The 576,716-nt window shown below is 37.6% G+C and overlaps 2 protein-coding genes and 2 non-coding genes across 10 annotated transcripts; 2 read left to right on the top strand and 2 right to left on the bottom strand.

Annotated features, from left to right (window-relative positions):
* Positions 1-112,910: 112,910 nt before the first annotated feature.
* PHF14 (PHD finger protein 14) lies at positions 112,911-351,880 on the bottom strand. Of its 5 annotated transcripts, XM_069586621.1 has the most exons (20): positions 351,332-351,880; positions 350,722-350,832; positions 341,242-342,026; positions 335,766-335,910; positions 321,390-321,549; positions 315,121-315,232; positions 311,914-312,051; positions 294,479-294,625; positions 293,418-293,688; positions 293,012-293,118; positions 291,811-291,906; positions 289,894-289,997; positions 287,826-287,957; positions 281,602-281,770; positions 257,769-257,819; positions 257,529-257,650; positions 210,428-210,545; positions 172,610-172,643; positions 156,988-157,039; positions 156,269-156,470 (listed from the first exon to the last, which is right to left on the bottom strand). In XM_069586621.1, coding segments are annotated over exons 1-19 (2,823 nt in total). In that variant the 5' UTR covers positions 351,333-351,880; the 3' UTR covers positions 156,269-156,470; positions 156,988-157,019. The 5 variants fall into 5 exon arrangements, with proteins under 5 accessions (XP_069442720.1, XP_069442722.1, XP_069442723.1 ...); XM_069586622.1 differs by lacking the exon at positions 156,988-157,039; XM_069586623.1 differs by lacking the exon at positions 172,610-172,643.
* Positions 351,881-370,225: 18,345 nt separating this feature from the next.
* NDUFA4 (NDUFA4 mitochondrial complex associated) lies at positions 370,226-378,260 on the top strand. Of its 3 annotated transcripts, none has more exons than XM_069586618.1 (5): positions 370,226-370,699; positions 370,803-371,087; positions 372,450-372,538; positions 373,161-373,221; positions 378,043-378,260. In XM_069586618.1, exons 2-5 carry the CDS (start codon positions 371,046-371,048, stop codon positions 378,097-378,099), a joined length of 249 nt encoding a protein of 82 aa, XP_069442719.1. In that variant the 5' UTR covers positions 370,226-370,699; positions 370,803-371,045; the 3' UTR covers positions 378,100-378,260. The 3 variants fall into 3 exon arrangements, with proteins under 3 accessions (XP_069442719.1, XP_069442717.1, XP_069442718.1); XM_069586616.1 differs by lacking the exon at positions 370,226-370,699 and adding an exon at positions 375,334-375,434 and having other exon boundaries at positions 370,833-371,087; XM_069586617.1 differs by lacking the exons at positions 370,226-370,699; positions 370,803-371,087 and adding exons at positions 371,258-371,281; positions 375,334-375,434.
* A 35,722-nt stretch (positions 378,261-413,982) lies between these two features.
* On the bottom strand, positions 413,983-414,072 carry LOC138439887 (small nucleolar RNA SNORD35). The gene has a single exon (XR_011256831.1). It is a non-coding gene; the product is annotated as a small nucleolar RNA SNORD35 (small nucleolar RNA).
* A 20,114-nt stretch (positions 414,073-434,186) lies between these two features.
* LOC138439884 (small nucleolar RNA SNORA62/SNORA6 family) lies at positions 434,187-434,336 on the top strand. Its single transcript, XR_011256828.1, has one exon. It is a non-coding gene; the product is annotated as a small nucleolar RNA SNORA62/SNORA6 family (small nucleolar RNA).
* Positions 434,337-576,716: the final 142,380 nt, after the last annotated feature.

The following is a 576,716-nucleotide window of genomic DNA, read 5'->3' as shown; positions in this document are numbered from 1 at the left end:
GCCAAAGAATTGATGCTTTTGAACTGTGGTGTTGGAGAAGACTCTTGAGAGTCCCTTGGACTGCAAGGAGATCCAACCAGTCCATTCTGAAGGAGATCAGTCCTGGGTGTTCACTGGAAGGAATGATGCTAAAGCTGAAACTCTAGTACTTTGGCCACCTCATGCGAAGAGTTGACTCATTGGAAAAGACTCTGATGCTGGGAGGAATTGGGGGCAGGAGGAGAAGGGGATGACAGGGAATGAGATGGCTGGATGGCATCACTGACTCGATGGATGTGAGTCTGAGTGAACTCCGGGAGTTGGTGATGGACAGGGAGGCCTGGCGTGCTGTGATTCATGGGGTCGCAAAGAGTCAGACACAACTGAGTGACTGAACTGAACTGGAAAGAAATATACTGTATTAAACATTTTTACTTGAATAAATGGCCCATAATATATTTTTATAAACTTTTAAATTGAAGCATACCATATACACAGAACACAAATGTGAAATGAAATTACTACCCAGGTTAAGATCTAGAATGCAACTGTCAGGATTAAAATGAGAAATAGACAAATCCACAATCATAATTACTTCTGTCAATTTTTATATATTTTGAAGCTGTTTTATTAGGTGCATACGTGTTTAGAATTGTTTTTGGCTTCTGGCTTAACTTATCCTTTCATTATGAAATATTTTCATGCCTTTCAATACTTCTTACAGTTTTCATTGCCTGATATTATTATAAAGTGAAAGTGAAAGTGAAGTCGCTCAGTCGGGTCCGACTCTTTGCAACCCGGTGGACTGTAGCCCACCAGGCTCCTCCGTCCATGGGATTCTCCAGGCAAGAATACTGGAGTGGGTTGCCATTTCCTTCTCCAGATATTATTATAGCCATGTTGAATTTTTGCTATTGTTTATTTGGTATATCTTCTTTCATCCTTTTATTTTCAATCTATATATTTAAATGGATCTCTGTAGAAAGCATATAATTGAATTTCATTTTTATAATCTATTTGTGTTTTAAATAGTGCTTACTCCATTATACATAATAACCAATGCAGTTGCATTTAACAGTATCTCAATAACTTTCTCTTTGTTCCATCTGGTCTTTTTTTCTTTTTTATCTTTTCCTCCCTTCTTTAGAATTCAATACATTTTCAATAAATTCAATAAAGCTTCCTTTTATTTCTTCTTTAGCTTGTTTATTTTACATTTTTATTATTTTTAGAAGTTAGAGATTATAATATTCTCTTTGCCATCATATAATCCTCTTAATATTAGTACTTTTATCATTTTTAAATAATGCAATAACTTTGTAACAATTTAACTTGATTTACATGCCACTTGACGTTTATGACATTACAGTCATATATTTTACACTCATATATTATCAATATAAAAATATTAGTATAAACCACACCTATATCCTTTGATATTTACTCATATATTTATACTTTCCACAGCTTTTTATTTCTTTCTCTAGTTTTATGCATCCATCTGGAATTGTTAATACTTTCCTTTGGTCTCAAGAATTTCTGTTACCATATCTTACAGTCTACTACTTGTGACAAATACTCTCAGATTTTATCTAATTTCTTTATTTCATCTGTATTTTTGAATCATTTTAGATTTATATACATCTATTTCTGCTTTATTGACTATGCCAAAACCTTTGACTGTGTGGAACATAATAAACTGTGGAAAATTCTGAAAGAGACTGGAATACCAGACCACCCGACCTGCCTCTTGAGAAACCTGTATGCAGGTCAGGAAGCAACAGTTAGAACTGGACATGGAACAACAGACTGGTTCCAAATAGGAAAAGGAGTACGTCAAGGCTGCATATTGTCACCCTGCTTATTTAACTTCTATGCAGAGTACATCATGAGAAACGCTGGGCTGGAGGAAGCACAAGCTGGAATCAAGATTGCCAGGAGAAATATCAATAACCTCAGATATGCAGATGATACCACCCTTATGGCAGAAAGCAAAGAAGAACTAAGAGTCTCTTGATGACAGTGAAAGAGCAAAGTGAAAAAGTTGGCTGAAAGCTCAACATTCAGAAAACTAAGATCATGGCATCTGGTCCCATTACTTCATGGGAAATAGATGGGAAACAGTGGAAACAGTGTCAGACTTCATTTTTCTGGGCTCCAAAATCACTGCAGATGGTGATTGCAGCTATGAAATTAAAAGACGCTTACTCCTTGGATGGAAAGTTATGACCAACCTAGACAGCATATTGAAAAGCAGAAACATTTTGTCAACAAAGGTCCGTCTAGTCAAGGCTATGGTTTTTCCAGTGGTCATGTATGGATGTGAGAGTTGGACTATAAAGAAAGCTGAGTGCAGAAGAACTGATGCTTTTGAACTGTGGTCTTGGAGAAGACTCTTGAGAGTCCCTTGGACTGCAAGGAGATCCAACCAGTCCATCCTAAAGGAGATCAGTCTGGGGTGTTCATTGGAAGGACTGATGTTGAAGTGGAAACTCCAGTACTTTGGCCACCTGATGCGAAGACCTGACTCATTTGAAGAGACCCTGATGCTGGGAGGGACTGAGGGCAGGAGAAGGGGATGAAAGAGCATGAGATGGCTAGATGGCATCACTGACTCAAAGGACATGGGTTTGGGTGGACTCCAGGAGTTGGTAATGGACAGGGAGGCCTGGCATGCTGCGATTCATGGGGTCGCAAAGAGTCGGACATGACTGAGCAACTGAACTGAACTGAGATTTATATAAAAGCTGAAAAGATGGTTCTGAGAGTTTCTCTATAGCTTTCACTCAGAACTCCCTAATGTCAGCATTTGAAATACTTCAAAACTAAAACATTAACACTCATTACCTAAACTTTATTCATATTCCACCATATTTTCCACTAATGTCCTTTTTCTCTCCCAAAGTACATAATAAGATAATAGATAGCATCTAGTAACTTTATTTTTTGTAGAATATTTTACTGTGTATAAAACTCTCTATTGGTCACTGCTTTCCTCCCATCTCTTTTAAAAATGGCATTCTACCACTGATCAGCACACCTCTAATAGTCATGTGCCACCGGGTCACACATTCTGCTGTGCTGCTGGCTTACCCTACCCACCAGCACGGCCATAGCAGTCAAACACCAGTGGCCTTACAGCCAGCTGCAGTGGAGCTCTGTTCTACCCACCAATGCACCTGCAGCAGTTGGCCCCAACACAACAGAAAGGCCACATAGGGAAACCCTGAAGTATGCGACTGTAATGGCCGGAGGTCAGTGTGCTGCTGGGTCCCAGAAAACATCTCCTATATAAGGTCATGTCTCCAAGAGCAGGAGATATAACGAACCTAACTAATACAAAGAAATAGGCAGGACTAGGTAAAATGAGGAGATGGATAGTTATGTTCCAAGAGAGAAAACAAAACAAACCCTCAGAAAAAGAACTAAACAAAAGAGAGATAAGCAATCTACCTAATAAAGAGTTTGAGGTAATGATCATAAAAATGCTCCCATATGTCTGCCAGCTTGCTTTTCAGCAGAAACTTCGCAGGTCAGAGAGGACTGACACAGTATGCTCAAAATGCTGAAAGGAAAAAAACTACAACCAAGAATGATCTAGAAACAAAATTATCATTTCAAATTGAAGGAGAAATAAAGAGTTTTACAGACAAGCAAAAGCTAAAGGTGTTCATTACCCCTAAACAGGCCTTACAAGAAATGTTAGAGGTCTGCATTTACTGATTATTTTTGCTCTTTCTTCTTGGTTGTATTATCCTATCTTTTCATAGTCTCATGATTTTTATTGTATATTTTACATTGTATAAAAAATAATTGTAGCACCTGAGAATGTTATTTTCACCAAATAAATGTTATTGTTTTTTTCTCTCAAGTAGATAAATAAAAAAGTTGATTATTTGAATCTAATCAGAGATTTAACTGGGTCAGATCTAGGTTGCAATTTCAGTCAAATGAAGTTTCCATTCATTTAAAATGTTCCTTAGTCATGGGCATTCTAGACTTTTGCTTTAGGCTCTGGAAGGTCTTTGTCTCTTTAATCCTGAAAAACTATAGGAGATTCTATTCTGTCTTTTATGGATACTGAGCTGAACTCCATAGTTTCCTACTCCACACTATTTCAAATATATATCAAACACATGCCAAGTATTTTGATGTGGAGACTGGCCATGACAAGCCTTCTCTCTCAAGCAGTACCTATCTCTGTTGTTTAGTTGCCAAGTTGTATCAGACTTTTTGTGACCCCTTGGACTGTAGCCCATCAGGCTCCTCTGTCCATGGGATTTCCCAGGCAAGGACACTGGAGTGCCATGCCATTCCCTTCTCCAGGGGACCCTTTACCTCTGAGCCAGCAAGGAAGCAATAAAATTGCTAGAAATTTCACCTTTTACAGGTGGTGACTCCATCTCTAAGCAATGTCTCATGGGAAAAAGAAACTATGCTTTTGAGTCCCCTCTGAATTCAATCAATCATACTATCTTGTACAATTTTTAAAAGAAGTAACCAAACAAAAAACAACCAAACTTGGGAAAAAATGGTAGTTACCAGAAGCTGGAGCAGTTGGGGGAAGGGATAAGAATAAGAGTATGTACTTGCAAACAAGGTCCTATTGTGTAGCATAGGGAACTATATTCAACAGCCTGTGATAAACTTTCATGGAAAAGAATATGGAAAGAATACACACACACACATAACTGGGTCACTTTGCTGTATAGCAGAAATTAAACACATTGTAAATCAATTATATTTCACTAAATTACAAGAATATATAGTTGAAACTAGTAGATAAAGTCATGGATAGCTAATACATAGTACATGATTATAGGCAACAAAAGCTGTATTATAAACATTAAGCTTGCTGAAAGACTAGATCTTAATTATTCCTACCTCTAGGAGATATGATAATTATGTGGCATGACAGTGCTGCAATGGCAATCTTACTATGATATAAATGCATCAGTTCAATACATTGTACACCTTAAACTTACATAGTAAATTTATACTGTGTCAGTTATACCTCAACTTTTTAAAAAGCTCCAGTTTATGTTATATGTCATAAAAGCTTTTTTAAAAGCTCTAGTTTCTCCCTCAGCAGAAATCTTCTGTTTAGATTAAGACCAATCTTGTTCCTGGACCAGGTAAGAAATGCCCCTAGAGAAGAAAATGGCTGGCAATTATGAACCTATGTAGGAAAGGCTCTTCCCTGTCTGGAATTTTATTTCATCTATTCTCCTTACTAATAAAGCAGTGCAATTTCTTTAAAAAAAAATCCTGTATTTTATTTTTTAAAATTTGCTATTTTAGTGGGACTATTGCCTTTCCATGGTCTATTACATCATACTTGTAAGCAAAATTTCAATCCCATTACACCTAAACAAACAAATGTATGTTTAATTATTTGAGATACATGCTAAGAAACAGAATTGTAAATGGTCTTAAAAACAAGCCTTTTCCTCTACTGTTGTCTGAAAACAGTAAGGATACTGTAGACAATACAGAATCACTGGCCTTACCCCCTCACCAGTGTCTAAAGTGGCCAGGGTATAACCAGTCTCCAAAATATGCCAGTCAAACAGCAGTTGACTCATTCATTACAACACTAGTCATATACACTTAGGATGATTATATATCCCAATTTTCCCTGGACAGTTTTATGTTGTAACTACAATCAGTGCCTCTTTTACTCACAAACACATCCCAGGTAAAATGATAAATTATATGTCCCATCTTGGTTTATGTATGGATATGAGGCCTGAAGAAAGATAACCTTTTAATTTTCACCGTACCTCCTGCACCTCAACCTTATGTATGTCATTAGACTTACTGTCAATATACTGGTATGTTGGTTCTGAATCATGACCCTGTTACAGCATCATTTGCCAAAAACCAATATGAATGGATTCATAATTTTTTTCTATTATGTTCATATACTGCTGCTTGGAAGAAAAGCCATAATAAAATTTCAGTATTAATACAACTTTATGTTCCCATAGGTAAAATGAAGTTTACTCCTATTAAAATATTTTTATATTTTAATACAGACTATTTAATGTTTTAAAACACTTAGATATGTACTCCCCCTGCCCCACCGCCTCCTCTTTTAACCATAATATAGTAGATACTTAAAAAACAAAGCCAGAAAATAACTTTGGAATTTTCATCATTTTTATAGGAATCATATAAAGCAGGTTGCATTTAATTCTCCATGGAGTAAAGTTTGGAAATGAGGCTGAATTATTCACAGATGACAAATTTTAGACCCTAAAACATGCTTGGTACACTGGAGAAAATTAAATCACTTGAGCCATCAAGTTTTTCTTAAAGCATCTCGATATGCTTTTGACTGATACCATCTGTTATCTCCTGAAAAAATTATTTTCCTTTGGAAGGTATTCATCAAATTATAGGTGACATATTTGTTTGAGAATATAGTAGACCATCTGGTTCTACAAAAACGTGTCTTTAAAAAATATTGCCATCCTATCTCAGCTGCACCATCCATATTTTTCAGAAGCTTGTTGTTGTTGTTACATTCCCAAAACAGAAACACATGATATTTTTGGCTCCTGGTTAAAGAAGCAAAGAAAAACATTTACAAAAAGATTTTTCTAAGCACTGTGATATTCTACAGCTCTTCACTAAAAGAATAAGTAGGTGACCAGAGAATAGAGTGTTGAGAAGAAAGGAAGAAGGCATGGTGAGCTCAGTGAATACTCCATATCCTGAACAGAAAGCCACTAAAACAAAGAGCTGCGCAACCTTCTCCCCGCATATATGAGCTCTGTAGAATACCGAGGTGTATTACCTTAGCTGCAATCAAGAAAATGAATAGTGAGTTTACAGACATAGTCTCATTCCTATGACTACCCTGCAATCGCAACTCAGTGATAGAAAAAATTATTTTCTTTTCCTAAGGAGGCCTTTCTACTTATTAAAATAAGAGATGAGAAACCTAAGAAAATAACTTCATTTCTCATTCCCTATTTGGGCTCAGTAAACTTTGTGCTTGTGCTTAGTCACTCAGTTGTGTCTGACTCTTTGCAACCCCATGAACTAGCCCACCAGGCTTCTCTGTCCATGGGAGTCTCCAGGCAAGAATACTGGAGTGGGTTGCCATGCCCTCCTCCAGGGGATCTTCCCAACCCAGGGATTGAAACCAGGTCTCCCACATTACAGGCAGATTCATTACCATCTGAGCCACCAGGGAAACCCCTCAGTAAACTTGGAAAAACCAAATTTTCTCCAACTATAAAACGGGTCACTTCCTTACCAGAACAACGCTTATCAATATCAAGCCCCCCCCCTTTTTTAACACTGTGAACTACAGCAATTGTTCTCAGACATTCAACCATACGTTTCACCGGCTCTTTCAAGTGGTGGTAAAACACTGTGAAAGAAAGTAGCAAGATGTTCCTATTAAGGGTATTCATGTATTTCACCACATTTAAGTGGTATCATACTCATTTCTTCATTTAAAAACATTTACTGAGCCCTTATTATGTGGCCAGCATTACCAAACACTGGAGGATCTAATATTGAACAGAAACAGTTATAGCCCCTGGTCCTGGGAGTTTAAAATAGAGTAAATTAAAGAAGCATTATTTAAAGGATCAACAGGGGACTTCCCTGCTGGTCCAGTGGTCAAGATTCTACACTGCTAATACAGGGGTTCAATCCCTGGTCAGGGAACTAAGATGCCACATGACAGAAAAAAAAAAAATCAACCAGAAAAAAAAAAATCAACACGTGTAAAATTAGAAGTGTAAAAAGGGTTATGGAGACAGAGACATGAAGTACATTGTGTTGTGAGTGTGTGTGTGTGTGTGGTTAGTCACTCAGTCATGTCTGACTCTTTGAGACCCCATGGACTGTAGACCACCAGGCTCTTCTGTCCAGGGAATTCTCCTCCATGGAATTCTCCAGGCAAGAATACTGGAGTAGGTAGCCATTGCCTTCTCCAGGAGATCATCCCAACATAGGGATCAAGCTAGGAGCTTGAAAGGTCACAGTGTCTGTGAGGAAGTAATACATGATATGAGATACCGAGTGTGAGGAGGAGTTAATTCAGTAAGGAGGGGAGGAAAGAGCCTTGCCAAAAAGAAGACGTAAAAAAAGCAACAACAAAATTGTCTTACCTTTGACTTGAACTAAAGACCCTCTTAATGAAGTGAAAGAGAAGAGTGGGAAAAGCTGGCTTAAAACTCATCATTCAAAAAATGAAGATCATGGTATCTGGTCCCATCACTTCATGGCAAATAGTTGGGGAAACAATGGAAACAGTGACAAACTTTATTTTCTTGGGCTTCAAAATCACTGCAGAAGGTGACTGCAGCCATGAAACTAAAAGATGCTTACTCCTCGAAAGAAAAGCTATGACAAACCTAGATAGCATATTAAAATAGCAGAGACATTAGTTTGCTGACAAAGGTCTGTCTGGTCAAAGCTATGGTTTTTCCAGTAGTCATGTATGGTTGTGAGAGTTGGACCATAAAAAAAGCTGAATGCCAAAGAATTGATGCTTTTAAATTGTAGTAATGGAGAAGACTTTGAGACTGCATGGAGTCTTCCCTTAGACTGCATGGAGATCAAACCAGTCAATCCTAAAGGAAATCAGTCCTGAATATTCATTCAAAGGACTGATGCTGAGGCTGAAGCTTGAATACTTTGACCACCTGATGCAAAGAACTGACTCATTAGAAAGGCCCTGATGCTGGGAAAGATTGAAGGCAAGAAGAGAAGGGGAAGACAGAGGATGAGATGGTTGGACGGCATTGACTTGATGAACATGAGTTTGAGCAAGCACTGCGAGTTGGTGATGGACAGGGAAGCCTGGTGTCTACTGAGTTGCAAAGAGTTGGACACGACTGAATGCCAACTGAACTGGACTTGATCATTGTAATATAATTCACACTTTATATCTGGGAAGGAATTAACATTTCTGATAAAATGCTTAAGCAATATTCTGATGGATATTAACTGGTTTTAGGAGTCTGGGAACTATTAACCCTGCTGTCAGTTGACCTGTAACTAGATACTCATTTTCCTTTCTGTCTGGTCCATCCGTGATTATGAATATTGAAGCCGACTTATTTTTTTCTATACATATCACTACCAAGAGAAATCTCTAAATTATCTACTGGAGATCTTTTCAATTGTAATAAAATTGTAACAATATGCCCATACAAGCTCATAATTATTGTCAGAAAAGTATTTATTACAGTTTTGGAGGACCCATCAAGATGAGCTTCTCTCACAAAGACCCACCAGAGTGAAGGGGATCAAAGAACACCACAGCATGCTGGTGAGATTGTGTTGTGTTGCCCTAACCTTCCTGTGCCTGGATTTTGACTGGAAGTTTTTGTTAATATGTCAAAACTTGAGCTCACTCTCGTGTTCACATGTCAAAGTTCAATGGCCATTGTATCTGTCTTCTATTATTATTACAAGTTACCATACATTAGCATCTTGAAACAACAGAAGCCTCTTATCTCATGATTCTTTGGATCAGAAGTCTAGAAACAGGGCAGCTCAGTTGGTTCCTCTGCCTTAGAGTCTCAGACTGAAATCATGGTGTCGGCTGGACTATGTTCCTTTCTAGGTGCTCTGGGAATACATCTTCTGAACTCGTTCAAGTTGAAGAACAAATTCAGTTCATGCGGTTATAGTACTGAGGTATCCGTTTCTTTGCTGGCTATCAACTGTTCACCTTTCTTGGCTCTCTTCCCTTGTCTTCCATCTTTAAACCAGCAACAGTACATCAGGTCCTTCTTACACTTCAAATCTTTCTGACTTCCCTTTCAACCCCATCTCTATTTCCAGCTGGAGGAAGTCTCTACTTTTACAGGTCCAAATGTAGTGGCTCAGACAGTAAAGAATCTACCTGCAATGTGGGAGACCCAGGTTCGATCCCTGGGTCAAAAAGATCCTTGGGAGAAGGGAACAGCTACCCACTCCAGTATTCTTGCTTAGAGAATTCCATGGACAGAGGAGCCTGGCAGGTTACAGTCAATAGGGTTATAAAGAGTCAAACACAACTGAGTGACTAACATTTTCACATGATTCTTAACACCCAGATAATCTGGGATAATCTCTCTTTTAATGTTTATAATCTTAATTGCACCTGCAAAGTCCCTTTTGCCATGTAACATAGGTTCCATGGGATTCATAGTTTCCAGGGATAAGGGCATTGGCATATTTTGGGGGGGAGGTCTATTATTTAGCCATTTTAGAGGATGACTGCCTATCAGCCATCTTAAAAGATGACTATTTTTGACACATTCTGCCATCCGAGGTGATAACTTTTTAAGTTAGTTTAGGTTTGCAGTTTGGGTCCCATCACTGACCTCCTTCACAGTAGGACTGTGTGATTTGACATGTAAGGGATATCAATTTCCCTCAGGAAGGGGAACTAGATATGATATCCCAAGGTTTTGGTAAATGCATTTGCCAGTTCTCTGGTAAATGTTGAGAACTTCTAGAGATGTTTGAGGAATTCATGGGTATATATTGTCTTCTTCCTGCAGGGCTTATTTTTGGACACATTTGTGTCTGCTTTCTGACTAGAATATTGTATTTGACTCAGGATTCTCTATATGTTTGTCTATGTATTTTAGAAGCTGCTTGTAGGCCCTTGCGCTTACAGTCAGTAGAAATTCTTTGGGAATCTTTTAGATACACAGCTTCCCATTTGCTGTGAGCAGCTGTTCTCTAACTTTTGGTTTTAGGATTCCTTTATACTCTTAAAAAGAATTGAGGATGCCAAATAGCTTTTTAATGGGAGTTCTATCCATGGATTTTTAATATATTGCAAATTAAAAGCCAAGGAAAAATGAACATATTTCTTATTTCTTAATTCTGTTATAAATGTAACAATTTCATATAGCATAAATACCATATTTCTATGAAGAGCTAAAAATTACTCAGGACAAAAACATATTTAGTTATAAGACAAGTGTTGTGCTACTGTTTTGCAAAACTCTTTAATATCTGGCTTAAAAGAAGATAAGCTGTGTTCTCACATCCACTTCTATATTCGGCCTGTTGTAATATGTTGTTTTGATTTGAGTAATGAAGCAACCTGGATTTTCACAGGTAAATATTTGGAAAAGGGAGAAATAGTTAACAGCCTTTCGAATAATTGTGAACTCTTTGATACTACAAGTCTATAAATGGTAGTTTTTGAAAAGGTTAGTTGGCATGTGGAATTTGATACCATATGAACAAACTTTTTGTATCTCATTACATTAAAATCCATGGTTTTAATGTGCCTGAATGGATCTTTTTGGCACATATATAATTTTGCAACATCATGTATTTGTCATTTGGAAAATACAGATTCCCTGAGTTATGAGGATCTTCCAAATACTGACAAAATTTTCATTATAAAATAGCCAAAATATCACTTTAGTTGGTATCATCACCAATATCAAAAGACTGTTATGAAGCTGTGAAGCTTCTCGTGGCAGAAATAAGTTTTCCAAAATGAAAATTTTGTACTTGACAGTTCAAATTTTATGACTGACAACAAATACTATGAAATCTTTTTCTTGATATGACACTAACCTCATTCGTTTTCAGAAATGGTCTGCCAACTACCAAGACTGAATAACCCAGTTTTTCCTTCACATAAAAGCAGTATTAAATGAAAAAAAAAAATGCTGCTAGTTGCATTTATGTCACAGTGGGGCTATCGGATTCAAATCAAATAGACCTTCCAGCCAAGGGGATCCCAAAGAACTTTTGGCCTGTTTTTGAGTTATTGAGAAAAGTTCTAAAATACTTTAAAACATGGAATTATTAAATTACAGATAATTTGAATTTATGATGGTATATTTATTGCTGAGTAACAATTCCAATATTTAAAGCATTAAAAGAAAAGATTTATCATTCTTCATAACACTATGATTTAAACAAATGATTCTGCTGGTTTTGCCTGAGCTCATTCATACAGCCAGTTCAGCTGGAAAGTCAATCATGTGAGAAGATCCAAGATGGTCTCACTCACATGTCAGACAGTTAATGACTGTGATCTCTGGGAACCCCGGGTTTTCTCTAGGTGTCTTTTCATCCTCCGGTAGGCTAGATTGGCCTCCAAACATGGTGATCTCAGGGCAAAAGTTCAAAAAGGTGAAAGTAGAACTTGCCACACTCCATTAGCCTAAGAATGTCACAAAGTTTGATGGAAGGGCCTGCAAAGACTCTATGGCCATATTTAATATCATAAGTGGCCACTGAAGGTCTCTTTTAATGTAATTAAAACAAGTCACCTTAGAGAAATGTTCAAATCAAATAGCCACAAAATTTCTTATTGTTAGTGTCTGCCTTACATGATGGGGATTAACGTATTCCCAAAAAGACAACACAAATCTCAAGTGTGAGTTCTTTAAAATATTGCTCAATTGCTTTTTAAGGACATGTTCAAAGAAGGATGGGGACCTGGCAAAAGGTCATAAAAGTTCCCACTGACCAAATAAAAGACAATTTCAGTATCAAAATAAGAAACAACAATAATAGATTATTTCACTTTAAATAAAAGAAGACCCCATGAATCCATACTGATACAAATTAACAGAAAAGACTGCTTTCCTTATAGTGGAATGCTGAGTAATAAATGTAGAAGGAATACTGGAATTAGAAAAATCACCATTTGACAATCACTGATTAATAATTGCTTCAGGCAAAAGTCATTCAAGACACTAAAGCTGGTAGGCATAAGGTTGAGCAGAATGTAATAGGGAAACACAAATCTAACTCGACATTGGATCTGGGTTTGGTTTTTTTTTTAACTTTGGCCTCTGTATGCTGTTGCTTTTTGCTATAAGTTAAGAATTTTTGGCTATAACCTGAAATATACAGGACAGTTCATTCTCAAGACCCTGATCTTTAGAGGTATAACACTTTTCCATTCATATAGAGATAAAAAAGTTGCAGAACAGAGAATAACATTTGTTTTGCTGGAGGTTTATAGGAACATCGTGACTGGACCCAGTTAAACAACTGCAAGAACAAAGGAGTCTGGCACCAAAAAGTGTTCAGCAACCAACCAGACACCCCGACCTTTTCATAAAAAAGAAGCCTGAATTCTTACTTGGATAAGATGACTCTTTGAGCTCCTAGTCTACCATCTTCTTGGTCTGCTGGCTTTCTAAATAAAGTTGCTATTCCTTGACTCTAACAACTCATCTCTCCCTATACTAGCCTATCCTGTACTACTGAGTACTATTACTGAGCAGTACAAGCCTGGACTCGGTAACAAGAAGAGGAATAATTTACAAGATCTCAAAGTAATTTCCTACAGAAGACATTTTAATTAAAGAGAGAAGTCTGGCGAATATGACCTTAACCAAATGATCAAAGTTAGCTTCACCAGTAATAAAAAAAAAATAAATGTGACAGGCTCCTGATAATGTACACTGAGAAGAACACAACTTTTGTAACATTCTTACAAAATTGCATTGCCCAAATTTAATCAAAATGAAATCTCAGACAATCATGAATCGAGGAAGATTCCATCTCAATAAGTGAACTACACTCTTCAAAAATGTTGGGTATGAAAGAAAAAGAATGATTTAGGAGTTAGTCCAGATTGAAGGAAGGTAAAATGATAGGAAAGCTATGCAATGTGTCTTTCTAGATTGGATTTTATACTCTAAAGTGTTCTTTAATGTCCATTAGCAGGGCAATTAGTGAAATCTGAATCAGGTCTTGGGATTAGATAATAGTATTGTACTGGTGTTACTTTCCTGATTTTGTAATTGTGCCATGGTTATAAAAATAATATACTCATTAACAGGATATATACACTGAAGTGTTTATGGTGTTATGAAGTGTTACGGGGTTTCCCAGGTGACTCAGTGGTAAAGAATCTGCCTGCCAATACAGGGGAAGTGTTTTTCATCCCTGGGTCGGGAAGATACCCGGCAGTAGGAAATGGCAACCCACTCCAGTATTCTTGCCTGGAAAGTTGCATGGACAGAGGGGCCTGGAGGGCTACAGTCCATGGCGTCACAAAGAGTCAGACAAGACTGAACAACTGAGCCTGCGTGCAAAGTGTTACAAACCTGCAGCTTATTTACAAATGATTCAAAAATTAAAAAAATTTTTTACATATTTACCTAATACAAGAGAAAACATAAGGTAAGTGTGTTTAAAGTGTTAACGTTTGAAGTATCAATATGAAAGGTAATTTACACGGTTTTTCATAGTTTTTTTTTTTTACTTTTTCTGAAATAATTTATTAAATTTAATAAACTTTTAAATTTACAATAAAAAATTAAATAAAACTATAACTGAGCAGAACCTCATGGGGCCTTCCTAAGGCAGATCCTACCATTTTCCACTGGCCTGTCTCTTGTCTGCAGGAAAATTTTGGACTCCTAGGCCTTCCCTAAACTACAAAGAATTCATTTAATTCTTCCAAAGAGAAGTGAGAAAATGCAGTAACAAAAGAAAATAGTCAAGCAAGACAAAATAATAATAGTTTATCCACTAAAAAAGGCAAGAACCTTTAGTTCCTTCTCAAGGGCTGTAGAGAACATTCTGAGCCATATCCTTTCAGCTTTTTTTTGCAGAGACTGAAACCTCCACCAGATGGAAGAAGCTAACTGAATGCCATCCACAAGCATGTAGACCCCAGACCAATTGGAAGCAGAAGGTTGATGATGTTGACTCCTGATTATCTCACCATCAATCAGAAGGATTTCCACCAGTTGATCACGTACCCTACAACCCTGTTCCTCACTCTATCTTTAAACCCTTTCCCTGGAAACCATCAGGGAGTTCAGGCCTTTTCCTTTGTACATTAGCTATCAGCACTCCTTGGCTGGTGCCCTGAGGTATATACCACATTTTCCTTCACCACAACCTGGTGTCAGTAGATTGGTTTTACTGCACTGGTGAGCAGACTAATTTGGTTTGACAACAAAATCAATTTAGAAATTACTCTTCAAAGATAGAGAATTTAAATGATCTTCTCTTGAGCCCAAATATAAAATTGTATGCAAAACTTAAAAGAACCAGTAGCAAACAACTAAGTCTGCATATATTATTTTTACAAAACTCTGGTATTACATATCCTAACATAAAGATAGGAACATTTTGGCTGCTACTTTTTAAAACTAAATTCTGAAATTCAAAGCTGAGTGAAAAGTGAAAGTTCAGTCATCAAAGAGTCACTTTAGATGAGATTCAAGGTGCATCATAACATTGCCAACAAAAAGTCTTAGAAAACAGTTTAAAAAATCTGCAAAAATAAGTGTTGGTTTGAGAAATGCAGCAGTTAGGAAAACTCATGTAGACACAGATCTCAGAGCTGTTCAAATTAGTCCAAATCTATTTCAGATTTTGGGTTTCTAGAATCTATAAATAACTACTATAATTTAATATGAAAAAGGAAGCAATCCAAATAAATCTCACGGGCAATTGGCAGGGATAAACCTTCACAAAGGAAGACAATGAATATGTGAAAAGGCCTCAACATATTAGGAAAAGACAAATTAAAACCACAATGAAATTCCATTAGAGTTACACCAAAAGGTTAGAAATCTAAATTCGTTTTAAATTGACAGCTCCAAATATTGGCGAGGATACAGAGCAACTGAACTCACATATATTGTTGATTAGATTGTAAAATGATTGTTGGGTTGCACCCGCCAGGCTTGCAAGCCCTGTACCTGCCCAGCTTTAAGACCAAAGGAAGAGCCTGGAGTTGGCAGCGACAGAAGCATCAACGGTCTAACCCAGGGGTCCCCAACCTTTTTGGCAGCAGAGACCAGTTTTACAGAAAACAGTTTTTCCACCGGCTCAGGGGTTGGGGAATGGTTTTGGGATGATTCAAACACTTTATTGTGCACTTTATTTCAAATATTATTCTACATCTTCACCTCAGATCATCAGGCATTAGATCCCAGAGGTCGGGGACCCCTTGTTCAATGGATAGGGGATCTTACTTACATTTCTGAGGCAAGGTCCTGGAGCAACACTGCGTACTGTGCAACTGGTGGGCAGAACATGGCGGCAGTCCATGCTCCCAGGGGAGGAGAGGTTACTATTTATGGAGTAATTAGTGGTAGGGGGCTCATTGGTTACCAGGAACTAGCAAGAGGGCACATCTCTCATGGTCCCTTTGATTAGCTAACAGTTGGAGATGAGCTGATTTAAAGGTTAGAACAATCGCTAATGGGCTTCCACAATTGCTCAGCAGTAAAGAATCTGCCTGCAATGCAGGAGACACAGGAAAAGCAGGTTCGATCCCTGGGTCAGGAAGATCCCCTATGGGAGGAAATGGCAACCCACCCCAGTATTCTTTCCTGGAGAATCCCATAGACAGAGAAGCCTGGTGGGCCACAGCTTGCCAGAGGGCTACAGGTTGCAAAGTGTCGCACATGACTGAACACAAGCGCAGGTGGACGATCACTAGCTGGGATGGGGACAAGTTTGTAGTTGGGTGAGCTATGTGAGTGTAGGTGTAGGTGAAGCAGGCACTGGTTGAGCGATGTACAGAGAAGGTAAGAGAGCAGTCAGTTAGGTGGTCCAATCATACAGTTCTAAAAATAACTGCGTCCCAATTACAGAAAGACACAAAATTCTCCAAAACAGGGAATGAATATATTTCATTTAATTGTTAGAGTCCCTGGTGACTAAGATTAAAGAAAAAACAAAACAAAAGGTAAACAGATAGGCATCAGGCCAATCTTAAGAAAACTTTCTGTATTGAGATTTTACCATTACTCAAAAAATTTTAAACATTGGTATAAAAATGTTTTAATTATTGATAAATGCTTATAAATAAATATCTTATAAAAAGGTTACAATATTAAGTACTCCTAATCATGGTAATACTTGGATGGATTAAATATTTTCACAGTGTGGGATAAAATGCAAACAATATTTTTGTTCACGCCTGATCCTCATTTCTTTCCTGACAGGGAGTCAATTTATTGGAAATAACTTATATCTGTCTTATAGATGAATAAATAATCAGTAACTGCACTCACTGAAGTTCATGGTTCACGTATTGCTGAAACCCGGTTTGGAGAATTTTGAGCATTACTTTACTAGCATGTGAGATGAGTGCAATTGTGCAGTAGATTGAGCATTCTTTGGCATTGCCTTTCTTTAGGATTGGAATGAAAACACCTTTTCCAGTCCTGTGGCCACTGCTGCATTTTCCAAATTTGCTGACATATTGAGTGCAGCACTTTCACAGCATCATCTTTCAGGATTTGAAATAGCTCAACTGGAATTCTATCACCTCCACTAGCTTTGTTCATAGTGATGCTTTCTAAGGCCCACTTGACTTCACATTCCAGGATGTCTGGCTCTAGGTGAGTGAGCACACCATTGTGATTATCTGGGTCGTGAAGATCTTTTTTGTACAGTTTTTCTGTGTATTCTTGCCACCTCTTTTTAATATCTTCTGCTTCTGTTAGGTCCATACCATTTCTGTCCTTTATCGAGCCCATCTTTGCATGAAATATTCCCTTGGTATCTCTAATTTTCTTGAAGAGATCTCTAGTCTTTCCCATTCTGATGTTTTCCTCTATTTCCTTGCATTGATCGCTGAGGAAGACTTTCTTATCTCTCCTTGTTATTCTTTGGAACTCTTTATGGCAGAAAGTGAAGGAGAACTAAAAAGTCTCTTGATGAAAGTGAAAGAGGAGAGTGAAAAAGTTGGCTTAAAGCTCAACATTCAGAAAACTTAGATCATGGCATCTAGTCCCATCACTTCATGGCAAACAGATGGGGAAACAGTGGAAACAGTGTCAGATTTTATTTTGGGGGGCTCCAAAATCACTGCAGATGGTGACTGCAGCCATGAAATTAAAAGACACTTACTCCTTGGAAGGAAAGTTATGACCAAACTAGACAGCATATTCAAAAGCAGAGACATTACTTTGCCAACAAAGGTCCATCTAGTCAAGGCTATGGTTTTTCTAGTGGTCATGTATGGATGTGAGAGTTGGACTATAAAGAAAGCTGAGCACTGAAGAATTGATGCTTTTGAACTATGGTGTTGGAGAAGACTCTTGAGAGTCCCTTGGACTGCAAGGAGATCCAATCAGTCCATTCTGAAGGATATCAGCCCTGGTTGTTCATTGGAAGGACTGATGCTGAGGCTGAAACTCCAGTACTTAGGCCACCTCATGCGAAGAGTTGACTCATTGGAAAAGACCCTGATGCTGGGAGGGATTGGGGGCAGGAGGAAAAGGGGATGACAGAGGATGAGATGGCTGGATGACATCACCGACTCGATGGACATGAGTTTGGGTAAACTCCAGGAGTTGGTTATGGACAGGGAGGCCTGGCGTGCTGTGATTCATGGGGTCTCAAAGAGTCGGACATGACTGAACGACTGAACTGAACTGAACTGAACTGCACTGAGCTTTCAAGATCGCAGAGATGTAGATATGTATCTCAAACTATACTCAAAATTATGAACATCTGACCACTGTTCTTGTAAACTTCAAGCAATGCTATATATTACCTAAATCCACACAGTTACCTTGTTCGTATTATCTGAAAAAAATTTGGGGTATAAGTGCTCAATACCAAGTAAATTTAGCATTCTTTAATGTCAACTTAAATTGTAAGTCTAAGGCCCTTAATTAAATTTATGACTTCAGACTTAATTAACTTTAAGACCTAAGGCTTAGAAAAACTTAAGTAATTAAAATAAATAGAAATCTCTCCTTGTGACAGAGAATATGTTACTTTGCAAGTAGAGACACAAGCAGTAGTATCAAGCAAAAACACTGGGTGACTGCACAGTAATTTTTATGTATGTGCTGTTATTCATTCACATATTTGTTCTTCTTAATACTCATTTTAAGAGGGTAAAATTAGCAGAGTGAAATATTGTCTTAAAATGTGCTTGAGCGCTTCCTTCCCTAGTGGCTCAGTGGTGAAGAATCTGCCTGCCAATGCAGGGGACACAGGTTCTATCCCTGGTCCCAGAAGATCTCACATGCTGAAAGACTACTAAGCCTCTGTGCCCAACTACTAAGCCAGCTCTCTAGAGCCCAGATGCCTAGACCCCATACTCCACAACAAGAGAAGCTACTGCAATGAGAAACCTGTGCAGTGCAGCTACAGAGTACAGCTGGAGAAGGCCCTCACACAGCAAAGAAGACCAAGAACAGCCACAGATAAACAAATCTTTAAAAAATGTGCATTTAAAAACTAATGGTTTATTTAAGCAGTATCATCTCATTATGTAGTACATATATATTTTAAATAAAAACATTTGGAGGTAATAAGATTAAATTTTAAAAGAAGTTATGTATAATAGAGAAAGCAAGCTCTGGTAGCTCACAAATAAAATTGGTCTTTGTAGGCTGTACAAAAATATTTTTGTTTTCTACATGTTCTACCCAGATGTCAGGATTTTTTCCTTTGGGAAGAGTTTATTGAGAATTGAGCTGTTCTGGCATATTTCACAAATATAAACAATCATAAGCAAATCCACCAGAAAAATAAGAGATTTCTCACTTGTGTAAAGTTAACATTCCTTTGGTAGTTGTAATGTATTAACTACATTAATATATATTAATTACTAATACATTAATGTATATTAACTACTCTGGTTAATAATTTAGGCAAATAAGTGGATATTTCTTTTTCTTAGAAACTTATGATTTTACTCAACCATAATTCCATTGATGATCTATCCAGGATAAGTCCACAAACACCATAATAAACTGACCAGGTGTTTTTCATACTCCATCATCTGTTACTCCCCTGAAGCACAGACCCTCTCTCTTTGGAACAAGGGTTGGCCCCTGGAAAGGAAGTACACTATCAATAGTGAGTTAGGATAGATAGGCTCCACATTTTCTTAGTTAAGTGAAAAAGAGAAGCTCAGCCAAACCTAAATTATTAATATGAATATAATGTAGTAATTGCATTACCTTTGAAGATGGATAGAAGTATACTCATGTTCATGAACTTGGCCTGATATGGTCATTTCCAACAAATTGACCCCTAAGAAAATTTTATTTATGGGTTTCAAATACCTGGGTCAACAACTCTGGTTCTGGCCCAAATGAAGAATTTTGGATTTTCTCTCTTGCCTGAAAAAAGAACCAACCAAACAAAATATGTGATAATTTTCAAGATACTGAACATCAAACAATGGAAGACAGCGATCCTTGAGAGATGAACAATGAATAAAGTAAGCCCTATGATTGTCCCAACCAAGTACTTTGGTAAAGTTTCAGACCAGAGTATGGAGGAAAGGACCAATAAACTGAACAAGTTCAATGACTTAGAATTCCTTGAAAGGCATAAACTACCAAAACTCACTCAAGAATAACTAAATAACCAGGATAGCCCTATATGTACTGAATATTGTATAGTATATTAAATAAAGAAATTGAATTTTTAGGTAGAAACCTTCTGACAAAGGAAATTCCAAGCCCTGGAAGCTTCAATGGTGAATTCTACCAAATATCTAGAGAGAAATGGTATCACTTTTTCAGAAACACTTTCAAAAAATTGAAAAGGAGGGCAGACTTCGCAATCCATTATAAAAGAAAAGGCATTGTTGTATTACTAAAACCAGACAAAGATACTACAAGAAGACCAATTATCAGTATCCCTCATTAATATACATGCCAAAATTTGAAATAAAATTTTTGCAAACCAAATATAACAATATATAAAATGTATAATACACCATGAATGGGGCTTCCCTATTGGCTCAGACAGTAAAGAATCTGCCTGTAATGTGGGAGACCAGAATTTGATCCCTGGGTCAGGATGACCCCTGGAGAAGGTGCATGTCTACCCACTCCAGTATTCTTGTTTGGAGAATTCCATGGACAGAGGAGCCTGGCAGGCTATAGTCCATGGGGTCACAAGTAGTTGGACACAACTGATCAACTAGCACTTTGAACTTTTTAATATGTTAGTTTTATTCCACGAATGTAAGATCAGCTTATAATTTGAAAATCAATAAGTATAATTCACCACATTAAACAACTAGAAAAGGGGAAAAAAGCATATGATATGTCAATAGATACAGGAAAGGATTTAACAAAATCCAACACCCTTTCCTAATAAAAAATTTCTCAATGAACTGAAAATAGGAAAGAACTTCCTCAACCTGATAAAGGGCATTTATGAAAAATGTATAAGTAACATTAGACTTTATGATGAATGTTTTCACCTTAATTTCAGGAACAAGACAAGGATGTCTGCTTCCACTATTTCAGTTCAATACTGTACCAGGAGTTTTAGCCAGATGAATAGAGCTAGAACAAAAAATAAAAGAAATTCATACAGGAAAGGAAGAAGTGAAACTGTCATTATTCACATATGATATCATTGTCTATGTAGAAGATCCAATGGAATCCACACACACAAAAAAAGCTTTGAGTTTATGAATTCTTAATATAAGAACTGTAAATGTAATTAGTGGACTCTCAAAAGAATTTAAGTGTAGAGATTCTAATATTTGGAATTCAGGAGTGTTTTAAAATGAGTTGAGCTTGGGGAAAAAAGTCACAATTATTTTAGATAAAAGATGTTGTTACAAAATTCACTAACATTCAGAAAACTAAGATCATGGCATCTAGTCCCATCACTTCATGGCAAATAGATGGGGAAACAGTGGAAACAGTGTCAGATTTTATTTTGGGGGGCTCCAAAATCACTGCAGATGGTGATTGCAGCCATGAAATTAAAAGATGCTTACTCCTTGGAAGGAAAGTTATGACCAACTTAGACAGCATATTGAAAAGCAGAGATATTACTTTGCCAACAAAAGTCTGTCTAGTCAAGGCTATGGTTTTTCCAGTGGTCATGTATGGATGTCAGAGTTGGGCTGTGAAGAAAGCTGAGCGCCGAAGAATTGATGCTTTTGAACTGTGGTGTTGGAGAAGACTCTTGAGAGTCCCTTGGACTGCAAGGAGATCCAACCAGTCCATCCTAAAGGAGATCAGCCCTGGGTATTCTTTGGAAGGACTGATGCTGAAGATGAAACTCCAGTACTTTGGCCACCTCATGTGAAGAGTTGACTCATTGGAAAAGACTTTGATGCTGGGAGGGATTGGGGGCAGGAGAAGAAGGGGACGTCAGAGGATGAGATGGCTGGATGGCATCACCAACTCGATGGACATGAGTCTGAGTGAAATCCGGGATTTGGTGATGGGCAGGGAGGCCTGGCGTGCTGCGATTCATGGGGTCACAAAGAGTCGGACACGACTGAGCAACTAAACTGAACTGAATTCTAACCACATAATATCTGTAAATCAAACCGCTGATAGTACTTATAATGATTTTGTAAAAAATAGTGCATATATGAATTGTCCTTGCTATAAAGCTACTTGTTAAATAGGTCGAATATTATATAAGCACAGTGTCTTTACCTGATACCCTGTACACCACTCATGGCAATGTAATTGTTTGCATGGTTTCAACATAATTCGAAAAAATAAATTTATGATCATAACTGTACCAGAAATGTCACACTTGAAGGCAAAATGGATTTCATTAAGTGGATAAGCCCACTCTAAAAGAATTAGAACTGCACTTCATGCATGGGATTTGGTTTGGTACCCATTCTATGACTAATAGGATTCCAGCCTTACAAGAATATATATCATCACTCCTGGCAAGTCACATACAATCATGAATTTGAGTTCTTAGAGCTGAAAAATGATTTTTGTTGTTGTTCAGTTGCTAAGTTGTGTCTGCCTCTTTGTGATCCCATGGGCTGCAGCACGCCAGGCTCCTCTGTCCTCCACTATCAAGTAGAGTTTGTTCTGATTCATGTCCATTGAGTTGGTGATACTATCCAACCATCTCATCTTCTGTTGCCCCTTTCTCCTTTTGCCTTCAATCTTTCCCAGAATCAGGGTCTTTTCCAATGAGTTGGCCCTTCACATCAGGTGGCCAAAGTATTGGAGCTTCAGCATCAGTCCTACATTTTTAGGGATGGTGGTTAATCCTAGAAAAAAACAGCCACTTTTTCTTTGATTCCTTGCCTCAGAGTAGACAAGGTGACAACAGCGGATACAAGTAAGGAGGTTTGGAAGGAAAGGGGAAAGAAAGATGGAAAACTTAGAGAAAAAAAAGGAAGGGAAGGGAACTGGAAAGTAGAGAATTGAGGAGAGGAAGGAGAGAAAAAGTTGAGCAAAGAAGGAGATGAATAAGGAGGAGAGGGAAGAGAAGAAAGGACATGGATGGGAGGAGAGAAAAGGAAATTCTGGAACAATAATGGAGCCTGGATTTTTTGTTTAAATCCCTGAATAGAAATTAATTCTCTGTCTTTAAAATGGAGTAGTTCTAGTTTTGTTAAGCTAACAGCAAAGGCATTAATCAACACTTTTAATTGAACTTAGGTAAATAAAATCGTCCATGTTGAAAAGAACACAGATAATATAAAAGCTTTAGTCCATAGACTATATAAAACAGCTAATATTGATCTTGAGTTGCCACAAGATTTTGATTGGAAATTTTCCTATTTCACTGGGAAAGGAATATCAGTATATGATGAAACACCATTTCAAGCATGATTCCATATATAGTGCATAGATTGAACCTATGTCTAATTTTTGCCATTTATTAAAAAATGTAAAAGAGACTGACTGGGCTAAAAACATCCACTGAGTGATTTTAGCACAAATATTCAATGAAAATCTTTTTTTTTTTTTGGTCTGAGAGAGATCTTTGAAGATTTTCTGAATCAAAAGGAGGACTTTAAAAAACTGTCCAAATCTGCTCAGAGACAGAATCTTTTTCTGGTAATATAATGTACAACCTCATCTCAAGAAAAGATTGGTAGTCCTGACGAACAGCTGAAGCAGTTTCTGATTAATGTAAAATGGATTAAAACCTGTTTGAAGAAACTAGCAACCCACCCAACCCAGATGACTGTCATTAGACCTGAAACTAAATTTACCTTTTAATCTCACTTCTCTTTTCCCCATAAATGTCTCTACCAAGAAAGAAATCCTTGAAATTGCCTGCTATTTTACAAGTCTGTAAAATCCTTGACGTGTGTACATAGCTCAATGTTATTTAATGGCACTTTGTGTAAAAGGAATAGTAAATTGTAACTTACTAATGGACTTTTAAAAATGACAATGTTAAAGACAAATTATATTGCTCTTGCTTAAGAAAAAACACACCAAAATCATCACTACATTAGACACTGTTTTGAGGGGGAAATACCAAGTTATTCAGCCTCTTTTCTCCACTTTATTTTCCTACTACACTATTTCTTCCTAATCTAATCTTATATCTCTAAATACATAAGTTTTCCTCGCCTATCCGTCTCCCCTTCAAATCACCCTGGTTCCACCGGGGCTGGACCCTGGCATCAGACAACTAATACCATGTGAAAAAATTAAAGAATGTAAATTAAACAATAGAATGTTTAACTTCAAAGTATAAAAAATAAGCCAGGTGCTAGTTAAGAGTATGGACAAGAGACAATGGTACAAAAGAAGAAATCTTACCTCCACACCCAAGAGGGTCAGGTATGGTTTTCCCAACATGTGTGCCATGCCTTTATTCTCTGTTTCTTGCAAGCCCTGGAGGAGAGCAGCAGAGAGGTCTTTATAGACATTTTGGGGAGCCAGATGAGGAAGTGAGGGTCAAAACAACAGGAAAAGATGATAAATCTGACTTTTCCTACTAATCTACATACCCAAAGTGTAGCTGTTTGTAACCTCAGTAACAGGGCAAAAAAAATTACCTCTTGGTTGCCAACCCTAGATCATATATCATGTAACCCTTTCATTATAATAGTTGTTCTTAGAGTGGTTCCACTAAATCAAAAAAGACCTTGCCTATTGAAAGGGGAGGGAGAAATATCCAATGAAGTTTAAGTAAGCAGCTGGTTTGGACTTTTAGGTGATACTGAAGAGATATAACTTAATTCTAAGAGCATGGAGAAGCCACCAACTGTTTTGAGCATAAGTGGCAAGATCTATTGTATTCTTTAAATATCAGTTTGTAAAGAAGGAATTATGGAGAGGCTAGTCAGGATACTTTTGCTGCACTCTAGGTAAGAAATATTAGGGCTTAGAATATAGTGAAGAATAGAAGTAGACAGATTTGAGATATATTACAGAGGAACTAAGAATACTTTTTTGTGGTTTGTGAATGGGGGATGAGAGAAAGGGGGAAATGAAAGCGATTCCCTGACTTTCTATTTGAGTCACTGAGGAAATAACTGATCTGAGGACAGACTAAGAGATTAACAGGTTTGGGAGTGAAGTCAGGAGTTCAGATTTCAATGTGTAGAGTTTAAAAACCTTAGCAGACCTCCAAATAAAGGTGTCAATTAAACATTTGTCTATATGACATTCTCAGAGAAAATGTCAGGGTTAGATAAATACATTTGATAATCATCAGCATGTAAGATGTATTATAAAAATGGATTTAGATGAACTTCACTGTGGAGAGAGTGAAATAAGCAGAAGAAGATATATCAAAAGCAAGCTCTAAAGCAAGAATGAGTGTTCCATTGAATTTAGGGAAATGGAGGTCACTGGTGACTGACAAGAATAGTTTCATTGAAGTTATAAAGCAAGATTAAGAGTAAGTGGGAAGAATTCCCTGGTGGCACAGTGGTTAAGAGTTTGCCTGATAATGCAGGGGACATCGGTTCAATCCCTGGACCAGGAAGATTCCACGTGCTGCAGAGCAATAAAGCCCAAGTACCACAACTCCTGAGCACACACACCTAGAGCACGCGTTTTGCAACAAGAAAAGCATCACGATGAGAAACCTGAGCCCCGTAAAGAAGAATAGCCCTTGCTCACTACAACTAGAGAAAGCCTGCGGACAGAAATGAAGACCCAGCGTGGTCAAAAATAAAATTAAATAAGTAAAGATTATTTTAAAAAGAGCAAGTGGGAAGTGTGAAGTTTGAGCAAACTCTGGGAGATGGTGAAGGACAGGGAAGCCTGAAGTGCTGCAGTCCATGGGGCGGCAAAGAGTTGGACATGACTTAGTGGATAAACAACAACAGGAAGTATGAAAATGAAGACAAGCTGTGGAAACAGAATGGTAGCCAGAATGGGATGATGGATCAAGACGCTCCGCTTTTGTTACTGCTTTTTTAATAGGAAGAAGGCCCTAGGGTGTGTGTGCATACTCAGAGAAATGGCCTAGTCAATAATGAGAAATCAATGATAGAGGACAATATTGGAGAGCCTACGTATGAACTGATGGTGGTGGTTGTCCAGTCACTCAATCGTGTCCGACTACTTGTGATCCCATAGACTGCAGCACACCAGGCTTCCCCGTCCTTCACCAACTCTGGGAATTTGCTCAAACTCATGTCCATTGAGTCTATGATGCCATCCAACCATCTCGTCCTCTGTCATCCCCTTCTGCTCCTGCCTTCAATCTTTCCCAGCATCAGAGTCTTTTCCAATGAGTCAGCTTTTTACATCAGGTGGCCAAAGTATTGGAGCTTCAGCTACAGCATCAGTCCTTCCAGTGAATATTCAGGACTAATTTCCTTTAAGATTGACTGATTTCTTCTCCTTGCAATCCAAGGGACTCTCAAAAGACTTCTTCAGCACCTCCATTCAAAGTCATCAGTTCTTTGGTGCTCAGCCTATTTTTATTGTCCAGCTCTCACATTTGTACATGACTACTGGGAAAACATAGCTTTGATGACATGGACTTTTGTAGGCAAAGTAATGTCTCTGCTTTCTAATACACTGTCTAGGTTTGTCATTGCTTTTCTTCCAAGCAGCAGACATCTTTTAATTTCATGGCTGCAGTCACCATCTGCAGTGATTTTGGAGCCTAAGAAAATAAAGTCCCTCACTGTTTCCATTGTTTCCCCATCTATTTGCCATGAAGTGATAGGACGAGATGCCATGATCTTAGTTTTCTGAATGTTGAGTTTTAAGCCAGGTTTTCCCACTCTCTTCTTTCATCTTTCACTATTTAGTTCCTCTTTGCTTTCTGCCATAAGGGTGATATACTGGCATATCTGAGGTTATTGACATTTCTCCCAGCAATCTTGATTCCAGCTTGTGCTTCAACCAGCCCAGCATTTTGCATGATATACTCTGCATAGAAATTACATAAGCAGGGTGACAATATACAACCTTGATGTACTCCTTTCCCAATTTTGAACCAGTCCATTGTTCTATATCTGGTTCTTATTGTTGCTTCTTGACCTGCATACAGGTTTCTCAGGAGGCAGGTAATGTGATCTGGTATCCTCACCTCTTTAAGAATCTTACAGTTTGTGTGGTCTACACAGTCAAAGGCTTTAGTGTAGTTATTGAAAAAGAAGTAAATGTTTTTTTGAATTCCCTAGCTTTTACTATGACCCAACAGATGTTGGCAATTGGGTCTCTGATTCCTCTGCATTTTCTAAATCCAGCTTGAACATTTCTCAGCTCACATACTGTTGAAGCCTAACTTAAAAGATGTCGAGCATTACTTTGCTAGCATGTGAAATGAGTGCAATTGTGCAGCAGTTTGAACATTCTTAGGCATTGCCCTCCTTTTGGGGTTGGAATGAAAACTGACTTTTTCCATTCCTGTGGCCACTGCTGAGTTTACCAAATTTGCTGGCAGATTGAGTGTAAGCACTTTCACAGCATATCTTTTAGAATTTGAAATAGCTCAGCTGGAATTCCATCACCTCCACTAGCTTTGTTTGTAGTGATGCTTCCTAAGATCCATTTGACATCACACTTCAGGATGTCTGGCTCTAGGTGAGTGAACATATCATTGTGGTTATCCTGGTCATTAAGATCTTTTTTGTATAGTTCTGTTTATTTTTGCCACCTCTTGTATTTCTGCTTTTGTTAGGTATTACCATTTCTGTCCTTTATTGTACCTATCTTTCCATGAAATGTTCCCTCAGTATCTCTATTTCCTTGAAGAGATCTCTAGTCTTTTCAGTTCTATTGTTTTCTCTATTTCTTTGCATTGTTTACTTAAAAATGCTTTCTTATCTTTCCTTGCTACTCTTTGGAGCTCTGCATTCAGATGGATGTATCTTTCCTTTTCTCCTTTGGCTTTTGCTTCTCTTTTTTTCTCAGCTATTTGTAAGGCCTCCTCAGACAACCACTTTGCTTTTTGTATTTCTTTTTCTTGGTAATGCTTCTGATCACTTCCTCCTGTACAGTGTTACAAACCTCTGTCCATAGTTCTTCAGGCATTCTTTCAGATTTAATCCCTTGAATCTATTTGTCACTTCCACTGTACAAACAGATTCAAGGGATTAGATCTGAGAGAGTGCCTCAAGGTGGGAGAAGTTCTGTGCTTAGGTAGGACAAGTGTCTGCAGAAAAAGGACATATATGAAAACCCTGTGTGAGGAAAGAGTGAGATCCATATTTTGAAATTAATTAGGGACCACAGGATGCCAGCACTTCCCTCAAAAATAGCTCACAGAGTCAGTGAATTGAAGCAGCAATGGGAAATGGCCATAGGGCAATGTGAAGAAGACTAATTAGAGAACTACAGTCAGCGCAGCTGGCCCAGTTGATCCCAATGCAGCTTGTACCAAGGAGCACATGTCTGCAGCGTTTCCAGTGGCATGCTGGTAAACTGGCTCTCCAGAAAAAGAAGAAAGGAAGGAAAGGAGGAAGGGGAAGAGGGAGGAATAAAAGAAGGAAGAGGGGAGAGAGGGAGGAAAGGAGGGAGGGAGGTAGAAAAAATGAAAATGGCAGATTAGAAAGCACCAGGAACCTATCTCCTCACCAAGAAAACAACTGTACTGGCAGAATCTGTCTGATATAACTATTTTAGAATGCTAGAGTCTATTGAAACCTTGGATGTTCCAGGGGAAGACTTGGACAGTAAACTGCAGTTAATTTTGGTCAGTTTCAGCTCTTAGTACAGTAGCAGCTGCCCATCTCCCAACACCAACTCCATGGCAGGCAGCTGTGCACGTGATCCTGGAGCAATGTGCACAGAGCCTAGAGGAGACAGGGTGGACAAAAATGACCCTGACCTCCAAATATCAGAGGCTGTGTTCTGATTGCTGATTGCTGCTTCTGATCATAAAGTGCAGACATAGAGGTGGGTGGCCACCATTGTTGTGCCTCCTTCTATTATTGAAAAGCCCCACCCTCCAGGACTGAAGTGGGACCTTTTTTCTTTTCCCTCTTTTGGAAGCCAGAAGTTAAAGATTAGGACATCCTAAAGCAACTGCTTATATAGGGAAAATTAGAAAGTGACCATACATGCCCAGGAAAAGGTGCAGACTCAAAATATCTGAAAGGATTAAGGGTTTCCCTGGTGGCTCGGATGGTAAAGAATCTTGGCGTGATGCAGGAGACCTGGGTTTAATCCTTCAGGGAAAGATCTCCTGGAGAAGGGAATGGCTACCCCCTCCAGTATTCTTGCCTGGAGAATTCCATGGACAGAGAGGCTGGCAGACTACAGTCAATGGGGCCACAAACAATCAGATACAACTGAGCAACTAACACTAAGTGTACACTTCAGGCTGTTTCCTTTCTAATTGTCTCATTTCTCTGATGGAAAGAAACCATTTCTTTTTGTCTTCTTAGAGTCATTCTGTTCAAAAAATATGAAAAATCTTTTAAAAAGTAAGTCTATACTCAATATTCGGTGCAATACAAAAGATGAAGTAGATCTTAAGCTACCAATAAAATTGACTGCAACTGTTAAGAGGTTGAATTGTACAGCATGGAGCAAAAGATGACTATGAAATGAGAGCAAAAATCATTTTTTTAAGTGTGTAAAATGCCACATTATATACCCTATTCTTAAACTATTCATGCTGAATAAATATAATGTAGAAACCAAATTTCACAAACAGCAAATAGTAACAAAAGAATTGAAACTATTTTTTTTTGTTATCGTATGAATCTATAACAGATTCAAAAAGTATTGAGCAAGCTGAATAGAGTTCTGAGAATGCTATGCACATTTGCAGAACAATCAAAACACTTCCCAAAGAGAGGGGGGAAAAAGCAGATTCTATTGAAAAACATTTTCATGACACAGAACCACTGAATTAAGTGACTTTCAAAGAAAGGTGCGAACCCTACAGTAATTTCAAGTCACATTCAATATGAAGCAAAGATTTACATGAAAGAAGTACTTTTAGATGTATGAGCATTCAGAAGTAAGAAATGTACTCAGTGAAGTAGAGAACCCGCAATGCTTTGCAATAGCCTGCCCATTGTTCAAGAATGATGACTTCAAAAGGGATTGCGGAAAGAAAGGAAAAATTGGAATAAATACAGATCAAGTAATGAAAGAGCCCAATAAAAGTGAGCTTCTATACCCATATACCTGAGTCCAGATGCTACTTCTGTATGGATAATCCAGACATGATTAAGTCATAGCATATCAAAACCTCAATCTTGACTGCTATCAGATTTTCTTTCTCCAAATCCTGTTTGATGATAGCCCAGCTATCCAGTTACACAACATGCCTCAGAGTCATCTTTGAATCCTCACTTGCTCCCATTTCCACTCATCTTTTACTAATTCTATTGCTTTTATTGCTAGTGTCTAGACACTCCTTTCATTCTGTTTGTTAATGGCTGAATCAGAGCCCCATTAATCTCTTGCCTAGGTCACTGTAACAGTATCTTAATTGATCTCCGATGTCCCCAGTGTTTTGCCTTTCAATCTTTCTCCACATTGCTGCCAAAATAATCATCCTAAAATGCAAATCTGATAATATCACTTCCTTGATAAATGTCCTCCAGAATTTCCTTGGTACCAACTGGGATAAAATCCAGACTCTCAGCATGAGATTAAAAGCCCTGATAAGGACTTGTGTTAGTGCTCAGTCGTGTCTGACTCTTTGCGACCCTATAGACTGTAGCCTGCCAGGCTCCTCCATCCATGGAATCCTCCAGGCAAGAATACTGGAGTGGATAGCCATTCCTTTCTCCAGGGGATCTTTCCAACCCTGCGACTGAACCCAGGTCTCCTGCATTGCAGGAGGATTTTCATCATCTGAGTCACTGGGGAAGACTTCTTCCCTACCCATTATTTCCCTCATATCCCCTGCTAATCCTTCCAAACCCAACTCAAGAATTATCCCCTGTGAATATTCATTCATGGCCTCTTTATCTGAATCAGGCTTCCTAGTCACAGCTCCTTGCAGTTCCCTTTGTCTTCAAATTTATCTCAGTTTCTCATAATTGACTGACCATGTTTCTTTATTCATACTATTCTGTGAGGACATTAAGAAAAAGTACCATTGTTCTTCACTTTTGTATCTCCAGCAAATTATGTTCATGAATACATAATAAGCAGTTCAAGTATTTGAGAAAGAGAAAATAGGGAAAGAAAAAAGAAGGGGTTACTAGATAATGCTAGGAACCTTTTAGCTCTAAAATTCTGTCTTCATGATTCCTTTAATTTGGGCCAGACTCTCATGTCATACACTTATAATCTACAGGCAGTAAGAGGATAGCTATCAAAACCAATAAACTATTCTTCTGTTGTCCAGTTCCAAGAGAAAACGTTCCCTTAAACTCACCACATAAAGGCACAAAGCTTCAAGCCGAGAGAAATATGTAGTAGTAGGATAAATTCTTAGAAGTATCCCAGGTGGTATATTAGAGAGCCAATTTTTACCTCCAAAGCAACAGTGCTTAGAATATACAAACAGATCATGCAGGTCAATATAAAAAATGCAAACAACCCAATCAAAATATAGGCAGAAGATCTAATAGACATTTTACCAGAGAAGACATATAAATAGTCAAAAAAACATTATTAAGTTCTGGAGCAACAAACAAATCAAAACCACAACAACGCATCATCTTACACCAATCAGAATGTCCATCATCAAAAATCCACAAACAATAAATGTTGGAGAGGGTGTGGAGAAAAGGGAATGCTCCTACACTGTTGGTGGGAATGTAATTGGTACAGCCTCTATGAAGAAAGTATGGAGGTTCATTAAAAGATGAAAACTAGGACTACTATATGATCCAGCAATTCCACTCCTGGTGAAACCCATAATTTGAAAAGATACACACATTCCTATTTACAATAGCCAGGACATGGAAGCAACTGATGTCCATCTACAGAGGAGCAGATAAAGAAAATGTGGCATATATATATTTATGAGAAGGAAATGGCAATCAACTCCAGTATTCTTGCCTGGAAAATTCCATGGACAGAGGAGGCTACAGGCTACAGTCCATGGGGTCACAAAGAGACAGCCATGTGCCTGAGCATATGTATGTGTGTGTATATATATATAAACACAATAGAAAATTACTCAGCCATTAAAAAAGAATGAAATTAGCAACAACATGGATGGACCTAGAGATTATCATACTAAGTGAAATGTCAGACAAAGATGAATGTCATATGATATCACTTTTTGTGGAATCTAAAAATAATGATGCAAATAAACTTATTTACAAAACAGATTCATAGATGTTGAAAACAAACTTATTGTTGCCAAAGGGAAAAAGTGTGGAGAGGGAGGGATAAATTAGGAGTTTGGGATTAACAAATGCACACTACTATATATAAAATCAACAAGGATCTACCCTACAGCACAGGGAACTCTACTCAATATTCTGTAATAACCTATACAGGAAAAAACCTGAAAAGGGGCCCTCCCTGGCAGTCCAGTGGTTAAGGCTTAGCACTTCCACTTCAGGGAGTGTGGGTTTGATCCCTGGTTGGTGAACTAAGACCTCACACGCCCTGTGGTACAGCCAAAAATTAAAAAAAAAAGAATCTGAAAAAGGATGGATAAATATATATGCATAATTGAATTACTTTGCCTTTACTGTATACCTGAGCTAATGCAACATAATACACACACTCCAATATAAAATAATAATAAAGTTTAAAAAAACAGAAAAACAAACCAAAAACATTGTTCAGAATTGCACAGGTCATCTTCCCATTCTGCAGAGACATCAAAGTCAAATGTCAGGGAGGTGAAGCCTTTTCACACACTAGAGGGCAGTCTTGGAGCAGCAGTAAGTGTTTTCATGCTTATGAAATTTTTTGCCTGGGATTTTCTTCCCTTATCAGGTTAAAATGTATCTGTCTTTATTCCTAGACTCTAGGAGTCAGACTTGGTTGTGCCCTTCTCTGTGGCATACTCATAACTCTTCTACAGCATTCATCACACTGTTGTTATTGTTTCTAGATAACTGGTGAGAAAAAATTTTCCATAGGGCTCTTGCCTTTTTGCCCATTTGAGCAAAGATATTGACAGCTTTTGCTTCCAACTATCTTTTCAAGGATGTTTGTATGGCAAACTGTCTTTCAAGACAGAGATAATGTCTTCCTTCTAGCGGGAAAAAGGCAGGTTTTTTTTTCCCTAACATGTGTTGATACCAAAGAAGATGACTTATACCAAGTTGAGGTTAGGCAAGTTCACTAGCAGCCTCCTTTTCAACACTGGGAGCTTCCTAAGCTTAGGGTTCCTCAGCTTTGATATCAACTTCCTATATACATACCTACCTGGGCACTTTACATTGCCGCCATGGAATCTGGTGGGGGTCGGGAAGGATTCCATGAGAGTATGAGGTTTGTGCCACCTGCTGTGCACGAGTTGTTGCTGTTGTTGTTCAATCACTGAGTCATGCCTGACTCTTTGCTACCCCATGGACTGCAGCATGCCAGGAATCCCTGTCCTTCACTAACTCCTGGATCTGCTCAAACTCATGTCCACTGACCCAGTGATGCCATCCAACCATCTTTCTCTGTGGCCCCCTTCTCCCCTTGCCCTCAATCTTTCCCAGCCTCAGGGTCTTTTCCAATGTGTTGACTCTTCACATCAGGTGACCCAAGTATTGGAGCTTCAGCATCAGTCCTTCCAATTAATATTCAGGGTTGACTTCCTTTAGACTGGACTGGTTGGATCTCCTTGCTGTACAAGAGACTCTCAAGAGTGTTCTCCAACACCACAGTTAAAAGCATCAATTCTTCACCACTCTGCCTTCTTTATGGTCCAACTCTCACATCTGTACATGACTACTGGGAAAACCATAGCTTTGACTAGATTGACCTTGTCCTTTTCTCTGAGCCAGGAATCTCATGTATTTTGCCAGTCAACTCTTTGCGACCCTGAAGACTGTAGACCACCAGGTTCCTCTGTCCAAGGAATTTTTCAGGCAAGAATACTGTAGTGTGTTGCCAATTCCTCCTCCAGGGAATCTTCCCAACCTAGGGATTGAACCCACATCCCCTGTATCTCCTGCACTGGCAAGCTGATTTTTACCACTGAGCCATGTAAGAAGCCCTGGTAAGCATTTAAATAGAGTGAAATCTCAGACCTTTTTTGAGTTTCTGATAAAGTGCAAAGTGTATGTGTATGTGTGTGTTTAACCTAAAGCCCTCCCTCAATACCTACATTTGATGACACAAATTTATGTAGAGGAATAGGAATCTCATGGAAGATAAAAACTTGGACTATGATTCCTCTTTTTTCCACTCAGCAATCCAACATCAACATTAAAGTTCAAAATTTAAAGTATATTTTATATATAAAAACATAAAATCATGTGTTTTTTCAATAAAGGAAAATGAGGGCTTCTGACTGAAAATGTAACATAAGGAAGAAGAGGTTGGGACCTCCATTATAGATGGAAATGTTACTTCTAGATTCTGTTTTTGGTTAACTTTGGAACCCATGCTTATTCAGTCATTCTTGCACTGTGGGTATGTCTGGTAAAATGACTCTGTATGTGCAGCCAAAAAATTGAAGCAGCATAACTAATAAAAATTGGAACCCAAGTAGTTTAGTTGTGAGCAGCTTCCTTCAGAGAGGGATACCAAGGAAAGTAATGTCTTCTTCCTCAATGCAAGAAGATTTCAAGGCTGAACAACACCTGCAAAGAGATGAGAGATTCAATGGTAATAGCAATGGGATCAGCAAATGAGGCATCAGAACCAGGAGGAATGGAGAATTTCAGTGAACCATAGTTCTGTGAATCTCCTAGGGCCCTTAAGCCTGCTCTCATTGGCTTAAGGAGATGGGGCTCCAGTGACCCTGGAGCCACCTGATGACAGGCTGGATGTACCTGACAGATAAAGTTTCCAGATGTCAGTCTCAGTGGGGTCCAGACAAAAGGTCTGAATTTCTATTTATTCTGAGATAACTGATTCATGGTCATGAGTAAGCATCCCTGGGGAGTCTTAGAAAAATTAGGGAAGGGGAACCTTGCTAGTAAACTGGGAGAGGTTTTAAAGCCATTGAAATGTGGGTCGTAAATACAAATGCAATTTCATTTTATCCACAAGCTTGTGAAGCACAGGGGACATTTGGTAACAAAAATATCAAAGTACAAAAGATAAATTTCACAGGAAAAGTTTACAGCTTGTCCTCTGCAGGACAGACTATCTGTGCTGCTCTTTCATCACAGTTAGTTAAATGAGAGCTCTGGCAGCGCAATGACTCAGAGACAGCAAAATAAAGTCGTAACATCAATATCCTCAAATGTTTGGGGATATATTTGAGAACATAAATATTAAATGTTGAAAAAGGGATTCAACCTGCCCTTCACGTCCAGCCAGCTGGCTTTTCTCCATCACGCCATGTCCTCTAAGATTATCCAAGTGAGAAAAACAAAACTTTCAAGGAGCAATGGTCTATAGCGCTTTGTAAAGAGGTCATGAATTAGTGGTTTTGTCGTTGCTGCTGTTGTATTTCATTTTTATAAATAAAAATTTAATTGTTCTGACTCCACCATCATAACAGATATCTCATTTGAGGGCAGCTGTTTCAGTGTAAGGGACTGTGAGCACTTCCAACCAAATAAAATTTCCCAGTATTTATCCAATGTTACCATTGATAGGTAAATTTCAACAAATCATTTCTTTGAAAGAAGACTTTGCTGACATTCAAGGTCTGTTGGTTAATAATGCATTAAGTTTGTTGATTACTCTTTCCAATATGGCTGCTAAGGAGAGCCATTGGGAATAATAAAAAATGAGAGGAGTAAATTAAGAACATGGCATATAAACTTCATGGTTACCCAAGATTTTCATAAAAGATAAAGAAAAAAGGAGAAAACAAGTAAAGCAGGAGGTGAGACAGCTCCGGAAGCAAACGTCACAGATTTTACCCATGACTTGACAATAAGAGCCATGGAAAAATCTAAATTCCTTTCTGAAACTTGGAACTTTATACCTTTTCTCTGAAGTGCACCTCCCAAAGTATGTTAAGTGACTACCACTTAGGGAAAGTTCTGAACCCTATTTGGTTGCATACTATTTAATAGAAGCCCAATGTCATCTCACCTAAATACACTAGAATGAAAATCCCACCAGGAAGAAAAAGGATGATAGAGAGAGGGAAATATTCCCCTAGCATGTATGATTAGCACCTCTGATGATTTTTCTTGAGCTTGAAGAGCTGTTATTAGAAAATTGTAACTCTGGGTAGTTAAGTGTGGCAGATGGCATATAGGAGTGAGCGGTGTGCAATTTACAGTAAACAAATTCTTTATCTTTGACGGGTCATGGGGAGAGCTAAAACGGTCTCCAATTCAATCAGGGAATACACTAAAAAACACTGACATGCAGATTCACTAATTATAGTGAAATGTGTTAAAAAGCTACAATTATCCCAATGGATGGAATCTTTTCCCATGAAGACGAGAGAACACCACCCAGAGTCAGGGGCTGACAGCAGGATCCCATTTGTAAATGGGCCCCCAGGTTGGCTGACACCTGTTCAGAGAAGATATTCAAGTCTTCAGGACTTTCCACTTGGTCTTCTCTCAAGACAGGTACACTTTCTGATAGTATATATGAGTGTGATTTCATCAGCTGTTCTTATATTAAACATAAAAGCAAAATCTGTAGCTGATGTTTCTTTCTGTCTTAAAGGGAGAGGATCATAAGTTAGTGGGAGTGTTTCTTATAATACCCCTTAGTTACATTAAAATGTTTCAAATATCCCAGAGCTTGATTTCTACCTCCACAGAAAGAAGAAAACATAACACAAATATGAATGTGTTTCTTAATAAAAGTTATTTGATCATATATTGAACTGTGGCCATGAAAATTTATCAGACTGAGAGATAAAGGCACAGAATGTGCAATCATATAATTTTTAGGAACCACCTGTATGATGTAGACTGTCGCCTACACTGGAGTACTCCATGGGATTTACTGGTGGCTTGGAGCATATGAACCTTATACAGGTGCGATGGGGTGCTCTCAAATGATGCCATGTGGGTTGTTGCTGTTCAGTTGCTAAGTTGTGTCTGACCCTTTGTGACATAGGACTTCAATCCAAAGGAGTGAGACCATTGCATTGGAGGACCTGACTTGGATAATCCCTTAAATTCAGTGGTAAACGGGTGTTTGCACTCAGTCATGTCTGACTCTTTGTGACCCCATGGACTGTAGCCTGTCAGGCTCCTCTGTCAGGCAAGAATCGTGGAGTGGATTGTCATTTCCTTCTCCAGGGGATCTTTCTAACCTAAGGATTAAACCCAAATCTACCACATTGAAGGCAGATTCTTTACCCACTGAGCCATCGGTGGGGGAAGCCCCTCAATGGTAGTACTAGAATGTAAAATAGAACAGCTATGACTTGAGGAAAGATTTTATCAAACACCCTCCAGATATCTGGAGACCTAGGAAATTTTGCTGGGTTTGTAGTATTTTTGTGTGTGTGTGCATCCGTGTTATTATTTGTAACATAACCATTACCTAAGGAAGTTCGGGCTAGAATTTCAAGTGTGCCAGTTGTACTGTAAATGACCTAAGCATCCTTGGTGTGCCAGGCAATTCTGAAGGAAAAAACTACAGACACTGTCCTGGAATTGTGGCACCCTCATTTTTTTGATGAGAGATTGATTCCTCATTCTAACTGGGGAAAAAAATGTGACAACGTGTGATCTTTAAAAACTTATCTAATAGGTGTGACTGGTGGCTGTTTGACCACTTATTGTTTATCATGTCACTGGCCCAGATTTCTTCCTGAAGGGGATACATGACTTTTTGTTGGAAGTGTATTATAGGCTAATGTTTCTGGACTCAGGACAGATATATAAAGAGACAGTGACTAAGTGAGCCTCAGGGTCTTTTTTTTGTTTGTTTTTAATCCTATTATATAGGAAGCAGTAATTTCTTGGGGCTCCAAAATCACTGCAGATGGTGACTGCAGACATGCAATTAAAAGATGCTTACTCCTTGGAAGAAAAGTTAGGACCAACCTAGATAGTATATTCAAAAGCAGAGACATTACTTTGCTGACTAAGGTCCGTCTAGTCAAGGCTATGGTTTTCCCAGTGGTCATGTATGGATGTGAGAGTTGGACTGTGAAGAAGGCTGAGCGCCGAAGAATTGATGCGTTTGAACTGTGGTGTTGGAGAAGACTCTTGAGAGTCCCTTGGACTGCAAGGAGACCCAACCAGTCCATTCTGAAGGAGATCAACCCTGGGATTTCTTTGGAAGGACTGATGCTAAAGCTGAAGCTACAGTACTTTGGCCACCTCATGCGAAGAGTTGACTCATTGGAAAAGACTCTGATGCTGGAAGGGATTGGGGGCAGGAGGAGAAGGGGACAACTGAGGATGAGATGGCTGGATGGCATCACGGACTCGATGGATGTGAATCTGAGTGAACTCCGGGAGATGGTGATGGACAGGGAGGCTTGGCATGCTGCGATTCACGGGGTTACAAAGAGTTGGACACGACTGAGCGACTGAACTGAACTGAAAGGAAAAAAATTACACTTTAATTCATTGGATCTATAACTCACAAGGATAAGAGAATATGATTTGGGACTTTGCTTTGGAATTTAACTTGAGAATTCGGAATTTAATTTCTTTGTGTTTTCAGTCTTTGAGCTTTAATTTTCCCCTGGCAATATGATGATAGCATTGAGCAGATATTCAAGTATGAGGGCCTCCTATATTGGAGGCATAGTGTTTTCGGAATATATGTTGTTGTTTAATCTCACTGCATGCCCTCTACTAGGCCGTGTGTCTAGAAATAATGTGGGAGGAGAAATAGAATGAAGTGACCTCTAAGCACTGGGTAGAGCAAGGATCTGGGATTAATTGAAATAATGTACTGTTCTCATTCATTTTTAGAGCCTTCTAAACCAAAGTCTACACTGCTCACCAGTGGTCCAGGTTGCACAGCAGAGCCCTGTTGGAATTCAGAGAATGGCTTCATGAAGCTCAGAGTATAGCTCTGTAGGAAGTGATCTCCTCTGGGACCCATAGACACATTCTGGGAAACCACAGGCTCATTGCCAAGCCAACTGGTTTAGAGGAACAAACAGTTGGAGATGTTATGGAAAATATTCATCCCTCACTCTTTGTGATGCTTCTCTACAGAGAGAAATTTTAAGTTAAGGTTTCCAAGCCTTTGCACTACCACTTCCTCACTTCTCATGGCCACTGTTCACCTACTATTTTTGTGGGAAGAAATTAGTAAATCAGGTTTCCAAATTAGGTGGAATCTTCTATTACACCTCTGAAATATCAAGAATTTAGTTTCCTTTTCCCTAGCCACCCAAAGCAATGAATGGGAGGCAGTGATACTGGGTAGGTCTCCATCTGTAAAGCGTTAGCAACCTAATTTGTTTTTATTTAAGCCACATTTTTCACACTAGCAATAAAAGTAATGACATTTTCATCTTCATCTGCCTGTAACTATATCTCCAACAGTTCTACATTCAAGCAGAGAATAAGGGTTTTATTAGCCAATTCAGCGGAGAAGGCAATGGCACCCCACTCCAGTACTCTTGCCTGGAAAATCACATGGACAGAGGAGCCTGGTAGGCTGCAGTCCATGGGGTCGCTGAGTCGGATACGGCTGAGCGACTTCACTTTCACTTTTCACTTTCATGCACTGGAGAAGGAAATGGCAACCCACTCCAGTGTTCTTGCCTGGAGAATCCCAGGGACGGGGGAGCCTGGTGGGCTGCCGTCTATGGGGTCACACAGAGTCAGACACGACTGAAGCGACTTAGCAGCAGCAGCAGCAGCAGCAGCAATTCAGATTCTTATACATTCTAGTTGTCTTAAGTATTTAAATTACCTTCAATATCAAAATAAGAACATTCACTTCTATGTATCTACTCCAGTTTCTAAAGCTATGTGAGAACTCACCTTCCAGAAAAAAATGAAGATTAAGTAAACATACTTCCATAGCTTTTAAAAATCCTCTCACATTATAGTTTTGACATGAAATAGTCATAAATTTCATGAATATTACATTTATATTGGAAATAAAAGATGTCATATATATAATATTTTAATATTAATTAAAAAATCGAATCTTCTTCATGAGCCCTTATCTTATCCTACTCAGTAACTAGAAAACCAAAGCTTCTTAGGTGGACATTGTCTTTCTTTGGACTATAGCAATCGCCCTACTCCCACCCAATTCTATTCATGAGGAATCTCCTACTCCAAGACTCTTGATAAGAGGAAGTTACCACTGGTCACTCTGGGAACCGAATTTTTTCTCCCAGCTTTCACATGACCTAGCTTCTACCAATAATATACACACATTAGATCTTGGGATACACAGAAGCAGGGAGTGTGCAAAATCAATTCTTTCAATATTGCCAGTAAGATCAACAGTTGCATCCATCTCCCAAAGCTGGTAGCAACAGAAAGAGTTCCAGCATTATCTCTATTGTCCAGCAATGATCATGGAGGCACTTTCAATGGAGATACTCATTCTCAGCAGTGTTGTCTTGATGGATGCATTCTGCAGAATGATTTGGACTTTGACTAGGTAGCCTCCAAGTCTAGTTTTCAAGCAGTCACAGCAACTGTTAACCAACTAATAACTTAGGAAGAAGAGTTGGCAAGAAAACACAGAAGAACTATACAAAAAGATCTTCATGACCCAGATAATCACGATGATGTGATGACTCACCTAGAGCCAGACATCCTGGAATGTGAAGTCAAATGGGATTTAGGAAGCATCACTATGAACAAAGCTAGTGGAAGTGATGGATTTCCACTTGAGCTATTTCAAATCCTAAAAGATGATGCTGTGAAAGTGCTGCACTCAATATGCAGCAAATTTGGAAAACTCAGCAGTGGCCACAGGAATGGAAAAGGTCAGTTTTCATTCCAATCCCAAAGAAAGGCAATGCCAAGGAATATTCAAACTGCTGCACAATTGCACTCATCTCACACACTAACAAAGTAATGCTCAAAATTCTTCAAGTCAGACTTCAACAGTACATGAACTGTGAACTTCCAGATGTTCAAACTGGATTTAGAAAAGGCAGAAGAACCAGAGATCAAACTGCCAACATCCATTGGATCATCAAAAAAGCAAGAGTTCCAGAAAAACATCTACTTTTGTTTTATTGACTACACCAAAGCCTTTGACTGTATGGATCACAACAAACTATGGAAAATCCTTCAAGAAATGGGAATACCAGACCACCTGACCTGCCTTCTGAGAAATCTGGTCAAGAAGCAACAGTTAGAAAGGGACATGGAACAAAAGACTGATTCCGAGTCAGAAAAGGAGTCTGTCAAGGCTGTATATTGTCATCTGGCTTATTTAACTTATATCCAGAGTACATCATGAGAAACACTGGGCTGGATGAAGAACAAGCTGGAATCAAGACTGCCGGGAGAAATATCAATAACCTCAGATGTGCAGATGACTGTACCTTTATGGCAGAAAGCTAAGAAAAGCTAAAGAGCTCTTGATGAAAGTGAAAGAAGAGATGGAAAAAGGTGGCTTAAAACTCAGCATTCAGAAAACTAAGATCATGGCATCCAGCCCTATCACTTCATGGCAAATAGGTGGGACACAGTGGAAACAGTGGCTGACTTTAATTTTTGGGCTCCAAAATCACTGCAGATGGTGACTGCAGCCATGAAATTAAAAGACGCTTACTCCTTGGAAGGAAAGTTAAGACCAACCTAGACAGCATACTAAAAAGCAGAGACCCTTTGCCAACAAGGGTCCATCTAGTCAAAACTGTGGTTTTTCCAGTAATCATGTATGGGTGTGAGAGTTGGACTATAAAGAAAGCTGAATGGCAAAGAATTGATGTTTTTGAACTGTGGTGTTGGAGAAGACTCTTGAGAGTCCCTTGGAATGCAAGAAGATCCAACCAGTCCATCCTAACGGAAATCAGTCCTGAATATTCATTGGAAGGACTGATGCAGAAGCTGAAACTCCAATACTTTGGCCACCTGATGCAAAGAACTGACTCACTGGAAAAGACCCTGATGCTGGGAGAGATTGAAGGTGGGAGGAGAAGGGGATGACAGAGAATGAGATGGTTGGATGGTATCACCAACTCAATGGACATGAGTTTGAGTAAACTCCGGGAGCTGGTGATGGACAGGGAAGCCTGGTGTGCTGCAGTCCATGGGGTCACAAAGAGTCAGACACATCTGAATGACTGAACTGAACTGAGCCTTAGTAAATCTGATTCTCTGCTTAAATTAACCAGAAATGGTTCTGTCACTTGAAAGTAAAAGTCCTGATGGATACCCTGTTCAGGTAACACTATCAGTTTCTACCAGTATGAACAGTTTCCTATCTGTTTAAAACAATCTCTTTCAAAGTAAGTCCTCAGTTGTACAGACTGATGTCCTCTTTCCTTTTTCTTCCACAAAAAGTACCTAGGTCTGCATTGTCCAGTAAAGCAGCCATTAGTCACAGGGGCTATTAAGCACCTGAGGTAACGTTATTCTGAGTTGAGATGTTCTGTAAGTGTGAAAAACAACTGAATTTCAAAGGCTTATTACAAAAAAAGATGTAGAATATCTCCTTAACAATGTTTCATATTAATTACATATTGAAATTATATTCTGAAAATATTAGGTTAAATAAAATATATTGAAATTAATTTCCTTTGTTTCTTTCTACTTTTAAAAATACAGCTACTAGAAAAATTTTAGTTACATATGTGGCTCACATTATATTTTTATTGGATAGGCATATGGGAGAGCAAATGCTTATACATTTATATATTATATTGTTATTCTGTTAACTGTAATCTAATGCCTAGTCCTTAAAAACAATAAAAGTCATTTCTTCCACAATATTATTTGAAATCTAAATTATTTTTATTAAGGAAGGGCAAGGGGCTAATGTAATAAAAGTGCCCAGGTGCCTGACACAGTGCTATGTAATTTGTTTTTATTATTTTAATGAACCTTCATTATCAGTGTGTGGAGATATTATTATAAACGGAGATATATACTAAGAAGTTAGATAGTTTTCCCATGGATATTTGTCTATTACATGGCAGAGCTAGTGCTGAAACAGATCAGTTTGTCTTCCAAGAACTATTTGCATTATCCCAAGGGTTACACTCTTTCCGTCCCACTTTCACCTCATTAACTATTCACAAGAAAGCTTCCAAAATAAATCTACAGCCTATGGATCAACAGAAACTCTTTGCTTTAATCTATACATTTAAACCCCCTCAATTTTTCTATTTTAGAAAACTATAGTATTAATATTTCCACTAAGCTATATTATGACTGTGTTTCAAATTGTCAAATTCAGTAACTAATGCAAAATTAAACTTACTGAAAGACATTCTTACCCAATAAAATTTATGAACCAAAAGCACTTCTCTATTTCTTCTGTCTTCTAGGTCTAGGTTCTTAGGTCTAGCTGAACTTAGAACTATTTTAAACATAAACTATTTTTAAATTTTCTATTTTAATCAACTGTCTATCTGATCCACTTGGAGCCCTTGAACCAATATGAACGACTCCATACATAGGTACAGGTGGTCAAATTACTTTCTGTGTGCAAGAGGTTGTCTAGGAGATATATTTTTAAGTTCTGAAATATTAAAAACTGGGGAATATTTTGATAATTTATAGAGACATCAGTAAATACTATTTTTTAATTATGAGGTACCAGGATATTAGGACTTCCCCAGCGACTCAGTGGTAAAGAATCTGCCTGCAATGCAGGAGCCATAGGAGACACGGGTTCGATTCCTGGGTTGGAAAGACCCTCTGGAGGAGGGCATGGCAACCCACTCCATTATTCTTGCCTGGAGAACTGCATGGACAGAGAAGCTTGGCGGGCTACAGTCCATAGGGTCACACAGAGTCGAACATGACTGAAGTGACTTAGCACACATCAGGATATTAGGAGCATTTGAAACCATACCTAAAAGTCCAGGAAAAAATTAATGCCACTATTTATAGGTTCAAAATAAATGCCAAAATAAGGTCATGTATTGCTCTTCATCTTGTTCATGTGGCCAGTTGTCTTGTTGGTCACCCTGTTCACACTATTTGCTGAATACAGGGTAGGCAAGGCATGACATAAGAGGCTGGAAGAAGACGCAGACACATTTATTCTCTGCTGGCTGGCACAGAAGCCATAACTCTGCCTTTCTCCTGGCTGACTTAGCAGCCATAGCAGCAGCCATAACATAACCATAAGGTAGCCATAACATAACCTCATATAACATAACCATGATGTCACTCCAGTGTAAGCCCAATGCAGCAGCAACCAGGGGTTTCATGGTTAAGTCCATACAGGTGTACCATACCACGCTGGGCTTTTCCAGGTGAAGCTTATATATCAAAAGTAGCCCATGTCCAAGCGATTATCTTGTGACACACATGTGCAGCAGTATAAGTGATCTCAGCTGTTACATAATCATTATTTACAAAACGTTCAGCAAGAGCAAGAAGCTGTGGGGCAATTTAGCCTGACCACACCATCTTGGCTAATTTGCTCTTTCCTTACAGTTCACTAATTCAGACTTTAGACTAATTTTCACCAAAACTTGGTATTTTTTTAACCTTTGAACTTTGTAGATTAAGTCTGTCCCACATACGTGTTCAACCAAAACAGTACTATCCTTGCTATTTATTCTGTGGTGAGCATAGAAGCAATATGTGCCTATAGAATCAAGGGCCTTGTTGAAAATTAACAAAAATCCTCAACCTCTGTGTGTCATAATTCAGTCTAAGTGATACACCTCTGTATTGGTAGGGGACTAGGATCTGAGAAAGGTAGAAGGGGTGTCACAGCATGTCTTTTGGAATAATAAAATTCAGTGTACTGTATTCTCCTAAGTAGCTTCATTTGAACACTAAAGATTTTTGATGATATTTAAAGGGCCATAAAATATGCTCAAAGGAGAGACTAATGAAATATATGTATGGCCCTGTGCTAAAGAAGAGCACAGAGTAACAGTGAAGTTGAAAATAACATTCTTTGACTTCAAATTCAGGAATGATTGTTATAAATGGAAATGATCTGAGGAAGTTATGAGGTCTTTGGAAGGACAGACAAAGAGAACCTGAGTACCAAAATAGATAAAAAATAAAGTTAGCTGGAATAGAATGTAAAAGAAATGAAAGGGAAGTCAGAAAGAACTATTTTGCTTTAGTTTGTAAATATCTTGAATGGCAGGCTAGAGATTTTGGATATTATCTCATATGTTACAGGGTTACGATGAAAACATGGTTTGATTAAATTCTGAACTAATAAGATCAAAATGTGGAAAATGGGGTGTGAGACACATGATAAACAAAGCATTGACAAAACTGCGGCTGTATTACATAATAATAGTGGGAGACTTTAATACCCCACTCACACCTATGGATAGATCAACTAAACAGAAAATTAGCAAGGAAACACAAACTTTAAATGATACAATGGACCAGTTAGACCTCATTGATATCTATAGGACATTTCACCCCAAAACAATGAATTTCACCTTTTTCTCAAGTGCACACAGAACCTTCTCCAGGATAGATCACATCCTGGGCCATAAATCTAGCCTTAGTAAATTCAAAAAAGTTGAAATCATCTCAAGCATCTTTTCTGATCACAATGCAGTAAGATTAGATGTCAACTACAGGGAAAAAAACTATTAAAAATACAAACATATTGAGGCTAAACAACATGCTTCTGAATAACCAACAAATCACAGAAAAAATCAAATAAGAAATCAAAATATGCATAGAAAATGAATGAAAAGGAAAACACAACAACCCAAAACCTATGGGATTCAGTAAAAGCAGTGCTAAGGGAAAGGTTCACAGCAATATAAGCTTACCTCAAGAAACAAGAGAAAAATCAAATAAATAACCTAACTCTACACCTAAAGCAACTAGAAAAGGAAGAAATGAAGAATCCCAGGGTTACTAGAAGGAAAGAAATCATAAAAATTAGGGAAGAAATAAATTGAAAAAGAAACAAAGGAGACCATAGCAAAAATCAACAAAGCTAAAAGCTGGTTCTTTGAGAAGATAAATAAAATAGACAAACCATTAGCCAGACTCATCAAGAAAAAAGGGAGAATAATCAAATCAACAAAATTAGAAATGAAAATGGAGAAATCACAGCAGACAATACAGAAATACAAAGGATCATAAGAGACTATTATCAGCAACTATATGCCAATAAAATGGAAAACTTGGAAAAAATGGACAAATTCTTAGAAAAGTATAACTTCCTAAAACTGAACCAGGAGGAAATAGAAAAACTTATAGACCCTTGACAAGAAATCAAAACTGTAATCAGAAATCTTCCAACAAACAAAAAACAGACAAAAAAAAAAAAAGCCAGACAAAAACCAGATAGCTTCACAGATGAATTCTACCAAAAATTAAGAGAAGAGCGAACACCTATCCTACTCAAACTCTTCCAGAAAATTGCAGAGGAAGGTAAACTTCCAAATTCATTCTATGAGGCCACCATCACCCTAGTACCAAACCCAGACAAAGATGCCACACACACATGCACACAAAAAACCACAGGCCAATATCACTGACGAACATAGATGCAAAAATCCTTAACAAAATTCTAGCAAACAGAATCCAACAACATATTAAAAAGATCATATATCATAACCAAGTAGGCTTTATCCTAGGGATGCAAGGATTCTTCAATATTCGCAAATCAATTAATGTGATACACCACATTAACAAATTGAAAGATAAAACCCACATGATTATCTCAACAGATGCAGAGAAAGCCTTTGACAGAATTCAACATCCATTTATAATTTAAAAAAATCTTCAGAAAGCAGGCATAGAAGGAAAGTACCTCAACATAATAAAAGCCATATATGATAAACTCACAGCAAACATTATCCTCAATGGTGAAAAATTGAAAGCATTTCCCCTAAAGTCAGGAACAAGACAAGGGTGCCCACTCTCACCACTACTATTCAACATAGTTTTGGAAGTTTTAGCCACAGCAATCACAGAAGAAAAAGAAATAAAAGGAATTCAGATTGGAAAAGAAGTAAAACTCTCACTGTTGGCAGATGACCTGATCCTCTACATAGAAAACCCTAAAGACTCCACCAGAAAATTACTAGAGCTAATCAATGAATATAGTAAAGTTGCAAGATATAAAATTAATACATAGAAATCCCTTGCATTCTTATACACTAACAATAAGAAAACAGAGAAATTAAGGAAGTAATTCCATTCACCATTGCAACAAAAAGAATAAAATACTTAGGAATAAATCTACCTAAAGAAACAAAAGGCCTATATATAGAAAACTATAAAACACTGATGAAAGAAATCAAAGATGATGCTAATCGATGGAGAAATAGACTATGTTCATGGGTCAGAAGAATCTATATAGTGAAAATGAGTATACTACCCAAAGCAATCTATAGATTCAATGCAATCCCTATCAAGCTACCAACGGTATTTCTCAGAAACCTAGAACAAATAATTTCACAATTTGTATGGAAATACAAAAAGCCTCGAATAGCCAAAGCGATCTTGAGAAAGAAGAATGGACCTGGAGGAATCAACTTGCCTGACTTCAGGCTCTACTAGAGAGTTACAGTCATCAAAACAGTATGGTACTGGCACAAAGACAGACATATAGATCAATGGAACAAAATGGAAAGCCCAAAGATAAATCCATGCACCTATGGTCATCTTATCTTTGACAAAGGAGGCAAGAATATACAATGGAGAAAAGACAGTCTCTTTAACAAGCGGTGCTGGGAAAACTGGTCAACCACTTGTAAAAGAATGAAACTAGAACATTTTCTAACACCATACACAAAAATAAACTCAAAATGGATTAAAGATCTAAATTTAAGACCAGAAACTATAAAACTCCTAGAGGAAAATATAGGCAAAACACTCTCTGACATAAGTCACAGCAGGATCCTCTATGACCCACCTCCCAGAATACTGGAAATAAAAGCAAAAATAAACAAGTGGGACCTAATTAAACTTAAAAGCTTCTGCACAACAAAGGAAACTATAAGCAAGGTGAAAAGACAGCCTTCAGAATGGGATAAAATAATAGCAAATGAAGCAACTGACAAAGAATTAATCTCAAAAATATACAAGCAGTTCCTGCAGCTCAATTCCAGAAAAATAAATGACCCAATCAAAAAGTGGGCCAAATAACTAAACAGACATTTCTCCAAAGAAGACATACAGATGGCTAACAAACACATGAAAAGATGCCCAACATCACTCATTATCAGAGAAATGCAAATCAAAACCACAATGAGGTACCATCTCACGCCTGTCAGAATGGCTGCTATCAAAAAGTCTACAAACAATAAATGCTGGAGAGAGTGTGGAGAAAAGGGAACCCTCTTACACTGTTGGTGGGAATGCAAATTAGTACAGCCACTATGGAAAACAGTGTGGAGATTCCTTAAAAAACTGGAAATAGAACTGCCATACGACAAAGCAATCCCACCGCTGGGCATACACACTGAGGGAACCAGAATAGAAAGAAACACGTGTACCCCAATGTTCATCACAGCACTGTTTACAATAGGCAGGACATGGAAGCAACCTAGACGTCCATCAGCAGATGAATGGATAAGAAAGCTATGGTACATATACACAATGGATTATTACTCAGCTATTAAAAAGAATGCATCTGAATCAGTTCTAATGAGATGAATGAAACTGGAGTCTATTATACAGAGCGAAGTAAGTCAGAAAGAAAAACACTAATACAGTGTATTAACACATATATATGGAATTTAGAAAGACAGTAACAATGACCCTATATGCGAGACAGCAAAAGAGACATAGATCTAAAGAACAGACTTTTGGACTCTGTGGGAGAAGATGAGGGAGGGATGATTTGAGAGAATAGCACTGAAACATGCATATTATTGAGAGAGTCAATTCCTAGGCAAATTGATAAGAAGTCCAGGGTCCCCAAGAAGAAGAAAGGGGTCTGGACCTCTCGAAGTGGAGATAGGGGTCTGGAATTCTCAAGGAGGAGGAAAGGACAAACTTTTTTGTCTACATTCCCTAGTCTTAGTCAATTACACAACTCAGTTTAAACTCTGTACTAGGGATTATACAACAACAATGTATCCTGCTTGCGGACAGTTTTTCCTTCCTGAAAACCTTCTGATTAATCCTGATATCTTAGAATGTGTATTATGGGAGTGGGTCTGGTAGGCTCTTTCTATTGTTAAATTCTAATCTTATCCTAAAATGTAAATTGTGGGAGTGGGTCTGGTAAAATTTTCACAAACTTGAGACATTCTTTTGATTCATTGTAATAACTAATTAAAAGGTATATAACTCCATTGCTAACACTAGCAAGGGGGTATTCTTTCTGCCCCCTTCTGATGTCTATGTCAGAGCTTTCTCTCTCTCTTTTATACTTTAATAAGACTTTATTACATCAAAGCTCTGAGCGATCAAGCCTTGTCTCTGGCCCTAGATTGAATTCCTCTCCTCCAGAGGACAAGAATCCCGGCATCTTTTACGGTTCAGCAACAACTTTTCGTTATCATATGTGAAACAGATCACCAGTCCAGGTTCGATGCATGAGACAGGGTGCTCAGGGCTGGTACACTGGGATGATCCTGAGCGATGGGATGGGGAGGGAGGTGGGAAGGAGGTTCAGGATGGGGAACACATGTACACCCATGGCTGACTCATGTCAATGTATGGCAAAAATCACCACAATATTGTAAAGTAATTAGCCTCCAATTGAAAATAAGTTAAATTAAAAAAAAAAAAAAACCTGTTGCTGTAGGTGGGAACAAGGATGAAGGGTTAATTCAAATTGAAACTAAGGTATCAAGGCTGGGAGCTTAGGATAGGGCCTTAAATATGAATAAAAAATACAAGTGATATGGATATTGCAAAAGTTGACTAAGTTGGAAGGATACATTGGTTAATTTCATTGATTCTGAGTTGATAATACACATTATTAACAAGACACATAAGACTCTCAAGACTGTGTAAAGGCTGGTGGGGTGTGAAACTTTTGATTTGCTAACTTTGCCAAATTGAGTGTACTACAGCAATATGAAGAGTCAAAATCACTCAAAAGTGGTTTATTATTTATAGAATTATTTTCCTACTCCCTTGAATTACTGCCTGACTTTAGTTGAAATAACATAACACAAAGTGATTATTCAAGTGTCACAAGTAACGGAAATGGGCAAATGAACATATGCATGTACAGGCAAAGAGACTGTTAAAGGCATTTATCATTGGAAGATATACAGTACCTAAATTAGTAGCTGTTTTACTATTTTTTCATTCATTGGAATGCATCCTTTGATTTGACATTCCTATTTCACATTACTTCTATATTGTGCACCCAAACATAAAAATTGAGAGAATTAATGATGTTGTGACTGCTGCTGAATTTGTTGATTTCTTTAATACATTTTATACATTGAACCACGATTAATTTTGAATTTTCTCTGAATTATTTCAAGCACATGATTCTACAAGAGAGACTTGTTTGGGGGAGGATAGCTTTGGGAGGCCTGGTTTTTATTTGACCACATATGCAAAAGAAATTGGAGTCTATTTATCTTGCTACTGTTTGTAATCTATAGTTTGTTATCTCAAAGTCATTGTTCTAAATCAAACAAGTTCAGAAAGAATAGAGATTTGAGAACTTTAAGAGCATTATAGTGACATGCTTGATGACTTTATAGTATATTTCAATAGTAAAGAAAATTACTTAGGAAGAAATTTTTTTTTCTTCCTAATCTACCTTTACACTACAACTATAATAGAGACACTATAAACTTTATTCTATCTTGGTTCACTTGGAAAAATAAAAGTATATTTTAAAAAAAAGGTTCTAAGACAAATGTACTACTATTACTGCAGCCACAGCTATTAGTATTATTTATAATTGCTGCTCCCTTCAAGAAGGAGCCCTTTGCCAAAGGAATCATAAAAGCTACCGATTTTCACTTCTGTAGAGAAGGATTTGTGGATATTAACGTCTCCTTTTGTCACATCTTTTTTATTTTATCCAGCAAAGTAGAGAGAACCGCTAAACTAGGCAGAACAAATAGAAGTTCTTTGACTTGTATGACAGAAAATTCCCCCAGGTGGAAGCTTCAAACAGCTATAATAAATCTTGATTTAGAGAAGTGTATTTCATAATAGAAGATATTCATTTCCCTAAACCACTCTATTGCACATGCCTATGAGAGACAAGCAAGAAACATGCAATTTTTATTGACTGATGAAAATAGGACTGATAGTTACTTAGAATTTGAGAAAAAAAAAGTGTGCTAATTTTTGAAATTAAAATAAGATATGAATTATTGGATGGTATTAGTACCTACATTATAGGGTGTTTTAGAGATCAAATTCTACAAAAGAGAATTTGTATCAGGTTCTCATCACCATCAGTGTCTCACTGTAGGTATTCCATCAAACTGCCACCAGTGTTACTTCCATTACTACTCACGTAGCTCAAGCAACATAGTATACTAACTAAAAGTGTTTATATTGACATTTAAATGACTTTCATTATATTAGAAGTCATTATTTAATCAGGGGGCAGTAGGACAGAACTGAGCCCACATGCACACATCCAATTAGAAATCATTTTTTCCTACTCATTTTCACACATGAAGGTGATTTACCATACATTAGAACTAGTGGTACAGTTATCATAAACCTGGGGCTTCCCTGGTAGCCCACTGGTAAAGAATCCACCTGCCAGTGCAGGAGACAGGTTCGATTCCTGGATTAGGAAGATCACCTGGAGAAGGAAAATGGCTACCCACTCCAGTATTCTTGCCTGGGAAATCCCATGGAGAGAGGAGCCTGGTGAGATACCAGGGGGCCCACAAAAGAGTCAGACATGACTTAGCAACTAAAAATCAACAACATCATAAACCTATTTGATAATTTCTAACAGATAAAACCCAACTTTAGTTAGCTGTGTCTTCATTCTAAACTTTCCATTCTAGTTTATTTAAACAAACTATATTTAATCCCAAGAAGAGTTCTCAGTTTATTTCATGAAGATATGCCATCATCAAGTTAGGCAATAATGTAGGTGGGGATTTGGAGAAGCTCTTCATGTAGCCATAGAGGGGCTGGACTGGAGAGAATGCAGTGTGAACAGAAAGAATAGAAGCTTGCCGGAGTTATCCAGGAATAAAATGAGGAAGAATGTGTTCATATTTGCAAATAATGTGAAATGAAATGAAAAAGAGAATAATACCCAACTTAGGTAGAAATGAATTTTTGGCTGTCCTAGTCATTCAAAACAAAGTTGTAAATCTGTACCTTTTGAAAAAAAAATCCATAAGCATATGCAATGTAAAACAATCCTCAACCATTACTCAGGGTCTATCTATTTTTCCTTCGTATACAAATTATGCAATTTACCCCAGGTTGTAAAAAAAAAAAAGTGTTTTAAGATGAAGGAGAATAAAAAATATATCAAAGCAGAAAAGCTAGTAGAAAAGCAACAATTTAATATCCTGAATGTGGGGAAAATATGACCCAAAGCATGGCAATACCTCTAGGGACTATCTTAATCTCACATCATCATTAAGATGCGTTTGGTTATATTTATAACTCAACAAGAGGGAAAACGTGTTTTCTCCAGAATTCTTAAGAGCTACAGATGGTCAATAGCAAAGCGAGGCTGAATCCCAAGAGCAAAGCAGGATAGGGGTAGGGAGAGAAAACAGCCATGTTTCCTAGTGGACTGCCAGGAATAGGGAGGCAGCATCAGGAGGACTTGGGAGGAGACAGAGGGAACCAGAGGGCCTAGGAGTTGAAATAATGCCACGGACACCGCCTGAACAGTCATCCCTTCCTAGCTATAACCAGGATCAAGGTTCAGAACAATGTCCATCTATATTTCTGAAAGGCAGAGGAGTTTTCAATGACATCAATATTCTGACTAATGAGAAAAACCTGTTTTGAATATGCATTAATGTTTAAAACTTCTGTCACTGTAGAGAGAATAGCTTAACAGTTCTAAGAACCAACTTTGGAGCCAGGTGGATCTATGTTTAAGTCCCTATTTCATCTGGGTTGTATTTTTGACAACATAGTTAATTAACCTCTCAGAGTCTTTCTTCATACTAGCAATAGCAATACCCATTTCATTTAGCTTGTTAGAAAGATGAAATAACATATCTAAAGTTATATTAGTTATTGATTGCTGTGCAATGAATTACCTGAAAACTTAGTGGCTAAAATCAACAAACATTTATCGTGTCACAGTGACTAAATCCAGCCTACCCTTGAAAGAAGAGATTATACAAGGCAAGAATTCTAGAAGATAGGATCACTGGACCTTATCGTGGAAGCTGTCTGTCACACTTGTGTTTAGCAAAGTGCTAGCACATAATGGGGAAGGAAATGGCAACTCACTCCAGTATTCTTGTCTGGAGAATCCCAGGGACAGAGGAGTCTAGTGGGCTGCTGTCTACGGGGTCGCACAGAGTCAGACACAACTGAAGTGACTTAGCAGCAGCAGCACATAATATACGCTTAATATATGCTGCTGCTGCTGCTGCTTCAGTTGTGTCCGACTCTGTGCGACCCCATAGACGGCAGCCCACCAGGCTCCCCCATCCCCGGGATTCCCTAGGCAAGAATACTGGAGTGGGTTGCCATTTCCTTCTCCAATGCATGAAGTGAAAATTGAAAGTGAAGTCACTCAGTCATGTCCAACTCTTCATTACCCCATGGACTGCAGCTCACCAGACTCCTCCATCCATGAGATTTTCCAGGCAAGAGTACTGGAGTGGGATGCCATTGACTTCTCCTTAATATATGCTAGTGCCTATGATTAGTATCTTTTGGAAAACTCACAAAATAGTTCTTTACTTATGGTTAGTGGATAAATGAGGTACTATTTGTGCTCAATCTTCAAAAATATCCTACAGAACAAATAAAATGGGATATGCCCAAATATGAAACTCAAGTCACCAAGTCCTTAATCTAGTAAGTTATATCTGAACACACTATATTAAAAATATATATATCAGGCAAATGGGGAGATAGTTAGAAGCAAAAGACCATGAGGAAGGTTAGCCTCATCTATCCACTCTGAAGACTTGTGAAAGTGATGACTTGCTTTCACCATGACCACCAGAGTCTTCTATTCTGCAACTGAGGACACTGGAATTAAGTAGTCTTGCTATACCTCACTACAGTAAGTCAAAGGGTGATGTGGGGAAAAGAAAAATAAGTACTCATCACCTCAGAAATTAGCAGGATAGCTAGACAATGATTGTTCTAAGTGGAATCAGTTTTCCTTCAAGTATGTGAATACAAGTAGCAGGAAAAGAAAGAGGAATTAAAAGAATTTGATGGGCTAAATTCTTCACTGAAAGAGCTGTCTCTCTAGCTTTTGCCAAGAAAATACGAAAGATGTCAAAACAGGTCACGACCACTGCTATAAACAGGAGCAGCCCTCAGACGAGTACAATCTTGGATACTGTGGTGAGCCTAAAACTGACAAGCTCAAATCCATTACACTTGAATGAATGAATCTTCACCCCTAACCCACCCACCAGCAAACTGTCCTAAGACAGCTGCTAATTTAAAGGCAGAATTAATTATAAGTGACTTTGTGACAAATGCCCTGCATTTGGACTCCAGCTGAAAAAGCCGCTCTCTGTTCTGGGCATGATGCTGCTGTTCTACTCTACAGATTTCGCTACAACCATGCAGTGCTACTTGGTGGGTGGCTTGCTTGCAACCTGTCTGGCAAACCACTGTGACTTAGCCTAGTTTTCTGACTTCCCCAGCTTGCTGTCCCTCTTGTTGGCCTTATCCCGTGTTTCCTGTGGCTAAAACACAGTTTTATTTGTCACAGTCTGTCAAGACACACAGGAGAAAGGGAGATCCATTCCAGAGAAATTTTCCTGCCCTTCCTTTCATTAGTAAGCCAGACAAGGTACTTTGGATAGAAAGTACTGACCCTACAAAGAGAGTACTTGCACTCTGGAACTAGTCTCTGCCTCAGTAATTCACAGCTACCATGTCAGTCACTACTCCCAGTTCCCTACAAACCATCTGATTCCTTATGCTGGAGGAGAAACCTAGAATGCTTTAAGTATTTATTTTTAAAGTAATACTTTTTCATTTTAAAAAAGTTGAAAACAAATTACGTTTGTTGTTGTTGTTGTTGTTGTTGTTGTTGTTGGCAAAGTAATGTCTCTGCTTTTTATTTATTTTTATTTTTTTAAATTTTAAAATCTTTAATTCTTACATGCATTCCCAAACATGAAACCCCCTCCCACCTCCCTCCCCATAACATCTCTCTGGGTCATCCCCATGCACCAGCCCCAAGCATGCTGTATCCTGCGTCAGACATAGACTGGCAATTCGATCCTTACATGATAGTATACATGTTAGAATGCCATTCTCCCAAATCATCCCACCCTCTCCCTCTCCCTCTGAGTCCAAAAGTCCATTATACACAGCTGTGTCTTTTTTCCTGTCTTGCATACAGGGTTGTCATTGCCATCTTTCTAAATTCCATATATATGTGTTAGTATACTGTATTGGTGTTTTTCTTTCTGGCTTACTTCACTCTGTATAATCGGCTCCAGTTTCATCCATCTCATCAGAACTGATTCAAATGTATTCTTTTTAATGGCTGAGTAATACTCCATTGTGTATATGTACCACAGCTTTCTTATCCATTCATCTGCTGATGGACATCTAGGTTGTTTCCATGTCCTGGCTATTATAAACAGTGCTGCGATGAACATTGGGGTACATGTGTCTCTTTCCATTCTGGTTTCCTCGGTGTGTATGCCCAGCAGTGGGATTGCTGGGTCATAAGGTAGTTCTATTTGCAATTTTTTAAGGAATCTCCACACTGTTCTCCATAGTGGCTGTACTAGTTTGCATTCCCACCAACAGTGTAGGAGGGTTCCCTTTTCTCCACACCCTCTCCAGCATTTATTGCTTGCAGATTTTTGGATCGCAGCCATCCTGACTGGTGTGAAGTGGTACCTCATTGTGGTTTTGATTTGCATTTCTCTAATAATGAGTGATGTTGAGCATCTTTCCATGTGTTTGTTAGCCATCCGTATGTCTTCTTTGGAGAAATGTCTATTTAGTTCTTTGGCCCATTTTTTGATTGGGTCGTTTATTTTTCTGGAATTGAGCTGCAGAAGTTGCTTGTATATTTTTGAGATTAGTTGTTTGTCAGTTGCTTCATTTGCTATTGTTTTCCCCCATTCAGAAGGCTGTCTTTTCACCTTGCTTATATTTTCCTTTGTTGTGCAGAAGCTTTTAATTCTAATTAGATCCCATTTGTTTATTTTTGCTTTTATTTCCAGAATTCTGGGAGGTAGATCATAGAGGATCCTGCTGTGATTTATGTCGGAGAGTGTTTTGCCTATGTTCTCCTCTAGGAGTTTTATAGTTTCTGGTCTTACATTTAGATCTTTAATCCATTTTGAGTTTATTTTTGTGTATGGTGTTAGAAAGTAATCTAGTTTCATTCTTTTACAAGTGGTTAACCAGTTTTCCCCAGCACCACTTGTTAAAGAGATTGTCTTTACTCCATTGTATATTCTTGCCTTCTTTGTCAAAGATAAGGTGTCCATATGTGTGTGGATTTATCTCTGAGCTTTCTATTTTGTTCCATTGATCTATATGTCTGTCTTTGTGCCAGTACCATACTGTTTTGATGACTGTGGCTTTGTAGTAGAGCCTGAAGTCAGGCAAGTTGATTCCTCCAGTTCCATTCTTCTTTCTCAAGATTTCTTTGGCAATTAGAGATTTTTTGTATTTCCATACAAATCTTGAAATTATTTGTTCTAGTTCTGTGAAAAATATCACTGGTAGCTTGATAGGGATTGCATTGAATTTGTAAATTGCTTTGGGTAGTATACTCATTTTCACTATATTGATTCTTCTGATCCATGAACATGGTCTATTTCTCCATTAGTGTCCTCTTTGATTTCTTTCATCAGTGTTTTATAGTTTTCTATATATAGGTCTTTAGTTTCTTTACGTAGATATATTCCTAAGTATTTTATTCTTTTCGTTGCAATGGTGAATGGAATTGTTTCCTTAATTTCTTTTTCTACTTTCTCATTATTAGTGTATAGGAATGCAAGGGATTTCTGTGTGTTGACTTTATATCCTGCAACTTTACTATATTCATTGATTAGCTCTAGTAATTTTCTGGTGGAGTCTTTAGGGTTTTCTATGTAGAGGATCATGTCATCTGCAAACAGTGAAAGTTTTGCTTCTTCTTTTCCAATTTGGATTCCTTTTATTTCTTTTCCTGCTCTGATTGCTGTGGCCAAAACTTCCAGAACTATGTTGAATAGTAGCGGTGAAACTGGGCACCCTTGTCTTGTTCCTGACTTTAGGGGAAATGCTTTCAATTTTTCACCATTGAGGATAATGTTTGCTGTGGGTTTGTCATAGATAGCTTTTATTATGTTGAGGTATGTTCCTTCTATTCCTGCTTTCTGGAGAGTTTTTATCATAAATGGATGTTGAATTTTGTCAAAGGCCTTCTCTGCATCTATTGAGATAATCATATGGTTTTTATTTTTCAATTTGTTAATGTGGTGAATTACATTGATTGATTTGTGGATATTGAAGAATCCTTGCATCCCTGGGATAAAGCCCACTTGGTCATGGTGTATGATCTTTTTAATGTGTTGTTGGATTCTGACTGCTAGAATTTTGTTGAGGATTTTTGCATCTATGTTCATCAGTGATATTGGCCTGTAGTTTTCTTTTTTTGTGACATCTTTGTCAGGTTTTGGTATTAGGGTGACGGTGGCCTCATAGAATGAGTTTGGAAGTTTACCTTCCTCTGCAATTTTCTGGAAGAGTTTGAGTAGGACAGGTGTTAGCTCTTCTCGAAATTTTTGGTAGAATTCAGCTGTGAAGCTGTCTGGATCTGGGCTTTTGTTTGCTGGAAGATTTCTGATTACAGTTTCAATTACCGTGCTTGTGATGGGTCTGTTAAGATTTTCTATTTCTTCCTGGTTCAGTTTTGGAAAACTGTACTTTTCTACGAATTTGTCCATTTCTTCCACGTTGTCCATTTTATTGGCATACAACTGCTGATAGTAGTCTCTTATGATCCTTTGTATTTCTGTGTTGTCTGTTGTTATCTCTCCATTTTCATTTCTAATTTTATTGATTTGATTTTTCTCTCTCTGCTTCTTGATGAGTCTGGCTAATGGTTTGTCAATTTTATTTATCCTTTCAAAGAACCAGCTTTTGGCTTTGTTGATTTTTGCTATGGTCTCTTTTGTTTCTTTTGTATTTATTTCTGCCCTAATTTTTAAGATTTCTTTCCTTCTACTAACTCTGGGGTTCTCCAATTCTTCCTTTTCTATTGCTTTAGTTGTAGAGTTAGGTTATTTATTTGACTTTTTTCTTGTTTCTTGAGGTATGCCTGTATTGCTATGAACTTTCCTCTTAGCACTGCTTTTATAGTGTCCCACAGGTTTTGGCTGGTTGTGTTTTCATTTTCATTAGTTTCTATGCATATTTTGATTTCTTTTTTGATTTCTTCTGTGATTTGTTGGTTATTCAGAAGTGTGTTGTTCAACCTCCATATGTTGGAATTTTTAATAGTTTTTCTCCTGTAATTGAGATCTAATCTTAATGCATTATGGTCAGAAAAGATGCTTGGAATGATTTTGATTTTTTTGAATTTATCAAGTTTAGATTTATGGCCCAGGATGTGATCTATCCTGGAGAAGGTTCCATGAGCACTTGAAAAAAAGGTGAAATTCATTGTTTTGGGGTGAAATGTCCTATAGATATCAATTAGGTCTAACTGATCTAATGTATCATTTAATGTTTGCGTTTCTTTGTTAATTTTCTGTTTAGTTGATCTGTCCATAGGTGTGAGTGGGGTATTAAAGTCTCCCACTATTATTGTGTTATTGTTGATTTCCCCTTTCATACTTGTTAGCGTTTGTCTTACATATTGCGGTGCTCCTATATTGGGTGCATATATATTTATAATTGTTATATCTTCTTCTTGGATTGATCCTTTGATCATTATGTAGTGGCCTTCTTTGTCTCTTTTCACAGCCTTTGTTTTAAAGTCTATTTTATCAGATATGAGTATTGCCACTCCTGCTTTCTTTTGGTCTCTATTTGCATGGTATATCTTTTTCCAGCCCTTCACTTTCAGTCTGTATGTGTCCCTTGTTTTGAGGTGGGTCTCTTGTAAGCAGCATATAGAGGGGTCTTGTTTTTGTATCCATTTGGCCAGTCTTTGTCTTTTGGTTGGTGCGTTCAACCCATTTACGTTTAAGGTAATTATTGATAAGTATGATCCCGTTACCATTTACTTTATTGTTTTGGGTTCGGGTTTATACACCCTTTTTGTGTTTCCTGTCTAGAGAATATCCTTTAGAATTTGTTGGAGAGCTGGTTTGGTGGTGCTGAATTCTCTCAGCTTTTGCTTGTCTGTAAAGCTTTTGATTTCTCCTTCGTATTTGAATGAGATCCTTGCTGGGTACAGTAATCTGGGCTGTAGGTTATTGTCTTTCATCACTTTAAGTATGTCTTGCCATTCCCTCCTGGGCTGAAGAGTTTCTATTGAAAGATCAGCTGTTATCCTTATGGGAATCCCCTTGTGTGTTATTTGTTGTTTTTCCCTTGCTGCTTTTAATATTTGTTCTTTGTGTTTGATCTTTGTTAATTTGATTAATATGTGTCTTGGGGTGTTTTGCCTTGGGTTTATCCTATTTGGAACTCTCTGTGTTTCTTGGACTTGGGTGATTATTTCCTTCCCCATTTTAGGGAAGTTTTCAACTATTATCTCCTCAAGGATTTTCTCATGATCTTTCTTTCTGTCTTCTTCTTCTGGGACTCCTATAATTCGAATGTTGGAGCGTTTCATATTGTCCTGGAGGTCTCTGAGATTGTCCTCATTTCTTTTAATTCTTTTTTCTTGTTTCATCTCTGATTCACTTATTTCTACCATTCTATCTTCTATTTCACTAATCCTATCTTCTGCCTCCGTTATTCTACTATTTGTTGCCTCCAGAGTGTTTCTGATCTCATTTATTGCGTTATTCATTATATTTTTACTCTTTTTTATTTCTTCTAGGTCCTTGTTAAACCTTTCTTGCATCTTCTCAATCCTTGTCTCTAGGCTATTTATCTGTGATTCCATTTTGATTTCAAGATTTTGGATCATTTTCACTATCAATATTCGGAATTCCTTCTCAGGTAGATTCCCTACTTCTTCCTCCTTTGTTTGGTTTGGTGGGCAACTCTCCTGTTCCTTTACCTGCTGAGTATTCCTCTGTCTCTTCATCTTGGTTATATTGCTGTGTTTGGGATTTATATCCCAATTATATTATCCCAATTATATTCTGGTAATTTGTGGAGTTCTCTTTATTATGGAGCTTCCTCACTTTGGGTGGGGTTCTATCAGTGGCTTGTCAAGGTTTCCTGGTTAGGGAGGCTTGTGTTGGAGTTTTGGTGGGTGGAGCTGGGTTTCTTCTCTCTGGAGTGCAGTGGAGTGACCCGTAATGGGTTATGAGACATCAAAGGTTTTGGAATAATTTTGAGCTGCCTGTATATTGAAGCTCAGGGGAGTGTTCCTGTGTTGCTGGAGAATTTGAGTGGTATGTCTTGTTTTGGAACTTGTTGGCCCTTGGGTGGAGCTTGGTTTCGGTGTAGGTATGAACGCATTTGATGAGCTCCTATTGCTTAATGTTCCCTGAATTCAAGAGTTCTCTAATGTTTTCAGGCTTTGGATTTAAGCCTCCTGCTTCTGGTTTTCAGTTTTATTCTTACAGTAGCCTCTAGACTTCTCCATCTATACAGCACTGATGATAAAACATCTAGGTTAAAGATGAAAAGTTTCTCCACATTGAGGGACACTCAGAGAGGTTCCCTGGGTTATAAGGAGAAGAGAAGATGGAGGGGGTAGTTAGAGGTAACTGGAATGAGATGCGGTGAGATCAAAAGAGGAGAGAGCAAGCTAGCCAGTAGTCACTTCCTTATGTGTGCTCTATAGTCTGGACCGCTCAGAGGTATTTATGGAGTTATACGGGGAAGAGGAGAGGGAGGAAGTAGACAGAGGTGGCCAGGAGGATAAGAGAGAGGAATGAGAAGGAGAGAGACAAATCCTGCCAGTAACCAGTTCCTTAGGTGTTCTCCACCGTCTAGAACACACAGAGATTCACAGAGTTGGATAGAGAAGAGATGGGGGAAAAAAGAGACAGAGGCCACCTGGTGGAGAAAAAGGAGAGTCCAAAGGAGAAGAGAGTGGTCAAGCCAGTAATCTCGCTCTCAGGTAAACTTGGGTAGTGAAGTTTGGGTTTTTAAATGTACAAAATTGACAACAAAAACCTAAGAGCAAAGATTAAAAATCTAGAGTAGAGGTTGGATTTTCAAAAATACAATATTAAAGAAAAGAAGCAGAAGGAAAAAGGAAGAAAAAAAAAAACAAGAATTATTTAAAAAAAAAAAACAATCCACCAACAACCATCCAAAGACTATATATATATGGTGTTTGCCTTAAAAAAAAAGGTATATTTTTTAAAAAATAGTAATAGTAGGTTATAGAAATAAAAATTAGAGGAGAAATAGAAGACTTAACAATTTTAAAAAAGTTAGAAAAAAAATTTTTTAAATTAAAAAAAAAAAGGGAATGATTTTAAAAATAGTAAAAATATATCTGGCCCTTCTCTGATGTTGTGGGCTATGTGGGATCACTTCCAAGGTGGTTCCCTCTGTTTAACTTCTTCTGTTTCCTGGTTTTTAGGCTCACTAGTTCAGTCGCGCTGTGGGGAGGGGGGATGCTGCAAACAAATAGCGCTGTCGTGTGCACACAATGTCTCAGCCCCGCTTGACCTGTCCCTTCTTGCGGCGTACAAACCGCTCCGGCTCTACGATGCTCAGCCGGGAACCGTCTGGGGCCGGCCCTAGGCTGCGTGCACTTCCCCGGTCCAAGCCGCTCAGGTTCGGCGCTCAGGCAGCCCTCAGATGCACAGATTGGGCTGGGACTGTGCTTTGTGCCCTTCCCAGGTCTGAGTAGCTCAGGAGTTTGGCGAGCACGATCGCCGCGACTTGTAGCCTTTTCTGCCGCTGCTGCTCAGCTTTCTGGGTGGACCGCTGGCGCCCCCCGTGAGGCAGATGGTGATTGTCCAGCACCCCTAGAAGTCTTAGCAAAGAAGCCTGCTTGCAGTTAGGTAAGTAAAGTCTCTCCGGGTCTGCAATTGCCCCTTTCCTGTCCTTACAGCTCTGGCTGCCTGTCCCCGCGGGGGATGGTCTGCAGCCGGCTTATTCCAATCCGTCCTTTGTTCTGTGCTCGGTCCTGGCGGTGTCTTATGTTCGAGCTTTTCGCGTGGTAGCTATCCCACAGTCTGGTTTGCTAGCCCAAGTTAGATCGTTCTGGTTGCGCGTGGGGCGTTCCTGCCCGATTCTTGCAAAGCACTGCAGCCCGCGCCTCCCGCGCGTCCCTGCCCTGCCCCCACTTCCCAATGGCGGATGCAGGCGTCTGTGCTGCTTTTCCGCTGGGGGAGTTACTGGTGGGCTTGTAATCTGTTGGTTTTAATTATTAATTTATTTTTCCCTTCCTGTTACGTTGCCCTCTGTGTTTCCAAGGCTCGCCACAGACTCGGCAGGGAGAGTGTTTCCTGGTGTTTGAAAACCTCTCTTCTTAAAATTCCCTTCCCGGGACGGGCTTCCCTTCCCAGGATGGAGCTCCCTCCCCACCTCCTTTGTCTCCTTTTTCATCTTTTATATTTTTTCCTACCTGTTTTTGAAGACAATGGTCTGCTTTTCTGGTTGCCTGATGTCCTCTGCCAGCCTACAGAAGTTGTTTTGTGGAGTTTGCTCAGCGTTGAAATGTTCTTTTGAGTAATTTGTGAGGGAGAAAGTGGTCTTCCCGTCCTATTCCTCCGCCATCTTTACAGTTCCTCCACATTACATTTTGAAGAAAAAAAAATAACAGGAATAAACTTTCTAGTCTTTTAGATGAATTATTTTAAAGGTTCTCCATGTCCTATATTTGGGAAGTCTTTGATATATATCAGACATAGAGAAAAAATGTTTTCCTTATTTTTATACCTTGTCTGCTGGGGTAAATGTTGGCCAATGATATTTATTTATATTTTTCATTTTGATTAGCATATTCTGAAGTTCAAACCAGCTATTTTGAACCCTGAATTCCAATATGCCATACAAGATAAGATAATTTTATTTTTTTCTTTATAGAAATTAAGTTTCACCCATTGACAAATTTGGAAATTATTAGGGTGATTGAGAAAACCTGCCTCCTTTTTTGCCTACTTAAATCAGAATTTTTAGATATGCTTGACACTATAAATGTTACTCTTATACCATATGTTTTGTCCACCAAACTTCCTGAACCTTATCAATTCTCTTTCATAGATTTTGTGTTTCAGATTGCCAGAGTAACTGTGTAATCATTACATTCAATAATCATGATTTACAATATATAACACAAAGATAGTTATTTCTAACTATCTCTTAAAGTACACACCATGGGCTAGATCTTTCCTGGCAGACCCACTGACATTTTCTGGTGCTTCTTAGATAATGAAAACTCTATGGTCAAGTCTCCCAATACAGTTGCAGGAGAGTCATTATTTATGCTTACAGAATGGTCAAAATTCAATCTTGCCTTAAAGTTAGAATAATACTTCCTTTGAAATTTTTGCATCATAATTTTGTACTTCACTGTAAAATATGACATTTTCTCAGTGCTTTGACCAAAACTTCAATGACAACATCCTTGTCATACATATTCCTTTCTCTTCTTTTTCTTAGAACTTTTAGCAGTTATATTAAAATCCCCCCAATATTATCTATTAGTATATTTTATAGCACCTGCTCTTTACGTCAAATGCAAAATAAATCAAATCTCATGTGTCTACAGACACGTTTTTATTTTGTTTGATTTTCAGGAAAAAAAAACAAAAACAAAAACAACCCACCCTATTTTTGTTTTACCTTCTACTTACCATGAAGGGTCATAGACTTTTCCCAATGGAGATAACCAAAGACCTAAATTCCATCTGCAGGGCCCCCATGGAGACCCAGAGAAGACCATGTTGTCTTAGTAAAGCCCTACTGTGTTAATATTAAGACTGTTAGAGCTACCCCAATCCACCAGTTTTGCTTCTCTATCCCTTCAGTATTCTTGTTATCCTACTGTCTACATTACCTCACCCTGATAAGACACCCTGATTTTCCATCACTCTGCTCCTCAGCTCCTATCCTCTGCTATGAATGTATTCTCCCTGCCAGTTTCCCACCACGGTTCTATTCATCCTAGTTCAGCTCATCAGTACACCTGGCACCAAAATCCATGAGCTTTATATAAATGAAAGTTAATCCAAATCTACATTCTAAGGTGTGAAAACTCCTTTGCTCCCCATTTTTTTGCTCATATTCTAACAGAAATTAAATAATGCATAGAAATCATACACCTTACTGGCCATTCTGGTATAAATTTACCTCTCTCTGACTCTTTCAATTCAGAGCAAACAAGACAATAAAAGCTATCAGCCATTTCTGAACTTTTCATCTCAATTGGATCACTAGTGACACTTTCCACATTGATACTCAGAGGACAATTATAGGTCATGCATGTCATAACCATGCTTTGGGGCATAGCTCTCCTACATGTTATTCACACCCATGGAATCTATTCCCTGTCTTCATGAAACCCAGCCTTAAATCATTCATCTCCTTAACTTACGATATGTTGTTTTTTTCTTTAACTTGTGCTCCAAAGTAGAGATATAGGAATTTTCTAGGCAATCAGGAAGATCTGATTTGTCCTCTATCCCAGCAGACCAATATCATTTTTATTCTGCTAAAATGCAACTCTTTTTATGTAATCCCTTGCCTAAGTACCTTTAATGACTTACCTTTATCTACAAGAGCAGAATGACAGTTTGGAGTTGAGCTCCTGAACCATAGAGACCAGAAAATACTGAAGATAAGACTACCGGATTTGGCAAATAAAAATAGAGGACTTTATCTGGCAACTTTAATTGAAGGCTAACCAGCTGCAACAGTGAGAACACGCTACACCCATATCATACAAATACCATGGCTATTACTCTTTACAATTCTAAACAAGGAGTACAGAATGGGCACTGACCAATCAGAATGGCAGCAGGTAATTACCAAGTGATAAGGCTGAATCAATGCATCTTTATAACACATCTGCCTCACATGCATACTATGATCCTCAAAAGAAGTACCAGTCCTTTTCTTTATCCTTCCAAATATTTCCCATGTTTTAAAGATTTCTAAATGTTAACTTTCTCTCTAAAGTCTTTCTGAACTTAAACAGTTTGAATTTGATATCAAAGATCAAATTCATAGCTTCCTTCTCTGAATTTCTCTAGCAAGCACTGCTTATGTAACTCATTTAGAGATATGCTCCTGGTCCCTCTATAGACCTTTTGCATTTATGCCTATCTTATAAGAAGAGACACTGACTGGTCTTTGCTTCTGGACTATCCTTTCAAAGATGATTATACAGCAAACAGCTTTGGAAAATAGGGTGTCTCTCTCTGAAGCAAACAGCAGGCATGCTTACAGCCTCTTATAAAAAAGAAAACTCAGGTTGCCTAAACATATGTTTCTTTCCTACATCAAAACACAATGAGTGTGCAAACATTCACCTGGCCCATTTGTACCACTTCTTTGGGACTTAGAGGCAAGGGGGAACTGATTCAAATATGCCCATGTAACTTTGATACCCATGCAACTTTCTGTTCTGTAAGTAATGAAATCTTGTTCTCTGACCTAAGGGTTTTGTGTCTTCTGCCAGTATCCAGGAAACTAACTGTGCCAGGGTAACTTGTAAGCTTTTAAGTATGGAAAAATCTCAAACCCTTCACAGCTGTTGACACTACTTTGTTATTTAAATGTTTCACACAGGTAAATCTAATATCTCCAACCAGCTCATGCTTAGTAGATTCCATCTTTCTTTCAGTACCTAGCTCTTCACGAAGCGACAGCTCCACACAAGATCTCATTGAATGATACTTCCACGAATTTTGAGAGACAAAAATTTCAAGGGGAGATGTTATAGAAGATGTTTAGCAAAGATTATAAACAAGGAAGGATATCTTATTGAGAAATTGGACATTGGCTTAAAGTTAAGGATAAAGTTAAACTCAGAATGCTAGGGCCTTCCCAGGTGACTCAGCAGTAAAGTATCTGCCTGCAATGCAGGAGACACAAAAGAATGTGGGCTCAGTCCTTGGGTCAGGAAGATCCTCTGAAGGAGGAAATGGCAACCCACTCCAGTATTCTTGCCTGGAAAATTCCATGGACAGAGGGAGCCTGAGGGGTTGCAAAGAGTCGGACGCCTGGGCAACTGAGCAGAATGCTAGGGAAAGATTCAGGCAAAGAGAAAAACCGATTTCTAAATCTGTGTTGCATATTAACTACTGCCTAATTTGCAAAGAGCCTACATCATAGTCACCCTTGCCATCTCCTACAAATTACTGACTTTTCTTCTATGCCTACTTGATGGCATTAAGGATGCCACTGCCACAGTGATCGTTCAGATGGACTGAGGGAGTTAGGAAAGCACCAACAGTGAGCTCCTTTAAGCCTTGAACTGAGGCAGGGAGGATGGGGGTTAGCAGTCATCTGGCTGTGGACCTCCAAATAGCTATAGACGATTCTGGCTTTAGCAATAAGCCTGTGTAATGACCCTGCTCAGGAGCTACAGTGCAACATTGCTGTCAAGTCGACAGTCATGCACCAGAGCATGGTGCTACATGAAAACAGAAATATTCATTTGAAAATCTGCACATTTTACAATAGCCTGACATTAGACTGGCCTCAAGCTACCTGTATTTATCTAGAAAGAGAAATTTGTAGTGTTGCTCATCTTAGAAACTCAGGTAAAATTGTTTATATTATAACCAAATTGACCTCTCCAGCATTCCATAGGTGATATGTGGTAAAATATATAATCTCTGTCATTAAAGAAGGCCAATGAAATAATATTTGATTTTGAAGCAGTCATTTAGAAAATCAAAACCTTTCTTGACCTGAAGTATTAAATTCCAAACAGACGATAATTATGAACTAAATGTCAAAATTTTTCTAGCCTCTTTTCACTGACTTAAAATTTTCACAGGACAATTTTGGACGCCCTCATGCTGAGTCTCATCACCCATCAGAAGACTTGAATTGAAAACATCTGAAAGATTGAGCTGGCTTATAAATTCATTTTAATCATGTTCAAATATTCATCTCAAGGCTCTGAGCCTGATAAGTGGGCTTTTTAAATAAGCATATTATAAACCAGCAGGAGTCATCTTCCTAGTTACATTTTCATGCAAGAATTAGACATTAGGAGATTCTTAGGTCAGTGTAATCAATGGCAATTTAAACTTTTTCTTAAGAATTACCAGCTTCTAGAAATGGGCTATTAGGACTTCTAAATGGGGTAGAAAATGGCAGGAACAAAAAGCATTGTATTATGATGTTTTTCTGATATTCTCAAGCCTCATCCTAATGCCTAAAACTAAAGCATAAATATCCATAAATAAAAGGTAGTTAAGTAACAGGTTTATAAAACACATATTCTACAAGTTTCTACAAGCTTTTTTTTCCCTGCAAGTTTTTTTTTTTTTTTTCCTACAGCTTTTCTTTTTTTTTTTTTTTTCCTTTCCCTTCAACAGGATATCAACTTGGATATCAACAAAGTTTATCTTGCCCACTTCCTCCCTAGCCTAAGTCAGATGTTCAACCCCAAGCTTCTTGCTGGCTGTCAAGGCTCCACAAGTTACTCTTGGTGCCACGGTCCAGGTCTCTCTGCTCTCTGCTCCTCAGCCTCAAGCTTCTAGAGTGCATGTGTGCGCTCTGTTGTGTCTGACTCTTGCAACCCCAAGGATTGTAGCCCACCAGGCTCCTCTGTCCATGGGATTTCCCAGGCAAGAATACTGGAGCAGGCTGCCATTTCCTTCTCCAGAGGATCTTCCTGACCCAGGGATCAAACCTGCATCTCTCAAGTCTCCTGCATTGGCAAGCAGATTCTTTACCACTAGCACCACATGTAGCCACACCCAATGACTTACAGCGCCATGGGAAAGGGAAATGTCAACCATTCACACCTTATTCTTGAGTCAAAAAAAGTGCACCTCATCCCAGGCTTCCTGAGAATGATTTCCTTAACACCAGAAGGTTATTCTAAAAGTCACCTAATACAGTCCCTGGTATATATGTTCAATCAATGGTTTTTTTTAATTGAACTGAACTAATTGTGACAATATTTGGCAGAGTGGGGGAGAGAAGGCATTCTGGTTCTCACACATTATTATACTATACCCAGACATAGGGCCTGATCACAACTGACTGATCAATCTTGAATAAAGACAGAGATATCATATATGGCTGAGTACAAATATCAGCTGAAAAAAATGACAATAATTCATTGTGCAAGCGAATTTGAGCCACTTGATATTCATTATCAATCCCTCAACTCAGATACAAAGCATAATGATAAGCATAAAACCAGACAACTTCAAGCACTTACTACACACTATATATTATGGCCACCATGTTATATAGGCTGCATCTGCACTGGGTTGTACAACATGTATCAGTTAGGGCATTTCAATTATTACTGTGGAATAAATGGCCCTGAAATACCAGTGATTTAGAACAGCAAAGATCTGCTTTTGTGTCACAATGTGGCCAGCTGAGACTTACAGAGCACTATGTTAAGACTTGCTTCCATGATCCCCAAAAGAGTGCAAGGTTTACAGCAACTTAGGGTTTGTAAAGGTGTCTTCTTGGAAAACACACACATCACTTAGATTCACATTTTATTGGCCAAGCAGATATTGACTTCAAATATGTCCAGAAGAAGAACCTAGGGTATTATTAACAACCTTAATGATACCAACTTAATATCTGAGCCTCAAGAGACTTTGGAGTTTATCTTATAATATTCTGTCATTTCACAGATGTGGGATGGAGACCCAGAGAGATGAAAGTCACATAGTCATTCAATGGCATAGCCAGAAGACAGATCCTGGAATCCTAAGACTTCTTGTTACACACACACACACACACACACACACACACACACACACACACAAACACACACACAATTTTCTATTTCTTTAATTTTATTTTTTAATTTATTTTTTAATTGAAGATAATTGCTTTACAGAATTTTGCTCAGTTCAGTCAGTCATGTCCAACTCTGTGACCCCATGGACTGCAGCATGCCAGGCCTCCCTGTCTATCACCAACTCCCAGAGCTTACTCAAACTCATGTCTATAGAGTCAGTGATGCCATCCAACCATCTCATCCTTTGTCATCCCCTTCTCTTCAAGCCTGCAATCTTTCCCAGCATCAGCCTTTTACAGTGAGTTATTTCTTCACATCAGGTGGCCAAAGTATTGGAGTTTTAGCTTCTGCATCAGTCCTTCCAATGAATATTCACAACTGATTTCCTTTAGGATGGACTGGTTGGATCTTCTTGCAGTCCACGGGACTCTTAAGAGGCTTCTCTAACATCACAGTTCAAAAGCATCAATTCTTCGGCACTCAGCTTTCTGGATAGTCCAACTCTTCCATCCATACATGACTACTGGAAAAACCATAGTTTTGACTAGACGGACCTTTGTCAGCCAAGTAATGTCTCTGCTTTTTAATATGTTATCTAGGTTGATCATAGCTCTTCTTCCAAGGAGCAAGTATTTTTTAATTTTATGGCTGCAATCACCATCTGCAGTGATTTTGGAGCCCAAGAAAAGAAAGCCTCTCACTGTTTCCATTATTTCCCTTTATTTGCCATGAAGTGATGGGATAGGATGCCATGATCATAGTTTCCTGAATGTTGAGTTTTAAGCCAACTTTTTCACTCTCCTCTTTCACTTTCAAGAGGCTCTTTAGTCCTTCTTCATTTTCTGCCATAAGAGTGGTGTCATCTGCATATCTGAGGTTATTGATATTTCTCCCAGCAATCTTGATTCCAGCTTATGCTTCATCCAGCGTGGCATTTCCTATGATGTACTCTGCATATAAGTTAAATAAGCAGGGTAACAGTATATAGCCTTGATATACTCCTTTCCAGATTTGGAACCAGTCTGTTGTTCCATGTCCATATCTAACTGTTGATCTTCACCTGCATATAGATTTCTCAGGAGGTAGGTCAAGTGGTCTGGTATTCCCATCTCTTTCAGTATTTTCTACTGAAAGTTTGTTATGATCCACACAGTCAAAGACTTTGGCATAGTCAATAAAGCAGAAGTAGACGTTTTTCTGGAACTCTCTTGTTTTTTCAATGATCCAATGAATGTTAGCAATTTGATCTCTGGTTCTTCTGCCTTTTCTAAATGCAGCTTGAACATCTGAAAGTTCATTATTCACGTACTATTTAAGCCTGGCTGGGAGAATTTGAGCATCAGGAAGCTTCCATAAGCCTCTCGCCCTTTTCCATCAGAGGGCAGACAGACAGAAGAAAAACCACCGTCACAGAAAACTAACCAAACTGATCACATAGACCACAGTCTTGTCTGACTCAGTGAAACTATGAGCCATGCCATGTAGGGCCACCCAAGATGGACGGGTCATGGTGGAAAGTTCTGACAAAACATGGTCTACTGGATAAGGGACTGGCAAACCACTTCAGTATCCTTGCCCTTGGGAACCCCATGAACAGCATGAACAGGCAAAAAGATAGGACACTGAAAGATGAACTGCCCAGGTCAGTAGGTGCCCAATATACTACTGGAGATCAGTGGAGAAACAACTCCAGAAAGAATGAAGGGATGGAGCCAAAGCAAAAACAATACCAAGTTGTGGATGTGACTGGTGATAGAAGTAAAGTCTGATGATGTAAAAAGTAATATTACATAGGAACTGGAATATTAGGTCCATGAGTCAAGGTTAATTGAAAGTGGTCAAATAGGAGTTGGCAAGAGTGAACATTGACATTTTAGGAATCAGTGAACTAAAATGGACTGGAATGGTTGAATTTAACTCAGATGACCATTATATCTACTACTGTGGGCAAGAATCCCTTAGAAGAAATGGAATAGCCATCATAGTCAACAAAAGAGTCTGAAATGCAATACTTGGATGCAGTCTCAAAAATGACAGAATAATCTCTGTTTCCAAGGCAAACCATTCAATATCACAGTAATCCAAATCTGTGCCCCAAGCAGTAATGCTGAAGAAGATGAAGTTGAATGGTGCTATGAAGACCTACAAGACCTTCTAGAACTAACACCCAAAAAAGATGTCCTTTTCATTAGAGGGGACTGGAATGCAAAAGTAGGAAGTCAAGAAACACCTGGAGTAACAGGCAAATTGGGCCCTGGAGTACAAAACAAAGCAGGTCAAAGGCTAATAGAGTTTTGCCAAGAGAATGCACTGGTCATAGCAAACACCCTCCTCCAAGAACACAAGAGAAAAAACTCTACACATGTACATCACCAGATGGTCAATACTGAAATCAAATTGATTATATATTCTTTGCAGCCAAAGTTAGAGATGCTCTATATAGTCAGCAAAAACAAGACCAGGAGCTGCCTGTGGCTCAGATCATGAACTCCTTATTGCAAAATTTAGACTTATATTGAAGAAAGTAGGGAAAACCACTAGACCATTCAGGTATGACCTAAATCAAATCTCTTACAATTATACAGTGGAAGTGAGAAATAGATTCAAGGGATTAGATCTGATAGACAGAGAGCCTGAAGAACTATGGATGGAGGTTCATGACACTGTACAGGAGGAAGTGACAAGACCATCCCCAAGAAAAAGAAATGCAAAAAGGCAAAATGGTTGTCTGAGGAGGCCTTACAAATAGCTGAGAAAAGAAGAGACACTAAAGGCAAAGGAGAAAAGGAAAGATGTACCCATTTGAATGCAGAGTTCCAAATATAGCAAGGAGAGATAAGAAAGCCTTCCTCAGTGATCAATGCAAAGAAATAGAGGAAGACAATAGAATGGGAAAGACTAGAGATCTCTTCAAGAAAATTAGAGATACCAAAGGAACATTTCATGCAGATATGGACGGAAATGGTATAGACCTAAGAGAACCAAAAGATATTAAGAGGATGTGGCAGGAACACACAGAAGAACTATACAAAAAAAGATCTTCATGACCAAATAACCATGATGGTGTGATTACTCACCTAGAGCCAGATATCCTGGAATGCGAAGTCAAGTGGGCCTTAGGAAGCAGCACTATGAACAAAGCTAGTTGAGGCAATGAAATTCCAGTTGAGCTATTTCAAATTCTGAAAGATGATGCTGCGAAAGCGCTGCACTCAATATGCCAGCAAATTTGGAAAACTCAGCAGTGGTTACAGGATTGGAAAAGTAAGTTTTCATTCCAGTCTCAAAGAAAGGTAATGCCAAAGAATGCTCAAACTACCACGCAATTGTACTCATCCCATGTTAGCAAAGTAATGCTCAAAATTGTCCAAGCCAGGTTTCAACAGCATTTTCTTGGTTTCTGTCAACATGAATCAGACATATGTATACGTATGTTCCCTCCCTCTTGAACCTCCCTGCTTAGTTCTTTAATTTTGTATCTGTATGAGATGATGGATGTTTACCAAACTTATTGTGGTTATCATTTCATGATATATCATTTCATACATCATTTCATATATATAAGTCAAATCATTATGCTGTATCCCTTAAACTTGTATAGTGTCAATTATATATCACTAAAACCAGAGGAATAAAAAGAGAGTGAGAGAGAAAGAAGTAAAAAGAAAAAAAAAAAGCTTAGACTCAGATATAGGATTTTCACACTAAAGCAATCAAACTATTGTAGGAAATTTGTCTTTGCAAAGAAACAGATAAGGCAGCACTTGGTAAAAGGGTTGTTTTGCTATTTCATTCAGTTCAAAGAAAGTTGTATTGTACTGTATGCTTTAGTTTAGTTCTTTCTTCCCGGATATTTACTCATGATAGCATCTAGAATGGTCTTTAAAGAAAGTTCTTAAAATGACAACAAAGAACTAATTGAAAGTAACTGGACTGCCTGATAGCTAATACAATAAGATAAAACTATAATGATAGCAACATATATTACACACTGTCTATGTACCAGGCACCATTCTGACATTTAATATGTACTAGCTCCTATAATCCCCAGAACAGCCTCTTGGGGTATGCACTAATACTTTCCTCATTTGACTGGGGTACCTGAGAAACCAAGAGGTTAAATAACTTGCCCAAGGCCACACAGATATTAAACAGCAGATCTGAGATTTGAACTTGGACATTCTGGCTACGTAGTCTGCACTCAGTCTCTGCCATCCTAAACCACTGCGCTACACGTGAGGACTTCATTTATCTGTTGATCTAGCATGAAACAATACCCACAACAAGCTATAGTTAGTATACAGTGTCTGTCTAATTTTAATTTCTAGCTCTTTCAGTAGTGTATGGCAGAAGGAGATGTCCCTGGTCTATCTAGCTTATTCCATTCTGTCTGCTGTACTCTGTAAATTCCTTGAGGGAAAAGATCAAGCCAACACTCAGCATCATGCCAGCAACATAATTAATGCATAATAAATATTTGTGGGACAGATCAGTGAATTAATGTTCTCTATTGCTTCTAATTTATCATTGTCACCCATAATATCTAAACTAGAAAATCTTTTCATTAGAAGGTTAAAAACTTTTAATACACATTTCCAAAACTGTTAAATTGTTGGTCTGAAAATTCAAATTTGTTAACTGTTAATTTCTACCAATGTGCTTTGAAAACATTTGGCTGTGCATTTTTTCCAAAAAATAGCTTTTTGGTGTCTACTGCACTACATACTCTTCAGACCTCCCCCATTCTGTTTAGCCACTTGGTACCATGTACTGAAGGCTCATACATACCCTTCAGCATCCTGAGAAGAAGCTCTCCCTGAGTTCACTGGAAGAAATCAGTTGTCTGCTTGTCCTATTACATATGAATTCCCCACTGCTCCCTAGTGTCTTCGCCACTTTCCAGAATCCAGTCTCAGAGATTATAGAAACAGGTCAGAAAAATCAGATACCAAACATAAGATTCACAAAGCTCAGTGTTTTGTGTAGACATGTACACTGAAAATTTATTTTTCGCCTTTGATATATTGATCACCAAGTGCAAAAAAAAAAAGAAATAGACAGAAGTTAGACAAAAGGAGGGAACAATACAGGGAAAAAAAGAAACATCACAATTGACTCAGTTCAGTCACTCAGTCATGTCCAACTCTTTGTGACCCCATGAAACACAACACCCCAGGCTTCCCTGTCCATCACCAACTCCCGGAGCTTACTCAAATTCATGTCCATAGAGTCGGTAATGCCATCCAATCATCTCATCCTCTGTGTCCCCTTTTCTTCCTGCCTTCAATTTTTTCCAACATAATGGTCTTTTCAAATGAGTCACTTCTTCACATCAGGTGGCCAAAGTATTGGTTTTAGTTTCAACATCAGTCCTTCCAATGAACACCCAAGATTGATCTCCTTTAGGATGGATTGGTTGGATCTCCTTGCAGTGCAAGGGACTCTCAAGAGTCTTCTCAGCCACCACAGTTCAAAAGCATCAATTCTTCGGCACTCAGCTTTCTTTATAGTCCAACTCTCACATCCATACGTGACTACTGGAAAAACCATAGCTTTGACTAGAAAGACCTTTGTCAGCAAAGTAATGTCTCTACTTTTTAATATGCTGTCTGAGTTGGTCATAGTTTTTCTTCCAAGGAGCAAGTGTCTTTTAGTTTCATGGCAGCAGTCACCACCTGCAGTGATTTTGGAGCCCAAGATTGACTATTATATCCTAAACTAGTGGTGCATTTCAGGAGAGAGACCTTCCCTAACTCCTTTCTGGTTATTATAGTAAGGACCTAGTTTCCTATTTGAACTTGGCTTTATGTAACGAATAGGAAGTTCTTAAGGAATTTGAAAAAGAGCCATTATCTTAGAGCAGGTGTCCCCAACCTCCAGGATTGAACACCTGATGATCTGAGGTGGGAGTTATAATAATAGAAATAAAGTGTACAATAAATGTAAAGTACTGAAAACATCCTGAAACAATCCCCATTTCCCCAGGTTCATGGAAAGATTGTCTTCCACGAAACTGGTCCCTGGTGCCAAAAGTTTAGAGACTGCTGTCCTAGAGTGTAATTCCTCAAATTGTGCTCCATTGACTTGTTTTTTCTAAAAATGCTATGCATGCTCCCTGCTAAAAGGGTTCTTTAATCAAATAGACTAGGGAAAAAGGGGACAATTAAATGGGTTTCTTTGTATAGACTATTTAGATACTTTTCAATGCATGTAGTCAGATGCTCATTCATGTCCAACTCTTTGCAGCCTCATGGACTGTAGCCCACTAGGCTCCTCTGTCCATGGGATTCTCCTGGCAAGAATACTGGAGTGGGTTGCCATTTCCTTCTCTATTTCAATGCATGCTGCTGCTGCTGCTGCTAAGTCTCTTCAGTCATGTCCGACTCTGTTATGACCCCATAGGTGGCAGCCCACCAGGCTACCCCATCCCTGGGATTCTCCAGGCAAGAACACTGGAGTGGGTTGCCATTTCCTTCTCCAATGCATGAAGTGAAAAGTGAAAGTGAAGTTGCTCAGTCATGTCTGACTCTTCGCAACCCCATAGACTGCAGCCTACCAGGCTCTATGTCCATGGGACTTTCCAGGCAAGAGTACTGGAGTGGGGTACCATCAATTTCTCCGATTTCAATGCATACAACTCTATAAATAGAAATTTCCAGGGGACCTTCAGTTCATTATATTTTCCTAATCTTTCATACCAGCATGTTAAAATAAAGCTATGCTTTCAAATGTCCATTTTTCTATGGAAAGTGTATCTTTGTAGAACTACACTTAACAAGTAATTTCTTTCTTTCAGCTCCAAAGCTGAGGACTTACAGCTTCCAAAGCCCTGTTTTTGAGAATCTATGTATTAAATGAATATACTATTTTAGTATAGTCCTTCTGACTAACACACCGCATTCACACACACACACACACACACACACACACACACACGCAATCAGTAAACTTCTTTTCAACAGAGCGACTAAACAACAACAACAAATCTAGTGTGGAGAATTAATCATTCAGCATTTTTCAGTTCCTTACTTGGCAGGATCGTTCCATGAGTTGTTTGCTCACCTACCACCTAATTAATACGCCAAGAATGAATACCAGGACCATTTATCAGCTCTGTAGGATCCAGCAATGTACTTAAAACTCATGATCTCTTTCATTATCCTTTTTTATCTTTGAGGATTCAAGCCAGAAGAATTAAGTACAACTTATATCATTATCGCTATTTGTTGTTGTTGCTAAGTCATGTCCAGCTCTTTGTGACTTCATGGGCTGCAGCAGGCAAGGCTTCCCTGTCCTTCACTATCTCCTGGAGTTTGCTCAGATTCATAACCCACTGAGTTGATGATGCTATCTATCCATCTCATCCTCTGCCACCTTCTTCTCCTTTAGCCTTCAATCCTTCCCAGCATCAGGATCCTTTCCAATGAGTTGTCTCTTTGCATCAGGTGGCCAAAGTATTGGAGCTTCAGCTTTAGCATCAGTCCTTTCATTGAATATTCAGGTTTGATTTCCTTTAGGACTGACTGGTTTGATCTCCTTGCAAGGGACCCTTAAGGTCTCTACTGAGCTAGTTATAAATAGAAGCTGCTTCTTATTCTGAATACAGTTACTTGCCTGAAGAGACTCATTTTGCTTCCTCTCTGTTATGGATTCTCCTCTTGGAGTTTGACTTGTTTTCACTCAACTTCCCAATCTGCTTCAGATAATTTTATCATCACAACATCTGCTAGTTTCATTAAAGTAAAGTGGCACACTGCTTGCCTGGACCAATTAGAGAGCTCTTGGCTTGCTCTAGAAGCTTTGAGTCATAGAATACAAGCAGATGTAAAATGCACATTACCTCTAAAGCACACCCACACACACACAAATGTCAAAGAATCGTACCTCTTTCTTAGTGATAATGGGCTCAACCAATAACTGTTTGTTTTTCACTTTGAAGAAATCTTGATATTCCTCAGGTACTTCAAAGATGTGACAGTATGCTATATTAGGAAGAGTTTAATCCTCCCCTCTGGCACCTGAAAAGACATCTTACCAACACTTTCAGGGTTTCTTCTACTTCCCTTTCTCCTCATCTTATAGAGTATGATAAATGCGGTGAATCAACAAAATATTCAATGGGGGCAATGATATACACCCATTTCTTTTAGACAAAACTGTAGCAAAAAACTGGAAAATTGATCAAACCCTGAGAAAAACAGTAAAGGTATAGTGTTTAACTTCCAGATAAGAATAAACTGCTCCTGTTTTGTTTTTATTTTTGTTTTTAACTAACTGGACAAAGAGGGTAATATTTATCAGTTTAATAGCTACACAGCAGATTCAATGGGCTGTAAAAATTCTATCATCTAAGGAGACCTCATCAAGAAAAGCAACTATACTTTGATTCACTGACTGATTCAGTTCAGTTCAATTCAGCTCAGTTCAATTCAGTTCAGTCGCTCAGTCATGTCCGATGCTTTGCGACCCCATGAACCACAGCACACCAGGCCTCCCTGTCCATCACTAACTCCCGGAGTTTAACCAAACTCATGTCCATTGAGTCGGTAATGCTATCCAACCATCTCATCCTCTGTTGTCCCCTTCTCCTCCCGCCCTCAATCTTTCCCAGCATCAGGGTCTTTTCCAATGAGTCAGCTATTCACACCAGGTGGTCAAAGTACTGGAGTTTCAGCTTCAACATCAGTCCTTCCAATGAACACCCAGGACTAACCTGCTTTAGGACAGACTGGTTGGATCTCCTTGCAGTCCAAGGGACTCTCAAGAGTTTTCTCCAACATCACAGTTCAAAAGCATCAATTCTTTGGCACTCAGCTTTCTTTATAGTCCAACTCTCGCATCCATACATGACTACTGGAAAAACCTTGTCTAGACAGACCTTTGTTGACAAAGTAATGTCTCTGCTTTTGAATATGCTGTCTAGGTTGGTCATAAATTTCCTTCCAAGGGGTAAGCGTCTTTTAATTTCATGGCTGCAATCACCCCAAAAAATAAAGTCAGCCACTGTTTCCACAATTTCCCTACCTATTTGCCATGAAGTGATGGGACCACATGCCATGATCTTTGTTTCCTGAATGTTGAGCTTTAAGCCAACTTTTTCACTCTCCTCTTTCAAGAGGCTCTTTAGTTCTTCACTTTCTGCCATAAGAGTGGTGTCATCTGCACATCTGCGGTGATTGATATTTCTCCCGGCAATCTTGATTCCAGCTTGTGCTTCACCCAGCCCAGCATTTCTCCTGATGTACTCTGCATATAAGTTAAACAAGCAGGGTGACAATATACAGCCTTGACGTACTCCTTTTCCTATTTAGAACCAGTCTGTTGGTCCATGTCCAGTTCAAACTGTTGCTTCCTGACCTGTATACAGGTTTCTCAAGAGGCAGGTCAGGTGGTCTGGTATGCCCATCTCTTTCAGAATTTTCCACAGTTTATTGTGATCCACACAGTCAAAGGCTTTGGCATAGTCAATAAAGCAAAAATAGATGTTTTTCTGGAACTCTCTTGCTTTTTCCATGATCCAGCAGATGTTGGCCATCTGATCTCTGGTTCCTCTGCCTTTTCCAAATCCAGCTTGAACATCTGGAAGTTCACGTATGGCTGAAGCCTGGCTTGGAGAATTTTGAGCATTACTTTACTAACGTGAGAGATGAGTGCAATTGTGCGGTAGTTTGAGCATTCTTTGGCATTGCCTTTCTTTGGGATTGGAATGAAAACTTACCTTTTCCAGCCCCATGGTCACTGTTGAGTTTTCCAAATTTGCTGGCATATTGAGTGCAGCACTTTCACATCATCATCTTTTAGGATTTGAAATAGCTCAACTGGAGCTCCATCACCTCCACTAGCTTTGTTCATAGTGATGCTTCTTAAGGCCCACTTGACTTTGCATTCCAGGATGTCTGGCTCTAGGTGAGTGATCACACCATCATGATTATCTGGGTCGTGAAGATCTTTTTTGTACAGTTCTTCTGTGTATTCTTGCCACTTCTTAATATTTTCTGCTTCTGTTTCTGTCCTTTATTGAGCCCATCTTTGCATGAAATGTTCCCTTGGTGTCTCTAATTTTCTTGAAGAGATCTCTAGTCTTTCCCATTCTATTGTTTTCCAATTAAGTTTATAATAATCCGCTATCATCCTCTAAGAGACACCTGTTTTCTGCATTAATCTAACTAGGGATGTGATAAGAATCATCAGTCTTTATCTTTCGACACTTTAGAAGCAGCACTCACATCTATGGTTTCTCCAGAGATACAGAATTGACTTTGATTTACTCTTTTGGAAGAGAATGAGAATTCTAGATGCTTCCACATTGCCATTTCTACCACAGTGGAATTCATACCCATTGGATCTCAACCCACAAGAAAACTTTGATGCAGGAAAGCATCTTTATATTCCTCTTTTCTTTCCCTTGTACTTCCAACTTTATACATTTAATGCTTGTTTTCTAACACTCTTTTGTAAGCAAAGCCTGAGAAGATGTTACGGTCATTTTTCCTTTAAAAATTATTCACATTCAAATGAAAAAGAAAAATCATAAGCTACAAACAGAACCAATTGGATTTCTAATTGTAAACCCATCACCTGCTAAATCATGTGTGACTTTGCTCACATTAGTTAACCTCAGTTTTATAATCTATAAAAGGGTGTAAGTCTAAAGACTTATGAAGCAAATCACTGAACACAAGCATTTATAACAACCACAGGTGTGTAAAACAATGCTGACCTCTTTGCCAAAAATAGTCCAATTCTCCACCCTTCTATTCTTCCTTTGAATTTCCTTGGGAAACATACTCTGTTCCCTTTGTCTGTTTAGGTCAAATTGTCTCTTTTGTATACTCCTTTAACACCCTCTTTCCCCTTTCTAGTGTCTGTCTCAATTTCTATCTCATATTTGTTTTTGTATTTATTTAATTATTGTTTTTTTTACCAACACTTTATATACCCCCTTGAGGGTTTTGTTTTGCTCATATTTATAAAAGTCTCAGTCTCAGCATTTAAAAATTAGTTGAATGAATGAATGAGTATCAGGAGGCAACAACTAATGAACACTTAATATGGGTAATTCTCTGTGCCATGTGCTTTATGTCTGCCACACATAAAATACTCAAATATCTCTCACATTTTTTCATTACAAATTTCAGAAAGATTTAGAAAAGCTAATACTGAGATTTTTCTATTTCCCTCAGTAGTCTGGGTATCTTCTTCTCCCACAATATCTTGATTATACATTCAAACATCTCATGTCCATGATATAATTTGCCTGCACTTTCAAGACCTCCACAACAACACGGATGATTTGGGAACTCTAGTCTGCCTGAAATACATCTGAAAGCTTGTTTTAAGTACTTCCCTCATGCATAGAGATTCTAACTCTGTAAATCAGGAGTGAAAACTGAATATATGTGATTTTATAAAACAATACTGATAACTAATGCACATACATTTCAGAAATTTTGAGAACTGGAGTTAGAGAATGAAACAGATGTAGAGCTGGAATGTTCAGTGGTAGACCACAGAGAACTTTAATGTTAGGGAAAAGAAATTCTCACTCTTGGAAACTGAACTCCAGTGTTCTGAAATAATAAGAGTTCTGGGTGGCCAGAGATTATTAGTTAGTACTGTGATATGTGATATAGGCTACCCTGGTGGCTAAGACAGTAATGAATATGCCTGCAATGCAGGAGACCCAGGTTCAATCCCTGGGTTGGGAAGATACCCTCAAGAAGGGAAGGGCCACCCACCCCAGTATCCTTTCCTGGAGAATCCCATGGACAGAGGAGCCTGGCAGGCTATAGTTCATGGGGTCACAAGGAGTCTCACAGGAGTGAGTGACTAACTACTGTGATATGCAAAGAAACCATCAACACTAACAAGGTAAAGCATATATACTGGAAAACTGACCTCATAGGCTGAGAAATCTTGATATGGTTGAAAAAGAAGTAGAATTATTTACATAAACTGTTTTACATTTATGCCTAATTGCCTTGCAGTCTAACAATAATTATATATATCCCCTAAATGTGTGTCAGAGGGCTCTTGTGTATTTGGAACAGTGATCTCTGTAGACCTGTGTTTTTAGGTTACTTTTCTGAACCACAGACATTTGATCACAACCTTGAAACAAATAGTAAAAGTCTGATTAAAACGTACAGCTTTATTTTGAGTGATTTCTTTGAACTGTCTTATATCCTGGAAAGAGAAAACTTGGTATTTACTTTCTAGAGGGACAGTTGGCATCTCTGAAAATGACAATGGGGATTTTTGAAGTTGACACAAAATGACCTGTGCTTTTCTAACCACTCCATGGGCTATCTCTAAGCAGTAGACAAAGGAGTCTTCTATTAAAACTTCCCCCTGAAACACACACTTCAAATGCTAACATAGGAAAGTAACATGTATAGGAATGGACACTTTCACTCTATGAGTTAAATGATATGCTTTGTCTTTGTCACAGAAATTCTCAGATTATTTCTCCCTAAAATGTTTGCTAAGGTCCCTAAAGAAAACAAATAGGATTTTCCACTTGCACATTCAACTCATGCATCTCCTTAATATAATTCTCTTGATTCTCCAAATATTAACATTTTAGGCAGGTACAATGAAATTCAACAAACTAAGCTAAAATAAATATATTACCAAATCAAAGAAAACTCAAACCTAATCCTTTAAATTTCAAGTTTCAGGCAAACCTTCTTCTTTAAAGTAATACATTAATCTGTGTAATTGTTTAGCTAAGACTAAGATAAGATTGACCATAGTTTGAGTGTCAACTCTGCCATTTACTAGCTCTGCAATCAGAGGTGGGCTTCCCAGGTGGCCCTAGTGGTAAAGAACCCATCTGCCAACACAGGAGATGCAAGAGACATGGGTTCAGTCCCTGGGTCGGGAGATCCCCTGGAGGCGGGCTCAGCAACCCATTCCACTTGTCTGGAGAACCCCATGGACAGGGGAGCCTGGAGGGCTATGGTCTATAGGGTCATAGAGAGTTAGACAAGACTGAAGAGACTAAGCATGTAATCAAAGGCAAAGTTTTTTAACTTCTCCAAGACCCAGCCCATTCAGCAATAAAATGGGGACATCTCTCACATAGGTTTCATGTAAGAATTAAAGGAAAGCATGTTTTAAGAATACATTAAGATGGGCCCAACACAAGGTAAATATCACGAGTTTTATTTTTTTGCTTTGAAAGAATGCAAGCGCCCCAATGCTCATTGAAGCGTTGTTTACAATAGCCAAGACATGGAATCAACCTAAATACCCGTTGACAGAAGAATGGATAAAGATGTGGTACATATATACAATGGAATATTACTCATCCATAAAAACTAATGAAATAATGCCATTTGTAGCAACATGGATGGAGATTATTATACTAAGTGAAGTAAGTCAGAGAAAGACAAATATCACATGATATCACTTATATGCAATACCTAAAAAAAAAAAAAATGACGCAAATGAACTTATTTACAAACAGAAACAGATACACAGACTCAGAGAACTTACAGCTACCAAGAGGGAAGGGTGTGAAGGAGGGATAGATTGGGAGTTTGGGACAGGTGTATACACACTGCTATTTCTATAAATAGATAACCAGGACTTCCCTGGTGGCCTAGTGGATAAGAATCCGCCTGCCGTTGCAGGGAACATAGCAAAGATTCTTTCTCTGGTCCAGGAAAGATTCTACATGCTGAGGAGCAACTAAGCCCATGAGCCACAACTACTAAGTCTGTGCTCTAGAGCTGGCAAGCCTAAAAGAATGAAATAATGCCATCAGCAGCAGTATGGATGGACCTAGAGATGATGCTACTAACTGAAGTAAGTCAGAGACAAATATCATATGATATCATTTACATGCGTAATCTTTAAAAATGACACAAGAGAACTTTTTGCAAAACAGAAACAGATTCAGACTTTGAAAACAAGCTTATGGTTACCAAAAGGGGAAGGTTGGGGGTGAGACAGTAGGAGTTTGGAATTAATAATATACACATTGTATATAAAATAGATAATCGATAAGGACTTCCTACTGTATAGTAAAGGGAACTCTACTCATTATTCTGTAATAAGCCATACATAAAAGAATCTTAAAAAAGAATGGACAAATGAGTATGGATAACTAAACCACTTTGCTGTACATCTGAAACCAATATAACATTGTAGATCAACTATAATATAAAGAAAAATTAAATTTAAAAAATCAACCTAAAAAAACTCCACTATGCTATACACTTGAAACTAATAATATTGTGGTCAACTATACTTTCAATAAAAACAAAAACAAAGAATTATTACCTCTTATTATTACTACTCATCATTGATAAAGCACACTGAGAACAATCATGATAGTGATTATCATGGGGATATGAGAAAAAAGACCTGCAAGTCTTTCACAAACCTCAAATCTCTAAGTACTTGAGATTGTCGCTATGGTTGTTTATAAACTCTGACTCCATTTTCAATGATGCCTCTTGGACTCAGATGGTTTCCATCCTCAGTCAAATTGTTAAAAATAAAAAATACTTATTAATTTGGGATTAACCTAACTATTAAGCAAAATGACAAAGGTTTCTTTGGTTTCCAGCTTTCAAGTTTCATGCTTGACTTGTTTTTTTGGAGGAGGGAAACTTGTGATGCACGAATGGTAGCAGCATTTTTATCAGATGGTCCAATAATCAGTTTTCTTAAAGTGAAAAGTGAATTTCATCAACACAGCTGTCATTTAGCATTCTCATCCATGAAAAGAAAAATTAAAAAAAGATGGAAACTTGCTATTTTTCTGTTTCAAAAATAAAACAAGGCCAATGAAACTGTCATCTGGTCAACTTTACTCAGAAAAGAACTGGCTGTCTTCCCAAAGGCGAACTGAATTGTGGAAAATGTTTCTACTGGTTTTCACAGGAAAAGCAGAATAACTGGGGACAAAGCAGGCAAGAAGTTGACAATTAGGAAAGGAACTAAAATGTAAATAAGAAATAACGTATGATTTGATTTTACTGTTTAGTATCCAGCTAAAGTTTGGTTAACAATAAAAGTATTTAGTTCAGGGCACTTCAGTTGAGATGAGGTATACCTAACGTCCATGGATGTTAACTTTGGACTTACAGGTACAGGTAAGTGAACAAGGAAGTGTTCTGTCAGTCAGAGTTGCAATATTAGAACTTGCTCACTGGTGTGGCTTTGTTTCACATAATTCAAAATTTACATTATTTTGCATCTAAGTGGGAATAATGATTTGACTCACATCCTAGGACAAAAGAGAAAGGATAAGTGACAGTGCTCAGTACAAATAAAATCCTATCATATTACATTGAAACCTTTTAACTTGGTAAGACAACACTACAAATAATGGTGCTGTTATAAGAAGCTTTATCCTCAAATATAATACTTCAAAGACTGAGAAAGACATTATGTGATTGATTAAATAAACAATGTAATCATTCATGGGAATAAGAAAAGATTAAGAGTTATTTGCTGCTGCTTCTTTTATAGTATCTCTTCACTAGCTTTTATTAGAGGAAAATACTTCTGAATGAAATTCTTAATGAAAAATGCTTATATTTATATTGTTCCGAGCAATTTTTTTATGCTCAGTTAGATTCAAATTACAGAAACATCCTATTAGCATAGGTGTTCTAAAACAAAAACAAAATGGTGGGCAGGAATTCTAAGAGCAGCCAAAGTTAAAAACTGTAATAAACTGTAATTAGAAAATAAAGGATAAGTTTACATGAATAATCAGGAGGGCAATTTTTCCTGAAACTTAAGATAGCCCTCCCCCAAAGTATCATTTTGGTTGCAAGGGAGAGCCAATCTGACTCCATGTTGGATCTGTTTCTTTGACTTGCTTTTCTTTACTTTTGCTATTATAATCATACAATAGGAGCTTTCCTGGTGTCTCAGTCAGTAAAAAATCTGCCTGCAATGCAGGAGACCTAGGATCTACTGGGGAAGAAAATGGCAACCCTGTAGTATTCTTGCCTGGGAAATTCCGTGGACAGAGGAGACTGGAATGCTACTGTCCATGGGGTTGCAAAGAGTTGGACACAAGTGGGCAACTAAACCACTACCACCACCTCTAATCATACATAGTGGTTAGTGGTTCTCTGCCTCAGAGAACCCTGCCCCTCTGCCTGTCTGTTAAACTAAAGTGCCTTTAGTCAGCCCACAGAGAGATCATCTGACCCTGTCCACCTGTGTATGGCTGCCAGACAAAGAGATGAACACATTCCTTCCCCATGCGGGCCTTTCCCAGAGATGTTTTCACAAGACTGATGGCCCCTTTTACTTTACTTCCTCATTGCCTCTCCCTCTCTATTCTGCCTTTTAACTTCAGTTCCTCACCGCTTCTCTCTTTCCTTCTATGAAAGGAATTGGCATCCAGACCCTGATAAGATGGCTATTTTGAGACATTAGGCTGACTTCTTCTCGGTCAGTTGGCTTTCCGAATAAAACCACATTCCTTGCTGCAACAACTCGAGTCTCAGATTTATTGGCCTGTCATGCAGTGAGCAGAGAGAGCTTGGACTTGGTAACATTTTTGGATTATCAGTAAGGGATACTATACAAACTAAAGCCTAATTTCTGAAAATTTTGTGGGAACTTTTATAGATTTAATCATAAAGCATAAAGAGGCACACGAGTGAGAAAATTAACGCTGAAATTGAGGAAATAATTATCTTAGGACAAAAGGTTATGCAGTTTCATTAAAAGGTGAATAGAGTTAATATATAAGTGATGGGTAGCAAACATGCCACTTTAGCATAAAGATAATATTAGCATGAATGTAGTTGAGAAGAAACAGACACATGGAAAGCTCTCTGCTTCCCTCATTTGCCTAAAAATAGGACATAAATTTGTAAAAGTGTTCTGACCCCTCTATTAGAAAGAAGTTAATCACCATTGACAGTTCTAGACCATGATTTCCTCAGAGATGCATCAGAGCAATCTTCAAATCAAACTTTACTAACTTGACTTTATTCACCATTAGTTCCCCGATACATTTACCCCCACAGTTGCCACCCTAGAAGTCCTTTTCTTTTGACTTGTCACTTCTCCAAAAACATGTCGTTCTTTGCTAAGATGCTACATAAGACTGGTTTCTAACCACCTCAATGAATTACTCGACACTGAGTACAACCATGTATATGTGTGATGATCATGTTCAGTTCAGTGCAGTTGCTCAGTCGTGTCCAACTCTTTGCGACCCCATGGACTGCAGCATGGCAGGCCTCCCTGTCCATCACCAAATCCTGGAGTCCACCCAAACTCATGTCCATTGCGTTGGTGATGCCATCCAACCATCTCATCCTCTGTCAGCCCCTTCTCCTCCTGCCCTCAATCTTTCCCAGCATCAGGGTCTTTTCCAATGAGTCAGCTCTTCACATCAGGTGGCCAAAGTATTGGAGTTTCAGCTTCAACATCAGTCCTTCCAATGAACACTCAGGATGCACATGTTAATAAACTTCTATTTGCTTTTTCTTTTGTTAATGTGTCTTTGTTAGTCTAGTTTACAAGGCCCCAGCTAGAGAACCTGAAATGGGTAGAGTAAAAAGAAAAATTTTCCTCCCCTACAAAAAATTACTTCAATAAACATCCTAAGTCATGAGAAGATTCAAATTCTAGAAATAAAAGCAAATATGATCACTCCACTCATTAATGACAATGAGGTTGGTGAACAGCATAAGATGAAGATGCCACACATACTTTGCAGAAATAATGTGAATTATAAAGCTCAATAAATATTTCAGTGCTGAGAAAATTAATATAGAACCATAAGCATAAACCTATATAAAGTCTTCTGTGGACTAATGAAAATATTTACCTGAAAGGAAATTATATTCCATTTTTAACTTATGTCTTTCACAAGGTCTTTGTCATTTGATAACACACTAAAACAACCCTCTAACCTTAGGTTTTGGGGTTTTTTGTTGGTTTTTTTCTTGAGGTACCTTTTGACATATAATATTATATTAGCTTTAGGTATACAATGTAATGATTCAGTGTCTGTGTATGTTGCAAAATGATAGCCACAATAAATCTAGTTATTCATCCATAATGAAATAAAAACTCACATTTTAAGGAAATATAAGAAGAACTTAAACACAAGAATTTTCTCCACCCATCTGGGCTGCCTCCCTTTTCTCTCGTGTGCACTGTGCATCTGCGTTACATGTTAACCAGACCTCCCCAATAGCAGAAATATCTGCTCCACTGTAAAGACCAATTTTTCTCCTTCTGGCCCCAGCCATGTAACTCCTTAGAAGACAACATGCCTTCCTCAATCCTATAAGAGGACTAAGGAATCCTGCACCACTTGCCTTATACAGCTATCTTATGCAGAGATCTTCAGTGATTTTATATATAATGCCAATATATCATTTTCCTTAAAGATAGTGATCAGTGCAGAACAGACTGGTCAGATGACCTGAAGTGATACTGGAAGTTCGTAACTTAGTATTTACTTATGACCATATTAGGGTTTCCCAGGTGGCTCAGTGGGTAAAGAATCCTCCTGCAATGCAGGAGATATGGGTTCAGTCCCCAGGTTGGGAAGATCCCGTGGAGTGGGAAATGGTAACCTCTCCATTGGAATGGAATATCACTCCGATACTCTTGCCTGGAAAATTTCATGACAGAGGAGCCTGGTGGGCTACAGTCCAAGCGGTTGCAAAAAGTTGGACATGACTGAGTGACTGAGCACACAAATTGTTAATTGCTGTCACCCTGCTGTGAATTACATGCCCAGGACTCATTTATCTTATAACTAGAAGTCTGTAACTTTTGGCCACCTCCCACCCACTTCTGGAAACCACTAATCTGTTCTCTAACTATGAGTTCATTTTTTCATTTTTGCTTTGTTTTTATATTCCACATAAAAGTGTTATTATATGGTATTTGTCTCACTTCGACTTATTTCACTTAGCATGATTCCCTCAAGGTCCATCCATGCTGTCACAAATGGTAAGATTCACTTCTATTCTTACGGTTGAATAATAATATTTCATTATATATAATATTTTATTATATATACTACAATCATATTATATATTGTGTTTGTTATATAATATATAAATACTATAATTTCATTTTATATATATATATATATATACACACACATATATATATGTAACAACTTCTTCAGCCATTTAAAGTTAAGTTTGTTTCCATGTCTTGGCTATGGTAAATAGAGCTGCAATGAACATGAGAGTACCTGTTTTAACTTCCCTAGCTTGTTTTAATCTCCTTCGGATATATACACAGAAGTGGGAATACCAAATTATATGTCAGTCTTACTTATTTTTAACTTCTCTATACTGTTTTGCACAACGGCTGCATCACCACCAACAATGCATAAGGGTTCCCTTTTTGCCACATCCTCACTAATACTGTTCTTTCTTATCTTTTTGATAGATTGCTATTCTAACAGGTGTGAAGTGATATCTCATTATTTTGATTTTAATTTCCCTGATGACTACTGATGTTAAGCATCTTTCATGCATCTGTTAGATATCCACATGTCTTCTTTGGAAAAATGTCCATTCAGTAAGCTCTTTGTTTATTCAAAACCTCTGCCTATTTTTAAATTGAATTTTTTTTTTTCGTTTTTTGCTACTGAGTTGTAGAAGTTCTTTATCAGCTACATTATTTATGATAGTGCTCCCATTCAGTAAATGACCTTTCATTTTGTTGATGACTTCTTTTACCTTGCAGAAGCTCTTTAATTTGATGTACTCTTGTTTTTATTTTGTTTTGTTTTTTAAACGTTTGTTGCCTTTGCTTTTGGTGACAAATGCAAAAAAATAATTATTGTCAAGACTGATATCAAGAGTTTACTGCCTGTTATGTTCTAGGAGTTCTATGGTTTTAGGTCTTATATTCAGGTAATTAATCCGTTTTGAGTTGATTTTCGCATGTGGTGTAAGGTACAGGTCCAGTTTTCCCAAAACCATTTATTGAAGGGTTTTGTTTATTTATTGTTTATTGTCTTTATTTATGTTTTTGGTATCTTTGTTGTAAATGAACTAACCATAAATGTGTGGGTTTATTTCTGGATTCTCTATCCTAGTCCCTTAATCTATGTGTCTGTTTTTATGCCAACACCAAACTGTTTCAGTTACTACAGCTTCATAATAGCATTTGAAATCATGGAGCTTGGTGCCTACAGCTTTTGCTTCTTTCCAAAGACTGTAATATTTGGAGTATTTTATAGTCCCACATAAATTTTAGGGCTGTTTGTTCTTTTTTTGTGAAAATTCTCTTTGGAATTTGACAGTGTTAGGTAGTTAGAACAGGGAAAAAGGAGTCCAAAATGGCAGTGACTAAGAGACAAAGAAAGGAAAAAGCTCGTGAAAATGGAAAAAAAGGAAATTTGCAGACAAGTGAGACCTTCAGGTGAAACAAACACTTCCCCTTCTTAGCTAGCCCAATTTGCATAGGGTAGGCTTGGAGGGAGGAGACAAATGTATAAAAGGAGGAAGCCTAGAAGGATTGAGCCCTCTCCTTTGGGATTGGCCCGCCCTCACACCTTGAGGGTATACTATCCTTTGCTTTTCCTAATAAAACTGAGCTGTAACCAAGCTATAACACTGGTCTGCCATTTCAACATTCAAATCTTTGCTGTGGTGAGACAGAACCAAGAAAATTACATACTCCCTCGACAATAGGATTTCCTAAATCCAGATGTCTGTTTCCTTCCCCAAGGTAGGGAAGTTTGCAGTCATTACTTCTTCCAATGAATTTTCTGACCCTTTTATTGCTCTGTTCTACTTTGAGAATCCCTATAATTCAAATGTTAGCTTGATGTTGTCTCATAAATCTCCTAAGCTATCCTCACTTTTCAAAATCCTTTTTTGCTGCTCTAATTCAGTGAGGTCCACTGCTCTGTCTTTGAGTTGACTGATCCTTTCTCTGTTTCATTTAGCCTTCTGTTGAAACTCTCTAGTGAATTTTTCAGTATAGTTATATTCTTTATTTCTTTGACTTCTATTTGATACTTTTTAAAATTTCTATCTCTTTGTTGAAATTCTCACTCAGTTTATTCATTCTACTCCCAAATTTGGTGAACACTGCTATCATCATTATTTTGAACTCTTTATTAGGTAAATTACGTATCTGTTTCATTAAGATTTTTTTTCTGAGGTTTTATCATCTTCTTTAGTTTGGAATATATTCCTCTGTATCTTCAATTTTCTGGACTCTTTGTGTTGGTTTCTATACATTAGATAAAACAGACTCTCCCAATCTCAAAGGAGCAGTTCATACAGGAGATAAGCCTTATCTTTCAACATTTTCTGGCTCTTGGTTGTTTCTCAAACCTTTGTTATCCATGCAAACTTTTATTTTTAATGGCCCCTAGTGATTGAGACTGAACTGAACTGAACTGAGTAATTGAGAGTGTGCCAAGACCTGTTAGTGTCCCAAAGGAAAGGATCTTGACCACTTAGATTCAGACTGTCTGGAATTCAGACCCTCAAGCAGTAGTTTCTAAAGTATGCAAAGATATACAGTCCTGTAGGGTTGCTAGCATAAGCTCTGTGGACCACCAGTGATAGGTGATCTGGCGGTGTCCCCTGCCTGAGTGGCAGTCACAAAAATCTGGGCTCCAGGCAAGCTTGCACTCATGTCCAGGAGATATCAGTGAGATGTAGCGAGGCAGAGTGAAGCTCAAAAACAGTGTGCACCACAACTACTTTCCCTGAGGGCACATCCACAGGCCCCTAGCGGTGCCCACGCTGAGCCCTCCCCTTCAGGCTGAAGCTTCAGGACCTCTTTCACAGAAAGACTGACTGGCTTTTAGCTGGGTCTGTTCTCTGTGCAGTGTCCTGGGAATGGCAGCCAGCTAAGAACTGAGTCTCCGATTATTACAGTCTTGCAGGACCCAGACATGTGAGCTCCCTGGCTGCCAGAGCCAGAGTATCAAGGGGCATTCCTTAGGCACAAAGATAGGGCACCCAAACTACAAACCAAGGCACTGGACACATGTAGAAGCTCCCCCTACCCATTCAGGAATTACTGGCATTCTGGAGTGTTGTAGAGAAAGAGGGTGCAGCTATCAGCCATCCTCTAAGGTCTCTGGAATACTTTCCAGTTGGCACCTAAATGTGTGTTTAATAAGCCTGCCCTTAAAGCTGCAGTTGTAATGATAAGCTACTAGGCTTCTTTCACAGAAACACTGAGCTCCTGGGTCTATTGCCTCTTGCTGTGCCCTGAAGATGGTAACATTTTAAGAACTCTTTCTGCATTGTTTATCACCCTGTGGTACCCAGAAGTGTAAGCCCCCATACAGACAACTGCTCTTGTCTGTGTGATTAGGACTGAGCACAGTATATTTTATAAGTTCTCACTTAAAACACAATTGTGTTAAGCCATGACACCTAGCAATGTTTATTCTCTTACTATGAATGTTTATTAAATATGTACTATATGCCAGGAACTGTTTTAGATGCTGTAGATACAGCAGGAAACAAATTTCATGAACCAATGGACTGTACATTCTAAAGGGAAGAGAGTCAATAAATATACTTCAAAGAAAATACAAATTTCAAAGAAAAGTAAGATAAGGTAATGGAAAGAGTGTTGGCGTGTTGTTTCCACTGGGGAACCAGAGAATTCCTCTCTGAGGAACAGACATTTGAATAAAGGGGAATAAAACTGAAGGAGAAAATCCAGTTAGAAGGCTGCAGCCATGGACCTGGTAGAAATATCCAAGACTGCTGCTGTTTCATTGGCAGATGCAACGTTGTAAGATGCAGAGAATAGCTGAGTTCAACAGAGATTTACAGTGTAGAAAAAAAATATTAAAAGTATCATTCTACTGGTAGCATTTACCTCAGTTTTCTCTTTTAACACCTCCTGCAAATTTCAGAAGGGACAAAAGTAGGGATACTTTTTCATGCAAATCACACAATTTAAAGCTAAAGAACCATCATCAACATAACAGAAACACCAAATCCTTAGGGCTCTAAAGACTGCTGCAAGAGAAAACTGTCTATTTCCCACTATCATCAACAAAAGGATAAATTCAGTAACATCATGATTAAAACACTTAATAAGAAAGAACTGTATAAAAGCCAGAGATAATTACAGCCATGTAAACCACTGCCACTGATGGTTATATTAATTGTTCTAGGCAGAGAATAGAGCTTTTGGTTACCTTACAATATGCGATACAAACTCTATAAAACAAAAGATAGTATAATTTGCCTTATGGTGCCAACAACAGCAAATAACAGCAGGGGTCTCAGAGTTTACTTGCACTAAATACATATTTTACTTAGAATGTTTCTTTACATTTATCCAGCTTGCATATAATCTCCTTGAAATGTTAAAATCCTGTACATCAAAAATAACCATACAATTTTCTTTACCTTCTGCCTAATGTAGTTAATAATATCCCATGGATGCCCAATACAAACGGCTTGGAAATCTTCAAGGAATAATAAAACTGTAATGAAAATACTTAATAAATTTAGTTCATTATTTTGCCAGGATAAATGGATACTTGAAACCCAATTAGTGCCCAAAGAGTAATCAGGAATTAGTTATTTTTTGTTTAATTCTCTAATTCTGGACTCCCTATATAAACTTGAGATACAGAAGAGGCAGGTAGCAACAAGACTAAGCTTTGAAAAATTACAATACAAATACTTCAAAGAAAGTATGTGTCTTCTGGAACACTGCACAGTGCTTTTATATAAATGATTGGGCTTTTATATAAATTTATTTAAGTTGTTGATCTCATTTCAAACGCATTTTTAAAACTCTCCATTTGTACTCTCCTCCCCTTATGAGTACTCTTTTTGATATCTTATTTTATATCTAATCATTTTGTGTGTCCCTTTCCTGTTTATTGTGGATATAGATAATTTTACTACTTTTGTCTTTTAATTGCCCCACTAGCTTTCTGGGCAGATAATTTCTTACCTTTGCTATATGTTTGTGTTTTCTGGTGAGCTCCTTCATTTTGTAATTTTCTTGCTTCTAGTTGTGGCCTTTTCTTTTTTCACCTACAGAAAAATTCCTTTAGCGTTTGTTGTAAAGTTGGTTTGGTGGTGCTGAACTCTTTTGTTATCATTGTATAGTCACTAAGTCATGCCCGACTCTTTTGTGACCCCATGGACTTTGAAGCCCGCCAGGCTCCTCTGTCTCTGAGATTTCCCAGGCAAGAATCCTAGAGTGGGTTGCCATTTCCTTCTCCAGGAGATCTTCCCAACCGAGGGATTGAACCCCATCTCCTGCATTGGCAGGCAGATTCTTTACTGCTGAGACACCAGCGAAGTTCTGCTGACATCTTTTAGCATTTGCTTATCTGTAAAGCTTTTTATTTCTTCATCAAAACTAGAGAGCTTTGCTAAGTAGACTATTCTTGGTTGTGGGTTTTTCTTTTTCATCACTCTGAATACACTGTGCCTCCCATCTGGTCTGCAGAATTTCTGCTGAAAATTCAGCTGATAACCTTATGGGAGTTCCCTTGTATGTTATTTGTTGTTTTTCCTTTGTTGCCTTTAATCTCTATAATTTGTGTTGTTTTATTTACAACTCATCATGCTTACAATCTTTACTCTGAAGTCTTTGTTGGCTAGATTGCCTATCTCCACTTAGTCCTTCTAGGATTTAAACTTGTTCCTTTGTCTGGAACACTAGGAAGTCACTAGGCTTCCCTGGTGACTCAGATAGTAAAGAATCTACCTACAATGTGGGAGACCAGGATTCAGTACCTGGGTCAGGAAGATCCCCTGGAGAAGGGAATGGCAACCCACTCCAGTATTGTTGCCTGGAGTATCCCACTGACAGAGGAGCCTGGAGGGCTACAGTCCATGGGGTCTCAAAGAGTCGGACATGACTAAGCAACTAACACTTTCCCTTTCTTTTGTCTGGAATACATTCCTCTGCAGCCTTATTTTTGTCTAAGTTACTATAGGTATATTTAAAAATATATTTATTTATGTGGCTGCACCAGGTCTTAGTTGCAATATGTAGGATCTATTTCCCTGTCTAGGGATTAAACCTGGGTCCCCAGCATTGGGAGCATGGAGTCTTAGCCACTGGACCAGCAGGGAAGTCCACTATGGGTATTTTTATGTATTCAGCAGGTTAGTTAAGGGCTTTCCAGGTGGCACTAGTGATAAAGAACCCACCTGTCAATGCAGGAGACATGAGAGATGTGAGTTTGATCCTTGAGTTGGGAAGATCCCCTGGAGGAGGAAAGGGCACCTCATTCCAGTATTCTTCCCTGGGAAATCCCATGGACAGAGGAACCTGGTGGGCTACAGTCCACAGGGTCACAATGAGTCAGACACAACTGAAGCGACTTGGCAGGCATGCACACACAGGTTAGTTACCTTTCTCAACCCTGGACAAGCGGCCACTGTAAGAGGAGTCCTGTGTGTCCTGGCAGTGCACTCCACTCTCATCACCCAAGCTGTATGCTCTAGGGATTCCATAAGAGGGCTGCATGGGTCCTTCTGTTGTTGCAGACTGACTATGTGGGTAACCTGGTGGGCTTGGTTGGCCCCAGCCCAGTTGGTTGTCAGGCTCTGCCTTATGCGGATGTTTCTGACTGCTGGTTAAGGGGTTCTGGTCACGAGGCAGCTGGCTTCAGAAACCTAGGGTCTCCCCGGCTGGTGCTGGCTCACTGGTGGGTGAGGTCAGGATCCAGAAGACTCTGGGACTATTGCCCCCACCCCAACCCACCCCTCACTGTTGGGTGAAGCCAGGTCCTGGAGTTAGTGCCAGACTCCTGGCAGGAAGAGCTGGGTCCTAGAGTCTCACTGCAGGTACAGGAATCCCAGAGCTGGTGTCAGGTTGCTGGAGGTGGGGGCTGGGGGACGTTGGGGCGGGGGTTCTATTCCTGACACAGCTGGGTATATGGTCCAGGGTGTCCTGAAGCTTGTGCTGGCCTGCTAGTAAGAAGCGCCAGGGCCCAGCTGGTGCCACTGTAGGGTCTGACCTGCTGGAGGCTGTAGGAGCAGGCTTTTCTCAAGTCTGGCGTCTGCCCACTGGTGGAAAGAGCTGGGTCTTAGCCCACTAGTAGTCTGGGCTGTATGGAGCAGCATCTGCAAATGTTGGTGGGCTCAAGAAGACTGGAGGCAGCCTGTCTGCTGATGAGGGGACTGTGCCTCGACACAGCTAGTTGTTTGGCCTGAAGAGTCCAAGCACCTGGTCCCTACAGGCTGTTGGGTGTGGCCAGGTCTTGGCGCTAATGAGAGAGGGAGGGTCCACCTGGCTCCCCTACCACCACTTCCGGTTTCTGCACGTGTAGAAGGAGCTCCCAAATATGGCTGCAGCTGGTGCCTCTGTCTCCTGGGAGGTCTGCCTCTTCGGGAGATGCTTCAAGACCAGCAGTTAGGTCTGGCCCAGGCTCATCAAATCATTGCTTCCGCCATGGGTCTCACTGTGTGTGTATTGAAGTCTGTGCCTTTAAGAGTGAAGTCCGTTTCCCGCAGTTGTTTGGGACTCCCAAAATTAAGTGGCACAGCCTTCAAAGCCAAGTGCTTTGCAGGCTCATCTTCCCGTTACTGGACGTCTGGGCTGGGGAACTTGATGTGGGGCTCAGAACTCCCAGTCCTGTGGGAGAGACCTCTGCACAGTAATTATATTCCAGTTCGTGGGTCACCACCTGAGGGTATAGGACTTGGTTATATCACTAGTTTGGGCTTCCCAGGTGGCACAGTGGATGACTCTGCCTGCCTAGGCAGGAGACACAGGTTGGATCCCTGGGTCAGGACGTTTCCCTGAAGGAGGAAATGGCAACCCGCTCTGGTATTCTTGCCTGGAGAATCCCACGGACAGAGGAGCCTGGCAGGCTGCAGTCCGTGGGATCACGAGTCCAACACAAGTTAGCGACAGCACGCACAAGCTAGTTTGCTCCTCCTGGCCATCTCTTTGTGGTTCCTCCTTTTTCTCCTTAGGGGTAGTAGCTCTGTCCTGGTAAGTTTTGGTTTCTTTCGTAGTTGGTGGTTGTGCAGATAGTTGTGCTTTGGGTATGCACAGTGTTTAGCCGGCAAGTTGTGGGCAAACAAAAAGAAATTTAATGTTACCATTTGAAAACAGGAGCAACATGATAAAGAGGAATTTGGACTAAATAAAAGAGATGATCCTAAAATGCTTAAGAAAATTTGCAACAGCACTTTAAGACTGAAGCAGCCTTGCAGCATTTGTCTTTTCTAAGGACTGTTTGTTGCCAGCCTACTGAAATAAAAAACCAGGCCCTGGTGTTATTAAAAGCTGAATGAGTGGAAGAAAAATAGAAAATCTCATTAAACCATGCCAACAGCTTCAACTCATTATGAATATCCCCATAGAGCAGCCAATAATCCATTATGTTTTAAATAATATGCCTAAATATACCTCATTACATATAATTGCGGCTTGACACTCTATAAATGTTCACAGAGCGAATTTTTTTAGTTCAGACTTCTTCGTTTTAGTAATATCTCATAAAATCTGACTATTAAATAAAATCAGTACCTTAAGAAACTGTACATTACAATATAAAATACCTGAAATGTTCCTTTTGTTCATTTTTTTTTTAATCTATAGACTGCCCTCCTGTAGCCACTGTCAGTGTTGATAAACTAAGCTTTGCTTAGTTGTTCTGACTCACCTGGATTTACCTTGCTATTCCTCACAGATTTGTTTTCTTTGTCACTTTCTTCTCTCAAGCACCCCCAACACATTTACATGCCAATTTTTTAATCTGGAGTTTTGCTTGTTAGACCTGTTATATCACATAAACTTAGACTCTTTGGCCTCTTCTAATAATCTCCCATCATTCACTGCCCAAAATATTTTTTTCCACTTTTTTCTTCTTAATTTCTCAGAAGACACCGCACATTTAGATGTTAGCTCCATGTATAAAGAAATACAAATTTTAGAAAGATACATTTAGTATAAAATTTTAGAAAAATTTTAGGATGGGATGGGCAGTCCCATAAGGAGGTAAACTTGCCATGAGAAATTTGGGAAGAATGATATGTTGTGATTCTGCTCTGTGGTAAAAGCAAAATGAATTAAATCAATAGAATTAAACAAATGGGGTTCAAAAGGCATAAGGCGTTCATAGATAAATTAATAAAAGAGGTATGTATATGTTATATATACATACACACTATTGTGCCTTTAAAAAAAAAGTTCTTCAATGTGCAACAACATAGAATAACCTTAAGGATATTATGCCAAGTGAAATAAACCAGTCACAGAAAGACAAATGCTTCATGGCTCCACCTATATGAGGGGTCCATTCCTTTTCTTATCTGTGGAAAGGTAGATAATGATGATTCTCTAAACGCCCTGTAGAAAGATTATGTTTGCTTGCTGTTCTATTTTTTGAGTTTTTATGTGTGCCTGCAGGCTGAACCATTTTGTGGCTTCCTTTTCATTCCAATAGAACATGTGAATTTTTATTTATTTATTTTATATTCCCAGAAAAGTGAAAGACTGACTGCTTCCTCCTTGTCTTGATTAGAAAAGCACAAAAAGTCAAGGTAGGATACAGAATTCAGTGAGAAGGAAATCTCCAAGCTGTTTTCACCCAAGCCAAGACATTCTGTCAGATATGGTCCAAGCCTGACAGTTTCCTTCTTCTTTCTATCAATCGTATTATTAAAAAGTAAGAGATAAGCAAAAAAAAAAAAAAAAGTCACTAAAACCTGAGATTGAAAGGGCAAAACATGAGTGGAAGACTATTCAAGCAAGATTTCCTTTCTCACTGAAGAGCATCTTCTTAGTAGAATTTACTAGTAGAATTGTCACTTTAAAGTTAATTGGATAGAGAAAGAGAAATGTTAACTGTGATGGAAGGGTACAGTGCAACATGTCAGTGAATTCTCTTGATCAAGAGATGTGAGCTTCCTCAATTAAAAACATGATTTCCTGCCCTCCTTTTCTGTCTTTCTTGTAAAGAATAACTTATTTGTTAGATTATGTTAACAGAAGGAAAGTGAAATGAACTAAAGATTAGTAAGTAAACTTAAGTATCATCAAAGAGTCTGTATGGAGATGAGAGATCATGCGAAAACAGTTCAGTATTAGAAATAGGAGGTCTTAGGAGAGGCAGAGAGAATGCAGATTTAAAAGAATTAAATTGGCTATTTAACCTCATGCAATCATTCTAAAGGTCAACTATACCCATGGACTATAGCCCTCCAGACTTCTCTGTCCATGAAATTCTCCAGGCAAGAATACTGGAGTGGGTTGCCATTACCTTCTCCAGGGGATCGTCCCAATCCAAGGATCAAACCCAGGTCTTCTGCATTGCAGGGAAATTCTTTACCATCTGAGCCACTAGGGAAGCCCTTTCACATCAGTTATTCTAAAGATCAACTATACTTTTGAAAATGTAGTTTTCAGTTCAGTAAGCATATTTTTAGCGCCTATCCTGCTCAGTCTATATATGATAGTGAAGAAATGTAGCACCTTATAACTGCAATCAAAGAGCTTTACACCAGCATTTTCCATGTCTGTAATCAGTGTTGTTCAAAAGTTATATGATAAATACTACCTATGGGTGTTGGAGAGGGCAAATGAGGCATTAATGCTATCAGCTTTAATTAGTATAATATTTCTAGAGAACAGATTGTTAATACAAATCAAAAGCTTAAAATTTTGTGCATTTGATGCTCAACATCACTAATTACGAGGGAAATTCAAAATGCACAATTAACACCATGATGAGATACCACCTCACACCCATTAGGATGACAATGGTCTTAATTTGCTACGGCTGCCATAATGGAACTCCACAGATTCAGTGCTTAAACAACAGAAATTTATTTTCTCATAATTTTGGAGGCTGGTAACCCAAGTCAAAAGTTTTGCAGATTTGGTTTCTTCTTAGATTTCACTTGCAGATGGCCGCTTTTTCACTGTGTCCTCAGTTGATCTTCCCTCTATGTATGCATGGAGAGAGAGAGATCGCTGACACTTCTACCTCTTCTTAAGGACACCAGTCCTACTGGGTGAGGGACCCATCCTTATAATCTTCACTACATCCTTAAAGCCCTAGTCTTCAACTATAGTCACATTGGAGGTTAGGACTTCAATACGTGAATGTGTTTGGAGGGTGAGGGGGGGATATAACAACTGCATTGTTTACAAAAGGCAAAAAGTAGAAATAATCCAAATATCCATGACTAGGAAATGAACTAAATACATGGTTGTACATTCATATAATGGACTGCTATGCAGTTATTAAATGAGATGATTTACATGTATATTTATTAACAAGAAAATATGCCATGATATTGTGAGATGCAAAAAGACATGTTAAAAGAAACATGTATAGTATGGTTTCATTTTATAAGTATAAAAAAATGCATAAACAAATACACTATTTTTGTTTTTCTGTCTTTATCTCTTTCTTTCTCTCTTTTCCCTCATCTCATTTCTCTCTCCAGCTCTCACATATATATAATCATCTGGAAAGATATACATCATATAGTACAGGAGTAATTGTATTTGATAATGAGTTACAATTGATTTTTTTCCACTACAAAATAATTTTAATGCCTGAATATTTGAATGTATGCATATTTTATTCATGTATTTCCAAATATAAAGTTATTTTTGTTGAAAAAATTATTAGAATTGAAATTTCCACTTACAAAGAAATGAGACTCTTCAAGACTTAAGAGGTAACCTGAAATAAATAAGCTAAGGAATCTATCGGTTTTTTCAAGTATGCCCCTAGGTTAGGACTGAAACCCACATGCTATGAATTTTACTTAAGTTCTGCCACTGAGTTTTCAACACACACATATCTATTTCCTGCATGTTTTCATCTGGGCAGTATTCTTCAGAAAGTCTTATCCTTAATATTGAGAAGATGATTACCCCTGTGCCTGCTAATAGGTAAAAATGACACAACCCTGGCCCTGTAACATCTGATGTTCAGTGGGCTTTCTTCAGCTACTTGAAAGAGAGGCATGCTGCAGAACAGCTCTTTACCATTTCATTCCCTTTTTCGAGTCCAAGCCCTCCTAGAGTAGATTGTCCCCGATGGTGTAAACCCACTTACCATTTGATTCACCTACTGGCAACCACCCAAACAAGCAAGTCTCACTCCGAAGAGGACTTCAATATTTTTATTCTATGATATTTATTAGGTGTTTTCTGCCTTAACTTTCACATTCTAGAAGAAATGATTTAAGGGTTGATTATTTCGTTGAGTAAAAGTCATTAGTTTCTTTTCAGATATGCACAAGTAGATCAGAAACTTAATCTGGATGAAGGCCAAATTGTTTTGTATAATAAAGAAATCAGATGTACTCCCAGGCAGCTAGGGTGATAGGAAAAGGGTCTTAGTCAAAAAGACTGGTAGCATGGCAGCAGCAGACCCTACAGACAAAAATGGCAGAAAGAAATCATTAATCTCCATGAGACCTGGGGATTTTGTTTAAAGAGCAATGTCATGTATTCAGATTGTGCTGGGTTGCTGGGCTTCCCCTTATGTTACTCACATCATCAGTAAACATCTGTCAGACACAGGGATTTTACATTAAGGATGCTCTGAGGTGTGAGGAAAGGGGTACCCAGTGCATGAAGCTTTCAGGAGATGACAGCAAGGAAAGCAATTGCGAGGAGACAGCAGAGAAGCAAGCTGTGGTATGGGCCAACTCAGGAGTACACAGAGCTCAAGTCCTGCTTTTCCAAAGCCTACCAGAGAAAGATTTGAGGAGGAAGGAGGTGGGCTCAATCCAGCCCTTATATAAACAGGGGTATCCAAGCGACAGCAATGTGGGTACTAACACTGTTTATGGAAAACTACATTGTACCACGTAGTTTTCATCATCTCTTCAAGATAAGCTTCAAGTTCCCTGGGGCTTCCCAGGTGGCACTAGTGGTAAGGAACCCACCTGCCAAAGCAGGAGATGTCAGAGATGCAGGTAAGATCCCTGGGTCAGAAAGATCCCCTGGAGGAGGCATGGAGTTTTCAGATTTCTCCAGTTTTCTTGCCTGGAGAATCCCCATGGACAGAGGAGCCTGGAGGTGTACAGTCCACGGGGTCACAAAGAGTCAGACAGGACTGAGTACACACACCTAGAGATAAGAAAGACTAAGTAATTAGCCCAAGGTCATATGGGAATCACTGACAGAACCAGGACGGGAGCCCAGGTGGGACTGCCTCTCATCTCTGCATCTGTCCACCAGGCTCTCCCAGCTGACAGTTCAAGGATTCCTTTATGCTTGCCTAGCAAGTGTGCCATTTGGATCCTTCCAATGGCGAAACCACCACTTCCAGAGCAGAAAGTCAGACAAGGTCAAGTGCATTCAGGGTGGTATGGCCATAGGCTAGAGAAGAAAGGCAGCATTCTACTTTGCCAGAGTAACGGGAAATGACCCATGTGCTTCACAAGCATCTAGTGACAGCTCAGTAAACTCCATGAGCGTAGGGCCATATCCTTTTTTTTAGCCACGATTTCCTGTCACAAACCCTGTGTGCTAGATGGTCTGTTGAATAAAAGATTAGTGCATAAAGGAAAAGTTTGATCTGACAATTTTTAAATGAGTGTCTCTGCCTAATCTTTTCTCAGTCAGCTCTAGAAGGGGGAATTTCTCACTGAATACAACTGATAAAGTTCACTTCCCTTGACTTGAAAAATTAATACAAGTAATTCATGTCCTTAAAGAAAAATTAGAAGTTATAGATAAGCAAAGTGTAAAAAGTGAAACTACCTATAATCCTAGTGCCTAGAGTTCCATTGTATTGATGCTCTGACATGGAGCACCCTTTGCAGTGAATAATGCTCTTCTCTTACTCTTTGCACCTTGCCTTCCATCCATTCTTTTGGTCTCTTCTAGAACTCCCAAGTGACTGATTTCAGAACTGTTTGACCTCTCCTACATATTTGAATAATTACTTTTATACTCATGATGCCTTTATTTAGTAGCTACCTATTATGTCATCTCTATGCTTCTCAAACTTTCATTCATATACAAATCACCTGGGGACCTCAGTAAAAAGGAAGATCCTGATTCAGCATTTTGGGTGGCACCTGAGATTCCGCATAGCCATCAAGTTCCCAGGAGACATCAGCAATGCTGATCGGCAGCCTGTACTTTCTGTAGCAAGGTCTTAAGCAACATGCCTGGCATCACAGGTACTGAAATGTATACTAAAAGCACATGGACTCCACTGTCAGCCAGTGTGGGACTCCTGTCCCCTCCACTCACTAGCCATATGACTTTGGGAAAACTGACTTAGTCTCTTTGAGAATCTGCTTTCCCCCTACAAAATAAAGATACTTGTCCCCATGTTTCAGATTTCCTGCAGTGCTTAAAGTGTGATTTTTTTTTTAGCCTGCCCACACCATAGAGGGGCATGAAATAGGAAAGGGACAACCTTGGGCTTCTGCTGTCAGCGGTAGGCTTTAATGATGTCACACAGAAAGTGTCCTGGTAGCCACGTCTCTGCCCAGTGGGGAGGACATCATGCTCAGCTTGACCTCAGCCATGAAGTTGTTCTTTGAGTTGAAGGGATTAGAACAAAACACCACACCTGTTTCATGCTGCAGGATCAGCCACAAGAGAGAAAGTAAATCATTCTATGATTAATGGTGGATATTCAAAGAACAGACTTCTATTAAAAATATAAAGGCAGTACTTAGAGTGGAAACTGAAAATTTATGAGAGTGAGGATAAGAGACTAATGTTTGGGGGTGAAATCTTCTTGCCCTAAAGCTTGTTGACAGTAATGGGTTGCTCTGAGCAGAGTGAATGAAAAAGGGAGGAATGGCAGAGTAAATAAGGAAGGAAATCAACATTGATTAAGTGTTTCATGCTAGGCATGTTGCAAATATTATCATGTAATGTGGGGTCCACCAAGGCTGAATTCAGCCCCCATCCGCACCAAGATATACTGGCCTGTGAAAAGAACGGGGAGAAAACAAAGAGGATAAGTAGCTTCAAGCAGCACAGGAGAGGAAGAATTGGCCCAGACCAATGCTAAAATATTTTTTTAATATTATAAATTTAGTTATAGATATGTGTTTCATTATAATCTTGGTGTTTATACATGCAATCAAATGTTTGGTTATAGTTTTGTTGTTAGGAGGCCAATTTAATCAGTAGGCTAATTTAAAGATTCAGTCTTAATAGTGACATCTTGGGGTTTCCCTGGTGGCTTAGATGGTAAAGAATCTGCCTGCAATCCCTGGGTTGGGAAGATCCCCTGGAGAAGAGAATGGCTACCCACTCCTGTATTCTTGCCTAGAGAATTCCATGGACGGAGGAACTGGCAGGCTATAGTCCACGGGGTCAAAAAGAGTCAGACACGACTGGGTGACTAACATTTATACACTTACTTATGTACAGGGACATTTTTAGAAACAGAAAAATGTTAAATAGTCTTCATCGGATTAAATACAAAAAGAAAAGAGCAAAAGATCACTAGACTCTTGAAAAAATGGGGGACAAGCTTTCCAAGAACAAATTTTAGTCCCATTAATTCCCATAAATTTTATCAGAAAATTGCTTAGCATTTTATTAGCCTTGCTACTATCTTCCCAGAAGGAAGTCATGAATTCAGTTCAGTTCAGTTCAGTTCAGTTCATTTCAGTCGCTCAGTTGTGTCCGACTCTTTGCAACCCCATGAATCGCAGCACGCCAGGCCTCCCTGTCCATCACCAACTCCCGGAGTTCACTCAGACTCACGTCCATCAAGTCGGTGATGCCATCCAGCCATCTCATCCTCTGTCATCCCCTTCTCCTCCTGCCCCCAATCCCTCCCAGCATCAGAGTCTTTTCCAATGAGTCAACTCTTCGCATGAGGCGGCCAAAGTACTGGAGTTTCAGCTTTAGCATCATGAATTACCTAGCCTTAAAAATTTCTGTCCCAAATGAGGTTTGGGGAAACTTTTTCCTTGGCTAATATGAGTTTCCTTAGTAGAGGAAAAACTAGAAATTTAAAAGTGAAATCCACTCAATGTAAGATATAGTTTGCTATCAAACAGTTAAAAGGACTTTTCCCCAAGAATTGTAAGTCATTTTCGCCTGGTAAGAAGGCTTGCAAGAGAAAGAACCCTTGACTATCTCAGCCAAGGTCCAACTTTTCAGAGTAGATTGTGATATTGTGATTTATAAGAAATACATATTTGGTCTTCATCCACAAATAGTCTCAGATTTGAGTTCTCAGACATCCTGCTGGTGTTGTAGAATTGCTTAGTATTATACGGGAAGCCCTCCACACACACACGTACTGGAATTGGGTCCAGGAACTCAATCGAAGCTGAAAGGGGCACATTGTAACGTGTCTTCGGTAGGGCAGTCTCTGTCTAGGTGGGCTGCAAGGTACACCAGAACACATGTAGTGTCTAGCACTTAAAGTGAGCTCAAGTCTACATTTTTTTCTTTCCTTCCTTTAACCTACTGTCTTCCATTCTCTTTCCTTCCTGCACTGCAGAGCTAAACTGACTTATGACAGTATTTCAGGGCTCAAGAGGTTCTCTCCAGCCCTCACTATCTTCGTTTAGAGATAAGATTAAAATGCAAGCAGCTAGGATCAAGAGCACACAGTACTGATGAGTTTCTTTACCAAATAAATATTTCAAATCTCTTTTCTTGAGAAGGACTCAGAAATTTAAAAAAAAAAAGTACCTGAAAGTAGGGGTAGTACGCTTCATTGGAAAAAGAAATAGCAACATAAAGTAAGGGTGATTGCAAGGCTTCAGATCAACTTTTGCCAGTTTCACCACTGGGATTTCGGGCCAGTCCTGGTTAGGGTCATCTCTGCTGCTGCTGTTGCTAAGTTGCTTCAGTCGTTTCTGACTCTGTGCGACCCCAAAGACGGCAGCCCACCAGGCTCTGCAGCCCCTGGGATTCTCCAGGCAAGAACACTGGAGTGGGTTGCCATTGCCTTCTCCAAGGGTCATCTCTACTCAGGTCAAAAGCAGCAGTGGGTGGAGAGAAAAACTTCTTGTCCTAACCCCTAACAAAAGCAGGGGATCAGCAGGGTATGAGGAAGTGGGAGAAAATGATCAAACCTGAATTTTCTAAAACATTGAAAGTTATGGATAAGGTTAAAGCAAAAAGGTTTATAGCCAGACAGGATCATCTCTACACTTACTGAACTTCTCTAAACTCCAATTTCCTGCAGAACGAAGCTAATTATAGCTTCATAAGGTTGATAAATGATGAAGTGCTCAGCTTGGTGCGTAGGATATAGAATTATATCAATTAGCTATTGATATGTAACAATTATACCCCAGATTCAGTGGCATGACAGCAGTGAGTTTTCATTCTTATAAGTCTGAAGTTGACTGAGGTGACACCTTGAAGCTGCAGGTGTGCGGGGAAGCTGATCCATCTCTGATCCACGCATCTCCTCCTGTTTCCAGCAGGCTCCCTACAACATGCTCTTCTTATGGCAGCGACAGAAGCACGGCCACACAAGCACATTACAAGCATTTGCTTGTGTAATCTCCACCAACATCATGCTGGCCAATGCAAAACCCATGGCCAAGCCTCACATCAATCAGGCGGAGGGAGGGAGGGAGGGAGGAGTTTTTGCTGAACAATCAGAGACTATTACTCTTAACTCTCTTTTTTATATTAATTCATATCCTTCCCATATAGAAAACACCTTAATCCACATCCCAAGACCCTCAAAAGTCTCATTTAGTCACAGCATCATGTTCAAAGTCCAGGACCTTGTGATCTACATCAGGTCTAAACAGCTCTTCTTTGTTCAGAGACCTCATAATAAAAAGACAGGTTATCTGTCCAGCACACATCCAACGTACAGAGATAGAATGGCAATGGGATAAAAATAATACTAAGAACTTGCACTTAAAAAATGAGTACTTTTTGCAGACTGATTCCTGCCTGAGGAAATATGGGAGATGCAAGACCTTTCTATGTCTTATGTGATTTCATCTTTTAGTTTGGCTGGCAATGCTTTTTCCAATATGGCTCTTTTAAAAATGTTGTAAGTTCCAAACATTTTTGCACCAAAATATGTGACACCCGTGATTCTTTCTGAGACATGCCTCTCTCTGGAGACTCAATTACAGGTACTTCAGAGGTTCCTGGCTTCTACAGATCCAAGACCTTAATCTTTGTGGGAACTCTTTTGTCCATGTGAAAGGAGCTAGCAAGTTCGTTAATCATTTTAAAAGTCTCACAAAGGGACTTAACAACCACTGTTTCTACCCTGAAGCAATGTCTCACTGGCAGGCCCCTGAATTTGTGTTCTTCCTTGATGTTATGTCATAATGGCCATATGGCCTGTTGAAGAATAGTTTTATTTTCCATTTCCACCCCCACTGATGTTTATCTTTTAAATGTATTTAAAAAACAGGACCTGATTTCTCTATATGAGTAAGGGATGATCATCCATACCAACATACTTACAATGAGTATATTAGAAGTGCATGGAGTCCTCCAAATGGGGACCTTGCCCCTGTAAATATCATCTTAGACTGTGGTTAAATCTAAGACAATATAGGGAATTTACAAAGCAAGAATCAGAGCTACTCAACAAGAAGGACAAAATTAATGATTGCACTTTAGGCGAAAGATCTGTTCCTGGGGCTCATCTTCCTAATGCAATAAGAGAAACCTAATAGAGTTTTTCAGAAAATATTCATGGATGAATTCACTGCAATACAGTGAGCATTACTGATGAATGAGAGCAACCATCAGTGATCCGGGACCTTGGTGCGAAGAGAGCGATTAGCACCTACTCAATTAAAAACTTTGAAGGAAATGAATGTTCATAATGGATACCACGCAATTATGTGAAACTTTTCACAGTATCACTGGGGACCTGAAAATTTCAGTTATCATTAGTAAACCTTCCTGGATTGACATATGAATTGAAAAATATAAAGTTAAATAGAATTAGCCTAAAGTCATCCCATTTGTCCTATTTTTGCCATTCATGGCATATAGAAGTGACTTCTGATTTTCTCTCAAGAAGGATGGAAAATCTAGTGACAGAAACCCCACATACCAGCCCCGTAAACTACAGGCCGTTCCTGAAGACATGTCGATTCCTTCTCTATTCCCTGTGGCCTCCTTTAGCCCTTCATTGTCTCTGACCTGGATATGATAGTGGAGCTCTTCCATCAGCCTTAGTTTTTATTCCCTTGTCTTTTAAAGCCTTTCTCCAATGCCATCTCCTCCATAAAGTGTTTCCCAATTACATTGTTAAGAATGATTACCTTTTATAGCACCCTGTTTATCCCTCATTTGGGGATAATCACCATGTAATGCATTTTACTAGAGTATGATCTATTGAAGTCAGTAGCCCATATTGGACAATAAGCTTCTTGAGGTAGTATATTGGCTTTATCCCACTTTATCCTTTGCACACAGTGTTTATTGTTCTAAATTTTCTTTAATGCAAGACTCCTAACAATTGAATCATTTACAAATGATTCTCACTTTGCCAATATACTCAGACCCCAGTAGATTCCAGTTAGAGCCTGTTAGCCTTAACTCAGTTTCTTTTTCTAAGCCATAGTTCTGTAGTTAATCCCATGATCTCCAGGCCTTCAGAATAATTTTCCTATATGATTTCAAGGCAATTATTCCAGTTGAAATACTGCTAGCAGTAGTAGTCAGAAGGACTCTCTAAAGTATGCAATAGATCTTTTGAAAATAAGGAACAATGAATATACTCACATATGTACATGTGGGTAGAAGATTTTTTAGTTACTGAGGCTAGCTGCAGATGACTAACTAATGAACCAGACTAGCAAAAACATAAAAACTTATTTATAAAACCAAAAAATAAATGAAAGAAGAGCAATTCCTAAGTATTTATTTGATTGCTATATGGCATCTTGAGCATTTATTTTATGAAGTCAAAGATGAATGAGACTGGCTTTAAAAAAATCACTGAACCTAAGACTTAATTGAGATACATATGCTTTGTGATGTGCTTCTCTGGTAGCTCAGATGGTAAAGAATCTGCCTGCAATGTGGGAGACCCGAGTTAAGTCCCTGGGTCAGGTTAGTCCTGGAGGAGGGAATGGCAACCCAGTCCAGTATTCTTGCCTGGAGAATTCCATAGATGAAGAAGCCTGGTGGGCTACAATCAATAGGGTCACAAAGAGTCAGGCAGGACTTTGTGAATGTCAAGTGAGATGAAAAAAGTTTTCTGAGAAAATTTGTATGCAAAAACTGAAGTTGAAGATTCCAGTCAGTTATCCTATAAGCTATGTTTGGCCACCCCAAAATGTAAGTAATAATTAACAGATGAACACTGGGTTTCTCAAGATTTTATTTGTGACATTCTACCTGGGGAAGTGAGAAAATTTGGGATCAGCCTAATTATGGAGAGTTAATTCACCATAAAAGGCAAGAAAAACCATACTGGATATATTATTTCTGGATTTTGAATTTGTTTTTGTTTAAAATTTATGGTGAGTCTGAGATGCTTCTGAAATGAGTACAACCTAGCCATGAAAAATGATTGAGCACAGGGTGCCTAAGTCTTATTGAACTTTATCCTCATAAGTAAATCAGTTGAGTTCCCACTTTACTGAGTAGTTCTTTTTTTTTTTTTTTTTTTACTGAGTAGTTCTTAAGAGTGCATAATCATTGAGAGATAAACTCACACATCTGATACTCAGGAGCTGGGATAGGGAGGTTTTTATATCACACCTGGAGGTTGCCGTAGATGACATGCTATATATGTGTACCTAGAAGCCCAGCTTGGCTGTTCTGTGCCCCCTCCTTTGCCTCATGAACAGGGGTCTTGTAAGAGGACCTGTCATCACCTAGGGTCAGTCCAGGAGGTACCATTTAGCCTGCCTTCTTCACCAGTCTGGTGGAACCCAGTGACAGGTGCCCAGATGAGAGCTTGTGGGTATGGGCAGTTGCTGCCACAATTTCCACTTGGCCCCTTGCTACTTACCAAACAAGTCTCTATTCCGTTTTCATTATTTTAAGTGCCTGGAAATGAGTGCTTAATTCTATTGCTATTTCTGAGTAAGTTATGAGAGAACCATAAAAACACTCTCTGGTAGGCTCAAAGCAGATATTTCTAACAATTATCTTAATGAAGGTGGAATAGGTGCATTGTTAGTTGGTATAAGCACATATTTAAATCAGTTTTTCCTGTTGGTTATTTATGTCAAGTCTCATTGTTTTCAAATTAATTATCTTCTGACATCTTCCTTTAAATCACTGCTCCGTATTCGTTTTACTATACATCTTTCTCAGAGAAACCTACTAGGTATCTGAATAATTACAGCTCTTGTGGCAATAAATCCTAAATTGTGTGATGCATCATTGTCTGATGCATTAACAACTGGTTTTCTGTATTCTGTTTATTCCTCAAGACTAGGGACTATGGTTTTCCCTTTCTTTGATCATTCTGGAGTATTTTCTTACTTAGTAGGGTTCTATAGGGGCTTCCCTGGTGCCTCAGATGGTAAATAATCTGCCTGCAATGCAGGACACATGGGTTCAGTTCCTAAGCTGGGAAGATCCCCTGAAGAAGGGAATGGGAATCTACTCCAGTATTCTTGCCTAGAGTATTCCATGGACAGAGGAGACTGGTATGGTAACATGAGAAAAGAACTAAATCAAGTGAGATCTCTCACCAAACATATGAAGATCCAGGGAAGTGCAGGTGCAAAGACAATGTGGCAGGAATAGGTTTCCTTGTGCAAGGGCAAATTAGCAGACCCATGCATACAGGGCAAAGTAAGGGAAGGGCAAGGGGTAAAAGAGGAGGCTATAGGTAAAGGCTAGAGGGAGCATCTTGGAGGGCCATGTAAGGGCTGATGGGTGAGCTGACTACACTGGGATTGTTCCTATATGTCATCAAGAAGGAGAGCCTTGAAAATGTAAACATCATGATCCACGGTCAGACAGAGCAGACTGCAGCAGTTGGGGACTAAATGCAGCTTCATGCCTACTCTTTGAGGCTTCCCAAAGATGAGCTCCAGAGTATCTATAATGACTCCCAAGGAGAGCACCTTGCAGTGTTTTATCTATTTTCTGCCCCAGAGGATCACAGATGGAGCAAACCCCAGACAATATGAGTGTTAACCTCCGAAATGAGGAATAGGGAAAGTAAAAGGAGGCTATGCCCATGCTCCCATTTGACCACAGCCTGCCAGTGGGTAAGCATCTGCTTTTGGAGCCTAAGTCTGTGTTCTAAAATGTTTTAATATAGGGATCACCTGGGAAGCTTGTTAAAAATATAGATTTCCATATTCCCCAACATTCACAAATACAAAATAAATAATTAATGAGGGGCTACTGTACAAATCTAGTGAAGGAAGGGACAAATTTCCATTGCCATCATTTGCTGGTACAAATAAAGAGACCTCTAAGGAACCATGACTACATATTAAAAGTTGCAAAAGCTGTTTTCATAGTGATGATGAAATTTATTTCCTATACTTCTCTTGTCATTATTTTCCTAAATAAATTAAGGGCTCTTATAACAACAAATATCTTTTAGAATTGGCCTCATCAAGAGTTTTCAGTTATTCTTCTCAGTTATTCATGCATTTTTTTTTTCTATTTCCCCCAAGTCTCGTAGGATTGACTTGGCTCAGAGATAAAGCAGTGCTTGGAAGACTTCTCTAATGGGACACAGTGCTGAGCGTAAATGAAGAGGGCAATGACAGAGGTTACCCTGAGATGCAAGGCTCTGTTTTGTTGCAGTTGCCTTCCTTTTGTCATCTGCATCTGTTAGAGTGGCGAACCTCAGTGACAGACAAGAAGTAAATGTGAGATGCATCAGATCTGTTTTTGAGCAACTGATCTTGCATAACCAGACTGTAGCAAGCTGTCAGCTCTGTACGTCCCTCATCGCTAGACCTTTGCACTTCTCTATGCTGCAATCCTCTGACCTTTTATTCTCTATATAAAAGAATAAAATGCTGGCTTTCTATTTGGCTCGGTGTTTTCTGTGAAACCCCACAGTTTGTAAGAGAAGGACTCGGTATTTCAAATACACTTCTTTTCCTAACTTGTTGAAGTAGGGTTGGTTGGCCAAATGCAAAGTATTATAGTTGTTTAGGTTTAAAGTATAGTTAGAAATACAGGTAACACCACTGCAAGCACCATAATGCATGCATAATGGCAAAAGGGTAAAGTAAGAAATGAAAAATCTTTACTACAAAAATAATGGCTATATTTTTTTCCCATGGGAATGCTCCAGCAATTTCAAAATCTAAAATACACCAAATAGTTAACCCATGATCAAAAAGGCTTCACAATGTTCATCCGATGAGAAATAAGTTCTTTGGGCATTTTTCTGCAGCTTTCCATATTTGGTCTGGTTTGTTTGTAATAGTCTTTGAATTCATCCCACTCTGATAGAATTTCATAAGGTGTTTAGACAATGGTTTGACTTCAAAATCAGTCAGTCATTCTAGAAAAATAAAGAAATTATCAACCCTAATTTCAAGTAATGATCTGTCCATAAACTGAGTATTTTAAATATCCTGAGTATTTTAAATATTTTATCAATTCCTTTTTTCTTTACCCTTGTTGTTATATTGCATAGACTTCTTATGTTAGAATAAATCTAATGTAGATATCTTTATAAGATATTTGATAGAATACACAAAAATAAAATAAAATAAGGCTTTAGTAGATAAGATTATCTGACTATTTTTCTGCCCCTTGCTTGAGGACATAACTCCTCAAACAAGCATGTAATGGAGAGGATCAGGTCTCTGCTTTCACTTATTGTCCCTAAATCTCATCTGTTGGCAAAAGCCATATTTTATGCATATCAGATTTGAAAATATAGGTGGAAATCACCTAATCTGTTCATTTTTCTTGGCAATGAAGATGGAAGATAAAATATATTCACAGGAAAAATACTATAGACCAGAAGAAGATACTCTGCCTTGTTTGGTAGCACAAGAGACATTACATGAGAATCTGGATGTTTCCAGGGCACATGCAAACCTTCATACGATCCAGCAGATGGCGCCAGGCAAAGTTCAAAGTCTTCTGGTAAGCACAGAAAAATTCACATTCTGCTGCTGCTGCTGCTGCTAAGTCGCTTCAGTCGTGTCCGACTCTGTGCGACCCCATAGACGGCAGCCCACCAGGCTCCCCTGTCCCTGGGATTCTCCAGGCAAGAACACTGGAGTGGGTTGCCATTCCCTTCTCCAATGCATGAAAGTAAAAACTGAAAGTGAAGTCGCTCAGTCGTGTCCGACTCTTAGCGACCCCGTGGACTGCAGCCCACCAGGCTCCCCCATCCATGGGGTTTTCCAGGCAAGAGTACTGGAGTGGGGTGCCATTGCCTTTCTCTCACATTCTAGAGGGCCCCTAACATCAAATTAGAGAACAGAAAAATGTTTCATAACTTCGGGGCTCTTTATTTTTAATTTCATAATTTGAACACAATCCTAGATTTACCTATGGAATTCCTTTTGCTCTCTTTTTATACTATTGCTAAAGTAAATCTGGCTGGTGTTTGTTAAAACAGTCAAAAAGAATGCACACTTATTTATTCTGTTCAGTTTAATCTGCTGGATCTATTTGTCTTTCAATAACATAATTAGCATACACAGATCTATTGTTTTTCCATTTGACTTATTCATGTGATGTAATTGAAAGTAAATGGAATTGACAAGTGTGGAAGACCTTAGGATAGAAAGGAAAAATCTACTGGCCCTTGAGGACATCAAGAGCTTTCCCTTTACTCATTGATAGCTGCCATGTTTTGCTTCAAAATTTCCTAATATGTTTTTGTGAACAATCCAAACCTAATTTTTTCTTGTACTGTATACAGAAGGAATTTTTTTCTCAATGAACAGATTTGGAAAACTGATTTTTATTGCAATATTAGTTGGAGAAGCAGAGAACCTCTGAGGAATGAATATAGGATGTGTTTCATAAATGGGCAGTCAAAAAATTCCATCATGATTTCTTTTCCCCTCCAGACCATTTTCCCCACAATTACTTTATGATTTTACAACATTGTTTAGCTTGTCCTGAGAAAAGCTTAGGATGATGTCTGTGTGGTAGATTCCTTCAGCTGAATTAAGAAGCTAAAAGTGGGTATGTATTTTTCAGTTTAGAAGTATGTGTGTGTATTTCCTGGTAACTATGCTTTAAACCTACTCGCTTCATTTGCAGTTGAGTGAGTGAGTGCAGATCGCTCAGTCATGTCTGACTTTTTGCAACCCTATGGACTATACAGTCCCTGGAATTCTCCAGGCCAGGATGCTGGAGTGGGTAGCCTTTCCCTCCTCCAGGGGATCTTCCCAACCCAGGGATTGAACCCAGGCCTCCCTTATTGCAGGCGAATTCTTTACCAGCTGAGCCACTAGGGAAACCCTCATTGCAGTTAACATGCTGTATTATAGTTTCTGTGTCAGCTAGACTGTAAACTCTGTGAGAATATATGCACGTTCATCTTCACACCCCCTAGTATCTGAAACATAGAAAGTGCATTAAATGGTCATTTTATCAAAGTTCAGTTTAGTGAGTCATGTATAGGCTTTGTGCACAGATTTTCTTTGCCAGTAATACCAAACAGCAGATGACACCTCAGGAGTGGTGGCCTCTCAGCTCAGATTCCTGCAGAGAACTGGAGATCCTCTCCCTCTGAGACACACTGGCTCCCCTCACCTGCAAGAGTTACACAGGAAAAACATTAAGGACTCCAGTCCCAACTTCTTGAGAGTTTAATGTTGAAGTAGCCTTAAGTTTGTTCAAAACAGCATCATCAGTAGTCTGGTACAGAAACAGCCAGTCACAAAGGGTAGTGGAAAGCAGACAGAGCCTTCCTCTGGGCTGATGGCTGTCCATGAGGATTTTTTCCTACCATACTAGGTGTTTTCTCATAATTCCATACCACCGCTTTTACTCAATTTTTTGCCCTTTTCCTTGACATATTTTGAAGTTGCTAAAAATTATCTGAAATTGAAAAGAAGGAGGAGAAACCCCATTGAGGAGAGATATGTAAAATAAGATCACGCAACAGGGATGTACCTGGATTTGTCATTTGGGGTTCCCACCTATCTTGAGGCAGTTTGTGTTAAAAAATCCTTAAATTATATTTCCATTTGATTTTTTACTCTCAAGTGTGTTTAAAATTTGCATAAGTAAAAGATGCTGGTAATATAGTAATTTTTCTGTAACAGTTCTAAGTTCTACCTTTGCAAACACCTGTAAGTCACATTTTCCAGAATGATTGTTCAGAGTTTTCATTCCTTTTCAAATATGTTTTAGGCATATACAATCATATACACATACTTTTCAAATGGAATCATACCACACAAACTATTCTACAGCTGTTCATGAAATCATACGCCACAAACTATTCTACAATTATTTTCCAACACACAATAATCATTTTGTTACTGCTAAGCCACTTCAGTAGTGTCCGACTCTGTGCAACCCCATAGACGGCAGCCCGCCAGGCTCCCCCGTCCCTGGGATTCTCCAGGCAAGAACACTGCAGTGGGTTGCCATTTCCTTCTCCAATGCAAGAAAGTGAAAAGTGAAAGTGAAGTTGCTCAGTTGTGTCCAACTCTTGGCGACCCCATGGACTGCAGCGTACCAGGCTCCTCCGTCCGTGGGATTTTCCAGGCAAGAGTACTGGAGTGTGGTGCCATTGCCTTCTCCACAATAATCATTTTAGTGCTGAGTAATTTTCATCATGAGGTTGCACTGTGATTCATTTACTCGAATCTCTTACTGACCAACATTTAGGTTGTTTCCATTTTCTTTAACTTCTAAAGGGTGCTTCTCTGTTCATCTTTCAATCTTTTTTTTTTTTTTTTGCACACTTGCATATCTGTGGGGAAGTTTTTCTAGTAGTAAAATTGCAGAATAAAAGGGAATTAATGTTTTCAACAGCCCCCTGGACAGTGCACCAAGTGACTTTGTTATCAAAAGTCACACCCCTCCACCTCATCAAGCTACTGCTCTCTTTTTTTTAAATAATTGAGATATAATTGACATATATTCACTTTAGGTATACAACATAATGATTTGATATTTGTACATATAGCAAAATGTTCACTACAGTAAGTCTAGTTAACATCTGTCACCACACAGAATTACAAAATTTTGCATTAAACGTATAGTACAGTATTTTTTACTATCATCAGCATGCTTACATGTGCTACATGTAACACCATGTGTTATATGTCCAGGACTTATTTATCTTACAACTGGAAGCTTGTATCTTTTGACCACCTTCATTCATTTCATCCACACTCCACACCCCTTCTGGAAACCACCTAGGAGTTTAGGAGGTTTTTTTTGAATGTTTTTTCATTTTCTGATCCCACATATCAGTGAGATCATACAATATTATCTTTCTCTGTTTGACTTATGTCACTTAGCATAATGCCCTCAAGTCCATCCATGTTGTCACAATTGACTCTCTGCCTCTTTTAATCCTCAAAAAAGAGACCCAGGTTTATTTTATTATTCACCTACAATTATTTAAAAGGTTATAAATATTGGTAGACTATGTGTAAAAATACAGGAACAACAGAAAAGACAGGTGATAAAGATTAGGTATTATATATGATGTAGATAACGTTATTTTTATTCCAGTATTGTTGTAACAACAGAAGTCAAACATACTGTAACAAAACTTGGAAGGATGGGGGACATAATCAATGTATGTATAAATTCCAATTTGCTCTGTCTCTGAGCCTCCTGCTTGCTGAGATAAAGGAGGCAGTTTTTTGGCTTCCATCAGAAAAAACCAAAAACCTATTACCCACAATTCCTTACACCTTCTCTGCTCAATGATGCACCACTGACAATACAATAAATCTGCTTGTTCATGAGAGCACCACACTGCCCAGTTAGGAAGACAGTGCTCTGCGGCCCCTAGCATCATACATCACCTGGAGGTGCTGCTGGCTGTGTTCTAGAGAGTGACGCGCCTCTGAATTTTCTCCTTTTTGTCACTGACTCCTTCAGACATCACTGTCTCATCAACTGTAGCTGATTCCTGGCCATATTTCCCCTCTTTCTGCCTCCTTTCATTACTTGTACTCAGATAAATCTCTTCACTTTGACAGAGAGGGTTGAATATATGGCCTCTTTCCCTTGCAGGGATCAATACTTGCACGAGATAAGCCAGCCAACAAAGAGTGGATGGTGCAATAGGACTGGCTCTTATCATGATTGTGTCTCACACATAAGGTGCTTCTAACCTTCGCATGTAGTCAGTAATAATAATATACATTTTAGGGGAACATAACCACAAGATGGGCACCATCACATCAGCGCCATAAACACAGACCAGAGAGGCTTTCAGATGCAGCTAAAGGGCCAGAACCATGGCATCCAACCAGGCATACTCCTGGTCTCCCATTATTTATTTGTAACCCCGATCTTCCAGGCTCCTCCCCCTGTGGAAGCAAATGGCGCTCCCAATATCTATGTTCACATTAATTTCAATGGCTCTGACTCCATCCACTTACTCAGTCTGATCTAATTATTATGGGGACTCCCCAGAGGATCACCGTAAAGTGCTCACATACTAGGTCAGTTCCAGCCAGAGTTATGTCCAGAATCTGCTCCAGCCTCCTCCTCTATAACTACTACCTGCGAAGGCACTTGGAGGTGCCGTCCTAGCAGCCATATTTACCATAGCACCTTGAATGTCTGTCAAGGGGACAATCTCCCAATCTTCCCAAACCTCTGGGAGCTAGTGTGGGCCTGTGCTCCTGAGGAAGTATAAGGATGCTCTTCTCTCCAGCACCATAATGTCCTCTAGCCCCTGGGTACCAAAGGAACTCTGCCCACGCCCCCCTTGCCTTACAATACCTCATGGAACAGCTCTGGCAAACTTGGCCTTTTGTCCTTCTTTATGGGACCTGACATAAGGCTTTAGAACTGGGCCACCAGAGGCAATGAATCTAACTTGAGCCCCCTCCTCTCCTGTGTTCCACTTCACTGAAGTCTATCTCCTCTCACGCCTATTAACTCTTGCAAGCAGATGCCTGAAGGATGACAATCCTAATCAGTCCTTCTAAGTTGCTTCTATTCCACATATTTAATGTCTAATGCAATTTCATGACCTCAAAAGAAGTTCCACACAAAGCTGCATTTTGAAAATCAAGTAAAAAGTATGCATTAGTCTTCACTCTTTTTGCGTGAGTGTCAGTCATGTCCGAGGCTTTGTGACCCCATGGACTGTAGCCAGTCAGGAGTTTTCCAGGCAAGAATACTGGAGTGGGTTACTGTTTCCTACCTCAAGAGTCTTCACTAAGTTGTAATGACCCCCTGGAGTTGCCTTCTTTAGAAAAAGCTATTTGTTGTTGTTATTGTTTTTTAATATTTATTTAGTTGCGCCAGGTCTTAGCTGCTGCATGCAGTTGTGGCATGAAATCTAATTCCCTAACCAGGGATTAAACCAGGTCTCCTATATTGACAGCATGGTATCTTAGCCACTGGATCACCAGGGAAGTCCCAGGTTATTTGTACATCTTAGTTGGGTTTTGTACATCTTAGTTTTGTATACTCTAAAATTCACACTTCTGAACACCTTTGAGCATCTGTGTTCCTGCCAGGAATGTTCCATGTAAAATCAGTTGTGAAGACAATATCTAATCTAACATACAAGGTCTCCATAAAGTGTCACTTCTTCTTTTTCCAACTCTGGCTTTAACCCTTGACACCCACTAAACAGTCATACTGAATGACTCAGTTTCCTAAACAAATTTTCCATTTCATTCCTATAACGTTTGCTGCCAATATAAACCTTGCTTCCAATATAACTTAACATAAAATATGTTCTTCCCCTTCTAGTTACATTTCGAACCCAAGTCGAGCATCACTGCATACATGAAGACTTTTCTCTTTCATTCTATCTTTTCCCTTACTACCTTGAAAGAATTAATTACTTCCTCTCTGTGACCCAACACCATATTGCATATAACATTCCACCATAGCACACAAAATAGTTTTCAAAACTTGATAAAGTCAAGTCAGAGTTATTTTATCAACATCTACTCAATATCTGATGTTCAGTAGTTGTTGGTTTGGGGAATTAATTTCTTAGAAATAAAAGGTATTGGTACATCTTTGCATATGTAGATAAGAGTCAGCAAACCATTCTTTTCCCCAAAATGCTTAACTATATCTAGACTTAGATAGCTTTTTGTTTTTAGAAGATTCTCCTAAAGAATAACAAACTGAATAATACTACATGGGGAAAAATGAGGGGAAAAGTATGGAAAAATTCATATTATGAGCTCTATCTCCTGGTGCCCACATCACATCCCCTGGGCCCACCTCTGACTGCGCTGCAGCTGGAGTGGACAGAAGCTAGGTGAGCCTCTTTGTTTGCTTGCCCTGGGCCTTCTCTCATGCTATACAAGCTCTAAGCCTATGCAAGCACAGCTGGAAGCAGAGTAGAGTTAATGTCCTACACGAAGCCATGGAATCTTGTCCTAGACAATTAGCCCACTCTAACACATTAGTGCATGGAAAGATGTACCAGACTAGATTGAAAAAGACCTAGAAGATATAACAGTTAAAGATAATATGTCTGGGAGGGGGGTTCATGTTTGGGAACGCATGTAAGAATTAAAGATTTTAAAATTTAAAAAATAAAAAAAAAATTAAAAAAAAAATAAATAAAAAATAAAATTAAAAAATAAAAAACTATTAAAAAAAAGATAATATGTCTAGATAGGATTGTAGTTTGGGCAAACCATATATAAAAGATCTTTTTAAGACAATTATAAAAATGTGAATATGGCCTTGTACTTCATGAGATGAAGATATACTGAAGTGGAAAAATAGATATTATTAACTCAGATCGTGTGTGTGTATATTCCAAAAGCCAAAAAAAAAAAAAAAAAGGATCTGGGAAGATATACACTAAGGTATTGACTGTTAAATCTCTAGATATTTGCAATATGATCCTATTATTCCCTTAGTTTTATTTATCTGTGTTTTCTAATATTTTACCACACACACATAAACTGCTCTGGTATTTTAAAGGAAGCATTTTTAAAAAGCAAATACAGTGTCCAACTTTCAACCTGTTATTGTTATTCCAGGGCAATTTCTATACAGTTCAGAGATAAATGAGTCTGAGAAACAAGGGAAAATGTAAATGGACTAAAGAGGGTCCCATAATGCATTGTGGCAGGATATGGATATCCAGGCCATGACCCAGCTCCTGGGCAGACAGGATCCCATATATATCAGAGTCTGAGTCTTTGTGAGTTATAATCGCTTCTCTCTGTAAACTTATTCACATGCACGCATTAACATACTCAGAGAACACAGACACATTCCTTAGCCCAGATGGAGGAAGATGCTTGTTTAACCAGCACTTCATAATTTATGATTTCAGGAATTAGGAGCCAGCCTCCCTGCTTACTAACTGCACCTGATGTGACTTGGCAGGAAACTTCCACCTCAACACACACATTCTCTGTAAACTGATGATCCTCCTATACACTTAATCTTTTCCCAACCAATCCCCCCAAAAGAAAACAAATATTTGTAGATTAAAGGAGAGCTGCCTTTTCATCCTTTACACCTGCTGGCATGCAAGCCATAAAGCACAGGGTGTTTAATTAATGGAAAGATATCATTAGAGAGACAGCTGGACCTGCATTCAGATGAGTTTGGATTCAAGGTGCCAACAGATAAAGATCTGAAAATGGAGAAGCTGGACTGCAGTTGGGTTCATTTATAAAAGAGACTATTAAAGGTCAACTGTGTTTTCTTGTGCTAGAGATAAAGAGATGCTATTAAAAACAATTGGAAAGTAATTCATAAGAGAGCACTGAGTCACTTACGCTAAATTAATTTGTCTTTCTGATAGCATGGCATTCATGATGGGAAAGTAAATTTACCTAAAAGCAAGATCTTTCACAAACAACCATTGGTCATGTCTTTTATGCAAAGTCACTGAAATATGCTTCAGAAGCCAGAACCACTGGTTCTGTCTGATCACTGCAGCCCCTTAGTTCACTGCAGCCTGTTCCCAGTCTGAGAATTCACTGCTTTCCCCTAGGGACAGTACTGTAGTGGCATTTCTATGGACATGCTAAGATGCCTGAGGCTGCTAACATCTTCCCACTACCCTTGATGAACTAATATCCAAGGATCAGGACTACCCATTGTGCACATGTTCCCACTTTCCTGTCATTCGGCAATATATTAGAACAAACGAGCTTGCTGTATTTTACCTGCAACCTCCCCCTCTTCCTGTGCTCACTCCAATATACCACGCATTCAAATATATGCAGACTGGAATGAAAATTGTTCATTTAACTGGAGGATATATCTACAATTATGACTGGTAGTTTATTTAGCTTCATATAGCGACATGATATGTTTTCTTTGTGCATCTCCCCCTCAGGGTGAATCCTGTCATTCAACTGCTGCAAACTTCCCTTCTCCCCAACACATCTGACACCAGTCAGAAGTGTGACAAACAGCAATTTCTTCCAGTGCTCAGTGAACCCACTGAGCTCCCCTTCATCTTCCCCTGGGCAAGATGGAGGTTGTGTCTATTTGCTGCTGGACTTGGGGGTGGCAGGGACTAACACACTCCATAAGACTGTGACCTCATACTGGTAACCTGGATCTAATTCTCTTCTACCCTTCTTCTTGCCAGAGGAAAACTGCTTGTTGCTCTTCTTCATTTCTTGGGCTTGGGAGTTAATTGGAGTGTTTAGTTTCTGAAATCACAAGAACAATGAGCAATTTTCTGCAAAGGTCTATTTGTGAACATGCATTTCCAGACAAATTCCTGCTCAGCACCAATTCCATGTCAGTTGGGAGTGTTGACCAAGGAGAGACACAGAGGTTAAGAGGCAGTCAATATCACACATTTACCACTGTGGATCATTTGCAGGTTTTAATAACAGATTTGCAATTCAGATTCTGTACTACAAAGGATTTCCAGAACAGATATCACAAGGTTTCTTCTGAGTCCATCACCTTTGAAAAACTAGGGAGGCAGACATCTTCATTATTAACTAAATTAGAATGAAGGCACCTTGCTCACGTTCACATCTCACCATATACCTGACCTTAATAGGATGTGCTTTAGGCTCTAGTCATTGGAGACAGCCCCAGAAATGAAGGGTTCCCCCTAGTCATGGAGGCTACTGAGAAACAGCACACCATGGAAGGAGCCAAGAGTAACAGCAGCCACAGTAGCTACCACTTGTGGAGTAGCTGCTGTAAGTCACATACTCTACCACTTGTTTTATTGTGCATGCTAAGTTGCTTCAGTCGTACCCAACTCTTTGCAACCCTGTGGACCATATCCCACCAGGCTCCTCTGTCCATGGGATTCTCCAGGCAAGAATACTGGCGTGGCTTGCCATGCCCTCCTCCAGGGGATCTTCCCAATCTAGGGATCAAACCCGTATCTCTTATGTCTCCTGCATTGGCAGGCGGGTTCTTTACCACTGGTGTCACTTGGGAAGCCCTAATGTCCTTTAATTCCTAAAGCCAGACTGGGAGATGGGAATTACTGTTTGCATTCTTAACTTAAGCTGAGCTAAACTAGTAATCCCTAAATATTTAGGTAGATAGAAGAGATAGCGTACACTCATGCACTTGTTCTCTGTCAGCTATCTGAAACCATCTCTTGTGATTCAGAGTTTGCCAATGAAACTATGAGTCTATAAATAACTACAACATACCAGGTGCATTTTTCCTGTGCTATCTGTCCCACCCACCTCCTATCTTCATGCAAAATCAGCATCAGTGTCCTCTGGAGGATGCTCCTTCCACTACATCAACTGTCTCATTGAATGAGCTGCTCACTCTCTTCTTAAAGCCCCTCAGCCCCTCTGTCCACAGTAACTGGCTCAGGTAGGCACATGCCCAAGTCAGTCCAACCCCTTGGATGGACTCCTTCCCACTCCCTGGCTATGACTGTTACAATGAGCATGGGAAACAGTAACAGTAATTCAAGATATATTTATGGTTTTTATGAGCCAGACATCTTATTTTTTACATATTCTTACAAGGATTCTATGATGTAGGTACTGTTATTATCTCCATTTTTCAGAGGTGGAGAGTGAAATCCAGATGGTTAGGCATCTTGCCCAGGGTCCAATATCTAGAAAGTTGCAAAGCTGAGACTCATTTTGTATCAGTTAGCTATTGCCACGAAAATGCTGGGTAAACAATTTCATGTCTTAAAACAACAGTCATGTGTTCTCCCTGAGCTGGGGTCACACAAATATTAGCTGGTAGAGGCTGGGCTCAGATAGATGTGTCAAATGTGACCTTGGCTGAGCTGGTTCATGCAGTTGGGTCCATAGGGTCAGCAGATGCAGGCTGGGTGACTGAGCTCCATGTGTCTCCAGGGATCTGAGGGCTGGCCTGGGCATGTCCTTAGGGAATAACCAGAGAGCAAGAGCAGAGAGAGAAACAAAAGAGACTTCCTGAGGCCCAGACTAGGAATCAGCACACTGCTGTTTTCACCTCATCCAGACACAGTCAAGAAGTGGGATGTGTGGTCTGTCTCTTGTGAGAGCTCCACAGTCAAAAGCAAAGCGGAAAGATTCAGGGAGAAGTGAAGCACTGGGACCAATGACACAAGCTACCACAAAGTCCCACTCACTCCTTTAGAAATGTTCCATCTCAAAATTTCAGTTTCTTGTTGGTCAGTGGCATCATGAGCTGTGGATCTTTAAGGTGGTCCAGCACCCACATCCCCCAGTGAGAGGAAGAAACTGGTCACAGTGGTATGTGGGGAGAGATGCACAGACCGAAGATGGAGAGAAGTCTCCAGGGATGCACACTGCCTCGGGGACCACTTGTCTTCAAGCTTCAGCTGTGTTCCCACCCATCCTGTCATTTGGTTGTTCAAGCCTGTTTCTCAAGTCATTACCCCAAATCCCTTTAATTTAGATTTACTTTCTGTCAAATGTTACCCAAAATGTTCTGAGCAGTAAAACACCTTGTGAGTAAAACAAAAGCACAACTGCAGTAATTCAGGCGAACATTCCTCACAATCAATGTATATTTTATGCATCTACTATTTGCAATGGGTTGTGTTAAAAACTGGGCATCAGAAAGAATGGGTCAGGTGGAATGCCCATCATCCAAGAACTCATCATATAGAAGGAGACACAACAGAAACACAGCTTGTGACACTGCCAAATGACTGTTTTCAAGGGAAATGCAGGAGACATCACTTTGCCCACAAAGGGAGTCAAAGCTATTTTTTTTTCCTAGTAGTCATGTACAGATGTGAAAGTTGGACTATAAGGAAGGCTGAGCACTGAAGAATGATGCTTTTGAACTGTGGTGTTGGAGAAGACTCTTGAGAGTCCCTTGGACAGCAAGGAGATCAAACCAGTCAATCCTAAAGGAAATCAACCCTGAATATTCACTGGGAGGACTGATGCTGAAGCTGAAACTCCAATATTTTGGCCACCTGATGTGAAGAGCCAACTGACTGGAAAAGACAGTGATGCTGGGAAAGATTGTGGAAAAAGAAGGGGGCAGCAGAGGATGAGATGGTTAGACTGCATCACTGACTCAATGGACAAGAGTTTGAGCAAACTCTGGGAGATAGTGAAGGACAGGGGAGCCTGGCCTGCTGCAGTCCATGTGGTCACAAAGAGTTGGGCACGACTTAGAGATTGACCAACAACAAAGGGAAATGCAGGAAAGGATGGGATTAAAGTCTGATTTGGGCAAAAATAGGACTGTCTCACAGAGGACCTGATGTGTGCTGTCAGTTCCTAGAAGATTGAGGATTATTTCTACAGCCAGAGGAAAGAAAGGTGGGTGGCACTGAGGGGACTGCTGTGGGGGAGGGTAGCAAGGGCAAGGAGCAACATCATAGAACTATTTAAAACTACATGATATCAGATGGAAGATCAGAATCATTTGGTAATTGACAAGATCTTTTAAAGTGAAAAGTTAGAAAAATTTGCCAGTGTGCCTCTAAGAAACTGTGCTAGGCATGAGGCCATGTCTAGCTGGCAGAGTGGCTCTGCCCTACTTAGCAGGCATTATATCCCTAAAGGGCCAGGAATATAGAAAATGTCCCTTGAGATTGTTCTGCTTCTTTACATCCTGACGTTGCACTTGCAAAGAAACCTTTATAACATCATTTGGTTTTCCACATAGACAGTCCTCTAGGGAAGGGAAGAGGCTAACCAGCCCACGGTAATATTCCAATCCACTTGGCAGTTACATTTCTTAGAATAAATTTTTAAATTGAAAACCTAGTTTATAGAGCAAATTCTTGGCAGTCTGGTGTGTAGTCAAGACTATTTTACAGAAACCCAACATAAGTTAAACAAAAGGGGTTGCCTGGAAAATCACCCATTTGGCTTACAAAGAAAGAGCTTCAGGCACCAGGGCTGCTTCAGGGCCTTAGGATGGAACTTGGAACTCCATATTCTCCTCTCATCATTGTTTGGGGATTTTCTACATCCAGGTAGACACCAACAGCTCTCAGATCATATTTTATAGTCCACAAGCAATAAAGAAGAAAGAAATGACTTTGCTAGTTCCAGCAGAAAATATTCTAAAATATTCCTCCTATTGTTCAGATTTGAATTAGCTGCTCATTTATGAGGGATACCAAAGGGATGGAATGAAATGATTGATCCAGTGTGGGATCATGTGCTCAGAGATGGGTGAGAGTACTGTCCCAAAGTTTGGGCAGGGTGTTTCCTGGACAGACAAAGTCAGGGTCATCAAATTTATTTATCATGAGTTAATCATGCTTTACGTTCAATGGTCCTCAGACTAACCGATCAAATTGAAGGACTAGACCTGGACGCACTCCCACTTCCAAGAATAGAGCAACCAAACAACATTTACCCTGGCCCTGCATCTTTTTAAAGTCATGATTAGAGGTGATGCAGACTGAATAAGCTTTTGGACATATCATGGATTGAGTTTGCATAGGTTAACCCTGTGTCTGCTGCTGCTGCTGCTGCTGCTGCTGCTGCTGCGTCGCTTCAGTCATGTCCAACTCTGTGCGACCCCATAGACGGCAGCCCACCAGGGTTCCCCATCCCTGGGATTCTCTAGGCAAGAACACTGGAGTGGGTTGCCATTTCCTTCTCCAATGCATGAAAGTGAAAAGTGAAAGTGAAGTCGCTCAATCATGTCCGACTCTAGTGACCCCATGGACTGCAGCCTACCAGGCTCCTCCATCCATGGGATTTTCCAGGCAAAAGTACTGGAGTGGGGTGCCATTGCCTTCTCCGAACCCTGTGTCTAGGATATTAAATTTTTACCACGATGGAAAAAACTTACTGAGTGCCAAATGATAACAGAAAATGAGTGTCTTTATCTGCTTTGGGGATGTATTCATGTGCCCTGAAATATAAACACAGAAGAACCAGCAGTGTCCCAGATGCTCAGGGAAAAGGTTGAAAGAGAGTAAAAGTGTGCCCAAGAGTACCCGTAGCCATTCTCCAGATCTTAGAGCAGTTGTTCTTTCTTAATCCCCACCCCTACCCAAGAAGCTTGCCGTTGCATTCAAAACATTGCATTTGGATCTCACAGTTGCAAAGGTCAACAATTTTTCATGATTCTTTTCGTCTTCTTTAAACAGGGACTACTTAGGCAGGTCAAACGCAGTCCATGTTAAAAGCATGGCCAGTCATACAGTTTTGAAAGCAAGGCATAAAATGTAAAGAAGAAAAGCGATGGATCCCAGAAGACTAAATCTCTGTCACTCGTTCTTGCATGGACTCTTGAGCAATGTACATCCTCTTCGAAGTTGTTTCTTAATCTGTGAAAGCAGCTTGTTGGTCAAGTTAATCTCTAAGGATCTTTCCACGTGGAAAGATCTTTGATTTCACTAGAATTCCAATTTCCTAACCTTTTCCAAGACTGGTGCCTTAATGTGTTCTCAGAGTCCTTTGTTGCTCTGAGGATGATGGGATCACTAATATGGGAACAATGTCTACATACCAAACCATATACTGTAGAAGGGTGTTTGGAGCTCAGCATTGCAACCCCATGGACTGTAGCCTACCAGGCTCCTCTGTCGATGGGATTTTCCAGGCAATAGTACTGGAGTGGACTGCCATTTCCTCCTCCTTCAAATAGCACAGATCTCTTCAAACCACACCTCCTGTATGTTGCCTAGAGTGAGGGACATTGACAACAAAGAATCAGGAGGACTCAGCTCCTGCCTTTCAGGTGTAGAACACTTAACAATGGCTCTTTGACCTTGAATCTTGGAGGAATAGGAAGGTGAGTTTGCTGAGCCTGGTTTTAGACATCCAAGAGAAAGTGCAGGAGGCAGAAAGAGAAGTGAGAATGGGGGTCAAGAGCTACAGAATTTTTAATTGGAAAAAAATATTGGTATCCTTTTTGTCCTTTCAGCAATGAGGGGTAGAAGCTAAAAGCTTGGCTTTGACTTGTAGATTAATGATGGCCTCAAAAATGTTTCATAAGCAACAGGAGAAGGAGGCCCTTGGAGTACAAATACAGCTCTACTGCTCTGTTGATGCAGATAACACGTGGCAGACTCTGAATGAGGCCGCCATGCCTTTCTCCTGCCACCTGGTGTGCTGAGGGCAGTTTCACCCTCACTTTATCTGGCTCTCCCTGTGTGCATTATGTTGTTGGCTTAGTGAATAAATTAAAAAAAAAAAAATGGTCCAGGTGACAGACCCCTTAAAGAAAGTGTGGCAGTCTGTGGGCCTGTGGTCTGCAGTCAACTAGGACAGGGCTTCTATCCTAGACTGACACTGATTTATTCCAGTCATATCACCTACCTTCAAGAGAATGGATTGACAAGTGTCCATCAGTAGATGACTGGTTACTCTATAGTAGCTGACCCAATGGACTACTGTGCAACCATAGAAAGAGAGAGGAGGCTATTAGGTAGTTCAGTGAAAAGATCATCAGGCTATTTCATTCTATGAAACAAGCAGGATGCAAGACAGTTTAAACACTATGTTACCTTTGGGCTAGGGAGGGAAGAAAAGAATATATTCATATATGTTATTTGTATGTACTTTGAAAAAACTTTATCAGAGTATAGTTGATTTACAGTGTTATGTGGTTTCAGATATACAGCAAAGTGGTTCAGTTATTTATCCTTTTTCAGATTTTTTTTCTCATATAGGTTAGAATATTGAGTAGAATTCCCTGTACTATATAGTAGGTCTTTGTCGGTTATCTATCTTACACATAGTATGTGTGTATGCAATCCTAAAATCCTGATTTATTCCCCCTTCGCTGACATTTCCCTTTGATAACCATAAATTTGATTTTGAAGTCTGTGAGTCTGTTTCTGTTTTGTTAATAAGTTGATTTGTATCATTTTGAGATTAAATTCCATATATGAGCAATTTCAGATGATATTTGTTTTTTTCTCTCTGTAGCTTACTTCACTTACTCTGATAACTTTTGGGTCCATCCATGTTGAAGCAAATGGCATTATTTCATTCTTTTTATGGCTGAGTAATATTCTACTGTATATTTGTACTGATCTTCTTTATCCATTCCTCTATCAATGAACATTTAAGTTGCTTCCATGATTTGGCTATTGTAAATAGTGCTAGAGTGAACACTGAGGTGCATGTATTTTTTTGAATCGAGTTTTCTCTGGATATATGCCCAAGAGTGGTACTGGTAGACTACATGGTAGGTCTATTTTTAATTTTTTAAGGAACCTCCATACTTTCCCATAGTGGTTGCACTAATTTACATTCCCATCAACAGTGTAGGATGGTTCCCTTTTCTCCACATCTTCTTTAGCATTTATTGCTTGTTAACTTTTTAAATGATGGCCATTCTGACTTGTGTGTTCAGTTCAGCTCAGTTGCTCAGTCATGTCCGACTCCTTGTGATCCCATGAACTGCAGCACATGAGGCCTCACTGTTTATCACCAACTCCCAGAGCCTAGCCAAACTCATGTCCATTGAGGTGGTGATGCCATCCAACCATCTCATCCTCTGTCATCCCCTTCTCCTCCTGCCTTCAATCTTCCCCAATATCAGCATTTTTTCAAATGAGTCAGCTCTTCACATGAGGTGGCCAAAGTATTGGAGTTTCAGCTTCAACATCAGTGCTTCCAACGAACATCCAGGACTGATCTCCTTTAGGATGGACTGATTGGGTCTCCTTGCAGTCCAAGGGACCCTCAAGAGTCTTCTCCAACACCATAGTTCAAAAGCATCAATTCTTTGGTGCTCAGCTTTCTTTATAGCCCAACTTTCACATCCATACATGACTACTGGAAAAACCATAGCCTTGACTAGACAGACCTTTGTTGACAAAGTAATGTCTCTGCTTTTTAATATGCTGTCTAGATTGGTCATAACTTTCCTTCTAAGGAGTAAGTGTTTTTTAATTTCATGGCTGAAATCACCATCTGCAGTGATTTTGGAGTCCCTAAAAAAAAGTCAACTACTGTTTCCACTGTTTCCCCATCTGACTTGCATGAGGTGATATATATTGTGTTTATTTACATTCCTCTGATAATTAGTGATGCTGAGCATTTTTTCATGTGCTTTTTGGCCGTCTGTATGTCTTCTTTGGAGAAATGTCTGTATGTTTTGTATATATGTATAAAGGAACACTGAAAGTATATACAAGAAACTATCAATTTACTAGAGGGCAGAAGTGAGGGGGTCATGAAACAGCCTGTATAGAAATGAAGACAGAGTGATACTGACATTGTGCACCTTTTATGTTTTGATTGTTAAACAATGTGAATATATTGCTTGTTTTAAAAATTTTAAATTTAAAAGAACTTTGGGATATGATTTTGTTAAGGTGGGCTTCCCAGGTGGCTCAGTGGTGAAGAGCCTGCCTGCCAATGCAGGAGATGCAGATTCAATCCCTGGGTCAGGAAGATTTCCTGGAGAAGGAAATAGCAACCCACTGCAGTATTCTCACCTGGGAAATCCCAAGGACAGAGGGGTGTGGTAGGCTATATAGTCCATGGGATCACAAAAGAGTCCACATGACTTAGTTATCGCTGAGTGGACTTAGCAACTAAACAACAATAGAAATTTGTTAAGATAAAACTAGCTTTGTTGTTGTTTAGTCTCTAAGGTGTGTCTGACTCTTTTGCAGCTCCATGGACTGTAGCCCACCAGGATCCTCATCAATGGAATTTCTCAGGCAAGAATACTGGAGTGGACTGCCATTTCCAACTGCTATTGCAAATAAATCATAAAACTCAAAGGCCGACTGTAGTGTTTATTTTTCGCTCACACGAAGTCCAAAAGCTCAAGGTCATTCAGGGACCCGAGTTTCTTTCAAAATAGGTCTCCTTTTCTCCTGTGTATCTCAGATTCCTCTGCATCCAGCTGGTGGAATTAGGGTGCTGGAGAGGAACCATGGGCCTGGAAGTGAGGCAATCATTGCTACCCTCATTGCTTTGTCAGAATTCAGCCAGACAGCCACCCACAACTGCAAAGGAAGCTGGGAAAACAGCCTAGCTGTGGGCCCTGGAGGAGGAGAAGATGAATTGGAGGAACAAAACCCGTATTTTACCAGTGGAAAAACTTGGCAAAAGAAAAATTTTGATAAATCCTATTTATTTTCTGAGTATTTCAAGTTAGCTTTTACTAGAACATTGTTTTGAAATTGTGTCATTACATAACTGTTCCTACAAGACAGATTTGTTGATGTTGATGAGATCTGTGTGTTCACTAATCTGATCCATTTATCACGTCTTCGGTTTAAAGGAACCATTGAAAGTTCTGCTATTAGAGCAAATATTGAGGGTCCATTGAATGTGGCTCAGACGGTAAAGCGTCTGTCTGTAATGCAGGAGACCCGGGTTCAATCCCTGGGTTGGGAAGATCCCCGGGAGAAGGAAATGGCAGCCCACTCCAGTATTCTTGCCTGGAAAATCCCATGGATCTCGGAGACTGGTAGGCTACGGTCCATGAGGTCGCAAAGAGTTGGGCACAACTGAGCGACTTCACTATTGAACAGTAGGATTCTGTTCAAGATCCCTTATTTCGTTCACTTCAAGTAAGATTCAAGGGCACTGTTCTATTTATGAATCCCAGGAAATAAGATAAACAGCATTACCTGCCTCAAAATGCCCCCAAATTCAGTGATGCTAGTACGAATGGGGTGTCCAGGATGGAGGTCATATTCACTTACCAGTGTCAGGAAATTCAGAATAAGCAACTAAGATTACTAGTTGTCTCTAACGCAAAACTGTGCATTATTTCCAGGGTTTGTCTGATTCATTGTTTTTGAGCTATTTCACAACTGACAACAAAGCAAACCATTTGTGTCTATGGATATGCAAATAAATTCTGTCTGGTGGAGGGACCTATTCTTCTGCACAGAAAAGCTATGTATGGGTTCATCTGAAAATTCATTTCAGTATTCTCAATCTATAAATGTATATGTTCCTCAGATCCTCTTTTCAATTGAGTGTAATGTTACAATTTTATTCTCTTTTGAGATGAATCCTTTCACACTAGAAATTGTTGAAAAATGAGGATTTGTGCTTCTGGTTCTTGTCAAGCTTTGTTTTCCTTTTGGTTTATTTATTTGTTTTGCTGTCTCTTTATGTCATGCCTATCATTGTTACCAGAAAAGCTGTTATGTAGTATAGCATAAAAATCAAGTGGTGAAAAAATTTTACTATCTTCCTCTTGCACCCCCACCCCAACTGTTAGGATGTTATGCCAACATAATATCATCAGAAAGCCTGTTCTGCTGACATTTCAAGCTCCCACAGAAAACACTGTGAATCTTCTGAGAAGGCCTTATTTGCAAGATTTGTTCAACAAAGAGGCTGGATAAGCATCTTGGATTAAGCTTTCAAAGCAGCAGGCCCTTGGTTTCTTTTCCTGATTAACCTGGGGACTCTTTAAAACTCTCTTTCTTATCATAATATGTTTTTTGAAACCATCAGTTTTCATAATGAGAAACACTTTGGTAAACACACTTCTTTATGCCTTTCCTTTCAATTAGTAAAACCTTTATTTCCCACAAAATTTCCATGTTTGAACTTTATCTGCAAAGAATATTTAGTGTGAAGTATTAAAGAATTAGACAGCTAATAGAAAATACATTTTTCCTACTGATAACATATCAAAATCTGTTAGTCTGTTCATTAATTTCTGGCTGCTTAGCCTCCAGGAAGAACAGAGCCAAATTTGTGACTCAATTTAATAACTCAGTAGAACCTACCTGCCTGCCTTCTACCTTCTTTCACTCTTAATCTTGGTTCCAAATTTATATTTTACCTGTTCCTGATTTTACTTATTTATGCTTATTTTCTTCTATTTTACCGCATGCATTTTATAAACCATGTCTACTTGTTTAGGGAATAGGCCAGACATAGGGTAAGAAATTTATACACATAAATTATACATGTCTCTGTGTACAATCCTGTACGAGAAATTCTTGTGCAGTTCGGTTCAGTTCAGTCACTCAGTCATGTCTGACTTTTTGTGACACCATGGACTGCAGCACCACAGGCCTCCCTGTCCATCACCAACCCATGGAGCTTACTCAAATTCTTGTCCATTAAGTCAGTGATGCCATCTAACTACCTCATCCTCTGTCATCCCCTTCTCCTCCTGCCTTCAATCTTTCCCAACATCAGGGTCTTTTCAAATGAGTTAGTTCTTTGCATCAGGTGGCCAAAGTATTGGAGTCTCAGCTTCTGCATCAGTCCTTCCAATGAATACTCAGGATTGATCTCTTTCTGGATGGACTGGTTGGATCTCCTTGAGGTCCAAGGGACTCTCAAGAGTCTTCTCCAACAACACAGTTCAAAAGCATCAATTCTTCAGGGCTCCCCTTTCTTTATAGTCCAACTCTCATATCCATACATGACTACTGGAAAAATTATAGCTTTGACTAGACAGACCTTTATTGGCAAAGTAATGTCTCTGCTTTTTAATATGCTTTCTAGGCTGGTTATAACTTTTCTCCCAAGGAGTAAGCATCTTTTAATTCCATGGGTGCAGTCACCATCTGCAGTGATTTTGGAATCCAAAAAACTGAAGTCTGTCACTGTTTCTATTATTTCCCCATCTATTTGCCATGAAATGATGGGACCAGGTGCCATGATCTTGGTTTTCCGAATGTTGAGTTTTAAGCCAGATTTTTCAGTCTCCTCTTTCACTTTCATCAAGAGGCTCTTTAGTTCTTCTTTGCTTTCTGCCATAAGTATGGTGTCATCTGCATATCTGAGGTTGTTGATATTTCTCCCACAATCTTGATTCCAGTTGTGCTTCATCCAGCCCGGCATTTCACATGATGTACTCTGCATATAAGTTAAATGAGCAGAGTGACAATATACAGCTTTGATGTACTCCTTTCCAGATTTGAAACCAGTCTGTTGTTCCATGTCCAGTTCTAACTGTTGCTTCTTGACATGCACACAGATTTCTCAAGAGGCGGGTTAGGTGGTCTGGTATTCCCATCTCTTTCAGAATTTTCCAGTTTTTTGTGATCCACACAGTCAAAGTCTTTGGCATAGTCAATAAAGCAGAAGTAGATGTTTTTCTGGGGCTCTCTTGCCTTTTCAATGACCCAACAGATGTTGACAATTTGATCTCTGGTTCCTCTGCCTTTTCCAAAACCAGCTTGAACATCTGGAAGTTTACTGCTCATATACTGTTGAAGCCTGGCTTGGAGAATTTTGAGTATTACTTTGCCAGCATGTGAGATGAGTGCAACTTTGAGGACATACTCCACTTCCAAGGGCAAGGGAGAAGCCCGAAAATGGCATTAGAATCAAACCCCATATTCGCCAGAGATGCTCAGAGAGCTCAAACAAACCTTGTGTGCACCAGGACCCAGAGACCCCATAGAGTCTGAGCCAGCCTGTGTTTGAGTGTCTCCTGCAGAGGTATAGGTCAGCAGCAGACTGTTGCAGGGACAGGGGCTCTGAGTATAGCAGACCTGGGTATGGCTTAAACCTTCTTTGAGGAAGTCGATTTTAATCCCACCATAGAGCCACTAGAACTTTCACAGGATTGGGGATATAGACTCTTGGAGGGCACAAACAAAATCTTGTGTGCACCAGGACCCAGAAGAAAGGAGAAGTGACCCCACAAGAGACTGACCTAGACTTGCCCATGAGTGTCCAGGAGTCTCTAGAGGTGTGGGTTGGCAGTGGCCTGCTACAGGGTTGGGGGCACTGAGTGTAGCAGTGCATGCATGGAACTCTTTGAAGGAGGTTGCCATTATCCACATTACCTCCACTATAGTTTGGCCTTGGCCAAATAACAGGGAGAGAACACAGCCCCACCTATCAATATAAAATTGGATTAAAAATTTACTGAGCACAGATAGCATATTCAAAAGCAGAGACATTACTTTGCTGACTAAGGTCTATCTAGTCAAGGTTATGGTTTTTCCAGTGGTCAGGTATGGATGTGAGAGTTGGACTGTGAAGAAGGCTGAGCACTGAAGAATTAATGCTTTTGAACCGTGCTGTTGGAGAAGACTCTTGAGAGTCCCTTGGACTGCAAGGTGATCCAACCAGTCCATTCTGAAGGAGATCAGCCCTGGGATTTCTTTGGAAGGAATGATGCTGAAGCTGAAACTCCAGTACTTTGGCCGCCTCATGCAAAGAGTTGACTCATTGGAAAAGACTCTGATGCTGGGAGGGATTGGGGGCAGGAGGAGAAGGGGACAACAGGATGGATGGCTGGATGGCATCACGGACTCGATGGACGTGAGTCTGAGTGAACTCCGGGAGTTGGTGATGGACAGGGAGGCCTGGCATGCTGTGATTCATGGGGTCGCAGAGTCGGACACGACTGAGCAACTGAACTGAACTGAACTGAGCACAGCCCCGCCCATCAGAACAAGACCCAGTTTCCCCCTCAGTCAGTCTGTCCCATCAGGAAGCTTCCCTAAGCCTCTTATCCTTCTCCATCAGAGGGCAAACAGACTGAAAACCACAATCACAGAAAACTAACCAATCTGATCACATGCTCCACAGCCTTGTCTAACTCAATGAAACTATGAGCCATGTCGTGTAGGGCCACCCAAGGTGGACGGGTCATGCTGGAGAGATCTGACAAAACGTGGTCCACTGGAGAAGGGACACAACTGAAGCGACTTAGCAGCAGCAGCAGCAGCAGCAGAGAAGGGAATGGCAAACTACTTCAGTATTCTTGCCTCGAGAACCCCATGGACAGTATGAAAAGAAATTTTGGGGAAGTTACAATTTGCCTTGTCATTGTTCTTTCCTAGTGTGTTTCATTCAAAGACGATGAAGCACTTAGCACTTTCTTAACCTGTTCTGAAATGTAATCAGTTGCTCAGTGGTGGTTGACTCTTTGAGACCCCAATGACTGCAGCTTTCCAGGCTCCTCTGTCTATGGAATTTTCCAGGCAAGGATACTGGAGTGGGTTCTCATTGCCTACTCCAGGAGATCTTCCTGACCCAGGGATGGCACTCACTTCTCTTGCAACTCCTACATTGGCGGTGGATTATTTACCATTGTGCCACCTGGGAAGCCAACTGTTTACGTGCTCTATAACTACAGAAATGGAAACTACAGTATCTGTTAAGTGATGTGAATCATTGTTAGATCAAATGCATATTAATTTGACCTTGTTTGACTTTGTGCATCTATTCCTAAAGTACATTTAATATGAAAACATACTTTAGAAATGGATACACAAAGTCAAACAAGGTCAAATTCAGTTCAGTTCAGTTCAGTTGCTCAGTTGTCATGTCCGACTCTTTGCGACCCCATAAATTGCAGCACGTCAGGCCTCCCTGTCCATCACCAATTCTCGGAGTTCACTCAAATTCATGTCCATCGAGTCGGTGATGCCAACCAACCATCTCATCTTCTGTTTTCCCCTTCTCCTGCTGCCCTCAATCCCTCCCAGCATCAGGGTCTTTTCCAATGAGTCAACTCTTTGCATGAGGTGGCCAAAGTATTGGAGTTTCAGCTTTAGCATCAGTCCTTCCAAAGAACACCCAGGACTGATCTCCTTTAGAATGGACTGGTTGGATCCCCTTGCAGTCCAAGAGACTCTCAAGAGTCTTCTCCAACACACCATAGTTCAAAAGCATCAATTCTTCGGCGCTCAGCTTTCTTCACAGTCCAACTCTCATATCCATACATGATCATTGGAAAAACCATAGCCTTGACTAGACAGACCTTTGTTGGCAAAGTAATGTCTCTGCTTTTCAATATGCTATCTAGGTTGGTCATAACTTTCCTTCCAAGGAGTAAGCGTCTTTTAACTTCATGGCTGCAATCACCATATGCAGTGATTTTGGAGCCCCCCCCCCCAAAAAAAGTCTGACACTGTTTCCCCATCTATTTCCCATGAAGTGATGGGACCAGATGCCATGATCTTCATTTTCTGAATGTTGAACTTTAAGCCAACTTTTTCACTCTCCATTTTCACTTTCACCAAGAGGCTTTTTAGTTCCTCTTCACTTTCTGCCGTAAAGGTGGTGTCATCTGCATATCTGAGGTTATTCATATTTCTCCCAGCAATCTTGATTCCAGCTTGTGCTTCTTCCAGCCCAGTGTTTCTCATGATGTATACTCTGCATTTAAGTTAAATAAACAGGGCGACAATATACAGCCTTGATGTACTCCTTTTCCTATTTGGAACCAGTCAGTTGTTTCATGTCCAGTTCTAACTGTTGCTTCCTGACCTGCATATAGGTTTCTCAAGAAGCAGGTCAGGTGGTCTGGTATTCCCATCTCTTTCAGAATTTTCCACAGTTTATTGTGATCCACATAGTCAAAAGCTTTGGCATAGTCAATAAAAGAGAAATAGATGTTTTTCTGGAACTCTCTTGCTTTTTTGATGATCCAGTGGATGTTGGCAATTTGATCTCTGGTTCCTCTGCCTTTTCTAAAACCAAGATCAGGGGCGGTGGCCAAGAGGAGCTACCACAGACCCAAGGTCAAGGCTAAATTAGTATGCCTCAATTCTGACAACAATTCACATTATTTAAGTGATAGTGTATTTACAGTTCCTATAAATATTTGTCAGTCACATCATTATTTATTAGATAAGTACTATCTGATCATCAGCATCTCATCATTTTCTCTACAGTCATTTCAGAAGATAAAAAGTGGCCTGCCATCATGCTTAAGAGTTCATAATGTACCTTGAACAGCTTGTCTATATCTCTGGGATTTGAGCTTGTCTAAATCATCCTGAAACTAAGATCATGGCATCTGGTCCCATCACTTCATGGGAAAGAGTGGAAACAGTGGAAACTGTCAGACTTTATATTTTGGGGCTCCAAAGTCATTGCAGATGGTGTTTGCAGCTATGAAATTAAAAGACATTTACTCCTTGGAAGGAAAGTTATGACCAACCTAGATAGCATATTGAAAAGCAGAGACATTACCAAAAAAGGTCCGTCTAGTCAAGGCTATGGTTTTTCCAGTGGTCATGTATGGATGTGAGAATTGGACTGTGAAGAAAGCTGAGTGCTGAAGAATTGATGCTTTTGAACTGTGCTGTTGGAGAAGACTGGACTGCAAGGGGATCCAACCAGTCCATTCTAAAGGAGATCAGTCCTGGGTGTTCTTTGGAAGGAATGATGCTAAAGCTGAAACTCCAATACTTTGGCCACCTCATGCGAAGAGTTGACTCATTGGAAAAGACCCTGATGCTGGGAGGGATTGGGGGCAGGAGGAGAAGGGGACGACTAAGGATGAGATGGCTGGATGGCATCACCGACTCGATGGACATGAGTTTGAGTGAACTCTGGGTGTTAGTGATGGACAGGGAGGCCTGGTGTGCTGCAATTCATGGGGTCGCAAAGAGTCGGACACGACTGAGTGACTGAACTGAACTGAACTGAACTGAAATCATCTTGAGATCCAAATCTTTCCCAGTTTCCATAACAGTGGTGAAATCTCCTTAAAGGAACTAAAGAATTGCCTTCAAGGTGGAAACAAAAGTGTCAGTTAGCTAACTTCTCTCTGTAGTGAGGAAGATCCACTTGATGGCATGGTAGTAAAAGCGCACTGAAGTTTGGGCCCCAAATCTGGTTTCAACTTATTTTACAACTCATTAAAGTATGCTCTCCTGCATTTGTACAATGTTGGTAATAATTCCCCTTACCTTCAAGTGGTTGTGAGGACTTAAGGTGAACACGTTTGGCATTGAATAGGGTTTCCTCATTACCCACTCCCTCTCTACCTTGTGCTAAGAATTGACAGTGCAAATCAATCCCAGGGCTTTTTAAGTCTCTTTCTTTTCTGATAACTGGCTGCCATGCTCAGAGAGGCTCAGCTGCAGCTTCTCCTTTGTTGATTTTATTTGTCTCGGGGCTGTCCTAGTCTTAGCCTTGGGCATTTTTCATTTTGCTTTAATAACCTGGGAGGAGACTTTCATTTATGAATGTATCTGCCCTTTCGTGTCACATGAAATTTTCCAAAGATGTTCACATCAATGTCTCCCACCCCATTAGCTCTTCTGTGGTGTGATACCCAATCTTACCTGGAGGAGGGCTGTGGTTTTTCCATAGTCATGTATGGATGTGAGAGTTGGACTATAAAGAAAGCTGAGCACCGAAGAATTGATGCTTTTGAACTGTGGTGTTGGAGAAGACTCTTGACAGTCCCTTGGACTGCAAGGAGAGTCAACCAGTCTATCCTAAAGGAAATTAGTCCTGAATATTCATTGGAAGGACTGATGCTGAAACTGAAACTCCAATACTTTGGCTACCTGATGCAAAGAACTGACTCATTTGAAAAGACCCTGATGCTGGGAAAGATTGAAGGTGGGAGGAGAGGGGATGACAGAGGATGAGATGGTTGGATGGCATCACCAACTCAATTGACATGAGTTTGAGTAAGCTCTGGGAGTTAGTGATGCACAGGGAGGCCTGGCATGCTGCAGTCCATGGGATCACAAAGAGTTGGACACGACTGAGGGACTGAACTGAACTGAACTGATATGAGAATAGTATCCAACTAAACACACTTTTGAAAGCACTGATATATTCATATTAACTATCTATTGCTATGTAACAAATTACCTCAAATTTAGCTTAGAATAACACACATTTATTATCTGACAGTTTTTGTGGGTCAGGAGTCGGGGTACAATTAATTTGCTTTGTACCTGTGACTAAGGTGTTATCCAGGAATAGTCTCATCTCAATGTTTGACTGTGAAAGGGTTCATTTCAAACAAGTTGTTGACTGAATTCATTTGCTTATTACTCCCAAGCCTGAACCTCCTGTCCAGCTCACCAAAGGTTAAATATAATTCATGGATCAGGACTCACAAACCAGAAGGAAAAAACATTAAACAGGTGTTGAATGAGTACAGAGCAAGAAGGCTTTGTAGGTACTGTGTTCTGTTTTGTTTTTAAGGGAAACTCACAGCTTCTTTCACATTTTATAATATAAAGTGTGGACACTAAGAGCTGAGATCTCCTTTGACATTTGCCTGTTCAGTGAACTGCAGAAAATGCAAATCTTTACAAGCCAGAGAATGGTATCTTCCCTGTGTGTGCTTAGAATATTTAAAAATCAATCTGACTTTATTGTTCTTAAAGTTTTTGAAATGATGTTCCACTTGATTTTACCCTTTTAAAAAAGAGGGGAGAGTGGCAATGTTGCAAAGGTCTTTATAGCACCCGCCAGGCTCCTCTGTCCATGGAATTCTCTAGGCAAGGATTCTTAAGAGGGTTGCCATTTCCTACTCCAGGTAATCTTCCCATCCCAGGGATAGAACCCAATTCTCCCACATTGGAGGCAGATTCTTTACCATCTGAGCCACCAGGAAAGCCCTTTTAAGAAATGAATTGGTTCCAATTCTGTAAGAGTGCTTTAAATCAACAATTATTTCCCTAGTTTTGTATTACCTTTAGTATTCCAAACTATGTTGTTTTCAAACTATGTCATCTTCTATCATCACAATACCTTTATACAAGTATCCTTGAAAATGTGATTTTTGGAAAAAGTAATATTATTCCTAAGCCACAATAGCTCTAAAATGAAATTAAATTCTATATGGATTTTTGCTTCCTCTTTTATATTTCATTTCCATTCCCTTGATATTTAGACCTCCTTTCCAATAAAATTTTCTTCTCCTATGAACAGCTTCATTTATACTTTTAATCCATTAATGATTTGGTTCAGAAGTCTTCACTTTAATTTTTCTCTGGCCATGTTAAGTAGTTTCAGGCCTTGATCTGAGTGTTTGTCATTGAGCTGTAGATTCTGGCCTGGGATCTTGCACCTCAGCTACCTTCTCATTCAAAACTTCTGTAGACAGTCATATTCTTCCTGATTTGCATCTTCATCACTAAGTGTAGCATCTCTGAGCCACTGGAATACTATGACTAGCATTCATTTTCTTTTCTTACTAGATTATAACACCTTTTAAGCTTATTTGGAAGTAAAATGGACCTAGAAGGATATTTGATGATAGGAAAAATAAAATTTGATTATTGTAATGGAGGAACAGCTAAATGCCTTAGTCATAGCTAGAGAAAGGCAATCAGAGACATTAAAAATAATTTTGGAAGCAAATAACCCAGTAGAAAGATGGGCAAAATATTTGAACAGACACTTCTGCAGAACTTACATACAGATGGCAAATAAGCACATAAAAAATGTTCAACATAATCAGTCATTAGAGAATTGCTGATTAAAATTCTGAATATTCATTGGAAGGTCTGTTTTTGAAGCTGAAGCACAAATACTTTGGCCACCTGATCTGAAGAGCCAACCCACTGGAAAAGTCCCTGATGATGACAAAGATTGAAGACAAAAGGAGAAGGGGTGGCAGAGGATGAGATAGTTAGGTAGTATCACTGCTCAGTGGACATGAATTTGAGCAAATTCGGGGAGATAGTGGAGGACAGAGAGGGCCTGGCAGGCTGCAGTTCATGGGGTCACAGAGTCAGACATGACTAAGCAATTGAACAACAACAAAAATTAAGCCACAATGAGATCCCCACTTGTATGGCTAATGCCAAAACAAGACAAAGCCAAAAATAACAAATACTGATGAGAATGTGATGTGGAACAACTGTGGCTATCATATATTGCTGATGGGAATGTGAAAATGTTAAAGTTACTTTGACAAATACTCTGATAGCATCTTATAAAGTTTAGTATATACTTACCACATGACCCAGCAATCCCACTCTTATGCATTTACCCAAGAAAAATGAAAATTATGCCCTCACAAAAATCTGTACCCAGATCTTTATAGTAACTTTAACCATAATTGTCAAAACCAAAGAAAGTGAAGTTGCTCAGTCGTGTCTGACTCTTTGCAACCCCATGGACTGTAGTCTACCAGGCTCCTCTGTCCATGGGATTTTCCAGGCAAGAATACTGGAGTGGCTTGCCATTTCCTTCTCCAGGAGATCTTCCTGACCCAGGGATTGAACCTGGGTCTCCTGCCTTGTAGACAGATGCTTTACCATCTGAGCCACTCAAATATCTCCTAACTGGTGAGTAGATAAGCAAACTGGGGTCCACCTATACAAAGAACACTACTTAGCAGTAAAAAGGAATGAAAACTCCTGATATGGGAAATCACATGAATGAACTATGTTAAGTGAAAGAAGCTCCAGTGTATGATATTGTGAAAAAGGCAAAACTGTAGAAACAGAAAGCAGAAGAGTGGCTGCCAGAGGGAGGTTGTGTTTAGGGAGAAGACATTGACAGTTGACTACAAATGGGCACATAGAGATTTGGGGGTATGTCAGAACTGTTTGTTCTCTGTCTTAACTGTGGTGGTGGTTACAAGGCTGTATGGTTTATCAAAACACGCAGGACTGTACATTAAAAGTGTGAATTTTATAACTCTTAAAAATGAAGGAAAAACCTAAGAGGTCTCTGGCTTGAGTGACAATTAGAGTGACATTGCTGAAATTAACAAGAAAGCTTGGCTGGGCAGCAGACAAGCCTGAAAGGAAATAAGGGCAGGTTCTGCCTTGGCAATTAGAGTTGGAGGCAGGCAGCAGAAATACAGAGTTAATATGGACAAGATGGGTTTTTTTTTGTTTGTTTTGCTAACTGGTATTCTATTATATTCTGCTGAGCTGGGAAGATCAGCTGGAGAAGGAATAGGCTACCCACTCCAGTATTCTTAGGCTTTCCTTGTCGCTCAGCTGGTAAAGAATCTGCCTGCAATGTGGGAGACCTGGGTTCAATCCACAGGTTGAGAAGATCTGCTGGAGAAGGGAAAGGCTATCCACTCCACTATTCTGACCTACAGAATTCCATGGATTGTACAGTCCATGGGGTCACAAAGAGTCGGACACAACTGAGCAACTTTCAACTGAGCAAAATTAACAGTGTTATATGAATATGCCATAGTTTATCCATTTGCCCGTTGAGGGACATTTGAGTTTTTTCCACATTTGGGCTTTTATGAATGAAGTCTCTATACACATTTATGTGGCTACTGAAAGATCTCAGCAGAAAAATTAGGAATCTGTGTTCCTCAAAGGCAAATCTGATCATGTTATTCTCCTGATCAAAATTCTGCACCGATCTCTTACTGCCTACAGCAGTGATTCTGTATGGTGACTGCACAGTAGAGTCACCTGGAGCACTTTTCCAGCTGCTGGTTGCTGGGCCTGAGAGGTTCTGATTTAATTGATCATTGGATGGGGCTCAAGTGTCAGTTTTCTTAAAAGCTCCTCATATGATTTTATTATTTTTTAAGTTTAACTTTCTTTAAACCAAACAGTATTACTGAGAAATAATGTACCTAAAATACAGTTCATCCATTTAAACTGTATAAAACAATGGGTTTTGGTATATTCCATTATTAACTTTCTAAGTTGAGGCAAAAAAAAGATGTATATATCATAAAATTTACCATTAAATGTATAAGTCAGTGACATCAGTTAACATTCATAGCCATTAGTTACATTGTACAGTCATCACCATTAGTTTTTCCTCACCATTTGATAGTAATAAATGTCCAGTTCTATAAAGCTAAATCTAAGTGCTTTAGCAGAGACCCACAAAACAAGTATATTTTTTTTAAATTTCGCTAAAATTATGGCTTGATGTACATGAAGCAAAGTATGGTTTCATCCAGTCTGCCATTACCATGTTACCCTATTGTCTCACATTATTAAAAAAGCAAAATGTGTATCTGTCATACAGAAATATGTAGACATTAAATACCTCAATCAGAAATGAATTGTTTAAAGGAGAGAAGTATATGCTAAAAAGTATTGCAGTCTGGGATCTGCTTTAAGACAATTTGATGAGAGAGAGGAAAAAGTATATACATAAAGCAGACACGGAAAAATCTTAATAATTATTGAATCTCAGTTATGAATATAGGGGGATTCATCATACTCTGCTCTCCACTCTTGTGTATATCTGAAGTTGTTGATGATAATAAATGATATAGGGATCATAAACTTACAGATAAAATACCTTCTAACATTTGTCCGTCTAGTCAAAGCTATGGTTTTTCCAATGGTCATGTATGGATGTGAGAGTTGGACTGTGAAGAAAGCTGGGCGCCGAAGAATAAATGCTTTTGAACTGTAGTGTTGGAGAAGACTCTTGAGAGTCCATTAGACTGCAAGGAGATCCAACCAGTCCATTCTGAAGATCAGCCCTGGGATTTCTTTGGAAGGAATGATGCTAAAACTGAAACTCCAGTACTTTGGCCACCTCATGCGAAGAGTTGACTCATTGGAAAAGACTTTGATGCTGGGAGGGATTGGGGGCAGGAGGAGAAGGGGACAACAGAAGATGAGATGGCTGGATGGCATCACCAACTCGCTGGACGTGAGTCTGAGTAAACTCCAGGAGATGGTGATGGACAGGGAGGCTGTAGTTCATGGGGTCGCAAAGAGTCAGACACGACTGAGCGACTGAACTGAACTGAACATTTGTACAAATTTAAGGATACAACTTAAATAATTAGGTTCTTTAGTCATTGAATTTTACTGGGTAATGTCAAATAATAATGATATTTTGGAATTAACATGTTAGATTCTTTCTTGAGAGCTCTTTCATTAGTGATATTTCATCATGGAACATCGAATGATAGATTTCTACAGTGGCATTACCTTTTTCTGATATTGTTTAATAAGTACATTTCTCATTGCCCTTAAATCTGAACATCCTGAAAGAGTTCATTTATCTTGAAAAGCAACAATAATCTTGCATCATCTTTAAAATTACTCAATGTTAAAAATGATAATGTTGAAACTGAACACATCAGGACAATCCACATTTCCTGATCTTTATATGTTAACAAGAAAGGGTATTGCATTCAGACTTACACATGTAACATCTGATTCAATCAACTATGTATTGTTTTCTGGAAACCATATCTATTGATTGTGGCTTGAAACATGGATATGAAAATAGCAATATTTTTTACTCCTTTGACAGTTAATAAAAGTAGAGTGTATCTTATATTCTAGAGTGAGATGTTTAGCATGCCATAGGTATAAATAAAAGACATAAACTAAGAGAAAAAAGTGAACCTTTTAACATTAACGTGATGTTGGCCATTATCATGAGCTTAATGATATCAAATGCACATAAGAACACATAGGTATCATGCTGGGAAACCAATGATCTAGCTCTCATCTTGACTGCAGGCAAAGAATATCTCATTAAAGCCATAAATTTCACGAGTTTGTTCCTAAATTTAAAACCCTTAAGGAAATGGTTTTCATGGTTCAATAGTTTTAAAGGGTTGTACTTAGTTGGCTTTGTAACGAGGAAATTAATCTTTTTTTTTTAAACAAATCAGAATTATGCCTTAGTTGCATGTGTTTTCATGCTGTTGCTGTTAGCTCTTAACTTCCTCCCTAGACAACAAAACCCCAGACTCCACATTGAATTCACCATGGGGAGACATTTATTACCTGCTATGGTTGCTCAGGATAGTCTGGGAAAGATGAAATTTGCTCATTCATGGCTACATAGAAATTGTTTTCTTGAGGTAATGTGAAATGGAGAGGGTTTTAATCAACCCTCACTATTCAGAGTAAATATTATTCAGGCTCCACTCAGGAGATGTAAGTTTCTCTAGTTCCATACGGTGCTAGTACCCAACCAACAGAAATATCTGCAGGTCTCAGGGATCCAAGGCACCGGAATATGTCAAAGCAAATAATTGAACTTATTTCTTTTTTCTCAGTGAATTTTGGAATAAATCTTCCATAGCCATTGGAGAGATGCATTTATAGGAAACATTCTCCTTTGTTTCCTGCATGTTCAACTTAAAGAACAACAATTTTTTGCATCTGGGAGAAACAAGACATTATAATGGTATAAGAGAGCATTTCAAATGCCTCCCAATGTTTAAGTTTAGAGGAGAGTCTTAGTGATTGTTTTACAGAAAGAATATATACACATGCAAAAAGAATATAATTATTGACTTCTAAAAATTATCAGGGAAGCAAAAACTACCTAGACTGACCTCATTTCATCTGGATGATTAGAAAGTTACAAACGGGAAATACTATACCTTGGAAAGACCATGTCCTATTTGATGTGTGCGGAAAAAAAATTCAAAGCGGTTCATAGACACTTGAAACTCCAAGTAGCTCAGACATTTTCTAAATTAATTTGTTTAATTGAGGGATAATTGCTAGTTTGCAGACATTTAAAGTTGGAGCAACTAGGAATACATCTTGCTTCTTCCTCACACAAGCTTTCTTTTTTTAAAATTAATTATTTTAATTGGAGGCTAATTATTTTACAATATTGTAGTGGTTTTTGCCATTCACTGACATGAATCAGCCGTGAGTGTGCCCCCACATGTGCCTCCATCCTGAACCCCCCTCCCACCTCCCTCCCCATCCCATCCCTCAGGGTCTTCCCAGTGCACCGGCCCTGAGAGCACTGTCTCATGCATCAAAGCAACTGACAAGGAATTAATCTCAAAAACATACAAGCAGCTCATGCAGCTCAATACCAGAAAAATAAATGACCCAATCAAAAAATGGGCCAGAGAACCAAACAGACATTTCTCACCCAAGCTTTCTAATCTCAGGGGAAATGGATAGAATTTATTGAGAAGATAAAGTAAAGATTTAAAAATTTTAAATTATGTTTAAATGTATTTTCTACTGCAGAGGTCATTCAAAAAATCATTAATTAAAACTGAGCTTGAAATCTATTAAAAAGCTTTAACTACATTAAATGTTTTCAAATAAGGCATCACAGTTTTTTGAATGCTGAATTTAAAAAAAATTGTTATTTAATTTATTTTTAAGCTTTCATTAACGTCCTTTGTAGACAGTGATTACTTTTAACTTTCAAAGTGTTATAAACATTATTGCAGAATACATCCAATTTCCCTGAAAGAAAATTCAAGTATTAGATCCAAATTTAACCATGCTACACAGCTTAGTGTGACAGTTTCTGAAAAGAATAACCATTATGAAGTACAATTTCTACTTAAAAGAAAAAAAATTGCCTCCAGTTTTTGGTTATTGCAAACTTATGAATAAAGTTACTTAAAATATTCATATATAATCTTTCTGTAGGCATATCTTTTCATTTCTCTTGTGTAGAAATCTATAGTGGAGTACCTGGTTCATGTATTAAGGGTATGCTTAATTTCATGTGAAATGTCCAAACTCTTTTCCAAAGGGGTGTACCATTTTACATTTGGACCAGTAATCAGGTGGACAAGCTGACACTTCCCATAGCTGACAGTCTGCCTCTTTCTATCATTGCTTTTTTTAATAGGCTCTTGATAAAATAGACATTCAACAGAGAGGAAGGCTGTGTATAGAAAATAACATTAGTGTTTACTTCTGAAGGCTGATTTGGTTACCACTGCTGAATGCCTAACTTTTCTGATAGTAGCAACCCTTCTTTAATCTTTTATGGAATATCTCCATTAGACTTCTAAAGCATTCTTGGTGCATAAAAATTACCATTAAATTAGCAGCTTATAACAATGCAATTATTATTTCAGAGTTTCTATGGGCCGTGAAGCTGGACGTAGCTTTGTTGAATTCTTTGTGAGTTCTGGTTGCTTTATAACCTCACCAACAATTCATTGCCAAGAGTTCAAATTATCACTTACACTTGGCCAGTAGAAATACAATGGAATTTATCCACACATATTTCAAGTTGCCTAGGAACCACATTAAAAAAGTGAAAATAGTTGAAGTTTTTTTAGTAATATATTTTATTTAACAAATCTATCCAAATATTACCATTTCATCAGGTAATCAAGTTAAGAAATTTTATATTTTTTCTCATGCTAAGTCAACAAAATTGTATTTTTATGTATTTTGTTCTTTAGCACATCTCAATTTAGACTAATTGTATTTCAAGGGCTTAGTAGCCACATGTGGCTAGTGGCTGCTGTATTGGACAACACAGTTAGATGCTTCCGTGAGTATAGTCACTCTCTGTAGTTTTAACTTGTATTTTTACCAATAACTAAATGATGTTGAACATGTTTTTGTATACTTATTGACCATATGTAGATCTTTTGTATAGTTTTTGTTCAAATGCCTAGCAACACGTGGTATATTCACATAGCAGTGATTCATAAATTGTGGTATATTGATACAGTGAAGAAGTACTCACTGATAAAAAAGGAATAAATTAGAGTCATGAAATAACCTGGATGAATCTCAAAATATTATATTAAGTGGAGAAAGCTAGATACAAAAAAATACATGTGAAATGATTCTATTTGCATGAAACTTTAGAACAGGCAAACTAACCAAGAAAAAGAAGCAAGTCCATGGCTATAGTAGGAGTGTGTGAAAGACTATAAAACTGCAAAAGAGAACTTTCTGTAGTGATGGAAATAGTCTATATCTTGACTGGAGTGATGATTATGTAGAAATGTACATTTATCAAAACTTACTGAATGGCAAATTTAAAATAGGTGCATGCATATATAAATTATACTTCAACTTAAATGATTTAAAGTAAAAGCAATATATGATAGTACCTGCTATGTAATTTGCAGGCCCAGTGCAAAGTAAAACTGTAGGACCCCATATTCAAAAAGTATTAAGAATTTTAAGATGGTGACAGCAAAGGGATTTTATCTGTTATAAATCCCCAGTGATAGTGAACAGGCTATAGTATGTTCTAATAAAGTTTTGTTGGATGAATTTATGACCAACCTAGATAGCATATTTAAAAGCAGAGACATTACTTTGCCAACAAAGGTCTGTCTAGTCAAGGCTATGGTTTTTCCAGTGGTCATGTATGGATGTGAGAGTTGGACTGTGAAGAAAGCTGAGCACTGAAGAATTGATGCTTTTGAACTGTGGTGTTGGAGAAGACTCTTGAGAGTCCCTTGGACTGCAAGGAGGTCTAATCAGTCCATTCTAAAGGAGATCAGTCCTGGGTGTTCTTTGGAAGGACCGATGCTGAAGCTGAAACTCCAGTACTTTGGCCACCTCATGCGAAGAGTTGACTCATTGGAAAAGACTCTGATGCTGGGAGGGATTGGGGGCAGGAGGAGAAGGGGATGACAGAGGATGAGATGGGTGGATGGCATCACCGAGTCGATGGACATGAGTTTGAGTGAACTCCGGGAGTTGGGGATGGACAGGGAGGTCTGGCGTGCTGCGATTCATGGGGTCGCAGAGTCGGACACGACTGAGCGACTGAACTGAACTGAACTGAACTGGATGAATTTAAGAGCTTGGGCATATTGTTTAGTTGCTAAGTTGTGTCCAGCACTTTGAGACCCCATGGACGGCAGCCCGTGAAGCTCCTCTGCCGCTGGGATTTCCCAGGCAAGAATACTGGAGTAGGTCACTATTTCCTTCTCCAGGGGATCTTTCTGACCCAGGGATTGAACCTGCATCTCCCGCATTGACAGGCGGATTCTTTACCACTGAGCCACCAGGGAAGCCAGGCACATTGATGCCCAGCAACTTCCTTTCAAGGACAGCCTAACATCTCTTCCTACTTCTGCTATGTGCTCCACAGACCTAAGGAGAGAGTGGAATTCTAAATACAGCTTTTTAAAATTATTATTAAATGTTTATGATAGAGACAAATACTGATTAAAAGTTGTCTTATTTTAAAGTTCTTTGAAAATGTGAAGAAATATAGCTCAATAACTAACGTGAAGAAAATTTTGTCCTTCAGGTGTTCCATATTAGTTATAGGCTGACTTAGCATGGCAGTGTTACACCCAAAATGGGTCAGGAAACAAGTTAAGTAATGGGCATGTAGAGATAAAACAGGTATAATACATATAATTGTTTTCTATAGAAATTCTTTGATCATATTCCAATTGTTAACATTTCTAAGGATCCTAAATATATACAATCTATATTGCCATAGACATAACATTGGGACTTCACTCTAGTGTTCCCTAATATAACTAGAATTGTTATAACAGAGGTGTTTGGACTTATTTAAATACTGTGTTATGGACTGAATGTGCTCTTCCCACCCATCCCCCTCCAAGCGAATACTCACATGTTGAAGCTCTGGCCCTCACTATGGCTATAATGGCTGTATTTGGAGTAAGGAAATATTTAAGGTTAATGAGGTCATAAAGTTGGGAGTCCTGACCTGATAGGATTAGTATCCTGTTAAGAAGAGATTAGAGAGCTCATCTGCTCCCTTTCTGTGTGTACTCACCTAGGAAAAGGCCATGTGAGGATGAAGCAAGGACACCATTTATAAGCAAGGAAGAGTCTTCAGAGGAACCCTAAACCTGAAGAAGCCTGATCTGGGACTTCCAGCCTCCAGAACTGTGAAAAAAATACATTTCTTGTTTTGAAGCCAATAAACCTGAGGTATGGTTGGCTAAACCAACCTGCCTCCTGTGCAATGTAATGAACCTCCATCCATAGTTCTTCAGGCACTCTATCAGAGCTAATACCTTGAATCTACTGTCACTTCCACAGTATAACCGTAAGGGATTTGATTTAGGTCACATCTGAAAAAGCAAGAGAGTTCCAGAAAAACATCTATTTCTGCTTTATTGACTATGTCAAAGCCTTTGACTGTGTGGATCACAAGAAACTGGAAAATTCTGAAAGAGATGGGAATACCAGACCACCTGACCTGCCTTTTGAGAAACCTTTTGAGAAACAGTTAGAACTGGACATGCAACAACAGACTGGTTCCAAATAGGAAAAGGAGTACGTCAAGGCTGTATATTGTCACCCTGCTTATTTAACGTATATACAGATTACATCATGAGAAACGCTGGGCTGGAAGCACAAGCTGGAATCAAGATTGCCGGGAGAAATATCAATAATCTCAGATATGTAGATGACACCACCCTTATGGCAGAAAGTGAAGAGGAACTAAAAAGCCTCTTGATGAAAGTGAAAGAGGAGAGTGAAAAAGTTGGCTTAAAGCTCAACATTCAGAAAACGAAGATCATGGCATCTGGTTCCATCACTTCATGGGAAATAGATGGCGAAACAGTGTTCCACTTTATTTTTGTGGGCTCCAAAATCACTGCAGATGGTGACTGCAGCCATGAAATTAAAAGACGCTTACCCCTTGGAAGAAAAGTTATGACCAACCTAGATAGCATATTCAAAAGGAGAGACATTACTTTGCCGACTAAGGTCCGTCTAGTCAAAGTTATGGTTTTTCCAGTGGTCATGTATGGATGTGAGAGTTGGACTGTGAAGAAAGCTGAGCGCTGAAGAATTGATGCTTTTGAACTGTGGTGTTGGAGAAGACTCTTGGGAGTCCCTTGGACTGCAAGGAGATCCAACCAGTCCATTCTGAAGATCAACCCTGGGATTTCTTTGGAAGGAATGATGCTAAAGCTGAAACTCCAGTGCTTTGGCCACCTCATGGGAAGAGTTGACTCAGTGGAAAAGACTCTGATGCTGGGAGGGATTGGGGGCAAGAGGAGAAGGGGACGACAGAGGATGAGCTGGCTGGATGGCATCACCGACTCGATGGATGTGAGTCTGAGTGAACTCCGGGAGTTAGTGATGGACAGGGAGGCCTGGCGTGCTGTGATTCATGGGGTCACAAAGAGTCAGATATGACTGAGCGACTGAACCGACTGACCTGACTGAATGGTCTAGTGGTTTTCCATACTTTCTTCAACTGAAGTCTGAATTCAGCAATAAGGAGTTCATGATCTGACTCACAGTCAGCTCCCGCTCTTGTTTTTGCTGACTGTATAGAGCTTCTCCATTTTTGGCTGCAATGAATATAATAATCTGATTTCGGTATTGACTATCTGGTGATGTACATGTGTTGAGTCTTCTCTTGAGTTGTTGGAAGAGAGTGTTTGCTATGACCAGTGTGTTCTCTTGGCAAAACTCTGTTAGCCTTTGACCTGCTTCATTCTGTACTCCAAGGCCAAATTTTCCCATTACTGCAGGTATTTCTTGACTTCCTACTTTTGCATTCCAGTCCCCTCTAATGAAAAGGACATCTTTTTTGGGTGTTAGTTCTAGAAGGACTTGTAGGTCTTCATAAAACTGTTCAACTTCATCTTCTTCTGCATTACTGGTTGGGGCACAGACTTGGATTGCTGTGATATTGAATGGTTTGCCTTGGAAATGAACAGAGATTATTCTGTCATTTTTGAGATTGCATTCAAGTACTGCATTTCAGACTCTTTTGTTGAGTATGATGGCTACTCCATTTCTTCTAAGGGATTCTTGCCCACGGTAGTAGATATAATGGCCATCGGAGTTAAATTCACCCATTCCAGTACATTTTAGTTTGCTGGTCCCTAAAATGTCGATGTTCAATCTTGCCATCTCCTGTTTGACCATTTCCAATTTGCCTTGATTCATGGACCTAACATTCCAGGTTATTTTGCAATATTGCTCTTTACATCATCAGATTTTACTTACATCACCAGTCACATCCACAACTGGGTGTCGTTTTTGCTTTGGCTCCATCTCTTTATTCTTTCTGGAGTTGTGTCTCCACTGATCTCCACTAGCATACGGGGCACCTACTGACCTGGGCAGTTCATCTTTCAGTGTCCTATCCTTTTGCCTTTTCATACTGAAGTGGTTTGCCATTCCCTTCTCCAGTGGACCATGTTTTGTCAGAACTCCCCACCATGACCCGTCCACCTTGGGTGGCCCTACACAACATGGCTCATAGTTTCATTGAGTTAGATAAGGCTGTGGTGCCTGTGATCACATTGGTTAGTTTTCTGTGATTCTGGTTTTCAGTCTGTTTGCCCTCTGATGAAGGATAAGAGGCTTAGGGAAGCTTCCTGATGGGACAGACTGACTGAGGGGGAAACTGGGTCTTGTTCTGATGGGTGGGGCCATGCTTAGTAAATCTTTAATCCAATTTTCTGTTGATGGGCAGGGCTGTGTTCCCTCCGTGTTCTTTGGCTAAACTGTGGTGGAGGTAATGAAGATAATGGCAACCTCCTTCAAAGGGATCCATGCATGCACTGCTACACTCAGTGCCCCCAACCCTGTAGCAGGCCACTGCAACCCTCACCTCTAGAGACTCCTGGACAGCAACCAACACCTCTAGAGACTCCTGGACACTCACGGGCAAGTCTGGGTCAGTCTCTTGGGGTCATTGCTCCTTTCTCCTGGGTCCTGGTGCACACAAGGTTCTGTTTGTGCCCTTCCAGAGTCTGTTTCCCCAGTCCTGTGTAAGTTCTGGCAGCTCTATGGTGGATTAATGGTGAAACCTCCTGTAAGAGGGCTTATGCCATACCCAAGTCTACTACACTCAGAGCTGCTGCCCCTGCAGCAGTCCACTGCTGACCTGTACCTCCTCAGGAAAAACCCAAACACAGTTCTGTCTCAGTCTCTGGGGGGTCTCTGGGTCCTGGTGCAGTGTATGTTTGAGCCCTCTGAATATCTCTGGTGGGTATGGGGTTTGATTCTAAATATGATTTTTCCCCTCCTACCATTTTGCTTGGGCTTTTCTCTTGCTGGGGCAGTAATCAAGACCATCCTCAAGAAAAAGAAATGCAAAACGGCAAAATGGTTGTCTGAGGAGGCCTTACAAACAGCTATGAAAAGAAGAGAAGCAGAAGGCAAAGGAGGAAAGCAAAGATATACTCATTTGAATGCAGAGTTCCAAAGAATAGCAAGGAAAGAAAAGAAAGCCTTCCTCAGTGATCAATGCAAAGAAATAGAGGAAAACAATAGAGTGGGAAAGACTAGAGTTCTTTTCAAGAAAATTAGAGATACTAAAGGAATTTTTCATGCTAAGATGGGCACAATAAAGGACAGAAATGGTATCAACCTAGCAGAAGCTATTAAGAAGAGGTGGTAAGAATATGTAGAAGAACTCTACAAAAAAGATCTTGATGACCCAGATAATCATAATGGTGTGGTCACTTACCATGAGCCAGACATCCTGGAATGTGAAGTGAAGGGGCCTCAGGAAACATCACTACAAACAAAGTTCGTGGAGGTAATGAAATTCCAGTTATTTAAAATCCTGAAAAATGATGCTGTGAAAGTGTTGCACTCAATATGCCAGCAAATTTGGAAAACTCACCAGTGACTACAGGACTGGAAAATATCAGTTTTCATTCCAATCCCAAAGAACGGCAATGCCAAAGAATGCTCAAACTACTGCACAATTGCACTCATCTCACATGCCAGTAAAGTAATGCTGAAAATTCTCCAAGCCAGGCTTTAGCAATACGTGAACCGTGAACTTCCAGATGTTCAAGCTGGATTTAGAAAAGGCAGGAGGAACTAGAGATCAAATTGCCAACATCTGCTGGATCATTGAAAAAGCAAGAGTTCTAGAAAAACATCTATTTCTGCTTTATTGACTATGCCAAACCTTTGACTGTGTGGATCACAACAAACTGTGGAAAATTCTTCAAGAGATGGGAATACCAGACCACTTGACCCGCCTCCTAAAAAATCTGTAAGCAGGTCAAGAAGCAACAGTTAGAACTGGACATGGAAAAGCAGGCTTGTTCCAAATCGGGAAAGGATGTATATCAAGGCTGTATATTGTCACCCTGATTATTTAACTTATATGCAGAGTACATCATGAGAAATGCTGGGCTGGAGGAAGCATAAGCTGGAATCAAGATTGCCAGGAGAAATATCAATAACCTCAGATATGCAGATAACACCACCCTTATGGCAGAAAATGAAGAACTAAAGAGCCTCTTGATAAAAGTGAAAGAGGAGAGTGAAAAAGTTGGCTTAAAACTCAACATTCAGAAAACTAAAGATCATGGCATCAGTTCTCATCACTTCATGGCAAATAGATGGGTGGAAACAGTGAGCGATTTTATTTTAGGGGGACTCCAAAATCACTGCAGATTGTGACTGCAGCCATGAAATTAAAAGACGCTTGCTCCTTAGAAGAAAAGCTATGATCAACCTGGACAGCATATTAAAAAGCAGAGACTTTACTTGCCAACAAAGATCCATCTTGTCAAAGCTATGGTTTTTCCAGTAGTCACATATGGATGTGAGAGTTTTATTATAAAGAAAGCTGAGCTCCGAAGAGTTGATGCTTTTGAACTGTGGTGTTGGAGAAGACTCTTGAGAGTCCCATGGACTGCAAGGAGATCCAACCAGTCCGTCCTAAAGGAGTCCAGTCTTGAATATTCATTGGAAGGACTGATGCTGAAGATGAAACTCCAATACTTTGGCCTCCTGATGTGAAGAACTGACTCTTTTGAAAAGACCCTGATGTTGGCAAAGATTGAGGGCAGGTGGAGAAAGGGATGACAGAGGAGATGGTTGGATGGCATCACTGACTCTGGATATGAGTTTGAGTAAGCTCTGGGAGTTGGTGATGGACAGGGAAGCCTGGTATGCAGCAGTTAGTCCATGGGGTAGCAAACAGTCAGACACAACTCAGCGACTGAACTGAATTAAACTGAGCCTGAGGTATGTTATGGCAACCTGAGCTAGTACAAGTTATATGCTCTATGAAACAATACATAATATGTAAAATTTGATTTAAATACAATGACCAGGTTAATCAGTCATATAATGTGGACAATCTTTTAGCATTATAACAAGATTTATGTGTATATATTTATGGCATAAATGTATAAACCCTAAAAATTTTGATAAAATTCATATGGCAAAATTTCCCTAAATAAATTTATAGTGATTTACTTTATTACACATTGTCCATAAGCCAAGGGGTATACAAATATTTCAGAATATTTCTATAATGGAAAATTGGAGTTTTAAATGGTTAAAGGTTTCACTTAAATATATTTAATGTGCCTGTTGAATAGCTGAGTGTCCCTGAGATTCTCACACTCAACAACTTATTTTAGAAATGTAAGTATTACGAGATGAGATGACAGTACACTATTAACTAGTTTACTGAAAAAATATGGCCAAAAATTACTGAAAAATTGGTGAGAAGCAGTAAGATGCTCTCACAGTTGTTGTTCTACCATAATTCAGTGTAGAAAATATAAAGCAGGTTTTTCATGTTTTAGGGGAAGTGGGCTTGTAGTGAATTATTTCACTTATTTCACTGAAGTCAAAGTTTGCAAACTGAATTAAGCATGGTTAAGAAGAAAAATAATTAAACAGGACATAGCAGGTGGTAAAGAAGATGCTAAAAAGAAAGACTGCATGTTTTGGGGGAATGATAGTGAACTGAAAGAGATATGATGTTAATAGGTATTTCACAATGATTAAATGTGGTATTCTGGGGTGAGACTCCTTGGGTTTGAAGTTTTCCTCTGCCAACTACAAGTAATATAACCTTGGTTAATTTATTCCCCCTAAGCCTCAAACTTATCATTGGTAAAGCGAAAAAGTAATAACTATCTTTTAATAGTGTTTATTAGTGGTATAAAAAAATACTGTTTAGCATACTATCTATAGCACAATCAATGTAATAAATGATCATGATGATAGGAATCATGTACTATTGCTTCTTTTCAAAAATGACACCACTAATGTAATTCCAATCTAAGTGAATATGGGTTATTTTGACATAGACTAATATGTAATCCAAAAACAGAGAAAAAAAAGGAGGAGTCAAATTATCTTTACATTTGCTTATTCCAAAGGCCCTCTTCAGACTCTGACATGCCTTCTCAGGCTTTTCTTTGGCTCAAAGTCTGCTTCAGAATTCACCACCCAGGGAGTCCAGTCTGAGATAGAGCTGTTTTCCTGATATCCATTGTTTGAGGTTATATACATCAGTGAATTTTCTATCTTGCCTACTTGCAGTTTTCCGCACTTTGGTCTGCTATAGGGTAAGTACAGGGTAAGTACAATACACATCGCTCCAGGGTAAGTACAATACACAGACTCCATTCTCACAGGGAAGAAGTGTGTCCTGGCATGTTCTTATAAGCTTTCCAAAGTTTTGCCTCTCATTTTAAGAAACTCTGCTTCAAACAATCAGACAAAGTCATCTGCTAAAAACATTTGGGTCTGCAAATAGCAAGTAGATTTGTTCCTCCTGCTGAGGTTGGCAGATGATAGCTTAGGAATTAGAATCAGGAAAAGTAAAATGTCTGGTTACTGAGAACTCTGATAAAGATAGGAATGAAAGGAATTTTAGAAAACTCCTAAGCCAAAGAAACACAAGTAGGGAACAAATGTCCAGAAAAAATGTGTAGGGCCTAGAACATACTAAGTCCTTGCTGCTGCTACTAAGTCGCTTCAGTCGTGTCCTACTCTGTGCGACCCCATAGACAGCAGCCCACCAGGCTCCTCCGTCCCTGGGATTCTCCAGGCAAGAACACTCGAGTGGGTTGCCATTTCCTTCTCCAATGCATGAAAGTGAAAAGTGAAAGTGAAGTCGCTCAGTCATGTCAGACTCTTAGTGACCCCATGGACTGCAGCCTACCAGGCTCTTCCGTCCATGGGACCCTCCAGGCAAGAGTATTGGAGTGGGTTGCCATTGCCTTCTCCAGATCCTTAGTAAATATATCAATTAAAAATCATGGTGCTACTTCTGTCACAGAGAATGTTAAATAACCATTTCTTTTCAGCCTTTACCTGCAATCCCAGAATATTATGTGATGTATAAGTTGATGAAATCAGAAAACAATATTTCATCCCGTGGCACTTGCTGGCTTTCAGAGTTTTTACATGCAAACATTTCCTGTTCATTTTTGAACTATGTTGGATTTCTTTCTATTAATAATTGGAATTCTATTAAGGTTCCTGAAGAAGACAACGCAGACTTGCAAGCGAAAAAAAAAAAAAAAAAAAGACTTTCAGAGTTTGTTTTTTTTTGGTCATTCACATGATAACAATTGGGTTACAGATAAGAGGAAATTCTGTCTCTATTCTCAAATTTCAGTAGAGAACTAAAAAAAATATTTTAAAGGTCTTTTATACAAATGTTTAAATTGCTCTAAAAAAGCATACAAATTCCAAATGCAAGCTCCCATTTCATTTTCAATGACTTTATTGTGAACATTTTGCAAATTAGATTTTACAGTTTAACACTTTACAATTAGAAATTTCATCTGCTACTACATAAGTTGCAAACTTCTCAAAACACTACAGAAAATTCTTTATTTCTTTGAATTTTTCTGTTCCACGCTGAGCTCCTGAGATATATGTTTTCTTTCAGCTTCATTTTCATCTTCCTGTGAAATAAATTTGAGAAAACATCAAAATACAAACCTTAGAGCATTTAATCACTTATACTTCATACACTTTAACTTCATTTCTCTGAAGAATTAACTATCATGATTTCAGTAATACTAGGGAAGAGGCTATAAACAAAATGGCACAATTATATAACATTTAAATATTTACAGTGGGTGCTGTTTTATACTACATGTTGACTCAACTTTTCTATATATTTTTAAAAGCAACGTATTTTATCAATGACCTAAAAATTACTTTTGGAAACACTTGCCACTAAAAAGCATCCTTTTTCGGGGTCAATCAGATATTTTTACTTCACTATTTGATTAAATAAAAAGTAAATGTAACTTCTGAGACACTTTATGCACATTGGCATTTTTGTCTCATCCAGCAGACTTTCTTGACAAGTCTGCCAATTTCCCAATTACCTGGACCACCATATGTTATCTGAAAATCAGTCAGCTCTAAAATAGGAAACTCTAAAATGGGCACGTCAGGCAACAGAATGCTTACATCTTCTACAGTTTCAACTCTGAGTAGTGGCTTCATAATTCATAGCAGGCTCCTGTGGAACATGGTGAATAAATAAAGTGACATCATAATGTCTGCTTCCATAGGAATGAAATACATCTTGTGTTCAATAGTAGATGGTGACCTCCAAAGTATAAATGAATGAGAATCTGGAAAAATACGTCACCTTACATTTTATAATCCAACTCATCATCTATGTTCTTTAACACCCAAGTACAAAGCAGTCTTGCTTTCCTATTATTCCTGAAAGGCCTTTCATTTTTATTAACTGAAGTAAAAAGCATTGTCTAACTCTTTACGAGTTAAAGTATGAATATCTTAATTTCTTAAGCATCTCTGGGAAACAGTAATTACAGCAGTATCACCAAACACATAACCCTGTATCTCTTTATCTTCTTATAAAACCAAATTCAATTAAATAATTACTGAGCTTTGGTTAGTAAACTGACTTTATTAAGTAAATGCAAATCAAGATGTGTGTATATATATCTATGTTTTCCATGAAAAACCACATCCTTGCCCATAAATATTAAGGTGGAGAAAGGTTCCTTTATAGACACTGTCTCTAAACTTCAACAGCAACTGTGATTTAACTTTTCTACGGCTATCAATATTATCAGTCAGCCTGAATAATTATAGATAAGAGGATGGCGTTCTGAATATCAATTTTGGCAATGTAATTTTAATATATTTTTCTACGTATAACAACCACTGAGTGTTGTTTTTTTTTCAAATTTTCTCTACTGAATAGAGATATAATGTTGAATCGACTATTAAAATCTGTTAATGAACAGATAGTTTTGGGGTTTCCCTGGTGGCTGGCTTCCCAGTAGTAAAGAATCTGCCTGAAATGCAGGAGCCGCAGGAACTGCGAATTTGATCCCTGGGTTGGGAAGATCCTCTGAAGGAGGGCATGGTAACCTCACTCCAGTATTCTTGCCTGGAGAATCCCATCAACTGAAGAGCCTGGCAAGCTACAGTCCATAGGGTCACAAAGTCCAAAAACGATTGAAGCAACTTAGCACACGCATGCAGTTTCCACTTTAACTCAACACTTTAACTCAAACAGAGATTACATTTTAATCATAACCTAATAAAAACCAAATCCTATTCCATATTTTCCACTGTCTTCTGGTGAAACACTGACAGAAAGTGTTACATCAGCAGGTAAAGGTGGCAAGATTTTATTAGGTAGGACTGAATGTGTCTATATGTTGCTCAAGGCAAGGTTTTATCTTTTTTATCTTATATTCCTACCATCTAACAGGGCATATTTAGTATCTAGGTGGAGTTCAATAAACGTTTCCTGAACTATTTTAAATACTGGGATAAAGAATGAATAAGAGGTGTGTGCTTTGGAAAAGCAAAATATCCTTCCTTATCCAGTGGTTACACTTCTGAGTTTACTAAAACAGTACTGAAAACAGGAATAAGCAAAAATGTTTGAAGCAACATTAGACAAAATTGCCTTTACCAAATTCATAGTCTTTAAGTTTTGAAAAAAAAAAAAAAATGGAGCTTTTATCATGTGAACGGTCTAGTAAGTCCCCACAGCAATATGACTTACTAGTTTAACAACTAGTTTTAACAACTAGTTTTTCCCTGAGAACTCAGAATTATCTATAATATTTATTCCCATAAATGGCAACCCACTCCAGTACTCTTGCCTGGAAAATCCCATGGATGGAGGAGCATGGTAGGCTATAGTCTATGGGGTCGCAAAGAGTCCGACACGACTGAGCAACGTCACTTTCACTATATAATGTCACTCTTTTTGTTGAATTTTTCTTAGTAATAAAGTACAGCTAATAAATGCATGTCTATTCTAATAGTACCTTCTGTTCAGGACAGGTACAAAAGTTTCTTATGATGAGAGGATGTCTTAAAATATCTTGTCTTTCTATGCCTTTAAACTATTTATGTAAGTTAGAAAGATACAATTTCTTCTTCCTCTGCATAAAAATAGCTGTAATCTGGATATAGAAAAGGATTATGGAAGTATAGAGAAGGCATTTAGTCCCACTGATAAGAGTCCCACACAACATAATTGCTATTGTATAGTATCACCAAAATAATAAAACAGCAATAGATTTTAATCAACATAAAGAAAACATCGGAATTAGATATAATAAAACTCCAGAAACGATTTTAGAAGTTGTCCTGTTGTTTTTTTTTCCAGAAGTGCTAACTTGTATTTCTAACGTTACATTGTCAATTTTTATAAGAACTTTATAAACAGTTCAAAATTAATAAAATCATTAAAATAGTTCAGGCAGCGAATCAAATATCATTCACTAATGACTGCATAATGAATGAAACTACAAAGAAAGGAAGCTCTTTTACCGAAGTATTTCTTCGCTACTGGATTAATAAAGGCTGGCAAAAATTTCTTCTGATAGATGGCAGGTTTTGTCACTCTTTTCTAAGACAAGACATCTGTTTGTTTCCCAGTGAAAGAAGACCCTTGCTACAAGGATCATTTTCTTAGTGACAGCCCTGACAAGTTTGACATTTGTTTCATGAAGTATTCTGAAGCAGCCAACAAGAAAATGTACCCTTTGGGGCTACTGGGAAGTAGACAGGTTTACCTCTTAATGTTTAAGCCTGTTAATTTATACTCCAGAAAGCATATGATTATAGCAACCTTGCAGATCTGCTGTTACATGCGGAATTTCAGGAATACACACACGTAACAGTAACACTCGTAATGCCAAATCATTACACGTGATTCCTTGGCCTCCCTGCTCCTTGTACACTGACAGCATTGCTGGAGTGAGGAGAATGATAATTTCTAGGCACACGTGGACCATGTAATTATGGACTCCAGGTGGCAACATGAGACTAAAAGAGTCATTCAAACAGAAAGTAAGTAAAAACAGTGCCATTTTCCATCTAAACTAGATCCCATAAAACCCAAAAGAGTCTTTAAATACCACTCAGCTTGCAGCATCAGTTTGGAAGAGGTGGCTTTCTATTTCCCTTTATTTACAAATTTGACTTTGCTCTCAAAATAGTTGAAAGAATTAATGTCAATAAAACCTATCCATCCCACTTTTCCTTTCTCTTGAGGTAACCAATTCCAAACAAACAGCAATTATTTTAGCAGCTGGACTTCTTAATGCTCAGGTAGTATCTAGACTATTATAGATAAATTATAGTCTATGAACAAAGATGACTCTGTATTTACCCTACAGACTGTCAAGTTTTAAATGATTTCTTTTAAAGGTTGCATTATACAAAGGGACAAACTTTCTCCATTATTTCATTTTTAAAGATGACTTTATGAGTACCTTTAGAGTAGAGAAATCTGTCAAACACTACCTTAACCAAATGATTAGGCTTAACATTACCAGTAAGGCATATTAACATCAACCCTTTGGTAAGATGCTTTACAAAGGGCATGTTAATTCTGATTTGTGGTATCCTTCCCAGCAATGCATGAACCTAATCTAATAAGAAAACATCAGATAAATGCTCTATAACAGAATTGAACAGTAGAAGATAACACTATAGGAAGCTGGATGAAGGGCAAATGGGAGTTATCTGTGCTATTTCTGCTACTTTTGAAAGTAAAAGTGAAGTCTTTCAGCCGTGTCTGACTCTTTGTGACCTCATGGACTGTAGCCTACCAGGCTCCTCTGTCCATGGGATTCTCCAGGCAAAATTACTGGAGTGGGTTGGCCATTTTCTTCTCCAGGGGATCTTCCCAACCCAGGGATCGAACCCAGGTCTCCCGCATTGTGGGCAGATGCTTTACCCTCTGAGCCACCAGGGAAACCCCTAAGTTTTGGTAAGTCTAAAATTATTTTAAAATTAAAAAAAAGATTTAAAAAACAAAATAGAAATGAATACTTGATGAAAGTTTTCTAAATTCAAAGTAAGGGTGATTTATGCACAAAGATTTTATGTAAAAGAAAATTCAAGGTTACTTTAGCCTCTACATTGAAAATATACAGCTAAAATAAATTGTTTTTGCTTTCCATTTTTGTACTTAAAATTCCTTTCTTAAGTACCTCAACTGTTTATTATGATGATGCTATTAATTTTTTATTTTCTTGTTTGTGCTTCCAGGCATTTTTCTTACATTTGTACTCTGAGTACAGATCACTTTCACAGTCAGAAAATATAAGCTTTATCTCCAGAAATAAGGAAGCATAATGGGAGACTGTTTTCAAAGAGAATGATGTCAGCTGTTTTAATTTTATAGCAGCAGACAAAAAGACATATGGTGGGAACAGTAAAATAAAGTGAGAAAGTACAACTAAGCACTAAAATATTTCTATTTCCTTATGATATTTTCTTTAGATTTTAAATATTCCTTTAATCAGAAGAGTTCCTATAATCAGATTCAAATTAATAGTTGAAATTATCTGTATGCTTTAACTATGATCCTTTCAAAACTGCAGTATATATGCAGCTTCCAGTAAAAAATATGAAAACCCACTTAACCTGTTAATATAGAAAAGCAATATATAATATACTCTAATCTGTGGTCAAAAATTACTCTTTTACTCATTTAAAACATACCAGATGTAACTCTCAACAGCATTTAAGACTGTGCTTTTAATACTGAAAATAAGCTAGTGCTGCACAATAGGAAAAATTTATCTTAATAACTGAAAAAATGTTGATGATAATGAAAATGTTTTAGGCAAAAACGAGCATGCTGCATGCTTCAGACTAAAATTAATTAGTTTTTAACGTTTTACAATTCCACCATAATTCTTTAAATGGTGCATTTACTTCATGGCAATAAACACTTGGATCATTAAGTAAAGTGCAAAATGTGTGTGATGTGCTACATTTAATAACCTTTGGCCTTTTTTTCTGTACTTCTGGCATTCAGTTTTCCAATGCACTGAATAAGCAATTGAAGACCACAATTAAATTTCCTGACATTGCATATTTGAGATTCTTATTTCATTTAATACAAAAGGCAATTAGTCTACCATTTTACAACTGAATCCCAACTTTAGTGGGCCGTGATAAAGATACTGAAATGAACTTACAAGAAATGCTTAATTAAATTTACAGTAAAAAGCAAAAGAGGTTTTTTTCTTATGACAGAAGTTGCATATTTAATTAGAAAGTCTAGGGCTACACTGTGAAATTACAGTAACCTGGGAAGTTCTTAGTGAACCTAGCTCAAACATAAATGCTGCTAAATAAGATGGAGCTATTTTATAAATTTTTACCTTTTTTCTCTACTTAGTGATTCAACAAAAGGTAGTTAAATATTGTCTAATATTGTAATATTATCTAATATTACAAAATCATGGGCTTTATGTTAGTAGCAAGTATAATACATACATAAAAGGACAATGAGTGCTCAGTCACGTCCGACTCTGCAACCCCATGGATTGTAGCTCTCCAAGCTCTGTCCATGGAGTTTTCCAGGTAAGAATACTGGAGAGGTTTGCCATTTGCTACTCCAGGGGACCTTCCTGACCCAGGGATCAAACCTGTGTCTCCTGCACTGGCAGGTGAATTCTTTAACCCTGTGCCACCTGGGAAGCCCCAAAGGGATGGTAATAAATTCCTAATTTCATGTATGAGTATATATGAATTCCATATCTCATTTATTTCATTTATTAGCAATCATATCTCTCCATTTGTGATTCTGGAGATCTAGTTGAGTAAGTTTGCCCTTCTAAATCTTTAGTTGAGTAGGTTTGCACTTCTAAATGTTTAGTTTCTCTTGTTACCTTTAACTTCCTTGTGTTGTTTTTTGATGGCATGGAAATGGGATAGTTAAAAATAAGGCTTTAGATTTCCCATTTATGATTTGAGATCCAGAGAATTTCTGTGACCTGGGAAGAAAGGCCCTAAGGATTGGTCAACCATCTGGGGAGGGCATATTAAAAGGGAATGGAAAACAGTAAGTGCAAGATAAGAGTCTGGCAAAATTGAATTAAAAAAAGGAAAATGAATGATGGATGGTTAAGTGTTAGTTAGGGCAGACACTTAATGAGCATAAACTTAATTCTATAAGCTTGTATCTTCCCATAAACATGAAAATAAAAGCACAACTTTGAAGTTTTAGGTATTTAGCAGGTTGCAAACCTGCTGGGCCTAGAAAATTTAATCATATTCTTTTCTTCTCTGACAGATGAGTTCTTATATAAGGCATATATTTGATAACCCCTGCAGAACTTATGATCTTAAGATAAATTTTCCTTCTTTGGTAGGCTTCTCATATCTAGGAAATAAGCTTAGAAGTATACACTAGAAATCAAATTCTATAATGGGGCAATATATTTTCAAACGAGAACAAATCCAGTGTATATGAATTAAAAGTTTATGTTATATTAAGATATAACATTTTAAGAGGCTCTTCAGAAAGTATTTTTTGCATAAATCATCTATTATTCACTAAATGTAACATTACAAAAATCCTAAATGTGCTAATATTTAAAGATAATACATACGAATTTTTACTTTTCCCACAGGTATTCAACGAGAAGAGACATTTCTAAATTTATGTTGTTTGATTTTTTTCTGTCCTAAACATACACATACAAGATTAAATTTCATCAAGCCAAAATGAGGCAAAACAAATGTCTAAAAATGTTTGAGGTAAACAAGCTCACCAGTAAAATCATAGTTCCACAGCTAAGAAATTTCTAGGTTGTATAAAAATCAGTGACTGACTCATTAAAATTTTCAGTCATACATGCACTGTTTTATGATTGGAAATTATTCAGCAATAAATGAGTTCCTTATACAAGCTGGAAAATACTTGTATGTAGCATATTTATATTTATTAATATAAGCAATAACCATTGATATTAGAATTGGCCATTGTGGAAGAAGTGACCTCTTCAGTAATATGTGACTGCATTTTGTTTATCCTTTACAATATGATGAGTTTAATGCAACATAGATTTAAAAGGTATTTTACATATAAAATATTAAAAGGATTTTTGGTGTTATATCTTTAACATATATAATATTAAAGATCAAGATGGCAGAGTAGAGGGATGTGGAACTCACCTGCTGTGTGTGTGTGTGTGTGTGTGTGTGTGTGTGTGTGTGAGAGAGAGAGAGAGAGAGAGAGAGGGAGGGAGGGAGGGAGGGAGGGAGGGAGAGAGAGAGAGAGAGTCACTCAGTCATGTCTGACTCTTTGTGATCCCATGGACTGCAGCCCACCAGGATTGTGTCCATTGGGATTCTCCTGGCAAGAATAATGAAGTGGTTTGCCATGTCCTTCTCCAGGGGATCTTTCCAACCCATGGATCGAACCCAGGTCTCCTGCACTGCAGGTGGATTATTTACTGTCTGAGCCACCAGGGAAACCCTGACCTGCTCTAACAAATACATAAAAATATATTCTTTTAGTTTTTGCTTATCTGAGAAATTCTTGTTTTAAAATTTACTTATTATTGTTGTATTAGATGCTCAGTCATGTCTGACTCTTTGTGACTCCATGGACTGAGGGTCCTCTGTCCGTGGAATTCTCCAAGCAAGAATACTGGAGTGGGTTACTATGCCCTTTTCCAGGGGATCTTCTTGACCCAAGGATTGAACCTGGGTTCCCTCACAGCTCAGTCGGTAAAGAATTTGCCTGCAAGGCAGGAGACCTGGCTTCGATTACTGGGTTGGGAAGATCCCCTGAAGAAGAAAATGGCAATCCACCCCAGTATTTTTGCCTGGAAAATCCCAGACAGAGGAGCCTAGCAGGCTACAGTGTATAGAGTCATAAGAGTTGGACATGACTTAGAAACTAAACCACTAACCACCACCACCTCTCCTATTGCAGGCAGATTCTTTACCATTTGAGCTACCCTAGAGGTTTGTTAGCTCTGTGAATACTAAACCAATCCTAAAAGAAATATCTAAAGGTCTTCACTAAATGGAAAAGAAGCAAGTATCTATGTGAAAGGCAAATAAATAAAAGGATTGAAGATTACTTAAATAAGCCAGCACAAATGTTAACAATAAAAAACAATGAAAAAAATTCTGTGAAAGCAATTATAACTACAATGAACAGCAAAAGGATAAAAATTGAGATGTAAAATAGGACATCATAAAATGTAGGGAGGGAAGTAAGAAAAATGTAGCTCTTTTAGAATATATTTGAGTTTATATGACTACCAGTTGAAAGCAAGTAGGTAAGCTATGGGTTAATATACTTGAAAACCAGGATAATCACAAATCAAAAACATGCAGTAACTTCACAAAAATCAAAAAGAAAGGAACTATAGTGTAACAGAAAAGAAGAACATCAAACCACAAGAGAAAAACAAAAAGAAGACAGGGATAAAGAAGGAATACAAAGGAATCAACTGGAAAACAGGGTTTAAAATGGCAATAAATAATTATCAATAAATACGTTAAAGGTAAATGGACTAAATTCTCCAATAAAGACACAGAGTGAAAGACTAGATAATACAACAAAAACCTTCAATATGCTGCCTACAAGAGATTCTTTAGGGAAGAAAATGTATACATTGAAAGCGAGGGGATAGAAAAAGGTGTTTCATGCAAATGGAAATGACAAAGCAAAAGTAGCAATATTCATATCAGGCAAAACAGACTTTATAACAAAGGCCATAAAGAAAGACAAAGGAGACTACATAATGATAGAAAGATCAATTCAAGAAGAGGTGCATATGCACCCATTATAGAAGTGTTTAAATACATAAATAATAACAGACATAAAGGGACAAACTAATGGGAATTCAATAAGGCAACGGAGATCCTAAATGACACAATAGAACAGACTTTATTGAGATCTATAGGATAGTACATCTAAAAAGACCAGAATATATATTCTTTTCAAGTGCATATGGAACATTCTCTAGGACAAATACATCCTCTACATACTAGGACACAAAACAAACCTCCATAAATTAAGAGGACAGAAATTATTTCAAATATCTTTTCTAACTACGACATGAAACTAGAAATCAATCACAGAAAGAGAAACAAAGGGAAAAAAACAATTACATGGAGACTAAACAAAATGTTACTGAAAAATCAGTGAGTCAATGATGAAATCAAAGAGGAAATAAAACATACATTGAGATAGATGACAATAAAACACAACCATACAGAAGCTATGGGGCACAGCAAAAGTTCTAAGCAATCCTGAGAAAAAAGAACAAAGCTGGAGGTATAACATTTCCAGACTTCAGACAATACTACAGTGCTACAGTAATTAAAACAGCATGGTATTGGCACAAAAACAGACATAGATCAATGGAACAGAAAAGAGAACACAGAAATAAGCCCGTATGCCTTTGATCATGGAGAAGGCAATGGCAACCCACTCTAGTACTCTTGCCTGGAAAATCCCATGGACGGAGGAGCCTGGTAGGCTGTAGTCCATGAGGTCACTAGAAGTTGGACACGACTGAGCAACTTCACTTCACTTTTCACTTTCATGCACTGGAGAAGGAAATGGCAACCCACTCCAGTGTTATTGCCTGGAGAATCCCAGGGATGGGGGAGCCTGGTGGGCTGCTGTCTATGGGGTCGCACAGAGTTGGACACAACTGAAGCAACTTAGCAGTAGCAGCCTCTAGTCAATTAGTCTTCTTCAACAAAGGTGACATATATAATGGAGAAAGACATTTTCTTCAGCAAGTGGTATTTGGAAAGCTGGACAGCCACATGTTAATCAATAAAGTTAGAACAGTCTTTCACACCATGCACAAAATTAAACTCAAAGTGACTTCAAGACTTATTAAGACATGACACCATAAAACTTCCAGAAGAGAACACAGGCAAAATATTCTCTGACATTGTACCAATGTTTTCTTAAGTCAATCTTCCAGGGCAAAAAGCAATAAAAGCAAAGATAAATAAATATAATCAAACTTATAATCAAGCTTATAATCAAACTTATAAGCTTTTGCACAGCAAGAAAAGAAAAGAGTTAGTTGCTCAGTTGTTTCCAGCTCTTTGTGACCCCATAGACTACCACCCATCAGGCTCCTCTCTGCCCATGGAATTCTCCAGAAGGGAATGGGTAGCCATTCCCTTCTCCAGGGGATCTTCCTGGCCCACGGATTGAACTGAGGTGTCCTTCATTGCAGGCAGATTCTTTACTGTCGGAGCCACAGGGAAACCATAAACAAAATGAAAAAAACAACCTATGGACTGGGAGAAAATATCTCCAAATGATGCGACTCACAAGGGCTTGATTTCCAAAATATATAAACAACTCATACAACTCAGGGCCTCCTGGTGGCTCAGTGGTAAAGAATCGGCCTGCCAGGGCAGTAGATTCAGGTTTGATCCCTGGGTCAGTAAGACCCTTGGAGAAGGAAATGACAACCCATTCCAGTATTCTTGCTTGAGACACTCCATGGACAGAGAAGTCTGGTGGTTTACAATCCACAGGGTTGCAACAAGTCAGATACAACTTAGCAACTAAACAACAACAATATACAACTCAGTAACAAACAAACAACCCAATCAAAAAATGGGCAGAAGACCTAAATAAACATTTCTCCAAAGACATAGAGATGACCAACAAGTACATGAAAAGATTTTCAACACTGCCAATTATTAGAGAAATGCAAAATCAAAACTATATTGAGGCATCATCTGACACAGTTCAGAATGGCCATCCTGAAAAAGTTTACAAATACTAAATGCTGAAGAGGGTTTGGTGAAAAGCGAGCCCTCCTACACTGCTGGTGGGAATGTAAATTGGCACAGCCACTATGGAAAATAGTATGTGTTCTTTAAAAACCTAAAAATAGAGTTACCCTATGGTCCAGCAATCTCACTCCTGCTCATATATCCAGAAAAGACAAAAACTCAAATTTGAAAAGATACATGCACCCTAATGCTCATAGGAGCACTATTTACAGTAGCCATGGAAACAATCTTAGTGTCCATCAAGAGATGAATGGATAAAGAAGTGGTACATATATACAATGGAATATTACTCATCCACAAAAAGAATGAAATAATGTCATTTGCAGCAACATGGGTGAACCTGGAAAATATCATACTAAGCAACATAAGGCAGAAAGAGAAAGATGAATACCATATGATAAAACCTGTGGAATCTGAAAAAAAACTATACAAATGAACTTATTTACAAAACAGAAAAAGACTCACAGACATAGAAAACAAACTTACGCTTACCAAAAGGGAAAGGGGTAGGGGGAAGATAAGTTAGGAGTATGGCATTAACAGATACACACTACCATTTGTAAAATAGATAAACAACAAGGATTTACTCTACAGCACAGGGAACTATATTCAATATCTTTTAATAGCCTATAATAGAAAGGCATAAAAAATTTATTGTGTATAAATGTGTATAATCAAATCACTCTGTTATACATGTGAACCTAATCAATACTGTAAATCAATATTCAATTAAAAAATTTTTTTTGCTTAGTCAAGCCCTATAGTTAATATTTACCTAGACTATGTATCAAAGCACTGTCAAAGAAGTAGAATTTATGTAAATGTAATATCACAATCTTAAAGTGCTACTTCAGAGAAGAGGTAGAAGACAGTCAAAAAGTGAAAGGTAACACAAACTCCCCTCATGAAAATGATGTTATTTATATTACTTGATGTTTAGGCTTGATAACTGTCCTAGTATATAAGAAGTTATCAAAAGAAGCTGGGTGCTTCATACTCACCGTACATGTTTTTGCAACGCTTTTAAAATCAAATTTGTCTCAACACAAAAAGTAAGAACAGATAAGCAAACAGACAAATGATCTTTGTTGTAAAATCACCTATGTTGTAAATACTATAAAGTTTCTCACCAAAATAATATACAGAGGTTATCAGAGTTATGAGTTAACAGTTTCAGCATTTCTGTGATATGGACAGCTCATTACAGACTCCATACTGTAAACCAGTAAACTGTATCTACTGCTTGCTAGTAAAATCATAAAATCATTCAGAGATACTGAGTTATGTTTCACACATGAAATTCACTGTAGTGTTTTGAGGATTCATGAAGTTTAATAAGAACCATGAGAATCAAATTCAACTCTTAACGGTAAAATAGTCTTCTCATTTTACAAGACTCTTCATCCCTTGACTCATATTAAACACTTTTATCTTTTAAAGATAATATTAAGTGTTGAAGTAAGTTCTATTCCTAGAAATCCTTCCTTTCTTCCTCCTGCAAAAATTTATTGAACAATGACTGTGTGTCAGACACTGGGAAAAGTACTGGAAATAACAAAATTCAATGAAATGTCTTCCTGCCTAGAGGAGCCTGTGTTCCAATGTGGTAGAAGAGTGAAACTGAAAGTTGCCCAGTTGTGTCTGCCTCTTTACAACCATATAGTTCATGGAATTCTCCAGCCCAGAATACTGGAGTGGGTAGCCTTTCCCTTCTCCAGGGGATCTTCCCAACCCAGGGACTGAACCCAAGTCTCCTGCATTGCAGGCGGATTCTTTGCCAACTGAGCTATCAGGGAAGCCCAATGTGGTAGATCGGCAGTCATATAATTACAGTGCAATGGAGAAAGTATATTTTAAAGTCTATCAGGCATAAAATGTAAAGAGAAAAACCTGAACTATGACAATATCTAGGAGAGTTTTTTTTTTTTTTTAAAGAATGAGTTACATTCTAGAGTTGGGGTATGGCATCGGAATAATATGTCCTCCTTCATTCTCAATGATTGCGATTCTGCATCTTTGAAACAAACACTTCTCAACGTAACTTACACTGCTGCTGCTGCTACTTACACTGACTACTCTTTTATTAAGATCAAGTCAACATCAAAGGACTACTTCTTTGAGAAATAAACTTATGCTTACAAGTGAATTTTTAAAACTTTACTCCCAAGTGAACAGATTAAGTTGCTGCAAATGTCTCTATTCCAAGTTGAATGCTATTTTCCCTAGAGTGAATCCATTAATCTTTTCAGTTTTATTGGAAATTAATAGCTCATTAGAGATCCAAGTAACACATTTCCTATGGCACATTAATTTTTCATGAGTGAAAAAAAGTTTGACTTTGCTTCAAAAAATGAAAATAACATTTTAGGAAATTCCACACAGAAATTTTCTCTAGTAGTGGTACTTCATATCAGACAGAGTCCAATATAACAGCCACATTTTCTACATTCTGACTTCAAAATAACTGTATAAACACTATTTTGCTCTTAAAAGAAAAGTTAAATGTTTTAAACTCTTTGCTTTAAACTGTTACCATAATGAAAACCAAGTACTGATACCATTGTAAATGATTGCCAAAAGTAGGCCTTGTGGTAAGTACAAAATCAGTTAAAAAGCTTACCTGAAAATGTATTTACTTAACTGATGTTTTCTATGACCAATTAGTTATTCTATAAGTATAAAGTATTTTGCTATATTTCACGATCAACACTATAAAACATTAGAAAAAATATTTGATAAAATGACATTTGAAAAACCTATTTGAAAAGATCATTCAGAGAGCTACAAAAGCCATTCATACATTTCCCCCTGGTTTTTAACTGTGTGTCAGTTACTGTGATAGGTGCTAATAAGAAAAAAAACCAAAAACTGATATATAAGGTAGATTCTGAGCTTTATGAATCTTTTAATCTCTGTCCAAAACAATGATTACTAACTATAATTTCAATTAAGACATGTTCAATGAAAGTACAATGCTATGAGCGTTTCACTAGAACAGCCTGAAAGTTTCGGAGAAGCTCGTCCTCATCCTAAAAATGACAAATACATTCAGACCTGGAGGATAAGATGGAGAGGTAAACCTAAAGTCCACACACAGATAACATCAGAAGACAAAGAAACATCTTTGATTAATTAACCCTACAACCATCTAATAGTCTTAATTCTGAATATATCAACACAAGGTATGAAATATTAAAAAGTTACATTTTCTATTACTTGCAGTTAAAGCATCCTTACCAATACAACACTGGAATCTTTGTTAATTTTCTTCTTAGTTCTCTGAATTTTCCCCATATCTTTTATTTCTTTTAACTTCCTTTTATCAATGTTTTTAGAACTCTGTTACTCTTATCTGGAGATGGCTCTAAAGAGCCTCAAATGCCATCTATTTTATGTTGACTCTCCAATTTATACCTTCAGCCTGGCATATATTCCGTGTTTTAAGGTCATATGTCCACCGCTACTTGATGTCTTCACTGAACTTTTAAATGAGCACTTCAAACAGACCAGGTACAAAGCCAAACTTGCTTGCCTTTCCCCAGGCACTACCAACCTTCCTCAAAAGCCTTATACCTCTCCTGGTCTATAATTTACACAGTTGCTCAAATACAAACTCTAGGAGTCATTCTTCGATTCTTTTCTTTCTCTCATACTCCAGAGCCAACTCCTGTTGTCTCTATTACCGCAGATAATACCATTTCAGTATTTCCATTCCATATTTCCTGCCAGGATTACTCTAATACCTTCCTAATCAATGGCTTCCATTTTACTGTTGTACGACTGATTCTCCATATGATAGGGAGCAATTTTTGTAAGGCATGGAGGATATCACGTCCCACCTTTGCTTGAAACCCTCCGGGAGTGCTGTATTTAGAGTCCAAACTCCTACCATGGCCTATAAAATCCTATAAAACCTGGCCCCTCCCACCTTTCTGGCTTCATCTCAACAGTTCTCCAACTTGCTTATGTTAGCTCCAAACATGCTGGTCTTCCTTTTGATCCCTGAACAAATGGCACTAGCTGTTCTCTCTGTCTTTAACTTTATATGCCTAGGTTGTTTTGTTTTTGTTATACAGTCTTAGTGAGTTCTCTGATGTCATGCATATGGAACCAACCTTTCCTCCACCAACCAGAGGAAAGAACAGGAAAGAACAGTTCTTCATAACTCTTATCACAATGAAATAACCATTTACTTGCTTATTTTATACATTATCTGTCTTCCCTCACTACAGTGTAATCTCCATGATAGCAGATTTTCTCTGTCTTGCTAACCCCAGAATCCTCAGAAGCTAGTGTCATTTCTACCATATCACAGTCTCAATATCTCTTTACTGTATGAATAACTACCCTACTATATAACTGCATAGGAAACAAATAGTAGTTTTGACTTTTTCAGTATTTATTAAATACAGAGTTTTCACATACACTGTATCTAATACTCACAAGTGCCAGGCAACATAAGTATTATCATTCCCACTTCCCATCCAGAAAATTGAGAATTAAAGACATTAAAGAACTACCCTGGGTAACACACCTAAAAGTGTAAGAGGACCTGGATTTAAACTCAGCTCTGTCTGACTCCAAAGAATTCTCCTTCCAGTATTACAGACAAGTAGAATTGCTTATGATCAGTAAATTTAAACCTCACTTATATTTCCAAAATACCAATAATTATTTTTTTGTCCAACAGATACTGATCGCATTAATTGCTCAGTTGTACAAAAAGATCTTAAATCTGTCTTGCGGAAATGATTGAAAAGCAATCTTTAAATCCAAAACAGTTTAGCCATTGTGCACCTTGAAGATTATTTATAGAAATCCTGATAAACATACCACTTGCCTTTTCATTTTTTCAAGCTTTCTGACAATATTAGGATTTGTTGTGTTATATTTCCTAAATCTCATGAGGATACAGAAATGGTTGAGAACAAAAAGGGGCACTGGGGAAACGCTGCAAGAACAGTTTCTCAGAAACATAAAATTCTGCCATTACCTTGGGATGGCTGCTCTTTTGTCTTCAAATAAGCCTGTGTAAAGAAGATTTATTATCAAGGTCCATAGCTTTCTCAGTTCTTTGACAGATACCAACACAAAGGTTTACTTTCTCAGAAAGAAAAAATAGTCTCTATTTTTAAGAAAAAGGATCACAAGCCTTTACAGAGATAGGTCCATGAAGGACACTTGGAAGCTTGTGGAAATGTTGAGAGTTCAAATTGAAGAGTCTCAAAAGAAAATCCTGGCATAATATTAAATTGAATATAAAGCTGACAAAATATAACATTTACGGAAAATTAAATTATAAATTTAAATATAAAGTAACTTTTTAACATAAAAATGATCTCATAGCCACATTATGTGGCAACCATATTGTTCAATTAAATTAATTAAACATTTGGAAAGTGCTAATTTTCATAATACAGGTGTTCAACAGTTACCCAGGAAACAAATCTCTAATTCTCCATTGAAATATGAAAGTATTTTTAAAAGATGATTTTGCTTTTCTTAACTTTTAAAGATACTATCATGCATTTTATCATAGACAGAAAATACATAAACAGAGTGTGACCTTTTAAACCCAATTTTATTTTAAAATTAAAAAACAAGCTGTATACTCTGAATTTCACCACAGTTTGAAATGTCTTATTGATATATGATATATCTAATTTCAAAAGAATGATAAAGCAGAATATAATTGAGCAACAGCAGGCATTGGAAACTGTGATACCATTTTGCCTCCTCTGAATGTAGCCTCACATGAATCATTGTTAGAACTCAGTACACAAGTAGTATACCCCCTAATTAATTTGATTATGTACTTTATACATCACAAGCAGCTCAACAAATATGAAATAATATGTTGTTTTCTGGAAAGTTATATGGAAAGCTGGTTACATTTTCTACATTCAGAAAAAAAAGTGGGCTTCTAATATACAAAAGAAATCTACATCATTATTTAAACTAAGATTTGCTTAAAAAAAATTAACGATGTGTAGGCGCTAGTGGCAAAGAACCTGTCTGCCAATGCAGGAGATATAACAGACGCTGGTTCAATCCCTGGGTCAGGAAGATCCCGTGGAGGAGGGCATGGTGGGCTACAGTCCATAGGGTCATAAATGAGTCTGACATGACCAAAGTGACTTAGCATGCACACACAATAAAAGAATAAGGAGAAAGAAGGAACAAGGAAAACTAATGAAGAATGTCCTCCTCTCTTTCTTTCCCCTATTCTTTTAATCAAAAATTATTAAGTGAATGCCTACTACATACTGTGCATATGTTCTGGGGAGAGAAGAACAAACAGCTGATCTTTTCCAGAAAACTTATGCACTTGAATTGTAAAACAGTTCAACTTATGCCTCCTACCTTCTCTATTCCTTGTCAACAGACACCTCTATGTTTCTTCAGAAAGTCAAATTATTTTGTTTATAAAATATTGCAAACATAGCAATAATCATAGCTATAACTTTTAGCACTTATTGAAACCCCCTGGATATTTCTTCCCAAATATACTCCTCTTCCTTTCTTTTTACCAGACATGGCCAATATGTTGAACTGGACATCACTCATTGGTATGCTTTCATACCATATTTTAACATTTTATATGCATGGCATCGTATTAAACTTCTACAACTTCCAGGTTATTTTCAACACTATATTTTGCTTATTTATTTGTTATACTGTCTTAAAATAACATACATGTTTTCAGCTCAAAAACTAGCATTACAAACTAGAAACAATCCAACTAAGTTAAGGTGGTGACAGATATACGACTATTATTTAATCTTGTTTGGAGATACTGGTCAATACAATTAGAAGAGAATGCCATGAAGTATAAAATTGTAAGACGAGATAAAACTACCTCTATTTGTTTATACCTGGAAATGTCAAGAGAATCAACTGAAACACATAAAGAGAGAATTCAATGAGCACCTCTGGGAACAGAATAAAACAATTTAAATAGACAACTATTATGTTCTGTATCCATATTCCTCTAATTACCTCTCTAAATTTTAAGACTGATTAAAGAAAGAATACTGTTTGCTATGTGTATTTTTAAGAAGAGAGAATCAATATATTAAAATAAGCAATTTACATTAAATACAAAAGTCAGATGCTAAGTTAAATAGATTTCTTTGGTTTTCCAGACCACTCTTCTCTATAAAGAGCCATAAAATTTTAGAGACAGAAGGGAAGGTATTTTACTTAGAGGATGGATCGTTTGATCCATTCTATTTACTCTACTGATAGAGAAGCCATTCAGAGCACATAACTGACCTCCCCAGGATCCCACAGCTACTAAATAGTAGAGCTGGAATCAGAATTCAAGTCTCCTAAGCTGCTGTCTGGAACTGTTTGTCATGATGAGCCAGTATTGACCATAATGAATCAGTATGATTTTAAATTAAATGCTGGTAAAAATATAGTATGCCTAAAAGCAAGACAAAAAATGTTGGTGAGGTTGTGTGTACCTAGGTATTCTAAGAATCAAAGTGATCTAACATTGTAAAATAATTGTGTGTTCTTATCCAAAGCATCTACATGAGCACAGTAGACAATGTATATGCCTCTGGCCTCAGACAAAACTAACCCAGTCCTCCTTTGACACCTACTATTGGTGTGACCTTGGGAAAACCACATGACCTCTCAGTCTCAGTTTCCTTATACGTAAAAAAAAAAAAAAAAACAAAACACAAAAACTAAAAACCTGAAAGAACACACTTTGGGGATCAGAAATATGATTATGCATGCAAATTATACTAATAAAATGTTTACATTTACTAATAAAATGTGTTAACATAGTAGGTGCTCAAAACAAAGCCAGAAATTATTATTAAAGAAGTTAAAATACATTCCCAAAAACCAGGCTCAAAAATTGAGAAAGTTGGTTGGAGAAAGTGCTTTTTCTTTTTACCAGAATAAAAATGAACAGTTTTGCTTCCTTTTCTAACTAGAATTTTAGTTTTTCAATGCTGATGGTAACTGTAATGTTAAGAATTACTTAAACTTGTAATGTAGAAGTGTTTTCTACTTGTTTATTAACCTGCAAATATGTAACTGTCTATCTACTATCTGCCAGGTTCCTTTCTAGAAGGTGGAGAAACAAGCGGTAAATAACAGGATGTCTTTGTCGTCACAGGTCTTATATTTCAACAGGAAACAGAATAAACTGTTAGCAGATAATTTCACATTTTGATGTAAAAAACAAAGGAAAAAACAAAGGAAAAGAACACAATGTGTGTGAGCACAGGTTTCCTTAGATAATGCAGTCAGGGAAAGTTACTATAGAGGTAGAGGTAACATTCAGGCTGAGATGCCAGTCAGGTACTAGCCTGTGGAAAGAGAATGTACAGGCACGGGGAACAAGAGCGACGGCCTAACAGGACAAATGAGCTCAGCATGTATGACACCAGTATATGTGGCAGGAGATGCAATGTTAGCCTGATTCCATTTACAGTGAGAAGCCACTGAAGGATTTAATACTAAGTAATTTGATTTTGAGCTTTAAGGTTATTTTGCTTGCTGTGTAGAGAAAGAAGGATAGGGGTTATAGGTAAGAATGAAAATAGAAAAGAAGTCAGAAGACAACTGCAACAGTACAAATCAGAAATGATGGTGGCTTGGAGCACTGTAGTAGTGGTGGGAATGGGAAGATGTATGACATGGTTCTGAGTCAGGACAGGCTATGAGGGAGAAATCGAGGAATAAACAAAAGAGAGTAATTAGAAATGACTCCTGTTTGTGGCACACAAAAATGGTAGTAGTGAGTTGGGAAAGAGTAAGAGACAAGTATGCTATCATGGGAGTGAAGAATGATCTGGGAAAAAAAATTCTATTTCAGCAACATTAAACTTGAGACAATCTATAGCTGTCCAATGGGAAAGTCAGGAAAATATCAGGATACATGAATTTAGATCTTGAGGGAAGAGTTCAGGGCTAGTATTAGAAATCTAGAAGTCTACAACTTATAGATGAGACTATATGCACTCATCAAGGGAATGGCATACAGAGAAGAAGAGGGTCCTATGGACTAAGCCATGGAAATAAAACTGGGCACAGGTGGAGTACTCAGCTAAGAAGATTGAGAAGGAGTTGCCATTTATGTAGCATGAAAATGAGGGGGCTCTGCAGGTCATCAGTTCAGTTGCTCAGTCGTGTCCAACTGTTGCGACCCCATGGACTGCAGTATGCCAGGCTTCCTGTCCATCACCAACTCCCTGAGCTTGCTCAAACTCATGTCCATCGAGTTGGTGATACCATCCAGCCATCTCATCCTCTGCCATCCCCTTCTCCTCCTGCCTTCAATCTTTTCCAGCATCAGGGTCTTTTCCAATGAGTCAGTTCTTCACATCAGGTAGCCAAAGTATAGGAGTTTCAGCTTCAGCATCAGTCCTTATAATGAATATTCAGGACTGATTTCCTTTAGGATAGACTGGTTGAATCTCCTTGCTGTCCAAGGGACTCTCAAGAGTCTTCTCCAACACCATAGTTCAAAAGCATCAGTTTTTCAGTGCTCAGCTTTCTTATCTATATATATAGTCCAACTCTCACAAAAAACCGTAGGCTTGACTAGATGGATCTCTGTTGGCAAAGTAATGTCTCTGCTTTTTAAAGTGCTGTCTAGGTTAGTCATAACTTTTCTTCCAAGGAGCAAGCATCTTTAATTTCATGGGTGCAGTCACCATCTGCAGTGATTTTGGAGCCCCCCAAAATAAAGTCTGTCTCTTTTTTCCATTGTTTCCCCATCTATTTGCCATGAAATGATGAGACCAGATGCCATGATCTTAGTTTTCTGAATGTTGAGTTTGAAGCCAACTTTTACACTCTCCTCTTTCACTTTCATCAAGAAGCTCTTTAGTTCTTCTTCACTTTCTGCCATAAGGGTGGTGTCATCTGCATATCTGAGGTTATTGATATTTCTCCTGGAAATCTTGATTGAGAAGTGTTAAAACGTGTCAAAGGAAACGAAGAGATGCTTTTTGAAGGAGTTAAGATATTTTCTATCTCATATTCCTCTGGTATTAGTTTCAAAGTCTTATATCACACAAAAATTATTTGCTTTCAAAATACAATACTATTATAGGAATTCTCATATTTTAAAAAAACGTTTTATTTTGTGTTGGAGAGTAGCTGATTAACAATATTGTGATAGTTTCAGGTGGACAACAAAGAAACTAAGCCATACATATATATGTATCTACTCTCCCGCAAACTTCCCTCCCATCCAGGCTGCCACATAACACTGAGCAGAGTTCCCAGTGCTAAATAGTAGAACCTTGTTGGTTATCCATTTTAAATATTGCAGTGTATACAAGTTGATCCCAAACTTCCTAACTATCCCTTCTTCCCATCTTTTCCTCTGGCAACCATAAATTTGTTCTCAAAGTGTGAATTTATTTTTGTTTTGTAAATAAGTTCATTTGTAACAGTTCTTCTTGGAGGAATTCTCACATTTTGACTGTAAAGCCCTAGAAACAAAGTCATAAACATACTGTCTTAAGCCTAGATTTTCCAGTGAAATATGCTAAAATACTACTAGAAAGCAGAAGACCCAGGTTTGATCCCTGGATCAGGAAGATCGCCTGGAGAAGGGGATGGCTACCCACTCCAGTATCCCTGCCTGGAGAATTCCATGGACAGAGGAGTCTGGTGAGTTATAGTACACGTGGTTGCAAAGAGTCAGACACGACTGAAGTGACTAACACACTGAGTTCTTTCAAAACTTCTCCCAAACTGTTTATTTCATTTTTCTATATTCTCTTTTAAACTGTAAGTATCAAGAGGACAGGGGTTATATCCTTTCAAGGATGCTCCTAGCAACTGTTATTGGGCCCTACACTGATAAAGGACAGAAATGGTATGGACCTAACGGAAGCAGAAGATATTAACAAGAGGTGGCAAGAATGCACAGAACTGTACAAAAAAGCTCTTCACAACCCAAATAATCATGATGGTGTGATCACTCACCTAGAGCCAGACATCCTGGAATGTGAAGTTAAGTGGGCCTTAGAAAGCATCACTACAAACAAAGCTAGTGGAGGTGATGGAATTCCAGTTGAATTCCATCTTTCAAATCCTGAAAGATGATGCTGTGAAAGTGCTTCACTCAATATGCCAGCAAACTTGGAAAACTCAGCAGTGGCCACAGGACTGGAAAAGGTCAGTTTTCATTCCAATCCCAAAGAAAGGCCAATGCCAAAGAATGCTCAAACTACCGCACAATTGCACTCATCTCACATGCTAGTAAAGTAATGCTCAAAATTCGCCAAGCCAGGCTTCAGCAATACATGAACCATGAACTTCCTGATGTTCAAGTTGGTTTTAGAAAAGGCAGAGGAACCAGAGATCAAACGGCCAACATCTGCTGGATCATGGAAAAAGCAAGAGAGTTCCAGAAAAACATCTATTTTTGCTTTATTGACTATGCCAAAGCCTTTGACTTTGTGGATCACAATAAACTGTGGAAAATTCTGAAAGAGATGGGAATACCAGACCACCTGACCGGCCTCTTGAGAAACCTATATGCAGGTCAGGAAGCAACAGTTAGAACTGGACATGGAACAACAGATTGGTTCCAAATAGGAAAAGGAGTACGTCAAGGCTGTATATTGTCACCCTGCTTATTTAACTTATATGCAGAGTACATCATGAGAAACGCTGGGCTGGAAGAAGCAGAAGATGGAATCAAGATTGTTGGGAGAAATATCAATAACCTCAGATATGCAGATCATACCACCCTTATGGCAGAAAGTGAAGAGCAACTAAAAAGCCTCTTGATGAAAGTGAAAGAGGAGAGTGAAAAAGTTGGCTTAAAGCTCAACATTCAGAAAACAAAGATCATGGCATCTGGTCCCATCACTTCATGGGAAATAGATGGGGAAACAGTGGAAACAGTGTCAGACTTCTTTTGGGGGGGCTCCAAAATCACTGCAGATGGTGATTGCAGCCATGAAATTAAAAGACGCTTACTCCTTGGAAGGAAAGTTATGACCAACCTAGATAGCATACTGAAAAGCAGAGACATTACTTTGCCAACAATGGTCTGTCTAGTCAAGGCTATGGTTTTTTCCAGTGGTCATGTATGGATGTGAGAGTTGCACTGTGAAGAAAGCTGAGCGCTGAAGAATTGATGCTTTTGAACTGTGGTGTTGGAGAAGACTCTTGAGAGTCCCTTGGACTGCAAGGAGATCCAACCAGTCCTTTCTAAAGGAGATCTGTCCTGGGTATTCTTTGGAAGGAATGATGTTAAAGCTGAAACTCCAGTACTTTGGCCACCTCATGTGAAGAGTTGACTCACTGGAAAAGACTTTGATGCTGGGAGGGATTGGGGGCAGGAGGAGAAGGGGACGACCAAGGATAAGATGGCTGGATGGCGTTACCGACTCGATGACGTGAGTTTGAGTGAACTCCAGGAGTTGGTGATGGACAGGGAGGCCTCGTGTGCTGCAATTCTTGGGGGTGCAGAGTCGGACACGACTGAGCGACTGGACTGAACTGAACTGAACTGACACTTTACACCAGGGTCAGTAAATATTTGTAAAATGAAGGCAAGAAGAACTCTAGAAAGAAATACACCAATATGGCAACAACCGTAATCCCTGGGAAATATAGTATGACTTTTGTTTTCTTTATCCCTTTCTCTGAATTTTTCAAATTATCTATAATGAACATATATTACTTGCATAATGGGAACAAAATAATTAATATACTTAAAACGCAGCTCCAAAAGTAATCGGTCACTTAATTCCTTACACAACAGGTATGTAACAATATGAAAAATGTAGTAGTTAAAATAAATTGATGCTACATAGTTACAGAACACATTTATGCTAAATGAAATTTATATATTTAATTTATAAATTACTGTAGCACATTATCTTCAAAACATTATCTAAGGACGTATTTTAGTATATAGGCCATAGTTCAATAAAACATTTTTTCATTAGGAAAAGGCAATATCAAGTCAAAGTCAAGAAATTGCTGAACTCACAAAGGATGTCAAATATTTCTAACATAATACCCTTTAATTTCTAATTTTTAGAATGCAGATCAAGAGTTATATAGCTTGTTACTCTCCTAGAAAAATATTTAATTACAAAATTATGTAAATAGTACTAAATACAGGGCTACATCGTGTGCATGAGCTGAAAAGAAAATTGTGGATTTTTCAAATTGATAACTTTTTGGACATTAGTCAACTAGCCATTAAGTTATTAATACTGTGTTATCACTGTATATTCATGTAGGATAATAATTTGTCTTTGAGAACTCCAAATAGAAAAATATGAACTATTAACATAATAGCTATTTTTTTCACTTTTATTTATTCACTTTTTTGTTGTTGCTGTTTTCGAATTTTAGGAGTTTTTTGATGATCTTGTATAGTGAGCATGTGACTGAAACGAAATCTTACTATTATTTTTTCCCCTATCATAACAGGATCTTCTTTAAGGTTTGTGATGATAGGTTGAGCTTCTGATACAATTTTTAATAAAATATTGCTTCCTTACTTTAATATAGAAGACACATTTTCAGGAAGGAAAATGCTGATGTTATCTTGGTTATAAGCTTGCTGCTGAAATGATTGAGATGGTTTTCTCTCCCATACGATATCAGTTTAAGGCCTCTCTTTTCAAGAATGAATTATAGCTGATACTTCAAACCTATTTTATCTGTATCTCTTAGTTGAGAAAAACGAGAAAACATAAATATTTATTCTATATAAATGGAACAGACACAAGACGTAGATAAAAATGATTCATTATGGTGCAGTGAATAATTGCTATTTGTATCACTATTTGAACAGAAAGGGGCATTAAGTATTTCTACCAGCTTTAAATCTGAGGATACCTAAAGTTACTGAGAAAATAAAAAATCTACAGTTTTGTGTGTTTGGGATATTGTGTTTGTGGTTCATGATTTTGTATTATTAAGAAATTTAACACTGTTATCTGTAGCATACTTTGGAGAAAATTCAATAAAACCTTGCTTTACTTGAGCATCTGTGTATGCAAGACATTCCCCACCCACATCAAAATAAAAAAAGTTTAAAAAACCCTAATGTAAAAATAAACAGTGAAGCTATTAAGTAAAAATTATTACTTTTAAAAATTCATTTACTTTGCCATTTCTGATATCTCGATATTCAAAAGATAACCACCAAAAATGGTACAGACAAGTAATTCTCATAGTCTGATAATTTGGAAAATATGTTGAGTATTGTTTTTCTTTCATGAAGCAGTAGTTTTAATTTTGAGGAGACAACATTGACGGGAGAAGGAAGTATCACATAGAAACAGCAATGTCATTGATAAAGTGATATAAGGATGAAAACTTATGTTTATGTTTGGGTGTTACGCTGTGTTTGAGTCTTTGCGAACTCGGATTAACCCATCAGGCTCCTCTGTCCACGGGATTCTCCAGGCAAGAATACTGAAGTGGGTTGCTATTCCTCCTCCAGGGGATCGTGGCAACCCAGCAATTGAGACCAAGTCTCTTGCATCTCCTGCACTGGCAGGCGGGTTCTTTACCACTAGTGCCACCTGGGAGTGCTAGAAATAATTTCAAACTAACCTTTAAAAAAAATGTAACAAAAAATAACTACAATCAGAGATTCACATACTACACTGATACAAAATGAAGCTGGTAATTTTGAAGAATAACATTGGTACCTAGATTAAATTTACTGGGAGAATCATGTATCAGATTATGCTCTTGATAAAATTCAGGCTATTATATGACACAATGCATGGGAAATTTTTACATAACTTACTTTGTTTTAAAATGGTAAGAAAATATTTTTACTTCATGTACATATTCCAAACAATAAGCCCAATTAGATAATCATGGAAATTATATAATACTTGGGAATTACATAAGCACCGTAGGACATTTACCATGAATGTATGTAAACAAACAATGGACACTGGCACTATAAATGAGAAAACCGAAGGATTTGAGGACAGAAAGTCAAAGTTCTTATTGATACTTATCATGTCTTCCACAATTCATTCACAAACCTCTTGGAACTCCAGATTTCTTAACTAGTGATAGCCTTAAGGGAAAAGAGATCTAAAAGAATTTACCAGTTGACCTATAACTTTAAAGTCACTTCTAGATTTAAGTTCTAAGATTCCATTATTTTAAATGAATGAGAAGCAAACTATTACGAATAACACTCAAGGGAAAACTGGTGTTTTCCTCATGTAACCTTGGGAAATCAATTCTCTCCCTAGGTAAATAATTTATAATTCTAACAAACTAAATTTTAAAGGCAGTTATTACTTGTTTAGGTAAGTATGAACACATTTCAGTATTTACTGACCTCTTTTATTAGCAATAATTCTATATCATACGAAATTCAACACTAAGAGCCTGAGTTAAAAATTGAGACACTAAAAAATACAGTATTCATAAAAACCTGTTGAAAAACTGTGAAATACTATTTCCATATATGATTCCATGTAAATCTAGAAACCATAGGCTGCAAACCTATAACCAAATTAATACGATTCTATTTTCTCAGTCTTTTTTGACAGCTATCATATAAGACCTACTCAAAGTTGTTTGATATCTCTTATCCTCTGGGTTATGAAAAATCAAACATGTATGCAACAGGATAATTTTGTTTTCCTCACAAAATTGTAAAAAAATGAGATTAACAATGGTATTAATAGCTATAATAATAATCATGAAGGTATGTGTTACCATTTATATGTAATGGGCCAGTAATTATGTTAGGCAGGCTTCACTGGTGGCTCAGTGGTAAAAAATCCACCTGCCAATGCAGGAGATGTGGGTTTGATCCCTGGGTCAGTAAGATCCTCTCGAGAGAAAAGGGAAACCCAGTCCAGTATTCTTGCCTGGGAAATTCCACAAACAGAGGAGTCTGGCAGGCTACAGTCCAGGGGGCTGCAAAGAGTCAGACACAACTTGGCAACTAAACAACAACAACAATTATGCTAGGCATTCTGCACACCTATATTAATACTATTCTCTGATCTTCAGAACTTTCCTACACAGTATTACTTTTACTGAAGAGGAAATACAAACTCAGAAGGCTTAAGGAATTTGCCCCAGAGTACCAAAGCTACTAAATGGAGAAGTAGATATTCAAATCCAGGTCTGACGATAAACTGATGCTTCAGAGGCATATTTTACTCAATTCCAATTTTACAGACATTGACATATAAAAAAAGAGGTTGACTCCCAGATAATAAATGTAAGAGAAAAGAGTTATTGGCTTCTTGACATTTATATGACAAGACTGACTGTATACCAGAGATGTTTCCCAGGAATTAGACATTTCTCAGGGTCAGTAAGTAGTTGGAACAACTTCAGATAATGACAAAATTAGTAACCAATTGCTATTCTACTAGCACAAAGTCCTTCATTTTATCATACAGTAGAGAAATATCAATCCTATTTTATGAACCTCTTTCAAATCCTTATCATTTAAACCTCTAGTTTCTTTAAAAACTTCTACATAGAATACTCTTGTAGTTTCTCCATTGCACGGTAAAGAAAAAAAGGAAATGTATTAATATATATAGCTCATCATTGCTGAACAATGAAAGATCACAACACAAAAGCTTGAAGTATATCTACACAAAATTATGAATGTAAGCCAATGTTACTTCCTCTTAGGTTAAATATATTTTCTTCTGTATCTGTATTTATATACATAGACACCTAGCGAAAATATAGGCTGATAGAGAAGTCAGGATCTACTCTAGAGCAAGCATGCAATAGTCTAGACGACATGTGACTTTACTGAGTTATTTTAAAGGTGAAATTTAATAGAAAAAAAAACAATAGGGTATATCACACACAGTAAGGATAATAAAATGTTTCATTTTCGTGTAGAGTGTGTACGCACTCGCACAGGGTGCACGAGTGACAGTCTTGTAAAGGGCTATGCAGGCAGCGTGTGTAGGGCTATGTGCAGAGCTGTGTATGGGAACATCTGTAGGAATGTATGTGGGGATATGAGAAGGTGATGCACGTTTAGAATCAAGTATCCCTTATGATCATACAGTGTAAGTGAGAAATAGATTTAAGGGACTAGATCTGATAGACAGAGTGTCTGATGAACTATGGATGGAGGTTCATGATATTGTACAGGAAACAGGGATCAAGACTATTCCCAAGAAGAAGAAATGCAAAAAGGCAAAATGGCTGTCTTGAGGAGGCCTTACAAATAGCTGTGAAAAGAAGAGAAGCAAAGGAGATATACCCATTTGAATGCAGACTTCCAAAGAATAGCAAGAAGAGATAAGAAAGCCTTCCTCAGCTATCAGTGCAAAGAAACAGAGCAAAACAAAAGAATGGGAAAGACTAGAGATCTCTTCAAGAAAATCAGAGATACCAAGGGAACATTTCATGCAAAGATGGGCTCAATAAAGGACAGAAATGGTATGGACCTGACAGAAGTAGAAGATATTAAGAAGAAGTGGCAAGAATACACAGAAGAACTGTATAAAAAAGATCTTCATGACCCAGATAATCACAATCGTGTGATCCCACATCTAGAGCCAGACATCCTGGAATGTAAAGTCAAGTGGGCCTGAGGAAGCATCGCTATGAACAAAGCTAGCGGAGGTGACAGAATCCCAGGTGAGCTATTTCAAATCCTGAAAGATGATGCTGGGAAAGTGCTGCACTCAATATGCCAGCAAATTTGAAAAACTCAGCAGTGGCCACAGGACTGGAAAAGGCCAGTTTTCATACCAATCCCAAAGAAAGGTAATGCCAAAGAATGCTCAAACTACAGCACAATTGCGCTCATCTCATATACTAGTAGGAGAACACAATGGCACCCCACTCCAGTACCCTTGCCTGGAAAATCCCATGGGCAGAGGAGACTGGTAGGCTGCAGTCCATGGGGTCGCTAGGAGTTGGACATGACTGAGCAACTTCACTTTCACTTTTCACTTTTTTCATGCATTGGAGAAGGAAATGGCAACCCACTCCAGTGTTCTTGCCTAGAGAATCCCAGAGACAGGGGAGCCTGGTGGGCTGCCGTCTATGGGGTTGCACGGAGTCAGACACAACTGACACGACTTAGCAGCAGCAGCAGCATACACTAGTAAAACAATGCACAAAAGTCTCCAAGCCAGGCTTCAGCAATACGTGAACCGTGAACTTCCAGATGTCCAAGCTGGTTCTAGAAAAGGCAGAGGAACCAGAGATCAAATTGCCAACATCTGCTAGATCATCGAAAAAGCAAGAGAGTTCCAGAAAAACATCTATTCTGCTTTATTGACTATGCCAAAGCCTTTGACTGTGTGGATCACAAGAAACTGTGGAAAATTCTGAAAGGGATGGGAATACCAGACCACCTGACCTGCCTCTTGAGATACCTCTATGCAGGTCAGGAAGCAACAGTTAGAACTGGACATGGAACAAGAGACTGGTTTCAAATAGGAAAAGGAGCACATCAAGGCTGTATATTGTCACCCTGCTTATTTAACTTCTATGCAGAGTACTTCATGAGAAACGCTGGACTGGAAGAAACACAAGCTGGAATCAAGATTGCCGGGAGAAATATCAATAACCTCAGATATGCAGATGACACCACCCTTATGGCAGAAAGTGAAGAGGAACTAAAAAGCTTCTTGATGAAAGTGAAAGAGGAGAGTGAAAAAGTTGGCTTAAAATTCAACATCAGAAAACTAAAGATTGTGGCATCTGGTCCTATCACTTCATGAGAAATAGATGGGGAAACAATGAAACAGTGTCAGACTTTATTTTGGGGGGCTCCAAAATCACTGCAGATGGTGACTGCAGCCATGAAATTAAAAGACGCTTACTCCTTGGAAGGAAAAGTTATGACCAACCTAGACAGCATATTGAAAAGCAGAGACATTACTTTGCCAACAAAGGTCCGTCTAGTCAAGGCTATGGTTTTCCCAGTGGTCATGTATGGATGTGAGAGTTGGACTGTGAAGAAAGCTGAGTGCCAAAGAATTGGTGCTTTTGAACTGTGGTGTTGGAGAAGACTCTTGAGAGTCCCTTGGACTGCAAGGAGATCCAACCAGTCCATTCTGAAGGAGATCAGCCCTGGGATTTCTTTGGAAGGACTGATACAGGGGCTGAAACTCTAGTACTTTGGCCACCTCATGCGAAGAGCTGACTCCTTGGAAAAGACTTTGATGCTGGGAGGGATTGGGGGCAGGAGGAGAAGGGGACAACAGAGGATGAGATGGCTGGATGGCATCACCAACTCGATGGACATGAGTTTGGGTAAACTCCGGGAGTTGGTGATGGACAGGGAGGCCTGGCGTGCTGCGATTCATGGGGTCACAAAGAGTCGGACACGACTGAGCGACTGTACTGAACTGAAAAGATTTAAACATTAAAAAGGAAAATGTAATTCATTTTTCACTTGTGAATGCCAACATGAAATTTCTGAAAACATGGCTTCATTCGTAGTACAGAATACTTTCAAAAGAATCATAGTTGTAGTATCTGTGGGTGGAAAGTGAATAAATATGCTAGAATAAAGGACAAAATCAGCCCATAAAGGCAAAGGCCTAATCCGGAATTTTCAGCTCAAATAAAAATGAAGAGCATTAACTCCTTTCAGTTTGCCCTTTGGAAAAGATGATCTGTAATTAAAATGCTGACAGACAGAACTATTTAGCCACAGCACTGCCACGTGGCATACAGTAGATCTGACACTGGAAGCTACAACAGCTGCTACCTGTACTCACTCTCACACTGACCTGAACATGGGATGAACATTGAAGGACTTTAAGAAATGCAGACAGAACTGATTCTACAAAAAAGGACAAGAAGCTAGGTTTGAAATAAGATGATGGGAAATTTAAACTGTTGTCAAAAATGTTACGTAAAGCAAAAGATTACCGATGATTTTTTCCCACCATCCTCCCTTGCCCCCTGCTACCTGTGTTTTTGAATACCGCTTGACTTTAACAAGACAGCTCTGAATGTATTGTAAGTTAATTCTTTATCAGTTTTCATATATCATCCTTTACCTTGGTCGGCCAGCTGAAAATTATGCAAGCTATAAATTAGCTTTAAACAAGCTCTGAATCAGGCTAGAACTGGTTTTCAAATTAAAGAGCCTTCAGTATATTACAATGTGCTGTCATTTTATTACTTCAATCAATTCTGTGTGGCCTGAGGTGGAAGGAAATGAATGCTGCTTTCATTTGCAATGGGTTTATCTCTTAGAGCAGGCTCTGGAAACATAACTGCAGCAATGAATTGAAAGCTAAAGTTACATTTAACATTACCAATGCAGGAAATTGTTGCTCCTTAACAATGCTGTAGATTCAAAGAGGGGGGGGAAAAGATGTGTCTATACTGTGAAAAATATACAAAATTTAACATCTGATTAAAATTAAATTTTATAGAATACTAAAGGAATACAGTTAAAGCTTGCATTCTATTAAAATAACTTTAAATGGGTCACAGATTAAGAAAAAGAAAAAACCTACAATGGATGTGCTATTCTCAGCATTTCAGAAGTACTGGACATAAATGTATACATTTCATCTTTATCTTAGTGAAAAACCATTTCATTTCTTTTTCCTGTGCAACTAAATAGACAAGTGAATTACGTATTAGATTAGGCTCACTGTCATTGTTACCTGATTCAAAACCACCAACAAAAGAGCTTAAAAAAAAACAACAACAACAGAAAGCCTCAATAAGTAGGTATTATTTTTTGCTGTCTCCATTTTAAAGTGAGGAAATCAGGTACAGAGACATTAAGTCACTCACCCAAGTTTACAGTTACCTGGACAATTTGATTTCAAGTCTTTTTTTTTTTTTTAATTTAAATCTATTTTAATTGAAGGCTAATTACTTTACAATATTGTATTGGTTTTACCATACATCAACATGAATCTGCCACGGGTGTACATGTGCTCCCAATCCTGAACCCCTCTCCCACCTCCCTCCCCATACCATCCCTCTGGGTCATCCAGTGCACCAGCCCCAAGCACCCTGTATCCTGCATCAAACCTAGACTGGCAATTCGTTTCTTATATGATATTATACATGTTTCAATGCCATTCTCCCAAATCATCCCACCCTCTCCCTCTCCCACAGAGTCCAAAAGACTGTTCTATACATCTGCGTCTCTTTTGCTGTCTCGCATACAGGGTTATCGTTACTATCTTTCTAAATTCCATATATATGCGTTAGTATACTGTATTGGCGTTTTTCTTTCTGGCTTACTTCACTCTGTTTTCAAGTCTATTCTTAAGGGAGACTTTGACTAGGAGTACAGGGACATCCAGTACATGTAAGAGACTAATTTTTCAGAAACTGTTTGTTTCAGAGGAAATAATGAGGAATTACCAGCATGGGAAGGAATAAACTCAAGTTCAAAGGCTTACAAGAGTATGTCAAGTGAAGACAGAGGTAGATTCCTGTGATAATACACAAACCAGCATGCTCAAGTGCAAGTACTCACATAACACAAGAATGTGTTCAGTCACTGACACAGTTTACTCTGAGGACTATGTGTTGCTTTTGCTAATCAATCACTGTGGACCCTTCCATAGTTTGAGTTTACTCATGATTCTGCAAAATGAGTTTAGACATCTATATTTTAGCACCAAACTTGTTTTTAATCACTAAGCAGATTTAATGACAATATAAAATTATTTAAGTGCTCAGTGGTAGATCAACAAATGGAGAAAAAGTACTAACTGGCACTAACCTGGTCATAGCTCTGCCATTAACTAGCCCCGAGCTTCACATGAGATTACTTTTCTGAGTCTCACTTCCCTTAACTGTAAAATAAAGCACTTTAACCAGATCAATATTTTTCGAATTATTTAATAATATAAGTGGTAGTAAAATCAATTTAGTGGAAACTGATCAGCATTTTAGTGAAAAACGAAAAGAACAAAAATTATCAGCATGCTTTTTGTAAAATCTTTAGGTTATATGTAACAAACTATATACAATAAATAACTGACAAAAAAGCTTGTGAATCATTGGTCTAAATGATATCTCCTCTTCTGATCCTTAATATCCCTTAAAGGACACCAAACACAACTTCAGTGGTTACAAATTCATGATAAGATATTTATAACCTTTTATGTTATGGATCCATCTGAACTCCCAACCACTTGCTTTGTATTAAAAACATGTCAGCTAAAAAGACTACATTTTCTCCATTAAACTGCTTTTACTCCTTTACCAAAGATTGGTTGATTATATATGAGGTGGTGGTGGTTTAGTCACTTAGTTGTGTTCAACTCTTGCAATGCCATGGACTGTAGCTTGCCAGGCTCCTCTGTCCATGGTATTTCCCAGGCACAAATACTGGAATGGGTTGCTATTTCCTTCTTCATGGAATGAAATCCTGCCACTTGCAAAAATATGGACATATCTTGAAGGTATTATGCTAAGTGAAACAAATCATATTGAGAAAAACAAATACTCGTATAATTTCATTCATATACGTAATCTGAAAAAAATGAACAAACAAAATAAACTCAGAGACACTGAGATTTGTATCAAATCTGATAAAGGACAAGAATCTAGAATATACAAAGAACTCTAAAACTCAGCAATAAAAACAAAACCAAATTAAGATTCAGGCAAAAGATCTGAAGAGACAGCTCACCAAAAAAGATATATAGATAGAAAATAAGCATATGAAAGATGTTCAACATCTATGTCACAAGGGAACTGCAAATCAAAATAATAATGAGATATCACCACATATGTATTAGAATTGCTAAAAGCTGAAACACTGACAATACTAAATGCTAACAAACATGTGGATCAGTAAGAATTCTTATTTATTATTGGTGGGAATGCAGGATGGTACAGTTACTTTGTAAGACAGTTTGGCAAAACCTCTTCCAAAACTAAATATACTTTTACCACATGATCCAATAACCATGCTCCTTGGTTCTTCCCAAATGAGTTTATGTCCACACAGAAATCCATACATGTATGTCTATAGCAGCTTTACTCATAAATTGCAACACTTGGAAGCAACCAAGACTGCTGTATATACAACAAACTAATTGTACTCACACACTTTCTCACCTTCAATAGGTGAGTGCATAAATCAACTGTGGTAATCCAAACATATTATGTGATTCTGACTATATCACATTCTGGAAAAGGCAAAACTATGGAAATAGTAAAAAGATGTGTGGTTGCCCGAGATTTGGAAAAGGGAGGGAGGAGTAAATAGGCGGAGCATAATGGATTTTTTGGATAATAAAACTATTCTGCATGATACTGTGATGATGGATATAATTCATTATACGTACGTCAAAATGTACAGAATGTATAAAATCAAGAGTGAACACTAATGTAAACTATGGACTTGGGGTAGTACTGATGTGTCAACATAGGTTCATTGATGGTAACAAATGTACCACTAGATGCAGGATGTCACAAGTGGGGGAGGATGGTTGTACATCTGTGGAAACAAGGAGTATACAGAAACTCTTTGTACTCCACTCAATTTTGCTGTGAACCTAAAATGTAAAGGATAAAAAAAGAAGAAATAAAGAAGCTATCAAACCATGAAAAAACATGGAGAAAACTTAAATATATATTACTAAGTGAAAGAAGCCAATGTGAAAAGCTATGTGCTATGTAATTCCAACTATATGACATTCTGGAAAAGGCAAAAGTATGGTGACAGTATAAAGATCTGTGGTTACCAGGATTTTAGGGGGAGGGCAGGAAGGGCAGATAGGTGGAACACAGGGGATTCGCAGGGAAGTGAAACTATCCTCTATGATACTGTAATGATAGATATCCCCTATCCTACATTTTCCAAAACCCACAGGATATACAACATAAAGAGTGAATCCTAATGTAAACTATGGACTTTAGTTAGTAATGATGTATCAACACTGGCTCATTAATTGTAACAAATGTACCACCCTAATACCAAATGTTAATAACAGGGGGAACTATTACTACAGTTTTACATATTATAGGTATAGGGGCAGGAATGAGGGGCATATAGGGAACTCTGTACTTTTCACTCGATTTTTCTGTAACCCAAAAACAGCTCCAAAAAAGTCTATTTTTTTAAAAAAAGGCAAAAAGAAAAAAAATTAAACATATTAGCATTTATTAGTAGTACAATTACTGCTTCTCAAATTATTATGCAGTTTCCCTGTGCAAACTGTATATATACTCTTTCTTTCCCTGGATTCTCCCTATGCTGCTTCAAATACCAAAAACGCCTCTGAAGTATGTTAGCACAGGGTAGCACCTGGCCTTTTAACATTAGGTTTAACTTGAGGAATTTGTGTACCATAAGATGGAGTTCAAGGTGTCAATTTCCAGATAAGATTTTAAAGGTCATTCCATATTTGCTCTATTTCCTTCTACAGTGCCGTGAAGCACATATGTTGAAATAAACTGCCATCACCTTGGGTCCTCAAGTGACTACGATATACAGAGTTGCTCTATCAAACTGTATTGACATGTTACTTCCATGAGAAATCAACTTGTGTTAGGTCAATAAAAATTTTGTATTTTTTTGGTGTGTGCTACATAACCTTGTCTATCCTGATTTACATTCCTACCTTGGTTTGGTTTAGTCCTGCCAGGCTCCTTTGTCCATGGGATTCTCCAGGCAAGAATACTGGAGTGGGTTGCCATTTCCTTCTAGGGGATCTTCCCAACCCAGGAATCAAACCCAGGTCTCCTGCACTGCAGGCAGAGTCTTTACCGACTGAGCTACAACGGAAGCCCACATCCAACCTAATTTTTGTAATTCCATTCAGATGACACATTATTCATAATCTTTTTTCCTGTAAATCTTAAAAAATTTGTTTTTGAAAGCAATGCTTCTAGTCTTCTAATTCCCAGTAGTTTATCTGTAACTTCTAAAGATATTTAACACTTTAAATCTTATAATTATATTTATACATGTGTTATCTATCCTACTAGAACATAACTTTTTAAGGGCCACATTTATGTCTGATTATTTTAGTATGTCTCAAGTACCTAGGAGAGCATGTGGCATACCTTCTGAATATTATACAGATTTTTATTCAATAAAATGAGGTTCCTATTGCAGACTTATTGGTAGGTCCATCAAGACAAAGAACATGTCTATATAAATAAAAGAGTTACTGTTTCTTATCAAATGTTACACTTCTTATCAAATATTTATACAAAATATTGAAATGGACATTTTCTTTCAGATTGTCTTTAAAATCTCAGAGAACTCTGGTGTTCTTCATTCTGGAGGAGACAGTTTCTTTTTAACTAAAAACTGTTATCTCTATTTCAAGGCAATTTACCATAATCAATAGGCACTTTAAAATGTTAACAGAAATGTTGACTGACCTAGACAGAAACAATTCTAAGAAAGGACAGTATTTTAAACTTGCTAAAGAGACATTCTCTTACATCTCTTATTCTAGGTCTTTTCTGCAATATTTGGGTCATCATCGGAAGCAATTTACGTTTCAGACATCCATTTATTGCTCAAAAAATAGCCTTGGGCATCTAAGGCAAAACCTAGAATCTGTACCACTTTTGTTGCCACTGAGTAAAATTAAAGTTTAAAAAATAATTTCAATAACAACAAATAGGAAACAAGCTAGGAGTGAAGCACTACCAGGAGTGCTTTTAAATCTATCTTTGAAAAAATCATGTGTAACATTCAGGTTCCTGTCTTGAAAAAAACGTGAAAAAAAATATTCTCTAAGAGTTTGCAATGTAGCTGGTAAGGAGAGCCAAGACATAAAAGATGAATAACAATACAAAGAAACATCTACCAAACGTCAAATGAACAGTCTAGCAAAATGCAAAAGAATTTTAGTTTAGTCCTAAAGACTACTTGGAAAATTAGGATTTAGCTGAATATTTCACTAAACAAACAAACAAACATGACACTCTGATGATCTCTGTAAAAGGGAGAGGGAAGGGAGTGGGGAGAGAGACAGTGAGATGGGAAAAGATATATCTAGAATATTAGCATGAGGCCAGATTATAGACAGCCTTGAAAGTCCAGGATAAAACTGCTGTATGTCAGTTTTCACTGTCCACTATAGAGTAGTGGACAGTGAAGGGCTTCTTGGAGCTTTGTAACCTGGAAGGATAGGTGAAAAGTGATCTTTCAAAAAACTGATTGGAAAAACCTTGTAGGCAGACTTCATGAGAACAGAAACTTAGATTTTGAAGAGAAAGATTTTTGGAATAAAGAACAAAAGTAAGTGACATTTGTTTTTTTCTTCTGAAAAAAAAAGAAATAAGAGATTGAGGTATTTTGAAAGTAACAAAAGTTGAAGTAGAAAAAGTAACAAAAGACTTTCTAAGGTTGGGATGTGATAAGATAATGTTATGACCCCCTTTTTTTCCCTCAGTGAAGTAAGAGACAGAGTTATCTAGAAAAAAACGAGGGTGCTGTAAATAAAACTGAGACTTGACAAATGTGGCAAATAGCGGAAATAACTGCTAAAAGAAATCCGATAAGGAACTCCCAAAAAACAGCAATGAGGCTTGGTTTTACTTAGGAACCATAAAATTTGTAGTGAATCTAAGTCTATAAATTCCTCCAGTTATTTTTAGGCAGAAGAGAGAAGAAAAATAAAAAAAAAAAACCACACACACACACATTTAAGATGAAACAATACAGTGAATGCAGAGAAAGTTAATGAATTATAACAGAGGACTCTAATGTTTTTTAAAAGTATCCATTAAAATGCCAAATCATAGCTTAAAAAAGGAGAGGTAGATAAAATCAAAAAGAAGATGATGTTCTGGGGGTCTTGAGAAGAAGAAACTGGCAGAAAGTGAAGAAGTGGACAAATTAAGAAAAAAGAATGATGGTTTTGAGTCCTGATGATTTGAGAATGATCTGACCTTCTCACACAAAAGGACTAAATAAAGGGTAGGTGACATTTTATCTCTAGGTCTCTCATTAAAAAGTCTAAAATTTCATTTTTTAAAACTATTCACTGATAATATACTTTCGAAAGTATTGTCTTCAAAGACTCACACATACAAAGATTCATCAAAGGAGAAGCTTGAAGAATGAGGAAAAGTGAGATTGGAGAGTAAGGATTTCTTTAAAAGGTGTACTCTATAGGAAGTCCCTATATGAGACAGTCTTTCTGAAAAGTATGCAGAGCGTTTGTTCCTTAGGGGTTCCAAGGACACTGAGATTGGTGGGAGATGCTTTTGAAGTGTCTTCAAAGAACCTGTCCCCTCAGAGTTTTGAGGGACACTCAGATGAGGTGGTGATGCATCTTCCTAGTTGCAAAGGCAGAGCAGCAAAGATGCACTGCTGCAGGGATAATGCCTGCTCTTAGCTTACAGGACAAATGAGAGACCCACGAAAGAGAGCAAGACTCTGTTGTTTAGAAAGGGATCTAGCCAGAGAGGAATGGCCTAGGGGGAGTGAGCCTACGCCAATCAGGGAGGAGCCAAAAGACTAAAGACTTAAAGACTTCAGAAAATGAGTTCTATGTAACCCACTGAAGAACACCTCTCTCACTTCAAGGAAACAGCAGTAGGGAAGTCCTAAACAGTGAGGATCCACTAAAACGTCACTAAAGGAAGGAGGTACAGGAGTCAAAATTCAGGATGTGCCCTTCTCAAACTGTAGACTTCCCAGTTTGAAGCAGGCCTGGAGCTGGTGAGAGGAGAAACTCTGAACTGGCTGAGGGTCTGAAACCTTCACATTAAATTGGACTAGGTTTCCTATATTAAAAAAGAGAACTTTTATTAATACCTCAGAAGACTGGAAAAGCCACAAGTCACCCAAAAAAAGAAAATTTATCAGAGCTTGTTTAAAGGTACTGGAATGAAAAAAAATAAGTTGCTTTCTATGAGCATCTTATTGAATTCAGGGACAAAATTTATTTCAGTTCAGTTCAGTTGCTCAGTCGTGTCCGACTCTTTGCAATCCCATGAATCACAGCACACCAGGCCTCCCTGTCCATCACCAACTCCCAGAGTTCACTCAAACTCACATCCATCGAGTTGGTGATGCCATCTAGCCATCTCATCCTCTGTCGTCCCCTCCTCCTCCTGCCCCCAATCCCCCCCAGCATCAGAGTCTTTTCCAATGAGTCAACTCTTTGCATGAGGTGGCCTTACAGCATCATTCCTTTCAAAGAACACCCAGGGCTGATCTCCTTTAGAATGGACTGGCTGGATCTCCTTGCAATCCAAGGGACTCCCAAGAGTCTTCTCCAACACCACAGTGCAAAAGCATCAATGCTTCGGCGCTCAGCTTTCTTCACAGTCAAACTCTCAAATCCATACATGACCACTGGAAAAACCATAGCCGTGACTAGATGGACCTTTGTTGGCAAAGTAATATCTCTGCTTTTGAATATGCTATATAGGTTGGTCGTAACTTTTCTTCCAAGGAGTAAGCATCTTTTAATTTCATGGCTGCAGTCACCATCTGCAGTGATTTTGGAGTCCCCCAAAATAAAGTCTTGACACTGTTTCCACTGTTTCCCCATCTATTTCCCATGAAGTGATGGGACTGGATGCCATGATCTTCGTTTTCTGAATGTTGAGCTTTAAACCAACTTTTACACTCTCCTCTTTCACTTTCATCAAGAGGCTTTTTAGTTCCTCTTCACTTTCTGCCATAAGCGTGGTGTCATCTGCATATCTGAGGTTATTGATATTTCTTCCGGCAATCTTGATTCCAGCTTGTGCTTCTTCCCAGTGCTTCTCATGACATACTCTGCATAGAAGTTAAATAAGCAGGGTGACAATATACAGCCATGATGTACTCCTTTTCCTATTTGGAACCAGTCTGTTGTTCCATGTCCAGTTCTAACTATTGCTTGGATTGGACTAAAAAGGAAAATCAGCCTTTTAAAAATAGTAGTCTGGATAGTCCTTCACACATTTAAGATAGAGAACAGATGTGACCATTTCTATTGTCTCCTTTTATATTGTTTACTTAATGTTGTTTAAAGGTGTCTATTTCAGACTGCAGGATTTCCATGCCACAATCCCTCAAATTGCCACGGTGCGTTATTAAAAAAAAAAGCAACTAACTCTATTTGGCCTTACTAGGGAGGTTCCCACTGAGTTTTCCAGATTTGCTGGCATATTGAGTGCAGCACTTTCACAGCAAAATCTTTAGGTTTTGAAAGAGCTAAACTGGAATTCTACCACTTCCAGTAGTTTTGTTCATAGTGATGCTTTCTAAGGCCCACTTGCTTTCACATTCCAGGGTGTCTGGCTCTGGGTGAGTGATCACACCATCGTGGTTATCTGGGTCATGAAGATCTTTTCTGTATAGTTCTTCTGCGTATTCTTGTGAGCTCTTCTTAATATCTTCTGCTTCTGTTAGGTCCATACCATTTCTGTTCTTTATTGTGCCCATCTTTGCATGAAAAGATCCCTTGGTATCTCTATTTTTCTCGAAGAGATCTCTAGTCTTTCCCATTTTATTGTTTTCCTCTATTTCTTTGCAGTGATCACTGAGCAAGTCTTTCTTAGCTCTCCTTGCTATTCTTTGGAACTCTGCATTCAAATTGGTGTATCTTTCCGTTTCTCTCTTCTTCTCTCAGCTATTTTTAAGGCCTCCTAAGACAGCCATTTTGTCTTTTTGCATTTCTTTTTCTTGAGGATGGTCTTGATCACTGCCTCTTATACAATGTCACGAACCTCTGCCCACAGTTCTTCAGGCACTCTATCAGATCTAATCCCATGAATCTATTTGTCACTTGAACTGTATAATCATAAGGGATTTGATTTAGGTCATACCTGAATGGTCTAGCGGTTTTCCCTACTTTCTTCAATTTCAGTTTGAATTTGGCAATAAGGAGTTCATTATCTAAGCCACAGTCAGCTCCCGGTCTTGTTTTTGCTGACTGTATAGAGCTTCACCACCTTTGGCTCCAAAGAATATAATCAATCTGATTTTGGTGTTGACCATCTGGTGATGTCCATGTGTAGAGTCTTCTCTTGTGTTGTTGGAAGAGGGTGTTTGTTAAGACCAGTGCGTTCTCTTGGCAAAATTCTGTTAGCCTTTGCCCTGCTTCATTGTGTACTCCAAGGCCAAATTTGCCTGTTACTCCAGTTATCTCTTGACTTCCTATTTTTGCATTCCAGTCCCCTATAATGAAAAGGACATCTTTTTAGGGTGTTTGTTCTAGAAGGTCTTCTAGGACTTCATAGAATCATTCAACGTTAGCTTCTTCAGCATTACTGGTTGGAGCATTAACTTAGATTACTGTGATATTGAAAGGTTTGCCTTGGAAATGAACAGAGGAAAACTCAGCAGTGGCCACAGGACTGGAAAAAGATCAGTTTTCATTCCAAGCCCAAAGAAAGGCAATGCCAAAGAATGTTCAAATTACCGCACAATAGCACTCATATCACATACTAACAAGGTAATGCTCAAAATTCATCAACTCAGGCCTCAACAGTATGTGAACAGTGAACTTCCAGATGTTCAAGTTGGATTTAGGAAAGGCAGAGGAACCAGAGATCAAATTGCCAAAATGCGCTAGATCATCAAAAAGCAAGAGAGTTCCAGAAAAACATCTACTTCTGCTTTATTGACTACACCAAAGCCTTTGACTGTGTGGATCACAACAAACTGGAAAATTCTGAAAGAGATGGGAATACCAGGCCACCTGACTTGTCTCCTGAGAAACCTGTATGCAGGTCAAGAAGCGACAGTTAGAACTGGACATGGAACAATAGACTGGCTGCAAATTGGGAAAGGAGTAGGTCAAGACTGCATATTGTCACCCTGCTTATTTAATTATATGCAGAGTACATCATGAGAAATGCTGGGCTGGATGAACCACAAGCTGGAATCAAGATTGTTGGGAGAAAAATCAATAATCTCAGATATGCAGATAACACCACCCTTATGGCAGAAAGCGAAGAACTAAAGAGCCTCTTGATGAAAGTGAAAGAGGAGAGTGAAAAAGTTGGCTTAAAGCTCAACATTCAGAAAACGAAGATCATGGCATTCGGTCCCATCACTTCATGGGAAATAGATGGGGAAACAATGGAAACAGTGAGAAACTTTATTTTGGGGGGCTCCAAAATCACTACAGATGGTGACTGCAGCCATGAAATTAAGAGACGCCTGCTCGTTAGGAGAAAAGCTATGATCAACCTGGACAGCATATTAAAAAGCAAGAGATGTTACTTTGCTGACAGAGCTCCATCTAGTCGAAGCTATTGTTTTTCCAGTAGTCATGTACAGATGTGAGAGTTGGACTATAAAGAAAGCTGAGCACTGAAGAATTGATGCTTTTGAGCTGTGGTATTGGAGAAGACTGTAGAGAGTCCCTCGGATTACAAGGAGATCAAACTAGTCAATTCTAAAGGAAGTCCTGAATATTCACTGGAAGGTTGCTGAAGCTGAAGCGCCAATACTTTGGCCACCTGATGTGAAGAACGGGCTCATTGGAAAAGACCCTGATGCTGGGAAAGATTGAAGGCAGGAGGAGAAGGGGACGACAGACGATGAGATGGTGGGATGGCATCACTGATTCTATGGACATGAGCTTGAGCAAGCTCCGGGAGTTGGTGATGGACAGGGAAGCCTGGCGTGCTGCAGTCCTTAGGGTTTGCAATAGCTGGACACAACTGAGCAACTAAACTGACTGAGGGAGGTTTCTATCTTAGGGAAGCTTTTTACTGATGAAGGAACATAATACAGTTGATAAATATATAGAATGTCATGTTTCCAAATGCTGCTCTCACTAAGTCTGGGAAAAACAAGAGGTGAAAGACTATGAAAAAAGAGAAAACTGGCGGATTTGGGAACGGCAGTCATGAATAAACAAAGTTTATCTCATAGCAAAAATTACATAATGAGTAGCAGAACTCAAAAGAAGCAGTCAAAGAGAAAAGGAAAATAAGATTATATTTTATATAATATTTATGGTGTAAACAGGGTAAAGCTTCCACATCGTCACTAAATGTCACAGGGAAAGGGTTGGAAGATGTCTAAATTATATATCACTTTGTCTTCTTTAAAAGAGAAAAGAAAACTTTCTAAAAATATCCACTTCACTCATAATCCTAAAATGGCATGAAGTGGAGATAAATTGACTAATGGTAAGTAAACTAATGACTGGATCCTGGAATAAAGTTTGAATTGAGTTATTTAAGTAACAATTTTTTTCTTGACACTGTTGCATTAAAATAAGAAAATAATGCTGAAACATCTCACGTTCATGATTTGCTTTAGACTACATTATATTCTATATATTACTATATATCCTCTTATAATCTATGTATCTTATTGGCTTCCCTGGTGGGTCATATGGTAAAGTATCTGCCTGCAACGCAGGAAACTCAGGTTCGATCCCTGGGTTGGGAAAACTCTCTGGAGAAGGAAATGGCAACCCATTCCAGTATTCTTGCCTGGAGAATTCCATGGACAGAGGAGCCTGGCAGGCTACACAGTCCGTAGGGTCACAAAGAGTCAGACACCGCTGAGCGACTAATGTACACACACACACATCCTGTATATCTATGCTTCGGAAACCAGATCACAAATATCTGCTAATCTATATTTTAAAAACAGAATTTTAGAATACTATTTTTGTCTTTAGAAGTTGAAAAAATAGTCGAGTCCCTCATGAACACAAAAGTGAACTGAAAGAAATGCTCTGATGCATTTTGAACTTTTCAAAGTGATTCTTAAAATTTTTTAACCTCTATAGGCATACCTTAAAGAGTTTTCAAACCAGCGAAGCAGATAATCATTTGTAGCCATTATCGAAGGTACATTTAACAAAAAACCAACTTAACTTCAGTGACAATATAACACTGCAACATAAACCTTTAAGAAACCTTCAGAGAAAACATTAAAATAGATTGCATCTTAGCTGACCAGAGTGTAAATTTAGCATATGAATATGGTCCAAAGGAAAAAAGAGAACAATTTATTAAAGCTAGCTAAAATAACCTATAGAAGTCTGAAATCACAAAAGAATGTAGATGGCTGAGCTAGATCACAGGTCAAGACACAGTGCAATAAAAAGCCTCATAGATGGATCTTTATCTGTCAAGAAGAAATGAAACATTTTTAAACATTTTATAGATGAGGTAACAATTTCATACTCTTTGGTTAAAGAACAACAAAAGAATTAACAAAAGAACTAACCCACATGAGTTTAAACTGCATAATAAACAGTTTTGATCCACCGACAAACAAGATATTTGTTTCTGAATAAGATCTTTTACTGTAAAATTACGCTAACATTGAAAAAATATACAAAATCTTCCAGCTTATACATCAAGTGGCTGACATGGTGCAAATCCAAATATTCTTAAACTATCTTTGCAAAAAGATCGTATGTGGTTGGTTTTAGTTTCTCTTTACAGTACAGACTTTCAGACTTTTACAGCTCATGACAAACATCAGGCAGTAATATTTGACTCAGCTAAAACACAACGCTTAGTGCCTAATAATTTTTTTTTTTCACTTTTAGATCCCTTCCTTCACTTCCCTCCAATTATAATAGGTTAGATTCTGCCAGGACCAGATAAATCATCTATGTTGTCAAGCGGATGCTCCCTAAACATAGACACTTACTTCACTGAATTTTATAAAGAAATGGCCTTGAAGAATTATAGTCCATCTTTTAATACCTTATAAGGGAAACATCCTTAATTGATTTATTTTATAATTACCTTTAGTCTCCTATTCATTAAAAAGATCAGAACAGATCCCATTTAACAAACACTTTTCCTTTTCCTATTACTAGCAGTGTTTATTTGTAAACGAAAAATTAACTGAGTTTCTATATGATGAAAATCTAAAGTGGCTTCAGGACAAAATCTAATTTGAGAACCTCTTGCAACAAGGAATAGAGAATCAAATTTCTAAAACAAGGCTTTGAATCAGGCAGCTCAATTCCAGAATGAGGAAAGAAGAAAGGGAATATTAGCAAACCAGAGATACTACAGTACTGAACCTGACTCAGTCTACCTTGAACCTGCTTGTCAGGTTGAAAGTCCCATTAGAGACGAATAAAGACTGAGAATGAATGATATTCTGTAGGTACAATAAGTGAGTACTTCAGAGACAAAACTGTGTGTAAGGAATTTAAAAGAAATTAGGGTCAAAGAAGGTTCTTTGACCTGAGGTTCTTAAACATTAGTAAGTATAATGATCACCTGTGGTGCTTATAATAATGCTGATTATTGGGCGTCATTCTAGGAATATTGGTTTAGCAGATCTGCATGGGCCTTCCACACTGCCTATTTAATAGTACTTTGAAAGTGAAAGTCACTCAGTCGTGTCTGACTCTTTGTGACTCCATGCAGTCCACAGAACTCTTCAGGCCAGAAGACTGGAGTGGGTAGCCTGTTCCCTTCTTCAGGGGATCTTCCCAACCCAGGGATCCAACCCAGATTTCCCACATTGCAGGTGGATTCTTCATCAGCTGAGTCACAGCAGAAGCCCAAGAATACTGGAGTGGGTAGCCTATCTCTCTCTTCTCCAGCAGATTTTCCTGACCCAGGAATCAAACCAGGGTCTCCTGCATTGCAGGCAGATTCTTTACCAACTGAGCTATCAGGGAAGCCCTAATAGTGCTTTAGATGACCCTAATGCCAGTGTTTGTAGGCTATATTTTGAAGAGAAATCACTGAAATCTGGGCTAGGTAGATTGACAAGTGATGAAAACCTCAAAATATCAAAATCACAAGTTCAAGAATTTTTTTTAAGAAGAGCATATCTGATATTCCCAGAAGAGATATTCTACTTTTAAAGTTACATGAAGATAAACAAATGTAGAAATTTATATACTATTAAGGATGTATATTATTAATGGTTTCTTCCACTGAGAATCAGGGGAGCAGGTGGCAGAGAGAGAAAGGTATGAGGTGTTAAGACAGGGTTCTTAGGAATTTACACGTATAAATCACTGCCCTTTAACTTAAACATATAAAGCATGTATTAAATTCTACCTTTTTGAGAGACAGGCATTAGTAGCATCTGAGAAAGAGTACAAATTTACTTATTTACTTCATGGAAAGCTTTCTTTTGGCACAAATGTTTGTGAGACATATTGAAGGCACATAATCATTTTACGGAATTCTAAATATATTTACACAGTTGCCCTAAAAGTTAATAACCTTAATTTCCAGGTACCACAAGGAATGTAAAAATGCTGGCCCAGAACTCCCCACATTTCCATCCTTAAAGGTATTCCAACATTTATATGAAAAAAGGGTATGTTTGCTGATATATGCCTGTTCCTGATGCTTCAGATGGTAAAGCATTTCCCTGCAATTTGAGAGATCCAGGTTTGATCCCTGGGTCAGGAAGATCCAGTGGAGAAGGAAATGGCAACCCACTCCCGTATTCTTGACTGGATAATCCCATGGACAGAGGAGCCTGATGAGCCACAGTCCATAGGATTGCAAAGAGTCAGACATGACTGAGGGACTAACATTTTCACTTTCTTTATTTCTCTAAAAGCGATTTGATGAGTCTTTTACACCTTGATAAAGTAAATTCATAAGTTATCTTACAACTATCTTCAGTAGTTTGCTACTTTTAAATTTTATTTACTTTTTACTTTCATCTCAGTTTCAAGTTTATAGGTTTCATGACCTTGACATGGAAATAATATTCCTCCAGTCTATGGGAAATTTCTTTGATACTTCTTCACCTATTAACAAAACATGTCTTTGGTTACTAAAAGGGAACTCTTGCCTGTATCAGTTATGACTTAGATATAACCTTACTTTATTTAGTGTAGAACTCTGAGAAAAGAAATATTTTTTACTTGGAATGTGTAAAGATAAAATATAAAACACAGCAAACTGCTCTTCAGATTACTTAAAAAAAAAAACATTTTACATTTGAAAACTCAGAACATTACTGCTGATTTTGAACCTTTCTCTCCACAGCTCAAATGACTGCTTACTTTTAAGAATGAGAAGATGTGTTATTTACTGACCACATACACCTTGATAAAGTAAATTTTAAATAATGCCATTAAACTTTTCACAAATGAGCATCCTGAAACTCACATTAAGTGAAGCAACATGCTGAAGGTCACAAACATTGTAAATAGTTATTAATAATCCAACCAATCCATTCTGAAGGAGATCAGCCCTGGGATTTCTTTGGAAGGAATGATGCTAAAGCTGAAACTCCAGGACTTTGGCCACCTCGTGCGAAGAGTTGACTCATTGGAAAAGACTCTGATGCTGGGAGGGATTGGGGGCAGGAGGAGAAGGGGATGACAGAGGATGAGATGGCTGGATGGCATCACTGACTCAATGGACGTGAGTCTGAGTGAACTCCGGGAGTTAGTGATGGACAGGGAGGCCTGGCGTGCTGCGATTCATGGAGTCGCAAAGAGTCGGACACGACTGAGCGACTGAACTGAACTGAACTTTTTATTGATCATTATTGCCGGCTCAAAAAGCAGTTTACCTGATTGTCCTAGACACGCTTATGAACCCTTTCTTCAGGTAATATTTTTACCACGTAACAATTTTCAGCAAAACAAAGATTGTTAATGCCCTGGTGGCTCAGATGGTAAAGAATCTGCCTGTAATGCAGGAGACCCGGGTTTGATCCCTGGATCTGGAAGATCCCCTGGAGAAGGCATTGGCTACCCATTCCAGTATTCTTGCCTGGAAAATTCCATGGAGAGAGGAATCTGGCAGGCTAAGGCTCAGGGGGTAGTAAATAGTCGGAGATGACTGACTGAACACCTTTCACTTTCACTTTTACCAACTATAGTTAGAATTGTTAATGGTTATTACTTTTTATCGAAATCACAAAACACTGCTATTAGTCTCAAAGTACTTGATAAAAATATTATCTAGAGCACTCTAAATTAAGACTTAAAAGACATTTATACAATTATGCCTGCCAACCAGCAACTGCCTGAATTTAGCCTAGGTTAGGGTACAAGATCTACTGAAGTGTGTGGAAATCTAGCAAAGAGGAAATCTGAAGTTAAAATATTTAACTCTAGCTATCATGAAGGATAACCACACCAGTTTTAATTCTCAGACTTTTAGTAAGTCTACAAACTACCAGATTTGTTCTATGGGATTCTAATTTAGGATACTACGTAAACAACTTTTCTCTAGACTTTACGTAAGCGTATCAATAAAAAGGAAAATCAAAACTCAGGAAAGTTTGATAAAACATATTGTTATAACCACTAACATCATACAAGTTCTAGAGAAGAAGAATTCAGAAGATGAATACTGAATTAAGATGGTTAAGTGGTATAAGTTTTACCCAAAAATGACTTCTCTGTCAACCATGCTAAATTTAGAAACTTAAAAATCTAACCTAATGCCAAATAAAATCCCAGAGGTCAAATGAATAGTAAAAATATTAAAAAGTCCTCTTTTATGGGTCAGTTATACAATTCAAATTTAGAAGAACTTTAAAGGATAACTCATTTTAATTTTATATTTTTCATAAATCTTCATAATACATAAAGCTCAGACATTCAATTTCCAATATCACCAGGTTCAATTAAATGTGCTTGTTTAATGTATTGTGGCAAGATACTCCTTGGAGAGATTGTTCTGTGCAGTTCTTAAAAGAATCAAAATTCACAATGACTATTTTATTTGCTAATAAATATTCAATATGTCATTTTGACACAAGAATTTCAGTTATATAATTCTACCTGCTCAATGCAAAAAAAAAAAAAAAGGAAAATGAAAATGAAACAAAAATTATAAAAAAGCATACTTCCCTACTCAGGGATTTCTAACACAAATGATTATCAATAAGTACTGCACTTGCCTGAGCTAGTGTGTCATGAATTTGTAGTTCCAGAAAATCTTCCATATGGATTTAGATGAGATTTTCATGCATATGAATTCAACTCATTACCACTAAAAAGAGTACCAGAAAGATGAAAGAAGAGTGAAGCAAATGGAAGTCGCAAGCTAAGACAGCTCATTTTGTAGTGTTCAGGTAATGATCTGTCATGTATACCCTTTGGCTTTTCAGAAAACACAGCATGAACAGGGATGAAAAGCTAGAATCATAACTGGCACAGTCACTGTAAAATATATGACGTATTTAAATCCTCAGTGGCACTTGTGAATATATATCACTTCTATAAATATTCTTTCAAAAGGATTTTATTCATGTCCATTTAACCAAATCAAAATATCCTCATTTGGGGTGTTTTAGCACAGAGCAGTTGTTGAGATCTATATCAAGTATACCCTAAAAAAGAGAGACTAGTTAATTGTGCCCTATATTAACGTGGAATAAGAGGGAGAGGGCTCAAATAAATACAATTAGAAATGAAAAAGAAGTTACAATGGATACCCGTAAGCAACTATATGCTAATAAAATGGACAACCTAGCAGAAATGGACAAATTCTCATAAAGGTACAATCTCCTAAGACTAAACCAGGAAGAAACAGAAAACAAAAATATGAACAGGCCCATCATAAATACTGATATTGAAATTGCCATTAAAAAACTGCCAACAGACAAGTCATAGACCCGATGGCTTCATGGATGAATTCTATCAAACGTTTCAATAAGAATTAACCTATCCTTCTGAAACTCTTTCAGAAAATTGCAGAGGAAGGAACACTCCCAAACTCATTCTAGGAGGCCATCATTACCCTGATACCAAAACTGGACAGAGATATCACACACACAAAAAAATTACAGACCAATATCACTGATGAACATAGATGCAAAACTCCTCAACAAAATACTAGCAAACCAAATGCAACAATACATTAAAAGGATCATACACCGTATACCATGATCAAGTAGGATTTATCCCGAGGATGCAAGGATTTTTCAATATCTGCAAATCAATCCATGTGAATACCACATCAACAAATTTAAGAATAAAAGCAATAACAGTAGAGAAAAGGAACAAAGAAAAACTGGCGATATATTTAAGGAAACACCTATACAAGATTCTGTGACTAGCAAATGTATAAGCTAGTCCTTGTACAAGCAAGTGACTGACTGTCTATTTGGGACAGGATGAAGAAAACCTGAAGATGAATCCAGGTATTTGGCTAGGGAGAATGGATGAAAGTAAGGATGGAAGAAAAAATGAAAGATGGGTGAGGTAGAGGAGTAAGAACAAAATGCATTGACTTTCCAGGCATACAGCATTCAATGGCAACAGTATTTTCACAACATAGCAAAGCACAACGGGAAAAACCTAATGCTGGTGATCGGTAGGAATGAACTAGCCCCACTGAATACAAACACGTCACATTGTCTTGGATAGCTACTGCCTTAGTTGAGTATCTTTGAAGCACAGTCTGTAGAAGAAAATGTTTTGTGCATGTGTTTGTATGTATGTGTATAGATTTGTCTCTCTACGTGTGTTACATGTAACATTTATATCTGAGCTCATGTAGCTGGTCATTTTTCATGAAACCTAGTGATTACCTATGGGCTTCCCTGGTGGCAGACAGTAAGGAATCTGCCTGCAATGAGGGAAACCGGGGTGTGATCCCTGGGTCGGGAAGATCCCTTGGAGAAGGAAATCGCACCCTACTCAGTATTCTTGCCTGGAGAATCCCATGGACAGAGGAGCCTGGCAGGTTATAGTCCATGCGGTCGCAAAGAGTCGGACACGACTGAAGCCACTTAGCAGCAACAGTAACCTAGATATGAAGGATTGATAAGGCAGAGACAGTCTTGTACTTTGTGGGTTTGGATAGAATAAAAATAATTTTATATACAAATATTGAATCATTATGTTGTTTATCTGAAACTAACATAATGTAAGTCAATTATATCTCAGTTAAAAAGTCATTCTGTTAGGTAAATTGTTATTAAATCAATATCATTAATTATATATTATTATTAATTTAATATACTTAGGTATATTTTATCTTTCATGAGCTAGAACTTTATATCATGGGTTGAGATATGTTGAATCTTGTTAGACTTTTGTGTTTACAAAATTTCATTTCTGTGAAAGTGAAATTAAAAGCAATACGCAGGATTAGTGACAGAAGATTTTTGCTCTCACAAAGCTTATGGAAAAAGAAAACCCATCACTTCAAAGACAAAGTCATATATAAATACATTACGCTGCTCAGAGTATGAATGGCAGTATTTTAGAGCTTCTACTAGTACGCAAAATTTAGAGATAATGTTTTAACAGTTAAATAATGTTTAAAGCACAATGCATTTTCAAGCACATTTTCAACTACACACCCATACCTTATACAATAATTTATTACACTGGAGTCAAATGTTTATAATAAAGTTAAGACTTCTTGGATTAATAATCCTGACTATCATATATACATATTTATGGCTATTAACAATTTTATATTCACTTGCCTCCACCTAAATTTATTGCAACTGATTCCTTTCTCCTGGCAATAACTATTTCTACCTTAGCTTTTAATATCATTATAATATATGAACATGGCAAATATACCTAGTATTACCGAAAAAATATCATTCCACCAAAGCCAACAGAGGATAATAAAGGACAAACAAAACGTATTAACTTTTATTCTGGATTTCTTTTAGGCTCCCAAATGATACTAATTTCTTGACAGATGTTAATATACTGCTTTCTTAATTTAAGCGTTTCTGCAGCAATTTACTGAATTGTAAACCTGACATTATCAATGTTTTCTTCTTGGAACCCAATAATAGTCAACACCTTACAAGAGAAAATGTAAACAGAAATTTACTACCTGCTGGTCAGGAATGAAAGTTTTCAAAGTGAGCAAAACAGAGTTGATTTAACACAAGTATCCAAAGGAAAGAATTAAGCTTCCCTGGAGGTACTAGTGGTAAAGAACCTTCCTGCCAGTGCAGGAGACCTGAGAGATGCTGGTTCCATCCCTGGGTTGGGTAGATCCCCTGGAGAAGGGTATGGCAACCCATTCCAGTATTCTTGGTAGGAGAATTCCATGGACAGAGGCTAAAGTCCATGAGATTCCAATAGAGTTAGACACGACTGAGCAACAAACGTTAATACAACTTTCAGCTTAACTATTATATGGCTTAATTTTTCACAGGAAAAAAGTATATAATATTCATCTTGATATGATAAAAATATAAATCCATTTCACTGCTGTAATTCTCATAGTAAACTGCTGTGACATTCAGCAGTGAGATACCATATTTAGATGAAAGTTTGAAAATGCTGGCTGTTTACATCTGGTATTCATTCAATCACAGGTCAGAGTACAGCAAGTACAATGCAACTTTTCTAACAATGTATCTTACTAATAGATTTCCATTCAGAGTTCAAAGACCTTATTCTCTCAAACAGAGCGAAAAACAAAATATGGGAACAACTCAATGGCTACTGGCATGCGCCTACTGCATTTACAAAATATTCGTTTTATATATTCCTAACATATGCGAAATACATCCCCTTGCATTTCCAATGTTCATTAATAAAGTTACTACATAACTTAACAAAGGCACTCTGGATTTAATACAATGCTATATAATTAGGGTAGCATAAAACATTTTTAAAAGAATGTATAGAAAAAGATTTATTCATAAAATGCCATAAATGTTTTTTCAAAAATTGCTTTCCTAATTGCTTTTTGAGGGTAGAAGAAAATCCCAAACAAAAAACACACTTAGAAAAATTACATCACAAAGAGTCCCAGTCCCATAAGATGATTATTTAAAATCTACATTACACTATTATTTTTTCATTTAAATATAATTTCTAGAAGGCATTTTTAAATTATGTAATAAAATATTTTGATATTAAATATGCTCCATCTTAAACATGGGTCTTAATAGTTGGAAAATTATTCTTGATATCATACAGTTTAAAATCTTGAGTAAAAAAGCTTGATTAAGTAAATAAAATGCATAATATTCTATTTTAATAATCATTATATACAATATATAAAATTTTAATAAATTTCATTGTTTGAGAAAACAATAAAGAGTTTTTTTCCCTATAGTCAAATGCTTTTCTGTAATTTTTAATACAAAACTTTTACAGATGGTATCTGTGGTAAGCTTGAGCAAATCATTTTAACTGACAAAATAAGCATTTTTGATTCCATAATCAGACAGTAATTCAGGGTCAATTTTAATTCACCCTAAGAAAAACAAATGCACTGAAGTGGCATTTAGGAAAGATGGCTTGAAGTTCATATTACAATAGACAGTCAGCTTTGCTGTCTATTTAAAAGAAGAATAATTTGTTTAACCTAATTGTATTGTCTTAGTTCAAATCTATTCAATGTATCTGTCAAGTGAGTCAAAGCATCAGGAGTCCAGCTATTCACTCACACATTTTAAATAAAACACATAGTTATCTTAAAACGCTGATCACCACAATGAAAGGTTTGAGCTACCAGAGAAGTCTAAGGTTATAATACTGATATTCAAAAGATATAATTTCAATAGTTTATTTTCAGAGATAAACTATGAAACAAATTTATTAGGTATTTCATCCTTTCTACTTATCTAAAATAATTATCATAGAAAATTTTAGTATATAAAAACTAGTTTTCTCAAAGAACACACATTATAAAAATTCATAATATATTGATTATATATTAAGATGGGTCATCTATAAAATCAAATTGGGTTTTATTGGTTATTCCCTAGGGGTGGTAAATAGCAGACGATGACAAGTTTTGGTTACTAGATAACTATTTAACATGCTACACAGCACAGCTAAAATATTTCATAGAGAAAATTTATATACTTCAGTAGAGTTCTTTACTCTTTAAGGGCAATAAAATCACCAAAGCAGTATTTTCTTAAAGTGCATCAGATTAAAATGTTGGTCCTTCATATACCAATTATTTTTAAACTGAGGAAGCTGATGGTGAGATGTAGAAAAGCTATCAAAATAAACAGAAACAAGACTTTTTCTTATAGGTTTTCCCCCCTTACCTTAGAAGATGAAGAATCACACTCCTGACATATCCATCCATAGCCTGTTTGTTTAGGAGATTTTTTCAAAGGAGGATCCAAACAACCAAAATGGTAGCACAGTCTGCATTCATCACACCTGCAGGGTAAACAGATTTATGGTGTATCTAAATAATATTAAAAAACACCTTTTTCAGAAAACAAAAAACCAGTAAACTACTATATATTTCAACTGTAACACTGTTAATTCTATCCTTAGCTGACAAGATTACTGAATTAATGTTTATGAAAAAGACAATCTAAACCTGAAATAAATGTTTTAGGAAAAATAAAATACCAAAACAAAATTAACAAACAAAACAAATATCATTTAGAACACACTGAAGATAGAAATGTTAAGACCATAGGAATAAATTTATGTGTATAGCCATGTTTTCAAAACTAATATTAACATTTTCAATTTTGAACTTTAATAATAATCACTTGCCTATTAGTTTTAAAATATTTAATAAGATACATATAATTAAGACTGAATTGAATCTAATACATTATGATTGTTTTAAAAAAACTTAAAATCTAATGAATTCTACTAGGCCACACTAAGCTTAATTCTATACGATTTGTGTATCTCATCACTCTCCAAGTTAAGGTAGATTCTAGAAACAATTTCTAATGTTTGCAACATGCTAACATAATCTATAGCAAATAAAAACCATACTCAGAATTTTATGTTATTTTCTAAAATACAAATTTTCTCAAAAATTTACCTGCCACTTTCAGTGCATTTGGGTTGCAAAAGTACCTCCTAAGTACATTTTAAAGCTTATTAACAAATGTTTTGATAGTGTCTTTGCCACCTATGAGGTACAAAATCTAAGAAAACTACCATACCTATTCTTCGTTTCAGACAATCTCATCCTGCTGACAATGAAGAAAGATCTGTATTATTTCAGTGTTTTTCAAAATGAATTTTGCATCAGTTGGAATAACAAGATGAAAATTTAACAACAAATAACAAAGCTGTATATATTTTATAGAAAGGATTATATTCCTCATTTTGTGTTCCTTTTTTTAAGTTAAAAAAATAATACTTTCTCCAAACCAATCTGTCACATTCTCAATGTATAAGTTACCCTTACTGATTTAAAACATAAAAAGTTGAGGAATTTATAACTAGGAAAGCAAAGAGGATATTTCATAGACAACATATTTAAGTAATATGCTACTTAAATAAAGTACAAAATAACTATTCAATAACTTTTGTTAGAAAAAAAGGGGAAGGAGTTACTATGATAAACAACATGCAAAGGAAAGCAATTTATTTTCACAATAAAGGGAACTGTAAATTTACATTTATAGTAAAAATTTCATATCATTCTACAAAACCTAATCTCCCATTTCAGGAATCAAGAGTTTCAAAAAATTTAGCAAATTAGCTAAGCTATTCAGGTATAAAGAAGTCTAAAACAAAATACTATGTCCTAAGTTTATGTATGCATTCCTCTACAACTTTCTTCTTATAAACCTAACAAACTTCAGTACTTTCCCAAAAACCTTTGCTTAGACTCAAGAGATGGACTTGAATAAAAATGTTTATTATAATAATTTTAGCTATACAAAAAATCAAATCAAATGGAATAATAAATGGTACTGTATTTGTTGTGCCAGAATTACATAACTATCCAAAATATATTTAACAGTAGTTAAAATGTTTAAGTGCCTATTTTTCTATTATTAAGAAAATGTAATAGATAATAAATAGCTAACATCAAACATTACATCAAACTAAATGGCAAGCCTGTACAATTTTATGTTCTTCTCAATTGAACTTATTTACCTTTCAGTAGTTAAGGTTCCAGTTACATCAAACACATACAGGACCCTTCAGAGTATAAGCATTTCTGAGTTATGAGAAGCTAGAGATTTCTAGATGGCTAAGAGTGTACTCCTTCAAGCACGGAAACTATTTATTTCAGTCATCTTCAATGCGAAATTTAAGAATCACATTCTTTGCTTCATCAAGAAAAATCTGTTAGATATGGTTTACTCTCTCTTTGTCATCCCTGGGTCACAAACACGAGTAACAGATACTGCTACATGTCTAACAGTTGTGCCAGACTTTTGTGTCTGGAAATGAGTATCATCAGTCTGCCATACTGTCTGAATTGTTGTATTCCACTATTTTAGGTCCTCACTTGCTTGAAAAATATCAGTCACTACTTTTCTGATATTGGCAGTGTTACTTGTTTAAGTAGCATCTCCCCAACAATAATTCATTGTGGATTCAGAAAACAGATCACTCAAATCTGTGTAAATTGATAGTTAAAAGAGCATGGAAATGAGAGCTGCTAAGTACATGGGCTCAATTTTGGTTAACTATAGTCTTTTTTGCTTAATTTAGGTTTTTTAAAGCAAGTTTAGATTGCCGATAATCTAGGCTTTTGATAGTGAAGAGTTATAGTATTAATGTTTTCCTAGTTCATATTAAATTACAACCTAACTACTGTATCTTTACAAGTCCATGCCATAGTAAACTTGCAAATTATGATTTCTAGTGTACAACTAGAATCAAATACTATATGAATACAGAGGTAAATCATAATTTATTACCTTTTACCTTCATGTACACCTTCATGGTGTACGAATATAAAGATGTGTATATACACAGATATTTCAATCTAATAATTGTTTCCTGAGTGGCTCAGATGGTAAAGCGTCCACCTGCAATGTGGGAGACACGGGCTTGATCCCTGGGTCAGGAAGATCCCTGGGAGAAGGAAATGGCAACGCACCCCAGAACTCCTGCCTGGAAAATTCCATGGACTGAGGAGCCTGGTAGGCTACAGTCTATGGGGTCGCAAAGAGTCAGACACGACTGAGCGACTTCACTTTCAGTTTCTTTCTTTCAATCTAATAAATTAAGAACAAGTTTGTGACACTGAAGTAGTTCAGATTTGCAGCTGATTTCAATTAATTGTAAACTCAAGCTATCTTTCAGCTCAATAAAAAATGCAAAAGGAAAGGATTTTATATGGTAGATTTGTTATAAGATGATATTGAGTAGATGCTATTTGGAAATGACCCAATCCTTACTGACTCCTTCATTAATTATACTTTTTAGAATGGCTTAGTCTACATACAGAACAAATGTATTAGTGTTGGGTTCAAGAGGAAAGGAGGAACTTACTTGTTAGAATCAGGGGGTGATATGGGAATTCTCTGAAGTTATAGCTCACTCACTAGTAAGTAAAAACTGCAATTCAAAGACTAAGTATTAATAGCAAAAAGAAGCAGTTAATACACTTAGGAACTCCCAAAATTCAGGAGAGGCAAACAGAAATAACCCAATCTTGAAATCATAACTATTAATTAATAAGTATAAGTGCTTTCTAAAATGACTAAAATTATTTCCATGCAGAAAAAAATATATTTGTTCTATACTAAACTATTTAATTGAAAATATCTATAGCTTCATGTGCTGGTAACAAAAATATCCTGAGTGATACAAGGGAACTCCAGTAGAATTTGTAAGAATTACTTCACCATAAACAAATGTAAGAGATACCATTAAGAATCCTAGAAATCAAAGAACAATTTAGATGGTAAAAATGGTGAATTACTTATTTCACGCGCACACATACCACTTTGTTAACTTTGGCAAATTTTGTCAGCCAACAAATTATGGCTTAGGTTACAAATTTAGATCATTTTAAAAACTCAAAAATCAGCGACTTGTAAAGATCTGCGATCATTCCGCTACCAAAAAACTGAAATAGAGTTGAAATAATTACTGATCCAATTACTATGACTGCTACATCTAATTCTGACATATACTTGGAAATACATAACTGTAACACATAATATGGAACATATTTATCAAAATAATAAATACTATGAAAAAAGCAGTCATTGACCCACAAAAGCATACTGATATAACACAATATACTTTATTAAATAACACAAATGTGTCTATGTTAAAAAAACAGACTAGTATACCAATGGCACATATATTAAATGCGAAGACAATGTCTTAAAATAGCAAAAGATAATATAAAACTAACGTATAAAGAAACACAATGTTTTTTTTTAATAAAATGCAAACTGGATGCCTAAAGAATATCCTTGAAACATCTAATAAACTTGTACACATTAACATATTATAGGACATTCTAAAATTACAATTTTAAATGAGATAAAATAAATCCCATTTATAATAAAAGGAAACCTGATTGATTAATTAGATTCTTACTAAATACAACTTCCTACCCATCAGATTCATAATGGATACAGATTTAAACAATAAAGCAGCTATATGTATATAGTCTTTTACACATTCATCTAACAAAATACAGTGACCAAATAAACATAGTTCTATACGTATTTAAAATACTTACTTAGCATACGGTTAAGTATAGCACCCTAGACAAAGAAGAGGAAGAAAATGATTTATGTTCATATGTCCTGTGATCCATAGAAGCAATCAATCATGTGTTTGTCTGATTACTGAGAATATGCATATAAGTAAAAAGAAACATTTCTATCTACACCTAAGAGACAGGCTAGTGTTGCAAAGGGTTTCTTAAACTCCCTTAATTTCCAATTGATAATTTTATTGGGAAAGTACACTAAGTAACTACTTTTTAACCAAAATAAGTTAAGTGTACCTCATGTATATATATATATATATATATATATATAATTTATAGCTAGATGATCAGCTAAATTTCAGGAAGAACAGAAATCCACAACATGGGACTTGAAAAGTGATGTACATGTATTATAACTAGGATGATCCATAATCATAGCTATTTTTTACGTCAATGAACGTTTGATAGATCCCTTTCAAGTCTATACGGAGTAAAACAAAACTGACTCTGACAATGTACACTATTACATTGGTTCACTTATAAAAAGAAACACACACAATTAAGTATCAAGAGAACTGTGGGTTGGATTTTCTTCCTTTTTCATCACTTCTATGTAAAAATTCTATATAAGAATAATCAAAAGAATTGTATTTGAATATAAGATTACTTACATAAAATCTTACTAGCAGTTAGAACACCTACACAAAGGTATTATTAACCAGTAGTAATAGACTCTTTTATTGAACGGTAGCCAATTATTTCAATTATTCATTTTAGCAGATGGAGAAAATGCAGGTTTGTGTCCCATGAGTTAAATCACCTCTAAAATAACACAAGCTTGCACGAAATTCTGCATTCTACCAATATTAGAATAACACTTAATATCAATAAAGGCAAACTTTATTCCTTTTTACAACACTTTTAGTGCAAATAACCTATATGAGCATTTTCTAAATAATTAGAAAACATCTATTATAACATATTTCACATATAATGACTAATATGGAGTTCTTGAACATATTTTTATTAATGCCACTACAGACTTCCATCACATGCAATAATGAATGAATGAGTGGTAGGAAACACAAAAATATCCTTTACACATTTAAGTATATTAATTGGAAAAAACATTTGGATAATTATTAAAATCCAAATTCATTTTTAATTTCACTTAAATAATGGGGTTAATTCAGCTTGCTACATCTGCATCAGCCAAGTTATAAGATTAAAAGTGAAAGGAAAAAAATAAAACATGAAACAAAAAAGTTCATATGAAAATGCACAATAAGGTCAAGTTCCTCTTCACAGCACGAGAGAACGATGAGACATTTTCATACCTGAAACACGTCTGCTTCGTTCTGTAATAAACTGATCTCCATCTGCTCATGCCCTTGGAAATCTTTCAGCAGTAAAACCTGCTGTGCTCAAGTCCCACATAACTTTGTATTTCCCTGCTCATAATTAACTAATTATTCTCTAATCAATAGTGTAGATCTTGATTTTACAACGTATATTAGATAAATGACATAATGGCTGGAGGTCAATCTCATTTTATTTACAAAGCCCAGCATGAGCATCCAACTTCATTATATCTTATGTACCTGAACAGCAGTGAATCTTATCAGCAGGCCTACAGAAAGTCTTAAGATTGAGTACTGGGACAAAGAGGCCTACATTTTTATTAAATTAAAAAAAAAAAAAAGAAGCATTTGCAAAGCATGTCCAGATCAGAAATATTTTTAATCACAATCCTTAGTGTTATGTAAACTGACAAAGTGCTGACTCAGACAAGTAGGAAAAAATTTCTGCCTTCATATATCATGTAACTCTAAAGCTGAGTCTCTTAAACAAGTTTTAATTGTTGAAATGATTCCAGAAAATTTAAAGAAAAATTAATGATGTCAATATATCATTCTGCTGCAGAGTCCTTCTGAATTCCTTGAAAAGATTTTTGAAAATATTCCCATACTGAGAAACAAGTGAAGCAGTGTTAAGTTTTGTCAAATAACGAATATTAAGCGTTTAAAAATAGTGATCTCTTTAAGTGTATGATGTAAAAACAGGGAAATAGGATAGTGACTGTGAATATTCTTATTATTTGTTAGTAATCAATCTATTTTTACTATTAAAAATGCAAAATCAGATAAACACTCAAACACATGAATAACAATGATATATAAATGATAAAAAATTTCATTTACAAACTTAAAATGGATAAAGGTTAAGGCTAATTTCCACTTTCATGTTAAACATAATCCTAATTTCAAATTTTAACAAAGTTCTATGGACAAAGCCTATGTGCCTTGATTCATTTCTGTGCCTAAAATACTGCGATCTCCATAACAGGTATAAAATAAACACCTATTTAATTGAACTTATGTATAATAAAGAAGTTATACTGAATGTGTTGTAAATAGAATTACCAGAATCTCTTTTACCTAGAAATAAATATTTTTGAAAATTTAAGGGCCCTTTAATGAGATTAAAGCCACATACAATCAATTGATGTCAAGCACAACACCATGATTCTTTTAAAAAATACTATATACAAACGGTTGTCAAAGGATGTCCCTGGCCAGCAGCAGCATCATCACTTGGGAACTTGTTAGAAAAGAAAGTTTTCTGGCCTCATCTCAGAGCCACTTAATCAGGAACTGCATGGAGAAGGAGGAGGGAGTAAAATGCAGAGGACTAAAAGAAGACGGGTGGTATGTGAGCAATCTGCTTTTAAACAAACTCTCCCTGTGATTCTGATGTCCTACAAAGTTTCAGAACCACCGCTATATACTGTCATGTCATTCTTCTTGTATCTCAGAGTTATTTATTTTACCCCTTGATATTTCAGTATTTTTTTCCTTTCCCTATTATGAGACAATGAACCATCATTCACTTGTTTGGCTGTTTTCTCTTATATATGTCTGTAAAATATGAACAGTTTAGTGTATATGTCCTTAAGTACACACTAATATCTCCTTTGAATAACAACTGGACCAATTTCAGAAAAGGGTTAATTCTGTTCCCTGGAAATATAAGAGTCTCTAGGAGATTATTAGGAGAAAGTGTTTTATCCTATTCTATTCGAAAGTTCTACTCCAAATACAGGTTTGTAGGAAGAATGATCTTATGAATTCTGTGTTTTACATTTTTATATTTATATTTGTGATCTGTGACCAAGATTCTTAGAGCTAGCACCAAATATGGAACAGGTTATCTACCACAGAAGTATAAAGTAAGACAGAGAATGAAGACAATATGTTATTACAAACAGAAAAAGGTGGAAAGGATTTTGATAGACTGACATCAAAAGCATAAGACTTATTAATTATTTTTTCAAAATAAAAAGTCTAAAATAAAATGACCATTAGTAATTTCTCATCATATATCAAAGGAGGATCAGGTCCCAATGCATTAGCAATTCCTTTTTTAAGGAAATGGAAATCTGCCATTTTTCTTAAAATCAGCTAAAATTCAGCAACAGTAATCATTACCAACTTTTTCTTAAGATTATATAGCAATAAATAGTGAGTCCTTCTCCTAAGGAAAAAAAAAGCCTACTGGTTTTGCTACAGGTTACTAATATTTTTCCTCCAATGTTACAAGGTCTTTCAATAAGTTGATGATCTCAGTTTATACATATTTTATATACATTCTACTTTTATTACATATCCAATAATTATGGTTCCTTAGTATAACTATAGATTACTAGCATATAGCAACTTTATACTGACACTTGCTTTTGATTATCTATAACATTTCCTACTCTATTCCTAATGTTTAAACTATTTTCAATTGCCACTATACCTGAAAAGATGTCCCAAACCACATCTATAAATCAGGTAATTCCAAGAGACGTGTTGACAATTTACATGTAAATATGCATTTCAATTTCAGCAAAGAGTCTCTTCTAAATCAGTTCAAGATGAAGTGATGAAATATTCAACATATTTCTGTCGTTGACTTAAAACTGGATCATTAAAGCTTGAAGATCAAATTTTAATTCTGCAAACCTTTGGAAAGATACAGATGTTGATGAAGATCTTTCATTTGGCAGGTTGTATAGTCAATAAGCTTTGTATCTCTCTCCTTATTTTGTAACCTCATATTTACGTTTGAGAAAAGTAAAATTAAACCGAACAGAGAAAGTTTGTATTAAGTCAGTGAAGACTCAGTAAGTTTGGTTACTAAAAATATCTAGAGATCAACACGGATATATCTTATTTATTTAAAATCTGAAGTTGTAAAAACTGCATGCTAATAATACTAGTGCTTTCATACTAGAACTAATGAGTCAAAACTAGAATGGCATATTCTTTCACAAGTTTTCATTTTCGCTGAATTATTATAAATAAAAGTAACATTTAATATAGTCTACAGTTGTTTCCCAATGTAGCATTTCATATATGAATATATGTATTAGCTGGATGAAACAGAACAGCAGACTAGTGGAATGCATTGTCTTTCTTATTTGATACTAGATTTGTTCAACAACAATGAGTAGCACATTGCATGTAAGTCCCACAGGCTTCCACACTCTTTAGTAAGTCCAAACACTGTATATCATTTGCCAAAAAAGCAAGAGGGGAAGACATTACTTAATGGACAATTCTGACAAGACATTATCTAGTAGTTTTCAACAATGTACATATCAAATGTTTCTGATTTTAAAAAAAAGTTGGAGGGAAAAAAAAGAGAAAAAAAAATCCATAGAGGCAAAGTAATTGCCTTGTCAGTCCAAGTAACAAATCAATCAATTACATTCTATTCAAACCTGACAAGCAAAGGCAACTTTTTGCAGTGATAAGCTTATGGGAAGGACAAGATAGCTGTTCTCCTTTACTTTATGTACTCTATTGAGAGGGTAATCCACATTTTAAAAATCACACTTATAAAAGAGGTTTCCAGGATTGCCTCCGAGGATGAGCTGTGGCAGAGTTGGGTCTCATGAAGGGTATCTACACAGTAAAGTGATAAGAAAAGAACATTAACATTTAAAGATCACAGCAGATCTGCACTATGTCTTATGAAACACTAAAAATAACCATGGTAGATTCAAATAACATATGATCTGGTCCAAAGAGACAGATGCCCTGAATCTAAATGCCATGATCTTGCAAAGGTTTTTACTAGTTAAACTGGAACTATTCTATCATTAGAAACACTGAGTAGCCTCTTGTATTACTCTTATTACTTGTAGTTGTCAAAATAAACCTTACTAACCAAAAAAAGAAAGCATAAAAATGATGAGGGGCTTGCATTTATACAAGCAAATATGTAGTTCAATCAATAAATGTTTTAAAAATAGCAGTTTGGTATTTTCTCATCAAATATAGCAATAATGATTGAGAAAGCATGCAACTATGCTAAAAACAAGTACACGTAATCAGTACAGTACAGGACTGGTTCTACTCAAGTAGAGCGTCTCAGGGAAGAAATTTTCAGATGATTCTTACTCCCCGGGCTTCCACTGCCTCTTTTATAAAAGACTACATTGGAAATGCTTTGTTACAATTATGAAAAGTATATCCCCAACTAGCTATTTGAGTAGATCTGTACAACAAGTGACAGAATACATGACATTGTAAAGACCTGGTCATTGATTATAAATACACTAATTTTGGCCAAATTTCAAAAGTCATTCATTTGTATTTATTTTCAAAACTTTCATCGTTTCTTGTATTTACTTCCCTATCAATAAATTTTCTGAGTAGTTTTAGATGCCTAGCAATTTGAGGTAACTTTTTTGATTGTGGTAAACAAAATTTTATCATTCTCTTCAGATATTTACATCTGTGTATATGAGGTGAAATTGCCAACTAGTCACACATCACAGCAAAAGTTCATTTCAATATTTATTAGAGAGATGTGTTTAATGCTTCTAAGTTCTACTGAGAAAAAGAAAGTGAAAAGTGGCACAATCACAGACAAAGCGCTACTGAAGAACTACCATGTCAAACTGAATAATCTCCAAAGCAAGGAAAAACAAAATTGTACAAGAAAAAAAGAATATAACATGAAACATAGTTTTCAGAGAAACGTACTTATCAACATATGAGAAGTAAACAGAATGAACAGAAGTCACTCACTGAATAACAAGGAAACAGACAGGAAGAGCTGAATTCCCTTGTTGAACAGTCACATGTGCTAACTTTTCTCAGCATTTCAGTCTGCAAGTGATGAGCTTTAAGCACATTCTAAACCTGATATTCTGAGAAATGCTTTGTCAGCAGGTTAAGCACTACTAGATAAGCATAATGCAAGAGGAAGCGACCACATCATTTATCACAGAAGTGCATTTAACTTGAACTTATATGCAAATACAATGGAGACTAGCAGACAACCCAAAGATGTATTTGTACTTAACACTGATAGGAATTTGAAAACAGAAACACTAGATATCATAGAAATCTGCTTTTAATTCTAATTAAATCTAGATTTAACTTTGAAAACACTAAAAAGCTATCACTAATATTCTTCCATTCTAAAATTTCACTTAATTTCCAGAATAAGCAATATGACTTATCCTGTGTGCTACCTTCCTAGGACAGAAGACTAGTGTGGTCTTTTATATCAGAGGTCAAGCCTTGACTTTGTATTCATTCCATGTGCTTCTAATAAGTTTACTTACAAATTAATGTAGAAAAAAAGGGAATCATATATTTTCAAAGGGCTTCCCTGAGGCAAGCTTCTTGTATAGTTGGAATTGCTGACCAAGAAGAAACATCTACTTTTGCCCCAATGAAGGCAAATATGCTAAAGAAGCATTTGTCTGGTCAGCAGTATGCCTAATGATTAGAGCATTCGCAACACATTCAAGACTGACTAAACTCAAAACTAATTCTACTACTTCCTGTTCTACCTATTGTGTGGTCTTGAACAAGTTAAAACTTCTCAGTGTCCTCAGTCATAACCTAGGGGTAAAATGAATATCTGTCTAATGGAGTTGCCTTGAGGATTACATGAGATAAACTATGGAAAACACTAGCACACTGGCCCTTAATAAACTCTATAAACTAATATAAAACTAGATACTCGGCAACTGACGTGAACAATATTAGACTTGTCAAACACTATAGTAGTATGTGTATTGGAAAGGAAGAAACTATTTTCTAATAACAATTTATATAACACAGTTTCAATATATCTTTGGGACAATTTGTACTTCATAGTGCTTAATGTCTCTGTACCTCAGTTATCTAATCTCCAAAATGGAGATGTCCACACCTCATATGATTGCTGTTAAAAATTGAATGAGATAATACATTCAGAGAGCAGAGAAGAGGATCTGGGATATAGTAAGCATTATTTTAACACTAGCATTATTTTAATCTCTAGTTCATAAAGACTTTGGGGTTCAATTATTAATAAAATGTTAAAATATCATTTTCTTATGTATTATTATCTATACTTCAAAATCCATCAGCTCCAACATTCATATCCTATCTACAAATTCTAATTCCAATTACTATGTCTATTCCATATGTCCAAAACTATACAAATCTACACAAACAGCACAAATCAAAACCTTGTTATAAGAGAACAGATGAAACAGGATGTTTGATTAAAAAAAAAGAAAAAGAAAAATCAGAACACAATATAGTTGGTTTCTAACACTAGAAGTTAGATAATGTTTGTTTTATATGATTCTAATGATTGAAACTGTCAAGAAGAGATACCTTAGCTGACTTGGAAAAGGAAACAACCAGTGATCAGCAGCCTCTAGAGGGAATGGGTGACTTATATACTTCTATCCTGGCAGGGGCTCTTTGCCTGTTACTTAAGTAGTGATACTGAGCAGATGACTCAAGTGCCAAATTGACAGTGAGATCCTTTTCAGAACTGTATAGGATTTGTTTTGAAATTACTATGAGTTACAAAATCTGAGAAAAAAATGAGGTTGAGACCTTCATTTTATAGATGAGAAAATGACTATAATGGTAACATAATTCAAGGTCATTCATCTAGCCAGTAGCAGAGCTGTGGGTGTAATACCAGTCTTTCTAAATAATTGAATAACCCCTTTGATGTATAAGTTAACAATATTAACACATTGCAGTAAATAATGAGTATAAAATTACAAAAAATAAATTTTACTGAAAAATAAATGCATGAAATGAGAAATATTTCACTGCTATATATGATAAAAATTATAATGTTTACTACTCTAAAATTGCATACTCCAGAAATACCACACTTCACTATGTAATTAATGGTTACCATGTTCAGGCTTCTGTTTTTTTTGTTTTTGTTTTTTTTTTACAATCTACTTGTCTATAATGCATTTATTTTAGAAAGAAAATTTAAAAATTCAAACACAGATAACAAAAATATTTATAAATCATACTAAGTTACTTGAAGGTTTAATGGTTTAATATAGATTTGAAAATCAATGAATGTCATCATTGAATACTAAATGTGTGAGGCAGGTTAGCCACTTCACATGTCTAATAAAATCATCAAATGAGCTTAGTTATAAAGGAAAAAATATATACTGAATAAACATTTTCTTTTCAACCCAAATTTTATCAGAATACTATTCTAGTAAGAAAGATTCAGTGGCTGCTGGTCTATCTCAATTATCCAATTACAAATATTTTGAACATTAAACATCCCTTTCCCAATTTTTACTAACAGAAGAGCATTCTTAAAAAGAACTTTGAAGTACAGTTTCCTTCACAAGACTCAGTTTATTTTTGAATTTCCTCTTTAGAATCTAATCTCTTCATGATGTATTATAGAGCATCAGTTTGGTTCTAAAGACATTAACCATTGATCATTGTTTTTTATAAAGCTAGGTCTAAGGCACAAAGGCAATATCCTTAGTGTTAGGGATGGCTAAGTAACTCCCAAGAACAGTAGTATAAAGCATTCAATTTTAAATTTTAGACCCTTTTACCCTAAATGATTCAGCAAATGTTCAAGACAACCTTGGAGTGGTGCTATTTGGAGAACAAATAACAACTGGGTTCAGGAGAAAATGAAGAAGCAGGAGAACCTGTGGCCTGCTCAGACAGGGAGGATTCTGGTGGACTTCCTTCAGTGACTGGAGTTCAGGTTTAGGTCATTTAATCAGGCAAGGCATAAACCAGAAAGTTGGAGGAATCAACATATATTAGAGCTAAAGAATGCAGTTATACCAGCTTTACTAGCAATAAAAAACGTGGACAGCCAAGGCAAACAGAGTGGAATCCAAGGAGGCCTCATTGGAAGTGAGAAACACAGACAGGGAAAAAGAGGAAACAATGAAGAAACTCAAGTGTACAGAATAATCTAGTAGAGAACAGTGCAGACATCATAAGCCAGCCAAAAAAATGGGAAAGGAAAGAAATGGAGAGCTTAGTTTAATACACCCCTTTCTTCCTTGCCTCCTCATTTTTGGCTAATTATCTGCTGTAACCACTGGTGTGGACTTATGTCCCCCGAATATGAATCCTTTCCATTTATTTTTCCATCGGTCTAAGTTCGAGGCCCCCAAACTGGTCATTCATCACACAGGCCACCACAATATCAACCTCATAAAAGTACTCTTCTCCCTGTTATCTCCGACCTTCAGTGAATTCCCATTGTGTGTGCTTAAGTGCTTAGTCGCCTCGGTAGTGTCTGACTCTTTTGGGCCCCATGGGCTGCTGCCCACCAGGCTCCTCTGTCCATGGGATTCTCCAGGCAAGAATACTGGAGTGAGTTGCCATGTCCTCCTCCAGGGGATCTTCCCAACCCAGGGATCAAACTCACATCTCTTATGTCTCCTGCATGGGCAGGCAGCTTCTTTACCCTACTCTCAAAATCTTTAGCCTGAATCCAGGCCGCAATCTACCTTCAATCTACATCACAAATGGCTCCAAGGATCCCACTCTATGTCTTTCAATTCACTTCAGTTGCATCTGACTCTGAGACCCACGGACTGCAGCATGCCAGGCCTTCCCGTCCATCACCAACTCCCGGAGTTTACTCAAACTCATGTCCATCGAGTAGGTGATGCCATCCAACCATCTCATCCTCTGTCGTCCCCTTCTCCTCCCACCTCCAATCTTTCCCAGCATCACGGTCTTTTCAAATGAATCTGTTCTTCGTATCAGGTGGCCAAAGTACTGGAGTTTCAGCTTTAACATCAGTCCTTCGGATGAATATTCAGGACTGATTTCCTTTAGGATGGACTGATTGGATCCCCTTGGACTCTCAAGAGTCTTCTCCAACACCACAGTTCAAAAGCATCAATTCTTGGGTGCTCAGCTTTCTTTATAGTCCAACTCTCACACCCATACATGACTACTGGAAAAACCATAGCCTTGACTAGACGGACCTTTGTTGGCAAAGTAATGTCTCTGCTTTTTAATATGCTGTCTAGGTTGGTCATAACTTTCCTTCCAAGGAGTTAGCATCTTTTAATTTCATGGCTGCAGTTGCCATCTGCAGTGATTTTGGAGCCCCCCCCAAAATAAAGTCTGTTATTGTTTCTGTTGTTTCCCCATCTATTTGCCATGGAGTGATGGGACCAGATGCCATGATCTTAGTTTTCTGAACGTTGAGTTTTAAGCCAACTTTTTCACTCTCCTCTTTCACTTACATAAAGAGGCTCTTTGGTTCTTCTTTGCTTTCTGCCATAAGTGTGGTGTCATCTGCATATCTGAGGTCATCGATATTTCTCCCACCAATCTTGATTCCAACTTGTGCTTCATCCAGTCCAGCATTTCTCATGATGTGCTCTATGTCTTTAATCATATTCATTCTCTTCAAGGATCTGGTACCTCCTATCTCAATCTTCTGAAACCTGCTCATACTTCAAGATCCAACTCAAATGTCACCTTCGTTTATATGGAAATTTCTCCCTCATCCTTTTATAAACATCCCCATTCCCATATAAAGTCTTATGCCTTTATATATCTTCCAAATGATAATTTGATGAATAAATGGATTTTAATTTCCTTAATATTAAATAGATTAGAAAATAAATTTGATGAGACTAAACATAAGACTCATTATTAAAAGAACTGGAGGGAAACAGATTCCACAATTTCTTTACAAACAAAAGCTTCAAAAGCACAATCAAAAAATTTTCTTGGTCAGAGTGCTTAATATATTCACTATAAGAAACTCAACTTTCCTTTTTAAGTGATCTACATTTAAAGGCCACTTCACAACAAGGTCCTTGATATAAGCAGGCAATTTTTAAAATTCTTTAATAACTGACTCAAATGAGTAACTGACAAAAGAAATGGGGCTGGAAGACTTCAGTCACTTAAAAAGGAAGTTACTGACATGTAGTTTCTCTTGGATATAACTGAATCCCATTGATTTAGTCTTTCCTAGGCCTATTTTCCTTGTGCAGCGGGGTCTGTGTCCATCTGATTTACTGAGCATCTACAGAGATGACCTAACAAGTTTCATTCAAAGCAGAATTCTTCCTCTAGTTGCTATTATCTGGAGAGAACACACTTAAAGTTACTTTCATGTAGTTCAGTCTATCAATTCTCACAGTATTCAACTGGCTAAATCACACTTAGGACACTTCAGATCATGGGCTTCATGTACTATCTATGCACCAAAAAATGAAACACACACACACACACATGCAGAATGTATGATCAATTTTATACTAAAGTTAAGTCATAATCACTTTTTTAATTGTATAGTTAGAAGGTAATAATTACCTTCACTTTTCTCAAATTTGCCAAAGTATTTTAGGAAAACAGACAAACATTAAGTACCTCGTTAAAAACTGTTTGTGGAGTTCTGATATTCAACTTTTAAGGAAATCATGGAGTATTCAGATAAGGGTCAAAGGAAAGTCATAAGGAATTATATAACTGAAATAGCATATCTGAGAGAAAGGCTGAGGAAACTGAGGTATTCACTTTTTTTTTTCTAAATTTTTCACTTTAATTCACCAAAGAATTAAAATAACCGTATAATAAAACAAAACTCAGATTAAATAACAATGTGCCATTGCCTACATAAATTAAATATCAAAACAAGCAATTTGGGCAAATGAAAGGAGGCACTGAACCCAGTGGTTTAGTCTTAGGTAAAGAATCCCCGACAAGCAGGAGATGCAGGTTTGATCCCTGAGTTGCGAAGAGACCCTGGAGAAGGAAATGGCAACCCACTCCAATATTCTTGCTGGGCAATCTCACTGTTTTAGAAACAAGTAATAAACTCTGGAATTGATAGTTTAATTTCCAGATAATCATAATACATGCAAGGGAACAAAGATCACAAGAAATTTTTTTTTGTCTCTTTAATGTGCAGGGTTTTAAAGGGAAAAAATCCAATTTAACAGTAAATGAATCTTTTGAACACTTATTGTGTTCTAGTTTCTAACTCTAGTTCTACTAACTAATAAATTTAATGTATATAAAAACTGTACTTGATAAAAAATCAAGAAGAAAACAATCTAATTCCAAATCAAACTCTTTTTTTTTTTCGGCCAAGCTGTATGGCTTGCAGGATTTTAGTTTCCTGACCAAGAATTAAACCTGGGCCAGGAAAGCACCAAGTCCTAATCACTGGACTGCCAGGGAATTTCCCAAAATTTAATTCTAAGAGTACTACAGGGTAAGCAATGAGGTGTAAAGGAAGCAATGTTATGTATATTTCACGCACATATGTGCTTATATTTATTTATATAGAAAGTAAGTTATTACTTGCCAGTTAAAAAAAAAACAAAGAGGTTTAATGAGACTTAAAAGTTTGCCCATTGTTAACATGTCTATCTGATATTAATAAATCACACATAGTTACCAAAAATTGTTTTCAGAGATTTTTAAGATGGCCAAACAAACATCAGAATAAGAAGATCTAAGAAGTTTTCAAAGTTAGCAATTTTATATATGGGATATAATACTTCTATAATGTGTGCCAAATTTAAAAAGATGTGACTGCGAAGATTAAAGCTCAAGAAATGCATGAAGAATTAAACTTTTTGTACTATTTACATTCAAGTGACCAGACTAAATCAATAAAATGTCACAAAATAAAGTAGCTACTGTTACAAAAGGGAAATATGGAAACTCAATGACGTACAGTGACACAACACTGCAAAAGACTTAGTAGTTCTAGTAAGTACTTAAACAATGACAAGACTTGTGCAGTTAATCCAGATGGAGTTATAGTCTCCAAAATTAAAATGAACCTAAAATGATCAACAGTCCAGATACTAGAACAAAAGTGTTAAAAAGTATAAACATTTTATTAAAGCTAATAATACTGTTTGTTAGGCATGTAAAGATACAACTGTGCACTATAATAGTGTCTTTATAAAGAGTAGGATTATTATAAGAAGTTAATAACAGAACCTGTAGAAACAGTTTGATAATGAACACTGAAGTCAAGAAGTCTGGGTTCTAAGCCTAACTCACACTAACCAAGTAATCTCTTAAAAACTATCTGTCCAAATAATTACAGAAAGATTACAGTATGCCAAGTTTTATTCTGGCACTTGAGATAAAAGTATAACTCTTCCATTAAATTCACAGTCTGATGGAGGGTCAAGTGAACTGAAGTGTAAGACTCTATACAGGAGAGATTTAATACAAAGTAAAAAGCATTTATTAGCATATAGGCCTGCAACAAATAGTCAATAAAACATATTAGGTAGACAGACTATCTTTGCTTGATTAGTAGGAGAGAGCAGGCTAAGGAAAGGATGAACAAGAGAAAACACCAACAAGATTAAAGCAAGTGTTGCAAAGTAAGTAGGAATTTATCAGGGAGAGAATATGTGGAATAAAATTTGAAGATATACAGAGCAGTTCTTTGAAAGAGTATACCAGAAAAATGTTTTGCTGGCATTTGGCTATACCATTCAAAAACTAAGTGGAGAGTCTGGCTAGAATTAACTTTGGGAGTATTCTGAATTAAAAGAAAGAAGACATCAAAGATGAGATCACCAAGGACTGTGTAGAATGAAAAAAAAGAAATTAAGGTAGAGATGGCCACAATAGGACTATCGAGAGAGATGGACATGAACTTGGGCAAACTGCAGGAGATGGTGAGTGACAGGGAGGCCTGGCGTGCTGCAGTCCATGGGGCTGCAAAGAGTCAGACATGACTCAGAGACTGAACAACAGCAACAATCCAGAGAGACAGGAGAATATCTAAGAGAATGGCATGATTTGAAAGCTAAAGGAAAGGAATCAACTGAGAAATTGAAGATAATTACAGAAGAGTAGGAAATAATCTGGAGAAGGCAATGGCACACCACCCCAGTACTCTTGCCTGGAAAATCCCATGGATGGAGGAGCCTGGTGGGCTGCAGTCCATGGGGTCGCTAAGAGTCAGACACGACTGAGTGACTTCACTTTCACTTTTCACTTTCATGCATTGGAGAAGGAAATGGCAACCCACTCCAGTGTTCTTGCCTGGAGAATCCCAGGGACGGGGGAGCGTGGCGGGCTGCCGTCTATGGGGTCGCACAGAATCGGACACAACTGAAGCGACTTAGCAGCAGCAGCAGCAGCAGGAAATAATCAGTCATGACGAATGGGATCCAGGGGGCACTGGTAGACATGATAGTTTCAGAAGGAAAAGGGAACACTCTTCTACTAGACTGTTATGAAAAGAGAGGAGAGGGTGGTGGAAGACAGAAGCCTATGGACGTAAGTTATAGCTTCCGTGTCAGAAAGTTTAGGGATTTCTGTCTGATGGTTTCTGTTTTCTATGTGAAGCAGGGGACAAGGTCATTTGATAAATATGAAGCAAGAGAAAAGGTAATGAGATAAAGAGCATGAGAAGAATGGAAACAGGTGCTCTCAAAAATGAAAGTTCAAGCTGACTAGGAAAATATGGAAGGACTGCCAGATAACACTGAGGGCCTAATTTATAATAATCAGGTATGTTAAAAAATATATACATATGCACCAATTAGTGATTTATTTATACTCTAGTATACATATACTTCGGAGAAGGCAATGGGACCCCACTCCAGTACTCTTGCCTGGAAAGTCCCATGGACCGAGGAGCCAGGTGGGCTGCAGTCCATGTGGTTGCTAAGAGTCGGACACAACTGAGTGACTTCACTTTCACTTTTCACTTTCATGCATTGGAAAAGGCAATGGCAACCCACTCCAGTGTTCTTGCCTAGAGAATCCCAGGGATAGGGGAGCCTGGTAGGCTGCAGTCCATGGGGTTGGGAAAGAGTCACACAAAACTGAGCGACTTCACTTTCACTTTTCACTTTCATGCATTGGAGGAAATGGCAACCCACTCCAGTGTTCTTGCCTGGAGAATCCCAGGGACGGCAGAGCCTGGTGGGCTGCCATCTATGGGGTCTCACAGAGCTGGACACAACTGAACCAACTTAGCAGCAGCAGCAGCAGCCTTTGTGTGTGTGTAGTCAATTAGGACTGTATTTGAAAGTGTAACACAGAGGAAACCAGTATCAAAAGAGACACGTGTATCCCAATGTCCATCGCAGCACTGTTTATAATGGCCAGGACATGGTAGCAACCTAGATGTCCATCAGCAGACGAATGGATAAGAAAGCTGTGGTACATATACACAATGGAGTATTACTCAGCCATTAAAAAGAATACATCTGAATCAGTTCTAATGAGATGGATGAAACTGGAGCCTATTATACAGAGTGAAGTAAGCCAGAAAGAAAAACACCAATAGCAGTATACTAATGCATATATATGGAATTCAGAAAGATGGTAACGATAACCCTGTATGCAAGACAGCAAAAGACACACAGATGTACAGAACAGTCTATTGGACTCTGTGGGAGAGGGCGAGTGTGGGATGATTTGGGAGAATGGCATTGAACAATGTATATTATCATATGTGAAATGAATTGCCAGTCCAGGTTCAATGCATGATACACGATGCTCGGGGCTGCTGCACTTGGATGACCCAGAGGGATGGGATGGGGAGGGAGGTGGGAGGGGGGTTCAGGATGGGGAACACGTGTACACCCGTGGCGGATTCATGTTGATGTATGGCAAAACCAATACAGTAGTGAAAAGTAATTAGCCTCCAATTAAAATAAATAAATTAAAAATAAATAAAGTGTGAGTAATTTAAAATTTTGTAAAAATTTTTTAATGTTTTACTCACAATCCTACCATACTAAAAAAAAAATAGCATGCTTATTTTTTGCTCCCTTCCAATCTCTAGGTATCTGTTATGTAACAACTGAGGAGCATATACTTATATTCTAAAATAGCTTTCTTCATTCCCATGTAATTATCTTGTAATCTATAAAAGATACATATTTTTTGTTCTACTAGTTTGCTATACTTATCATTCCCCTCCTATACCATGTTTAAGCTGCTTTTATTCTGGGATTTGTGTGTTCTGAGTATGGATAATTTTACTACTATTAATATGGCTATAAATATTCTTTAAATACTTTTCTTTGCATATTTCCTTGTGATAGAATCCAGAGAGGAAGGGTATCATGATGAAACCAAGAGCACATATAAAGCTAGCACAACTAAAATAGGACAAAATTAAATTTTCTTCACCTCAAAACAAAAAAGTAGAATTACATACAAAATATACAATATTTACAATTAGACACTTTAAAATGCCTGAAAATAACAAATACTGTTATTCTTATTAATTGTCAGTGTTTGAATCACTTGACAATTTGTAAAATAGTCATTAGAAAATAGACTATTGTGTGTATACATCTGCGTGTCTATGTAACCAATGCAAATTTCTTTCTAAAGTTAATAACAATGATAATTTTACAAAGTTAAATGTTATACTGAAGGAAGCAAGCAGTATTCTACCAGAAGTTAAAACTTAAAGAATCATTTTCTACAAATAGTAACTACCCTGAATGACTTTAAAGATGTATATTTTATTTTTTTACTTTTGCTTTTGTTTCCATTCAACTTCCAGAAATCATAATTTTCCTAAATTATTCAGTTTCTTTTTTAATTACATATTTAAAATGCTTACCTAACACAGAAAAGAGTGCTAGAATTAGTCTTATAAATGTAACTATGTACATGACACAGGCACACACATACAAATGAAGATATTAACAGGAATGAAATAATCTAGAGATTAATTACCAAATGAGAGGTATAATAAGGGTCAGAGAGGTAGCTTATAAACATAATCCAAGTCAGCAAGAGCCACTGAAAGGATTAACTGCATAGGGAAAGACACCTGGGACACCAATCACTGGAGCAAAACCAAAAACTATGGTACTATACCAAAGTACCTAAAACAAAAAACAAAGCCAACAAAACAAAAAAAAGGCAAAGAAAGAACCTGTGTCTTTTATTGCCATGGAATTACCCCCAAGAAGCCAAATTAGAAATTCTCAAACTGTTAATTTTTTTTCAGATTAATATGGAAAGAAAATCCAGATTGTTACAAATTACAAAATAAAGTACAGTTTTATTTCCTCTAAGTAAGTAAGTAAAGTCACTCAGTCGTGTCTGACTCTTTGTGATCCCGTGGACTGCAGCCCACCAGGCTCCTCAGTCCATGGGATTCTCCAGGCAAGAATACTGGAGTGGGTTGCCATTTCCTTCTCCAGGGGATCTTCCTGACCCAGGGATCGAACCCGGGTCTCCCGCACTGGAGGCAGACGCTTTAACCTCTGAGCCACCAGGGACTGACTAAAATTGTATTATGACCTAGTCAAATTTAACTAAACTGACTCTGTATTGCCCAAGCAGTTAAAATTAGGAAAAACTAACAGCACACAAATTTTCAGATTAAAGAAAATTCAGATTTCAATGAGGTAGGAACTATCCTTAGAAACACCAGAGGAATGTGAAGGGTAATAAAACTCATTTAAGAATTTAAATGTATCTTAACTCATAGAACAATACAGCCATGAAGAAAAAAATGAACTGAATTACTATAAGTTACATTAAAGTACGACAAAAACTACCATCCCAATCTAAATAAGGTTTGAACATTTTATATATAAAAAATAACATTAAGCCAAGTTTCTAGTAATATCTGATGAATATTACTCTTAAAATATTAAATATGAATGACTGTAATTAAAATCTATAGATTTTCTATTCTCTTCATCTATGTAAAGGGCATACTATGTGATAAGCATGGAGGGAGCCTGGGACTGGAAAAATTAAAATTAACTTAAATATCAATATATGGTACTGGGAGATGGGAGGGAGGTTCAAGAGGGGTGGATACATGTACACTTATGGCTGATTCATGTTGATGTATGGCAGAAACAAACACAATAATGTAAAACAATAATCTTCCAATTAAATAAATTTTTAAAAGATACAATTACTGAGGTTTTTTTATGTGCATAAGCCTTTTTCTGGGATTTTTATTCCTTTCTGTTGATTGTTTTGTCTAGCCCTACACTAATAATAAAATGAAACCAACAAAACATTGTAAAGCAATTATTTCCAAATTAAAAATTATTTTTTTAAAGATATGGTACTTACACACTAAGAATCATGAATTGACCAAGACATACAGACGGTAAAGAATCTGTCTGTAATGTGGAAGACCTGGGTTCGATCCCTGGGTTGGGAAGATCCCCTGAAGAAGGAAATGGCAACCCACTCCAGTATTCTTACCTGGAGAATCCCATGGACAGAGGAGCCTGGCAGGCTACAGTCCATGAGGTCACAAAGAGTTGGACAGGACTGAGTGACAAATGTAACATAAATTAAAGTTGAAGCAAGATGGCATGAAACTAAGTGAAAGTTTTAGGAAGGAGAACTAGGTTATCCCAAACTGTGAATAACTGAAATGAAGATTAAAAAGACCGAGGTCAGGTGGTCAGGTGTGGAAGACCGTAGACCATGTTTTAGACTCAGGATTTACCCTTGCAACAAATGAGAAGCTTCTGGACAAATTTAAGTACAACATGAACAAATTCTTTAGACAACTAGATGGAGACTGGAGACATTCAAACTACTGATGGTGCTGGTTACTATAACAGACTAAGAGGGAGTTAATGAAGGCATATAACCTCTATTTCTATTCGTTTAATCCTCACAGCAATTCTGAGGTAGAAACAATTACTACTCTCAGTTCATAAATGAAGAAACTAAGGAGCAGAGATCAGTGCAGATGGTAACTGCAGCCATGAAACTAAAAGATGCCTGCTCCTTGGAAGAAAAGCTATGACCAACCTAGACAGCATATTAAAAAGCAGAGACATTACTTTGCCAACAAAGGTCCATCTTGTCAAAGCTATGGTTTTTCCAGTGGTCATGTATGGATGTGAGAGTTGGACTATAAAGAAAGCTGAGCACCCAAGAATTGATGCTTTTGAACTGTGGTGTTGGAGAAGACTCTTGAGAGTCCCTTGGACTGCAAGGAGATCCAACCAGTCCATCCTAAAGGAAATCAGTCCTGAATATTCACTGGAAGGATTGAAGCTCCAAAATTTTGGCCACCTGATGCAAAAAACTGACTCACTAGAAAAGAGTGATGCTGGGAAAGATTGAAGGCAGGAGGAGAAGGGGATGACAGAGAACGAGATGGTTGGATGGCATCACTGACTAAATGGACATAAGTTTGAGCAAGCTCTGGGAGATGGTGGAGGACAGGGAAGACTGGTGTGCTGCAGTCCATGGGTTCGCAAAGAGTTGGACACAACTGAGGGACTGAACTGAACTGAAGGCACAAAGATTATATAACTTACTCAAAGTTAAAACTAATAACTGTTGGCGGAGAATTTGAACCCAAATAATTTGGGCCCCAGACACAAGCATTTTAACCACTGTTCTGCCACTGATAGGGACTAGAGTAAAAACAAAAGCTTTAAGAAGGAATGTTCGTCACCAATGTTATTAAATGCTGAAACAAGACCAAAAATGAAGAGTACTTAGAAAATTAAAATGCCTTTGAATTTAGCAATTCAGAATTTATCAGTGACCTCTTCAATTAAAACAATAATTTTGCCTTTGTAATCAACCACCAAACACAAATTCAATTTCCTCAAGGTCCAATCACCAAACACTATTAATAAGGTCTAAAACATTATATAAAAAGTTACAAAATTGAAAAGAAGCTTCAACAAGCTTGAAAATATGTATTCTCAGTATTTAAAAAGTTACAAAATCATCTCTGAAAACAAACTGGTTTTATTTTTTTTTTATTTTTTATTTTTATTTTTATTTTTTTATTTTTATTTTAAAATCTTTAATTCTTACATGCGTTCCCAAACATGAACCCCCCTCCCACCTCCCTCCCCATAACAAACTGGTTTTAAATCAAAAGAATTTGACATATACTAGTAAAGCAAACTAACATTTTATATTATGGTAATACAAAAATATAAAATAAAGCTATTTTTAATTGACATAATATCTCCACAGGTCTTTAAAAATATTTCATGCACAACTGCACATAGATCATCCAAAGGGCAAAGACAAATAATATGCACTGCCTGACTAGGTAATGTATGAGATATTAGTTGGTTATGTCATAACAACACACATTAATTTCTTCAGACATAAATATTATAACATATAAAAATTAAAAGTTCAGTTTTGCCAAAAGTATCATTAGCAAGCAAAACACACACACACACAAAATACCTGAAAGAAAAGGCCTGTAATCTATGTAAAAAATATGTGATAAAATTATTTTTAAAAAAAGAGGAAACATCTCAATAAGGAGGCACAAGATATGGAAAGACAACACATGGATGAGAAAATCCAGATGGGTGATCAATATATGAATAAATACTCAACTGCACAGTCACAAAATAAAATAAAAATGTCAATTTCTATCAACCAAATTGTCAAAAACTTACACAATAGCATCCTCACACAATTATGTATATTGGCAAATGATACAATAATATATATTAAAATGTAAAATATAGAGTTTGGTCTAGCAAACTCAATTTGGGATAGAAATCAAACAAAAAAACATGAATTTCCATTTATAGATAAGTACTAATAAATTGTGGTTTATTTTATTGTACTATTTTATTGCTACTTAAAAGACTGGTTTAGTTCTATATTTACTGAAAAAGTCCATTATGTGTTTTCAAGTTTAAAAAAAAAACAAGGGACGTTTCAGAGTAAAGCCAAAATAGCTATAAGAGAGAGAGGAAGCCAGCCAATATGCCCTGAATATTTCGTTTGCACTTAGAAGAAAGAAGTATGCTGATTATACACTAACTGACTATGTCCATTATCTCAAATGGAAAGGGTTTTGAGGAAGCAGGGTGAAAATAACATTTCTCTGTACACTTATTAAGCAATTAAAAACAACATATATTGCATTAATACTTAAAAAAACATCTGTTAAATTAACAAATATGCTCTAATCCAATATGCCATTATCTCCAAAATAAAAGGCTATCTGTATATGCCAAATATTTTTTATATTGATGATTTGTTTTCCCAGAATTGTATGTGTATGTATGTATAATGTATGTATACAGTTTCTTCATGAACATGTTTACATTTTGTATTTATTTTTAACTATGTTAGAAAAATTATAATAAGTTATGCAAAATAGCACATTATAAAGTATCTTTTTTTATCTTACTTATGTAATGTTACAATCCCCCAAACAATCATAAATTGTGGTGTTTTAGGTCAAATAATTCTGCACAGAATTCTGCCACAAAAGGACTTCCCATCTTCCTAAGAATGCTCACAAAGCATCTCTTCTCTTCTGGAAAGCCTTGCTCTTTTTTTCCCTACTTGCTTAAACCTACCCATTCTTTTACAAATCCATCGGCTTCACTGGCTACCATTTTTTCTTTTTTTAAAAAATTATCTTATTGGGCAATCCTATACTAACAGTTCCCATTATCTGAGAATTTTCAGAAAACTGATTATTTCTACATAACAAATTTCTGTGGCTTTCTGGTCATAATGATGGAGAGTTGGGAGGGACAAAGGAGGAAGGAAGAAGGGAAAGTGAAGGAGGGTAAGAGGGAGGGAAAAAAGAAAAAAAAGGAAGGAAGAAAGTGAAAAAGAAAAGGAAAGCAAAAGAAAGGTGCTTGCTCAGTAAGGCATACTTTATACCACTAACGAAGTCCCAAATCATTTACAGTTGAAAACACAGGGATTTATATCCACACTGAATATTATTCTAATTAGTTCTTTTGATCTATATAATCATTTGAAGACCAAGAACTGTTGAACTCAATGTAAACCCTCCCATTCTGAGACATTTGCAAGAAAGAGCAGCGGAATTAAAGCCCATCAAGCAACTAAATACAATCGACAATAGAGTTCATAAAGAGTGATGGTCTCCTATTAAAGCCAGCTGGGAAAACGGGCAGATTGAGTGAGAGATTTCAAGTTAAATTTCCATTTCTTTAGTTGAAATTGCACCTTTTATAAATATTCCTATAATCCTGGGGATTTAGGGGAACCAAAGTAGTGTTTAGCCAAACACTATCTGATGTCTCTTTTATCAAAAGTGAGATACTGAGAAATATGTATGTGCAAAATACATTTCCAAGGTTTTGGTTTTGTTTTTTTTTAATTATTGTGTGATGGGACCCATACCCAGGCACTCCGTATCAACTCTACAACAGAGTCCAATGCTGTACAAGTGTTACAAAATATATTTTAGTAAGTTACTCTCTCTTTCTCAGTATGTTTCCATAGGGCAAAAAAGTTTTATGTGGGACAACTTTATGACTTCATTCCCAATAGAAATGTGCCCTCTCAAAGTTAACAGGCATTGATCTTTAGACCAGTGAGCCTATAAAATCAGCTCTAATAATACACATCTAAAGTGACAATAAAAAGTAGGATACTTTCTGGTTACACATAATAGGTAAGGTCTATGTAATTACTAAACAAAGCTGTCCTGATTTACTGACATGTCATTTCTGATCAAGAGTTACTAGGAAGAAAAAAGGAGAGGGGAGGACAATGGAGAAAAAAAATTAACTTGAAAGAATAAACACACTGCTTTAAAGATATACTAGAACTACATGATTTGTGTATCACAGTTAACATAAAATGTAAAGGGGTAAGAGTCATGTTACTAAAAAAAATTTAACTGATTTATTTTGAAAACAGATTCCTATAATAGAATTCAGTGCTTGGTCACTCTTCCCCTACATTCCTATCCTAAACTTTCGTTTCTTTTTAATGAAAAAAAGGAGTCAGCAAAACAAAATGCCACCATTAAATCATTCTGCAACATTTTGTGTCAAAAATGTAATGGGAAACGCACACATCAAGGGAAAGGTTACTGTTCTTCCAGAACATCTTTTCACTTGGTTCACGGCTCATCCTTCTACATAACCGTGCAGGCACTACTGACGGTTTTCTCTTTCGGTTTAATGTGGCATTTGAAGGATTATGGCATTTTCAGAAACCACAGTGCAGTGATTTTAGTCGTTATCTGACTGAAAGTGATACTGCGACTCAGAATAACTGAGCTGTTTATGTGCAGTGGTAAAAGTCAGCTACCAACTCTTTTCACATTATCAACCTAATTGTTGATTGTGTATTTTCTTAATAATACATGAGGTCAGTCTAGAAACTAACGCCAGAATTAGAGAAAACCCCATTTAAATGGGAGCCTGCTGTACACAGGTATACTATATTTAATTTTAAATCCTATTAACTGCATTGTTATAGAAAGAGTTAATTCAGAAATTGGTAATCTTAACTCATTTCAGTTTGGGGAAAAATGTAATTGAAACTGTTTCACAAAAAGGGTTAAAATAAACAATTAAAAGGAATATTCTTAGAAATTAAAATGAAAAGAAACCATATATCATACATGTGAATCAATTAAGAACTATAAAGATACAGTAAATGAGATATGCTATAAATACCCAGATAATATTTTAATCTACAAATATTTGAATAGATTACTTATATTAATATATTTAAAGTATATTTTAAAAGCTCAATCTATAATATTTTATTTTATAGAATTAAGAAAATAAAAAACTTTTCAAATGGAAAGAAAACAGTTTCTACTATAAACTATTTCTCACAAACTATTTCTCCATCTCAATTAGTGAAAAATGAAAAGAGGCTGCCTTAAAATTAACTCATGCTTCTGGTAAGCTATGACCTATAATATGTACAATTGACAACAAAATTAGAAAAATAACATGGATTAATACAATAAAAAACAGCACTGTTGGTGGGAGGTTTGTGCTGTAAATTGTTCAAAATCCCAGACTGCTGGATATTTTCCATTTCTGAATTGCCTTCTCTTCTCCTTTAGTCTATGATATAATGAAATCACAGAATGTGAAAATTAAAAGGTATCTTCAAATATATCTAATACATTGCTTAACTTATGAATGAGAGAGATGGTTTCCAGAAAAGTTGTCTGCATCCTCAAGGTGACAGTCTTCAAACTCTCAGTGTTAGTCCTATACCCTCCACCATCATTTTGCCTGGTTAGTTATCTAATGAAGTTTTCAAGTGAGGTTCATTTTTTGAGCCTATTAAGATAAACATTCAATGTACTTTCACTGCCAAAGAAAGACTGTCCTTAATAAGTAAGAAAATTATATTCCTGGTTTTCCTAATTAACAATTTTTTCATATATGTTAACAGCATTATGTGGAAAATTAGAGCTGTAATAATGACATATACCACATCTAAATAATAAGTGAATAGGGTGAAATTAAGGGGAAAATGAGGTTTGATAACTTACTTTTATCCTTATTCAAAAAATAGAGATAGAAATATAAAAACACTTGTTCAAATACAACAATGTTATATCTAACACACACACATTCACACATGTACATTTTAAAACCTGAACAAGATCACCCTAAGGTTAAAGAATTCTGAGGTTATGTATTTCTGAGATTTAAGTCTCAGTTTTATGTATGCTACAGAATCAACTAAACAATGCAAAACTTCCCGAGTGGGGAACATATTAACATTTATTTTATGAAGATTCTGAAATGACAATGTTCTTATTTGCTCACTGAATTTCAAAGGACCGCAGTTCTTTGTCTACTAACTTGTATTGTTCTACTCATTTAAATAATCTCTCTTCTCAAAGACAAAACCCTCAGATCACAGGTAATTAAGAGGCTGACTACAACAGGGGTAAATCTGCTTTTCAGATTTAATCTACCAAATGCAAATATACTGCACTCGGGATCTTTCTTTTTTACCCCACAACTGGTGCTTATTACAAATACTCACCTCTCTAAAATTTCACATCATTGTGCCTATAAACTCAAGATTTCTTCAGTCTATTATTAGAATGATGCGGTTGTATTCTTCAAGACAACACAGAGGGACCACAAAAGCATTTAGTAGACAGATGACCACAATTAAAATGACGAGTGACCAAAAAGATAAAGGTAAGATGCATCGTGCATTTTCACAAACAGCAACTTCAATTAATATATGCAACATTATGTGATTTAAGTATATACGCATATGCCATTTTAATGTGTATACATATAACATAAATACAATGTAAATATATTCATATACCCTTCAACCTGAAAGTTATTTGTAAAAGATGTAACTTGTCCATGAAAAAAGGATAGAGTATATTTCCTTAAAAACAAAAGTCCCGGAGACAAACATCTACAAAGGTCACATTTATTGAGTCCTATGCCTCTCATTTAATATAAAATACAAATGAATAATAATGACATCTAAAGTTAAAAACAAAAAGTAGTAATTTTAATAAATCCTTTTATTATCAAAGAAAATCAAATAGTATAGTTGGAAGAATAAAGATTACAGCACTACAGTCTCAAAGAACATCAAGTTTAATTTTAAAAAAACACACCAAAATTCAAAACATCAGATATGATCCCAAAAGGGATGTCATCATTTAGCCTGAAACAAATACATTTATCAAAGGCAAGTTTTATTCTACCAGGGAGCTGAAATGTAGATTTATATTGAGTCTGTATGAGCTGAGAGCACAAACTGTTTGAATCTGAGTATCAGTTTCACTACTTTCTTTTGGGAAGTTATTTATGCCTCAGTTGCCCCATCAATTCAATGGAAGCAATACTACTGCTCACCTTATAGGGTAGCTGTAAGGATTGAATGATTCAATATGTACATATATATATATATATATATGTATATATATATATATGGTATCTGGTCCATATAAGCATTATATAAATAGTTTATTACAGTTGTTTGCATATATAGGGTATTTATAATTCCCTAATTACTATGCCAAGCCATTTACTTCTATTTATCTCACTTAATCCTCCAACAACCTCTGGGTTAGGTACTATTGACTATGGTTATTTTACAGATAAAGAAACCAAACCACAGAGAACATAAAGGCAGAATTCCCAAATAACAGAAACAGGTTTCAAATCAGGTGGCTGGCTATAAATACCCATTTTTAATTGTTCATTATATAAAACTGTTTCCCAAAATGTAGAAAGACTCTGAAATTTAATAACATTTAGGCTTTTCACATAAATTTAGCAGGTTTGCTTTAAAAATATCCAATGTAAAATATGCTGAAGAAGGAATAAAATGGGATAAGTTTTTCACATACAAGATTCACTTGAATTAGAAGTATCTATTTCATTAAATTATTTTGTTAAAGAAGAAACATATTCAATGACAGGTGTTCAAGATGGTATGGCAGGCTTTATTTAGGACCATCATGATAGATTTAGGAACCACTGCATTGCAACCTTATACTGGGGCAGAAAGACTGGGCCAAACTCTGAATACAGTATGGCCAAGAGGGAATTTATAGAAAAAGTGCATGGTGGTGATCAATGGATATAAAATTAATAAGTGGAAATATCAGTGCTAAGGGGGTTTTGGCTAAACTGACCTGAAAGAATTTTTTCTTAAGATACACCTGGGTGATCAGAATGGTAGAGACTGAGAAACTGGATCAGATACCTAGGGTGATCAGACATCAAGGGTGAGAGGTTCTGCTTAAACCTACTGAGCAGGGTTCCTGCTAAAACTGGACATTATAAGGAAACATACAGATGAACTTTGGAGAAAGTTCAGTAACCTGACTAAAGTTTAGTCCAGCAAAGAATCTTTATTGCCTTTGCTAAGTCGCTTCAGTTGTGTCCGACTCTGTGTGACCCCACAGACGGCACCCACCAGGCTCCCCTATCCCTGGGATTCTCCAGGCAAGAACACTGGAGTGGGTTGCCATTTCCTTCTCCAATGCATGAAAGTGAAAAGTGAAAGTGAAGTCGCTCAGTTGTGTCCAACTCTTCGCGACCCCCTTTAGCACATTAAAAACATTTTTTTGAAGAAAAAACAACAAAAACTAATTTTATTTAATCAAACGTGTAAAAATAATATTAAGATAAAAAATGGATTAGGAAAGGAATAGGCTATGAGGAACAAGTGACAAGAGAATATTTGCAGTGGTTTCCTGAGGGTGAGGGTGAGCGTGAGATATAGGATACATGGCATATGGAATCTCCCCCCAACCAGGGGTCAAACCCATGACATCTGCATTTGGAGAGCAGAGTCTTAACCACTGGGCCACTGGGGAAGCCCATAAGAGTAATATGAAAATGAGAAAAATGAATCAGGAAAGTAACAGGTTATGAAGAACCAGTGACAAGAGAATATTTGCAGTGGTTGTCTGAGGGTAGGGTGGGAGCTAGGATTGACAGTATATAGGCAGAGCACTTTTTGAGGTAATGGAAAATTCTCTAAAATGGGACTCTATTGATAGCTGAACAGTTCTATAAATTTATTAAAAATTGTTAACAGTCTACATATAAAATGGCTGAATTTGTACAGTATGAAAATTAAATCTCAATATAGTTATTTTTAAAAAGAAAAAATATTTGCTCTTTATCAAAGGAAGTAGGCTGTACCAAGGGAACTGACTTATTTTCCAGTCTCTTTAGCTAAATGAGAGAAAAGGCAACAAGAATGACTTCCACTCTAAGAGACTTAATCAAAATATATATATAGTCCACATAGTTACAGAATAGTCTAGAAAGAGATTCTGAAAGTATGTGTTTACAAGAGAGTCTGTGAGGGAGCGTAATTCAGTATAGATTTGGGAACTTGTAACATCACATGACTTCCCTGGTGGCTCAGATGGTAAGGCGACTACCTACAATGCAGGAGACCTGGGTTTAATCCCTGGGTCGGAAAGATCTCCTGGAGAAGGAATTGGCAACCCACTCCAGTATTCTTGCCTGGAAAATCCCATGGACAGAAGAGCCTGGTAGGCTACAATCTGTGGGGTCACAAAAGGTAGGACACAACTGAGCGACTTCACTCACTCACTGAATCAACATCACATATGATTATCAGAGGTAGTCTGTTAGAGCTCAGAGACCCTCTGAGATTCAGCAGCTTGCTAGACAAGGCAAGCTTGCTAGGTAAGAGACAAGCTTGGACTAACTGAGGTCTTCTAATTCTCAGTGAAGTAATCATAGTCAATCAGAAACCTTTATTTACCTACCCTTTTTGTTGTTGTTTGCTATAAGAATATACTATTTTAAAGTTTGTTTTTAATAAGTAAAAATGAAAAAACAAATCAATTAAGACCCAAAGAAAAGTCTTCGCTCTCAAAGAGATGACACAATTTCAGTGTATAAGGCTGAAATGCATAGACTTAGTGCATCAGTAAATAATTTTAAAAAAATTTACTCTGATTAACTTCCTGTGCCATATTGTAGAAGACTATGAGAATCATCATGAATAAATGGAAGGCCTCATTTAATCTAGTGAAAAAAGTAATTCATAGATAATTTCCAAGGAATTGGATAATAGCATGATGTGGGATTTTATGTGGATCCCAAGGTCAATCAAAGTTAGAAAAACATCATTATGGGATCATATAAGTCTGGAAGGATACATGAAAGAAGTAAATATATAACAAGTCTTAGAAGAAAGAAGAGAATACGATCTGAAATAGTATAGGAAGCAGGAAAGTCTCAAGCAAAGAGTTGTAGTGCCCATCCAAAAGATAAGCATACTCAAGAAAAGAAGCAACTGACAACTGAAACAAAATAAATAAATTGCTTGAAAAACACAGCTTACCATAACTAAGGTAAGACAAAAGAAAACGTTTTCAATAGCTCTATTATCTAAATATGTTAAAAATCGAGGGACTTCCCTGGTGGTCTAGTGGTTAAGACTCTGTCCTTCCAGTGGAGTGGGTGTGGGTTCAATCTCTAGTTGGGTTACTAGGACCCCCACATGCTGCATGGGGCAGTCAAGAAACAAAAAGTAATAATAAATAAGTAAAGATTTTTTAATATGAAATTAATTACCAAAAACCTCCCAACAAAGAAAATTCTAGTCCCGAATGGGAGAAAATAATAGCAAATGAAACAACTGACAAAGGATTAATCTCCAAAATACACAAGCCGCTCATTCAACTCAATACCAGAAAAACAAACAACCCAATTAAAAAGTAGGCAGAAGACTGAACCAGACATTTCTCCAAGGAAGATATACAGATGGCCAATAAACACATGAAAAGATATTAACGCTGCTCATTATTATAGAAATGCAAATCAATATACAATGAGGTATATCACCTCCTACCAATCAGAATGGCCACCGTCAAAAAAATCTACAAACAATAAATGCTAGAGAGGGTGTAGAGAAAATGGAAACTTCTTGTACTGTTGGTGGGAATGTAAATTGATACAGCCATATCAATGTAAATTAATATGAATACAGTATAGACATTCCCTAAAAAACTAGGAATAAACTATCATATGGCCCAACAATCACACTACTAGGTATATACCCTGAGGAAACCATAATTGGAAAAGGCACACACACTCCAATGTTCACTGCAGCACTATTTACAATAACTAGGACATGGAAGCAAACTAGATGTCCATCAACAGATCAATGGATAAATAAGCTGTAGTATATATATACAACAGAGTATTAGTCATAAAAAGGAACACATCAGTTCAAAAGAAAAGGATGAACCTAGAGCCTATTATAAAGAGTGAAATAAGTCAGAAAAACAAATATTGTATATTAACATATATATGCAGTCTAGAAAGATAGTACTGATGAACCTATCTGCAACTCAGCAATGGAGACACAGACCTAGAGAAGAGACTTGTGGCCACAGTTAAGGAAGGAGTGGGGGGATGAACTGAGAGAGTAGCACCCAAAGATGTACCTTACCATATGCAAAACAGATAGCCAGTGGGAATTTGCTGCATGACACAGAGCACTCAAACCCAGGGTTCTGTGACAATGAAGCGGGTGAGACGGGATGGAAGGTGGGAGGGAGGTTCAAGAAGGAGGGGACATGGGACATATGTACACCTAGCGTTGATTCATGTTGATGTATGGCAGAAACCAACACAATACTGTAAAAGCAATTATTCTCAAGTTAAAATTAAATTTTAAAAAAAAAAGAAAGAAAGAAAGCAAACTCTGGTCCAGATGGTTACATTTGAAGAATTCAATGAAAATTCAATGAAGAAATAAAATCAATCAATAAATACTTTAAAAAAATAGAATACTTTCTAACATCTTCTAGAAGGCCAATATAACCTGAAAAACAATTGAAGAATAATATTTACATGAATAGAGACACAAAACCCTTATCAAAATACTAGCAAATAAAATCCAAATATATAGCCCAGGAGGGCCTTATCCCAGGATTGTAAAGTTGATACAACTTTTGAGGTCTCCATCTGTGAAGGTTGGAAAAGCTAGACTGAAACACTGCTTATGCACCTACTTGTGCCAAGATCTCCTTATTGAGAGGTCTTAACACTTCTCTCCTGGAGAAGGCAATGGCACCCCACTCCAGTACTCTTGCCTGGAAAATCCCATGAACGGAGGAGCCTGGTGCACTGCAGTCCATAGGGTCGCTAAGAGTGGGACACGACTTCACTTTCACTTTTCACTTTCACGCGTTGGAGAAGGAAATGGCAACCCACTCCAGTGTTCTTGCCTGGAGAATCCCAGGGACGGGGGAGCCTGGTGGGCTGCCGTCTATGGGGTCACACAGAGTCAGACACGACTGAAGCGATTTAGCAGCAGCAGCACCAGCAACACTTCTCGCCACTGAGTCTGTATTTTTCAATTTCCTAGCCCTTTCCCTTCTTCTTCACTCCAGTCCCTGGGTCCATTAAACAGCCAAAGCCTTCTGATTTTAACCATAATGTTCAGCTTGGCTTCTGATCCTAACTGACTACCTCAACACCTGGCAGCTCTCAACACCTGCATAAACAGGTTTTTTTTTTTTAATCTTATTTAAAAATTTCTTATACAATAGCATCAAAAACATTAAATACTTAGGAATACATTTAATAATAAACACGTAAGACTTCTATAATGCAAACTGTAAAAACATTGATGAAAAAAATAATGGATATCTGAAAATCTGAACAAATGTAAAGATATACCTAGTTCATGCATCAGGAAACAATTCTGCTAATGCTTCCCAATATTAATGTTCCCCAAATTCATCCACATATTTAACACAAAACTTATCAAAATCCCAGTAGGCTTCTTTTGAAACACTGTGGTTAAATATATGCAAGATTTACCATTTTAACCATTTTTAAGTGTACATTTCAGACACATTAAGTACATTCACACTGTTGTGCAAGCATCACCACTATCTAATCATTTTACACAACTTAAACTCAGCACCTATTCAAACACTAACTCCCCAGTCACGTTGATCCTGGCAACCACGATCCCACTTTCTGTCTCTATGAATTTAACTACTCTTAAATATCCCGTATTAAGTAGAATCATACTACATTTGTCCTTTTTTGACTGGCTTATTTCAGTCAGCATTAAAGTCTTCAGTGTTCATTCATGTTATAGCATGTATCAGAATTTCCTTCCTTTTTATTGTTGGAATATATCCTGACGGCTTCCGTGGTGGCTCAGTGGTAAAGAATCCACCAGCCAACACAGGAGATGCAGGTTCGATCCCTGGATCAGGAAGATCCCCTGGAGAAGGAAATGGCAACCCACTTCAGTATTCTTGCCTGGGAAACACCATGAACAGAGAAGCCTGGTAGGCTAGAGTCTGTGGCATTGCAAAAAGTAGGACATGACTTAGTGACTAAACAACAACAACATGAATATATCTTATTTTGTTTATCCATTCATCTATTAATGGACACTTGGTTCGTTTCCACCATTTGACTACTCCTAATAATGCTGCCAGGCTTCCCTGGTAGCTCAGCTGGTGAAGAGGCTGCCTGCAATGCAGGAGACTCTCGTTCAATTTCTGGGTCGGGAAGATACCCTAGAGAAGGCATAGACTACCCACTCCAGTATTCCAGGGCTTCACTGGTGGTTCAGTCGGTAAAGAATCCACCTGCAACGCGGGAGACCTGGGTTGGGAAGATCCCCTGGAGGAGGCATGGCAACACACTCCAGGATTCCTGCCTTGAGAATCCCCATGGACAGAGGAGCCTGGTGGGCTGCAGTCCATGGGGTCACAAAGAGTCAGACACAACTGAGAGACTAAGCACACAGCAATAATGCTGCCGTGAATATGAATGTACAATATCTCTTTAAGCTCCTGCTTTCAATTCTTTGGGGGTATATACTCTCTAGAAGTGAAATTTCTTTCCCTCCACATCCTCCTCCAAACTTGTTATTTTATATTTTTGTCTGTTTAATAATAGTTATTCTAATGGGTTTGAAGCAGTATTTCATTGTGGTGTTGCTTTGAATTTCACTAATGATTAATGTATAGCATATTTTCATATGCTTAATGACTGTAGAATTTCTTTGGAGAAATGTCTGTTTAAGTCTTTTGCTCATTTTTAATCAGTTTTTTTCATGTTGCAAATGATTTGTTGTTCTTTTTATACTCTTGACATCAATCTCTCATTGGATGCATGATTTGCAAATATTTTCTCACTCTGTTGGTTGCCTTTTCACTCTGTTGGTAGTTTCCTTTGACATAGATATTTCTATGTCTATTCTATTTCTATTTCTGTTTCTATGTCTGATGAATGAAGTCTAACATATATTTTTGTTGTTGCTGGACTGTGCTTTTTTTGGTATCATATCCATGCTTTCTTCCTTTTAATAAAAATGGAAAGCTCTTTCTGACACTCATATGAAAATGCAAAGGATCCCAAATAACAAATGAGCTTATGATAAGACCTCAATAATCCAGACATTAGTAGTGGCCTAGAAATATGTACATAGCTTGATGGAACAGAATACAAAGTCTAGAAACTGACTCTCATTTAAAAAGTCAATTAATATTTAACAATGAAACCAAAGCAACTTAATGTAGAAAGGAAATGCTTGCTAGCAATTTGTTAGAAAACTGGTGCTAGAAAATTAGAAATCCACATGGGATAATAAACAAAACTTCCTTAACTATACCTGAAGTTAAACAAAAATTAACTTCGGATGAACCATACAAATCTCAGTATAAAAGTTAATTCATAAAGCTTTTAGAAGAACACAAAGATAATTTTTGTGACCTGGACCTAAGCAAAGGCTTCTTAGATAGAACACAAAGGCATTAATCATAAAATAAAAAGTTGCTAAACTGAACTTAGTAAAATTAGTAATTTCTGCTAATACCATTAAAAAATGAAAAAGCAGGCCATAGATGAAGATTGTATGTTTGAAAAACATGTATTTGCAAAATAGAGTATATTAAAAACTCATATAAACTCAATACTAAACATACTACCCAATTTTTTTTTAATGAGCAAAAGAATTAGCTCACAAAGGAAGATATACAAATAGCCAGTGAGCATATAAAAATGTGCTCAACATTATTATACATCAGAGTAATGTAAACTAAAACCACAGTGCCATTCCCTCACACATTCATTAAAACGGCTGACATCAAATAAAAACTAAACATGCCATTTATACGTTCTACAAGAGGTAACTTCTAGGGGAAAAAAATACAGTGGTTGCCTCTGAGAAGAGGGAATGACTAGGAAAGGGCACAGCTCTTGGGAATGATAAAAACTGTTCCACATCTTAATAGAAATGGGGGTTACATAAGCTTATCATAAAAAATTTTGTTACATGCTTGTCTTAAAATTCACCAATTTATTCATTTAACATTTATGCATTTCACTGTCACTTTAACCACACACACACACATACACAAGCAACTACTGAAGTTAATAGATTTATTTTTTGCAGTGGTTGGGGCTGGCAATTCCGAAACTACTTCCTATGTATCCTAAGCTTGAGCAAATAGGAAAATATATTATCCTGAAACCCAAACTGGATAAGACAATTTATGAATACACTTTAATATTTCTATGAAATATTTATTTTTTTATAGAAATGTTTCTATGAAACTATTTCATTTCATCATTAACTCAGAATTTACAACCTTTGGGAAGCTTAGTTATTGTTTCTCTAAGTATTTACAGAGTCTGGATTTAAAAACACTGAACAAAGCACATGTAACTAGACTTCTATATAGATACAGCCATTTTTCTTACTTGAATTTTAATGTTTGTTGTTTACATCAAAATTATTAAGATATTTTGCCAAAATATCCATTAAAAAAATATACCAGATAGGGTGACACATAATGAAACTTTAAATAGTTGCAATGTTTGCATTTTTCCTACTTATCATTGATTAAAGTGAAAGTCGCCCAGTCGTGTCCGACTCTTTGCGACCCCATGGACTATAGCCTGCTAGGCTCCTCTGTCCACGGAATTTTCTAGGCAAGAATAACTGGGGTGGGTTGCCACTTCCTTCTCCAATCTTTGATTAAAAATATAAAGAAAAATATCTTTGTTAATCAGTGCTCAGGGTGATTTATTTATACATTCTAGCATTATTCATATATTAAATGCTGGCATTCTTATAGAGTTTTAATTCTGGTATTAAGCTGATTGAATTAAGTTTTTTTTTATTTTTTTAAGTTAATACAAATAAGTAACCAGGTCTTCAAAAATTATATAAACTTTCAAAACTGAAGTAGACCTCACTAAGGTTTCTTTTAACATCAAAAAGCTTAAAAATCCATTGTTAAACAAAATGAAAATTTAGAAATATTTTCTCAAAATATGGATATAATGATGTTAAACTCTCCAGAATATGACAGAAATACGTTTCTGAATTCTATTCAATTTTACTTACGCATTAGGTGATGTTGTTTGGTATTCATATCAGAATTCCTTGAAAATCTGTTTCTATAAACTATTTCTTATTATGGTTATTCAAAAAGTAAATGTAAAAGTTTTTTAAGCAGTTAAAAAACCTAAGAAAAGGAAGTTTCAAGTCATAATTATACTTCTGTTTAAATTTTCAAATAATTTCTAGTGCTTTGTATTTAGAACGCTACACTTACCTTCCCTTTTGATGCGATTCTTGTTAAAGAATTAGCACATTTCCTCAGGCTATGAGTTATAGGAAGTCTATATGTCTTTCAACAACTTGATATGCTACTTTATCTTTGCCTTCTATGTAAAATTAGATTTTCATATCAGATTTTTGATAATATTTTTAAGCCTCTTTTATAGTAAAAATAAAAATTAGGAAGATTTAATATCTGGCCAATGATTCCCTAACGCAACCTCTTAAAATGTGTGTAAGCCATTACCTACCACAGGGAGGCGCTCGTTGCTCAGTGACTTGGAGTAAGAACAGCAGAGCTATAAGGACATGTAAAACAGAGACTGTGCCTTCTAGATGGCCATACTTGCAAGAGAGAGAATTCAAGTAATATTACAGCACTAACAGCAGTGAACTTCAAGAAGAGATATATCACACAGGACATAAGGGTGACATGAGGCGATACATTTTACTATACATAATTGAAAGAAATATTAGACCTCCAAGCTTTGGAAACAATCCTTTAGAATACAGCAATTTGTACTACATTGATCACTGACTCAGGGTTATAAAACAGAACATAACATTAAAACCTATCCTTGAAACTGTTGGTAAAACTAAGGAATAGAAACAGAAGATTAACCAGAAATGTCTTTGTGCAGGAAATTTTTTTTACTAATTTGAAATTTACTAGAAGACAAATCATTTTAAAATTTATATTTGTTTCTAATTTACAAGTGTCCAAATAATATATATTCGCACCATCACTTGACATTCCTACATAAATATGCAAATTTTATCATTAAGACTGATTACTATGTGATAAACTACATAAGAAATAATAAATTGGAAAGTGCATAATCAAAATAAATCATGCTAAATATTTTAGTCAGTCAGTTTAGTTGCTCAGTAGTGTCCGACTCTGTGATCCCATGGACTGCAGCACACCAGGCTTCCCTCTCCATCACCAACTCCTAGAGTTTCTTCAAACTCATGTCAGTTGAGTCAGTGATGCCATCCAACCATCTCATCCTCCGTCGTCCCCTTCACCTCCCGCCTTCAATCTTTCCCAGCATCAGGGTCTTTTCAAATTAGTCAGCTATTCACACCAGGTGGCCAAAGTACTGGAGTTTCAGCTTCAACATCAGTCCTTTCAATGAATACTCAGGACTGATTTCCAATAGGATGGACTGGTTGGATCTCCTTGCAGTCCAAGGGACTCTCAAGAGTCTTCTCCAACACCACAGTTCAAAAGCATCAATTCTCCGGCACTCAGCTTTCCTTATAGTCCAACTCTCACATCAATACACGACTACTGGAAAAACCATAGCCTTGACTAGACGGACCTTCGTTGGCAAGGTAATGCCTCTGCTTTTGAATACGCTATTTAGGTTGCTCATAACTTTTCTCCCAAGGAGTAAGCGTCTTCTAATTTCATGGCTGTAGTCACCATCTGCAGTGATTTTGGAGCCCCAAAAGATAGTCTGACACTGTTTCCACTATTTCTCCATTTATTTGCCATGAAGTGATGGGGCCAGATGCCATGATGTTAGTTTTCTGAATGTTGGGTTTTAAGCCAAGTTTTTCACTTTCCTCTTTCACTTTCACCAAGAGGCTCTTTAGTTCCTCTTCACTTTCTGCCATAAGAGTGGTGTCATCTGCATATCTGAGATTATTGATATTTCTCCTGCCAATCTTGATTCCAGCACTTCATCCAGCCCAGAGTTTCTCATGATGTACTGTACATATAAGTTAAATAAGCAGGGTGACAATATACAGCCTTGACATACTCCTTTTCCTACCTGGAACCAGTCTCTTGTTCCATGTCCAGTTCTAACTGTTGCTTCCTGTCCTGCATACAGATTTCTCAAGAGACAGGTCAGGTGGTCTGGTACTGCCATCTCTTTCAGAACTTTCCACAGTTTATTGTGATCCACACAGTCAAAGGCTTTGGCATAGTCAATAAAGCAGAAATAGATGGGAGATAACCCACGCCCAAGCTCAGGAGCAGTGGCTGCACTTGCTGGACCAGCAGTGAGAAGATACCCCATGTCCAAGGGCAAAGCAGAAGCCCCAGCAAGAAGGTAGGAGGGGCGAATTTGCATTTAAAATCAAACCCCATTCCCGCCAGAGATGCTCAGAGGGCTCAAACAAACCGTGTGCACACCAGGACCCAGGGACCCCGCAGAGAGTGAGCCAGAACTGTATCTGAGCATCTGCTGTGGAAGTATGGGTCGGTGGTGGTCTGCCGCAGGGACAGAGGCCCTGGGTGCAGCAGACTTGGAGAATCCCATGGATGGAGAAGCCTGGTGGGCTACAGTCCACGGGGTCGCAAAGAGTCGGACACGACTGAGCGAACAGTCTAGTCTAAGCTCTCTTGGAGGAGATAGCTGTTAACCCCACCATAGAGCTGCCAGAACTTACACAGGACTGGGAAACAGACTCTCGGAGGGCACAACAGAAACCTGTGCACCAGGACCCAGAAGAAAGGAGCAGTGACTCCACAGGAGACTGCCCCGGACTTGCCTGTGGGTGTCCGGCTGTGTCTGGCAGAGGCGTGAGTCAGCTGGCGGCCTGCTGCAGGGCTGGGGGCACTGAGTGCAGCGGTACATGCAATGGATCTTTTGAGGGAGGTCCCCTCTACCTTCATTGCCTCCATCACAGTTTGGCCCCAGGTAAATAGCAAGGAGGGAACACAGTTCCACTCATCAACAGAAAATTGGATTAACGATTTACTGAGCATGGCCCTGCCAATCAGAACGAGACCCAGTTTCCCCCTCAGTCAGTCTCTCCCACCAGGAAGCTTCCATAAGCCTCTCATCCTTATTGATCAAAGGGCAGACAGACTGAAAACCACAATCACAGAAAACGAACCCATCTAATCACATGGACCACAGCTTTGTCTAACTCAATGAAAACTATGAGCCAGGCCGTGCAGGGCCACCCAAGACAGACCAGGTCATGGTGGGGAGTTCTGACAAAATGTGGTCCACTGGAGAAGGGAATGGCAAACCACTTCAGTAGTCTTGCCTTGAGAACCCCATGAACAGTGTGAAATATTTTAGGCAAGCTATCAAATGTAATCAATTATTCTTAAGAGAAATGAAACTATGTTTTATTTTTTTAAGTACTTTTAAACAATCTATTAGTATTTAAAGTGATCTTACATTCTATGAACATAGAGTTAACACAGAGTTACAAATAAGATCTGCTCTCTTAGTCTAACAGAATCTCTGGGGAATTAAACACCCCTTACTATGACCCAGGCAATCTATAAACCTCCAGAAAGCTAAAACAGGAAATGTAATTATAAATTGAAAAATCTGAATTATCACAGAGACCAATATTTGAAATAATTGATAAATATGAATTTGTGTTTGTGTTCCTAGTAACTTAAGATACCAACAAATTGTTTTGAGGAAGGCACACAGAAGCTAGATGTTTAAAATGTCACATAAACAAAAGTGCTAATAACAGTGTAACAGACCAAATAAACATCCTAACTCTGTAACCAAAATGGTTCAATACCTATATAATTTGCCATATACTCAAATAAGGAAGAGAATATAGTAAACATTTAATGGTATAGACTTAGCTATAAAAATAAAACAGCTGCACAGATCATTTCCTGCCCTCAATGCTTCTAAGTAATGGCCACAATACAAGGTAAAACTAAAGATGTTATTTAAGAGGACCAATGGATTTTAAGGATCTTGGTTTTAGGAGACCTTTTTCCTCTCGCCTATCTCCCGTTAAGTAATAAAATGTGTCCCACTGAGTTTACATAGTTAAGATAAAATCTGAAGCCTAAAATTTTGGTCTTATTCCTAATTTGATGGTTTGATAAAGATGTGTAGAGAACAAAAGCCAACCTACGTCTAAAATCTATCTTTTGAAAATAAAATGTGTTCAAGAAGAATAATCACTTTATTTCTACTTTTACATTAATATATCAACAAACATTTCAAATTTGTGATTCCTAGTCCTTTACCTAAAACACAGAAAAAAACCACTGCTCTTTAGCAACATGAAAGTAATCCTCCTTTATTAAGTCTTCTAAACATTTTATCATATACTGAGTGAACAATTTGTTCTAGGAATAAATTAGAATAGTAAATGTTTTTAAATTAATTCAGCAAAGAATAATCAGTCACTACTCATATGGCAAAGTCACTCATTTGCCACGCATTTACTGAGAATTAAATGTCCCAGGAACTGAGGAAGCAAAACCAAGTAAGATATCACTAAGAGCTCAAAAGTACCTCCAACAAGGAACATTCACAGCAAAAAGATAAATATCCACAAAGACCTCATAATTTGAAGATAGTTTCAATTTTCCCATTAGCATTTAACTGCACTAAATAACACAGAGGAATATATTTTCAATTGGAAACTTTCCAGTTAAAATTTTAATTAAATTTAAAAAGTAGATGGCAAAAAAGGAAGCACTATTTTTGTTAATCAATATAATAATGTAAACCATCTTTCATCCTTAAGACACTGATAACTTTCATATTTCCCATGTTTAGAAGAAATAGTTGGTCAAATCATTTTAGGGACCATGTTTCAACAAATTCAAATTTTTTGTCTCCCTTATTGCAAGAATAATCATATACAAAAACAGGACAAGCACACTCTCTGAAAGGTAAAAAAATATGCATTAGTATTATTAATGTAACATATTTACCATCTAGAACCCTTATTTCAGAGCACACATCCATGTATTCTTTGAATTACTAAGTATTAAAGATACCACTGCCCTACTATCTTATACAGAATAACTCACAAAGCTTATAATGGAGCACAGCATGATTGTGATCATATACAAGAGAGGAAAAAAACCAAGACACAGAAATTCTAAATTACTTGTCAAAGACCTGAGAAAACTAAAGAGGCAAAACAGAAAATAACATTTGGAACCTATTATTACAGGTAACTGACAAATTGAATGCAGCTTTCTCATGATATTAAAAAAATTATACATGTAAATTAACATATACACATTTACAAATAACTGAAAAAGCCAGGAACATCATAAGAATTTTTTATATAGCCTGAATTACATAGAGAAGTGTGGTTTCAAAATCAAAGCTGCTAAACAGCCGATTCCAGTGAGTCATGTACATTAGTTCAAAGGAATCTGAGAAAATACAGTATATTCAATATAATATTAGTAATTAAATTATGACCCAAGAAGTTGATTTTATAAGAGGACTTAATAAACATATATAATAAGTAATATGATCAAGCACTGAAATATATCTTCAGGGGAAAAAAAGTTTAATTTAAAATGTTTTAAAAGTAAAGTTAAAAAAACAGCATGTGTACATAATATTTAAGATGCAACTTAATCATAAAAGTGTGGGTTTTGGGGAGAGGGGTTTGCAAACAACAATGGTACCATTACAAAATAAAAGAGATATTAGGGGAAATGGTAGATATTGGCTTATAAGCCTACCTCTTGAAACACATGAAATTCTACATAAAATTCTTCTTTAACCCAAAAGCAATGTGCTTAAACTAAATGTGCATGTGTGTGTGTGTGTATATAAAATATAGATAAAATATATATGTATTTTTAAAGAACAATCACATTATAACTATAAAACATTTTATGGCAAGGCTTTATATCCAGCTTATTTTGTTCTCAGAGCATTATTAGTATATAACGTTTATAAAACATTTAATTCCCTCTTCATTACCTCTAAAATCTTTGCAGAAAATCTGATATTATCTTCTTAACAAGGAAAAACTAAGGAAGAGATTTGTATATCCATCATTTCTAGAGTAACAAAAATATCTTTACCTTCCAGAAGACTTTCACAAAAACCAGACACTGGAATGTTATAATAATGCAAGTGAAGATGAAAATTTTATAATAGGAACTGATTAAATGAGAAGAAAGGCTAATAATAGATAAAAATGTTTATCAAGAATCAAAGAAAGGTGATACCTATTTTTTCTTTTTTAAGACAACTATAAAACAATGTCCTGGAGATACTCTTGTTATAAAGTGATTTTTAAGATGAAAATTATATTTACTTCTTAGGTTCTTTTTTTCAAATATGACCAAATAAATAAAATACAAACATGACAAAAACATATAGAGTCTATAGCAAAAAGACCTGCATCAGCCTACTATCTTAAGAAAATAAATAGGGGGTAGATATTTACATAGATTTTAATAGTTATAAAAAGAATAACCAGCTCTCTTAACTATTGCTTCAAAATGCCCCACAATGCCGCTCTCAATTCTAGACTGAATTTTTGTTCATTATGTAAGAGTGTTTTTATGTTTTTTTCTTTTATTTGTTGTTTTATGCATTCCAGTATGTTATGCTTATGTTTGGGATTTCTTTTTTTATATAAATCAGAACATCATGTTGTGATGAGAATTATTCATGGTTCTCTTCTGATATTAGAACTAATTTACCCTAAACTTAAATAAGCTTAATCTCCAGGAAAGCTTTCATGATATTTTACATAAACTATCTCAAGAAACAGTGGTCTAATATTACAGACTTTTCAAGTTTGCTGAAGCACTCTGTATTTCTTCACTGGAATTTATACTTTTTCTATCTCAACGATGGCATAAAGTCATGAAATTTAAAACCACATGCCTTTAAGAAATTAAAACAAGCAAATTATACTTCTAATGACAAATACATGACATCATTTTGGAAGCAAGTATTTAAAATCTTATAAAGGTATTAATACATATTAACTAATAATTTTTGAATCATTCAATTTCTATGCTGTGAGTTAGGGGTTTATCAAAAGACAAAATTTTGAAGGAAATCAGAAAGTGTTCCCATAACATACTAAAAAATTCTTTGTGTCACTGTCCTTTGAAAGAGGATACCTCTTTTTAGATGAGGTCTCCTTTTTCTCACCCACCCACTGCTTCATCTCACTGAAAGCTTTGTGCAATTTCATCATCTCAGCAAGAGAGGCAAATGGCTCAAGTTAGCAGTCTCTGGACCCTCAGGAATACCCACTATGTCATATCACCTGAGATTCCTGATTAGAATTATGCCTGATTAAAAAAAAAAAAGTAACAAAACAAAACAAAGAAACAAAGAAGAAAAACAAAACAGAAAACAAAAAATGTCTACCTAGGCCATCTTTTCACCTTTCTTTATTTCATAAGAGAGAAGCATTTAACACATTTTTTTGAAAAATGATAAAGTACTAACAAAGCTCGTGTCAATAAAAAGTATTTCTTATCATTACTGCTAAAAAACTTATCAACTTTTATACGCTAACAAAACTCAGTAATTTTATTGCTCTATGAGATAAGACATAATAACCTTAGCACAAACAGTTTAGATCAAATTATTTTTGTGGCCTCTATCTATAGAACACAGTCAACTTCTCATGCCAAGGGAAAGTTAATTCTCTTTTGTTCAAAATCCAGATTATCACTCTTAACTATATCTAAATCCAGAGAATAACCATGTGTAGCACATTGGATGAAATTTGTTTGTGAAGTACTTTTTTCACTAAATAAGATTTTAAGAAAGGTCCTATACTGTGATTTTTTTTTCCCCCATTATATCTGTGATGAGAAAATGATTAGGATGGAACCTTAATCCCCTAAAGATAAAGTCTCAGCAACCAGCTTACCTGACTAGATTTTCATTGTCTCCAGTTCCCTTGCAAGTTGCACATTCAGTTCGTAAATCTTCAGCCTTGGGCTTCTTTTGTAACACAGACTGCCTTTGTCTTCTCTCTCTAGGAACTCTTTCCTGTCATACAAGGAAGAAACAAAATATAAAATCCGGATGTGAGGAAAACAGAAATAATTTTAAGCAAGGAAGTTTCTCAAAGTTTAGACTATGCAAAATATGCTTAACTTATTCCAACCTCATGTTTTTCTTCCTCAGGAATGAAGCTTCGTTTTCGTCCTCTGGTTCTCTAAAAAAAAAAAGAAAGAAAGAAAGAAAAATCCACAAAAATATCCAATGTTTAATTAATGGTAAAAATAAATTTTCTCTGTTAAATGTTACTGCTTACGTTAAGCAGTTGGAAAGTTAGCAGCATTTCTAATTAATGCAGTACTGCTCTACTGTACTTTGTTACAATTTATATCATAGAAAATAAAAACATGACAAATTAAGTACAGCCTACAGTAACGGTGCTTTACTTTTAAATAACAGATATTTGATAAGAAAAATAAGCTACAAAATTAGCTTGAAGATTTATGAACACCATAGATGTCATACTATGATGATTTATGAAGAACATTTAAACTTTCATAACTTATCATATATGATTGCTAGAGCTAAACCTGGACTCACAATACATCTATTGTATGCCTCTGTGTGTGTGTGTATGTTTGTGTGCTGCACAAACATGTCAGAGTAACAAGAATCAATTTTTAACAGCTATGAAACAAGTGGGAGGCAAAGGGCTCAGATGTCTCCCAATCCTGGTTAAAGTAAAATCAACTAAAACATGGACCAGGTGACTTCAAACTTTTGAAATTTATATCCTGTATTTCAGAACACATTTACCATGTGAAAGACAACATTTGTATGTTTTAAAGTAATACAAGTACAATAGTATTTGCAGCCTATGTGTTAAAAATCTCGACCCATATAGCACATACTCTGGCGATCTATAATTCTCATGTGAAGATCACTGTTCTTAAGAGAGAATGAAGAGAAAGGAGGCACCACTTCCAAAAATTACTTTGTCTGACTGCTGAGATCAAGGAACATTATTCCCAAGTTACAGTAGGGACCAAACAATTCTAAACTACTGTCATTTCAATTTTCCACAGAACCAAGTTACTTGTTATTTAGAACCCACATCCTGTTTAATCTGCCCCTCGAGGAGAAGGGGGCAACAGAGGATGAGATGGTTGAACGGTATCATCGACTCAATGGGTATGAGTTTGAGCAAACTCAGGGACATAGTGAAGGACAGGGAAGCCTGGCCAGCTGCAGTCCATGGTATCACAAAGTCATCAGACACAACTGAGCAACTGAACAACAACAGATGACCAAAAGTTAACTAAGTCAGTCATTCAAAATAAGTAGATTTAAAGACAACATATTCATTTACATTTAAACTCTCAATCAGTATATTTTGATTATATTATAGAAGAAATTAGGAAGAAAAAGTAAGACTGTACCCAGGGAAAGATTTCAAATGCAGTCCACACTGGACATGACTGAGTGAGTGAGCACATATACATCTATTTTTAATTTCAAAGATTAGTACTAAGCCTTGCTTCTCAAAATATGAATCATGGTTCATAAGCACTGGCATCCACTGGGAGTTAGAAATGAAGAATCTCATGCCCACAACAACATACTGAATTAGGACTTGTCTTTTCACAAGATCCTCAAGTAAGTCATATACACATTAAAATTTGAAAACAGCCTTTAATACTGACAACACTTACCCAAGTCCTAATTAAAACCTTATGGCTAGCTCTTTGTATAGTCATCTTTCCCCTCTATGACATTCCTTCTTTTATGCTTCAAATTCTGTCTCCCTACACAATTTCTCCCAAAACTGGTAAGGACCATGTCATATTCATCTTTTCAGACCCAATTAACCCTAATATAATGCATATTACATAGAAATTCAACAAATTTGTTTAAATAAAATAAATATAAGTATCTGGATTGAAACTACAAATGAATACACCAGATAATACAAATGATAACACTGACAAAAAGGTTAAGTTATTGTTCCCTTCTCTAATAATCTATTTTCAATTTGCAAAAATTATGCATAGAGCCATTTCAATAAGGTGATCAAAATTAATAACCACTATCAAAGGAAAAATATTCAAATTACTTATTTTAGTTCTATGAACATCTAAAGAATGTTCAAATGGTCTTCACACATTTCTATATTTCTCTTCATTCAACCCATCTTTTGTTGAGTCATCTAGTTTTTGAATCATCTACTCACTGAATTAATTTTTAAAGTATATATGTCAATGGTCCAAGTTCATATTCTCAGTTCTTTTAAAAATATATAATTATTTACCATTTATGATTAATACTTTAAATTTTCAAACATCTGGCTTGATTCCATCAATTGGAAGCTTTACATACCCACGGAAGAGCTGATCTTTAGGTAGACTGGTAAGGAGTCCAGGGCCCTCAAGGAGGAAGGGGTCCAGAGCCCTCAAGGAGAAAGGGGTTTGGGGCTCTCAAGGAGGAGAAAAGGATAAAGGTTTTTTCCCTACATAGCTTTGTCTTAGTCAATATAACAATCTATCTTGCTGAAGGACATGTTTCTCCTTGACAAGAACATTGACTAATCTTGTTATCTTAAGACATATATTGTGGGAGTGGGTCTGGTAAGACCTTTCTATTGTTAGTTCTAATCCTGTTAATTTAAGATGTATGTTGTGGGAGGCAGGTCTCGTAAAAGTATATAAGGCCTTGATAAGACTAGTGGGTTTCTGGCACTATCCTTCCCCCTTCTGATGTCTATGTCAAAAACTTTCTCTCACTTTTTATACTTTAATAAAACTCTGCTACACAAAAGCTATTGAGTGATCAAGCCTGGTCCCTGGTCCTGAAGCTAAATCTTCTTTGGAGATAACAAGTCCGACATCATTCACTGTAAGCTATCACCCATACTGCAATTACCGTCATAAAGTATAATGTCACACTGATCCTATCTCATAACTATAGTTACATATCTCTACATTCATAAATTCTGTTTTATATTTTATGAAAGTAGTATTTTTAAATGACTAAACATTTATAATTAAGTGATTTTTAACTTAAGTGCACATATTACAAGAAGGTAATCATTTATGTATTCCTGCAGTAATTTTAAATAACTAAATACAAGAAACCAACATAAACAATTTTTAGCCAGAAAAACAAGGTTGTTACTAGCAACATGAAATTATAGCATTTTAGAGTTCTGAGAAAGCAGGTCACGGAAGAAACTTGCTCAGCTGTGATCACACAGCTGATAACTGACTGAAGGTGAACTTCAAACCCAGGTCTCACAACTCTCAATTCAGTGATTTTTCTTGCATGATAAATCCAAGATTAATAATTTAATCCCACATAGAGATGAGTAAAACTATCAAAAGAAAGCAAATGTCTTATTCTCACTTGATAGTTAAATAAACTGTAACACTCTTATGTCTAAATGAAAAGTTCTTACATTCTGAAACAAGTAAATGAGACAAAGGAGACACGTCTACCCAAAGGAGTGGAGACCTCAATACCTCAAGCTGACTCTATCTATATTCTACTCAATTTGGTACCCTATACATACAATGACTAACATGATCCATTACCAAAGTGATTTATAGCAAGCTTCTTTAGCAAATATAACTAGCATTTCCAATGGAGAAGGAAATGGCACCCCACTCCAGTACTCTTGCCTGGAAAATCCCATGGACGGAGAAGCCTGGTAGGCTGCAGTCCATGGGGTCGCTAAGAGTCGGACACGGCTGAGCAACTTCACTTTGACTTTTCACTTTCATGCATTGGAGAAGGAACTGGCAACCCACTCCAGTATTCTTGCCTAGAGAATCCCAGGGATGGGGGAGCCTGGTGGGCTGCCGTCTTTGGGGTCACACAGAGTCAGACACGACTGAAGCGACTTAGCAGCAGCAGCAGCATATTTCCAAAAATTAAAAATAAGAGGATTTAATCCAAACAGAATGTTTCACAATATCAAGTCTCTCAACCAAGAAAATACTGAGAGTAGTGGGTTTTTGCCCCCTAGTTTTAATGAAGTGCCAGCAACTGTTGTAATTCACACCAATCTATAAACAAAACAGACAAAATATGTTAAACATGATATCTCTAGTGAATCAAAAACATAACGGGAGTTAAAAAGAAGGAGAAACGACAGGAAAAAAACAGTGTGCCTCATCCAACAAGTTTCAATAATCAAAGAGCTTGCCCCATCTTAGATGTACATCAGTATTCATAACCAGGTGGTCATTTCATGGAATACATTGAGCCTGACACTACTTTAGAAACAAGATAAAGCAGAAGGGAGAACATAGTGCATGGAAGAAGGAAAAACCAATTATTTAATAAGTATGTGCTTTAGAACTTAACACAGATATATTACCTAGACGTTCAAATGATTGAAAGTTTATTTCCAAATTGAGGTTCCTTTTCAATTATTACACTCTTAAAAGTAAATGAAAGTTTGAAAATCATTCCAAATCTTAACACGTTCCTATTTTTTTCTTCTTTGTTATTTTTTAAGAACTTTATTTGCTCAGGGAACACTGTCAATCTGAGCTGCTTAGATTACCTAGCTCTACCTGTTACTTGAAAACAGGAGGGGATAAAAACACCCACAAAGAGCGGCATAATATTAGAGACAATGTATCTAAGTTAGGAAAGAATAAAACATTTGTAACTATAGGCATCATTTTAAAAGCACATCCATCTGAAATAAATATTTCAATAACTTCACTCGTTGAACTAATAAACATGTAACATATTTTAATTCTGGGTTATTTTAATTTATAATTAAGTCAGATGTATGATTATTCCCCCAAGGTTAGAATGATTCATTTCACAAACGAACTAAATTTAAAACTAAAAGAATGTATCTCAACATCTTTGATGGATTTCACACTCATTTGTGCACTGACTTCTCTAAGTTTGACACACTTTTTTGATGAAAAATCACCATTTACACAAATGACAATAAATAAGCCACACGTGATTAGACAAAACAAAGAATGCCTTCCGATGTAATTTATATATAAAAAGATAAAATGCTTACTTATTAACAAAATTCAAAATTCAATGTTAATTAGGACAATTAAACCTTGAAAACCTCTGTTAGGCTAAAATAGCTTCAGATTTATGCTGAGGAATAAATGTCAGGGCTGCCTTGAAGCTGTTCAAAATGCTTCAATGAAATATATACACGGCATATATATTTTTCCCTTAAACATAAGTATGTTTTCCAATTTAAAAAAAAACACTAAAAACAATCATATATTAAAACACAAAATATTCAAAAGAAAAACGTTATATACATAAACAATGTGTGAACAAAGCACCATCTGTTTCTGTTGACTACAGGCATACAACAGATGGAATGGTGATCACCAAAAATGAGTGTTTTCACTTCTTGTCAACTGACTAGAGTTTATTTTTACCTAATTTTTTATTAACTGGGTTTGGAAAATAGGTGAAAAATAAAAAGAATATCATGACCAGTTTCACTTAACACTGTAAATTAAAATAACCACAAGCCTAAAAGGTAAAATAAAAGCTACATATTACATGACAAATGTTTCTGTAACACCCTTCTCATAGGTAATAGCATATTCAAAATAAGGAAAATCCTGAAGCTCCGCCTCGTCCTTGTTCTCTTTATTTCACACACCTGGAAATAAATAAAAATGATGACTTTCCAAAAGGCAAAAAGCACAGCAGCAGCCTGTGGGTGCTGAGTAAGATTACTTGACGGAAGGACACCCTCAGTGGCTCTCTTCCAAGTGAGTCAAGGTGAACTAAGCATGGTTTAGTTCACCAGAAAATTTTTTGCCTAGGTTTCTTCTAAGGATCTGTGACAGACACACAGGTTATATAATCTGTTTAGTACTTCAGAGGTCCCCTTGAGTCTGATAATAAACTCAAAAATAACTCTGATATCTAAGATCCCCCTACATAATCCTTTCTTCCCAGAACTATATTAATTAATCAAAACTATTAGCATAAAGATTACAAATAAATTAAGACTTGGGCAATGAATGCCTAGTTGCCTTTAGTCATTTCAATAGGGCTGAATCCAATGCTTCTATTATTTCTGCTAAACTAGCATCTAAAAATTGTATGTATGAAAAACATATTCCAGATTTTAAAATTTTCTGTTAAATAGACTATACGACAGACATAAAACATATGTGTATGTGTAAAACTATTTTAAAATCAAATGAAAGCAGACTCTCAGATATTTGATTATCTCTCAAATGAAGCTTACCACTTATAACAGACTACTGATTTATTGAGTAAAATGGAAAACAGATTAATAATGTGTTTCAGTCTATTTCTAGAATAATGATCTATAAGAAAAGGTGAATTCTGAAAAAAATATAGCTTCAGTCAAAGCTGATAAAAAGTACTTTGACATTTTATTGCATTTATCTTTCCAAAAAAGGAGATACATAAAACAATATAAAAATGTATGAGACAGAAAAAAGATCTGACAACTTCAAAGAGAGTAGAAGATGATACATTGTGTATAAGAGTAGGGAAAGATAGTCCCAACAAGTCCCTTTGGCACTTGTATAAAAGATGAAAAGTCACTAGATGACACAGAGTGTAAAGAAAATGAAAAGAAAATATGAAAGCTTTCAAGTTGCATTAAAGTTATTAGAAAATATGCCAAAAAGTACAAACATCAATTTTAAAGTAACTTCAAAAGGAACATGGGTAAGCTAATTTATATTTTCTTCAAAAGTAATTTCCCTGCCTAAAAGCAAATGAAAAGTTTCTACATTAAAAAAAAAAAATGCAGAGAAAATGTCTAAATAACAAGATACTTAAAGGGAAGGCTGCCTTTCGAGTAATTCTATAGTTTCACCAATGAAATAAGAGTAATACATACAAGGAGAAACAAACTAATTCCCTTCCTAACAATAAAGGGCTAGGGAAAAGACTGTTTCAAAGTATACTAAGCTTCTGATACATAGCAACAATGGAAAAGAACTCACTGGTGAAATACACTAAGTACCTAGCGTAGTAGGTAAGGAACACACAGTGGTGAACAGGACAGCCTCTGCCCACTGGGTTCAGAACAAATAATTAAATGTATAATTATTTATAAATTTGGAAAGGGCAACTAAGGTGAGGCATAAAAATAAAGTCACATACTGCTCAAATCTTTAATCAAAACTGTTCTAAAATTCAAGTCAGTCATAATGTATACTCTTAATAATGATACAAAGTTGATGTAAAACTACATTCACCTTAAAGATGGGTGTGGAGAAAATGCCTAACAAAACTGGAAAAAAAAATTCTCAAAGGAACACACTTACATGTGACACAGGTGACCCTCAGGAAGGAATGGAAAAAGAAGGAGTTCAGATGGGCAAGAAGATAAAAGCAGCAAGGACAGCAGCAAACACATTACTAAAATAACAAAGGAGGTAGGAGAGATACTGGAATTGTAAGGAAAGCATGATACCTAGACATCCAGGCTGCTAAGTAACTGTGAGAATAAAGATGGTAACTGGATTTGAAATGTAGGAAAGAAACCCACAACATACTGAGGGCACATGAATTTACTTTTAATCATGATTATTTCACACACATGAATCTTACAATTAAAATCAAATATTATTTAATATACTCTCTACTCAATGCAGAAAAGCCAGGATTATTCCAGATAACAAGGCAGAATGTTCCATATAAGACAGTTCTAATTATCAGTTCCAGTTTTACTATCCAAACATCCTAGCATTCAGGTAATAGAAGTTTAAATATTTAAAGATAAATGAACAGGTCTTTATTATGTTAAGAGTCTCTGTTCATTCATTTGTTAAGCTAATAAACATACCAAAAAAATAATTATAAAGTAACAAGGGCAGCAAAATCAAGTAACTATGTGAATATTCTTTCAGTTAATTACTCCTCAGAGTACTTTTCCAGAACTTCATCATACTATCACATTAGGTTTTATTTTCTTAGATCATAACAGCTAAAATTGAGGGATGATGGCAATAATGACACAGATGAATAACGCTTTACAACAGATCTATAATCTGTCACTTTTCCTTTGTTTAAGAGTCCAACTACAACATCATTTTTATAATATGTAATAGAGAACAGATAACAGAAAGGAGGAAGGGGCTGCATCATTTCTTTTTCTTTTAAAATATCAATAGTGTCATTAGCCAACAAAGAAATGCATATCAAAACCACAATGATATACCCTAAGTGTTCCTGGGCTAAAATCAAGGTGTTGGCAGGCTGCATTCCTTCCTGGAGGTTCTAGGAAGAGAATCACTTTGCTTGCTTTTCCATCTCCTAGAGACTGCCAGCATTCCTTGGACCCTTTCCTCCATCTACAAAGGCTGCATATCTCTGACTCATAATCTATAGTCACATAGAGTAAGTAAGTCTCCCTCTTACTTCCAGTTCAGTTGTGTCCACCTCTTTACGACCCATGGACTGCAGCATACCAGGCTTCCCTGTCCATCACCAACTCCTGGAGCTTGCTCAAACTCACATCCATCGAGTTGGTGATGCATTCCAACCATCTCATCCTTTCTTGTCCCCTTCTCCTCCTGCCTTTAATCTTTCCTAGTAGCAGGGTCGTTTCCAATGAGTCAGTTCTTCACATCAGATGGCCAAAGTATTGGAGTTTCAGCTTCAGCATCAGTCCTTCCAATGAATATTCAGGATTTCCTTTAGGATTGACTAGTTTAATCTCCTTGCAGTCCAAGGGACTCTCAAGATTATCCTCCAACACCACAGTTCAAAAGCATCAGTTCTTTGGTGCTCAGCTTTCTTTATAGTCCAACTCTCATATCCATACAAGATTACTGGAAAAACCATAGACTTGACTAGACCGACCTTTGTTGACAAAGTAATGTCTCTGCTTTTTAATATGCTGTCTAGATTGGTCATAACTTTTCTTCCAAGGAACAAGTGTCTTTTAATTTCATGGCTACAGTCACCATCCACAGTGATTGTGGAGCCCAGGAAAATAAAAGTCTTTCACTGTTTTCATTGTTTTCCCATCTATTTGCCATGAAGTGATGGTACCAGTGATGGGATCATCTGCCATGATCACCCACAAGAGACTGACCCAGCTTTACCTGTGAGTGTCCAGGATTCTCTGGCGAAGGCATGGGTTGGTGGCCTGCTGCAGGGATGGGGGTACTGAGTGCAGCAGCGTGTGCATGGGACCTTCTGAAGGAGGTCACCATTATCTTCATTATCTCCACTATAGTTTCGCTTCAGGTCAAACAACAGGAAGGGAACACAGCCCCGCCCGCCCATCAGAACAAGACCCAGTTTCACCCTCAGTCAGTCTCTCCCATCAGGAAACTTCCATAAGCCACTTATCCTTCTCTATCAGCGGGAAGACAGAATGAAAACCACAATCACAGAAAACTAACCAAACTGATCACATGGACCACAGTCTTGTCTAACTCAATGAAACTATGAGCCATGCCATGTAGGGCCACCCAAGATGGACGGGTCATGCGGGAAAGTTCTGACAAAACATGGTCCACTGGAGGAGAGAATGGCAAACCACTTCAATACTCTTGCCTTGAGAACTTCATGAACAGTATGAAAAGGAAAAAGACAGGACACTGAAAGATGAACTCCCCAGGTCAGTAGGTGCCCAATATGCTATAGGAGAACAGTAGAGAAATAACTCCAGAAAGAATGAAGAGACAGAGCCAAACCAAAACCAACATCCAGTTGTGGATGTGGCTGGTGATGGAAGTAAAGGCCAATGCTATAAAGAGCAATATTGCACAGGAACCTGGACTGTTAGGTCCATGAATCAAGGCAAATAAGCAGTGATCAAACAGGAGATGAAAAGAGTGAACATCGACATTTTAGGAATCAGTGAACTAAAATGGACTGCATTAGGTGAATTTAACTCAGATGACCATTATGACCACTACTGTGGGCAAGAACCCCTTAGAAGAAATGTAGTAGCCATCATAGTCAACAAAAGATTGAGCCCATATAATACTGTTTAATCTTCCCATCTCATGGTCCATAACTTTAATCTCATCTGCAAAGCCCCTTTTGCCAAGGTAACACATAAAGATGCTCTGGGGATTAGGACATGGACATCTTTGTTGGGATAGGGGTATTATTCTGCCTACAACATTGTGGAAATCAAATGTACACACTTAATGAGCTTATGAAAGCTATCATTCTACAGGTAGAAATGGGGCACTTAACAGTAGTAACACTTGAAAAATAAAACTGACTATATTACAGTCACATAAACTCACATACTATTATTCTCAATGGTGAAAACTAGAAGCATTTCCTCCAAGATCAGGAACAAGACAAGGATGCTCCCTCTCAACACTTACTCAACAAAGTTTTGGAAGTTCTAGCTAAGGCAATCAGAGAAGAAATAAAAGGAATCCAGATCAGAAATGAAGAAGTAAAACTCTATTTGCAGACAACATGATATTATACACAGAAAACCTGAAAGATACAATCAGGAAATTACTAGAGCTAATCAATGAACTTTAAGTAAAGTCACAGGATATAAAATCAATACACAGAAATCACTTGCATTCCTACACACTAACAATGAAAAATCCGAAAGAGAAATTAAGGAATCAGTCCCATTTATCACTGCAACAAAAAGAATAAAATGTCGAGGAATAAACCTATCTAAGAGACAGAAGAGCTTATATACAGAAACAATAAGACACTAACGAAGGAAGTTCTGTTTTTGTGCCAGTACCATACTGTCTTGATGACTTTAGCTTTGTTGGTGGGAACATAAACTGATATAGTCACTATGAAAGACAGTATGGAGATGCCTTAAAAAACTAGGAATAACAGATGGAGAAATAAACAGAATAAACAGATGGAGAGATAGTCCATGTTCCTGGGTTGGAAGAATCAATACTGTGAAAATGACTATACTACCAAATGCAATCTTTGGATTCAATGCAATCCCTATCAAATAACCAATGGTATTTTTCACAATTAGAACAAAATATTTCACAATTCATATGGAAACACATAAGACCCCGAACAGCCAAAGCAATTTTGAGAAAGCACAATGCTGCTGGAGGAATCAGCCTTCCTGACTTCAAACTATACTACAAAGCTAAAGTCATCAAGACAGTATAGCACTGGCACAAAAACAGAACTATAGACCAATGGAATGAGATAAAAGTCCAGAGATAAACCCATGCACCTATGGGTACCTTATCTTTGACAAAGGAAGTAAGAATATACAATGGAGAAAAGATAGTCTCTTCAATCAGTGGTGCTGGAAAAACCAGACAGCTACACCTAAAACAATGAAATTAGAACACTTTCTAATACCATACACAAAGATAAACTCAAAATGGATTAAAGATCTAAATGAAAGATCAGAAAGTATATAACTCTTAGGGAAAAACACAGGCAGAACACTCTATGACATAAATCACAGCAAGATCCCCTATGACCCACCTCCTAAAGTAATGGAAATAAAAACAAACAAGTGGGACCTCATTAAACTTAAAAAAGCTTTTGCACAGCAAACTATAAACAAGATGAAAAGACAACTCCCAGAATGGGAGAAAATAACAGCAAATGAAACAACTGAGAAAGGATTAATTTCCAAAATATACAAGCTGTTCATGCAACTCAATACCAGAAAAACAAACAATCCAATCAAAAAGTGGGCAGAAGATCTAAACTGACATTTCTCCAAAGAAACTACAGATGGCTAATAAATACATGAAAAGATGCTCAACATCGCTCATTATTAGAGAAACTACAGTAAGATATCATCTCACACCAATCACAATGGCCAAAAAATTTACAAACAATAAATGCTGGTGAGGGTATAGAGAAAAGGGAACCCTCTTGCACTGTTGGTGGGAACATAAATTGATATAGTCACTATGAAAGACAGTATGGAGATTCCTTAAAAAATTAGGAATAAACTACCATATGACCCAACAGTCACACTCCTGAGGAAACCATAATTTAAAAAGATACTTTACCCCAGTGTTCACTGCAGCACTATTTGCAATAGCTAGGACATGGAAGCAACCTAGATGTCCATCAACAGATGAATGGATAAAGAAGCTGTGGTGAATACATACAACGGAATATTACTCAGCCATAAAAAGGAACACATTTGAGGCAGTTCTAATGAGGTGGATGAACCTAGAACCTATTATACAGAGTGAAGTAAGTCAGAAAGAGAAAAACAAATATCGTATATTAATGCATATATATGGAATCTAAAAGGTGGTACCAACGAACCCATTTGCAGGGCAGCAATGGAGATGCAGACACAGAGAACAGACCTGTGGACCCAGGGCAGGTAAGAGAGTGGGACGAATGGAGAGAGTAGCATACTACCATATGCACAATAGATGCCAGTGGGAATTTGCTGTATGAACAGGGAACTCAAACTGGGGTTCTGTGATAACCTAAAGGTGTGAAATGGGGTCAGAGGCAGGAGGAAAATTCAAGAGAGAGGGGACATACATATAACAATGGCTGATTCACACTGATGTATGGCAGAAACCAACAGCACATTGTAAAGCAATTATCCTTCAATTAAAAATAAATACATTAAAAAATATATTAAGAAAACGCTACTTTGGATGAAACTTCAGTAACATGAAGATAAAAGGATTTGACTTCCTTTCTATGCAGTCAAGAGATTACCCCTCTCCCATAGGACACAGGAGGCGCATTCTCTGGAGAAAAAGAACCGGAGAGACTCTGTACAAGGGGTTTTCAGGCACAGAGATTGAAGCAATGAGGTAGCAAACAGAAACCAGAAGCATTAATGCATTCTGCTTTTTAAGCCATGAGACCCTTAGCTCCTTTCTCCTCACCTGTCCAGGATCCTGACAGTCAAAATTATACCTATCAATTAGGAGACAAGAGACTACTTCCACTGAATTAATGTGGAAAAAACCTATAGATACTGACATTTAGGGAGTTTCCAAAGGAAAAGCCCTGTGATCATAAAACCAACCTTTGGGGGAAACACTGGGCCTATCAGCCTTACAGGAACTTTTAAAACAAAATATGAGTGGATGACTCCAAAGATTCCTAGGCATCTGAAAGCTTCAACATGAAAAAGATGAACATGAATAGAAATAAGGAAACCAAATGCAGAATACAGAAAAAAATAAAAATTGTAATATTCATAAGGATATAAAAGAAGTTTTTGTAATCATGAAATAAGAATACTTGCTGTGTTTTAAAGAAATTTGCTATTATAAGAAACAATGAAAGTACATGGTCATCCTAAATGAGAAAGAGAAAATCTTAAGAGTTTCAAGAGAAGGAAAAAAAAGAAATGCAGAAAGCAATACTGGGAGCCAGGAGTCAGTCAAGTAGTACTTAAAAAAAACATGTAGTATTTTATACACAGCCAAATAAGTAATGAAATGATAAAATTGATTTTTAGACATATAAGATCTCAAAAAACTTACCTCTTATTAATCTTTACTCAATAAGTCATTGAAAGAGTTGCCCCATCAAGATAAGGGACTAAGTGAAAAAACAAAAGCAAAAACAAAAACAAAACTGAAATGTAAGCAACAGGAAATTCCATCTTTCAAAGGTTAAAAGGAATTCCCAGGATAATGATGAAACAGAGTTCAAGGTTAACATCAAAAAAAAAAAAAAAAATTCACATTAGAACTGGAGGAGAGAGGTCTGAGAGAAAATATTTAAGAAACTATATGACATATGTGACTATATGTAAGACAGTGTATCAGAAATATTTTACAAGGTAGTTGAAGGTTGTGAGAAGACAGTCTTAGATTTAAAGATAAATTACAAATACAATGAAAGGCAAATAGTTTATTTTTAAAACTATTCATTCCTTTCTTTAAAAATAAAACTGAATAAGAATCCTCAAAATTTAATTAGTAAGATAATCTGACTGTATTCTTTCCTTCAGCACCTGCCTCACTCTTGCCTACACAGCCTTAGACCAGTAATAGGGCAAAAAGTGTGTCACTGTTTAAAAGTTCATAAAGTGTTTAGGGAGTTATTCTGTTGTTCTTCATATTTTATCTCTGGTAAGTTACTATCATGAAGAAGTCAACAGAAAGCTGGCTAAGTAAAACAATCAAATGTTACCTTGGAAACAAAAGGACAACAAAAGGAGAACTTAAAAAAAATTTTTTTTAATAAAATCATGAAAATAAGTTTTCCTATACATCTGGTGACCCACTTTCTTGGAATCATTTACACAATTTTTTCAGAAGGAGACAATGATTATAACAAAGGTATAATTCAGAAAGGGAAAAGATAAAGGTTACCAACAAATGTGATCTTTAAAAATAAAATACTCTAAAATATAATTACAAAATATTACCAAAATTTCCAGATTATTTGAATGTCAATGTGTATATTTTTAAATATAAATTTATTTATTTTAATTGGAGGCTAATTACTTTACAATATTGTATTGGTTTTGCCATACATCAACATGAATCCACCACGGGTGTACACGTGTTCCCCATCCTGAACCTCCCTCCCCGTACCATCCCTCTGGGTCATCCCAGTGCACCAGCCCCGAGCATCCTGTCTCATGCATCGAACTTGTACTGGTGATTCGTGTCACATATGATATTATACATGTTTCAATGCCATTCTCTTAAATCATCCCACCCTCGCCCTCTGCCACAGAGTCCATAAGACTATTCTATACATCTGTGTCTCTTTTGCTGTCTTGCATACAGGGTTATCGTTACCATCTTTCAATATGTATATTTTAACCCTCCCATAAACAGTCTTAGGGTTAGAAAATAAATACAATTGTGAAATTCAGAAAGAGACTTTTGGTTCTAGAAAAGATTGCAGATCATCTATTTTATAAATGAGGATACTGAGTGCAAACAAGATAAGTAAATTACTTATTCAAGGTCACACAAAGGGTTACTGGCAGCGTATGGACTAAAATTCTAATCTGTGCTAGCCCAGGAACTTTCCACCACATACCATGCTATCTTATAGGTTTCGAGGCTATTTAAAACACTCAAGAATTTGATTTTGTACCATTTATCTTTTAAAGGAAATAATGCTACAAAGAAATGGTCCTAGAGTAGAAAATACTGTTACAGTTACAATGGTTGGTTATTTTCTCAAGCATAATTATAAGTCATATCAAAATATAAAATATTTTCAACTAAATAAATATAAGAAAGTTATTTAAGTTAAAAAAAACCCAAAACCTCTTCAATCAGTATACTAATGATCAAAATGTCCTTAACACAGGAATAATTTAAAGAGAAATGAGCTATCCTAAAAAAATGTTCATATCTATTTATGTGAAAAAATAACTGAAATATTACGAGACCTTTTGCTGACGGTGCTTTAACTCATTAATCATCAATAATTTAAATTGATAAGTACATCTGTACTAACATAAGCTATTAAGATTTGATCCAATTAACTTATTTAAAATTTTGCAGTTACTAATGCTAGGAGTTGTTGCCAGCCATCAAGATGCTCATAAAAACATGTAAGAAAGACAAGACACAGGTGTTAAATGATAACTGTATATGGTTCAAAATTTTTACAATAAATTTTACACTAAAGTATCCAAACCTTTTACACGTGTTCAGCTTGCTGTTACTTTAAAAAATTCAACTTCTTTAATAGCAAGGTTTTCAGCAGTGGAAAATAAGGACTTTCTCAGCCAGTAGAATACTTTCCTACTATTGACAGCAATAATAGTCAAGTTGTCGTCTTTGTTGCTTATCTCAATCTTCTGTCTTTCCTCTTCCACTTCAGTTAGCACGTTATCTGCTAGTGTAATTTAATGTCCCCCTCATATGGACACTTTATCTTCTAATTTATAAAATGTCACATTATTTGAGGGTCAACTTTCTATCAGCATAGTTCTTTGAGGATACAGACCATGTCTTCATTTTAGTGTTCTATTCAGCATCTATTGCCCAGTGCCTTACCTCATTAGTTGCTCAATGGATATATGTTGAAAATATTAATCTGATCATGGTTCAAGAGTAGGACAAGGAGTCACAAAGACCACAGAACATGGAAAGACCTAGATATCCATGTAGCCAATTTTTACTGCTTAATATAAAGAACTACTCAACTCAGGAACAAATATAACCAAAGCACTCACGTAAAAGGTAATTCCCTACAATTTTGACAACTGTGAAGAAAATGTAACATCAATTCATGTTCTTATATACTACAAACAAAAGTTCATCTTTACTGTACTCTGAAAGCTTACCCAAGAGGACAAAATTAATTAAAGATCAAACCACTGAAGCGGAAAATTGTGTTGCATGCATTACAAGTCACTATCTACCCTCTACATGATGCGAGATAAAGCTGAAAATAAGCAAAATCAGAGAAGATGAAATAACTACAGAATTACTGGGATCTCTAAAGGTGTGAAAAAGCACTTAAGTGTTAAAACTAGAATATTATTAAATCGTAAAACAGTCTGTCTGATTAGTTCAGTTCAGTTGCTCAGTAGTGTCCGACTCTTTGCAACCCCATGAACCGCAGCATGCCAGGCCTCCCTGTCTATCACCAACTCCCGGCATCCACCCAAACCCATGTCCATTGAGTCGGTGATGCCATCCAACCATCTCATCCTCTGTTGTCCCCTTCTCCTCCTGCCCTCAATCTTTCCCAGCATCAGGGTCTTTTCAAATGAGTCAGCTCTTCACATTAGGTGGCCAAAGTATTGGAGTTTCAGCTTCAACATCAGTCCTTCCAATGAACACCCAGGACTGATCTCCTTTAGGATGGACTGGTTGGATCTTCTTGCAGTCCAAAGGATTGAAAGTAAATGTGTCACTTATCAGTAAAACAGCAACCCACAAGGTCAACAGTATTACAAGTTGTTCTGGGTCAATGACAGAGAAACAAATTGGAAAGGTGGAAGAAGGAAAACGAAACTATTTGCAATTAGTAAAAAGAAAGTACTATGATAAAAAGTCATAGTTGAAAGTTATTACATTGTCTTATGTAATATAAGAATCAAAGGGAAAACAATATATGAAGTATGGTCATTTTACATTGAAAGGTGCAAAGAAAAGGGAGTCAGGAGTGGGGTGGGGGAAGGAGTCTGGAAGTGTTACTTTTTATGGCACGCAGCACATGCGAAGTATCACTACACTAAGCTGCAGTAGGTTATTATGCGAGATCGTCTGTGGTCAATCCGGCAGACACACCACCAACACTACCACCACCTTGTTTATGCGGTCTAAGGCTGGAAACCACATTTCCCACAATCTCCTGGTCTGCACAGTTTTATGACAGAACCTCATATTTGAAGCAGATAAGTGAAGGCCAGTTTTTCTCAAGAAGTAACACAGCTCAGGTGCTTGGTTTTTTCAGATGCTGCAGCCTTGTCGACCTTTACATCAGCTCCCACTTCATAGTCCTGACAGGTTTTGCAGACCTTCCCACAAATACTCACTTTTCTACCCACTTACTACCAGTGATGTTCAGGCTGAGGTCTTCACCAAAGTTCTCTGATCTAATGTCAGCTCCTACCCTCTGCTCAGTGCTTCAGGATAATTTCACTGACAGTCTCTCTGATGTTCAGCAGAGCTCCTTCAACGTATGGTGATCTTTTCTTGACATTCAGGTCTTCAACTGTGGTATAAGGCCAAATTCTTTATAGAATGCCTTCCATTCTCCAGACCAAATCCTTAGTTACTAAGCTGCTGGAAGCATGAAGGTCCTATGATTCTAGCCCAAGAAAGTCCAGGAAAGGATCTTGTCTAGAAAGGCAGCCTAATAAAGTGATTAAAGGGCTCAGGACCTAGTAGTTAAATCTGATTCTTGGTTCTACCACTTTGAAGCTGTATGTCCTTAGATAGATAACTTAAACTCTCTGCCTCAGTTTCTCATTTGGCAATGATATTAGTAACTAATTCATAGAATAGCTATGACAAATGAATAAATATTAAATACATACTAAAGAATAGGTAAAGCTTATTAAACTATGCTTTTCAACCCTCTTCCTTCTTTAAACTTACTCCTCCTATTTGTACCCAGTAATAAAAGAGAATAATGGTTACTAAGACACTGAAATACTGGAAATGGGATATTTATGAGCCAATGGAAGAGGTGTTACAAAGTCTTATCTCTGAAGCAGGAAACCATATGTGAAGAATTTTATAAAATCAGATCATTCCTGTTTTATTCATTAATACTTGAATTATATGCTATGTGTCTTGAACCATCTCCAAACTACTTTTCTGTATGGCTCATTCATCATTTTCTTTCTTGTTCCTGACAGATACACCTATAGAAATGTCAAATAATCAAAGTTCAGAATACATACTCTTCTAATAAAGACAGATTCAAGGCATGTGAATTGGGTTGGAGAAAGGGAATGCTAGGAAAAGAGTTATAACAGACTTTGGATTTTTAAAATTCTTACAACAAAAAAAAAACTATTCACATTACATTTATAGTTAAAACTCAATTTTAAAATTATTCTAACTTTCAGAATGATAAATTTCAGAAACACTGATAATTTAGCAATTAAATATGAGATAACATTAAAATACAAAACAGAATCTCCATGTTTTACAGGAAGGATATTTTCTGAAAGTATACTATCTTCATTCTTATACGAATACCTTTTTTAACCCATTTAAAAAAAAGAAACACTAAATCTTTAAAGCTATATTTTTTTTCAAGTAACTTTTCTGGTTAATCTTTTTATGATCTTTGGGTAGAAAATATTTCTAATAGAAAAAATAGTACTGAGACTACTTGCTTTGAAAAGCATCTAGATCTTATTAAATCTACTGTCTCAAAACATGATATATCCTTTCAGATTTCTATATATTCTTATTAAGGAAGTATCCAAATAATAAAAATAAAGCAAGGTTTAACGAAGTGTTCTACTCCCTGTTGCACCCTTTGGTCATGATAAATGGCAACTGCCTGTCAGCAGGAAAAAGTGGATGCCATTTTTCCAGCAGTAGCTTTGTTTTGCACAAAAGAGGCATTGGAGCACAAAGATTGAGTCTATGGGCTCATGTTTCTTAACAGTGATCAAACCAAGTGAACAAATCAAAAAGATATTCATTGCTTAATCAAAAAAGTTGAGATGCAATAAGCCAAATGTTTTAGGTGAATCTGGGATAACTAGTTGGGAAAGGAAAAAAATGTAAAAAAAACCATCATGAACTTCTCCAACTTCACTCAATACTTCTTTTTTCCCACAGCAGGTTTCACAGTCCTCAATGTGGTAGAAAAAATACAAACCAAAATAGAGAACAGTAAAATAAACATATTTTATGTTTATGTTTTATGTTTATGTAGCTCACACATACACATGCCATCAGTATACCTATTGATTTGCTGCTTCTAACTTTTTTTTTCTTTCTGATTTTTTAAAATATCAATTTCCTGAAGGTAAAATAATCCCCAAATGTTTTATTAACTTTTCCAGCATTATACTGTGATTGACAAGAGGGTTGCCGACACTCCTGCATAAGCTTGAAAAGGAAAACAGTTCACACCCAATTGAAAGTACAAAGGAAAACAGTGTCAAATGGAATATTTAATGTGAATGAACTCAGTTTTGAGAGTCAGAAAGTGGCTATGTGTCTGGCTGCTCACAGGTAACACTACGCTGTGGAAAGACACATGGGCATTCTGGTACCATTGAGAGCATCACATTCCCAACTAACTTGTCTAATGATCAAATGTTTTCACAACTATTTCATTTGTACCACAACTAAATGCTTTTCTACAGACCTCAGGAAAGACACTGCTTCTTAATTCAGCTATCTGGGTTCAATTCCGATTCTTCTTACTATCTGTAAGATCACAGGTAAATTACTGAAGGTTTCTGTGCCTGAGTAATACAGAAGTTATAATACCTAAATATTAATTTTTTTAAGGGGGAGTAGGATGGAGGATTACTACAGTGTCTGGTATATGATCAATCCTCAGAAAATGTTAGGTATTATTACTATTAAACTATTTTATGTAAGAGTAAACATATACTCACATCCACTTCTGACTTACCTACCTTTGAAAAATGTTCTGAAGTAAAATAGACAAAGGTCAAATAATAGGAAGAAATATGAAATAATAAAGTAGTTGGATTTGTTAGCAGTATAGATAAAAAGACGTTAAATTATTACCAGGAACACACTAGTATTTACTCAAACATTCCAACACATGAATGTCTTCCTTCTCCCTTTTACTCCCTTACTACCATGATGCTATTTTTAAACATAAAGATATAAAGTATATTTATAAAGTATGTTTATAAATTATAAAAGGAGAGAAATTAGTAACAGAGGATAAGGAAACTAATCAATAAAAATGGAACTTCAATCTATAGGAGCTCTGATCATTTTTTATTTTCGATGGTTCTTGGACAATTCCACAGAGACAGACTTCAAAATAAGAGATTAAAGTTCTGTCTACTTAATTGTACTGTAAAGTCTTTTTTTTTTAAATAAAATTATTCTAACAGAATATCAATTCATACACCCCACAATATGGATTTCTGAAAGATGATGAAATCATTTCACTAGCATGAAAGAACCCCAAACTACTTTTCTAAAAATTGTGCTATCACTATAATCCAATGGAACATAATAAATTTAACCGAAATGGAAACTTAGAGAACAAATGATCATCTGAACTGTTTTACTGAGTGACAGACTATTTTGAAACGAGAAACTGAAGTTTAAGGTCTGTCATGAATCTTCTATGTCACAAGGGTAAAATTTTCTTCAAAATTTTGACAGAATAACATGACTACTATAAAATGAACTTTTACACAAAGAAACCAGAGACAAAGAATTTGATGAAAGGCACTGGACTAAACTGGAAAACTTAAAAACTTTCTTATAATTCTAGGCTAAAAAGCAGACAGGTAAATTAGAAAAAAATGGAATCTTGTTTTAACTTACATAACACTGAAATATGGACACACAAATATCACTATAATATGCACAAAATTTCCCTCTATATGATAACTCCAAAGTTAATGGTAATATCATTCCTAAAGATTTCTTTAAATAATAAAGAAACTAGAAAAAATGTTTCCTAAGAAGATAATCTATGCAAACACAGACATAAGAAGTAATAACAGCTTTTTCTCTAAGATCTTAAGAACAGCTGCAGATAACAGCATCAAAGAGTCACAGAAGAATATTTTAGAAATAGAAATAAACAGGCTTATTTAAAGAAATAAAATTATCTCTAGGTCATCTGTAAATAAAATATATTTGTGAAATCTAAAAAATGTTTTAAACTAGTGGAAATTATAAGAAAAACTATTTCAAGTTGATCAATTTAGAGCACCCAAAACTAAATATTTCAATTATCCAAAAGATAACAATTCCCAGATTCACTTCATCAATTTCAAATGAGTCCATAACACAAAACTGAATGAAATAATCTAGGTTATTTCTCTTAAAATCTTTTAAGTGATTATAATATAGATAGATATTACAGATTAAAAAAAAAAAACTTTTCAGAAAACTGTTACTTTAAGGGAAAGAAAAAATTAAGACTAAAGCCAAACAGATAACAAAACAGATGAATTTGACAGCTATCCCTAAAAGTATATTTACATCTCCCTCCCTGGTGGCTCAGACAGTAAAGCGTCTGTCTACAAAGCAGAAGACCTGGGTTCAATCCCTGGGTCAGGAAGATCCACTGGAGAAGGAAATGGCAATCCACTCCAGTACTATTACCTGGAAAATCCCATGGACGGAGGAGGCTGGTAGGCTGCAGTCCATGGGGTCGCAAAGAGTCGGACACAACTGAGCAACTTCAATTCAATTCAATAGGGACAGGCAGATTTGTAAAATGTGCCTGCCTTGGCTCAAGGTAAGGAAATGAAAAATGTCTCCCCTAAGAATTCATACCTGCAAGCCATTGCTCATAGCTTTGGAGTAGAAATTAACGATATTCATGTAGTGGAAGAGACACACAGGACAAACTTTTATTAAAATGGCCTTAGGCTGGTAGAGCTCCCAGGCACCTGGTAATAACTAACATAAATGTTTTCTGGAAAAAATTTTTAAAACTCTGACCTGAGAGAATTTTTTATAAGAATAGGTTAACAACCTGATAGAAAAGCTGAATAAGATTTGTACATACAACCAACCAAAAATATATAAATGCTCTAAGTCAACTAAGTATTGTGAGAAGTGCAAATAAAATGACTCTCTACTATTTACATATATCACACTGGGAAGCAATATAACACAAGGCAAACCAAGTTTGTCAGAAAAAGTAACATTACTAATTGCTGGTATAAGTGTAACCTGGTTTGGAAAATATTGCACTTACGCAGCAAAACTGAAGATGCCAATATCCTGTAACTAAGCAAATCCATGCTTTTTTATATACCCTAACTCCTTGTTACCAAGCTGCAGAAGAAATTTAGAATAATATTTAAAGTGAAGTTGTTTATAAAAACGAAAAGATGGAGGGCTTCCCTGGTGGCTCAGGAGACACAGATTCGGTCCTTCAACTGGGAAGATCCCACATTCCATGGAGCACCTAGCTTGTGCATCTCAGCTATTGAGTCTACTCTCTAGAGCCTGGGAACCACAAGCCCAGGCAACAACTGAAGCCCAGGCACTCTAGTGCATGTGCTCTGCAACAGAAAAGCCATCAGAATGAGAAACCCTCACACCACTACTAGAGAGTAGCCCCTGCTTGCCACAACTAGAGACAAGCCCACATAACAATAAAGACTCAGCACAGTTAAACATAAATAAATAAAACTATGATGTAAAAAAATGGAAACAAAACTGCCAAACTCTTACTTTGCCAACAAAGGTCTGTCTAGTTAAGGCTACGGTTTTTCCAGTGGTCATGTATGGATGTGAGAGTTGGACTGTGAAGAAAGCTGAGCACCAAAGAATTGATGCTTTTGAACTGTGGTGTTGGAGAAGACTCTTGAGAGTCCCTTGGACTACAAGGAGATCCAACCAATCCATTCTGAAGGAGATCAGTCCTCGGTGTTCACTGGAAGGACTAATGTTGAAGCTGAAATTCCAATACTTTGGCCACCTGATGCAGAGAACTGACTCATTTGAAAAGACCCTGATGCTGGGAAAGATTGAGGGCAGGAGGAGACAGGGATGACAGAGGATGAGATGGTTGGATGGCATCACCAACTCAACGGACATGAGTTTGGGTCGGCTCCGGGAGTTGGTGACGGACAGGGAGGCCTGGCATGCTGCAGTTCATGAGGTCGCAAAGAGTTGAACATGACTGAGCGACTGAACTGAACTGAAAACGATCTATTTTCAATAAAAAATGACATACTGGTGAAAATAAATTAGCTACAATTACACAGATCAGCATGTATGAATCAAATCAAGGTAAAGTTGGTCAAAGTATCAAATAATGGGAAAAAAAGTTTGACTCAATTTATGCACAATTCAAACTGTGCAAAACTATGTATTACTTATGAATATATACATACACGGTGGTGGTAGTTTAGTCATTAGGTCGAGCCTGACCCTTGTGACCCCACCACACTGTAGCCCGCCAGGCTCCTCTGTCCATGGGATTTCCCAGGCAAGAATACTGGAGTGGGTTGCCACTTCCTTCTCCAATATATATACATAAATACATACAAAAAATGGAATGAATAAGAAACACAAACTTGAGAAAGGAGGTTATCTCTAGACTAAATGGATGGTGAAGTGAGTCCTGAGGGATTCAAAGGTGACTTTATAGGTTTTAGTAATGTTCTATCTTTAAAGTGGGTTTGTGAATACAATGTGAATACAATGGATCTTTATTATTGTGCTTTGCATTGAATATGTAAACTATACATTCTCATGTGTAACTGGTATAGTATTATTTCACAATATAAAACAGTAAAGAAAAGAAAAACCAAAAGCAATATATTAAGAAACGAAAAACCAAAAGCAATATATTTCTTTCATTGACTACTGAGTATATGCTTGCCCTTTGTCTTTCTCTCCCTTTAAATTTTGACCTCAGAGTTTTGTAAGGGTTATTATGACTACTAGGGAGTCAATTACCGTGTTTCTTATTGGAATCTTCTTGGGTTCTGGAGGCATATCCTGTGGAACAAATTTCACTGGTTCCTTAATCTGCCTCCTTGACCGTTTGGTCCCATCTGGTAAGGTTTCCATGGCCATCTCTGCTTCCATGTCACTGCTCCCTGCCTGGTCACATTCAGAACACTGCCTACATAAAGAAAAAAATATTATTTCATACATTTATCTTTACCTTCCAGCATTAGCCATGGTTTCTATAAATACAAAACGCAGGTATATGTTTAGAATATATGAAAATGTACATAGGAACATGTGACCATAGGCATAGAATGACCACACATACAGAAAAGCACAAACATTCCTTTAAGAGAAACAACAATGCATGTAACATGTCCAAAGCAATTTCATGTATCCCTAATAAGTATCATAAAAACACATGTAATACTGCCTATATTTAAGTGAGCGAATGTTAAGAGGGCCAGTACTGATTAAAAAGATAGTTTCCCTTAGGAAATCGTGATACTTGTACATAAAGTCAATACAGATGAAAACACTATTCGCAGCTCTTTCAACAATCTATTAAACACTATAGTCCTCATTTTATAAACAGCCTTTAAAATATGAAAAAGCATCTCTGCTACATTAACTGGTACACAAGATCCTAAGAAATAGGATGTTTAAAGTAATAATAATGAAAAATTATGTTAGGAATTTATGCCAAAGGACTACCTTCATACTGAAATACTAAGAGATTTTTCTCAGTTTGCTATATATTCTTGATCCTCAGCACTATACACTCCAACTTATGTTAAGGAGGTTTTTAAATCTTTATTATTAAAGGAAAACAATTTCATTATATATGTGTGCTGTGTGCCTGCTGTCCATGGGATTCTCCAGGTAAGAATACTGGAGTGGGTTGCCATTTCCTTCTCTAATATACATACATAAAAACATATTAAAAATGGAGTGAAGCCCTTTTTAAAAATCTTTATTATTAAAGAAAAACAATGTCATTGTATAATAATGCTAACACAAATCCATGATTATAACAAAGTTCCCTGGCCCTGGAGACTACCAAACTGGTTTTCAACTTGGATAGGATACTTATTAACACTGCTGATATTCTAATATGTGACGGCAGTTTCTCTTAAATTCTGGTTTCAAAAGCACTCACAAATCACAAGTAATACATTCTACTATAGTTGAAATGAGTTGACCAGTATGACTGCCTCCAGGCAAATTGATAAAAGAGCACTATGAAAAAGAAGGGCTTCTCTCATAACTCAGCTGGTGAAGAATCCACCTGTAATACAGGAGACCCCAGTTTGGTTCCTGGGTTGGGAAGATCCAATAGAGAAGGGATAGACTACCTACTTCAGTATTCCTGGGCTTGCCTTGCGGCTCAGCTGGTAAAGAATCCACCTGCAATGCAGGAGACCTGGGTTCAACCCCTGGGTTGGGAAGATTCCCTGGACAAGGAAAAGGCTACAGACTTCAGTACTCTGGCCTGGAGAATTCCATAGACTATATAGTCCATGGGGCACAAAGAGTTAGACATGACTGAGAGCCTTTCACTTCATTACATGAAAAAGTAATCATGTGAAAATGGTGAAAGTTAAAATGGACAGACGTTGGTTTATGAAATAAAACAATGAGGTCAGAAAATATGCTTTAATGTATTTGATAAACACCTTTTTGTACAGATCACCATTTAAGACAGGGGTCTAGTCTTTTCTAAAACCAGAAGTTGTGCAAAATTTGTATAAAAAGAATAGTCATGTGCCTTCCAAAGCTCTCCATGACCTATATTCTTCCTATACAGAATCAATCTATTAGAATTTGAACATCTGTCTTTCTCTTGGACTAAAATTAAGGAAAGAATAAAACTTATAAGTATCATAAACTTTTATTAAACATCTGTAGTGATTCCACATGCCTAAGTTAATGAAAACTTCAGAAACGTAAGTCAAATGTTTCTAGATTTACAAAGAATCAGTTCAGTTCAGTTCAGTCGCTCAGTCATGTCCGACTCTTTGTGACCCCATGAATCGCACCACACCAGGCCTCCCTGTCCATCACCAACTCCCGGAGTTCGCTCAGATTCAAGTCCATCGAGTCGGTGATGCCATCCAGCCATCTTATCCTCTGTTGTCCCCTTCTCCTCCTGCCCCAATCCCTCCCAGCATCACAGTCTTTTCCAACGAGTCAACTCTTTGCATGAGGTGGCCAAAGTACTGGAGTTTCAGCTTCAGCATCATTCTTTCCAAAGAAATCCCAGGGCTGATCTCCTTCAGAATGGACTGATTGGATCTCCTTGCAGTCCAAGGGACTCTCAAGAGTCTTCTCCAACACCACAGATCAATAGCATCCATTCTTCGGTGTTCAGCCTTCTTCACAGTAAAACTCTCACATCCATACATGACTACTGGAAAAACCATAGCCTTAACTAGATGGACCTTAGTCAGCAAAGTAATGTCTCTGCTCTTGAATATGCTATCTAGGTTGGTCATAACTTTTCTTCCAAAGAGTAAGCATATTTTAATTTCATGGCTGCAGTCACATTCTGCAGTGATTTTGGAGCCCCCCAAAATAAAGTCTGACACTGTTTCCACTGTTTCCCCATCTATTTCCCATGAACTGATGGAACCGGATGCCATCATCTTAGTTTTCTGAATGTTGAGCTTTAAGCCAACTTTTTCACTCTCCTCTTTCACTTTCATCAAGAGGCTTTTTGCTGGAAGTCAGCATGAGGAAGTCCGCCCATGGCAAAGGTCATGAGGAAGGAGGCTTGGCATATGCAAAGGCATGATCAAGCCTCAGGAAACCCCCTGTTCCCGAGCATCTAACCCCAAAACCAGAGTCTGTTTTATGCTCTCACCTACACCTCTGACTTTATGGGGGGCTCTCCCCCATAACCGTTTCTCTTGGAGAAGGAGTAAACGTGCAGCTCCAAGTCAATAAAAATTCCTGGGCATGACAAGAGTGTTTCAGCTTACGGACCCCTCTGAAGGTTATCTAGCCCACCTGTATAGGTTCGTCCGGCCACATGTGATTGTTTACAGCCTCCCAACCTGAGAGGCACAAGATGTTTCAGACTTACTAACGGCAAATTATTTTGGGGAGTTAGAAATTATTAGTGTAGTGGGTTGGTTAGGAATTATATTGGTGAAGGGTTTTTCATTTGTTGTGTCAATAATTGCTGCTAATTCCCTCCCCTGGGGTGGACAAGGATGTCTCAGGTCAAACCTCTCTGCTGACAGACTAGCTTGTGTGACAGGATTATCCATACTCCTGCCACTATGCACATGACTGTTTACTACCTCTTAACCATAAACAGCACAGAGAGTTTTGGAGTATTTTGAGAGTCTTAATTAGTATAGGGCTTTTTCTTCTTGTTGAGTCAATGATTGCTGCCAGGCCTCCATATCCTTAGGCACCTGGGAATATATTAATCAATGTATTTGGAATACAGAAAAGGAAATATAGTAGTTTTTAAGGTTAGCAATACTAGACTTTTTGAGTTAATGGATTTTCTCTTTTGTAATAGATCACTGTGCTTTGTTATAAGTCACTGTGTCCTTGCTATGTAAAAATGTAACTTTATCACTATCTTAAGACTAAATAGATCTTAAGGGGAACATTGGTGAAAGGATTTTCATTTGTTGGGCTGATGTTTGCTGCTAAATCTCCATATTCCCTGCCCTTATAATGAATATAACTAGCATATAGGAGAAATAAGTATTAACCTTTAAGCATATAGGAGAAATAAGTATTAACCTTTAAGATTAATCTTGTTAACCTTGGGTTAAATAAATTCCTTTCTTGACTGTAACTCACTACACCCTCACCCTATAGGAATGTAACTTTATTTGGAGGGTGGTGCCTGGTTTAAGAAAAAACACCCTTGGAAAAAATAAGTTTTTTGGTTATCAGAAAGAAAGGATCATAAAATCCCTAAGACCTTTTTATGTGAAGCACCTGATTTTGATAAAGGTCAGGACTGCTGACCCCCGCGTGACTCTGTATTCATCCCTATATGCAACAAAAGGTATATAAGCAAACACTAAAATAAAGAAATCGGATCAGTTTCCAGAAAGACTGATTCCCCCATGTCGCTTCTTTCTTGTTCCCGTTTCTCTGGCTGAATTCCCATCTGGATTCAGCCTCCTTTTCTCCACTACACTATCCGTTTCTAATCTCTCTATATATCTGTAATTAAATATGTATTTTTCCAAAGACGCTGACTCCGTCCCCCAACCTTCGAATCACCCTGGATCCACCGGGGCTGGACCCTGGCAGCTTTTGAGTTCCTCTTCACTTTCTGCCATAAGGGTGGTGTCATCTGCATAGCTGAGGTTATTGATATTTCTCCTGGAAATCTTGATTCCAGCTTGTGTTTTTCCAGTCCAGCGTTTCTCATGATGTACTCTGCATAGAAGTTAAATAAGCAGGGTGACAATATACAGCCTTGACGGACTCCTTTTCCTATTTGGAACCAGTCTGTTTTTCCATGTCCAGTTCTAACTGCTGCTTCCTGACCTGCATATAGATTTCTCAAGAGGCAGGTCAGGTGGTCTGGTATTCCCATCTCTTGAAGAATTTTCCACAGTTTATTGTGATCCACACAGTCAAAGGCTTTGGCATAGCCAATAAAGCAGAAATAGATGTTTTTCTGGAACTCTCTTGCTTTTTCCATGATCCAGCGGATGTTGGCAATTTGATCTCTGGTTCCTCTGCCTTTTCTAAAACCACCTTGAACATCTGGAAGTTCACGGTTCACGTACTGCTGAAGCCTGGCTTGGAGCATTTTGAGCATTACTTTACTAGAGTGTGAGATGAGTGCAATTGTGTGGTAGTTTGAGCATTCTTCGGCATTGCCTTTCTTTGGGATTGGAATGAAAACTGACCTTTTCCAGTCCTGTGACCACTGCTGAGTTGTGCAAATTTGCTGGCATATTGAGTGCAGCACTTTCACAACATCATCTTTCAGGATTTGAAAGAGCTCAACTAGAATGCTATCACCTCCACTAGCTTTGTTCATAGTGATGCTTTCTAAGGCCTTCTTGACTTCACATTCCAGGATGTCTGGCTCTAGATGAGTGATCACACCATTGTGATTATCCAGGTCGTGAAGATCTTTTTTGTGCAGTTCTTCTGTGTATTCTTGCCACCTCTTCTTAATATCTTCTGCTTCTGTTAGGTCCAGACCATTTCTGTCCTTTATCGAGCCCATCTTTGCATGAAATGTTCCCTTGGTATCTCTAATTTTCTTGAAGAGATCTCTAGTCTTTCCCATTCTGTTGTTGTCCTCTATTTCTTTGCATTGATACCTGAAGAAGGCTTTCTTATCTCTTCTTGCTATTCTCTGGAACTCTGCATTCAGATGCTTATATCTTTCCTTTTCTCCTTTGCTTTTCACTTCTCTTCTTTTCACAGCTATTTGTAAGGCCTCCTCAGACAGCCATTTTGCTTTTTTGCATTTCTTTTCCATGGGGATGGTTTTGATCCGTCTCCTGTACAATATCATGAACCTCATTCCATAGTTCATCAGGCACTCTATCTATCAGATCTAGGCCCTTAAATCTATTTCTCACTTCCACTGTATAATCATAAGGGATTTGATTTAGGTCATACCTGAATGGTGGTTGAATTTAAATATACAACTAGCCATAAATAAAGTCTTTGGTGACACTAATTTAGAAACAAAATACTAAACTACATTTAAAGCATGAATATGGAGGCAAATTCTTGATAAAAAACAAAAATAATGAATTTGAAAAAATGTTATAAAAAAGAGTTATAAACACACTAAACAGAATTCATGCCTTAAGAAACCATATTAAAATGATATTAAAATAGATAAGATATTAAAATAGCCTCAATTAACTTAAAATTCATTTATCAAAAAAATTGCTACATCTCTATGCATATAATACTGTAATAAACACGTATGTCTGAAGTATTCTTACCACAAAAAATGATAACTATGTGAGGTGATGAATATGCTAATTAGCTTGATTGTGGTGATTATTTCAGTGTATACATATATTAAATCATTATGTTGCAAACCTGAAATATATACAACTTTTAAATGCCAATATTATTGGAAAACATTATAAAATATTCAATTAAAAATATACTGAAAACTTTATTATGCATCAAATATGTTCTAACACTTCAACTTATACTGTTGAAACTAAGAGCAACACCAGTTCTAACATCTAAATGCTCTTCAGTTTACTTACCAATAACTGTTTTTGGTCTTTCTTGGCATTCTCGTAAGAGGAGGGTCCAGACATCCAAGATGGTAATGGAGTTTACAGGTATCACACAATAAAAGAAGATGCTGATCATGGTTCTTCTTACAAATTCCACAACTTTGATAAAGGCAGCAATAAAGGATTAGAATAATAATTATCATAGTGAATAGTTAATTTATGGCATATTTTTAAACTTTCAAAATTTCATTGTGATTTAACTTAATATTTCTTTAATTTAAATCAAATACTTTTTTATAACACATATCTTTTTATAATGGCAAGAATCTAAATACTTTTTTTGAGAATTAGAGTAGTTTAGATCTATTATAAATTTAAATTTTGCTGGAGTCAAACTATTCAGAGAAGGGCATATGTTAGGTATTTATTCTAACATCATCTTAATTTGAATTATTACTTAAAAGCCCATGTAACATCAGACCAAATTTTCTCTAGGAACAAATTATTAAACAAAAATAGTTTTCAATTTCCTACCTCTCTAAAACTACAAAGAAGTTACTTTACAAACAAAATTCCATTTATTTTCTACCATTAACTGTAAATCTTTCAAAGATCCTTCAGCATGTAAATAAGCTACATATGTAAATCTTTTTACAGAATCAGACTCTGAGTCTTAAAAATATACCAATTAATATTTATTATAAAGAACTGGAAGTTTTATTATTATTGTTACTGTTGTTTTAGATTTCTGATTGTTCTTAAGAAATCTAATTTTTCTTGTGCAAAAGGTCAACTACTCCTGAGAGCACAAACACCATGATCTACAAATCCAGTGTATACTTATATTAGGAACGTGAAGGGTGAGGAAAAAGTTGTCGAGAACCTAAAACAGCCATACGTATACAGAAACAGCAATGATGTTTGAATTTTAAATAACCTTAGGAAAAAAAATCAAATATACACGTATACAACAAAGACCAATCAATACTTGGTCTCAAAGTTGCTCAGAGTAAAAATGAAAAATTACTAAACTGTATCCTGAAACAAAAATGAGCTGTAGTGATGAAAAGTCAGAAGTATAAGTGATAAGCCTGACTGTTTCAAATGAAACCATTTTATCTGGAAAAGCTAGGCTGTGACAGTGCTAGTCTTCATCAAGTACAGTATAGACACTAGCGAGCTTGTCCCACATTTCAGGGCAGTTGATTGCTGCCACCTATAGAGAAAGCCTCCAAGCTAGAAGAGAAAGTAGTTACTGAGACTGATATTGTTGTTGCTATTTCTGAGAAAGAAAGAGGTTGTAGAGAGAGTATGTATACATTTAGATAAGCATATTTACTTGTGTGTGTGGACAGATACATTTGTGTGTGTATGGATACACACAAACATACTTGCCTCTTCTAAACTTTTCTCAATTAGTTTCATCAGCTACATGAAAAATAAGATCCAAACCTACTGGTATGGAAAGAAATCTTAATAACTATATAAAACTGCTACAATGGTGAACACTGTAAAATACTGAGCCAAAAAAAAAAGAGAACAAAAATATTTGGGGAAATGAAATTACTACAACTGAGCACAGAGAGAAAAAAAAATGTAGACAGATTCAAATCTAAAACTCATCTTCATTATCCACCACTACCACTGTACAAAGGCAGTAATTCAAACTATAATATCCAACACTATCTAAAAACACACGTAAACCTCTAAAACTCACTCAAGCAAAATAAAATATAAATGTCCATTTATCTAACACACTGTTTTAACTATTTAAGAAAATAATCATGTGCATTACTTAAAAGTCACTTTCCAATTCTCTAAAGAGGAGTTTCCATGGAGCTTGTGAACATATAACCCCAGTTACTTAAAGTATACAAAAAATGATTTATCATTAAAAGAGGAGCGACTCTATCCTATCATCATTCAGTCTGGAAAGTATTTTTGATGAAGGTATTAATAAAATGAACTTCAAACACATTTAACTTTAAATTCTGATATAAACATAATTCATTCACAAATATTTAAAGTATCTTGCTACTAAAAAGTATTCATTTAAAAATACACTATATTAATCTGTCAAAATTTCATTACTTGCCTATAAAGTACTGCAGGAAGAGTAGATGCCTTTTGTGTGCCCCCTTCTTTTTTACTTGGTTTTCTCTCCTTGGGTGCTCGCAAAATTGCCGGTATGTTCAACTTCTATTGATTTGAACAAATGCAGTTTATTTTGTTTTCAAAGAAAAAACATACAGCAACATTTTTCTTTATGCGCCGTTCAAGTCAACTAATATGCTAGGATCGAGAGGGGGAAATGTTTTACAAGCTTTTACACTGGCAAAAAGGACTAAAGTGAGTTTTTGTCTCATAGTCACTGATGTGAGAAGCCTATAATTACATACTTTCATCAATTTTCTCTGGACCACTAAAACATTGTGAAAATTAAACTTCTACTTTAGCTTTAAAAGTGAAAGACAAGGGCAAGAATTCAAGAACTTGAAAAGAAAAAAGAACACGACAAAAAGAATATTGAGGCCGTTTATTTTCTTAAACACCACAGCTACACTGATGCTCCAAAGGTTAATTAGAAAAATTATCTTATTGGACCAAACTCTTCACAAAGCGAATTAGATTCTCTTTGGGTTTCTACTAATCTGTAGTATACTGGCTTCTCAGACAGCAACCATCTATCAAAGTCATTTCTCAGTGGCCCAGTGGGCCAGCATCAATTCAACCAACTGGAAAAAAGTGTCCTGCAAGTGGTACAAACGAATTCTACTTCTCCTGTGTATTTTACATTTGCACACAGAAATGTATGTGCTTCTGTTTCAAGTGATTTAATAAATTAAAATGCTCTTTGATAACTTATACTAAATAGATTCTTATGAGACAAACTTGCAAATCAGGCCAAAAGATAATGCTAACTTGCCAAATAAACTAATAGGCTTGCATTCAGTATTAATTTCACTAAATATAAAATATAAAACACTATAATCTTCCAAATATTCACCAACAGCCTATCAATAGAAATGAAGGTCAACTGCACATATGTAACTACTTATTCTCACCTCTTATGTTATTCATTATACTATATGCCACATACACCCTGTTGACAAAAGAAGCATCTTCAAAGCTAGCATGGCACAATACATATCAGTATGTATTACTTTCTAAAATAATGTGTCTACACAAACTATATAATGCATTTGGCTCTTTATAAAACTTTAAAATAAATAACACAAAAAATATCTGTTCTTTAAAAACCTTCCTTCACAAATAAAACTATTTCCATAGTGAAAAGACCACAGCGAGTCTCCATCATCCTTAAAGAAATAACTGAAATTATTCAAATGAAGTATTAATTTAAGAATTAAATACACAGTACTAAAAACAGCATTCAAAGAAATCCATTTGGCAATGATTGTTCTTTTCAATACCAAGAACTTTAATAGGCTCAATATGTTCAAGGATAAAGTAATTTCTTTCATAATTAAAATAAAACTAATGAAGGGAAAAACTACACTTTAACATTAAATTTCAAAAACCATTTCTTGTAAGTTCAAAACCCATCAACATGAAAAGAAATCCAGTTTTCCTTTTACATTTCCCCCATTAAAAAAAAAAAAACACAACTAATTATAGCACAAGAATAGGACAGAAGAAATGTGGCAAGGAATCTAAAACTGCTATGTAGAGGTAGAAGAATATGGTAGGAGTAACTCATGCTTCAAATCTTAGCTTCATCACAAATGACAGGTCAATCAGTTAGAGCAAATGAAAAAATTTTACAAACAAGATAGCTGTTAAAACAACCATATTAAGCTACAGGTTCTCAGTAGGCAGCTTGCAAAGCCCTAGATGCATTTCAGGCAGAAACCATTATCCCAGAGGATTAGCTGGCCCTGATTAAACAGAATTCTTCAGTTAGTGAAGTGACAGTTGTATTAGAGATCCAATCTTTGAAATCATACAGAAAGCAAGAAGAGAAAGAGAGAGCAATTGGAAAGAAACTAACCTGCCCTGTGATTCTGCCTAGTAAGGCCCATATTCCTTGTCCTTCACTTCGAAGTTTTCCATTCATGTTTTGTAGTTCTTCCAAAGATTCACAGAGCTATAATGCAAACAATTCAAATTAGTAGACCATTACAATATTCAGTAACATATTTGAAAATATAAACAATTTATCAATGTCCAAAATATCTATATTTCTATTCCACATATATACATTCAAGTCACAATACACTGAAAAATGAAAGTCTCCAACTATTTAAGAAGCACCAACAAAAAGTAAACATTTTATGTTAGTATTTTACTAATAATGATACTTACATATTCTATTATAGTTTATAATTTCACAGACACACTAATTAACCCTTATGAGTGTATCAAGGTGCACTCCCACCATTTTTCCAATATGAAGATGATATCTATCAATAAGTCAATATTGGGGATGTCCCTATGGTCCAGTGGTTAAGAATCTGCCTTTCAATGAAGGGGATGCAGATTTGATCTCCGGTTGGGGAATTAAGATCTTACATGCCTCAGGTCAAGTGCGCCTGAGCTCTGCAACTAGAGAAGCGCACAGGCCACATTACTGAGCCTCGCACCACAATGAAGACCCAGAACAGCCAAAAGAAAAAAAAGTCAATCCAGATTTTGCTCATGTTACTTATTATCTCACATTTAGTCACAAACTTGTTTTTATACATTTCTTCATGAACTTCTTCATCTTTAGAATGACGACAGAAAAGAGAAATTTTAATCAAGAAATTTTTTTTTATCAAAAGTAACAAAACAATTTAAGAAAAACAGTAATTCAAAAGTAAGTTTTAAAGTTTCCTATAACTTAGAAAGATAAATGGAGTCAGACTTGGGCCTCAAACCCCAACTCTATGCCTTGACTACCTTTGTGAACCTGGGCAAATTACTTCACCTGTTTAGGATTCAGTTTACGCTTCTGAAAAAGGGAGCAGTAATCATAACCCACATTATAAAGCTGAAGTGAGAATGAGATGAGTTAACACAAGTAAAAATCCTCAAAACTGTGCCTGGTACACAGAAAATACTCAGCGTTAGTGACGGTAATGAAGATAACGAGGGGTCGGAATTACAGACAAGTCGTAGAAACTCCAGAGGAATTTCAAAATGAAACATATATTAAAAATCACAAAAAAAATCATCAATAAGATGTAATTACATTACGTTGTTTGTTTTACCTTATTATATTCCACATGAAGCTTTTCTTGTTCATTCTCTAATTTATCCTTTATATTCTTTTGTTCAGCCATATTCTCCTGAATTTGAATCATGCGCATATTTCTCTCTAGTTAAATTAAAAATATCCAATTTTAGTTTAGAAGAAAATAAAAGCTGATATACAAAATACACAAAGGAAGAAGCTAGCCATAGAGATGATCACATGGATAAACCTAGACACATTTAACTCTACTCACAAATACATTAAATTGGCATTTTGCAATAATCCACAACTTATTAGGAATATAAACATATTTGATATACGTAGCAAGACTAGTAAATTTCTAAACATTGACAGTGTATCAAATATTTCTATCGGCAAACTGTTCTCAATGAAAATGTGCGTGCATCAGGGCCTATACTGACCGAAATAATAATTCACAAAATCAGCAGTGAGAGCAGGTTGCTTATGCTTTCTCCTTCCATCCACACTAGAACTAGTATCTGAATTGTCCACTGGGAAGATATCTGTACTGATCCCCATTAGTTCTGCTTTCCGCATTAGTTTGCGAATGGCTGAAGCACTGCTAGTGAGTGGTCTGGGCAATTTTTCCCTCGGAACCCAGGCCTGGGGTCTGGTGGATCGAGCTAGCTCTGCTTTGGCACGATACTGCTGAAGCCGGGCATTGATCCTTGCCTATAAAAGAAACGTATACAAATTTTAAAAGATATTAAAATGGAACATACTTATGATTTTTATTTCCACCCTTAGCAAGAGTAAGGACGATCAGAAGTTCCTCTATTGAGGCAAGTTATATATATCCACAGTCCTTAATATCCTCAGCATAATTCTTGGGTTACAATAAATTAGGTCTACCTCTAGTTAACAACTGCCCTAGCCTATGATTAATTGTCAAAAACTAGTATAATTAAGCTGAAGTTTCTCTTCTCAACTAGCCTTATACTAGTCTTCATAAATTTACTTAATTTATATACAAATATATTTCATGACAGGCAAACTAATCAAAGTCTTTGGATATGAATCTTAGAACAGACTGAAAAAAAAGATGTGGTCAACATATTGCACTGATAGAATAACTTCCTCTAAGCCACATTCTTTAATGTATTAGAAACATGTTTTATAAATGACTGCTTTGTTGAGACTAGATGATGAGTAATGTATTCAACCACAAACTATACTCTCCATTTACCTTAATGACAGTCCCCTTTCTAAGTAATTTCACAATTACACTAACCAAATTTCACAATTATACATCATATATCAAAGACGCATGAGATCTTAAATTTCTAACTTCTTTTTTTAAGCCAGGTTGTACAGCTTGTGGGATCTTAGCTCTGTTACCAGGGGTCAAACTGGAGCCCTTAGCAGTAAGAGCGCAGAGTCCTAACCACTGAACCACCAGGGAATTCCCTGAAATCTATACCCTTGAAAGAAAAAAACAAGAGTTTTGGAATGAATCTCATACCTGTGCTTCTGGTGATAACTGCTTCTCTCTCTCTTGTAAAGACATTTTACAATAGGATTGTAGAGCCAAGTAGTTTTTTCTCTTCCACTTTCTGTCTAACCTATCTGCATGTTGCTTACAATAAGCAAAAAATGGATCTGCTATATCCTATATAAAAAAAACAGAGGGGGGGGGGCGGAAATGAACACTTTTACTCCAAAGGGCCATTTTTTAAAAAGCCATAAGAGATAATATTTCCTTTTTGAAGAATATACCACAGTGCTGGTTATTCCTAAAAATAAATCACAAAATTAAGTTTTACACATAATGATAAAGTCGCTGCTTTAGGAACTTAATCCTGTATACCAAATTCAAATTAACAATTTTTTTTTCTTTATACAGCCTTGTGGATTTAAAAAATACTGAAATCAAAACTTAGGTATAACATTAAGTTATACTTGTTACCTAAAAAAAAAAAAAAAAACTGTTTAAAACAAATAAGATATTAATAGGCATAGGTAGAAATCATCATTAAAGTTATTAATACATAGATTAATATTATAAAACAACAATATATCTAGAAAATATAGGACTAGTCAACAATAGGGCATTTCTAACTGACAAGAAATGCACAGGCAAACTCTACCTGGGATAAAACTAGATTAAGAAGGCCAGGCCTTATGGATGGGGAGTTCAGGGGAGAATGGATACACATATATGTATGGGTGTGTCCCTTCACTGTTTACCAGAGACTATCACAGTATTGTTTGTTAATCAGCTATACCCTAATACAAAATAAGATGTTTAAAAAAAAAAACGGCCAGGCCTTGTCAATAAAACACCTCAGATAAGCTCTTTAACTCTTTACAAAATTCTAAAACCTCAAATGGAAACACAGCTCTCTCACAGTCTTATTTTATGGTACTACCTTAATAGGTACATATTCATAAATAATAGGATACAAAAACATAAAAGGAAATCTACTATCAAAAATAGGAAAAAAAAATTGTAAATATGTAGGCAAAAAAATGCATTCTGCAATGTGACTGCCAGCAAAGCAACAAGCAGTTCATTCTTCAGGTCTGTCCCAAACAGAAAAACAGATAAGCTGCCCATACAGTTTTTACCAAAGTTACGTTAGAGTCTCTTAGTAAGGTGGGGTTTTATACAACCCAAAGAGAACTGATAATGCTAACAAAAGAAGAAACAAATGAAAAGTACAAAAAGAATAATCATCGTACAGTAAAACCAAAGTGTCCTTAACATTAAAAACAGCAAAGTATATAATGCAATTTTCTAGTATGATATCTACAGATGTTACAATACAGCACTGTGAATATTGTAATCAGAGAATCTGGACATATAAAAACCTGGACATAAAACCTGGCCCCACCAATTAAAGATTTTTGTGGCTTTAAACAAGTTGCTAATTATCTCTGAGTCTCTGTTCCTGGCAATAGAAGAGAGTAAGTGGAAATAAAGAATATATTGAACTATAGTCAAAATGATCTCAAGAACCATTCTACTGTCTTAAAGTAGTAGGTAATGTTGAAATTGAGTTATCAGAGATAGGATTCATGCTTGCATAGGTCAGTTAAGCATTAGAACCAAGACTCTGACTTGGTAAAAAGACCAGTCATCTCTGGTCAAAGAGATATATGAAAAAGACAAAATAGTCCAAATAATTTTTCTTTTGTTTCGTGACTTGGGATTGGGGACAATAAATCCTAAATCTAAGGCCATCAAGACCAAGAGATTAATCTTGTTTAGAGAATGAAACAGATATACCAAGCAACCACTATTCATTAATATCTATCTTCCCCTTTTTCCCCTTAGTACTAGAATCTTCTGAGTTTCTACTGGATACATGATGACCTTGCTAGAAAATTTCTACTGAAGACCCTCAAGCAGCTGAGTATGGCCATGTAATAAGTTCTAGCCAATGAAGTTTATGAAACTTCTTAATTTCATAATTAAAGACCATGACCCTTGAAAGGAAATATCTACTCTTCACCTTCTTTTCCTTCTTACCAATGGGGTACAACCCAGGCAAGGTGGTGATAAACCATCTCTGACCATGTGAGAAAGTACAACAAACTAAAGGGAAATGAAGCAATAAGTAAGAGGCACCTGGTCCCTGGAACCAAACTCTCCTGAATATAAAATCAACCTGGAATCACAGAAAGAATTTAACATCTTCCTTGTTCAAGTCACTGGCTATTCAGTTTTATTAAACCATTCCAAATAGTGTGCTAATTAATAATCTGGTTGACTTGGAATATCCCCTCAACTAGTCTAGAGGAACTTTCAAGATCCTATTCCCAGTAGAAAATAAAAGGGAAAAAAATTTTCTAAATATTTACCATGTACCAGGCATAGTGCCTGTTTTCAGACTATCTCATTTATCTCTTATCACTACCACATGAGGTGAGTACTATTATTTTAATATCAACTTTACGGACAGAAAACTGAAAAAGAGAGAGGCTAAGTTGCTGACCCAAGATCCACTGCTAGTAAGTAAAAGCTGTCTTTTTCAACCATTGTCATCAGATTTACTTAAGGACATTTCCAAATAGAAACAACAAAAGCCCAACTCGGGAGATGTGTCTCAGTAGGTCTAAGGCAAAGAGTTCTAAATGTGAATGCCTTGAGGAACAGTTCCAGTAAACATAAATGAGTAAAAGGATGTAAAGAGGCTAGGAAATTATAAGACAAAAATAATGGTGGAAGAAGGGGGAAAAGCGGAATGTGGGGTAAATGGTGGGGAACTGTGACAAACTGGAATACAACATCAACTCAAGTTATCTTTTTATTGCACTATTCTTTTTTTTTTAATTTTTTTTTATTATTGCACTATTCTTATCAAACAAAATGTATCTACAGGTCACATTTAGCTTGTGGACCTCTGAATTTCATGATTTATTCTAGAAGCTTAAAACCAAAACAATTTTTTCCAAACAAAGCTCCCTGACTAATACTGATTCAACAGTTCAAACGACTATAAGCTGAAAGAAACTATTAGGAATCTTTGTACAGTAAGAACCAACTGGCACTTGTAAAAATGGAATATTTTTAAGAAAAGTAGAGAGGCTTTATTGGTATCTGCATAAAATTGTGTATTGAAATCAGAAAAGTGTAAATACATCATGAGTTAGGAGTATAACATGTTTATCCTCTCAGATACAACACCATCTTTTCCACCTCATCTCAGCCATTTAATTCCTATGACTGCACCTAGATTCTGAACTCTTTCCATAATACAATTCCTCAAGTATTCTCTGAGCATCATCTTTTATCTTTCCTGATCACTTCTTTTCAGACTCAACTAAGTTTTCAATACTTTTCAGATCTCCAATGTACAGACTTTTATCCTCTGACTGCCCCAGAGCCCATGCATATGATTGCCCTCTATACCTGATTATTTCAAGGCCCATCTATTAATTACTTGTTTGCAAGGTGCAGTCCTCTCTTCACTTGTTCCTCTCTTCCTCATCTAGCTTCATTTGACAAACCTAAAGCACAGGTAAATCCAACTCTTCCCCTATTTTAACCTGCATCAGAGCAGCTGAACATATTCCCAAATTAATTTCCATTCCATTTTTATAGATAATCACTGAACAGCTTCATCTCTAAAACTTTCAGTATCTCCTCTCTATTCTTAATGCCAATGATGGCCTTATTTATTTCACTGGAGAGGTTTCGAAGCGAGGAGAAAAGCAATTAAATGAGAACTTCCACAACCTCCGGTCACTGCATACCTCAACCTATCTGCATGTCTACACATATCCTCTGACTAATCTCCTGTTACTTGAGATAAACTGCCCAATGTTCCTACCTAAGGTTGGCCTTCAGTTGCTCTTAATTCACCCCATCTTCCCTCCAGCAATTCTACCTCTTGCACACTTTTTCTTTCTACTGGCATACTAAAAACACTGTAATATCCTTTAAAAATACTTAAAAGACATTCCTTGGGCTCTCATTTGTAGTTCACTTCAAAGTCCCCCTTAAAAGGAAAAATCTAAAGCCCTGCCCACATTAGCTGTCTTCAATTCTGTTCCATTCCTAAACTTTCAACTACTCTCAACTTCTCTAATAGCTCCTCTCAAGTGAAACTGACCTTCATTTTGACAAATCCAATGGTCATTTCTCAGTCTTAACCTTATTCCTTTGACACAACTTGTTTACTCTCTCTTTGAAACACTTGTCTTAGTTGTTTTGTTTTTTTTTTAACCTCACTAATGACTCTGCCTCAGACTCCGTGGTAGATTCCTCCTTATTTTCCCAAATTTCAATGCTGTTGAATGCCGAAGTAGCCCTATGACTCGCATCAGAACTCTTCCCATCTCCTTCTCCTCTTATACTCTAGGCAATTTCACCTAGTCATCCCACCATAAATACTATCTATACCCTGACACTTCCAAATCTGATCTTTAGCCTTGATTGCTTCCCTAAACTTCAGATTCTGATAGTCAACTACCTACCTGATGTCTCCACTTACAGGCCTATTAGGCATTTTGAACTCAACATGTCCAAAACTGTCCTCAATTTCCTTCTCTCCTGCAATAAATCTGCTCTTCCTGCAGTCTTTTCTACCTCAGCAAACCATAACTCTACTCTACTAGAAGCTCCCCAAAAGCCTCTTGATGAAAGTGAAAGAGGAAAGTGAAAAAGCTGACTTAAAACTCAACATTTGAAAAAGTAAGATCATGGCATTCCATCCCATCACTTTGTGGCAAACAGTTGGAGAAACAATGGAAACAGTGACAGACTTTACATTCTTGGGCTCCAAAATCACTGCAGATGGTGACTGCAGCCATGAAATTAAAAGATGCTTGCTCCTTGGAAGAAAAGTTATGACAAACCTAGATAGCATATTAAAAAGCAGAGACAGTACTTTACTGTCAAAGGTCCGTCTAGTCAAAGCTATTGTTTTTCCAGTAGTCATAAACAGATGTGAGAGTTGGACTATAAAGAAAGCTGAGCGCTGAAGAATTGATGCTTTTGAACTGTGGTGTTGGCAAAGACTTTTGAGAGTCCCTTGGACAGCAAGGAGATCAAACCAGTCAAACCTAAAGGAAACCAGTCCTGATTATTCATTGGAAGGACTGATGCTGAAGTTGAAGCTCCAATACTTTGGCCACCTGATGCGAAGAGCTGACTAATTGGAAAAGACTCTGATGCTGGGAAAAATCGAAAGCAGGAGAAGGGAGACAACAGAAGACAAGATGGTTGGATTGTATCACCGACTCGATGGACAAGAGTTTGAGCAAGCTCCAGGAGTTGGTGGCGGACAGGGAAGCGTGGCGTGCTGCATTCTCTGGTGTCACAAAGAGTCAGACACGACTGAGCGACTGAACTAGAAGTTCAGGCTAAAGAGAAATCACCCTTTTCCTCTCTCTTTCTGTTTACTCCACAATCTCTCAACAGATAGCTATAAAATCTATCATTTCTTATGACCTCTATCCTTAAAACCCTAAACCGTTCTATTTTTCCTCCCTACTTTCACCTTCGCCTCTCTATAATCTTTACTGAATACAATCATCAGGGTCGTCCTTCTAAACATCAGTTGACTCACATGTTCTCTATGCAAATCGGACAGCTTTCCCTCTCACTCACGAGTGTAAATCCAAAGTCATTCTCATGTTCTTCCAGCCCCTACATGATGTAACTGCCTGCTGCCTCTATGACCTCCTTCCACTCCTCTTACCAAACACCAGCCCCCACCTCTGTATCAGCCATACCAGTTCTTCTTGGTCCTCAAACCAAGCATGTTTTTACCTCAGAGCCTCTACGTTCTGTGCCCCCTAGCTGTAACATTCTCCTCTCAAATAAACATAAGCTCCCTACCATTTTCCTTACACTTTTCCCACAAAATGTCGCGTTCTTAGAGAGCCCACCTCTGACCTCCCCATATAAGATAGTACTGTCCTACTTCCCTTACTCCCTACATACTTCATCCTACTTTGTATTTCTTCAATAATATTTATCACAATATAGCAGTGAGTTGAGGATAAACCCTTAAGTCTGGGAGACAGAGAAGTGATTACTCGTTTGTCTCAAAATTATTGGTATTTTCTGGTAAACTTTTTCACTATCTGTCCTCTCTCAATCTGCCACTCAAATATAAACTACCTTAACAACAGTTTATTTTGTTCAATGTTAATCTCCATAGGCTCCACAGCAAAGCCTAATCCACAGTAGCTCAATATATCTGTTGAATAAATATGCTGAATGGATGACAGCAAAAAGCATTAATCTGTAATCCTTAAGTAGTTCAAAGGTAAGAGACAGATAGGCCAAGAAGGTCCACTGAAGTTTCTGATTCTTCTAGGGAATCTTATTTCTGTATTTACAGGACTTCTTGTCCATCAGAGGCACCTGTGACATCTTTTAATGTTGTCTTGAAAGACTCTTTAATGTTTCATTGTGTTTACTATCTAACCCCATCTACGTGACTTAAAGCTATTTTTATGCTCCCTGACAAACTCCTCCACCCCCAAACCTAGAGTTTATAGTGTCTTGCACACATGCACAGGCCCTCAATCATGACTGACTGATGTTAACTGAGTACTATGAAGTTATATAAATTTCACTGTTTGTAAACAAAAGTTTAGGTCACCCCGTAACAAAACAACTCAGTTTTAGAACATGAACTCAATAAGGACTTACTCCTTATAGTCACATTCCACAAATGCTTGTTGAGTTATATAATTCAGCCCTCAACAGTGATGTCTTTGCAAACACTACATGATTAACTATTTAACATACAGTTTTAGTTTACTTTTTAAGGAGTCTTGTACTCAAGTCTAAAACTCCCAAAGATGAAGACCAAAGGATAAAAACAATAAATCTAAGCAAGATTTCTTAATTTCTTGAATCTAGTACTTGAAATTTCTAGAACCTTTTACAGATGAAAAATTTTCATGCACATTCAATGCCCAAATGCTTGAGAAGGAAATGGTAACCCACTGCAGTGTTCTTGCCTGAAGAATTCCATAGACGGAGGAGACTGGTGGGCTATGGTCCATGGGGTCGCAAAGAGCTGGACACAATTGAGTGACTAACACTACACTAACGCACAAATGACTAGGGTCTAGATACCAAAAAAGAAAAATCTGACAATGTACATATTTTCTGAACCATAAACAAAACCATACATACAGCTGTTTAGTACCCTTTCCTATAAAAACTAAAAGTAACCCACTTAACTTTATTGAGATCTTATTCTAGCTGTTGCTGTTGCTGCTAAGTCACTTCAGTTGTGTCCGTCTCTGTGCAACCCCAGAGATGGCAGTCCACCAGGCTCCCCCATCCCTGGGATTCTCCAGGCAAGAACACTGGAGTGGGTTGCCATTTCCTTCTCCAATGCATGCAAGTGAAAAGTGAAAGTGAAGTTGCTCAGTCGTGTCCGATTCTTCACGACCCCATGGACTGCAGCCTACCAGGCTGCTCCGTCCATGGGATTTTCCAGGCAAGAGTACTGGAGTGGGGTGCCATTGCCTTCTCCCTATTCTAGCTAAGAATCTGTATTCAATTTGATCTCATTTTTAAAGGTCTATTTTTTCCTATTTTTAGCATTTATCACTTGTTCATTTTTCACTTTTATCACTTAAGTATTTTATCAATTCTTAAAATTCATACATATTATATGCAAAATATGGTGGTCTAAAATGAAAGTGAACTAAATGTAAATTTATATTAAGAATTTTATGTAAATTATATTTATTTTAAAAAATAAAGCAGTTTCTTTACCCATCATTAAAATACTATCCTTATTTATATCTTTTATATAAAAAATTAATACTAATCTAGCTAACAGAAAAATAATACTTTATGAAAGAAAAATTATCCTTTGGCATCAGATTCTACAAAACATTAGGTATTAACTATTTATATTAAGCTCATTAAAATCTGACATTAATATTTTTTCTTGCAGGAAAATACAGATGATTTAATGATTATATAACACTTTAAAGTATTCAATTCTACTTTTCATTTTTTAACCACATCTGTTAAAACAAAAAGAAAACCTATGTTAATTTATTCTGCAGCCAAAAGTTCAACTTATGCAATATCTGTTCATCTAGGAAAAGTCCTAATAATCAGCTCTGCACATACTTAGGAATTATCCATTTGCATTTATTATATTTTATTATTTCCTTACACATAGTCATACCATTCCAAATTCATTATTTTTAATTGCAGTTTATAAGCAGATAAAAATATAGTCTTATGGTAGACATCAAATTTAGACAATGACACAAAACTCACAAAGTTAACTGAAAAATAATGATATAAACTATTAAAAACACAATTGGTGTGTTTTTATTCTATAGGTTATTTCTTACTTATATTATTCAAAAAAGATTTGAGGTAGCTTATTAAAATATGCAAAGCATACAATAATTTAATTAAGCTTTAATTATTACTTTTAAAAACTAAGTAAGGACTGTCAGTGTGTGTGTTTAGAAGGTGAGAGTGAATAATGAAACGAAGGGAAAAACGAAATAGGAAAAAATAAGACGAAGCCCAGACATACAGAATATTTCTCAAAGTACTCTGTGTAAGATTATAAAACTAAAGCCAATAATAACGTCAAAATAAAACAATGAGAAAAAAGTCTTGAAAAGGAAGGACTACTGAGAAGCCAATCCCACTGTGATGAGAGAGGCTGGAAGGAAAGGGGATGACACTCTTAAAAGGCAAAGATCAGGTAACAGATCAAACCTAGGGAAAAGAAAGGCCAGAACATCAGAATTCTACTGTGAAGCAAGGAAGAGAAAAATGGAAACAGTGACATTTTCATTTATTTCTTTCTTTTATTCAAAATACCTGATTCTTCTTTTCCTTCTTTTAATACATGATAAAAACACTACTTCATTTGATCTAAGTATATGGATGAGCTACAGTGAAAGGAAATTAACTGCCAACTTCTTAGGCTGGTTGTAGCAAACTGTTTGTTAGCTGCTGACTCCCCCAGCCATTCCCTTCCAACATATTCCTTTTTTGTAAAATTCATTTTCTCTGACAGAAACTGAAAATGTCAGGTTTCACCAATTCATCTTATTGCACTGCTAATGATAGCCATAATGACTATTTTGACACATGAGATAATGGGACAATCTACTGGAGTGAATATATGAGAAAATTTTTCAGTCCTAATGATAAGAGAACCCTCTCTCCTCCTCCTCTGTTTCGAATTATATAATGAAAGAACACAGTGCTTGTTTAGAGCTACCCCAGCAATACTGAGACCATGAGACAACAAGGTTAGGAACCAAAAAGAAAGCATATTGATGTTGGTAGAATAGAAGAATAAAATAAGACTTAATCATTGAGCTTCTGAAACAACCCCAGAACTACTATTGTTTATGGTCTCCTGTCATGAGATAGTTAACACATGGCTACCACAGTTAAGCATTCCATTACTTGCTTCCAAAAGCCTAGATAAGGTACAACATCAAAAAGATGAACAACCAAAACACTTATCATAAGAGTCACATGCACACTGGTAGTAGACTCCACATGTGGCTCTGAAATTTCCAGAAAAATAAAGAAGTTATTGCAATCAGTAACATAATTCACAATATCAGAAACCAGTTAATAAGCAAATACACAGCTACACCTACTATTAAGAATTGAGAGAAAGAACACTACATAATGTACTGAGAAACAGGCTCATCAACATTCTCAGTTTAAACAAAAGAAAAAAATCAGTAAGGCTTTCAACAACAAAAGTATAAAAAGTACATATCAACTAAATGAATAATAGTTAAGAATCAAAATAATTTTATCCAAGAACATAAACATCTAATAATATGGCTCATGTAAATGTTTGGAGCAGTTGATAATCTGTGTAAATTCCAAGTAAATTATATTTCTTACAGTCATACTTCCAAAAAAAGTCAAATAGGATTCTTAGAGAAGTACCAAAGTGAAAGTGACCTCTCTGTTAACAGGTAACCAAGCTGGAGGAAGAGTGAGCAACTTATGCAAACCAAAGAGACAAAGAGACACATGTATGAATCAAGTTATTCTAATATAAGAAAAGGTACCAGGGAAATACCCTCAGACAATGCCTGTAGATAAATAGGAAATCAAAACAAGGATAAACAGGAAATCAAATTGCAATTCACTACACACAAAATGATGGTGTGAAAACTAATTTTACTCTAGAACTCTTTTCTCAATGAAATCTTAAAAAAAAAAAAAAAAAGACCTTAAATGCTAAACAGCTGATCCCATACAAGGTGAATGATAGAAGGGATTGGCCCCTCAATCTGTATTCTAATCATTGAGAACACAGTGAAAAATAATAACAAAATACCCCTGTCCTCATGAATCTATGTCCTAATGAAAGTGATAGACAGTAAACAAAATAAAAAGAATCATACATATTAAAATACACCATGATCAAGTGGGACTTATTCCAAGGATGCAAAGATTTTTCAGTATCTATAAGCCAATCTGTGATATACCATAATAACAAACTGAAAAATAAAAACCATATGATCATCTTTATAGATGCAGAAACACCTTCTGACATAATTCAACATCTATTTATGATTTCTCCTCAGAAAGTGGACATAGAAGGAACATTCCTCAACATAAAAAAAGGCCATTTACGATAAATCCACAGTTAACATCATAATCAAGGGTGAAAAGCTGAAAGCATTTCCTGTGAGATCAGGAACAAGATGAGGATGCCAACTTGTACCACTTTTATCCAATATAGTTATTTTGGAAGTCTTCAACACAGCAATCACAGAAGAAAAAGAAAAGGAATTCAAATTGGAAACGAAGTAAAACTGTCACTGTTCACATATGATATTGGTGCTATACCTAGGAATTCCTAAAGACACTACCAGAAAACTACTAGAGCTATATTGGACAGTGGTTAGGTTAGTTAAAAGGGGAAGAAAGCAGCAGAAAAGAGAATAAAACTGTTATGGGAGCAACGTTAGACAGGGTGACCAAGAAAAGCCACACTGAGTAGCCGATATAGAATGAGGACCTGAAAAAAAGTGAGGGAATGAGCCATACAGGGGAAAGGCAGCCCAGGCAAGGAAACAAATACAGAGGCCCAGAGCAGGAGCTCACCTGGCCAATCACTCAAGGAGCAACAAGTGAGCCAATGAAGCTGAATGAGGGAAAATGATAAACTCAGAGAGGTAATGTGAAGCCAGATCACACAGACCCTTATGGATCAGCAGAGACACTGGCCTCTAATTTGAATCAGATGGAAAGCCACTGAAGGGTTTTGAGCAAAGGAGTGACCAGATCCGACTTAGATTTTAATGGGATAATACTAGCTACAACTGAAAATGTCCTCTGTTCTCTACGAAAAGGCTTGACACCAAAGTATGACCTACAAGCCAAACAGGCACTGCCTGTTTTTGGAAATACAGTTTTATTTGAACACAGCCATGTTCATTTGTTTATATATTGTCTATGGACTTTCATAATCAGTGGCAAAGTTAAGGCCCACAAAGTTAAGCCATAGGCCCACAAAGCCTAAAATATTTACTATCTGGCTCTTTATAGTAAAAAAATTGTCACCCTCTACTCTAGCAAGACAAGGCTAGAAAGAGCTGGGAGGTTATTATATTAATCCAGGTGACAAAAGAAGACTTGGACTAGGGCACAGCAATGAACTTAGCAAGAAGACATTGAACATGTACTAGATATACTTTGAAGACAGGATATGCTAATGGATTTGATATGGAGTGTGACAGAAAGTGATCTGAGTAACTGTCAGAATTCATCCAGAATAATTATTAAAAATAATGCCTAAAACAGCCATATAAAAATATTACTGAAGATCTCATACAAAATATCTACTTTTAAGGGATGTAACTTCTTCATTAATTAATTTAAAAATATTTTGATCCAACAAGAGCCATTCTTACCAATCCTGGTTCTTCTAACAATATTAAGGCATCAGTTCAGTGCCAAATATCTAATTTAATCCAATTGAAATTTAATCCATGAATGATTTCAATCCATTAAATCAAAGGTTGTAGAAAATAAATTGATACCTAATTTCACATTATTTCAAAGAGAATATTTTACATGGTAACAGATTATAACAATGTTCACAGTACCAAAATCATACTTTATCATAGAAGAAACTACCATATGGCTGAAGTGAAAGATAAGGAATCTTAAGGCTAACTATATGATGTGAAACATAAGTTGCAATGAGCGTAACTGGGCCTGTTTTATAGTTTGCTTTTAACAATAAGATATATTTTGTCATGAAGTGAAGTCGCTCAGTTGTGTCTGACTCTTTGCAACCCCATGGACTGACTGTAGCCTACCAGGCTCCTCCGTCCATGGGATTTTCCAGGCAAGAATACTGGAGTGGGTTGCCATTTCCTTCTCCAGGGGATCTTCCTGACCCAGGGATTAAACCTGGGTGTCCCTCATTGTAGGCAGGTGCTTTACCATCTGAGCCACCAGGGTCATAACATAAATTACATAAATATTCCAAATAATCGAGAATTTTCACAAAATGGGTCAAAAGCAATAGAATAGATCTCACTAATAGGATAAAGTACTATGGCAGATGTCTATAAAAAGATGTAAAAAGTATGCTAGGGTGTATGATGTCACTGGATGAAACCAAAGTACTCACTCTCTCTTTCAACCTTTCTTTGACTGCCTATATAAAATAGTATTAAGAAGTAAGAAATCCAACTTAATAAAACAGTCTTTAAAAAAGACAAAAAAAGGTGCTCTCTCTAATGTCATAAAACTGAAACAGAAGACAAGGCATATCCACAAACAGCAGATCTATTCTGATTTAAAATTTATTTTTTCACCAAATATGCATTACATAAATCTTAATCTACAGAAGTACAACCAGAAGTAGCCAAGAAGTTCATTTTAACAAGATGTTTACTGACAAGAGCAAACTTCATTGATATTGATTCAAGCCAAGTCTTGTATTTTAAAACCCTATTTTTCAACTATATAACTGTTTACAAGAAGAAACCACAAATACATGCAAATATGCTTTAAATCATTTTCCCAAAAAGAGTTCATTTAACAAGATGGGGAGAGAAAAATCCCACTTCATTATTCCAAAATCCAGAATTCCTACCTAATCAATCAAAGGAGGGAGCAAGGCAAGGAAAAAACTTCAGGCCCAGTTTCCACATCGTGATTTATCTAACTTTCCCTGTTAATTTCCCCAGATTAGCTCACAGATATATAGATATTCAGACCACAAACTGTAAATTATTTATTCAGTGTAATACTGTATTTTGTTTGTTTTAATTTGAATGCCTTTAGATGTGGAGATGCAATCTCTAAATTACTATGGACCCCATTATAGCCCTCGTCCCATACATGGCTGCTTCACACGTTTTCATTAATTAAATGGCTACTGTTTCTGCTGCTGCTAAGTCGCTTCAGTCGTGTCCAACTCTGTGCAACCCCATAGACAACAGCCCAGCAGGCTCCCCGATCCCTGGGATTCTCCAGGCAAGAACACTGGAGTGGGTTGCCATTTCCTTCTCCAATGCATGAAAGTGAAAGTGAAAGTGAAGTTGCTCAACCCTGTCCAACTCTTAGCGACTGTCTACCAAAAATAATGATGGATGGCACTATACAAAGAGACCCAAACTACCACAGTATAAAAGGCAAAGTCCTCTCAACAAGTTCTAAAACAAATGGCTACAAAAAAATCATCCTGGCTACAAAGTTCAAAGTTTCCAGAAGTCATAACCTTAACCTACAGATTCTCTGATCCAGATACTCACCGCGATTTATCTGATCTGCTGAGTCTTACTTCTTTTATCTCTGGATTTCTGGCAACCATCCTGAGTAATTTGTTGTTGTTCAGTCTCTCATTCATGTCCAACTCTTTGTGACCCCATGGCCTGTAACACGCCAGGCTTCCCTGTCCACCACCATGTCCCAGCGCTTGCTCAAACTCATGTCCATTGAGTCAGTGATGCCATCCAACCATTTCGTCTTTTGTCATTCCCTTCTCCTCCTGCCCTTGATCTTTCCCAGCATCACAGTTTTTCTAATGAGTGGGCTCTTCACATCAGGTGGCCAAAGTATTGGTGCTTCAGCTTTAGCATCAGTCCTTCCAATGAATATTTAGGACTGATTTCCTTTAGGATTGACTGGTTTGATCTTGCAGTCCAAGGGACTCTCAAGAATCTCCTCCAACACCACAGTTCAAAAGCATCAATTTTTTGGTGCTCACCTTTATGTTCCAACTCTCAAATCCATACATGACCACTTGAAAAACCATAGCTTTCCCTTGTCGGCAAAGTAATGTCTCTGCTTTTTAATAAGCTGTCTAGGTTGGTTATAGCTTTTCTTCCAAGGACCAGGCATCTTTTAATTTCATGGCTGCAGTTACCATTGCAGTGATTTTGGAGACCAAGAAAATAAAGTCTGTCACTGTTTCCACTGTTTCCCCAACTATGCATCATACAGTGATGGGACGGGATGCCATGATCTTCGTTTTTTGAATGTTGAGTTTTAGGCAAGCTTTTTCACTCTCCTTTCACTTTCATCAAGAGGCTCTTTAGTTCCTCTTCACTTTTTGCCATAAGGGTAATACAATCTGCGTATCTGAGGTTATTGATATTTCTCACGGCAATCCTGATTCCAGCTTATGCTTCAGCCAGCCCGGCATTTTGCATGATGTAATCTGCATATAAGTTAAATAAGCAGGGTGACACTATACAGATTTGACATACTCCTTTCCCAATTTTCAACCAGTCTGTTGTTCCATGTCCGATTCTAACTGTTGCTTCTTGACCTGCATACAGGTTTTGCAGGAGGCAGGTAAGTGGTCTGGTATTCCCACCTCTTGAAGTATTTTCCACACAGTCAAAGACTTTGGGGTAGTCAATGAAGCAGAAGTAGATGTTCTTCTGGAATTCTCTTGCTTTTTCTATGATCAAACAGATGTTGGCAACTGGATTTCTGGTTCCTCTGCCTTTTCTAAATCCAGCTTAAACATCTGGAAGTTCTCAGTTCACGTACTGCTGAAGCTTGGCTTGGAGAATTTTGAGAATTCCTTTGCTAGCATGTGAAATGACTGCAATTGTGTAGTAGTTTGAAGATTCTGTGGCATTGCCCTTCTTTGGGACTGGAATGAAAACTGACCTTTTCCAGTCCTGTGGCTACTGCTGAGTTTTCCAAATTTGCTGGCATACTGAATGCAGCACTTTCATACCATCATCTTTTAGGATTTGAAAGAGCTCAACTGGAATTCCATCACCTCCACTAGCTTTGGTCGTAGTGATGCTTCCTAAGGCCCACTTGTCTTCACACTCCAAGATATCTGGTTCTAGGTGAGTGATCACACCACTGTAGTTATCTGTATCATGAAGATCTTTTTTGTATAGTTCTTCTGTGTACTTTTGCCACCTCTATCTTTTGCTATCTTTGCTAGGTCCATACCATTTCTGTCCTTTATTGTATCCATCTTTGGAAGAAATGTTCCCTTGGTTCCTCTAGTTTTCTTGAAGCGATCTCTAGTTTCTCCCATTCTGTTATTTTCATCTATTTCTTTGCATCGATCACTGAGGAAGGCTTTCTTATCTCTCCTTGCTATTCTTTGGAACTCTCCATTCAGATGGATATATCTTTCCTTTTCACCCTTGCCTTTTGCTTCTCTTCTTTTCTCAGGTAGTTGTAAGGCCTCCTCAGACAACCATTTTGCCTTTCTGCATTTCTCTTTCTCGGGGATAGTTTTGATCACCACCTCCTGTACAATGTCATGATTCTTTGTCCATAGCTTTCCAGATTAGATCTGTCTATCATATCTAATCCCTTGAATCTATTTGTCACTTCCATTGTATAATAAGGGATTTGACCTAAAGGTCATATCTGAATTGCCTAGTGGTTTTCCCCACTTTGCTCAATTTTAGTCTGAATTTTGCAATAAAGAGTTCATGATCTGTGCCACTGTCAGCTCCCAGTCTTGTTTTTGCTGACTGCATAGAGCTTCTCCATCTTTGCTTGCAATGAATATAATCAATCTGATTTCGGTTCTGGCCATTTGATGATGTCCATGTGTAGAGTCATCTCTTGTGTCATTGGAGGAGGGTGTTTGCTATGACCAGTGAGTAATCTACATGACCCCATTATACAACTGCTCCTCTATATAGGTGTACCAAATAGCTATGAAAATGTAATGTCCCTTTAGTATGCTTCTTCAATTAATCAAATTACAACTCATCATAATCAGAGACTGGCACAAAAACAGATACATATGCCCAAATTATAATCCCAATAGGATCAATTTATTGGTAAAATATGTCCCTTAAAATTGGCTCAAAAATTTTCCTCATGAGATTATCTTTTTTACTTGTTTCTTGCCTATGAAATAAAATGGATTAAGATGAAAGCTCAACATAAAAATGTATTTTTACATGACACTGAAAATTTACCCAGTAAAGTAGCATAACAACAGAGGCTTAGATATAACCATAAATCCATTCCAAATATAAAGTAAGAATTATAGAACACTCAATTACCTACTTATATAAAAAGCTTAAAAAAAAAAAAAGAAAACAAAACTTGGTCTCAGGATCCCTTATAGTAGTAAAAGGTTTTAAAGACCTGCAAAGAGTTTATGTAAGTTAGTTAACATATTAGAATTTAAAATTGAGAAATTTTCAAAATATTCATTTATTTTAAAATAACAATAAGCCCACTACACGTTAATAAAAATAACAATTTAATGAAAAATACTAAGATTTACATACATAAAAATTTTTAGTGAGAAGAGTGACACTGTTTTACATTTTTGCAAGTCTCTTAATATCTAGATTAAAAGAAGACAGCTGGATTTTCAAAACTGCTTCCACATTCAAATGCTTATATTGTTACATGCTATATAATCTCTGGAAATTTCCACTATTACTTGTGAGAAAATTAAGAGCAAAAAAAGTATGTATTATTTTCATACTGTTATGAAGACAGTTTTAACCTCACAGATCTTGAGAGAATATTGAAGAGTCCCAAAAACATACTTTGAAAACAACTGATTGCTTAAATTTCTAGTATGAAAATTTTAGAATTAGAAATAATTGTAAAGAAATAGAAATGCAGGTACTGAAGACAAGGTAATGATTTTATTTAAAGAGAAACAGAGCAAGGTTATTACTAAAATATAATTTTAGATTCTTATATAAGATATGCAGACATTATAATGCTTTAAAACACCTTGAATTATGTTTCATTTCATCTGTCAGATTTCATTATAAAATTTGTAACATGTTTTCGAAATGTATGGTTAGATTTAAGACTAAAAAAATTCATATATATTGTTTATTCAAAGTTTTAGACCAGTGATCTAGGCAAATACTTAAAGAATAAACTCACAAATTTATTTTAAAATGCACACCTGTTGCAGAATATAATGGAGTCATGTAAGTCTTATTAACATATTCACCAACCATGGATTTAAATAAACCTACCTCTTCTGCTGCTGCCTCTGAAAGCAGACCTTCCTTCTGAGCACAGGTCACATGGAAATAGGCTCTGCACATCCCTGCATCACAGCTAATGCAAACTCCAGTTCGAGCAAAACGAGGGTCTTCGCAGAAACTACACTCCTACAATGGAAAATAGGAGAAGTCTCAGAGGGAAAACATTCCCAGAACAGAAACTGCATTCTCATACAAAGCTTCTACAAAATCCAAATAGTGAACCAATAGTACCAATAGTATATCAATATAAACAAAAACCATAGGTAAGCCAAATATTTATAAGAAAAAAAAGTAATTCTCTATATAGTTCTACAAAACCAAAATTCAACTTACATAATAATGATTATAACAATAAGTAGTTGAGGGCTTACCATGCACTAAGCACTATTCTAAGCACTTTACATGAATTAATATATATAATTCTTTATATATAGTGTCATTTGACACTATTTCATAATAATGTGTGGAAGAAATACTACAGTCATTTTCATCTTACACACGAGAAAACTGAGGTAAATGCAGTCTTTAACCAGATAATCTTAAAGACCATGCTCTTAATCATTAAACTACACTATTTCAACAATAATATACTATTTGAAAAAATTAAAGAAAATGAATAAGAAGCCAGAGAAAATTCACCAAAAGATCTAGACATTGAAATCAAAGAAATAACGCATTTTTAAAATATATTTAAGAGAAGCAGAAGCAATTGTAAGTAAACAATTTTGTGAAATTAATAATACACAATATAACCAATTATTTATATTCTTCCTGCATATAAAAGGAAAAACTGCAAAACTAAAGGTATAAACTGTTGAAATTACCCCAAATGCCAGCACTCTGTTTTATTTTTTCATACTTTTAACTAAACCACAGAGAGGAAGAAAGGAAAAAAAAAAACCTGTTATCAAAATATACTCTATAAATATGAACCTTCACAAAAAAACTTGCTAAATTATGAAAGACCGTCAGCAGACGGTTAAGGAAGAACTGCTTAGTAAGTGCATTCTATATAAATTAAATACGAGGGAAACATTTAAAAAGAAAAATGAAAAAGTTTCAATAGATGTTAAAAACATCACTGTAATACTGTTAACAGTTAGTACCTACTTGGTAGACAGTACCAAACTGATATATTAGCACTGTTATCCAAGAACTGTGTTCTGGGCACAGGTGTGAAAATACTGCCAACTCCTGACATTCTGCTGCCTAGTTAAAGGTCTTTTCCATTAACAGTAGTATATGTATGGTATAAAATATCAGCAACTAGTAATATAAACATGAAACCAAAAACCAGTTAAACAAAGAGAAGGAGAGGAGAGGGGGATGGAGAAGGGGAGAAATTAAACTATTTAAAGGATGTCAATACCATGAACAGAATCAAATTGTTCAGGATAACAATTTAATGTAATTTACATTAAACTGAGTAATTTAATGTAATACGATGAAATTGGGCAAGGGACTTCTGACAGAACACAAAGAAAAAGTGTCTGACACTGAAGTCCTAAAAGACTATAGAACAATCTAACAAAGAAAATAGAATCTTCCTCAATTGCTTGAATCATTTACAATGCTAGGGAACGAAGCAACTGAGAACACAGGGGAAGAAAGTAATCAGGATTAGGAAATGGATAGACAATGTGGTCTAGGGAGCTGTCTAAGATAAAACTCACAACATTGGGTTTGATTTTGCAGATGAGCTAGACAGTACCTAATTTTTTTACTCCTTTTCCTAGTAATACTTCAACACAAAAGCAGGTGATAATGAAAAACATCAGCTGATAATTATACATTTAATGACTCATTTTTAATCCAGAGGTCACTGCTAGCCTCAGTTTTATGAAGCAGTATCTACTTACTGTTTTTTTTTAATTGCTTTGAGATTTATATTTATGGTAACAATATATGCCTATTGAAAATGATGGAAGTCAGTCCCTTTTAGGCTCGATGGAAGCTACTATCAAAAAGTAGGAACTTTTATTTCCAAAAGTGGTGGACTAGGTAATCTGTATTGCTTCTACTCAACTAGAAAACGCAGACAAATTAGTATTTATTTACTATTGTTTAAAGGCATTAGAGAAGCAACAAGACAGTGTACAGTTACCTGAGGAAAGTAAATTCAATACTAGGGCCTAGAAGCTTTAGCTAATTCTGGAGAGGGAAGCTGCAATTACCCAAACCAAAGCAAAAGATTACTGGAGTGATTGTTAAGAGTCCAAGGAGGACATTTTGGATATAACAACAGAAGCTATCAAAGTTTAAAATCAGAATTTTCCAACAATATCTAAGTTTTTCACCTTACCTTTAATATGTTACTAATGCTCTTCAAGAGACTCCCTTCCCAAATGCCCAACAGACAGTAATGGAAAGAGAATATATATCAGTGCCTAATTAGTTCTACCATTCTAAAGATGTGTGCAGTAATTATATACTTAAGTTTAAATTAATAAGTATGTAATCTTATCACTCATAATCTAAAACTCAGTCATAGTGAAAAACCAATTTATAACCTACAGAGACTCATTTGCTAGGAAAGGTTATGCAGTCATAAAATCAGTCTTTGAAATCTGAGAAAATAATGGGTTTTTCTTGTACTCTTTTCATAATTTCATACATTTCATTTCAAAAGTAAAGTTAGAAATTAAGCTCATATTCAGTCCAACTGGTTAAAAATAAGGATTTAATCTGAGAATTCATTATACACTAAGCAGTGTGCCAAATGCCAGGGAAACAACAGTGATATCAACTATCATTTTTTCCCACAGGTTAAACTAAATTACAAACACATGGAAGAATTTATATATTACTGGCTTTCTGGGAAAATTACTGTCAATTATAAATGATTTAGTACTCTCCAATAGCATAATTGGGCTTCCCTGGTGTCTCAGACAGTAAAGAATCCGCCTGCAATTTAGGAGACCCTGGGTTCAATGCCTGGGTCGGGAAGATCCCATGGAGAAGGAAATGGTAACTCATTCCAGTCTTCTTTCCTGGAAAATTCCATGGACAGAGAAACTTGACAAGCTACAGCCCAAACAGGTTACAAGCAGACACAACAGAGCGACTGACTAAGCACGCATTCAAGCAATAGCATGATCAGTAATAAGCATTTCTGTAGTTAACAATGATACTAGCAAAAAGCCATATAAACTAAGTAAAACTTTCTCCTAGACAACCAAACACAGTTTGTCTCACCTTGGCACCATATTTGGAATAGTTCATTTCTGTTAGTGTTACTGGTCGTAATTTGTCAATATCTCCAAAGGCTACACCAGGAACGTACAGGGCACAAACGATGTGAACCCATCTATAAGGAGAAAAGATACAATTTTGTTATCAAACTTTCTGATAAAATGCCGACATGGAAAATAAACATAAAATATATGTGCCATATCAAGTAACTACTGCAAGAATTTTACAGCCAGGTCTCAACACCTCAGACATACAACTAAAGAATATTAAACACTTCTATAATTATATCATTTAGTTACAGAAAAGGGGACTGCAATAAGCACTACTTTTCCAGCAGCTTAGCCAAAGCTGAGTTAACAACTATAATTGCCTTTCACTTAATATTCACCACACTATGCACTTATCTGTTATTCTTAAATATTTGCACAAAACCACTATTCAAATGAAACAAAACATTTTCATATGCACGGAAAGGTATTCACAATATTTTAAGCACTCTAGAATTAAGGATCCTAATTTAAGAACTATAAAGTTACTCTGCATAAATTATATAACATTGATCTTTCCTGCTACTTTTTCTAAAAGCTATTGGATAATCCTTAAGGACATATTTAAAAAAAAATTTCTTAGTGTGCATCTTAACTTTCTTTCTTCCTAGGCTGAAACTGATTGATAGGAGACTGGACACAAGAGTTGTGATAATACAAGGAAGTCACAGTTCATTCAGCTCATCTGTTCACCATACAACCTATGTACTATGCATATGCCCCACAAATAAATAATGTTTAAAGTCTGGAGGATATTACAACACTAAACAACAGCAACAACAAAATGTTCAGTTTCAGTGTACTGAAAAAAAGTAGGAGTTGATTCTAATTACATTTTTTTAAAACTGTTCTGAACCTCTATAAAATATATCAGGAACACTACTTTCTGTTTGCTTACAACCATGCAAAATACAGGACCACTAGATTTTGAAGTGTAAACAGATCTCCCTCATCTCTGTAAGAAAGAGGGTAAAAATGAGATGGCAAATATCTCTTATCCTTGTGAAAATATTAACAACAAATTTTACTTTATCATAGCTTGAGAGGCTATGATTGCTACATGGTTCTATTTTGTGATGCACTATGAGTCTTAAAGAAATAAGACTAAAAACATTTTATAGAGGTACTAGGGAAAATAGTTATAAATCTTTAAAATTTATCCTTTTTTATTGGGAAGAAAATTCAAAGTTTTGAGATTTTCTTGATAAAATGTTTTAATCCAACTTCCCAAATGCATCCTGTGGAGTTCAATATAAAGATACACATCTTCAACAAGCAGCTGCTTTCTCAATTTAATTTGTGCAGTTTTTTCATGCTCCACTGATGTATTAAATGCCGCTGTACTCTGTAGGAGTTTATCTTTGATAAACCCAACAGCTGGCTGCTTGCTTCATATTGACCTTCTTAAAATCTTTTAGAACTAGTCACACAAGTACTACAGATAGAAACTGCCATTTTAGTGTGACTGGCACAAAAGTGTATCATTTCCCGCAACTGTACTTGTGAGGATGCCAACTTGAGTCTTTATTAAAATACATACCAAACAGCTGAGATAATTTTGGTCCTTTTTAATATCTGTTATATATAGATTTTTGTTCATTTGTTTAACTGCGTGTACTTTAGAACCTTGTAATTAAGACAAATTGAGAAATCAAAAAGGAATAAACTTCCTTGTTACTTTATCATTCATTTTGCTTGGAGCTATGAAGGCAGATGTTGATCAAGCAAGGGAACAGAAAACAAGCATCCCATAAGACCACCAAAAACTAGAGTCAGAACTGTCATTCTAGCATAGAAACTATTAATACATTCTTTTAAATTTACATATTTTAATAAAGCAAACTAAGTAGAAAAATACTTCACAAAAACTCATTTCAAATAAGAACTATATTCATCAATCAAACTTGATTTTGAAATGCTTTGTATGTGCGGTGTCTTTATAACATATTTAAAAAACTCACTTCAGGAGTTATTTTCATTCCTGCATCTATTCATTGAGTAATTAATTACTGAGCGACTGAACTGAACTGAAGAACAGAGCACCAGGCAGGCAGTGGGGAAGTGACAAAGAAGCATGTGAAATGCTTGCAGCATAAGGTGTGGTATGCTATTATATTAAAGCATGTGTAATATTTCCTATATTCAGGTTTATAATACCACCACGGCAGGATAAAACACTCTCTTTAAGGAAAAAAAATAAAAATTTAATGATAAGAATGTATTGATGGTCTTCTCACATTAAATGGTATTATTTTCTATTGTAGTATATGTAGCTGTCATCAGACACAGAAGGGAAAACAGTCTAAATGGCCTATGTAATAGAAGAAAATTTCAAATATTTTTCATTCTTTCCATATATAGTTCTTTCTTTTCATCTGTTTTCCATTTGAAGCTAGAGTATTAAATACCTTGTCAAATCTTCATGGCTTTTTTGCTCTTGATTCAAGCTAGTATTATATCCTTCAAACTGTATCAAGACCTGTAATTCCCACAGTACTCAAGTATGGGCATCAACACAAATGAAATGTTCAAAGAGCATAAAAAAATTTTCCAGGCTGCACCAACAAGGGAGGTGTCTACATATATGAAAGATCCACAGAAGTCAATATAAATATACCTCAGTAAAACTCAATGGTCAAAGAAGCCTCCCTTTTCTTCAATCAGAGACAATTTTACAAGTTAGTTTGTGGACTGTGTATTAGTATACACTACATATTAGTGTGGTAAGAGAGCTTCTTTATAGTTTCTCAATAGAAATTTCAAATTATTGACAAGAGAAAAGGTAAAATAAATGCTCTTCCCTAAAAGGAAACTGTGTTTCTCAAAGCTGCCATACTTATTCACAACCATTTATTACCATAAATTTCAACTTGCAGGACTGAAAAGTCATTAAGAAAGGATTTATGCAGTTACTTTTCTAAGATTACCTTAAATAAATGGAATAATATAAGTAATGAAAAAAAAAAGCACTAGCACTAGAAGCAGAAAGCACTAGCAGCAGAAAAACTAAGGAGATATTTATTACACACTTAAGTTTCAGAAACTACACTGTTTACAGAAATCATCTCATTTCAGTTCAGTTCTTTCGCTCAGTTGTGTCCGACTCTTTGTGACCCCATGGACTGCAGCACACCAGGCTTCCCTATCCATCACCAACTCCCAGAGCCTACTCAAATTCATATCTATTGAGTTGGTGATGCCATCTGACCATCTCATCATGCCCTGTGCCTCCCGCCTACAGGGTCCTTCACATGAGTCAGTTCTTTGCATCAGGTGGCCAAAGTATTGGAGTTTCAGCTTCAACATCAGTCCTGCCAACGAGTATTCAGGACTGATTTCCTTTAGGATGGACTGGTTGGGTCTTCTTGCAGTCCAAGGGACTCTCAAGAGTCTTCTCCAACACCACAGTTCAAAAGCACCAATTCTTCGGTGCTCAGCTTTCTTTATAGTCCAACTCTAATAATCATACATGACTACTGAAAAAACCATAGCTTTGACTAGGCGGACATTTGTTGGCAAAGTAATGTCTCTGCTTTTGAATATGCTGTCTAGGTTGGTCATAACTTTCCTCCCAAGGAGTAAGCATCTTTTAATTTCATGGCTGCAGTCACCATCTTCAGTGAATTTGGAGCCCCCAAAAATAAAGTCTGTCACTGTTTCTACTATTTCCCCATCTATCTGCCATGAAGTGATGGGACCAGATGCCATGATCTTAGTTTTCTGAATGCTGAGTTTTAAGCCAGCTTTTTCACTCTTTCATCAAGAAACTCTTTAGTTCCTCTTCGCTTTCTGCCATAAGGGTGGTGTCATCTGCATATCTGAGCCATTTCTCCCAGCAATCTTGATTTCAGCTTGTGCTTCATCCAGCCCAGCGTTTCTCATGATGTACTCTGCATATAAGTTAAATAAGCAGGGTGACAATATACAGCCTTGACGTACTCCTTTCCCTATTTGGAACTAGTCTGGTGTTTCATATCCAGTTCTCACTGTTGCTTCCTGACCTGCATACAGATTTCTCAAGAACCAAGTCAGGTCGTCTGGTATTCCCATCTCAGGAAGAATTTTCTACAGTTTGTTGTGATCCACACAGTCAAAGGTTTTGACATAGTCAGTAAAGCAGAAATAGATGTTTTTCTGGAACTCTCTTGCTTTTTCAATAATCCAATGGGTGTTGGCAATTTGATCTCTGGTTCCTCTGCCTTTTCTAAAACCAGCTTATACATCAGGAAGTCCACAGTTCACATACTGTTGAAGCCTGGCTTGGAGAATTTTGAGCATTACTTTACTAGCGTGTGAGATGAGTGAAACTGTGCCATAGTTTGAGCATTCTTTGGCATTGTCTTTCTTTGGGATTGGAATGCAAACTGTCCTTTTCCAGTACTATGGCCACTACTGAGTTTTCCAAATTTGCTGGCATATTGAGTGTAGCACTTTCATCATCTCATTTAATCCTCTCAAAAGTGTTAGGAAACTGAGGCATAAAATGGTTAAATCACTTGCCTAAAATCAGTTAGTAAGAAAAAACCAGAATACAAATATAGGCAGTCTAACTTGAAAGCACACAGTTTTAATGTTGTAGTAAATTTCCTAATTCTAGGTCAAAGTGAGTCCAGGCATAAAATAATGCTATTGTCTATAACACAAACCACAGACTCAATTCAATACATCTAATATTGTGTTACATGTTTATTTTGAGGATAAGCAATGAGGGACAAGAAGTAAAATTTTTGTTCATTTACCTAGACATCAATATACAGGGTAGTCATTTTTCCTAGATACCCTCAATATACAGTCTCTAAGATTCCATGACAGACTTTGTGCTATCCCAACTGTATGGCAATACTTCTCAAGGGCCTACCCACCAACTGAGATAAAAATGAAAAAAATAGCTTTTACTTTACTAAAATAAAATTTATTAAGTTTAAAGAAAAACATTTTTTGGCATATAATGCATCCTATCATCTCAAAATTTTAAATATGAAAAATGATCACGATAATTTGTCTAGCTTATTTCACTGTTCTTATTAAAATAGTAAACATTTAGTAAAATACTGAAATATCCATATGTGGTAAAATAAAAAATTGTGTACCCTCTCTTACACGGGGGGAAAAGGGTAAGTAGTTATTCATAATATATAAAAGGTTAGGAACTAACCTTATATTAGTCACCCATCCCAACTGGTAGTCTCCCGGGGAAAAACAGAAAGATGCCAACACTGTAGCAATGACAACTGTTCAAATGTGATACTAAGAGTGAGCGTGAATCTAGTGAAAAGAACACAGTTCTCTGGGCCAGTTATTATTCTAGTGCCTCTCAGCTCAACTCCACTCTTCAATATCTGCTTTGAAATAACCAACAGAAGCCCATCAGCACTTTCCATCTACACGATCCTCGGCCCTGTCTCAGTAGAGCGGCAGAAGGCACTGTAAGAGGAAGGGGCTTCTCTTCAGGACGGGAAAAGGACGCCCACCAGGGCTCTGCCCTCAGTGACCCTGCAGACCCAGCCTGAAGATCACTTTCCTGTGGCCCTCTCAACCCAGACACCACACACTCCTGGTTTGAAACCACTGCCCAGTTACCCACTTGCCTAGAACTACAGGCCAGGTACTGGCCCAGGCAAACCAGCCAACTTCTCTGCCATCCAGTAGGCTCAAACTACACTTTCTCTAACAAGGCCTGAACCATAGTCTTGGGGAAGGTGTCTTCCTTCCAACTTTGTCATTCCCTGGAAACTCTCTCTCAGCTCTACAGTATTATTATTCAGAGTTCTTTTATATCTTTATGGTTACTGTTTATTATGGCTTAGTCCTTCTTTAAGTTAAATATCCCCTTTTATAATCATTGTATAGGTTCTATTTACTAATATACTCTTGAAGTCAAACAGATCTGAGTTCAAATTTAACTACGAACGTGTTCAAAATTATGTAAAGATTTGAGCCTCAGCTTCTACCTATAAAATAGGCAACTTTAGCATCTCTCTTATTATACAGTCATTCCTAAGATTAAATGGCATTATAGGTTATAAAGGCAAATGGAGATACTCAATCAATGATCTTTCCTCCTCTTTGCCCTGATATGTAGCCTCCTGTCCACTTACTCTATGTCAAAAAGACACAAAGAAGCAATCAAATGAAAATGTCTAACTCCGAAAATCATAAATACAAAAACAGAAGCATATGCATTATAAAGCAGGTATATTAACACAAAAGAATTATGACATCAACCTTCCAGCATCTGTCTCCTTGAAAATTCCATCCTGATTGGGACACAGTTCACAGCTAGGGGAAACACCACATTTACAGGCATCACAAAACCAAGGTTCAGTGGAGTTTTCAGAAGCTGAACTCATAATAGAGTCACTCTCTCCATCAACTCCATAACAACCTGAAAAAAAAAAAAAGAAGCATGATTAGAGTTTACTTTTTAAACTCACATTTATAAAGTTACAAAAGAAAAAGGGAAAGGAAGTAGAGAATAATTCTGAAAATTAATGGTTTAGAAGAATGATATTAAAGTCAAAACACAGAACTGAAATCATTTTATAAAAATGTTTTCACCATTTCATAGTGTATGTAATGACATAACTCTTTAAGACAAGTTTAGGTCTACTGGAAAGCATTATAGAAGGGGAAAATTTTATGGTTCTTTAAAATTTTTACAAAAAAATACATTAAAATATGAGTTTTCATTATATAGAAATCAGAACTATTGAGTCTAGGAACTATTAATTAGGAAATATTTTCAAGCTACCTTTGTACTGAGCATTTAAATATATCTAAAAGACCATGATCATGTAAAACATACAAACAAAAACCTCTGATCTAATTTTGTATGAATCTGGTTAAAACACAAATTCATACAACCATAAATGTAAAGTACTAGTAAAAGGAAAATAATAGACATACACATACATAAATTAAGGCTACTGAGCAATCTGAATAGTTTAGAGATAAACAAGCGAGTTCCATTCACAGTTGAGCCAGTCTAGAGCTATACAAGGTATCTGATCTATTTAACATTTATAATTCTTCTGTCTTCTGTAAAAATGTATCCAGAACTGAAATGAATGAAAAGAAGGGTAGCATAATCCTTCACATTTTAGAATAGGACATCAACCCTTATTGCGGCTTATAATAAACAGTACTTCCCTGGTTAATTACAATAGTCATGACTCCTAAATAGTTTTGTTTTGTTATCTAAATGGTGCTTGATGTACCACAAATTTCATATTATCTCTCTTTTTCTAGAAAGGAAGACACTGCTCTCATGACAAAATGTACTTTAGAAAAATAATTTAATACACATTAAAAATTAAATAGATAACCTAATTCTATTAATAGTTCCAATTATGCCCATCATCTTTAGGTTGGGTATTTCTCTGATATCCTAAGACACACTTCTTACTCTCAAGATAGGTCACTTCTACAAACAGCCTACTATTAACCATCCCAGGATAATTCTGACCAGGTTTATCCTAATTGGGTGGTCTTATTGCCAAATTCTAAGGGGCACTCAAAGTACCCTTTAATAAACTGAAGCTATTAAAAATACCACTATGAGAAACATATGTAAGTAACAATTCTCTTTCAAAAGGTTTCACCATGGAGGTAAGTTTCCATGCATCCAATGTAAGATCATGTGACTATTGGAACTGATTAAACACTACACAGACAACAGGAGCCTGATGAAAATTGTCTTCTCACAACCACCAAAGATACCCAAATTGAAACAAGTAAGTATGTAATCCCATCACTTCATGGCAAATAGATGGGCAAACACTGGAAACAGTGACAGACTTTATTTTCTTGGGCTTCAAAATCACTGCAATGGTGACTGCAGCCATGAAATTAAAAGACGCTTACTCCTTGGGAGAAAAGTTATGAGCAACCTAGACAGCATATTAAAAAGCAGAGGCATTACTTTGTCAACAAAGGTCCATCTAGTCAAAGCTATGGTTTTTCCAGTACTCGTGTATGGATGTGAGAGCTGGACTATAAAAGAGGCTGAGTCCTGAAGAACTGATGTTTTTAAACTGTGGAGTTGGAGATTCTTGAGAGTCTCTTGGACTGTAAAGAGATCAAACCAGTCCTAAAGGAAATCAGTCCTGAATCCTAAAGGAAATCAGTCCTGAATATTCATTGGAAGGACTGATGCTGAAGCTGAAACTCCAATACTGTGGCCATCTGATGGGAAGAACTGACTCATTGGAAAAGACCCTGATGCTGGGAAAGATTGAAGGTGGGAGGAAAAGGAGACAACAGAGGATGAGATGGTTGGATGACATCACCAACTCAATGGACCTGAGTTTGAGCAAGCTATGGGAGTTGGTGAAGAACAAGGGAAGCCTGGCGTACTGCATCCCACGGGGTCACAAAGAGTCAGACATGAATGAGTGACTGAACAACAAATGTTATTCAAAGGTTTTACAATAGTGAACCTTAACATAATCCAAATGTCATACAGAAGAATGCTAAAAATTTTAAAGGAGCTAGACTATCATACACAAGAAAAAGATTCAAAATATTAATTTCTTTAAATCATCTAATTGTGGCTGGTGATAATTATTACATTTATCACTTCTGTTTGGATATACATTTTTAAAACAATAAACCATAAAATGAAAAAGAAATAAAATTTTCCTCTTGGGAGTAGTTATTATTGCTTATCAGCAAGATAAGAACATTTTCCAGTAAAAATAACAGTAAGCAAACAGTTTATTTGAAGAAAAATCACAAAACAATAAAGAATAGTGAATTTGATTTCTCCGTTATGTAATACCACAAGGAAAAACACTATTTTCTTTACAAAATAATATTTTTCAGGCAATTTTTTTCATTAGTATTCACATGAAGTCCCAAGATAATAAGCCCTCCAAATGACTATCCATTTTACCCATCTCATTCACCAATATCAAGGTGATATCAATATCAATCATATCAATATCAATATCAAATCATAGCAGCTCACTCTTTTAAAATAAAGCAAAGTTTCAATTCTAATTTTTAAAGAATATACCACACACTTGACGAATATCTGATTAAACAATGATTTAAAACAATGGTTAAATCACCTACAAAAACCTCAGAAGTGACTTCTATGGGTCCCTTTTAGGAAATTCCTAGTTTGCAGCCTAAAACATTGGTATCACATAAGCTTAAAGAACAATGAGCAAGTGGATAAGTATTTCTTCTTCAGCTTCACTGCCCTTGAAAAATGATCCACACTGTGTTATTACCTTTACAGAGTCTTCAACTTGCCACTTTTCCATATTTCTCTGCCATATCTATTGTCTACTGAGCTTTAGACTGAAATTCTAACATTTATATCCACTCTAATCCATTTAAATTAAAGACTAAACACATTTTAACATCTTTTTCTTTCTTTCATACAAAACAGAATTCAAACTACCATAAAATGAGGTTTATTCTCTTCAACCTATCTACCATAAAATGAGGTTTATTCTCTTCAACCTATCTAATTTTGAGTAAAAGATACAAAAAGTACACCTTCAATATGATTATGGAAAAAAGGGTTTTTTATATAATGAAATATAGAAAATTAAAAATTTATAGATATATAAAACCTATTCCATATACGTTTTTCATGTTTTAAAATGGGTAAACAGGAAAAACATGTCTGCTATTATTTTAGCAAAATCTCAACTTAAAAATCTCTCTAAATTATCATTACTTAAGCTTTTTTTTCTAAGGGAAAAATATAAAGGAAATACATCAAAGCACTAACTATGGCTGTCTGGATATTAGGACTGTTCAGTTCAGTTCAGTTCAGTTGCTCAGTCGTGTCCAACTCTTTGCGACCCCATGGATCATAACGCGCCAGGCCTCCCTGTCCATCACCATCTCCCGGAGTTCACTCAAACTCACGTCCATCGAGTCAGTGATGCCATCCAGCCATCTCATCCTCTGTCATCCCCTTCTCCTCCTGCCCCCAATCCCTCCCAGCATCAGAGTCTTTTCCACTGAGTCAACTCTTCGCATGAGGTGGCCAAAGTACTGGAGTTTCAGCTTTAGCATCGTTCCTTCCAAACAACACCCAGGACCGATCTCCTTTAGAATGGACTGGTTGGATCTCCTTGCAGTCCAAGGGACTCTCAAGAGTCTTCTCCAACACCACAGTTCAAAAGCATCAATTCTCGGTGCTCAGCTTTCTTCACAGCCCAACTCTCCCATACATACATGACCACTGGAAAAACCATGCTGCTGCTAAGTCGCTTCAGTCATTTCTGACTATGTGCGACCCCATAGACGGCAGCCCACTAGGCTCCTCTGTCCCTGGGATTCTCCAGGCAAGAATACTGGAGTGGGTTGCCATTTCCTTCTCCAATGCATGAAAGCGAAAAGTGAAAGTGAAGTCGCTCAGTCATGCCCAACTCTTAGCGACCCCATGGACTGCAGCCTACCAGGCTCCTCCGTCCATGGGATTTTCCAGGCAAGAGTACTAGAGTCGGGTGCCACTGCCTGCCTTGACTAAATGGACCTTTGTTGGCAAAGTAATGTCTCTGCTTTTCAATATGCTATCTAGGTTGGTCATAACTTTTCTTCCAAGGAGTAAGCGTCTTTTAATTTCATGGCTGCTAGAAATGTTTTTTTTTTTCTTGAAATTATGATCAAGGCTTCCCTGGTGGCCCAGTGGTAAAAAGAAAAATACACCTGCCAACGCAGAAGGCACATATTCAGTCCCTGGGTTGGGAAGTTCCCCTGGAGAAGGAAATAGCAACCCACTCCAGTATTCTTGCCTGGGAAATCCACAGAGGAGCCTGAAGGCCTACAGTCCACAGGGTCACAAAAGAGTCAGACATGACTCAACAACAATTACTATCAACCTCTGAGTAGCACACACAACCTATGTGAATCATATTTAATGAAAAATAATATAAAATGTGTCTATAATTGTTTTGAATTATTTAAGAGATATGTACAGTCCAAATCAGAGGAAACTTTCCCCATTCAACTTGTCACTGGGGACCAAAAGACCAACCACATCACTGAGGCTGAGTTACCTTACCTTAAATAAGTATTTAATATTTATCCTATCTCTCAGTACAGAAAAACCAGGAACACAAAATTTGCCATTTAAAACATTTTTTTCTGTACTTAACATCCTATCACTAGAACTCTGATTACAAAACCTACTAAAAGTTTTTAAATAAATTGAGTAATATTGCTGATGATGAGAAAAGAACTTATAATATGCACGATACCTATCACAAATATATCCTAAGGCACAAAAGAGACAAAATGCTGCTGACACATAAAGTCCAAATGGTGATTACCTGAACATTTGCTACCCAGTGAACGCTGCTAAGGATACATTTTTTCACATGCTAAGAAAAAAAAAAAAAAGTCTAGGGCTAGGCTAATAGCAGATTGGAAAATAAATAAAATAGGGGGTGGAATATCTCTTAGAGACCTTATTTAAAACACTGTTGGCAAGTATACTACCTAATGTTCTGTCATGTACTATGACATGCAGGTGACATTTTTCTTCAGACACAGTGCAATCAATATATCAGGATAACTGACATCACAGTCAGGGGTACCCTACTATTACAAGTCAGTTACAAGATCTTGTCACAAAGGTGTTTATACTAAGTGACAAGTTGCAACCTCAAAAAAAAAGAGATTTATCTACACTTAGATGAAGTACTCCAAAAAGAATTAGACAAGTTATCCATTTAAAAAGCACATTTGGAAAACTATCTTTTAGCAAAATCTCAACTTAAAAATCTCTCTATAATTACTTAAGCATTTCTTTTAAGGGAAAAAGATAAAAGAAATACATCACAGCACTAACTATGGTTGTCTGGATATTAGGACTGTTAGAAATGTTTTATCTTCTTTCTGTTCTATACATCCGTCATTTTATTTACTATTCATTCGTGGTTCAGCTGGTAAAGAATCCACCTGCAAAGGAGGAGACCTGGGTTCGATCTCTGGGTTGGGAAGATCCCCTGCAGAAGGGAAAAGCTACCCACTCCAGTATCCTGGCCTGGAGAATTCCATGGACTGTATAGTCCATGGGGTCTCAAACAGTCGGACATGACAGCAACTTTCACTTACCCACTTACCCAATACATTATGATGGACAATTAGCTTTTCAGAAAACAAAACATTTAAGAAGTTCATATTTAACCATGAAAATATTGAAGGAAAAGTGACCTGGTTAATTTACAATATGGAAGTCTGTCACTCAGGCACCTGATAACCAAAACCGAAAACACAAAACCTAGCAAGACTAGCTTCCTATTATGCCTTAGAAAATTTCCCTTCTTCTGGATTCATTAATTTTAGATAAAAATTCATTTTGGAACTTTACAAGTAGTGAAGAAAGATCTACATATGTGAATGCACAAAAAAATGAACATTCTAAACAGTGAAAAATACCACAAAGTTAAAAGGTACAGGACAAGGTGGAAAAGTATTTGCAAGGATACAAAGTATTTGTAACGCATACAACAGACAAAGGATTAACATTACTAAAAAAGAAAATTCCAATAAGTCAATAAGAAAAAAGACAGGTTAAGAAAAAGAGGGCTTCCCTGGTGGCCCAGTGATTGAGAGTCCACCTGCCAATGCAAGGGATACGGGGTTCAATCCCTGGTCAGGGAAGATTCCACGTGCAGTGAGGCAGCTGAGCCCAAGCACCACAACTGCTGAAGCTCCTGTGCTCTGCAGTAAGAGATGACACAGCAATGAGCTCGTACAGTGCAACTAGAGAGCAGCCCCCACTCACCAGAGAGAAAACCTGCACATGCCAATGAAGACCCAGCACAGGCAAAAAAAAAATCTTTTTTTTTAATAAAAAATAAAGAAATGACATAAGAAGTGTACAGCAAGCAATAGGAAAAAAGAAAAAAAAAATGGCCACATATATTACTACCAAACTTCAATACTAATAAGAGGTACAGATATTTTTATTAAGAGATAGTCTCCAAAAGATTTTTTTTAATTTACTAATATGCAGTGTTGCAGAGTGATCAAGTAGTTAGTACACTGTTGGAAGAATACAAATAAATACAGTCTTTTTGAAGGGCAATCTGGCAAAGTTTGTTAAAAAGTTTAAATGTGCTTATATTTTTATTCATTCTAGAAATCTATCCTGTACAAATTATGACATTAATATATATGACACATATTTGTTAGCACTAAATGTCAGTGGAAAACTAGAAACAAAAAAAAAGTAAAGACATTATGGTTGATCCATTCTATAGCTATTAATATATACCATTAAAAAAAGTAGTAACATACCCCATATGTAACTCATATGAAAAGAATCTCAAGATTAAGAAATGAGTAAAATAAAGTAAGTCATGGGAGGGGAATCTCCTGGAATTTATCTTATTTATTGCAAGGTGGGGACTGTGCAAACATGCAAATGCATGTTGCACCTTTGTATGTACGTTAAGAGCCTGACAGAGGGGGCTCTCACTGGTAAAATTTGGACAAGTATCAGAGTAATCAGGTTATAGATGATAATGAGACCACAGTAACACTGAAAAAGGATAAAAGAGGAGAGGTTCTTTACAAAACAAGAGTTGCCTAATAAATGTAGGAAGAATGATAGAAAATCCCCATTCTGCAGCCACATGCATAATAACTGGCTGTCAATGATGCTAAAACCACTAAGTATAAGGCTGTTAGGCAATAGGATATTAGAAAGTCTCAAGGTCATTACCCTATAGGTATTCATTAACTATAAAGAGTAAAGTATAGCTTTAGAATGGAGAGGCTTGGATGAAACTACCTTAACACATCACCAACAATGCAATAAACTGGCATTAAATGCTCTGGATGTGTAACATCATCATAGCACTCTTACCAAAAAAAAAGTTTAAACTGAATCTAATCCAAAGGAAACAATAAAACAAATCCAGATTGAGGGATACTCTACACAACATTTTGCTTTTTCAGAAGTCAACATAAATGATACAAAAAGACAGGAACTTGTTTTAGATTAAGACACTGACAGGCCACAAAATGCAGTGCATGGTACGTGACTGTGTCCTGGATGGTAGGAGGAGGGGAGAGCTGTGATAACAGAGGCATAGAGGGTACAAGGGGAGTTTGCATATTATTGACTACTGATCTTTTTAAAAAATATGTTTCTGTATATGTACGCACATGAGATGTTACCTCCTACTATGTGAGATGTTTGCTTTAGGGACGATTACAAAGACTCAAATGAGAAAAGCATGAGGCTGCTTTATTGGCAAGCTGGGTTTTCCCTCCTCTATCCTTCTGAATAAGCTGGTGTTAAATGTAACCAATGGTAGTCTCGAAAATAATAAAGTATAGATACCCTGGTAAGCCTTATTGAGCCACTCCTTCATATTATCAATGGAGCTAATGGTTTAATGTTCACATGAAACACCCTGGGATCAGTCATAATACAGATTCTGATTTAGAAGGTTAGGGACTTGGCCTGTGATTATGCTTTTCTAACAAGCGTCCAGGTGATACAGATGGTACCAGTTAATGCTGTGATCTGTGGACCACACTTTTCAGTAGCACAACTTTTAAAAAAACTACTGAAATAGGTAAAAGTGACATTTTCATTTAACTTTAAACCTTATTTACTTTAGATGCAGCAATAGTTCAAGTATACAGTGCTGCTGCTCCTGCTGCTAAGTCGCTTCAGTCATGTCCAACTCTGTGTGACTCCACAGACGGCAGCCCACCAGGCTCCCCCGTCCCTGGGATTCTCCAGACAAGAACACTGGAGTGGGTTGCCATTTCCTTCTCCAATGCATGAAAGTGAAAAGTGAAAGTGAAGTCGCTCAGTCGTGTCCGACTCCTAGCGACCCCATGGACTGCAGCCTACCAGGCTCCTCCATCCATGGGATTTTCCAGGCAAGAGTACTGGAGTGGGGTGCCATTGTCTTCTCCAGTATACAGTGAGAAAGACCTTAAAAACTAAAATAATTAAGTGGCCATAAAAGCCCCTATTCAGATAAATAAGTAAAGGACTGAAACTTTACTTCTGACAGGCTGCTGACCTTGTTTTCGAGGAATACAAAATGAAAAGTTAAAAAGAAATAGAAATGTTGGTGAGTATGTAGAGAAAAGGGAATCCTTGTACACTGTTGGTGGCATGGTAAATTGGCACGGTCACTATGGAAAACAGTATAGATGTTCCTCAAAAAACTAAAAATAAATACATCCAAAGAAAACAAAAACAAATTAGAAAAGATACATGCACCCCAATGTTCATAGCAGCATTACTTACAATAGCCAAGATATGGAAGCAACCTAAAAGTACATCAACAGATGAACTGATACAGATCTGGTATACACAACAGAATATTACTCAGCCATTCAAAAGAATGAAATTCTGCTATTTGCAACAATGTGGATGGACCTAGAGAGTACCATGTGTACGCGAATAAGTCAGATGGAAAAAGACAAATACTCTATGTTATCACTTATATGTGAAATCTAAAAAAAATAAACAAATGTATATAAAAAAATAGAAATACACTCAATATATAGAGAACAAACTCATGGTTACCAGCAAGGAGAGGAAAAGTGGCAGGGGCCAGATAAGCATAGGGGAATAAGACATACAAGCTACTATATATAAAATAAATAAGTAACAAGGATTCATTGTATAGTACAGCCATTAAATATAGCCAGTATTTTTTAAAAACTTTAAATGGATTATAGTCTATAAAAATATTGAATCAATATTTTGTACATCTGAAGTTAATATAATATTACAAAGCAACTTTACTTCAAAAAATAAACAAATAACAGGTCAGAAGGGAGAGTTCATTGTGATTTGTAAAGGAAATGCAGGAGATGCAGACTTGAGTCCAAAAGTAAGCAGCTACAGTAAAAGAGTTGCTTTACTATCATAGCTGTGGGACATTGAGACCACAAGGCTGAAGCAGACTGACTAACAGCAGCAAGACATCACCCTCAAATACATTAAAACATTTCTAAGGACCAGGCAACTGTCAAACATGAGTAAGGGATTTAACAGAAGAGAGTGGCAAACTGAAGATTCTAGGCTTCATCAGTCCTATTCAACTCCAGGAGATTATTACCATAAAAGTGAGAACCAACTGCTGTCAGAACTTCAAGAGAAGTTCAAATTCCTAAATATGTAAAATAACATCTTCAGTTTTTAAATGTTAACAATCAATTCAATTTCTTAAAATCATTGTGCTAGCCTTAAATAGGAGAAGGAAATGGCAACCCACTCCAGTGCTCTTGCCTGGAGAATCCCAGGGACGGGGGAGCCTAGTGGGCTGGCGTCTCTGGGGTCGCACAGAGTCGGACACGACTGAAGTGACTTAGCAGCAGCAGCCTTAAATATCACATCCATGGTCAAAACCATGACCTATGAAGTAGAGGCATTACCCTCACATGATGAATAGTCAGTAACACCAACAGTACTAGTCATGCCTGCATCTCACATCAGGACTGACAGTCACTCATACAAGCAGCGGTAACACATCTGTGACCATCAGTGGTGATCAGCACGACAAACAATGGCAGCACAGCTGCTACTTTTGATGTTCACCTGTTCTGCAACTTCTCCAAGAAATCTGAACCACTCTTAGGGAAAAAAAAAGAACTCATACGCACAACCATGTTGACTGGTCCAAGGTTATAATCATTACCACTAATCTCAAGTCGTCCCTTATTGCTGTCTGGTAATATATACACACATATATTATATACACACACATATAACATGGGTGAATATGTAAGTATACACACACACAATATTATGTACGTATTTCCCTAATCCATTTATTCCCCCAAATAACTATTTTATACCAACCTCTCACTCCTCAAATCTCCAACGTCTTCCCACCTCTGCATTCTGCTAATGGCTGCTTCCTATTTCACTGAGAAAATAAGCATTCAATTCCACATGTTCTAACCACCACATCCAACATCCTACCTACATCTGTATCCATATAGTCTCTTCTCCTTCTATTTACTATGCCAACTTTTATCTATTAAATCTCTTCCCTTGTGTTGGATCCTATCCTTTATAGCCTTGTACTCAAAAGACTTGCTCCAGCAACTGTTCCCCTTTCTTTCCTGACATCACCAATTGCTAACTTTCCATTTCCACTGGTTCCTTCCATCCATACACTAGCATCTGTCTCTGTGCAAGGCAGCCTCTAAGATGGCCCCCAGTATTAATATTTTTGGAATGCCCCCTCCTACATTTGACTAAGGCTGGTTCTCTGCGAACAATGTAGCAGAATTGACAGTACATGCATAATGTCACCCTGCTTATTTAACTTATATGCAGAGTCCATCGTGAGAAACGCTGGGCTGGAGGAAGCACAAGCTGGAATCAAGACTGCTGGGAGAAATATCAATAACCTCAGATATGTAGATGACACCACCTTTATGGCACAAAGTGAAGACGAACTAAAAAGCCTCTTGATGAAAGTGAAAGTGGAGAGTGAAAAAGTTGGCTTAAAGCTCAACATTCAGAAAACAAAGATCATGGCATCTGGTCCTATCACTTCATGGGAAATAGATGGGGAAACAGTGGAAACAGTGTCAGACTTCATTTTGGGGGGCTCCAAAATCACTGCAGATGGTGACTGCAGCCATGAAATTAAAAGATGCTTACTCCTTGGAAGGAAAGTTATGACCAACCTAGATAGCAAGCAGAGACATTACTTTGCCAACAAAGGTCCATCTAGTTAAGGCTATGGTTTTTCCAGTGGTCACGTATGGATGTGAGAGTTGGACTGTGAAGAAAGCTGAGCGCCGAAGAATTGATGCTTTTGAACTGTGGTGTTGGAGAAGACTCTTTTGAGAGTCCCTCGGATTGCAAGGAGATCAGTCCATCCTAAAGGAGATCAGTCCTGGGTGTTCATCGGAAGGACTGATGCCAAAGCTGAAACTCCAGTACTTTGGCCACCTCATGCGAAGAGCTGACTCATTGGAAAAGACTCTGATGCTGGGAGGGACTGGGGGCAGGAGGAGAAGGGGACGACAGAGGATGAGATGGCTGGATGGCATCACTGACTCGATGGACATGAGTTTGGGTAAACTCTGGGAGTTGGTGATGGACAGGGAGGCCTGGCATGCTGCAATTCATGGGGTCGCAAAGAGTCAGACACGACTAAGCGACTGAACTGAACTAACCCCATATTTTCCCCCTTGCTTCTATGTATTTTACATTTTTAATAAACCATGTGACATAAGCATTTGGCCTGTAAGCCTTGTTTCCCATAACCTTTGGGATGACTTGCCTGGTAGTGACTTGGAGTTTACCATGCATTAGGGTCATTTCCCATAAGCCAGGTTTCATCTTACTCTAAAAACAGTGTTTGACAGTTACAATCTATTTTGAAAACTTTTCATTACTCCAGGCCACTACTCAAGGCTCTTCTCCAATCTCACTGGCCCTGTGCTCCTCCACTCCTCTTGAAGTGCTCAAAGCACTATGCCATTCCCTAGACAGCACATTCAGGCTCACAGTTTTAAACATCTGCAGGCTGATCAGTCCCAAATTTACCCCACCAGCCCCTATATCTTACCTCAACTCTCAAAGTTTAAAACCAAACTTTTACTATCTACCTGTAAACCTATTCCTCTGTTGGATCACTGCTATGGTCTCCAAAATGGTCTCCCTGATTCCCACTTTAGACACACTTCGGTCTGCTCTCACCCCAGCAGTGATTCTTCCAACACATTAATCATATCGTCGTGATCCTCTGCTTAAAGTTCACCCAGCTCTTCCCATATCCATCTCAGTATAATCTGAAATCTATGACCTACAAGGCCCCACCTGGTTTGCCCTTATCTCTGCCTCCACCACTAAGCAGCTCACTCCCTCACTTCTAGCCACGCTAACCTCCACGTCATCATACAAACACTCCAGACATGTTCCTACTTCAACATCTTTACACTAACTACTCCCTCATTCTGGAGTGCTCTTTCCCCAGATATTCACATGGCTTGCTTACTCACATGCTTCAGGTCACTGCTCAGAGATCACCTTATCAGAGAGGATTTTCCTTATAAGCTTTTATAAATAGAAACTTTCACCTGCCCACTCAACAACCCCCATTCATAGCATTCCTAATATTCCTTTTCCTACTTTATTTTTGCCCACAGTCCAGACCACCACCTGATATATATTACTGTGTTATATTTTCATTCCTGTCTCTTACTATGCATTAAGCTCCATAAGGTCAGCACTGTCTATATTGTTTATTTTACATGCCTGAAACCTACAGAATGCCTAGCACTCAGAAAGTTCTAAACAAACACTACTGAAAAAAAAAAAAGAAATAACAGCAACAGGAGACATTCCAACAGTGAGTCTTAGCAGCAAGGGCAGGGAGCTTCATATGAAGACAAGAGGACTGGTTAAAGAAGTCCAAGCCCCACAAGTCTCAGAAGTCCAGCAGATACCCAAAATTATTTGGGAGGAGGTGGCAATACCAGAAAGGCAGGTAAGGGCAAGGCCACAGAAACACTGTTTTTCAGTAGGTCGTGAGAGCACAAGATAACTTCAGAGGCACTTCTGCCAAAAGCATCAGGTTAGCACCTGAACCTAATCAGGAGAAAACGTAAGAAAATCCCAATATTGAGGACATCCTATCAAAGAACTGGCCTGTATTCTTCAAAAATGTCAATGGCATGAACCACAAAGACTTAGATTAAAGGAAACTAAATAGATATGACAACTGACTGCAACTCATAATGCTGGATTTTATTTTGCTAGAATCAATATCATTGGGATGATTGGCAAAATGTGAATACAGTCATAGACTAGACAACAGTTTTCTACCAATGGTGACTTCCTGGCTTTGATAATTATGTGACTTTGTAAGAGAATGAATGTCCTTGATCTTTGTCCTTAAGAAATACACAGTAAGGCACTAGAGGCAGAGCTGAACATTTTGTCTACAGCTTACTCTCAGAGGTGAGGGAAAATTTTTTATATGAGAGAAGATAAAACATATATAGCAAGATATCACCATCTGGCAAATCTTAGTGAAGAGCATACAAATTCACAAGTCAGAAATTATCTCAAAATAAAAAATTTTAAATAAAATACAACAAAAATTACATTAAAAAGGTTCAAAATTCATAATCAGGAAAAATACTTTCAGTGTATTACAATGGCTCCTATTTCAGATTCTAAAAGATGATCTCTACAAATTCCCCTTTCAACTTAAAAATTATAACTATGAAAGAAGAAACTATATACCACTTGACTCAACTGTACCTTTTTTAAAAATGCACTCTACTATACGAACATACTAGATTTTTTCCTATACCTAAATTTCAATTAAAAACTAGAAATAATGCCATGAAAGAAAATATCATAGTATTGACCTTCAAAGAAATAATGATTTATATATAGTAATAATCTACTTTGATTATTTTAAAACACATTTTAAATGAACCTAATCTGAAAAAATAATACCCATCATAATTTGAAAATTCAGTTCGTCTTATTTCAGGTTAAGTATAATAAAATATTATAGAAAAATTAGTATAGTACATATGTAAAACAGCTGATATTACTTATACAAATGCAGTGTCAACCAGTCATTTCTAAAAGGAAGCAAAACAAAGCAAAATTACCTTCATGAACTGTAATGCCACAATTGTCACACTGAATTATTTCATCAGCATCCTCACTATTATCTCCAAGACAAACACAGCAAATCAGAATATGGTCCATTTTTTGAGAACTCCAGTTTTGACTCTTCTCAAGAATCAGCGAGTCCTAATAATAAAATATCAGAAAATCACATATTTAAAAGGTAATTTTAATAAATTCTCACCTTAAATCATTTTGTGCATTTCCAAAATTATGCTGCATACTCCATTTCTTTAGTAATTCCCAAGTGCACCACATTTGAGAAGTATATCCCTGTTAAAGGACCCTCTAAGAACCCTCTTTCTAATTTTTCACTTCTCTCCAAGTTTTATATTCTCTCTTCCCAAGTAAATACAAAACCAAGCTTATAACCAACAACTCTTCATCTGCTTTGCCATTCTGGATATAGCCTGACCCCTGAAACTCAGAGAAAGGTAAAATTAATCCACAAGTAATCACTAATTCTATATGAGTCTTAAAAATGTAAGAATGGTTCCTACACTTAGCAAGCTTATAATCCTATCTAGGGGAGACAAGACACACACATATTAAACAATTTTTAAAAATCAATTCAAGATAACATATAGGCAAATATGTATGTGATGGCATAGTTACAGACTAAATTCCTTTGGTGCTGGGGAATCTAGAATTTCCAGAGTCATCAAACTGGTGGATGACAGATCCATGAAAGTCTGCATTGGAAATTGGTGTATACAGGCACAGAAAATCATCTAAAAAAGAATCCAGACTGACTGCTAGAAGAGTCAGACTACTCTATTAGCCTTTTGTCAAGAAATACCTAGTGAACACCTAGTTAAGTGCAACATGAAAGGAGAAAGGAAAATGCATTCAGGAATATATTTTAAAAAAAAAGGAAGAGGGTGCTCCATTTAATTTAAACCTTCTGCAGCATGAATTCAAACTTTAAATGCAAATTAACAAGATAATGATGTCTGCCATTTAATACACTGGGCTTAGCATTACATGTAATAAAAGATGACATCTGAGTCTATATATTTTCATTTAAGAACCTAACCATATTCAGAAACAAAATAAATTAGTTCCATATCACACATTCATTAAATATATTATTTCATGTTAACATTTTTATGTTTCTATATTCTTTTAAACTGACCAATATCCACAGGTAACATTCAGAGTAATTTCAACAGCAATTTGTAAATAACATCTGAATGACATGACCGTCATAATTAATAACATTCTTTCAAGATATTTTCTGTGTAATTAATAAACTTGCAGCTGACCTAGACAAAAAAAATCACTAAATACTGCAAAAGTTAACAAGGAGGCAATGTCACTTCTCTTGAGAATTCTCGCACTTTAAAATTCTATACTTTACTCCTTTTGTTATAAAACCAAAGTAGTGTGAGGCATTGCACGTGGCTAGCAAATAAGGTTAAAATTTCCTAAAAAGAAAACTCATGTTTTAAAGTAATTTAGTACAGTGAACAAAAGAAAAATCTACCCAGATTTTCATCCCAAAACTTCAAAGCTAAAGCTTTCTCATCTGTAAAACTGGATGACAAAAATAATACCTACCTCATCAAGTTCTTGTAAGAATTAACAAGAAAACACATGGCAAAAACGTTCCTGATACGTACTAGGTATTCAATAAATGATCATTCCCATTCTCCCTTCTTCTGTACTTTGAAGATGGTCCAAAAAGAGAAATATGAGCTGACCATTTACTACATGGGGAATCTTCCTTGGAATTCCAAAAGGAAAGTTATGTCTCAATAAGCACTGCTAGTTTAAATATTTTCCTATGGTAAATCCTTTTTTTTTTTAAAGAATACCACATCAAGATTAAAAAAATAACAGATCAAATAAAGAGTGAGCAAATGACCAGAGTTTGATGACTGAGAAGCTACTCATGTTAATGCACTCTGCCTGTATTTCTCTGGTGGAATTACAACTACTAATTAGCCCTTGAAAAAAAGATTTACCCATGTGGGAAATAAATAAATGTCTATGGATCAGAAAAATGAGCATCAATAGGTAGCTCTAGGTAGCTCTAAATCTATTATTTTCCTGTTTGTCTATTTTTGCTCAGAAAAACAGTAAATGTCTTAATTATATCTCTATTCCATTTTCTCTCTACACACATTATCATTTAGAGGCAGGGAAAACAAAATTAACTGGCAATTTTGGTTGATACCCATCATTGCAGACTCTTACTAAAAATTAAATACAAAGAGACAAAAATGCGGAAAATTAGGAAAATTCAGATAACAACTGCTATTTCTTCACAGGGCAAGACATCTAATCCATTTAACATAACAGAGCCTTTTATCAGGAAAAAAAAAAAAAAAAACTTCCACCTGAAGATTTCTAAGATGATGTTCTATCATGATTAATTCTTACCGAAAGTGCCTGTTTCAAAGTCCAGGAACCATTATCTGAAAATACTATACAGCCCTCCCCCAAAAAATCTTACTTCAGAAAACTAAAAGGTAAGGTAACCTTAGTGAATCTCAGAAACTTCAAAATAAAATTATGAAAAAGACATGTAACCATATTCCAAGAGTACTGTTGAGATTGCCCTTAAATTTAAAAAAAAAAATGCCATAATGCCACTGATAAAGATATGCCCATGTGAAGAAAATGCAGGTTATCAAATGCCCAATTATTGAACAGTAATTCTCAAACTGTGGTCTAGGGAACTCTCTTTCAGGGGTTCTAAAAGATAAATACTATGGATATTTGCCTTTTCACTCTCTTATGGGTATATGATGAAGATTTCCAGAAGTTACATGACATGGGATGGTGTCACCAATCCAACAACTTCTATGCTTCTTTACATTTTTTTTTTCAATTTCTGAGTTTTAATTGCAAATGGCAAATATCAAAAGATATAACTTATATAAATAATAATTATGGTCCTCAATTTTTAAGAGTATTCTGAACCAAAAATTTGAGAATCACTGCTCTAGAGCATTTCAAGGCCTACAGCATACACACAGTAAGACCATTAAGAGCCAATAATTATAAAATTCCTCCAAAAAGAATGTCAAATGCCTGTAAAAAATTTCAAAATTATGAAAGTTCCTGGGCATCATTTATGCAATACCCAATATCACAGCCCTAAAAAAGCACCTGACAGAAGCCAAGAAAAAAAAAAAATCTGCCTGCTTATAAGCTAAATACAATTCTATTCTGTATTCTAAAACTACATTTTTAGCTATCTCTACTACAAAGTAGTATTTGAAACAAAGTAAAAGCATAGAAAAATAAAACTTCAAATATAATCAGATATATAGGTATTAACTGATGAATACTTGGCAAGGTATCACTACCTAAATTAACCAGGAAGATTAAAATTCAAACACTGGTCAGACAACAAGGATTATTTTTGGTCATCTTTTTACAAAATCAAGATTATACAAATAGAAAATTTTAAAATATATGATAAACTGAATTTATTAGTTTTCTATTAAAATTTAACATTAATTTGAATGACATTTACGTAGAACCAGAATCATCAAAAATAATTGAGGAGTTTGAAAAACAGTTTTGGAAAAAAACAGTTATCAAGGTTTCAGGGAGATTATTATTGAGGGAAAATTAATCTTCCGTAAGGTCTTCTACATTTCTACGCAGAGTGGAACAAAAGGAAAATTAACATAAATTAACACAAAAAGAATTAATTTAGTTACTATAAGAAGCACTTCCTTTACAACTTTATCAAAGCACTTATCCAAGAAGTCCTCTGGAATCTCATTCCTTAGGGACTGTTAACCTAAATAAAGCCCCATTATTTACCAAAATCTCTTCTGTTTAGTAGAGAAAAATTAAACAGCACATGTCACCTTTATATGTATCATAAAACACAGTCTACAATCTCTCAAGCAATTTGTTACGTGGTACAGATTATTAACAACTGAATAATTTACATAGATTTTACATGGCAAATATCTAGACATTCCCTCACACCTTAGCATAATTCCCCCTATCACTAGCCAGCCTCTTGTATGGTTGTTATGCCAATAAAAATGAAGAAAGTGATACTGCCAAAGGTAAACTAAGGAGATACAGATCAGCATAAAGTGCTATAAAATAAATTGGATACATGCTTAAATCAATTACGAACAACTGGATTTTCCATACTTCTGTTTCCTTAAATTGCAAATACAGACTGTCTTGCTACATCATTATGAATAGTATGCTATATTCCAAATGACAATTTTCCTTTATTTAAAGATAAGAATTAGGAAAGCACTGGAATCAGGCAACATTCTTCTTAGGAAAACGGGCAACCTAGAAGTTAACCAGTGTTATAATCTAAAACACCAACTACTGCTTCATCTCTGCTGACATTTAACACCTACCTCCTAATCTGCTACATACTATTTTGGTTAAACATCAAATTTTCAAATGACATTTAAACTAGAAAATCACTGTTATGTAAAACTTGTAATCAGAAGAAATGTAAAAGAACAAATAAAGCACAAAAGGAAAATCTTTCTACCAGTTTAATCTATTCAATAACACGAAAAAACCAAAACTAAGTGCTTGTTAAAGAAGTGAGTTTTCATGACTATCAACACATTAATGGAATGACAGACAATCATTATAGTTCTTCCATGTGATGTAACAGGTACATCTACATGTAAGACAACAATTCAGTCTTTCTTTTGAAGAAAAACATATACATAAACACACAGACAAAGAGATACAAATGTGTTTGAAGAGTCTTGAATGTTGCATCTTGGGCCCAATGGATAAACCTAACTTTCAGTAGTAGAACTTCAAGTGGAAGAACTGAGTCATTATTGTAGTTTTATTATAGTAATGTTTGTTTTAGCATAGAATGTTTGTTTTCATTTCTTTGTAGAGAGACCTTATTCACTAAATATACGTAAATATATAATTTGTATTTACTTCCACACACCTAAAGCAATGATTTCTGGTGACTATTCAGGTGGGTGCCACAACTAAAAAAGGAATTACCTTTAAAATGAATCTCTAAAAGCCTGAGACAATTAAATTCTTTGTTGCTCTACTTGAAAGTACTCTTAGAAGTACTCTAAATTTTTATGCAGATATGGATACAACTAAGTTGAAAGAAAGGTGATCTTTGTTTTCATAACCCACTCAGGATCATTTAGCAGTCCAACGAACAATGGACTGACGGGATAGACAATGGAAAAAACTCTACCATTTCCCAAGGGTATGGACATAAAAATATTTCTTTAAGTTTAGACTGAGCTCCTTGAGAACGGTGATTATGAGCTCCTTGAGGACGGTGACAAATAGGAGATACTCAATAAAAGTGGGCTGACCAAATGAATAAATGTTACAGTTAGGGTGCTCATTCACTCCCACAGCTAAGAACAGGCTTTCAAGGAAGCCACTTAATATAATGGGTAGAATGGTTTAGAGAAGAATTCCCTTTTCCCCAGACAGACAGATATCATAAAAATTGGGTTGATCTACCTCATTACTCTTGCTCTGAGATAGTGTCAGGCTATCATTGGTCAGTTCCTCATCATCAGCACTGTTTCTGCTAAGAACTTTACTCTTCTTCTTCTTGCAGCCCCCTTCACTGGCGGGACTGCTATGATCTTCATCGTTGCCTTCATCGTTCTCGTCCTCATCACTGCCACTTCCCTCCTCCTCATCATCCTCATTGTCTCCATCACTTCCTTCCTTCTGAGACGCAGATCTTCCCTTTCTTTTCACTACAGTGGGTCGCCAATCATTGTCATCTTCACTGTCGTAGTCATCCATGTCATTCAGCTCTTCCATCGAAACAAAATCCAAAAGTGGTCGGTTCCGACGAAGGTTCCACTTTTTTGGCTCGCTGACTTGCTCCTCAGCAGCCGTGGTAGCGGGGCCTGCAGGACACGTGTGAGCAGCAGGAGGGCTCGTGGCTGGCGTGGCGGAGGCGGCAGCGGCAGCCACATTATCAGATACTGTTGCTTTCTCTTTCTCCTTCTCTCTCTCCTTCTCCTTCTCTTTTTCCTTTTCTTTCTCCTTCTCTTTTTCCTTTTTCTTCCGAGGCCTTTCTCCACTCTCTTCCTCCTCTTTCTTTTCCACCTTAATTAACTGTTTTTCTGATGACAGCACTTCTTCCTCTGCAGAACTTTTAAGTTGCTCTTCTTTTACTTTAATGTCTTCATTCAGTTCTTCCTCTAAAATGTTTTCTTCAGAATCACTACAGGAACCTTCTCCACTGTCCTTTGAAGGATCTTCACTTCCATTACCACTCCCTTCAGAATCTGTTGAAAATATGAGAAAAAAAAAACCACACATATGTATATACATACACACACACACACACAACGCTGACACAAATGAAACCACCAAAATTTGTGAGTAACTTGCAAAACAATATAAACAAAGTTAAGTCAAAGAATGGTAGACATTCCCAACCTGATTAAATAATAAATCAATGAAGTTGATATGATTCTAGTTTAGTATAGCACTAATGAAGATGAATAGATGTAACTCTAAATTAAAACATGCTTTAAAACGAGGACCACTATTTTGTGTCATACGTCTCACACTATACTTGGTACTTTAGAGGCATTTTTTTTTCTGAAAGTAAAGGTACTTCTTTTTAAATTGAGCACTTGATTTTAACTTTATAATATAGATTATATTCTTCTCTTACATCTTTCTTTCCTAAATTACATGGATTGGCAAACATGGAGTCACATTCAGAGCAAGAAAAATCTGACCCCCTCCCCGCCAAAAAAAAACCTGTTTCATTTATCTCACTCTACCTAGCAAAAGTGAACCTAGATATTTATGACAGTCAACCTATACCACATCTCTAATATACCAATCAAATTTAGGAGCACCAAATACACAAGGGAAAAACAGACAATAGCAATGGCACAGAAAATGGAGGTTGCAAGATATTTAAGTTATCCACTTTTCTGCTTATTAGGATACTGTTCATATCAACAAAAGAGTCACCTAAACTTCCAAAGGTTCTAGGCATTAACGACTAGAGCCCCTAGATTGAAAGAAATTAGTGCATTTTTTAAAAACGAATCCGTCTTAGACAAGAGCAAGCACAGTTGTCACTGAAAAGATAGGCTGAGGATATTAAGAGTTCATGCAGGACCATAAGCTTCCTAGCAAGTGCTATCCATCCCTGCCTAGGGCAGTCCACACCCTGTTAGACCAACACTATTCAGTAGCATTCCAAGCCTCTTTACATATAATCAAATAAATAAGAATCTAAAATATTTGTGGAAGGAGAGCAGGAAGAAGTAGGAAACAAACCAGTCAATAACCAGGTCGTAGCCAACATCAATAGTAAAATCTGTGGGGTGATGAATATTTTGTACCTATAACCACAAAAAGGGTAATCATAAAATCATGGAAAAAATTCATATTTTTGCACCATTTTAATTTCTGTTAACTCAACCAGCATTAGCCTCTATAATTACCTGGCCATTCAAAGTAAAAAAAGTTGTCTGTTATTAGTATCTGGTTTCTAAAATATCTCAGAAATCCTTTACACACAGCTGATGAAGAAAATCCTGAAAGTTAAATCACATAAAAAAACACAGACTAACATTTAGTCGATGCTGACTGAGCCTGTAAAAGCACTGTCAATCTCAGGATTATCATACAGTGCCTATATCTCATTCAGGACTGCAGTGAAAAAAGCATTCTCAACCTGAACAATCTTGCAAAGGCCACAAGAGTAATATAATGTCAGCCAACAATCCTTTGTTTGAAACTTTTGGAGCCAGATGTGTTTCAGAATTTAGATTTTTTTTCCCCCAGATTTTGCAAACATAGCATGGTGCATGCACAATATATTACACTAACACCACCGGTGGGGTCTATGGTACTATCGTATAATCAAATACATTATTTCTGCAGTGAAAAGTATAAAGATTTACGTAAGATAAGTAAACACTACAAATAAACTCCTATCAGTTCCAGTCAGATTTTATCATCAAATAAGTTTATGTCAAACATAGGAAACATCTTTGAATTTGTAAGCAAATTTTTAAGAAGAGTGTGGACCCAGTAACACAAATAGGGGAAGTCCAACAGCTCTACAAATCATTAAAGAAAAAAAAATGGTGATTTTTTCATACCACTCACAACTATTAGACTCAAACTACCAAGAAAAAAATACTTCTGATAAAAAAAAAAAAAGTTCCTAGGTAATTTTAGATAAAAGTGAAAGTAAAGTGAAAGTTGCTCAGTAGCGTCCAACTCTGCGACCCCATGGATTGCAGCCCACCAGGCTCCTGTCCATGAGATTCTCCAACCAAGAATACTAGCCATTCCCTTCTCCAGAGGTCTTCCTGACCCAGGGATCAAACCCAGGTCTCCTGCATTTCAGGCAGATTCTTGACCCTCTGAGCCACCAGTGAAGCTCATTTTCAGATAAAGATAAAATAAATAATAAGCAGAGTTAATCATATGCTTCAGAGGCAAAGACGGATCTTTGTGCATACTGATGAAAGAAAACTGGAACATCCTGAAAGCAATGCAGATAACTATAATTAATTATAAGTAGATATAATTAATTATAATTAAGAGAGCTGTGAAATGGAGAAAAGGTACTTTTCTTCTGGATTAACCTTGTAGAATTTTTTCTTAATTAAAAAGTACTCCTAATAATTTTTACCAGTAAAAACATAATAGTAGATAGAAAAAAAAAATGATCAAGTGAGGCACAAATGTGGATTCCTGATCAAAACCAAGACCAATCCAACTTTGGTAAACATTAGTTGGAAATTTTTCAAAATGTCAAGAATTTCTGCAATTTTGTTTTGGTTGTTTTTGCCAATGCCAATAAATTATTTTTAAAAGTACTCTTTGAATCTGTTTTTGTTTTCTTATCATGCCTGAATAGAAAGCAGAATCTTAAACAGATTAATTAAATGTTTTACATTTGTTAACATTATTAGAAGAATCTGAGATTTTCCCACAAATTTCAATCCTAGTAGCTTACCCAACCCTCCATTCTCCAAATATAACACATTAGCCATACTCCAACTGCAGGGGATCAGGAATTTTCAAATTTTACTTTTCTCTGATTTCTGAAAAATAACTTCAACTGATTAGTTGTAACTTCTTTTTGGTACATATGCACTTGGGGGATGGAGACAAATAATGTTTAGTCACAGGCATTACTTAGTAATAATGACAATGAGAAAAATCAGAGTCCTGGGCTATCTATAATTGTATTTTTGTAGACTGCAATGAAAAATTTCCTATTCAAACAATGTTCCAAGTCATCACTTTTACAACCATTAAAAAAAAAAGAAAAAAGCAATAATAGACTAGAGAAATAAACCAGATATTTCAAATACAGCTATTGTGGACACAGGAATAGAATTAATTCTAATTCTACAATAAAAAAATTTTTAATTAGGAAAAAAAAACTTTAAAATTGAAATCTCTATCTCCTAGTCAGTTAAATTAATGGTGAGGTGAAGTGAAGTTGCTCAGTCATGTCCAACTCTTTAAGACCCCGTGGACTGTAGCCCACCAGGCTCCTCCATCCACGGGATTCTCCAGGCAAGAATACTGGAGTAGGTTGCCATTGCCTTCTCCAGGGGATCTTTCCAACCCAGGGATCAAACCCAGGTCTCCTGCATTGGGGGCAGATGCTTTAACCTCTGAGCCACCAGGGAAGCCCTAAATTAATGGTAACCTTTCTCAAATATATCAGAACCTCTGCAAGCAACAGCTATTTCCACTAACAGACAGTTAAATGTTTTACAGATAAAGAAATTAGAACTCAACCTTAAAGAATCCCTTCACAATATTCAATGCTTATGTTTTCTCCATGATAAATATTAAATAATAGAATAAATTAAATAATAGAATATTAGAATAGTTAATAAATATTAAGTAATTAAATCAGAATGATTTAATTCAGTTTTATGGTAGCTTTGCAATATAAACAATCATCTTTGTTCATCAATCTTAATTATTTAACTATTCTGTTTATTGAGCTGATGTAACAATAATTAGGATTATACACATATACAACAGGTAACAGACACATCACCAGTCTAGTAGTCATTCAGTTATCATCCTGGGGACACTGTAAGCTAATCTAGTATGTTTCTTTTCAAAAAGCCAGTCAACACAACTCATCTTCTACTGTTTACTCTAGTTCTACTTGTGGCACTTTGTATTTTCTGGGTAAATCCAGACCAATGGTTCTCGAGTGGGTACAATTTTGTCCCACAGAAAACATTTGGCAATGTCTAGATATAACGGTTGCCACAAAAGGGCAGGGCTGGGATAGGAGTTAGGTAGGGTAGATGTTAAAGGCAGTTAGTAGAAGACAGAGATGCTGCTAAATATCCTCCAATACAAAGGACAAGCCTCCACAACAAAGAATTAACCAAAACAAAATGACAGTGTTGCTGAGATTAAGAACCCCGGTCTGACATGTAAAATCTCAATTTGACCTCATTCTATTTTCCCAGGCTCATCTCTTCTACTGTTCTTTTATTCAAATTCTGATCTCCATATGTAAATAATATTTACCATCCTCCACACTCTTTAACACCTAGTGTTTCCCTCACCTAGGTTGGGACTCTTTCACTTCCTAGTTCAACCCTCATCTCCTCAGTGAATCTTCTAAATCAAGCCAGTCTAAAGTAATCCCATCTCCTTTGAAAGACTGGAACTAGATCATGCTTTATAATATCTGTCTCCTTTTGTATTTAATTATTCCAGTATTTATTATTTCTTTGTGAATTCACCATAACATCCAGCAAAGAGCTTTTAAGCAAAGTAACAGTTGGTTAATGAAAAACCAGATTTGCTCATTAGCCAAAGTCAGTTAAGCAGAAAATACTACCAAGGCAAAATCTAGTCTCAATCTTTTGGTTAAATTGTTTTCTGGCAATTTGGACCAACCAAACTAACGATGGGCTTCCCTGGTGGATCAGTGGTAAAGAATCTGCCTGCCAATGTAGAAGATGCGGGTTCAATCCCTGCGTAGGGAAGATCCCCTAGAGAAGGAAACAGCAACTCACTCCAACATTCTTGCCTGGAAAATCCCATGGGCAGAGAAGCCTGGCAGGTTACAGTTCATGGGGTCACAAAGTCGGACACGACTGAACAACTAAACAACAACAAAACTATGGCTCAAGAGCTAAAGTTAACCATCTTACTTTGGCTAAGGGTTGGGGAGACACAGCAGTGCTATTTTATCTTGTTTAATAAACATAGTACATGCATTTATCTTCAACATTATTCCAGCTGCATGTGGTGGTTTAGTCACTAAGCTGTGTCTGACCCTTGCTACCCCATGGATTGCAGCCCACCAGGCTCTTCTGTCCATGAGATTTTCCAGGCAAGAATATCGGAGTGGGTTGCCATTTCCTTCTCCAAGGGATCTTCCCAACCCAGGGATCAAACCCAGGTCTCCTGCACTGTAGGCAGATTCAATCCTACTTTAAATGTTTCCTATCCCATCTTAAGTCATAGTCTCAGATATAGTCAGTTTAAGCCAAACTATGAAACTGCCAATAATCAACTGCCTTTAGTCCTATAAAATGATTAATTTCATAGGGTACCAGCTAACATATGGTTCTTCTGGTGGTAACCACCATAAATTTGATATGCTTACACGTTATTTTGGGATTAATTTGAAAATTTATTTAGTGATTGTCCTCAATCAAAAATGATAGATTTAGTCCTACTTTTACATTAGAGATAAAATAAAAGATGGTCTATTTTCAGCTCATACTTTTCTAAAGGTAGAAGCTAATAACACTTAACTGTTGATAATAACTTGCCAAGTTTATTGGCAGCTCTTTTCTGAATTTTATCTTTTTCTATTTTATCTGAGAAGCATAAAAATTATGTCTATCTGCAAGGGTAATCAGTTTTCAGAAATTTCAATATTTATTCTTAAAGCCAGACAGAAACACAAAGTTTTGTAGTCAGAATTTCAGAATTCAAAATGAATACCGGAAGAAATTCATAGAATCCAATTAAAAAACTGAGGCCCACCACTCTAACCATTGTAACATTAAGTCTGAACGAAGTCAACAGTTTATTGAGTTAGTCATTTTTAACAACTTTGTAGGAGTCTTTTTTTTTGGCCATGAAACATATGGGATCTTAGTTCCCCAATCAAAGACTGAAACAGCAACCCCTGCATTGAAAATGCAGAGTCTTTACCACTGGACCACCAGAGAAGTCCAGAGTTAGTGATTATTAAAGACTGCTTTAATAGAAGCTATGATCAGAAAGACTATTATTAAAGATTATTACTATTCAGTTACCATTTTTTCACCTCCAGTTTAATTGCCTATTACTAAGTAGGGCTGGGATTCCACAACTTCAACATGTTTGAAAAACAGTGATAACTCAAATGTCTTATTTCCTATAAGAGTCCAACTGTCTTACAAAGAGAAGAGAAAGGATTCAAACAGGAAGCACTGGTCGTCTAGATAAGCCAGCATGTCAGCTATGGGAGACAATACACCTTAACCACGAGTGGAAAATACAATTCAATTTCTACTATTACCCATTTTAAAAAAAAATCATTTTCTACTAAACTCTCAGTTATGATAACAAGAGCTGCACAAACAAATATGTGACCTTTGGGGCCCAGGAAGGAAATTACAAGCATAGCAGACTAGACAACTGAAAGTATATATTTTTAATTACTTCAGAAGACTAAAAAAATTATCAACCTAACAAAACTCACCATTTTCACAAATAACAGATAATTCACGTCAACCATGATTAAAATTTAACAAGGTGAGGGGGTCTCTATTTAGCTTGATATCAAAAAATTATTTTGAGAAAGCAATTTGTATCATTAGATTATTTTAACCCTTGTAAAGAGAAGTGCTACATCTCAATAAATAAAACGAGAAAAATTATATACAAAGTCAGAATTTACCATCATAAAATTAATTATGGAATACGTAAAAGAAATTAAGCTTTGGAGTTTTTCCCTAACTGTATTCTAGTAAGTCATAATTTCTGAGACCCAACCATTTTTGTCAGTTTACAATCTCAACATGACAAACCAAAGCTGCATTCTAGCAAAGAATATCCCTTTCTGCCAGTTTTCAACAAGAGCACTGACATAGGTTTAGATTTTACTTCTTTCCCTTCCTTTTTTCCCCTTTGGAAATACCAAACAACAGTAAACCAAGTGAGAGATGAAAGAGCTGAAAAACAAAGGAGTAAAAAAATTAAACAAGATAAACTTTACAACTTTTGATTGCTGGGAGTAACCTCAATTAGTCACCTTGATAAGAAAGTACAATAGTTTCAACTTAAGACTACATCTATCCACTTTCAGGGCCTAAGCAGTGAAAGCATTAAAAATGTTGAGAATCCTAAGAACTGGACTAGATGCATTTAGGCTAAGTGGCTTCATGCAAATTCTTTAAACTCGGTGTCCCTGTTATCTGTAAAATAGTATCTCTTCCAAAGTTATTGTAAAAATTAAGTAAGATTATGGAAACAAAAAGTTGTTGGTAAATCACAATGTAAACTGTTCCTGTTGAGCTATTAAAAGTAAAATAGTAACACAACACAACCAAATTTCATCCCTTCCTACCACATCTCGCAGGAAAAAAAAAAAAAAATCAGGAGAGAAATAGGACTAAGCACTGAAAATTCTCTAGAAGAATAATTTAAAACCTTTAAAAGGATAAAATCAATTATCCTTTAATTGATTTAAATTTAAATTTGATTTCAATTTCTCACTTGATTTAAATTTCTGTCAAAAGGGGCAGAACTAAGGAATTTTTATTGTTCATGTGTACTTCTATTTTTCACATAAAATATTTAAACATAATTTGTATTTCTCAGATTCCAGCAATGAAAACTTCTTATGTAGATATGTCTGTTGAATTACAATGAACAAAAGATAAAAGGGAAAACATACGTTTCCATTTTTCAATTGTGTACAATGTTACTATATGATTTCAGTTGTGTGTATCACCCTATGAAATTTTTTTAAGTTTATTTTTAAAATCACAAAATAAAATTAGCAAGCATTCATGCTTTGTAGCTCAGATTTTTAACGGCCCAGTTGACAGAGTCCAGCACCTACCAAAGTACAACTTTTTACTTATGTCAATTTTGCGCTGGTAAGGGAGCTAATAGACAAAAAGCAAAACTCCTTTCAGAGGGTGCCAAGCAGTCTGAAAAGACAAACTCTTCCTTGGCGGTTCAAGGCTCCTATTACTCTCAGAACGGTACTCTACTTTAAGATTAGCTCTAGATTTTTCCCCACTCTGTCCATAAAGGAAGTGTAAATGTATCTTTAAGTAAACAACAGAGAAAACACTTCTGCATCTTGTGTCTTTCTGGTTTCCACTGTGTCTTTTTGTTTGGTGTTTATTGAGGTATGCAAGTGAAAGTTGCTCAGTCGTGTCCGACTCTTTGTGACCCCGTAGACTCTACAGCCTATGGAATTCTCTAGGCCAAAATACTGGAGTGGGTAGCCTTTCCCTTCTTCAGTAGATCTTCCCAGCCCAGGGATCCAACCCGTCTCCCACAATGCAGGCAGATTCTTTACCAGCTGAGCCACAAGGGAAGCCCAAGAATACTGGAGTGGGTAGCCTGTCTCTTCTGCAGCGGATCTTCCCCACCCAGGAATGGAACTGGGGTCTCCTGCACTGCAGGCGGATTCTTTATCAACTGAGCCACCAGGGAAGCCTTTATTGAGGTATAGGTGATTTACAATACTACTGCATCTTTGAAATAAATCCTTCTCTGACAGTTATCTGATACGTAGCAACAATAACAGAAGTAGTGATAGTATTATCCAGTGACACGCTCTAAGGGACATGTAGGAAATCAAACAGACAAAATAAAGTTTATGTGCTTTAACTTTATCTTGACATTTTAATTAAAATCCATTCTTTTTAAGCAACGTCTGAAAATCAGCCCAACTCCAAAGAGGTGGGAAAAGGGAAGCGAGAAATAAACATTTACCTGAAGCATCTCCAACTTTAAAATCACTGTCATCTGAACTATCATAATCGAGAGCTTCTAGCAGAGAAGCTGCCAAAGGCTTCACCTGCCTCCTCTTGGAGCTGCGATCCACTGTTAAAAGAAAAACATTACATCGTCATTCATAATCACACCAAGCGCGAGGGAGAGCTGTGGTGCTGAAAGAAGGTACAGATGACCTCCTGCAGGTGGCGCAAATCTTTGTCTTAATTCAGTTCTCGGCAAATGGTGCGGTGGAAGGTTGGGGTGGGAATATTGGGGCTGGCCGGCCAGCTCCATGGGCAGGTTCAGCCCCAAGGCGCAGCAAGTACGAGCCCAGGGCACAAAAATCAAAACTGGCCTTCTTGAACATCTTGCTTCTGAGACTTGCTCTCTGTAATCCCTCACTAAGACATCGTTAACAGTCAATAAAAAATTCAAAGCCCAGGGAATATAAAAAGCTATGTCCATTCCGACGGATCGTGGAGGGGGGAGCGTCCGCGGAGGGTACATCTTCCCACAGGACTCTCCCACCCCCGCCCTGCCCTCGCCGGCCCCGACTTCTTGGACTGAAATGGATCTGTCTCCCCGCGGACGCCTCCGACACACTTACTAAGGAATCCGAGGTGGTCGTTTGGAGGAGACCTAGGAGAGGCTGCGATAGCACAGGCAGCGCCGAGGTCGAGGACTGAGACCAAGGAAATAAGTCCAAAAGATGCTATTAAAAATAGGCGGCGCCGCGGACCTGACCGGGGCGCCCCAGGTGCAGCCCCGCCGCTCCCCTCCCGCCCCCCGGCCCCCCGGTCCTAGCAGAACCGACCCCGGCCGCTCGAGCGCCTTCCTTTGGCGCTCCCTGGCCAAAGGCGCCCTCCGGCCCAGGCAGCGCGGCCAACCCGGCAGCCCTGAGGAGTTAATTTACCCCGTTAAAACGCTTAGATAAAAAAAATATATAAAGGAAAGAAAAACTTTATTATCCCGCAAACAAAAGCAACAAAAGACCCAGAATCTGCACACTCCGAGGCCGGTTGCCTAAGACAATAGAGAAAACAACGACCCGGATACAGCTCTGAAGAGAAGGAAGTAAAAACCGGAGCTAGAGAGCGGCCCTAAAAGCAGCAGAAGCTGAGAGCGCGTGCGCGCGAGTCGCCTCGGCTGTATCTCCGAGAGGAGGAGCCGAACGGAGCCGAATGAAGACGAACGCGAAGCCGAGGGAGAGCCGAGAGGAGCCGAGTAATGCCGAGCGGGAACAGAGAGCCTCCCCAAACCCTCTGCCTGCAAATCCCTGATGCTGGGCCCTCAGTCCAAATAAGTAGGAGGTCAGTGTTTGTTTCTGAGAAGACAGAGCAGTGTGTGTGTTCCATGAATGTGGAATAGTGCTTTGCATACACTTAGATAATATATTTTTTAAGATGAATTTTTAAATCCATAAAAGTATGAGGAGAGTACGTACAATTGGATTTCAGTCCTTCAGCAGTTTCAAATGCCACGTTTATTCATATACAGGTTAGCTGTTTTTTAAAAACAATGTTAAAATGTTAGAATCTGAGCAGTGTTAACACTTTTTACGTGTTTCTATATCAAGGAGAAAGTAAGAAAATAAAGCTGATTCAGTTTATGTATTCCCCAGATATATATTGAGTAGTAATGTTTGTGACATGGGAAAATACAGAGTTAGGAAGGACTGTAAATGAAATATATAAGAAGCAAATCATGCAATACAGTAGGGGCACTTATTATTTAAAGAAAACATGTTGAATTCTTTTGTGAACTGTAATTGAATTTTATAATACTAAATTTGAAAAAGTAATAAATACTTACAGAGTACAATTTAGGGGATGATTACATAGAGGCTGTACCTTCACCAAGAAAGTTATCTTTTCCCTGCCAGAGCTTAAGATATAGTTGAGGATACAAATAAGTCAGTGAGCAATTACTACCTATTGTGAAAAGGGCTGCCAGAGAAAAAGTACACATGCTAAGAGAAGTCTTCCTAAAGAAAGCTTTTTTTTTTTCTTTGATTTTTAAAATTTTATTTATCTATGGCTGTGCCGTCTTCGTTGTTGTGCACCTTTCTCTAGTCGCGGCAAGCTGGCCACTCTCTCCTTGTGGTCTGTGGGCTTCTCATTGCAGTGGCTTCTCTTGCTGAGGTTTGCAGGCTCTAGAGCTTGGTCTCAGTAGTTGTGGCACATGAGCTTAGTTGCTCCAGGGCACGTGGAATCTTCCCAGACTAGGGATGAAACCTGTGTCTCCTGCATTGGCAAATGAATTCTTAACCACTGGACCACCAGATTAAGTCCAAAAGTCCCATTTAGCTCCAGATATAGTGTCTGAACTGGGCGGGAGAAGAGAGAAAAAGAGATGCAAGTTCCAGACCAAAGAAAGGACATAAGCAAATATCCAGAATGAATAGAGGAATAGAGATGACTAGTCAGATTCCCTGAAAGCTGGGCTACCTTGAATGCCTCAAGACATTCCACCACAACTGTAGTTATTGCAACCTCATATTTCTGTGTTCCACATCACTGCTAAAAATGCAACGTCTCTGACCTTCTGATCTCTCTGACCTTTAATTCCCTGACCCAAACCACCACTGCTATGTATCCACTCAAACCTTTCTATCATACTGAGGAAACTTCCTTTCCAAAATTGTAAACTGTTAGTAAACTCTTTGTAAACTCTTTCCCGTTTCAGTATCTTTCTTGTGCCTCCTTGTATAAAGTAGGAATGTGTAAAGTTGGTATGAAGTTATCACGAAACCCCCTCAAATGGAAGCCACTTGTTTTCTCAGTATCCAAAGGTGGCATCTGGTCCTTAGATGGCTTTCAGGAAGTGTCATAATTCAAAATGATTTGTAACCAAATTCAAGATACTTGGAGATAAAAAGATGGAGTGTGTGGGGAAAGTAAAACAAGAAATGAAAAAAGTTGAATTGTATTATCTGATTTGAGAGAGAAGCTGTAGGTCCTGATTAGTATTTTAAGAAACCAGAAAAGTGGAAATCAATTTGTTATAAACCTAAGGATAACAGACATCAGCAACTCGATGGATATGAGTTTGAGCAAGTTCTGGGAGTTGTGATGGACAGGGAAGCCTGGCATGCTGCATTCCATGGGGTTACAAAGAGTCATATGACTGAATAATTGAACTGACTGAAGGATAACAGATCTGGCTCACAAAACATAATGGAACATGTCAGTTACATTCCTACTCTCCCCAAATTTCACTGAAATTACAGGAAAAAAATAAATATAAATAAAGCCAAAAAACCATAACTCTGCTATAAATCTTAGCAGAGTGTCACAAGCAAACTTTTGAGAGTAGAAGAGAATGTTAACAGTTATGGAGGTAGGCTCAAATTGCCAACAAAATCCACCTTACTAAAAAGTGCTTAATCTCATCTGGGTGAAAGAGATGAGTCACTGAAATGAGTTTTTTCAGAAGTCCTTGTATAACCCTCAAATGACAGATAATAAGGCCTGTGAGAAGAGCTAAGACTTGGATAAATAGGTTGGCTAATTCATGCTGCTGCTGCTGCTAAGTCGCGTCAGTCATGTCTGACTCTGTGCAACCCCATAGACGGCAGCCCACCAAGCTCCACCGTCCCTGGGATTCTCCAGGCAAGAGCACTGGAGTGGGTTGCCATTTCCTTCTCCAGCTAATTCATAAGAAGGCAAAAAATGTTTCATAGCAATCCATTTGTAGAGGGCCTGAAAACAGTGTTTCTCCCCAGAATATAACTTCAAGTTCATTTTTATTAAGTAAGAAGTCTGATTCCAGAAATTACCAGAATGGGCACCAGGTTTATAGGAGAAAGAAGGATAATTAACCTAGTGCCATGAGCTGTCATAAGAAATAGGAAGATCCAGCATACAAAATCACTCATAAATCATGAAAAAGAGCCTAGTCACATGTACTCTCCCTACATCACTGATCTTCTTCCTGCCCACCGTAATGATCAGAGTGAGGACATCTATAAACAGAACTCACATTCTTTTATCTGCCAGGTGAACAGGACTTCTTATTTAGGCAACATACAAAAATTCGGGCTACCAAATCTGCCTATTCTATGTATATAAACATAGAGGCAACCATGAATATTTTAGTGAAACTAACAACATAAGAGGATTTAGATTTTTAAAAATCTTTAAGACAATTATATAATTCATATATATCAGGTCTCATGTACATCATAGATTTAGAAGGTGAAAGGACACAGAGGCCACCTTCTTTCAGCTGTAGCAGTAGCAAAACAAAATCCATTTTCTGTGAAAGTAGAATCTATGTTCTGGCATCTACTCACCACTTTCAAATGCATAACGTCATGGTGGAGAACGAGCTCTGGAAAAGATCAGCAACAATAGCTGCACTTTGTTTTCTGACTTTTAGATCATAGCTACAGTTGTACGGTTTTGAAACTCACAGCCTCTTTGGATTACCGACTTTCACTCTTTCAGTCCTTCTAATGATTTTGCATGTACCAATTTTTTTTTTCAGTATAAAATACTTGTAATGGTTTCTGTTTCTTCTACTAAAATCTACTTTGATATGAATGCTTGCTAGAGAAAGGTGTTCAGAAAATAAATAAATAAAACTCAACCATGAAAATTAAAGATTTTTTGACTTGGTGTTTGTCAAAAGGCAGTGATGACTTCATTTATTGTTGAGGTTTAGTCATTAAGTCAAATCTGACTGTTTTGCAACCCTGTGGACTGTAGTCCACCAGGCTTCTCTGTCCATGGGACTTCCCAGGCAAGAACACTGGAGTGGGTTGCCATTTCCTTCTCCAGGGGATCTTCCCAACCCAGGGTCTGAACCAGAATCTCCTACATTAGCAAGCAGATTCTTTTCCACTGAGCCACCGGGGAAGCACAGACAATTTACTAACAGTGGAAAATAGATACAGATGCAGTGATAAAAAAATTTATTTACAGTATTAAATGTAATAGCCAGGAATAAGCTGCCTATTGAAGGCAAATCTTTGGTGACAATGCTTGCTATGGCAGGATGAAAATTATTATTTTATCACTATTAGGATGAAATAAGAAATACTGATTTGGGCTGGAGCCAGCAGCTAGCCAAACGGCTGTCATTTGTGATCACTTAATTCATTGTAGAGTCTATGGCTCATGTTATCTCACAATAGTTAACGTTTTCAGAGATATTCAGAAGAAAACAATATTAAAGACATATAAAAAGATGGTGCTGAAATATCTGAGCTTCAAGAGAATGCTAAATGCTTCTAAATAGAAAAGGCAGAATATCTACAAAGGAATAGAAATCAAGTTAGAATCAGAATTTTCAACTGCAACTCTGGATGACTGGGAACTTCTAAAACCATCTCAATGTTTTCTAACAAAGGGTTCATTGATAACCACCCTTTTTCAATTATGTAAAATATATGGCCACAGAATTTTCTCCAAGGCAACAAGGATCTGCTCTAGTATTCGAGTAAAAACTTTCCACATATATAAAAAATGAATAATACTGACTTTTAAAAATTAATTTTTCATAGATAATATGTACACACAGTAAAAAAAATGTTTAATGCATAAAAGATTTTTATGAAAATAAATTTTCACTTTATCTTTGTGCCCTAGACAGTCATCTCTCTAGACATAGCAGGATTAACTTTTTTTTTAAAGACGCTTAACTCAGGACTGAGTTTTTAAATCTTTATTGAGATACAGTTCACATACCATAATATCCACACTTCCATGGTGTAAAATTCATGGTTTTTAGCATATTCATAAGCTGTACAATCATCACCACTATCTAACTGTAGAACATATATAACATCATCACAGAAAGATAGCCCAAACCCATTAGTAGTGACTCCCTGTTTTCTTATTTCTAGACCCTGGCAGTCATTAATCCACTTTCTATCTCTTGGAATTTGGCTATTCTGGATTTTTATACAAATGAAATAAAAAATGTATAGTCTTCTGTGTCTGGCGTCTTTTGTCTAGCATAGTGTTTTCATGGTTCATCCACACTGTAACACAGCTTGTTTGTAAACTAACCTAATACTGTGAAATGTTATCAGTATTTGTTCTGCCTGGAGAGAAGATGAAAGAGGTATTTCAGTATTTGCTGTAATAGCTGTGTATTAGACAGATCTCTTAGACAAGCTGAGATATTTAATTATGTTTCAGTGCATATGAATGGCACTCTTAGGGGATGAGTTTCACAAGGGGCAAGTCCCAAGAAAGCAAAGCAGATGGGCAAAGACAGCATCACTGATGCAACATCACAAAGTGTACAACATTGTATGTTAGACAGACAAATAAGGTTAGTTAGAGACAGGAGTTTTTGTGTCATCAACTCAAAAGGTGGCAAAGCTTTCAAACAAACAGGAATGCATAAATAATACCTTCTGTTCTTTTTAATCCATCAAGTCTTCAAGTGACAGAACATAAGCAAACTCCTCAATATTGTTCTAAATCTACACAACTCAGTTTAAAAAAAAAAAGTCTTATTGGAAAATATCAGAGGACAGTGAAAAATGAATGAACATACAGATGAAAGGCTCAAGGAACAAAACACCCTTATAAACACCATCCATGCCAAGGCCAAAATAGTCTCTCTTGAGCCCCCTCAATTAGTACCCTCTGTGAAAAGAAGAGAGGCGAAAAGCAAAGGAGAAAAGGAAAGATATAAGCATCTGAATGCAGAGTTCCAGAGAATAGCAAGAAGAGATAAGAAAGCCTTCTTCAGCGATCAATGCAAAGAAATAGAGGAATAGAACAGAATGGGAAAGACTAGAGATCTCTTCAAGAAAATTAGAGATACCAAGGGAACATTTCATGCAAAGATGGGCTCAATAAAGAACAGAAATGGTATGGACCTAACAGAAGCAGAAGATATTAAGAAGAGGTGGCAAGAATACACAGAAGAACTGTACAAAAAAGATCTTCACGACCCATATAATCATGATGGTGTGATCACTCATCTAGAGCCAGACATCCTGGAATGTGAAGTCAAGTGGGCCTTAGAAAGCATCGCTATGAACAAAGCTAGTGGAGGTGATGGAATTCCAGTTGAGCTATTTCAAATCCTGAAACATGATGCTGTGAAAGTGCTGCACTCAATATGCCAGCATATTTGGAAAACTCAGCAGTGGCCACAGGACTGGAAAAGGGCAGTTTTCATTCCAATTCCAAAGAAAGGCAATGCCAAAGAATGCTCAAACTACTGCACAATTGCACTCATCTCACATGCTAGTAAAGTAATGCTCAAAATTCTCCAAGCCAGGCTTCAGCAATACGTGAACCGTGAACTTCCTGATGTTCAAGCTGGTTTTGGAAAAGGCAGAGGAACCAGAGATCAAATTGCCAACATCCGCTGGATCATGGAAAAAGCAAGAGAGTTCCAGAAAAACATCTATTTATGCTTTATTAACTATGCCAAAGCCTTTGACTGTGTGGATCACAATAAACTGTGGAAAATTCTGAGAGAGATGGGAATACGAGACCACCTGACCTGCCTCTTGAGAAATCTGTATGCAGGTCAGGAAGCAGCAGTTAGAACTGGACATGGAACAAGAGACTGGTTCCAAATAGGAAAAAGAGCACGTCAAGGCTGTATATTGTCACCCTGCTTATTTAACTTCTATGCAGAGTACATCATGAGAAATGCTGGACTGGAAGAAGCACAAGCTGGAATCAAGATTGCCAGGAGAAATATCAATAACCTCAGATAGGCAGATAACACCACCCTTATGGCAGAAAGTGAAGAGGAACTAAAAAGCCTCTTGATGAAAGTGAAAGAGGAGAGTGAAAAAGTTGGCCTAAAGCTCAATATTCAGAAAACGAAGATCATGGCATCTGGTCCCATCAACTCCATGGCAAATAAATGGGGAAACAGTGGAAACAGTGTCAGACTTTATTTTGAGGGGCTCCAAAATCACTGCAGATGGTGATGGCAGCCATGAAATTAAAAGACGCTTACTCCTTGGAAGAAAAGTTATGAGCAACCTAGATAGCATATTCAAAAGCAGAGACATTACTTTGCCAACAAAGGTCCGTCTAGTCAAGGCTATGGTGTTTCCTGTGGTCATGTATGAATGTGAGAGTTGCACTGTGAAGAAGGCTGAGCGCCGAAGAATTGAAGCTTTTGAACTGTGGTGTTGGAAAAGACTCTTGAGAGTCCCTTGGACTGCAAGGAGATCCAACCAATCCATTCTGAAGGAGATCAGCCCTGGGATTTCTTTGGAAAGAATGATGCTACAGCTGAAACTCCAGTACTTTGGCCACCTCATGCGAAGAGTTGACTCATTGGAAAAGACTCTGATGCTGGGAGGGATTGGGGGCAGGAGGAGAAAGGGATGACAGAGGATGAGATGGCTGGATGGCATCACTGACTTGATGGACGTGAGTCTGAGTGAACTCCAGGAGTTGGTGATGGACAGGGAGGCCTGGCGTGCTGCTATTCATGGGGTCGCAAAGAGTTGGACACGACTGAGTGACTGAACTGAACTGAACTGTGGCCTGTAAATATATTCATTATCTTGAGTCTAAGACTATTTGTTTTCACATTTTATTTACATGAACCCATACAGTATATGTTATTTTGTTTCTGGTTTCTTTGACTAATATTTTTTCTAAGGATAATCTATGTTGTTGTAATTGTAGTTCATTTGCATTTTGGAAGCACATGCTTGAATATACCACAATTCACTTTTCATTTACCCTTGATAAACACTTTGGCTCTTTTCAGTTTGTGCTATTATAGATAATGGTTTTATATGTATTCTTGTTCATGTCTTGGCATAAATAAGCACACATCTGTTGGGTTTATATCTCAGAGTAAATTATTGGACCATATTGTATTCAAATATTAACTTTAGCAGATTTTCAAAGCATAGTCCCAATTATACTCTAATCAGCAATGTATTCAGGTAATGTATTTAGCAGGGTAGCAGGATATAAGATTAATACACAGAAATCTGTTGTATTTCTTTAAATAAACAATGAAATAATAGAAAGAGAAAGTTTTAAAGAGTCCCTTCTAAAATACCGTAAAAACAATACTTAGGAGTAACCCTGACCAAGGAGGTGAAAAATGTATATGCCGACAATAAAACATTAATAAAGGAAAGTGAAGATGAATAAAATAAATGGAAAGATATCTTAGATTGGAAGAATTAATATAATTAAAATAGCTATACTATCCAAAGCAATCTGCACATTAAGTGTAATCCCTATGAAATCATCCATGACATTTTTCACAGAACTAGAGCAAATAATCCTAAAATGTATATGGAACTGCTAAAGACCCAGATACCAAAACAATCCTGAAGAAAAAGAACAAAGCTGGAGATATAACCCTCCCAGACTTTAGAAAATACTGCAAAGCTACAGTAATCATAACAGCATGGTGTCGGCACAAAAATAGATATATAGATCAATGGAACAGAATAGAGAGCCTAGAAATAAACCCACAGCCTACATTCAATTAACCTTTGAAAAAGGAGGCAAGAATATACAATGGAGAAAAGACAGTCTCTTCAGCAAGTGGTATTGGTAAAGTTGGATGGCTACATGCAAATAAATGAAGTTAGAACACTCCCTCATGCCACAGACAGAAATAAACTCAAATGGGTATTCGTCTTTAGGCTTAAATATAAGACATGGCACCACAAAACTCAGAGAATAGAAAAAACACAGGCAAAGCATTCTCTGACATAAATCATACAAATGTTTTCTTGGGTCAGTCTTCCAAGGCAAAAAGAGAAGACAAGTTTCACCACTTATATGTGACATCTAAAAATATATATACAAATAAACTTATTTACAAAACAGAAACAGACTCACATAGAGAAAACAAACTTATGGTTACTAAAGAGGAAAGGGGGGAGGGATAAATTAGGAGTTTGGGGTTAACAAACTCATACTACTACATATAAAATAGATAAATAAGAAGGTCCTACTGTGTAACACAGGAAAGTATATTCAATATCTTCTGATAACCTATAATGGAAAAGAATATGCAAAAGACTATATATATATTTCCATTATATACATATATAACAGAATCACTCTTACTATAGAAACTAACACTGCATTGTGAAACAAACTATACTTCAACAACAAGAACAAAAAACAACCTAGCAGATCTGTCAGTACTTGAAGCAAATTACCATGCAAACTAAGTGATCCATCATGAACTGGGTTTTGTCTGACCAACAAAGCCATAAGACTGAATATGCAGAGTAGCATTCTATCACCAAATGGAAACCAGATGAGTCTGAGCTGGTCCTGAAGGTATAAGTAAATTGCATGAGTAAGTGTTATTGATGCCTGTGTTCTACACTCCTGCGATGATATCTGATCCTCTCTCAACCAACCGGCACCTATGATTACATGGAACACACTCTTTGACCAGTTAACTGAGGGAGAAATATTTAAGTCCAGACAGATGTTTCTCTATGAAATACTCTCAATATTAAACAGCTGTAGCATTTTAGTTCAACTCTGGATTGACCCTGAAGGACAGTAGTGAAAGATCATATGGAAGTGGCTCTTATTATTTTCCCTAAAAATCCACTAGTGAAATTCCTATCACTTCTGCAACTGGAGCCTTGCTAATCCAGAAGCCCTAGCTTCAAGAAAAGTTTTCTATCAGGACATAGAGCAATGATTCAGTTAAAGTGGAAGGTGAGACTGCTACCTAATCACTTGGGGCTCTTCAATCAACATCCATATGGGAGGTTCTTCCATTTAGCTTGGGTAATTGACTTTGATTATCAAGAGGAAATTAGGAAGCTGCAACTCAGTGAGGGTAAGGAGGAGTATGTCAGAAATGCAGATCTCCCAGGGCACCTCTTAGTATTCCTGTTCTTGCCAAATCCCTCTTTTAGTTTCTATATTCCTAAACTAGGTTTACGTCTAGTTCTGTGACAAAGGGCTCCTGTGTCTTTGGCAGGACACCCATATCATTAAGCCTGAGAGTTTGGAGGTAATGAGAGACCACTGCGGTCTCTCTGTTCTCGTGGGTTCCACCCATCCCCAGAGATTCTAATATGCCTTTGCTTCTGTTCCTCATGTCCTCTTCCTTTCCTGACTACCTTTCCTGTTAACTTCAAGATGCAATTAGAAAGAGTACTCCCACAATTGCATAATATCAATTCCTTATAATAAAACTCTAATTATACATGCATATATCCTAGAAGCTCTGTTTCTCTGGTTGAACCCTGATGGATATATCAGCCTACATTTCTGACTCATTCTACTTTTTCTGGTCTAACTCCTCCCCCTTGGCCTAGTCCTCGTTCTGTGCATATTCTCTAGAATCATAGCACTGACTCTCTTCTCTCCTTACATTTTCCTTCTTACACATTCTTTGTAGCCAAGCTCATCAATTTCCATAAATCTCACATGCACACCCTTTCCTTTTATATTGTACTTGTAGACCAAACTTCTCTCTTGAACTCTAGTGGGTATTTCTGCCAGCCTTCAAAACATCTCTGGTTGGATATTTCGTAGATAATCCTAGACTCAACATTTCCAGAAATGAATTCATACACCAAGTAACCTAAGCTATGTAGCAGTATTTACTGTGGCACTTATCATACAGTTTTGTGATAATTATACTCCCATCCCACTAGATTATAAGATGTTGAGGAAACACAGCATTGTGTTATTCATCTTATCCTAAGTATTTAGCATGATGAACAGTACGCAGCAGGCACTTAACATATGTTTAAAATGAATATATGAATGAACAAATGACTGAATGAATTGATTCGTAGAAGAGATAGAAACTTCAGAGAGATAACAAGTGGCAACACAGAAGAATAGAGCATAGTTATTTTCAAAAAAGATATAATTTAAAGATCTATGTGTATGGCATAATTTTCCAAAAGTTTTAATAAATATCATTTCCTAAAATTAATATGTAATCAGAAGGTTTCAGGGAAAAGAAGTACCATGATTTTAAATTGCTAGCGTTTCTTTACTTTTTAGTATTCATTGAATTTTATACATAAAATACTTCAAAAAATGCTTCAAGTATTTAATTTAAACTGATGACTGTATGTGAGGCTTTCAGATTTATAAGAGTGGAAGTAAACTTTCACAGAACAAAATATGTTTTCATTTTTCTAATAGAAGTTGTATAATTAAATACAGTTTATGCTAAGCAACCACAATACTATTACAAGACATTTATTTTTAGATTAAGGATAGCTGCAGAGTCTTTATTAATAAGTGAAGGTATAATTTGTATTTGTGTTATCAGAAAAACAACTCCGGTTGTCAATTTATCTGCTAGAAAAATAATTAAATGCTAAATGCAAACAGAGTAAAAAATATAAGATTCTGCTTTCAATTTGCATTAATATAGTCATACTCCATGGTTCACTTATCAAATTATTCTTCTCTAAAGAAGTTATTTCTTTACTGTCATACAGTTAATAACAACACATAATTACTATACTTTCCAGAATTTTCTGGGCTTGAATCTTCAAAGAAACCATGCAAAAGAAATAATTTGGGGACATGCTATTGATATACTGCCTATATTTATTCACTGAACAACTTGCATTTAATTTGAATAATATTTTGGTGTTTTAAAATTGTTCACAAAATTAAATGGAACAAAGGAACAAGAAATCTAGAGGACACATGTCTCAGAGTGGAATGGTTTTAATGAAAAAACAGCCTTATCAATATATTAATAGTATGCTCTGCCGTTGTTTTATCTCTTGTTTATATATAAGACTTACAAATCTTTACCACCTAAAAGATAAAGTTCCAAATCTCAACTTCTCAAAAATCTGTTAATCTTTTCCACTTCATTTCCAATAACTCATCCTTATGAACCTAAACTCCCACCATACTGAATTCATTTCAATTCCGTCTACACATGATATACTTTGTGAACTTTCATTCCTTCTGACCTTTTCAAGCTATATCATCTGTACGGAAGCAAATCTCCCCTCCTTTTTTCTCTGACTTTCTAGATGCTCCATTCTCTATCATTATAGCTTGCAAACTGATCAATTATTTTCTGAGTCCTTCTTTTTATTATACTACAAGTGTGTCCATTGTTGCCAGAAGTAACTGACGCATGTTGCTACAAGCCCTTTGCCTGCCATTTCACTCAAAGCTCTGAGTTCACCAGGGACATTAACTGCCTTCTAATTAATTGAGAACTATTTCACCAACCTTCTGGCACTGCATAACATAGATTACCATCCTTCTAGCCTCTAGTAATAATTATCTTGTCACCTGTTGCTGAGTCCTGAATCCAATGGCTCATATTTTAGGGTTTTTATCATAACACACCACCACAGTTTTGGAACCAAATCTGAATTAATCTCAGTAGGTTAGGTTATGCTACAGTAACAAGCTACTCTCAAACCTGGTGACTTGTTTCATTTTCATTCTCCATACATGTCCACCATAGCTCAGCAACATATCTGCTGCGGGTAGTTTTCAGCATGACAGGAAAGGCTCTGTCTACAACACTGCTGATCTTGCGGCAGAGTGAAAAGACAGAACATAGCACATGCTAGCTCTTAAAGCTTCTGCCTGTGCATGACAAATATTACTTGTCACATCTCATTGGCAAATAATGCAAGTCATCTTATCAAGCCTGACATTAGTGAGGCAAGTAGGTGATACCCCTTCCAGGGAGAAGCAGCAAGAATTTGTACATAATATAATCTGCCACACATAACAATTCTACTTCTAAAGCTCAAGTTTGTTTTTACATCATGTATATTCTACTATGGCGTCTTTTTCCGGACTGTCATCTCTAATCTTCCCATTTCTGCTTAAATATTGGTCACTGACTCGTTCCTCTAACTTTATTGTGAAAAATGTAGATTTTTACAATCTGACATTTTAATATTTAATGAAATTTAGAAAATTCTCTGATGTTCCATTGTTTAGGACCCCATGCTTCCATTGCCAGGTGTCTGGGTTCAACCCCTGGCCAGGGAACTAATATCTCCAAAGCCAAATGCCTGCCCCCCTCAAAAAAAGAAAAAAACTTTTAAAAATGAAATTTAACTTCCCTGGTAGCTCAGGTAGTAAAGAATCTGCCTGCAATGCAGGAGACCCCAGTTCAATTCCTGGGTCACAGAGATCCCCTGAAGAAGGGATAGGCTACCCACTCCAGTATTCCTGGGCTTCTCTTGGGGCTCAGTTAATACAGAATCTGTCTGCAATTCTGTGGAAGACCTGGGCTCGATCCCTGGGTTGGGAAGATCCCCTGGAGGAGGACATGGCAAGCTATTCCAGTATTTTTGCCTGGTGAATCCTCATAGACAGAGGTGCCTGGTGGGCTACAGTCCATGGGGAAGCAAAGAGTTGGACACAAGAAAAATTTGGCTTAAAGCTCAACATTCAGAAAACTAAGATCATGGCATCTGGTACCATCACTTCATGGGAAATAGATGGGGAAACAGTGGAAACAGTGTCAGACTTTATTTTGGGGGGCTCCAAAATCACTGCAGTTGGTGATTGCGGCCATGAAATTAAAAGATGCTTACTCCTTGGAAGGAAAGTTATGACCAACCTAGATAGCATATTCAAAAGCAGAGATATTACTTTGCCAACAAAGGTCCGTCTAGTCAAGGCTATGGTTTTTCCACTGGTTATGTATGGACTATGAAGAAAGCTGAGTGCAGAAGAATTGATGCTTTTGAACTATGGTGTTGGGGAAGACTCTTGAGAGTCTCTTGGACTGCAAGGAGATCCAACCAGTCCATTCTGAAGGAGATCAGCCCTGGGATTTCTTTGGAAGGAATGATGCTAAAGCTGAAACTCCAGTACTTTGGCCACCTCATGCAAAGAGTTGACTCACTGGAAAAGACTGTGATGCTGGGAGGGATTGGGGTTGAGGAGGAGAAAGGGACGACAGAGGATGAGATGGCTGGATGGCATCACTGACTTGATGGACATGAGTCTGAGTGAACTCCGGGAGTTGGTGATGGACAGGGAGGCCTGGCGTGCTGCAATTCATGGGGTCGCAAAGAGTCGGACACGACTGAGCGGCTGAACTGAAGAGACTAAGCACAGCACAACCCTGCTTTGTTAATGATTCCAAAGGCATCACTTGACTACCTATATTATTGTTACTTCTAGAAACTAAATCATTCAAAAAAGAGTCACCGGATTTTACTTTCTTATTAGCAATGGCATTCCTGTGTGCCTACTTCCTTATTACCAATTGTTATCATTAAAAATAAAATATTGCAAGATCTTCCCTTTCTAATTTCTTTACTGAAAGCCTACCTACACTCACTAGTCTTGGGCTTCTATGTTCACATCTAAGTATCTTACATGATTTTTGTGCTGATCTTTTCTTTTAACATAACCATACTCCTTACCATAGTTTATAAAGTAAATGTCAGAGACACCTTTATAACCTCTCTGATCTCATTTTTTAACGGGTCAGCATACTGCCCTCCCTTGAGCATTTCATTATTTTTTTAAATCTCAAAATTATTTTTTCTTGAAAATCAGGATGTTTTTCCCCCAGATCTTCAGTAGGTTATCTTCTTTTCATTTAGGTTTCAGCTCAAATATTACCTCCTCAGAGGAATCTTCCACATTCACTTTTACTAAAATAAACTTCTTTGCTCCACACCTCCATGTCCTTCTCTATCTCATTATTCTTTTTGTTTGTTTGCTTTATTAGTCTGTAAAATGGGCTTCCCTGGTGGCTCAGATGGTAAAGAATCCACCTGCAATGCAGGAAACTCAGGAGATGCGGGTTTGATCCTTGGGTCAGGAAGATACCCCCTGGAGAAGGGAACAGCTACCCACTCTAGTATTCTTGCCTGGGAAATCTCATGGACAGAGGACCCTGGCGTGCTATAGTCCATAGGGTAACAAAGAGTCAGACACAACTAAGTTATTAAGAAGAAGTCTCTAAAATTATCTTAATTGTTTATTTATGGTTTTGAACCATTCACCTCAGATAGGGATTTGAGGTGCCAAGACCCATGTGCCAAGAATTGAACCTGGCCAAGACCCATAGCTTCAAACTGAGATCACACACCTGTTTTTAGGACCTAATGAAGCTCAGTCAGTCAGTTTAGTCGCTCAGTTGTGTCTGACTCTTTGCAACCCCATGGACTGCAGCATGCCAGGCCTCCCTGTCCATCACCAACTCCTGGAGTTTGCTCAGACTCATGCCCATTGAATCAGTGATGCCATCCGACCATCTCATCCTCTGTCGTCCCCTTCTCCTCCCACCTTCAATCTTTCCCAGCATCAGGGTCTTTTCAAATGAATCAGCTCTTCGCATCAGGTGGCCAAAGTATTGGAGTTTCAGCTTCAACATCAGTTCTTCCAATGAACACCCAGGACTGATCTCCTTTAGGATGGACTGTTGGATCTCCTTGCAGTCCAAGGGACTCTCAAGAGTCTTCTTCAACACCACAGTTCAAAAGCATCAATTCTTCTGTGCTCAGCTTTCTTTATAGTCCAACTCTCACATGCATATATGACTACTGGAAAAACCATAGCCTTGACTAGATGGACCTTTGTTAGTGAAGTAATGTCTCTGCTTTTTAATATGCTGTCTAAGTTGGTCATAACTTTTCTTCCATGCGTCAGTGTCTTTTAATTTCCTGGCTGTAGTCATCATCTGCAGTGACTGAGATGAAGCTCAGGTTCTTGACATTTCATCACAGAAAGAATTCAATGAATGACAAAGTGGTAAGAGGTGGATTTATTTAGAGAGAAACACACTTCATAGACAGAGTTTGGGCCATCTCAGAAGGCAAGAGCAGCAGCAAAATGTGATGTGGTTAGCTTCTACAGGCTGAGTAATTTCATGGGCTTGAATGGGAGGATCACTTCAACTGTTTTAGGGAAAGTGTGGAGAATTCCAGGAATTGGACTACTGCTCATTTTTTGGACTTTTATTCTCAGCCTTTGAACCATCTTGGTGCCTGTGGATGTGTCTTTCAGCTTGCTGTTGTGTTACAACCAGCGTATACTGAGGCTCAAAATCTAGTGGAAGTCCACTAGTCTGCCATCTTGGACCTATTTGATTCTAATCAATTTATGTCATGTCTTCAGGCTATACCATTCTTTTAAAGGTTGTGCCCTGCCCTCCTTCCCTCCTGTTTGTCTTCCCAACCAGTATGTAAACTCCATTAGTGAGGAACAAGTTTTTCTTTCAGCTGCCATAGTTAAAACAGTGCCAGATGCAGAGTAGGTACTTAATAAATATCTACTGAATGAATGAAAAAGATACCAGTCTTCATAAGCTTCATGTCATTTTAATAATCACCACCTCTTCTCCAGCACAATTCGAAAGCATCAATTCTCCAGAGCTCAGCCTTCTTTATGGGCCAGTTCTCTTAATCTGAATAATTGGCATCAATCCACAGAGTTAGAATGGAACCTCTGAAACTATCCTGGACTCGCTCGTCTTCCCACTTCTATGTTTGACCAATCACAAAGTCTTGGTGCTACCTCCTAAATATCTCTGCAATCTTTTCTTCATCATCACATTTCCTACACTAGTGGAAGCTACCATTACCTAACATGGACTATTGCAATGGCCCTTTAACCATTCCCCCCTCTTTCATGTTTATCTCTAGTGATTCAATTTTCATAGACAAAGCAATCACTTAAAGTCACATCTTGCTTTTGCCTAACTCCCTAATGCTTTCAGCATAAAACCCATGCTGTATAAATGACCACTGGTGCAACAGATCTGATCCCTGCCCACCCCCTACCCCCCACCCAACTGCTTCGCTTCCTCTACTATTCAAGTTCCAACCAAACCAGACTTCCCTTCTTAAAAAGTTGCTGTAAGACAAGTGTACCCCAACGTTCATCGCAGCACTGTTTATAATAGCCAGGACATGGAAACAACCTAGATGTCCATCAGCAGATGAATGGATAAGAAAGCTGTGGTACATATACACAACGGAATATTATTCATTAAAAAGAATACATTTGAATCAGTTCTAATGAGGCGGATGAAACTGGGGCCTGTTATACAGAGTGAAGTAAGCCAGAAAGGAAAACACCAATACAGTATCCTAATGCATATATATGGAATTTAGAAAGATGGCATCCAGTCCCATCACTTCATGGGAAATAGATGGGGAAACAGTGGAAACAGTGCCAGACTTTATTTTTTGGGGCTCCAAAATCACTGCAGATGGTGATGGCAGCCATGAAATTAAAAGACGCTTACTCCTTGGAAGAAAAGTTATGAACAACCTAGATAGCATATTCAAAAGCCAAGACATTACTTTGCCGACTAAGGTCCTCTAGTCAAGGCTATGGTTTTTCCTGTGGTCATGTATGGATGTGAGAGTTGGACTGTGAAGAAGGCTGAATGCCGAAGAATTGATGCTTTTGAACTATGGTGTTGGGGAAGACTCTTGAGAGTCCCTTGGACTGCAAGGAGATCCAACCAGTCCATTCTGAAGGAGATCAGCCCTGTGATCTCTTTGGAAGTAATGATGCTAAAGCTGAAACTCCAGTACTTTGGCCACCTCATGTGAAGAGTTGACTCACTGGAAAAGACTGTGATGCTGGGAGGGATTGGGGGCAGGAGGAGAAGGGGATGACAGAGGATGAGATGGCTGGATGGCATCACTGACTCGATGGACGTGAGTCTGAGTGAACTCCAGGAGTTGGTGATGGACAGGGAGGCCTGGCGCGCTGCGATTCATGGGGTCGCAAAGAGTCGGACCGACTGAGCGACTGAACTGAACTGAATGATAACCTTGTATGCGAGACAGCAAAAGAGACATAGATGTATAGAACAGTCTTTTGGACTCTGTGGGAGAGGGAGAGGGTGGGATGATTTGGGAGAATGGCATTGAAACATGTATAATATCATATATGAAACGAATCGCCAGGTTCGAAGCATGATACAGGATGGTTGGAGCTGGTGCACTGGGATGACCCAGAGGGATGGTAGGGGAGGGAGGTGGGGGTGGGGTGGGGAGGGAGGTGGGGGGGTGGGGAGGGGAGGGTTGGGGAACACGTGTACACCCGTGGCGGATTCATGTTAATGTATGGCAAAGCCAATACAATATTTTAATTAGCCTCCAATTAAAATAAATAAGTTAAAAAAAAAAGCCTCTTTAGTTTTCGACAGTCACAACTATTACCTCTCTCTATACATCTACCTCCCTCCATTTCGTTTGGTTAACGTTTTCTCCTTCCCGTCTCCCGTTACTTTTTTGGAGGAGACTTTCTTTCCAGGTCCAATTAGTGGTGTGATCATTTGATTAATGCTTTAAATTACATATGAGGTTGGGGTTCAGAGTGTCCTCGAATGCCTGGGAAGACTTTTGGGTTAAAAATAGAAAAAGAAAAAACAGGTAAATGAGAATTCCAGTCTTGGGATACCGGAGTAACAAGACCAATAGAAACATATTTTTAGAACGCAGTTTTAGACCCGGGCAGAGAGGAGAGAGTGGCAATGTCGCAGAGGTCTTTGTAGCACCTTTGTAGCCAGGCTCCTCTGTCCGTGGGACTCTCCAGGCAAGAATACTGGAGTGGGTTGCCATTTCCAGCTCCAGGGAATCTTCCCGTTCCAGGGATCGAACCCGTCTTCCGCACTGGAGGCAGATTCTTTACTAGGTCTGAGCCACCAGGGAAGCCCTGAACATTTAAGCGACGACCAGGAACTGTTTCCAGATCACATTGACAAGACTACCGCCATCTGTAAGTCATTTACTAGTTTTTAACTTCTGCCCCTCAATGACATTCAAGGACAGGAAGCAGCTGCAGTAGTTTTAAACCGCAGTCGCTGACCTCAGTGGCTAGAGACTCGACCTGCCCTCTAGGCGGCCGGCGCCCAGCAGCCAGAGGCGCCGCGCAGCTCCCGGAGCGGCTGTCAGGGCGGCCGGCGCGCAGCCGGCACGCGCGCCCCCAGGTTCTCGGCGCGCGGACCAGGCTCGTGGACGTCTAGCTAAAGACCGGGCTCTCTGAGCTCAAGGCGCGTGCGTCCGCCTGCCCGCCCCCTCTTCAAACACGCGGCCTCCCGAGTAAGTGCCCGTGTAGTCAATCGTAGGTTCTAGTTTTGACGCAAAAAAAATTACCCATTGAAAGTATAGCAAGGCATAGTAATGAGACTGTTTTGCTTTGCAGTCAAACGCTGTTGATTTGGCCAGGTAGAGCAGACGCCAGAGGTGCTGAGTCAAACAGGCATTATCCAGGACAGCTGCATCCGGGCCCTACTGCCGCAGGCCGCCCTCTGAGCCAGGGGTCCTTCAGGTAGGAGGTCCTGAGTGACTTTGGACGTCCGCTCCTCCCAGGTGCGGTGAGTGCTTAATCCCCGGCCTTGCGGCTTAGTTTTTCTCTCGGTTTGGAATCGAGGCCACTGTCGCAACCATGCTCCGCCAGATCATCGGTCAGGCCAAGAGGCATCCTAGCGTGAGTGTCTTCCCTTGTCTATCTTGTGGGGGGAGGCGTCTGCGTCAGTCCCCTGGGAGCTTCCTCCTTCAGCCCCTTACGGTTCCTCGGGGCTGGACCTTGCCTCACTCTGTCTTGTTCTCCTAGTTGCCCCAGGACCTTGAGTTCTGACCTTGCACGCCTTGCATTGTGGGGTTTGGCCTGGCATGGGGGAGGTGAGGGATACTGTCTCCAAAAGAATATGTTGGAACAGTGTGGTGGGCGCGCGTCGTTTTGCAGGTCGGTGGTACCAGGAGGGATAGCTGTGCGCTGGGTGGGTTAGACAGCAGGAAAGGTCAGGTATACTGTTTGTTGTGCTGTTGAAAGCCTTGTTTTCACTGCATTGCACCACCAGGCCTTAAGGAAAACGTGAAGGTCTCTGAGTTTGGCATCCTCAGTTTCTCTTGACGTCTTGATATTTTAGGAGTGCGGAGTTCAATTGCGTTGAGTTCTTTTATATTTCACGTATTTTCCCCTTGCACATCAACGTCCGGTGGTCCTAAAACTCAATTACACAATCTTTAATTTGTATTTTTAAATCTGATTGCCTAACTGTGCATTAAATGTGCTAGCAGTACGTTCCCAGAGATTATGTGTAATAGCGGTATTTAAAGTAGGTGTGTTTCTATATGCTCATTCAGACTTTACTTAACATAATTTTTGTTTTTCGTAACGTCTGTATAGAAGCAAGCTTAAATAATTTGCCAAGATCTTGTGTTTCAAGCCTTGACATGCGAGAAGCTGGAATTTAATGAGAGTGATGTATGACTATTAGGTAAAAAAGATGATGTATTTTCTTAGAAAATTTAAAATTTCAGTATAACGTTTTCCACGTTAAATCAGAATTATCCTCACATCCTTTAGAAAGTCTAGAAATTCCTTTTTTTTTTTGAATTATTGAACATAGTTAAAAGTAATCTTCCTTAAAAATGAAGTCTTTTCTTTTAGACTTTAAGACCAGATTAAAAAGGTGGTTTGAAGAGAAAGTAAGTCTAGAGTTAGAACGCAGATTAGTGGTTGCCTGGGGCTGAAGATGGGGATGCCAGTGGCAGCAGTGGCCCTGAGAGAGATTCTTGGGGTGATGGGAATGTTCTAAAATTGTATTGTGGGACAGTTGCACAACTTTATACATTGACTGGAAATCGTTGGTTGTTGAAGTTAATGAATTTTACAGCATGTAAATCCCAATAAAGCTGTTAAAATTTTTTTTAAAAATAAAAAGATGATTAGAGATTTGGGAATCAGTGTGTAGAAACTACTGTAGTCTTTTTTTGTTTACTTTTATCAGTATGTAGGTATTTGAAGATGGCTGTTAATTCTCATCTATTTTGTTTTGGCTTCCAGTTGATTCCCCTCTTCATATTTATTGGAGCAGGAGGGACTGGAGCAGCACTGTATGTCATGCGCCTGGCATTGTTCAATCCCGATGTCAGGTAAGTGTTTAAAAACATTTAGAACTTTGATGGTTAACCAAACTGATTGAGGAGCCTCAATCTTTCTAGAGAGGCAGCATCAAGTAATAGAAAGAAGCTGAAATTTGCTGTCCTAGGCTAAGTTCAGATCCCAGTTCTACTGTTGTTTTGTTTTGTTTTGTTTTCTGGTTCATGAAATTATCTAGATTTCTCTGAGTTGCATTTTCTCGTCGTTGAATAGAACTGCCAGTACCCGTTTTGTAATGTTGTGATGATTGAGATCATAGTAATTTTATAAAACACTTAGTCAGGGTTGCTAGTATGTTTGAGTGTTTTTGGGGGGCTGTTTTTCTACAGTAGGGAATGCTTTTTTTTTTTTAAACTAAAGTTTTCTGTGACAGGGTTAGGAACAAGGATAACTGCCCCAAGGGGCTCTCTGTGTTGTACCTTTTTCTAACTCGTTCCATGGGTTTGCTTATTAGGGGTCTTTTCTCTATTTCAACTCTATAATGAAAATAACACTACTTCATTTGATAGGAAATGGAATTTGATCTATTCAAAATGATAGCTTCTGGAATAGAAAACTATTTTAAATAGTATTTTGTAACTTTAATAATTACAATGTTTTATATATTTCTTCTAGTTGGGACAGAAAGAATAACCCAGAACCCTGGAACAAACTAGGTCCTAATGATCAGTACAAGGTAAGCTAAAAATTGTTTCAGAATTGCTGGAAAGTGTATTTTAATAAATTTTGTCATGGAGTAGGTCTTTTTTTGAAATAGATGTAAGTAAAACTCTATTATAATGAACTTTGAGAAATTACTAGATTGTTCTGTGAAAGTAAACTGATATATTTTTCTAATAAATATCTTTTTAAGGACTTTATTCACAGGCTTTAGAGTCTGGGTGGGAAATGAAAATAATGTCTCAATTCTGCTGATTTGACTAAGGAAAAAAAGAGATAGTATGCTTAACATTTTCTCCAGTCTTGGCTAGTGTAGTGCAGTGATTCTCAGACCTCGGCATACATTGGCATCACTGGAGAGGTTGTTAAAATAGATTCTTCAACTCCACCCGCAGCAGTTCTGATTCACTTGATCTGTTGTGGAAACTGAACATTTGCATTTCTGATAAGGTTTCAGATGATATTGATGCTATTGGTCCATAGGCCACACTTTGAGTAACTAATCTAGTGGCTGGTTTGGTTGGTGGTTTTTTTCTTTTTGATATGGTTGACATATTTCAGGTGAGAATTAGTAGGAAGAAGTGAAAATCAGTTGGAACTTATATTTTACCATAAACTTTCTAGGTACACTTTTTGACATCTTTCTGCAAAACTAGTTTATGAAACTACTCCAAAGAATGATTTCATGGACTGAGGCTATTTACTTTTAATTATGTTATTGATGCATAATTGACATGTAATACTGCGTAAGTTCGAGGTGTACAGTTTGTTGGTTGGGTGCACTTATGTATTACACTATGATTACTACAGTAGTGTTAGCTAACATCTTTATCATGTCACATAATTATCACTTTTTTGTGTTGAGAATAATTAAGAGCTAGTCTCTTAGCAACTCTGAAATTTATGATACTGTTGATGATAATCACTATATTGTGCATTAAGCCTCCAGAACTTGATGAGCTACTAGTCACAAGTTTCTGCCTTTAATAAAATCTTCCCAATTTCCCCATCTTCTATCCCCTGGTAGTCACCAGTCTACTTTCTCTTTATTTTAGATTCCGTTTAAGTGAGGTTCATACAGTATTTGTCTTTCTCTGTCTCAATTACCTCACTTAGTATAATGCCCATAAGGTCTATGCTTGTTGAAAATCTAAGACCATTTATTCCTAAGATGCTATGCTTCCATGTAAAATTTTTGCATATACAAAGAAAAAAAATCCCTGCAGTGTCATAAACAATGTAAATTTTTGCATATACAAAGAAAAAACCCTTGGCATGTCAAAGTTTTATTAGGATATGATTCATATACCATATGTGTGTACTAAGTCACTTCAGTTGTGTCCAACTCTTTGTGACCCAGTGGACTGTCACAGAGAGTCAAAGGGTGAGACAGAGGATGAGATGGTTGGATGGCATCACCAATTCAATGGACATGAGTTTGCGCAAGCTCCAGGAGTTGATGATGGACAGGAAAGCCTGGCGTACTGCAGTCCATGGGGTTGCAAAGAGTTGGACACGATTGAGTGACTTAACTGATGGACTGTAGCCCACGAGGCTATTCTGTCTGTGGGATTCTCCATGCAAGAATACTAGAGTGAGTTGCCATGCCCTCCTCCAGGGATCTTCTCAATCCAGAGATTGAACCCTCATCTCTTATGTCTCCTGCATTGGTAGGTGGGTTCTTTACCACTGGGGCCACCTGGGAAGCCCTTCATATACCATACAGTTTACCCACTTAAAGTATATAACTTGCCGTGAATTTTCCACTATGCCAGGCTCTTTCATCAAAAGCTAGCAGTTTCTTTGAGCACTGTTAGGGAGAAGTATCCAGAGCAAGGAGTGTTTAGGACCTTTTAGCAAATATATCTCCTTATTATAGAAATAATGCTGTCATTACTGATGACAGCAGCTTTTAAAATAATTACCACCTTTTGCAGACTCCAAGCCTTCTGTTCAACCTTCTGATTAGAATTGGGCTTCCAAATGTTCAACAGATTTCTCTACAAGAAACAAAAATGTACTGGTGAACCTGAAGTGAGCCATCTTAGTTTTTGTCACATTTTGCCTCAAAAAATGATACTCAAGCATCCTATTTTTTCTCTCCTGTAAATTTATGTCCATTCTGGAGAAAATTATTCCACATCCAATAAACTTTGAAAAAGAAAATAGCAGCAACAAAAAAAACCCAGGCCTTGGTCCTCTCACCCCAAGAGCATATTGGAATCTCTGGTATGTAGTTCAGAAAACTCCCCAGGTGATTATGATAATGAAACTGATTACCAGTGTTTTAAAATATGATGTTCATGGGGTCACAAAGAATCAGACACGACTTAGTCACTGAACAGCAACAACAAGAATATGGTAACACATGCCAGTATAAGGCCGTGTGAGCTGGAAATGGAACGTTGCTGCAGCAGAAATCTAATGTGTGTGGCATAGATTGGGCTGTGAATAGCTAGGATATTGGTATTAGAGCCTGGAAAAATGAATCATATAATGGCAAAATATCTGATAAAGTGTCCCCTGCTGTAACGTGGAAAGCAGACTTTGTGCCTAAAGAGTTCATTATAAAAGATTTTGGAAACCAGGATGTTAGTAGACTATTGCTGGCTCTACTTGCCAAGATGAGTTTAGAAGAATTGGGACATTTGCAAGCAGAAATAGAAGGGAGCCAAGTCCAAAAACTCATGAGCTTGGCATGGATGATGTCTACTGTTCTTAAACCTAAACAGTGAGGTAAGCTAGGTTATTCTTTCTCTGTCATTCACTTTCCCTCACCTAAGAGAATTTTTTCTCTGGCCCTTTTAACATCAGGTTTGGTTATGTGACTTGCTCTGGCAAATCAAAGAAAGTGGTATCTGCCACTTCTAAACGAGCATGTGGTTCGTCCATTGTTCTTTTCCATTTTCCTCCTGAGACCAAATTGACAGTTAAGAGCTTCTCTTTCAGCCCAGATTAAAGTGAAAAGAACATAGAACAGTCAACTTAGAAAGGCAGATAATATGAATGAAAAATAAACCTTTCTTGAAAGCTGCTATGATTTGGTGGTTATTTTTTGCTATTTCACATTCTAGCAAAAGCTAACTAATACAAACAAGAGAGGAGGCTAAGATAGCATTTTAGCATTGAAGGTCTAGCAGCATTTATCAACTGAATAAAATACCCTGAAGCCAAGATCAGAATATGCTGTGTCTTCCCAGCTGTTGTTTCAGAAACTGCTGAGGTAGCTACCATTAAATTGAGAAAAGGATGGGGGACATGGAAGCTGAAAAATAAGGCAGATTTGAAAATTACTTTGACAGAGAACTCTGATACTGGTACATGGAGCTGAATAAAGCAAACACATCAGAAGTCTACTTAGTTTGAGAAAATTAGCAAAAATACTGTGAACTTTCTGCTCTGCTTGGGTGTAGGAGCTTGATCCTGCTTCTGACAACTTGATAACTTGATCCCAGTGGCTTCTTTTCTAAAGAATGAGTAAGGTTGTGATAATTAAGATAAATGATTCTGCTGATAGTGCCTGGGATCTTTTAAAACAGCCCAATAAATAATTCTTAAAATATAACCTGCAGTTCCTTTTATAAATATTCTCTTTTAACATTTTGTTAGTATGTTACAGATGAACAGTTGGTTTCTTTCAACTCTCATTGTCTAGTTCAGTTAATTCATAGGAGAATACTGTCAGAACAAAAAAATACTAGTTTATGACTGATTCATACTTTAATGTTTATAAGGTTTATAAATGTCTACATATGTATCTCAAGGATAAGCCTTACAACCTGGGAATTTTTTAAAAAGTCAAATAAAATGAAGAATTTTTCAATTAGAGATCAAGAAGTTAGGGTGTTTCAAGAAATGAAGGGGTTTGAAGAAATAATGGACACAGATTTATTAGCTTCTTGTTTAAAAACTGAAGAAAAGATAAATTCTGCAGTTCGGATACTTCTGGAGTTAAATAATATAGTTTTCAAGTAATTATAGCATAGCCTCTTCAGTATTCTTTGGCATAAGATTATAGCCTTATCTGGGCTTACTACAAATCCTAATGTTTCCTTAGTACGATTGTTAGAGCAGTTAAAGTATAAATCATTTTTTAAAAAATTATTGGGAGTTAGAGGCAGTTTTTAAAGAAATGATAGTAAAATATATTTCAAATTAAGTTGAATATAGACACATTTATGAAAATTTAAAAACTTCCAAAGTACATTTAAATATATTTAAAAGCTTTTGTGCCAAAGGTGGTAAAGTATAAATTTGATTTTGATGCATTCTGGGTTAGGAAATTAAGAAAACCCCAAAGTAAAGGAGAGAGAAAAATGGAAAGAAAAGCCATCAAAGCAGACCAGTTTGTATCTAAAAACTAACAGAAACAAACATGTAACAAAGCATTACTTTGTATTATTAGCTGTTTATTGCTTTGAATCTTTCCCGTCTAAATTATAGCACTTTGCTGACCAAATAGGGATGATAATTGATACTCATTCTGTTGGAGATTCACTCCTGTACCTAATCTAGATGAAAGGAAAAATGTAAGAATTGAAAGTGTATGTCAGAAGAATTCATAATTATTCACCTTGAAAAGAAGAATTTTTTATAAGTTCCAACAGATCATACTGACTCTGCTTTTCTGAGGAAGACTGAATATTTTTACCTTACCAAAACCATTATTAAGGATTGGAATTTTAACATCTTTGTTCGAATGACTTTTATATTGTTAAATATTTCTAATAATTCATGTCTATAATTGTTACTATAGAAAGCTGAATAAAAATGATCTTAAACTTCTATATCATCTTTGTGTATATGATTATCTAAAATATCTTTTTTCTTTTCCAAGTTCTACTCTGTGAATGTAGATTACAGCAAACTGAAGAAAGAAGGTCCAGACTTCTAAATGAAATATTTCACTATAAAGCTGATTAGAATGAAGGTCTTCCAGAAGCCATCCGCACAATTTTCCACTTAACCAGGAAATATTTCCCCTCTAAATGCACGAAATCATGTTGGTGTATTGTGTTGGGGTTTACACTGATGAATAAATAGTCTGAAACTTGATATGTGTCTTTATTTAATGCTGAAACTCTACCCTGAACTTCATAACTTAGGATATGGGAAATTATTGGAATTTAAGGAATTTCTTGAATTTCTGTGTATTCATGTAACTTGAAAATAAGACTTTAAGCAGCTCTAATTAGACACTTTGATTTTGTGTACAGGCTGTTGTTAACACTGGGGCATATTTAAGAACTGGAATTGTAAGTGAAAGATAGATTTGGAAGATTATTCAAGCCTCTTTGGGATTGGCGAGATGAAAACATGAATTTCTGTTACTGGCTGATATTGAAGTATGTGCTGTTGTTAATACTGGTTTTTACTATGTCGTTCATTCTCTCTGCTGAAGATTTTCTAGGTTGTCAGTTGCCATGGTCTGGCTGGGGATTGTAGTTGGATCTGACTCCATCACTGCTCACCAAGTGAATGGCGAAGAAGAGCTCTTGAGAACTTCTGAGTTTTGGCAGGTTTTCAAAGGCTAGGAAGTATGCTAGCAATTTTGATCCAATGAGCAGAACATTTCATTGGTGGCTAATGAAGAATTCGCCATGTCGTATTATCAGTTTTCCACGTGGTATGTGTAGATCATGACATTGTAGGAGCTTCAGGAATTTAGTGAGAAAATTTCAGATTTTAATATATAGGTCTACATTATACATATTTTGTGTTTACAAAGTAATGGTACATTTTACTTGTCAGAACTGAATTAAATGTTCATGTGAGTTATCTCAAATACTTAAAAATATTTTTTTAAACAGTTAGGAAACCAAGACCAATTAAACCAAGATTGAATTATTCAAGTTCATTCCATTAGTCAAATGTGAATCAGTTATCCCTTGGTGTTTGGGAGGTTTGTTTCAGAAACACTGTTCCTCCCCGCTCCCTGCAAATACCAAAATTCACAGATGCTCAAGTTCCTTATATAAAGTGGCATAGTGCAGTCGACCCTCTGTATCCATGAAGGCGGAACACATGAATGTATTTGAACACATCTGTTTATATCTGAACCCATCTGTTTGTATTTGAACCCAGGTAGTCTTGAATGTAGAATTGACTACTTCAAGCTCCTTGTCTTTTGATAATGTTTCTCCTCAGAGTTTCTCAGCCTTGCCATTGTTGACTTTCTGAGTCAGATGTCAGATGGTTTGTTGTGGTAGGGTGGGTTTTTATTTTATATTAGCGTGGTTAGTAGTATCCTTGTCCTCTGCCTTATATGCCAGTGACATTCTCCACGTTTTAAAACTAAAAACACTTGCAGACATTGCCAAATGTTTGGTGGACAAAATTGCCCCATTCCCACCCATGTCAGGAACCACTCTGGATGCTTTGGTACAAATCACCTCAAGGTTTAAAATTATGCTAAGATACAGGGATTTAGTTAAAATTCCTAAATAATTGAAAGACAAAAGATTTTATTATTTCCAAATAAATGCCTTACATTTCCTAGTACTAGAAAATCGTAAGTCTTTTAAGACTCTAATAATCTCTTTGTGATCAGTATTTCTGGACTTGCCCACACAAAAATGTAAAATTTGGTATGAGACATGTCTTGAAGAAACTACATCCAATTATTGCTGTTAAAGACACTGAAGTGGAAATGGAAGTTGACTGTCACTTAGGGCTGTATCATACAAATGCTGCCAGGAAAAATAACATGCCATTTTTTTTACCCTTGAAGGAATTTGTTTAGAATTATATTTTTACTGTACTGCTTATTTAAATATACAGCAGATTACTGTCATTTCCTCATCTTAATGAGGTCACCAGGCAAAACTGCAATTCAGGACAGATGTTGCCTTGGGTAGCATTTTTGTATATTTGAAAAATTGCCATTTTCAGAATTGACAGATGCTTCCCAGGAGGTACTTGAATCAACCCTGAATATTCATTGGGAGGACTGATGCTGAAGCTGAAGCTCCAGTACTTTGGCCATCTGATGTGAAGAGCTGACTCACTGGGAAAAAGATCCTGATGCTGGGAAATATTGAAGGCAGGAGAAGGAGATGACAGAGGACGAGATGGTTGTGTGACATCACTGTGGCTATGAGTTGGAGCAAGCTCTGGGAGATGGTGAAGGACAGGGAAGCCTGGTGTGCTGCAGTCCCTGCGGTCAAGAGTCAGACACTACTTTGCAACTGAACAACAGTGTATTTGAAACAAGAAGCAAGCAAAAATTATACTGAATTTTGCTCTTTTCAAGTCTATTAACCCACCCTGATCAGGTTTTACCCTTATTACTTAACTAAAAATGCTTCAGTTTGGGGCATCAATGACCTCCACGTTTATAAATTTAAAAGTTAATTATCATTGCTCACTTTGACCTAATAGAGTTTACCCATCTCCTTGAAATATTCCTTCACTGTCTAGAACGACATGCTGTGCTTGTTTTTCTTTTACAGCTTTGGCTTTTCTACTCTGTTGGTGATATACTTCGGAGAAGGCAATGGCACCCCATTCCAGTACTCCTGCCTGGAAAAATCCCGTGAATGGAGGAGCCTGGTAGGCTGCAGTCCATGGGGTCGTGAAGAGTTGGACACGACTGAGCGACTTCACTTTCCCTTCTCACTTTCATGCATTGGAGAAGAAAATGGCAACCCACTCCAGTGTTCTTGCCTGGAGAATCCCAGGGACGGGGGAGCCTGGTGGGCTGCCGTCTATGGGGTCGCACAGGGTCAGACACGACTGAAGCGACTTAGCAGCAGCAGGTGATATACTTTCGTTTCCATGAGCTTTTAGTATTGGAGTGCGCCAAAGAAAAACACTGGGCTTTTTCACTATCTGAACTCTTCATCCAGGTTCGTGTCTTCAAGTACCATCGTTTGGCTGTTAAAAGTAATTTTTCAGACCAGGTCTTTTTTCATGTGTGTTTGTGTGTGTGTATCTCTGTTCACTTGGCCTCTCCCTGTGGATTCTTAGAGGCATCTTTAAGATGTCCGATATGAACTTGTAAACATCTCAATTTCTGCATCCACAGCCCTCAGTCCCACTGTTCTCAATATTGTCAGTTTATAGGAACGCCATCCTTAATAGTAGTTCAGTCCAAGATCCTCAGAGTCTTCATTAACTCTTCAACACCCTGTATCTACTATATTTGAGTATGTTTACTGTACCTAAAATAATACCCAGAATCTCACTGTTTTCAGCACATAATTTCCCCACTGTCACCTTGGCCTTAAGCCATCATCTAACATGAAGTAATAAATAACCTCTCAAGTGGGTCTCCCTGTCTACAATCTGCTCTTAACAACAGCAGCCAAAGTGATCTTTAGTATATTCCTTTGTTCAATATCCACCAACATTTTCCTGTTTTACTCAGTAAAAGCTAGATTGTTTTGTTGCTAAGTCGTCTCTGACTTTTGCAACCCCATGGACTGTAGCCCACCAGGCTCCTCTGTCTATGGGATTTCCCAGGCTAGAATATTAGAATGGGTTGCCATTTCTTTCTCCAGGGACTCTTCCCAACCCAGAGATCAAACCCAAGTCTCCTGAATTGCAGGTAGATTCTTTACCGCAGTAAAACTTTCTGACTACTTTTTAAATATCTTCCTCTACTAAAATGTAAGCTCTATGAGTACACGAATATTTGGCCATTTTGTTTGTTGAAATATCCTCAGCACCTGGAATGGTACCTGGCATACAGTTGGTGTTCAAGAAATATTTGTTAATGAATGAAGGACCAATTCATCAGGTGTCTAGAGTGGCTAACCTTAAGTTGCTACAAGTGATTTTTTGATGGAGGCAGAGAACCAGAATTAGAAATATGGAACACCTTTAGTGAAAGGGCTCTGAGCTATACTTTACGTCATCAACCCCAGTGGATAAGTTTTTAATAGGTCTTTTAAAATTTCCTGCTAAAGTATCATCTTTATACTGAAAAACATCTGTCCTGACATTTCAAGCTTATGTTCTTATTTCACAGCATTTTAGTTAGGATGAATCTGAATGTAGAAAAAGATAGGTACAAGCACAAATAAAACTAGATGAGTCCTCCTTTCATTAAAAAAATTCCCAAAGTCCATATACCATATTCACCATTTCCAAAAGATATCCATTTTCTTTCCTTCCCATTTTTCTCCTTTCCAGTTACGAAAGCAATGCATGCTCAGCATAACTAAAATAATTCACAGAAAGCATTTTTTATATATCCAAGGCTTTCCTTTAGTGGTATCAGAATATGTTGGAATGCTACTCTGTTACCACTTTCTCAAAAATGCTCAAATAGGGCATGCAGGAACTTTGTTATCTGAACAAATAACAGTTACTGTAGAGCAAAACAGAACCTCTAAATTTGAAATTTAAACTTCAAGTAAAAATATACATAGAAATTATATATATATATTTATTTATTTATTACACTTAAATGTTTCTCATTGTAGCAGCTTGTCCCTTTCCTCTAGGGTGATAGAATTCATCTTTGGAGGAAATCTCCACTTTTCTTGAGTAGGTAGAAGGTAAAAAAGACAAGAGAAAGCATTACAAGAAGGCATATCAGGATGAAAGTGATAACACCAATGGATAACATCATTGAGCCAGGGACAATATGTATTACTTCATTTACTAATTATAACATTGTAAGGCTGACACTACTCAACCCCCTCCCCCGCCAACTTTTTTAGACAAATGAAGAGAACAAGACATAAAAATATGCCCAGGGTCATATTTAACTAGGAAGTGGTATAGAGTCAAGCTTTGAATCCAGATAGTTTGACTCCATGTTCATTCCCTCAACCTGCTAGACATGTCTCATAGGGTTGTCTTTAGAATTAAATAAGATAATATATGTAAGAGGCTTAATATATCTCCTGGCAAAATAAGTATTACTTAAATATTATATAATTTGTATTATAAAGACTGGAGTTCATTTCTTTCCTTCCATCGGAAATTTAATGGGAAACTTAAAAGCCGTATTATAAAAAGCTTAAAGGAAAGAAAAGAACTGTTCAGTAAAAGCCTATCCAACTACCAACAATCTGATCCAGTAATTTTTTATTGTAAATATCACTGATTTCAAGGTGACTCCCCTTTTATACCAGAGCTATAAGTCTAAGAAGTGTGATTTATGTTTCTCCCTAGGTTTGCTCAAGCAATGCTTGCCCACATAGCATGCCATAATAATGTTCCACCCTCTCTGATTTGCATTATGACTCCATGAATTAAAATCTTGTTATGTAGGTCATTTCTCCTCAGTTGAAAATGATACTGAGTTAATCCATGCCTGATATTGAAAGAATTTTTTGATGCTGTTTGAATGATAAATACCATCTGGAAAAATTTATCTCAGGTCTTTTTTCCTGTTGTTTTTTTAATCTTAAAAGGCAGCAGCTTGTATACTCTATACAAACCTTTTCTGTTTGTTTCTAACCAAATCTTTTCTAGGAAAAGAGTTAATACTATACAATATTTTCAGACTCCATAATGATCCATCCTAAATAAAGATACTCTACAAACTTAATTTGTTTTAGACTGGTCAAAAAGTAATTTATCCTTCCTTATTATATAGTGTATTTCCACATCTTAAATTACAAAGCAACTTTGTTAGGAGAATCTTGTTAAATTGCTAAATTGTTAAATTCTATTGTTTTCATAAGGAGTTTGTCTCATGTTCCCTCTTGAAGCAGTGGTGTGCAGGTAAATGTTTAACAATAAGCCCTCCAGAGAGGAAAATCCTGATTTTTAGCGTTTGCAGATTTCTGTGGTTGGCAGATAAATGCCTTCCCCTAAATTAATTCCTGGAACCTGAGAATAAATTTGTTTATATAGCAAAGGAGAAGTAAAATTGTACATGAAATTACTGTTGGTAATCAGCTGACTTTAAAATAGGGACATTATCCTAGATTATTCAGAGCCCAGTGTAATCGAAGAATCCTTAAAAGTGAAAGAGGGAGTCTGAAGAGGAAAGTCAGAGGGAGACGTGACTATGAAAGAATAATAAAAGAAATGCAATGTTGCTGGTTTCAAAGATGGAGAAAGGAGATCATGAGCCAAGGAATGTGGGAAGCTTCAAAGAAGCTGGAAAACCTATGGAAATGAATTCTCTTAGAGCTTCCAAAAAGGAATTCAGTCCAATGAATTCTAACTAATATAACTGTGAGATAGTAATTTGTGTTTTAAGCCATTAAATTCATGGTAATTTGTTATAGGAGCAATGGGAAAACTGATACATCTACTGTGGCAGAGTTAAGGTGCCATCTTGTTTTTTTCAATAGAAGGTTGGAAAAATCCAAGAAGAATTTGCTCTTGAGAGCTGATGTTGAACTCATGCTAGCACGGCACTGAGTGGACTCAAATAGGAAAAGGTTTGTTCATTTTCTCCTTATATTTCATAGTAGAATAATAAACTCAATAAAAAGTGACTAATTGAAAACCTCTTACTATCATTAAGCTGTTTGCTAGTATTTTCTTTTCTTTTTTCTGTTTTGTTTTGTTTTTCCTTAGAGTCTAAGGCAGCTGGAAGGTAGGAAATGGGCGTCTAGGGAGGGGAAAGAGAATGGGAGGAGGTGATCACGTTGAACAACTCTTGAGGGTGAAGACAGTACAAATGATGTCCCATTTAGCTGAACAGAATCAAGTCCCCAACATGCTTTTAGATTTTTATACAATATGAAAACTGCTGCTGTTTCATAAAGTTTTTTTTTTTTTTCAAATTGTTCACTAGAAACTAAGTAAAAAAATCAGGATTATATATAGAAAAGAGAACAGGGTTTGAATAACATAGAACTTTAGTCACTATTCAGCCAAAAAAACCAAACTCAAGAGATCAAAAACATCACAACGGAAATGAAGAGGGCCTTTGATGGGCCGTACGTAAACTGGACAGAACTGAGGGAAAAAAAATCTGAGCTAGAGGATATATCAATAGGATCCTTGGAAACTGGAAAGCAAAGAGAACAAAGACTAACAAAGGAATATGCAAGTTGTGTGGAACAACTTCACACATACGTATAATGGAAATGGAGAAAAAAGAGAGGAGCAGAAGAAATACTTGAATAATAATGACTGAGAATTTGCCAAAATTAATGTCATAAGCTAGCTCACAGATCCATGAGGACACTGAGAAGGTAAATGCCAAAAAAAACTATCCCTAGGCATATTAATTTTAAACTGCTGAAAGTCAAGGATTAAAAAAAAAAAATCCTGAAAGAAGCCAGAGGAAAAGCAATTACTTGTAGCGGAACAGAGGTAAGAATTATATTTAGCTTCCCTCAGAAACAATGCAAGCAAGGGGAGTGGAGTGAAATATTTTAAATGTTTTGAGAAGGAAAATGTACCTCCCTAGAATTCTGTGCCCTGCAAAATTGTTCAAAAGTGAAGGAGAAATAATGACTCTCAAACAAAAGGTGATGGAATTCGTTACCAATAGATCTGCCTTGCAAGAAATGTTAAAAGAAGTTCTTTAAGAGGAGAGAAATAATGTAGGTCAGAAACTTGGATTTACTTAAAGGAAAGGGAGTACATGGAAGAAGGAATAAATGAAGGTAAAATAAAAATTTTAATTTTCCTTCATAATTTATCCAACAGCAGTTTGTTCAGATAATACTAACAATGCATTTATATGCTGTGGATTCAATGCAGCAATGTATTTACATGCGTTAGATTCAGTGTCAGTTCAGTTCAGTCGCTCAGTCTTGTCCGACTCTTTGTGACCCCATGAACTGCAGCACGCCAGGCCTCCCTGTCCATCACCAACTCCCAGAGTTCACTCAGACTCACGTCCATCGAGTCAGTGATGTCATCCAGCCATCTCATCCTCTGTTGTCCCCTTCTCCTCCTGCCTCCAATCCCTCCCAGCATCAGAGTCTTTTCCAATGAGTCAGCTCTTTGCATGAGGTGGCCAAATCCCCAATCAAAGTCTTGGTAAGTTATTTTTGTGGATATTGGCAAACTGATTCGAAATTTTTTGTGGAGATGCAAAAGAGTCAGAATCACCAACACAATATTGAAGGAGAATAAAGTTGGAAAACTGACAGTACCCGTCTTCAAGGCTTACTAGAAAGCCATAGTAATCAAGATTGTGTCATGCTGGAAAAGAAGACATAGATTAACAAAACAGAATCAAGAATCCAGAAAAAATGGTACAGCTACTTCAGAAAACAGCTTGGGGTGGGGGCTGGGGGCATTTTCTTACATAACTGCCATACTATAGGAGCCAGATATTTCTCTCCTTGATATTTACCCAGAAGAGTTGTAAACTTGTGCTCACAGAAAAACTGTACATGGATATTTATAGCAGCTGTCAAATAATAATTGTCAAAAGTTGAAAGAAGCCAAGATGTCCTTCAGTAGGTAAATGGATTAAACTGTGATACATCTGATAACAATTGAATATTATTCAGCACTAAAAAGATATGAGCTATCAACCCATGAAAAGACATGGAAGAATCTTGAATACATATTACTGAATGAAAAAAGCTGTCCTGAAAAGGCTCCATTACCGTATGAGTCCGACTATATGATACTCTGAAAAAGACAAAGCTGTAGAGACAGTTAAAAGTTCAGCAGTTGCTGGGGGTTGAGGGAAGGATACATAAATGGAATACAAAGGATGTTTAAGGGACTGAAAATACTCTGCCTGGTACCATAATGATGGATATGTGTCATCATACACTTGTCCAGACCCATAGGATAAATAGCAAGGCTGAACCATAATGTAAACTCTGGACTTTGGATGATTGTGATGTGTCAGTTTAGGTTCATCAGTTGTAACAAATGTACCATTTTGGTGGAGGGTGTTGATAATGGGGTTGGGGGTTTATGCATAGGTAGGGCAAGGGCTATAATGGGAAATCTTTGTATCTTCCCCTCAAGTTTTCTGTGAACCTAAATCTGCTCTAAAAAAATAAAATCTTATTAAATTTTTTACTTTAAAAAATAAAATGAAGAGAAGAAAAGAAAGGAAGGTTAAAAAAATCCACTGTTACTTTCAATCAATCTGCAATTCTTTTCCCCTTTGCGTCTCTCGTAACACACGGCCACGGACTATATTTATGATGGTTACCAAAACTTTACAAGTAGATCTACGTCCCCATTTCACACATCTTGATTGTTGCACCAAGGTTTTCTTTGTATCCACGAGAAGAGTGTCTATATCTGTTTTGTTTATCCTTGTATCTCCAGGGCCTGACAGTGTCTGCACTTAATAGACCTGAAAGTATTCGTTGATTGAATATGTAGAACATAATGTGATTGCAGAAGCTTTTGATTTATATACATTTTCTGAGTGATAGTGTAACTTAATTTGTAGATGGTAGTTGAATTTTGAATGGATGTTTAGAAGTGGAAACTCAAGTGCTTATATGTTATTAAAATGAAAATAAAATGCAATAGAATGTTTTTTATAAACACCCAAGGGTTTATATATGAAACATCAATAAAATAGCTATTGAAAAACCCTAATTACTGACACTTTACCATGTAGATACCTTATATGATGTTTCTACATGGACGCTACTAATTTGAATCACTCTACAAAAATAATGTATATAGGCATTTTTAGTTTATCATCATAATATGGTGATGTACCCCCTCTTATTAGAATCCCACAGTGCCTAATAGTCATGAATAAATTTATAGACGTGTTTTTCATATTGAAGCAAAACGACTATGAGCATGAAATATCCTCTTCTTTTAGTTTCCTTACTGCAGGCAAATAAAACAAGGACCTAATGGATAGTGAGAATAAATTACTGTATGGAGAAATAAGAACTGTATGCCTATTACTAAGTTTTAGGCACACAAACAAGGAAACAAAAATAGATCATATTGCTGGTCCATATTGGTATAAAATATAATTTTAATTCTAGTTTTAAAGGTGATTTTTAAATAAGTATAATTTTTGAATTCAGCTAAATGTTGCCAGGAGAAGAAAATGAGTTTGGCATTTGCTGGCATATCAATTTGTAAACATGATCACAGATCATAAATTGCAAGAAATACAGTGCTATTTATTTTTTAGATTGCAGTAAGAATTAGTTCACTGGAAAGAAAACAGAAAGACATTTTAGCTAATTTATATTGCTTCTTAAAAGCACAAACCTAATAAAATACTATGTTAGGAAAGAAAAGCTTAGAAAGCAAAGAACATGGAGAAACATTGAATAATCAGACTGCTAGGGATAAAAAGTAAAGCTTAAGGTATTAGGAGGATTAATTTTGCTCTTGCTTTCTGTAATGGATAGGGAGGGGAGAGAAGGGAGCTCTTGTTTAAATGCGCAAGGCTGTTTACATGGGTTACCTCACTTTTTATCCTAACATCAGTCCTTTTGGGCTGCTGTTGTTTTACTAATTTCAATATCAAAAAAATGAAGTTCAAGGAAGCTGGTTGAGTAAGTTGCACTACTGTCTTATAAAAGCAGGCATTTGAATCTAGATCTACATAGCTCCAAAGCTTCCTCTTACCACTATTTTCAGCTATGTTCATCAAGGGGTGCCAATAATTTGAGTCCTGACGCCACAGGCACAATGATCTGGTATTAAGAATCTACAACCTGGTGGGAATGGCTTAAATTTGCCTTCACTGTAGCTTGCTCTTTTCATTGCCTTTGAGTATTTTTATTCCTATATTAACAGATGAAGAAATTGGAGTAGAGAAGTTAAGCAAATTATGGTTACACAGGACGCAAATTGCTGAAATGGGATTTGAAATCAGAAATGGTAACTCCAGAGCATACAAACTTAACTACTGTGCTAAAAGGTCAGGCGTTATGGAGGAGGAAATATAATCCTTTCTCCCTACCACAGCTTTCATTATCTCCTGGTGATTTATGCTGCTTATGGGAAGGTGGCTGAGGATAAGGGGGTGAAGTGGGGAGGGGAGTGTAGAGGGAAGAGAATTCAGATGCATTTCTTTAATTAATTACTTTGGTGTTTGTTTCATGGCTCATACCTGCTTTTGATATATGTTGTAGGAGACAGGAAAACAAAAGGTATATTTGGATGGTGATAAATAGGAATATAAGGTATAAGGTTTTAGCATGAGGTATGCAAGCTGGTAGTCAGAGATAAGACTAAAATGTGTGTTGAGAACAGATCAAGAGAGGAAGAAAAGATAAGAGTGGATTTTATATGGTGGTTGAAGAGAAACATTTATGATGGATACAATTAGAGATTTGCTTTTGAAAGATTAATCTGGCATAGTTGTACATGTGAATTTGAGAGAGGAGACATTGGAATCAAAGTCCAGCTGAAAAGCTACTTAAAAAATAATTCAGACTACATGAATCTATTAGGGAAAAATTACTTGTTAAAACAGAAAAATCCTCCTATGTTAGTCATCTCAGGCTGCCATAACAAAATACCATACACATAGTGGTTTAAACAAAGGAAATGTATTTTCTTGCAGTTCTGGAAGCTGGAAGACTGAGATTAAGGTGCCTGCAAGGGTTGGTTCATGGTGAGAACACTTCTTGGTAGGTCACCTTCTCTATGTTAAGACAGAGCAGAGGGAGAGAGAGCAAATTCCCTGGTGCCTCTTTATGAGGCCACTAAGAGCATCATGAGGGCTTCCCTCATAGCTCAATGGTAAAGAATTCACCTGCCAACAGGGGACGCAGGTTTGATCCCTGGCTTGAGGAGATTCCTGGAGAAGGAAAAGCAACTCACTCCAGTATTTTTGCCTGGAGAATCCCATGGACAGTGAAGCCTGGCGGGCTACAGTCCATGGGGTCACAAAAGAGTCAGACGTGACTTCGTGACTAAACAACAACCATGCCATCATGAGCCCCACTCCCACGACTTCTTCTAACCCTAATCACCTCCCAAAGGCCCCATATCGAATACTATCATACTGGAGTTTATGGCTTCAACATATACATTTTTGGGGAATATAAACATTTACTCCATTATACCCCACATCTTCATGGCTTAAATGAATAGAGTTTAATGAAGTTTGACATGTTTTCCTTGGTGGGAAGTTTTCAATGTGGGTCATGTTCAAAGTTGAGATTGATCCCTGTGTGAAACATAATAGTTTCTACAGCAAGGAGTGAGTGTAGTTTTTTCGATGCTAGGTCTGAACATATCTCCTATTGATCTAGAGACTTAAGAATTATGAGATGAACTCTGCAGGATTTACCAGGCAAGAGTACTGGAGTAGAGTGCCATTGCCTTCTTCGAACTCTGCCGCCTGCATACTCAATAATATAATATACAATCGTATGCAATACCAGATAATCCCAAAAAACATACCCACTCAGAAAGAAGACAGAGTAGGAACATACATCAGTCTCTGGTCCATTAAAGCTCTGAAATCTCTCCATGTTATGAGAGCCCCCTTCTGTAGGGATAGGGAGTGTCCCTTGATTGGATAATTCTAGTTTCTGGGAGATGTGGCTCAGTCCATTGTTCTCTGTGTTTCTTAGGGCTTTTTTTTTTTTTTTAAAGAGTACTTTTCAGTATTCCCCTTGGTCTCATCTAAAATAAATGCTGGAAAATATACCCTCCCTGGGTACTTAGTAGCTTTTTTTGAATCTGCTTTTTGTCTGAGAAAAGTTAGAGGCCAGGGGTTGTTCTAAGACTCCAAAGGTCTCAGATATTTCTAGTCTAGGCTCATGATTTATCAGACAGAAAAATGCTCTTGTAAGCTTAATAGGCATTTAATCTGATTCCAGTGACTTTTATATGCCTGTCACACACCTGCAGCTCTTTTAAAGACATAGACAGGTTTACTATGTATCTTTTCTTTCTAACCACCTCTTCTTCTCTCTGTTACTCTCACTCTCATCTCATTATGATCTCTTGGTGTTTCACCTTAATTGGAGTACCTTGGACTTATCAGACTCCTACAGCAGAAACATACCCTTAATTTGTTTACCTTGGGGCATTTTGTCCAGCTGAAAGTATTTACTGGGTGCCAACTCAATTTATGCACAAACCTTAGCTTTGATGTTTGCCAGAGGCTTAGTTTTAATCAGTTTTAATTCGCTGTTTTACTATTTGAGTTTGGGGAGAGTTACCTCTTTCAACTCTACAAATCACTGAATTTCTGTATTCTCTCTAAATCATATATTTCTGTTTCTTACCAGCCAATTCTTCTCACGAGTTTCTCATTTGCCTGTGATATCTCACTGAATGCAGGCAATGCCAACTAGAATGTGTTGCTAAACTTCATTTTCCAATCTTTTCCTTTAGGATTACAGTTTGTTAGGTATATAATCTTCTATATAAGTTATTTCAGGGAACAGGTCTGCCAGATGTTTTGCCATGGCATAGTTTTTGGACAAACATATTTTCAGGCTCTGAAAAGACTTTCCTTTTCACCTATTGCCTGAACCCAGTGCCACATTTGTAGATCAAATTGTCAACATTCACTGGATTATAGAGAAAGCAATTCCAGAAAACAATCTACCTCTGTTTCACTGACTATGCTAAACCCTTTGACTGCGTGGATCATAACAAACTGTGGAAAGCTCTTAAAGAGATGGGAATACCAGACCATCTTACCCATCTCCTGAGAAACCTGGATGCGGGTCAAGAAGCAACAGTTAGAACCCTGTATGGAACAACTGACTGGCTCAGGATTGAGAAAGGAGTACAATAGGGCTGCTGTCATCCTGTTTGTTTAACCTATACACTGAGCCACTCATGAGGAATGCTGGGCTAGATGATTTACAAGCTGCAATCAAGAATGGTGGGAGAAACACCAACAACCTCAGATAGGCGGATGGTACCACTCTAAGGGCAGAAAGTGAAGAGGAACTAAAGCGCCTCTTGATGAGGGTGAAGGAGGAGAGTGAAAGAGTTGGCTTAAAACTAAATATTAAAAAAACACTAAGATCGTGGCAGCATCCAGCCCCATTATTTCCAGACAAAGAGAAGGAGAAAAGGTGGAAGTAGTGACAGTTTCTTCTTCTTGGGCTCTAAAATCACTGCGGATGGTGACTGCAGCCATGCAATCAGAAGACAATTGCTTCTCAACAGGAAAGTGGTGGCAAGCCTAGACAGTGTGTCAAAAACAGACATTACTCTGCCAACAAAGGTCTATATATCCAAGGCAATGGTCTTCCCAGTTGTCATATACAATTGTGATAGCTTTACTGTAAAAAATGTAGAATGCCAAAGAATTGATGCCTTTGAACTGTGGTGCTGGAAAAGACTTCTGAAAGTCCCTTGGACAGCAAGGAGATCAAACCAGTCAATCTTAAGGGAAATCAACCCTGAATATTCACTGGAAGGACAGATGCTGAAGCCAAATCTCCAGTATTTTAGTTGTCTGATGGGAATAGCTGACTCACTGGAAAAGTCCATGATGCTGGGAAAGATTGAGGGCAGAAGAAGAGGGCATCAGAGGTTGAGATGGCTGGATGGCATCACCAATGCAATGGAAATGAACTTGGGAAAACTGAGGGAGAAGATGAGGGACAGGGAGGCCTGGCGTGCTGCAATCTTGGGATCGAAAAGAGTTGGACATGACTGGGCAACTGAACAACAACAATTGTTTTGGCAGCACCTGACTGGATGGTAGTAATTTTTACATTTTTCAGGATAGGCTAGATTATGACGTAGAAACTCCCAAATAACAGTGGCTTACTAAACCAAATTTGTTTTTCTTTCATGCTATATGCTGCTTACTGTGAGTTGGGTAAGAGATTCTGTTCATAGTAGTCACTAAGGAATCAAGGTTAGTGGAAATTTCAACCAAATACTTTCTTCCCAAACCATAGGGTAGCCCACCTATTCTCATTTGTTTGGATGTTTCCCAGTCTTAGCACTGAAAACCCTGCTTCCCATGAACCCAGTCAAACCAGAACAGTGTTTCTGGTATTGTTCTGGTCTTTCGTCTGGAACTCCTGTGTCCTAAGGAATCACTCAGTTCTGAGAAAACTAAGGTAATTGGTCATCTGATACAATCTGATACAATCCTACAACAGTGGGAAGGAAATGTTCTTCTTAAGCCATCAGACCAAAAATGACATCTGCCACTGTTCCTTCCTCTCCTTAGTCAGTGTAAGTTGGATGACATTGTCTCAAATCAAAGTGGGCAGAGAAGAGCAACTGACCATGTGTTTACAAGGCAGAGTCAGAAATATTTAGTGCACAGCGCAAACTACCACAGGAAGAAGACAAAGCAGTTGAATAAACAGCTGGTTAGATCATAACATATAAAAGAAATTGTGGCAGCTTAAGATATTAAAACATATGAAAAGTTATACAAATAAAATCAATATAAATATGATAAAAGCTGGTATTTAAAAGGGAACCTAGAAAATAAATTAGATCCTAAAGATAACAGATCTGCTTTTGAACTATAAATTTAGCAACAAATACTTTCTTGGTTCTAGTTTGTATGTATACATGTACATGTGATGGTGGATATAATACATGTAGAATTTTAAGCTCAGTTACTCTCTGAGAATTTTGTAGAATATATGAGCAATGAATGCAAATCAGTCACTTGTAAAAATTTCTCTTTCTGAGCTCTGCAAATGTGAGAATGAACTAAGGATTTCCAAATTTGCCAGTTACTAGAGTATAGGTGCAGAATAGTGTCTAATCATTTATTCATCAATCAATTTATTCAGTATTTATCTAGTGACATAAACTGTGGATGTAGGGACAGAAAATGTAAGGATGTAGACATAAAATGCCGCTCTTCTCATTGGAGGAGACAGATAAACAGGATAATTGCTGTGAGGGGAATAAACAGGATGACTAGATAGAGAGCAAAGAGAGAGGGCACAGAATGGGTGGGAAGTATTTTGATTCTAATAATAGGGAAATTTCTCTGTGAGGAAGTTACATAGTAGGAATAAGCTGCCAAGGGAAGAGCTGGAATAGCTTTATAGCTACAAGTGTTACCAAGTACAAAGACACTGAGGTTGCAGTAGTACAGTAGTAGTGTTAATCACTTGTGTCCGACTCTTTGCTACCCCATGGACTGTAGCCCACCAGGCTCCTCTGTCTATGGAATTCTCCAGGCAAGAATACTGGAGTGGTTGCCATTCCTTTCTGCAGGGGATTTTCCCGACCCAGGAATCGAACCCGGGTCTCCTACATTGCAGGCAGATTCTTTATTGTCTGAACCACCATGGAAGCCCTGAGGCTTTAAAGAGGAACCAAATAAAGCCAACATGGTCAGAGTACAGCCTTGGGAAAATTGATACAAAAAGAAGTGGAAGAAGAGGTAAGAGCCAGGCCAGGGTAAAGAATTTGGACTCTATTCTGATCATAGATTTTTATTCAGTAAGTGATATGATCTGCTTTTTGTTTTACAGAGAATAATCTGATTGCTGTTTGGAGTATGGATGGAAGAAGGCAGGGAAAAAGGCAAGGAGACTAGTTACAAGACACTTTTAACAGTCTTGGTGAGACATAGTGGACTTTGAGTTAAGGGGGTGGCAATGGGTATGGAGGGGCTTACCTGGTGGCTCAGCAGTTAAGAATCACCTGCCAATGCAGGAGACACAGTTTGATCCCTGATCTGGGAAGATGCCCTGAAGAAGGAAATGGCAACCCACTCCAGTATTCTTGCCTGGGAAATCCCATAGACAGAGGGGCCTCATGGGCTATCGTCCATGGTATCATAAAGATTCAGACACAAACTTAGTGAACAAACAGCAACAACAACAAAAATGGGTATGGAGAGAAAAGGATAGATTTTAGATACAAGGTGGAGCTAGTAGCAGTGGGATCTGATGATGAATGTGATGGTAAAGAATCTGCCTGCCATATAGGAGACCCGGGTTTAATTCTCGGGTTGGGAAGGTCCACTGGAGAATAGAATGGCTACCACTCCAGTGTTCTCCCCAGGAGAATCCCATGACAGAGGAGCCTGTTGAGCTACACAGTCCATGGGGTTGTAGAGTCAGACACGACTGAGCAGCTAACTCTGACTGACTGACTGAAGAAGGGAAAGAAAGAATAGGATCAAGGATTACTCTTTAGTTTTTGGGCTTTAGCCATCTACTGTGTGGATATACCCTTTACTGATCTATCAGAAACCTAGAAAGAAACAAGATCTGTGGGAAAATCAAGAATTCTGCTTAGACAGACAGTTTGATTTACTTGTTGGATATCCAAGTGGAAATATCAAGTAAGCATTTAGATACATGGTTGTGGAAACCTGGAGAGATATACATAATGACACTTACGAGACATCAACATATTGATGTGTTGTAAGGTAAGGTAGTGATTAAGGAAATATAGGGAGAGTGTGCAGATTACAAAAGAAAAGAAGTCCTGTGCTGATTTGGAGGCACTCCAACATTTAGAGACTTTGTAGAGAAGATAGAACAGAAAAGGAGACTGAGAAGATCCAGCTGGTAACACAGAGTGTAGTGTACTGAACATGGATGGAGGAGACTGTTTTAAGAAGCAGTGGTTGTGGTGGTAGTGAATTGCGTTATTGCTGCTGAAAAGTTCAATAAAGAAAAAAAAATAACCATCAAATTTGTCAACATGAGAACTGCAACAAGAGCAATCTCTATGGAAAAGGTTGAGGGACGAGTATAAAATGAGGAAATGGAGACAGTGAGTATAGATAAAATCTCCAGGCATAAAGTAATCATATAAAATATAAACAGCAGTAATATAATTAAATTGTAACAATATACTTCAGTAAATGAAAACATTGCCAATTCATAATTATATCACTTATCTCTAGATGGAAATTAATTACAGAAGGTGAGAGTGAGTATAAACCTGAAAAAGGGAGGCCAAAGTCCAGAAATCTACCAGTTACTCCAATAGTCTCAGAGGGAGAGTGACAATGAACCTAGAGAGAACTGCTTTCAATCACCACAGAGATGGCTTTGGTGAAGAGCAAGGAGGATTCTTCCTAGTTCACTATTGTCTCAATGAAAATTACCTTCATTAGGTTAAATTTTATTTCTCTTTACTTTGATTTCTTGCCTCCCAAACCACCATCTCACTAACAATTCTGTGTCCCAAAGTAACTGATACCAGAGAGAAGGGAAAGAAAAACAAAGAGGAGTTTTGATGGAAGGCAGAATGAATGGAAGGATTCGTTTTGGAGATGAGATGTTTCTGGTTTCCATTTTTTTTTTTTCCCTAAGAAGAAAATAAAGAAGATAGTATGCAATCACACAGCAAAGTATGTAGTAACAGACCGAGTGTGGAGCTTGGGTTGCCGTAACAGTGTACCACATACTGGATGGTTTAGACAACAGAAATTTATTTTCTCACACTTCTGGAGGTCAGAAATCCAAGATCAAGGTGCCAGAAAATTCAGTTTCTGGTAATATGTCTTTCCCTGGCTTGCAGACTGCTTTCTCCCTGTTCCCTTTCATGAACTTTATTTTGTGTGTGTGTGCGCGTGCCGAGAAATCTCTGATGTCTTTTCCTGTTCTTATAAGAACACTAGTCTTACCAGATAAGGGTTTTACCCTTATGCTCTCATTTAACCTTCATTACCTAAAAGCCCTATCTTCATATACAGTCACTTTGAGGGTTTGGGCATATGAATTTGAGGAGAACACTATTCAGTTCATAACAAATGGTTTTACTCTTCTTATAAAAGGAGGATGCATTTTCTATTGAGTAGGTAATAATCAATAGAAATTATTGAAAAATATGAAAGGATTGTGTAGCCATATTACAGTTTGACTACATTTCAAAGTAAGACAGCAGCATGGCAGTGGGAATTCATATAAAGGCCAGAGGCTAAATAGATTTGAAAACTGGAATAGTCGACATAAACAAGAATGTCCAAGAGTATGGGGAAGATGTGAGCAGGAGAAAATACTGTTAATGTGGGCTTCTTAAAAATGGTTGGCCATTGCATTTAAACTAATGCTTCCCTAAATTTTTTCATGTCAATGGCAGGAAAATGACAAAGCAATGACAATTTTTGTAGCATTTTGAGACATCTATATGGGTCTTGGTGGAAAAATTTTATATTAGCAATTTTACATTTTAGTAACATATACTTAGGGAGAATAATGAATAGAAATACTACAGAAGATATTACTTTTGAATTTGTTTGCAATTCTAAATAAAATCCTTTAAAATGTCTTAATGAAAAATTTCAGTTTGTTTTCTGAGCATATCATTTTTAATATCAGAATTTTTTCCCTTTAGAATAGCCATATGCCATTATTGATTAAGACTTTTAAGTGGTGATACATTAAAATTCTTGATAGTCATTATTGATATAATAAGTAAGTATATAATAAACATTGAAATAGAATTTTTAGGACATTTGTAGGAATTGAAATCAGTTTCAAAAATGATTTTTGAAAGTTTTTTTCACTGGCAAATGTAATATTGGACTTTTTCGGAGATAGTAAGGAGATTCAAATCCAGTTAAACTTTTCCAGACCAAGAATTTAAATGCATTTGCATTGTTAGAAGAATCTTCCTGTCGCTAGCTTGGTGGCTGCAGAAAGGACAAATTAACCATGACTTATTTAGGAGGACATTTTGGGATGCAGTCGCCATCTATACCTGCCCACAGTTCTGCCCGACCTCTTCACTCCAGCATCCTGGAGCTTGGGCTGTATTACTTGATTTGCTGGAACACAAACTCCTTCAACAGCTTCCTGGGTCACTTGAGGGGAGTGGGCAGTGACTGAGTGCTGAAACACTTGAGGGTGTCCAAGGGATAGAACACATCCTTGTCCATGCTCATCATTGTGTGACAGAATGGGAGGCACCAAGAGTTACTCATTTTTTGTGGGCAGCACTTGAGTTGCCTCCTGAAGAGCCCCAGAGAAGGCTGCTATCTGCCAGGGGTTACCAAAGAGAGTCATGGTCGATCCAGGCCCCACCATGCTTCTTGAAGATTAAATAGAACATCATTTTAGGTAGCTCTAAGTTTTGCAAAGAGACAATTATAATAAAATCAGAAGAAGGATGATGGTTTCAAGGAACTAGGAGAAGTTGTAATGAGGAAAAAGAATAGGTTCATTCTACTCAGAGCTTACATTCTAAAAATTCTGTCCATGTCCCTGCCTTTGTGCTTATAATATAAAAAACACAAAATGATATATTTATTCAGACCAGTGGATCATCCAATTCAATCCTTTTTGTATACTAGCACCAAGAAATATTTTATAGGAAAACATAATTCTTTCCAAGCAAGGAATAATACCAAATTTGCTTACTTAAAAAAAAAACAACAACTATCTATTATAGATAAGTCATCTGTGTATTTGTGTCAGTCTTCTTGAATATAATGTAATACTCTTCTGGTAGTAGCCAGTATATATTTTAAACAGCTTTATTGAGATATGATTTGGATACTATGCAACTCATCCTTGTAAAGTATATAATTTCATGATTTTTCATATCTTCACAGAGATGAGCAACTGTTACCACATTCAATTTTAGAACATTTTCTTCACCTCAGGAAATAACTCTGTAACCTTTAGCTATTATCACCCTCCTCCCCCATAACTTTCTTAGCTCTAAGCAACCAGTAATTTACCTTCTGCCTCTAGAGATTGCCTATTCTGGTCTTTCATATGAATGGAATCATATAATATGGAGGCTTTTGTGACTAACTTTTTTCACTTAGCATAATGTTTTTTTAAGATTCATCTAAGTTGTACCAAAAGGCTTCTCTGGTGGCTCAGACAGTAAAGAATCTGTCTAATGCACTGTCTAATGTCTATTGCACTAATGCAATACAGGAGTGAAAGTCGCTCAGATGTGTCTGACTCTTTGCAACCCCATGGACTGTAGTCTATGGAATTCTCCAGGTCAGAATACTGGAGTGGATAGCCATCCCCTTCTCCAGGGGATCTTCCCAACCCAGAGATGGAACCTAGGTCTCCCACATAGCAGGGAGATTCTTTACCAGCTGAGCCACTAGGGAAGCCCAAGAATACTGGAGCGGGTTGCCTATCCCTTCACCCATGGATCTTCCTGACACAGGAATCGAACCACTGTCTCCTGCATTGTAGGCCGATTCTTTATCAGCTGAGCTACCAGTGAATCCCACAATACAGGAGACCTGAGTTCAGTCCTTGGGTTGGGAAGATCCCCTGGAGAAGGGAATGGCAACCCACTCCAAAATTCTTGCCTGGGAAATCTCATGAACAGAAGAACCTGGCAGGGTACAGTCCACACAGTCACAAAGAGTTAGAGATGACTGAGCAAACTAACACTTTTCAAGCTGTACCCCAAAATGTACAAACTACCATACACTTGTGCTCACTCCACATGCTGGCAAGGGTATGCTCAAAATCCTTCAAGCTAGGCTTCAGCAGTACTTAAACGGAGAATTTCAAGATGTATAATCTAGGTTTAGAAAAGGCAGAGGAACCAGAGATCAAATTGTCAACATTCCTTAAAACACAGAGAGAGCAAGGGAGTTCCAGAAAAACTTCTACTTCTGTTTCACTGACTATGCTAAAGCCTTTGTGTAGATCACAGCAAACTGGGGAAAAATTCTTGAGAAGATGGGAGTACCAGACCACCTCAGAAGACCACCACACCTCTTCTGAGAACCCTGTATGTGGGTCAAGAAGCAACAGTTAGAACTGAACATGGGACAACAGACTGCTTCAAAATTGGAAAAGGAGTCCAACAAGGATATATATGTCACCCTGCTTGTTTAGCTTCTATGCAGAGTACATCACGTGAAATACGAGGCTGGATGACTCACAGGCTGGAATCAAGATTGCTGGGATAAATATTAACAGACTCATATATGCAGATGATACCACTCTAATGGCAGAAAGTGAAGAGGAGCTAAAAGAGCCTCTTGATGAGAGTGAAAGAGGAAAGTGAAAAAGCTGGTGTGAAAATAACATTCAAAACACTAAGATCATGGCATCTTGTCTCATCACTTCATGACAAATAGAAGGGGAAAAAGTGGAAGCAGTGACATATTTTATTTTCTTGGGCTCCAAAATTGCTCAAGATGGTGACTGCAGCCATGAAATGGAAAGACTCTTGCTTCTTGGATGAAAAGCTATGACAAAGCATATTCAAAAGCAGAGATTGCTTTCTTACAAAGGTTCATATATAGTCAAAGCTATGGTTTTTCCAGTAGTCACGTACAGATATGAGAGCTGGACCATACAGAAGACAGAGAGCTGAAGAATCGATGCTTTTGAATTGTGATTCTGGAGAAGATTTTTGAGCGTCACTTGGACCACAAGGAGATCAAACCAGTCAATCCTAAAGGAAATCAACCTTGAATATTTATTGAAAGGATTGTTGCTGAACAATCAGTTTGACCACCTGATTTGACTCATTGGAAAAGACCCTGATGTTGGGAAAGATTGAAAGCAAAAGGAGAAGGGAGTAGCAGAGGATGATATGGTTACATATCATCACTGACTCAATGGACATGAATCTGAGCAAACTCCAGGAGATAGTGGAGGACAGAGGAGCTGGCTTGCTTCAGTCTGTGAGGTTGTAAGGAGTCAGACATGACTTAGCAGCTTGGCAACAACAACAAGCTGTACTATATATCAGTACTTCTTTTTATGGCCAAATAATATTTCATTGCATGCATATACTACATTTTATTTCTGCATTTGTCCACTGGCTGATATTTGGGTTTCCCCCAACATTTCGTCTGCTATGATTAATGCTGCTGTAAGTATTCCTACACATTTTTTTGTGTTGGCATATATTTCATTGCTCTGGAGTGTACATCTGAAAGTTGAATTGCTGGGTCATGTGGTAGCTCTGTGTTTAATCATTTGAGAAACTACCAGAATGTTTTTCAAAGGACTGAAGTATTTTATATGCTCATCAACAGTGTGTGGGTGCTCTGATTTCTCTACATCCTCATCAGCCCCTGTTATTATCTGACCTATTAATTCTTGCCATCTCAATTGGTGTGAAGTGGTATCTCATTTTGTTTTCAATTTGCAACTTTCTGTTGACTAATGATATTGAGAATCTTTCCATATGCTTATTGGCTAGAGAAATGCTCATTTAAAAAATTGGATTCTCTCTCTCTCTTTTTTTAAATGAGCTGTAATAATTCTTTACATAACCTAGATATAAGGTCCTTATCACATATATGATTTAAAAGTATTTTCTTTCATTGTATTATACGTGTTGTGTTTTTTACTTTATTAATGGTGTCTTTTGAAGCACAAAAATTTTAAATTTTGAACTTCCCTGGTGGTCCAGTGGCTAAGACTCCACACTCACAATGCAGGAGGCCCCAGTTTGATCTCTGGTCAGGAACTAGATCCCCCATGCTGCAACTAAGAGCTCGAATGCCACAACTAAAGATCCCCTGTGCGACCCCATGCCATAACTGAGATCGAAGATCCCATGTGCCACAGCTAAGACCTGGTGCAGCCAAGTAAATAAATAAATATTTAAAAATCCTTTGAATTTTAATGAAGTTGTTTATTTTTTTCTTCTGTTGCTCATGATTTTAGTGTCATATTTAAGAATTCTTTGTCAAATACTGTGTTTTCTATGAAATTTATAGTTTTAGCTTTTACATTTAAGGACTTTGATCCAGTTTGAATTGTTTGGTATCTGTTGTGAGGTAAAGATGTTTTGACCACCTACTATTTACCTAGTTGGTGAGGGAGATATCCTCTATCATAAATAGTATGAGATGGTTGAACACATGATATCTAGCCCTGGACAGATGAAATCCAATAGAAGATTATTAATTAATCATGCTTGCAGCCCCAGGGAGGACACAGCGTATCATACAGGGCCACATGGGGGCTGCACTTGAGAATAGTAAGGATAAGCAGAGGCTGTGGGAGCCAGACTTTGGAATATCCAGAGGATGAGGTGATCCCTGGCTCCCACGGGAGATCATTGGCTTGTTTGTGATTGGCTTGTTTAAATTTCATGGACTGGCAAGGAGATAAAACCCATTAGACTGAGGATGGAGGGTGTTGTACTTGGTGCAGGTGACAGAGAAACTAGTCAGATGGGAAACCTTTCCTGCGGGGTGGGGGGCATAACTCACAAGAACAAGGAATCTTATGTTTAAGACTTTGGGGCCCTGCAAGGCTCAAATGCAAGACAGGAAATGTTAGACTTTGTAATGTGCTGTGCTTAGTCCCTCAGTCGTGTCTGACACTTTGCGACCCCATGGACTCTAGCCCGTCAGGCTCCTCTGTCTGGGATGGGTTGACATGCCCTCCGCCAGGGGATCTTCCCAACCCAGGGTTGGAACCCAGGTCTCCTGCATTGCATGTGGGATTCTTTACCACCTGAGCCACCAGGCAAGCCCAGGAATACTGGAATGGGTAGCTTATCCCTTCTCCAGGGGGTCTTCTTGACCCAGGAATCAAACCAGGGTCTCCTTCATTGCAGGCAGATTCTTTACCAGTTGAGCTATCAGGGAAGCCCAGATTTTGTAATACCAGAAGACAATTCTTTTGTATGTGGCCATCCAGTTGTCCCAACACCATTTGTTGAAAAAATTATTCATTCCCCATTGAATGGTCTTGGAAACCTTGTTGAAAATCAATTGACCCACAGATGTATGTGTTCAGTTCTGGATTCTCAGTTCTAGTCCAGTGATCTGTCAGTATATATCTTTTTCTAGTACCACACTGTATTGGTTAAGAAGCAGAGACATTTGTCAACAAAGCTTCGTCTAGTCAAGGCTATGGTTTTTCCAGTAGTCATGTATGGATGTGAGAGAGTTGGAGTATAAAGAAAGCTGAGCACAGAAGAATTGATGCTTTTGAACTGTGGTGTTGGAGAAGACTCTTGAGAGTCCCTTGGACTGCAAGGAGATCCAACCAGTCCATTCTAAAGGAGATCAGTCCTGGGTGCTCATTGGAGGGACTAATGTTGAAGCTAAAACTCCAATACTTCGGCCACCTGATGCTAAGAGCTGACTCATTTGAAAAGACACTGATGCTGGGAAAGATTGAGAGCAGGAGGAGAAGGGGACGACAGAGGATGAGATGCTTGGATGGCATCACTGACTCAATGAACATGGGTTTGAGTAAATTCTGGGAGTTGGTGACGGACAGGGAAGCCTGGCATGCTGCGGTTCACGGGATCTCAAAGAGCTGGACACAACTGAGCGAGCGAACTGACTGACTGTCTTGATTTCCATTGCTTTGTAGTACATTTGGAAATTGGGAAGTGTGAGTTTTCTACTTTTTCTTATTTTCCAGGATTGGAAATATTTTCTTCATTCAACTTTAGAGTTAAGTGATTTTGGAAAAACTGGTGCTAGCTTTATGAAACCAGATTTAGTATAAGACTAGTTAACCATGTTAACTGAAAAAGAGAAAAGAGCAGCCCATGTAACACTTGGTTTATTATTTTTAAAAAATTATTTTAACATTGTAATGAGATTTGAATACAAAATACATAGATCATATAGTTAAGTTACATTATTAACTTCTTTAGTATTTTGTTGAAATAATGTTTATACCTGATATTTTATATAAAATAAAAATTTCACTATACTTACTATGTAAATTAGCCCCAAACAATTTGGCTGTTACCTTTAGCTATAAACAGATATGACAAATTCAAGCTGATTTGGGAAATTATTTAATCAGTTAGAGACAAAATGTGTGCAAATGAAAATGAAATGTCATGTCTTACAAATCAATTTCAAGCTGAAATAATTTAATTTCTACATACAATTGGAGTTTTCCATACATATTAACAATGTAGTCAAAGCTACATTTTTATCTTTCTATCACTATGATGTTTTTCAAGGATATGTTAATGTGAGTTACAGAAAATGAGACTGCATGTATAAAATTCACCAGAATGAAACTTGGAAGGAAAAAACACAAGTTATCTATTTTTTTCTTTAGGTTTATTGTATATTTATATTTAATATATGGACTTCACATTTAAATGACATTTACAAAAAATAAAAGCTAACATTTGTATGTTCCTCACAATGGGCTGGCCTTGTGCTTTATGTACTTTTTAATCTTCAAATTAGCCTATAAGGTAGGCACTCTCATTATCATACCAGTTTTATAATAAAGAAACAGAGGCTTAGAAAATGTAAATAACCTGCTTGTGATTATACTGCTGCTGCTGCTGCTGCTGCTAAATCACTTCAGTCGTGTCCGACTCTGTGTGACCCCATAGACGGCAGCCCACCAGGCTCCCTGTCCCTGGGATTCTCCAGGCAAGAACACTGGAGTGGATTGCCATTTCCTTCTCCAATGCATGAAAGTGAAAAGTGAAAGGGAAGTCGCTCAGTCGTGTCCGATTCTTTGCGACCCCATGGACTGCAGTCTACCAGGCTCCTCAGTCCATGGGATTTTCCAGGCAAGAGTACTGGAGTAGGGTGCCATCGCCTTCTCCAGATTATACTGCTAATGATTGGTAAAGTTGAAATGAATCAATCTGTCTTTCTGACTCTAAGACTCATATTCTTATAAGACATGCTGCACTGCTCCTGCTGCCTCTCATAATATTCTCATATTTAACTAAATTCTGGAGAGCTGTATGACTAATAAAGGAAATACAAATAAAGCAAAAAACATTTCAGATTAATGCTGTTCTTTCATATGGAAATTTTATATGACTTTTCCCAGTGTACACTTCAAAATCTCAACAGATGTTTGAACAAGATGTCTTGACTTAAATTTGCTCTAAGAATACTGAGAAGTTTGATGGGATTCAGTTCAGTTCAGTTGCTCAGTCGTGTTCGACTCTTTGTGACCCCATGAATCGCAGCACGCCAGGCCTCCCTGTCCATCACCAACTCCCGGAGTTCACTCAGACTCACGTCCATTGAGTCAGTGATGCCATCCAGCCATCTCATCCTCTGTTGTCCCCTTCTCCTCCTGCCCCCAATCCCTCCCAGCATCAGAGTCTTTTCCAATGAGTCAACTCTTCGCATGAGGCGGCCAAAGTACTGGAGTTTCAGCTTCAGCATCATTCCTTCCAAAGAAATCCCAGGGCTGATATCCCTCAGAATGGACTGGTTGGATCTCCTTGCAGTCCAAGGGACTCTCAAGAGTTTTCTCCAACACCACAGTTCAAAAGCATCAATTCTCCAGCACTCAGCCTTCTTCACAGTCCAACTCTCCCATCCATACATGACCACAGGAAAAACCATAGCCTTAACTAGATGGACCTTTTTTGGCAAAGTAATGTCTCTGCTTTTGAATATACTATCTAGGTTGGTCATAACTTTTCTTCCAAGGAGTGAGCGTCTTTTAATTTCATGGCTGCAGTCACCATCTGCAGTGACCTTGGGGCCCAAAAAAATAAAGTCTGACACTGTTTCCACTGTTTCCCCATCAAAAATTAGTAGAAAACAATTAATTGTCCATTTAAGTCCAGAAACTTTTTTTAAAATAAAAATCTGGCTTAAAAAAGAGATAGCTTGAATTGACGTAGAAGACGACTTCAGGCTTTCTTTTTAAAATTAATTCTTTATTTCACTGAAGTACAGTTGATTTACAATATTATATTAATTTCAGGTGTACAACATAGTGATGTTGAATATTTTTGTAGGTTTCACTCATTTAAAGTTGGTGTAAAGTATAGGCTACATTCCCTATGCTGTACAATATATCCTTGTAGTTTATTTTTATGCATACTAGTTTGTACCTCTTTATCCCCTACCCTTATCTTTCCCATGCCCTCTTCCCTCTCCCACTGATATCCATTAGTTAGATCTCTATATCTGTGAGTCAGAAGCAGACTGTTTCTTTGTTCTGGAAAAAAACTGCCACGGGCCATTTTGTTACACAAAGCTACCAAGGAAATTAGAGGAGTTTGGGAATCTGTGGCTCTAAGAGGCTAAACTGTCCTTTATGGTTTGTGTAAATCAAGGTTTGTCTAGGAATAGGTATATCTGTATTTCTGCAGAAAGTGTTTCCTTTGGAGAAGAGTTTATTTTTCTGTATATGTCATCAAGCAGATCTATGCCTGCTAACTGGTTTGCTGCAATTATGTACTTGCTTTAGCAGCAGCTCACAGGCAATCTGCTCCTGAGGACAGGAAAAGTCAGTTCATTGAACAAATACCTATAGAGTATCATTTGTGGAAGGTGCTAGAATACAGAAGGAAAAGTAATACAAAAATCCATGTCGCCTCTGTTCTAGTAGAGGAAGGCAGATAACAGTGGTAAGTAAAATGTGCTGTGTATCACATGTTGAGACATGCTCTGGAGAAAAGTAAAGTGGAACAGAGAGTGGGGAGTGTGTTAGATGGATTGACAATGCTGTTTACGTGGAACACATGGAGCACGCATGGATGCTCAGTCACGTCGACTCTTTGCAACTATGGACTGTAGCCCACTTGGCTCCTCTGTGCATGTTGATTTCCCAGGCAAGAATACTGGAGTGGGTTGCCATTTTCTACTCCAGGGGATCTTCTGGACACAGGGATCCAGCCCATGTCTCTTGCGTCTCCTGCATTGACAGGTGGATTCTTTACAACTGAATCACCTGGGAAGCCATTGTTTACATATTTGTTTAGAAATTGCTTTAAACTTACAGAAAAAAAAGATACAAGAAACTACTGTTTATACGAACCATTTTAGAGGAAGTGGCTATCACTCCTGAACAACTTTGTCCTACACAACCATAACAGAGCCATAAGAATTAGGATATTAGCATCCATCCTTTACTGCCATCTCATCTCGTTTCGTCAGTTGTCCTCGTAATGTTCTTTATGCAATAGGACTCTTATCTAGGATCACATATTACATTTGGTTGTCATGTCTTTTTAGTGTCCTTCAATCAAAAACAGTTTTTTATTGATGGGGGAATCCTTTCACAATGTATATGTATATCAAATTATTATGTTGCACACTTTAAATATCTTAGACTTTTATTTGTCAAGTGTATTTCAATAAAGCTGGGAAAAAGCACAATTTTTCGATGTTTCTTTGACTTTCAACCTTGACACTTGTGAAGATTTCTGGCTGAACATTTTGTAGAGTGTCCCTGTATATGGATTTATCTGATGATTCCTGATGATTAGATTCCAATTATACATTTTTGGTAAAATGCAACGTAAGTAAAGTTGTGTTCTTATTTTATCCTGTCAAGTGCTAGGTGATTTCAGTTTGTCTCATAATTGATAACGTTAACTTTGATCACTTCATTAAGAAGTCAGGCAGCACCACTGTAAAATTACTCTTTTTCCTTTTGTAATTAAAAAAGCATTTTATGGGCAGGTATTTTTAGAGTATGTAAATATCCCATTTTGCATTGACTTTCACCCACTAGATTTAGCATCTGTCTATATTTCTTGCTTGATTACTACTTTGATGGTCCATGAGTTTCACTGCATTTATTAGTCATCATTCTACTATAGAGAAAATCTTTCCCTTCTCTCCATTTATTTGTTATCTTAAAACTTTATATCAAGGTGAACTCATGAATTTTGTTTTATTCATCAGGTTGTATTTTTTAGCACTGTTATTTAATTTCTTGCTCAAATTTTCCCAGATTTGGCCAGTGGGGTCCCTTTCAAGCTGACATCCATGACAAAACCTCATCTTTGAGCACTTTCTTTCTCTCTGGCATGTTAGATGCTTCAGGTTTATCTTGTAATTTCTCTGCCCTGCCCTGTAATCAGTTACTTTCAAAGATCCCTGGACCCTGTAAGTGGAAAATGACATTGAATATTTGGAAACTAAGATCTGAGTGCTAGATATGTTTGTGGCTAATAAGAGTTTGCTGCCTCTAGATCTTTTTAATGGACAGAGCTGGGATTATATGTATGATTATACACACATACACGTATACACGTTGACATACATGTTTATTTCTATATCTAATTACTGAAAGCATGAGTTAATATTAGCTTCCAGCTGCAGTCCAACACCACAGTTCATTTTAGTTTTCTCATTTTCCATATTTGTAAATCCCTTCTCCCTCAGTAGAAACTTGACTGCCATTACCTTTCACATGTGTTTGTATTAGATCACTTAATACAACTAGTTTCCTCATGCTGCTACCAGCCCTCACTTCCTCATGGCTGAACTCTTCACTCTCTACTAATTTTTTCCTTTTTAGATCTTGACATCTGACTTCAAGCTTCCTCTGACAGTGGCCCATTCATTAATGCCCTCCTCATCCCATTGATTCTTATGTATTGCACAGGTTTGCTGCCCCTTAACTCTACCCTGCATGAATGTTTAATTTTCTGGGCTTTGGAGTAAATTATTTAGGAAGGCAGGAAGAGTACTAGGTTGCCATTTTTAATGGAATGGTCAGGAAACACCTTGCTAAGAAGATTAAATTTGAGGGATGGTTTGAAGTTGGTGAGGGAGTGAGTCCTGTGGGTATTTGCAGAAGAGTATTCCAGGCAGCAGTAGTAACATGTGCAAAGGTCCTGAGGCACAAAGATATCCAGTGAGTCAAAGGCAAGGAGGCCACCATCACTGAAGCAAATGAGCAAAGGAGAGAGTGATAAATCAGGTCAGAGAGGTATCAGGAGGCCAGGTTCTGTAGGACTTTGTGGACCAATGCAGTTTTGGCTCTTCTCTAAGTGAGCTGGAGTGCTGTAGGAGGGCTTTGAGCAACAGAGCAATGTATTTGACTTTGGCTTTAAAAGGTGACATTGGTTCCTATGTTGAGAATAAACTGTGTGTTATGTGAGTGGTGATGAGGAGGTGGAGGGAGATGGAAGTTGAAAACAAGGAAAACAGACAAAAATATTCTTAGGATGATGAGAAGAGAAATTAGCTATGGAGGTCATGCAGAATAGTCAGACTCTGGATATATTTTGAAAGGAAAACTGATGGAATTTGTGATGGGTTAGATATAGAGCTTTGTATAAAAGATATATAGATAAAACATAGATAACAAATACTTAATTACTGAAATGTAAACTTAAGGGAGTCAGAGATGAGAGTTAGACTATAAAGAAAGCTGAGTGCCGAAGAACTGATGCTTTTGAACTGTGGTGTTTGAGGGGACTCTTGAGAGCCCCTTGGACTGCAAGGATATCCAACCAGTCCATCCTAAAGGAGATCAGTCCTGGGTGTTCCTTAGAAGGACTGATGTTGAAGCTGAAACTCCAATACTTTGGCCACCTGATGCGAAGAGCTGACTCACTTGAAAAGACTCTAATGCTGGGAAAGATTGAAGGCGGGAGAAGGAGATGACAGAGGATGAGATGGTTGGATGGCATTACTGACTCAATGGGCATGAGTCTGGGTGAACTCTGAGAGTTGGTGATGGACAGAGAGGCCTGGAGTGCTGCAGTCCATGGGGTCGCAAAGAGTCGGACATGACTGAGCGACTGAACTGAACTGAACTGTACTTAAAACGTTTTAGTTTATTTTCTCTTTCATGAAAAATCTGCACAATCACCTCAGATACAGTCATTGCAGAATCTTTAATCCTTCTGTTGTCCAATCTCTAGTTCGACATTCTGTTCTTGTGTTTTTTTCGCTGTTTTCTTGAGCTCTTTTTCTTCTCATACAGGCCATGTCTTGCAAGCCTGTGCTTGGGCTCATTCTTCTTTGCATAATCCAAGGAATGGTAAATCATGCCAAAGCCAGTTGTCTTGCCACCACCAAAATGGATTCTGAATCCAAATACAAAGATGACATCTGGTGTGGTCTTGTACATTTTGGCCAGTTTTTCCCTGAATTTCTGTTTTACGTACTGTTGCCTTTCCAGGGTGAAAAACATCGATGACCATTTGTTTCCACTGAAGCAGTCGGTTGGTCATGAACTTCCTGGTCGGGATAGTTACTGTGTCTTTCATGATGGCGGCTGATCTTCAAGCAACCAGGGAGGAAAAGAGTGGAGTCAGGGATTTTTGTTTTTGATCAGTTTTCCTTACCGTTATAGCCCCAGCTCCTAGAACTATACTTGGCATGTATCAAATATTCAACAAATAATAGTTGAATAAAAAAAAAAGTAAACAGGCATCATAATCTTCATACTTGTTGAGGAATTTGCATCTTTTCCTTTAATGGGGGTGTGTGGAAATTACCACTAAAAAATATTGGGAAACCTGTATTTAGTCAACTGATAAAATGTGACATGAGTACAATGAAAAGGACTCAAGAGGGCCAATAAAATTATACTTTCAAATACTTACTGTTACTAAAAATATCTTCTAGAAACCAAAACAAGGAAAACTGAAATGTTCGGATTGTGTTCAGTAGTTCACTTCAGGATAGCAGTTCTCACTGTGCATATATGAATTATTGTGCACATGGATGAATGGCAAGAAATTTACCTACCGTGAGGAAGAGCCAAAACTTGAGTAGAATTTTCTTGAAATAATAAAATAAGAGCACATATGATGATCACTTTTATTATAATAGATCGCCCCTTTTTTGAACCAAAGAAAGCAGCACATTTGCAGCAAGCATGCTGGAAAATGTACATGACCTGCAGTCTCTCATTTATCCCACAGTGCAGATTGGTTCAAACTTTCTAGAAACATATTGACAGTATATACTGTCAATATGTACTTAAGATATATATATAAAATATATATACTTAATTGGAAATCTTAAACATCTGTGATAGTTGACGATTACTACTCCATATCCCCCTTAGGGTTGTTTACATACATGGATTGGCCTATTTCACCAACCGGGCTACACAAAAGGTCGCACTTAGTTTAAAAAATTTATATAATTCGTGTAAATTTGTCAAGCTTCCACAGACTGAAAGTCGTGGAACATCTGGTCACTCACTTTTGAAGTTGTTCCCATATACATTGTTGAAAAATTTAGTGGGCTTAATTGGCCAAAAGGATTGTCTTTCCCAGGGATCCTCTAGGCAGAAGGGCAACCAAAGAATGTGACTGACCCTCTGGTTTATCTTGCCACTAACATTTTATTCTACCCACATTCCTACTATCCATGTCCTTGGCTATGATAATGTCATTATCATCACTATGATAACTGGCACAGGCCACAAAAGTTCTGTTTGGAGATCTAACTCTCTTAGCCTTATAGCCAGGCATGAGTGACCCACTATTTAGTTACCCACAGATGCAGCTTTTATGATTACAAAATGCTACACATGCTTATAGATAATACAAAAACTAACCACCAATTAACATTTCAGACCATTTCTTTCTCTGTTTTCTCTGGGTTCTTGCTGTAATTCTTTTTTTAATGTTTAGCTATTGCACTTAATATTGCATGCTTTTGTAAATTTGGTTTTTATAAAACATAATTTTAAATAGTTGCAGTATATAACATTATGTTACCAAATTTATCTAAGTAATCCCTGAAGAAATGGGGCTGCTTGTTGGAATTTAAGTTGCTTTTTGGTCACTTTTTCCTTTTTCTGTGTTCCTAATGCTGGGATTTCAGTTAAACAGGTGAGGGGATTAAAAAGTTAGACTTTTGAAAGGAACCATTGATGGGCATCAGATTGGAGCAAATAAACTGACATATAAAAGAATTCATTGCATGTTTAGATAACTCCCATTATAGCTCTAACTTTAAACCATGTTCTGACTCAGGCCTGGAGGGGGAGGAATCACAGGGTGGCGGCTCCAGCTACATATCAGGTTTGTTTTCTTTTCTTCCGGGTTGTATCTGCCTGATGCTGAAACAATCCTACTGAGTAGTTAAATTCAACAAAAATATGCCTTTCTTGTTTCAAATCCTGTCATGCTACTAATGGCTACTAGAGGGCAGCAGAAACCAGGAACTGGCAGGAAAAGCAGTAACCTGGATAGACTGAAGAGGCTCTGCTCAGACCTGAGAACCATCTGCTCAGGGTTGAGACAGAAGATGGGGTTCAAAGAGTCTGCATTAAAGGCCTCTTCAGTTACTTGAGAAGAAAACAAAACAAAGGAATATCAAGAGTGCCAAACCTTAAACATTTTGGAGGATTGAAACAAATAGATGGAGACTAGCAGGAATCCTCAAGGGTAAGCCAAAAGCCATGGGTGACCAGGTTACTCATTTGAAGGAGAGAGTAGAGGCAAAGCTGTGGTAAGGTCTGAAGTGCCGGGATCAGGGAAGCAAGACATCTGAACGGAGCTGGGGATGTCAGAGGGCTATGACGACATGACATCATCCTAGCAGACCCCCCACTGAAGAGCCCACAGGCGAGGGCAGCAGCTGAGCAAATGTTAAGGCATAACAATCTCAAGAGGTTATCTCTTGAGAGATAACATGTTAATAAAATGGTTTCTAACTTATGGTAGTAGAAAGAGCATTGGGCAGAAATTGAGATCTGGATTTGAGATCTAGCCATCAACTAGTTATAGGACTATAAAAAAGTGTCTTACATTTCTTTGGCTTCTGGGTTATCATGGACAAATTGGGGGGCTGGACTGGATGAATTCTATGATACCTAAGATGTTTGAAATTCTAGGGATGAACTGATTGGTCATCAAAGCCATCACCCAGTTACACTGTGTTGGAAGGCTGAGACAACAGCCCAGCATTCATCTTTCCTGAGTCTCTACAAACTGTCCTCACACAGCTAGCCAGACTGTTACAGTCCCACCATTTTTCATTTGTACTTCTGTGAAGATAGAAGCCAGACCACTTGATGTTTCATACTGTGTACTTGTGTAAAAGAAAGAAGGACCAAGCTTTCCCAGGATTTGATAATCCTGTTTCAGATACACTGGTGTGTGTCCGTGGGAAATCTTAAAAACAAAACAAAATGCAAAAGAATGCACATAAACTCACTGTTGCATTTCAAACTCTGTAGTTGCTGACGCTTTGTGTTTGAGTTAGGGCGACTTTAAAGGATCTTTAAGGTATTTTAGACTTTTCTAATCAGAGCTTATATTTTGAATTCTAAAGTACTAGATAATGATAAGCACATTGTCAAAAAGTTCATCATTTCCTTAACTATCACTGTAGGATTACAAACAACATTTTTAGTTTTAAATCTTTAAAATTTATTTGCAATCTTATTTAAAATGGACATTATCGCTGTTTGAACTTTATACATTTATGGAAGAATTTAGTATGTAGATAATTCTAAAGAGGCCGGTTTATAGTTGTTAGACTATAAGCATTTTTAAAAACATACTCTTGTGAATAGACATAGAAGAATGTGGACATTTAAAATCTTCAAACAACTTTAAGTCTGCTTTAAATAAAATCTGATCTGCTTTTTAATCTAATTTATATAAAGAATTAAAAATATATTAAAAATGATGCATAGTTATATTGATTTTTGAAGCAGGTAGATATCATAGACATTGTCTGGCACAAGTGGTTCTTGACCTTTTCACTGCTAAAGGCTCTTTTAATTAATTTTTCTCCAGTGATTCAACATTTTGAAAATGTTGTCTATTTTTCCTCACCAAGAACACTCCTTAAATGATAATTAGGTTTTTCATTTTAAATTAATCTGAACACATATAACTACTGATCTCTTTAGCATGAGTTCGGCAATGACACCTTCCTGAGATAATGAAATTCTACCATGTAAAAAAATTCTAGTATTTAGTGTAGACTTACTGTGAGAAAATACACTAATTCTATGATAGTTTTGAAATTTTGAAAATAGTTCCAGAACTCTGGGGAACTACTTCTTTTCCCTTCCTCTCTCAGTTTACAGATATGTAACTCAGTCGGTTGTTTGGTCATGCTGATACAAGTCCAGTGCTCTATCTACAGTACTGAGTGTTTCCTCTTCTTTAGGATTAATCATTACAGTTTATGGTAATGAATGTAGTTAAGTTCATACTACTCACAAAAAAGTGAATCTACAAATTTAGATTGGTTGATATTCCTTCTTTCTTTCTTTTTTTCTCGAATGACAAGTGGAACAAATTTAAATTTAGGAGGCATCCCAGATAGCAGATTTAAGGAACTAAATTCTAGACATTTCTTAGAATGTAAGTTCCAAGATATTGTCCCTTACTATTGTTTTTCCTTCTGGAATCCTTCAAGAGTTGAGATATTATTATTTTTTTTTTTTTTCTTCCAGCATCAGTTGTGCCAAGTGGCCTTCTCAGCACTGCCCAGGGTGGGCGTCTGAAGACTATTATTTTGTTTTGACAGCATGTTGTTGTGACTAATTTCATTACTTAAAGTTTATTGCATACTGACTTAGTTGCAAAATAGAAAAATTTTAAATCCTGATCCCAAAGAAGCCAAACAATGATATTGTGTTTGCGAGTGTGTGTCTTTGTGTTTGCTTATTACAGAATCAGCCTTCCTTTTCCTGTCCATAAACATGTTAACACATGTATAGTTTTCTAGAAGTAAGAATGAAGACTGAGTACTCCTGAAATGTCAAAGTATAAGTTACTTATAATTTCTACTCAAGGAAATAGCTTGAACTCTTCCTCTCTCCCCCTCTCTCTATATATATGGCCAAAGCTATCTCTTGACATTTGCTTCTGTGATGCCTTCAGTTCAGTTCAGTTCAGTTCAGCTGCTGAGTCATGTCCGACTCCTTGCGGCCCCATGAATCGGAGCACGCCAGGCCGCCCTGTCCATCACCAACTCCTGGAGTTCACTCAAATTCATGTCCATCGAGTCGGTGATGCCATCCAGCCAACTCATCCTCTGTCGTCCCCTTCTCCTGCTGCCCCCAATCCCTCCCAGCATCAGAGTCTTTTCCAGTGAGTCAAATCTTCTCCTGAGATGGCCAAAGTACTGGAATTTCAGCTTTAGCATCAGTCCTTCCAAAGAAATCCCAGGGCTGATCTCCCTCAGAATGGACTGGTTGGATCTCCTTGCAGTCCAAGGGACTCTCAAGAGCCTTCTCCAACACCACAGTTCAAAAGCATCAATTCTTTGGTGCTCAGCTTTCTTCACTGTCAAACTCTCACATCCATACATGACTACTGGAAAAACCATAGCCTTGACTAGATGGACCTTTGTTGGCAAAGTAATGTCTCTGTTTTTCAATATGCTGTCTAGGTTGGTCATAACTTTTCTTCCAAGGAGTAAGCGTCTTTTAATTTCATGGCTGCAGTCACCATCTGCAGTGATTTTGGAGTCCCCAAAAATAAAGTCTGACACTGTTTCCACTGTTTCCCCATCTATTTCCCATGAAGTGATGGGACTAGATGCCATGATCTTCGTTTTCTGAATGTTGAGCTTTAAGCCAACTTTTTCACTCTTCTCTTTCACTTTCATCAAGAGGCTTTTTAGTTCCTCTTCACTTTCTGCCATAAGGTTGGTATCATCTGCATATCTGAGGTTATTGATATTTCTCCCGGAAATCTTGATTCCAGCTTGTGTTTCTTCCAGTCCAGTGTTTCTCATGATGTACTCTGCATATAAGTTAAATAAGCAGGGTGACAATATACAGCCTTGACGTACTCCTTTTCCTATTTGGAACCAGTCTGTTGTTCCATGTCCAGTTCTAACTGTTGCTTCCTGACCTGCATATAGGTTTCTCAAGATGTAGGTCAGGTGGTGTGCTAATCCCATCTCTTTCAGAATTTTCCACAGTTTCTTGTGATCCACACAGCCAAAGGCTTTGGCATAGTCAATAAAGCAGAAATAGATGTTTTTTCGGGAACTCTCTTGCTTTTTCCATGATCCAGTGGATGTTGGCCATTTGATCTCTGCTTCCTCTGCCTTTTCTAAAACCAGCTGGAACATCTGGAAGTTCACGGTTCACGTATTGCTGAAGCCTGGCTTGGAGAATTTTGAGCATTACTTTATTAGTGTGTGAGATGAGTGCAATTGTGTGGTAGTTTGAGCATTCTTTGGCATCGCCTTTCTTTGGGATTGGAATGAAAACTGACCTTTTCTAGTCCTGTGGCCACTGCTGAGTTTCCAAATGTGCTGGCATGTTGAGTGCAGCACTTTCACAACATCATCTTTCAGGATTTGAAAGAGCTCAACTGGAACTCCATCACCTCCACTAGCGTTGTTCATAGTGATGCTTTCTTAGCCCATTTGAGTTCACATTCCAGGATGTCTGGCTCTAGGTGAGTGATCACACCATCATGATTATCTTGGTTGTGAAGATCTTTTTTGTACAGTTCTTCTGTGTATTCTTGCCACCTCTCCTTAATATCTTCTGCTTCTGTTAGGTCCATACCATTTCTGTCCTTTATTGAGACCATCTTTGCATGAAATGTTCCCTTGGTATCTCTAATTTTCTTGAAGAGATCTCTAGTCTTTCCCATTCTGTTGTTTTCCTCTATTTCTTTGCATTGATCACTGAGGAAGGCTTTCTTATCTCTCCTTACTATTCTTTGGAACTGTGCATTCAGATGCTTTTATCTTTCCTTTTCTCCTTTGCTTTTCACTTCTCTTCTTTTCACAGCTATTTGTAAGGCCTCCCCAGTCATTTTGCTTTTTTGCATTTCTTTTCCATGGGGATGGTCTTGATCCCTGTCTCCCGTACAATGCCATGAACCTCCATCCATAGTTCATCAGGCACTCTATCTATCAGATCTAGGCCCTTAAATCTATTTCTTACTTCCACTGTATAATCATAAGGGATTTGATTTAGGTCATACCTGAATGGTCTAGTGGTTTTCCCTACTTTCTTCAATTTAAGTCTGAATTTGGCAATAAGGAGTTCATGATCGAGCCACAGTAAGCTCCCAGTCTTGTTTTTGCTGACTGTATAGAGCTTCTCCATCTTTGGCTGCAAAGAATATCATCAATTTGATTTTGGTGTTGACCATCTAGTGATGTCCATGTGTAGAGTCTTCTCTTGTGTTGTTGGAAGAGGGTGTTTTCTATGATCAGTGCATTCTCTTGGCAAAACTCTACTAGCCTTTGCCCTGCTTCATTCTGTATTCCAAGGCTAAATTTGCCTGTTACTCCAGGTGATCTTGACTTCCTACTTTTGCATTTCAGTCCCCTATAATAAAAAGGACATCTTTTTTGGGTGTTAGTTCTAAAAGGTCTTGTAGGTCTTCAAAGAACCGTTCAACTTCAGCTTCTTCAGAATTACTGGTTGGGGCATAGCCTTGGATTACCGTAAAATTGAATGGTTTGCTTTGGAAATGAACAGAGATCATTCTGTTGTTTTTGAGATTGCATCCAAGTACTGCATTTCAGATTCTTTAGTTGACCTGCTGGCTTCTCCATTTCTTCTAAGGGATTCTTGCCCACACTAGTAGATATAATGGTCATCTGAGTTAAATTTGCTCATTGTAGTCCATTTTAGTTCACTGATTCCTAGAATGTCGACGTTCACTCTTGCCATCTCCTGTTTGACCACTTCCAATTTGCCTTGATTCATGGACCTAACATTCCTGGTTCCTATGCAATATTGCTCTTTAAAGCATTGGACCTTGCTTCTATCACCAGTCCAATGCACAGCTGGGTATTGGTTTTGCTTGGCTCCATCCCTTCATTCTTTCTGGAGTTATTTCTCCACTGATCTCCAGTAGCATATTGGGCACTTACCGACCTGGGAAGTTCCTCTTTTGGTATCCTATCATTTTGCCTTTTCATACTGTTCATGGGCTTCTCAAGGCAAGAATACTGAAGTGGTTTGCTATTCCCTTCTCCAGTGGACCACATTCTGTCAGACCTCCCCACCATGACCCGTCCGTCTTGGGTGGCCCCACATGTCATGGCTTAGTTTCTCTGAGTTAGACAAGGCTGTGGTCCTAGTGTGATTATATTGACTAGTTTTCTGTGATTATGGTTTCAGTGTGTCTGCCCTCTGATGCCCTCTGGTAACACCTACTGTCTTATTTGGGTTTCTCTTACCTTGTTCGTGGGGTATTTCTTCACGGCTGCTCCAGCAAAGTGCAGCTGCTGCTCCTTACCTTGGACAAGGGGTATCTCCTCAGGGCCACCCCTCCTGACCTTGAAGGTGGAGTAGCTCTTCTTGGCCCTCCCGTGCCCGTGCAGCCGCAGCTCCTTGGACGTGGGGTTGCTCCTCTCAGCCGCCGCCCCTGGCCTTGGGTCGGGGGTAGCTCCTCTCGGCCACACTTCTGCATGGTCTGTTGCCTTAGAGGTCCTCTATTAATCTTTTTTTCTTAATGAATATATGCAAGTATGTCATCTTGCAGGGTTAAGACAATGGTTTATTATCAGTAAACCAAATCAACCTGAACTTTTTTTTTAACTAATAGAGAATAAGGATGAGAAATAGGAAAAATTAAATTTGGAAGAGTGGAAAGATAAAGGACAATGGAGTTCAGAATGTTCAAGTGACAGGCAATAAGAGCCAGAGATACTGTGAATGCACCAGGAGCCTGGAGGTGAAATCAAAGAATAAGTGAATTTTGTCTCATTCATAATTTTGTTAGTAATATACACAAAATTTTGTTTAGAGGAAAATCAAGCTTTTAAGAATATATTTGAAAAATGCCATATTTTTGTACCTGTTTCTGACACTAGTATAGCATTGGGACCCTCACTGCCAGACTTTGCTTTTAATATGCAGTCATCAATAGAGTAAAAAGAAATCTGCATGTGTATATATATTTAATGATAATTTTAAAATGACTCCAGTCTTATACATAAAAAATGCATTATATTTGTGTTTTTACTTGCATCCAGAGAACACTTAGAGAAGGGCATTTCTAGAAACAGGATTAAATATTTTGGCTAAAACCCTTAGAACTCTGCAATGGCAACTGTTAAAAAAAAAAAAAAACACCCAGAACTCCTTGGGGACAGACCATTGTATGATTTTATAAAGTCTTGTGGCTCATACTTGCATGGTTTATTAGTGACAAAATCTGGCCTAGAGTCAGACTTCCTGCTTCTCTTGATATGCTCAATCCACAAAGTAGGACCTTCTGTGGAATTGAAAGTAAACCTAAATGAATAATGTTTTAGTTTCTCTGTTTAATAATAAGAGGTACCACTTTTCATGAAAGTTTTGTCATGAGCCAAGTGTTTACATGAATCAGCTGCTATCTTTACAGCCATCCTGTAAGGTGGTAATAACTAACACTGAAAGGTGGAATAATACAGAAGTTAGGAGTGCTGGTTATGGATCGCATGGAATAGTGCCTGTCACCTATCTGGATTTGAAGCCCACACTTTTGCTTAATGGTCAGTTTAGTTCAGTTCAGTTCAGTCGCTCAGTCGTGTCCAACTCTTTGCGACTCCATGAATCGCAGCACGCCAGGCCTCCCTGTCCATCACCAACTCCCGGAGTTCACTCAGACTCACCTCCATCGAGTCACTGATGCCATGCAGCCATCTCATCCTCTGTCGTCCCCTTCTCCTGCTGCCCCCAATCCCTCCCAGCATCAGAGTCTTTTCCAGTGAGTCAAATCTTTTCCTGAGATGGCCAAAGTACTGGAGTTTCAGCTTTAGCATCAGTCCTTCCAAAGAACACCCAGGGCTGATCTCCTTTAGAATGGACTGGTTGGATCTCCTTGCAGTCCAAGGGACTTTCAAGAGTCTTTTCCAACACCACAGTTCAAAAGCATCAGTTCTTCGGCGCTCAGCTCTCTTCACAGTCAAACTCTCATATCCATGTATGACCACTGGAAAAACCACAGCATTGACTAGACAGACCTTTGTTGGCAAAGTAATGTCTCTGCTTTTCAATATGCTATCTAGGCTGGTCATAACTTTTCTTCCAAGGAGTAAGCGTCTTTTAATTTCATGGCTGCAATCACCATCTGCAGTGACCTTGGGGCCCACAAAAATAAAGTCTGACACTGTTTCCACTGTTTCCCCATCTATTTCCCATGAAGTGATGGGACCAGATGCCATGGTCTTCATTTTCTGAATGTTGAGCTTTCAGCCAACTTTTTCACTCTCCTCTTTCACTTTCATCAAGAGGCTTTTTAGTTCCTCTTCACTTTCTGCCATAAGGTTGGTATCATCTGCATATCTGAGGTTATTAATATTTCTCCCAGCAATCTTGATTCTAGCTTGTGCTTCTTCCAGCCCAGTCAAGTGACCTTCATTTCTTCATCTTCGTAATCTAGATAAGTAGTTGTTGTTTTTGTTGTTCAATCACTAAGTCATGTCCAACTCCTTGAGACCTCATGGCCTGCAGCACGCCAGGCTTCTCTGACCTCCGCTATCTCCCAGTTTGCTCAGATTCATGTCCATTGAGTTGGTGATGCTATCTAACCATCTCATCCTCTGCTGTCCCCTTCTCCTTTTGCCTTCAGTCTTTCCACCATCAGGGTCTCTTTCAATGATAAGTCGTACCTATCCTATAATGTTGCTGTAAATGAGAAAGAGGAGAGCTGTACCTGAGAGCCAGAAGCTGGCCCAGCTCTATCAGCTAGGGATTGGCGTTCTAGAAGCTAGCTTGACACTGGCAGCCAGGTTGTGGCAATTTGCCTGATGAACATAAACAGGTTTGTCTCTGCGTGCTCAGTTACTTAGTCATGTTTGACTCTTTGTAACCTCATGGACGGAGAAGGCAATGGCACCCCACTTCAGTACTCTTGCCTGGAAAATTCCATGGATGGAGGAGCCTGGTGGGCTGCAGTCCATGGGGTCGCTAAGAGTTGGACACGACTGAGCAACTTGACTGTCACTTTTCACTTTCATGCATTGGAGAAGGAAATGGCAACCCACTCCAGTGTTCTTGCTGGGAGAATTCCAGGGACGGGGGAGCTTGGTGGGCTGCCGTCTGTGGGGTTCCACAGAGTCAGACACAACTGAAGTGACTTAGCAGCAGCAACCTCATGGAAAATCATGGGGTCGAATACAAAGCTATTTTCCACTCTTTTGAACTTTCCCTAAATTACTAACACAGTCCTGAATCCTAGTCCTTTCTAACACCCACCTGCTGAGGTGCCTCACAGTTCTCCCTGATATATGGTCTCCTTCATTGTCACAAGTCAATAAACCCAACCTCATTTGACCAAAGTTATGTTCTTGGTGATCCTGGGCTAGAGGGCATTGACATGAGGAATGAATGAATTAATCCACATAAAGAACTTAAAATAGTGCCTGGTTCCAAGTAATTGTTCAATGGATATTATCTACATAGTGTTTTATAATTTTGTAGATAGTGATATGGAAACTCAGAGAGGGCCCAAAGCTGGGAGGATGTGGTGTTGCGTTTCCAGTTCAGGTTTATCATGCTCCAGAGCCCATGTTTTCACTACACCATACTACTACGCTTTGACTCATCACCATTGCTTCCCTGTCAGGGCGTGCCTTTATTGGCCCTTGGGATTCTAATTTTGTCTTGATCTATGGCTTCCCTGGTGGCTCAGAGGGTGAAGCGTCTGCATGCAATGCAGGAGACCCGGGCTCAGTCCCTGGGTCGGGAAGATCCCCTGGAGAAGGAAATGGTAACCCACTCCAGTATTCTTGCCTGAAGAATCCCATGACGGAGGAGCCTGTCAACTATAGTCCATGGGGTTTCAAAGAGTCGGACATGACTGAGTGACTTCACTTTCACAAGTTTAAATAAAAATTCTTTTCCTTTAAACAGCATTAAAAATCAACTGTTAATCTTTTTCATTTATGTAGCAGCTTGTTAGGTGAAAGACCTTCAGATTTTCTTGCTTTTACTACAACTTTGGTCTTTTGATCATGGTAAAATTCTCTTTTGTCCTTTGAAGTCTCATTGACTGAAAAGACTGTGGTAAAGAATGTTAACTTGGATCTTTTGCAAAATAAGGTAGCTGGGAGACAAGAATGGCAAGAGTCCCAAGCTGGCACCAGGGTGCAGAAGACTGAGGATGAGAGCCCAAGCATTAACCTTCAATGAAACCATCCAGCCAACCGCTAACATAATAAGGGAACAATGTCAGGGAACTTCAAGAAAAGACAGCGCTGACAGCCAGAGCGTGTCTGACTTCCATAGCCTAAGGTAAAAGAGAGATCAATAACAAATGGGACCATGGATCTAGGTGCCTTTTGCATCCACTCATTTTCTAACTTATCATTCCTGGGAATTTCTATGTGTTCTGAGGTGGATGAAGTGAGGTCTCATGTATGTATTTGCTTTATGGAAAGACTTCTAATTGAGTTCTTCCTAAACTGTGTGTTTTAGAAATACTGGTATTTTAGGAGATATTCGTATGTTTTCCATACAAGACAACCTAAGGGTCAATTTTTGGTATTGTTCTAATTGAGTCTACTTGAAGATTCACAGAGGCATATTAAAAGATGCTACAAATGAAAGAACATATCTGTTTAATTTTATGTCAGGCATTTCCCCAATTCATTTAAATTTAAGACTTTTTTCTTAGACCATATTACCACCACCATCACCACCACCACCATCATCATCACAGTTAACACTCATGGAGTGCTTACCATACAGTAGACACTGTTCTAAGTACTTTGTATATATTAACTCATTGCCTCAACAGTTTTGCTCTTGCCAGGGAGGCTGAGGTGTAGAGCAGTGACGTGACCTATTCAAGGTGACACATCTAGCGAAACAAAGCAACATTCCTTTAATTGCTCGTGTCTTAGGAGAAAAAGTGAGAAGTCCTTTTTTGACTTGAGGGAACAAAGGGAAAAGTACTAGATTTATTCAAGTATTCTGTCAACATCTGTTGAGAAACTAGTATGTGCCCTGAGAAACTGGTATAAACAAAAACTATTCAAAGTGCTGGAGATACAGCATTGAGTAAGACAGACAGGATCCCAATTCGTATGGAGTTTACATTGTAGTGGGAATAAATAGATGATAACAAATAAGCACATAAATAAACAAACAAAAAAAGGGGAGTGATAAATGTTGTGTTGTAAATAAAGCAGAGTAGTCTGAATATGGATTAAGAGTAGCTTAATTATTCTTGAAAGTTCATTGCAATGTCTTATTTAATAACTTCATCTAACTAAAGCAGAATAATCAGTTTAATCATAGCCTTTTAATAATAGTCTTACTGATTTATTGATAAGGTATGTGTTTGCTCATTGGGAAGGTCATCAAAGAAGTGTTTTTATATTCTTTATATTCTTAAACAAGTCCTTCCCAAAATGGGATCAATGAAGTAATAGTTCCCAGGAATTTTAATAGTTGTGTATGTATGAAAATATTTTTGTGGTCGAAGGGGTTTGAAACAAGTTTCTAGCAACATCAGTTACCCAGAGTTTCCAATATATCAATGATTTTTTTTTTTTTTCGGCAGAAAATGTAGTGTACACTATTTTAAACTTATTTGACCATGGAACTTTCTCTTGTGACAGCTTCTCATGAGAGTCGTATTATGTGGAACCCACTTTGAAATGCATTCCTTTAGAGCTGTCTCTGTTTCTTTTTTTCGCACAGCACATTTGTGGTGCTACTGCGTTGCCATAATTGTTAGCTCATTTAAAAGTTTTGATCTTTTGCATTGACTTGGAGTAATTCCTTATTAAATTCTCCTTTGTTGTTAGCATTTAGATCTAAGAGAAATAGTATTCATAGAAAATAGCTATTCTTTCATATTCTGAAGTCCTGTTAATTCTGTTTGCTGGAGTTTGGGTTAGTGGGACTAAATATTCTGATTTTTCTCCCAAGCTTGTTTTATTTTTATGGTTCAGTCTTTCTTGATCAACCTGTGCTACTGTTGGGATCTATTGGGCCCTATGTGTTATGTATTCTTTCTCTATCAATAAGAAAAAGAGAGTCCACCTTTCTATCTTTGTCATATCGCATGAATAGAACATAAAGAGACATAAAGTTTTGCCTAAATGTACAGTGAAAAATGTCACCAATATATACAATTCTCAAAGGCAAAAATTATTACCTGTTCCTTGTACATTCTTCTAGAGATATTATATATAATATATCACACATATTTGTAGTATTTACACTCACATACATTTGCATTCATATAACACATATAAAACGAACTAAAATGGACTGGAATGGGTGAATTTAACTCAGATGACCATTACATCTACTACTGCGGGCAGGAATCCCTTAGAAGAAATGGAGTAGCCAGCATGGTCAACAAAAGAGTCTGAAATCCAGTGTTTGGATGCAATCTCAAAAACAACAGAATGATGTCTGTTAGTTTCCAAGGCAAACCGTTCAATATCACGGTAATCCAAGTCTATGCCCCAACCAGTAACACTGAAGAAACTGAAATTGAATGGTTCTATGAAGACCTACAAGACCTTTTAGAACTAACACCCAAAAAAGATGTCCTTTTCATTATAGGGGACTGGAATGCAAAAGTAGGAAGTCAAGAAACCCCTGGAGTAACAGGCAAATTTGGCCTTGGAAAGCGGAATGAAGCAGGGCAAATACTAATAGAGTTTTGCCAAGAAAATGCACTGGTCATAGCAAACACCCTCTTCTAACAATGCAAGAGAAGACTCTACACATGGACAACACCAGATGGTCAACACTGAAATCAGATTGATTATATTCTTTGCAGCCAACGATGGAGAAGCTCTATACAGTCAACAAAAACAAGACCAGGAGCTGACTGTGTGGCTCAGCTCATGAACTCCTTATTGCCAAATTCAGACTTAAATTGAAGAAAGTAGGGAAAACCACTAGACCATTCAGATATGACCTAAATCAAATCCCTTATGATTATACAGTGGAAGTAAGAAATAGATTTAAGGGCCTAGATCTGATAGATGGAGTGCCTGATGAACTATGGATGGAGGTTTGTGACATTGTACAGGAGACAGGGATCAAGACCATCCCCATGGAAAAGAAATAAAGCAAAATGGCTCTCTGAGGAGGCCTTACAAATAGGTGTGAAAAGAAGAGAAGTGAAAAGCAAAGGAGAAAAGGAAAGATACAAGCATCTGAATACAGAGTTCCAAAGAATAGCAAGAAGAGATAAGAAAGCCTTCCTCAGCGATCAATGCAAAGAAATAGAGGAAAACAATACAACGGGAAAAACTAGAGATCTCTTCAAGAAAATTAGAGATACCAAGGGAACATTTCATGCAAAGATGGGCTCAATAAAGGACAGAAAATGGTATGGACCTAACAGAAGCAGAAGATATTAAGAAAAGGTGGCAAGAATACACAGAAGAACTGTACAAAAAAGATCTTCATGACCAAGGTAATCATGATGGTGTGATCACTCACCTAGAGCCAGACATCCTGGAATGTGAAGTCAAGTGGGCTTTAGAAAGCATCACTATGAACAAAGCTAGTGGAGGTGATGGCATTCCAGTTGAGCTCTTTCAAATCCTGAAAGATGATGTTGTGAAAGTGCTGCACTCAACATGCCAGCATATTTGGGAAACTCAGCAGTGGTCACAGGACTAGAAAAGGTCAGTTTTCATTCCAATCCCAAAGAAAGGCGATGCCAAAGAATGCTCAAACTACCACACAATTGCACTCATCTCACACACTAGTAAAGTAATGCTCAAAATTCTCCAAGCCAGGCTTCAGCAATACGTGAACCGTGAACTTCCAGATGTTCAAGCTGGTTTTAGAAAAGGCAGAGGAACCAGAGGTCAAATGGCCAACATCCACTGGATCATGGAAAAAGCAAGAGAGTTCCCGAAAAACATCTATTTCTGCTTTATTGACTATGCCAAAGCCTTTGACTGTGTGGATCACAAGAAACTGTGGAAAATTCTGAAAGAGACAGGAATACCAGACCACCTGACCTACATCTTGAGAAACCTATATGCAGGTCAGGAAGCAACAGTTAGAACTGGACATGGAACAACAGACTGGTTCCAAATAGGAAAAGGAGTACGTCAAGGCTGTATATTGTAACCCTGCTTATTTAACGTATATGCAGAGTACTTCATGAGAAACGCTGGACCGGAAGAAACACAAGCTGGAATCAAGATTTCTGGGAGAAATATCAGTAACCTCACATATGCAGATGACACCACCCTTATGGCAGAAAGTGAAGAGGAACTAAAAAGCCTCTTGATGAAAGTGAAAGTGGAGAGTGAAAAAGTTGGCTTAAAGCTCAACATTCAGAAAACAAAGATCATGACATCTGGTCCCACCACTTCATGGGAAATAGATGGGGAAACAGTGGAAACAGTGTCAGACTTTATTTATTTTTTGGCTCCAAAATCACTGCATATGGTGATTGCAGCCATGAAATTAAAAGACGCTTACTCCTTGGAAGAAAAGTTATAACCAACCTAGATAGCATATTCAAAAGCAGAGACATTACTTTGACAACAATGGTCTGTCTAGTCAAGGCTATGGTTTTTCCTGTGGTCATGTATGGATGTGAGAGTTGGACTGTGATGAAGGCTGAGCGCTGAAGAATTGATGCTTTTGAACTGTGGTGTTGGAGAAGACTCTTGAGAGTCCCTTGGACTGCAAGGACATCCAACCAGTCCATTCTGAAGGAGATCAGCCCTGGGATTTCTTTGGAAGGAATAATGCTGAAGCTGAAACTCCAGTACTTTGGCCACCTCATGCGAAGAGACTCATTGGAAAAGACTGTGATGCTGGGAGGGATTGGGGGCAGGAGGAGAAGGGGATGACCGAGGATGAGATGGCTGGATGGCGTCACTGACTCGATGGACGTGAGTCTGAGTGAAGTCCAGGAGTTGGTGATGGACAGGGAGGCCTGGCGTGCTGCGACTCATGGGGTCGCAAAGAGTCGGACACGACTGAGCGATTGAACTGAACAGTTATAAAACTTCTTTTTGTGAACACAATGTAAAAAATGCAATAGCAAACTATTCTACCGCATCCCACTTTAGTCACTTTGCAATTTATTTTGGGGATGTTTCTATATCAGTTTGTAGAGATCTACATAATTAACAAAAAAGAAAAAAGGAACTAAAACTATTGCAACGTATTCCATTATATATATTGTTAAATTGATCTGTTTATATTCCACTGTATGGATTATTATAGTTTAGCTAGTCTCCATTTCATAGACACTTAGGTGATGTTTAAATAATTGTGAAAACAAAATAACTCCTTAAATATTAGTCTTGTGATGGGGTAAAATTTGCCTTGATGTTATTATATTGATAACTTTGAGCTTTCTGTATTAATGTTTTACCACTTAAAAAGATTTTCTACTTGTTATTTGATTTGGTATAAAAAAGTTTGCAGGTTTCCAGAATACTGAAATTTGAAAACTTGTGCTGAAAACTTAGGCTTATAAAAACCTAACTGGTGTCCTGTATTAAAATTCTTTCAAATTTTTATCCTTGCCAATGTCATATGTTTTCACATTCATTACGTCATAAAACTAGCTACATATTTCCTCTCCAAAATTCTATTTTAAAAGCTTTTAAGCTTTTCATTTTTGGATTTAAGACCCAGGACTCGTCTGCATGGATTATTATTCTGAAGAGCAGTACCACTGCGTGCTTGGTTGAATTCTTTCTATATAAACAAGTCACGAATAATATAAATGAGCTTAGATTGGATCAGATACAATGAGGGTCGAAGAGTGATGGTTGATGCAAACAAGTGAAGTGATTAGTATTGTTCTTGCTGCAAGATGATTTACATTATGTCATGCATTAAAACAATGGCTGGTCCTTCAGGATATCAACGACTTTTTAGCAAACCATATAATGGGAAGCATGCAGTCCTTTATCATTTCAAAAAAAAAGTTAGGTTTTGAGAATTATTTTCAAGTTTCAAAGACCAGTGTAGTGCCAGCACTGATGAGAATGTACACACCTTGTCTTTGGTAATGGACAGGCACAGTGTATTTATTGTTCTTTTTACTCTGCAGTACTGTTCTGTGATGACACATAAGCTGTTTTGATCTCTGGGTACTTTAGCTTAAAGTGGACCAGGAGCTCTTCTACCCTTGGGGCGTTAGTAGGATTCTAATGATTCTGTTTGATCTCCCATGCTAAACGCAAATGAAATAAATCAGTAGAAATACACATAGTGAGTATATCAAAGAGTTATTTCTACTTCTGGGCATAAGGCAGTTGCTAAGCAACCTGTGTCAGACTTCATGGTCATCTGTTAGAAAGGACACAAAGTCAATGCTTACTCCAGACACATTAGATCGTAAATGAAAAAAAACTATTTTGTTGGATTCAAGAAAAGCTCCTTAGATGAACATATAATGGTTTCAGGATATGATGTATCTTTTTGCAGATGTGCTTAGGGGAACAATTAAATGGGTAAAAAAAAAAAAATCAACATTCAATCCCAGCAGGACAGGAAGGACAAAGAAAATAAATGACATTTTCTTTGAATTATTCTCACTTCCCAGGATCTACCTTCAGAACACCGAGACTATCTGTGGGATGTAATAACCTTAATAGTACATGCTGTGAACCTTCCAACAGCAGGGGAGTCTGCAGTGTACCTTTGGAATGTGGAATTTTATTGATAATAAGATAATTACTTACAATCTTCTTTTACATCTTTCTTCAATACAACATTTTACGATATGAACTTTGTAACGTAGAAAAGAGCTTTGTCAAAGCAAAGAGGCATGGGATAGGTTTTGGGATAAGTTTAATAAAGCTATCCAAGTCACAGAGTGTGGAAAAATTATGATATTCACTTTGCAGAAATTATATGTTCAGTATCTAAAAATCGCTGATGATTTTTCTTCAGTATTTTGTGTAGATAAATATTTTTCTTCTGATATGAGATTATTGCTTGGCCCATCACAGCATTTCATTATGTGCTATTTTTTTCTTTTTTTTAATCACAATGCCTCTATAGTACCATTTACTGGAACTTGACCTTAGAAAGTTTTTTAAAACTCATTGTAGCCTCCAATTTTCTTGACTATAAGACAGAGCTGTAAATAATCCTCTCATAGGATTGTGACACTTTTATGAATTAATAGTTATAGAAAACACCTAGTGGGTAGTATGTTTCAAGTGTGTGCTCAGTTGCTTCAGTCATGTCTGACTCTTTGTGAGCCCATGGACTGGAGCCCACCAGGCTTCTCTGTCTACAGGACTCTCCAGGCAAGAATACTGGAGTGAGTTGCCATTCTCTTCTCCAGGGGATCTTCCTGAGCCAGGAATTGAACCTGCAGCTCCTGTGTCTCCTATATTGCAAGCAGATTCTTTAGCCACTGAGCCACCTAGGAAGCCCATAATTATTATTATTTATGGCATAAAAATTAGAACAAAGTATTTTAAGTAGGATTATTGCATTTTGTCTCTAAAAGCACAACAATTTTTAAATGGGAAAGTATATTAACTCATGTTTTTCGTGAAGGTTTTTTTTTTTTTAATTAAACACATGTAACTGAAACTGAAATAGTCATTACACTGAAGTTTAAAAAAAATATTGTTCATTTGCTAAGTTGTGTCTGACTCTTTGTGACCCCATGGACTGCAGCTCGCCAGGTTCCTTTAACTTCCACTGTCTCCCGCAGTTTGCTCAAATTCATGTACATTGAGTCGGTGATGCTATGTAACCATCTCATCCTCTGTTGCCCCCTTACTCTTTTGCCTTCAAGCTTTCCTAGCATAAGGGTCTTTTCTAAGAAGTCAGTTGTTCACATCAGGTGACCAAAGTATTGGAGCTTCAGCTTCATCATCAGTCCTTCCAACAAATATTCAGGGTTGATTTCCTTTATTTTTTATTCTATTTTTTTTTAACTTTAAACGTTTTGTGTATTGGGAGTATAAGCCAATTAATAATGTTGTGAAGGGACTCAGATGTACATATGCGTGTATCCATTCTCCCCTAAACCTCCCTGCCATCCAGGTTGGCACATAACGTTGAGCAGTGTTCCAATAAGTCTGTGTTGGTTACTCATTTTAAATATAGCAGTGTGTACATGACCTTCCAAAAGTCCCTAACTATCCCCTTTTCCCTGCAACTCTAGGTTTGTTCTCTGAGTCTCTTTCTGTTATGTAGGTAAGTTCCTTTGTATCTTTTTTTTTTTTAGATTCCACATATGAGGAATGTGATATATTTCTCCTTCTGTTTGACTTATTTCACTCAGTATGACACTCTCTATGTCAATCTGTATTGCAGAAAATGGCATTATTTTATTCTTTTTACTGCAATACAGATCCATTGTATATATGTACCACATCTTTATCCATTCCTCTGTCAATGGACATTTAAGTTGCTTCTATGTCTTGGCCATTATAAACAGGGCTGCAATAAAAGTGGGGTGCATGTATCATTTTGGATCATGTTTTTCTCAGGGTATAATTGCCTTTAGGATTGACTGGCTTGATCTTCCTTTGCAGTCCAAGGGACTCTCAAGAGTCTTCTCCAGCACCACGGTTCAAAAGCATCAGTTTTTTGGTGCTCAGGCTTCTTTATGGCCCAACTCTCACGCCCATACATGACTGCTGGAAAAACCATAGGTATGACTAGACAGACCTTGCTGGCAAAGTAATGCTTCTGATTTTTAATATGCTGTCTCCGTTGGTCATAGCTTTTCTTCCAAGGAGCAAGCGTCTTTTACTTTCATGGCTGCAGTCACCATCTGCAGTGATTTTGGAGCCCCCAAAATTAAAGTCTGTCACTGTTTCCATTGTTTCCTCATCTATTTGTCAAGAAGTGATGGGACCAGATTCCATGATCTTAGTTTTTTGAATGTTGAGTTTTAAGCCAACTTTTTCACTCTCCACTTTCATGAAGAGGCTCTTTAGTTCCTCCTCACTTTCTGCCTATTAGAGTGGTATCATCTGCATATCTGATGTTGTTGACATTGATCCCCGCAATCTTGATTCCAGCTTGTGAGTCATCCAGCCTGGTATTTCACATGATGTACTCTTCATGTGTGCTCAGCCGCTCAGTTGTATCTGACTCTTTGCAATCCCATGGACTGCAAACAGTCCTCTGTTCATGGGATTTTCCAGGCAAGAATACTGGAGAGGTTTGCCATTTCCTCCTCCTGGGGACTTTCCTGACCCAGGGATTGAAACTGAGTCTCCTGCATCTTCTGCATTGGGAGGTGGATTCTCTATTACTGAGCCACTTTGGAAGCCCTGAGGTACTCTGCATATAAGTTAAATAAACAGGGTGACAATATACAGCCTTGATGGACTCCTTTCCCTATTTCAACCAGTCAGTTTTTCCATGTCTGGTTTGAACTGTTGACCTGCATACAGGTTTCTCAGGCAACAGGTAAGGTGATCTGTTATTCCCATATCGTCAAGAATTTCCCACATTTTTTTGTGATCCACACACAAAGGCTTTGATGTAGTCAGTGAAGCAGAATTATGTTTTTCTGGAACTCCCTTGCTTTCTCCATGATCCAATGAATGTGGGTAATGTGGTTTCTGGTTATGCTGCCTCTTTAAAACCCAACTTGTACATCTGGAAGTTCTTGGTTCACATACTGCTGAAACCTAGTTTGAAGGATTTTAAGTTTAACCTTGCTGGCATGTGAAATGACCACAGTTGTACAGTAGTTTGAACATTCTTTGGCTTTGCTCTTCTTTGGAACTGGAATGAAAGCTAATCTTTTCTAGTCCTGTGGTCAGTGCTGAGTTTTCCAAATTTTCTGACTTATTGAGTACAGCACTTTCACAGCATCATCTTTTAAGATTTGAAATAGCTCAGCTGGAATTCTATCACCTCCACTACCATTGTTTATAGTAATACTTCCTAAGACCCAACTGACTTCACATTCCTGGATGTCTGGCTCTAGCTGAGTGACCACATCATTGTGGTTATCTGGGTCGTTAATACCTTTTTTGTACAGTTCTTCTGTGTATTCTTGCCACCTCTTAATCTCTTCTGCTTCTTTACCATTTCTGTCCTTCATTGTGTCTATCCTTGCATGAAATGTTCCTTTGATATCTTCAATTTTTTGGAAGAGATCTCTAGTCTTTCCCATTCTATTGTTTTCTTTTATTTCTTTGCATTGTTAATTTAAGAAGGCTTTCTTATCTCTCCTTGCTGTTCTCTGGGAACTCTGCATTCAGTTGGATATATCTTTTTCTTTTTTGCCTTTTGCTTCTCTTCTTTCCTCAGCTATTTGTAAGGCCTCTGCAGACAACCAATTTGCCTTCTTGCATTTCTTTTTCTTTGGGATGGTTTTGATCACTGCCTCTTATACAATGTTATGAACCACTGTCCATAGTTCTTCAGGTACTTTGTCTACCAGATCTAATCCTTTGAATCTATTTGTCACCTCTACTGTGTAATTATAAGGGATTTGATTTAGTTCATACCTGAATGGCCTAGTATTTTCCCAACTTTCTTCAATTCAAGCCTGAATTTTGCAATATGAATCTTGTGATCTGAGCCACAGTCAGCTCCAGGTCTTGCTTTTACTGTCTGTATAGAATTTCTTCATCTTTGGCTGAAAAGAATATAATCAGTCTTACTTCAGTACTGACCATTGGGTGATGTTCATGTGCTCTCCTTTAAAGAATATTCAGACTGAAGACAAAGCTGCTTTTATTGTGGCTTGACTGTCATTCCTGCTCAAGGTACATTAGTTCTGTTAAATGTAACACATTGAGTGAATACATGGGAAAAGATCTGGCCTAGGTAACTGCTGTCTTTTCATCCTGTTTTCTGAGTCTGAACTTCAGAGCACTGGTTTGTAAAATGAGGCTCTAAGTCCAAAGTAGAGGAAATGTAAAGAATATTAGCTTCTCCCCCCCTACTGTTCCCACTTTCAAATTAATTTAAAAAATTGCTGGATTACTATGGTGTATGTTTATCATATATCCTCCTCCTTGAAGTCAAATAAGGAGTTAACAGGGCACAATTAATCAATTATTTTATTTAAATATTTATTTCCTAATGTGCATTTCTATGTCTTCCCTTTCAGCTTGAAGAGGAAGTGTTCATATGTATGCTTCACTTGTGCATAATTTTCTATCCTTCTTTTCATGTGCATCTTCCCCCCTCTTATGGCAGTTGTTGGCAGCTGTAGTCCAGACACCTTGGGTTGAACATCACTTGAGAGGGTTCTTGGGTAAATGAGAATTTAATCCCTTTTCACACCCTTTTTACTAGCAAGGGAACCAGTAAGGTTAGGAAGAATGATCAGAGAGTTTTGCTTTACTGCAGCTGCCACTTAGATTCATGGAGGTCTGAGTAATAAGCATTGTTGAAAAAAAATTGTTTTGATCACTATAGATATTTTAAAAAAATCTTGACAAAAAGAATAGGGAGGGAAAATGGAAGTATGTCTGATTAGCAAATTTAAGGTAATATACTACTAACTGTTATTCTGTATTCTTCCAGAGGTTCTTTATAGATGCAAATGTAAATATCTTTTAATTTTCTTCAAAAAAATCAAGATATAAGATTATTCTGTTTTATGTTTAAAAAATTTTACGTGTTTAAATAAACAACAGGCATATATTTGAATACTAGACTAATTTCTGATTGCTAACAGAATGATGGCTCAAAATGCAAAAAAAAAAAAGAAAGATACAAACCTTAAAATTTATTTTTTGTGTACAAATGTATATTTATAAGGATTTCCCAAGTGGCTCAGTGATAAAGGACACACTTGCCAATGTAGGAGATACAGGAGACAGGGTTTGGATCTGTGAGTCTGGAAGATCCTCTGGAGAAGAAAATGGCAACCCACTCCAGTATTCCTGCCTGGAAAATTCCATGGACAGAGGGGCCTGGTGGGCTGCAGTCCATAGGGTCACAAAGAGGCAGACCCAACTGAGCATGCATGCATGCCACGCATGGAATTATAAACATGTAATTTTTTAAGTGCTTAGTGATATGGTAGGCATCATTAACAGCTATGAACTTTCACTTTTCTCTGCAAGAAAGTTATTATCTAATTCTGGAAACGAAGTACACATGCCTTTGAAAAGCTAATCCTTATGTCAATGTATTGTAACTTTTGTATATATCTAGAAGACATTATGTCTGTGGAACGCATTCTTGTCATTCGATACCAAAACTTCTTTTCATAGAAAAATTGCTTTATTATTTGTGTAATGAAGGATTTAAGGATTCAAAAAACTGCAGAAAAGAAAGTGATAAATATTATCTCATCTCACTACCCCCAACAAACAATGTTAATGAACATTATTCCATAATTTTATGTATGTATGTAAATAGAGACTAGAAAGAAGGCTTTGAAAAATATTTTTCATGAAACAGGATCATGTTGTGATATCTTAAGAATGAAATGTATTAAGTTTTATTTGAATTTAGAGGTAGCAAATTAGAAGGACTGATGCTGAAACTCCAATACTTTGGCCATCTGATGCAAAGAGCTGACTCATTGGAAAAGACCCCAATTCTGGGAAAGATTGAAGGCAGGAGATGAAGAGGATGACAGAAGATGAGATGGTTGGTTGGCATCACTGACTCATGGACATGAATTTGAGCAAACTCCAGGAGATAGTGAAGGACAAGTAGGCCTGGGATGCTGCAATCCATGGGGTGGCAAAGAGTTGGATGCAACGTAGTGACTGAACAACAACAAGAGGTAGCAAATGAAAATAAGATGGAATGAAAGAAGTTGCTATCTGCACATTGTTAACATTTGGAGTTGAGGCCACTGGCTGATGAACTTACAAGTATAGGCAGTGTGCTCCACAAGGGGCAAGTTTTTCGAAAACACCACAAGGGTTTCTGGCCCAATGAGTGGGATTTGCTAGTAATACTTGCTACAACAGTATTATTTTAAGATTGAGTTGATGTATCCTGCTGTAAGATCCTGAAAAGGGAACTCACTCAGTGGGTCTGATGTGGTGGATGCTTGGCCGAGAAGTTCTATTTGTGCGTGGCACCATCTTCCAAGAACACCCATGGGGGGTCATGCCTGATCTCCACTCCAGAGCCTGAAGAGACTGAAATGGAAGAGCAGGCTGCAGCTGGGAAAGCTGTAACCAAGGAGGAACTTCAGGCAGAACGGACTGCTCCAGCTCCAGAGTTCACTGCTACTCATCCTGAGGTGGTGGGCTGGTCCAAAGGAGTGCAGGTGCCTTCTCTGCCTATTCAGCAGTTCCCCATTGAAGACTGGAGTACTTAGGCTTCCACTGAAGACTGCTCTGCAGTTTCCAATGCTTAGGCCACTGAATGGGTAGGAACGGCCACTGAGTGGTCTTTAGCTGTTCTTCCACATACTCTTAAAATTGAAATTTGGTTAACAGAAAATAAACCATTTCTAAAAAAAAAAAAGTTGCTAAAACTCAAATGTTTTGAGTCATTACTTCTTAAAGGATCCTTTTAAGATTAAATAAAAAGATTAAGAAAATCATTAAGAATTTGGAGCCTTTTTAAAAACCACATCTTCAATTTAAGAGAGTGTTGATTGACTTCTTTTTGATGATGGGGAATTAGTACTCTCATGTTTTCTTTTATAATATTTAAAAGATAAATAAAGATTATTTCTTTAATCTACTGGTATATGTCAGTAACATTATTATTTTCATACTGTCTAGGTTTCTGGCATTTACATTCTATTCTATAAGCATAATCTATATGCTTTTATTTATATTCTACTTAAATGGATACACAGCTCGTTACTTGTATTTACATTGTTTTACCATTCCTGAGTTTGTTATTTTCATTCATTCTATAAAAGTAGCTTTGCATTTTGATATATTTTACAAAGCAGTTTCTGAAGAATGGCTCATGAATTTTGTGGTCCATAGATTCTTTCATGCTTTAGAATGACAGACTGTTGATTTTATACTTGACTAATATCATGGCTACATGTTGTAATAGAATTCTGTACACATTGTTCTTGTGCTTATGGCATAAAATATCATGTTGAAATGCAAGGCCAGCCTGACTGAAGTTTAATAACTTAACTAGGATTTTCCTGAAATCTGATATGCTTTTTTGATTTGAAGATTAATTCATTTTTTCCCCCATGGAAATTTATTTATTAAGCCTTCTACTTAAAGGACATCAGTTAACTTTATTTTGAATCATCTTTATTTCTCCTTCATATTATTTGCTTTACTTTTATCTTTTTAATGTTTGCATTTTAAAATCTGTTACTACTATGATTTTATCAGTTTTTTCTCTGCTGCTACTGCAGCAAAGTTGCTTCAGTCATGTCTGACTCCGGGCGACCCCATAGATGGCAGCCCACCAGGCTCCCCTGTCCCTGGGACTCTCCAGGCAAGAACACTGAAGTGGGTTGCCATTTCCTTCTCCAATGCATGAAAATGAAAAGTGAAAGTGAAGCCACTCAGTCGTGTCCAACTCTTAGCGACCCCATGGACTGCGGCCCACCAGGCTCCTCTGTCCATGGGATTTTCCAGGCAAGAGTACTGGAATGGGGTGCCATTGCCTTCTCTACTTGCCAATGCCAGGCACTGTTAATTCTAAGTGCTTTAAATAAAATAACCCATTCAACTTTCTTGGGTTAGGTACTATTATCTCTCATTTTACAGATGAAGTCTCTGTAGTATAGAGTGGTTAAGAAACTTGTCAAGGGTCAAACAGCTAGTGAGTGTTGGAGCCAGGATTTAATTCCAGGCAGACTAACTCCAGAGTAATGAGTTCTCAGGTGCTACCCTCCTCCTTCCTCTGGTCTTGGGTCTGTCTTAAGTGACACCACAGATGGTTGTAGCCGTTGCGCCAGCAGTTACCTGGGACAACAGAGCCAAGACAGAATGAATGTAGGGAGCCAGGGTCCTTTCTAACAGCTCCATGGTGGTTTAGTCATCAAGCCGTATCCGACTCTTGTGATCCCATGGACTACATACAGCCCACCAGGCTCCTCTTTCCATGGGCAAGAGTACTGGAGTAGGTTGCCATTTCCTTTTTTCTCTAGACTGATAATTGAATTGTTAGCTATATATATCCTGTTGCTTATAGTTTCTAATAGCTATTAAACTTTATTATGCTGCTTTGATTCTCAATTTTTTTCCATAAACTTGTGACCTCTGTCTCTTCCTTTCTCTCTCCTTCACACTACTTGTCTCTTAACTGATTTTATGTGTTAACATAGCTAGGCTATGGTACGCAGTTGTTTTGTCAAACACAAATCTAGATGTTGACCTGAAGGTATTTTTTTAGGCATAATTAACATTTAAATCAGTGGACTGTGAGTAAAGCATATTACCCTCAAGAATGTGGGTAGGGCTCATCTAATCAGTTGAAGTATTTAGGAGAAAAGAGCAAGTTCACCAGAAGAAATTATTTTATATCCAGGCTGCCTTGAAACGCTTTTCCTGGCAACACAATAAAGCTGTCCTTGTCTACTTCACCCAAAATTGTCTCTGGGGTCTGATTTGGCACTAGTGTACAGAGAGGCCGAGCTTTCGGTAGCATTGTCACAAACTGCAGAATTCTGCCACCTGCCTGCCTTTTTAAAGTCTGGGAATATTCCACTGTTTGTAGGTAGCACATTTTCTTTATCCGTTCATCTGTTGATAAACATTTAGTTTGTTTTCAACACCTTGGCTGTTATGAATAGTGCAGTGAACATGAGTGTGCAGATATCTCTTTGAGATCTTGATTTCAATTCTGTTGGATGAATACCTAGAAGTGGTGTTACTGAATTAAATGGTAGTTCTAGTTTCAGTTTTTTGAATTCAATCTCCATGCTACTGTCTACACTGGCTGCACGAGTTTGCATTCCCACCATCAGGGTGCAAATGTTTCAATTTCTCCTGCATCCTTGCTAACACTCATAGTCTGTTTTTGATAATAACCTTTCTGACACATATTGTGGTTTTGATTTGCATGTCCTTGATGATAGTAATGTTGAGCATCTTTTCACACAACTGTTGGCCATTTTAGAAATCAACAGCAGAAGGAAAACTGGAAAATTCACAAGTATATGAAAATTAAACAGCACACGCTTGAACAACCAGTGGGTCAAAGAAGACATCAAAAGGGGAAAAAAAAAAAGCTCAAGACAAGTAAAAATGGAAGGATAACATACCAAAACATGTACTGCAGCAAAAGCACTAATGAGGAAAGTGTATAGCAATAAACACCTACATTAAAAAAGAAAAAAACCTCAATTTAACTGTGTACCTCAAGGAACTAGAAAAAGAACAAACCTAGTTAGCAGAAATAAAACAGAGTGGAAAAACATTAAAAATCAACAAAACCAAGAATTGGTTTTTTGAAAAGATAACCAAACCTGAAAAACCTGTAGCCAAATTTCCTAAGCAGGAAAGAAAGAAAATTCAAATAAATAAAACCAGAGTTGACTCACTTTTGATTCCATGAGAGGCAGTGATTTTATTCAACAAATTACAATCAATGGCTGTGTATTCCTATTATCTTAATTTATTTTTTATTGAAACATATAATTGATGTATTGATTTCTGCTATACAGCGAAGTGATTATTATATACATATATACATTCTTTTTTATATTTTTTTATAGTGCGTATGTGCTGTACAATAGGATTTTGTTTCTTGTCCAGTTTGCATCTACTAATCCAGACCCTCAGTCCATTCCTCCCCCATATTTCCTTCCCCTTGGCGATCACGTCTGTTCTCTCTATCTGAGTCTACTCCCCATCAGAATATCACTCGGTTCATTTTCTCCAGATTTGGAGATATTCAGAGACAACTTATAGTTTGGCTTTTGAGGGATAAGACTAAGTCCTTCACAATAAAATACCTGCCACTCTGCTCCAGATCCTCATCTTTCTCCCCCCAACTAGGCTGCTGTTTTTTGAGGTTCATGGCATTAGATTGCCTAGTTGCTGCTCCTGAATTTTTCCTGGGTTTTGCTATTTTTATTTCACTGAATAGAATGTTGGGAAAGGAAATTCTGTGCATCAGTTTTATTACACCATCTTAGATCAGAAGTCCCCAGTGGTTTTTATTAACCACAAAAATATTTCTATTCATTGTGTAGATATGGAAATTTGTAAATAGAAGATTAGGTAGGATGTATTACCATGTGAATAAGTACTTAATTACATTAGAGATGCAAATGTTTTTTGAGATTATACTTTTGTAAACAAGATGATCTTGTTATAATGGAGGATTTGTGGTAACTGCAATGTAAAGAAGCCTCAGAGGAAAAATTAGCAAAACTGAGTATGTGAACTGTTTATTGCCCGTGTGAGTAGTATGCGTAAAATCCAATGAATACCAAAGACCGTGTGCAAAATCACAACACAGTGCATTCTATTACACAGGCTCAGGCTCATTCTCTTCTTTTAAATATCTAGATTGCTTTTCATTTCTTGTAAGTGAACTGAAGAAATGTGTCTCAGACTGACACACTTCTGAATGTTTTAAATCTCTAACGATCAAAAACACACTTGGCAGAGAACTAATTTCACACCTCAGGCATTAAAATCCAGAGTCTGTATTCATTGTTTATTTTACATAATGTAAAACAGCATGAAGCATGATATATTACACAATGGGTGAATGGGAATTTTAGAAAGTAGGGCATCATTTTACATTTACACCTGGTAGATGACATTTTATATATTAGAAAATGTCCTGATATATCAAACAAAATGATCTTTTTTCAATCAACTGAATTTTTTTCACTGTATACATTAAAGAATAAAAGATTTCTATTATTATTTGATTATATTTTCCTAGAATATAATGGTAATTTTATGAGTTATTGTGACATCAGTGTTAATACCCAATAGACCAGGCTTTGTTTTATAATTTTATTGATAGATTTGCTTATTTTTCGGCTGTGCTGGGTCTTGTTGCTCTGTGGGCCTTTCTCCAGTTGCAGTGAGAGGAGGCCACTCTCCAGCTGGTGTGCACAGGCTTCTCATTGCAGTGGCTTCTCTCGTTGCTGAGCACCAGCTCTAGGGCAAGCAGGGCTTCAGTAGTTGTGCTTCTTGGGCTCTAAAGCACAAGAGAGTTGTAGCTCACGAGCTTAATTACTGCCCGGCAAGTGGGATCTTCCCAAACCAGGGGACTGAACCAGCATCTCCTGCACTGGCAGGCGGGTTCTTTTCTACTGAGGAATTCGTTATTACTTGGGAAGTCTAGGCTTTGTTTTAAATATGGAATATCCAAAAGTTAGAGAACACCATAAAATCTAGATTAATTAAATTAAATAAATAGCTGGGCCAACTAAAAATAAGCCTTTAGGAATACAGTGATTCATTTTTTATCGTAAAACTTTTGAATCATTAGTGAGTATGTTAATTGCTGTTTGGTTGCTGGAGTCAAAAAGCTAGTATGAGTGTAATTTCTATAATTTGTAAGTGTTTAAATTATTTCAGGTTCAGTTACTGGTAAGGGCGACTTAGCATGCACACACAGGTAGTATCACCAGTTGTCAAAGGGACTCCTTGGTTTCAGTGGTACCAAAACAGATGCCAGAGGTGACTACTGTTCCCAGTGGCTTTTGATGGTTCAGGCAGAGACGGAGATGTTTCAGGGGTGGCAGCAGTCCCTAGCATTTTAGCAGTCAGTGTGTTCTGGATTCTGGTAATCTCCTCTCCTCCCTTCTGTTATTTGAGCCCAAGGGGTTGTAGCAGCTTTTGTAATTCTCATTCTCTGGTTTTCCTCACTTGAAACTTTTTGATCCTTCAGTCCTTTGATCATTTTCTGTAAGGGTTCCTTGTAGTAAATACTCTCTGTTTGAACTATTTAGCACAATTTCTGCTTTCCTAATGAGACTTTACTGATTCTGTACTGTCAGTAATCTTCCTGGAATCTCCCCAAACTGTTCTAAACTGGGGGCCGTTTTTAGCCTGGTGTGGGCACTCTCATGCCATCTGTATGGCTGTGGATCTGTCTTGGACTCCAGTGACCAGGCTCAGAGGTGCTCTGTGACTTTGTGCATGAGTATGATGGTGAATATCATTTCCTGACAGGTACTGGCATTCTCTAGGGTTTGAATTTTTTTAATATCTTTAATTCTTAAAAGAAAAACAGACTTATTCTGAATGTGGTGGTTTAGTCACTAAGTTGTGTCTGATTCTTGTGATCCCACGGACTGTAGCCTGCCAGGCTCCTCTGATTCTCCAGGCAAGAACACTGGAGTGGGTAGCCATTTCCTTCTCCAGGGGATAATCCTGACCCAGGAATTGAACCCGGGTCTCCTGCATTGCAGCCAGATTTTTTACTGACTGAGCTATGAGGGAATCCCAAAATGCAATTCTGAATGGAACAGCAGTTTTCCATAGAAAATACTAAGGAGTTAGTCGCTTCTCATTAGGTGTTTGAATGAATGAATGAATAGCTTGCTCTATGAGTGTGTGTGTGTGTGTGTGTGTGTGTGTGTGTGTAGTATTTTCGGGAGCTGAAAGCTATACTGTAGGCTTTTCGCCTTTGGACCGTGCCTACTATTATACTTGATCCCTCAGTTTCTTTTGTCATATTGTCAGTTTTTACTTTTTACTGAATATGTGAACTAGTTTCTAGTTCACATTTTACTTTGTATTTCCTGTTTACCTCTCTTAATTTTTTTCTAACTTTCTTAATTTTTGTAAGAATGGTAAAGTTTAATTTATTCCTTTCAGTTTTTTAAATCCCTGGGCTGGTTTGTAAACTACAAATAGCATTTTCAATCTTTCCATATCTATTGCTTAGAGTGCATAGAGTGCTAGTATTTGTAGTTATACAGTGAAATTTGCTAATATCTTTTTGAGGATCTCTAGATTTTTAGTTTCTAAAAATATCATACTTTAAAAATCTTCTTGTTACGAAACATTTCAAACATAACATATATGTTTTTGAAACCAGTATAATGAATTCTCCTGTGACAGGCATGACTTTAACAGTGATTGCAATGATAAAAAAATGGTCAGTCTCTTTCACCTATTAATATTCCTCAGTTTATATCATTTCTTAAATAACCATTTCAGTATTTGTTTCTAAATGATATTCTTAAAATATAATCACAATGCCATGGTCTCTCCTAAAAATTTACCTAATGTCATGAAATATCCAGTCAGTGTTTAAATATTCCTGATGGTCTCATAATTTTATTTTTGTTCAAATAGGGCTCTAAATAGAGTTCATAATAGCAAGCAGTTGCAAATATTCATCTGAAATCTAGTTTAATTTGTGTTTCCACCCCTTTCTCTTTTTAATTTTTCAACTGCAATTTATTCTGCACATTTTCTTACAATATGGATTTTGCCAATTGCATCCCATGGTTTTCTTTAATAGATTTCTCTTTCTCCCTCACTTTTTATAAATAAGTAATTAGATTTAAAGTCTTGACTGGATTCAGTTTGATTTTCTTTTCTTTTTTGCAAGAAAATTTCAAAGGGAATTCATAGAGGGCACAGGATACCTGATTGTTTCTCTTTTGTTTATGTTAGCAATGGAATTGGTGATCACTGCTTGAATATGTTGTTTTATTGGGAATTGTAAATTGATGACGTTTTAATCTCCTTTAATAATTTATTACCTGAAATATTTCTGTAAATAGAAACTTTCCCTAATCAGCTGTTTAATTACCCTCAAATATCCTGAATTCATGCAAGAAAGTCAGGATATATATGTTCTTGAAATAGTGACCTGATTCCCTAGTATTTTCTAAAGTGTGCAATAATTTTTTAAAAGTCTCATTATGTATTCATGAATTTTGGCATTTTTGATTTTTCAGTACATTGCAGTTATTATTCTTGTTGATTCTCAGATTGTCCATATTTTGGCTAGAAAAACATTCTTAGTTCTTGAATCCTTTCTATCTGTCCTCAGTACTCTTTGATAGATATTTTGGTTTCTGGTTTGACAAAATCTTTTATAGAATCATCTTGTATACTTCCTGCCCCATTTTAGGACTGTCTCTTTGTCCAAGGAGTATTAGTTCTTTTTTAGAGGAAAATGATACTTAGAAGTACATGTGTATTAAGCATGCTATTCCTTTTTTAGTGAATAGAGCTAAGAAATGTGTGTGTTAAAGATAAAATATATTATGATTTCATATTGATAATTTCAATGCAAATTGAAGAACGGAGAGATTTTACTTAACCTTTTAAATCTTACATTTGCCTCTCTTTGTATTCTGCTAAAAATTCCTATTTTCACCAATACCAGTAGAATTATTCATTTTCTTTTTTTATAATACACTCAGTATAGCAATAACAACATTACCTCTAATGGTATGATTGCTGAAAACAGTTTAAGAATTTTTTTGCAGCTTTTTAAAATTTATTTGTAGCTTAGTATATATATTCCACCAGACATGTCAGGCCAAATTACTGTAGTTTAAAAAACACTTGAGATAATGGTGTGTGCAGTTATGCTACTAACCTGTTATATTATTTAGTTTATTCATTTTTTTGCTTTTGCTTTTTTAGGGATTGCTTTAAATTTTATGATTATGTGAATATATAATTAGGTATATGTTCCCAACATCAAATACACTAAGCAAGATATATTCTGAAAATTCTAGCTTTATCCTTGTTCTCTTTTGCTTTTTCCCTTCCTTACCCTATAGATAACTCTATTAGTCAGATTTCCTCAGAGAAACAGAACCAGTGTATCATATATATGAATTATTATGAGGAAGTGGCTCATGTTCTCAAGAGTCCCAGGTTCTACAGTCTGCCAGCCGGTGACCCAAGAAAGCTGGTGGTATAAATTGATCTGAGTCTGAAAACTTGAGAACCAGGGGAGGTGACAGTAAAAATGCCAGTCTGAGGGCAGGAGAACATGAAATGAGATGTCCGCTCTTCTAATGCAGTTCTCCTCCTCTGTTGTCCAGAGGGGTGCTTCAGCCTCACCCGCGGTTTCCGGATGGGTAGTTCTAGTCCATCTCCTTATGAGGAGGAGTGATGTCCAGAACGATCTATGTCACCATCCCGAGCGACCCTCCTTATATATCTGCAGTATACTTATATCAAAGTCACTTAAAATAAGCATATCAAAGAGCAAGTTTATCTCCCAAATTGCCAATTGACTATTTTTAGTGTTTTTTTTTTTTTTTTTTTGGTGGGGGGTGGTGGTGGGGAGGGAGCTAATTCTGAAAGGATAAGCAAAGAAAGTTTTTCTCTCTATACCTATTCACCCCTCTAGCTCTTTTAACATATAGTTCTCTAATGCCAGAACAAAATTAGATTTTTTTTCAGTTTGGGGACATTGTTCTTTGCTAAGTATCAGTATTATCAAAGTCACTGAGCCAGTAGTGATGTTGGTTACACTGTATTTAAAAAAAAATTAATGCCCTATATATTAAGTTAATATTAAGTACTGAGAGACTGACATTTTTTGTTGGTGGGATGCTATTATTTCAAATATTGATCAATAACATGTTCATACTTATTGGCAGTTTTCCCGATTCCTTTATCTTCCCTTTCTTGCCTCCTCTTTCTTACCCTAACACCATTCTCGGCAGCTCGTCTCCTGCATCTCTCCTTCCCTGTCCCATTGGCCATCAATAAAACAATCAAACAAACCCCAAATATTGTACATTGGCTAGATCAGACACAATTTAAGTCATCAGGCAAGCTAAGGGCTATCCTTTCTTGTCTAGCTGGAGAGATATCAGAACTTAGAATGCTGTCCAGGTCATAGTAGCTGTCCAGAGGTGGCGTTTCCAGAGCTTCTCTCAGGGTATCTACAATTGGGAAGGACATATTGAAGTTCTGACTACAACTGCTACATCAGGGATGGTAGCTCTGGGTAATGCTTAGACTGAAATTGACTATATCCAAAAAGGCAAAACAACTAATAGGTGCCAGAGGGATATTGTATCTTATGGTATTTTGGTATTTAAAAATAATATAAAATATGGTATTTAAAATAATATGAAATACAACATTTTATTTTTCTAAGGTGCTTCCCATTTAATTCTATTTCCATCTTTACTGAGATATAACTGACATACAACAGTTATGTTTCGACATCACAGTCAATAAAACAAAATACACAATTCATGGTGGAGAATAAAAATTTGTTAAATAAACTTTTACTCTCCCCCCCTCTTTTTTTAAAACCCAAAGTGATATCAATTCAGTTCAGTTGCTCAGTCATGTCCAATTCTTTGCAACTCCATGGACTGCAACATGCCAGGCTTCCTTGTCCATCACCAACTTCCAGAGCCTACTCAAATTCATGTCCATTGAGTCGATGATGCCATCCAACTATCTCATCCTCTGTTGTCCCCTTCTCCTCCCACCTTTAGTCCTTCCCAGCATCAGGGTCTTTTCAAGTGAGTCAGTTCTTCGCATCAGGTGGCAAAAGTATTGGAGTTTCAGCTTCAGCATCAGTCCCCTCAATGAATATTAGGATTGATTTCCATTAGGATGGTCTGGCAGGATCTCCTTGCAGTCCAAGGGACTCTCAAGAGTCTTCTCCAATACCACAGTTCAAAAGCACCAATTCTTTGGCGCTCAGCTTTCTTCACAGTCCAATTCTCACATCCATACATGACTACTGGAAAAAACATAGCTTTGACAGATGACCTTTGTTGGAAAAATAATGTCTCTGCTTTTTAATATGCTGTCTAGGTTGCTCATAACTTTTCTTCCAAGGAGCAATCGTCTTTTAATTTCATGGCTGCACTCACCATCTGCAGTGATTTTGGGGCGCCCCAAAATAAAGTCTGTCAGTTTCCAATGTTTCCCCATCTATTTGCCATGAAGTGATGGGACCAGATGCCAGATCTTAGTTTTCTGAATGTTGAGTTTTAAGCCAACTTTTTCACTCTCCTCTTTGAATTTTATTAACAGGCTCTTCAGTTCTTCTTTGTTTTCTGCCATAAGGGTAGTATTATCTGCATATCTGAGGTTACTGATATTTCTCCCAGCAACCTTGATTCCAGACTGTGCTTCATCCAGCCCAATGTTTCTCATGATGTGCTCTGCATATAAGTTAAATAAGCAGGGTGACAGTATACAGATTTGACTTACTCCTTTCTCAATTTGAAACCAGTCTGTTGTTCCATGTCCAGTTCTAATTGTTGCTTACTGAACTTCATACAGATTTCTCAGGAGGCAGATCAAGTGGTCTGGTATTCCCATGTCTTTAAGAATTTTCCACAGTTTATGGTGATCCACACAGTCAATGGCTTTGGCATAGTCAATAAAGCAGAAGTAGAATATTTTCTGGAACTCTCTTGCTTTTTCTATGATCCAATGGATGGTGGCAATTTAATCTCTGGTTCCTCTGCCTTTTCTAAATCCAGGTTGAATATATGGAAGTTCATGTTTCACATACTGTTAAAGCATGGCTTGGAGAATTCTGAGCATTACTTTGCTAGTGTGTGAGATGAGGGCAATTGTACAGTAGTTTGAGCATTCTTTGGTATTGCCTTTCTTTGAGATTTAATGAAAACAGACATTTTCCAGTCCTGTGGCTACTGCTGAGTTTTCCAAATTTGCTGGCCTAATGAGTGTAGCACTTTCACAGCATCATCTTTAGGATTTGAAATAGCTCAACTGTAATTCCATCACCTCTACTAGCTTTGTTCCTAGTAATGCTTCCTAAGGCCCACTTGACTTCTCATTCCAGGATGTCTGGCTCTAGGTGAATGATCATACCGTCGTGATTATCTGAGTTGTGAAGATCTTTTTTGTACAGTTCTTCTGTGTATTCTTACCACCTCTTGTTAATATCTTCTGCTTCTGTTAGATCCATACCATTTCTGTCCTTTATTGAGCCCATCTTAACATGAAATATTCCCTTGGTATCTCTAATTTTCTTAAGAGATCTCCAGTCTTTCCCATTCTATTGTTCTCCTCTATTTCTTTGCATTGATCACTGAGGAAGGCTTTCTTATCTTTCTTTGCTATTCTTTGGAACCTGTATTCAAATGGGTATATATTTCCTTTTCTCCTTTGCCTTTAGCTTCTTCTTTTTTTTTTTTTCACAGCTATTTGTAAGGTCTCCTCAGAGAACCATTTTGTCTCTTAGCACTTTTTTTTCTTGGGGATGGTCTTGATATCTGCCTCCTGTACAATGTCATGAACCTCTGTCCATAATTCTTCAGGCACTTTCTCTATCAGATCTAATCCCTTGAATCTATTTGTCACTTCTACTGTATAATCATAAGGGATTTGATTTAGGTCATACCTGAATGGTCTAATGGTTTCCCCTACTTTCTTCAGTTTAAGTCTGAATTTGGCAATAAGGAGTTCATGATCTGAGCCATAGTCAGCTCCCGATCTTGTTTTTGCTGACTCTATGGAGCTTCTCCATCTTTGGCTGCAAAGAATATAATCAATCTGATTTTGGTGTTGACCATCTGATGATGTTCATGTGTAGAGTCTTCTTGTGTTGTCGGAAGAGAGTGTTTGGTATGACCAGTGTGTTCTCTTGGCAAAACTCTATTAGCCTTTGCTCTGCTTCATTCTGTACTCCCAGGCCAAACTTGCCTGTTACTCCAGGCATTTCTTAACTTCCTACTTTTGCATTCCAGTCCCCTATAATGAAAAGGACATCTTTTTTGGGTGTTAGTTCTAGAAGACCTTGTAGGTCTTCCTAGAACTGGTCAACTTCAGCTTCTTCAGCATTACTGGTTGGGGCATAGACTTGGATTACCATGATATTAAATGGTTTGTCTTGGAAATGAACAGGGACCATTCTGTCATTTTTGAGATTGCATCCAAGTACTGCATTTCAGATTTTTTTGTTGACTATGATGGCTACTCCATTTCTTCTAAGGGATTCTTGCCCACAATAGTAGATATAATGGTCATCAGAGTTAAATTCACCCGTTCCAGGCCATTTTAGTTCACTGATTCCTAAAATGTTGATGTTCACTCTTGCCATCTCCTGTTTGACCACTTCCAATTTGTCTTGATTCATGGACCTAGCATTCCAGGTTCCTATGCAATATTGCTCTTTACACCATTGGACTCAACTTCCATCACCAGTCATATCCACAAGTGTGTGTTGGTTTGCCTTGGCTCCATCCCTTCATTCTTTCTGGAGTTATTTGTCCACTGACCTCCACTAGCATATGGGGCACCCACTGACCTGTGGAGTTCATGTTTCAGTGTCCTATCATTTTGTCTTTTCATGGGGTTCATGGGGTTCTCAGGACAAGTATACTGAAGAGGTTTGCCATCCCCTTCTCCAGTGGAACACATTTTGTCAGAACTCTCCACCATGACCCATCCATCTTGGGTGGCCCTACGTGGCCTGGTTCATAGTTTCATTGAGTTAGACAAGGCTGTGGTCCATGTGATCAGATTGGTTAGTTTTCTGTGACTGTGGTTTTCATTCTGTCTGCCCTCTGATGGAAAAGGATAAGAGGCTTATGGAAGCTTCCTGATGGGAGAGACTGACTGATGGGCGGAGTCATGCTCAGTAAATCTTTAATCCAGTTTTCTGATGATGGACGGGGGCTATGTTTGACATGAGGTCAAACTATAGTGGAGGTGATGAAGATAATGGCGACCTCCTTCAGAAGGTCCCATGTAAGCATTGCTGCATTCAGTGCCCCTGACCCTGTAGCAGGCCACCACCAACCCCACGCCTCCACCAGAGACTTCTAGACACTCACAGGCAGCCTTTTTCTGGGGTCCTGGTGCACACAAGGTTTTGTCTGTGCCCTCCAAGAGTCTGTTTCCCAGTCCTGTGTCAGTTCTGTTGACTCTGTGCTGGGGTTAATGGTAGCCTCCTCCAAGAGGGCTTTATGCCATTCCCAGGTCTGCTGTACCTAGAGCCCCTGCCCCTGCAGCAGTCCACTGCTGACCCATACCTCTGCAGGAGACACTCACACACAGTGCTGGCTCAGTCTCTGTGGGGTCTCTGGGTCCTGGTGCATACAAGGTTTGTTTGAGCCCTCAGCATTTCTGTTGGATGTGGGGTTTGATTCTAAATGTGATTTCACAACTTCTATCATCTTGTTGGGGCTTCTCCTTTGCCCTTGGACGTGGGGTATCTCCTTAAATTTGCTCCAGTGCTAGGCAGCCACTGCTCCAGTGCCTACCGTCTTGCTGGAGTTTCTCTGCCCAAAGTGATATACATAGTAGCAAAAATATAATTGAACAAATGCACATTATTTTGGAAAAGAAATTATTTTAGACCGTCTCAGTCCTCAGGAGGAGATGCAAATAGTTTGACAAAGCAAAACGTTCTTTGCAAGACTAATTCTTACTCACTTTAAAGTTTTCCAAACAAGTAGGATATGAACATGAGGACACTGAAGTTTCTATCAGTGTCTCAGTCCTGGAATATTCATCTATATATTTTGAAACTAAAGATGATGACACTAAATGTAAAATGCTTTCTTTGAATCAGAAACTGTAACTTGCTATGAAACACAGTGTAGTCCCTGCAAGAAAGCTAACAGCTGTTCAAATAGAGATCTCCAAAGTTATCAATATTTTTATCAAGTTGAAAAAGGATGAAATTCTTTGAAGATAAAGGAATCAAGGTAAAATATTTGCAGATAGCTTATAATCATCTCTTTAACATTTTTCTGGTCAGAGCTGATTCAGAGAGAACTTTTATAGCAGCTGGAAAACTTTATACAAAAATATATCTATGACTAACAATGGTACTGTTGACACAATTTGTTTTTTAAACTAAATAACATTGTATATAATTAAGACTTATTCACATTAATGTATGCTTTGTTATTTTTGATTATTTTACTTGTAATTTATTTGCTCATAATTTTTATTAGAATGAGAATGTATATTGGAGTTTATATTTAACCAACATATTTTTAGTGATATTTTATTTAAAAAGTATATTAAATATGTGAAATAAGTTAAAATTGTTTTACTCATGTTAAAGAGTTTTGTGAATTATGAATACACACAGTAAAATACCAATATTGATACTAGTTTAGAGTTCTATAAAGGAAATAGAGAAATAAAGCATTGTCATTCCAGCCAAGAGGGGAGCAAGCACACAAGCTGCACCATGCTGGTAGTGCCTACAGCACGCTGGAGTTAGCTTTTACTGGGTTGCAAGAACCAGCTGTTAAGGTTTCAGGAAACAGTGTAATCATTTATTACATGGAACTGATTATTAAAAATTATGAGTAATATTTTTAAAAGTTGCCTTAATATTTCCAAAATAACATCAGTGATGTACACAGAAAAAGATAGTTCACCTTTTTCACATTAAGGTATATAAAGCTCAAAATTAAGTTATACAAGTTTATAATTAAATACGCCATTACCTTGAAAAACAAAGATAATAAATATTCAAAACATATCTTTCCTAGTTATTTTGCTACATTTTTCTATTATCTATGCTGTTAGGGTTATCTCTGTCTATTGTGTTATCATGGTGGACATATGAGATAGCAGTGTGATACTGTGTGTATATCATACCCTACTCTGAGTCAGCGACATCTTGTTGGTAGTTTGCAATTGGCCATTGTGGGAGTATTTTCCCACAGAAATGGGCAAATTCTATAAAACAGAGCTTGATTTATTGTTTTGATTACCTAGACTTAAGATAGTAATAGAGAAAATAATAATAATGTGATTAAATGTGAAAGTACGCTGTATTTGTTGTCATTAAATGGTGACTAGAACAAAAAAGAAGTACTCTTCTAGTATTAAAAGCTATAAAAAGTCCTTTATATCATTGATGAATGAGTGACGTTATGACAGGCTTCATTATTTCATCTTACTTGTTAGTGTAAAGGGAAACATCAATCAGCATTCCTATTGGAACTACACTAGTCTGTCAATTGTAATTATAGATTGGCTGTGTTCAGCAAAAAATAACAAAAGCATTCTGTGAAAATCAATGGACTACATAAAATTTATAATAAAGAGCATTTATAGTTTATTTTTTAATTGTAAAAATTTCAAAAATCATTTTAATAAAGTAATTTAAATAGTTTAATTTATTTAAAATTGTAAGACACATACATCCTGTCAAGATGATTTTTTAAAATATTGATCAACACATCAATGACAGTAGGTCTGTATTAAAATTTTTTTATCAACAATGTTGAGTTATAGTTGATATACAAAAGAATTGCATGTATTTAATGTGTAGGATTTAATGGGTTTGAACATATGCATACATTCGTGAGCCATTATCACAATTAAGGTAATAAACATATCCATCACATCCAAAAGTTTCCTCTTATCCCCATCGTTTTTTGTGGCAAGACCGCCTTGAGTTCTCAACGAATTTTTTTAGTGTACAAGACAGCATTGTTAAATATAGGTACTACGTTGTAAATTGCAAACTGTGATAAATGCTATAAATAAAAATACAGGGAGCTTTGATTGCTTTTAACAAGAAAACCAGATATAGTCTAATATTCATCGAAGACTTCCTTTAGGCTGTGATATTTGAACTGAAATTTGAAGGATGAGTAGAATGTAATGATACAAAACAAGGAGAAGAGTCAGGAGCAATGAGAACAGGAAAGAAGGCTAGTGTGTTTGGAATGCAAATACTAGGGGCAGAAAGTGGCCAGAAATGAGAGTGGGAAGACATGCAGGGGCTAGAGGATCCAGAACCTTGAGAAACTATTGAGAAGTTGGAATAAGTGAATCATACGGCTTGATATGAGTTTTAAAAAGATCACTTTGTGAAAAATACTTTGGAAGGAAGCCATAATGTGGTCATCAGTAATTAGAAGGGTAGCTGATGAAGGCAGTCCCGTGAGACAGCATGGAAGCTTAAGCCTTTGAGGATGGTGATTATACTGCAGAGTAGTAAATGATTAGAGAGATGTTTAAGAGGCAAGATTGTTAGGACTTGATGATGAATTAGATATTGAGAATGAGGCAGAGGGCAGTTTCAAGAAGTTTTACTGTTTTATTTTGCCATGAACAATCAGAAGAATGATACCAATCAGTGACTCAGAGAAAAGTGACAGAGGGCCCAGTTTGAGTTCAAGTTTTGGACATTCTAAAATGTCCAAATGGAGCTTTTTTGAAATGGAGCTTTCCCAGTGGCTCAGCGGCAAAGAAATCTGCCTGCGATGCAGGAGACCCTGGTTCAATCCCTGGGTGGGGAAGATCCCCTGGAGGAGGTAATGGCAACATATTCTGGTATTGTTGTCTGGGAAATCCCATGCACAGAGGAGCCTGGCAGGCTACAGTCCATGGGTCGCAAAAAAGTTGGATATGACTTAGCAACTAAAGGATAACAAGTTTGAAGTGCCTTTGAGACCTCACAGTGGAAATGTTGATTGTTAATTAGATATATCATGCATATGCCTTTTTTATGGGTTCTCTTTTCAGGCAGAGCTCTGAGGCTAGGAAACATGCATATCACTCAAAGTTCTGATTTTCAGGCAGCAGATACTCCAATGAAGCAGGAGTTTATTGAAAAAATATTGGATACCTGCCAGGTTTAATGGAAGGCTAGAACTCTGGGTATGGAAAAATGTTTCTAGGAACAAAGCTCCAAATCCCATATCAGAACTGGTCCAATGAGGAAACCATGACAGAATACCAATTACACATGTACTGTTGCTCAACTTTTCAATAGACCTCTCTGTGCCCTGAATTTGCAGCCTCCATCTGCAGACAGTGTGAATGAGTCAGAGTCATGTATGGTTGCATTTGATTGCCAGAGCCTCACTCACAAGATTATTCTTTCTTTGCAAGAATGACTCAGTTCAGTTCAATTCAGTCGCTCAGTCGTGTCCAACTCTCTGTGACCCCATGAATTGCAGCACACCAGGCCTCCCTGTCCAACACCAACTCCTGGAGTTCACTCAGATTCATGTCCATCAAGTCAGTGATGCCATCCAGCCATCTCATCCTCTGTCATCCCCTTCTCCTCCTGCCCCCAATCCCTCCCAGCATCAAAGTCTTTTCCAATGAGTCAACTCTTCGCATGAGGTGGCCAAAGTACTGGAGTTTCAGCTGTAGCATCATTCCTTCCAAAGAAATCCCAGGGCTGATCTCCTTTAGAAAGGACTGGTTGGATCTCCTTGCAGTCCAAGGGACTCTCAAGAGTCTTCTCCAACACCACAGTTCAAACGCATCAATTCTTTGGCGCTCAGCCTTCTTTACAGTCCAACCACATCCATAATGACTATGTGCAAGAATGAAAAAGTTAACATTTTCAGCTCCTGTAAAGGAAGAAGCTTTTGATCTGCCACCAAGATAATAGAGACCCTGCACACAAACTAGAAAGAGGTTTAGATTTTGCAAGGCTAACATAAACGGCAAATTTCCCCTTATATATATCTTACTCATCTTCGTGTGCTAAGCAACTTATGTAGCAGTTCTGAAATAATAATTTATTTTGAATTGAAAAAATCTTTAACAATTCATTAAAATAATTCAGATAAAGATTTTCTTGTTCATTTTGATCATTTAGTCTATTACTAGATTATCATATGCCATTTTAATTTGTTTTTGTAAGCTAGTTTTCCTGTGAAAGTCCATATTTACCATTACACTTTGGTTTTTAGAAAAATATTTATTTTTTTCAAAACAGCAATGTCTTTACATTTCTTATTTGAGGGATGTAGGATATCAGTGCCCAAAATGGTTTAGACATTTTATTTAAGGAAAACATTTTTTCCATTTCTCCTTTCCTACCTGTGCTTCATAATGCTAAACAAATAAATAATATTTGACATTTCCTACTGTTCCATGGTGAATTTTTGCCCTAGAACTTATTTCACATTCCATCAGTCCCATTCAGATTGATGGAGTGCAATCATTTAGCACTTCTCTTGCCTTCTTCCTTTTTATGTTTTGGACCTTCTAAGTTTTATTTTTCCCTTCAAAAATTTGAGAAAATAAATGGAAAAACTATATTACCTTCATAAGCTATAATAGATGAGCAGCAAAGATTCTAGTTGAATCTTGCTTAATGACAGTGGTGATTAATGAGGAAGCAATTCCTTATTAACTTGAGAAAGTAATTTTACTAGATCATTTCTCCCTTAGACATGCAAATCAGACAGTTTTATTTGCTTATTCCCATTATGCCTTTCATGTTTTAGTGTAAAAAGAAGACTTTTGGTTCTCTTTTTTCTGCCCTCAGTGTTGCAGTTTTCCTTGATATTTGAGTTTTTTCTTTCTATGATGGCAAGAACCATTGTTAGAAAGAAGAGGCATGCAATGTTATAACGCTAGTTACCTGTCCATTTACTCCCGACTCTCGTGGTGGTTTGTAGAGTGTCACTTATACCAGAACTACATGTATTAGAGTGTTCTCTAAGTTGGCATTGGCCAAAAGAGGACTTTATGTAATTTTTGGAAGGCAGAAGTGAAGCAGTAACCATCTCCATAGGTCAGTGTGGTTAGATGCAGTGACCGAAAGATCCAGATGCGCCTGTGGGTGCTGGCAAGTTGCAGCTGGCTCTTGGTCTGCACCAGCTTTCCTTCTGATTACTGACCTACAGTGACTCCAAGCCTGCTCCCAGCTCTCTCTCGTGGACTCAGAGAAGCCGTGTTACCGCAAGGTAGGGGTTCAGTTGCTTGCCGCTCAAAAGCCAATAAAGAGGTCAGGAAAGGAAAAGAAGGTTGGTGGATAGGAAAGTTTGCTTTATTTTAGATGCTGGCATCTAGGGAGAAAGTGGACATCTGTCCAAAGGCTGACTCCCCCCGGTGAAAATCAGTGCGTGAGAGCTTTATGAACAGAAGGAGAAGATGACATGCAGACATAGCACAGTCAGCCCTAACAGTCATCTTGAAATTGGTCACGGGAGATCTTGCAAGGGTCAGCTTGGTTGTTTTACGCACAGTTAATCTTTAGTTTCGGTGTTAATTTGTTTCTATTTCTTGAGGTCAGTTCTAAACAATTGAGGCAGCTTACATCATGGCTACAGTCTGGTCATCATGTAGGGAACTTCTCCACCTGGTGTAGTTTTAGTATAAACAGCTCAAGAGATGTGGCTCAGAATATTATTTGTAGCCCCTGAGAAGGAATGAAAGATAGTCAAAAAGCATAGTCAAAGGACTATGCTTAATGACTACATTATTATTATTTGGTTTCCTTGGACAGTTTTCCTCTATTTCTGCATTTTCTTACTTATCTGATTAAACTTATTCTTTGGCTAAAGTTTTCCACAGACAACAGGCAGACAGAGGACATGTGGGAGCCAGGACCATAAAGTCCTGCTTTGTTTCAGTAGCTGCAAAGCCTTTCAAGTCCCATTTTAGTGGCTGGACGTGCTTGGCTTTTCACATTGCCTGGCTGCCTGGTCACTCTCACTCTGATCCCCCAACTTTCTTCCTGAACCTCCTTTGCCCGGCATTTCCTCTTATTGTGTTAGATCTAACTCTTATAATAAATCTCTTAGCCCAAACCCATGGTGGGTCTATATTCTGGTTGAACTCTGACTGATTCAATTCTTCGTACTAAAACTTGAAGCTTGTTCTGATACCTTTTTCTTTGCTCTTTGTCTTTTATCATGAATTGCTTTTTTTTTTTCCTGTAAGTTTAAGATCTGTCTCTTGACTGAAATAATTCTATTTCAATTATTAGAAGTAAAAAATAATTTTTGCTCTTGAAAAATTAAAAATTAATTTTTCAAGAGTTATTTAGTGTTCTCATCCTGGTGTATTCTGAGTGCATAATGTCTGTATTACTTTTTTCTACCATTTATTAATTTGCAAAAGTTAGATAATTATATATCCCACTGCAGTTGTGAGAATGTTAATAAATGGTAAAGCATGTTATAATTGGTAGTTACAAAATTGTTCTCTAGATATATATGAACTTTCTCTATACTGTACTTAGTAAGAAAAGATACATTGAAACAACAATAACAACAACAAAACCTGTTCTTCCATTGTTGAGAACTTGGATGTGTTATTCCACCATTTCTAGATAGAAGATACATTGCTTAATTTAGAAATAAAAAAGTAATAAAAATAAGTGAAATATATATGAAGAGTGATGTGAAATAATGATATTTATAAGGAAAAATTTGGCTCCTTCTACATATATGACATCAGTTCAGTTCAGTTGCTCAGTTGTGTCTGACTCTTTGTGACCCCATGAACTGCATCACGTCAGGCCTCCCTGTCCATCACCAGCTCCCAGACTTTACTCAAACTCATGTCCACTGAGTCGATGATGGCATCCAATCATCTCATCCTCTGTCATCCCCTTCTCCTCCCACCTTCAATCTTTCCCAGCATGGCCAAATGTTAAATCAGCTGTTACATATTCTTAATGGAATGTTATATGGCCATTTAAACATTTATGAAAATTTTATAATAACTTGGAAAAATGTTCAAATATTAGTGGAAACAAAATATGGAATATTACCTATAAAGTTCTGGAAGGACTACTTTAAAATATCAATAGTAGTGCATTCACAAGTAATTCTTTTCCTCGTTTTTCTGTGGTTTCTAAATTTCCTGTCACCTTTAAAAAAAAAGTATAAGCTTTATTTGAGAAGTTGTGAATTGCTCTTGAGAATGGTACTCTGCTGCTTATTCATGGGTGTGAATCCCACAGTAAAATAATAGAGAAGCCAAGAAATTGCTTGTTATTTCATTGGCATAGCCAAAGAGGAATGCGAGCAAACTTCTTAAATAGTTGGCATATATTTTCTTCCTTCTCTTTTTCCTCTCCACAATTATTGCTAGGTGTAAAGGCATGGGCACCTGTGCAGCATTTCATTCTCTGCTGAGGACTGCATGCAATATTTATATATTATATCATTATTTGAAATCAGTTTATGATAAAGGAGCTGAAACTCTTCCACAGGACTGCTTCTTTCTGTTTAAAGAGGCATCTTTTCATTGGAGTGTAGTAACGGCTGTAGTACTTTGGCAAATAGCTATAAAACATGAAAATGTCCTCCTCTCTTGTATTAACCCATCAGGAAGCTTTCAGGGATTCTTCTTGTCTAAAATATTCATAGGCAGAAAAATGTCCTGAATGCCCTACAGAATTTGTGCAGAGCCAGAGGGATGATTGATAGTGAAGCTCTGTTCTGAGTCACTCACAGTATGTAATTCTATTTGTCTTGCCAAATACATGAGAACAGCCAACTCATAAAAGGTAAAGGTAACAGACGCTGTATTTTCTTACATTTAAAAAAAGGTCTTGGTGTCTCCACTTCGCTGTACTCCATTGCATATAGCAAATTTTTCTTAAATAAAATAAAAGGCAGTTGAGTCATTCTTTGCAGCGTGATATAGTTTTATTAAATTGATGTCATTTATTATATTGCACATTTCTTTTTGGTAGATATTTGCCTGCATGGGTGTATCTTAAGTAAGTGGTGTTCAAAAGCCTAAAGAAAGACTAGGCAGGGTGCCTACTAAAATCAAGGTACACAGTAGACATTCAATTCATCTCTTAGTGAAGAAAAGTCACTATCCATCTTCCAGTATTTCTGACATCAGTGTTTTTAAGATATCATCCAGTTTTCCTTTAAATCACTGTTAAAACTTAAATTCTGTTCAGGTTAATCTTGGAAAGTCAGGTAATGCAATGGGTAAGCAATAGATGATATTGTAGCTCCTAGTTGGATTTAACACTTTGAACCACTCATTTCCTGAGGGCGTGAACCTGTCATTTGCACCTGTTCACAAGGTTTGACTGAGTTTTGACTGAGTCAGGACCTTGGAATCAGTTCTGGAGTTCTTGCTTTTGGTTTTCATGTTAATGCTTCAGTTTATAACCTTTCACTGTTTATGTCGATTATCGTGCTGCATTGTATCTAAAATTAATTGAAAAGTATTGGAAATATAGGATAAATTAATTACAGTGTTTGTATTTTGGTTTTCTTTAGTGAAAAGATACTGGATATACAAAAATATAGCATCACTGTGAAGGAATTCTTGATGTATGAAAACACTGAAGTCAGTTGGGACCTTCTACTTATGAGGAAGAGATATTTGAGCCAAGATTTGATTATAAGTGTGTATAATTTGGTAGACTAATCAGTTAAAGAGCAGGGACTATATTTCAACATTATTCAATTTTTGCTGTGCACATAATAGGAAATCAATAAACAATGCATTAAGCAGAAACCTGGAAAAGTCTTATACAGGAGTCAATAGTCATTTAGGCAGAAATTGCCAACTGGTGGTTTTTCCACAGGAGACTCATTAGACTTGAAATTTGGGTATTTGACTGGTCTGTGTTACATTTTTTTTTAAAGCTCTCTTTCAATAATATCTCATGCTTTAGCATAGTCTTGGTCTTTATTTTTGGCATACAAAATTTAGTTACCTCCCAATCTTTGGACACACAAAAAATTTGCCCAGAAATTGATCCACCAGGCAAATAAAAAATTTGTTGACATAGGTAACCAAAGATGTATACACATGTCTAACCTATCCAGAAAACATCTTGTCGATTGTGATTTGTTGAGAATTTTTGCGCTCTTCCCGCTGAGGTGATGAAAAGTTGCTTTTCAAGTGGTGTGAAAACTAAGTGGAATTTGTAGTTCTCTAAGTCTATTTGTTTTTTAAACAAACACACAAACAAACAGGCATGCAGAGGGGCAAAGATGGAATAGACTACTTAGAAAAATGTTCGAACCTTTATTTCTAGTTTAAAATCAGCATAAGAGGAACATAATGTGATTTAAATTTTACAGAAATCATACTATTAGGTACTGTTTTAAGGATGGGGTGTATAAGTGGAAAGAAGAACATAAATTTGGAGGTTATTGCAGAATTCAGGAGAGATGGCAGTGAAGTTGGAGAATAGTGGACTAATTCAGGATTATTTTTGTAGGTAAAATTGATAGGTCTTGATGGCGGATATTGGAAAGTGAAGAGGAACTGTGATATTAAAAAATGCAGTAAAATTGTATGATGTTGAAATATGTACTGACTTGACTGGATTTAATTTGAAAATATGAAAAAAGATGGCAAAGAGTTTGCTTCTAAATGATTGACCTTCTACTTTTAAATAGATATGAATTTAGTTGATGAACTCTTTTTGATCAGATAAATTAAAAGAAAGCAGTAAAGTTCATGATTATAAGAACAGGTTTAGGACTTAGACTGCAAGGGATGAATCCCAGTTCAGTCAGGAGCTAGTTATGTGAATTTTGGGATATTACTTTTATTTTCTATCTGTCAATGACCTCATTTCCAATAGTACTTATCCAGAAGGTTGTGGCTAATAAATGAGGCAATTCATCTATAGTACTTGGTACACTGTGGCACAAGGTACACAATCAATTGCAACTACTACTACTATTATTATTTTTAATAAAATGAGCCATTCAAAGAACCAGTCTAGATGGTTGAGAAACAAAAAAAGGTGTTATTAGATATCTGGATGTTTGAGGTGTACTGGGGGTGAATTCCCTTAATTTTATTCTCTTCTCCTCAAGTTCAGATCTTTTAGGCTATTCATATCTTTTGCAGAAATGAGTATCTGCCTTTAAAATATCTTGCTCACATGGAAAATTGAAACTATATAGAAATATTTTTAAACAGTTAAATTTACCACTGAAATTTTTATATTTTAAAGCCTTGGAAAACATGGCTGCATGACACTCATCTTTGCTGATTATCCACACTGGCCAGATAGCATAAGAGCCACCTTTTACAGCTGCACTTGGTTTCTCTCTAGTTCTCCTATTAACTGGTATTTCCCTGGAGAGCCTAATTCCCTAAACGTGATATGAGCTGACAACACAGATTTAAAAGCAGAGGATCAGGGCTGCTCTGATTATTGACGTCGCCCCAAGGGAGGTTCTGGCAACAGAATGGGTCGTTTCTGTCTGTCGCTATGGCTGCCCCTCTGAGGGGTACTTAAGAGCAGGAGCCATAGCGATGGGAGGCAGTCTCATTCGTGCTGCAGCCGTCATCAATTAAAACTTGTCCTTGCCAAGGATAGTTCCTCTTCCCCCCACTTTGCTTGTAGTAGTGCAAGTGTCTGTTTTTTTAAAGAGCACCTTGATTTGGCTCTCTTTTCTCATAGTTGACAGAGGAACAAATAGAAATAGTATTTGCAATAGCGAGAACAACAGTAATGCTTATTGAGGTCTTATCTATTCTACAAAATTTAAACATTTAATAATGCAATTTGAAAGGTTATTTTCCATCTACAGTATTACAAAATATTGGCTTTATTCTTCATGTTGTACAATACATCCTTAAGCCTATCTTACCTCCAATACTTTGTACCTCTTACTTCCCCACATTATATTACCCCTCACCCTGTAACTACCACTTGTCTACTTTTTATCAATTTTGTATATTCATTTTTTGTGACCCTTGGAAAGGAGAGGAGAAATTGCTTACATATGCAAGTAAGTACCACACCCCTGCCCTATTTCATTCTCTTGTCCAGCTTTTATTTCTCCTTGTTGTTGTTGTTGTTTAGTTGCTAAGTCTTGTCCGACTCTTTGCAACAACATGGACTATAGCCCTCCAGGCTCCCCTATCCATGGGATTTCCCAGGCAAGAATACTGGAATGGGTTGCCATTTCCTTCTCCAGGGATCTTCCTGACCCAGGGAAGATCTCACATCTCCTGCATTGCAGGCGGGTTCTTTATCACTGAGCCACGGGGAAGAGTCTCCTTACTCTGTATCTAAAAACACAGAGAGGCTATTGAACATGCAGCTGGGGATGGCTGACTGGGTTTTGGATTTAGAAAGGGAGTGGTTTGAAGACTGAGTGTATTTATATAAGACAGATTATGTGGATAGGTTTCTCTGTGGCTCAATGGAAAAGAATCTACCTGCAATAAAGGAGATGCAGGTTTGATCCCTGGGTTGAGAAGATCCCCTGGAGAAGGAAATGGCAACCCACTCTAGTATTCTTGCTTGGGAAATCCCATGGACAGGGGGGCCTGGTGGGCTACAGTCCATGGGGTCACAAAGAGTTGGAGAACACTTAGTAACTAAACAACAACAGCAAATTATTTGGATAGGAGGCTCTGCAGGCTTCTGTGGTGTTGTCTGTAAGCAGTCCCAGTGTGTTTGTGTAACGCAAGCAAACCATTTGACTTCAGTGTCCCAACTTGGACTTCTGTTTGATGCTGGTTTAAGACTGAGCAGCAAGGCAGAACCAAGACTATATGTAGCTTGGACATGCTCCATGCTTTCAAGAATCCAGGTGTGACATGCTTTTTCTAAATTAAGGAATCATGGTCATGGGTACATTTACTCAAGTAAATGATATGATGATGAGACTGCATGAACCGTTAGTTCAGTGGCAAGGATTCAAATAAGAAGAAATATGACATACATATATATATATATGATATATAATTGTAGATAGATAATGGAAGGTTTGAGGGGAATGAAAATAACACTTCTTTGGAGTTTGGCTAGCCACCGAGGTTTTATTTAGTGGAGGCTATTTGGAATACTATTGGGGTTTTGGTTTTGCTGGGTAGGGTATATCAGTTAGGGGATTTTGAATATATCAGCTGAGATGGGGACTAGAAGTAGGGTTAGCTGGGATGGATAGTGCTGTTAGAATTTTTTTTCCCTTTGTGACTGTAGTATAACTTTTCTCCCATCTTCTGATGAAAATTTGGTTAAAATATCCCTTTGATACTGGATTCCTGTTTCATTTGGGTGTGTTATGCACTAAGATGGATTTGAGGAGCACTCAGGGTAAGAGCCTAAATGGTGAAACAGTCCATACTTACAGTTTACATCATGAGGCAAAAGAAAGATCTTGCAGTGCACTTCTTCCCACTGAGTACAGGGAAGAGAAGGAGCCCAGAAATCATTCATTAGTGGGCTCTAATGCCTTTCTCAATGCCTGCCATATGATATGTTTGTGGAACAAGTCTTTTTTTTTTAATTTTTATTTTTACTTTATTTTACTTTACAATATTGTATTGGTTTTGCCATATATTGACATGAATCCACCATGGGTGTACATGTGTTCCCAAACATGAACCCCCCTCCCACCTCCCTCCCCATAACATCTCTCTGGATCATCCCCATGCACCAGCCCCAAGCATCCTGTATCCTGCATCGGACATAGACTGGCGATTCGTTTCTTACATGATAGTATACATGTTTCAATGCCGTTCTCCCAAATCATCCCACCCTCTCCCTCTCCCTCAGAGTCCAGAAGTCCGCTCTACACATCTGTGTCTCTGTTGCTGTCTCACATACAGGGTCATCATTGCCATCTTTCTAAATTCCATATATATGTGTTAGTATACTGTATTGGTGTTTTTCTTTCTGGCTTACTTCACTCTGTATAATCGGCTGCAGTTTCATCCATCTCATTAGAACTGATTCAAATGTATTCTTCTTAATGGCTGAGTAATACTCCATTGTGTATATGTACCACAGCTTTCTTATCCATTCATCTGCTGATGGACATCTAGGTTGCTTCCATGTCCTGGCTATTATAAACAGTGCTGCGATGAACATTGGGGTACATGTGTCTCTTTCAATTCTGGTTTCCTCAGTGTGTGTGCCCAGAAGTGGGATTGCTGGGTCATAAGGCAGTTCTATTTGCAATTTTTTAAGGAATCTCCACACTGTTCTCCATAGTGGCTGTACTAGTTTGCATTCCCACCAACAGTGTAGGAGGGTTCCCTTTTCTCCACACCCTCTCCAGCATTTATTGCTTGCAGACTTTTGGATTGCAGACATTCTGACTGGTGTGAAGTGGTACCTCATTGTGGTTTTGATTTGCATTTCTCTAATAATGAGTGATGTTGAGCATCTTTTCATGTGTTTGTTAGCCATCCATATGTCTTCTTTGGAGAAATGTCTATTTAGTTCTTTGGCCCATTTTTTGATTGGGTCTTTTATTTTTCTGGAATTGAGCTGCATAAGTTGCTTATATATTTTTGAGATTAGTTGTTTGTCGGTTGCTTCATTTGCTCTTATTTTCTCCCATTCAGAAGGCTGTCTTTTCACCTTGCTTATATTTCCCTTTGTTGTGAAGAAGCTTTTAATTTTAATTAGATTCCATTTGTTTATTTTTGCTTTTATTTCTAGAATTCTGGGGGGTGGATCATAGAGGATCCTGCTGTGATTTATGTCGGAGAGTGTTTTTCCTATGTTCTCCTCTAGGAGTTTTATAGTTTCTGGTCTTACATTTTGATCTTTAATCCATTTTGAGTTTGTTTTTGTGTGTGGTGTTAGAAAGTGATCTAGTTTCATTCTTTTACAAGTGGTTGACCAGTTTTCCCAGCACCACTTGTTAAAGAGATTGTCTTTACTCCATTGTATATTCTTGCCTCCTTTGTCAAAGATAAGGTGTCCATATGTGTGTGGATCTATCTCTGGGCTTTCTATTTTGTGGAACAAGTCTTTATATATTGGAACTAATGTAAAGAAGGTGGTTGGAAGTGGACATGCTGAGAATTTGCTTCATGAAAATCCCCTCAGTGCTTGGGAGCAGAAATGTGCCCATGTTCACTCTGAGCAAGTGAAGTACTTGAAAGGTGTGTGTATGCACTCTTGCATATGAATGTGTGTTTTATTTTATTTTATTTTTTTTATGTGTATTATTTGATTTGCTTAGAATTCTTTGTCTTCCTCTCTCTAAAATTACATATTCCCTTTGCCCAAATTCATGGTACATCTGACAGTGACATGTTTTGTTGATTTATGTCAAACTGTAATCTGAGAATAACTCTAAAAGATATCTGAAATATATAGTGAAAAGCATTCAAATACTATAAAACAAAAAATAATTTGCCTTTTTGAATGAAGGTTTTTTTTTTTAATTTTTAGTTTTTTATTTTTTAAATTTTAAAATCTTTAATTCTTACATGCATTCCCAAACATGAACCCCCCTCCCCCCTCCCTCCCCAGAACATCTTTCTGGGTCATCCCCATGCACCAGCCCCAAGCATGCTGCATCCTGCGTCAGACATAGACTGGCGATTCAATTCACATGATAGTATACATGTTAGAATGTCATTCTCCCAAATCATCCCACCCTCTCCCTCTCCCTCTGAGTCCAAAAGTCCGTTATACACATCTGTGTCTCTTTCCCTGTCTTGCATACAGGGTCGTCATTGCCATCTTCCTAAATTCCATATATATGTGTTAGTATACTGTATTGGTGTTTTTCTTTCTGGCTTACTTCACTCTGTATAATCGGCTCCAGTTTCATCCATCTCATCAGAACTGATTCAAATGAATTCTTTTTAACGGCTGAGTAATACTCCATTGTGTATATGTACCACAGCTTTCTTATCCATTCATCTGCTGATGGACATCTAGGTTGTTTCCATGTCCTGGCTATTATAAACAGTGCTGCAATGAACATTGGGGTACATGTGTCTCTTTCAATTCTGGTTTCCTCGGTGTGTATGCCCAGAAGTGAGATTGCTGGGTCATAAGGTAGTTCTATTTGCAATTTTTTAAGGAATCTCCACACTGTTCTCCATAGTGGCTGTACTAGTTTGCATTCCCACCAACAGTGTAGGAGGGTTCCCTTTTCTCCACACCCTCTCCAGCATTTATTGCTTGCAGATTTTTGGATCGCAGCCATTCTGACTGGTGTGAAGTGGTACCTCATTGTGGTTTTGATTTGCATTTCTCTAATAATGAGTGATGTTGAGCATCTTTTCATGTGTTTGTTAGCCATCCGTATGTCTTCTTTGGAGAAATGTCTATTTAGTTCTTTGGCCCATTTTTTGATTGGGTCGTTTATTTTTCTGGAGTTGAGCTGCATAAGTTGCTTGTATATTTTTGAGATTAGTTGTTTGTCAGTTGCTTCATTTGCTATTATTTTCTCCCATTCAGATGGCTGTCTTTTCACCTTGCTTATATTTTCCTTTGTTGTGCAGAAGCTTTTAATTTTAATTAGATCCCATTTGTTTATTTTTGCTTTTATTTCCAGCATTCTGGGAGGTGGATCATAGAGGATCCTGCTGTGATTTATGTCTGAGAGTGTTTTGCCTATGTTCTCCTCTAGGAGTTTTATAGTTTCTGATCTTACATTTAGATCTTTAATCCATTTTGAGTTTATTTTTGTGTGCGGTGTTAGAAAGTGATCTAGTTTCATTCTTTTACAAGTGGTTGACCAGTTTTCCCAGCACCACTTGTTAAAGAGATTGTCTTTACTCCATTGTATATTCTTGCCTCCTTTGTCAAAGATAAGGTGTCCATATGTGTGTGGATTTATCTCTGGGCTTTCTATTTTGTTCCATTGATCTATATGTCTGTCTTTGTGCCAGTACCATACTGTCTTGATGACTGTGGCTTTGTAGTAGAGCCTGAAGTCAGGCAAGTTGATTCCTCCAGTTCCATTCTTCTTTCTCAAGATTGCTTTGGCTATTCGAGGTTTTTTGTATTTCCATACAAAGCTTGAAATTATTTGTTCTAGTTCTGTGAAAAATGTGGCTGGTAGCTTGATAGGGATTGCATTGAATTTGTAAATTGCTTTGGGTAGTATACTCATTTTCACTATATTGATTCTTCCAATCCATGAACATGGTATATTTCTCCATCTATTAGTGTCCTCTTTGATTTCTTTCATCAGTGTTTTATAGTTTTCTATATATAGGTCTTTAGTTTCTTTAGGTAGATATATTCCTAAGTATTTTATTCTTTTCGTTGCAATGGTGAATGGAATTGTTTCCTTAATTTCTTTTTCTACTTTCTCATTATTCGTGTATAGGAATGCAAGGGATTTCTGTGTGTTGATTTTATATCCTGCAACTTTACTATATTCATTGATTAGCTCTAGTAATTTTCTGGTGGAGTCTTTAGGGTTTTCCATGTAGAGGATCATGTCATCTGCAAACAGTGAGAGTTTTACTTCTTCTTTTCCAGTTTGGATTCCTTTTATTTCTTTTTCTGCTCTGATTGCTGTGGCCCAAACTTCCAGAACTATGTTGAATAGTAGCGGTGAAAGTGGACACCCTTGTCTTGTTCCTGACTTTAGGGGAAATGCTTTCAATTTTTCACCATTGAGGATAATGTTTGCTGTGGGTTTGTCATAAATAGCTTTTATTATGTTGAGATATGTTCCTTCTATTCCTGCTTTCTGGAGAGTTTTTATCATAAATGGATGTTGAATTTTGTCAAAGGCCTTCTCTGCATCTATTGAGATAATCATATGGTTTTTATTTTTCAATTTGTTAATGTGGTGAATTACATTGATTGATTTGCGGATATTGAAGAATCCTTGCATCCCTGGGATAAAGCCCACTTGGTCATGATGTATGATCTTTTTAATGTGTTGTTGGATTCTGATTGCTAGAATTTTGTTGAGGATTTTTGCATCTATGTTCATCAGAGATATTGGCCTGTAGTTTTCTTTTTTTGTGACATCTTTGTCAGGTTTTGGTATTAGGGTGATGGTGGCCTCATAGAATGAGTTTGGAAGTTTACCTTCCTCTGCAATTTTCTGGAAGAGTTTGAGGAGGATAGGTGTTAGCTCTTCTCGAAATTTTTGGTAGAATTCAGCTGTGAAGCCATCTGGACCTGGGCTTTTGTTTGCTGGAAGATTTCTGATTACAGTATCAATTTCCGTGCTTGTGATGGGTCTGTTAAGATTTTCTATTTCTTCCTGGTTCAGTTTTGGAAAATTGTACTTTTCTAAGAATTTGTCCATGTCTTCCACGTTGTCCATTTTATTGGCATACAACTGCTGATAGTAGTCTCTTATGATCCTTTGTATTTCTGTGTTGTCTGTTGTGATCTCTCCATTTTCATTTCTAATTTTATTGATTTGATTTTTCTCTCTTTGCTTCTTGATGAGTCTGGCTAATGGTTTGTCAATTTTATTTATCCTTTCAAAGAACCAGCTTTTGGCTTTGTTGATTTTTGCTATGGTCTCTTTTGTTTCTTTTGCATTTATTTCTGCCCTAATTTTTAAGATTTCTTTCCTTCTACTAACTCTGGGGTTCTCCAACTCTTCCTTTTCTAGTTGCTTTAGTTGTAGAGTTAGGTTATTTATTTGACTTTTTTCTTGTTTCTTGAGGTATGCCTGTATTGCTATGAACTTTCCTCTTAGCACTGCTTTTATAGTGTCCCACAGGTTTTGGGTTGTTGTGTTTTCATTTTCATTAGTTTCTATGCATATTTTGATTTCTTTTTTGATTTCTTCTGTGATTTGTTGGTTATTCAGAAGTGTGTTGTTCAACCTCCATATGTTAGAATTTTTAATAGTTTTTCTCCTGTAATTGAGATCTAATCTTAATGCATTATGGTCAGAAAAGATGCTTGGAATGATTTCGATTTTTTTGAATTTATCAAGTTTAGATTTATGGCCCAGGATGTGATCTATCCTGGAGAAGGTTCCATGAGCACTTGAAAAAAAGGTGAAATTCGTTGTTTTGGGGTGAAATGTCCTATAGATATCAATTAGGTCTAACTGATCTAATGTATCATTTAAAGTTTGCGTTTCTTTGTTAATTTTCTGTTTAGTTGATCTGTCCATAGGTGTGAGTGGGGTATTAAAGTCTCCCACTATTATTGTGTTATTGTTGATTTCCCCTTTCATACTTGTTAGCATTTGTCTTACATATTGCGGTGCTCCTATATTGGGTGCATATATATTTATAATTGTTATATCTTCTTCTTGGATTGTTCCTTTGATCATTATGTAGTGGCCTTCTTTGTCTCTTTTCACAGCCTTTGTTTTAAAGTCTATTTTATCGGATATGAGTATTGCCACTCCTGCTTTCTTTTGGTCTCTATTCGCGTGGTATATCTTTTTCCAGCCCTTCACTTTCAGTCTGTATGTGTCCCTTGTTTTGAGGTGGGTCTCTTGTAAGCAGCATATAGAGGGGTCTTGTTTTTGTATCCATTCGGCCAGTCTTTGTCTTTTGGTTGGGGCGTTCAACCCATTTACGTTTAAGGTAATTATTGATAAGTATGATCCCGTTGCCATTTACTTTATTGTTTTGGGTTCGGGTTTATACACCCTTTTCGTGTTTCCTGTCTAGAGGATATCCTTTAGAATTTGTTGGAGAGCTGGTTTGGTGGTGCTGAATTCTCTCAGCTTTTGCTTGTCTGTAAAGCTTTTGATTTCTCCTTCGTATTTGAATGAGATCCTTGCTGGGTACAGTAATCTGGGCTGTAGGTTATTGTCTTTCATCACTTTAAGTATGTCTTGCCATTCCCTCCTGGCCTGAAGAGTTTCTATTGACAGATCAGCTGTTATCCTTATGGGAATCCCCTTGTGTGTTATTTGTTGTTTTTCCCTTGCTGCTTTTAATATTTGTTCTTTGTGTTTGATCTTTGTTAATTTGATTAATATGTGTCTTGGGGTGTTTCGCCTTGGGTTTATCCTATTTGGGACTCTCTGTGTTTCTTGGACTTGGGTGATTATTTCCTTCCCCATTTTAGGGAAGTTTTCAACTATTATCTCCTCAAGGATTTTCTCATGATCTTTCTTTCTGTCTTCTTCTTCTGGGACTCCTATAATTCGAATGTTGGAGCGTTTCATATTGTCCTGGAGGTCTCTGAGATTGTCCTCGTTTCTTTTAATTCGTTTTTCTTGTTTCCTCTCTGATTCATTTATTTCTACCATTCTATCTTCTATTTCACTAATCCTATCTTCTGCCTCCGTTATTCTACTATTTGTTGCCTCCAGAGTGTTTCTGATCTCATTTATTGTGTTATTCATTATATTTTGACTCTTTTTTATTTCTTCTAGGTCCTTGTTAAACCTTTCTTGCATCTTCTCAATCCTTGTCTCTAGGCTATTTATCTGTGATTCCATTTTGATTTCAAGATTTTGGATCATTTTCACTATCAATATTCGGAATTCCTTCTCCGGTAGATTCCCTACTTCTTCCTCTTTTGTTTGGTTTGGTGGGCAACTCTCCTGTTCCTTTACCTGCTGAGTATTCCTCTGTCTCTTCATCTTGGTTATATTGCTGCGTTTGGGGTGGCCTTATTATATTCTGATAATTTGTGGAGTTCTCTTTATTATGGAGCTTCCTAACTTTGGGTGGGGTTCTATCAGTGGCTTGTCAAGGTTTCCTGGTTAGGGAGGCTTGTGTTGGAGTTTTGGTGGGTGGAGCTGGGTTTCTTCTCTCTGGAGTGCAATGGAGTGACCCGTAATGGGTTATGAGACATCAAAGGTTTTGGGATAATTTTGAGCTGCCTGTATATTGAGGCTCAGGGGAGTGTTCCTGTGTTGCTGGAGAATTTGCGTGGTATGTCTTGTTTTGGAACTTGTTGGCCCTTGGGTGGAGCTTGGTTTCAGTGTAGGTATGAAGGCATTTGATGAGCTCCTATTGCTTAATGTTCCCTGAATTCAAGAGTTCTCTAATGTTTTCAGGCTTTGGGTTTAAGCTTCCTGCTTCTGGTTTTCAGTTTTATTTTCACAGTAGCCTCTAGACTTCTCCATCTATACAGCACCGATGATAAAACATCTAGGTTAAAGATGAAAAGTTTCTCCACCTTGAGGGACACTCAGAGAGGTTCACTGAGTTACAAGGAGAAGAGAAGATGGAGGGGGTAGTTAGAGGTAACTGGAATGAGATGCGGTGAGATCAAGAGAGGAGAGAGCAAGCTAGCCAGTAGTCACTTCCTTATGTGCGCTCTATAGTCTGGACCGCTCAGAGGTATTTACAGAGTTGTACGGGGAAGAGGAGAGGGAGGAAGTAGACAGAGGTGACCAGGAGGATAAGAGAGAGGAATGAGTAGGAGAGAGACAAATCCTGCCAGTAACCAGTTCCTTAGGTGTTCTCTACCGTCTGGAACACACAGAGATTCACAGAGTTGGATAGAGAAGAGATGGGGGAGAAAAGAGACAGAGGCCACCTGGTGGAGAAAGAGGAGAGGCCAGAGGAGGAGAGAGTGGACAAGTCAGTAATCTCGCTCTCAGGTAAACTTGGGTAGTGAAGTTTGGGTTTTTAAATGTACAAAATTGACAACAAAGATTAAAAATCTGGAGTAGAGGTTGGATTTTCAAAGATACAATATTAAAGAAAAGCAGAAGGAAAAAGGAAGAAAGAAAAAAAAGAATTATTAAAAAACAAACAAACAAACAAAAAAACAAAACACCAACAACCATCCAAAGAGTATATATGGTGTTTGCCTTAAAAAAAAAAAAAGTCTTTTTTTTTAAAAAATAGTAATACTAGGTTATAGAAATAAAAATTAGAGGAGAAATAGAAGACTTAACAATTAAAAAAAAGCTCGGAAAAAAAAGAAAAAAAAAAGCAAAAGGCAAAAAAAAAAAAGAATGATTTTAAAAATATTTAAAAATTAAAAATATATCTGGCTCTTCTCTGATGTTACGGGCCATGTGGGCTCACTTCCAAGGTGGTTCCCTCTGTTTAACTTCTTCTGTTTGCTGGTTTTTAGGCTCACTAGTTCAGTCGCGCTGTGGGGAGGGGGGATGCTGCAAACAAATAGCACTGCCGTGTGTACACAGTATCTCTGCCCCGCTTGACCTGTCCTTTCTCGCGGCGTACAAACCTCTCCGGCTCTACGATGCTCAGCCGGGAACCGTCTGGGGCCGGCCCTAGGCTGCGTGCACTTCCCCGGTCCAAGCCGCTCAGGTTCGGCCCTCAGGCAGCCCTCAGAGGCACAAATGCGGCTGGGACTGCGCTTTGTGCCCTTCCCAGGTCCGAGTAGCTCAGGAGTTTGGCGAGCGCGATCGCCGGGGCTTGTCACCTTTTCCGCCGCTACCGCTCAGCTCTCTGGGTGGACCGCTGGCGCACCCCGTGAGGCAGACTGTGACTGTCCAGCACCCCCAGAAGTCTTAGCAAAGGAGCCTGCTTGCAGTTAGGTAAGTAAAGTCTCTCCGGGTCTGCAATTGCCCCTTTCCAGTCCTTATGGCTCTGGCTGCCTGTCCCCGGCGGGGAATGGTCTGCAGCCGGCTTTTTCCGCTCCGTCCTTTGTTCTGTGCTCAGTCCTGGCGGTGTCTTATGTTCGAGCTTTTCGCGTGGTAGCTATCCCACAGTCTGGTTTGCTAGCCCAAGTTAGATCGTTCTGGTTGCGCTTGGGGCGTTCCTGCCCGATTCTTGCAAAGCTCTGCAGCCCGCGCCTCCCGCGCATCCCTGCCCTGCCCCCACTTCCCTGAATGTGTGTTTTAAAAATTAAAAATATGCAGGAATGCAAAAAATTTCTTTTCTGTGGTTTAAGAGTAGAATCAGGAAACCAGTGGATTTGTAGTACCTGTACCTCTCTAACATTAACAATTTCCATTTGATTTCTTAAGACCATGCTTCTGTTTCATGTTGGAGAGATGTTTTACTCTGAATGCAGTGGTGGTTTATGCAGGGTATCTTTGGTTAGTAAAGAGTAGGAATAATCCATATAGACTGTATCTTGATTAGTAATATGTTGTTTTCCTTTGAGGAACATGAAATGAAGTGTGACTTTAAACCACTTTGTTTTTGATAAAGCAAGCTAAGTTTCTTTCAAGGATCTTCATCACAAGTGAGAACAAACAGGAATAAAACAAACGCTAATATTGTTCTCCTTTTCATTGCCTTTTGGCTAAGATCAAGTGGTGGCTCAGACAGAAAGCGTCTGTCTACAATGTGGAAGACCTGGGTTCGATCCCTAGGTCGGGAAGTTCTCTGGAGAAGGAAATGGCAACCCACTCCAGTATTCTTGCCTAGAAAATCCCATGGACGGAGGAGCCTGGTGTCCGTGGGGTCGCAAAGAGTTGGACTTCACTTTTTTTTCATTTTTTCACTTATACTCTTTTTGGCTATATTGATGAAAAAATAGATTGGAACCTAGCTGATTTATTAATTTAACCCTGATCAATGTGGATTGCTTGCAGGACTAGCTAAGTTAATGAGGAGAGTGACCAAAATGAATGGATTTTGAATAGCCAAGTCTACATCATTCACCTTAAAACAGACTTATCTTTGTTTTAAATAATCAATTTGGCAACGAAGCAGGTACTCTTAAAGGGCAAAGTCCTTTTTCTTATTCTTGTAGACATTGTCACTTTAATTCTAATTGTCTTTTTATGTCCAGAACAAGATGAAATGCTGTTTGAAACATTTGATTTCCTGAAATAAAGCTAGAAATATTGGTACTGGTATAAACGTAAGTGAAATCCAACAAAGCTTTAGCAGACAATAGCATTTTAAATTTTATTTTTCTTGTCCCTTCTGGAAAGCTATGTGATGGAGAAAGAAGAAAATGTATGATGGAGAATAAGTAATGATAATTGGGTATGTATTCCAATCATGAATGTTATGCTTTTAAAGGAGAAATATATGTGTGTTTGTGTGTATGTATAACATATATGTACATATATGCCGAGGTGTCAAGACAACATTGATTTGAAACCAGTAATATAGCTAAGAGCTTCTCATTTGATGTCTATAATAGAGTGAAATTCACCACTTTGAAATTGTAACAAATAGAAATGAAACTTCATCTATTCATCTTCTGTGGATATCTTCTAATCTAGATACAACATCTGACACCATCCCATTCTGATAACTTCTCTTTGATGTTTTCCTTCTTTCCCAAAGAGTTTGTTACAATTTGGTACAGCTCATAATATGGATTTAGAGATGCATTTTCACCTTCTTCACGGAGAGTATTGTTATCTTTTAGCAACTCTTTTGTTGGATACAGCAGAAGACAACTTGCCCTATTTTTATTTTGAGGTGAATCCATTTACAACAGCCTACTAGCGATTGGTAGCTGAAAAGAATAAAATCGAAGGAACACACTTACAAACAAATTTTTCAGTCCCCAAGAAAAGGAATCTTACATCTTTACTGTGTATAATGCCCTCTGGGATCACGATGCAATATCGTTTATATAGAAACAGGTGGGTATTCTGTTTTTCTTAAGTCTGTGTTTATATAGTATAGACATGTCCTTCTTTCTTCTGTGAAGGTAGAGAAGGGTTGAAACAATGCATTGGAATAATTCTGATAGTTCAATTGGAATATTTCTGATAGTTGCAGAATATTAGGAGCTGTAGAAAGAACTTGAACTATGTATGTTAGTTGTTCTAAAAATCATCGTGTAGAAAACAAGACTAATCAAAGGGATCCTCAGAGAATGGTTGATGCCTGAGATTTGATTCCCAGTCTGCCCCAAGATTTAGTTCTAATTAAACTAACATGAGCAATAAGACATTATGAAGTGAATAGTATTTGATCAGGGATTAATGGACAAGCGCATGAAAAGAAGGGGAGAAGTAAAGGAAATATGGCAGTTCTGTAGTTAGATAAACTGGACTGCTACTATTTCCTGTTGCAGCAAACTTTAGAAAAAGTCAAATACAAGATCTAAAAAGGTGATTTAATTAGGGTTAAAGAATACAGTCCAAGAATACAGTGTAGGTACATTTTGGTAGCCTAATCTCACCAAAAATAGAATTAGACTATTTAGAGGAGAGCTTCTCTGCAGAAATCTGCCAAATACAGTATCAACTGAAGCAAGTCCCATATTCTTGTTTATATCACTTACCACAAGAAACTCAAAGCCCATCGGGATTAATTATTCCTTAGATTCCCTTCCTATATGGCTCCATGCAGCTTCTAAGTAGAATCCCATTTCTCCCTTTCCTCTATTTCTTAAAACTCTTCTGCCATCTAGAATACATTCATCATAAGCAAAAGTATCTTACCTTTAAAGCTCAGCATTGTTCCTGTCCCTTTCTTTCTTTTTTTTTTTTTTTGGCCATAACTGAAGTTCAATACTGATGGGAATGTTTTGCCTCTGTCCTTCTAGACAGGTGACTGCTTCCTTTCCCATACTCTTTGAACCAGTGGTCTGGGAAATGGTATAGATACACTACTTGCTCTTCATTGTTATTTCCAAATTTTTCACCCTTTCTGACTCTAGAGAGTCACAGCTTTAAAACTCATATCATCAGATTATAATACCCACTGCCCCCTTGCACAGTTATTTGGAGACCCCAAGTTACTTAACTCTATGAAGATTTCAGTATCTGGATTACTATCATTCTCTCTAGATTACCCCATTCACAGTTTTGATGGGTTCAATAATCCATGTGGAAGATCTTTTTAATGCCCTTGTCTTCTTTCCTCTTGATTCTTCCTTCTCCTATGGTCTCGTCTCCTTTCCTACATCAGCTGTTTATTATCATGGTCACACCCTTGACCACTGACTGCTTTCCATCTTAAATCTTAATGTCAGTATTTCTGCTTTCTGTGCATCTAGTTTGTTCCCTCTGATATATGATTTCCAGAAATACTTTGAGACATACAGTCTTTTGGTTTCGTAACTTAAAAAACGTCTCTCAATGTAGTGGCTGCGAGAATGCACCTTGCAGACCTTCTGTAACAGGGGTCAGATTGACAGAGGGCCCCAGCAGCTGCACTGGCCGCCTGAAATGAATTGCTGCATTTCTGTGAGGCCAGTGTCTGAGATGGTGGGCATTTTAAGGCAGACCCATTCTTGGGAGACATGCACCTCCTCTGTCAACTTTGGCTCACGGTCTCTGATGGCTTGCTGAACTTCCCTTAGACTGCATGGCAATCTAGGGTACTTACACCCAAACTTCTGTCCCATGAGTTGGATGGATTGCGTCATGATCTGGCAATTCTCCTTGTCCTCTCCACTTCCATGCCTGTTTTCTTTTACAGAAGCATTCTCCCCATAAAATTTTTGTACTTTTAATCCCATTTATATCTGATTCTTGGAGGAGTGGGACTAAATACTCACTCTGCTCATACCCTTACTTCCATCTTTACCCATGTTAGACTCCATAGTTCACTCACTTTTGTATTCCTTCAACTCTGCCATGCCTTTCCCACTTTCTCTTACTTGCCTGCTGTTGCTGCTGCTATGTCGCTTCAGTCGTGTCTGACTCTGTGCGACCCCATAGACGGCAGCCCACCAGGCTCCCCCATCCCTGGGATTCTCCAGGCAAGAACACTGGAGTGGGTTGCCATTTCCTTCTCCAATGCATGAAAGTGAAAAGTGAAAGGGAAGTCGCTCAGGCATGTCTGACTCTTAGCAAACCCCAAATCCTGCCTAGAGCCAGTGGTTTGACTACTCTGTGCCTGCATCTATGTAGTTGAATTTGTTGGACACAAAACCATTCTGAATTATCTCATTTAACATTCAAGACCAGCAGTGTTTGAGGGTGATCCGATTAGTCCTTCCTGTTTCATATCTGGCTTTATGGACTATTGAAGAACTTTGGAAGATATAATCAAGAACTTATGTTTTAAAAGGATTCTTTAGGTAGATGGTTGGGTAAGTAACTCTAGTGGGTTGTGGCAGAGGTTATTTACTTGCTTACTATTTACTTGTTACTATCTTCCATTAATATTTAGCTGATCACTTGGTTATCCAGAATTAAGACTGCACTTTCCAGCACCCTTGCAGTTCTGTGTGGCAATGAAGCCAAATTCAGCCCTAGGAATGGACATTGGAAATGTTAAGTGCAACTTTCAGAAACTGACTTTTAAAAGAGGCAGACTTTCCTCTTCAACCTTGCTGGCTACATGGAGAATCAGATATGAACTTATGGCTGAAGCTTGAGTGACCATCCTAGACTGTGAGGGAAATCTTCATCATGGAGCAACATGATAGGGGCCTGGGTGACTGATGTCATAGAACATCATACCAGCCCTGAACTTCCTCTAGCTTGACTATTTCACATGTGGAAAAAGGAAACTCCTGTCTCATTTAAGATCCCATTTTTTTGGATATTCTGTCATATATACCAATGTCTAATCCTAACTGATACAAGACAAAGTGAGGGCATAAGGAGACCTAAAGTGAGGTCATTTCAATAACCCAGGTGAAAAAAAAAGCAGTGGCTTGGATCTGGTGGCAGCAGTGTAAGTGGTAAAAATACTTGGATTCTGAGTGTTTAATGCAGTAGAATGTTTACTTGTGATGAGTGAAAGATGAAAAAAATGTCAAAATGATCTAAAATCGAGAGGTGTGAACCTAGGTAACCAGCGGGCATTAAACAAAGAAAATGGAACCACAAGAGGAGAAATAGTTTTGGAAGGAAAAAGAATAAGCTCACTTTAAACATCATGGTTCTCTGTTTGAAGTGCATCCAGGATCGCTTGGAACAGTTCAAGGTTTCTAAAATGTTCAGATGTGGTAGTTCTGTGGATTATTCCCATTGAGTTGACAGGTGGTCATAAAAGCATGCAGACTAAGGCAAAAGAGAAAGGAGGGGCCAGGATACTATTGTCTGGATTAATTCTACAGTGGGGTTATCCATACTTAGAGAGCTTTATGTGGTATTGAAGTATGCTGTGAAAAGATGCACTAACCTTTGCTAAATTGTAAAATTAGACACTGGCTGCTTTCTGTTTGGCTTTGTTTCCCTATTTAAAAGAACATGTTCTTTATTTATGAAGGGCCAGAATCCAAATTCTCTTCAATGAAATTATTTTCGTAACTTAGGCCAAGTATTGTATGGCCTAGAAGTTATATCACAAAATTATCACCCACTTGGCACAACAGTTCAGGAAAACCTTTTATGTGAAAGGCCAAAATTAGCACAGGAACCGATGAAGAATATAGCATAATTTCTCTTTTTGCACCCAGGGAACAATCTTTCTGTGTGGATATGTTGGCAAAATGATGCTTATACCTGAGCCTACTTGGAAAATTAAAGTTAAAGTTTCTCTTTGGGGAATAAAAAGTACAGCTTAAAGTAATTTTTTTCAAGAAGTCTTCTTGCCTTGAATATAAATAATCCTCTTACACATTGGTTTATTGACAATATGGTCTGGCATACAATATAGTGAAATATGAAGGCTTGTACATACCAAAATCTTTTTTTTTGATGTATTTCTATTTGATTTTTGAACTTTGGAAATAAAATTACAATTGAGATGTAACTAATAATTTTGGAACATTTATAATTTTCTTTTAAATTGTTCAATAGAAGCAGCAAGTTAAGGTGAAAAAAGTGTGGATTTGGGCATCAAACTGAAAGGGCTTTGAATACCACCCTGCCAATTACTATCAGTGTGACCACTTGGTGTATCTAAATAAAGGAAATCACTACTAGGTTATAAGATTGTGAAGGTTAAATGAGGTCATGCATATAAACTATATTTTATATGCAGTGTGGAATGCAGGAGAGCCAGGTCCAATCTCCTAGAGAAGAGAATGGCTACCCACTCCAAAATTCATTCCTTTAGAACCCAATGAACAGAGCAACCTGGTGAGCTACAGTCCATGGAGTCACAAAGAGTTGGACATGACTGTGTGACTTCACTTTCACTTTTATGATCATAACAGTATTTTATAGTAACTGTTGCCACTATAGTAATCAACAATGATTTCCATCCATAACAAGCACTGGTTTAACATTCTTTCTGAGGTTAAAAAAAGAGAAATAATTTGTTTTAGCTGTAGAATATTAATCCCCTCTTTTCTGCTGTTGCAGTTCTTCTTATAGACAGTGTTTACGTAGGTGACATACTCCCATGGGCATATAAAAGTTCCATGGGTTATAAGTGATTCCTGGCAAGCAGACTAATTTGTCACTCTTTCTGTACTACTAAGGAAAGTCTATTGGGATACAAATAGGATTTATTCATTTGACAACTATTTCATGAGAGCCTACTATGTGTGAGGTACTTTCCTGATGAATTAAAAGAGATGAAATTACCCCCTTGAGCATAGAACCTAGTAAGTGTGAGATTAATGTTATTATATGGGTGCGGCGGTGAGTTCACAATCAGTCGTGTCCGACTCTGTGACTTTTTTTCCCACTGGGAAGCCTGATGTTATTATATGAATAATCTTTAATGTGCTCTAATTTTTCAAATGGATCATTTTCCAAACCTTAACACTCTGACAAGTAATGAATTATTGTGGCATCCTTCACAACTAATTGAGATATTTTAGTGTGTTACAAATTTGGAGTTGAAATCTAATCTAAAGCATCATAATTTATGCTAAACCCACCTATATGGGATATTAAGAAAACCATAACAGATGATGGCTAACAGATATAATATCTGATTAATAGGTAATCACAGTATAGGTAGCATGTGTTTAGGATTAAATAAATCCTTCAGGACAGCTCTGCTTCTTTAACGTTCTGACCTGCTGTTTTAATCAAGAGAAACCCAACTTGAAACTAATGTGTATCCTTTTGGCTACTTTAACTTGTGTCCCCTTAACCCGCTGCTTCCCTTGGAGGGCCTCTGTTGATTCCACCAGGACATTGATATTCCTTGTCGGATAACTGTATCTAACTGTATCTAAGTTTTCCTGTGGGAAGCACTTTTGCCTGGTGATAGTGTTGTCTTTGCCCATCTACTTGTATATATCAGAGTGTGTTTTGACATGAATGTGGGAAGCCATGCTTGTGACTGTGGTGCAGAGATGCTCAAGGGATTCTAGAAATGAATCATGGCATCAAGGTGGGTAGCATTAGAGGAACTCAAGAAAAATAGAGTAAAACTGCATAGATTCAGAAGAATGTTTTGGGTAGAAATGAAGTAATTATGGTTTGTGAATTATTTTTCTTTCCTGTAAAGATCAATAAGAAAATGTTAAGAATCCGGGTTGATTTGTAACAAAGGACACATTGTTTAAGAACACAAGCAAATTATATTCTTTTGAGTTCTCAGTGTTTATCTCTTTTTCATTATGAAGGATGGGACTTATCAGAGAATCTTCCTAGAGCCCTTTTATTGTCTAATTTGTCTCTACCATGAAACAGCTTTGATTTCACAGCATAAAGGTAAAATCACAGGTGGTTACACCGTTATTTCCAGGGCACCATAAAGGATGAGAAAATACCACAAAGTGCCAGTATCCTAGTTACCTTAGGATTTTGGAGACATCTATTGGTCATGTTAAAATCTTCTCTTTTATGACAATGGAAGCACAAGGAGCCACTGGAGCAATAAGGAAGCCAGTGTCCCTGAGAGACAGGAAAAAAAAGAGGTATAACAATATCAAGCTTGAGGAGCAGTTGGTAATATTAACTGAGATCGTGTGATTGTATGTCTGTATATAAAGTACTGAGTACATCTTTAGTTGGTACTCAAAGCATATAGTTGTCTCTCTAGTTCTGGTTTTAGGTAAGTAATCAATCCCACCTATACTTCAAGTTCCTTATTCTTTTCTTAAAATTGAAAAAAATAAATCACATTTGTTTTAGATAGGCAACGGATTGTGTGTGTGTGTGTGTGTGTGTGTGTGTGTGTGTGTGAAAGCTGGAAAATTCATCAGAGCATGTTTTAGATATTTTTGAATATGTTTGATGTACAGCAGGAATTTTTCCTGAGCCAGTGGAATATTGCCTTCTAAGAAATGTCATTTGGTTGTTCTGAGGATTAAATGAGGTATTGTATGTAGAGTATACACTAAACAGAAAAATGACAGTCAATTTGCATTTGAAGCTAATTCTAGTACTAGCCATGTTCACTTCATAGTGTGGAAAATGCATGTCGGTACGTTGTAAATTATAAAGTATTATCTAAATATGACAGCATCTTCTGTAGCTTATTTTCCTTTAAACTATGCGATACATACATAAAGTGAATATATCTAGCGTGTCATTTGTTTAGATTCCTCAGTGGTTTGTCTTTAATGTAATATTTCTCTTAGCATATTTTTTGTTGGAAACAAAGATCTCAAAAATATATTAGATTAAAATATTATATGTGCTTTTGAGAAATTGTGTGGAACTAAAATAAATAATTATTCTAAACAGAATGAAAATCTCATTTTTTAGCAGGAGTGTTTGCCTTCCTCATAAGTGTTTTATCTAAAAAGCTTTGGAGAACTTATAATGAGATTTTAGTTTGTAAGATTGTGACATACTTCTCTTTTGATCATTTCTTGATTTTCTTTTTTTTTTTTTAACTCTCCTATGAAATAAATAGTCCTAACTCAAAGGATGGATAATCTATCCTCTTCGGGAACTGTAGCAATGACTGTTTGAAAGCCAAGATTCAAAAATATTCTTTTAGACTACCATGCTTAGTGAAAAAAATGTAAACAAAAGCAAGGATCTTTAAAAAAAAAATGTGGCCTGTATTTTTTCACTACAACAGAAAAAAAAATCAAACTATATTTTCAGAACACCAGAGAGCTCTCTGTGAGAGTTGGCAAATGCATCAAGGCATTGTTTGTAGATATTATTTTTGATAGCTTTGATATACAGCATAGTTTTCCAAGCCAATGGAATATTGTCTTCTTACAAATCTCATCAGGCCAGCAGTGCTGCTGCTATGGGCTGGCTTATCAGCTCCAGCCAGAGTCTGCTGCACTTGCACGCACCTTCATAGCCTGAGAGGAAAATAAATTGTGCCCAAGCAGTTAATAAGAAAGAATCATTGTGAGTGAGATGCATGACATTATGAGTGAGCATCGTGTTTTACAGACTAAATGTTGATTTGCCAAAGGAAAATAAAAACCCTCTCTATACATGAAATGAAAATTTCATTTCAAAATTGTCATTTTAAGTGTATGCGTGGATTTCCTAGCTCAGGAACTGAATATTATCTATTTTTGACGTTTCTTGGGGATAGCACTGAAGAGGTAATTCCCACTTTCTGTGTTTTGCTAATGGATATTTATTTTCATTCCAGGTATTTAATGAAACATCTGTTTTTATTTATCATAGATATACAATACCTATAGGTACAGAGAATATATGTTTTAAAACATAAAACGTAGGAACATAATGTCGACTAGCATGACTGAATTGCTTATGTGGAGTCTAAGATTCTTATGGCTTTTTAAAAATCGTTTGGGTCAGTATTTCTAATGTCAAAATATTGTGCATGAAGAGCCTGATTAATTAAATTTAATAGGTGTTAACTGTTAATATGGGCTTCCCTGGTGGCTCAGAGGTAAAGAATCTACATGCCACTGCAGGAGACATAGATTGGATCCCTGGGTCAGGAAGATTCCCTAGAGACAGGACTGGCTTTACCCACTGCAGTATTCTTGCCTGGAGAATCCCATGGACAGAGGAGCCTGGTGGGCAATAGTCCGTGGGGTCATAAAGAGTCGGACACGACTTAGTGACTAAACGATGACTGTTAATATAAAGTATGATCTTTTCTATAAAAAGAACATGAAGTCTTAGTCCTTGTATTCTAATTAGTTAAGACCTCAGAAATTTGTTATTATTTGATTATAGTTGAAGAGGTGAAATAACTTTCGTAAGATCATAGAACTATTACTTGAAGGAATTATACTTCAAACGGAGAGCTGTCCAGTTCTACTCAGAAAATGCATATTTTGACTTAATTTTGCTTACCATATGTTTAGAAACAGAAGAAACCAGATATTTGGTAAGATAACACTATTTGCTGTAGTAAATCAATGCCAAAATTTTAATAGTTTGACCCAACAAAAATACATTTATTGCTCATTAAGAATACACTATGGACCCATGTAGCCTGTGAGCAGTTCTCTTCCACCCAGTGATTCAAGGACTCAGACTCTTATTTGAGGCTCCACCATCCATTATGGCCTCAAAGTCATCTGGCAGGTTGGGGAAGCGGTACTGGAGAAGGAACACCTGATTTTAAAAATTCTGGCCTGGAAGAGACATACACCATTTCTGCTGCTATTCTATAGACGAGAATGAGTCAACACACCAGAATATAAGAGAGACTGAGCATGGTAGGAAGACTTTTTGGATAACTTCTGAAAGATGTCTCACTCTAATCCATGACACCTGTGAAAATAATGAGGTATCACCCCCCATGATGATATGTCAGCTGTGAAGTTGACTTTAAGGTAGAGATGATCTTGGTGGGTTTGATCTAATTGAGCCCTTAAAACCAGAGTGCTTTTTCTGTCTGACGACAGACGAGGAAATCAGAGACGCTTTACGCATAAGGTGGGATTTGACAGCTGTTGTTGGCTTGACTGTAGAGGAAGTCACTGGAGAAAGAATGGTGGCCACTTCTAGAATCTGAGACCGCCTTGAGCTGACAGCAAAATGGAATCTCCTTCCTGGAACTGTAGGAGCTGGATTCTTCCAATAGCCTAAATGAGTCTGAAAGGGGCTTCTTCACTAGAGCTCCCCAGTCTGGCTAAAACCTTGAGAGACCCTAAGCAGAGAAACTAGTTGAGTTACATCAAACTTTTGAGCTACAGAACTGTAAGCTAATAAACCACTAAGTTGGTGGTAATTTTTTATTCAGCACTAGAAAACTGATCTACATTGAAATGTTCTTATTAAAAGAAAAGATTCCTGGATCCCACCCCACAAAGATTCGATTCAGTTTGAAAATCTGCATTTTAAACAAACAAGCTAAGTGATTCTGCTTGAAGATAATATAAGGTTCACACTTTGAGAAGGAAAAATAATTCTGTAAGGCAATGCATGATTTTCAAGTATGTATTTTTTTGGTCAAGTGTCTGTAGGCTGTAAGTGATTCACAGAGAGATCTTACTCAAGGTAAAATTTTGGAAGGTTGGCTTCCAGAATGTTTGTACTGGGACACAGGAAATCTGTATGTTTTTAGGTTCTTCCTACTTGATTCTGGCCACCTTGTATTTAGAAACCACTGTCCTAAGGCTTATAGTGTCCTCTCCCATGAACCCATGCCATAGCAGACCCAAATTCCAAAATTTAGAAATGCGTGCTACCTAAGAATAATCTGAGAATGTGCTGCCTGGACATTTTCCCCTCTTTTCATGTTCAATCCTAGAGCAATCATGGCTTTTCTTAATTTGTGTAGACAATAAAGAATATGGTTTTGCTTTTGTGAAAAGCATGTGTTTTTTTTTCTTCTGAACCTTTAAAAAGCATTAACGCTCACCATGTAATGAAATATGCTTTTATTTGGAGACAGAAAATGAAAGAAAGAAACAAACAATAATTAAATCCCCTAAATAATGTGAGCTTTGTGGTTAAATCTCCGTGCAACTCCTTGAAAATTTAATAAGGAAATAAAGGCTGTTTTCCATTTGTGTAATACAGTGCTGCATTTCTCTTCTCTATGAAATTGTCTCTGGCTAAAGAGTGCCTCACAATTTAGATTGCTGAGTATCTAGCTTGAGAGAATTTTATGCGTCTATTTTTTAACTCAAGTTGCTCATGTACAACCATATTATCTTACATCAAAGTAGGATATAAAACCAGGAGACTAGGTGAGGGGAAAAAAGTCAGGGATGAATGTCATATTATATGATCCAATTACACATAGTCCCTGACTTGCATGTGCCTGACTTATGAATGTCCTTGTGTTTACAAATGGGTTCCTGAGAGAGGGTCAGCAGAATTCTCTCTCTCTCACCCTCTCCCCTCTCTGTCTTATTCATAGATTGAGCATTTTCAAAGCTGTGACAGAGAGATCAGCGTCTTACTGCTATCTCCCATCTTTGTACTTTATAATTTCTTAATACTAGCATTAAAGTCCCTGGAGAAGGAAATGGCAACCCAGTCCAGGATTCTTGCCTGGAGAATCCCATGGACATAGGAGCCTGGTGGGCTATAGTCCACGGGACGCAAAGAGCGACCAAGCAAGTACACTTAGCTTAGCTTAGCATTAAAGTAGTAATATATAGAAAAAAAGCAGAAACTTTAGGGGAAAAGCACTTTAAAATTCATTCTAACTTTATTTCTTGCTGCCTCATCCTCAGTCCTCACAGTACTTTTTTTTAAAATAAAAAACTGTAAAACAAGTATGTACCTTTGCCAACTGCCTGCTTTCCATGTTCATGTCTCACCCCAAAACCCCTCTCTTAGGCAGTGGGCAGTAGACTACTTATAGTCTAGAGCGGACATGCCTCTCTATTGAATGAATGAGAGAAAGAAGATGGAATTCTTGTTCTCACTGGGGGAAGTGTGCTGTTAACAGCTAAGGTTGAACTTGAGGTATATTTTTCCATTAAGACAATGATTTGAATGATGGTTATCATTCATCCTGTTTTGGATGTGTTTAACACATATTGTGGGGGCTTCCCGGGTGGCACAGTGGTAAAGAATCCACCTGCAATGTAGGAAGCCCTACACTGAAAAGACACAGTTTCAATCCCTGAATCAGGAAGATCTCCTGGAGTAGGAATGGCAGCCCACTTCAGTATGCTTTCCTGGAGAATGTTGTGGTCAGAGGAGCCTGGCAGGTAGCAGTCCTTGGGGTCAAAAAGAGTCAGACCTGACTGAATGGCTGAGCATACATGCACGTAATACATGTTTTGGTTTTAATAAGACATTGATATTTTTCTTTGGCGCCAAATCACAATATAAACCATCTCATCAACAATAACTTGCTTAAAGAATTGGTGCATAAATGAAATAAAAATGAAAGTAGAAAATGAATTACTATCACTGTACTTATAAGTAGACAATTGAGGTTTTTTTAAAGCTTCTTTCTTTCTTTTTTTTTAATGAGAAAAAGTTGTACAAATTTCAAATGACTGACTTACAAATAAGCTTGTGAGACGCAGAAGCCATGCCATTCTTTAGGTCTTTCTGTGCTCATAGTGCTTGCTGAATGGGTGTGCTCCTCATGCACTCAGAACTGAGCTGCCAGTGTTCCGCCAGCCATTCTGCAGGCTGACCAAGGGTTGTACACACTGTAGGACAAAAGGCTTTTAGTAAGACAACTGGGATAATTAACCAGAACTTTTTTCCTCCATAAAAACATGAACTAAGAGACCATCTTTAAATTAGTTAATTTATGGCTGTACTGGATCTTCACTGCTGCAGGGGCTTTTCTCGAGTTGGGGTGAGTGGGGGCTACTCTCTAGCTGTGGTGCTCGGGTTTCTCCTGCTGTGGAGCAGGGGCTTCAGGGAGTGTATGGCTCAGTAGTTGCAATTCCCAAGCTTTAGAGGACAGGCCCAGTAGTTGTGGCACGTGGGCTTAGTTGCTCTGAGGCATGTGGGATCTTCCCGGATCAGGGATCAAACCCATATCTCCTGTATTGGCAGGCAGAATTCTTTACCATTGAGCCACCAGGGAAGACTTAAGAGGCCATTATTAATCAGTGCCGTTTACTAGAGCTGAGGTCATAATCAGGAGCTGGGGTCAGCAGCCTTCTAGGACTGGGCAGAAGGGGATGAGCACGGTGCAACCCCAGACAAGATCGCAGCCTGTCTGCCACCCATGGGGCTGCCGAGAGATGGGGCCAGTAAGCCTTGCTGCAGACTTTCTGGTTCTCAACTCCTGTTTGCCTACATTGGACTACATTTTGATGTTATTCTTGGATCAAGAGTTCCTGATTTCTTCCTGTTGGTGTGTTCCTTCCCCCTTAGCACTGTCCTTTGTGGCTTTAACTCAGGCAACACCTGCTTTATATTTTGTTGAGCTCTCAGTCTGCCACTTTTTTGGGGGAATTTCTTGATATATATTTTGATATGTGTGGAAAGAAACTGTAGTTTTTGAATCCAAGCTAATTATGTGGTTGACACAATACCCAGTATTAAAGCTGGGCTTTAGTAGAGCGAAGATATGTCTTTTTCAATATTTTTATCTTAATTGTCCCTGTTCATGTAAGAAGCCTCTCTCTTCCAGAACTCATACTGATTTTACAGCTCTTGGAGAACTGTGTTTATTTAGCCTTTGTTTAGCCATTAATCTCTGTTGTAGAAAATCTTTTAGGTAGCGTATAAAATTAGGGAAATTAGGATCAAAGTTGGTAAAATGAAGAAAGCATTTCAAACTTGTATGTGAATGAAAATTAGTTTTTATTTTAACTTCACATCTCTTTTTATTTCTTTCTAGGTTGTTTTATCTTGAATGAACGGCTAAATCTCTAAACGTTACATTGATTTCAAGGCAATAGCTCCTCCTATGGGCCCCAGGAGTTAGCCAGGGATGTGAACTTAAGTTGACCACTTTCTAGTTGTGTCGGGAAGGTCAAATCATTTAGTTCCTTAAGAGCAAGGAGCTTTTGTTTCAGCATATATGAGATGCACCGTTCTCATCTATATTGGTTTCTTAAAGGTTTCCAAACTAATAATACTGATTATATCCTGTCAGAGAAAAGATGGAGGTGAATGAAGAGTTATTCATCTGACTTCTCTTTTGCCAGTCCTGTTATTCTGATGTCATTAACATTTTGATATGAATCCTCAATAATCTCCCTCTCTGCTACTGCAAGTAGACAGCAATGTAGCATCAAGAACATCCTAGAACATATTGAGAGCTCAAAGTATTTTGTTGAGTAAATACAATAAAATAAATCATATATATATATTGTATATAGATTTTGTTTTTCATAAAACCTGTGATCTTTTTTTTAAACAAAAATAAGATCATACTGTATACATTATTCTGTGGTATGCTTTTATTGATGTGATTTCTAATTGGTTAATTTTATTTTTTTACCACTAAAAGCAATACTGTAGTAAACATCCTTGTACATATATCATTATGCATAGGTGCTTTCATTTTTTAAGAAAATATATCTTGAAGTAGGATTGTTGGATCTAAAGGTTGGCACTTTAAAACTTCCAGTAAGTATCGTCAGATTACTTTCCTAAAATTTGTAGCAATTCACACATTCCCCATCAACGGATGGGCTGCTTATTTATTAAAATAGGAATGCTAATGCTGGGAAGGATTGGGGGCAGGAGGAGAAGGGGATGACAGAGGATGAGATGGCTGGATGGCATCACTGACTCGATGGACGTGAGTCTGAGTGAACTCCGGGAGTTGGTGATAGACAGGGAGGCCTGGCGTGCTGCGATTCATGGGGTTGCAAAGAGTTGGACACGACAGAGCAACTGAATTGAACTGGACTGAATGCCTAAATTATAAGGATTGTTGGGAAGATGCAGTTAATCTCTCACCTTCTCTCTCCATAGATTTGATATCTAGCACACGGTTGCACTTCAAAGCTTTTTTTCCCCTTCCTTTAGTCTCCATGGGTTTCCCTTGTGGCTCAGCTGGTAAAGAATCCACCTGCAATGTGGGAGGCCTGGGTTCGATCCCTGGGTTGGGAAGATCCCCTGGAGAAGGGAAAGGCTACCCACTCCAGTATTCTGGCCTGGAGATTTCCATGGACCGTATAGTCCAGGGAGTCGCAAAGAGTTGGACACGACTGAGTGACTTTCACTTTCACTTAGTGTCTGTGATTTCTAGTTACTAGTGATTTCTGGTTTTTAGTATCTCATGAAAACTTTGGTGTTTTTCTAATTGCCCTTCTCAGTTGACTGCCATTAGAAATGTGATATACATGGAAAATAGGATCCAATTTACAGTCAAACAGTTTTTGGTTATGTAAGCAACTCTTCCGATTAACCTTAAAAACTATAGGAGAAAGTCTCTGTTGACCAAAAAGCAAACCCTAAGGCTAGGTGACTGTATCTCTCAGTCTTCCCAGCAAAATCTCTGTTTTATTTGCTGTTGCACTATCCTTTTTTCTTTCTTTGTACTTCCTTTCATTTCAAAAGTGCCCTGGTAGTAATCATAAACTATGCGGTTACCCAACCTAAGGCTAAAAGTTGTCTAAGCCAGTAGAAAAGGAGACAGAATAAAGCTTAAAGATGAAATTATGGGGAAAAAAAAAAAACATACTTAAAGACTTCACCGTAGAAGGACTAAGTTACTCAGAGTAAACAACAAGATTTAAAAAGCCTAAAACATTAAAGAAAATGGAAGTAACACATTAAACATTTTTCTTTCGCTTGGATACGAATGAAAATGAAAGCTTCCAGTTGAGTATGTCTGAGAGATTATCCTAGTTAATGTTAGGATGATTTATCTAGTGTACTTATTATTGCTTTGCCTTGGGAACCAGAAATGTGGAGAGTTTTGAAAGTAGGTTTCTGTTTTTGTTGAACAGGTATTTTTCTCTTATGACTTGGTTCCACTATATGATCACATTTCTTTGCATAATTGGTATTTGATATATATATGAGTCCCCGTTTTGAGCAGACCATATGGAAAGCTCCACGAGTGCCCTGGGAACCAGAAGTGTGTGGTGATTAACCATGGGTTCTGCTATTTGTGCCGCAGATGAGCAGAGCTGTGAAATAAAAGGCACCACACAATTGTTTCGTTGCCCTTATTTTGTCCTTTGTTCGGGGATGCTTTACTAAGGATAAGAAAGTAAAACAAAATAAGAAGTCTCAGAGAAGCACCAAAGGGAAACGGTAAAGCGTTTTTCAGAATACATTTGAAGGAGGTGGGCTGTTTGTGGCATGAACTTTGGCAGCCGGAAGAGTGAACTATTTTGTGAAAATGAAACTAAAAATATGGTTACTGGTTTCTCAGGAAGTCCAAGGAACTTTTAACATGTGTGAGACGATGCAACTGACAGCAGCTGGTTTTGTAATTAAATTTGGCTTAACGTGTACTTATTTAGCAAGTATTTTATGTTGCATATGATATTGGAGGCACTATTGCAGGGCATTCAAAAGGATGCAGTCATTTATCTTAAAAAAACTTACAATCTGTTTGTGGAAACAATTCTGATATGAGTAAATATTTAGAGAAAATAGAATGTTGAAATTGAATCCCTACAAAATATTTAGCAATACATCAACTTCAGAATTCAGTATTTGAAATTCAAGATTTCTTAACAGTTTGTAACCAAATTGTTTAACAGGCATTGAATAAAGACAAATTTTCCTGTGCTTTGAAAGGCATGCTTTACCTTGTTTGTCCAAGATTGTATAAACTTGGCTAGTTTTCTTTATAGTGTTTTTAAATTTGGTCAAAAATCAAAAAAATATGGAGGGCTTGTTAGCACAATTGTCTAACAGGCCCTTTACGCATGAATTTAATGTGCTGAGTTTCCAGGGCAATGAAAAGATGACACATATTAATCTGCAGGAAGAAACTTAGCAACTGATGGCGTTCATTCTGTCCACTGGCCTTCCTTCCAATGAGGAACCTTTTTCTGAAATGTAAGTTTGGAATTTCCCAGTGAGTATCTTCTCCAATGTTCCTCAAATTTATCCTGCATCTTAAAATAATCTGAGACACTATCCAGAAAAGGAGGACGTGAGACTGTTAATAATGTGGTAGGGGTAGGGGGAAGGAGGTTTTAACTTTTCTCTCAGTGGCTCCATTTGGCTTTTAATCCTTTCCTCCTTCGTGAATGCCAGACAAACATGTCAGTGACACTGGGATTTACCACTGTGAAAGTTCCAGCTGGATTCAGGGGCTCCTGATTTTGGAAATTGTTCTCAAAATAAATCACGCCTAAAAAGTGGTGGAAAACAAAGACCTTAACATTTTCATGGACTGGTGTTCACTATGTGTAGTGGAGGGTGGGAGCAGGCATTTTAAACCCTTGCATACGGCCTGCAGCTGTGTAATGTTGCGTGCCCTGTTTTGAGTCTCAACACATTATATGAGCATGATCACATGAGCTCTGCCACCCCCACCCTCGCCATATCAACCCCCTACTTTTTCATACCTTCGCAACTACAGAAAACAGTCCCCTGATGCTATTTAATCGTATTTATCCATTGTTTGGGGTTGCTCATTTTCTTCAACTATCTTGTTTGATACTTACAAGTCCTACCTAATCATGAATGCCTTTTCTGTCATTCCAATTTAAACCAGGACCCTTGGTCCTACTCTCTCAAATTATCTTGTATTTTTCCTCTGTTTCACTATCACAACTTTTAAGACTACAAGGCTTTCGGCTTACATGAGCCAGAACTACTCTGGTTCTTCATCAATGAGTCCTTCAAATCTTATACAGTGTTAAAATCTTATACAGTGTTCAGAGCATAGTTCATATTCAATGGGTATTTGTAGAGTGAATAAGTAAATGAAATCCAACTGTGGAAAGTAGCATTTGAAACTGCTGCCTACTTCACATCCTTAAAGAACTGAGGCACATGGAGCAACAAGATTTTGTTTGCACTCAGCTTATCTAGTTATATTCAGAATCATGGTCTCTAAAAATAATCATACATGTAGCCAAATAAGAATGGAATATGGGATCATCCTAGTTTTATTTAGAATCAGAAAGGCTTTCGTTATTATCTGGGATGGATAGAGTAAAGGAGAATCTGGAGATCTTTTCATTGAAATGTTAAAAATGTTACATATTTTTTGAATAAATGAATCAATGAATATTATTATAGCATTCTTAGTTGTTTAATACCTTTCTGTGAAACATCTGGCATGGAATTCTATAAACTACAGCATACTCACCAGGTATTTTCAGTTTGATGGAAATTATTCCTTTGTTTTCTTTTTAGGAAAGTAAAGTAATTGAGAAAGCAATATCCACGAGAGGACTAGAGAAAATCATTCTGGAATAGTCTCAATGGTAAAGTGAAAGAGATTGAGAGCTAAGTGTGTAGTTAGTATATGGACTGGAGAATAAAAGTAACTGAGGTAAAGGGAAGGGAGGTGAGCAAAGCCAGGGAAAAAGACAGCTAGCTATGTGAAACACCTCAGACTTCCCAGGTGGCTCAGTGGGTAAAGAATCCACCTGGAATGCAGGAGATGTAGGAGACACGGGTTCAGTCCCTGGGTGGGGAAGATCCCCTGGAGGAGGGCATGGCAACCCACTCCACTGTTCTTGCCTGGAGAATCCCATGGACAGAGGAGCCTGGCAGGCTATAGTCCACAGACTCGGAAAGAGTGAGACATGACTGAAGTGACTGAGAATGCAGGCACGCATGGAGCATCTCACTGTGACAAATGAGAGCTGTTTTTTAAAAACAGAATTAAGGTGTTATTTTGTGGGAGCAGGCAGTTATTCCTCCATTCTCTGTTACAGAATGAACATACATTTGACTTGGCTTTGTAGAAAACTCTTAGATGTGATGGTTACACAGAGAAACAACAGTTGTTAACTCTCTGTGGGGAAATAAGCTACAATGTAAGTAACACAAGTGCCTATTTAGCCACTGTTAAAGGACCTGATTGGAAATAATTGCTTGTATCTAAGGCTGAAATTTAATTTGGTTACATCACAGAATTACCTCAACAACCTCTGAATAAAGGTCACTTTTGGCATTAAGAAGGTACAAATTGCTAATTAATACTTTATGTTGAAATTAAGTTACCTAAGATTTTGAGGAAATGTTCAATGAAATAGTAATAGGTACTAAGATTTCAAATTAGTCTAATTTCTACAGGTGATAAAACTCAAGAAAAGAAATTTCAGCCAGTAACTTCAAAAGTCTGTTTTAAAGAGAGTAGTGAGTATTAACTAGATCAAAAATTCTATTACCTCTAGAAGTGCATTCCTTGTTAAATAAAAAGAACTTAAAACAAGGTACTCTTATGTTTAGCTTTCCCCTCAGGAATTTTGAGTAAATGAAAGAAACAGATTAGATTTCTCTGGTTTTTATAGTTTAAGAGTTTTAAATTTCCTTACTGGTATAAGAAGATCTAATGCTGGTTTTGGATGGTGACAAGGGCCTGATGCTTGGTTATTGGCTGGGGTGCAGGAGAGGTGAATTCCAGAAGCAGAGCCCTCTGGACTGCGGTTCTCAAGCAACCATTTTATATGTATCAGATCCAAATACAGGCTTCCCTGGTGGCTCAGACAGTAAAGCCTGCGTGCAATGCGGGAGCTACTGCTGCTGAACAGTCGGGTCTGTCATGTCAGACTCTGTGTGACCTTACGGACTGTAGCCCGCCAGTCTCCTCTGTCCATGGACACTGGGATTCAATCCCTGTGTTGGGAAGATTTCCTGGAGATGAAAACAGCTGCCTGCTTCTATATTCTCGCCTGGAAAATTCCACGGACAGAGGAGCCTCGTGGGCTACAGTGCATGGAGTCACAAAAGAGTTGGACATACAGAAAAATGTGCTTCAGAGAAGAAAGGAAATGGAACACTTGATGCCTACCATCTGCCAAGCTCTAGGATGTGAACATTCTATTTAATATGCACAGAGACCCTGGAAGGCCAGTAAGGAGACTGTCTTTGAATGGAGACATTTGATAATTTGCTTACATTCACGTGTTAGGGTTCAGAGGCACACTGAGCGCTTTGTGACTGTGGCTGCTAAGTCGCTTCAATCGTGTCCAACTCTGTGCGACCCCATAGATGGCAGTCCATGCTATTTTCCAGCATATTATTTTGCCTTTCTTGGAAAAGTATTGGGTGTATGAGATATGACAGAAAATGTTATAAGATGGTGTTTAAAAAAAGATAATTCAAATATGGCTAATCTATATTGGAAGCTATTAACATTAGTGAAAAATTTTCTGATGTTAATATATTAAAAATTTTATCCATTCACCAAAATCTATATGTTTTGGATGTTTGCTATGTGTTGGACTCTGCTAATGTCTGTTGGGAATACAGCAGATATGTTCCCTATTTCAAGTGATATTACTGGGAGTAGGAAGCTGTGTAGCAGCAGAACATCTTATATCAAGAAAAGGCACAAGGAAGTAGATAATAACTGTTAGACCTGAAGTGAAAGTGTTAGTCACTCAGTCGTGTCCGACTCTTTGCGACCCCAGGGACTGCAGCCTACCAGGCTTCTCTGCCCATGGGATTTCCAGGCAAGAATACTGGAGTGGGTGGCTGTTTTCCTTCTCCAGTGGATCTTCTTGACCCTGAGACTGAATCCAAATCTCCTGCATTGCAGGCAGATTCTTTACAATCTGAGCCACCAGAGGAACAGTAATTTCAGATTATTACAAATATTAGAGGAGAAGGCAATGGCACCCCACTCCAGTACTCTTGCCTGGAAAATCCCATAGACAGAGGAACCTGGTAGGCTGCAGTCCCTGGGGTTGCAAAAAGTAGGACATGACTGAGCGACTTCACTTTCACTTTCATCCATTGGAGAAGGAAATGGCAACCCACTCCAGTGTTCTTGCCTGGAGAATCCCAGGGACGGGGGAGCCTGGTTGGCTGCCGTCTATGAGGTCGCGCAGAGTCGGCTACCACTGAAGTGACTTAGCAGCAGCAGCACAAATATTAGATAAGAACTTAGGAATTCTATGGATAGCACTGTTTTATTTGTTTATTTCAATTTAAGCAGACTGAGATTTAATTACCAGATGATATTGAAGCTAAATTTTAATTTCCTTCATTAGACAAGTCTCTGAATTTTATTAAAAAATGTGTGATGTGTTTGTAGTAGGATAACAATCAGGAGCTCTTAGACTGGAGAAAAGAAAAATGTATCATCAGTCAACAAGCACTTATTAATATTCTACTTCAGTGAAATCTTCAAATTTAAAGGCAATTAAAGATGATTATAACTTTTCCTAGGTAATCATTTCACAATTCTGTTCATTCTTTGCTAATTTGTTTAGTTCACTTTCATTACCTTTTATACCACATCTATTTCCCCAAAGGCAGTGAGGCTTTCCTATGAAGCTAGTCTGTGGCTCTATTCTCTTGGCTCAATTTTTTCCCTTTCAATTTCTGAGGGGTTCTTTGAAGTACAGTTTGAAAACCATTAATCTAGCTAAATTGTCCAACTGATCTAGTTTAGGCTTGGCAGGAAAAAGATGATCAGAGATTAATAAATAAAAAATATAAACAGTTACCAAATATTTACTACTTGCTTGTTGTTTCAATCGCTAGGTTGTACCCAGCTCTTTTGCAACCCTATGCACTGTAGCCCGCCAGGCTCCTCTCTCCATGGAATTTCCCAGGCAAAAATACTGGAGTGAGTTGCCATCTCCTACCTCCAGGAGATCTGCCCTACCAGGGGATCAAACCAGCGTCTCGCGTTGGCAGGCAGATTCTTTACTGCTGAGCCACCAGAGAAGCCCCAGTACTCGCTTATCATTGTGCTAAAGAAGCTTCTACTCTAGTTAAGGAGACAAGCCATAAACACATCTAAAATTAAATTAAGACAAACTTCAAAAAATTAATAAAAAATAACTTATTATTGAGACATTTGAAAGAGACTGGAGAATTCAGGGAAAGCTTCCTGGAGGAGAAGACACTGATAGTGACTTTGAAGAATGGATTTATTTGAGTAGATTGGGGGAAGCAGAAACAGAAGTCAGGAAACTAGCTTCTGTCCTAATGACCCAAGTGATTAAAAAAAAAAAATTAAAGTAGCCACTTCTATTTAATATAGTATTGGAAGCCAGACAACAAAAATAAATATAATGCATCCAAACTGGAAGAAGTAAATAAACTACCAGGACCCACTGACTTTTATGCTATATTCTGAACAATAAGAATATGGCCTACTGTTTAACACATGACACAGTTTTTTACTTTCATAGTTGTAGTCTTGGATTTTTAAGCCAGAAACTTTTTGTATAGTTACTCTTGCAATGTTTAAACTTCCAGTTAGATCATATCACAGTGCCAATTGCAAAGAACTAGGTTTTACTTAACATCATAATCTAGAAGGGGAAATAAACATTCCATAGGACATATTTTAATCACCCCTCCCATAATAAACAATTTGTGATTTTTGTCCAAAAGCTTCCTTCATGAGTCTTTAGACTCTAAATAAAGAGAGAAAATAGGTAGAGAAATGCCATAAATGTAAACAGTTTAGAGATTTTAATAACTTATACTGATGCCCTAAACCCTCAATAATGATTTTGTAGCCAATGAGACTGATGGTTGTTGCTGTTCAGTCTCTCGGTCGTGTCCGACTCTTTGCGACCCCATGGACTGCAGCACACCGGGCTTCCCTGTCCTTCACTGTCTCCTGGAGCTTGCTCAAATTTATGTCCATTAAATCAGTGATGTCATCCAACCATCTCGTCCTCTGTCAGCCCCTTCTCCTCCTGCCTTCAATCTTTCCCAGCACCAGGGTCTTTTCTAATGAGTCAGCTCTTTGAATCAGATGTCTAAAGTATTGGAACTTCAGCCCCAGCATCTGTCCTTCTAATGAATATTCAAGATTGATCTCCTTGATTGTCTGGTTTGATCTCCTTGCAGTCCAAGGGGCTCTCAAGAGTCTTCTCCCATACTACAGTTCAAAAGCATCAATTATGAGATTGATAATCGTATGGAAACAGTTACTGATTGCAGCTCTAAATTTTTTTATTTTTACTTTAAAAAAAGATTTTTTATTTTTAAATTAAAGAATTGCTTTACAGAATTTTGTTGGTTTCTGTCAAACACCAACGTGAATCAGCTATAGGAAAAATAAAAACATTTTAGGAGATTCTTAGGAGAAGCACAATAGCCAGTTTGTTTGTTTGTTTGTTTTTGCTGTGATTATATGTAAAAGTTTCTAAATTCTTAAAACTAAAAATCCTAAATCAGTGACACTCAGAGTTGGACTCTAGAAATATTGTGAATTCGCTTTTGATAACTTTATTCTGAATCAGTCTTGGTCAACTGTGAATCGTGACCATTTCCCTGGAATCCATCACTATTTATGCTCAGAAGAGACTCCAGGATATTGTCCAGTGTAGAGGAAAGATGGTTCTGCCATCTATTGCTTAAAAAACAACAACAAAAAAGGTTACTCTGCAATCTATTTGTACAAAAAATGTCAGCATTTCTTCTTCAAACGTGAAGACAGAGCTCACTCCACTTTATCATAGATTTTCTACTGATGCTGCAACTTTTCCCCTTCAAGACTGCTTTTGATGTTCTTGTTCATGAAGAGAGAATCAGTTTACAACGGACACTGATGGAGGAGGTGTATGATTGCACTGAGGTTGCACCCTGCTAAGAATGGCCCTATCCTCACCACTCGAGTCCTCAGTTTCCTCAAACTACTCTTTTGGAGCCCCAGATACCCTTTAGCATGTCATCCAGGCCGGTTCTTGCTGAAGTATGTTCTTCCTCTGTCTTTGTCTTTTGATAATTTCTTCCCCCTAAGAATATTCCCAAACAATTTCCCCTGGTATATTAATGAGGAGGCAGTCTGTTTGAGCTACTCTGTCATGAATTACTGATAGCCCTCTAATCTTACCAGGACTGTTTATATTAAAATTTTTCTAATATTAATTTTTTTATATTTAAACTTTTTTTTTTTTTTCTGCACAGCATGTGGGAACTTAGTGCCCCAACTAGGACTCAAACCTGTGCCCTTTGCTTTAGAAGCACAGAATCTTAACCACTGGACCACCAGGGAAGTCCTTATATTTATACTTTTAATACAAATAAATCTCTGGTTGGTGGGAGTTTTAGCCAATTCCCAAAGGAACTTTATAGCCAAGAAGAGTCATCATTGGTAAGAGATGGGGCTACTTGGATATTTAATATAACACCAAGGCCATCTTGAATTAGGAAGAAAAAAAATAAAAGACCAACCACCTGTTTTTTTTTTTTAAGTCCTAAATAGAATGACAACTCACAGACTTGATCTACTCTGATGATATCATATCAAAACTGCAAGTCATGTCATGTCATCAACTCCGTGATAGCTCTACTTTTCCCTTGCCTAACTAGCGTTTGACTCTATTCTCTCTTTTAGTTTATTCCCCATTCCTCATATCTCCTTTAGAACCATCTTTTAAAAACAGGTAACTTGTGTGGCAAGTTGCATCTGATAGCCCCTCTTGCATATACAACATGGTTTAGGGCAGGGTCCAATCTTCTTTTCTAGACTCATCATCCATAGCACTCTCTTTCTCTCCACATCACATTGTCTTCCTCGCCTCGCTACATTAATTGCCACATTCTCTTTGGTCCCTCTTGTAAATAACACACATTACTACACTTTAAGTTTTGTTTTTAAATTACTCTTTTGATTTTATTTTATGTATGAATGCTAATCTCTTTGAGGACAAGCACTCTGTCTTATTCATTTTTGTTTCCTTACCGCATAATATGTGTAACAGTTTAGAAAACTCAAGAATGGTTTCTTAAATTTTTAATGAACTATTATTATGGTATGTGAAATAACTAGTGTGCAAGAATGCATCTGAGGCCTTGAGGACAGGTGAAGTCATTTGGGGAATCTTCTCGGGATTGATTATAAAGTAATGGGACAGGAAAGAAAGGAATTGTTCGAAGTACTCATAACAAGCATGACTGGGTTGGGAATATTTAAGGAAGACGACCAAAGTAGACTGATTAGTGAGCGTGTTATGGGGAAGGAGAAATCAGGCTCTCTTGCAGGCCACACAGAGAGCACTGGCTTCGGACAAATCCAGTAGAGATGGTGGGAAGGGAAGTTAAAGAGTAAAATCCAAAACAGCAGGTTCTGATTTATGATTTAACACCTGTGTTTAGTTTAGTGATGAAAATCCTTTGAGAAGTAACATATCAAATGAGTTTAGGAATGAATTCTTTCTTCTACATGTTTTTAGATATAATTTAAAAAGTGTGGTCTTAATTGTTCTGTTTTATGTGTGCTAAGTTGCTGCAGTTGCGTTTGACTCTTTGTGACCCCAGGGACTATAGTATGCCAGGCTCCTCTGTCCATGGAATTTTCCAGGCAAGAATATTGGACTGGGTAGACATTTACTCCTCCAGGGGATCTTCCCAACCCAGGAATCGAACCCGCGTCTCCTGCATTGGCAGGCAGGTTCTTTACAGCTAGCACCATCTGGGAAGCCAGGTTAATTAATTAACAGTTAATCTTTTTAATGGTGTGCTATTAGGGAAGACAATATTTTTGGTTGTTTTAGTAAATCATTACCATATCCTTTGCCCTTAAACTTGACTGTAAGCCTTTGTTGTCTAATACACACAATATCTGTCTAATATACTTAGGAATATAAGGTTGGGAGCCATTCTTAGGCTGCTTTGCCAATGAAATTAACCTTTTTCTGAGAGAGAAATAGATGCTCTGTCATGGCGATATTAATAATCAGTGAAATACATGTCTATTAATGCCATCTTAAATGTTGTTATTTACAACTCAGTTTTCTAGAATTGAAGAACTTCCAAAGAGCCAGAGTCTTAAGAAATGACTATTAAATCCCTCTAAATCTTTGTTTGGGCAAGATTTAGCACTACTGATTTGTGTAAATACTGGGATAATCCTCCTGCCCTTGGGAGGCCTAGGGCTAGAAAGTGAAGGGAAATGTAACCCAAAGTATAATTAAGTGAGCCAGCCTCAAAGAATGTTGACACTACAGACAGATGCATGATTTTTTTTTCCTCTCCCATTTATGAAAACAAAAACCTAGTTTGACCTTTTTACCAAAGGAAACTGCAGATAAGAAATCCCCTGCCTTTTGGCCACTGGTAGTGACTTCAGACCCTGATGCTGGGAAGGCAAAAGGAGAAGGGGCCAGCAGAGGATGAGATGGTTAGATAGCATCACCAACTCAGTGGACATGAATCTGATCAAACTCTGAGAGACAGTGGAGGACGGGGGGTGGGGGGTGGGTGGGGGTTGGGGGGGGTGGCTAGCACGCTAGACTCCATGCGGTCACAGTTTGACATGACTTAGTGACTAACAACAGCAATAATAAGGACTTCAGGGAAGCATTTTCAGTCTCTGGTTTTAAGCACTTCTCCCTAACTAGCTCTTATTTCGGAGAAGGCAATGGCACCCCACTCCAGTACTCTTGCCTGGAAAATCCCATGGACAGAGGAGCCTGGTAGGCTGGAGTCCATGGGGTCGCTAAGAGTCAGACACGACGAGTGACTTCACTTTCACTTTTCACTTTCCTGCATTGGAGAAGGAAATGGCAACCCACTCCAGTGTTCTTGCCTGGAGAATCCCAGGGACGGGGGAGCCTGGTGGGCTGCCGTCTATGGGGTCACAGAGGGTCGCACACGACAAAGTGACTTAGCAGCAGCAGCAGCTCTTATTTACACAGGTCAAATAGAAAAGGAACAGAATAATGGATTCGAGAATTATGTTTTTTCCCCCACTTTGGGGAATCTGTAGTGTATTTTTCTAATTCTTGTTGTTCAGTCGCTAAGTCACGTCCAGCTCTTTGTGACCCCATAGACTGCAGCATGCCAGGCTTCCCTGTCCTTCACTATCTCCTGGAGTTTGCTCAGATTCATGTCCATTGACAGTGATGCTATCTAACCAGCTCATCCTCTGCAGACCTCTTCTCCTTTTGTCTTCAATGTTTCCTCTCATCAAAGTCTTTTCAATGAGTTTGTTCTTTGCATCAGGTGACCAAAAGATTGAGCGTCAGCATCAGTCCTTCCAATGAATATTCAGAATTGATTTCCTTTAGGATTGACTGGTCTGAGCTCCTTGCAGTGCAAGGGACTCTCAAGAGTCTTCTCCAGCACTACAGTTCAAAAGCATCAATTCTTCAGTGCTCAGCCTTCTTTCTGGTCCAACTCTCACATCCATACATGACTACTGGAAAAACCATAGCTTTGACTATATGGGCTTTTGTCGGCAAAGTAATGTCTCTGCTTTTTTAATATACTGTCTAGGTTGGTCATTGGAGAAGGAAATGGCAACCCACTCCAGTGTTCTTGCCTGGAGAATCCCAGGGACGGGGGAGCCTGGTGGGCTGCCATCTGTGGGGTCGCACAGAGTCAGACACGACTGAAGTGACTTAGTAGTAGTAGTAGTCGGTTGGTCATAGCTTCCCTTCCACAGGGCAAGCATCTTTTAATTTCATGGCTGCAGTGATTTCAGAGATCAAGAAAAGAAAATCTCACTGCTTCCAGTTTTCCCCCATCTATTTGCCATGAAATGATGGCACCAGATGCCATATCTTAGTTTTTTGAGTGTTCAGTTTTAAGCCAGCTTTTTCATTCTCTTTTTAGTTCCTCTTTACCTTCTGCCACTAGAGTGGTATCATCTGCATATCTGAGGTTGTTGATATTTCTCCTGGCAATCTTGATTCCAGCTTGTGAGTAATCCACCCTGATATTTCTCATGATGTACTCTGCATATAAGTTAAATAAGCAGGGTGACAATATACAGCCTTGATGTACTTCTCTCCCAATTTTGAACCAGTACGTTGTTCAAAGTCCAGTTCTAACTGTTGCTTCTTGGCCTGCATACACGTTTCTCAGGAGGAAGGTAAGGTGGTCTAGTATTCCCGTCTCTTTCAGAATTTTCCACAGTTTTTGGTGATCTACACAGTCAAAGGCTCTAGTGTAATCAGTGAAGCAGAAGTAGATGTTTTCCTAGAATTTCTATGCTTTCTCTATGATCCAACGTATGTTGACAGTTTGATCTCTGGTTCCTCTGCCTTTTCTAAGACCAGCTTGTACATGTGGAATTTCTCAGTTCTCATACTGCTGAAGCCTAGCTTGAAGGATTTTGAGCATAATCTTACTAGCATGTGAAATGAGTGCAATTGTGTGGCAGTTTGAGCATTCTTTGGCATTGCCTTTCTTTGAGATTGGAATGAAAACTGACCTTTTCCAGTCTTGTGGCCACTGCTGAGCTTTCCAAATTTGATGACATATTGAGTGCAGCACTTTAACAGCATCATCTTTTAGGATTTGAAAGAGCTCAGCTGGAATTCTGTCACCTCCACTGGTCTTGTGCATAATAATGCTTCCTATGGCCTGCTTGACTTCAGACTTCAGGATGTCATTCTCTAGTTGAGTGACCACAGCATCATGATTGTCTGGGTCATTAAAACCTTTTTTGTATTATTTTTCTGTGTATTCTTGTATTTTTCTGTGTATTCTTGAATTCTTCTGTGTATTCTAATTCCTCTAGTGCATGGTTTAAGACTGGTGTATTTTCTGGTTACAAATATCATTTTAAAAGAAAGCATTAAAATATGAATAAAGCAGTTGTCTAAAATGTCCCTTATTGCCAGGAGGATTTGGCTGTAGGCTTCCATAGGACTGGGGAAAACAGAGACCCCACTTTTGGGAGGTGCACATAAAATCTTGTGTACACTAGGACCTGGGGAAAAAAATGCCCCTTATTTATTGAATTTTCTTTCTCATAATCTGAAACTTCTTAGAAAGAGTAGAGATTCAAGCTAGAGTCAGGTAGAGAAAAGGGAATATTATAGCTGATAATGATGTAAGGTAGGTAAATCTCTCCCTCATTTTTTTACTTTACGATATTGTATTGGTTTCGCCACACATTGACATGAATCTGCCACAGGTGTACATGTGTTCCCCACCCTGAACCTACTTCCCACCTCCCTCAATGACAGAAAGTCTTAGAGGCAGATGAATAGAAAATTTTAAAGAAAAATTCCAGATGATATGTGATTAATAGAGTTGAGGAAAATAACTTCTTGAAAATTTCTACTGTGTAGCAATAAAAATTGGTGAGGATATTTTTTAACCTGGGCTTCTTTGGTGGTTCAGCTGGTAAAGAATCTGCCTGCAATGCGGGAGTCCTGGGCTCGATCCCTGGGTTGGGAAAATCCCCTGGAGAAGAAAAAGGCTATCAACTCCAGTATTCTGGCCTGGAGAATTCCATGGACTTTATAGTCCATGGGGTCGCATATATAGTCATGGGACATGACTGAGTGACTTTCACTTTCATTTTTTAACCTATGGGTAGTGAAAATATAGAGAAACTTGTTCATATCTTGCCAACTTTTTTTAGTGAGTTGTAGAATTTAGATGGCATGACTAGCCATATTTATTGAATCTTTTTTATTTTAGAAGTTTATATTGGAGTTATAATGTGATGCGTTGAGTTATATGAGACATCTGCAAGTAACTTTCTGCCTAGGAAATCTGCATGTCTCTTAGTTCTTGTTGATTAGGATAATGGCCCTGTACATTTTTCCAGACAAGAAAAGAACATCACCACATCAATTATCCCCAAAGCTTAGTAAAGCTTCAAAGGGGAGAGAAGATTGAAAATTATTCAAAGGCTTAGAGTTGCTTCATCCTGCACAGTTATTTCTTGCTCTTTTCTCTGGCCTCTTGGCCAGCAGGACACAATATTCCTTAAAACTAACAAGTTAGCTGTTTCCATTGCTCTAGTGGCATCTGTCCTCTGTCTTGCCTGTAAAATAGTTACCTTTGTATTCGTTTGCTTTCCAGCTAGATTTTATTTGCATCTTGAAAATAGGCACTGTGTCTTAACAATTTGAACCCACATTAAATTATAATTATATAAAAGCCTCAGGTGGACTTCCCTGGTGGCTCAGTGGTAAACAACTCACCTGCTAATGCAAGAGATGTGAGTTTGATCTCTGGGTTGGGAAGATCCCCTGGAGAAGGAAATAGCACCCCACTCCATTATTCTTGCCTGGGAAATCCCATAGACAGAAGAGCCTGACAGGCTACGGTCCCTGGGGTCACAAAAGAGTTGTACATGGCTGAGCGACTGAGCGCATGCCTTCCGTAGTGTATCAGGGTGCATTTTATCTACATTCTTACCAATACTTGTTATCACGAATTTGTGTAACAGAAAGAAAATGACTTAAAAATCATTTATTTTTTTAATAGAAAAAAGGAAAAAACTGGACCATATTTCCATGAAATCAGTTTATGATGACAACCTAAAGATATCTCTTCACTCTTAGAACCTGTCCTCTAAGAAAACTACTGTGAACAGTTTCTTGTGATTTTTCCAGAAAATTAATATATATATATACATGTATGCTGCTGCTGCTGCTAAGTCGCTTCAGTCGTGTCTGACTCTGTGCGACCCCATAGACGGCAGCCCACCAGGCTTCTCCGTCCCTGGGATTCTCCAGGCAAGAACACCGGAGTGTGTTGCCACCTCCTTCTCCAGTGCATGCAAGTGAAAAGTGAAAGTGAAGTCTCTCAATCGTGTCTGACTCTTAGCGACCCCATGGACTGCAGCCCACCTGGCTCCTCGGTCCATGGGACTTTCAGGCAAGAGTACTGGAGTGGGGTGCCATTGCCTTCTCTGATATACAAGTATATATATATATATATATATATATATATATATATATATATATATATAATTTGCAAAAAGTATATTCAAATATTGCCATAGTTCTTCACTTTCTATTTTTCACTAAAATATTTGGGTATAAGTTTATATATACTATTCTTTCAAATGCTAACTTTGATTTCCAATGCATATAGTCTCATTTCTATAACCTTTCATTAGTGACCTTTAAATAATTTATAGTTACTAGTTATTTTATTTTGGAGTGAAAAATACCCTTTTATGTATCTTGGAGTACTTGTGTTAACATTTTTATAAGGTAATTTCCTAGCTGCAGAATTGTTGGGTCAATATGTATTTCCAGTTTTGAGTTGTTGTTGTTGTTTTGGGGATAAGTTGTGTCTGACCCTGTTTGACTCTGTGAACTAGCCTCGTCTGTCCTCCACTATCTCCTGCAGTTTGCTCAAATTCATGTCCATTGAATTGATGCCCAGTTTTTTTTTTTTAGGTACAAATGCAATTTTTTATTATTTTTTAATTTAAATTTATTTATTTAAATCGGAGGCTAATTACTTTACAATATTGCATTGGTTTTGCCATTCAGTTTTGAGAGACACTGTCAAATTCCTTTCCAAAGCTATTTTACCAATTTATTCATTTTCTTCATACTTCCTGTTACAACAGGGCATAAGATAACTTTTGAACTAGCTAATCGGATAGGTGGAGTAGGGTGGGTGCTAGTCATGTCCAACTCTTTCAACCTCCTGGACTGTAGCCTGCAAAACTCCTCTGTCCTTGGGATTTCCAAGGCAAGAATACTGGAGTGCGCTGTCATTTCCTCCTCCAGGGGATCTTCCCCACCCAGCCATCGAATCCAGGTCTCTTGGCATTGGCAGATGGATCCTTTACCACTGAGTCACCTGGGAAGCCAATAGGGTGGATAAGAAACAGCATCTCATTATAATTTCATCTTCTTTTTAAAATCAGAAGTAAGAGCAAACTTATTTTTATGACCTCCTCCTTATTTCTACTTGGGCATTGCCTTTTCTTCTGTTATTTCTATTTTATTTTTTAAAGTTGGATTACTTATAAATTCTTATTCATTTTTATAAATTTTTAAATTAAGATAACAATTTTTGTCATGCATTAAAAAATATTCTGTAGTTTGTCATTTGACTTTAGGATATTTTTATTACTATACTCAAATGTTGAATTTATCCGAATTTTTCAATCCATTCTCACCATAGCTTCTTTAAAAAAATATTCTTTATTTTATTTATGTATTATGCTGTGTGGGTCTTCATTGGGGCACACAAGATCTATGATCTTTGTTGCGGTGTTCAGGACCTTTCAGTTGTGGCATGTGGGATCCAGTTCTCTGACCAAGGATTGAACCTGTGCCCCTGCATTGGGAGCGCAGGGTCTTAGCCATTGGACCAACAGGGCAGTCACTTTCCAATGACTTCTTGATTTTGTTTCCTAGTTAGAAATGCCTACTCTATACCAAAATGACAAATACATTTTTCATTTAAGATTTTTACTTTTAAATAATTATTTGATGTACTCAGTTTTTATTTTGATGAGTAGAATAAAGGAGAAATCTGCATTTAGTTTTTCTAAATAGCTAAACAGTTGTGTCAATTTCATTTATTGAATAAATTCCTTTTCCTTAAAAACTGGAAAATCATCTTTAATGTCAAGTATATTTTCATATTATTTTTGGTATTGATTCTGTTCAATTTATCTAATATTTCCCTAGTACCAAAGCAATTTAATTACTATTGCTTCATGATATAATTTAATATATAGTAAGTAGCCCTTCATTCATCTTATTCATGATTTTTCTGAATGTGCTCACATTGTATTTCTTGATGAACTTTAGTGTTATTTTATAAGGTTTCAAAATAATCCTGTTAGTATATATTGAATCTTTTCAATTTTGAGTATTAGTATCCATGAATAAAGTTCTTTTGTATTTCAATAAATTTCAAATATTTTCTTAAAATAAGTTTTCACATTAGAAGTTCTGCCTTATCTTTTTGCTATTATAATATCTTTCTAATATCTTTTCTAATGAATCATAGATTATACATGGAGAAATTATTGTTTTGAGCATTAATTTTATAATCAGACTTGTTACTGAATTTTCTTATTATTTATTATAGTTTTGTACTAATTCCTTGAGGTTTTCTAGGTATGTAAAATTTCATCTGCAAGTCATGGAGATTTTACCTTTTCCATTTCTTTTCCTTTCATTGACTGATACTTCTGGGGAAACATTAAATTACAGTGGCAAAGTGGACATTCTTCTTGTGTGAATGCTGAAGTTTTTTAAGTGCTTCTATTTGATATCTATTGAAATAGACATATTTTACTCTCTTTTAGTCTATTAATGTGGTGTAGTATATTAACAGATTTTCTGATATTGAATCACCTTTAAGGCAAATGGATTTTAATGAAACCAATTTAAAGGACACATAATGACTATCATATCTTAGCAATGAAAAGGAAATGTTTTATTTTAAGAACACTATGCAAGGTGAGGGAGAAATGGCATTTTCAATAGTTTAAATTTTAAGCATCCCTAGAGCTCTGTATGTGAAGATCATTATCTCCTCTTTGTTCCTTAAGAGGCATTATTATAAAATCCTGGCCAATTAGTTATTTTCTTTTCTTTTTATTTCAGAGCACCTTATACTGCTTGTTTAAAGAATAGTATTGTATATTTTCTTATTTGAGTCAGTTTGCAAACTAAATAATTATTTTAAATTTCTCTGTCATGGCTTTGGCACTCTGTAATTTAAAGAAAACCTTTGTATAATTAAGATTTGCACATCATAAAATATAATCAAAAGATGCTAATCTCTAGCTTGTTTATTATAGAAAAGGGATTCTACTTTATCATTATCTTCTTTCTTTCAAGTGTGATATCAAAAGAATTTTATACAAATAAGAAAGCAAATTTGGGTCAAATTTCACATAAAAATGATGAAAATAATGCCAAATAATATGTTATTTAGGGAAAAGAAAAACCTTTCAAATGTTTGAATATCATAATACTTGACCAACCTATTTTCCAAAATAAACTCTCAGAGGTATAACCTCTATTGTATGTTCATCTTGATGCAGTGATTTATTAGAATAACAAATTTTAGGGATTTTTGAATTGCAAAGAAGTAGGAGAAGGGGACGACAGAGGATGAGATGGTTGGATGGAGTCACCGACTCGATGGACATGGTTTGGGTGAACTCAGGGAGTTGGTGATGGACAGGGAGGCCTGGCGTGCTGCGATTCATGGGGTCGCAAAGAGTCGGACACGACTGAGTGACTGACCTGAACTGATGTTCATTTTATCAATTATTATTTTCACCCTATTTTGGTAAACAAGTTAAGTAAAATATCATGGTATTTTAAGGTATTGTTTCACAAAATACATCAAAGTTACATATATTTTATAATATGTAAGGAAAAATAAGAGGTAAAAATAAGATAGTCTTTTTTCTTCTAATTTTAGTTTGTCACATTCCTTTTTCAAGTTTTCTAATTTATCTAATCAAAAGACAGCTGTGTTATAAGAAAAAAGTATTTTGAGTATATAAATTAACTAAGATATAAGTCTCAGGAAAATTCAGTTTATGAATTCCAAGTTTCATCATTGGTCAAAGCTCCTGGACAGACTTTCTGAGGATTTCTATGATTTTCTATTATGCTTCTTGTTAGCCTTCCAGAAATTTGTCTTATAGTCTCCTGTATATTGTGCACTGTTAGGAGATCTGTGTTTTATAGATATTTGCCTTTCGTACCCTGCCTGGCTCAGAATATTGTTCATAATAATTGCTTATGAAGCAATTGTGACCACATTATGCCTCATAAGTTTTTTTCCTAGGAATGAAATGTCAGGTTTCATTGGCAGTGAAGATAAAAGACAACCACCCAGATAAAGTAAATGGAAATTAATTTATAAAGTTTTGATAGCCAGGTTATTGACTTCTCTAAAGCTTTAAGTAGGTCTTTGTCCTTATTCAGGTGTGAGACCTAACCCTTGCCTCAACTTAGCTCTTTCAGGGTTCTCCTGCACCATGGCATTTAAGAAGTCACTGAGATCCTTCTTGGTTTAGTTGTTTTGGATCTTCAGTTCAGTTCAATTCAGTCTCTCAGTCGTGTCCGACTCTTTGCGACCCCATGAATCGCAGCACGCCAGGCCTCCCTGTCCATCACCAACTCCCGGAGTTCACCCAAACTCATGTCCATTGAGTCGGTGATGCCATCCAACCATCTCATCCTCTGTCGGCCCCTTCTCCTCCTGCCCCCAATCCCTCCCAGCATCACATGAGTTGGCCAAAGTACTGGATTTTCAGCTTCAGCATCATTCCTTCCAAAGAACACCCAGGGCTGATCTCCTTCAGAATGGACTGGTTGGATCTCCTTGCAGTCCAAGGGACTCTCAAGAGTCTTCTCCAACACCGCAGTTGTTGTCAAAGCATCAATTCTTCAGCACTCAGCTTTCTTCACAGTCCAACTCTCACATCCATACATGACCACTGGAAAAACCATAGCCTTGACTAGACGGACGTTTGTTGGCAAAGTAATGTCTCTGCTTTTGAATATGCTATCTACGTTGGTCATAACTTTTCTTCCAAGGAGTAAGCATCTATTAATTTCATGGCTGCAATCACCATCTGTAGTGATTGTGGAGCCCCCAAAAATAAAGTCTGACACTGTTTCCACTGTTTGATGACCAAAATTTGTTGAGTCACACATATTTGGAAAAAAATATAGAGAGAGCTTAATGATTTGACGTCAACATAGTATTTTCTGATAAGCTGTGTATTTTGTACATCCAAATATAAGGAAAAGAAAGTGTTGGGAACATCCAACAGCCATGAGAACATTTTCATTTCTGAATTGTCCTCTTTCAAGATACTCCATGCCTATAGAAGCTCCTATTATGTAGTCTCTCAAATTTACTTTCTTTGCCACATTGAATTAATATTTTATATCATATTTCAAATTCTGTTTGAATATGTAGCTCAGCTTTGTTACTTATGTTTGTTTAACTTTGTATCTTGTTTGAGTGGTGTGTATAAATGGTCCTTTAAGGATAGTTTGAAGGTTAGTTAATATTTTAAATGGTAACTGTGGCTATCTATCAACCCTGGCATAATTTAATAAATGGTGACAGGAAGAATATTTTACTTGTGACTTTTCATAGCTTTCTAAAATGCTAGAGTTGTTGCTTATGTATAGCCAATGGGTTTGATCCACATGGGATATTTGAAATGGTCACTAACTCTGAAAATGACTGGTTGAACTGCTTACTTAAGAAAATAAAGTCACATGAAGCAGTCTGTTGGAGAAGGGTGAGACAGAGGATAAAATGTTTGGATAGCATCACTGACTCCATGGGCATGAGTTTGGGCAAACGCCAGGAGATGGTGAAGGACAGGGAAGCCTGGTGTGCTGCAGTTCATGGGGTTATAGAGAGTTGGACATGACTTAGTGACTGAATGATAAATATTATATCTTCATTTTTAAATTATATAACAAGCTATTGTTGTTCAGTCGCTAAGTTGTATCCAACTCTTTGAGACCCCATGGACTGCAGCATGCCAGGCTTCTCTGTCTATCACTACCTCCCCGAGTTTGCTGTTCAGTGTTGTCCAAATCCAAATGACAGAAGAGAAAGTTTATTTTTTAAGGAGGTATTATGTATTTATTATAGGCTGTGCGCTATATGAAGGAGTTCTGAGCAAATTTAGCACATGATCTTCAGCTAATAGGAACAAAAATCTATTTGAGGAGTTAATACATGGAAATTCTCTAGTGATTATCACAGTTCCTGGGCTTCAATAACTAAATGAGTGATTGAGTGAATGATAGCAAAAGGACAAGGCATACACGCAACAACAGGCATTAAATACTGAGTGTAAGGCAATTAATGTGATTGGAATTAGCAAGTGAGTTAATATTTCAATTCTGGCTTACTCCACAGCTCTCCATAACTTCTGCTGTTCCCATACTACACTGAAGAGGTGGGAAGTTGGGGATATGAATAAAAATATAACGTGTCAAAAATAATGGGAAATAAAAGTTTTGAGATTTTAGCATTCATATTTTTCAATTAATCTTATGACAGAAGGAAAAGCGTGAAAATCAAACATGCTAAATGTTTTGGCACATGTAAATGTATTTCTAGTTGTGAAGTCTTGGAAAATATTATGAAGATCAGATCGTGAATCAGTTCAATATAATGCTAGAAAACTGTCTTTCAAGTTTCGTTTTGATTTACTCTGAAGACATAGGGACAGAATCAAGGCTAAATAAACCATCGGATATTTTGAGTTTCTAAGGACTATTGGAAGAGGAGATGTATGAATTCTGAGTTTGAGTGGATGGGGGATGAAATGGACCTAAATAAGTTGCTTTTTGAAATGTAAAAATGATTTTATAAGGAATATATGTAAAAAATAACTTAAAGTAAGGTTGAGCTTGCTATGAATGACAACGCTCTCTCACTGTTCTCCCTTACCATTTTCTGATCTCTATATGGAAATACATTCAACTTGTAAAATATTTTAATGTTTGCTATTATTTTGCCAGATAACAAATAACTTAGAAGATGTAGATTTAGCTCACTTTCACTAACCACAACTGACCTCATCCTGTGTGTGGATAGTGCTCAGTTGTCTGACTCTTTGCAGCACCATGGACCTGACAGTTTCCTCTGTCCATAAAATTTTCCAGGCAAGAATACTGGAGTGGGTTGCCATTTCCTTCTCCAAGGGATCTTCCTGGCCTCATGTACATGCACTTCTCTGGCATAGTTGTATGTTAGTTTTGTTCTGATGAATTCTCTGGGCTTGCATTAAAAAATCATGTCATTTCTAGCTTTTTTTATCTACTTATCTATGGTGGGCCACATAGTAAACTCTTACTTTTCTTTTTTTTACACAATCTTATGTTTTCTTTTTTAAAAATTTATTTATTTTAATTGGAGGCTAATTACTTTACAATATTGTGGTGGTTTTTGCCATGCATTGAGATGAATCAGCCATGGGTGTACATGTGTTCCCCATCCTGAACCCCCTCCCACCTCCCTTTCATCCTATCCCTCTCGGTCATCCCAGTGCATCAGCCCTGAGCACCCTGTCTCATGCATATAAAGTGGTACTGAATTCTCTTAACTTTTACTTGTCTGAAAAGCTTTTGATTTCTCCATCAGTTTTTTTAAATTATAGATCTTTTACTATGTGTTTGAATTTATTTAATTTTTTTGTGATTTTATTTTTTTCTTTACTCTTAAACATTTTTTTTTAATTTTATTTTTTACTTTATTTTACTTTACAATACTGTATTGGTTTTGCCATACATTGACATGAATCTGCCACGGGTGTACATGAGTTCCCAATCCTGAACCCCCCTCCCATCTCCCACCCCATATCATCTCTCTGGATCATCCCCGTGCACCAGCCCCAAGCATCCTGTATCCTGTATCGAACATAGACTGGTGATTCGTTTCTTACGTGATAGTATACATGTTTTAGTGGCATTTTCCCAAATCATCCCACCCTCTCCCTCTCCCTCAGAGTCCAAAAGTCCATTCTATACATCTGTGTCTCTTTTGCTGTCTCCATCAGTTTTGAATGAGATCCTTGCTGGGTACAGTAATCTTGGTTGTAGATTTTTCCCTTTCAGTACTTTAAATATATCCTGCCATTCCATCTGGCCTGCAGAGTTTCTGCTGAAAGATCAGCTGTTAATCATATGGGGTTTCCCTTGCATGTTACTTGTTGCTTCTCGCTTGCTGCTTTTAATATTCTCTTTGTATTTAGTCTTTGTTAGTTTAATTAGTATGTGTCTTGGCATGTTTCTCCTTGGGTTTATCCTGTATGGGATTCTGTGACTTTTGGACTTGACTTTCTGTTTCCTTTCTCATACTGGGAAAATTTTCAACTATAATTTCTTCAAAATTTTTCTCATACCCTTTCTTCTTCTCTTCTTCTTCTGGGACCCCTGTTACTTGAAAGTTGGTGCATTTGATGTTGTCCCAGAGGTCTCTGAGACTATCTTCAGTTCTTTTCATTCTTTTTACTTTATTCTGCTCTTCAGAAGTTATTTCCATCATTTTATCTTCCAGCTCACTGATTGGTTCTTCTGGTTCAGATATTCTGGTGTTGATTCCTTCTAGAGTATTTTTAACTTCAGTAATTGTGTTGTGTGTCTCTGCATGTTAATTCTTTAATGCTTCTAGGTCTTTGTTAGTTGATTCTTGCATTTTCTCCATTTTGCTTTCCAGGTTTTTGATCATCTTTACAATCATTATTCTGAATTCTTTTTCAGGTAGTTTGCTTATTTCAATTTCATTTATTTGGACTTCTGTGTTTCTGGTTTGTTCCTTCATTTGTGTAATATTTCTCTGCCTTTTCATTATTATTATTATTCTTTAAATTTATTGTGTTTGAGGTCTCCTGTCCCAAGCTTCAAGCTTGAATTCTTTCTTCCTTTTGGCTTCTTCCCTCTAAGTTTGGTCCAGTGGTTTGTGTAAGCTTCATATAGGGTGAGATTTGTGCTAAGTTTTTGTTTGTTTGTTTGTTTGTTTTTCCTCTGATGGGCAAGGCTGAGTGAAGTGGTAATCCTGTATGCTGATGACTGGGTTTGTATTTTGGTTTTGTTTGTTGTTTAGATGAGGCGTTCTGCACAGGGTGCTATTGGTGGTTGGGGGATGCTGGGTCTTTTATTACAGTGGTTTCCTTTGTGCTAGTTCTCACTATTTGATACCCCGTAGGGTTAGTTCTCTGATAGTCTAGGGTCTTGGAGTCAGTGCTCCCACTGCAAAATCTCAGGGCTTGATCTCTGCTAAGTCTTTCAATGGTAATATCTCTCATGCTTCTCTTGCTTTCTCGGCAGCCAGCCAGATCCAATCAATTAAGGCTTCCACGATGGACCCTTCTCTGCACAAGTCTGATCCTTGTGAAATCCAAGACGGTCTTATCACTGGTTGGTGTAAGCAAACATGTGTCCAAAGCCACAGTTCCCAATCTGACCCCAAGCAATGCTCGGGAGGTCCCCGAGTCCCTAAGGAGAATGGGAGGGTGTCGCAGCAGAGGGGACAGTCCCTGTGTGCTTCCCTTCTGTCGTCCATAGTCTTGTGAAGTCCTCCTGGAAGGACCTAACTGTTGCTTCTTGACCTGCATACAGATTTCTCAGGAGGCAGGTAAGGTGGTCTGGTATTCAGATCTCTCTAAGACTCTTTAAGAATTTTCCATAGTTTATTGTGATCTCACAGTTGAAGGCTTTAGCATAGTCAATGAAGCAAATCTAGATGTTTTTCTGGAATTCTCTTTCTTTTTCTATGATCCAATGGATGTTGGCAATTTGATCTCTGGTTCCTCTGCCTTTCCTAAATTCAGCTTGTACATCTAGAAGTTCTTGGTTCACATACTGTGGAAGCTTAGCTTAAAGGATTTTGAGCATTATCTTTGCTTCTGTACTTATCACTAATTTAACTGTAAATTCTTCTCCATATGTATAAATCTTCTCTTAGTATACAGAAAGGGAGTATATAGTCCTTTTACTCATAAGGGAGTCTCTCAATTTTCTCTTATTTGAGATTTCTCACTTGGAGTCTTTTGTACTTCTTGCATTTGGATCAACCTCATGAACAAAGATTTTTTTTTCACTAGAAATAAGAGAAGATAATGGAGGAAAACTTGACTAGTATGTGTTTTGAAGCAGAAGAGTAATACCCTGATTTTGGGGGACAAATTGTGTTAGTACACAGTTGACTCTGAAAGTAGACTAGGTGATGAAGAAAACACCTGGTAAAATTCTCCAACTGCTCTGACAGAAGTCCAAATATCCATTATGCCATATTTTTAGATGCTTTGCTTAATGTTTCTTACTTGGGAAAAAATTGCTGGTTAACTAGCCATCACTGATATCCATGAAGAAAGAATGGACATTTCCAGTAAATCCATAGGGCTAGCCAATGTGAACTATTGGTTTCTTTAGGGGTCTAGGATGATATCAGTGTGGAAGATGATGGGTCATTTAATTCTGTATGTTGCTTAAAGGATACCTCTCTGGTGCATACCAGAACTTTGTTCTTACAACCATATATATTAACAACATATTCAGTATCTTGTTGTTGTTCAGCCATCAAGTCGTGACTGACTCTGTGTGACACCATGAATTGCAGCATTCCAGGCTTCCCTGTCCTTCACTCTCTCCCTGAGTTTGCTCAAAGTGATGTGAATTGCGTCAGTGATGCCATCCATCCATGTTATTCTCTGTCTCTCCCTTCTCCTCCTGCCCTCAATCTTTCCCAGCATCAGAGTCTTTTCCAATGAGTCAACTCTTTACATCATATGGCCAAAGTATTGCAACTTTAGCTTCATCATCAGTCCTTCCAATGAATATTCAGGATTGATTTCCTTTAGGATTGACTGGTTTGATCTCCTTATTTAATATCTTATTCAGTACTAATAGGAAGAGATTTGGGCCATGGTGTAACTAGCATGTCCAGCTGGAGAATAGCTACTCCACTAAATGGATTGGCTTTATTTTGATGAGCCTCATGGAATTTAAATGATCCTGAGAGATTTATGTCTCTACAAGAAAAGGGCAGTCTGGAAATTTTGGCTATGCTTATCTGCTGTGTTCTCAGCAGGACCACTCAAACTCCAGAATCAGATCAATATCTCCATCTTCTGAGGGTCCAATGTATAATGTAAGTACAGGAGTTGATGAATGTTCTCTGTTCCTGCCCACCACCTAACCAGAATTCACACAATGTGGGCTCCCATAGTCAGAATTCGTGTAGGATGCCCAGAATTCTAATATGCACTGGCACACTGACTGTATCAGTCCCCCTGGGCTCCTATAATGGCTTATTCAATTTCTTTGACAAAGAGTTCTATTTTGATCTCTGTCTGAAAGGTCTGATAGGCATCACTGTCGCAAACACTAAGACATCCCTGGGATGAAAACATTCAGAGGAGCTCAAACAGCTTCCACTGAGGCAGGTTTCCCACCGCCTCAACCCAGCCTTCTTATCCTCTGCACCACACAGCTCTTCATCTCTCCCTCGTTCTCTCTCCTTACTCTATCCCTCTTCTTTTATTTCTCCCACCCTAACCTGTTTCCGTAAAATATTATAAACCTCAAGATCTTTATTTTTTATATTTTGTTCTTATCTATGAAGTTGATAAACAATACAATACTTTTTGGAAGTAGGTACTTTGCAATGTGTTATTTGCAAAGTAATCTGAAAATAATTCTTTAGTATTGCAAATAATTCTTAATTCTCACAGAGATCTTTCAAGATGGGTTACTCTTGCTTTCACACCATGATACATCATTTATCCTTCTCTCTCCATGTTTGACATACATGATTTTTACAGAAAGCCTTTTAATTTGGAATATCCCAGTTGAACTGGATTGAAAAAGTATAACATCTATTAAAATATCTTATACATTCAGTCTGTAATCATTTAGATTATATTTTATCTTTCTAGGAAAAGTGGGAGTTTTATCCTTGTGTAAACAGGTTTAAGATATTTGTGTCAAGTTGAATGTTTCAGAGTAAGGTAAACTTACAAAAATGACAGCATACAGTGATTCATACTTTAGACTGAACTTCTTTAGGGTTTTTACTTCTATTTTCTATGGATACCTCTATGAAGTAATAGGATATTGCATCTGCTAATTTTAGGTAGTACTGCTTTTATTATTTTAGCAAAGAGTTGTCACCATGAAAATCAAAAGCAGACCCATCATTTTAAATCCTGCAATTAAGTATATGCTTGTCAGCAGCTCAGTCATGGTATCTTTGATAGTGTGGGTAATGTGTTTTCTTCTCAGCCTACTTAGGTAACGGAAGCCAAACTCAAACATCAAAGGAAAGAGATTTTCCTTTGTAGGAAAACATCATTACATTTTCACACCATTAGGGTGATAGAAGTATAGCATCTCCTCTGCATGAAGTAGATGCTTTTGATTATTCTTTTTAAACTAAACATAGACTAGGATCATTATTTGTATGTGTATTAAAACTACAATGCTCAAAATCATGCCTATTGACTGACTATTAACATTTTTAGGAAAGGGGTGGGATATTAAAGAACTCACTAATTAAACTCATTTTAATTAATTATTAGCAGTTACTTAGGCATATCAACATCTAATTTTCTGTCTTTTAAATGACATTCCCTTGAAAGTTTGAAGTGTTCTTCATGATAGCCTCATAAAAACCAGCCTCAGCAATTATTAAAGTGAGGGCATCAGGCAATTTAATCTCCAACTGGAATCAGGACTAGATGCTGAGGAATGACAGAAATGCCTATTGTTCTACTTTTCTCATATTGTTAATGAACTGTTTTACCAAACAAATGGTACACATACTTGAGAAAATGAACTTTCTGAAAAGTTTTACTTAAATAAAGCTGACATTACCAAGGTGTTATAGGGTGAAGATAGGTGAGCTAATATACCTGATTTCTATAAGAATTATTTTCTTTGTTGCTTATGTAACTTTACTTTGAACAAATATTGTTCCAAGATAGTACCACTAAAATAATAGCAATGGTGATGGTAGTGACAAAACCACCCCAAATCCACAAGGATGGAAAAAATACTTCATATACCACAGTATTTCACACATTTGAAATAATTGCCATATGTAGAATGTAAGTTATCCAACAGGGAACAAAACAGCAAGAAAGGAAACATGTTTCATGGCTGAATCATTTTTCTGATTAGTTGAAAACATCCCTTTGTTAAAGCTGCTGGGACGGTAACAAAATGGTACCCTGAACAGCTGTCACTTATTTGATTTTTACCCACCAATATTCTTCAGACTAAATAATGTTATAAAAAAATCTTATCTGCTGTCACTTAGTTGACAGTCACCTGCCAATATTTTTTAGATAGTCGTAGTAGTAGTGTTAGTTGCTTAGAAGTGTCTGACTCTTTGTGACCCCATGGACTGTAGCCTGCCAGGCTCCTCTGTCCACGGATTTTGCAGGCAAGAATACTGGAGTGGGTTGGCATTCCCTTCTCCAAGGGATATTCCTCACCCAGGGATCAAACCCAGGTCTCCTATATTTCAGGCAGTCTTTACCGTCTGAGTTCCAGTGAGGTCCCACTCTTTAGCTAACATAATGTCAACTACGAAATCTTTGTGGGCATTTAGTAGAAATAATGACATCAGTTCAGTATCTTCAGTCTAAAAAAAGATTTGCTTTACCATAATGTTGATTAAAAAAAATACATCAAAGTAGCCCTGATAAACCATGTTTTTGTAAAAAAAATTATCAACTGTTAATGATATAAAATAGTTAAATACTTAATGTTACTCTCCAAGTGATTTGCTGACTTGTGTTAGCCACACTGGAGACAATAGCAGCAAAGCTTGAAAGAGAGAAACGCTCACATTTAGTCTGACAACAGACTTCCATCTGATTTTGCTTTATTATATATGCTACTCTGTTTTCTCTTTTTCTTTATTTTCACTGGTTTGTAAAAATTGCAGCTTATTTCCTTTATCCTCTCATTTAGTCTTTAAATAACTGTTGATTGCAGTGTTATTTGGCACAAAAAGTACAGACAGACCAAAGAAGTGGAATAGTGTCCAAAATTTATCCCACCAAGCAGGAGAATTTAGCATGTGACAAAAATTTAATTTTATAGGAAAATCACGATTTACTTAAAAGATTCTAGCAACTTGGCTATCCATTTAGAAGAAAATAAGCTTAGAAGCCTACCTCGCATCTTATATACAGATAGACTTCAGATAGATTAAAACTTTAAACACTAAAAATCGTAGAAGACAATGTAGATTAGCTCATGTAAAAGTTAGAGACTGGAGAGGTCTTATTAGTCATATGATATTCAGAATCTATGAAAGATAATACAAATGTATTCAAATATTTATAAATTAAAATCTTTTATATAAAAGTTGCCATAAATAATTTCAATAGAAATGAAAGATTTTGGGAAAAATTAAAATGCAAATGAAGAAATGATGACTAATATCTATAATAAGTCTTCATAATCAGTAGGGCTCTTTATTGAAAGAATCCTATTTTAAAACTCCTATTAAAAAACTAACCCTATTAAAAATGTGCAGTGTAACAATTTAAGCTTAGTTTTAAAAATCCCCTATTAACAGTGAACAAAAAAGATTTGAAGGTACAGAAGAACAGATCCAAATGGTCAGTTACATTTGTTAAGGATTTGAAGTTCACCATGTGGTAAATGCAAATTAAATAGTGAGAAATCACTTTAAACCATCAGAGTGTTGCATTTAAAAGAAGCAGTTACATATACCTTGATGGAGATGTGGACACAGTGTACTCTCGTGTCTTATTGGTGAAATGAGACTCAGAACTTGATCTGGCATTGTCTACGTGTGTGCAAAGTCGTTTTAGTTATGTTCGACAATTGTGACCCTGTGGACTGTAGCCTGCCAGGCTCCTCTGTCCATGGGATTCTCCAGGCAAGAATACTGGAGTGGGTTGCCATTGCCTTCTCCAGTGGATCTTTCCGAGCCAAGGATTTAACCCACATTTCTTGTGTCTCCTGCATAGGATACACATATCCTTTAATTAGCAGACCTACTCCTGGGAATTGTGCCCAAAGAAATAAAAACATGGGTCTGTAAAGATTTATGTAAAAGCAGTTTCTGCTGGGATATTTGTAAGAGAAACAAACTGGAAACAAGGTGGATGCACACGAATAGAGTAATGATTATATAGATTATGGTACATCCTTGCAGTGAATATCATATTTCATTAGGAAGTATAGATTGGATCTTGTCAGTTAACCTTGGAAGATTTTTAAATAAGAAGAGAAAGAAAACATAAATAAGATGGCATAATAACCCCAATTTTGGGAAACAAGCATCCCAAGTTTCATAAATTCCTACATGGGTATCTCTGTCTTTGCATATTATTCTTTGGGCATGGAGAAGGCTATGAGAATAACACAGTTCAGTTCAGTCGCTCAGTCGTGTCTGACTCTTTGTGACCCCATGAACTGCAGCACACCAGGCCTCCTGTCCATCACCAACTCCTGGAGTTTACCCAAACTCGTGTCCATTGAGTTGGTGATGCCATCCAGCCATCTCATCCTCCGTCGGCCCCTTCTCCTCCTGCCCCTGATCCCTCCCAGCATCAGGGTCTTTTCCAATGAGTCAACTTTTTGCGTGAGATCGCCAAAGTATTAGAGTTTCAGCTTCAGCATCATCCTTCCAATGAACACCCAGGGCTGATCTCCTTCAGAATGGACTGGTTGGATCTCCTTGCAGTCCAAGGGACTCTCAAGAGTCTTCTCCAACATCACAGTTCAAAAGCATCAGTTCTTTGGCGCTCAGCTTTCTTCACAGTCCAACTCTCACATCCATACATGACCACTGGAAAAACCATAGCCTTGACTAGATGGACCTTTGTTGGCAATGGGGCTCTAAAACTGAGAAGTGATCTCCTGTAGTCGTGAGCATGGGCTTTGGCATCAGACTTTCTACATTTAAATGCTGACTATGCAGTGTACTTAGCTGTGTGATTTTGGAGAAGATACTAAATTTTTTTAATGCCTCATTTTCCTCTTCTATAAAAGAAAGACAGTGCTAGAATCTACCTTTCTGACATGTTGTTGTATTAATTAAGTTCAGATTCATACCATTTAAAATCATACTGCTTGTGTAGTGAGTGCTGTCAGCTTGCGGATAAGCTAGAGGAGGAGAAAAGAGAAGAGCATAAAAAGGAAAAAAAAAGAGTCACAGAAAGGCAAGAAATCAAAGTCCTCTTTTGAAATAATTTGTTTCTCTGGGTGCCCAAGTTGGTTACCTACCCACATCTTTCACCAGCCAGCTCCATTCAAGCGTCTGGACAGACCCGCCTGTTGCCAGCACCGCTTTCAGATCCTCGTCCTCTGCACTGCGGAGACCAAGGCATGAAGGGAGGGCAGGACCGCTGCACAATGGACTGGAGTCCATCTTCCAGAGCACACGTAACTGACTTCTTAACCCAAGTTCACTCGATAATTACCTGATGTTTCTATCCACTTTGTGCAAACAGTTTGTTTTCTCTTAAATTTCATTAATACTACCCTTGCTCTTTTCTTTGGTCCTGGGCAGGGGATAGGTGAAGAGGAGGAAGGGAATAGAAGTTACTTCAATCTAATGTTTTCAGTCTTTTCTTCACAGAGCCTATGCTAAAGTCTGACCATTGTCTTTTTTTTTTTTTTTTAGGTGACAATTCTCCAGGCATCTGTAACTGTTGAGAGCAGAATCACTGAAACCTTCTTACTTTCCGATTCTTTTCAAGGATGTTTAACAGACAGCCTGTGAGAGAGACTGTCTCCTTCTCTAGCAAAGGGAGGATTTGCCTCCTTTCCTGTAAAACAAAGTTAATGTCTTCTTCTGGGGCTAAGTGTGGGTTTGCTGCTAGCTCATTGTAAAAGATTAGAGGTTTCCTAAATTCAGTGACAGAAACCAAAGGTGTACACAGCGTAGACTTGGGCCCCTCCGTATTGTCCTTGAGACCTTGGGGATCGAAGAACTAATGTGAACATGAAGCTCGTGCTGCTTGCTATGCCGAGACTAATGAAGTCCTTTGTTTCTGACCCAGGAATCTCATGTTTTCTACCAGCATCTTTGACACTGCATCAGGCTAATTCATTAACCTGAATGTAGAGTAAAATCTCAGACACTTCATAATTCTTGCCACTATTCACTAGACAACAATTTTTGTACTTTGAAATGAGATAATGTAGGTAAAAGGCTTCCCATGTGGTGCTAGTGGTAAAGAACCCACCTACCCATACAGAAGATAAGAGATGTGGGTTTGATCCCTGGGTCAGGAAGATCCCCTGGAGGAGGGCATGACACCCCATGCCAGTATTCTTGCCTGGAAAATCACATGGATTAGAGGAGCCTGGAGGGCTATAGTCCATAGGAATATGAAGAGTTGGATACAACTGAAGTGACTTAGCATGCGTGCTTGCATGCAGTGTAAGTAAAGGGTTCATGCAGTAAAATTACAAGGAACAACTTTAAGACTGTAATGAGGTATGGACAAGTACCGTCTGAGCCACCAGAGAAGCCAAGAAGAGCCTGGTGGACTGCAGTCCATGGGGTTGCAAAGAGTCGGACACAACTGAGTGACTAAGCACATTTACCAGTTTACTTAGGAAAAGTATAGTTTATATTTTGAAGAAAAAACTTGAATTTGTAAAATATCTGAATTTTTGTAAAGTTGTGAGACAGTGATATCCCCAGGGTGTGCTTAATTTTCAGGAAGTAAAGTATGGCCTCAGCTTAAACTTTGAAGTGCCACATGTAACTGCAAGGGAGCATGAAAGATATGGGTTTTTGGATAGGTAGGATGTGCTCAGATAAGCTACTATGGAAGGGTTGGAGGACAAATGTTGCTGTACAGCAGACAATCAGACTGGCTACTTATGGCGCCAATTTGCCTCTGGTTTAGGTTCATTAAGGAGAGCTTCTCAAAGTTAGTGGTCCCCGTGGAGTGGCTATTTATGGTTGCCATCAGGATGAGAGTTAGGGAGAAAAGGAACCTACTAGATGATAGATGGACTTAACTGACAAGGATGAAGAGGTGTGGTTAAGTTTTGACAAGAGAACAAGAAGAGCTTCCCAGGTGGCGCTAGTGGTAAAGAACCCAGCTGCCAATGCAGGAAACATGAGACTCAGGTTTGATCCCTGGGTTGGAAGATCCCCTGGAGAAGGAAATGTAAACCCACTCCAGTATTCTTGCCTGAAAAATCACAGGATTGCAAAGAGTTGGACATAACTGAGTGTGCAAATATAACAAACATAACAAGATAAGTGGAAAAGGAAAAACTTATGACAAGACTTGAAGGTCATGATTTGTTTATTATTTGATGATGAAAACAATGTGAATTGATTAAATGATTGAGTAGTGGAGTAGTTTAAGTAAGTGCTTCCCAATGTTTTTCATATCATAGAAAATAGTATCAATAACATCACATTCCAGGATAAATGAAGGCAGCAGAATGTAGCTGATGGCAACTGGCAAGAGCATTCCCACTGTATCCCAGCTGTCCATCCTGACAGCAGCAACATCTGTAGCCTGAACACTAACACTGGCTTCATCACATTGCTTATGAAGCTGTGCACCCAGAAGCATATGTAAAGATATACCCTTAGTCAAAGCTATAAAGACAAGAGACTGAAGAAATATCCAGATTGGATATAAAACAACTAGGGCAATTGCCTTCTTGAATGGAAAAAGCACACAGGTCAAGTTCCCTGGCTTAAAAATATCACACAAGCTTAAAAATATAATATGTCAATGGATCAGGAACAAATTTGCCTCAGGGAGCTGACTTACACAGAACATACTAATAGAGATTGATGAACAAAAACCAGAAAGCCAATCTATTAATTTACATTGAGAACTGAACATGTTGAGAGGATCCAAAAATGTTTGCAGATCAATACACTTTCTGCCTGTGGCCAGTTTTCTCAAAAGGGCAAATTATTATCAGCAGGATGCTCAGTGAGCCTTGAATAGGACCAAGAAGAGTGGGTTGTGTGATATTCCAGCCTATATTGCCAATTGGTGGATGGGTTGACAACTTCTGTGCCACTTTAAAACTTCTGTGCTTTAGGGCCACTAGACCCCCAAGTCTGGAGATACACTCCAAACTACAGATGCTGAATCTTCTTTCAGAGAGGCCATTTTGAGAGTTCTTCTTTGTGTCTCTTTCTCTCCTTTCAGAGAGAGTAACATAACATTTGATTTGGACATAGATATTCTTACAATTCTAGTCCATTTCTGCTTTCCTGGGGCTTCCCTTGTGGCTCAGCTGGTAAAGAACCTGCCTGCAATGCAGGAGACCTGGGTTCAGAATATCCCCTGCAGAAGGGAAAGGCTACCCGCTCCAGTATTCTGGCCTGGAGAATTCCATGGACTGTATAGTCCATGGGGTCGCAAAGAGTCGGACACGACTGAGTGACTTTCCCTATCACTATCTGCTTTCCTGAGGGCATGTACCTTGTCTGAAAAAAACATTCGGAGCTAAAGCAGTAGACTGCCTTGCCACCATGGGCTAATAAACCACTTTTTAAAGAGAAGGTTGTTTGTTCCAATGAAATGAAAGGACCGCATTTTTATGGAAGAGCTAGTCAAAATGAACCTAAACAAATGAATGCTGACACACAGCACAAGGCTTTCCAAAGTCTGGGGAAATCGATTCCAAAAATAACAGATCTGTATGTGATGACATTTCTTTCCAAGTGACCCACTCCTCTGCCTTATCTTTTGGTTCTTTTCTAATGAAATTTACCCATGGTAGTCTTTCTTTCATGTGTAATTCATGTTGAGTGTAATCCCACTTATAAACATTTATCTCTAGTGACTCTTTTTAGAGAGGGTTGCACTGCAAAAAGCAGTTAAAAACTTCTCATGAGTAAGGATCTGCATGCGCAATCATTTAAAATGTTTTATGAAGGTTAAAGGGGTTTCCCCGGTGGCACAGATGGTAAAGAATCCGCCTACAATGCAGGAGACTTGGGTTCAGTCCTTCGGTCAGGAAGATCCCCTGGAGAAGGGAATGGCAACCCATGTCAGTATTCTTGCCTGGAGAATCCCATGGATAGAGGAGCCTGTGCGTGTGACTGAGCACGCACACAGTCATAAAGCTTAAATCCCCAAGTGTATCTCTCTAGTATATTAGTTCTTCTGTGATATTTTCAAGAAACATAATGCCTTACCAGAAGTATTTACTTTGACTAGAGAGCTGTCTGTTTATTTAAGAATAAATGATCTTGAACTAAATTTTACACTGAAATGTAGGCATAATGGTTTGTCTCTTCTGAGAATTATATGTTTTACTTTATTTTACAATTCATTATACAAGTAAAGAAACCACGTTCTTGACTATGTTATTTGTGGATGTCTCTACACTTCTAACGGAGAAGGCAGTGGCACCCCACTCCAGTACTCTTTCCTGGAAAATCCCATGGATGGAGGAGCCTGGTAGGCTGCAGTCCATGCTAAGGGTAGGACACGACTGAGCGACTTCCCTTTCACTTTTCACTTTCATGCATTGGAGAAGGAAATGGCAACCCACTCCAGTGTTCTTGCCTGGAGAATCCCAGAGACAGGGGAGCCTGGTGGGCTGCCGTCTATGGGGTCGCACAGAGTCGAACACGACTGAAGCGACTTAGCAGCTACACTTCTAAAGCCTAATGCGTGCTTTCATTTTCAGAAGTACTGAACTTTGACGTTTTGACAGTGTTATTTAATATATAAACACGTTTGCTTATTATATTTATCTAAAACCTAGGAACTTAGGTTTTCTATACAGCACCATATAAAGCAGTTGAAAGTGAAAATTTCAATCGGAATAGTATTTTGACATTATTTTTCACATGACTATTAAGTACTAAGAATTATAATTTCACTGTAAAAGAACTTGACTTTCCCTAAGGAAACTCAGCATTTTCTAATGATCTGTCAGCAAAATATCTCCACAAATGAATTTATTTATTGAGTTCTAAAGTCCCAAGTTGTCTGGACAGTTCTCCAATTGTGTGTGATGTCCCTCCAAATTTAATTTTTTCTTATTTCTTGACATCTAAGATCCGTAGTGATTCTAAGAAGTGTGAAAAGAAAGTCCATCTGAGGCAAAATGGGATCACTTTAGCTCTCTCTTTGAAATTATATTTGAAGTTGCCTGAATATTTGTGAATGTATGTTTAAAGGAGAGGGTAGAAGATTAATAGCCCTCTGTGTTCTCAAAAGGAGTTGTGTGACTCCAAAGTGTCAGACATGAAAATCCAGGCAAATCAACCTGACTTCCTGCTTTCCTTAACAATGCATAAAATCCAGTTAAAGTAAATATCAGCTGCAGCTTTTAGTGGCAAAGAGGAGTAGAGATGAAAGAAATGGGAGGATATATGGAACTTGTTACTAAACAGCTAATCTCAGTCTTGCCTGTGGAAGAATAGATTTCAGGTGTTGAAAATGTGTATATGGGTGCTTGTGTTCTTTCAGGAGTAACTCATGAAGCTTTTGCCCGGATCTCAGAGGCTCAGGCCTCTTTAGTGGAGAAAGCTAACCACAATGAGAACTTCCTTATTTCCATAGCATAGGACCGAGAGAGAACTCATGATCCTGAAAGTGAGAAAACACTGAGTGCTCATGTGGTCCACAGGCTGACCAATAATATGCCAGAAAAAGTGGATCCAGCCCACGTTTTTAGAACACCATAGACTTTGGATGGAGATAACCTTGGTCCAAATAACTGGATGTTCAGATTTAGAATGTCTTTTAGTCTTAATTCCCCTATATGTTTAGCAGCAAAATAATATCCATTTGGAAGATTTATAGTGTGAATTAGCATGATGTATCAAAAACAACTAGCAAATGTCCAAGTACCTAAAATTGAGACATTTTTCCTTAATCCTTACGTGTTAAATGTTTAGCATTTAAAGAATAAGGCAATTTAAAAAATGAAAAACAAAAGCCTCCTATTTATCTCTTAAAACTGAATTAATGTGAATAATTGATAATTTAGAAAGGAGCAATGTTTGTGGAGAGTCCACAGTGACCACACTGCCATAATGTATTGAATAGTACTAAAATTAATCAATTTCCATCTGTCTTTGTTTGGCGATACCACTTGATCAGACACCACATATTATCTCTGAAGAGCGTCTCCTGCTGCTGTTGCACTGTCTGCTGGCTTTATTGCTTGCCCAGGAGAGATAATATTGCCTTTGGAAATGTGAATGAATTGGTTAGAAAATGGTTTGCTTGTAGCTGATTCTAAAGGACAAGCTTACCTGAAAATCAAATGTTTTTGAATTGCTGGAGTCTAGCAAGGAGGAAAAAAATGTAACATGCCCATCACCTTATAAATGGAAACATTTTTCTTACTAAGGAACTTGCCAAATAATAATTATTAGAAACTTCAAAAAGAGGCATAGTGTTTAATGCTTTTTTTAAAGCAATTAAAACATCTGCTCACTTATATGAATTCATTTATTCACTCACTTATTTAAGCAATATTTATTGAGTGTCTCTGGAATGGGAGTCACTACTGTGTCTTTTTAGTTTTTTATGGTAGTAATTGGAAGAACCTAAAGTGAAATATTGACAGCCCTAGCAAACCAAAACAGATGGCAAAACAAATGATATGAAATCTTTAAAAAGATCCTTTGTGTTGTTTACCAGGTGTCAGCAGCCCTTGAGTTTCACTGCTTGTTCTCCTACTTGCTCTGGGACCTGCCAGTCATCTGGATATGATTAAAAAGAATTTGTTATTCAGTTGCTAAGTCATGTCTAGCTCTTTGCGACCTCATGGACTGCAGCACCCCAGCCTTCCCTGTCCTTCACTATCTCCTGGTGTTTGCTCAAATCCACGTCCATCGCGTCATTTAACCACCCAGCCATCTCAGCCCCTGTCGTCCCCTCTCCTCCTGCCGTCAATCCTCCCCAGCATCAGGGTCTTCTCCAGAGTCGGCTCTTCTTTGGCTATCAGATGGCCAGAGTATTGGAGCTGCAGTTTCAGCATCAGCCCTTCTGATGAATATTCAGGGTTGATTTCCTAAAAAACAATTTACTCCCCTATAAATTATTAAGACTATGTTTTCAACTTATGTCCTCTGATGGTTCTAAGGATAAAACAATATTGTGATTTGAAAACTTATTGTAGACCATTAAAACGATATGAAAATGAGAGCTATTGATTGGGCAAATGTGTCTACTTTACGCTAATGTCAGTAATTTCAAGGAATAGCAGTTTTCAGAAAAACCAAGGCACTTCAGTAGGCTAATAAACAATAATTTTTTAATCTTACAATCTTATACAATAAAATTGGCACCCCAATGAATGATTTCCTTAATTTCAATTTTCCTGTTCATTGGCTGTTTATCTTTGGTCAGTGACAATATAGCTCCAGGAATGAGACCGCTTTACTTAAACGGAATTCTTTTGTTCACATCAACCACCTTATCTTCAAGCAAGATGCAATCTGAAAATTATAGGTAGAATGGAATTTGTTTTATGTAAAAAAAAAAGCTATTAAAGGAACCCCATTACAAAGCAAAGCCAACTTTAGTTTGAACTGCACTTCTGTGCAAATAGGAAACACAAATGACAGAAGCTGACTGTGCTTCATATTTGTGGTGCAAGAAGTTTTATGAAGTTCAAGGAGGAGAGAGAGAACTGAAGAGATTGCTGGAAGTGTTTGGTCAGTTGATTGTAGTGATAAAGGACAGGAAGTACTAAGCAAACTAAAATGATGCCTCAGTGGTAGATAAGGGAAAGTGACTCAGGGCAAAATGAACCCAATTTCAATACTGAACCCCAGTCAGAGTGGGTAACCTGATCAATTCCTTTAAATGCATTTTTCTCTTAATTTTATATTTTCTCTCATATTCCCCCTCTGGTACCTCTGCTTCTTTATTTGAGAACTCTGCGGCTAACCCTCATGACTTACTTTCCAATTCACATGCAACTATCACAAATTGACACGGTAAAGCATCTGTCTACAACGTGGGAGACCTGGGTTCGATCCCTGGGTTGGGAAGATCCCCTGGAGAAGGAAATGGCAATCCACTCCAGTACTATTGCCTGGAAAATCCCATGGACAGAGGAGCCTGGTAGGCTATGGTCCATGGGGTTGCAAAGAGTTGGACCCGACTGAGAGACTTCACTTTCACTTTCAACATCTGGACTTTAGCTCACAGGGAAGAACATTTTTACTTTATAATTCAAATTGCGTCAGCTGTTGTTAATGGCTTATAGTTACTAAAAGGGAGATTTCATTTCTACAAGCAAGTAAGGTACACCCAGAAAGTAACTTTTTGCAAACTGGGTGAGCAAAACTATTTTGTTGCTTCTAAAGAGGGGTGTTTTTTCAAACTAAACATTACTGTCCCCAGAGATTAAGTAGCATATTAGTGATTTGCAATTTACTATACAAAGTATATTGAATAGATAAAATCAGGACATCAAGAAATCACTGAAGGCAAGAATGTAGAAGTCTAGTGGAAAGTAAACATGTTATTATAGGTATCAACATGGATAATTCTCAAAAGGATAATGTTGAATGAGAAAAGCAAGTTGCACACTGAAACATATAGTGTGATTATATTTATGAATATACATAAAACAACACAAAATATTTTACAATGTCTCATGTGCATTTGTGGTAAAAGTATAATAATATGCATGAAAATTATAACACAAATATTAGTGCAGTTATTACTTCCAGGGAGAAAGGATTGAGAGTGAGAGGGGTTTTAACTGTATCTACACTTTGTGTAAATTAATATTAATATTTATTGAGAATATTATTATGACCAGAAGTAGTAATGAACACTAACAATAAGCTTTACAGTATTAGATAATTTGCACATTTTAATAAGTTTTTAATTATGGTAAATAAGTCACCAAGAAACATGTGAAATCAAATATTAACCATCTTCTATAAAAAGCTGTGGAGTAGTTCATATACAAAAGAATGACAAAGTGGTTTATGAACAATACAGTCAATATCTTCATAGTATGACATGATGTAAAGCCTCCTATAACAAAGCTGGACTCTTTTCCCCAAATTTATTTTATATTATAAACTTTGGGTGATATTTAATTAATCTGGTTCTCATAATTTCTGCCCTCAACTCCATTCTAATTTCATGAGAAAGATATGAGGAATCCGTCAAACAAATTAAACATCAACTTATATTGTCATAAGTAAGTAGAAAAAGAATTTACCTTCTCAGTAAGCAACTTATCCTGTGGCAATAAGATAATATGCTATATTTATTAGTCTAGACATCCTAGGAAAAGATATTTCCAGCTAAGCACCAGATATTCTGACTTTCTAAAGGTAGAACTTGTGATTCCATTTTTAGAAATAAATAGGTATCAAATGAAAATTTACTTCTGGAAAACAAACCACAACATTGATTTTTAGCCCAGTTAAGGGAAACAAACAACAAAGAAGAGGCTTTTCACATTTCTGATACATTCTGAATGTGATCATTTAAGCGACTGACTCAATACTGACACTTACCTGCAGACACTTGACCTTTGTCTAAATTACTTTTCCGCAACTGTGACTCATTCTTATTTCTTTAAGAAAAATCAGAAGTGAATATGGTATTTTCATTTGTTTCATAAATTTAGGTGGTAGGTTCATGGGTGTCTTTTCATTATTTTCTGAATGTTTTAGATATTCAAAAATTAAATATAGAGTCTGTATATTCTGTTGGTATTGTGGTGCAGTTTGCAATATATATCAATCAGTAATATAGGTTTGCCTGTTTCTAAAAAGCCAAAAGAAATGTACCAGGTAGTCTTTTCTGTAATTTGGGGATGCTATTTGCAAATAATATGCATTGTTATGAAGTGAAGTGACACAATATAGCAGAAATGATAAGAACATGAGCCTTGGAATCTGACAGACATAGTGTTGAGTCTCAACTCCCAACATTTAACAGCTTTGGGAAATAGTTTTAACTTCAAGCTTTAGTAAAAAGGAAATCAAGTGACCTTCATAAGGGGAAGTTAAAGAACTAAATATGGTCATAGAGGTCAAATGTTCAGCAAAGTGTTACAGAGTAAACAATAACTGGTAACCATCAGTGAGTTTATCCATGCCATTATGGAGTTTTTTTTAATCTTAGTTTTATACATTTTGGAAGGCTACTAAGTTTTTAAAATAATATTATTGGTGTTTTGTTTTTGGTAAAGTGCAATTACAGGAAATTGATAGGTGGTCAGTCTTAAGCTCTTTACAAAAGATGGTACCTATCTATTTATTTCTGTGATGATACTTCTTGGTTCATATCTGCTTCTGCATGTTCAAATTAATTGTTTCTTTCCAGAATTTTTCAGAGAAGATACAGCATTCTCTAGAGTGTGGAGAAGCATGGCATTACAAAAAGAGTTTCTCAATAATTTTACCAGTTATTATGTAGTGTTTCCATTAAACAGTATCTCTAAGGGTGATTAGAATTTTGTGAATATAAAATTTGCTGACTGTAGTCTTCAAGCTTGAGAGAATGTTTAACGTCTTTATTTTAAAATGATTCTAAAGAGGTTAAGTGATTTGATCAATGCCTCAAAATGAGTTACAGGTGGAGCCAGCTTTAGAGCATAGGTCTCTTGGTGCTTGGTTTGTCTGTTTAAAAAGTAACTATACTATTAAAAAATTAAGTATTTGTAAAAACAGAATTATATATGAAAATGAGTTGTGGACCTTTATGAGAAACTTTAAGGAAATAACAGAATGATGAAGTAATAGTGCTGATTCCAGACTTTTTTGTAGTTAGAATGAATAAATGGGGTATGGAGAAATTAATCTCAGTAGGAACATAAAAAGCAAAAGAATACTGATATTATAAAACATATTTTCTGCTAAGTCACTTCAGTCTTGTCCGACTCTGTGCGACCCCATAGACGGCAGCCAACCAGGCTCCCCCGTCCCTGGGATTCTCCAGGCAAGAACACTGCAGTGGGGTGCCATTTCCTTCTCCAGTGCATGAAAGTGAAAAGTGAAAGTGGAGTCTCTCAATCGTGTCTGACTCTTCGCGACCCCATGGACTGCAGCTCACCAGGCTCCTCTACCCAGGGGATTTTCCAGGCAAGAGTAATGGAGTGGGGTGCCATTGCCTTTTCTGTATAGTTTCATTTTAATTCTTAATTATGGATCCTTACCAAGATTTTCCCTAAAACATACTGTTTTAGGAAATCATTTAACAAATTAATAACACATTTCATGAATATTATATATAAATATATAATATAGTGTTGCAATAAAATATATCAGAATTATATTTACATATTAAGCATATTAAGATATATTTAAAATAATAAAAAATTGCATTTGCTGAATTATGTCTTATTGGTAGAAGAGTTGGAAATAATACATGAATAAGTGAGAAGTAAGAAGATGCAGATGGTGAATGCAGCCATGAAATTAAAAGATGCTTACTCCTTGGAAGAAAAGTTATGACCAACCTAGACAGCATATTGAAAAGCAGAGACATTACTTTGCCAACAAAGGTCCATCTAGTCAAGGCTATGGTGTTTCCAGTAGTCATGTATGGATGTGAGAGTTGGACTATAAAGAAAGCTGAGCGCTGAAGAATTGATGCTTTTGAACTGTGGTGTTGGAGAAGACTCTTGAGAGTCCCTTGGACAGCAAGGAGATCCAACCAGTCTATCCTAAAGAAAATCAATTCTGAATATTCATTGGAAGGATTGATGTTGAAGCTAAAACTCCAGTACTTTGGCCACCTGATGCAGAGACCCGACTCATTTGAAAAGACCCTGATGCTGGAAAAGATTGAAGGCGAGAGGAGAAGGGGACGACAGAGGATGAGATGGTTGGATGGCATCACCAACTCAATGGACACGAGTTTGAGTAAACTCTCGGAGTTGGTTATGGACAAGGAGCCCTGGCGTGCTGCAGTCCATGGTATCTCAAAGAGTCAGACACGATTTGAGCGACTGAACTGAATTGCACTGAAGAAGCAAAGTGTATCCCTTATTTGGATGAATTAAATGACTTATTTTCTGAAACTAAAATTAACCCAAAACAGAGCTCACATTAAAAGGTAGTGCTCATTTATATTTTAGAAAAAAACGTCAACTACTAAACTAATAATGTAATCTTTGTAGTTTAAATACCATCTTTTGACCGTGTATGAATTCAGAATTATGGGCTTCCCACAGGTGGCGCTAGTGGTAAAGAGCCCGTCTGCCAATGCAGGAGACATGAGACAGGGGTTTGATCCCTGAGTCGGGAAGATCATCTGGCGGAGGACATGACAACCCGCTCCAGCATCCATACCTGGAGAATCCCATGGACAGAGGAGCCTAGTGGGCTTCAGTCTATTGGGTCGCAAAGAGCTGGACGTGACTGAAGTGACTGACTGAGCACGGCAGCATGAATCCAGAATATACCAATTTAAAACTGAATAAAATATGTAATCCCACATTCAGTCCAACAAAGAAAAGAATGCAATTATTTAAAAAGAGAAGAACTTTAGAGCATAACTTCACTCTATAAACAAAATCTAGAGGAGGAGAAAGACAGTTTGGCACTGTAGAGGCAGGCACTGAATTTTGAGCTTATCCTGGCATGTTTAATTTGTCAACTGACTATTTGATTAGTTAGATTACACAGTAGTTATTAAAATGGCCAGAACTGTGAATTAGGCTTTGCACTTTCTTGTTTCAGAAGTGAACTCCTTTATAGCCAGTTTCAAAGGTTAAATCACAGAAGAAAAGATCATGGGTTCCTACAGGACTGACTGTCTAGCTTTCCTGGGTCTCCCTACGTCCCTGGCTATATCTCTCCATCCATGGTGTGCTCTTCAGAGCGGCTGTATTCTCACTTGTTCTCTGGCACACCTAATTGGTCCAGAGTTCAACATCTGAGATAAGCTGTCTTTCTATAGAAAACATGAGTCTTGCTCATTCAGAGACTGAAGATATAATTTGTATTCTGTTGCACTGGGCTTCAGTCACTTGTACCCAAAAGAATTCTCATGAATAAACAGCTTAAATAGTATTATGTATGTAACCAAACACTTTCTCTTTTTTTCAATCCACTCATCTATTGTAGATGGAAGAGATAAGCGAGTTCACCAAAAGCTTACTCATAGTGTTGTCCTAGAAGGAAAACTATAGGCCATTGGAAAGGATTTTATTGTCAGGAATGACATCTGTTGGTGGGAATGACAGTAGAAATCTTGGTCAGCTTGGCTTGGACACATGCTTGTAAAGACAACCACCATATTGTGGTCCCCAAACTTTCAAAACTTATTTGCTGGTGTATGCTAATCTCCATGTTAGATGGAAAAAGCAAAAGAGTTGGAATTCGACTGCTGTCACGCTGATGACCTGGAAATAAGGTGCGATGTGACAAACTTAGTATAAACTATTTCCCACAGGACTGACTCAGAGGAGCAGATGGCTGTGAGAAAGAACTGTCATCCAACCAGTGTATTCACAGTTTAGAAGATTGGCGAAGGGCTTTTAAACAAAGAAATACATTCTGTTAACAAAGGATTTTGTGTGGCCTCTTTCTGTTTTTCAGACACTTAAAGCTGATGCACGTATGTCTGACATTTCTAGTAAATACCTGTTCTCTGTTGTTTTGAGTATAACTGAAAATTTTTTCTTGGAAGAGTTTGCTCAATTTGTTTCCTTGAAAGTAAGAGAATTCTTTGCATTTAATTCTAGAAATGGAGAAAAGCAACATAAATATTGGCTGAACAAGGGCTTCGCTTGATTCAGGAACTGGTATTTTCATTTGAGTAATACTTACCATTTTGCAGTAAATGTAGTCTCCTTATAAAATGAACCACAGAGGTAGTGAAGTCCAGTGATATGCATGTACCAAGGTAGAACACACATAACCTAAGAAGATTTTTCATTTATGAGACTTTTCCTCAAAATTTCATCCTCTTCAGACTTTGATTTCTGCTTCTGTTAGATGGGGAACAAAGTTATTCTCCCTTAAAAGACAGTTTTCTGGATTAACAAATTTGTTGGTAAAATGTTTTTCCACCTTTGGAACAAAAGGTATTGATAATGACTAAGTGCCGTTAATCCTTGGCTAGGGTGCTTTCACTAATTCCCTTATGTATATACGCATAAACTGGTTAGTTCAAAGAAAAGTATGTCTATAGATGCTCCTCTTTGCTCAGAAAAAGGCTTTTCTTACTGCTAACATAATTAATTTGCAGTATAATTTAGATGCAGTGTCTGGTAAAGAAATGTTTTGTGTTCATGGTATCTAATGCATCTGCCAAATATATGATTATTGCCACTAAGATTTTATAAATAAAATGCCAAACTGAAAACAGCAATGGAGATAAAATATTTATAATGTATTTCTTTCCTGTATTTCTCCACTTGAAACATTTGCTCATCACAACAGTCATCAACAGATACACCGAATTAATCCATAAGTACTACAGTTACTACATTTTGACAGTTCAAAACATGTTGGGGAGGGGATAGAGTGAAGGAAACAGTGGCAGCTCTTCCCTTTTGCTCTGTCATTTGAATTTTCCTCCAAATGGTTTTGATCTTGACATTCTTTTGAAGAGACATTTTCATGAGACTTTCTAGAGTGGCAGAGATGTACTGGGGCTTCCCACGTGGCTCAGTGGGTAAAGAATCCACCTGCAACGCAGGAGACACAGGAGACTTGGATTTGATCCCTGGGTCAGGAAGATCCCTTGGAGGAAGGCATGGCAACCCACTCCAGTTATTCTTGACTGGAGAATTCCTATGGGGTATCAAAGAGTTGGACACAACTGAGCGATTAAGCACAGCACAGCACATAGAAAGTTAGAGCGCATACTTTTTCTAGATACTGTGCTAGAGTTGAGTATACAAAGATAAAATCAATGCCCTTTTTACTCCCCAAATAGATTGCAAGGTATTTTCCTTTCTTTCTTTTTTTTTTTTTTTTTTCCTTTAAATATTCTTTGTTTGGGCTTCCCAGGGTTGTACTCATGGTAATGAACTTACCTGCCAATGCAGGAGACATAGGAGATGCAGGTTCGATCCCTGGGTGGGGAAAATCCCCTGGAGGAGGGCATGAAAACTCTCTCCAGTATTTTTGCCTAGAGAATCTCATGGACAGAGGAGCCTGGTGGGATAGAGTTGATGGAATCACAAATAGTCGGACACGACTGAAGTGACTTAGCATGCTCACATTCTTCTTTTAGACATGTTTTGAGCATATAATGTAGCCTTTATAAAAATGCAGTGGCGATATCTCCTCTATCAGAGTGATTAGAACTGCTTATTGAATCAGAATCTTCATTATAAAAAAGAGAGGTCAGGTGAGTTTGGGGCACACTGGAGACAGAGACCAGCTTGGACACAGTGACTAGGTGAGTGCTGTGAAGGACTGTATTCACCAAGATTCGTTGGTTCAGTTATTAAGTATTGGAGTGGTTGTGTATCGATTATAGCCTGCCAAATGCCTCTGTCCATGGATTTTTTCCAGGCAAGAATACTGGAGTGGGTTGCCATTTCCTCCTCTGGACCCAGGGATTAATCCCCCATCACCAGCATTTCCTGCATTGCAGGCGGATTCCTTACTACTGAGCCTCCTGGGAAGCCCTGTGTATTGCTGTCTCCTGCCCAAACTAGGAAAACTAGCAGGATTAGTAGAAGGAAAGAAACATGAGTCAGATAATTACATAGTTATTTATTCATCTGTTTATTCATTCAACAAATATGTGTGGTCACGTACAATGCACCAGGCTTTCTTTTAATTTCTGGTATAGGATACCCTAGTGACCAGAATTCCCGTGTTCATGAAGCTTACATCCTGTTGTGTGGCAGGGTGTAAGAATGGTTCTTCAGAGAATGAACAAATAAGCAACTAAATATGTAGTTTGCCTGCTGATAATTGCTGATAGGAAAAACTGTTGTATAGTATGCGATAAGGAGTACCGGAGATGAACAGGGATTTGGATAGTTTGGTTCCATATTACATAGAGTAGCTTAACAAACTTCATTGTAAACAAAGCTGCAGTGAGGGAGTCTACTGTGCAGCTCTGGAGAGCAGAACAGGAGAGTTCTAGGAAAGGGAAGAGCAAAAGCAAAATTCTTGAGATGGGAGTATAGTCAGTATGTTGAAGCACCAGAAGGAGTCCAGCGAGGGGTGGAATGGGAGAAGTGGGCTGAGGCAGGAAGGGCAAGGGAAGCCTGATAAGAGAAGTCAGGGGGCAATCAAGGGGCCATGTTTTGCAAGGACTTTGGCATTTACGTAGAGTGGATTTGAACAAGAAAGTGTCACCATCCGAGAATGGGTTGAACAAGAGTGAACATCTATTTAAAATGAACTCATACAGTTTTCTAAATTCTTTTGAGAATCCATCAATGATTTATACTCTTGGTAGACAATATTTTATTCATTTGAGTGCTCAATTTGGGCCTAAGGGAAATATGAATAGCTGCTGCAGTGGTTGATGAGTGAAACTTATCCAAGGAATGGAATGCTTGTGCTGTTGATAAGGAAGACGGAAAACCAAGCTGAGGGCCTCAGAGGATGTTCTCCAGGGGATGGTTCACTGTGCGGCACAGGGACTCCTGTCCTCTGCGCCATTCACTTGGACTCAGAGTTTTCTCTCTTAAGTGGTTTGTTCAGATTTAACAAATATTGATTTAATATGCAATATTTTCCAAGCTTTGTTGTAAACAGTTTTACAAAAATAAACTAACGAATCCTTTTGACTCCCCTTTTGAAGTAGGTTCTGTGATTCTAGTTCTACAGATGGCAAGCCGAGGCACCATTCTAGGTGTGGGGGGTGGTCTTGATGAGAAATGTGGGACAAGAGTCACTAGAGGTAAAACCCTTTCTTGAAAGCAAGGCTGAGCAAAGTTCAGTTCTACAATATCATCCTTTCTGTGGTAAGAAACAGGACAGGATTATATGATATATGTTCTGGGTGAACTGAAAGCCAAAAGATTGGATAAAACATTGCAACTCGTATAGAAAACGTGTTTGAAATTCTGACTGGGAAAATTATTTTGAGCCAGAACTGAAATTCCAGTTCACCTAAAGACTTGTTGTTATTACTATTAATGATTATTTTTTGACCAACGGATTATGTGACAATTCAGCTGTTTTGCCAACTCTCTCATTACTTGGTCCTGCTAGCACACCTGTCATAATCTGCGCTCCAAATGCCGCATAATTACAGGATTCAAGAGCTGCTCTCTGTCCAAACTCTTCACGGCACCAAGTCAAGAGCTTTGAAAATGCCACCGCCTTCTCTGAAGCAAAGAGAAATGTTTCCTAATTGGGGCCTGACTTTCTTGAACAGAATTATTTGAAAAGAGAGGCCGCAAAAAGGAAATAATAAAGGTCATGACTAAGGGTCATAATAAAACTCTCTTAAGAAAATATCTGAATGTGCATGGCACCAAATTTTGTGACTCAAACAACAAAGACCTTGGTGAGTTAGTGCTCTGGGGACATAAAGGAAGCTGGTCTAACATAATGAAGAAAGCTGAAATGCAGTGCTTTACTGAATGCATGTGTGCGAGTGCGTGCGAGGAAGGCTGCGGTAGATCTCAGTGGACCAGGATGAGAAGAAAGGAATTCAATAACAACTTTTATTAGTAGAATTACATTTATGACAAAATGACCTTTTCCTGTTTCTTGTCTTGGTGGCTACTACTGAAATGGTGACACTTGGCAACTGGCATGGTTTTTTTTTTTTTTTTTTTACTATGTTTACTTTTTTTCAGTATGTTTCCTTTCCTTAATTAAAATGACAATGACTTTATTACTGAAAGTAGGTGGTATATTGGGGAGATCTGTGGTGGAGACTGCTAATTGGCTCCAGTATCCAATTCTCCTCTTTCTTTTCATCGATTAACTTTTCTAGGTTTTAGCTGATCCAGTGTTTGTCCTGCTGGCATTTCCCCTTCTGGTCTGCTTTGTAGCTTGATGTGCCATTGGACTGTTTCATGTTTCTTAGAGGGAGTGATGTGTGCTACTTTGAGGTTACACCCTTTAGAGGAAACTGCTTTCCCTCTCCTGGCCTTCCCTTCCTTTCTTCAGATGGCAATATACAGGTGGGAGTACTGAGTCTGCTTCAGCTTCAAGCATGTGATAAGGACAACACACTAGTTGTATCATCCAACATGCAGGCTAGGAAATAGAAACCACTCCCAGGTATCCCAACCAGAGAAGGACTTAGCAAGGTGAATTAAGTGCTTACAAAATGAGCATGGGGATTGGCAGAGTGAAGTTAGAGAACCACCAGAGGACAGGTGGTTTTAAGTTTATGTCATTGTGCTTCTGAGGCAGAGGGCAGACAACTGCTGTTGTTGCTGTCCCCCTCTGCCATCACCTTGGCTGCCCATACTGCTAAAGAGTGGTCTTTAGAATGTGGCTTCTGCATATACTCATATCTCTTAAAAATTGTTTGAGAGCCACCACTGTATCCACTCTTGTGAAATAATCCCTGCCTGAGAAGGAGAGATATCATATGGCATCTCTTATATGAGGAATCTAAAAAGAAATGATACAAATGAACTTATTTTCAAAACAAAAAGACTCACAGACTTAGAGAACAAACTTATGGTCACTGGGTGGAAGGATGGGGAAAGGGGTAGTTAGGGATTTGGGGATGGACGCATACACACTGCTATATTTAAAATGGATAACCAGCAAGGACCCACGGGATAGCACAGGGAACTCTGCTTAATGTTGTGTGGCAGCCTGGATAGGAAGAGTATTTGAAGGAGAGTGGATACATGTATATGAATGGTGGAAAATGTATATGTATGTGTATGTGTATATGTATACAAGAGGGCATGCTAAGTCACATCAGTCATGTCCGACTCTTTGCAACCCCATTGGATTGTAGCCCACCAGGCTCCTCTGTCCATGGGATTCTCCAGGCAAGAATACTGGAGTGGGTTGCCATTCCTTTCTCCAGGGGATCTTCCTGACCCAAGGATTGAAACTGTGTCTCCTGAGGCTCCTGCATTGCAGGCAGATTCTTTACCACTGAGCCACCAGGGAAGCCCATATATATGTATATGTACATGTATATGTGTGTGGGAGAATAGATACATGTATCCACCAGTCATCTGAAAGTATCACAATATTGTTAATCAGCTATAATCTAATTGAAAATAAAAAATTTCAAATTAACAGAAAAAAGAAAAAAAGAGAAAAGACCAGAATCCAACTACTAAAAGAAGCCTCTTCCGATTTCTACTTTCCAGTCCTCCCACAAATGCATCTTATTGGTACAATTAATATTACTCCTGGAAGACTAGCCACTAGGAAGCCTGGAAAGTGTGGTCATCTGTCTCTGGCCATTGTGATAAGGAGGTGAGAATGTACCCCAAGTATCAGTAAACAAAATCTAGAGCACTAGGAGTCAATGGCAATGAAATAGAAGAAGCCTGGGTCCTGGAACCTATGGAATATCCAATTAATCCTGAACCATACATCGCAAATGAGAAATAAACTATTGCCTTGTTTAGTCCACGATTTTTTTTTTGATTTTGTGTCACTTGTAACTTAATCTAAGATTAAGTAATTCAATTTTTTTCATCAGAAATGGCATGCTGTAAATAACATGTGGTGTTGGATTAGTGTAAGCTTCCACGTAATAAGAACTCATTGCAGTTTAGAAAGCTGGTGACCTCCTTTACCTCATCATAAATATTTGGGAACACCATCCCCCAAACTCTCTTGGAACGCAGTCTATCTACCTGCTTATCCTCAAAGCTTTAGGGAAAATAAGAATTCAAAATTTTGTTATTGTTATTGTTGCTATCACAGGTTTTAAAAGTGAGGTATGTACTTAGGGTAGAATTGGCCAGGGTATAAGCAGAGATGGAGGAATTATTGCTCTGATAAACTCAACCATATCTGTCTCTTAACTGGAATGCAAACTGAGAGCATAAGTCCTCCCAGGGTTAAAATATCTCACTACTTCTGTTACCCAAAGCAAGACAGTAACTTTAACCAAATATACAGCAATTTCCAAGCTAACTATGACAGCAAAGCTAGTTTGGATAATTGCAAAGAACCAGAGAGGGCTATGTATCAATACTTATAATTTCCCCCTTTTCCTAATGGGAAATCCTATTTCTACCTCACCATTAACTACAATAGGGGGGAAAGTAATTTATATTTGTTTTGTACTTTTGCAGACCTGTCCAGACTCATGTAACTCAGACATGCTGGACTTTGAGCTGGATACTGGAATTGGAGGGGACTTTGGCATTGGGTTCCTTCAGGAGAGGTAAAGTGTGTTCCTCTTGTAAGAGGAGTGAATCTAAAGAGGCAGAGCATCGAATCTATAAATTGCTTTGGGTAGTATACTCATTTTCACTATATTGATTCTTCTGATTCATGAACATGGTACACTTCTCCATCTATTAGTGCCCTCTTTGATTCCTTTCACCAGTGTTTTGTAGTTTTCTATATATAGGTCTTTATTTTCTTTAGGTAGATATATTCCTAAGTATTTTATTCCTTTCATTGCAATGGTGAATGGAATTGTTTCCTTTATTTCTCTTTCTATTTTCTCATTATTAGTGTATAGGAATGCAAGGGATTTCTGTGTGTTGATTTTATATCCTGCAACTTTACTATATTCATTGATTAGCTCTAGTAATTTTCTGGTAGAGTCTTTAGGGTTTTCTATGTAGAGGATCATGTCGTCTGCAAACAGTGAGAGTTTTACTTCTTCTTTTCCAATTTGGATTCCTTTTATTTCTTTTTCTGCTCTGATTGCTCTGGCCAAAACTTCTAAAACTATGTTGAATAGTAGTGGTGAGAGTGGGCATCCTTGTCTTGTTCCTGACTTTAGGGGAAATGCTTTCAATTTTTCACCATTGAGGATAATGTTTGCTGTGGGTTTGTCATATATAGCTTCTAATATGTTGAGGTATGTTCCTTCTATTTCTGCTTTCTGGAGAGTTTTTATCATAAATGGATGTTGAATTTTGTCAAAGGCTTTCTCTGCATCTGTTGAGATAATCATATGGCTTTTATTTTTCAATTTGTTAATGAGGTGTATTACATTGATTGATTTGCAGATATTGAAGAATCCTTGCATCCCTGGGATAAAGCCCACTTGGTCATGGTGTATGATCTTTTTAATGTGTTGTTGGATTCTGATTGCTACAGTTTTGTTAAGGATTTTTGTATCTATGTTCATCAGTGATATTAGCCTGTAGTTTTCTTTTTTTGTGGCATCTTTGTCAGGTTTTGGTATTAGGGTGATGGTGGCCTCATAGAATGAGTTTGGAAGTTTACCTTCCTCTGCAGTTTTCTGGAAGAGTTTGAATAGGATAGGTGTTAGCTCTTCTCTAAATTTTTGGTAGAATTCAGCTGTGAAGCCATCTGGACCTAGGCTTACTGCTGGGCATACACACCGAGGAAACCAGAAATGAAAGAGACATGTGTACCCCAATGTTCATTGCAACACTGTTTATAATAGCCAGGACATGGAAGCAACCTAGATGTCTATCAGCAGATGAATGGATAAGAAAGCTGCGGTACATATACACAATGGAGTATTATGCAGCCATTATAAAGAATACATTTGAATCAGTTCTAATGAGGTGGATGAAACTGGAACCTATTATACAGAGTGAAGTAAGCCAGAAAGAAAAATACCAATACAGTATAATAATGCATATATATGGAATTTAGAAAGATGGTAACAATAACCCTGTATGCAAGACAGCAAAAGAGACACAGATGTATAGAACAGTATTTTGGACTCTGTGGAAGAGGGAAAGGGTGGGATGATTTGGGAGAATGGCATTGAAACATGTATAATATCATATAAGAAATGAATCACCAGTCCAGGTTTGATGCATGATACTGGATGTTTGGGGCTGGTGCACTGAGATGACCCAGAGGGATGGTATGGGGAGGGAGGAGGGAGGGGGGTTCAGGGTGGGGAACACGTGTATACCTGTAGCGGATACATGTTGATGTATGGCAAAACCAATACAATATTGTAAAGCAATTAACCTCCAGTTAAAATAAATAAATTTATATTTTAAAAAAGGAGGCAGAGCATGTCATAGCCTGCTGGTTGCTGCTTAATATCTCTTAGAAAATGGACATGCAGGCAAAGCGGGGGAAGGGAGGCTGAGATGAGCTGGGAAAGTAGCACTGACATATACCCACTGCCATGTGCGAAACAGACAGCTAGTGGGGAGCTGCTGTGTAACGTAGGAAGCCTCAGCCCAGTGCTCTGTGGTGACTGAGAGAAGGGGGAGGGGGTGGGGGTGGGAGGTTCAAGAGGGAGGGACATATGAATACATATAGCTGATTCACTTTGCTCTTCAGCAGAAACTAACACAACATTGTAAGGCATTTATACTCCAACAAAAAATATTCTAAAAAAGAGACAATGCATTTGCCTCTTCTTCACCCCTTCTTCTGGCTTGTTCCCTCCACCCTGATAATCACCATCTTGGACCATGAAAACTCTTTTTTTTCCCCCTCATTGTTTTTATTTTCAAAAACTGTTTTCTAAAGTATCTTAGAATTGAAAAAACAACATATAAACCTTCAACGATTAGCTTATTGACAACATCGTATGAGCTCGTTTTTGCCAAACTCAGAGAGATAGGCACAACTTAGGATTTTGTTTTGAATTCAGAATAAGAGAAAAATTTCTCCATGTTCTTCTGTTATTTTTCATTTTTGTTGATACAAAAATTTTAGTTTCATGTATTATGTAAATGATCATATGTTTTCAATTAGACACACAACTAGTGTTTTATCTACTTTGTAAGACATGACTTTTATTCCTTTAGAAGGAAGCAAAATAAAAATAGAGGATGGATTTACTTATAATACAAAATACCTCATTCAATTTTTCAATTAAGAAAGAAAAAATTGAATGTAACTATCTCAACCCCAGTTTATATTCTTTGTTTTTCTCTGGTTTCCTTTTTGCCTTAAGGAATGAAAAGGATTAAGTCTGTGTAGTAATTTAAATAGAATTACTTGCCAAAAATCCTCTGCCAAGATCAGTGAAAGGGGATTAATTTTAAGCTGCCCTAATCAGAATATTTTTAAGAAAAAGTGAATCAAGAAGCAACTGTTTACACTACAGGCACATCCATTTTGATACCATTTGTAAAAACTATTTTCTCTCAAAATTACTTACAATTATCTTTTACCTTTTTTGACAAAAGATTTTGAATGGTTAAATATACCACTGAAGATTCTAAGTTCCTGAATTTGTATGACAGTATTCTATATCACTGTATGGAATATATCCTTTTTGGTTAAAACAAATGCTTGATTATTCCTTAATTCCTCTTATATTCCCCAATATTTTATTTTGGAGAGAGACTAGGTCTCTGCCTAATGGTCATAATTTTCTTCCTTTCATTTCGGTGCTGACAAAAGCAGCCTAAATACTCCTGCTCATATTTTAAAGTGACGCATGAGCATATAAACCTTATTTTTGGGAACTAGTATATTTTACCCAGAGAGGAACCAGAATCAGTTCAGTTCAGTTCAGTCACTCAGTCATGTCCGACTCTTTGCGACCCCATGAATCGCAGCATGCCAGGCCTCCCTGTCTATCACTATCTCCTGGAGTTCACTCAAACTCACGTCCATTGAGTGGGTGATGTCATTCAGCCATCTCATCCTGTCATCCTCTTCTTCTCCTACCCCCAATCCCTCCCAGCATCAGAGTGTTTTCCAATGAGTCAACTCTTTGCATGAGCTGGCCAGAATAGATAGCAAATAAAGACACTTGGACTTCCCTGGTGGCTCAGACGGAGCGTCTGCCTACAATGTGAGAGACCCGGGTTCAATCCCTGGGTCGGGAAGATCTCCTGGAGAAGGAAATGGCAACCCACTCCAGTATTCTTGCCTGGAAAATCCCATGGATGGAAGAGCCTGGTAGATTACAGTCCATGGGGTTGCAAAGGGTTGGACATGACTGAGTGACTTCACTTTTTCACTTTTCTAAAGACACTTGGGGCAGGGTATCAACACAGAAATATCTTCAGTATATTTCTGGATTTCCAGAATTTCCAAAAGCAAACTCAAAATATCAGGATAATATGAAGATAATACTATTTCTTCTCTTATTCTTTAGGGATTGTATCTTGACAGCACTGGTTTTGATTTAACATCTCTTGTCTAAATCTACTGCTTCTCATATCACAATTAATCCAGGACTAGCATTTTTTCTTGTTTACACTGAAGCTGGAACTGTTCTCATGAATCTATGCCTCTCCATGGAATCAGATAAATTTATAGGCTCTATGTACGTTTTGGGCTTCAGGGGCAAGAAAGTAGGGCTGTTCTGAAGAGAACTGGTGGTATATTTAGGAAGGCAAATGTCTAGTCTTGAAAGAAATTAATACATAATTCAGAATCTGGAAGGCCAGAAGCAGTCATCAACAACAAATATAAGGTGAGGTCTTAGTCTATGGCAGGTGCTACATGCTTTTTACCCTGCTTTGTATTATTTCTGGGTGCACCCTAAAAGGACTTTAGAGACTACAGACAAACCTTCTCTGGCTAAGACTAGAGTATGCATTAGTACAGAGATCTTCAGGGTAAGCCCTGTTGTTTAGTTGCTGAGTCATGTCTGACTCTTTGGGACCCCATGGACTGTAGCCCACCAGGCTCTACTGTCCATGGGATTCTCCAGGCAAGAATACTGGAGTGGGTTGCCATTCTCTTCTCCAGGGGATCTTCCTGACCCAGGGATTGAACCTGAGTCTCCTGCATTGGCAAGGAGATCTTCAGTTCAGTTCAGTTCAGTTCAGTTCAGTTCAGTTCAGTTCAGTTCATTTCAGTCGCTCAGTCGTGTCTGACTCTTTGCAACTCCATGAATTGCAGCACACCGGGCCTCCCTGTCCATCACCAACTCCCAGAGTTCACTCAGACTCACGTCCATCGAGTTGGTGATGCCATCCAGCCACCTCAATCTTTGTCATCCCCTTCTCTTCCTGCCCCCAAATCCCTCCCAGCATCAGAGTCTTTTCCAATGAGTCAGCTCTTTGCATGAGGTGGCCAAAGTACTGGAATTTCAGCTTCAGCATCATTCCTTCCAAAGAACACCCAGGACTGATCTCCTTTCGAATGGACTGGTTGGATCTCCTTGCAGTCCAAGGGACTCTCAAGAGTCTTCTCCAACACCACAGTTCAAAAGCATCAATTCTTCGGTGCTCAGCTTTCTTCACAGTCCAACTCTCACATCCATACATGACTACTGGAAAAACCATAGCCTTGACTAGACGGACCTTTGTTGGCAAAGTAATGTCTCTGCTTTTGAATCTAGGTTGGTCATAACTTTCCTTCCAAGGAGTAAGCGTCTTTTAATTTCATGGTAGCATTCACCATCTGCAGTGATTTTGGAGCCCACAAAAATAAAGTCTGACGCTGTTTCCACTGTTTCTCCATCTATTTGCCATGAAGTGATGGGACCAGATGCCATGATCTTCATTTTCTGAATGTTGAGCTTTAAGCCAACTTTTTCAATCTCCTCTTTCATTTTCATCAAGAGGCTTTTTATTTCCTCTTCCCTTTCTGCCATAAGGGTGGTGTCATCTACATATCTGAGGTTATTGATTTTTCTCCCAGCAATCTTGATTCCAGCTTGTGCTTCTTAGCAGCTGATAAAACCAAAAGGATAAAGGAGAATATTTGAAGTGCAGAAATTTATCTTGAAATTCCTATATTTTTGCAAGTAACATATACTAAGTGATTTACCTCATTAATCCCAGAATTAATATTCTTTCATACTTTCAGAATTTACATTTCCCTATTATGTATTTTAACCATTTTCTATTCATAAGCATAAACATGTGAAGCAGAGAGTACAAAAGAAAAAATTTTTTCTACAGTATGGGCTTGATATATCTTTCTTAGACTGACTTTTCACCACTAGCTGAACATTTCTTTTTTAAAATAATGATGGAAACGACATTCTGTCTCTTAGAGCACCTAGTCTCATATATTTACTTTGTGGATTTCATCAGCAGGAAGATAGGCTTTTGCTTTCTGAAAACACCTCTAAGTAGGGAAAAGAAGCTATCATTTATCCAAGGTCATTTTATTGATGATCAAGACCAATTAAGCTGATTTCTTTCAACCTCTTACTTTATACAGTTAATAGAGTTTATGGCTATGGCCTTCTAATCCTGTTCTCCAGGTAAGAGCTACAAAGAGAGTCCTTGGTGCCCTGAGGCGGGCCATTTAACTTTGCAAGGCCTTAACTTCTTCATGGATAAAATGGATGTAATAATAGTACTTACCTAGGATAATTGCACGGATTGAATTAATAACATGTAAGGTGCTTAGAAAGGTTGATAATACATAGTAAACACTCCATAAATCTTTTCTCTCATTCAAATCTTACATGGATCCTATTCAGTGGTGCTACTTGCCTTATTTTATGGATGAAGGGATTGACCTACAAAAGACATAAGTGACTTATTCAAGTATTATCATCAGATGATGGAGCAAGGTTTGGAATCCAGGCCTTTGGTCTTTTGACTGTAATTTTTCAAATGTTTCAGTGTTTTAATGTGCTCATTAATATCTTTAAAAATCAGCTAAAATTTCTGTGTGAATGCCAACTGATCACTTGTTTTCATATTATACTTTTATAGCTATTTATAAACTGTTCACCAGATGCTAAACTTACCTTTTTGTGTGTGTGAAAAAACAGACTTCTGTTCATTACTCTGTTAATTGCTAAAGTAGAATAACTACTTTGAGGGTAGTTTTTATATTAAAATAAGATACTGTAGCTTGTCATAATGGTCATACAAGTAGCTCAAGTTTAACTAGATTTAGGAAATACAACTAAAATTTGATGTACATATAAATTAAAGGTTAGCACTATACCTTACCAAACAGCTGCTCTTAGAGACTAAAAAAAATTATGAACTCTAAGGTGATTTAGTTTCAAAACTTGTGATTTGTTTATATTGCCTGAGTAACAACAACTGAAGAAATGAGCTAGAAGCTATGACTTCACATGTTTTGAAACTAAGTTCTATTCACACTTAATACCAGCATACCATTAAAAAAGATGTCTGCTTAGCACCCTTCCTCTCCACTGTATTAAAGATGTAGGGTTTAAAAAACTTGTCCTTGCCTCTGAAGGAGAAACTAGTAGGTAAATGTTGCCACAGCTGGTGAAATTAGACTTATCCAGGAGAATCACATGTCACTTGGCATTTACTGAGATCTTTCTGTGCTTCGAATTCTGACCACCTCCTTGCCTCCCCCACCAAATCATGATCTTTTCCTTAAGTCAATTCAGGAGAAATATATGAAAGAATATCTTTAAATATTTCTAATGCAATAAACATTTCCCAGATGTTTTGAAAACTAGAGTATTGATTTCATATAAAGCCAAATAGCGGAGGAGGTAAAGTTAATCAAGGAAGGAGAGGAAGCTGAGTTTTGGACCAGGTTTAGAAAAATAGAAACTTCTTCCATTTATGAACTCTTTTTTTTTTTGTTTATAGATAGAAGATCTTACCAGAGAAGGCAATGGCAACCCACTCCAGCACTCTTACCTGGAAAATCCCATGGGCAGAGGAGCCTGGTTGGCTGCAGTCAATGGGGTCACACAGAGTTGGACACCACTGAAGTGACTCAGCAGCAGCAGCAGCTCTTACTTGAAAAATATTAAAAAATGTGATTTCATGAGTAATTTTGTAGATGCTAGTGTTCCCTATCTCGTCTGGTGCTGTAAAGTAGAAACTGAAAACTCGAGAAATATTTATAAGATGGGTTGTTGAGTTTTAATTCAATTATACCATTATAATCCAAGATAAATTGTTTATGGTATGTGTGTGTGTGGCATCTTTACAAAGGGGTACTGCTTGATATTGGAGTGGGAAATGGCAACCTACCCCAGTATTCTTGCCTGGAAAGTTCAGTGGGCAGAGGAGCCTGATGGGCTACAGTCGATACAAAGAGTTGTACACTACTGAGCAACTGGGCACACACACTGCTTGACATCGCGTTAGAGAATAAAATCCTAGTCACATCGATGACACTTTGAGAATTAAAAGAAACGACTCAATCCTTAATTTCTGATTCATTTCACACACTTCCCAGGTCATTATTCAGCACTGATGGTGCAGTGGGGACAAGACAATCTGAGGAGTATCCATACCCACAGTATCACTGGAGAATGGCTTGACCTGGATCGTTGAAGATCCCTGGAAGTGGGAAGAGGGGCCAGTGCAGACGGCAAGGCACAGGTGCTGCCTGCTCCGCGCTGGCAGTAGCCCGTTTCCGACAGGCTGCTGCACTGGGCACGATCTGAGGCTCCCAGGTGGTCTTCAAGGACAGCCTGCACTGCAGCCAACTTGTTCTGCTGAGGTCAGGGAGAGGGCCTGGGCACAGAACCAAGGATCTGCAGAAGGTAGGAGTGAGTTATTAGAGGGCAAGTGTTGGCATTTGGGAAAATGATTCCTGACTAGTGATAAAGAAATGATTAATTCTCTCAGGACAGTTGTGCTGTACTTAATCCTACTTTAAGGTCAGTGGGTACTTTGAATGAATATTAAAGAGAGAAGATTTTGTTACTAACACCTTAATATAATGTTTACTTAAAAATCTGGCATATGGCTGAATCTCTGTACCTAGGGGTACAGAGTTTCTGTGGCATCTCATCACCTGCATTTTCTTGGAAGTCCTAACAGTAGCTGACCAGACACAAACTGAGACAATCATCCTGATGGTGACCTCCTGCATCTCTGCTTATACTGGGCTCTGCGACTTCAGGCTCTTGCAAGACTGTGGGATTTATTAATCTTAGGCCAGACGTTCCATCCTAGCCTGGTACAGAACGACCTTTAGTTCAAAGTCTCAGTAAGAAAGAGGAAGTCACGTCATTACCTCCATGCCTACTTCACTTTGTATCCTTTAATGCCTCCCAATACACAAGGTCACCTTAGTGACCCATCCTGCTTTTCAGTCATCTTCACAATCTGGGAATTGTCCTCTCCATTCCAACACACACACTCACTCCTCACCAGCCAACTTAAACTTCGTTTCTTACAATTTCTGCTTTTTGTAACACAAACTCTACATCTTTACACTCTTCAATCAATGATTCCTCTTCTATATCTCAACACAAATGATGATAATATTCATATTTTCTACACTTTACTATATCTGAAATAGAAATACATATGAAAGCCATGCTGTTTTACAGTTATGACTGATAATTTCAAAATTCTTGGTAGTATGTAGAATAATGGGCCTCTTAGCCCTGAAAGCATCATAGATTACATGAAACACAGTAGCTCTTCTGAAGAGAAGCCTCATCACCTTTTCTTGAGTGGATGGCTTTCACTTGTTCTTAAGCCTCCCAGTGTGCCTTGTCCTCTTGCTAGTGAGTTCGGTTTCTTCTTTGAGATCTACAGTCCTGTGTAGACCTCTGTTATACTATGGGACCACAGTTCAGGAAATATTTACAAATCTGTCTGTAACTTTAGACTTGGGTATTGGTTTACATGTAAGGGGCATCTCCTGTTGACCTATTCTCTTTTAAATAAAATAATGTTTAGTAAAAATTGGGAGAGAAAAAACATACATTGTGAAAGTCAGTTACCTTAGAAATGACTTGACACTACATGGAAAAGTATTCTTGCTAATAAATAGCACCAGCACTTTTCCTTGTTTCTCTCATGGCTGTTTGTCATCAGAACTGAGGAGAATATATGTGTTATATCTGTGATTCTGAATGAAAACAAAATTAATCTATATAATTATAGTAATATCTTTCATATACATTATTACTTGAATTACAGTAGAAGTTTTATAAGAATTTACTTTGTTCATTTATGCTGGTAAGTCTGACGAATTTGCTCTTTTGTTTCTCTCTTTTTTTTTTCTGTTAGTTATTATACTGTCTTAAGTTTGCTAAGTTAAAAGGAAGCTTTAGAAAGTGGTTCTATAATTCGTTTGGAAGTCTTACTAAATATGATTATGATTTCATACCTTTAATTCTCAAGCACTCTTTTTACCTTCTCTAAGGCCTTATGAGAGTGGCTGAAGCATAAAACTTACTGTAATGAGGATGTTTATATAGGGAGTGTGAAACTAATTTTTGAATGGGTATTAACACAAACTATTATATTTATCAATAAAAATGTTATCTCTGGAAAACTCAACACAAACATACATAGAAAGAATTAGAAAAATCAAAGTAATCAATAAAAATACTTCCTTACAAATCAACAAATATTGTATTTGAATCATGAAGTATTTATTTAGGGTTTTGGCTTTGTTCAAAACAAAATGTTTTCTGTAAGGAAAAAAAGAACAGTACTTGTTTTTCAACTCTTTGTTTAACTCAGTATATAAGCAAATATGCATACATGTTAAACATTGGTTGTATACACATATCTGAAATGTTTATATACCAATATTGAGAAGCATAAAACATCTCTCCATAATTGGTGAACTTTACAGGTACCATTAAAAATCAAAGATCACATCTACATGTCAATAGTTAATATTTTATATTTCTAAAGTAAAACATGAATGTTAGTGGGTTCTTTTCTATGCGTTGCTCTTCCAAGTGATGGAGGTGATGGCTTTTCCCGTGCTGAAGTGTCCGATGTCAACCAAAATATTCTTGAGTCAGTTTTCCTCACCCTCATTGTGAGATCTCTAGTATTCATGAGGGCCTAGTTCATAATCCTTTGGCAGTCACTCTGTCTTGAGCAAAGTAGAAACTTTGTGACAGCATCAAACACTCGGACAAATATTCACAGAAGTGCTTCTGACTATACCCCAGTTAAAAGTTGGGTTGTGCAAGTTAGGAAGAAATTTGTTAACACCAGAAAGATGAAAGAGAGTGCTGTATTAATTCCCTTGGGGCTATTGCTGTTGCAATTCACAATTCTTTTGAAGTGTAGAATCTGTAGGCTTACTACCTTGGGTACAGAGCATTTTTCTGAATTAGTGTTATGTTTTCAACATTTTATATTTAAAAAAAAATGTACTTGAGTTAGTATTTCTTTATTGAAATTATATTTCTAATTTTGGGGGGGTTTGGCCTTGAAATTAGATATATTTTTTACTTAAGAGGATTTTTCAATGACTCATTTTTTATTCCAAAGAATAAAATGTCAAATTCTTTTCTGCCTCTTTTATAAAGGTGAAGAGTAGGGTATAGAGAGTTTTATTGGGTAGATTACAAATCTAGCTCAAAATCCACAATAGACTTACAATGATTAAAAGCTGTTACTGACTGAGTTTTTTATTCCAAAAAAAAATTGATGAGGTGAGACCAGCTCATACTTGAATGGATGTATCGGGACAAAGCAAGAGTATTAAAGTGTTAACCTCAGTGCTTGGAGACCAGGACAGTGAAGAAACGAACTCAGCAGAAAGCTCACGTGGTTCTGACCTCCAGTTAAGGTAGGAGGTCCTCGCTCCTATGGCTGGAAGGACATGCCTAAACAAAATCTTAATTCCTTTACAATCTCTCGTTTCTTGTTTCCTTGAACCCCCCGCGAACAGACGGGTGGCAGTGGGTGCAACTGAGGGACTCTGGAGAGGCCCTGGTGTGTCCCAAAGGCACTATCTGCTGGGCCCCAGTAGCTGGGGGGGCCAAGCCGGTGGGGGTTCTTCTGTCCTTACTCTTCTCTGTGCCAAGAATCAGGCCAATGAAAACCGTGAGCACTGGTCAGATATTTAGCAAAATTTCCGGCAGGTATGAAGCGGATTTCTTGGCACGTTTTTCCCACTGCTTTTTCCTCCTGTCCCTCAGCTCTATCCCGGGACTTGAGCCTGGCCAAAAAGTAAGAGGTGGATTTGTTAGGATTCAGAGAGAAGCCCACTCTTGAGAGTGTGGGCCATTGCCAAGGGCAAGGGCTGGGGCCATGGAATGGGGCCTGGCTAGGTTTTGCAAGTGGGGTTAATTCATATGCTAATGAGTGGGAGGATCATCCCAGGCATTGGGGAACCACCCACTCCATCTTTTGACAGTGCCTTAGAGCTGTCCTGCCACCTCTGAGTGTGTCTGTTGGCTTATAGATTGGGGATTAAGATTTACTTGAATTTGACTTGTCATCTAGGACCCAGTTGATTTTAATTGGTTTACATTATGCCCTTGTGCTCCAGTACTCTCACCTAGAAAATCCCATGGATGGAGGAGCCTGGTAGGCTGCAGTCCATAGGGTCACTAAGAGTCAGACATGTCTGAGTGACTTCACTTTCACTTTTCCTTTCACGCATTGGAGAAGGCAATGGCACCTCACTCCAGTATTCTTGCCTGGAAAATCCCATGGGCGAAGGAGCCTGGTAGGCTGCAGTCTGTGGGGTCGCTAAGAGTTGGACACGACTGAGCGACTTCACTTTCACTTTTCACTTTCATGCATTGGAGAAGGAAATGGCAACCCACTCCAGTGTTGGAGAATTCCAGGGATGGGGGAGCCTGGTGGGCTGCCATCTATGGGGTCGAACAGTCGGACACTGACTGAAGTGACTTAGCAGCAACCTCAGTGTAGGTGTCTTAAAAGGAAAAGCTTTATAATGACTTTAGTCTGCACTTCTTATATGGAGATGCTATTCATTTAGGTTAGAGCTTAGAGGTAGATTATGGTAAAGAATCTGCCTACAATGTTGGGAAGATCTTCTGTAGAAAGCCATGGTAACCCACTCCAGTATTCTTGCCTGGGAAATCCCATGGACAGAGGAGCCTGGTGGATTACAGTCCATGGGGTCGCAAAGAGTCAGTCAAACTGAGTGACTAGCACTTTCACTTTTCAAGGTCACCTAATGACTTGGTTCAGTAGAAATTAGCCTGGAATTGTCATAATGGAAACTTTCTATATAATCTGACTCCTTAATATGAAGAAAAAAATAAAAAATGTCAATTAAAGGAGCCTTGGGAATAATTAAGGAATTTCTTGGGGCCACCAATATTTATTCTCAGGAGGAAGTAATGACCCTTATCTGGCCATGCCTACTCGGTCACCTTCAGAAATGCATATTTCTAGTTTTAATCCACTGGATGGCCGCATATTGCTTTATATTGCCTTTATATGTAGAGCTTTTATAGACTTTCTATTGAATGGGCTCATTATTTAAAGATTTCTATTAATACTTATTTGTATTACGTTGATCTGTGCAATCCATTCAAAAACACGTTTGCCCCTGAATGTTGATGTTCTTGATTGTGTCTTTTTCTTAATATTTACAAGTAGCCAGGTTAGCTTTCAACTCACATTTACCCATTATAGACATTAAATTTCTGTCAGTTATATAATACTTGATACTATAGTCTTATTCATTAAAACTTATTGTGTGCTTCCAAAGAAGATTTTTAAACATAAGAAACATACCAAATATCAGATTTTTACTACCTGGGCAGAATAATAGGAAATGGTGTGCATCCTTTGCAATCATTTGGCACTTTTTATTAATGCCTAAATTTATGTTTGTTTTTAAAATTTTTATTGTCCCTGATAGCTCAGTTGGTAAAGAATCTGTCTGCAATGCAGAAGACTCCAGTTTGATTCCTGGGTCAGGAAGAGCCACTGGAGAAGGGATAGGCTACTCACTCCAGTAATCTTGGACTTCCCTGTGGCTTAGCTCCCACCTACAATGTGGGAGACCTGGGTTTGATCCCTGGGTTGGGAAGATGCCCTGGAGAAGGGAAAGACTACCCACTCCAGTATTCTTGCCTATAGAATTCCACGGACTGTATAGTCCATGGGGTCTCAAAGAGTTGGACACGACTGAGCGACTTTCACTTTTCACTTTCATAGTTGATTTACAATGTTGTGTTAATTTCAGGTGTATAGCAAAAATCAGTTATACATATACATATATCCATTCATTTTTTAAAAGATTCTTTTCTCATACAGACCATTAGAGAGTATTGAGTAGAATTCCCTGTCCTGCTATTCAGCAGGTTTATATTAATTGTTTTATGTATAGTAGTATGCACATGTCAATCCCAATCTCTCAATTTATCCCTTCCTGCCTTATCTCCTGGTAACTGTAAGTTTGTTTTCTAGATCTGTGAGTCTACTTCTGTTTTGTAGATAAGTTTGTTTGTGTCTTCTTTTTCAGATTCCACATATATGTGATGTATACACACACACACACACACACACACACACACATTTATATATGACAGTGTTAGTTGCTCAGTCATGTTTGATTCTTTGTGACCCAATGGACTGTACCCTGCCAGGCTCCTCTGTCCATGGGATTCTCCAGGCAAGAGTACTGGAGTGGGTTGCCATTTCCTTCTCCAGGGGATCTTCCCAACCCAGGGATCGAATCTAGGTCCCTTGCATTGCAGATGGATTCTTTATCATCTGAGCCACCATTTGTCTTTTTGTCATTTGGCATTTTTTAAAAAACAGGATTTGAATTGTCAGTATGGAACCTTATTGGTTAAAAGATTAAAATCTCAAGGTTGTCTTAAACAATGTGAAAAAACCTGGACATGATTATCTAAAAGATACTTTTATCCTGCTTCTGACAATAAAAATGAGGAGGAGGTGTTTTAGTGCCATTATCATACATTTGAAGGTGATATATGGATTTAGATTTCAGTCTAATGACACTGACTCTCAAGGAAGAAAAGACGGATCCTGATCTCTTGTCTTACATGTAACCATGTAGACCTCAAAATCTCAAAAGAGAAAGATAACGAAGATCCCAGCCTTTAAGCACACTTTGATCTTTGCTCTCAGCAGTACTAGACTTAGCTGTTACCTCACATGAGGAAACGAGTAAGAGAAAAGAAAGGGAAAAAGGTTAACACAAAAACTTCATTTATATTAAATCATTTGCCACTTTGCTGGCCTTTTGCGATCTGAAATAAATGTACATCATTCATGCATTTTCTTTATGCATTAAAAAAGAAAAATGAAACTTGATTTGTGAAACAAAGAAATAATGACAGCAAACGAGGATTTTTTTTCTAATTTGTTCTTTGGTGTGAATTGGCATAGGCATTATGATGAAGTTAAAACGCAGAGGTTAATTGAAAAATGAGATAAACAAAGCCCCTTGAAGGTCTCTGAATAATTTTGCCTGGCAGAATTGACAGTCTACAACCATCAGGCAATAAAACCTACTCCGAACTGCTGGAGATTACAAAAAAAAAACCCTAAAGTTAATTGTCTTTCTGTTCCTTCCACCTCATTTCAGCCCAATTATAACTGGGAAAAGTCATTCTGTCTAATTTGCATTAATGCACCTCCATGGAAAAAGAGCTTAGACAGTGAATTTGATTTCTTTTTTGATATTATGGACATATTTAAAATACAAATCACAATTCTCAAATGTAAAATGGTTTGCAAAGTTCCTGGATGACAATTTTTAAGTTTTTCTAAGGTGTCTTTAAATTTTAGATGTTAATAAAAAATCAACATACATTGAAGATATCCTAAATGCCAGAGCTTGTCATAATTCTTCATATGGATTATTTCTTTAATCCTCACAACAACCCTATAAAGTGAACATTTGTACCATTCCCATTTCACAGGTGAAAAAGTAGAAGTTTAGAGAGGTTACATCGCAGGGTCAAAGTCACACAACTAGGAAGTGTTAGAATTGAGATTTAAACTCATACTGTCTTAGATGTCAATGTAATTTGATGATAATTTAATATATTTATTTTGTTTTTAATTGTATGGTTCAGATGGTAAAGAGTCTGCCTGCAATGCAGGAGACCCAGGTTTGATCCCTGGGTTGGGAAGATCTTCTGGAGAAGGGAACGGCAACCCACTCCAGTATCCTTGCCTGGAAAATCCTGTGGACAGAGGAGCCTGGCAGGCTACAATCTATGGGGTCACAAAGAGTCAGACACCACTGAGCAACTAACATACATAACATAAACATCAATTAAATTGCCTTTCCTACAATCAATATAAAAAGGGGAAATACCAATGCAGTATGGTATCATCAGTTCACTTACTCATGTTTCTTTCATGGCAACTTTACCATGCTACTAAGTCACCTCAGTCGTGTCGGACTCTGTGTGATTCCCACAGACAGCAGCCCACCAGGCTCCCCTGTCCCTGGGATTCTCCAGGCAAGAACACTGGAGTGGGTTGCCATTTCCTTCTCCAATGCATGAAAGTGAAAAGTGAAAGGGAAGTTGCTCAGTCGTGTCCAACCCTTAGCATGGACTGCAGCCTACCAGGCTCCTCCATTCATGGGATTTTCCAGGCAAGAGTACTGGAGTGGGGTGCCACTGCCTTCTCCGAACTATGGAGCTCATTTTATTTTTATTATTAAATGGAAATATATTTAGACTATTTCTGTTCAACAGCAAAATAGCTGAAAATCAGGATAATGCTAGACTCTTGTCTCTAGAGTAAAACCAACCTAAAGGATGTCAGAATTTTCAAGAAGATTTTTTTTTGTTGTTCTTACATTCATGCAACAGATCTAATTACAGTTAGTAAAAAAAAAAAAAAGGTATCTCCAGATATGCTCAACATACTGGATTCTTTTTTTGGAATGGTATATTATTCTTATTGCTGTAATTGACAGACTTGGAGCAGAAGCAGAGTCTATTCAGAACCATTTATATTAATAAATGCACTTATCCATTGAGGTCTTTATTTTCAAATCTCTGGGCTCATAGCCTCCTTTTGTGCCTCTTTTTAGTACTAAAGTGTTCCTAATGATGAGGAGCATCTGGCCACAAACTATTGTTTCTCATTAAAAGGACATGTCTCCAAAGCTTTTGGGGATTCTTTGTGCTGAACAATGCAGACTGAACATTTTGCCCTTTTCATAACCTGTAAATGTGTGTTGTTGCTACTGCTTCTTGCCTAGGGTACATGCTTGCTTTTTTAGCTCAGCTTCTGAGCTTCTAAATATGAGATGGGCTTGCAATCAGTGACTGCATGTCCTTCTTTTGCTTGCCTGACATTTGGGTTTCTCTGTCTTTTCTGGTCTCTGCCATCAGTAAATATAATACAATAATAAGAGTGGTAGTGATCTGAATCAGCAGTCACTTGGGGGTAATCTTAAATATTCTGTGTATTTAAATTGCTTCTTAGAATGGCGAATCCTTGGCTTATGGCATGCTAGTCCAAGAGACAGAAAACTGGACAGGGGTACAGATTCCTGCTTGAGTCATAAACCTGCCTGGGCATTAACTTCCTCATCACCGAGAAGCAGAGAATTATCTCCCTACTGCTTCCATGAGGCTTTCGTGAGCTCTATCCAGACACTGGGGAGAATTTGACTTACTAAATCAGTCTTTCAAATCATTAGAAAAATTTCAATTTGGCCCACACAGTATGCATTACCTTTGGCCACGTATAACTATGCCATCTTGTCCTTTTTTGACTTCAAGTTTCTCTGCCAGCTTCCTAGGTTAAAGGGACAATGAGATCTGTCTAAATGAAATATGTTGTTTCTGCATAAAAAAGATTTACATGAAAACAAAATAGAGAGATAGAGACAGAGATACAGAGTACACTTGTTTCTTGTAGGGCCAGTAGGCTTTGGTTCCAGGTACTTGTAAATATTTTTATCTCTAGGTATGAGAACTGGTGCAAATTTTCATTACTGTAGCTCCTCAAGAAGTAAAACCTTTAAATCAGGATAGTTAGCATGACTCCTTTATTAAAAGGAGAAACATGAATAATTTAGAATTAAAAAGAGTGCATTATTGTGGATACCAATGGTGGGAGGAAAAGGAATGTAATTTTACTCATGGTAAATACAAATTAAATCTCAGTCTGTGATGGCTGCAGTTGATTTTCTGAGAAAAAGGTTTCCAATAAGAAGAGCAGTGTTGGATATGAGAGGGCACATAACAGAAATGGAAAACAAAATAATTTTCTACATGTATCAATTCCTAGGATATAGTTATAAAAGTTTTGTTGTTGTTGTTGTTTAACCCTGTCTTGGGATACCATACAGCTTTTCTGAGACTCTACACATAATTGTGGGCTTGTTAGGATGAAATCAGGAAAGTGATTTTCCTTATGAGAAAATGTTCATGTGTGAAAGAGAGCTTCCACAAACTATGAAAGGAACCTAGGTGTAAGATGGATAAGAAAAACTAGTGGGGACCACCTGGAATTTGGCTCAGCAAGAATAGAGGATGGGCCTGGCTAAGGAAGGGGTGTTTGAGGTGGGTGAGAAAAGGATTGTGCAAAAGTGTTCTATGAATTGCTCTAAACCCAAGAGACTGAACTTGCTCTTTTGTTAAATTTTATTTTATTAACTCTACTTTTGTGTTTCTTGTTCTCTGTAAACAAGTTATGTTTATCTTACTCATATTTGAAATAGAGAAATGCTAGTCCTCTGAACTAACCAACCAGCTTCATCTCAAAATCCGTTATTAATTTTATGTCATGATTTCTCTAAAAACAATGCGTCTATTAAAAGGGTTACCAGCAATGGTAGCCTGTAGACACAATTCCAATTAAAAGGTGATGTCACTTAGGCTATAATGTAAGTAAATTTCTAAATATACATTTATCAATTTTTTATTCATCTTTCTATTATAGGTCCTCTTGGAAATGGGACCTCCTAGAATTTGCAATAAGCAATGACCTCTTCATTGCTGAAATTCTAGTTTTAGTTTAAAAAAATGAAGTAATGTATTGATAGAAACAGGGTTTCAACAACTGTGAATTTCCAAAGTTTAAACAAATTAACACTTAAAATTATAATTCATTATATCCTTCAAATGGCAGTTATGTAATTTACAAAAATACAGGCATGTTAGTGTACTATATGTAGGTCATGTGGTTAGGGATTGGATATAAGTTTAAAGTTCTCTGATGATTCTTTCTGTGATTGTCCACATAGTCTTATCCAGAAACAATGTCAAAGGCTAAACTTTAGGATCGTTGTGGGAGATCCAGGGCCAAATGACACTCAGATGGTTATCCATGAGTTTGTCCTTACTTGAGACAAACAAGAAGTCTTCACAGGGGAATGGAGCTTGAGCAAGGCTTTTAAGCCTTGCTTAGGAAAGAGAAAAGAGCATTAAGAAGTCCAAAGCAGTAAAAATAGTAGCAGAAATGTCAATAATTTGGGGAACTACAGTAGCCAGGGTTTGTCAATGACATTAGTCCCCACTGAGTATGGCTTGTTGTTGTTGTTCAGTGGCTAAGTCGTGTCTGACTCTTTGTGACCCTCATGGACTGCAGCCTGCTGGGCTTCCCTGTTCCTCACCATCTCTCAGAGTTTGCCCAAGTTCACGTCCATTGAGTTGGTGATGCCATTCAACTGTCTCATCCTCTGTCACTCCCTTCTCCTTCTGCCCTCAATCTTTCCCAGCATCAGGGTCTTTTCCAATGAGTCAGCTCTTTGCATTAGATGGTCAAAGAATTGGAGCTTCAGCTTCACCATCAGTCCTTCTGATGAACACTCCTTTAGGATTTCCTTCAGGATTGACTGGTTTCATCTCCTTGCAGTCCAAGGGACTCTCAAGAGTCTTCTCTAGCACCACAATTTGAAAGCATCAATTCTTTGGCACGCTACCTTGTTTATGGTCCAACTCTCACATTCGTATATGACTACTGGAAAGACCATATCTTTGATTATATACAACTTTGTCGGCAAAATGATATCCTTGCTTTTAAACACATTGTCTAGATTTGTTATAGCTTTCTGTCCAAGAAGCAATCATCTCCTAGTATCATGGCTGCAGTTATCATCTGCACTGATTTTAGAGCCCAAGAAGAGAAAAACTATCACTGCTTCCACCTTTTCCCCTTTTACTTGCCATGAAGTGATGGGACTGGATTCCGTGCTCTTAGTTTTTATAATATTTGGTTTTAAGTGTGAAGCCGGGGGGCCTGTCTGACTCATAGCACAGCAGCCATGCATGGCCAGTCTCAATGGCAGTGCAGAACTTGGTAAAGTCATGACCTTAGGAATGTCCTCTGATGAAGAAGAATCTGCAGGCTTATAATGTGGAATGTTGCTGTGTTGAAAAGCAGTAGTTGTGTGTGCTTCTCCCCCTCAGAGTGGATCAGCAGGGCTGAAGCAGTGGGTGTACTTATTACAGAAGCGTGAGCAGAGACCAGAAGCCAAAGGCACACCTGCTTACAAACAGCAGTGGACCAGGAATGAAAATCTCATTCAGATATTGGTAGTCGGCTCACACTACCTATCCCAGCCTCAATTTCCTTATCTGTATAGAGGGAATAGTAATTTCTGTTCTTTCTAACTCTTGGGGAAACTGGTTCTGAGTCAAAGCATGAGATAATATATCTGAAAATGTATTATAAACACAACATCATATATACATGTTCTCAAATGGACAAATAGCAGTACAAAAATCAGATAAAATCCTCATCATCTGAAGGCAAAGAAGGGAAGTATATCTACAGTCTGTGATCTTTTCCTGTGAGTGTTGACAGTAAATAATTGAAGTTAAAAAAAAGAAAAAGAAAATCTCAGTGGTCTTCCCTCCTTTTCTTTTCTTCAATAAGAGCTTTGTAGAATATAGCAAGAACTGGTCGGAAAGAACATGCAAGGACACCTGAAATTAAATAGGAATATAAAGCCTTTAAAAATGAAACATGAAAACTAGCTTTCCTTCGCTAGCTAAATCCTGAATTTATTGCCCCATGCTGCTTCTATTAGCATTGATAATTAAAGCAGTATATGGAATGTATTGCATTTGATGTTAATAGTGTCATGCTGGCTGCTGTGGGACCTGGCCTGATCTTTCTCCCTTCTGCAGGTAAATCTTTGAGTTCACCTTTACAAAGCACATTAAACATTCTGGAAGAGACTCTTTAAACTTGTGGATTCTCTAGTGATCTCTTAAGTATCAGAAGCTCAGATTAGAAGATGACATCTTCTAATCTTCCGACTACCGCCTGACCTATGCTAGCAACGGGATGGAATAAAAAGCCATTACACTTCTTATTTTTGCTTTTGTCTGACCTTGGGGATCCATTGAGACCAGAAAGAAAAGATCAGTCTGTCAGAAGTATACATCTTTTGCATGCCACCCTTGCTTTCTTTTTTTAAAAAAGTAAGAATACTTTTATTTAAAATAGTGACTGTAAATAATTTTTATAATATTTTATCAAATTTGTATATGAGCAAAACAATAGCATTTAACACATATAAAATTAAATATGTTTAGACTTCACTTGCTCACTATTGAATTCATTTAGATATTTCTATGATACTTTACAGACCCTTCTGGTTTATTCAGTTTCTTATTTTAAAAGGAAACGCTGGACTTCATCCAATTGCTCCACTAACGTCCTTCTCTAATAAGATCCCATCCAGGATAAAACATTCAGGATTTAGTCATATGTCTCCTTAGCCTCCTCTGGTCTGCAGTGGTTTTTTCCTTATTTTTCATGATTTTGACAATTTTGAAGAGTATTGGCCAGGTATTTAGTAGAATTTTCCAGGCAGGAGCAGGATACCACACTGGAGCAGGTTGCCATTTCCTACTCCAGGTGGTCTTCCCGACCCAGGGATCGAACCAGCATCTCTTGATTCCCCCGCATTGGCAGGCAGATTCTTTACTACTGTGCCACTTGGGAAGCCCATTTAGTAGAATATATCTCAATTTGAGTCATGTAATATACTCAAGATTAGGTTAGAGTTATGATATGCTTTGACTGACTTTTGTAAGGTTAACTCAACTATCACTTCTTTTCTGCCAAACCAATTTTGAGTGGTAACTATTGTCCTCTTTATTCATTTTCTTTTGCTGCTTTGCAGTTAACACAGACTTAGTGGCTTAAAAGAACAGACGTCTTCCAGTTCCTGTTCTATAGGTCAGAAGTCCAGTCAGGATTAATTGAGTCCTCTGCTCAGGGTCTCACAAGCTAAACTCAGGTTTGGCTACACTACATTTCTGTTTGGGGGAAGAATCCACTTGGTTTTTCATTCAGGTGTTGGTAGAATTCAGCTCCTTGCAGTTGTAGCCACTTGCATTCACTGTCACGTGGCCCCTTCTTCCTTCAGGGCCAGCATGGGACAATCTCGCTTGTACTGGAATCCCTGTTACACTTCAATCCTCTGTCACCAGTAAGAGCTTAGTCCCTTTTAAGAGTTCACTTGTTTAGCTCAGGTCCACCCAGGATAATCTCCCTTCCTCAAAGCACACTGTGCTATATAGAACATAATCATGGGAGGGCCAATCTCATCAGGTATACACCAGCGTTAGTCACTCAGTGGTGTCTGACTCTTTGCAACCCCATAGACGGTAGCCCACCAGGCTCATCTGTCCATGGGGTTCTCCAGATAAGAATACTGGAGTGGATTTCCATTCCCTTCTCCAGAGGATCTTTGTAACTCAGATATTGAACCCTGAGTTAGGATCTTTCCACAATGCAGGTGGGCCTGGCCACCCCTCAAAGAGACGGGATTGATTATACAGGGCTTTTCCATCAGGGCGCAGGAATCTTGGGGATTGTCTCAGAATGCTGTTTACCGCATAAGCCACATGTACTCATCAGTGTTGGCAAATTAGATTGAGGATCTCTTGTTTATTTATTCAATAGATGCTCTATGTGGCAGGAACTTGGTAATATTAATACTATCCCAATTCCCTGTGTACTTAACTATGAAAAAAAGCTAGATCTGTGCTTCTGCCCCAACTGAACACATTTGAGAATTGGCATACGTTTTTCTACATCCTGTAATTAGAATAAAGTTTTGTTTTTTCTCTTTTGCTGTTTTAGCTTCTTTGTGGTCAGCAATTTAGAGGGACTCTGGATTATTTTATTGATTTTTTTCATTTTTAATAAAAAACTTCAACACTAAATGGGCATTTTCAGCAGTATTATTTTAAGTTTTGAATTTCACTTGACACACTCCTCCCTCAAAATATCAACAATTAATCTTCTTTCATTAACCAGTGAAACCCGAATTCTGGGTTTATTGACATCATATAGTGCTTTGATCAGCTTCCTTCGAGGCTCAAATGGTAAAGAATTCACTTGCAATGCAGGAGACTCAAGCTGAATCCCTGGGTCAGGAAGCTCTCCTGGAGAAGGGAATGGCTATCCACTGCAGTATCCTTGCTTGTAGAATTTCATGAACAGAGTCTTGACAGGCAACAGTCCAAAGGGTTGCAGAGTCAGACACAACTGAAGTGGCTAAGCATGCAGCAGTGCTTTGAAATATATGATTTTAGTTCAGAATACATATCAATAATAAAAACAATAAGAAGAAAAGATCATGATCTCTCATTCATTCTACAAAGCAAATCTTTTGCGAGGGACAAATGCCACCTAATATTGGCACTACCCCTGAAAAATACAAACTGAGAGCTAAGCTGTATTGTGAGTGTAACAGGACTAAAGCAAAAGAACAATTTAAGCAAGAAGGCTCTAAAGGTTAAAAGAAAGGGATAATTTTGTGACATGAGTGTGGAGGCCATGATACTTCTGTGGAGGCTTCTACAACCCCATTCTTTGTTTCAAATGTTCCAGGAAGTGTCTATGCAGCTGTCAGAAGCAAATCTCAAACTGGTGGTTGGTTGTCCAGCTGTTGCAAAGAATCTCAGCTCGAATAATATAAAGAAGACTTTACTCATTCACTAGTTTTGAAATGGTTTTCTCATGCTCTTTTTTTTTCCCTTAGGAAAATATAACCTTCCATTTCAGACACTAAATTGAAGGGCAGAATTCCAAATCTAATGCAATCTAATTCCAATCTAATGCAGACAGCAGACTTCCCAGTTGCCGCTAGTGGTAAAGAACCTGCCTGCCAATGCAGGAGAGAGAGACATAAGAGATGCAGGTTCGATCCCTGGGTCAGGAAGACCCCCTGGAGGAGGGCATGACAACCCACTCCAGTACTCTTGCCTAGAGAATCCCATGGACAGAGGAGCCTGGTGGGCTACAGTCCATGGTATCGCAAAGAGTCAGACCATTTTTACAAATCCATTTTTATCTCACCAGGTGCTTGGCATCTCCAAAACTCAACAATGGACCTGGTGGGTGTAGACAATGTCTGCCTCATTACTGCTAGCCTTTCCCTGAGGCCTCACAATTTAATTGATACCTTTATTTATAAGGTACTTATAAGGAACTTACCTCTGCTTCATCCACCTCACTAGCCTACACTTCAGTCTTGTTCTGAAATGTACTGAATTACTTAAGTGCTGTTAGATTGGCTTGACTGTAGGGAACTAGGTTTAAAGAAGGTTGAGAAGTGCTTGCAAATGAGACTCTCAACCAGGGCTGAACATTCTTGCAAACGAGATGTTCTGCCCAGTGTAGGGAACTAGGTTTAAAGAAGGTTGAGAAGTGCTTGCAAACGAGACTCTCAACCAGGGCTGGACATTCTTGCAAACGAGATGTTCTGCCCAGTGTAGGGAACTAGGTTTAAAGAAGGTTGAGAAATGCTTGCAAATGAGACTCTCAACCAGGGCTGGACATTCTTGCAAACGAGATGGTCTGCCCAGTGTAGGGAACTAGGTTTAAAGAAGGTTGAGAAGTGCTTGCAAATGAGACTCTCAACCAGGGCTGAACATTCTTGCAAACGAGATGTTCTGCCCAGTGTAGGGAACTAGGTTTAAAGAAGGTTGAGAAGTGCTTGCAAACGAGACTCTCAACCAGGGCTGGACATTCTTGCAAACGAGATGTTCTGCCCAGTGTAGGGAACTAGGTTTAAAGAAGGTTGAGAAGTGCTTGCAAACGAGACTCTCAACCAGGGCTGGACATTCTTGCAAACGAGATGTTCTGCCCAGTGTAGGGAACTAGGTTTAAGGAAGATTGAGAAGTGCTTGCTAACGAGACTGTCAACCAGGGCTGAGCATTCTTGCAAACGAGATGTTCAGCTAAAAATCCTGTTTGTTCCCATGGGAAAAGAACATTGCTTGCACACAAGGATGTTTCTCTGATTCCTCAAAAGGAACAGACCTTGGGACAAAACGGATTCTAAGTTGATAAGGAAGTTCCCCAAAACAAAGTCTTAGCTGCAGTAAATAAGCCAAGGTAAAGGTTATCTCGCCCTGCGCCTGTGCACTGTATAGTCTCTGAATCGTAGTGCTTGGCAGCTTGCCCTGTAGGTTGTTGTGCAAAAGATATAAAAAAAAGCAGCTGTAAGAAGCAAGTGTTAAAATATAAAGATTCAAACCACTCTGCAGTGTTGGTGTTTCATTCCGTCGCCGACACTTGACTATACTTGTTTAGTCCCTAAGTCATGTCTGACTCTTTGTGACCCTATGGACTGTAGCTGCCAGGCTCCTCTGTTGGTAAGATTTCCCAGGCAAGAATACTGGAGTGATTGGGTTGCCATTTCCTTCTCCAGGGAATCTTTCTGACCCAGGGATTGAACCTGTGTCTCCTAAACATTGGCAGGCAGATTCTTTACCACTAAGCCACCTTACTCTGTGCATAATTACATAATCATAACCAAGAGAGGCTGAACTTAGTGGGGATCCAAACGTGAAACAATTTTATTTTTTTCAATTGCTATTTCCAAATATGTTTGGTTAGATTTCCTTTTCCTGTCATCTTCATCTTGCATATCATTTTGGGTGAATCTCAGCCTTTCTGGTTTCTTTTAGTTATTAGAAAATTTAGCCCCAACTAGTCCAATTTAAAAGTTGCACCTCAGATCTTATTCAGACCTCATATTTATTCTCTCAGCATTTGCGAGGATTCAGCCTCAAGGACCTGGCAGTGGGAAAGCTGTGTTTTGTTCTTTCCTTTCCTCCTCTCTACCTCTTGCCCCGCTTTTGTGTGTTCAGGAGTAGGAGTTAGAGAGAAGTCAGGTCTTTTCACTTGCCTGGGACTGCTGTAGATCTTTATTGACTGCTGAAGCTTCTATGGATTGTCATTTGTTAACTGGCATTACTGCTGTCTGCACTGCATGTGTGCTAAGTCGCTCAGTCGAGTCTGACTCTTTGCGATGCCATGGACTGTAGCCCACCAGGCTCCTCTGTCCGTGGGATTCTCTAGGCAAGAGTACTGGAGTGGGTTGTCATGCCCTCCTCCAGGGGGTCTTCCTGACCCAGGGATCGAACCTGCATCTCTTATGTCTCTCTCTCCTGCATTGGCAGGCGGGTTCTTTACCACTAGCGGCAACTGGGAAGTCTGCTGTCTGCATTATGGGCAGCTAAATATTGTCTCTTAATGTGAGATCCACTTGTGAATGCTTTAGAGGGCCCACTCAAACCTCATCACTGCACTGAATATGATGCGAGCCAGGCTGCTCTGACTTCATGAACCTTCCGAATTCCCGTACTTTTTGTAGTGTTTACTGGACTTGCAGGAAATACAAGCATCTTTATTGTGAGAGAAAACTTTGCTGTCTCATGGGTCCAGAGGGCATGCCAGCAACTCAGCTACATAACCAACTCAGTTCCACCTAGGGAAGGACATGCTCCCACTTGGTTTGAGAGTGGGGTAGAAAATAGAAAAATTATTCTCTCCCTAGGGTAATAATTCCTTATTCCAACACATCTCCCTCTAACATTTTCTTCGGCTCTCTCTGGAGACGTAAATTCACCATGGATAGGGTATGTGAGAGATGGTTGGGAGGAGCAGAGCCAGTATGGCTCAGTTCCTCATGAGTCCTAGGGAGGACCTTTGGCTCTTAATTACTTGTAGGTCCTTTACAAAGGTGAGATACTCATGGCCTATTTAACTCCAGCTTTGAATGCCACTTGTATGATTGCCAGATAAAATATAGAATATGCAGGTAAATTTGAATTTCAGATAAATAAGGGGAAAATATTGTAAAGGTCATATTTATATTGAATAACTTATATCTTGTTTATCAGAAATGGAAACTTAACAGGGTCTCCTGTATTTTTATTTGCTAGATCAGACAACCCTATATGCGTAATAGCAGAAAAATCTCACTCTGTAACTGATTATACTTCTAGGTGTCAGACTCTGTACTAAGCATTTTACATAGCTTATGTGTTGTTTTGCCAGCCAGGTATTACTACCTGCTTTATCTAGGGACAATTATTGAATTTCAGAGAAGGTTAGTGAAATGGCCAGGATCACTCACAAACACACAACCAGTCAGGGTCAGAGAGAGGGTTTGGGTCCAGATCCTCTAGCTGCACCTCCTGATCCTTGGGTACACCTTGTCACATTTTCCTGTTATTCTTCCATTTCTACCCCGGGCCCAGGAATCCCAGTCAGTGCCCTCTGTGTTGGATTCACAGCTACTTCTCACTCTTACTAGTCACATCTTCCTACTTGGTTCCATTTTGTTTCCACCATTAATGCATAATATAATGCATTCTAAATTTCTCCTGGGAGTTGAGCCTGATTAAGTGCAGGTGGATAATATTTATTGTTTAGTCACTAAAGCTCCTTGCTTATTTTCTATCCTAGTGAACTGATTGCCAGAGATGTAAAGGAAACTTGATAGCCTCCTTTGCTTTTTCTCCCCCTTGAGCATAAAACAAGCCCAAGTCAAGAGACACCCTACATTTCTTCCCCTGTGAGTCCCATTCACCATATTTTCTAGGGCAAGAGTGTCTAAAAGGAAGAGGAGCTCTCAGAAAACTGAAGGAGCTGCTTGCCCACCACCTCTAGAAATGCCTCTAGGTACTTCCCGGTTTTCTTCTTGCCAAATATCCTTGGCCCCATGATACTCCCAGCTGGCAAAGATAAGCACAGCCAGAATTATTGTTAAGGTGGTCAGGACAGATTTTAATCAGTAATACACTACTGCAGTCGAGAAAAGATTCCAGGGTGAACTGAACTCAATTTCAGCTTGTGACTGAGCTGGTGACTGAGCATTCTAAAGGGAGAATGTGGAAATAGGAAGGGTGTTATATAGGCGCTCAGTAAATTCAGGGAAGTGAACAATTATAAGTGAGAAGTGGGAATTGATCTGTGTGAAATCCATCTGGGTTTGTTAACTGGCACTTACTGAAGCCAAGCTTATACTCTCATATAGAGACAGGGGCCCTATCTTCAAATGTTGATTGGAACAAATTCTTCACAAAACCTTGAATTTTCTCAGGCAGACACTTTAAGGGGGAATAAGATTGTTGCAGGGAAATAGTCTTGACCTGTTAGAACTGCATTAATGTGTTCAAGCCCTTATAGACCAAGGTTGAGGGCTGGTTGAGGGCTAGTTTAGAAGAGAGCCCAGGGTTGCCTGGCCAGAGTTAGGTCAAGGAGAGAATCTTTGTCACACCTAAATTTCGAGAGATCTGATATCTCAGCTGATAAAGATTCTGCCTGCAATGTGGGAGATCTGGGTTCAATCCCTGGGTTGGGAAGATTCCATGGAGAAGGGAAAGGCTACCAAATCCAATACTATGGCCTAGAGAATTCCATGGACTATATAGCTCATAGGGTCCCAAAGAGTTGGATGCAACCGAGCAACTTTCACTTTCAAACTTGGGGAGAAGGAGGGTTGAATAAGCTTCATGCTGTCTGCTTTCTGTCTGTAACTAGTTGATTCACTGGGTTAAAGCCCTAAATTCCAGCCTCTGGCATTAGTATAGGGTTCTCCCTTCTTGCTTTCCTCCACTTCTCAACATTTCTGTTTCCGAGAGAAGGATCAGGTAAGTGAAGAGCACATGGAACTGAATCTGAATGATGGAGAAATAATGAGTAGAATTTAAGGCCTGAGAATACAAATATAAACAGATTGATTGAATGGGAAATTAAAATAGTACAATAAGTAAATAGGGCTTGCAGTACTTGCAAAACAGAAATATAGTACTTGAGTGCAATCTCAAAAACGACAGAATGATCTCAGTTTGTTTCCAAGGCAGACCATTCAATATCACAGTAATCCAAGTCTATGTCCCAACCAGTAATGCTGAAGAAGCTGAAGTTGAATGGCTCTATGAAGACCTACAAGACCTTATAGTACTAATGCCCCAAAATGATGTCCTTTTCATTATAGGGAACTGGAATGCAGAAGTAGGAAGTAAAGAATTTGGCTTGGAGTACACAATGAAGCAGGGCAAAGCCTAATAGAGTTTTGCCAAGAGAACGCAGTGGTCATAGCAAACAACTTCTTCTAACAACACAAGAGAAGATTCTACACATGGACATCACCAGAGGTCAATTCTGAAATCAGATTGATTATATTCTTTGCGGCCAAAGATGGAGAAGCTCTATACAGTCAGAAAATAAGACCGTGAGCTGATTGTGGCTCAAATCATGAACTCCTTATTGCAAAATTCAAACTCAAATTGAAGAAAATATGGAAAACTACTAGACCATTCAGGTATGACTAAATCAAATCCCTTATGATTATAGAGTGGAAATGACAAATAGATTCAAGAGATTGGATCTGATAGACAGAGTGCCTGATGAATTGTGAACGGTGTTTGTTACATTGTACAGAAGACAGGGATCAAGACCATCTCCAAGAAAAAAGAAAGCAGAAAGGCAAAATAGTTTTCTGACAAGACTTACAAATAGCTGAGAAAAGAAGAGAAGTGAAAAGCAAAGGAGAAAAGGAAAGATATACCCATTTGAATGCAGAGTTCCAAAGAATAGCAAGGAGAGATAAGAAAGCCTTCCTCAGTGATCATTGCAAAGAAAGAGAGGAGAACAATAGAATGGGAAAGGCTAGAGATCTCTTCAAGAAAATTAGAGATACCAAGGGAATATTTCATGTAAAGATGGGCTCAATAAAGGACACAAATGGTATGGACGTGACAGAAGCAGAAGATATTAAGAAGAGGTGGCAAGAATACACAGAAGAACTGTACAAAAAAGATCTTCATGACCCAGATAATCACGATGGTGTGATCACTCACCTAGAGCCAGACATCCTGAAATGTGAAGTCAAGTGGGCCTTAGGAGGCATCACTACGAACAAAGCTAGTGGAGGTGATGGAATTCCAGTTGAGCTCTTTCAAATCCTGAAAGATGATGCTGTGAAAGTGCTGCACTCAATATGCCAGCAACTTTGGAAAACTCAGCAGTGGCCACAGGACTGGAAAAGGTCAGTTTTCATTCCAATCCCAAAGAAAGGCAATACCAAAGAATGCTCAAACTACTGCACAATTGCACTCATCTCACAAGCTAGTAAAGTAATTCTCAAAATTCTCCAAGCCAGGCTTCAATAGTACATGAACCCTTAACTTCCAGATGTTCAAGCTGGATTTAGAAAAGGCAGAGGAAGCAGGGATCAAATTGCCAACATGCTGGATCCTGAAAAAAGCAAGAGAGTTCCAAAAAAAACATCTACTTCTGTTTATTGACTATGCCAAAGCCTTTGACTGTGTGGATCACAATACACTGTGGAAAATTCTGAAAGAGATGGGAATACCAGACCACCAGACCTGCCTCTTGAGAAATCTGTATGCAGGTCAGGAAGCAACAGTTAGAACTGTACATGGAAAAACAGACTGGTTCCAAGTCAGGAAAGGAGTATGTCAAGGCTGTATATTGTCACCCTGCTTATTTAACTTCTATGCAGAGTACATCATGAGAAACGCTGGGCTGGAAGAAGCACAAGCTAGAATCAAGATTGCCGGGAGAAATATCAATAATCTCAGATATGCAGATGACACCACCCTTGGGGCAGAAAGTGAAGAGGAACTAAAGAGCCTCTTAATGAAAGTGAAAGAGGAGAGTGAAAAAGTTGGCTTAAAGCTCAACATTCAGAAAATGAAGATCATGGCATCTGGTTCTATCACTTCATGGCAAATAGATGGGGAGACAGTGGAAACAGTGGCTGACTTTATTTTTTGGGTCTCCAAAATCACTGCAGATGGTGACTGCAGCCATGAAATTAAAAGATGCTTGCTCCTTGGAAGAAAAGTTATGACCAAAGTAGACAGCAAATTAAAAAGCAGAGACATTACTTTGCCAACAAAGTTCTGTGTAGTCAAGGCTATGGTTTTCCCAGTAGTCATGTATGGATGTGAGAGTTGGACTATAAAGAAAGTTTAGTGCCTCAGAATTGATGCTTCTGAACTGTGGTGTTGGAGAAGCCTCTTGAGAATCCCTTGGACTGCAAGGATATCCAATCAGTCAAATCTAAAGGAAATCAGTCCTGAATATTCATTGGAAGGACTGATGCTGAAGCTGAAACTGAAACTCCAATACTTTGGCCATCTGATGGGGAGAACTGACTCATTTGAAAAGATCCTGATGCTGGGAAAGATTGAAAGTGGGAGGAGAAGGGGATGACAGAGGATAAGATGGTTGGATGGCATCACCAACACAATGGACATGAGTGTGGGTAGACTCTGGGAGTTGGTGATGGACAGGGAGGCCTGGTGTGCTTCAGTCCATGGGGTCGCAAAGAGTCTGACAGGACTGAGTGACTGAACTGAACTGAACTTAATAAGTAAACATGTAAGAAGTAACAAAAAGAGCAAATGAATGAGGAAGGAGATTTACAGCAAAATGTAGTAAGGTCAGATCTACTAAAGGTTTATATCCATTACTTATTTTAAAACAGTGTCTAAGTATAATTGAATGTGTGCTATATAATAATTTATTGGTATTCTCACCACTTTCTCTTAAGTTGTCTGAAGACAGTTTAGCGGAAAGACACTGTCTTCTGATGAGTATGCAATGGGTCAGTGCTTCTAGGTGTAATACAGAGGCTGACTATTGATTAACACATTATTTATGAGACTATTTTTAAAGGAGGCATGAAAATATATTGCAATATGGCTGATAATACATTACAATATAATATACTGGACATTATGAGAATGGTGCTTAGTTCTAACCTACTATCAGGAAGACATGTGGTGTGGTTTGAATCTTTGAAGCAGTTTAAAGTAACAGTGAGAAGCCCTTTATTTTTGAATTTTGCAGTTAAATGTACATAGGAGGTGCTAGAATGTTATGCTAGTTCTATGATATTGGGTAAATCACACTGCTAAACCTACTTTCGTCAAGAAAATGCAGAAAATAACAAACTTCTATTTAAATAGTGAAAATTAAATATGGCAATGCATATAAAGCACTTAACACAGGGGCCTGCACAGTACAATAATTCAGTGGTAGTATCCGCTCCTTCTCCTCTCTGTTATAGTGCTTGTGACCAACAGCACATTTGGAGCATGGGTGGTTTGGATATGCCCTTCCTAGTAAGAAGTACTCCTGCAGTCAGTATTATTTATTTTTTATGTTACTGTTCAAGACAATACTAGCATGCTGCGAGAACTACCTTAAATTCTGTTTTTATACCCATTTTCAATAAAAGTCACAAAAGTGGGGTTTAGAGTCATATAGGTAGTTGAGAAGTGAGAGTATCTGAATTTTCATTTTGACTGGCTGCCCATTGCTCTGTGATTTGAAAAAGGTATTTCATCTTCCTAATTAAGAATTTTTTGTCTGCAAAATGGAACATTTGGAGGAAATAATTGCAGGTATCTACTCCACGGTAGAAGTTTTAGTTTAGCTATGGTTTTCTATATTCATAACAAACTGTAGAGTAAATTTCCTTCAGAGTTAAACTAGTCACCACACAGATTACAAATATGTTTAGCTGTTTCTAATTCATTATCTAAAGTCTTTAAAAAGCAATTAAGGTGGAGAAAAAAGCCCAAAATGAAGATTTCATTATATTTTTTAGGGATAAATAATTTAAGTTATATTTGCCAGTTATATAAAACACAGAAAACAAGGAAGCTATCAAGAAAGAAAGAAATCACCAGTTATCCTCTCTCCCTCTATAGACTCCCTCCCAGTGAAATAACCATTCTTGACATTAAACCACGGATTACCTGGAAATTTAATGTGTGCATAAAAATATAGAAAGTAGGATTATGTAATATGTGCCTTTCTAATTTAACAGTTTTATCATAGACAGTTAATGAAATATTTCTTTCTATTTCTTAATATTTTATTTCCTGAATCTGAAAAAAATCAACATTTAATGTTGTTTGCAATACTTTATTATAATAGGCAATACTTTGAATATTCAATGCTTATTTATGCAAGAATGCCAATTTGATAAATTTGTAGAGATTGCCTTACTGCTTAAAAGAATATGCACGTACAATTTTATATACACATGTATATTATATGGGCTTCCATGGTGCCTCAGCGGTAAAGAATCTGCCTGCAGTGCAGAAGATGTGGGTTCCATCCCTAGGTTGTGAAGATCCCCTGGAGAAGAACATGGCAATACAATCCAGTATTTTTGCCTGGGCACTCCTATGAACAGAGGAGCCTGGAGGGCTATAGTCCATGGGGTCACAAGAGTCAGACATGACTTAGTGACTAAATCACTACCACCACCACCACCATATATATTTACATATATATATAACCAAGTTACTACTGTGTGCGTGTATATATGTATATACATATATATATTTGTATATATCCACCTATAGGTAAAAGTATCTGTTTCTGAAATCTCAGCATTCAGTATTATCATTCTTTTAAATATGGGTCAAGATGGAAGGCAAACGAAAAAAAAATATATATATACATCTACCTATGGATAAAAGTGTTTCTGAAAACTCAACATTGAGTATTATCATTCTTTTAAATATGGGTCAAAGTAGAAGGCAAATGAAAAAAGAAAGCTATCTCTTTGGTCTTTTAATTTTGTTTATTTATTTATTAACATTTTATTACTAGTGAAATTGGATATATCTTAGTGTGTTTAATAACCATATGGGGTACTTGTTTCTTTCTTAAACGTTTAGGAGGAGCTCATTTCTTCAGAAGTGTATTAAATACCAATCTGTTGTATATATTGTAAATATTTTTTTCTTTAGTTTTCTAATTTAGTTTAAGAAATTTAGGTGAAGTTTACGAATTTTATGTATCAAACCAACAGCTTCTTCTTTTATGGCTTTTGACTCTCATGTTCTGTTCAGAACATTATTCCCCAGTTAAAGATCATGAAATTATTCATTAAAATTTTACTAGGTATTTTATTACATTTAAATCTTTAATCCATTTGGAATTTATTGTGGTTTCTCTAAAATGCTTGCAGCTATTAATAATGATTTTTCCATAGATGACTGGATTCCATAGTTACACATGTTAGAGGGGATCTGAATCAATTAAAAACCAATAATGAGATACAGTGACTAGTATATTAAATGCCCACTTGACATCCAACACTAGTGTTGCTGCCTCCTAGCTGTCCATAATGCATCACAAGGGGGAGCCTTCGTGCTTTAGTAAATATATCTATCTTCTGCTTTCCAGGCACTCCTTTCATTTGTAGCATTTTTGTTCAGCCTTGATATGTTTCTTTCTTGATCAAGCAAAAAAGTAGTGTATTGAGGTGGTCAAGGGAAAAAAAAAACCTGGGAAAGATGAGCTATGCAGGCAAAATTACTAAATATTACTAAGTCTGTACTGAATTTTTTTTTTTCCTGTGCATAGGAAAAGGATTGAAAATTTCTCTCATTATTCTCTGGTTTCCCAAACAATTATTGTGATATGCATCCTTAACAATGGAATTCAGATCCATATTTAAAGTTGAGGACTTGAATGAAAAGTAAAATGAGGAGCTGTATATTATGTGACTTTTTTTCTGGCAATTGTGATGCAAGCCAGTATGTGTCAAGGATAACATGATGGACACTAGCCAGGATTTCTCCCCACCCCCTATTTATTTATCAGTTGGTCATCTTGTTCAATTAATTAAATATGTTTGACTTTGCTGTTTTCCTATTTGTGTACCATCCCTTTGCAGAACTCTGTTAGCTACACATTTGGGTATCTAAGGGCCATCCTCTTTGTGGTTAATCATCAGTAAATTGTTATTTTTCTAAATTTTTTTCTCAGTAAAATTCAAAATTCTACAGAATTTTATTTTGAGTGGAAGCACTTGCACTATGCCTCTTTTGGGGGTGCTTAACTCTGTAGAACGAGAAATGGGTACTGTCAAACAATCTTTTTCCTTGGCTGTGAAGCATATGCTTTTATGAATGTTTGGATGATAGGCAGAGTATAAATGTGAAGTCCTCTTAAAAGAGGGTAAAGAGGCTCCCAAATACTCTTAGAGGACATATCCAAGGCTAAACATATGGCCTTGTCATTACAATTTCCCACATTGCCTTTCTTGTGGTTTTAACCTTCTACTTTATTTATTACCATAAGGCCTTATCTCTCTAGCCTGCTGCTACAGACTGCTAGGCCAGGATGTAGTGAAAGCACACAGTAATGAAACAGGATGATCATAAAATAGAGGGGAAATGGCCACAGCCTCTGTCTGTGTTACAGCTGCCCAGGTTCTGTAACCTGAGCCAAACCGTGCTAAAGAGACATAATGTTCCACAGTGCTAATCATGCTTCCATTCCTGTTACATCTGGTATCACCAGAAGACTTTAGACTTCGTGAATGTCAAGCCTTTTCTAGGAAAAGTGTCAGTTGAGGGAAGAAGGGAAAGGAAGACAGCTAGAGGACCTTAAATGCTAAAATGCCATTTAAAGGACAAATAGTTCAAGTGAAGAAATGTCATGCAGATGAATTATGTGGTGGGCTTAAGGTAGAGGACAGTGAGGAGGAAAAACAATGAATACTGCTTGACTAATGCAGTAGTATAATTTTTTTTTTTCTGTGCAGCCCTTAGCAAAGTTATCAAACAAGAGCCTCACACCCCATGATGAGTGAGTGACAGGTGGTTGACATCAGCATGTTGGATGATAATTGAATTAGCACTTTTCAAAAACGGGTCCAGTTTTGGCCAAACCTTGTTGGTTGTAGATAGTGCCAGGGCTTCTTAGGGAGGTCTCAGGGTGTCTCTTTCCTCTTTTCCCAGGCAGAGAAGAAGGAGAAGTAAGAAATAGGAATTTGATTCCTGAGCCCAGATGCCATGTATAGTCAACTACAGAAATATCACATCTTTATAAATAACTTTAAAGTTTCTATAACAATAGTAAGATACTGTGAAGAAGGCTGAGCGCCAAAGAATTGATGCTTTTGAACTGTGGTGTTGGAGAAGACTCTTGAGAGTCCCTTGGACTGCAAGGAGATCCAACCAGTCCGTTCTGAAGGAGATCAACCCTGGGATTTCTTTGGAAGGAATGATGCTAAAGCTGAAACTCCAGCACTTTGGCCACCTCATACGAAGATTGACTCATTGGAAAAGACTCTGATGCTGGGAGGGATTGGGGGCAGGAGGAGAAGGGATGACCGAGGATGAGATGGCTAGATGGCATCAGGGACTCGATGGATGGGAGTCTGAGTGAACTCCGGGAGATGGTGATGGACAGGGAGGCCTGGCGTGCTGCGATTCATGGGGTCGCAAAGAGTCGGACACGACTGAGCGACTGAACTGAACTGAACTGAACTGAACTGAAGGGTGAAAAAGAATTTTTAAGTGATAATGTATGGTGTTCGGAAAGGATACATAGTTGAGAACTTTAATACATGATTGGTGTGAGCATCAGTTGATGCTAGCACTTGGAAGGAGAATTTGTAATAATCAAAATGTATTAAATCCTTGGATCTCACATTCCACATAAGGGAATTTGTTGTATAAAAACACTAATTTAAGTCATTAAAGTATAAGATGTCACAGAATTATTTAAAATAGTAAAAGAAAATCATCCAAATATCTATTAAATAGAAATCATCAAATTAAAAAATAGAAATGCTAAGTGCTGTGCTGTGCTTAGTTGCTCAGTTGTGTCCGACTCTTTGCGACCCCATGGACTGTAGCCCACCAGGCTACAGAGGGGATTCCCAGGAAAGAATAGTGGAGTGGGTTGCCATGCCCTCCTCCAGGGGATCTTCCCAACCCAGGGATAGAACCTAGGTTTCCTGCATTGAAGACAGATTGTTTATCAGCTGTGCTACCAGGCAAGCCCAGAATTGCTAAGTAGCCATTGAAAAAATAAAGTAGAAATATATATATTTCTTTTTCTGGGATCTGACTCTTAGAACCCATTTGGACTTGATCAGATTATTTTGTATCTCTGCCTCAGTTTTCTCATCTGTATTATGGGCAGAATAATGATATCTACTTCTCAGGGTTTCATGAGAAGCAAATGGAAAATGCATTGTAAAATTTTTAAACATTGGCACCTAATAGGGACTTAGCGAATTTAAACCTTTATAGTTATCATTTTTCTGTATCAGCATGGGAGAATGTGCAAGATAAACAGAAAAGGGAAGTTAAGAAGTCTGTATAGGTAGTATTATTCCACAAAGATAAAAACAGTAATGTTCATTATACTGATGATCCTTATTGTCTCTGAGCATGGTTTTAAATGGGCTTTACATTTTACTTTATATATTGCTAAAATGTTTGAGTTTTTTTTTTTACTGTCAAATTTTACCAGATTTGTGACTTGTGGCGCATATTAATAATTACCCCCACTGCCTCATTTTTCTTGGCTCCCATAAGAGGTTATCATGATGTTTCATATAGTCAGAGGAGCTATCATTCTTATCACGGAAAGTTCATGGCTTATATTAGGCCTCAACCTTGGTATTGTACATTCTATGGGTTTTTACAAATGTATAATGACTGGTATTCACTATTATAATATCATGCAGTATGATTTCACAGTCCTAAAATTCCTTTGTGCTCCACCTGTTCACCCCTCCCTCCCACAGGCCCCGGTAACCATTGATTCTTTTACTGTCTTCAGGTTTTTCTTCACCAGAAAGTTATATATAACACTTGGAATAATACAATATATAATCTTTCAAATTAACTTCTTTCATTTAGTAATATACATTTAAGCTTCCTCCTCTTTTTTTTTTAATGGCTTGATAGCTCATTTCTTTTCAGCAGTAAATAATACTTTGTTGTCTTTATATATGCATCCATCTACTGAAGGGCATCTTGGTTGCCTTCAAGTTTGGCAATTATAAAAAAAGCTACTCTAAACATTCGTGTGCAGGTTTTTGTGTGGACATGTTTTCAGCTCAGTTTAAAAAAAAACATTTTCAACACATTATAGACCAGTACTTTTTGAAAACAAAATAAAAATGAATTATTAGCATAATTAGATAAAAGCAAATAGATCCAAAATTCAAATCCTAACTTTTAATTACTAGATTCAGTAGGCTTATACTTAGCCTTGTCAAATTGATGCCAAAATTCCCAAATGCTTACTCTCAGTTTATGTATTTACTTTATCTTGGACCAGAAATAGTTTGTGGATTGACCCTAGTCCCTGCCACACTTTGTGTAGCATTTATGCAGAGAATTCCGGATGTATGAGAAAAGAGAGGTCAGGATATCCCCTCCTTTCATCTTGAAAACTCATGTTAAGCCTTCAAGGATCAGCTTTTAGCCTTCTCTGACTCCTCCAGTCTGGCCAAGCTGCTCTTTCTTTGATTTATGAAGTGATGCCTGCAGCATTCTCCAGATGTGCTGACTGGCTGCCTTTCAGTCTGTTACATGCTGCTTGGATGCAGATGATAACTCCATAACCTAGACACCTACCATAGGGCCAGGCACATGGAAATAATCCAGCTGAAGTTATTAACAGCTAAATGAATAAATAGAAAAAACAAATTTAACTTTAAAAAGGCGCACTTATCTTTGCCACTGTAGATTCAATAAATCAAATAGTGTTTAAGTATGAAGTAAAATTCTATTATCATTTTGTATACTATACTGTGGATTTAGATTTACATTGAGTCAGCTTATGTCTCTCGTTTTGGTCGAGGCTCATCTTGTTTCACAGAGAAGGCAATGGCAACCCACTCCAGTGCTTTTTCCTTGAAAACCCCATGGACGGAGGAGCCTGGTGGGCTGCCATCTGTGGGGTCGCACAGAGTTGGATATGACTGAAGTGACTTGGCAGCAGCAGCAGCAGCAGCAGCAGCAGCAGCTTGTTTCATTCAGGAAGTTTTCTCTTTATCATTTTTACTTTAGCTAGACGTTATCTTTCTGCTATACTTTGATTCTGGAGTAGGTATCTTTTCCAAATAATGTAAACAGTTACCAAGGAAGTGAAAAAAGTCTCATGTAATTAGAAATGTTAGCCATGAAATTAAAAGACACTCCTTGGAAGGAAAGTTATGACCAACTTAGACAGCATATTAAAAATCAGAGACATTACTTTGTCAACAAAGGTCTGTCTAGTCAAGGCTATGGTTTTTCCAGTGGTCATGTATGGATGTGAGAGTTGGACTGTGATGAAAGCTGAGCACCAAAGAATTGATGCTTTTAAACTGTGGTGTTGGAGAAGACTCTTGAGAGTCCCTTGGACTGCAAGGAGATCCAACCAGTCCATCCTAAAGGAGATCAGTCCTGGGTTTTCATTGGAAGGACTGATGTTGAAGCTGAAACTCAAATACTTTGGCCACCTAATGTGAAGAGCTGATTGTTTTGAAGACTGATGCTGGGAAAGATTGAGGGCAAGAGGAGAAGGGGACGATAGAGGATGAGATGGTTGGATGGCATCACCAACTCAATGGACATGAGTTTAGGTGAACTCTGGGAGTTGGTGATGGACAGGGAGGCCTGGTGTGCTGTGATTCATGGGGTCGCAAAGAGTCGGACACGACTGAGTGACTGAACTGACTGAACTGAAGAATTATATTATTTGTGATATAATTTCCTGGAATAAATTTTGCATGATAACAAGTCCAGTGCTTCCATTCCCTTCATGGTTGATC

Source organism: Ovis canadensis, chromosome 4 (genome assembly GCF_042477335.2).
Source record: "Ovis canadensis isolate MfBH-ARS-UI-01 breed Bighorn chromosome 4, ARS-UI_OviCan_v2, whole genome shotgun sequence".
Taxonomy (NCBI): domain Eukaryota; kingdom Metazoa; phylum Chordata; class Mammalia; order Artiodactyla; family Bovidae; genus Ovis; species Ovis canadensis.
The sequence above is the reverse complement of the archived record's forward strand: the minus strand, read 5'-3'. Positions and strand labels throughout refer to the sequence as shown.

What these genes read in the sequence shown, in the direction of transcription:
- PHF14 (XM_069586619.1), bottom strand. An exon ending in TTTTGTGAATTATTATTTCG is followed by an intron (nt 293,119 to 293,417) that starts GTCAGTATAGGC and finishes TAATTTAACTAG; the next exon opens with AGAGAAATATGCGCATGATT. An exon ending in TAGGCAGAATCACAGGGCAG is followed by an intron (nt 289,998 to 291,810) that starts GTTAGTTTCTTT and finishes TCAAATCAATAG; the next exon opens with AAGTTGAACATACCGGCAAT.
- NDUFA4 (XM_069586616.1), top strand. Translation starts at nt 371,046, where the DNA reads ATGCTCCGCCAGATCATCGGTCAGGCCAAGAGGCATCCTAGC. An exon ending in TTGTTCAATCCCGATGTCAG is followed by an intron (nt 372,539 to 373,160) that starts GTAAGTGTTTAA and finishes TATTTCTTCTAG; the next exon opens with TTGGGACAGAAAGAATAACC. An exon ending in GTCCTAATGATCAGTACAAG is followed by an intron (nt 373,222 to 375,333) that starts GTAAGCTAAAAA and finishes TCCATTCTGGAG; the next exon opens with AAAATTATTCCACATCCAAT.